Source organism: Vidua chalybeata, chromosome 4 (genome assembly GCF_026979565.1).
Source record: "Vidua chalybeata isolate OUT-0048 chromosome 4, bVidCha1 merged haplotype, whole genome shotgun sequence".
NCBI classification, from domain to species: Eukaryota; Metazoa; Chordata; class Aves; order Passeriformes; family Viduidae; genus Vidua; species Vidua chalybeata.
In genome coordinates this window covers 50,013,090-50,557,549 of record NC_071533.1, presented here as the reverse complement: position 1 = coordinate 50,557,549, position 544,460 = coordinate 50,013,090, and the positions used below count along the sequence as shown (strand labels likewise).

General features: G+C 39.1%; 14 protein-coding genes and 3 long non-coding RNA genes across 32 annotated transcripts; 7 read left to right on the top strand and 10 right to left on the bottom strand.

Moving 5' to 3' along the window:
* Positions 1-65,726: 65,726 nt before the first annotated feature.
* LOC128787325 (uncharacterized) lies at positions 65,727-75,908 on the bottom strand. Its single transcript, XR_008430665.1, has 3 exons — positions 75,641-75,908; positions 67,493-67,592; positions 65,727-65,992 (listed from the first exon to the last, which is right to left on the bottom strand). It is a non-coding gene; the product is annotated as an uncharacterized LOC128787325 (long non-coding RNA).
* A 14,055-nt stretch (positions 75,909-89,963) lies between these two features.
* Positions 89,964-97,700, bottom strand: LOC128787604 (uncharacterized). Its single transcript, XR_008430749.1, has 3 exons — positions 97,606-97,700; positions 91,842-91,938; positions 89,964-90,236 (listed from the first exon to the last, which is right to left on the bottom strand). It is a non-coding gene; the product is annotated as an uncharacterized LOC128787604 (long non-coding RNA).
* A 51,721-nt stretch (positions 97,701-149,421) lies between these two features.
* Positions 149,422-177,746, top strand: KLF3 (KLF transcription factor 3). 4 transcript variants are annotated; one of them, XM_053940218.1, is made up of 7 exons: positions 149,422-150,058; positions 154,159-154,197; positions 161,012-161,108; positions 166,551-167,046; positions 167,887-168,037; positions 172,434-172,594; positions 173,721-177,746. In XM_053940218.1, the coding sequence occupies exons 3-7, from the start codon at positions 161,052-161,054 to the stop codon at positions 173,900-173,902; spliced, it is 1,047 nt and encodes a 348-aa protein (XP_053796193.1). In that variant the 5' UTR covers positions 149,422-150,058; positions 154,159-154,197; positions 161,012-161,051; the 3' UTR covers positions 173,903-177,746. The 4 variants fall into 4 exon arrangements, with proteins under 4 accessions (XP_053796193.1, XP_053796194.1, XP_053796197.1 ...); XM_053940219.1 differs by having other exon boundaries at positions 161,009-161,108; XM_053940220.1 differs by lacking the exon at positions 149,422-150,058 and adding an exon at positions 150,592-150,813.
* A 3,801-nt stretch (positions 177,747-181,547) lies between these two features.
* LOC128786712 (toll-like receptor 6) lies at positions 181,548-188,280 on the bottom strand. Its single transcript, XM_053940217.1, has 3 exons — positions 188,035-188,280; positions 187,320-187,463; positions 181,548-184,136 (listed from the first exon to the last, which is right to left on the bottom strand). The coding sequence occupies exon 3, from the start codon at positions 184,058-184,060 to the stop codon at positions 181,646-181,648; it is 2,415 nt and encodes an 804-aa protein (XP_053796192.1). The 5' UTR covers positions 184,061-184,136; positions 187,320-187,463; positions 188,035-188,280; the 3' UTR covers positions 181,548-181,645.
* A 4,035-nt stretch (positions 188,281-192,315) lies between these two features.
* On the bottom strand, positions 192,316-196,996 carry LOC128786811 (toll-like receptor 1). The gene is made up of 2 exons (XM_053940455.1): positions 196,349-196,996; positions 192,316-194,426 (listed from the first exon to the last, which is right to left on the bottom strand). Exon 2 carries the CDS (start codon positions 194,349-194,351, stop codon positions 192,402-192,404), a length of 1,950 nt encoding a protein of 649 aa, XP_053796430.1. The 5' UTR covers positions 194,352-194,426; positions 196,349-196,996; the 3' UTR covers positions 192,316-192,401.
* Positions 196,997-200,061: 3,065 nt separating this feature from the next.
* Positions 200,062-231,239, top strand: FAM114A1 (family with sequence similarity 114 member A1). 2 transcript variants are annotated; one of them, XM_053940456.1, is made up of 14 exons: positions 200,062-200,460; positions 202,996-203,357; positions 204,139-204,226; positions 212,601-212,714; positions 212,874-212,980; positions 215,081-215,215; positions 216,994-217,146; positions 219,298-219,421; positions 221,396-221,481; positions 222,521-222,688; positions 223,904-224,043; positions 225,174-225,246; positions 227,204-227,257; positions 228,624-231,239. In XM_053940456.1, exons 2-14 carry the CDS (start codon positions 203,004-203,006, stop codon positions 228,732-228,734), a joined length of 1,707 nt encoding a protein of 568 aa, XP_053796431.1. In that variant the 5' UTR covers positions 200,062-200,460; positions 202,996-203,003; the 3' UTR covers positions 228,735-231,239. The 2 variants fall into 2 exon arrangements, with proteins under 2 accessions (XP_053796431.1, XP_053796432.1); XM_053940457.1 differs by lacking the exons at positions 200,062-200,460; positions 202,996-203,357 and having other exon boundaries at positions 204,168-204,222.
* Positions 231,240-234,794: 3,555 nt separating this feature from the next.
* TMEM156 (transmembrane protein 156) lies at positions 234,795-259,470 on the bottom strand. Its single transcript, XM_053940967.1, has 7 exons — positions 259,371-259,470; positions 254,725-255,006; positions 253,204-253,452; positions 250,996-251,103; positions 247,770-247,877; positions 242,419-242,519; positions 234,795-234,942 (listed from the first exon to the last, which is right to left on the bottom strand). The coding sequence occupies exons 1-6, from the start codon at positions 259,468-259,470 to the stop codon at positions 242,422-242,424; spliced, it is 945 nt and encodes a 314-aa protein (XP_053796942.1). The 3' UTR covers positions 234,795-234,942; positions 242,419-242,421.
* A 2,842-nt stretch (positions 259,471-262,312) lies between these two features.
* KLHL5 (kelch like family member 5) lies at positions 262,313-311,933 on the top strand. Of its 3 annotated transcripts, XM_053941188.1 has the most exons (12): positions 262,313-262,398; positions 265,162-265,255; positions 281,998-282,180; positions 288,073-288,209; positions 288,984-289,180; positions 296,614-296,826; positions 301,451-301,637; positions 302,540-302,764; positions 303,082-303,244; positions 305,782-305,994; positions 308,202-308,373; positions 310,416-311,933. In XM_053941188.1, exons 3-12 carry the CDS (start codon positions 282,038-282,040, stop codon positions 310,470-310,472), a joined length of 1,707 nt encoding a protein of 568 aa, XP_053797163.1. In that variant the 5' UTR covers positions 262,313-262,398; positions 265,162-265,255; positions 281,998-282,037; the 3' UTR covers positions 310,473-311,933. The 3 variants fall into 3 exon arrangements, with proteins under 3 accessions (XP_053797163.1, XP_053797164.1, XP_053797162.1); XM_053941189.1 differs by lacking the exons at positions 262,313-262,398; positions 265,162-265,255 and adding an exon at positions 267,491-267,539; XM_053941187.1 differs by lacking the exons at positions 262,313-262,398; positions 265,162-265,255 and adding an exon at positions 276,203-276,579.
* LOC128787200 (uncharacterized) lies at positions 305,981-311,969 on the bottom strand. Of its 2 annotated transcripts, none has more exons than XR_008430609.1 (4): positions 311,886-311,969; positions 309,616-309,739; positions 309,320-309,397; positions 305,981-306,069 (listed from the first exon to the last, which is right to left on the bottom strand). It is a non-coding gene; the product is annotated as an uncharacterized LOC128787200 (long non-coding RNA). The 2 variants fall into 2 exon arrangements; XR_008430608.1 differs by having other exon boundaries at positions 309,320-309,394.
* Positions 311,970-313,186: 1,217 nt separating this feature from the next.
* WDR19 (WD repeat domain 19) lies at positions 313,187-350,258 on the top strand. Its single transcript, XM_053940209.1, has 36 exons — positions 313,187-313,278; positions 313,378-313,443; positions 314,949-315,074; positions 316,463-316,578; positions 317,136-317,251; positions 317,580-317,660; positions 318,007-318,119; positions 319,367-319,540; positions 320,745-320,815; positions 321,945-322,117; positions 322,215-322,329; positions 323,073-323,179; positions 323,597-323,719; positions 324,430-324,579; positions 325,087-325,234; positions 325,858-326,062; positions 326,637-326,796; positions 327,378-327,488; positions 329,112-329,221; positions 330,307-330,364; positions 330,587-330,733; positions 330,844-330,926; positions 332,165-332,248; positions 333,316-333,462; positions 333,879-334,003; positions 335,588-335,700; positions 336,569-336,637; positions 337,003-337,080; positions 341,466-341,562; positions 343,625-343,749; positions 344,406-344,487; positions 345,105-345,255; positions 346,585-346,708; positions 348,449-348,525; positions 349,191-349,308; positions 350,111-350,258. Exons 3-35 carry the CDS (start codon positions 314,962-314,964, stop codon positions 349,300-349,302), a joined length of 3,858 nt encoding a protein of 1,285 aa, XP_053796184.1. The 5' UTR covers positions 313,187-313,278; positions 313,378-313,443; positions 314,949-314,961; the 3' UTR covers positions 349,303-349,308; positions 350,111-350,258.
* A 404-nt stretch (positions 350,259-350,662) lies between these two features.
* RFC1 (replication factor C subunit 1) lies at positions 350,663-384,513 on the bottom strand. Of its 2 annotated transcripts, none has more exons than XM_053940210.1 (25): positions 384,340-384,513; positions 379,179-379,307; positions 378,158-378,233; positions 376,914-377,033; positions 367,509-367,741; positions 366,701-366,775; positions 364,839-364,916; positions 364,425-364,512; positions 364,097-364,329; positions 362,957-363,064; positions 362,260-362,439; positions 361,779-361,883; positions 360,442-360,838; positions 359,403-359,512; positions 357,921-358,035; positions 357,401-357,489; positions 356,246-356,383; positions 355,757-355,852; positions 355,496-355,594; positions 354,893-355,047; positions 354,659-354,776; positions 353,562-353,707; positions 352,898-353,111; positions 351,730-351,921; positions 350,663-351,189 (listed from the first exon to the last, which is right to left on the bottom strand). In XM_053940210.1, the coding sequence occupies exons 1-25, from the start codon at positions 384,511-384,513 to the stop codon at positions 351,088-351,090; spliced, it is 3,570 nt and encodes a 1,189-aa protein (XP_053796185.1). In that variant the 3' UTR covers positions 350,663-351,087. The 2 variants fall into 2 exon arrangements, with proteins under 2 accessions (XP_053796185.1, XP_053796186.1); XM_053940211.1 differs by lacking the exon at positions 384,340-384,513 and adding an exon at positions 383,891-384,188.
* A 5,325-nt stretch (positions 384,514-389,838) lies between these two features.
* KLB (klotho beta) lies at positions 389,839-404,046 on the top strand. Its single transcript, XM_053939913.1, has 5 exons — positions 389,839-390,649; positions 395,335-395,842; positions 398,123-398,391; positions 399,905-401,048; positions 402,665-404,046. The coding sequence occupies exons 1-5, from the start codon at positions 389,912-389,914 to the stop codon at positions 403,024-403,026; spliced, it is 3,021 nt and encodes a 1,006-aa protein (XP_053795888.1). The 5' UTR covers positions 389,839-389,911; the 3' UTR covers positions 403,027-404,046.
* On the bottom strand, positions 397,756-410,608 carry RPL9 (ribosomal protein L9). 2 transcript variants are annotated; one of them, XM_053939912.1, is made up of 8 exons: positions 410,551-410,608; positions 410,135-410,181; positions 409,939-410,054; positions 409,009-409,104; positions 408,561-408,693; positions 406,152-406,232; positions 405,559-405,674; positions 397,756-398,773 (listed from the first exon to the last, which is right to left on the bottom strand). In XM_053939912.1, the coding sequence occupies exons 2-7, from the start codon at positions 410,178-410,180 to the stop codon at positions 405,568-405,570; spliced, it is 579 nt and encodes a 192-aa protein (XP_053795887.1). In that variant the 5' UTR covers position 410,181; positions 410,551-410,608; the 3' UTR covers positions 397,756-398,773; positions 405,559-405,567. The 2 variants fall into 2 exon arrangements, with proteins under 2 accessions (XP_053795887.1, XP_053795885.1); XM_053939910.1 differs by lacking the exon at positions 397,756-398,773 and adding an exon at positions 404,443-404,555 and having other exon boundaries at positions 410,551-410,606.
* Positions 410,609-410,673: 65 nt separating this feature from the next.
* LIAS (lipoic acid synthetase) lies at positions 410,674-419,776 on the top strand. Its single transcript, XM_053939909.1, has 11 exons — positions 410,674-410,780; positions 411,860-412,032; positions 412,678-412,771; positions 413,530-413,610; positions 413,840-413,996; positions 414,837-414,894; positions 415,987-416,115; positions 416,389-416,534; positions 416,807-416,877; positions 417,624-417,735; positions 418,664-419,776. Exons 1-11 carry the CDS (start codon positions 410,703-410,705, stop codon positions 418,714-418,716), a joined length of 1,152 nt encoding a protein of 383 aa, XP_053795884.1. The 5' UTR covers positions 410,674-410,702; the 3' UTR covers positions 418,717-419,776.
* Positions 419,777-423,745: 3,969 nt separating this feature from the next.
* On the bottom strand, positions 423,746-438,083 carry UGDH (UDP-glucose 6-dehydrogenase). Its single transcript, XM_053941409.1, has 12 exons — positions 437,916-438,083; positions 437,112-437,280; positions 434,742-434,843; positions 433,228-433,428; positions 432,947-433,144; positions 432,338-432,485; positions 430,980-431,074; positions 429,542-429,672; positions 428,706-428,839; positions 427,542-427,633; positions 427,344-427,454; positions 423,746-425,022 (listed from the first exon to the last, which is right to left on the bottom strand). Exons 2-12 carry the CDS (start codon positions 437,271-437,273, stop codon positions 424,912-424,914), a joined length of 1,485 nt encoding a protein of 494 aa, XP_053797384.1. The 5' UTR covers positions 437,274-437,280; positions 437,916-438,083; the 3' UTR covers positions 423,746-424,911.
* A 6,532-nt stretch (positions 438,084-444,615) lies between these two features.
* SMIM14 (small integral membrane protein 14) lies at positions 444,616-499,525 on the bottom strand. 5 transcript variants are annotated; one of them, XM_053940043.1, is made up of 7 exons: positions 498,178-498,286; positions 496,812-496,911; positions 494,390-494,518; positions 468,159-468,269; positions 456,189-456,237; positions 448,713-448,861; positions 444,616-447,763 (listed from the first exon to the last, which is right to left on the bottom strand). In XM_053940043.1, the coding sequence occupies exons 4-7, from the start codon at positions 468,231-468,233 to the stop codon at positions 447,731-447,733; spliced, it is 306 nt and encodes a 101-aa protein (XP_053796018.1). In that variant the 5' UTR covers positions 468,234-468,269; positions 494,390-494,518; positions 496,812-496,911; positions 498,178-498,286; the 3' UTR covers positions 444,616-447,730. The 5 variants fall into 5 exon arrangements, with proteins under 5 accessions (XP_053796018.1, XP_053796019.1, XP_053796017.1 ...); XM_053940044.1 differs by lacking the exons at positions 496,812-496,911; positions 498,178-498,286 and adding an exon at positions 499,475-499,525; XM_053940042.1 differs by lacking the exon at positions 496,812-496,911.
* Positions 498,356-543,144, top strand: UBE2K (ubiquitin conjugating enzyme E2 K). Of its 3 annotated transcripts, none has more exons than XR_008430393.1 (8): positions 498,491-498,869; positions 516,173-516,266; positions 521,417-521,475; positions 523,991-524,073; positions 532,866-532,965; positions 536,340-536,468; positions 536,832-541,733; positions 542,130-543,144. XR_008430393.1 is itself a non-coding variant. In XM_053940041.1 (8 exons), exons 2-8 carry the CDS (start codon positions 512,145-512,147, stop codon positions 536,904-536,906), a joined length of 543 nt encoding a protein of 180 aa, XP_053796016.1. In that variant the 5' UTR covers positions 498,781-498,869; positions 511,942-512,144; the 3' UTR covers positions 536,907-543,144. The 3 variants fall into 3 exon arrangements, 2 of the variants coding, with proteins under 2 accessions (XP_053796015.1, XP_053796016.1); XM_053940041.1 differs by adding an exon at positions 511,942-512,147 and having other exon boundaries at positions 498,781-498,869; positions 536,832-543,144; XM_053940040.1 differs by having other exon boundaries at positions 498,356-498,869; positions 536,832-543,144.
* The last annotated feature ends 1,316 nt before the right edge of the window (positions 543,145-544,460 follow it).

Sequence of the window (544,460 nt, the reverse complement as noted above, 5' to 3'; positions counted from 1 at the left end):
TTCAGGCCTCCAGCAGCATTGGGCCTCAATGCCTGCTGGCCTTGCAACCATTCAACAGAAAGCTGGAAGAAGCAAGCTGTCTCCCACACTGCCACCATCTTTTAGGAAATGCATTTAAACTGCATTTCTTGTGCTTGGTCCTTGCCTGAGTTATGTTGCAGCCACACCTGCATCTGGCTACGTACCCTTGCTGATCCTGACTTATGACTTGGCTTTCCTGCTTGACCTCAGCCTTGTCTGGTGATCTGAAGTGTTCACCAGCCTTGCTTGCGTTTTTTGAGAGTTGTGCAGCATGCCCTTATCAGTATGTTGTTCCCTTTGCCTGCCTGTCACCCTCAGCCCCTGGCTCACTGTCCCCTTCAGAGCAGCCCTGCCCTTGCTGCTGCCCAACACACAGCTCAGGTTTCATATCTACACTGTTGCTTTTTCCGGGGCTGGGCTGGTCAGGGCTTGTTTAGGTGTTTGTGCGTGCCAATGCTCCTCCCTGAACAAGCCAGCCTGTTCTCTTAGAGCCTGCTTAGGCACCTCCAGCACAATGGTTGCTCTTTGTAACACAGCCCTTTACTAGTCTCCCATCTGTTTCAAAATTGTATGTTCACATTCTTTTCCACATTAAACACTGCACTATATTTGCAAACACAGTTTTGGTGTTGATGACACCAGAAAAAATGCCTGAAATTAATACATTTTGACTACAGCTGGATGAATGCCATGGTTGCTTGAGGCACCTTAGATCTTTGCACAGCATTTATGTGGTGTCACACTCTGTGACATGAAGTAATGTTTCTTCAACAGCTTTACTAGAACAGGTGCGTGGGAGAGAGAAGAGCGCTGGCAGCCAGGCCAACCATCGGGAGTGCAGTCCAGGCATTGCCTTCAGAAGGCACATGTGTACCTTACACCCACTCAGTTTTACATCACCTAAATTAGGGTGGATCACTAGATACTCATTTGCTCATGTAGCCAGGAAATATTCCTTTCATCTAGACAAACCTGAGGCTGCAAGAATTCTGTGCCTGAAAGTAAGCCTTTTCAGCATAACCCAAAGCAAATCAAGAAGGGCTTCATTATGTACAAAACTCTAGTTATTCTTTTGTATAAATGCATTTATCCTTCTGTCTAATTGTATAATATATTTTCATGGTGCTAGCAAAGCATTGGGGCTATAGATGTTGAAAGATGATGAAACTCCTCTTGCAGAGAGAACACAGATGATTAAAAAACATGGCCTCTGGAGAAGCTTCTGCTAGCTCCCCATCCCTGACTTTTCCCAGGCATCATTTCAGAACCAAAGAGATATTAGAAAAATTTCATTACATTTCTTTTTTGATTAGGAACAACTGATAAAAATATTCTGGCAACAGCCATTGATCCTAGGTTCAACCAAATGCCTATTTCTTTCTATCACTCTCTGGCACTCTTATGTAATACCTTTCCTTTTGTTAATATTTCACACTAGACTGCTTGTCTGCAAAGGGGATAGAGATACATTTTTCATTTTCTAGCTAAAAGCAGAATATGGTAATTATCTTTTGTATCTGTGTGCTCCTCTGTTACTAGTGAGGTAGCAAGTTTCCGTTTCTCAGTAGTTGTTTGCAAGTCATTCTAATGAAGATGGTCCCCAGGAAAAAAAGTCTTGCTACAGTTTGGTTCATCCTATTGTGCTATTTCTTTTGGAAGCAGGGGAGGGAGAAGGAGGAGCAGGGGTTAACTGTTTCACCATGAAGAAATTTCAAGTTCAGTTTCCTCAGATTTCTTTTTCATAAGCTGATACAGGATGACTGAATACTAATAACACTCCTATATAGTCTCTTCTTTCCATGTTTCCAGCATTTGATGCATAGGATGTCGTTGGCTCTGTAGATAGTGACATTTATTGTAATGTTGCAGATTTGAAATTGCCAAGGCAATGATTGTCTTAAAGAGCATTTCTTCCATATACTAGTTAAGCTGAGCTGAGTAGCTTCAAGAGTCAGCTGCTGGCTGGGACTTTGAGCTCATGAAGTCATAGATTCTTGGTGGGATTAGTGGTACATGTATGTCTTCCCAGCTCATTATTCGCAGTTTTCTCTTAGGGCATATCACAAAAAGTCTAATTGCAAAACAAACAAAACCTGAAATGCGGTTGTTGTTTAGTGTTTAATGGCCTGATACACTAATTGTCTCTGGTATTTTTTGATAAGGAATCTTAAATGGTGGTTTCAGTGGTTAGAGATTGAGGTAACAGGCAGATACAGGGAAGCAGTGAACCTTGCAAATGGTAAAATAGCAATGTAATTAGTATGTAAGTATCGGAAATCAGGCGACCCCCGACAGGAAGAAATTATGTCTGGCTCCAGATCAGAAGGCTGAAGGATAGCTTTATTAAAACTATACTATATTACATTAAAATACTATTTAAACAGATGCTATCCTATTCTACACACTGACTTCTTACTTGCCTAACTAACTACAAACTCGTGACTCTGCTGAGAGTCCGAGACACAGCTGGATCCAATTGGTCATTGAACCCAAACAACCTTCACCAGAATCCAGTCAAGCAATCACTTCAGGTAAACAACCTCCATACCACATTCCACATGGGGGAAAACAAAGGAACAGAGATAAAGACTGTTTTCTCTTCTTCTCTCTGTGCTTCTCCTGAGAGACAGAATTATGTCTCTCTGTTCAGAGAATGTGAATGTCACATGTAAGTACAGAATCATTCTAGAGCCTTTGAAGCACATTCTATACAGGAAACATGTCCAGCAAAAATTATGCTCATTTTTGAGAGAAGGAAAAAACAAGATGCTTATTAAAAATGGAAAGAGATGGACTGTTAAGAAGGCATGTAGGGCCAGACAGGATAAAGCCATGACATTTTCAAGACCTGCAGTGGGATGTCTGACATACCATAAAGAGATGCAAATACCCACTGAACTGAGAGGCAATACAAATCTGACCATAGTAAAATAATTGGGATAAGCCTCAGAAAACCTTCAGGTTTTTTGGAGTCCCTGATGGAGCTCATAAAAGCAGGCTTCAGTGTCAGCAGGGTTTTTCTGATAAAGAAAGTGTTCTGTTCTTTTCAAACAGTGGAGAAAGTTAAGTAAAACCTCATTACATAACATAATCATCTGGTCAGAATGACCTGCTAGAATGGAAAATAAAAGACTTGTTAATACAAAAATATCTTCCATATCTTCCAAGAGCTTCTGGCATATCTCTGGGATGCACTGGCATCTTCATCATGCTGAGAACAAGCTTCCATAGTACCTAGAAATCAAATAACTTGAGTAGCAAGTTTGGCCACAGACATTTAGAACATGTAACTTTGCTGGAGCTTGCATGAAGGCAGTCCATGATGCTGATCCATTATTATGCAGCCCCTGCTGGAACCATTTTTTGGTGATACCTGCCACCTTACCTCATGTTTAATGAGAAAGTTATTTGCTCACAAATTTGAGGTTTATTGTTTGTCATGTTTCTGACCTTAACTTCCTTGTTTGGCATTAAACTGCTCAACTATGTCAAAGGAGTAGAAAGATTGCTTTAATGCACTGACTTTGCAGGAAAACAAGAAAAAGGATGCTGAGAAAGAACATATGTAGGTGTTTTACCATGCCTGAACAGAAATTGTAGCTGCTGAAACTCTAGGTGGCCCAACTGGGTCCTGCAGGATTTAAGGGGATAGAGTGATGGAGTCATATATAACTGCTGACTTCAGTGTTACTGCATGCTGCCTTAGATATGCTGGCTGGCATGAAAGGTGCCATAGCAAGCCATTACCCATGCTCTGGTAGCTGCCAAGTTCCATATAGGGTAGGAAAAATAAGTCAGTTTTAGCCTAAATCAAGCAGGCACAAACAGCGTCTTCTATCCTCAGAACATCTTTAGGCATCCAAAATTATTAGTATTTGGTTAAAAGGAAAAAAAAAAAAAAAAAAAGCCAGCATTTCAGATTCTCTCCTTATTTGTTCCAGCATCTCAATTCCAGAAAGCAATACCATTTTAGCTGGGACCAATGTTAAAAGACATGACTAAATAGGTACAAATTAAGTCAACGGGTGCTTAGAATTGTGGACAAATTAAGGAATATATATTTGGACATTTGAGTGGATCTGTGCTAATTATTATTTGCTGAGTTTGTGTTGCAAATACAGTAAATTCTTGTTTCCCCTTTTAAAAAACTTCATGCCTCAACAAAAGATAAAAACTTCCATTGTCAGCTTTTGCTTAAAAAAGAAGTAGGAAGTTCTATGATTAAAGGAACATAAGTGTATGTGAGAGAAGGAGGAAATGAGAGTTTCAGAAGCAAAGAGCTGACAGCAGGAATTTACCCAAACCCTTTGTATGACCTCCAGAGAGATCCCAGCAAAAAACATGCAACAGCTCACTGCTGTGGGCTACGAATTTCAGGAATTTTTAGTTACTGCAGTGACTAAAAATTGTCCCGGAGAGAAGGTTATACTATACTTTCCTTCTTCTGTATTCCCCTCCCACCAGCTAGCTATTCTATCTTGCAACAGATAGAGGTGGGACATGCACACAACACAGACATAAGCGGAACATCTGCAAGCCCTGTTGTCTGTCCCTTGAGCACCCTGTCCTGATGAGCCAAACAGTCAAAAGGAAAAGCATCACTGGGGACTAAGGTACTTTCCTCTGTGAGCCGTGAGGTCCACGAGAGTCACTGGCTCTGTACTAACACCAGTCCTGTTCATTTTGGTGAAGCATCTCTTCTGGAAAACCAGCAGCATATGATCCAGCAAGTGTCAAGTGATGATGACTCTTCCACTTTCCATGAGAGTTTGATCTAGAACGGTCAAACAAGATCAAAACATTGAAGACCCTGTAGAGCCAGAAGATTTTGTTCTTGTTGTTCAGGCAGATAACCATTGGAATGGAGTTCTTAAAAGATTTTGTTTTCTCCCAGATTTCCTTCATTACCAAGCATGGTTTCTGCCCAGAAATTGTTGGCACTGCCAGCCCTCTTCCCTAAGGAAACTAAGGGCATGGGCAGTCTGGAAGCTTTTATGCATACCAGTATTTGGCTCTTTCAGTCAGAAAAGAAGGATGTAAGTTAGACATGTACCTACCGTTCCTGATGAATGGATCCAAATTCAGCTCCTCCCTTCCATTCCTGACTCTTGCCTATTTCTCAAGGCATATCTCCACAATTCCTAAGAAGCAGATTTACAAAAAGCTGTCTGTGATCTGAGATATACTAAGCCTTCCAAAATAGGTTGTTAATTTTACCCAGAACCCACACCTTATTGCTCTGCTTCCTGGCCCAATTTGTTAGTTTGAGCTCAGTGCAGTCCCAAACTCAGGCAGTTACATGATTCCCAGTTTGGAGTTAGCCTGTGCCCAGTAAGCTTGGAGTATAGAAAAAGCTTGCTCATGTCAGCCTACACCATTCCATACTGACTTACTCTGAGTGTTTTCAGGTCAACTTCAAGACTTCTCTTCACTAAGGTACAACGAGCATGCAGGCAATATGAAGCATTTTACCAGCCCCTGACTGTTTAGGCTGTGGACTTCTGTACCACCTTTCATTTTTCATAATTATTGGAAGACAGGCACAGAAATTGTATGGGATGGTCCACTGATGGTCTTCTGCATGCCCCTGGTTGGTCCTTCATGTTTATAGATATATCCAGGTTTATAGATAGCATTCTTGTTCCAGCACCCCCTGGTGTTAAATTTGCTGGCAATGGCCATGGCTCCTAAGGTCTTTTCAGTCATTTTTGATAATCCCAAGATTTATTCTGTAGTTGTGGCATAGATTATTCATTCCTGATTATGTAATTTCCACTGTATTCAGGCATTTTGTTTCCATAGGACACAATACCATTACAAGAATCAAGACCAGTCAGAAACCTTCCTAAGCTTGTTCTTCTGAAATATCATCTGTGCAAAAAATCTTCTATACCTGCATTTCTTTTTCCCCTATGGAGGTTTGCAAGATTCACTGAAGTTTCCAGTCTGGAATTATGTACATCATGACCACCCAGCTTCCCAGTCCTGTTTCCAGTCCTAGCTGTAACACAGATGGGCACGGCACTGGTCTGAGACCAGATTGTGGTTGCATTTTTTAAAGGTAGGAGCAGCATTTAAAAGCAAGCAACATTTGAAAGCAAGCTCTCACAAGTTGTCAGCTGTGTTAGTTTACCAAGCCCCTGCACATCCAGTCTAATGTTCTCATTGGATACTAAACTGACCTAATTTGGAATTTAAAAAAAAACAGTTATGAGTCTCACTGGAGGTTAGATAGAATTGTAGCAAGATGTACTGCATATTCCATAAAGAAAATGCCAAGCTCATTCCCTTGCCTTAAATCATTTGACCATTTTTCCTATTTTCTGACTGTAATGAAAGAGCTTTTTCCCACTCTCTCCAACCATCTTTTGCAAAAAGATTATAAAGTTTCAGGCAATTAGCCTGGGTATGTAGCCATTGCTGTTACTGGAGAAGTTTTAAAAATTAAACAGGTCTCCTACCCAGGCCCATCACAAAAATCAGGCTGATTTCAATATAGTCTTACCCTGGGCAGATTGCAAGTTTTAAGGACTTTCTGTCTCTCAGATCTACCATGTTCTGTCTATGTACATGAAGAAACATCAACAGTTGTGAAGTATTACTCTGCTGCATCTTATCAGAAGGGAAAAAAATTGATTCTAAAAAGAAAATTCACAAAACTTTTGGCCGATATTTTATTGTCTCATTTTTTCTTTCCTTTTAATGCCTGATATTATAATACCCAAATTTATCCCCAGGGAGGAATTTGATCATCGATTCCAACAGGAACAAACTCAGATAACAAACTGCCTCTGGGGGAGGGCCTCTGTTGTTGCTGGGTTATTTTTTAATGTGTTTATTACCCTCGGAGTTTAAGACCTAAGCCTGTAATCTCCAAAGCAAAGCAGCTACTGTGACCCCAAGCCAAGGAGGTGCTGTGACGCTGTTATTCAGTATTGTGCAACCCCTGCAGCTGTGCTGCACAGAGCGCTTCAGTCTCCTCCAGACAGCAACTCCCACGAGTGCAGCTCTCCTCAGTGATACCAGGGGTTGTACAGAGCAGCAGGGAAAGTGGAGGAGATAAGCAAGTTCCTAGTATGACTCTTCACACGCATGCATGTTGCTCTAGGCAGCCTTCTACAAGTGAAAGTGTGGCCCTCATCATGGTGGATTTAAAAGCACCCATCGGCCTTGATTTTTCTGTCAAGCTTTCTACTTTGGCACTTGAGCACTGTATAAAGTTAGTGTCCCCAAAGGATGGTGTGTTTTCCTAACAGTTAACTTTTGCCTAAATCAGAGGGGTTTAGGCCACAGAGGACTGACAAACTAGCCAAGTCTAGAACTGCAAACTGGTTTCAGCCATGCTGAAGTAAATGTGGCAATGAGGGGAGAAGCATGGTAGGTCAGGAATGACACAGATGAGACCAGACAGATTTAAGAGAGTTGTTACATGTCCTGCACACTCCTAGAGCTGTGCTTCACTGTGGAGGCCCCACTGAATGCTGCCTGTTTTATCAAAACCTGTGCAGGGGAAAAAACTGGTGGGACACAGTAGAGAAACCCAATAAACAAACTGAGCATCAGAGAGAAAGTGTAGGAAGGGCAGGGTGGAGGTGCAGGAAGTGAAAGTCCTGTGACCAGCTTTTTCAGAATGAATATCAACATTTTCTTCCAAAAATCTTAGGGAATTAAAACTAATCTAGAGATTCTTATACTGATTTCCTGCATTTCTAATATTACTAATCTACAGTATGACTGAAAGACTATTTTACTCCTCTGTTAAAGGAGTCAGCTAAGTTCAAGCATTGATTTTCAAAATAAGTATTTAATTCAGCATTTGTGCAACACAGTGTATATTTCTGCATTAAGGAATTCACATCAGTGCTGGATCATATTCTCCACTAGATGGTAATGTTGTTTCAAATAGTTTGTGTTTAAAGGACCTTCCCTGCCAGCAACTCCAGAAGAAAGCGGAAGCCATGAGATATGTCCAAGAAATTATATTCGGATGACTTGGAAAATAAAAAAGTTTCCAGTTATCATAAATAATTTTTGGTTTGAAAAGGTTGTGATGAAAACTTTGTATATACTGTAATTACTAGGATCATGGAAGTCTTAGTTCACGAAACAAATTTGTAAAGGTCTGAAAGCAATGAATCAATTGACAGAGAATGCAGAAGACAAGCGGAGTGATCTCTACTTTATGCTATCCGATATTCATCGTTGTTACTGAGTGACTCAAAATCCTTCATTTGTTTTTAGCCACAGTTTTTCCGGGGAGTAGAAAAGCGCTCTTCTCCTCCTTTTATGGCAATGGAGACAGAGGAGCAAAAAACCTCTTCTGCAATGGTAATAGAAAACCTCTCTGGCTCCATCGGGATGCGGGGCAGAACAGCGGCTGTGCTGCCCTTGCCCCGGGGTCGGGTTTGGCAGGTTGGCACACGCAGCGCGGTGCCTGCAGCGGGGCTGGCCGGCCTGCAGCGGGGTGCCTGCAGCGCGGTGCCTGCAGCGGTATGCCTGCACCGGTGTGCCTGCAGCGCGGTGCCTGCAGCGGTGTGCCTGCAGCGGGGTGCCTGCAGCGGGGTGCCTGCAGCGCGGTGCCTGCAGCGGTGTGCCTGCAGCGGGGTGCCTGCAGCGCGGTGCCTGCAGCGGTATGCCTGCACCGGTGTGCCTGCAGCGCGGTGCCTGCAGCGGTGTGCCTGCAGCGGGGTGCCTGCAGCGGTGTGCCTGCAGCGCGGTGCCTGCAGCGGGGTGCCTGCAGCGCGGTGCCTGCAGCGGTGTGCCTGCAGCGGGGTGCCTGCAGCGGTGTGCCTGCAGCGCGGTGCCTGCAGCGGGGTGCCTGCAGCGCGGTGCCTGCAGCGGGGTGCCTGCAGCGGGGCTGGCCGGCCGCAGCCCGGCACGGCCCCGCTCTCGGCAGCACGGAGGCGCCGGGGCTGAGACAGGAGAGCGGCAGGGCGGCCCTACCGGGCACCCTCCAGCAGCGCTGGAAGCAGCGGACCAGGAGACGCGTTCCTGACTGCTCGCAGGGAATGCGGGCTGCACTCGGGGCCAAAGGCCGGCCCTTGTCCCCCAAACATGATTGAGTTCTTTATTTGCGTTCAGCAAAACACAACCGCTATGAAACAAAAAGGGGCCAGCTTGCTCCACAAGAAGAAACACAGTTCCAGCGTGTGCCGCAAGCAAACAGCTACGGGCTCGCTCCCAGGCAATATCTTAGGCCAGTGCAGCTCTGGAAAATGTTTTTTTAAGTCTTTAAATAGCATGTAGCGTTAAAGCTAAACACGGTTTCCACCTTAGAAACCCAAGGTTTCCAGCTTCTGTGTTAGGATTTGTCATAAAATTCAGTGAAATCCTTAACATTAAATTTTACTGTAATGTGCTGACAGGTGTAAACTGATGTATTAAAAATACAAACCTAAAATTAGCTCCGTTTGTTTCTTCGAGGTGACCCACCAATGTTACAAATCAAAAGCAGATTTATGCTGTTTGCAAACAATAACCAGCTCTCCACCAGCACTGGCTGAGAATATCATCATTTAACTTACATAAAGTAAGAGATCCAACCCTGGATCCTCTGATCACATGAGACTCAATTACATATACTTCAAAGTTCATCTGTACTGATTTTATTTTTAGTAATAAAGCGAAGTTTAAAAAAAGACTTTTCACCTTTCACTTGGAACAAGAGATTAAGAAACATACTACCTAGGAAAATTCAAGAGAAGTTCAATTTAAAAAGCAGTTCTGGAATTTGATAGTTCTGCAATGTGATTCCATTAATTGTTGCTAATGAATTAATCCAGCCTGGGCTACAGACATTGTTATGGCTGTTGATACAGCCATAGTTATGGAAAGGCACCATTTGATTTGGGTGAGAAAAATGTAAAGCCTCTGCTTCAAGTTTGGGATCGTATTCCTGATTCTTTGCTAGATGGAATAATGGATAACTGCCAGTTTTGCTTTAAATTAGAGAAACAGGTTTATCCCTCTCTCAAGAGACATGAGATGAATCTCAAACTCAGGGAAGCCTTTGCAGGCACTTCTAAGGGCACTGTCCCATTGCCAGTTGCTGTGCCTGTGCCTTATCTAGAGAGGCAACATTTACAATGAGAGGTAATAGTTTTAATCAGAGCTAACACATCTGATATCCTTCTGGGCTCAGACTGTATTCACCTGTCCAGGCAGGAAGCTGCAACATCGGAACTGAAGGAAGGTTAGGCATCCCATGCATTCCACACTGGTTACCCTGGTTGCTTTTGCTGGCCTACCCACCAAAGACACCTTCTTGTGGCTGTGGCTATTTCAGTCCCCAGCTGAGCAGCAATCACACAAGTCAGAAAGACCTTAGTTTAAAAAGGCAAAGGTGGTGTTTTTTTCTAAAGGTGCTGTCTCTGCCAAAACTGCCTCTGAAGGCCAAAGACAAAGAAGAAGGATGAGTACATCGTGCTTACCCAGTCTGCACCACACCACAGCATATATACTGATTTTATCACAATATTCTGTCACAAACAGCTGCTCTGAAACATAACAAGATAATTTAAGATTCACATTATAATGTTAGTTTCTTCACTTTGTGATCATCTGGATGCAGAAAGAGAGCAGCACTTCTGACATGCTTTGCAGAACAAGCCCTTAAGAAAATCTCTGGGCAGCCCATCCTCTATATACACTACACATTTCTGTCCATACTTGGTGACAGCAACCCACGAGGCCCAGTCAACCTTACACAATGCAAGTGTCTGACTGTTGGCAGAGCAACCTAAATGTGCTTTTTCCAGTGAAAATACACAAGAGAGCTGAAAAGCTGGGGTTTTTTCCCCCTTGCTTTTTTTTCCTAATTTGCACCTGCAGTTCTATCTAATTCTGGGACATCAGAATGTCTTGGATGCCAGACTCCCAGAATTAAGGCAATACTTGACCTCACAATTTTCTTCCAGGTCAGGTGTGAGGGGCAGAACCTGTTTCACATCACTGACACACAGCACAGCTGCCAGGTCACTGCTCAGTTTGTAGATACACGCAGAGAAAAAGATCTGAAAACGCAGATTTTTTGTTTAAGTTGACATGAGTAAGATGTTTGTGTCATATTGTATGTTATTATGCTCATAATCTTTCAATGTTATGAAATTTAATACTTCATAATGTAATTTGACAATTTAAAAAAAATCCTACCTAGAAAAAAAATTCATGTTTTCAACTTATCACTTGAAATTAGAATCCAGCAATTTTACACCTCTCTGTTACCAAAGAGCTAATTAGAAATAATTATTCCATTTCTCTGCTCTTCTATAGAACTTTTCATCTGCAGATTTTTCAAGTGCCTTGAAGAGAATGCCCCATTTTTTCTATCCTTATAAACACAGTGGTGGAAACATAATGAGTTTAACTGCTTCTGTTTGAGCTCATCTGCTCTGCAAAAGCAGAGGCAGAATGGAGATGGGTGCTGGAAAGCCCTTAGCCCCACACAGACACTCTAACCCTGAAATAGCCCTGCCTTTCCTGGGCATAAACTCATCAAAGTGCAGAGCATGGTGGCACTGAGCCAGGACAAAGAAGCTCAGCTGTAGAGGCAGAAAATGTTGAAAGTTATTGCAGGGCTGGGGAGGCTGCTAGGACATAGGGATAGGCAGCAGTCTGCTTGCCACCCAAGACTTTAACAAGTACCTTTCACTTTTGGCTATGTATTAGATGTCTGAACAATTTTCTCTAAATAGATCACGATTAGACATGTATCTTAACCTTTAGAAAGCTGGAATATTTAGCTGTTCTTCCAAAAGTGGGCCCTAACATTAAATCACCACAGATCTATATTGCTGCTACGTCTGCACTGTAGTCATCCCTATTTTTAGCAAAAGGTGATTAACTTCCTTTGTCCAAATTAATGTATTTCTATAAAAAACCACGCGAGGACACTGAGACTAATGCTTTTCCCCATGCAACAAGAGAAATATATGCAGCATCAGCGAGCAATGACAGGCTGGGCAGGGGCACCCCTGGACGGCAAACACCCCTTGCCTGGTGTGGGGCCACTGTGACTGGCCAGGGATATGTGAACAGGGCAGGGCTTGAGCAAGACATGGCAGGAGCCAAATTTCGTTGAGCAGCGCCCTCCAAAGTTCCCTAGCTTTGTAATCTGGGTGAGCAGGGGTGGCAGACCCAGAGAGTAACTTTTAAGACCAGAGGGGGCCTTGAGAAAAGCATCAACATGTGAAAGCCACTGGGCCCCACTGGGACATGACTGATACAGACTGGAACAGACTGCTCTCCCAGATTATCCTCGTGTGTCACTGCCTGTTCACCCAGGAGGGACAGTGCCTTGGAGCACAGCATGACAGACAGAGTGGGGATAGGATACACCCTGTCACAGTCTGTGCAGAACAAAACACCTGCGGTGACGTGAAGCAGGAAACACCTCTGGAGAAGGCAGAATGATAGAGCTGAGATCACTTTGCCTGAGAACAATTGTGGTGAGATTCTGTGCTGCCTCTTTACAAGCAACCATGCTGAGTCCAGGGAGAGGGTGACACCAACAAAATTTCTTGGGCCATTCATGGAATTGGCAAAGGAACCATGGCCTAACATAAGCTCATGTCTTGGCTTCCCACAGGCTAAGCACCTGCTTCTGGACAACTCTGCATCTGGAGCAGAGCTCCCTGCATTGCTGCTCATACATAAACCAGCACAGGGGAGTCTACGTGCACTCCCACCACTGGTGTGAGATAGAGAGGTACAATCCAAGTCTCCATGGGTCACTGAAGCAGCACAGCTGGCCAGCTGCAAGCTGCACCCCAATGCAGCATATTTCTACAAAAGATGCTGAGAAACTTCTCCCTCAGTTCCTATCCTCAGGGCATCCTTGCTTCACCTGTTTTGAGCCTTTTCAGCAAGGTGAGCCCCCTGCAGTAGGTAAAGAAGGTGCATCTGAGCTGATTTCCTCACCTGTAGCATCTGTGTGCTTTGAAATGTGAACAGCACTGAGGAAAGAAAGCTCGCACTGGAAAAAGGTGAGCTAATGAAGAGGGCAGCACTACTGAAACTGGTGTAGGCCATTGGGGTAAAGCTGCAGAAGAACTGGAAGGGGCTAAACCATGTAGGTCATGTGCTACAAGCTGACTTTTTGATGTCATTAAATACCAGCCAGTAAGGCTATGAAAAAATACCTATGATGATTAGGAAAGTAAATGCATACATTTGATGCCCAGAGATTTTAAGGAAAAACATACTGATGATGAAACAGGTACTCTCCCTCTGATCTTTTTGAGCCTAATATCCAGAACAAGCAGGAAGCATTAGAGCAAAACCAGGATTTCCTCCTAGTAAATTCGATTTCCCTCATTTAAGGTAATTACCTTGTACTAAGTGATGTAATCCTTTTTTTGAGTTACAGACTGCGAATTTAAGGAAGAGGAGACAGAAAACCAAAAAAGAGATGAGGAAAAGCAAGAGCACATGTATTTGCATTGCCTTTGTGTTGTGTAGAAGTGGTGCCAGAAGTGACTTGTGGATAGACTGTGCCCTAGGGCTGTGCACAACTTGTACCAGTGCCTGGGCTGTTCTTACTGCACTTGCTCAGAGCAGCTGGTGCACAGTGAGTCTGGATTACTTTCCATGCATAGTTGTTTATATCTACTAATGAAAATCAAGTCTAAAATATTGTGTTCCTTCAGCTATGTCTTCTTAATTTAGTCACTGCCAACCACGGGATCCCACTGTGGATTTCACCTCACTCTAGTTGTCTGATTTTACCCCACTCTAATTTTGGTGGGGGGTTTTTTGTTTGTTTTTGTTTGTTTTTGTTTGTTTGTTTTTGTTTTGGGGTTTTGTTTTTGGTTTTGGTATTTTTTCTGCAGAGCTTCCTGTTCATCCAAAGAAACCTCATTTATTGGTGGTCTTTCCCTAATAGTTTAGTTGTAGACTCAACAAAGATTTTGTTACCGAGGATCTGAAAGTTAAGTAGAATTTTTTTTTCCTTTGCTGTCCCCTTTACATTTAGAACAGTAACTAATACAGACTTTAAAATTATTTTTCTGGAGGTCTTTTTGTAGACACCCTGGCTTGTGCAATGTGCCATTGGGAGAGTGGCGACGGGAACAGGGGCTTATCCTGGGGGAGATCACCACGCAGGACTCCTCAAGGCAGCTGCAGAAGGCGCAGTAGGAGGCTGAGGTTTCGGGAGGTTTGCGCTGTGAATTGGGCCACTGTGACCCACCAGCAGGTGTGGCTGGCGCGGGTGGCAGCAGCGCCTTTTCTGTTGGGAGCGCCAGCAGAATGCAAATGCGGAGAAATTGGCAGGAAGGGTGCGCTGGGAGCAAAGCCAAGAAATCATATCCGCCCAGAGCTGCGTGCTGGGGGCCAAGTGACAAACTGTCCCGGAGGGTCACTTGGCCCCGGCAGCTCCGCCTTGCTCCATGAGATCGGCAGTGCCTCGGCCACACCCGCATCCCGCTCCGGCCGGGCTGCGGCAGGGCCAGCGCCGGGGGCGGGGGCTGCAGTGCGACCGCAGAGCTCAGCCTGCAGCTTCCTGCACACGTCACACAGACAGGGCTGGCAAAGGGTGCGCTCACGGCAGCAGACCTTGAACCCTTGTGCAAATTTACCAGGGGATATGGAAAAACAAACACGGAGGAGCCTGGAGAGAGCGGTGGTGGTGGTGGTTAAAGCTACCGCTGAATAGCAGTTTTCAAACAGAGTTGGTCATGAATTTTGCAGCGAAATGCTTTTGATCAGATATTGCCTGCTCTGGTCAGGCTTGAGAATCTTTCACTAGGATGTGTATGTATCAAACAAAATCTCTTTTCTTTTCTTTTCTTTTCTTTTCTTTTCTTTTCTTTTCTTTTCTTTTCTTTTCTTTTCTTTTCTTTTCTTTTCTTTTCTTTTCTTTTCTTTTCTTTTCTTTTCTTTTCCCCTTTTTCTTCATTTTTATTTTAAGGGAGAGAAAGAGGAGTGTCTCAAATAGATTATTTGGTCATAACATCCCATTTGGTTGGGATTAGAGCCCTCCTCTGGAATGAGAAAAAAGCCCAAGGCTGGATCCATACCCTGGCAGCTCCAGGCCAAGGGAACAGCACTCACTGTTTTCCTTCCCAAGTGTTTTCTCCGCTGGGGAGCGATAAGGAATGTGTTTTGGGTGGTTTCTGTGAAAGCTCCTATGCTTGTTATAGACAGTTGCTCATTTTGCAGACATAATAATTTCTTTTCTTAATGAATGGTTCCTCTCACCTTGGGGCAGGTGGAACAAATGGCTTGCTAGCCTGGGGAGAAGCACAGTCAGTGCTGAACACCTCAAACCAGGCTCTTGGCTGGTGAGGCATCTCTTGGTTTCTACAAACTGCTTCAAAAAGTCTTGGGTTTTGTCCAACTCAGGAGAGGAAAGATTTCAAAGTCTTGTAGTTTTGTGGGAGGAAGAAACTATTTTCCACCAGATGCTATTCCTCAAAAACTATGTTAGGAAGCAGCCAAGGAAACTGCCAGAACAGCTAAGTCTTCATGTGTCAAGCTTACTTTTAGTGGGGGTCAAGGAATGGTTGGGTCTACTTCACTTCAGGGCTTTTCATATTTTGCCTGCATTAGTCTGTGAGTTTGTAATAGAATAGAGTTCCCTAAAGTGTTTTCAGCCAAAAACCATGATTCCAAAAATTGAGCTGAAGGATATTTCTCTTTGAGACTGGGTTGGGAATCATTTGGACTATGAGTTTAGCAGACAAGGAGACAAAGAGCTTAACCCTCTGTAAGCAACTTCAAGGTAAGAAAGCAGTACACTTTATAGAAACTTGTTTTAATAATGATGTGTTTAAAGGAAAAAAGGTTTGCATTAACAAATATTTGTGCCCCTGTTACTCTTTGAGATGAGAACTGTTAACAAGTCCTGAGTGAAGTCACTGGCAATTAAAGATGAGTGGATAGTAGGATAACTACTTTGAAATGACGCTGAGGAATTTGTGTTTTTCATAATGTATGTTAAGAACTTTGTGAAGTATTTTGATAAATCACTACACCAGAGACACCATCTTTTTCATCAGTATTTCAGAAGCTCCAGTCTCTGTGAACCCCAAGTTAGGAAGTTTAGCAAAATGGTTCTTTAGGATTTTTTATTTCACTGCTTTCAATATCCGGAATAATTTTCCCCTCCTTTTAGCTTGAGTTGTCTTTTACTTAGATGAGTTTACACTTTTTGAAAGGCTAGGCAGTAAAAGTTTGTTATGACAACATTAATTAATTAATAAATAATTCAGTATGTGCATTATTTATTTTGCACATTACAACAGTCTCTTTGGCTTAGATATTTCCCATTTGTTGGCTGATGCCTGTCTCTGAAAATGAGTTTCTAAATGTCAATAATTCCAAATCTGTCTAGTTCCAGTAGCCTGCCTGATGAAAGATTGTGTTTTTGTTAGATGGATAGTTTCCTGGACTCATAAGCACTGAGCACAGTGCAATCACTCTGCAAGGTTCTCGACAAGAAAGTCATGTGTGTGCTCTGTGTAGTTCCTTTAGATGTTTTGGTTAGCTCACCCCAACTAATTACCAGCTAAATTCATGCCAATATGGAATACAAAACATTTCTCTCTCTTCCTCTGAGAGCAATTTCTACTGTAGATTCCCTAGGAGGGAAGTTTGGCCCCTCCATGAAGGAAAGTGACTTGTATTTTCCACAAAACATGCGTGAAGATACAGGTCTTCGTGTCTGGTCTCCACTTGTGTCTGTTCCTCCCCTCCATGTAACTTGAAGTCCATTTTGTGGTTCTTGCCTTTTTGACACAACAAAATTTATGTAAAGGCAGTGAGGGAAGCCAGTGGCTGCAGTAAAGGGGAAACAAGTGGCTTAGAAAAAAATTTGGCTAGTGTGGAACAAAATGAGAAACAGGAGAGTCATTGAGAGGAGACAAGGGAGGAAAGCTAGGTGAGGTCACTGCTGTGACAGGGTAAGAAAAATTTGAAATATATCTCTGTCACAACAATTGCTTTGGATATTAGCAGTGTAGTAGTAGAGAGCAAAAAATAAAAACTGTCTTTTTTTTAAAGTCCTAAATTACAGTTGCCATGTATTTCAACCAGATACTGATCAGGCAGCCAGTGTACCATCAATGCACAGTCAAGTGCCACCCTCATGAGAACACGTGAACCACCTGTTTAACACAGCTCCATTTTCCAGTGCAGTTCACAGACTTGTCTGAAGGCATACTGGGCAAGTCTCCTCCTAATATTACTTAGCTAGGAGACACTTAGGATCTCTGAGATGACCCATAACTCATCTTTTTCTTAGAGTGCTGTTTGATATCTTTCCAAGCCAGACAAATCTTCTTTAGCACAAACATTTATGATCTTTTTTCTCTGTTCTCTGTAGACTCCACTCCATGGCTTGACTGCTAGCTCCAATATCTGATTTCCCCAGACAGTGGCTAATCCATTTCCACTTTCTTTAATAGTAGCTTTGATTTGTCTCCCTTGTACTATGCTGTGCTCTCATTTGTCATCCATCCAACCATCCATTACTGTCTAAAATGTGGAGGCATAGCAATGTTTAGAAATTCTCATCAGTTCCTTTGTGGTCCCCAGTGTCTCTGACCTGTTCAATAAAATTTCCTTTACATTCTGTTTAGAATAGAAGTTTATTTCTCCATTAATCTTCATTTACACATCACTTTGAAACAGTAAAAGTGACTGGTTCCCCTCCAGTCCCACTACTATTATCTCCTTTAATGTCATAGCATCAAACTCACAAAGTTTTCAGCCTGAATGACTCTACTTCTGCAGTCCGTGTGTTTTGATACATATTCAGTATACTTTTTATCTTCTCTGCTCTATCAGCTTCATGCTTTGCACATTTGTGTGTTTCAGTTTCCTCCCATTGTCAGTCTCTGCAGTCACATGCCATCATGTCTGGTCAGTGATTCAGATATCACCTGTGAAATCTTGGTCATCCAGGATTTTGACTGATGTTCACCATATCTCTGCCAATGATATTCCTCAGTCAATGAATGGAAGAAGTAGCAAGAGTGTTCAAAAACCTGATTAGCTCAAAGTAGTCTCTGCTTTGAATGACTTCAAAGCTGCTGTCTCAATTGCAGCATAAAAAACATTCCGAGCTATTAACAAAACATTAAACTGTCCAACTCTCCACAGATCAAATGTGTTCTCAGGGATTATAAAATGAATGTATTTATTTGAATATCATAGGATGCTCTGCACAGGAGATGACCATAACATGATCTTACCATGCTATTAATATTTCTGTATTCTGAATTTGACATAATTTCAAAGTTAGGAATCCACTGGTTGTCTCAAATTCTCCAAACTTCTCTTGACAAGAACATGCATGATCTAGAGACAAGCTTTCTCCTTGAGGTATTTAATAAAGATACATCTTTCTACTTATGTATAACATTGTCTGTTTTCTCCAAATTTTGCTAAGAAGTTTGTTTGTGGCAGTGGTAAATGTTGGATGTCCTGTATTTAACAGCTAAGCTGCAATTCATCAGTTCCACAGACTGCATTTTCATTATGCAGGGTGTGGAACGGCTTCCCACAATTCAGCATGTTTTTAAAACCCAGATCAAGAGAAAGGCAAGAAAATGAAGAACTTTGTGTATTGGTGGACAGAGCTGTTGATTTTTTTTTTTAGTTCCAGATTTTTTTTTTTTTTACCATGTAAATGTTTAATGTGATCTTATTGATAAAATTATGGCCTGTCATCCTGCCAAAGCTTCTTGTCATGCAGATATGACTGTCCTTACCTTCAGCCAAAAGGGACACAAGATGGGCATGCTCAGCACCTGGCAGGAGCAGGCTCTTAATTATTAGAGAAACTGAATGTCTCACAGCACTCCTTGCCAGGCAGCCAGTACCAGGTGCTGCAATGGCAGCTTCTGGGGCAATGCTGGTTGGCATGCATCACATACCTTGCTGCAATTTCTTTGTAATATTGCATTAAAAGGTCCTTTCTCATGCTCCAGTGTCATACAGTTATGATAACTTCCTTACATCCCATCCATCTGCCAACGCACCTCCCACTGTCCTTATTTTTCCTCTTTAGTCTTAGGGAGATTTCAGGTGAAATTGCTTCGAGTGTTCTCCACTGACAAGATGGACATGCAGGCATTTCCAGGGACCATCAGCAGAGTTAATCTATGCCAATAACTTCAGTGGCTGCTCTTATTTTTGTGAAGTCTGAAAGGGTTTTAAGCGTATTATTTTTCTCACTAAGTGCCCCTCTCAGTGTGAAGCTGCATGAGAAGGCGGGGCTGGGAAAGCCACCACTTCCCTGAGCTATCTGTCAGTGTGGGTAAGACCAGCCAGATCTTTACACAAATATCTGGTGGGTGCTCCTCAGAAGCACAGGGCTACCTTTTCAGAGGTGACCACAAGGGACCATGGCATGTGAGGAGCAGATTTCACCTGAGATATTGCTACAGCATTCATCTCAAGCTAAGCTTGCTTTGCAGAGAGACTTCCAGCCTGGGATGTCTGCAGCCAGACCACAGCTCCTCCCTCACCATTGTGTAAGGGGAAGGAAGGACATGTGCACTGGGTGTGGGATATGGCATCATGTCAAGGATGGAGGGTGAGGATTTGGGTCAGGTGTGGGAGCAGAGGAGGCAGGCAGAGAGGCTTCCCCAGGGCATGAGAAAGGTGAAGGGAGGAGGAAAGCATGGCCTGCCTGGAGACTAATGCAAGGTAGAGCTCTAGTATATACTTGTCCCAACTATTTCCATCCTAAGCAGCCTGAGCTAGCTCTAGCAAAGAGGTTTTTATCTCTGCACTGTGGAAAAACACATGTAAAGGCACTGCTGGTGGCAACTGCCCTATCAATGTTTTCTTTTAAAGGACATAGATTGACTGGCTGCAGAGGAAATGTAAGGGGATGCTCACAAGGGAAAGACTCTGCTCACTGTGTATGTTTATTCAGAAAATGTATGAAAATGCATTTCAATTACTGGTAAAAATAAACTTCCATCATATGAAGTAAGACAAATGGATCTTCACCTGATTTTTCTAAGTGGTCAGGTCCTGAGCTTCTCCTGAGGCATTTCTCCCTTGGGAATCTCCCAGGAAGAGTCTCCTCCCATCGGGCCAGGCTGTTAGCACCTTTTAGGAAGTCACCTTCCCTCAGTACCAAGCTGAACTGGCTTGTTCCACACCTTTGTTTTGGGGGTGAACTGAGCCCTGCTAAAGCTGAGGGCTGGCACTGATCTGCAGTGTGACACTGATGTGTGTGTGTGCTGGGATGTCCTGCTCTGCCACCTGCAAGGACAGTGGATGAGCATAAAAGCACCGAGCAGCGACCTACGCCTGCATCTGCTGACATCAGCGGGGATTCTCGTGTTGACTTAGGGAGCAGATTTTCTGAAAATGCCACGTGTGTGTACTTTGCTGCCTTGTGTGAAATGGAGCGTGTGCCTGTAAGAGAGCTGCTCAGCAGTCTTCTGCTAGCTTATCTCAGCCCTGTGCCACCAGGAGCCTGGAGGAATGGTAAGCCTTGCTTATGGATTAGCCAGGTGGGACACAGGGTGGGGTGGGAAACTGGGATAATTTTTACCTGATGAACCAGATCATCCGGATGCATTTCAGCAGGGCATATCTGTGCAGGTTGCTGCCCAATCCCAAGGCAAGTGCCTGGAGCCATGCTCCAGTTTATCATGAAGTCTCTGACCTGGGTCAGATGTCTCCAGTGAACTAATGCCTCTCAGGCACACCTCTGCCTGATTTATGTGAACGTTGGACTGAGTGAGATCAGTGAAGGAAGGTAGCGTTTCAGCATCATCGTGTTTTCATTTGGTGGATCCAGTCTGCTTTATTCACCTGTCTTCTTCTGCCTGTAATTACATTACTTGTTTTGGAGGGGGTTACTTTCCCAATCTTTTCCTATCCCAGAAAATGGTACAGCTTTTACTTCTGTTATGATGATTTCAGAATGAACCTAAAGCATGGGACCATATTATTACTTTTTTTTATCCAGGAAACCTTTCTATTGAGCCTAAAGTCCTGCTCTTAAAGGAGTGGCAGAGAAAACAGGATCAAGCTCAGGTTTCCATTTCTACATGTATTTGAAGAGCCAAACCCTATTTCTGCAGAAACAAATGGCTAAACTTCCCATTGTCTTTAAAATGGCAATGAATAAAAGTATCAGTCAAATATATATAATCTGATGGTAAAAGCCAGCAGTCAGGTGGTGTTATGTAAGTGTCCCCATACATTTAAGAGATTCAACCCAGACTGTCCTTTCCTGCCAGCCTGGAGATTGGAGGCCTCAAGAACCTCCTCTGCAGTTGTACTTCAGCAGTAATCCCAAGGAGCATGTTTTCCTCTGGTCAGACTTTCAGTTTTCTATCAGAGTACTTACCTTCTTAGAGACTGGCTTCCTTCTCTTTATAAAAACAGCACTTGATCTTGTGTGCTGCCCTGACAAATTGACAGCAATGGTAACTAAGTCATATGTTTCTTCTTGGGTTAAGTTTATCACATTTCTCCATTCATACTCTGTGACATGACATGGAATGCCTTCTTATTACAGAGAAGGAAAATGGCTCTGATTTTTTTCACAGGTGTTAAGGTCAAAAGGGACCGTGTTGACACCTCTGACAAAATACAGAACATAGAGGTTCTCTGAGTGATTCCTGTATAAGGTCCAGTAATCTCAAGAGGAAATAATGAAAAGGTTTCTAAGACATTCAATCTTGATATAAGACTTCAGATGGTGAAAAATCTGTCCCAGTCCACAATGAGATCCTCCAATTTTTAATTAACTTTGCAATTAAAATTTGTACTTCAATTCCAATAGCAATTTTTCTAGCTTCAGTCTTACATTGCCAGATCTTACTGCTAGGTTCAGTATTAATTACTGTGACAAACATTCTCTCCCCACAGAGATGGGGTTGCCCATACTATCTGAGACAACTTTAAAATTATGTTTTATTCTTTTTTGGAGTCCTTTCTAATACCCCTTAAACAGCAAACTACTGGCTTTTGTCACTTGGCAAACATAAATAAGAATATCTGGGGCCTCTCCAGTTATCCTCTCTAGAGAATTTTCATACCAAAGATCTTCCTTAAAGCAGCTAATTCCTATATGTGGAAGCTTAAATAATAGCTCTGCCTATTTATAGCTATGTTAAGTTTTCCATTTACTTCCATCTTGGTCTCATGTGTAAGCCTCTGCCATGCCTGCCATTTCTGAGCAGTGAGCACCCTGGGAATTCCTGTGACTGTGCCCTGAGGAATGCTAGGGCATTCCCACTACCTGGGGTATAAAACTGACAGCACATATGAAAAGAAAAAAAAAAAAAAAAAAGGCTGCTTAGAGGGAGTCACTGAAGAGCAGGTGGAGTCTCTGAGCAAGTATGAATCAGACATGGTTTTCTTCATTTCGGTGTCTCTGGTCATGGTAAGGTACTGTGTAATAGAGATGATGAATTGATTGATAAATGTTCATTTATAAAATCATATGCCTGAAAAAAGTTATGTGGCACTGGACAAGGCATGAAGTGAGAAGCTCTTTCACATGGAGAGTGGATGCCAGTGGCTTTAGGACTTCTGTATAATGCATGAGCATTTTGTGAGAGAAGAAAAGGGAGAAAAGTGAGAGATTCTTGACCCACTGATCATGCCTGTTCTTGGTATTTCTACTACAGTCACATTTTGTCATATAATCCCTTACAGAGGTTTTATGGCTTAGCCAAGGACAAGGTGGCCCTCCAGAAAATGTTCCTGGTCACTCAGCTGCTGCCTGTGGTGTTTAGGCAAGCCAGCTCTAGCACAGGAAGTATGCTCAGGTCCCTGCCCCAAGAGGTGTCCAGGAATGAAGAGCTTCAGAGTTCTGGGTTTGGCTGTAACATCAACTGAATTTCCAAAGGCCTCGAATTTCAACAGGAATAGCAATAACAGAGCTCTTAAGGATGGGGAAAATAAACAGGGCTGGTTTGCCAAGGGCTTCAAGCCTACTTGTAAAAATTACATCATTGGTTTAGACACAGTGCTGGAATCTGCTAATGTCTTGATAACTGATTAACATCAGAGATAGGAGGAGGTATCTTCAGTTTCTGCTGTATCTGAAGCAGCCACCCCTGTGCCAGAGGCTTTGAATTTTAATTTGCTGCCCTATCAACACCCAGAAGGGTGGGACTGGGAAAGGTTTTCCTCAAACAGATCATCAGCAGATACGGCTGAGCTCTTTCTTGGAGGAGCCCTGCAAGGCAGGCATAAAGAAGGGGATAATTACTTCACAAGTCAAATGTGTGATATATATCATCACTTCCAAGAACAAAGGAAAGACTTTCAGAAGTATGTGTAGAAGAAATGGTGGGGATGAAACAAAAGAGAATTTACAAATCTGGACCCAAGCCTGGAGGGGAGGAGGCCCATAACTCCCTCCCACTGATCTAACATTGCCCAGTTGCATCTTTCTATACTCCTTTCCATCAATATGCATCAACTGGCCCCTCTCTATCTCGGTCCCAGCCCAGTCACATGAACTCATGGTTTTCCTAGTTTGAATCTCATTATATACTCTTGCTTCCCTTCAATTCAGTCCACACTTGTTCAGCCCATATCCACATAGTCCAGTGGTACAGTCACAAGTAACCCTAATCACTTAGTCATACTCTGTCCAGTAAAAACTGAGTAAAAGTATTTAGAAAATGCATCAGTGTAGATATCTGCCTCAGGAAAAAAAAATGTATTGGAATTATAAGGCTTTGGGGAGAAATATTAAATTATCTACATAATTTTCAACAAAAATCTCAAATTCTTAGCACATAACTGCATGGTGGAACATTTGGACCCGTTGTCTGGCCTATTATCAACATTTTGGTCAGTCATCTCTAGTGCAGGGTACTGGACAACTGAGAATAAACTGGCTAAGGAGCAAGCTGAGAAACAAATGTCTATGCCTAATATCTTACTAAGAACTTGTTTATATAGACAAACATATAATTATTTACTAGTTGGTCATTTAAGGATACAACAACAAAGAATTTTGTTAAGAAGAAAGATTAGATTTATTTGGGATTATGAAAAATGTCTGCATTACCATAAATCAATCAGGACCTTGTCTACACACTTACTTGATTTAGGCTGAGATTCATAGAGTTGATAGCTAAGATTTAGTCATTACTGTTTTTCTTACAAGAAATCTGAAATAGGAAAATTTAGGTCATTAGGGACAATAAGTGAATAAGTTTGATGTTTTACTTAAAAAAAACCAAAAGGAATGAGAAAGGGAGTAATTTTACTTCCTGGAATATGTAGCTTACAAATAGTAAAGCAGAACGTGGTAATTTCAATTATGGGGATAAATTACAAGAAAAACTGCCACAAATCAAAACAGTATCAGATTAATTACTAACTTGAGATCAAATAGTGACTATGTCTCTTTTCCACTAGAGGGAAATGTATAGATCAATTTATAGACTTTATCAGGAATGTTTTCATTTTACATTGTAAACAAGATGGGTCAAAGCCTTGCCTGAATCATTTATTTTCCAAATAGTTATGTGGTTTTAAGCAGAGAATTTTATTTAGAAATGAGAGCTGGAGAGCTTATGGCAATTAAATCCTTTCCATGATTAATTGCTATCCCTGCTTGGAAATTAATTTCACAAAATCACAGAATGGCTCAGGTTGGAAGGGACCACAGTGGGTCATCTGGTCCAACCTCCCTGCTCAGCAGGGTCATCCCAGAGCACATGGCACAGGATTGGATCCAGATGGTTCTTGAATATCTCCAGTGAAGGAGACTCCACAGCCTCTCTGGCCAATCTGTTCCAGTGCTTGGTCACTCCCACAGTAAAGAAGTTCTTCCTCATATTCAGGCAGAACTTTCTGTGCATTCAGTTTCTGCCCTTTGCCTCTTGTCCTATTGCTTGGCACCTCCAATAAAAGCCTGGCTCCATCCTCTTGGCACCCTCCCTTTATATATTTCTAGACTGTATTTGCTCCACTAAAACTCACAGCCTTTGAACTTTATCTTACTTTTGCCACATTGAACTCACTTTCCTTTTCAAAATACAGAGTACTCTCCTTGGGACAGTGAGAAGGGCACACTGGCCTAGAGTCAACTCAATATGCAGGGTTGCAGGATGCCTCTGCTCCTTTTCAGCTCTGGCATCAGCCACTGGTGGTTCGCTCAAGTAACCCCTTTATGACTTATATAAGCATATAAATCTCCATCAAATATAACCAAGGAGAGTGTTTAAATAAAACACCATTACTCCTGCTGATTATTTCCATCTGAGTAGATTGACACATTGAGCAAATTCTTTTAAAACCTGTACTTCCAAGATAAGCATATAAATACAGCTGCTTTTGGTGATCCTTGACATACAGCACCTTTCACTGACAGATTTTTTTCCAGCTCACCAAGGGCCCCAGGGAACAAAAGGCCAGTATCCTCTTCCTTGTTCACTTCCCCCACCCTGCACTCCCCCAGGTTGCTGGGCCCCACCCTTCACCCAGGCAGACACACTCCAGCTTCTGGGAACCCCCCATGCCACAAGGAATACCTGTTCTGCACAGGAATAGGTGCAGTGTCATCAGAGATATGGCCTTTTAATTGATTTGCAAGCTTGCTGGATGAACTTGAGTTAGAAAGGTGTGCCAGCAATACCTGGCCCAGGCTCTTACTTCTCCATCTTGTTCAACTAAGATGGTGTTAGACCAACCATATAGCATAAACAAAATTGATTTTTAAAGTTGGAATTGGTTATTTTACAGTCATAACTGTTCAGTAGAAACAGTTTTGAGAGTAATAGTTTTGGGATGGATGCTTGAGGGGTTTATTTTATTTCATACAGAAAATTAAGCCCATTGACTCTGGCTTCTTTACCTTACAGCACCTCTGCTGGTTTTGGCTGGGTTAGAATTAATTTCCTTCACAGTAGCTGGTATGGGACTTTGTTTTGGATTTGTGCTGAGAAGTGCTGATAACACAGGGATGTTTTAGTTCCTGCTGAGCAGTGCTGACACAGAGCCAAGGCCTTTTCTGCTTCTCACACCACCACACCAGCAAATAGGCTGAGAATGCACAAAAAAGCTGGGAGGGGACACAGCTGACCAAAGGGATATTCCATACCATAAGCCATCCCCATGTAGGTGAGGATCTGCCCTTTGAAGACTGGCTGGGCATCATTTGATTGGTGGTGAGGAATTTCACCTCCAATGGATGTTTCCATTTTTATCTCATCTTTCTTGGGTTTTAATTTTCTATCTTTGTTATCCTCCCACTCTGCCCCACTGCCCCCCATTTATGGTTATTGATTTTGTTACTATTAATTATTATTATAATTATCTTTATTTTAATTATTATACTGTTTTTACATCAACCATGTTTTCTCACTTTCATCCTTCCTATTTCTTCCCCCATCTGGCCAGGGAGGGGGAGATGGGTGTGAGTGACTGTGTGGTGCTTTGCTGCTAGCTGAGGTTAAACCACAACAGTACCACACCTTGGATTTTAATTGGTGAGAAAAGCCACTGTTAAGAGCAGTCCTGAAGAGCAGAGCCATTGCTGTCTTTTGAAGACCACCTAAGCTGGCCCTACTTTGAGCTGGGTGTTGGACCAGATGATGTCCAGAGGTGCCTTCTGACCTAAAGAACTGCATAAGAAGCACTGCTTGCTGCAATGAGATGGACAGCCTTACCACCTGTGAGCAGAAGACTTTAAGGCCTTGGTAACCTGTAACTCCATAATGTGGCCACATCACTGCTACCAACAGGCCATCACTTTTGCAGTGAGCTTGCATAGCCTTGGGACTGAGCCTTGTCAGGTTGCTCCCTTCCTCATCTGCCTGAAGCTTTGTTTTACTGAATTTAGCTGTTGCAGCAATTTTTCTAACTAACCTAGTATCTACAGCTAATTTATCATTGCATAATATAATCTCAGTTTTATATTGGTAGCCATGATAAGCAGTTGTTTCCTGTAGAATAAAATATTAATTAAGAACTCTAATACAATGATGGAGAGAAACATGGATCTGATACAATAGCGGAGGCCCTGAGAAGCAGAGGGGATGGCACAGAGAAAGACAGATGTGGGGTGATAAAGTATAGAGCTGCACTAAAGTGTATTTAGGGAAAGTAGAACAAAGAAACAGCAACTCACCTATGTAGAGGGCATCATATATATTAAATTCTTATGCAATGTGATAGTGTAGACCAAAGAAGAAAAGTAAAAGTATGTAAGTATGTTAGTAAACTAACAAAAGTATCTCAGGTGATCTCCGAAGGAGGAAGAAGAAACCAATTGCATCAATACAATCTTCTCCCAAAGAGGCACTCAGAGCCTGATGATTTTCTGTGTCACCCTCTTCAGTAGCCCAAAGCACCTGACTTCAGGACTCAAAGGTGCAGTGCAAGGGTGACCATTACCCTGAGAAAAAGGATATCTACTAAAACTGCTTGTGTTATGATTTCAGTTGTATTGCAGAATCACAGAATCTCTTAGGCTGGAAAAGACCTTTGAGATCATCAAGTCCAAGCTGTGCTCCAACAGCACCTTGTCAACCAGACCATGGCATGGAGTGCCACATCCAGTCTTTCCTTAAAAACCTCCAGGGACAATGACTCCACCACCTTCCTGGGCTGCCCATTCCAGTGTTGAATCACCCTTTCTGTGAAGAACTTCCTAAATGTCCAACCTAAACCTCCCCTGGCACAGCTTTAGATAGCGTCCTCTTGTCCTACTGCTGGTCGCCTGAGAGAAGAGATGGACCATATTACTATAACTGAGACTAAAAGAATTATAATTTTATTTCAGCAGCAATTAGATCTAGACTAATAACAATTCTAGAATGAGATTGATACATTTTCCACTATACTAAAAATATTTGCATTTACTTTTATAAGGTATGCTTCCTCTGTGTCCATGAACAATATTATGAGTTTAACACGCTCATCAGTTCAGTTCAACTTATTAGTTGCTTAAGACTTAAAGGAATTCCTGAATCAGTGATTTCCTTACTAGATAGTGTCAGCAAAATTACTTAAAAGCTTCAAAATCTTAAAAAAAAAAAATTAAGTACATCTATTAGTTATCAGGCTCACTTCTCTGATGGCTGTGAGCAAAAACTGTGGAAAATTAATTACTTTTCCTGTTTTGCTTTCAGTCTTTGTTTGATAAACACTTCTATTCCTAGAATAGAAATTGATTTAAAACAGCAAAGAAAAGGTATTGCAAATGTCCATATCAACCATGCTCCCTTGTTTGTTGTGGAAGCATAGGTAGGGATCAGGAGTGCTCTGTGCAAAGGCAATCAGGGCATCAGGAGAGCCCTAAGAGTCAGATCAGATTGTCAGACTTTGGGATGGAAAACAGAAGTGTGAGGGATGATCCAAGGAAATACATAGCAAGACAGCAGCAGCACTTGGCAGCAATGCAGCGGGTGTGTAATTCAGGCCTCCTGACAATGACTAATGCCCTTTTCACTGGATAACAATAACCCCCTTCCAAACCAAAGCTAATGTTTGTCTGAGCCTGCTATATCTCCCTGGGTTGTGTAGGATATCCTTCCCAGTCACCTTCTACATATCCCTGCACCCCAGACTTTCTTTCCTCATGGCTTGCTCTTGTTAGAGCTGAACATGATTTAGCAACATAGCACCAGGGAGATAATTTCTTTCCTTAAAGAGTCACTTGACAGCACAAAACAAGTTCTGAAGGAATAAAATTCTTCTGCAGGGACCACATAAAATCCCTGTTCACAGTTACCTCAGTAACTGTCTTGTGTATCTCAGCAGACCTCAACTCAGCGTGCCATCAGAAGGGTGCTCATCTGGCAGTATTGGACTGAGGCTCTCATTCTCTATTAAATTCTATGTTATTCTGTAACAGTTCTACATATCCAGAACGGTGACCATGGCATTCACCGTGATGGTTCTGACAAGACTCCTGCACTGAGGAGTCTGAAATATTAGAAGGATATGACAACCACACCTGTGACATCTGCCCACATATAGGACTATGTGCGTAATTTTAAAGAACAGCACTTTCACATGATGATCAGTGTGTGGGGACTCTGGCTGGCTCCAGTGAGGTTTGATATAATTAGATTAAACAGTGGTAAAAGGCCACTAAGGCTGCAAGATCAAAGCCTAAAACCTTGCTTAGGAAGTGCCTAAAACGTTAGCAAAAGGCCTAAATGTCTTTGATTCACCTCTTTGGCATATATTACGTAACAACACTTTCACTACCTGACCACATGCTACTTTTCAAGAGGCTTTCTGCTCCATTCAGAGCAAAGCTGATTCTTTTCAAGATTGGTATTGCGCAATATTAGTGGGGAGAAGGCATGAAAGGCAGGATGTTAGGGAGAAAGTCGTCTGACATCCAGGCAAAGGGTGCTTATTTCTGCTGTAAAAGCAACAGAGGTGAGATTTTGAAATCCAAACATCTCCAGAAACAGAAAGAATGGTGGCTCTTCTTGTATAATACATGTTCATAAATAAAAAAAACATTATTGACAAATGAGTTTTAAGCCTTGTCTTGATTTGAAAAGAGAGGTGTCTGCTAAGGAAGGCAGGAGTTTCCCTTGAAATGGAAAATGTAAACTCCCTCCAGATTATTATAATTTTGAAATTAAGGGGCTCTCAGGCAAAGATATGGGAGTAGGAATAACAGTTCTTTACTAGGAAAAATAAAAATGCAGTCATACAGAACAACACTGACAGAGTCGGAATGCGACCTGACACCCTGTGGGTCAGGGTGTTGGCAGCAGTCCAATTGAAATGGTGGCTGCAGTCCTCCTGGAGTGACAGGTATGGTTCTGTTGAAGCAGTGATCCTGTAGAAGGGTGTAGTCTTCCTCTGGAGGTCCACAGTGGTGGTGTAGATGGGCCTGGTCTTCATCTGGGAATCCAGTGGGGAAAAAAGCTAATCCTCTGGGAATCCAGTGGGGAAAAGGCTGACTGTTGTGTTCATATTATATCCAGGTGGGAATGTTTGGCTCCTCCCTCTGGGCAGAGCTTCTCTCAGTGGGATGATGTCATTTTATCAGTCATGCAGTGACACTAAATGGCCCATTAACAGAAGATATCTCCTGAAGGGAGGATTGGTTGTGGAACAGACAAAGAAAACTGCCCCACCTGGTTTTAACAGATAGCAATAGAATACACACCCCCAGCCACATCTTACATTTGCAACCTAAGACAAGCCCATAAGAATTAAGAGAAGTGAATTTTAAAGTTGGCAGACAGCCATTCATTTTCTAGATTCAAATTCATGTAAACATGTAGCTGTTGCTGGAACTCAGCTTTCATTCTCCCTGTAGACTATAAATAAATAGATCAATCCAAATCTTGTACTGGACTTCATCAGTGCCTTTTGGCCTGAGTTTGGTTTAGTAAATGAAGGGATATGAAAAAAAAAACCAACCCATTTTGTACCAAAATCAAGAAAAGGTAAATAACTGAAAGAAGCATCCAAGTGCAGACAAACTGAAATACCTCAAGTTATCTTCAGTTATGAAATCCCTGAAAAACCAGTCCAGCTTTTTATGATTATTATGAAGTTCTTTATGTAATGATAGAGAAGCATTATGTGCAGCAATCAATTGTTATGGTTCGTTGCTTTCTGGATTTTTGTTTTGAGAGGACGTTGTCCTGGTTAGAAGCAAAACAAGGCAAACTACTGCATTTGATTTATAACCCCTCACATTGCAGGTGTGAGAGAGCTGGGAGCAGTCACATGTAGCTTCATTATCCAGCACTGTAAAGCAGCTAGACTTTGTGAATTAAAAGAAAAAAAAATCTAGTTTTCAAAACAGTCTACTCAATTATTTTTTTTCTTCTTCTGAAATGTAAGAAATTGAGAAGGCCTGTAGGCAACTTCATAAGGACTGCATGAGTAGCACTGATTATGTGTCCCTGGAGAGGCCAAGAAAACAGAAAAGGGAGACAGCCAAGAGACATATTTAAGAGAAGGTTCTCAAACTTCCCTATTACCTTTGGGATTGTTTCCAAATTCTAAAGCTAAGAAAGAAAAACCTGGACTTGGCAAAATAAATAATCTGCACTGTACAATCCTGGGACTAAATGTCCCAGGATGATTTGTGACATTTAGTAATACCGTATGTCATGAACAACTTCGAGGGAAGAAGCCACAGAAATACAGCTGCTTGAAAATTGCTTCTAAGACCACTTGTAAATGAACAATTAAATCAAATTTTTGCCATTTTCATAAGCACTGTAACACAAAAAAACAATATTTTCACAAAAGAGCTATTGCAAAAGGGAAATCTTGAAAATATTCTTACTAGATATTACTTGGAAGGGATAATTTTGATATTTTTCATAATTTGTTATTTTAATTTTGGGATGGTTGTGACTATGAGAAATTATTCTCATTATATAATTCCTTATCATTAATTAGACTTAGAGTGGTCTTACTGACACAAATATGCAAGAAAAGCAAGTTTAGTATTTTACTTCCTCCAAATGGCCATATACAGATGGTTCTTACAATTATTTTCTCACAGATACCCTGATTATATCCAGTTTAAACCTAATCTACAAGGAAAGGAAAGACATTTACATTATTCAAGAAAGTTCAGATGTATTTACATCTTTCTGCCCAGCAGTGGTCATATGTGTGGGGCACTATCCATAAACAGTAATAGGGAAAAATTGCTTTTATCACCTATTCTCCACTGTTTGTATTTTTTCTTTTTTTTTTTTTTTTTTTTTTTGAGACACAGTGGAAAAAAGACTTTTCTTTGTCTTGGAAATTTTCTTCAACAAATATTTTTACATTTTTTGACCATCTCAATAGGTTCATCATGTCTAGCAAAAGTAAAATTAACATTTATTTGCCATAAATCTGTAGCTCTATCATATACGCTTTTATAGATAACACTTCAGGAGAAACTGTTTTCTGTGATAACTGAGCCATGTACAGCATTTTAATGTCATACCATGGAAGGTGATGTAATGAAAAGTATTTATAGACTATGGTTAAAGGAGTAATGGACTTTTAGAAAGCTATTTTTTGTCAGTAGAATAGAAAAGGAAACAGAAATTTGCTTCCAATTAAGATTCTATATCTTTATAATAAGCTTCAGCCAAGTTTGAGGGACTGTTACCATGTGGGAAGGACAATGTCCATGGTGAACTGAGGAACTACCTGCTGGATTTTGGCTTTTTCCATGCCATCTTTTACTTTCTAGCACATGTTATGTGCTTGCTGCTGCTATGCACTATTTACACCATCATGTATGCAATATGATTAACATGCCAGCAGTGCAACTGCAATAAACCTGGATAATCCTTGCCCTAACACTTTTAAATTCATTGTGGATAATAACTATATACACTCCAGCATTATCTCAGATTTAAATTTTCATGATTTTTCATCATACCTCTCAACAATTATATCCCTGTTACAGACCAAATAGTCTTTTGCACGTACATATTTCCTGGAGACTGTAGAAGAAAATATGCAAGAGAAAAAAATGGCCCAGTGCCCAAGTAGGGAATCTTGTGAGTTTTGTTTGTGCAAGAGAGATGCCTGGTCTGTTACAAGAGGTCTTAACACTACCTAAATAAAATACAGTGCAGAAAGTAAAAGGTACAGTGCATGAAGTCAGAATAAGATTTGTTTGAAAATTGTAATCTGATTATCTATTCCATGTTTTCCCATTCTAAGGCAGATGTAAATACAGATGTCAATACAGATAAAGATGTAAATACATCTTTATTAACATAGATATTTAAGGGACTAATCCCATGTTCAGCCATATTCTTACCAGATCACCACTGCACACATTTGCAGTGGCCAATACCTCAATTCTGCTCTCCCTGGAGCACTTTCTTTCTAGTGTGCCCCAGGGCCAGCCCTGGCACTTCCCTGCTATTACATGGGTACTTTCCATGGCACACATCCAAATGTAGTAAAGGTATCCTCCTCTGCTCCATCAACCCTGCCACCCTTTGTCTGCTGATGAAGGGTTTTTCAAGGACACTATGAATGCCAGGCTGACAGCCTTTGAAGACACTACATTCACTTCCATTGCTGCCAGTTAATTAATGCTTAATATGGTGTTAGAATAGTGATAGACCATGGTCTACAAGCTGTCCTGGCTCAATGGAATAATGAACTACCCCACAGCTGGAGATGTGTATCTACATATATGTATGTGTCAGGATAATATTTTGCACAAAAAAAAGAAGGATTTTCCCAACCTTACTTTAAGCATCCTCCTTATTCTGGCTATAAAATTTGCCAGTGTATTTAAAGAAATGAAAATCTCCTCACCAGGCTGAAGACTTCAAAATCTCTGACAGAGAAATCCTGCTATAGTGTGTGCAAAGAAGCAGAACCTCAAGGGGACTCTGAGGAGGTGAGCTTTGTACCACTCACATTGTAAAAATTGTTTAGAGCCCACTTCTGACAAAAAGCCTGCAACTTTTGTTTCGTAAATAAAAGCTCTGCAAAGGCTTTACTCTTCCATTCTGAAGTAAAATATTGCCCAGAGAGTTTGTGGACTCCCCATCCCTGGTGATGTTTAACTGGATTGGGCTCTGAGTAACCCAGCCTAGTGGAAGGTTCCCTGCCCATAGCAGGAGGGTTGCTAAATGATCTTTAAGGCCACTTGCAACCCAAACCACTCTGATTCTATGAAATACCAGTCCCTCCTGTGTTTATCTAGCAAGAGCTGAACTCTTGCAAATGCAGGGGTTCCAGGAAAGTGGAGTGTTTCTTCTCAGCACAGTGTATGGCAGGCACTATGTCAGGAGGCTATTCTGGCTGTACCACTGGGGCTGGTGAGGAAAGATGTATGCCTCCCTCTTTGTACCTGCTCAGGGGACACCCAGCCACCACCACTATTACGACAGAGTTCCCAGGAAAAAGAGGAGGAAGTATTCTTTGTTAAAGATTAATTTGGCTCATTGTGGCTCTTTGACATTGAAATAACAAAGGAGGCACAGAAAAGCCTTTGCTCTTTGCTCTTGAGCTAATAAATAATAATAATAATTTCTGGGAGAGCCATGCCCAAGTCTTTTCCACAGGTGTCCCCACATCTCAACATAACTTTTACCCTCTGGAATTTTCCTGCCTCTCCCATTTAATGGCCCCTCCTCCCAGCACTGGCTGCTGTCTCCCTCTCAGGTAGCCCCAGGCTGAGGTATGGGTGCCTTTGCAGGGCACTGCTCCCACTCCACTGCTCTCCACCCCTGTCTAAGGCAGGAACTTACCTGAGGATAGAGATTCCTGACTTGTGAGGCACATGCATGCTTGGGTGCCAGGAGGGTGGGAAGCCACCCTCAGCACCTTAAGGGCTGTAGCACCATGTGTCTGCCCTTCACCCTCACCCTGACCTGCTTACACAGAGAGCCCCTTCTGCAGAGCCATTGAAGTGCCTCTTGGCCCATCCCTAAAGGAACTTCACACTGACCCCTGAAGATGGTGGTGGTACTTCCTCCACTTCCTCTCTGGGTTACTTTTGAGAAGTTTCCCTTTGTTACATGGGGAAGGGCTGGTGTATAGATGTAGAGCCAGGACTGCATAAATCTATGCATTTGCAAAGATTTTTGTTCCTTCTTAAAACATCTAAAGAAGGTTAGAAGCTTATAACTGTGGTTTTAAAGGGCAGAAGAAATCTACATAAAAATGCTCATAGGAGTGTTTTATCAGAGCTTTATACAGAAGGATGCTTTAAAAAATCCTAGTATTTATGAAATGAATGAGCATTTTCCACCTCAGTATTTTGATTCATACCTGAAAGTTTATGTTAGAAGGTATTCTACAAACAGTATCTCATAATTGTTTCAGTTATAGTGTAGAGTTCAAGTTACAGTAGAATTAACACTTGAACAATGTAAACATGCATGACCTGACGCTAAGAAAAGGAAAATAAAAAGTGCTGTTCTTCTTTCTTATGATGTTTTTCCTCCAGGGTATATTTTTACCCCTAGTACCTAATCAAAGAGGCTTCTTAATATTTTGGTGCTGTTATGGCTCCCCCATCAGAGGATTGTTAGTCAGAAGACAAGAAGGGTGTTTACTTTCCCTCCTTATTGTTTTGCTTTTTTTCCTAGGTAAACCATAACTTGGCTGGCTACGTGATTTGAGTGTCAAAAGGAGGCGTTTGCAAGGCCCATGGTGAGCAGGCATGGTTGTGGTGGCCTCACTTCTGCAACCAAAAGAGCTCTGTGAAAGCTGGGGGAACCATGCCACAGCCTGGCCATCAGCCTGTTAGAAGAGTGTGGCAGTTCACATCACCCCACCTTCCAGCTAACCTAGAAATATTCTGTCCAGTCTTGCCTTATGCAAACCAGCACGGCAACTTGCTGCAGCACTCAGAGGAAGTATTAATTCAGTTCTCAGAAGTGAGGAATACTTGTGCTCTCAAGCCAGTGATATTCAGGCATGTTTCCAGAAATATATTATTCTTCTTAAGAAGGATATTCTCTAATACCAGGCTTTGAGATTTGCAAAGTGATAGTAGTATAGCCCAAATGAACAATTAAAATTTGGCAGACTACTGTTCACTTCCCATTTAGAATCACAAGAACAATGTCAGAGTTTTATTTGATTAACATTCACTATCTGTAGTGATCAAAGGACTAGGTCTAAAAAATTAGCATTTTAGAAGGTCTTTGATAGTCAGCAATAAAATTCTCATACTTAGTCTGAAATCATTCCCATCTGCATTCTTTATTTGCATATAATTTATGAAGTATCATTAATTAAATCAAACAGATAGTAAGCACACCTAAAGCATCCATCCAACACAAAACAGTCTCCAGATAATTAGGGTAACTGCTATTATTTTACTTCTCTGCCCTTCCTGTAATTAGTATTGTTTGTAGTTGAAAAGGGAAGGAATCAAAGACTTTTCAGAAGATACTGTTTTAGTCTCACCTTATTTCACAATATATTGTTTTAATCACACCTTATGCTTTGTAGGTGGCTTCTGGGCAAACTAGGTTTGACTCCCTTCAATGGCAGTCTACGATTAATGGCTTCATTATATAGTTTATGTCCAGGAAATGAAAATTTTTACTTCAGACAGAGTTCTGCCTGCTAAAGGACTTATTCCTACATTATCAAGTGAAATCAAAGAACATTACTTTTGCAGCAAATACTTTTCTACTTAAGGGAGTATGATTATTTATTGACCTTATTATTATTATTTATTATTTATTTATTCTTCCCTGCAGAAGTCAGGGAGCACAAAGGGTAAGGAACAATTGTTGTAGCAAGAGTTGGCTTGGGCTAATTTCCAACACCAAGACTATGCAGGTTAGAATATCCTTTTATGAATATGAACTTTATAGCATATTGCATTGACCTACTAATACCACAAGAAAAGTTTTATTTGGGTTTATACAGTTTTAAAGAAGACTCTTAAAGACATATCCATCATTTATTATTTCTGATGGTAAATTGTATTTCAACAAATCAAACTTTTAATAGAAAAAATTGTAAGTATTTCACACTTACCCACACACACACACATACACATAAAAAAATGTGCATGAAAAAAGTGCAAAGTTCATAGCTTTCACATAGGGACTGAGTGTTTTCTATTTGGAGTTACAGACCAGTTTTCATCTGGGAATGATAACGTTTGCCCCTGTTCCCACCTCTCCTCTGATCCTGGCTTCCTGGGCATAAACACACCCCAGTCCACCTGCAGGGATTGTGCTGAAGCAGCCACCTCCCTGAGCAGCCAGCTTGGCCGATATCTGCTGCCGCAGAAAGCTGCATCCACGGAAAATCCGCAGGAGCTGAGCAGTGCCAGGAGGAGGTGAGTGGCTATCTTTTGCTTTATGTGTCCATCCAGCTGCAGCTCCTCTGGGACCACAAGAAGCATGTATGCTGCCTGGTGCACACATGGCTCACCACAACCTTGGGCTGCTCCTTCACCAGGGTCCATGAGAGCACACTTACAGTCCAGGGGAAGTGGTGGCCCCTTCAGCACCAGCTTGAAGATGCTCACTGGAAGAGAGGAGCCTTCATGTTCCCAGGATCAAGGTAGGGCCCATCCTCATGCATTTTTCTCAAACATTTCAAAACAGGAAAGGCCAACATTTTGTCATAGTTAATAATGTCTTGTCTTTCTCAGTGCTCAAAGTAACTGGTTTACAAAGAGAACTAAAGATAGTGATAATAGAGCACACACTTACACTCAGCAGCATTTACCTGGGATGTAATAAGAGGTGATCTCCTTCATCTGTCTCATAGGGACTACTTTCTTTCTAATCAGTAATTAGCTGGCCAATATAATTAGAGTGTTTGGCATTAGAAATTAATGGCACTGTTTCCTCTTACTGAACTTCGGAGCAGGGAGATGAAAAGCAGAACAACTGTGAATGCCTCACAGTTTTGAACAATGTAGACTGCATTGGTGTATGAGAAATGTATTCTTTCACTCACTGCACAACTGAAAGCCTGTGCAGTAGTACAGTGCAGACTCCAGTGTCCCACAGCAATAGTCACAAGAAAAGAAATCTACCCACAGCCTCAGTCATCTATGACACACAGATGAACAAAATTTAAAAATTGACATTGAAATAAAGATTCAAAAATCTTGTGGCAACCTAAGCAAAACAGGTTTTCAGAAGTCAATTTTTCAAAGCAGCATACAGAAAGCATGAAAGCTGGCAATCACTCAGTGATCTGCAGGAACTTGATAGCATCAGCATAGACTATCTTACAACTTGTCCATTCTTGTATTGGCAGAAGTGGCTGTATTTATTTTTCGAACTTAATAAGTAACAATGCCAAAAACAAAACTTAAAATAAACTTTAAGTAATATTTAAATACATCTCATGTTTGACAAATTGCTCATGCGCAGAAATAAAGTAGAATAGTCCCACAATCACCTGATGCAACAGTGGATTGCAGGACAGTAGTTGAAACTGAAATTGCAACAGTAGTGGTTTTAGGTTTAGATTAACTGCAAAGGATTTCTGCAAGCATTTTGCAGGTTCTGTGCAACACAGTGAGACCCTGAAGTTTCAGGACAAGTTAATGACAACTTACCTCCATGTCAGCTACCCACAGTAGTACATAGAATACAGAAAGATAGCAAAATGTGACTAGGAAAACACATCCAAATCTGTTTCTCTGGGATTACACCTGTCTCAATATTTTGTGCATTAGTGATACCACAAATGAGAATACAGGGGTTTTTCTTATGCATTGAAATGTTTACAAGTTAGATATTTGCCATGTGAAAAATTGACTCCAGCAAAGTGTGTACCACTAGTCCTCAGAAACCTGTTTCAAAGAAGAATTCAAGTTTAAGGACAATACTTTCTGAATAGTCACAACATTCACACACAGAATTCCCAAAACTGGTTAGGCAGGCGAATCATGCAGGCCAGAGTGTACCATTTTAACTCAAATCTTTAAAGCCTCTTGTCAAAACTATCAGTGTATCAGCACCTGAGTGTGCTGTTGGTGATGATGTTGCCATCACTTAGAAGTGCTTCTCCAAGTATATCAAATCAGGCTATTGAAGATGCAGTGCTAATAAAACTGTCCACACATCATAAGGCAGGAGTACTATAATTCTACTGATCTTCAGTACAAAATACCAAAGTTGATGAATTTTGTAGTTATGAGAGATCATTTGGTTCATGTGTTTGCTAGCCTAACACTGACCCTTCTCTTCTTCTGGCTGAGGGCATGCACCCTGAGCAGTACTATCTGTGCTGCTGAGCTGCCAGCCCTGGGGTGCACCTTGTCTCTCTGGCAGCAGCTTCTAAGGCAGGTCTGAATGAAGAGCAGCGTGTACAGTGCCTGCCAAAAACCTGTGAGAGTGTATCAGCATCTGCTGGTTAAGCCTGCTGCAGTCCGTAGCTGTATGGGGATGATATGTATTAACTGGGTTTGTTTTAACTGAAGTACAGGATCTCTCTCCCAGGCTTTGTAGAAAATCCTTCTGATGAAAAAGGAAAGCCTTTTACATCTCCAGCACACCAAATAACCATCTCATTCAAATCATCAGCACAGCTATCCTATAAACTCCTGCATTATTTTCCATGCTTACAGAGCATGAGTTGACTGGCAGCAGCTGAGACGTGCTAAAAGCTGTCCAAGAAGCACGAAAAGTGGCATCAGAATGTGTGAGCCTTCAATAATCCACTAATCTTTTTGAACACATTCTTTTGTTTAGGCAGACTTTAGTTATTAGATTTGACACATGTTTCACATATTACAAAACAGATTATTATTGTGTAGCTGGCTAATCCTCAGTTTGAGGAAGGATTGATTTTTAAACTAATATAAAAAGGCTGTCAACTTATGCAAGGAGGGTCAATGTTTCTAAGCATATGATATATTTTGCTTTTACAGCATTATCAGAGATTATGCAAATGATAGGTAGATGAAAGGGAAAATGTATATACTGTAAGCACAAAACTGCTTCACAGCCAATGATCAAAGTAGAAATGGGTTTGTTTCTCTGTGAAACATTCATTGATGGTCAGTTAGATGACAGGTCTGTTTTAGCAGGCATTTCTGTAAAGACACAGGTAGAATCATAGAATCATTTAGGTTGGAAAACACCCTGAAGATCATCAAATCCAACCATTAACCCAGCACTGCCAAGCTCACCATTAAGCCAGGTTCCTAAGTACCATGTCTACATAACCTGATAAAGTCAGGAGTAAAACTGCAGAAGTATCAATTAACATCTATTTTGATGCATTTATGCCTTAACAATAACATTTAAAAATAAGGATGCATTTTTAATGCTAGCATTCACAGAACATCCTGTTTTTGCACAACTATGTAGTATTTTCCATAAAATATATTTCACTAAACTAAATATACAATGCCCACTAGGTCTTGCAGAATTAATCAACATTTCTTACAGGTTTCCAGAATATTAGAAAGCAAGTTACAGTGAGGTCACTGAAAATTAGTTACTAACATTGGCTTTTTTGGTGACCATCTCTTAACAGGTCCTTTAACTATACTTTTTAAGTTCTTAGAATATAGTTTCATTATTTCTTCCTCTGAGTTTTAATCACTGTTCAAGTCACTGAAAGTCTTTCAATTTCCATTAACAGAACTGAACTCATTACCATAAAGATGCTTATTTACTCATAAAGATGCTTCAGGCCAGACCACACAGTAAGATCCCATTCCTTTTCTGATCCTCCTTTTTCACCTATGAATGAATGCTGAAAATCCAGGAGACAACTGTTTCCTGCCTGAAGAAGGGTCTGGGAGAGATTTTGAATCCATCTTCAAGGCTTCTTCATCTGAAGATCAGGCCTTTTAAATCTGCTTATTGAATAAGCTTTTGAAAGAATATGATCACTAATGCAGTCCAACTCCTAGGATATATGACAACACTTTTTCTCAGAAAGTCAGGCCAAGATAAGAACTGCAGCAAACCCTGAGGCTTGCTGTACTGTCCAGATGTTGAGATTCCAGTAGAAGATGGGTGCTTTATCCTTAAAGCAATGTGAATATTCCAGCTAAAATGCAACTCTTATGATGGTAACGGTACCCAAAAACCTCTGTGTGATTGATCAGCACAAAGTTTATGCCACACTTAGACAATATTTTAAAACTTATGGAAGGACTTTACTTATGTACAGATGTGGGGTTCTGCTGTGCACTATAATGAATTCACTCCGTGGAATTTTAATTTGCATACATTATCCTATTATCATGCCTCTCCCAAAGCTTTATTAGCTTGAATGCAATACTGCCTTGGATGTAGCTAGACTGCTTTCAGGATTATTTCATGCAAAGCCAGTGCAAAAATTATTGATTTTTGAAGCTTTGTTGGGTGTTCCCAAGCATATTTTTCCATGTTGGCACTTGTATGATTTTTATTACAATAGATACTCACTAATACTATATTTAGCCTTTTACTCCAGGAGATTCTAATCAGTGTATTATATATTAATCAGAATTATTAATCAGAAACTTGTCCTGCATCAGTACACACCAGAATTTGTACATGGAAAAATGCAAATAATTTAATTCACTCCAGACAGGAGATGGACAGTAAGGGTGAAAACTCAGCAAGCAGCAGAAATGAGAGCCTTGGCTAGTGATTTTCCTTTTATTTAAGCAAAATCAGTGTCTTGTACTGACTGCAGGGGAGAAGTGAGAGAATGTGAAAGTTGCTCAGTGACAAAAAGTAGAAATCTCTTCATCCAGATCCTGCTTGGGCTAGCACAACTTTCTTGTGAATTGACTATCTTCAGAGGTTTCGAACTAACTTAATGACCCCTTTAGTCCCAGGCCTGTCTGAGAGACAAGATGCACATAAGATCAAATACAGCCCTGTGGGCCTTGGTCTGTGGAAGCCATACTGATCTGTCTTTTGCATCCCCTGCAAGGTGGGCTCCTGAACTGAGCCCAGAGACACAGCCACAGTGGGAAGCATGCCAGGCCCTGGTCAGACAGTCCAGAGGCAGCAATGCACTTTTGGTGCTTCAGGCAGGAAGGAAACAGTCTCTTACCAACACTTCTGTGGCACTGACACAGAGTGCCTGAAGAGCTAAAGCCGCTGATTCTAGTTGCAAGAGGGTGCTGTCCATAAGAATGATTACTTTGTTATTTGTTGTTTTATTGCAGTCTGCTAGCACTATGCAGAGCACCCTACAGGCACAAATTACAGTGCTCACTCTGGTCATAAAAGATTGCAATCAAAATTTCAAAATATATTGGGCAGAAATCCAGCGTTAGATCCACCTTTCTTTAGAAAGCGTCTCTCTCTATCAAAGTGCCCTACGCCAATTCACTGTGAGCTAAGCTCTCCCCACCCTGAATAACAGCACTAATTAAGAGAAGTTTTTGGCAAATTGCATTTCATACTGCCGCTTAGGTTGACCTAATTTGTGCTTGGCAGTCTCTGTAAGGAAAGTTAGTCAGTGAAGAATAAGACACTGTGTGGCAGTAAACAACTCAAGACAGGCAATATCTAGGCAGTCTAAAATAGCCATTTGTAGCCTTTCAAAGTTAGAAACAAAAAATGGTGTTTCTTTGTTGCTAATTTTACAAGCACTTTGTGGGGCAAAATTAAATGTTGTATTTGTGGCAGCACAAATATTGCCTGAGATGTGCACAGAAAACTGGTGAATCATTTCCTGTGTACTGTATTGTTGCTTCACAGCTTTTCCCCAGCAAGGGAGTGATGTTGCCCAAACAACCTACGAAGCACATCTGGGCGCTCGGTGTCACTCGGTGTCGCGGTCCCCTCGTGGCTGCGGGGGGCTGTGCGCAGTGGCACACACGATGTGCTGTGTGCTGGGGCAGGCACGGGGACCAGACTGGAAGGAGCTGGGCAGGGATCAGTGCCCCACCCAGCCTTGACCTATCCTGCAAACCTGCACAAGGGGAGGGGACAGTGACTCGATGATGCAGATGGCTTGAGGAAGCCCACTCTCCCTTTGATGCTGCAGATAATAAATGGTTAGAGGGAAAAGGGAGCCTTAAGTTCCTGGCATGTGGATGCCCATTGCAGTCCAGGGAACTTCAGCAGTCCTTAGACCCACAAAAAGGGCTGTTGAAGTTGAGCCAGGAATGTGACAATGGCAATAGCAAAGGCCCAAGTCTGAAGCAGGGTCCTGATGTGTGTCTGCACTAAGCTACATGAAGTAATGAAGGTGTCATGCTCAGAGTAGCTCACTGCTGGCTTTGCTGAAGCACTGCTTGAAGATCACTGGCAGGCAGACAGTCACAGAAACATTGGTTAAAAGAGGCCTGTGAAAGTCATCAACTCCAGCCTCTTTCTGGAAGCAGGACTACCACCAGCGCTGGTGGATAGGTCAGCTGTGACTTTGGTCAAGTCCTCTAAGCATCCAAGGACTGAGACCCCCCTGCCTTCCCAGACAACCTCTTCCAGTGCTGCACTGCCATCCTGGTGGAAATGGTTTTGTAATGTCCAGTCTGAATCTTCAGTTTGTGGCCATAGCTGCATGTTATATCATCTGCCAGCTCAGAGAGATTCCGTTTTCTTATTTGCTTCTGACATATCAAAATCTTCGCTAAAGTCAATAAATACTCCATCTAGCCTACTCCTCCCATTAGCATACATAGTCATTTCCTCACAGACTGCAGTCAGGTTTCTCAAGGATTTTTCCTTGGTTTATCTTTCCATCTTTATGTCATTGGAAATGATCCCCAAGATTCATGCTCCCTGATCTTTTTTTTTTTAAGGGCTGAGGTTAGCCTTACTTGTCTACGGTTCTTTTTCCCAGGTTTTTCTTCTTGTCTTGACTACAGACAAATGTTAGATTAGCCTTTTCCTAGTAAGAATAACAGCTTCCACTCCCTCAGTTACACTACTGTCTTCATCTCAGCAGTTGTTTAGTAACTTTTCTAAAGCTTCTCACATTGTGTTTTATACATGTTCTACAGACTCCTGCCACTTCAAAATCATTCCTGACTGTTCAAGATACCAGCTTCCCCTTGGAGAGCATACCATCCATGTCCTTTACTTCCTTAATTTTGAAGGAAGATGTCTGGGAACACAAGTTAAGAGCCATTGAAAGGAAGGATAGCTATGCAGACAGAAAATTAACATAGACTGATGATAAACACTGCCTATCTTCTTTTCACTGAATAGAGATTAACATTTTCAGCCTGTAAGATATGTTTCAAAACTTGATTATTTGTTCCAGTTACTTTTCTGTGTCCTGTATTTTTTCTTATTTTGGGAGGAATATAGACTGCCAACTGCTTTTGCAACCAGCTTGCTAGAACATAATTTACACTTCTCTTTTGGGTACTAGCAATAGAGTTTCATGAAAGAAGCATTTTCTAAATTACAGAAATTAACTTAATGGCTATTATGCTTTACTCAAGTTAAATTCTCTCTCCCAAAATATAGAGTTTACTTAACAAAATACAATTAATGTTTTGGGCATGCCAAATGTGTATATATACATTATATAGCTGAGTGTAAAAATCCAGGAAACACTCCTCATATGACTTCACCATGCCATTCATATATCACACAATAATAGGGATGATAAATAATTGAATATAGGAATTTACATCACAGAAAGTTGGGGGTTTTTTATAAAACAAGTGTTTCCTTAGTCTCTTAAGTCACAGAAGTGGCTTAATACTAATAATTTAATACAAAAATTTAATTGTATGGGAAAATCTGCCCTGTGCTTTGTATATTACCTTAGCTTTTAGTGCGTGCTATGCAAGTTACCAAAAATTAGCTAGCTGCTAGCTTTCACTGTTCATCCTTCAGAGCTAGTTTAGTCAAATTTGTAGAATTCTCCTCTCTGGGCTCCCAGTCAGCTGTCCTGCCCTACACACACTGTTTTTCCAAGGCACAAAACATGAGATCATGCCAGAAGGAAATCTGCCTGTGCAACATAATATGAGGAGAGCCAAATATTTCTGCAGTGTTGTAGAAGTTGCACATGCAGTATGTGTTGCATGGACCTGGGTGGATTAGGGATGTGGTACTTAGTGGAACATAAATGGTCTGGTTTATGCCTGGTCAGCATCTCTACTGCCTATACACCCAACAGCCCACGCTCCGATCTAATAGTTGCAGCACACTAGAAGTAAAAACAGCAATTGTACAAGAAAAAAGATGAAGCCAGAGAGACTGAACAGTGAATAGGAATTTCTGACAGTCAGTACTGGATGTGTGTGAGAGGGAAAGAGAGAATGAGCAAGTCAGAGCCCCTCAGAGGCTGAATGTACTAGCCCAATTTTTGAAAGAGGCATAGCTAATCAACTGCACCCATGCATCAACCCTACTCTTCCTGCAGGAAGTAATTCTGTCAGCCATAATAAAAGGAGAAAATAAACATTTGCTGTCCTTAATAATTTTATTTAGATAGTTCTTGTTAGGTTTCTACCCTGATGGCCTCTTGCAGGGTTGACCATTTTCCTTTTCTCTAAAGGAATGATGTCCAGGTGTTATCCTGCTCCCTTTCAAGATGATGTCAAGTGAGTGAACAGCATTTCCCATGCCAGAAGTCCTCCTTCCCTGCATTATGTAGGGTTCATTGCCAAGTCACAGACAATTACTTTACCTGATACTTGTCAACATGCAGGCACACAAGAATTCTTTACCACCAAAACTGTTATTCAGCACCGTCCTCTGTGGACTTTGCTCTCCTTTCAGCCTGTTTGGGAGGAATGAATGGGGTGGAAAGGAGACAACAAGCTCAGTCTCAAGCTGTTGCTTTCAGAGTTGAGCTGGGAAGGTCTCCAGAAGGATATCTTGCACAACTGGAGCCCTGGACTCCAGAAGGGCTGCTCTGAGGGCCCAGCACCAAGGAAGACAGGTAGCCAGAGAACAGGAACTTCAGAGCCTTTGTGTTTCTTTAGCAGCAGTGGAAGAAGTAGAACCCCTGTGAAACCCACAAAGCAGTAGCCAGGGTATATATAGCTAGCAGCTTGTAGGACATGCTCCATGGCCTCTACTAGGCGGCCACTCTCACAGCACTGAAACAGATGCATCACCCACGCCACTACTCAGCCCCAGGCAACAGCAGAAAGGCAAAAGTCCAGACTTTACATCCCCCAAAACAGTGAATATCCATTATTTTCCTATCACCTAAAACAAAACCAGCTGATTTGTGTTAATCACAGCTTAGATAAAATAAATTTACAGGTAATTCACATGCTGCCTTTTGTATAGCAGCATGTGAATTAGCTTGGCATCGAACGCTGACCTGACACATCCATAATGGTGGTATGAAGTCAGAGGATCTATTTGCAGAGTGGTATATTGCTTGAATTAAGGACATGAGGGCAGGGAAAGAGGCCGTGCAAAATCTGACTCATTTACCTATAAATCAGCTTATGGTTGGGAAGATATTTATTTACTGATATTGGGACACAATCAGTAAGAGAAGCAACAAGAACAAGTGATGACAAGACTGCTGTATTCCCAGGAAAGGTTAAGGTTTGTGTTGATACTCTGACATACAGGAATGAGCAAATTTCTTTTCAACAGCTTTTTTTCCAGGTGATTAGATGGGATGAGACAGGTTTGTTACTAGCAAAGCATTTATCTGTCTTTGCAAAAACAGTACACAACATCTATGAAATGTAACTGATCAGACACACCCTCTAGGAGATGCATCCTTCCTACTCTTGTAAACCAGTAAAATCTACATTTTCATCTTAGACTAATCTCATGAACCACAATGGATGCTCAGAGTCAGCATCTCACCACATGTAAAGCAAAGTAGCTCCTCTCAAGGCAGTGCAGTAGCGCCAGCTGTGCTGTTTCAGATCAGATCTACAAACCTCCATGCATGTGTTGGTCTGCCTATAGCAATGTGAAGCATTGGAGCAATGTGAAGTTTCCTGTTTACAGAATTAGGCCTTCAAAACATGTAGAAATCATATTGTGCAGAAAGTTTGTCCTTGTCAGGAGTCATGAATCCAGGGGTCTTTACATCAGGAGCACTTCCTCAATTAAGAGCAATGTATTGCACTTGAACATGGGCTTTTATTATCTAGAACTTGGATATCTATACTAATATCTACAATTACTCTTTTATGTATTAGAATGACTTAAGGAGTTACAAATAGAAGAACCACGAAACATAGGCTCTGTTGTCTGTAAAACAGCTTTCCATCAAAAAAAATTTGCCTTATAGACACTATAAGCATTATAAAACATGAAATTATATTATTGAAATTTATATTGTTTTAGCACATTGACCTGGTCTTCCAATCAAATGTAACCAACAAACACACAGTTCAAAAGAATTGTCCTTTTAATTCTCCTGTGAATGAGATTGTTAATTGTTAATTAACAATTGTTAATTAATTCTCCTGTTAATTGTGGGCTTCCCAGAACAGTGGCACAGTTTATTGGAGACCGCCCAGCTCTGCTCTCCTTGAGTTCAGATCCAGAAGGCGACAGAAATAAGCCACAAGTAAAATCCTTTTTTTTCAGAGATTGGCCCTGTGCCTCTCAGGGCCAATGGGATAGCACACTAGGGAAGAGTTTGGGCCTACCTCCACACCTAGTTTGGTGCTGAAGTTGCATCCACCAGCCATAATAATTCCTCAGAGAATGATAAGCTCCTCTGCTGTAAACCACGAGGGTTTGCTGACCTAGAATCACAAAGCAACATTCTTTGACTAAGGATCTTGATGGCACTGAGCTTCTTATCTAAAAAATTTCAACAGAGAAAAGCATGTGTGCCTCCACATGGGTTAATATACAGCCATTTTTAAAATAATGTGTGCCTCCCAAAACAAGCAAAGTAAACCAAGACTGAAATTCTCAGATTTAGTTATTTTACTCTCTGATCTGTCTTTAATTTGTTTTGTGTTATAATTGATCTCTAACAACTTAGGTAACCAGCACAGGTAAGCTACACAGTATTGTTATGGCCTGGTAAATGCAGGCAGCTTTATATTAGGAATAATGTTCAGACAGAACATCTTTTTCAGAGGTCAAGGACTGGCACTTCCCAAAGAGCTGCCATTACAACAAAATGTAGCTGCCTCTTTCCACAGGTTCAGTCATGTACCTGAATTTCAGATAATGCCTTAGGTTTTAGCTTTTATATGTTTCAGATTCTGTGCTGCTTTAGTGAGTAGTTCTGAGCTTCATACTAAGGGCTGGTAAGCTCTCTTCTCAGAGGGGAGACAAAACAATTCCTTCTCTAGCTTGGGAGCAAGGACAACCAATCCAAATTTCAGGCCCAAGAGCATAAACAACGGCGGAATGAAGAGAGAAAAACAGGGAGGATAGGACTTTATAACCTAAAGCTCTAATTGGACAATTAACTCCAATATGGAAATAGACCAGGACTTTTAAAAGTGAGAGACCTTGTGACCAGTTGTCCATTTTTGTGACCATTTTGGGTTCATCTTGGGTGTAGCCCTGGCTGGGCTCTTGTACTGCCCAAGGCGTATCCATTGAGGCTTTTTAATAAATACCTACTTTATACTTTAACTCTGTCTAGCCTCTGTTCTAGGTCAGCCTTCTCAAAGCATCACAGAAAGGCCTAGGATAGAAGGAAAAAGTGATGGAAATTGGATTATTTTGCTTTCACTACTCTGATATATTTAGTAATCAGGAAATTTATCAATCCTCCTTCCCAAAACCTAACTATGTGCTTAAAATTTGAAAGTATGTATTATGTAACAAACCACTATGGTTTGTTGAACCATATATCATTTGCCCGGGAGACTATAAGGACTAGACCATTAATCCTGCCAGGCAGTTGATGCAATTTGTGAGCTGTGCATGGGCACAAAACCTCAGTTCTCCCATTTGAACAGTGTGCAGGGAATCTCCTATTGCTCAAGCTCCTGCCCTGAGATGCAGAGTCCAGGCAGCAAGGGCCATCCAGGCTGTGCTTCGCTGCTGAGGATTTGTCCCCACTGGGAAGTGATGAAATGTAGTGCAGTGCACCCTGCCACTTGCAAATCTCAGAGACTTATACTCACAAGGGACACAAATACAAGTTTCTAGTCATAAAGGGACATAATACTGGTCATTTGCACAGAGAACTGAACTTTCCTCTAAACAGTAGCAACTAAAAGGCAGTAAAAGAATGACTGATAGAAGTGTTGCCTTTTTACAGCCACAAGGCTGATAACAGTCCTTAAAATAGTTCACAAGATGTGAACTTCAGTCAGTAAGGGAAAATATTCAGTAAGATCTCATAAAATAAATTATTTTGTTGGTTTAAAGATTTACTATCACAGGAAACAAATTGTTTCACTAAATCAGAGGCAGATTCATATTTAGAATCATATCATAGAGTGGCTTGGATTGTAAGGAACCTTAAAGATCATCTAGTTCCAACACCTGGAACATGGGCATTCCACTAGACCAGGGTGCTCAGAGCCTCCCATCAATCTGGCCTTCAACATTTCATGGGATGGAACATCCACAGCTTCTCTGGCCAACCTGTTTAAGTACCTCACCACCCTCATAGCAAAGAATTTCTTCCTAATATCTAACCTAAACTACTATCTTTCAGTTTAAAGGCCTTCCCCCTTGTCATATCATTTCTTGCCCTTGTAAAAAGCTCCTCTCCAGCCTTCATGTAGGCCCCTCCTAAGTACCCAAAGGCTGCTACAAAGTCTCCCTGGAGCCATTTCTTCTCCAGGCTGAACAAGCCAAACTCTCAGCCTTTCCTCTTAGGAGAACTGGCCTGTCTTTCTCATCATCTTCATGGCCCTCCTCCAGACATCCATTTTTTTCTTATGTTGGGGTCCCCAGGCCCAAACACAGTACCTTGGGCAGGTTCTCATGAGTGGAGTAGAAGGGCAGAACCACCTTTGTCAGCCTGCTGGTCACACTTCTTTTGATGCAGCCCAGAATAGAGTTAGAAGGTACTCTGCATAAACACTATGACCTTTCTTTGTAGCAGATATATCAGACAGACATTTTAATAAGGACTATGACGACAAAGCAAAACAGCTTCTCACAGAAAATCTTAGAAGCACACAGGTCTTAACAAAAGGATATTTATGAGATGAAGGCATTTTGAACATTTCCATAACCAATACTGAGAGAGGGGATACACAGGAATGTCATGCCAGGGCTGCTCAGGCCATGAATCCCATTTCAGTGCTTTCTTTTGGGACTAGCCCAATAGTGGTATGCCTCCCACTGCAGCACCCAAAAGCAGGAGAAGCAGTTCCTGGGTTGGTGCTTGGAGAGCTGGTAAAGAACAAAATGCACATCATCTGTGCAAGCAGCTTTACAAAAAAGCTAGAATATGGCCAGAGATAAGTATGGTAATTGAACACCATTAGACCTGGTTAGAGCATATGATCCCTAATTACCACTTCCAGAACACTTTGATGTCCTTACAGAGAGATTATATGAAGTTCAAAATGAGTTGTTAATATGCAAGATTTTCAAAAGCATTTGAATAGTGAATGAGTTCCAGAGACCTCTAAGTTACACAGGTAGCTTTGAAAACTTCCCCTCAAGATAATCAATGTTATGTCCCACTACTTGCTAAAAAGCCTTTCTTCTGCAGTGGCACAGTATTACTTGCACACATTTTCTAGCCATGTTTTTGTTCTCTGACTAACTGAAAGCATAGCCTCAGTGTATCACTGTGTATGTTGTGCAAGAGCACATTTGGAATTTGCATTTTTTAGATTACCAGACAATAAAAAAACCCTGAGATTGCACAGATATGCACCACCCTTCATTAGAGGCAGTGATATTCTCTCCCACCCAGTCCTGCCCAACCAAGACAATATTGCACATACGCCTCCAGACAATGAACCTACCACACCTTTTGTCTCTAATTAAAATTATTAAGTTGAGATGGAAAGAAATGCATTTCAGTCTGTGCTTGTTAGCCAAATGTCTTGATAAAACTGAACATGTTCTGCTGCTGCCCACCATCTGTCCTCTTAAATACTTTTTGAAAACACTGAACAGGAAAACAGATTTGTCATTACTGACTTCCACAATTTTATGCCATGCCCTCAGGTTTTTCTTTATGCAGACCAATAGAATCCACAGAATATGATACATTTTTCTCCTATTAAAACAATTTTGCACTCAACACATTTCAGTAGAAAAGATTCAAACCTAATGCATGTAGAAAGCTATGCAGAGCAATGAGGACAGTTTTTTGGGGCAATCTTACTTCTCCTGTCTCAATTAATTCCTCACATAGTCTCAGTTCTTTCAATGCTAGATATGCTCTCATGGAAGCACTGTGACTCCCTGTCTTTGACAAAGAGATTACTTTTCATAGCTCTGCAGCCTTTGAGGCATCAAAACAAGGTACACCTTCTCAGCTTTCCCTTATTGCTGAGAATTCACCTGCAAGAGAATATGCCTTTTCCATTACTGAGTTAAAGAAAACCTCCTAGACAGCCATAGCATCTAGTCCTGCCATGATTCCCAGTATTTTGCCCCTGATACAATGAAGAAATCCCAGCTGATGCAACACAGCAGCCCAGCCACAAATCAGTATGAACTGCCAAGAAGGTCGAAGCTGTTTCTTATGCAGACTCCCCACTGAATTTTAAGTGTAGTCGCCATTCCCAGGCTTCCAGTGAGCTGCTTTAACTATTGTGCCATAGGTACCTGTCTTAAAAGTTTCACCACAGGTACAATGTTATTGTCAACTAGTATTGGTAAGACAAAGGGAAATAGACTTTGCCTGAGGCTGGTGCTAATCTCTAGAGAAAAACAGGAATATCTCCTACTGCTGCAGGACCAGCTGTGAGCTCTCTTCCCATAGATTATTGTAATTAGTTCTTTTTCTTCTTCGAACTACTTTCTTATCACAGAAGCTCTTCTCAACAAACAAGTAGGAATTACTGTTTATTCAAAATGGGTGTGAATAAACAGTACCAGATACAAACATTCAAACATACAAACTCATCATAAGATGAGAACTGGCTCACATAGGTGCAGGTATTGAATTCCTCAGAGCTTGAGTTCAGGCAATACAGAGGCCACTTTTTCTTTGGCAAATTTTGGTGACATAAAAGCTGAGTGTGAAGATTTCTGGAATACCAGGACTATTTAAGAAAATGCTTCTCAGCTGATATTAAATCAGTTGAGGAGTGCTCCCACGGCATTCCAGGTCATGTGAGGCCAGGGCTAGTTGGGAAGGAGCAGCAGTACCTCTTCCTCCTCCTCAAACCTGTGCAAAGCTCTGCTTGCTGCCAGAAGGGACAGAACAAGAAACGTTTCTAGTGTTGATTTTTTTGAAGTAGAGAAATACAAGGAGGTCACAAGGAATGGTAGCAGCAAGATTTAAAATGATAACAGATATATCTAAAAGGCTTCTATACAAAGCATGCACAGGAAAAGGGCTTTTTTTCAGTCTTCTAGGAGTTAAACTCCATTTGCAAATTCTTTCTAGAAATTCCTTAGGAGTAGGCTTTCCTCTGCAATTTCTGGTCCCATCTATTTCAGGTTAGACTGGAAATATTGAGAAAGAGACTCCTGACTCACTAATAGCCCAGTCTTTCTCAGTCTATTGACTCCCTCATATTCAAATCCACAAATTTCTCAGGAAGTACAGATACAGGAGTCTGAGGATGTTATCTTGTAAGACAGAATGTTAGACTGGCTTCAAAAGTCAGAAACAAAATTTTGCATCATTGCTAAGGCTGTGTCTATAATAGCCAAGGTGAGAACAATGAGGAAAGGTGATGATGAAAATAGGCATTTTGTTGTAACTGGAGTTTCTGTTTCCTCTCCTTATGTTGAAGTTTTGGAGGTTTTTTTTGTCCCTCCCCTCTTTTTTTAAGTTATATTTAAATTACGTAGTTAAGTGAATATTTTGAGCTATCCAAAGCTTTCTGGAGGCGATGGGAAGGAATTATACTGACTTAATCTATGAGTTAATATTACATTTTTGGAAATGTAAGTGCATGTGATATTCCAAATACTACTTCATACACTGCAGTAACTTCACATTATACCTTGTTATTGCAGCATATGGCTTTCTCAGATGATGTTCAAAGTTCACAGTTTACCCCCCCAGCATTTCAGTAAGTAGACAGAAAACTTTATTTCAAAATTTAGGGATGGGGAGGGGAAACAAAAACAAAATCCAAAAACCTAATCCTTACCTTCTCAAATGACTGAAGTTCTGGAGTACAGAATGAGAGAATACCATACGTTTGCTTGTTGTGAGAGGGAAAAAATAAAAACATGCCTGAAATTGCTTTCTTACTGGAAAAGGAAGAAACTAAAAGAGAAAAACTACTATTGAGCCAAATTTTTCACAAGTTGAAAAAAGAAAAAAAAAACCATAAATAGTTTCTTTTGTGTCTTACAAAACAATTTAAAAACATTCATCCATTTCTAACTAGAGCTGTGGTTCCAGCTTTTACAGGAACAGTAATGCAACTGTTTCCTTAACTCCTGCCTAATTTCTTTAAACTTTTCCTCCTTATTGCCTCTGAACACTCAGCATTTTACTTTTTTTGCAAATGAACATCATTAAACACGTGTAATTCATTAGTAATGATGGCTTAGTTTGGGACAACATTGGTGGTTTCCACTCCCAGCTTTCTGCCCTTGCTTTCTCTTGGTAGTTAGTTATTCCTTTTGCTTCAGGGGTAGCTCAGCAGCACATGAAGCACCTGCACAACTCAAGTCTGGAAGAAACTAGGATCCATTTCAATTTCCCCTAGTACACCTACCTTTAATTTATGGCAGCTCAGCAACTGCTCCTGAGCAGCCACAGCCTTCTGCAGCAGAGGCAAAAGCTGCTGAGAGAAGAGCAGGGCAGATTTCCTGGCTGAATTCAAAGCAGCAGGTGAGGTACATTAGCAAATGCCATGGGTCGCATTAAGGAAATTTGAGGAGTAATGCACTCAGTGAAAACAAAACAGAGCTTGGCAGCAATCTAAATATTTGGAGGGTGGGGGAGGGAGGAAGAGAAGGTGCTACAGGGACATTAAGAATTGTTAGATCATCATTCAGATCTGGAAAAAAATGCATAAGGAGGAGTCCCCAGGGAGATACAAAATTAACCCTTGATAATATATTTATAATTGCCCATTGTTTTTAAGAAAGTCCAGATAAAACAAAATATATTACTGCTTTAACAGGTACCCTAGCCCTTTGGCTCAAGGTATACTAATTGAAATGGCAGGGGTCAGTACACAAAGAAAGCATCTGGGCATGTTTCACCACAACTTTCAAAACATATTACTTGAAACTGATTCTCCCAAAAATCATGTCCACAAAAGTTCTCCTTGTCCTGTAGCAAAGTATAAAACAAAGCCATGGTCCTCTGGCTTTGTGATTTAAAAAATGAAGTGAGAGAAGTAAGATTGCTCAGCTGGTCTTCTGGACTTAAAGAATTGATTCCTGTCTTTACACGTAGGCTAAAAAGTAGAAGAAATGAAGAAGAAGGGAAATTCTCCACAATTCTCCACAAATTAAGAAGGGAACATTCCTTGGAGATGTAGCTGATTATTTTCCTAACCTGATGTATCATCAGCAGCCTAGATGTTACCTTTAGAAAGCATGTGGCCTTACAACATTTTACTTTGTAAATCCAATTCCTTTCAAAGAGTCTTTGTTTTCTTAAACCGATATTTTAATTGTATTCAATACTTATTTCCTGAGAAAATAACTGTGTATTGGTACAGGAAGCTGCACTGATGCCTTGAGAAGGCTGACCTAGAACAGAGGCTAGACAGAGTTAAAGAATAAAGTAGGTATTTATTAAAAAGCCTCAATGGATACGCCTTGGGCAGTACAAGAGCCCAGCCAGGGCTACACCCAAGATGAACCCAAAATGGTCACAAAAATGGACAACTGGTCACAAGGTCTCTCACTTTTAAAAGTCCTGGTCTATTTCCATATTGGAGTTAATTGTCCAATTAGAGCTTTAGGTTATAAAGTCCCATCCTCCCTGTTTTACTCTCTTCATTCCGCCGTTGTTTATGCTCTTGGGCCTGAAATTTGGATTGGTTGTCCTTGGTCCCAAGCTAGAGAAGGAATTGTTTTGTCTCTCTCCTCTGTGAAGAGAGCTTACCAGCCCTTAATATGAAGCTCAGAACTACTCACTAAAGCAGCACAGAATCTGAAACATATAAAAGCTAAAACCTAAGACATCACACAGGTGACAGTTTAATTTAGAAAAGAATAGCAGAATAACTTCTGCAAATACCACATTAGGAATTGATTCTCTAAAACAAAGCAGGCACAGCTTTGCTCTTACTGCCAATAAGGTATTTGCCTCTCCTGTATTTCATTCTGGTTTTCCTAGCTAGTTTTCCTAGGGGTCAGCAAATGAATGTGTGTAGCCAGTCTTACAGAGTTCCTGAGAATATTTGGCATAGGCTTTAGGTTTCTGGGTCAACAGCACAAGTGTAGGTAATCAGAGACAAGGAGGGGCAACAGTAGGCTCTGTTGTCAGATCTTGTGCTGGAGTAGCACTGTGTCTAACAACAGGGCTGGTGTCTCCAGAGGACCACATAGGCCCAAGCAACAGCTCTAAGCATCCCAAAGGCTAATTTAACATTACACACATTCAGCATGGTACATCAGGTATGAGCACTTGTAATTGTGTGTTATATTAATATGGGGTTGGGTTTCTTTAAGGAATTATAAAATTCTGACTCAAGAAGAAAAAGGTAGTATTAGAGACTTTTAGACTCTTAGAGACATCTTTTAGTGCTGAATCACCTCAGACAGAGACTCTGAAGAAAAGATTGCTAATGAGTGATTGTATATATTGTAAATTAGACCTTGTCTTGTTAGTATAGAGCAGCCACTGAATACCACAAGAAGGGAGCCAATGCTGGATGCCATATAATCTGGTTTTTAATCCACTGCTGATAAAGCCTGCAGAAAACTGTTAAAGCAAACACTAGCAAATTAGCCCATGTAAGAGAGAGGAAGAAAGAAACAGACCAGACATGAAGCACTACGTGTTATTGATGGATTTGCCTTCATGAGGATTGCATTGTCTTGCTTTCACCATCAGTTTCTACCTCCCAGCCATCTGTATGTATAAGGTATGGGGGTCTTGATCTGGTAATTTTTATATTCCTCATAATCTCTGCTCCTTTGTGATTTTCACTTTGTTTTTTATATCATACCAAATACATATTTTTCTTCAAAGTATAAGAAACTGGTGATAAAAATCATTTGGGAGTGAGCATTGGCAGACTCACCTGGCAGAGGAACTGGCTTTTAACCTTGCAGCTAAGGGGAGGAGAGGAGTACCCTGGTTGAGTACTCTGCAGTAGGTGAAGCTCTGTTGAGCCATGGGACAGCTGGAAAACTCCATGGCAGCTGAGATGTGAGATATGCCAGCTTCTGTCTGGATCTCCACTGTATGTCTGGTAGGACAAGATCCACAATCATGTTAGGCTCCCACTCTCAAAAATTCCACTATCTTTAAGTGAACTATTGCTGCTACTTCCACCAAACCGTAGTTCCCCATTTAACAGAGGCACAATCCCTGAAATTTTCTTCTGCTTTCCAGGTTATTTTATGGGATAAAACTTAGGAGATAAAAACAAAAAGCCCATACAGTCAACTTTCCACTATTCATGTCACAGAGATGCCTAATCATGAATTACTTTAAATGGGAAGTTTAATGGAAAAGGACTAAAGTATTTTAAAGGAAAGGGATTTTTAGCTCAGACATAACAGTGTGTAAATGATAAGCTGAAAGGTTCAAAGGCAGCCAAACCCACAGCAGATCTCTCCAGCCCAGAAGCAGGAGGCTGAGGAACTCTTATATTGGCTGGTCCCAGGTGGTGCAGTCAGCCCTTGATAGCTGCTCTTGTATAACACCACTCCTGTGGCAGCAAAGAGCAGACATGAGTTTACTAGGGTTTGTTAGCTCAGGACCTTTCTGGACCAGCCTACACCACCCTGAGGCACTTCTGAAACCACAGTTCATTTACTAAATGACCAGGTAACCCATTCAGAGGCACTGGAGCTGACTGATCACATTTACATTACATTTGATGAGGAATCTCTGCATGGATCACAGACAGACAATGTCTAGCACATCTTTTGTATCTTTACTTTATAGGAGAAACTCCTTTTCCACATTGCAGCCTGTGTGTTCCTTCTGTAATCTTTATAGAGGGAACTATACACACAGCTGGTGCACAACTGCTACCTACAAAGGACCCATATCTCAGTGTAAACAAAGCACAAAAGAAATGGTTTAGCTGTATAAAATGAAAACATAATAAACAGATTCTCTTTTCCTGTACATTCATTCCTGAGTATCTGCTTATATTTGGAAACATTTATGGTGTTGAGAATGATTTTTATTTGTTCCACAGCATCTGCTTCTTTCAATAAAAAATAATAGCTGGCCACACTCCATATGATTCTTTATTCAGGCAATGTTGCAAATTTAAACAGGAACCAGGGAAACTGCAAGGGAACAGAGAGCATAGCTGAAAATTCAATGGCATATGATATAATTAGGCTACAGCAGTGCCAAATGCAGCACAGATATAGATGGTTGCTCCCCCAGACCACCAGCAGGATGCTGTGCTAGCTAGCAAACCACAGAGTGCAGGTAAGATGAGGCACCTCTGAATGGCAATGCTTAGCAGGGAGTTATGTCAGTGCAAAACCCTGGCAAGGAGACACCGAATTCCTGCCATCAGCTACCTAAGGTAGGGCAGTTCCAGACCTTCCTTAGAGGTGCACAGTGGAAGGACAATGACAATCATCACAAGTTGCAGCAAAGGAAATTCTGTCTAGATGAGGACCAAAATGTTTACAGCGAGACTAATCCAACACTGGAATAGATTTCCCAGTGAAGTCGTGGAGTCTCAATTCTTGCAGCTATTCAAAGCTCAGCTCCATGTGGCCCTGAGAACTTGCTGTAATTGATAATAGTTTGAGGAAGAGGCTGGATTGGATGACACTCAGAAGTCTCTTCTGACCTACATTGTTCTTTGTTTCTGTGGACCCCTGTCCAGGGTCTGGGATGCTCATGGAGAAATGCAGTTAGAAATATTTGTTTATTTGGAACCCATCCCCAGGAAGTCTCTCCCAAATAAAAGTCCTGTAACCATATCCTCAAAAAGGAAAAAGCAAGAACGGCAATTTCTTTTAAAACTCATGACAGCGGTGATGCCAGTACCCAAGTACTATATGATATCCTGCTTGCCCAAGAAATGACTATTCTTAGTGTCCCGAGTGGGTCCAAACAAGTACAGGGTAGCCATTGAGAAATAAGGATTCTGAAGAAAGACTCAGGGACATAAAGGAGCCTAGGCCTATGGTGAAAGGTTAATGTCTCCTTCCAAGAAATAAGGTCTCCAATCTTCACATCAGGTTATGGACTGCCTTTTGGATGGACTCAGATGGAGAAACTACCATGGAGATGGGGATGTGCCAGCCTTTATTTCCTTCTCAGCTCTGCTGTAGCCCCTGGGCTGCAGTCACACTGCCCCTGCGTTCGTGGCCTTTTGGCTCATGTATAATTTATTCTGCCAAGATCCAGCTTCAACAACAAGCTCCAAGATTCCTCCCCTCCCAAAGATGGGCTGCTTATTAGGCTGCTCTCTTGGGAAATGTACACTTGAGCCTCTTCAGGCTGAGGAAGACCTAATACTCAGGTTCCCCTGGGCAGGCACCCTTAACCACCATGTGGCATTAACTAAAAAAACCCCACATGGTTGTGCCATCCCCACTACCTCCTCTATCATAACCAGGGTCAGTTTTCAAAGAGCTTAGCTCTGCAGGCAGCCAAATGCCATCCGTGGGCGTTAGGTGTGCTCTGGGAACAGGGAATGGGATGGGCCCCGAGGGAGTGGGGCTGAGAGCAGCCAGTTTCCTGTATCCCGCCCTTCCCAGCACCAGGCCACAGAGCCATGTGGGCTGTGGTGCTTCTGGCCAAGCAGTGAAGCAGAGCTGGAGGTGCCCAGGCTGTGTCAGAACCTCCCTGTGAGCACAGGCAGCCCCAGCCTTTGGGAACAGATGCATAGAGTCTTCTTGGATTTCTGATTTGGAGACAAGTGGCTGCCCGACGTGCCCTGTGACACAGCCAGTTTACACACCTACAGCTTCTTTGGACTTCCATGCTCGCATCCAGTGCTCTGCTTGAATCACATCTTGGGCATTCTGCCACCGTCTCAAATGCTCTGTAATCCATTTCTTCCCTCTCCTACTAAACCTCTTGGCTACTGTCCTTTCTTTCCTGCCATGATGCCCTCTTGCCTGGTCTCTCCATATACTTTTTCAGTGGGCATTTTCTCTCCATACAGCTCCCCAGCATGACCTGGGCATGGCAGGATACTCTGGCTGTGTGACCAGAGGTAGTCCTGGCACTCCAATTGCTAACGTACCCAACAAGACCCACAGACTGCTTCAGAGGGACCCCTAGAGACTGACAGATCCCTGTACCTAATAGAAATAACTTCAGGTCTAGACTGAGAAAAAAGCCCCAGCCTCAACCACCTTCTGACCCCCGACTTTCTCCACAGCTCAGCTTTTGCCTTCTGCCATACACACCATGTGCTATCATTTCTTTTTTACTATTTTCCACTTGTTCCAATAGAGCATTACTACAACCCCACGGCAAAAGTAGCATGGACCAAATGTGCCATCTAAGTTCTTTGTGACCACATTTAAGTATTAAAATTAGTTTTTATTTTGTTCTTCAGAGATTGAAATAATGTCTTTCAACTTACTCTTCTGTCAGAAATGTGCCGAGACATCTGTGTGCAGACTAAACCTCTTGTTTTTCCAATTTGGAAGACACATGTGGCATTGGTCTTCCAGTATCTCCATCCAAGTTTCTTTTGTGGGACTTACAAATCCTTCTATCCTTGACACTTTCATTACAGCAAAGCAGGGAATGAATCAGAATCTTAGTCTATGAAGTTATCTAATTCCCTTGTCACAGAACATGATGTGTGCCTACTTCTTCAATTACTTTGTCTCTCACTCTGCTTGACAAAACTGATATTGATTGCTTTGGAGACATTTTGACCAAAAAAAAAAAAAAAAAAAAAAATCTCAGAAAAATTCATTTAAATGAAAATTACACCAAGACTACTACTTCACAGTTTCTTATTTTGGGATCCTATTTTTTTAAAAAATCCTTAATCTCCATGTGCTTTCCCTGTTCTTTCTCAGTGATGAGCTCTTCATGGTACAAAATGTACCATGAAGAGTGGTACTCTTTTATTATTGAAGGCCAGGAGATGACAGTGTTCTGTACTCTATCCTATGCGACTCCAACTAAAAGTTACAAAAAAACAGAGTAAAAACTGAGTTTTCATCTTTTGTAATAGCATATTTTCCATTAATGACAAGTGGCACAATTCAAAGAAACTTCAGGATTAAATAGAAGGACTGGAACACTCTAGAGAATAGCAGGAACCCAATCATACAGGTACTGGAGGGGTTGACACAGGGACATCCAGACAGGGTTACCCAGAGACAACACAGCACTAACAGCACTGCCACATGGCCAGAGATAACAAGCCTAATTATCCCACTACAAAGCAAGGTATGTTTTTCTCTCCAGTGCTCAATGATCTGGCTGGATTTACCATCTTGTGCTTAATGCCAGTGGTGCCAGACATGAGTGTACCCGCTCTGCAGTCCTGGTATTGGGATGGCAATAGGGACCCAAGGGGGCTCTGCTGGTAGCCCACTGAGGTCAAGCATGGTTCCATGGCTTTATTATTAGCAGGGTGAAAAAGAAGAGTGTGGGAAAGACTAGGACAGTGGGGAAATAGGAAGGAGGGAGGAACAGGACTGCCTCATTTAACACTGGTAAGCTCCCTTTGGGTGTGCTGCTTAATTTTATCCTCAGACTCTGCAACACAACTACAGAGAATCCTCTGCCAGAGCAGAGCTGGCTCTGCGAACAGTGGATCTGTGCCTCTGTGACATTCCTCCTAAACCCATAAGCACTGCTGATCCCCAGCTGGCTCTGCTGTCCAGTAGAATAATGCCCCAAAACACCAGCAGGTAATTGAATGTTAACTGGCCTAGCAATTTATGGTGCACAGATGGTGGTATACCCATCTAGCACAGAAGTGCTAGATCAACTAAAAGGTCAGCTACCAATGGGATACTTTTAAAAACCTCAAAAAAATGCTTTCATGCTAACCTGGGAAGCAACATTATGTTTTCTGTGTGTTTATGATGGGAACTATTTTCCACTCAACTGGACTTCCTATGTCTGTCATACACAGACACATTGGTTTAACCTGTGTGTTGGTACTCATACCTGGCCTTGATCATTAGTAGATCAATGGGAGACCTCCCTCTAGGCTTCACCAGGGATCTGGCCTTGGGGTTTAGCCTTGAGAAGTGCCCCTGAGGCTGCAGATGCATGCACAAACCATCCCACAAGCATAATTTGAGAAAACCCTTGCTCAAGCTTGGTCTCAGCCTTAACTGCGGTAGGTGGTAAAGCATTTTCCTGTGTCAAAACACTTTCACTCCAGTGGCCTGAACAACACAGGGTTCTGGAGAAATTACAATGCCCTTCTCAAAGTACAGTTGTCCTATCCCTCTTCTCATATAAATCCTTAAAACTGCACACAAAGCAGGAGAGTGGCAAGCCAGGACAGAGAATCCCACAGAAGAGACGCCACTAAGATCTACTTCATGCACTACTAAAATACTCATAGCTTCTTAGAACAAATGGCAAATGGTAGACTAAGATGGAAGAATGTGTATTTTTTTAGTGTAACATGCTTAACAAATTCTGTTGGAAGAGTGAACACTATGAATTTCAGTTATATGTTACCACTAGGGTTTTGCTGTGCCTACCACCAATTGTCAAAATACACTAATATTCTCCTATTATTTGACACATTTTCCATTGAAGCAAATGGAACTTTTTCCATTGCTTTGACTCTGTAAAATGCCTTCTGAAAAAAAAACCACATAACTGTTACAGCTATTTAATAAGTAACTACCATAGACAATTTTATAACTATATGTTTATAGTTACACAGTAATAACTAGATACTTATATAATGTCATTAACTACAAAGTTAAATAGCAGTTATAGCTGACTTTAGCATGAAAAGGAGTATTAAAATTTTACTGGATTGATTTAACATTTGCTAGTGGATTTGCTAGAATGATTTACATGCATTGCCTGTCTCTTCTCTTAGCTGTGCTCAGAAATTAAGTGCAGGCTGAATAACACAGGGATTAACACATGGGATTGAACCAATCTGTAAATCTTGTGGTCTGTCTTGAACAGGAAGCAAGGAGACAAAGGTGTTTCGCTAATCCATAACTGTTTCAATGCTAAGGCTCACTTCTTCATGCTTTGCAAGCACTGAAGAAATCTCCAGAGCACATGCAGTTCAGCCTCTCCACTGGAGCAGAATCCAGAATCCATGTGTGACAGATGTTGATCTAATCAGCTCTTACGAACCCCAGTGAAGGAGATTAGCAACACAGCCTGCCTCTTGCTTAGCCACTAGATAATCTTTTTTTCATATATAATTAAAATCTTCTTCTCTGCAAATTAGACTCTTTGTTTCACACACATCCCAGTGGGCATGTTGAACATTTAGTTACTCACTGATCTCTTTAAAACAACCTTTAAGCAGTACCAATGTTTTTCCTCTTCACATCTTATGCTGATTTACATGAGCTGAGCAGCTGGCCTACAGTTTTAAAAGACCTGTTCTGCCAGCATCAGGCACTTCAGGGGACTGATGACAGAAAATCAAGATTTATGTTTTTCCATTCAAGTGTTTTGTGATTTTAATATGCTTATTTTCATAGTGACAGTACGGATTTGTGAGCTTACAGCCCTGATGGTAACCTGTACAAACCAGCTAAGGATGGATTCTGTCCTCCAAGGATAGACAGCAAGATGGGTTTTGAACTCTCAGAAAACATTCCAGCTCATTTTTGTATAATGTTCTCAGTTCTGCTCCCTCTAACAGAGTTAAATTCACCTTAAAAACAAGGAAGGAAGAATTGAGAATTAGAACTTTGTTTTCTCCTACACAGCTTTCAGTAGAAGGTGGTTGAAGTTTTTAGCATCATATAACAGGATTTTTAATTCCAGCCAAGATGTCAAGTGAGATGTTTTGCCTTCAAGAATGGTCTACTATGTTTCTTACAGAAGCCTGATGAATTTATTTAATGTGAATGGTCAATCTGTAAGAAATTCCTGCAAGCATTCTTGGTTTGGCATGGAAAGGGACTGCTCTAGTCTATGAGAAAATTGAAAAAAACCCAAACCCACTAATATCAGCTTGGAAATCAATGCTCCTAGGAATTCTGTTCACAGAGAAAACAAGACATCAGCTAGTTATATTGTCTTCTCAATGGCTTAGAGATTTATCTTGAACTCATTACCTGAAATGAGTCAAGACTGGGTAGCCTAGATAATTGAGTGAAAGTTGTGTGACCCAGATTAGCATCCACCACACCTCCTGACTCTTGGTATAATTTGGCCCATATGGGAAACAGTGATGTTTCTGGACCTCACAGGGAAGGGGAAGATAAGAACTATAGGGAGAATGTAAATTAAAAAAAAAAAAATCAGAAAATAGCATCAGAATAATATCCTTTTGATATACTAAGAATTTCAAAGGACAAAACAAAATGTGCTACTCCCTTCTGGCCTGGCATGTCTTGTCCTGAAAAAAATAAGCCTCACAGCCTTTCTAGGCACTGGTATATGGAACTGCTATTGAGGCAAGAATAAGGGATAATTTGTAAGAAAGCAGTTGTATAAATTTTACAGTGACCTTGCCACTAGTTGCTGTGTGGGTGATGATAGCATGAAGCTGACTGACAAAGAAGCTGACAAGGGAAGAGTGCAAAAAAGTGAAGTCTAAGAAGCTGGTCCCTGAGCTGGTGCTAACCTAGGAGGGTTAAATGGAGCAGACTTTTCTTGGACTGCCTGGGCAGATAATTTGCCCTAGGAATCAAAGAGTGAGCAGAATAATCCAATAAAATAGGTTTACTTCCAGAGTATTGTAAAGAAAAAGACAGAAATGTTTTGCTTAGCGATAGATTGAAACAATCTGTAGAAGACAAATTTGAAAGCAGACAACCGGTACTTGATTTTTCTTTGAATCAGATGTGCCAGCCAGAGACTGGAAATTGTCTCTAAAATCAGGGTGAACTTCTAGAACATTCAGTGCTTCTTGTGGACACATTCTTCTTCAGACTATGGTCGGGGTTATAGCCAGCACTCAGGGTGTCAGTGCAACACAGAAGTTCCACGACAACAGCTGAAGACTTAGGTCAAGTACTATGAAAGCTTTGAGGGAATTCACGGCCTGAGAGTAATGGAAGTACCAAACGGTAAAGCAAAGGTTAAAGCTTGTACTGGAGGAGACTTAAGCAAGGAGAAGCAAAATGTGCTTGATGAATATCAGCTTGATAACCAGGGATTTTGTTGAAACTGTTGAGCTAGAGTTGAAGGCCACACCAGAAAGGAGAAGGAAGCCAAATTAATGAGATGGGGTCTCTGGATGAAAATAAAAGTCACTGAGAGGAAGAGGAGGAGGAGAGCCAGAAGGTAAGGCAAGGGATTACTAAGGCTGAGTGGTATCAGCTGTGATGTACATCACAGCAATATACAGTAAGAAGAAAAGTCAGAGGGAAGATATGCAACAAAATGACAAAAGGGAGCAGAAGGGTGCAGCTACAGGGGGAGGAACCATCGGTTTTCAGCTTTTTTCTTCTACACAGTTCAGCTTCCCTCCTGTGTAGAAGAATTTATCACTGAAATTTATCCTCAGTGTTTCCTGTCACTGTGGCTCAATTTGTGATATTTTTTTCACAAACAACAACTTTGGGAAATGCTCCCTTAACACTGTTCTGTGCTGTGATTGCTGAGGTCCTTCAAAACATGAAGTAGAGTGGTAAAAGCCAGATAACTGCTGTGCAAGCAGGGTGGAGTCACCAAGCAGTGTTGTTATTGTGTGGCAACTCACAGTGTGAAGCTGTTGAAAATTACTCATGTTTTAGTAGCAAAACTATGCAACTTTTCCTGATAGTAAATGCCCTCTGACATGCCAAATTTACTGGGGATGATAAACAAAAGCTTGTGGTCAGTGGTTGTTCTGGCACAGAAAATAATTTTAAAATGCAAGTTTATAAATTTTGTCATTATAATTGTGCAAATTGCATTCCTGATCCCATCAGATGCCTCCCCTCCTGGTGCCAGGCTCCCAGTTTCCAAGTATTCTTCCACAGAGCCCCATGACTCTCCCCAGTCTCCACTTCCCTGCAGTCAGATGTTATTATCTCACAGTCCTGTTTAAACTTCAGTTCTTCTGCCTCCACCAGCATAGGGGTGTCCATCAGCAAACAGCCTTGCTAAAGCAGAGCCTGATCTTCTGAAAATAAAGGCAAGACAGTGGAAAAGGCCCCACAACAAAAGAATTATCTATATAAGTTTGTCTGTCTGCCTCCCACTAAGGCTGACTGATGGCTGCTTCTCTGACTCCAGAACCTCTCTCCACACTGTCCTTTGCCCAGTGGCAGCTCCTGACCACTGACTGCATCCTCTTGGGAACAACTTCTTAACTGTTTGCTGGTCTCTGGATTTGCAGGCATCACAACAAACAAAGAAAAACCTAGAGCTTTTCACTGAGCAGAATATAGGGTGCTCAAATGGAGCAGCTTGTCAGTGCCTGCCAAGATACTCTTGTCTGCAAAGTCACTGTACAGACTGACAAGTTTTGGTCTTCCAATAGCCTCACTTAATTAGACCAATTCTCCCCTCTAGAAGTCAAACAGATTAGCTTCGTTTTCAAGGGTACATTTAAATTGCAGAGAACATGATACAGAGATCCCCAAGCTAGCACTGAGTTGATTTGGCAAGTCCTCATAGCACAGCAAATGTGCAGATATGCCAAGTGGGACTGCAAGGCCGAATAATTATGTTCAGCTGGCACAGAACTCAGGGCTACATCGTGTCTGGTTCAGTGCTGGCGTGCATGCAGCCTTTGCACTGTGTTTCCCAGCTCTTCAAACTCTGGGAATAAATTGTACTGCACCATCATAGACACCTTTGTGCACACCCTAAGATGTTGATCAGAGTCTTAGATTCTTACATGGCAACTCCACTCCATCCCAACCTTTCTCTTATAATCACTAAGAAGTCATCATGCAGTATGATCCATTTGACCTCCATTTGGTTACACTTCTCATGTGAGACACTTAAAATCTCTTAACCTCTACTTTTGTGCATTGATTTTTTCTAAGCCTAGCCTTGAGAAAGTCTTATAACACTCACCCTCCAATGTCTGCATTTATCCTGACCCCTTTCTTCCTTCCTTTTAATATAGCCTCATACCTCTTTAACACACGTTTACAAAAAAAATAAATATTTTATTCAGATAAAATAAAAATCTGGTATTAGACATGAATGAGTAACAGCTTTGGCATCAACCTAGATTAGTAACCTTAAATTCAAGAAACTATTCCTTCTAGCAGGTTCTAGCAGAGCAAGGAACAGGAAACATGAGAAAATTTGCCATCTTGCAAAGTTTTTGTAGCATTGACTGTGTTCTTGAAAAGCAGCCAGCAATCCATCCTATGCACTTGTAAATGTTCTGCAGCTACTCTCTTAATAACTCAAGGATGATGGATGAGTGTAAGGTTGGGCAGCTTTGTTTGATAGCCTAGGGGAGAGGGAGGGAGGGAGAGAAACAAGTATCAGCAAATAGATTGTGCAACAGACAAATAAAAAGAATTACACAATACACTATATTTTAAATAAGCCTTCTGGAATGTTGTTATTTTCAGCAGTTGATGTTGCTTAGAATAAATTATCAGCTAATACTACCAAAAATTTCATTTCAAGGGAGACAAATGAGTCCAAAGCATTGCCCCCAATAGTGTTTAAAAGAGTGTCAACAACGCAGAGCACTATTTACAGCAGGTTACATTTTCTAAAAAGAGACAGTCCCTTCATTTCAGCCTTTTAGCTCTTTTGGAGCTTTAGCAGCAATTCGGAAAAAGAGCTCAAAGGTGAGGTGGAGGGGAGTCTTGAGGACTTCCCACAGCTCAGAGGCATTCTGGAGTCACTTTTGTTGATTGTTTAATTCTGTGATTTTTCAAACCCCTAGAAGACACAGAGCAGAAAGTTTTGTGCCCTAAATTTTCAAAACGGCTAAGTGAGAAACACAGTCACTACTGTCAGTAGGCTTAAACTGGATAGAAATGGGGACTGCCCTTCTTCTTGGTAAATGTTGATTTTGTTAAGATTGTGAAAGTTCATTTAAATCTGTTATGAATCCTTCTAGTAAATATTTATAAATCATTTTCTGCTTGAAGAAAAAGACTTTACAGTTCTTTCTTTTCCTTCAACTCTTGCAACTTCTGATCTGTCCTTCTTTCCACTCCCTCTCCTTGAACTGAAGCATCTTTCTCATTTTATGATCACCAGAGCACAACATGCAAATAATGAAAACAACTCTAGTGTTAGTCGAAATTATGAAAGCATGCATTTTGGAATTTGGAATTTGTGGAATAATTACGGAACTGTAATTATTTCAGATCTAGTATATATATGCAAACCAGCAGAAGTTTGCACAAAGAAAATGGTCATGCATGGTAAGGCACACACCAGTGGTTTTGTCAAGCAAACCTCCAGTGGGAAGGTGAGCACCTACAAGTGCTTTTGATGTTTGGGCTGAGCTCAGTGTTTCACATAATTAATACAGTTTTTTCAAAACCAGCAAACATTGTATTCATGTCTTGATGAAGAAGCAGCACAATAGCATGTGCAATAGAACACACAATAAAATCAACATCAAAATGCCACTTGACCTCAGCTGTGACATCAGCAGTCTTTGTGAGAACAGATGTCTGAAGTTGACTTGCAGTGGAAGAGAAGGTTCTGATAAATGGAGGAAAACCTTTTTTAAGGGCATGTAGCCACTGTGCAGCTATTGGTAATGGTATTGAAGCACACTATTGGCTAAATCAGTATATAATCTGGTAGCAGCTCTGAACTCCTGACTGACATTATTCACACAGAGCAGCTTCTGCAGGGAATGTTTGCCAGACTCTCTTCCTACAAGAAAACTACACCTGATGCAGATAGCTATGAATGAATCTGACCTGTTCCCTACTCATAGGTCATCTATGGCATTTCAAGCACCATTGAGGCTCTTTACCTTTGAGATCCTTCATGGCTACTACAAAAGATCACAGCAAGTTTCAGAGTGAAGACTACAATCAGCTCCAGTCTCAAAGTCCTCTGAGGTACAGAAATCTCTGTGGTAAGAAAAAACTATTTAGGGCAGAAGTAGAACTGTTTTTTAGAGCTCTGAATCTCAAGAATGAACTTCCAATAAGCTGATGACCACCACAAACCACAGAATTTCCTGTTCCAACTGTATTTGACCTTGTCTTTCTAACACTAATAAAAAGCGCTGGTATCCCACCAACAAGAGAGACTGCTGCAGAAGACTCACCACCACTGCAAAGCACATTGCTGAGACCCAGTGGAAGATCAGGCTGTATGTGTGAACTGCAAATACCCCCAAGGGGCCAATAAGAATATGCAAGTATCCTTTAAATGTACAAACTTCAAATGAGAAAAGTACAGTGCTGTCCCTCCTAGAGAATTCCAGCTGCTGTGCTACTTCTGCTGTTCACCATCTTCAGCTACCCATGAGGGAAATCAATGTTGTCTGAGGAAGGACTGAAAAAGTTTATCACCACGTTTGTCCTATTTGAAGCACAGTTTTTATAACACTGACAGATAAAAGGATTTATAGCACATTGGTCACACCTAAATGACAATTATTTTTACTCTTTTTTTTTTCTATCTATGCATCTCAGGAGTAGATAGCAAAACTCACATCTACTTTTTGGGGTATGGAAGCTGAAAGGATTAGGCAAAATGTCAGACAATGTAAGCAAGTGCCTTAACACATATTCTTAATATGCCTTCTGCTAAATACCCAATTAAAGGATCTATGAATTTGAGTCTAGAAGGCAGGGATTCCTCAGTCCAATAGCATATTTAATTCCTCATTACCATAATATTGAATAGTATATCACCAAGTAATCCAGGAATTACAGTTTTCCTTTTCAAATCTGGACTTCATTGATGCAGTTGACAATTGATTGCAGTTTGATGCAGCAAAACAACCCTGAGATTTCTCAGCAAAATAACTTACATTTATATCTTTATTTGTAAATGCATTTCTGAAAGACATCATGTGAGTTGTATTTAGTAAGATCCTTACAGAGCTTTTACTACCTCAGCATTAAATACAGAGAATCCTACTTGAGCAGTAATAATGTCATCTCTTTGTTTCTAAGGAAGCCTGTTTGACTTGACAAAACATGTATTGTCAAATGCATGACAGGCACAGATGACTTGGGAGATAACACAGTACAAGCCGTCATAAGGTCTGAAACTCAGAGAACTACTAGAAATTCCCATACAGCTTTTATTCTTATGCTATATTTCTTGTGAATTTCTTCTTTCAATATATGAATATTTATATAAATGCCAAAATCATGAGAATAACCTTTCTTTTGCAATTTTTTAAGCCTGTATATCATTCTTTTTCCACTCTTTTTTTTGACAACTGTAGCTAGTCTAAGATAGTTGTTGTGTACATTACTACGTAGTGACTTTTGTTGATATTCTTGGAGACTTCTAACATAACTAAAAATACATATTAATAATAATTAATATCTATCTGTCAGATATGGCTTCTTCAGTGAAGAACTAAAATCAAAATGATAACTTTTGAGGGAGTTTGCCAAAACTAAAATAAAAGCCAGAAATACATTCATCTGTAACCAGGTCAACTTATCTCATAGCACTCGTAAAAGCATGAATGACATAATTCACTGGGTAATTCTGCGATGGCCAAATTTTTATATGCAAACATTGCATAGAGCCTTGCAAACAATCAGGATTAATTCATAGCTCTCAGTAATACTGACTGTACTCCATGGGGCAGGTCTGGCAAGCCCCTCCATGTCGCTCCTGAAGGAACATCTGGCTGTGACCTGAGGGTGCATTAGGGCAAGCCCTGGGGGATCACCATCTCCCTCAGTGTCTGCCTTACTGGAGGAAACACACCATCAGAAAGGGAGGTGCAGCAGATCACTGTGGAGCACAGCCAGTCTGTAGTGAGCTGCTAATGGCTACACAGTAGTTAATCCCACAGGAGCAGCATGAACCAAATCAGCAGTTCTCAGGTCAATGCTATGATTTTAGTGAGGAAAGTGATGATTACAGGGACATAATAGAGCCATCCATCATAGTCCAAATAAAGAACTACACGGGGGTTTTCTTTAGGGTTTGGGGATTTTTGCCAATACATCAGTATGCATACAGAAAGGATGGATTGTTTGGATTTTTTTTCATTTCTCTAGAGGGATGGAGATCCCAGAAGTTTTTATTCCTTCAGCTGATGCTGATAGACAATCCTGGAAGCTCAGTACCTTTCAAAATCAGGTCACAGACATGAGATAGATTAGGGCCTAATTTTCAATTATCTTTTTTAAAAAGGATCTCGGTTACAGTCTTGAGAAGTAGAATATTTGTAAGAAGTTTGTACTGTCTTTCTGCTCTGTATAATAAAGTGGCACACTTTCTGTAGATACACACATTCACTTTACAGCCAATCTGAAACATGTTCAGATCATATAATACTCAGTGATGTTGCTTCCCTCTCTGAATGAGTTTAGGAAATTATGCCAAGGCCATGGATGTATGTAGGTGTCTGATGACACCTACATCATTAGGATCATTAGGAGCTGGCTATTTAACTATCTTCACATACCCAGGCCAAAATGGTGGAAAACAGTCTATTGATAGAACTTTCTACAGCTATCAAGGGCAAAGCCAAAACCAGTGACTGCTGTGAATAGCAAGGCTGGGACCCTGCTCAGTAGTGCTGCAAGTCACAGTGTGGATACAGCTAGGACGAAAGGGCACCCCTTACCTGCTAGGATCCTCTCCTAGAAGCCAACACAGCCACGGCTCTCAGTCTCCACAGGACATTCACAAAAGCAAACCTGCACCAGCATGTATCCAGAGGAGCCCCACCACACCCAAACACGCCAAGACAGCTGCACACACCACCCAGGTGTATCACAGAGCCCATTCTTCTCCATTACCATGTGGGATCAGGCCCTGCTTCTGCTTGAAGCTGCCCATGTTCTTGTATGGGCCTGTACTTCACCAATGTTCAGATACAAACCTGTGCATGAATTATTCAAAGGTACCTGTAAAATTAGTTTTGAAAACTGTAAAATACTGATCAGATGACAGGCTGGTCATATCTCCTATGCTTTCATTACCTCAAATGAACCTGATGAATCAGGAAATGTTTTGCTTTAGTTTCTCATTGAACCAATGAAAAAGAAATGTATTCTTCCTGATGCTTCACCTGTGAGTGATCAGGTCTGCAGGCAGCACTTCGGCCATCTCCCTGAGCTATGGAAGGGCAGACGCTGGCCAAGGAGGGCAACATTTGGGCACTGCCCCGATACAGTCAACAGAGCTGCCCTCTGGCACTGGTACTTGGATCAGCCTGGGTGAATTTCTCATTTGAGTCCCAGTTCTGCCACTGCCAAGTTAACAAGTGTTTGTGATGGGGCATGCTCAGGCTTCCAACACATTAAGAATAATGCTAATGATATTATATGTTTTGTCTGCAGTAAGGTCTGGTGCTTAGAAAATAAACATCTTGGCTTTGTCTCAATGTTTATCTTCAATAAATACCTCAGCTTTGTCTCAACAATTATCTCTCCACAGCAGACCATTATGCAGTAGCAACATATAATTCATTTAACAGTACTGTTTAAAATATATCCTCTTTGTGCTGCAGAGAAAGGAGTTGTATGTGGGAAATATCAGAGGCCTCATGTATTCTTGGAATTAAAACAGAAATTGAGTCATTTGAGCTATTTTTTATTCTCTCAGCTTTTGTTTTTCTGTTTCTTGTTTTGCACAATACAAGCTCTCTCTGGCTTGTGAGGAGATTGCAATTGGAGAAATCTGGAAGGCTTCCAGGGAAAGCATATTTTAGGGCAATCCTATGCCAGAGCCTACTGCAGGTGATAATAACTGATAAAGGTCCAACCTATCACCTGAATCTGCTTCAAACTGATGACAGGTATTTAGGAACAGGTGGGCGTTGGGCTTCTTTGTATCATCTAAGGAGAAGGTGTGAAAAGGTCCTGCTGATAGTTGTTACATATTAACATCTTGTTGACGTTTCAATCTGATTGCATGCAAGTCAGCAAGACACCTAGAAGTTAGCGGGGCATTTAAAGGAAAAAAATTTCTCAGTAATTCCGCGGGCTGTAAGGAGTTGTGGAAGGAGACCCTGTCATGACTGCAGTGCTCAGTGCAAGCAGCATCGGTGAGAAAACAGCCCTCTATTACACATCAGTCTTTTTGTTGTCTGCATTCTGTACTCAGCCAAATATGCAGTAGGGTTGAGGTTCTGTTCTCCTGTGAATCACTACAAGCCCAGAGAAACTCTATTAAGGTAGCAGAAGTAAATGAGATCACAACCTGACTTGTGTTCATGACCAGTTAAACTTTAACGAAGACCTGAAATAGTAGGACCACTCTGAGGTAAAAGGTTGAAGTGATGAAAAGTGGCTGAAGAGGAATGGACGGTGAAAAAACTGAACAAGTAGAGCCCTAGTGTGGATAGAAACAATATTTCATGTCTGCAGTCAAAATCACCATGGCTAGATCCTATAAAGGTGTCTGGGGGGGAAAAAGGAGGAGGAATGTTCAAACTGCTTGAGGCACTTGCAACCAAGCCTGGTATTTCCCATAGACATCAATCCTCAGCATTCCTAGGCTTCTGTGCAGCTCACACTCACCCCCATTTCACACATGCTGACCTCAGTACCTACTTCATGATCAGCTGAGTGGCAACTCCAGACTAGAAATCCTAGCATGAAGTCTCTTGAAGGGTTGTCTGGTCATTGCACTCTGAATACACCTCAGCATTGAATTTCATGCAGAACAACACACGCAGCATCCTGTGCCTCGCAGAGGAGTCCAATTATCTTCTACACTAACCAGCAGTTCACTTTTATCAGCTTTGGGACTTAATTCTGGTGGCACAACCCACACAAGCAGACAGCATCCCCTGATGCAAAAAGCTGAAAGCTGCCTCCACCCTCATCCATCAGCTGGGGAGATGGGATTGCAGGTTGCTCTCTAGTCTGCATTACAGCAGCATGAGGAGGTTTCATGTGGTAATTTAGAAAGGCTCCCTTTCTACAGTTCTACTGGTACTCCCCATCTCTTCCAAGAAAAATCAGATGGCAATGCCACCAGGGCTAACATTAGCCTACAAGCCACTGGTGTAGCTAGTCATGCCTAGCAAATTTGGCATTTGCTCATTCATTAGGAGAGATGAGCTAGAGGTTCTCCTCCAGAGCTCTGTTATCTCTGCTAGGCAGACAAAATTAAAGTAAGTCTGAGATTCAACCTTGTGCCTCAGGAGCACCGATGGGATGGGGGGGGCGGGGGGAGGGTGTCTTTGTTTCTGTTCCTCTTAAGAACTTTATCTGAAATCTCTGGATAGCTCAGTGAGCATGGACACACCCAAATTCAAATGAAATGAGAAGCAGTCAATAAAGAAGAAAACAGGTCCCTGAGTAGCAGCAATAAGACATGCTTGGAAAACTGCACATAGGCAACAAATTTTTGATATGAACTTCAGTGCAGCCAAAAGTAAAGTCATTCATTAGAGGACAAATCTTTGAGGTCATCCTCACAGGTTAATGGAGCCCTTAGAAGCAGTGAGTCTGCAGGGAGGCCAGAACAGATAACCCAACAGGAGGAAATGTTTGCTTCAACAAAAGGAATTCTTGTGTGTATGAACCTGGGAACTCTGGATGCTATGGACAAAGCCTGTAACTGGTCTCTGTTTAAAAGTGTTCTGGCTTCACACATATAAGTCAAGAGGTTTCAGATGAGAGTTCACTGAATGATTGAGGACTGGAAAATGCATCTTATTGCAAGAGTTTCCACAAGGTGAAGCTCTTCAGTAGAGCAAAGGGAAAGGCTTGTGTAGGTCTAATTTAGGAATACCTGTATTTGAAGCAACATTTTGGAGTGGGCTCTCACACACATCTGTCTAGCCAATCTGCCCTAGAAATAAGGCATGTGGTTTCAGCAGAGAGGATAAATTAACTGCTGGAACATTACATGGAGCAGAGGGTAGATTCTTTATCACTATGCATAATTTAATTAAACTTGGCTGGTTTATGCAAAGAAAATCAATAGTTCACACAGGAACAAATGCTGGGAAACCCTTTGATCCATGTTATGTAGAAGGACATGTGAAATGATTAATTCTGGATATCAGTCAATGATCCAGCAGTCGTGCTGTGCTCTGCTGCCCCTTCACTCTCCATCCTTCAGCACCAGATCTGTGAGCAGTGGCAGCCAAGTGAAGCATCTCCAGCAATGACTTCTTCCACCCTGAGACAGGGAATCCAGGACTAGCAGGAGTGGGAGAGATAGGCAAGAAGATTTCAGTGCAGGAACAGAGCTTGGAAATTCAGGAATTAATACCATGTTTTTCTCAGGTTGCGTAACTGTTGAGCAAGAGGAGAGTGCAGATGTGGGCTGGTAGGATCTAGAATAAATTAATTAGAAATTAAAAGTCTGAGGGCCAGCTGGAAACTTCCTACTCTCAGGAAGCCAGACAGAGTTGTTACAGAAGAGGGTATCACTCTGTCCATCCAGAAGAACTGGCAACACACAGTGTCTGCCTTTCTCTCTTACACACAAGAGAAAAAGAAAAGAAACAGACTTTTTAAAAAATACCTCATGACATTAAAATCATTCCCATGATTAGGACAGTGCACAGTTTTCTTCAGTTCTGGGGTTTAGAGTCCTGTGTGAGATCCAAACCCTACAAGGCAAGCAGTGATCCCCTCTGACCAACCTTGAGAGTGTTGTCTCATGGCTTTGTGAATGCATCCACCGAGGATGTTGCAGTGACCTCTCTTGGTAAGCTCTGTGTGTGTGTGTGTGTGTGTGTGTGTGTGTGTGTGTTTCTCCTCAAGCTACTCTTTGCATATCTTCCAGGAGATTAAAAAGAAAAATGAGCTCAAAACCAGTGCAAATTGCCTAGAAGGTAATCAGAATATTACCTATTCCTTACAAATAATTTTTAAAAACCCCTCTGCCCATTTGCATAGCGTTAACACAGCACTACCGTAATGGTACAGCCAACAAAATTTTTCCAAGACCCAATCCAGATTAAACAAAATATTTGATCCCTGAGTACCCAAGTCTCCTGTTTCTCTAAAGAATAGCACTTCATTAGTGTCATCTTCAGTGCATTAGTCTCCTTTGACAACTATATTACAAATCCCAGCACAAAATTACAATACAACCCTACACAAGCTGTGAAAGCTCATGCCTGCCTGCATTTGCTCACTTCTCTGATCTCTCTGTTGTTTATCCTGGGCACAAGATGTATTTCAGCCTTTTGGATTTGCACCCCAGGCTTTATCAAACTATCCTTCTCACCATCCCCACCCTGACCTGGAGGAAATACTGTCTATAGGACGTTCTGCAAGTCACCAGTAGTGTAGCAACATTCTGGTCTGCCTTTATGTTGCTAGACAGGTAGATAAAGAACCTAGCCCATGTTCCCAGCTGGATAAGCTTTAGAAAGGACAAGGAAGCACTGGCACATGTTGCCTGCAGCACTGGTGGAAGCCTTTAAGAACTGGTTTGACTGGCATCTGTCGGGATGCAGGATACAGGCTACTTCACTCTGTCTTCCAACAGTATTTTTCTGAATCTAGGATGAAATTCTGCTCGTGACGAATGGTCAAGAACACCTGCCTGTTCCCTGCAACCTGGGAAACTGAAGAGACACACTTTGGCAAGAGGCATAGAGGAAGGGGATTTCAAGTCACGTTAATCTCTTAGAAGAACATCTGACCCTTATCCACTACTGTCCAGATGACACTGGAATATTCAAACCCCAAAATGAGCAACAGCTTCCAGACTTTTATGAGTGGCATTATTTTTAGCCACTTACACAGTCCTCATGATTGATCTGCCTGGAGTGGCTCTGCTGCAAGGCCCGAGGGAGGGGAGAGGAAGGGGTTCATGGAGACACACATTTCCATGGGTGATAAGGTCGCATGTGTTTTGAACCGTAAAATGGCAGCTCGTTGTGAAATCCTGTCGGAGCATACCTTTTAAATGCCAGACAAGCACAGCATCAGCAGCACATAAAGAAATATTTGAAAGGCCCTGACGGGAAGCCAAGAGAACGTGGCTAATGTTTCACCTGATCTCACCCCCTCGCCGGCTGGCTGTGCCCCGGCAGCCCTGCCCGTGTGACGTGAGCCTCCGAGCTCCAGCAGGCAGCTGCTCCTTGACTGCCCGCACTGTCTGCCCTGCTGGCAGCAGGACAAGGGAAACAAAGAGGCTAAACCAGAAAGCAGCGGAGCTCAGGAGCGGCGCGGCCGGGAGCACAGCGCGCCCTCCCTCACGGCAGGGCTGGAGCGCGGCCTCTGCCGGGCTCCCACCCGCGGAGCCAGCCGCGCCCCGGCCGGGCCGCGCCGCGCCCTCCGGGAGGGGCCCAGCGCCGGGCGCACACAAATGTGGCTCTTTCACGTCAGGCTGGCCTCACGGGGGAGCGGTGTGGGAAAAGCTTGTCAGCCTCTGCCTTTCCTTTGGAAAAATCCACTTTCGCTCCCCAGCCTGCAGTCGCCTGTCCTTCATATGCGCCTAATTTGCCTCCTCTTTCAAACCCCTAAATACCTTCCCTTTAGCACAGAACAGTTTATTTTTCAATAGTCTGTATTAAAAGTAATTACCCAGAGGCCTGTCCCAGCAGTCCAACTCTGGAATTCCTGTTTTCTCTGAGTTATTCCTGTGTCTTTACTTTGTAAAATTAGTACCACCCCACATACAAAAACCTGCAGAAGTCTGTTGCTATCACTGGCTGGCAGCTCAAGTTGAAAATGGAGCTGACAAGCATGACATGCCAAGAGAAACATTCTGTAAGCAGGAATTTCGACTTACTGGATGTGAACAGTGTTAATTATTGATTGATCATATTCTCCTCAGTTCAAGTGAGATTTTTAGAACTGTCCTTTTACCTGCCTTTAAGTGTAAACTGGTTAACAGGATAGTAGAGGCACGAAGCTTTTCAGAGGATTTAGAGAAAACTGTCTCTGTGTAGCATCAACCCAAGTGACAAAAGTATTTCAGATCCTAAATAAAGAGAATCAAGGCATATTTTTCTTACCAGGTGCTGACCAAAAGCTTGAGTTTAGGCCAAAAATCACCAGCAATATTGTCCCATGACATAAGCATGAACATAGGGGCAAAGCAGTTGCCCAGTGGCAGCATAACAGAAATACAGATCAGAGACTGGTAGGAGACTAAAACCAAATGTGATTCTTCTTGCAAAGAAGATAGGAAGGAACTGACCAGAAGGAAAAGATCTAAAAATTAATATACAGTTTAGCCAAAACCAGATACAGAATTAAAAGCAACTCTATTTTTGAAGGTTTGGATTTGTTTGCTTGTTTGCTTATTTTCTTATTAGATCTCTTTTTGATCCAGCTGTTTTTCATTTTGGTTAGTTTCATTTTGAGGCAAAAGTGATGAAACCCTACAAGAAGGGAAGTTCTTGTGGTTTTTCAGGGGCATCCAGAAGCAGAGTAATGGAAAACCAACAACAGACAGGAAAGACTGGAAAGTGTGAGACTTTTCCCAAGCTCTGCCTAGTTCTGCAGACTGATGGTATATCATGACATACAGACTTTTCTTTGGGTTGTAGAGTCTGCATAGAGACGTTGTGTAGGCACAGGGAGATGTGATAAGCTCCTAGAGAATGCCAAAGCTGAATTGCCTTTGGAGGCACAATGAGCCATCCCTTTCCAACCCCCCTCGTTGTGCTCCTTCCAAGACTCCAGTCTTTGTGCTCCATGAGCCATAGGACTCTCCTTGTGTTCAGCCAGAAGGGCTGGAGACAAGTGTCTGTGCTCTCTTCCCTGCTTGAGTACCCATATCATGTCAAGAACTGCCTGGCTTTAGCATAGGTCAGACGTTGCATTAGCATTGTGTAAGTTTGGGCCAATCTCCCAAACACTGTAGAGCTACCCTTTTTTGAAATTTCTCTTCTCAATAAAAAATCATGAGTGGCAGAGAGAGTGCATTGCTCTAGATGGTGTTTTATTTCAGCTGTTTCTCTTTATGTTGTTGCAGGTACTTCCTGTAGCAAAAATATGCATATGTGAGTCTGTCTATCAGTCTATCTAGTCTATCTAGTGAAAATATGTTAAATTTGTTTTACAGGCTAATCAACACAGACTTTTGAACACAGTCTAAACTCTTCTCATCCAACCACTCTGCACATGCAAAAAGAAAACAGAATGAGCTCTGAGCCTTGGACTGGCTATGCCCATTCAGGATCACTTAGTGCACCAGTCATCAGAAAAGGAGAAAAAATGTTCAGGAACTCACCCCTGTTCCACCTCCAGGCAGGTGCAGAACAAGCAGGACATGAGGAAAAGGCACTGTGTAGAGACTGGCTTGTAGCCTGAGAATAAAATTCCACTTTTTTTCCCCATGCAAATTGTGGAAGTGTTTTGAGTAATGGATGAAAATTACTTTTCCCCGTGCCCCCACCCACTCAAGTGCAGCTGAACCCTCAATTTCATTGAGCATGCATATTCCTTCTGTCTGTGATGCCCATAACCTGCCACCACTCAGGTATGGCTCTGCTTTGTGATCTGTAAAGCATAAATAGAGATGCAGGAAAAGCTCTTGCCTTTGCTTCACAGAAAGAGGATTTATTTGCCTGATGTAAATTTCAGACAGAACCCAGCCTGTAAAGCAATGAAAAGTTTAACCATATTTCTTCTATCATTACTATTCATCAGGTGGCTACTGACCAGATCTTGAGCTGGATAAAGTCACCTTACCTTTAAATCTTCGAGGAGATGCTAGCCACTTCCTCTGTCTCTGGGCTTAACCCTGTAAGTGTCAAATGGATTAGTTTCTGGAGTTGTGCAGAGTCTTTAATGCCCTCCAGCCTTGCTTGTTTCCCCACCCAGCAGCACAGGACATGAGGATATGTGTGCAACACAGGAAGGATGTGCATGCTGGCTGGGGTGCACACCGGGGCCCGAGGGATGCCATGGGGGGCTCAGCACATTCCTAGGGACCTCTCTTGTCCCTCCACCTACACAACACTACTAATCATAGTGGGGACATGTTTCTGGGTCACACTGAAACTCCCTGGAATTCTCTTTCCAGCTGTCATATGCAAAAAAGCCTCTTCGTTATATCTCTCTTACAAAAATAAAACGATAGCACAGGATAAATCCTATCTTCCTTTGAACTGAAATCTGAGATGACACTGGTGGTTTCAGGAGGGGAGCTTACATTTATGTATCTTTCCACTTCCAGAAGAAAACTACTCTTTCTCTACTTAAGCAGGGAGCAGAGAATCCCAAATGTGTCTGGAACTATATGATTAATCAGTATCTGATGTGCTACATGAGAGGAAAATCTGTGGAGGGGCTAAAAAGTAAAAAAAAAAAATCACCTGGGTGGGAAGGGTGGTAGGAGAGTGGGTAGGCATAAAATATGATAATTTATTTCATTCCATTAATAGTTTGAAAAACAAATGTAACTAAATGCAACCTTCAATGACTTCCTTTAAAAAGGCACAAAATATATAATTTTGAAAGGAGTTATTTTAACAATTTAAAAAATATTTCTTAAGGCTGTTCACTGAATTCAGTTAAACATTCTCAATATTTTCAGTCAAGTCAGGACTGCATTTGGGTCTTACTACATAAATCTGAAAAGAAACCACATTAAGCTGAGAAAAGAAATCCATTTTGGTGTGGGATTAAAAAGAAGAAGTGTTTTATTTCTGTGGATATAATCAGGTTTTATACTTCTTTATTGTTCTTACATCAAAGGACTAAAAGATTTAATTTTATTACCTTTTGGTAGACCTTTCATGTCCTACTTTACTTTTCACTTTGCAAATTGAACCGCCAATCACCTATGAGTTATTTCAGAATATTTCTCAAAGTTGTGACAACAAAATTACTGGGAATTTTTTAATTCAATTTCAGTGCAATTGAATATATTTTGCCTTTTAGTCAGTCATTCGTTTCCTAGATTACTTGCTCAACTTAAGTATTCAGCAAGCATCTTTAAGAGAAATAATTAAAGTTTCTTAAAGATTCAATACTGTGTTGCATCTGCTATGGATGGAAAAACTCAAGAACATGATTTCTGAGACCACCCAAAAAGTCATGGAGAAAAAGAAAAGGACAACTAGACTTCTGAACCTTCTTGTTGTTTTTGTATTGTGAGCTTTATTTGTACAGCTCAGAATCCAGCCATCTGAGGAGTTTACTGTACTCTCAGGAGGAAAATATTTGTACTGCAGAGCAGTATGTTTCCAGCTTCCTATGCAAAGTTTAAGGTTATATTTCTTCCTCTGTGGATTTAATGGTCTGTCAGAAGTTGTGTCTGTAAGGACACAACTTAAAAAAAAAAAATGATGTCTTTAGTTGACCCTGAGATTAGCTCAGTTGGTTAGAGCAGGGTGCTAATAACACCAAGGTTGTGAGCCCAATCCCAGATAAGCCATCAATTTAAGAGCTGGACTTAATGATCCTTGTGATTCCTTTCAATTAAGAATATTTTATGATCTTAGTCGCTTTTTTAGCTTTTGGTACACATTTGTTTAATCTCTCTTTTATTTCAAGTCAGTGTACTAAATTTTTTTTGCACAGGCTACAAATGAACAGCTGGTCAAAAGATGTATTTAATTACCTTCAGTAGAAATGTCATCTTTCCTGTCATCTGGTACCAAGCGACACTGGACATTTTACTCTACTGAAGAATTTCCTGTCTTTATCAAGCCAGATTCCAGGCACACTTTTCAGCAGAGAAGAATTAAAAAGGGAGGACCCTGCGCAAAGGAGCCACAGTTTATCAGTGTAAAACCTACAATAAATTAAAACAGTTTTCTCCAAGTCATTTTAGCTATCAGAGGAACTTCCACACCATTTTGTCATGCTAAGATACATTCCTAATTAATTATTGCATGCACATACACATGCCTCTGTACTTGATCAAATGAACTGCTCTTGACAGCTAAATCCTCATCACCCTTTGCTCCCCAAAGCTACAAGCCTTTCACAGGATGTTTAGACAGGAGGAAGAAGTGCAGGACACCAGAATGACAATGCTTCTGACAGTCTGGCGGCTACATGATTCTGCTTTTCAAAAGGGGATTTTTCTCATTATTCTATCCACTGCTTTGCACTACAGTTGTGACAGAAAAGGAGAAAGCCCAGGCAAAGAGAAGGAAAGAAGACAGAGGTGACTGCAATTACAGGTAGTAAAAAAAACCAGGTGATAGCTGCATTCCATTCTTCCCCAGGGAAAGGAGGCAGCATGAAGAGTGACCCTACCCTTTTGGAGACTTTGAGCTTTCTGTAACTTTACAGGAGTTACAGGAAATCTAGATGAGTAGAAGCCCTTCCAGCCTCAGTCCCGGTCAGCTGTCAGGTTGTTTGGCCAGCGGAGCTTTCATTTAGGTGACGAAGATATACACTGAAAATAGATATAAATAAGACAAGAGCTGTATGTTACACCATTTTTGGGTTATATTATTTTGCAATGAATTCACAGGAAATTCTTTGAGGCCTTGAACCACAAAGTACACTGCTCTTCTCTTTAGTTGGGAAGTGTCTCTTCACTGGTACAGAATCAAATACTGGATGTCTGGGCAGTCACATTCTCCAAAAAAGCTGCTTTTCCTGCAATGTGCAGACTGAAATTGAGCCTTGTCTGTGCCTGCAGTTCTCCCTCACATCTGCAGATGTGAGGGAGTTTGCAGTTGGACTGCAAAATGCATTCAGATCCACAGTTGCTTCTCCTAAGGATAAGCTTCTTCTCAAGGGCCATGAACTCTGTATGTGTTGAAATGTTTCTGTGGCCTGATCTGGATCGTTTAGCATATGAAAGATCAGCTGTACTAAAACCCAGTGGCATTACTGGTATGGTGAACTACTATACCTTTTCTATTGGTTTTGTCTTATTCTGTATCTGCAGATACAAAATTAATCTGCTATGCACTGTATGTGCCCTGATGACTGCCGTGCTGGCTGGGATCTCGAGTGGGGATCTGGAGGCCAGGGAGAACAGGCACAGAAGAAACATCCTAGACAGTACAGATGTGCATAGTGTAGCCAGCAGTTCCAGAATAAGAATAAAGTAATGTTTAATTCTGTTTCTACATATAGCAGTGTGCAGGGACAATGGCTCCCTTTTGTGACATACATATCACCTGCAGAAATGAGCTACAGGGGAGGGGGAGTGCAGGCTGGGCAAGAGACAGGAGCATTGCCAGAGTTGCAGTTCTGGTCCCTGTCATCTGCAATGCCTCCACCTGGTCTCAGTGCAAGAGTGCATACCTGCCTTTCCACCAGCATTGGTGCCCTTACAGCAGCTGGGTCCAAAGACATACCTCCCCAAACTTCAGGAATTTAAGCAAGACCAAGCACCAGCTTGAGCAGTACATTTCCAAAGCTCATCAGAATCCCATCAGTCCACACAACTTTTAATATAAACATCCCTCTGTAGAACAGAATCAAGCAAAGACGTAATTTTCTCTCATTTGTGACTTCTAAAAAATCATGTAAGTTTGAAAAAGCTATTTTAAGTTCTGGCAAATTAAGAATATAATCAACCACAGAAAGTCAGTCGGGAGGCTTTGTTATGATAAAATGCTTTTGGCTAATGAAAATATTTCAGCTAGATTCTGACTGCCCCAAACATTTTGTATGTTTTAGATACCATTTAAAGAAATTCTGAAGTAAAATAATAGTGAACCAAAGATACTGAAAAGAAATCAAAGTGACAATTCAGTTTTTAACAAAGCACTTTTTTAAACATTTCTATATTACACAAATGATCTGCAGAATTTCCATGGGTTTGTGAACTGATTCATGGTTGGTACAGCAGCTCTCTCCATTTAAACTCAGCTTTTTTCTTCATTTTCATTCATTCAGTCACTGAGAGTTGAAACTACACAGAATGAACCAGGAAAGTCTGAGAACATGATTATTGAAAGATAGAAAAAATAGTTTTGGATGACCTTGTGTTTTCTTTTTTTTTCTTCTACTTTGTTCCACAGGAAAAGGCTTTTGTGAGAGCAACTCTTGGCTATTCTGGTTCAGGGGAGTTTGGTGATTATTTTTAGTTTCATTTTGCTGAGAATTAGGACTCCTGTCTTGTTATTGTATTCTGAAATGAACTGAACAAGTCAAAGTGATTCTCATAACACTGAATTTGGGACTGAAATTATGTGACTTGTAATAATGTCAACCTTTTCTTAAACTGAAGCTGTCTTTCACAACCATAATGGAAACAGGCAGTATCTCAAAAGGATGGATTAATGGATCTGTATGGGGATGATTCTGATTTCACAGATAACAATGGAAATCAGAGGCAGGAAAAACACTGGAGACATTAAAATGACTGTAAGTAAAAGCAAGACTAATTTTTAAATTAGGGGGGTTGTTTGTTTGTTTTGGTTGTGGTGTTCTGTTGGTTTTTTGGTTTTTGCTTTGATTTTGGTCAGTTGGTTGGCTTTTTGAAAGTGAACATTTTGTGGTGAAAAGAATAAATCTGATCTTGATTTTCTGCTGTCCCACTCTGCTTGATTCCCTACTGTATTCTGTGTAACTGGAGATTTATGCCACTGAGCAGTTTGCATTTAGAAGTGGTAGGTTTTGAGCTTACAGCCATGAAAAATGAGTCCAGGAAAGTGTGGTTATTATATGCATTGAGAAAACTATTTGAAAATTATTTAGAAAATCTGATATACCAAGAACTGCTACTCTCTCCCAGTTGCCTCGCATTAATGCATCTGAAAACCATGTAGAAAAATTACTTAAGTCAGTGACCAGTGTGGCTCTCGTGCACCTGAGTACAGGTGTAGATGGGTCAGAATGCCACTTGGAAAGATCAAGAACAAAAAATTTTGGTAGTGTTCTAGTACATTATCATGGCATAGTGACTCTGGAAGGTGTCAGAGTTGCTGCTTGTAATATTTTCACAAATATCCCTCACTGCTTTTGTCCTTGCTGTTGCTTACATATGTGTCAGCTGGATAGTAAAAGCACATCTTCAAATTTCATACTAAAAACATATTCCTCATTTTTCATTATTCTGTTACTGGACTTGGAGAGTTTTTGTGAATGTGATTCTTGTCTGAAAATTTCATTCTCAGTACAAAGCACAGCAATTTACCAAGGATCAAATATCCTAGCCTTTAGATAAACAAACATCCTTCTAATAAAGAAGAAGCATTGTGAAGCCCCCTTCTGTCTGTCTCTCTCTACTCACATCAAAAGTAATAAATGTGAGTACTGGGTCAGAAAAAAAGGTTTTACAGAAGTAGTACTTCAACAAGCTCTAGCCATGACAACATACATATAGGGAAAAGGAAAAGATAAGGGTTTCTTCAAACATTATTTGGCTCTTAGAAGGGTGGAAAAAGAGATAAAAGACATTTTACCAGCATCAGGGAGGGAGAGGCATGAAGCACACAATTCCGGGTATTCAGTGCTTGTAGGGAAGAATAGATGAGACCCTTTCCTGCCAGCCTGGGAGAGCAGGGATGTGTTTCTGCTATTTTATCTGAGAGTATTTATGCTTGGTATAAACATTTGGGAGGTAGAGCTGGGATGGTTTATCTGGGCACCAAGGCGACAATCACAGGATGAAGAAAAACAGTCTAACTGGAAGTAAATGAATGCCTGTAATGCAGAGCAGTTGTTAAGTCAGGTTATTGGGAGGTAAGAGCATGTTAGCAGAGGGAACCAGGAAGGTATTGGAGATGGTGAGAGAGAAGAGCAGTCCTGGGATGTATATCTTGGAAGCCAGAATTTGGATTTTATGACTTTTTTGAAAAACAGAGTGAATAGGTGAAATAATGGAAATGGGAGTATGGAAAGAGTCTGTCAATCACATTCCATTTCAAATGGTTAAATAGGCATTTACTTATACCAAATAGCAGTAGATGGCTGCAGGTGACATTCAGATAACCCCCGAAGCATTTTCTATCTATAGAAGTGTACAATGAAGTCTATTTAATATGGCCTTCATTTCAAATCGAGCAGATGAATTTAGTAGACTGCAGCCTTTTGTCAAAGGACAAAGACAGGGAGCTGTGTAGAGCTGAATATGAAATACTCAGGAGGCTGGTACTTAAGGCTCTGTTTTACAGTCATGGACTTTGGAGGAAATGCTGTACATAAAAAAAAAAAAAAAAGCAGAAGGTGCTTTTCCCATATAGTCTATTACTTCCTGCAATTCATGAGAACTCTTTCCTTGTGCATAAAGGTCACCTTTCATTTATGTACAGATCTGTTTCGTTTGCTGAAAAGGGTATCCTGAAAACATATTTAAAATATAAAAGGAAATGTAAAATTAGGGGTGAAAGGGTGTGTCTCATGGCAGGACATCTATAAATAATGACTATTAAAGAGAGTTGGCCATTGAAACTGCTCCATACAGAAATATCCTCATGGCACTACAGATCACAGATTTCTGTTACCACACAAAGACTTTAAAAACACAGGCCAACACTGCTGACTGTTGTTTGAATGGCCAAAAAAAAATCCAAGAAAAAGAAAGTGAGGGTATGAAGAGAGATATGAAGTTTTGCAGAAATGTTGTAACAGAGAGACAACCAAAAGGAGAACCAGCAGCGTAGAAGAGAAGGGAGCAAAGAGACTAATTTAAAATACTGGATGCATTCAGGAGCAAGTGTTACAGTATATTTGTTCATGTCCCCATGTCTTTTCTGTGTATAACTGCTTCCATCTTAGGCAGACCCAAGATCCCAAATGACCCCAGCAGGACGCAGCACATGACTGGGTGGGATGATGGTGGTGTCCCTGTAACCTAAGTGTATGAGATGCAAGCAAACAGAGAGCAAGGGCATGAGATGGGATCAAAACATTCTTACCTCATGTGCAGCACAGGTGATTTGAAGGGTTTGTCTGGAATGCACAGCAGTGAGAAGCCTGCACTGGCCAGCAGTGGGTACCCCACCTCTAGCAGCTGCAGAACCACTGCCTGCCCTTGAGGGGCCATGGGCAGCACTGTTTTTCTTTTGACTGGAAATGAATGATGGTGTTTTCACTTTGATGACGACTCTTTAGCAAATTTCTCCCCCAGATCCTTGCTCTGTGAGGAAAACACATGATTGAAAGCAGTGGTCAGCAGAATTCATAAGCCCTTCCACAGACAGGAAAAAATAATTATATTTGCAACCACTTCTTGCAAATACTAAAAAAAGTTAAACAAAATATGGCTTAAAACAAAACCTTCATCAGCTCATTTCCATCAGTGTTGCTAAATGCTCCAATGACTTGTGAACAAAATTCTGTATCAAGCTGATGAGCATTGAGATGCTGCCACTGGAGCTGCAGAGCCCTGGTCCTGGCTGTCTTCTCATTCACAGTGCACCCATAGGTGTGAGGGTTCTCTCCTTGACTTGAGGTGTACACAAAACTAAAGTGTCTTTCAAGTCTTCTCCAGCTTGCAATCACTGTCAAGAAGATCTTGAACACTCAGAAATATTTTACACAGTAATGAACATCTTGGTGACCATCAGGAACTGGAGTAGGGCTGGGGTGATATCAGTGAGGGACCTGGCAGAGCAGGAAGAGCTGTGAAGGAGAGCAGGTGCTGCAGTTGGTCAGAACTGTGCAGAGCAGGACTCCTGGGGATGGAAGGAGGGACAAAGCACGAGTGCGTGGTGGGTGGGCAGATCTCTAGCACCTGCAACAGCAAAGCCACTCAGGAGGCTGTGGCAGTGTGGATGTGCAAAGGTGAAACTGCCCAAGTAAAGCAAGTTAGAAAAATAGTCTAAACCAGCAAGACCTTTAAAATCAAAATTAATATCAAGGATATATATTTTAGAAAGTCCCGTGAGCATGAGATTTCTTCAGTTGCAGTGGCAGGGAGTGGACGTGGGAAAGCGTTCAGCTATTCCTACAGCCAAAGGTGCTAAGACCAGGCAGCTGAAAGGGATCTGCACAGCAGAAGGATATCGGGGTGTGTCAGCCACGGGAGCAGAAGGACAATGCAGAGCTGCAACTCCCTTCCGCCCCTGCCCCTCTGCCAGACATCCGGATTCCAGGCGCAAAAGGGCAAAGCCATTTTTTTCCCCTTGAATAGCTTTTTGGGACTCTGGGAGGCTGCCCTGAGGACTGCCAAAACCCTGCTGCTGCCCAAACAAGCTGCTAGCTCTAGGTTCAGTTAATTATGTCCTTGGTGATAACTGTAGCAGAACTGGAACCAGACATGGTAGTAAAATATCTTGAGCCTGTTTCCATTTTCCCCCATCTCGTATTTCCCTAGAACAGCTGATTTGTCACTTGCAGGTAAAGAACCATGGCTCTGTTATCAGGGGGATGTATTTCTAGTGTAATGATGCATGACAGACATGTAATGATGCATGACATGTGTCCTAGCTGCATTTTTGACTCCTCTTGCTTTTTCTTAATGCATTTTCAAGTAAAGATCTGTTTCAAAAAAAAAAAAAAACCTAAAAAAACAACCAAAAAGACTCCCAAAAACAACAACAAAAAACAAAAAAAAACCAAACCCCCCCCCCAAAAAAAACAAACAAAAAACCCCCCAAAAAAACAAAAAAAAAAAAAAAACCAAAATCAAAAAACCAACCAACCAACAAAAAACAACTTTTTTTTTTTTCACTCTCCAGTGGAATTTAAACAAACAAACAAAAAAATCCCTGTCACTCAGAGTTTCCTGTTCAGGATATTCCCCAAACAAGCAAATAAGCAGCACTTCTCTATGGCATACATATATGTATGTATGGAGACTGGACAACTGTACAATATGCAAAATCTTTGCCTGGAAACCATAATATTATTATTAAATATTAATATATTATAATAGTAATTATTACTACTCAAAATCTTGTAGAAAACATCAGGACCTAGTAGCAGGTGAATAAAACCACAAAGCAGTACCATGCATATTTTTTTTCTTTACCTGATGAAGCATTTGGACAATAAGAACTATGTATGCTGTTCTATTTGCTGCATTTCAAATAACCATTCAGCACTGCTTTTATTTTTCAGTTCATTTGAATAAGTTTTATGAGTTGGTGTTGTGATGTGAATTTTTTATTGCTGTTATCACATATGCCATTGTGTCTTCAGGGTGCAGAATTCCATGAGGAAAACACCTTTTGAAGGTGAGTTTTGGCTGGTTAGTTGACAGGTGCTTGGTAGACAGGTACTAGACTGCCATAGCCCAGGGCTTCTCCTGGGCTTTCTGTAAAGTCTACACACCCAGTCCCTGATCAGTCCACCTTCTCCTTGGCTGCACAGCCCTGGCTGGAGGAAGCTGCAGCGTCCCCAGGAGGTGAGTGCATGCCTGCGGACACCTTGGCAAAGGGGGCACCTTGCAGAGATGCCAAGGAGCCCATTTAGTCCCCTGCTGTGAGAAAAGACAGCTTTCACACAGTTTTCCAACGTGGTAAAAAAAAAAAAAGTCACATTTTTGATAGCAACAGAGAACTCTAGGATAAATGGAGGAAGTATAGGAGGAAAGCTAGAGAATAATAAATTTTAAAACCTTTTAAAAAAACTCCCATGAGCTGGGACTAGATGGCAAGTCCCAAATTCCTCTTAAGTTATCAAGTGTTGGGTGCAGGGGGAGTAAAGATGCCTGTCTGTCCTGGTGGAAGGAAGCATTTGCTTAAGAGAAATCTATTATTTTTCATTCCCATTTGTACTGGACTGTGGCCTCAATCCAAGTCAGGGACCAGTTCTCAGAAGGGAATTAGAAGGCAAAGCCAATAACTAAGTGCCAGACTAATTCTGCCAGCTCTGTAAGCTATAGCTGCGAGCACACCAGGAGGAACTTGCAGCACCCAAGCTCTAAGTGGAGATACCAGGCCCATGGGAACAAAATGCAATAAACCAGGATGTGTTATTGAACAAGACTTAGAATTAGATTGAGTTCAATCAGACAGTTGGTACCAGATTGGCAGTGAGAAGACAGTGGTCAAGACAGCTGTGTGCCCTCTGAAAGGACTTCTGTTTGACCCCACCATTTTCACAGGATGCTTGAAGACCAGTAAGACCAACAAATCCAATAAAGGTAAAGAGAAAAACAAGTCTCCCTAGCTCAGAATCAGGACAGTCCCTGCAGTTGTCCATTTATGGATTTTTTGTTTGTAGACTCCCATTCTACAAAACTCCAAGGTCCCTGGTTCTGATTTTAGGCTCTTAATTCAGGACTGCTTGCTGAAAATTACAGGTTTAAACATTCTGATAATTTTGACTTGTGGTACAAAAAACAAAACAAAACAAAACAAAAACCCAAAACAAAACAAAAAACCAAAAACAAAACAAAAAAATCTAACAAAAACCAGGTTTGTTTTCTCCAATGGAAAATTAACTTTAGATAATAATCCTATTATTAGGGTGGGGTGTTTGTTTTTTTGTTTGTTTTTTTTGTTTGTTTGTTTGTTTTGGGTTTTTTTTTGGTTTTTTGTTTTGGTGCTTGGGTTTTTTTTTCCCTAAAACCTAGGCAACTGCCTCTGATGGGAGATTCTGCTCCTCCAGAATTTGTTCTCACTCATAATCAAAATATCCCACATTCCATAACCATGAACAGAACAGTAAAGTTGAACACTGCAATTTCCAACTTCTTGGTCTCATTTACCTACAGACATGAGGGAAGCCTGGAAAAAAAGAGATCTCAAGTTTGGCTGCTCCCCTAAAGCACTTCAACTTGCATTTCCTATCTTCACACGTGGCCAATTCCCAAATGGTCAAAGGGGTCACACGAAGGAAACTGAGTACTAAAATAAGTTTCCCGTCTAACATAGCTCTGCACCTTGTGAAAACACATTCCACAGACAGACTAGTCACAGCAGAGAGAACAATATACCTTGGTAAATGTTTTAAAAGCATATCAACTTCCAAGGTTCACAGTGGGAAAACTGTGCCTAAACCTTTAATATTATTCCATGTATTGGCATAATTCACTGCTGATTTTTGTCCGTAAAATTTTCCAGAAAATTTCATGAGATTGAACATCTGTAAATTACTTTTGAATACAAGATGTATCTGGGTTGATCCTAGCTGAGAGGTTCCTCAGCAGTGGCCTAGACATGCAGAGCTAAGAGCCCAGAGCCAAGAGCAGCTGGGACGGGGCAGCAAGTGGGCAGGTAACCTCAAAGTACAGTTCACAGCAGGGAATTTAAAAGAAAGATGGAGGCTTCTCATCAGGGAGATGAACATTAACCCCCTTTCATATGCAACTGCTGGTGAGCAAAGAAATAAATAATGCACCCAGTGGAAGATGCTCATCTTCTGAGCTACCTTAGTCAGCTGTGGCCACATGTGCTCAGTGTCCTGGGAACTGCTGAGACCTGTGGAGCCCTGCAGACTGCAGGAAAAAGCAGAGATGACATAAAGGGCACGTCCCCAAGGAGAAATCCACAGACCCCTGTAGTCCAGCCCCTGTGCTCTGTCACCATTAGCACCTCTGCCAATGTTCTCCATCTGCATCTTTATCTCCACTCAACTTTTTTACTGAAATTCCCTTTCTAAATAAAAAAAATCTGTGTCCCTTGGTACCCATATGAATACTCCTCTTCAGAGGCATGGAAATGTTCTGCTATGACTATCGCATTGCCGCAAACTGCCTCTCTCTTCAATCCAGAATCCCATTCAAAAAGGACTTCTTGTTCACTTCACTCTGCAAGTTTTCTTATTCCCTTTCCTTTCAGGCTTTCTGTTGCCTTAGCCAGGACCTCTTTTCTTGTGGCCATCTCTCTGTGAAAGATAAGAGAAAAAGACATATTTTTTCTTTATCTAAACAAAAAACACAAGAAAAAAACTATGTCTGTTTGCCACAGGACCATTTGGTGTTGTAACTGTCAAGCTTAAATTGAGTCTTATTTTCCATTGTAACTTGATATTCTGCCTAGTTCTCATATTTAAAAGCCAACTAGCAACCATTGAACAAAAAAACTATAAGCTTTACAGCTCTGGCATAAATGGCTAACATTTGGGGAGCAAAAGACCTGCTGTTGTTATAAAAATTTATTTATTCTTTCTTCTTTTCTCTCTTGGCTTCTCTCTCTCCACATTCTCTCTCTATATTTCCTTCTACATCTTCCTCTTAATTCCCTTTCTCATCTTTTTAATTTTGGTTCTGGATTAATTTTTTCTGAAGCTAAAAAAATAGGGACTTGCAAGTATTTTCCTTTATAAAGGTCACACGACTGTTTGCACTGGGCTACAGCTGTAAAATGAGACAAGTTGTGTTCATCTGACACCAGCAGCAGAATGTCAGAGATATGCACATGCACAACTGGAGCCTGGGCACCTTCCCATGTGGGCTGTGCACACCCATCCTTGGCCACCAGCTGCCATCTGTTCCACCTAGGATACCTGCACCATTTAATGTAGGATTTTGTGATAACTTGAACTCCTCCAAAGCACCAGGCTATAGAGCCTAACCCACAGTTTATTTTTATTTTACCTATCTTTCTAGGCAGTCTTTTCTTGTTCCAGACCAGTTCAGCGACACTACCTGCATCTTCTTAATGTCATTTCAGCTGCTCTGTTTTCCTTGCTGAATTTCCACTTAAAATTCTGCTCCTGACCTTCAAGACTTCCATAAAATTCCACAAGAAACTGGTCAGTGACCCAAGCTCTCACAGAATTACTTTCTTAAATCTATTTAGCAGGATGTGATGCCTGTAAACTCTCCAGAGATTCGAAGACAGGAAGAACCTCATTTTTTACAAAAGTAAGGTACTGGGTAGATCAAGGAATCTGTTCTTCAGTCCCATTCCTGAGTAATGAGGTGAGTATTAACAGCAGAGGATTCAGGGACATTTTATGTTTGAATGCTGATGGAAGAGTAACCCCTCTCTCTTTCTAGAGTAATGAATATTTAATTCAAAACGTAACTGCTCATACTGGGGAGACTTAATGGCTTGGTACATTGAATATTCACCTAGGATACATACATCATGGAGTTTAGTTCTTTCCCTAAACAAGGAAAATATTTTAATGTGGTAAAGCCATAAGTTCAGCTTGGCCCTTTACTGTCCCAAAAGAGGACTCCAAACACTAGCATAGCATTTACAAGGCTTTACGACCTCTGCAAAATGAGCAAAACAAAAATTCACAGACCATTCTGTATTCAATTAATCTTTGGTGGTTAGAAGATGAGAGGAATGGCAGAAAAATAACATAAAGTTATATAAAACAATTGTTTTGCAAACTCAGAATTTTACTCTTATAGCTACAAACATTTTATTAAAAATGCTGGCAATTCCTCCCAACTCCCAGCTACAACTGCAGTCAGGCATTAGCAACAGCAGGAGCTAGTAAGCATCTCACAGGGCTTTTTCAGATGTGCCTCACCTGCATAGAGGATGAAAGTGTACCAGCCCGCCTAGCCAGCAGAGACTGCTGTCCTTCTGCATTTCTCCAAAAGCATTTGAAAGGTGCAAGTCTCATTCTGCATCAGACCAAAACCAAATGTCAAAAAAAAAAAAAGCAAACAAGAAGTAAGGTTCTCTGCTGTACAACTGCAGCTGCAATACTCTCTCCTATGTAGCAATGCTGAATTTCAATCCAGGAGGTCCAAAAAAATTGATAAGTGAAAACATGAAATGGACAGAGAAAGCTGTAAAAGAAATCACCAAGCAAAGCAGAGCTATAAGGGCCCATCACTATTACTCTTTCTATAATTGTGATCACAATTATAAGCAATAATGAAGTACTGGAGCCATTCAATAAGTTAGGAAAATTTGGGAAGTCCACTTTTACTAACACACCTAATTTCCTTGTAACTTTTTTATGCTAATGTCAAGGATGTAAAAAAAAAAGTTTAGTAATTCTGAATACAGAGCTGAAGTCTCTTCCCTCCAGCTAGAGAGAGAAAAAATGGGATAGGCTGATTTCTGCCCGGCTCAACTGTGCAACGTTAATGGTTAGGTACATGTGTGCCTGTGCTGTCAAAACTGCCACCCCTGCTCTGCCAAACCTACCAAGAGCTCATTTCCTACAAATAATGACTGCACACAGTCTGGAAGAGCACGAGCACTTGTGCTTCGCCACACACTTCTAGGCTGTTTCTGTGCATTTGAGGTATTCCAGGTTTAAAGAGGTCTGACAGGTCCAGACCAGTAGAATAACTTTTTACTGCCTAGTTTCATGTGGCAAATAATTAATAGTGAATTCTCAGTGTGAAAAATCTGTGATCATTTTTTGGGTTAAAACTCTTCTGAGATGCCTCAAAATGCTGCTAATTTAAACAGTGGTAGAAGTCCAGCAAATTTTACAAATTATCTGGAAGCAGAAAAAACAAATCCTAGAGAGACTAATGTACTCATGCAATTTCAGACACGTTTTAGGAAATAATTTCAAAATCTCACTGTAGCATAAAACCTAAAATCTGCAGCAGGGGGACATAGAGAAAAAGCTTAAACCCCCTTTGCATAAACAATATCCAGCAGAAATCCACATTTACAAACTGATTTACAGGCAATTGCACAAGGGAGCTGGGGTTCACATCTCCCAGCACATTTTTGCTCAGCTGAGGCTTTCTCACAGACATAAGCTCCACTGCAAATGGCTTTGAAGTCCTGTGCACACCTGCATAGATTACAAAGAAGGGAAGGCAGGTCCCTCCACACCCAAACTGTAAATTAACAATGCAACATGTCAAGTTAAGATATGCCCTCCGGCACCTTGTTTTAAAGTCAGACCAATGGCTGACAATCTCCTGATACACTTACTTAACCCTTTCCCCGAAATTCACACCCAGTTTTCAGTCTCCTGAAAGAAGAAACAAATTTGTAGGAGTAACTGTGTGGGGTTTTTTTTTCAGTTCAAACCTGGGCCATCTGGTTTAATTCAAAGCAGGAACTTAAATTTTTTCTGCACAAAACAGACCACTGTAATGATTTGACTTTTGCAGAGTGCTTTGGACAGCAATAGCTTTGGCTTGTGAATACATCACAGGCTGAAGAGAACCAGGGTCTGCCTTTCCATTTCATCTGTTACTCCTGGAAGAACCCCCGTCTATGGGTAGGTCATGGCAATTACTGACCTTTATTTCACCAAAACCCTTCAGGAGGTTCTGCTCTTCCACCAGAGAAGTGTGTCACCAGTAACTACAGCTTTGAAAAGTACTTTTAACTGAAGCAAGAACAAGTATAGTCACCCAACTGCAAGACTTCCTAGTCTTACTGTACTCTTTTTCCTTAGTTCCTCCACTTTGTCATGGTGGCTCGTAATCAATCACACTCATCATGTCCCATCACTTCCGAACTAGTTGTAGGTGACAACTAATTCCTGTCCCATCTGCAATACTACCCTTCTCCTGACCTAACCTCCTCTTGACCCTATCTCATGTCACAGATCCTACAGCTGTGGGGAACAAGCATGTGGGACTAAAGGACCCTGCTGACCTCCTTGAAGTGATTTCTGCAGGGGGACAGCCCAGTGCCTGCTACGACTCCGTGCCCCAGCACTACTTCTATTTGACAAGTTTGTACACAAGCAGACATACAGGAACAGAGCTGAGGTACTGAGGGGCTGCTGGGGCTGGGCAAGGGTGCATCTCTCATCTCTTTAGCCACCAGCACAAGGCCAAGCACGCGCCCACTTACAGAAAGGCACAGCGCGCCGCTGACTTGGTGCAGCCATCTCCACGTCTCCCACCTGCTCTTCCAGGAAAATCATGCAGCCCACTCTGGTCTGTGGTGCTCCCTGGTGGCATCCCAACACCCTCCACCCTGAAGGTGAGAGGCTGGAGGCATTTAGATTGGCCTGCCATTTTATAGTGTGGACCTAGTGGTCCAAACCATCATTGTCCCAGAAGTGGTAACACAGAAAAGTGGAGCTGAGCCAGAGAGGGACCAGACTGCAGTTCATCCCCTGAAGCACCAGAAGTCAGGGATGATTTCTGCACCCAGGTGTTGGTCCTTACAGCAAGACCAAAAGTACTCCTGACCAATGATAAGAAAGATCATCCAGGTATCCAGCTCTACTACTGGAAAACTGTGCTCATCTGCCTCCTGCCAATGACATATGATTCTACTGCCAGGAAGAAGGCTCTTCATTCAAGTCAAGTCCAGATAAAAGCCAAGAACTGCAGTCAATATGGTAAAATATGCTTTTCAAATCTTAACTGAAATTTCCACATTTGGATATTCTTTGACTGTTTGGTTTTGTTGAAAATAAATAAAAGAATGGACATTTTTTATGTTCCTTCTTCTGTCTCACACACACATCTCCTTCCTTGTCACAAGCCCACAAGGAAGGGATCCAACCATGTTTTTCAGAAAGTAGGAACAATTAATAAAATTGAAAAAGCTGATTTTCGGAAGTTTCTTGTCTTAGTTGAAAACAACTGTAACTCTGATAAACATGTGTGTGTTTTAGGTGGTTTAGTTGAAGTATCTAACTCCAAGCACTTTGGTACATATCTTTATCTACATCAAAAGGAAATAAATATACTGGGAGACAAGAAAAAAAAAAAGAAAAGATTAGGGAATGGCAACCACCAGCCATACTAAAGAATGTGAAGAAGAAAAAGAGACAGAAATTGGAACCAGTTTCTTCAGGTAAAAGCTGAATTGTGTCTCTTATTCAAGGGTAACCAGACAATAAGAGTAAACCATCAGATTGCTCAATAAGTGTCTGAAATGGAATAAGGAAAAAACAGAGCTGATCAATAGGAGGGATGTAAAGAAGGACCACTGCAATGCAATGGTGGTATCTTCATTGCTTTTAAGAGCATCTTGAATTCCATCATGTTTCTCCATTGAAGGAACTCTGAATTCAGGTGTAGATTTTTTGTTTGATTGTTTGTTCTCCTATAATTATGCATCCAAGCTAACAGGAGTAGTCAATGCTGTAAGACACTATGTTGCACCCCAGAATGTTATCACTTTTGGAGAGCAGATTATGTAGGGAAATGTGATCAGAATCTTTTCAAAAAAGGAGACAAGTGAACAGCTCCCTAGACTCATGTCTAAGGTGATATTTCAGGCACTGTCTGTCTCCTGTCTCCTATTAAAAAAAAAAAGCCACAAAAATCCATTTCCATTTATAAAATGTACACAAAGAATGCAAAGGAGAGCACACAACACAAATACCCCACCACCCATAGGGAAATTGCAGATAACAAGAGACTAACAAGGTCTCACGCCCAGAGATCAAAAGGGAAAGGGCCCAGATAGGAAACTTTTGGTATCTAGTTGAAAAGTCAGCAAGCCAATGACTTGATGCCTGTTGCCTGATCAATTTCTAAGACTAGGACAACAAAGTATTGCAAAATCGGACAGGATGAGGAATGGCATTTCAGATGGTTCCAGTGGATTGAAGCTATCACTTGTACTTCATGGGGTGTTGAGTGGATTTTTAGGGGTTTTTAATGAGCACACCTTAAACTCAAGGGTATGCACATTAGATCAAAATAAAATGTAAGATGGATGGATGCATGCATGTATGCATGGATGGATGGATGGATGGATGGGAAGAACAGAACAGAATTAAAGCAATCATCAGTGTCCAAATGCTCCTTGTCAAAAAACTACTTTTAGAAAACATGCCAAATAATGCCAGCACCTGACCTCAGTCACATTATTTTCCCTGCGTTCTGCTCTGTTTTTCAGTTTTATTTCAAGAGCCTTCTATCATCGGCATCTTAAGAATTCAAACCTCTCAATTCCCTCAATGAGAGGTGCATTAGCCATAATAAGTAGAACACTGAAATGACTGCCCTGATATTGATTTTCTCATGTTAGTAAAATAGAATGCAACCAACACATAAAAATGAATTACTTTCATTTCAAAGGAAAGGGCAACTAGATCTAATCTCAAAAGTGACTGAAAATAGCACTAGGGAGTGTCTCGCTTATTGTAATTCACTGAATTCACACTGCTTTGGCTTAGCTGGAAGAGAAACAAAGACCCTCTGAAAGTATTAGGGAATTTGAACTATTGGGAGGAGCAGCAATCAGTTCTACCCTGAACTAATCTTAAGGGCAGAGTACCTACAGACTCAGTGAGATGTACCTCATTAATTCTATGAAATATTGATACATAAACTGAGCAAAGTGTAATTATTTTTCCTTGAAGGCCATTGCAAGTAAAGGCTTGGAGTTCCCACTTCCAGGAGTTCCCTTCAAATATGTCATGAATCTAATTGACCTGTTATCTCACCAATATCTTTTTATAAAACCATGGATCAGAGGAAGAGACTGACTACTTGGGGTCCACCAGGGTCCTATCTTACATTTTCACTCCTCAGCCAAATTGCCACCCCTTCTCATAATTCCAGATATAAACTCCAGTGTTTAAAAACTCTTCCTATTATACAGACGCTGAGAAACCAATTGGCAGATGTTCTATAAACACCTCTATACTGTGTTTTAGTCACTGGTCAAATCTCATTCAGCTGCCTCCAGAAAACTAATTTCCACCACCATTCTGACACTCAGTAGTGGGTACCCACATCCCTTGCTCCATATTTAAACAGAATTACCCTCCTGATCTTCTTGTTCTTCTCTGAGCCTATCTGACCATGTAGCCAGGGGTTGCTGTAGAGTTAATATTACAGGGCCTGGTATTACTCATCAATACTGCAGAGGTGCCCAGGTGCCCTGGCAAAGATCAGGACTTACTGGGCCAAGGGCTGTACAAACAGTAAGGAACAGTGCCTGCCTGCAAAGCCTGAAATCTAAACACACAGTGCAAGCAAAGGTAGAGCTCCCATTTCCCTTTGACAGGTGGGAGGGGATGCCACCTCCCTCTGACCACCCCCTAACCTTCCATCCAGCACTGATAATGAGGTTCTGCTCCATGGGGCTTTCCTCTGGCAAGGAGAAATCCCACATTCCTTGGGGATCTCCCTTGACACAGTTGTGAGTTTCTTGCTGCACATCTTCCATACTTATGAAGAGCTGACCCCTGCCCACATCACACACACACACACAGCCCCCCACCATGGCAGCCCATGTACACCCATACACACACAGACACACAGGCAGGGCATTCTGCCTAGCCCTAGGAAAACTCAGGACTGCCCGCTTTGCCCTTCGGCAACAAAATTTCCTCACACACTGCACCCCAGCCTGAAACTATATCTGCACCCAGGTCCCACAGCACCTACTTCTCAAGGGCATCCACAGCAGCTTTTTCTCTCACTACAATATAATCTGATTCACACTCAGATTTGTGTGACATGACACAACACACAACCTTGAATTAACCCACGTTATATTTAACACTGGAAACAGTCCAGTGTCCTCAGGCCCACATGTAGGATACAGCAGTGAGCTTCCCTGTGTTGGTTGTGGTGATGGCATCACAATACTTGAGGTCACCACCCAAACTTGGTCTAACAAGTGACTCCCTCTTCAAGGCAGAATCAACTCTCCATGTCTCCCAGCATTTCATCTAACTGGCCACTACTATAATGGCAGGCAGCCTTTAAATGAGTCCAGTAAATTCAAGGGAAAAAAAAAAGTATGGAGAGATATGAAGTGACTGATGAAGAAAACTGGAAGAACATTTACCTCTGGGTGCTTGGTGGTACTCCTGAGTCATGAGACCATGCTCACATCAGTTGTTCTGAAAACAAGAGAAAGCAAACACTAAATTGACAAATAATTAAGGTTAGCCAAGCATAACTTTCGAATTTATTTCCAGAGGATAAAACCCTGACTGTTGAGATGTCCTTAGGGATAAAAACTACATTAATTTAACCCTCAGACTGCTATAACCCTTTCTCTGGGATTTCCCAGTTGGAAATATGTGTGAATGAGCTTTGTAGACCATTGTTACAAACCACTGTTACAAACCCAACATTTCAGGAAGCATTCAGACTGACTGTACATTCTCTGCACAAAAGATCTGTGGATGTTCAATAGATCTGGAAGCTCTGGAACATGTTTGGCTTAGTGTGCATGCTCAATTCTGTTGAATAACATGAGTGACCAGGGCAAATCTAGAATCCAGAACACTTCAGACTTATTATACTAGAGAACAACACTATCTGAAATCCACAGGACTTTCAGGCTGGCTGTGCACATACTGGGTAGCTAATCTCTGCATGTGCTGTAGAAACAGTGCAGGTTTCCAGATTTATGTCAGCTCAGGCAAGGATCAGTCACTGAGTAGGGCTTCCCACTGGCTGGAAACCCTGGGCCAATGTAAAAACCCTGAGGCTCTGTCTAGGAGCATCTCTGCAAGGAAAACGGGGCATTCTCAGGGGCACTCAGATTTGTGGAGGCTCTGTGCTAGCCCCGTAGCAACACCAAGGGCTTGCTCCTGTCCACTTCGCCTCTCACATACAGAAGCTTTCTTCTTCAGACAGCCTGTGCCTGCTGTCAGTATCCAGAAAGCTGTGCTTGTTTGTACTAGCCCAGATGAGGAGCCTATGCAAGGCTAATTATATGCTGTAGGTACCTGTTAAGCCATTTTACAGACAATTGTGTGCCTTTATAATTTAAAGGGACAAGTGCAGTGAGTTACATGTAAATGAGGTCTGGCTTAGTGTCACAGCATCTATAAAGGACACAAGAGAGTCAAATAAACTGGGGAGCCCTTTTCTTCCCTGCATTACTGCAGAGGAGGCAGGCAAAGCAGAGGCTGGTGTTGCCTGCTGACAGGAAACGGGTTTGTTAGCACTGCCCTAAAGGACAGCATACCTGCCAGGAACAGGGTGTAGCAGAAGCCTCTTCCCACAAAACTCCAGCCAGCAGGTTGGGATTGGCACTGAAGGGAATACCAGCAGCAGTCCTGGAGGGAGGGAAAGGCTGCACACAAGCTCTCCCATCCCAAACCCCTGGGGCCAACTTCCCACCCAGCATCACTGCCTGCTAGAAATGTGCATGAAGGGAAAACTAAGAGAAGGAGGAAAATAGCTAGGGAAGTAAAGTTCATTGTACCTATGGCAAAGATCCCAGAGCTGTGCAGTTTCCTAGGAGGTAATACATGATAGCACAGCTTCAATCCATGAACAAATAAAGTAGTATTATTTTGCTCACTGCAGTGCAACTTCAGTTATGATGATTAATGAAGGTCAAAAACCTGGCACACTGACCTCATGTCACAAGACATCGATGATGGAGACAACAAAGGACTTTTTCCAAAAGGCTGGTATTCTTGTGTGTCCTTTCTTCCATATTTTTCCACATTTCTACATTAATATTAGTCAAATCTGAAAACCAACACCAGAAACTGAACCAGAAATTATATTTCTTCTCTCTTAGTTTGGATGCTGATCTGAGGGGGTGGACAGGCTGATGCAATTTAACAGAGGCCTGAGATTTTTAACTCTATTGACTTCCATGAAGATATTCCTGATTTGCACATACAATGTGTTTGGTCACCTCTTGGCAGTTTTGCTTTTACAGACATCACTTGGCCACAGCATTGGTGATGCTGAGGACAGTTCCTACAGTGGTGTCTGCTGGAGAAAATTACTGGTTCCCTCTTCAGATGGTCATTCCTGATGATCAGGGAGAAGTCATTTTGGGCCAAGAAAATTTCAGCTTTACTTAACTGGCCCAACCTGAATGGATTTATGCAAAATTAAGAGGTCTCTGGAAATCCAGAAAGTGCAGTGCCAGATTGAGGAGTCAACTCACCGCTTGTTACCACTGCAGGCAGGCATGGTACAGGAGGTGCTTCACAAACCAGACATGGCTATGGAAAGGCCCACACTTCTCCAAGTGCTTTGCTAGATGAGCAAGTCCTAAGTTAAGTGCCACCCACTGGAGAAGCCACCCTTCTCTCCCTGCTTTCCTTCAGGCCAGAGATACCTCCAGGGATTAGGTCATCCCTTGGTGTCAGGATTTGTGCTGTGCTCAGTTGCCAGCCATGGGTGGATGTGTTATTAGTCAGACTTACATGTCTAAAACATTGTTTGTGCAACCACCCCAGGGCATGGCTATGAATGTGCTCAGGATGAAAATTGGAAAAAGAAGTTCAATAAGCAGAAAAACAGTGTCTGAGTTGATGCCCCCCTACAAGCAAGTCAAATGTACTCACAGCAAGTTAGCTAATGTGATTTACCACCAGATTTACTACAAAATGTGTTTGCTATTGAATGCTTCTTTAGCTGCTTAATGTTGCTCTACTAGATGCAGTATGCATTTGGTATGTATCTCTTAAAAGCAAAAAAGGGAGCTGAGGAGTCCCACACAAGGGACACACCTCTAGGGCTCCCACAACAGGCATTAAATCCAGGGGACTTCATAGGTTATGACCATACAGAAGTTATTTATCTACCTAATCTGGGGCTTGCAGGCTGTCACTCTGTGTTCAAAGCACATGTCTGTGGCACTAGGATGCCACTGTCCTCACAGAGTAGTAAAATCACAAGTAACTCCAGACAGCAATGGTAAAATATGAACCAAACCTCAGAGGAGTGTAACACATTACAAGCAGCTGGCATGGTATAAACCTGTTTTAAACATTTTCATGACAAAAAAAAGAGGATTCTATTTTAAAGGATTTTACTCATGCTTTTCATTACCAACACAAAATTAATGGCCACAGCCCAACACTTTGGGGAAACCAGGCATGGGAGCATGGGACTAGTGGAAAGAAATTTCAAGTCATATCAATACCACACTAGCAGAAGAGCTGGAGTAAAACAGCCAAGTTGAAATAGTGTCCAAAATCTCCTCATGGAGTGCCCATCCTCCTTATGGGCTGCCTCTAGATCAGTTGTCATGGGAGAAGCTGTGCTTTCCTCCTCCTATAGCACTGGGGAGGAATAAAAAGCCAGGGCTGCAGCTCTCAAGGGAAGAAAGGGAAATGCTGTGGAACCCACAAAAAAGTACAGAACCAAGGAACCAATGCATGTGGCTTTTGAGGCATTGGGCTGGCAATGTCAGTTCAGATCTCTGGCTGCCATTTGCACACATTTGCTTCTCCTCAACCTCTGTGCACTCTGCAGCTCAGGCCCCAAGAAATGGAAGTGATGAGCAGCTCAAACACTCCCATGCAAACACACCATCACCATCCCCTAATCCTACACCTGGTGCAGCCCAGTTTACCTGATTGCATCACTGCTGTTCACACTAAGTGTTCATTGTGAAACTCCCTCAAGACAGGAAAAACTAGATAACAGGGGAAGAGTTTCTCTGTGGAGATTGCTACAGATGATGCCTGTTCTTATTGTTCAAGAAACCAGCATGGCATCCAAAATGAAAAATTTCCCTGAGATGTCCTAAGCATGCCATAATTTTTCACAGCCAAGCTGTGCAAGGAATAATAAAATCAAACTTTATTTCAGTTTCCATTCACAAAATATACACAAAGAATTCAAAGCAGGACACAGAGCAACATGCCCCACCACCTCTGGGAATCAAAATTAAAAAGAAACAGATTTTTAAAAACTATTTTGGAACAAATTTATTGTGTAAGAAAAAAAAATATTTAAAGCAATTCACGGGAGTGGTGGGCACACCTGTTAAATTATTCAGATAAAATCAACACCCCAAAAATAAATTCCTGTTAAAATTCCTCCAGTTGCTACAAGAAAAATAAACTGACTCAGCCCACTCTTCATGTCTTAACAAATCTAATCATAACCTGGGGCTATCCCCTTAGGTCATTTCTGTCCTAGACATCAGCCATTATCCCTCAACACAGCAGCAGAGTTCCAGCCCTGATTCCTCTCTTCTTTATTTCATCCATCAGAATATCCTCCCCTCCTTCCACCCTGAATTGCATTGGCAGGTGTAGAGCAGAGGGTGGCAACTTGCCTTCCCACCTGCAGAGAGAATGTTAATCCCTTCCTGTTCCCTGGAAATGTGGGAGCTGCCTACCATGCTGCAAGCAAAATCTGAGTTTATTTTTAAAATAGTACTGTCTTGATTTTTGGTGTTCCAGGTTTAGGAAAGGCCTTGATTTGATTATGTCTCATGCTGTGTTCCTTAATGACCTCAAATTATGAAACTGTGATCCAGAAAAAGCACAGTGGTTGGTATCACTGTGTAGAATAATCTGCTCCAAAATGTTCTTAGATCTACATCCACACACATCCCTAAGACTAATTAATTAATTTATTAGACTAAATCAAAGCTTTCTGGTAGCAAATATATGTTGTTTATTGAATAAAAATAAGTGACTAAAAATAAAGCCATAACCTTTGCTTTTGCTAATATTTTAAAAGCCTACATCTAACAACAGAATTATTTGCCTAAAAATTTTCCTATAAAATACACTAAGATATTTTATTTACCTGGTTTCTCTTGGTTTAAAATAACAAAACCATTTATAAAGTCCCTTTACGGACTCAATATATGGGCCATATATTACGTTTTTTTCTCTGTTTCAGTAGTGTAAAATATCTAGATTTACACAGCTAAACTAATGACAATGTATAATTTAGAACTCTGATTGTCTACAGATGATTTGCAATTCTAAATTGTAATTGGCCTCACCAGTTCAATGCAATAATTCATATACAGCATCTCCATACAGGCTGTAACTTGTAAATTTGCACAGAGCAGATGATGGCCATTTTATTAAATCACTAAGAATTGACAGTGTGTGGTGGAGAGCTTTGATGTGATTTGTATTAAATATCATTCTTGATAGGAGACAGTATTTTTATTAAGTAGAATATTTTTCTTGTATCTATGTGAAGTACTAGTACAAAACATAACAAACCAAAAAAGCTATGCCAGCAGAAGGGATACTGTTGAAACACATTTCTAATTCCTTGAAGAGTCATGTTTTATTGTTATTTAAGAGAATATATTGGTAGAATTAGAACTGTTTTGAAACCACACCTAGCAACAGTTCAAGGAAGTCATTTGTTGAGCAAAAACTTTACTTACAATCCTTCTAAATTTTGCACAATTCTTCTAAATTTTCAGTATTAAAAAGTTTTGCAGTAAAATGTAGCTGAGTTTACTACTTAGATAGCTGAAGTTTGCTGCCCTTTATCCTTAGTTACTGCACTGACCTCAGGCAGCCCCAGAAAAATGTCAATGGAGAATTGCAGCCAACAAACCACTAAAGCTCCATCCTGTCCTGTGAATGTCCCATTGATTTCAGCAGTGTGGGACCCATCTGAAAAGCTTTGATGAAAAATGGTCATGTGCACTTCCACTCTAGGATTCCTCTTTTAATTATGCCATCCTCAAAAATTGCTAGTGCCAACAGAAGTGTACACTGGCCTAGGGTTTGCTCCAAGCTTCTTTTATCCAGCAAGGCTAAGGAAAGCCCTCTGCTCTGTTTCATGTGCTTTCCATGCAGAAAGTTTAACCTATAAAGCATACCTTCCACTGTGGGATCCTAACGCTTTAAAAATTATAAACCACTGCAATCTTCCACCTAACAGAAGAGCTGCCATTGTCTTTAATAGGAGTAAGACTGGCACTTCATTAATGCAGTGCAGATGGCTTTTAATATCTTTCCAGGATAAAAGAGAGCTCTATCAGCATATATGGGGCATTATTGTCAGTTGTGTGTGAAGAGGCAAGTGGGTCTATTTCAAACTGTCCTTTGATGATTTATGAGCCAGAGGGATTTCAGGAATATCATTTCCTTAACAAGTACTGAGCCAGCTCTTTGATATGTTTTCTCCTGCTAATGACAAGTCTCCCATGAAGCTCATCATACTCCAGCAATGATTCTCAAATTGTGGATTGTGACTCCCTTTGAAGACCTGAAAGCATTCAAAAGAGTCTATGTAACATGAGCAAAAGGAGAGTTAGTCAGTTTAGTTCGTCCAGGTGAAGTGTTCTGTTTACCTGGCTGCCAGCATTCACACCAGCCCAGCAACTATGATTTTCTTCTCATTGCTTATAATTGGCTGACATTAGTTTGGTCCCTTCAGCACATGAGCATGATTGTTTACACTTGCAAGCAGTAATTACCAGAAATTCTCATTGCCCCATCTTAAAAGGACTGACCTGCTGTCAATTCAGGAGGTTGTACAAAATATGGATAAACTAGAGAAGGCTGCATTTTCAGAAATTCTTGACATATAATGCTCACAGGAGAACAGATGATAAACAGAGTCCTAATTTCTACAGAGGTAAATAATAAGTGGGCTTGAAACTATGGAACAGAGAGAGAAGAGGCAGAGCATCCAGCTGGCCTCTACACCTGCAGAAAAACTTTCTTTTAGGAGAAAAATGCACTGTATGAGATAGGAAGGTTGAAAATTGATTTTAAAAAGAGAGTGAAAATGGCGACTCAAAGAACAGTCATCAAAATCAAGATGTGGAGAACAAAATTAGTCATGAGCCCAAAGAACACAAAAAGAAGAAAAACATAATTGCCTAATCATCAGCACCAAGAGCTGGATAACAGATGAGAGGGACTGGAGTTACACAACTACAAGCAATGTGTTACAGAACCCAGCATGGTAAGTATGTTAAAGCAAATTGCCAGGATCTGCATAGACACAGGGAACAGGGGAGATGGCCTTGCATGTCATGGAAGGTGCATCACTGCATGTGTGCAGCTCCAAACACTCACAACTAAAAAGCTTGACAAAGATCTGCCCATTCAGTTTGTGTGCTCAGCCCAGCCACTGCATTCTCTTTGCAACCAAGATGAACTCTTTGCAGACCTGTTAAAGGTGTGCCCTCCTACAACTACTCTCCAAGTTGCTGGAACTAGGGGAGAAAATTATTTTGAAAGGCTCTGAATTAATACTATCACTTATGAAGTTCAAGATAAGTGAAGAGGTGGTCTGTTTTGCAGCCTATCAAATCAAGTCAGATAACTATATCCATAATCTAGTGGTGCTATCTGTGGTGCCAGAGTAGAAAAACACATTCTCATTTCTAACTGAATGAAGCAGGTTGGATGTCTTCTGTTACCACTAAACAAATGCAAAAATACAGGCAATTTCCTAATTTGAAAATTAAATAAATCTACACTAGAACTGGATTGAAGAGAGTTTGATGACAAAACTGTATTTTTGGCACAAGGGATTATATACCATGAGTTGCATTTAAAGACTGTGAAGTCCAAACCAGTAATCTATTCAGCTTGATACAAAAGGACAAATGTGTAAATGATTCTATGAAATTCTTGAGAAGCTGTAGTAGATGTTCAATAAGCCACAGTTTCAAAGTGCTAAGGGCAACCATCCTTTCCTGTAGGAAGGAAATATGAGGGCAGTATTACATTAACTGCTACAAAAGGAAGAGGAAACATAGTAATTATTACCAAGTAGAAGATAGGGACTAATAGAGAAATAAAAGCACAATGACCAAAAAGTAGTATGTTCTGAAGAAGAAAAATCTTCTATAGTGGATAGATTCTACAGTGTCTCTATAACATATTGTGAGATGAGAATGGTAAATTATCAGAAGCAGTATTCAAAAGGAAGAAGTGTTAACAAAATCTTTCTATTCTGTGCTGGGAACCATCCCAGTTGGTATATAGTCATATAAGGTAGTGATGAATGGTGAAGCCTTCAACTCTATCAGTCCCCCTGTTTGGCAAAACAACAGAATTCAAGTGCCAAACTTTCATTCATATCTCAAAATCTTAATTAATTAAGTTAATTAATTCAAAGATTCAAAGCTTATGTATCTGTTGGGATCATTTATCCTGCCCCCCTACATAGCATAGTCCATAGGATTTGCATGAATCCCATCTTAAGCTACAGAATATCTACAAGGAATACACCTACTTGTAAGAGTAGAACTATGAAACTGAGATGTTTGTTCATGTCAAAGCTTGTTTTAATTCAGCTTCTGGCCATCAGAGTCTCCCACCTACCTGCACTATTCACAGACTATAGCCAGATCCCTCCTTTATTTTCTCCCAGGCAATTATGAGGTACATTTGCCATTTCTCAGGGGTTTCCACTCTTGCTAATGGAGTAGCAGTCTTCCTGTCCTGTGAGTATCCAGACTGAACACTGGACACTAGTAGCTGTTAAACCACTGCTAAGCACGAGACTAACGGCAGTGTCTGCATGAGAAAACTAAAGGTGGACGCAAGTACTGGCGCACATTTGTTCACACTATGTCATGGTTAGTTCCACAGCACATTTTGGGAATATGTGAACCAGCTCTCTGCCAGCCAATGTCTTAGCATGGTTTGAGGGGTATGTCGGCACAAGTTGTTCAAATATGGGTGAGGCCACTTTTTGCAAGGAAATCCAGGTGTATGGAGGCAAGTTGTGCTATTCCAATTTTCTAGAAAGACAGAGAACTGTACATAGCCCACTCTACTGATTAGCATAGACATAGATTTTATAAACTTATCTAATCAATTTCCTCATATTTTTAAGTTCAAGGGTCACAGAAGTTTGTTTTCCAGTGACCCACACCACCAACTCATGCTCAGACAGTTATTCACCCTGTTTACCATGTCCCTCTGAACATCACTCTTCACCAGCCAAGATTGGTCCATGCCATCTGTATGACCTAAGATTTTTGTTCTCTATCCAATGACTGTATATTCAACCATGTTAAAACAAGCAATCAAAGGTCACTTGAATTATAATACTACTGCTTTGACATTTGTCAGTTTCTTCACCATTAATGTCCTCTGAAAACTCCATTTGCACTAGTTCTGTGTGTCATCAGAAAAATTTCTCAGAAAAACTTTGGTATAACAAATCTGTTTAAGGAAGACGAACTTTCACACTAAATAATAGATTGTGCAAGTTTCCACCCGTGCAGTCATTGCAAACTCAGCTGAACAAGACCCCAAGCACCTTAATCTGCTGACACCAGTAGTGCTTTTAGGAAGGGGTTGGACTACATGACCTGCACAGGTACCTTCCAAGCCAATGATTCCGTGATGATTCTACATTTGCACTCCAAGACCTGTCAGCTGGTCAGCTTTCAATCAGTCTCTCACCATGTCAATTTTATATTAAAATGGCATTCTTAACTGCTGTCTCACGTGATGTTAGGTCAAATTGGGTAATTTCCATCATGCTTATCAAACTAATTCACCATTTCATAAAAAAGGTGGCAAGTAAGATTTCCAGTATCAACTTATTTCCCAAAGAGTAATGATGACTAGCATTACTTGTATTTTTCTCCTTTATTTTTCGTTAATTTCGCCCTAATGAGCTCGTCGTTCTTTTGCCCACGATTTGCAATAGGCCTTATTCTATCTACCAAAAATTATTCTGGATTCCCAGCTCTTCCGGAGTTTCAGGAATCCCTGAACACGCGAGCAATTAGCCACTCTTCAGAAGGACTCCGCTAACCAGCCTGAACGCAGTTAGCCGGGTGGCTTGTTTTCAATGTTTAACTTCTCCTCCAGTTCCTGACAGCACAGAACTGTTTGCCCGCAGCCCTCAGCGCTCCCAAGTGAGGCGGTCCCGGAGCCCTCCGCGCCGGGGCCGGGGTCGGGGCGGAGGCCGGGGCCGGGGCGGGGCCGGCTGGACCCGCCCGGCGCGGAGGCACCGCCCGCGCCCTCCCGCGCCCTGGGCACAGCCCGGCCCCGGGGCGCTTTGTCCCTGTGCCTGTCCCTGTCCTTGTCCCGCCCTGCCCCGCCCTGCCTCCCCCGGGCAGCGCGGCCTCGCTCGGGCCGGCTCCCCCACCCGCGGCGGCGGGGGCAGCGTGGCTTCTCTCCTGAGGGCCTTCAGCGGGGAAAACAGCGTGACTGGGAGACTTCCTGCTCTTTCTGTAGCTAAAACCCTTGTCAATGAATAGTATGCGATTCAGAACGACTTAACACCACGTGGTGTTAACATGCATTTCAAAAAGTCCCATTTGTCATGCATAGCCCAAATCTTATCTGTTTTGCTGGCCAATACAATGTAAATGAATTCCCAGAATTCTATCTTTTTTTCTTGCTTATGCTGTTTTTGAGTCAACAGACACTGGCTTTTGTTCACTGTCTCCACACACTTCCACACACTTTATATTTGTCAGTACCTATGGGCATCCAGAGCCAAACACCAATGCCCCTCTTTCCACCTACACCATCTGCCAGTATAGGCAGCGGACTGACATTCCCAAAACATCACAAACTGACACATGAAAAAGGACAACTGATGTTCTTGTCTTTAGCATTGCAGTAAACAGAAGATAAATATTTTTAGCATTTTTTCCCCCTGCCAAATGCCTGTTAGTTTTGAAAGAAAGCTTAGTAGCCAACATTGCATTTTGGTAACTGACCTTAAAAATTAAAATCATCATGCCAATTTCAAGCTTGTGAGAAAATTTTTAACTATGTCTCACTACCTGTTGCAAAATCTGCTTTAAATTTTTCACCATCAGTCCTGTGGGCTTTCCTGTGGCAAACAGTTCTGCCTTTTGGTCTCCAGACAACCAGTGTGTTTTGAATTCCAGTTATCACACAAAAATTTAACTGATTTTGTATATCAGTACTCATCATCTGTCACTCCCTGGAAGAGAAAATCTTCTCAAACCAATCTTTCCCCTCTGATTTTAGTTGGTATTTGGAATACAAGGCCACCCTCCAGAACACTGCTTTTAGGCTCTCCTGATCATGGCAGATGTTAAGGAGGAAGCCATGGGGAGTTTTCTCTCTCCCCTGCTCTACATACCGCCAGAAGTTAGGTGTCCTTAATACCAAGTTCCTTTTGCCTGAGATGTCTTTCACAAACAGTACTTAAAGACACATGATGAATCCATGGAGGATACGCATCATTCACAGCCCCTGCAGCCATGGCTCACTCAATAAATCATTGCTTTTGGCGCTGGGACATCAATCCTCCCTCCCTACGAGGCAGTGAGACGCCCTACCCTATATAGCCCATCTCCCATCTCATCGGGTTTCTTTGCCACACCAGAAATCTTAAGGTTGAAATGTAGCCCTTTTGTTTGTGAGGGTTGATTCAGGATTGTCTTCAGAAAGAGAACTGCTGAAGTTTCATGAGAATCTTGTATTTATGATATTGTGTGGAGTAATACTGACTGGATAACAATAGCTCTGCTTCTGCCAAATAAAGGTATGTGGGACAACCAAGAGATTACAGGATGGACGTGGTAATCAGCCAACTTCAAGTGAGTAAGTGGCCATATACACTTATTATCCATGGCCCTATCCTGCAAGAACTTCAGCATATCCAGAAGAGTCCATCAGGCCTGTTGAAATCAGGTTATGTCAATAGTAATAATGGTGATATAAATATGGAACAAAAAGTAAGACACAAACCCTGCCCAAAGGAACAAGGCTTACAAAGGAGCAATCCAGGCATGGGGATCTGCTTAGATAAGCACAGGAAAGCATCAAAGATGGAGATGGATCTCCAGAGAGAGAAGAGAGCCAGATGGTCCTGTTTCAGATGGGATCTGTGAGAACTTCTAGAAGTTCCCTCCACTTTCAGACACATGCTTTGTGGCTTAGGCAAAACACTGAGGGATAAATATGTAATATCTAGGTTTCATTCTCACCCTTTGGCATGGAGGCACCCAGTGTCTTTTACAAGTTCTTTGTTTGATCCATAAGGAGATTGAGATGCTCGTGCAGCATGGGTGCAAAGATGCTGAACATGACCTAGGAAATGCCAGGAGAGGGATGATGCCTAAGTCCAGGCTGCAAACAAATTCCTTCTTCCAATCAGAGACAAGCTAAACCGGGTCAGTGACTGTACACGGAAAGAGGAGGAGGAGGAGGATGTAGTGGCAGAGACGACGCCCAGTAGCGTCTCTTGCCACTGGGCAAGAGAACTCACCCTGGAGGTGGAAGATTCAGGTTTGGATACCTTCTCTTCTGCCTGACTTAGAGCAGGGATTTAACTTCAGGTCTTCTCTCTCCTAAACAAGAAAGCCACACAGGCTGTCAGTATCAATGGCTTCTTTGGCCAGAGAGGAAAAAAACCATACTCTCTCACCTGGTGTGAGATCACGCCCAGAAAGCACCGATCTGGGATGAACAGTCCAGCCCTCATCTAGTGAACGATAAGTACTGAGAGAGCTGGGTCCCACTGCAGAATATCCTCTACTCTACTGAATTGTGCACTTTTTACAAGAGAACTGGGTTTAGACCCAGACGGATCAGGATTTAAATTTCTAGCATCTCTGTGTGAGGTTTGGGGGGTTTGGTTTTGTTTGTTTGGGGTTTTGTTAGTTTTCTCATGTTTCAGGACAGGTGCAATGCAGAAGACGTGGTCTCAGATTGCATAGCAAAGTGGAGACACTTGGAGCTGTGAATGCACTCAGTAAGCAGGTATTAGCAACTCAGAGACATTTAGGAGGAAGCATTGTATGCATGCTGACAGCAAAAATATAGGTGCATTATGTATAGCCTTTACTTTTGTCGTCATCGATGCCAAAGGGCATCAAGTGCCTGTCAAGCTAAGCAGACCTTGTGCAGGGGGTTCTGATGATGTCAGGAATATGCCAGGTCAGGTTAGCCAGATACCAGCCTAAATATCACTCTAGCCCTTAGTCTCTGGAGTTCAACTCCACTGGGGTACAGCAGAGTTCAACAAAGACAAGGTTCCAGGCCATATCCACCTCCTATCCATCTGACTTGCCTGCAGAAGTACCTTCAGGGCATGTTCTAGGGCAGCCCAGCTGGTGCTCACAGGGATGAACTTTATGTGCACCCAAACACATTGAAGTGCACTTAAGGGCACACTTATTCCCATGCAGTGCATGGCCCTGTGCCTCCGTGAAGCCTCTGCCTGGCCTGTTTGCCTGTGCAAACATATCCTATGACCTTTATCAGGTGGACAAGAACACCTGGGGCAAGACAGAAATGTCTCTTGCCACAGGTACAGATGCGACTTGTGAGCTATCTGAGCTCAAGCCAACTACAAGCAAGAGGAGAACTCAGATGCTTTGCTGTCAGAGGACAACTGCTCCAGCCCACCCTGGAGCCCTTGGCCTGGGGGTGGAGTACTCACAGCCTCGCTTGAAACAGCTGTGATCATCTTCCTACCAGCAGCACTGTGAGGATGAACACAGTAAAGTGGGGCCACTGTGGCCACAAGAACAGGATATAGGCAGGAAAGCTGATCTGACAAAGCAGAAGTGGAAACGTAGAAGCTTTCTTCTGGAAACACTTCTGAGAAGCACAGAATGGAGAATAGGGAGGACAAAATGAACAATCACATCATTGCCAAATCCTAGCTTAGCACAGCCACAAGTCAGGTCTCAAAGAATCATAGGATTGCAAAGCAAAATGACATTTTTTTCTTTGTATTTTTCATCTGATTTTTTGAGTCCCTAGGGTTCATATGCAATCTTTTCCCTCATTAGAAGAATCAGGATAAGATTTTGCCTTTGTCACTTATCTCCAGAAAATGTCGATGTAAACAAACACACCAAACAGAACAAGGATGCCAACTAAAACACTGATTTTTACCTAAGAAAATTAGAATTCAAACATATAGAATGGATAATCAGTGATATGGCTAATTGGTACCTCCCTCAATCTGTTCCCCTTCTGTGAAACATAAGGTGATTCGTATTTCTGTGAACTGCAAGTCTGAAAGGAATGGAAAAAGAAACAACTGAGTATTTGCAAACATTGCATTACTTTTTTTATCTATCAGGGTGCTAGTAAGAGGAATATATTTGAAACAATTCACCAAGGTTTTTGTCAATGTGTATGGCACACAGATGAGGGTGTTCTGGGAAAATGCAATTGACATTCATCTTGTCTTCTTCAGCAACATCTGCCACATCTGTGCTGTTTTCATGTCCCTGCATGTTAAAGTGCTGTGCTCCTGTTTGGGAGAAGGCCCCACAAATCACATAGCTGAAGCACAGATCTGAGAATTTTTATGAATGTGGCAATCCAAATGCAATTGACTAACAGGAAGCAAAAGAAAGAGAATTTTGTGCCTGTATTTTGTGGTGAACAGGTGAGTTTAATATCAGGTGTCAAATTTATCCAGGTAATAAATCAAAGTCTTACTGAGCTGGAAAGAGTCTTTTTCCTAACTCATTCTCTATCTTTAATATGGAGTCTTTGTTCCTGTTGTGAAACTTCATATTTCTCTACTTACTTTATCAGTTTGCCAATCAAGTTTCACAGTGTAATACCATCAGAAATTTAATCCAGTTTAAAAAATCAAAAAGAATAGGGTTTTAATAATTAGTTACTGAAATGTCAGCTCAAGTTCCTGCCATTTCAACCAAGATTCGGATCCGAACCCTTCTTTCTTTTTGTGTGGTATCCAATACAGACATACTACAGTATACCTGCTCTATCTACAGGTGAAATCTTTTGAGTTCCCAAACTAAAGGATTCTGTAGGAAAATGTTTCGGTACCTTAAAAATACTGAAATAACCAGCTTCTCAAGGAGGCAGAAATTTTACTTTATTGTATTGTTACAAGTCTTCAGCAGCATGACTGCTAGGCAGTCTTCCCCACAGAGAAGTGAAAAGAGAGAGAACTAACAAAGAGAGATTTATGGATAAAGCACATAAAACCTTTATGCACTGCAGTAAAGCTGAGGGCATGTTGCTGGCAGCATGGCTTTGCATGCCCGTGTGCATTTGCAGGGAAATGGAGATGCTTGTATGGGGAGTCAGCGAGGAGCCACACACCAGCAGGACACCTCCCATCAAGAATCACCTTTTGTGCCTGTGTCACCCGAGCAGCTCCCGCAGCCCTGCTCAGCTGGGGCAAGGTAGAGCTCATGCACACCTGCAGGGAGCACAAGGCTGATACCAACAGCTGCTCACGTCAGTGATCCACCAGTGCACACAGTGCCCCTTTCCTTCACGCCCCTTTGACCCATCAGGGACTTCAACATCTGAAATTGTTATGCATCTGTAGTACAAGTTTCTTGCAGCATCCTCACCTGGGAGACAGTCTCTTCTGCTAAGCCGTGACATGCTAGTGGTGCCATCAGTCAGGCCAGCAGGGGAAATATCTAAAAGCTCATCTATATTCACACCAGCTCAAGTTCACTTCCCTACACTCACTGCACGAAGCCTTTCAGCTGTAGGAAACCACTCAGCTTGCATTTGCATCGGCTCTTTCCCAGCCAGAGCCCTCCCTGAGTGAAGGCAAACATGACCCAGCTTTTCCTTTGACACAGAAGACATTTGGTTCTCTTTGCAGTTCCACTGTGGCGTGGTGTGACAGAACATAGATCTGTCTTTCACTTTGTTTAGAAGATGTGACACCAGTAGCAGTTGTGGATTTAATTATATTTCAGCTGCAAGAGAATCTCAGCTACGTGTTTTATGTCTCTATTTGTTTCTCCTCAGAAAGCCAACTTTAAATAGGCAGAGCATTCTTTAATATCACTGATTGTAGTTGGGTCTGACTTAGGTCCCCATAAAAGAAATTACTCCTTGCTGTCCAAAATGTTTATTTTGGCAGTTAAAAAATGTCTCTTTGACACAGATATATATATGTGTATATATATATATATACGCATGTATATTGAATAAATGTCATTGTACAATTGCATCATGAATTGTATAATTAATATTTGAATTTCATAATTAGACTGCATAATTAATGTCTTGGTACATAAATATATGTCATTATCCAAAATGTCTTTCATATATGTACACCAACAGTAAAACTTCTCAGTAATCCTTAGTCGGTACAACTATGACAACATAAAAAAAAAGGAAATATAGTTATGAAGGCTGGTGTCTTCTAACTTATGTCTCTCCAAAGAAAACCAATTCTGATAGTCTTTATTTTTTAAAAAAAAAATAATATTCATTATACCTTATAAGTGTTTTCTATTGCTTAAGGATTCATATTTGTGCAATATTACTGCCACCTTGGCTTAGGTCCTCTGCTCTATCTCCCTAGAACTATAAGAGAGATGTTTTATTTGCTTAGTTCAGAACCAGCACCCTCAGTGCTTTGATAAAATTTCCTCTTTGTGTGGGATTGATTTTTTTATCACAATTTGATAATAGGCCTTAAAAATACTTTGGAGCAGGAAAGGCAAGGAGCAACTCACATTGCATGCAGCAATGGAACAAGTGGCACGTGACAGTAATGAGGAGGGACATGTAGCTATTAGAAAAAGAGGGTGGATAAACTCAGTTCAGCTCCCAGCTGCAGCAATGCCTCACCTATGGCAGGTGTGGGTGACTGTGGGCAGCTGTGTGCTCTCAGCCCCCCTGTACAGGGCAGGTCAGCACCTGTGCCAGCTTCTGATTTAGCACACCCTGGGGTTCCTCTCAACCTCTTCAGCCACCCTCCAGAACCAGTCTGGGGTGACACGTACCACTCCATCACAGAGAAGTGGAACTTGCAATGAAGTCCAGCGGGCAAAAAGAGCTTCTGCTCAAACCACTGCACAAAACCCAGTCCCCAGCTTTTAATAGGAACAAGTTAACTTTTATCCATCACTCCTTTCCTCTTCTGCCTCTTTCCTGCTTAGTCCATTCCCATTCCTGTGTCAGCGGCATGTCTTTTGTGTGTCACTTAGCTGAATATCAGTGGAATGTAGTACACATGAAACATATATAAAACATTTCCTCTGATGGAGAATCAACCCCCTCATGGGGGAGGTTGTTTTATTTGCCTTCTTTGTTGTTCTGGGAGCAGTAAGGGAAAAGAGCTGACTCAATGGTATTTCAAAGATATGGTCCCACATAACAAAAAATGAATAAAGCAAATAAAAATAAGCAGAAAAGGAAATATTCTTCTTTCTACATTCTTTGTAGTACTTCACTCACAGTATCAAGCAGCAACACAGGGTTAGACTGCTGGGGGGCTTTTTCCTGTACAACCTTGCTGTGGCAGAACAAAACAATACACCTGCCCTGAGATTAAAGGGCTGAGAAATACAGCCTTTTCACTTAAAGCTGTTACTGCTGGTATGAAAAAAAGCTGTGTATATCTGGATTTGAAGCATATTGATTGAGATCACAAACTCCAGAAACCCATCTGCAAAGCACTGATACGGTATAAACTCACTCTGACAATTCAGATAGTACCAAAAAATCCCTGATGGGCTCACTTTGACTGGTACCTGCAGGATCTATGCCTGACTCCCTCTAGATTTTCACCAGCCAGGCCAGCACAGAGAGGCAACAGAAATGTGCTTGGGGTGATTACACAGAAATGTGATCCTGTGCCACACCTGATCTGAATCAAACATGTATTTCTGGGAGATCCAGTCAAACGCGGATCCAGTGTTAGTAGTCATGGATTTACTGCCTGAGAAGTTTCCAGAGAAAAGACTACAGGCTCAGGAAACAGCCACAGATTCATGGAAATTGAAGGAGAAGACAATCAGTATTGCAAACGGATTATTTACATAATAAGGCCTTTAAAATCGTGCTCTTTAAGAGCTATCAATTAAGAAATTTTAAATTCATTTAATGCAGTCAGGTTGTACTGTTTTTCTGTCAGGCACTCTTTTTAATCCATGTCATGAGGAAAAGTGCTTTTCAGAAGTCTAAGAGTTGTCTGGAGGAGCAAATTCTCAGCCCAATTTCTAATTTGGAAGTGTAGAAGAGAGATAATGCTATCAAAATGAAATCTAACTACCATACATATCAATCAACTTCATGGCTGAGCATAAATCATGCAACTAACCTTTCTGCTCACTATTTGCATGCCACAATCACCCCTCTAAGATTTTAACTGAGATCAGAGCAGTTTCCTGGTTCGATCTGGTGCAATCATCAAGCACTAGCACAGATCTCTGCAGATCTCTGCGAGATGCCTGTGTGTGCTGAGCTCCTGAGCTGCAAGTTCAGAGAATCATTCCGACAACTTCAGAATGCTCTGGGGAGAGATTTTGGAAACGTCCAACTTCACTAGTTAGTGCTTCGTGTCCCAAGTGGTTGGTGGGAGCTTGTTAGTGCCCAGTGCAGGCAGAGCCGGTGCGGCCGGGTGTGTGCGTGCCCCAGGGCATTGCACATCCCGCTCGGCATTGCACATCCCGCTCGGCATTGCACATCCCTCCCTCGGCAGCAGCCCCGCGGGCAGACAGCTCCGCCCTGACCCTCTCACAGGCACTGGGCAAAAGGCAGCGAACTTAGCCCGGGGAGCTGGGCTGCTGGTCACCCCTCCCTGCGGCCAGGCAGCGCCGACAGCAAATGCGCCCTGTTGTGCAGCCTGATCATCATCTGCCGATTCTCTCTGGGCTGCTGGAAATGTTCTTGTTTCAGTGCAACACCCTGGCTGTAGGCTTTGGGGAGACTGCTTGCAGTAATTACAGTCTGTCATAACATGAGTTTATTACAATAGTCGTGCTCTTGTAATAGGCAGGAATGTTTTTACCCTTATGAAATACACAGATGCTGGAAGATTTATGTGGATAATGCAAACAATAACGCCTTTGCAGATTACAAACCACAGCTAATCTGCATATACTGTACTGAAGAAATACCAAGAGTAGTTTATAAAGTCATCTGCCTAAAGCCAAGATTTCAGTAAATTATTTACCTTCAAGGAAGCAACATACTTTCTTTCACTGATGCTTCTATTCATTGACAATTACAACTTATTTGCTGACACTTAAAATTAAAACTTGGGGGAAGGGTAAGGGGATTTGTGTGCTCAGGGGGAGGACTTCTGTTTGCATTTTAAAAATGCTCAGGCCTTCCCAGGAGCCAGGTACAGCATTAGACTGTTCAGGTGGCACCAACGTAAGCAGGTTATAGTGCCTGAACTCTATTATTATGGCTGCATGGCTCAATACAGTAGTTGAAGACCTTGTCTGCCACAGAACAGGCAGCCAGATCTGTGCACTGGAGCTTGCTCACAATTATGGGAGCTGAAGGTCCTTAGCCTTTTCAATCAAAGAATCACCTAATTTGGGGGTGAAAAAAAATCCTTTAATTATCTTCAATAGTACAGCCACAAGGCTCTTTATAGACAGCTACAAAAAAATGGGGTTAAACTGTTGGGGTTCATTTAGAACATTTTCTCTTACATAACTTGTTTCCCCAGGCTTACCCACATGGTAGTGTGCAAATTATAGGCGTTTTATTTGTTTGTTTCAAGAAAGCTTTTTGAAGAGGTGTAGCTCATCCCCCACTCATTGACAGTGCTTTAAAGGACAGGGCCTGAAGATGTCTGTGACAGGCAGGCAGAGGAGAGGGCTTGCACAGCTTCTCAGGCTGCTTATTTGTGTCAGTGTTATCCAGGAGATGCTCTCTGTGTCTCCCACCCAAACAGCCAAACTGCCACAGGCACCTCAGCAGTAATAATCTGTACCTAGCCTTGAGAGAGACTTTGTGGCACATGTGGAAATTCAGCTTCTCTAAAAAGTGATCCTTTTCTCTTGAAAGTTTTTCCATCCGTGTGACAAGGTTGATAGCTCCACTCTCTTGCTGTTATTATAGCGAAATTTGCAAAGATACTTGTATTTTGATAATGGTTCACCTTTATTGTACAAGCCACAGTGACACCTCTTATGTTCAGTCACCTGCCAGCACATCAAGATGTCAGTAGGACATGCAAAGGAGGCAAGCATAGCAGCAACATCACTGTTTCTTGGATCTGCTGTTGATTTGACTCAAGGTATTTTTACTTAAGCTATTTTCCTTCTGAAAACCAACCAGGTACACACCAATCAGGCACTAGTGGGGAGACTAATCAGTATTGCTTATCATTTAGAAAGCACCACAAAAATACTTGTCACTCTACAGAACATCAATTCAGACGTATTGAACAAACATGCAGGATAGTCCCTGTTCTGAGCAGCTCAATTTAAAAACAGGATGTAGCGGGGTTAATGATAAAAAAAAAAAAAAAGAGAAAACAGAATAAATATGTTACTGAAAATTATGTTTAAAAGTTCTGTACTAAATAAATTTAATTGCTTCAGTATTGCTTTGGCTTGCAGTATCCTTTCAGAGCTCTCAGTGTACTTGATGCTTAACTTTCTACTTTAATTTAGTCTGTTTTTTAAACCCCAGAGGCCCAAGTATCCACAATACCCGAATCAAATTAATTCTATTTTAACAACATGTTACATGGTTTCATGTCCTTTTATTCATTTGTTTAAATTTCCCACCTGATTATCTCATTTCATCCCACCTAAATCTTGTACCACAAGAAACAGTAAGCAGTTCTACCCACATGCATTTTCTCCCTTCCACTCTGTTTATCATTTGCTAGTTTATCCTCCCTCATTACCTCTCTGTGGCTTCAGGGACCTTGGTCTACTGAAGTGTTTCTGATATGAAAGCTATTCCATGTCTTAAGTGGTATTTCTTCACCTTCTCTATACCTTTTATAATGTGACCGTACCCTTTTTGAGAAGAGCACAGAGTATTCAGAGCAGGGGTGTATCACAGATTTATACAGTGAGGTAGTTTTATTGCTGCAAGCAGTTTAGTATCTTCAGCTGCTAGTTTAATTACATTTTGAAAAGATGCACAAAGACTAAAAAGAAAATATAAATCTTTATAACTTCAGTCACCTCACACTGATTCTGGGACTGATATTCAAACTTAAATTTCTAAAGACTAATTACTGATTTGGGGAATCTAATTGTCTTATAATGCTATATAATATATAATATAATATATATAATATAATATAATATATAATATATAAGCTTATAATGCTAAGGGTTTTTGAGACTGTAAGAAGAGACTCGGGTGCTTAGATTCTATTTGAAAACTCATCTCTGGTTGAAAAAGAAGTGTAATATTTTTGTTTCCTTCTCTCTCCAGATTCCTATGTGAGACTGGAGCAGGAATGAAAACTCCTTATCTTATAAGATAAAGCATTTAAAATCACAAATCTCCTCTCTGTCTCTTTTTTTTTTTTTTTTTTTGACTGGTATTTTGTCTGTTTACTCCTCCTAGAAGTATCCTAGAAGATACAAACTGTTGCTGTAACTGGCCTAAAAGAGGTTTTTAGAGAGCTCTATAATACAAATATACATACATATATAATTTTAGTGGTCACACAGTAAGGAAGACTTTTCCCATGATGAAACTGGTTATAGCCTATATACAAGGGTATAATACATAACTTCAGCACTTCTTGTCACAGAGCATTTGGGTACTTTGAACAATATCTTTAATCAGCATAGGTTCTTGGAAGGTAACAGAGCCATGAAAGTTGAAATTAGATGAAATAGGATGAAGCAACTTTCTGACTGTGGCAAAATCATATCTCTCCTGTCCCTTTTCAAAGGACTTCCAAAGGCTCAAACAGCATGGTTTACCTTCCTATAGGAGGTCCAGACAGTCCTTATACTGTATTTGCAAAGCTTTTTGGTCACAGCCATACTGCTGACAAAGGCATTATTTACACTGACAGGTCTGATAAGAGAATGTAAACACCTTAAAAGTGCCATTTCTCTTGCACAATAAGCTCCTGGCTGCTGAATCAGCACTCTGGGGACAGCCCTTCCTGCCAACCACCCCTCCTGTTGTTCAGCCTGCTCCTATCTCTGCTGCCATCACACCATTCCTCTTCTTCAGGACTCCACATAAGCCTCAGAGAGCCCAGCAAAGCCTTTTGCCCGCCAGCTCAAAATGGTTGTGCCCCTTTTCTAATCCAAATGTTTCCTAAACTGACAAATGAGAAGATTAGTTGGGTGTGATAACTGGTGAGAATCCTTACCATACAGATATTTTCTTTTGGGTCAAGTGCACTTTTCTTGAATTGCCAAACCAACCCCCCTAGATTAAAAATATGGGAAATCCCAGGTATCAATTGACTGGTTAAAAATATTTTTTGCTTAAGTTTGTAGGTTCCTCCAGAAGCCCCATGACTTCATCCAGATAGTAAACCACAGTACTCTGAGCACAGACAGACCTACTGTGTTTGCAAAACACACGGCACCATCTGAAATCCTTCATCCATACTGGGTAAAAATCAATTGATTTGAACTACAGATAAAGGTTTATCTTTTATTATCTTGTAAGAGATAAAAGCAGAGCTGATGATATAATCTAACAAGTGTTTACAATCATATTATTGTATTTCATAAGCCGCCACTCCACACCTGTCAGCACAGCCCTGAGCTGTAGCTGCTGTGCAGGCTGCAAGGCAGAGAGTACACTCTGGGTGCAGCTAACTGGTTGAGATGCCCAGTGGAAACAGCAGCTGTTGCATGGGACTGTGAGAGAGGATAGAATCAGGCTCTCCTTGGAGATGCACAGGGGCAGGAGGAGCGACATGTGCTCCAACATGGCACATTCCAGCTAGACACAAGAAATTGCTTGCACTATGAAGGGAGCCAAGCGCTAGCTGGCTCCCAGAGAGGCTATGGAGTCTCCATCCTTGGAAGTATTTAAACACTGTCTGAGCAAACAGCTCCAGCTGACCTGCTCTGAGCAGGGCAGGGGGGTGGACTACCCAATACCCAGAGGTCCCTCCTCAGTTACTCTGTGGTGCTGTGAGTTTATGGCCAGTTACTATATTGCAGTTGAAGGAGCACTAGTTGACAGGTTTTGAGGATTTTTCACATCACTGTAACTATCCAGGGGAATAGCAAGAAGAAAATAATCATTATCTATTTAAATAAAAGAATAGAAATGTAGATGTTGGAGAGATGCTTTCCAACCAAATTATCAGCGGGCAGCACAGCTTCTCAGGAAATGGAGTTCACTAAGACATGGGGAATTTCCAGCATTCTAGAATGTGGTTTTAACCAGATTTGAGATGAAAAATGCAGATCATAAATTTTACAGGAATAATCCAAAATATTTCAATTAGTAAAAAATGTTAATCATGTTAAAAGATCATCACACAATACAGACATGCACATACATGTGTGAGCACAAATAAAATATAAATACATATGGAAATACAACAAGAATACCAACACTAAAAATTCAGGAAAAGTGATGCAGGGGAATCAAAATAAAACAAAGAGAGAATATCCAAGTGGAATATCACAATTCAATTTTGAATTTCTTTGAAATTTTCCCAAGGAAAAAGCCATTTGTTTTCAACATTCGTCTTTGTGAAATACATGTTGTACCCTGTGGGGCAGCATTTTCCAAAGGGAAAGATCCATTTCAAAACTTTACATCAGTTCTCTTCAGCTATTCCTCCAAAAGCCAGTGTCTTTGAGGAATATGAGGAATACAGCTCCTATTTTCCCTAGCCACGGTTTTCTTCTCACCACGATAAAGCAATGAATTCTTCACATGTGTTTGTTACACATTCCTGTAATGTTTCACAAAATGGCATCCACAAATTTTACTGCCCTGTTTCTTTCCGGATCACCCTAACAAACAACTTCTGCTTTATTTTTAGAATTAGCCCTTCTTGTTGGCTTTTATTTTCCTGTGCCACCCTAGCATGATTTACTGCAATTCAAGTTTAACTATTAGTTTGCTGCACTGCACACCTGACTCTCTGGCACAAATAAAACTTACTGATTTCCCTCCAAGCCCTCATCACTCAGATTATTTGAGTACCCCAAATGCTGATGAACAAAAAGGACCTAATTAATGCAACTTTCTTACTTCAAAGTATGGAGGAGAGGTAATGAAATTAGCTTCCCAGAGATCGTAGCAATCAGTCCTCACTACATTAAAAGCTGTGGCACTGTGCATTATGTCCCTGGGTGGAAGCACATAACATTTATGGGTGTGAGTTATGGCCCAGAAAGGAGGTTTGTGCTTCAGTGGTATAATGCCACTAAAGGTTATGTCAGAAGAACTGAAAGTCTCTGTATCACAAGGTTATAAAGACCCCTGATGTTTCAAACTCCTGGTAGTAAAAAATGAAAGTGACTGGGGCTACTGCACAGTTAGTGTCTGAGGCAGCTGCTGCTCCACAGTCGGTCAGGAAAAGGTTAAGATTTTCTGGAAGTGATATTTCCACAGATGGCAAATTCCTCTTTCTGTTCAAATAAGACTGTCAAAAACAAAACAACCTCTTTCCCAGAGAAAGAAAACTAATTTTCCACGAATTCAACCCTTCTTTCTTCCACCATTTCCTCAGCTGTTGGTTCAGTGCCAGCTCACTACATCCTCAGCCCTCACTCCCAGTGGTTCTCAGAAAAGATTGTGTGTGCTGCTTGCTGTTGATTCCCAGCCCTGCTTACCCTACTCTTGCAGTGAACATTACATTCCCCTTCTCCCTGCTCTCATTCTTACTTTTTTTCTCTTACCTTTGTGGTTCCATCCCCAGTTTGCAATATCATGTGCTGTTTGAGCAAAAGATGCCACCTCTCCCTAAAAAATCTGACTCACTCACACCACTGAACTCAAAAAGTTAATTGCCTCAGGGGTTTATTCACCTCAGCAGCATCAAGCTAAGCCCCTTTTTCTGATGATTCAGTTTCAAATTTGTGCGTCACCACCTTTATTTGCAGATCTTTTCTTGTTTTCCCGTGACAATCTTCATTTGCTTTACTAAGATCTTTAAACTCAGCAGACTTCAAGAGCTGCAGTGATGGTCTTTTTTCTTCCCCCTTCAGCCTTCCTCCAAGGCTTAAAAGGCTTCTCTTACATTCTCCCTTTTGTTTTTTATCATGTAAGAAGAATCATCTGTAGATCATAAGTAGTAGGAGCTCAACCATCAGAATTAAATGTCTTACTGAAAGCCTGTATCCTTTTGTGAATGTCTGAATACTCATCTGCGAGATTGTGGATGTAGAAATTTGCCATTTCTATGAACCTAAAACTTTCTCAGTAGCAGACCCACTTCTCCAGGAGGTGTTATTGTTCTGTTCATAGTCTATGGCTCAGAGGCATCAATAACTTACACATTACTGGACTTCCAGTCAGTTTCATACTCTTACACAGTTATACAAATAAGGGGGCTTATGTTCTAAGGATTTATATAAAAATCTGCTCAATAACATAAATAGCCTTTAGAAGGTAAACAAGACAGCAGGAGAACAAAATTTTGGTTACCATAACTTGAATGACAATGGGGAAATGTGGAAAAACAGATTTATGTGAGTGTGCCACATTTTTTAGGAATTTACATGGAATTTTGAAATCTCAGTCTTTCTGTAGGTCTTGGCTGCATGTGCATGCAGATGTTCATTTAGCTTGTGTCTACATGCACACATCAGATGGCAAAACTGCATCTGCACACTGGTGTGGCAGAGGCACTGCTAGTGGCATGGATGACAATGTTTTCATAATTTTCAAGGGGTGAAACCTCATATAATTGCTTTTTGAACACAAACAAAAACTACAGCATAAGTGAGGAAGAAAATTCCCCAGCTGAGAAAGAAAATCCCCAGCCAAACTATTCACGCAGATGGATCCCTCTGCAAGCAGACACCTATTTCAAGCCACCTAATTTCAGTGATGTGCTAGCCCATTGGATATGTCACTTTCAAGCATATATTCTGCCTGTAATTCCCATGCACAACACTCACAGGGGCTCCTCTTCCAGTCTCTTTCTATAGGCAGCTATACTAAATGAACTATGCAGTGGCTACACTCACAAACACTGTTTTAGCACTAGATTGTCCTTGTTCAACTGATGGGTAACTTGGGAAGAGAGGCTGTGTGTGCTTCAGAGCTCAGCTGAACAGGGGAACTTCTCCAAAAGGTTGAACTTACAGTGTCAGGGCCCAGGGCCAGCTTTGATCTTAGAGCAACTAAGGCACTTGTAACAGGAAGCCTCACTTCTGAGAGAAGAGCCTGCAGAAGACACCTACATTCAGGAAAAGATAAATACTTTCCAAAGGAAAATTGTGAAATCCTTTTCTGATATTCTCACATATTTTCTAACTATATGGCACACAAAAATTATTACTTTGCCATCTATTCCTACTGTCTGTCTATGTTTTGAACTCCACTTTCACTCCCTTCCTAATTCTAACCCTCCCTAATCAACACCTCTCCCAAAATCAGTGACCTCTGTCAGTGTCTGACTGCCCAAAGTGCCCTGTGTACCATGCCTTAGCTGGCTGATGACTGTGCCAATTACTCGTGATGGGAGGGGCCTTTGTGGGCCAAGGGAATGGAAAGCAGTCTCTCATTTTGCTAATCATAATTCCAGTTATCAAACGGGATCCACTATTGTTTTTCTTAGCCCTGTTTTCACAGTAGTAGCCATGAATTTTCATGTAGCCTTTGAGTAAGCTGTGCTGGCTGACCAAGTTCTTTCATTGTAAAAACTATCTAGAGCTGTTGATCCCTGGGCTTTCCCAACTCAATCAAGGGTAAAATCTCAGCTAAGGAGCAACCTGTTTCCCTAGCCCTCAAACTATGCCAAGCCAGTCAGTTTTTACATTGGAAAATCCTTAAAAAATATGTCCCTAGTAATTACAAGGAGTTTCTTAGTTGTTAAATCAAACTATCCCATGAAAAACTGGTACTTTTAAATAGAATACACTCTCATAATTCTTGCATTTCTGTAGATAAATGTTAAATGAGGACAATGTGGAAAAATTCCAGATATCTTGTTGGAAAGCAAAAAGGTTAATTAATCCTCACTGTAGTTTCAATCATGAGCAAATAAAAATGTTTAAAGAGCTCCAGGGTTTAGATTTCAGCAGAAGCTGCTATGCATACAGAAAGACTGTGGTGTTCTTCATCAGTGTCTGGTGCTCCACAGAGATTTTTTTCTGTATGAGTCCCAGAATTCAGGATTTAAGTTTTATTCACATAACAAAGCTTAGGCTGAATGGCTGAGCCAAGCTTACGAAGATGTCAGGACATCCTTCGAGTTTTAACTCCTCATTTCTCATCTTTACCATCTCTCCAACATCTGATCTCTTTTCCCTTCAGAGATCACTGCTGTCAGTTCCACACCAGAGACAGGCTTTGACTGCAATCTGGCATTTCTAACGACTGCAGACCCAGGAGTGTAGTCCATGACAGGATTTGCCTGCTAAACATTGTGTCCTAAGACTGTAGTCCCCTTATTCTTCTACCATGGTTTCCTGTCCTAAACACTGTATTTTTCCAAAGGTCTGACTATTTTATTTATAGGAAAAAAAAAAAAAAAAAGAGTCATTTTGTGTCGTATTATAACTGGACAAACATTGAGTGAAAGATAATAATTTCTAGACTGACAGTTCTGATCCTACATCAATCAGAGGAGCTTTTTGCCATGATTTTAGTGGGAATCAAATCAGCCCCCAAATCTCATGAATGATGCTCACAGGTGAGCTTGTATTTACAGCTGGCTGTTTGGGAGTGTGGCATATGAAAAATCAGACCTGCAGCTGCTGTACCCACCCAGGAGCTCAACACTAAGCACACAGTCCAGTGGGAGTGCAGTGAGCGTGACAAGCACAGTGACACACAGAACAAGGAGGCACACCCAGCATCAATGGTTAAAGAGCTGAAATCTGATGTCTTTGCAGAAGGACAGAGAGCACTATTAATGTGTGTTACAAGGATGCAAATTTGAGCTGTGAAACAGAACTATGAGATAAGCCACAGCCAAAACTATTGATCTGAGTTTTGTATATATCTGCTATGGAAAAATAGAACCTCGGATACAAGAGCACTTAAATTCAGGGCTTAGAACTTTGGATTTGAATCTAATTTTTCCATCTTCATAGGTTTTTTAAAACTATGTCCAGATTTGATCTAACACAAATTCATGCCCAGACCCAAAATCTCAGTTCAGACTCAACTCTACTGAAAATGAGATACCAAATTTATGCCATTTAAATCCAAATTTGTCCTAATTTCTAGGAAGTTCAACCTCAGTTAAAATGATTCTGAAGTTCTATGGTGAAGTTCAGGTTCATATACTGGAAACATTTGGGGCAATTAGGATACCTAGAGTAAGAGGAAAACACAAGGGTGAAAATCAGAAGGAAAATATTGAGAAGACCAGTTGACTGCCAAGAGAGGGGAAAGAAGGGGACACTATTGCATGGCTCTGTTCATACTTCTATCAGGTAGGACATAGTCAGTTCTAGAGGGGATGCTGTGGAGATAGCATGAAATGTCTATATTATAATAAATCTTGGTTTTCAGGTTCTTCCTGGAATGAAAACATTCCCATTCTAACCAGTGATGCAGATCTGCAACTGGAACTGACTTGTGTCTCTCTTGGAAATGATGGCACCTGACTGCTTTCACCCTGTGAGAAGGTATTTAGTATTTTAGATAGCTGACACACTGGCATGATGCTGTAGAAATGACATGAATCTGGGGTAACAGAACCAAGCAGAAGTAACTTAGTACCAGTGACACATCTTCAATGGTGTAAGACCCTTATATTAAAATTAAACTCGTATTTTAAATATGGTTTCTTCTAAACTGAAATGGTAACATTTTTTTTTATCCAGTCCCGAGAAGGTAATTTCCATAAATGAACACATGTGGAATATTACTGTTTCAGTTTTGTTATTCTTGATAGAGAAGGAAACCACAATCCTTGCTTGCTCTGTACTCAGAAAGACAGAAGGAAAAACACCGAGTGACCATTTGCTGTGCAAGCACAGCCTGAGATATTTGTAAAATCTGGTAAGAAATAAACCCCTTTTTCATTCTCAGTGAGACCAAAGGTATAAACCTCCTCACACACGGCGTCTCCTTGGTCAGCAAGATCCACACAGGCTGGTGAACTTGGCAGAAACTGTTCTGTGCTGGTGCTCACTCTTTCTCTTGCGTGCTCACCACTGAAAGTAATTCCCCTAGCTGCTGCACAGAACCAAAAAGGTCATTATTCAGACAAGAAAGGAACACTCAGAGTGACATGTAAAAAGCATCTTGCAACTGCCTTTAGAAGGGCAGTGACATTGCAGAAACCCCAAAAAATTATCATGTGACACTCAACATGATATTGTGGGTTTTGTCCTTATCATTGTCCTTATCATCCACATTTCTGTTTGCCAGTTTATCCTATGCATGTGTGAAACTGTGCATCCAACCTCAGCTGCAGTTGTTACTGTACTGTTTTGCACACTCTGTGCAAACATGGACCAAGTGGAGATTCCATAAGACCCACACAGGGCAGTGATGGTTGTGCTGTAGAAACACTCAGGGGTAAGAGCAGGGCCATGCATGGAAAGGGAACCCAGACTATGTGCCAGAGAAGCCTGATAGAATAAAGAAGTTTGAAATTGTAGGATGGTTGTAAAACTCAGCCAAGATTTGCATGGGACTGCAGTGAACAGCAGACTGAACGTGTTCTCTCATAAAAAAGAGAGGAAATCTTAGCAGTGTTTAAAAATTTTGTGAAAAGGAGAAAGCAAAAGCAGTAGCTACAGAAGAAATTGAGATCAAAGATGGAGATTTTTTTTTTAAGGGGGAAAAAGTTAAAAACTTGTTTGAATTAAGCAGCAAAAAAACCCCAGAACAAAAATAAATGAATGTGGTAAGCAGGGATGGAGGGGTGCAGTCAGAGATCAGCCTCCAGCAGGGGTATATTCCCTGCTTCTCATGGCACACACTGCTACTACCAGCCATAAGGTTCCTGTAGCTTGCACAGCACCACCATTTTCTCTAGACAGCTGCTTAACTGATCATATTCCTCTTTAACCCTTCTGGAATGGATTTTTAGGATCTTTTGGTTGATCATTGCAGTGAGCCAAGGAGCAATAATGACAAATCTGACCTGGCCTCTTGCACCTGTGAGTGTGGGCACATGCAGACTCTGGGCACGGCCTGTGCTCAAAGTACACTCAGCTTTTTAAAGCATGTTTTCCCCAAACTGACGGCATAGTCCAGGAAATGAAATCTTGTCTCTGGAGCATTACACTGAGACCCACAGTGCATTTTTAATTCCATGCCTCATACACAGCAATTTCTTGATGACAACTCACATAGTGAACTGCCCAGTTACCCACACAGCAATTGCTGGCAAGTATCTTCCAAGTTAAAACATTAAGAATTTTTGACACATGTGGAAAAAGTTAAATTAAGGTGAAGATTTCTTGGTTTTCTTTTCCTTTTTGTGAGACATTCAACATTTGTCTCAGCCCCAATGTTATTTAAGTGTACTTGGTGCTCACACAAGGGTTTGAAGCTGTTGAGCATCCCAGAGGGCTGGGGACACAAGTCCAAGGCTAAACATTTCTTAAGAAAACATTTCAGGTTACCTTTAAAATTATAGGCCAAATGGCAACAATAAAACAGGTAATAAATTACTATCACAACCAGAGCCCTGTATCTCCTTTGCAAGCAAACATCTGAACAAGACCAAACTACCGGTAGTGCAATAAAACACAAAGGGTGTGGAGTTTGTGTAACATGAAGACTTAATTTCTGCTTCATGAATCTGCTTATAGAAAGAGGAATGAATTTCTGGGAAGTAAGCAAGTTCATTTAAACAGAAAATAAACTTCAAAGAGAATCATAAAAAGGGGAGGGCAAACACAGAGATCACTTTGTTTTGGACTCTGTACAATTGCTCAATAAAAATGTCTGCTATTCAAATTTAATTTTTCGTTTAAACATTACAGTTTCTTTTGCTGCTCTTGGCAAAATTATGTTCTTATCTTGTAGGCATTTCTGTCATTACTCTTTTTCTTAGCCTCTGAGCTTAAGGCTTCACAGGAACACCAGAGTTAATTCCCACAGACTAGCCTCCAGGATTTTGGGTTGCTTATAGCTTATCCGAAAGCATGGAGTGATATTTTCAGATATGGACACCATATCTGCAAAAACAGTACAAGTTAGCTCAAAGTTTGAGAAACTGGATGTGTCACTACTGCAGAAAAAAAAAAAAAAAATTCTTCATTCTTTCTTTCCAAGCTACAATATCGATTTCAACTATAAGGAATCTATTTCTGATTTTTAACTTAAAAATGCATATCTTCAGAGCAGCAGAGGGTTAGCTGGCAAGTCAGCTCCCGCTTTTCCCCTGTATCTGGTCAGAATTCCTCTTTTAAAAGAGTATTTGTGATCCTCTTCAGCAAGGCATATCAGACATTTACCTACCAAAAAGATTTTAATTCTTATCAAATGTTGTAGCTATATTTTACCCACAATTTCCCTATTCTCCTGAGTGGTGAACCAGCTGACATTTATGGATTTAACTATTAGCATACTCTACATGATGTATCTTAATTTACATGTGCAGTCTGTATACAGTGGCAAGGATTGCTGGTTTTAACAGTTAAATTTCCCATGGCATTTAGTGGACCTAGCTACCTATGGAGACCTACCTCACTTTCCTGCCTTTGAAAATCCAAACCAAAATTAATATCTAATAGTTTTTATGGCAACTCTTTTAATACCCAAAAGAAGACAATTGGTATTTGCATACAACAGATCCCAAAGATCCAAGAAGATTAAAAAAAGCCCAAAACACAGCACAAAGTCCACTGGAGGCAGAGCAAAGACATGGTATGACCCTAGGGACATCAGGATCATTTTGGTCATCTGCTACACTGAAAGTTGGGGAAAAAAAAATAAAGTTCCTTATTTACCCATAGGCTTGTCCTTCTCTTGTGAACATCAAACTCACCTGGAGCATGAAATGTTTCTCAAGTCTATGGCATTGTTTTGGGCTGGTTAATATTTCTTTTTGTAAAGCTTTTTATCTTGTTTTTCAAACAGTGCTAGCACCAAAATGACCTGCCAGCTTTTATTTTTAAAGAAGTATGACTGGTCAGATTCCTAGGAATAACTATTTAAGCCAGAGGGCATGTGGTAGCCAAAGATCCTCTACACATATAAACAAGTAATTCTATAAAACTTTGCTGCAGGCAGAGAAATGTGGCAGATAAGGCACTGCTGGATGACAGTTACATTTTCCTCAAAGTAGGAAAAACAATGTCATAGCTCCCAAAGGCCCCATCTCTGTAGGCTTGAAATAGAGCAAAAAATTAAAAAGAATGAAAAAGAAAGCAAGCACTGTTTTCCATTTCTCAAGAACTGCCAGTAATAAAAAGACAATGGATAAGCCTTTCTTGCACCGTATGTAATATTTTTACAGATTCATGAATGTTATGTATACAAAGCATACACAGAGATGTGAAGAAAAATTATACCATCCGTGGAACCACAGAGTTGAGAAAACAAGCATTCAAAGGCGGAGAAACAGAGTCTTGAAATAAAATGCTATCCCTGAACTTTACCCTCTATATTTATTCTAAAATATTGGATTTGTTATAGAAATAAAGAGAAATATTGGTGATTCCAAGAGCACAAAAACCATTAAACCTTTTTTTGTACAACTCAGTATATTATCCTTCACCAAAAGTAATGTTTGGCCCTTGCACATCTATATGCTGTAGAACTTCACCTCAGCTAATTTTCTGCAAGCCTATCATATTTGAATTACAAAAGTGTATAAATTAAGCTAACTTTGGTTAAACTGTCTTATTGCTCAGTTATCCTTGCACAATGAAGGCATGGTTTTATCAGGGGAAAAGTTATTCAATGTGTTTGTGATGCCTAGAGAGGCTACCTGGAACAGAGGCTGGACAGTGTTAAAGAAATAAAGTAGGTATTTATTAAAAGGCTTTAAAAGGATACACCTTGGGCAGTACAAGAGCCTGGCCATGCCTCTACCCAAGATGGACCCAAGATGGATGACCAGACAGAAGTTTCCACACTTTTATAAGTTTTGGTTCCTTTTCATATTGGGGTTAATTGTCCAGTTACAGCTTCAGGTTATGAAGTCCCATCCTCTCAGATTGCTTTCCTCAATTCATTGTTGTTTATAGCTTTTGGGCCTGAAGCTGCAATGGTGTCCTTGGTTCTCAGGCTGGAAGAGGATTGCTTTGTCTAACTAAACTGTGAAGAGAACTTGCTAAGTTCTTAATGAAGAATGCAGTAGATACATTCTCCTTGCTGCAAAGGGACAAATTATGGACCTCAAATTTAGTAAAATTGTACACCTTTGGTATAAGGATTTAGAAATCTAAACTAAAGATTTCCCTTTAGTACTCAATATTACTACTACTATCCTTTTTTAACCCACCCAAATGTTAATGGTCTCATAAATTAGGCAACACACACTCTGAGTGCATCCTTTTTTTTTTTTTTTTTTTTTTTTTTTTTTTTTTTTTTTTTGTTTAAGTGAAATAAAAATAATAATGAATGCATTAACTGTCTGCATTGATATCAATCAGGGACAGTTAATTAAGTACTTTACAAATGCACCATTGAACAAAGTGTTCCTGTAGGTTAAAAATAAATGAAATGTAATATTAATTCCTGTGTTTAGGGATTAGAACCAAGGATTCCTGCAGCATGGTGGAGGTTATCAACTAAAACCACAGAAGAGAAAACAGAGGATACCAAGACCACAGCAAACCCATTAGACCCAAATGTAATTATGAACTAAGTAATGTGGTCCTGGGATATTTCAGATAAAATGTTTCCTCTAGAAATGGAACAATATTCATGGAAATGTGCATTGCTTCATCTAAATCTGAAGTATTTTGTGTACAATTCTGGTCACTCATTGTTCAGAAGGGATGAATTCAGGATGCAAAAGCAGTGCTGATGACTGGCATGAGCCAAAGAATGGATAGGCTACCATACATGAAAATACAATAGGCTCATTTGTTTAACCTAGAGAAGTGAAGGTCAGTAGTGAAAATGGAATCAAGCATAACCCCAGAAAGCTAAAATAACTTTTTCAGCTATTGGATAATGCTGACACTTGATGGAAATTGGGATTCTGACATTTTTGCAATAATGTAGATTCTTAACCAGCAAAGAGATATGTTTCTGAAACAGACACTAAGTGAAAATAGAAACTTAATTGCTTTACAGAGAGACACAACTTGTGAGAGGGATTGCATTATAGTTGTCTACAACAGGAGAGACACAGACTTGATCATCCAAAATGTCTTTTTGAATTGTATCATCCTACCTAATAGGTATCAATCCTATAGGTATGGTAAAACCCAGCCATAGGCTTAATGGGGTTCAGCCATCCATAGAAGACTGGGCATCACCAAAGTTTCAAGGCTTGCAGCAGCTGACAGGTACTACCACCTCAAAATCACTTTTAAATTCAAATCGAGCTTTCAGGCAACGTTTGCTCATGTTTACCATTTTCCTGAAATCACTCTTGTTTGCTATGGCTACAAATGTGCTGCCACTGGCTGTCCCTGCTAAAAGCAGCTTCCAGAGCACAGGTTACCCAGACTGGGCTGCGTGGGGTCTTGTCCCTGCCCAGGCTCCTCTGCCGAGTGCTGCCCAGTGACACAGCCCTGCTGCAAACTGCCTTGCACTGAGCACAAGCACTCAGGGAGCTGGAAACCCTGCAGGAACACGCAGTAAACCTAGAGGACTGTGGGAGGGACTCGCAGTGTTGAAGCAGCCAGGACTTGGAAATTTTGGCTTTCAGGAAGAGGACAGTCTGTTAACATGAACTGTGGATCCCGGAGCATTCCAAGCCTGGCTTTTTGACTTCAGCCTGTTTTCATCAAAAACTACTTTTCTATTGAATGGGGTGGTCCCACCCAGGGGTCACTTTCTGGTATATCTGCAACCTTGTCACCACAAGGTGAAACTGCAGCTCTTGTTTAACTGAAAAGAAGTTTTGCCCACCTACAGCCATCGCCTGCCATTTCTCCTGCAATCTCATTAAGCCGTGTTTTGCTTTGCTGACACCAGCACTGCCAAAAAGCTCAGCTGGCGAAGGAGTCTGTTAGTAATGTGGCTGGCATTCTGCCTCCTGCAGCTGAGGTCACTTCTGAGCACTTCTGAGTCTCTACTGGTCCACTCAGACAGATGGCCTAAAACTCTCTCCCTCTGTTCAACTTCCCAACGATGCAGCAGGCTTGCAATCAGACTATTGCACTGGCCTTGCTCCCTAGCAGTGACAATATCTATAACTGCTATTTTTCTTGCCTTGTACCTTCCCTAGCCAGCCACCAGAGTTGTTGAAATACTTCATGATCCTGTGTTCCCATTCTATTCAAAAGGTCCAAGCAGCCCTGCAGACCATTCCCCCTAATTCATGGAAACAACTTAGCTTTGCTGGAAGATTTTACTTAAATTGTTTCAATTTGGGGTTAGAATGCTTCTTTTCCAGTTCCTGTGTGAAACACTCATCACTCTCACTCATGCAGGTCTTTTGATTTCAGAGGCCAGAGATGTGAATCACAAACTCTGCCTTCTTTGCACAGTTTTTAAACAATATTAACTTCGAGGATGGAGTCCATTTCACTCCACCTTAGCCATTGAAAAGTCAGCCTAAGTCAATAATTTATCTCTATAAACCATTATCTCTATAATGGTTGGAAAGAAGAAATTTCTTTTAGAATGAAAACGTCTCCTACACTGACACTTGGGGAGGTCTTACCCTTTGGAAAGGTCTCTCTCCATTAAATACATGTCTAGAACACCTAACACTCAGAAACAAAAGGTAGATGAATCTGATGATTGATGGTTTATGTCTTGACAGTATTTTGTAACAGAAACTAATTATTTCTGGCTCTTAAAAGCTAAGTAAAACATTGTAGCCCATTTCGGAAAAGGTAAATAGAAGCACACAGAGAGCATGTGACCTGTCAAAAGACAGACTGGCAATCACTGTCAAAGTCACAAGACGAAGACAGGAGATCCTCAATCACAGTCCTGTGCTAAGACCATTAAACCTTGCCTCTTTCAACAAACACCTTTCTACTTGTTGCCTTCAAACATCATCAGCAGTGTTACATGGGTTATTAATTGCTTGTAGTGCCTTGCCTAGAATAGTGTGGTCACACATAAAGGATTTTCTGTAACTAGGTGGCCAGTCCATGCCCCTTAACCCCTTCAAGCCAGCTTGAAATTCAGTCAGGTTCCACGTCCAGAGCCATTCTAAGTGATACTTCACTGCTTCAGATTCAGTAAAATTCCAGTGGAGACACAGTTGTACCAGAAAAGTGTTGGTTGATTTCTGGGGTTTTTTTCTCCAGGAAAGAAGGGATACGATCAAAAGTAATCTTTCCTCTGACCTTAACTGTGGAAGGCTTGCCAGCTCCAAACATGTTTTCTAGAGTAGAGCAGACCTCAAGCCTTCACAAGGACCTTTCATACATAAAACTCAGGCCAGTGAACCTTGAAGTTCTTAGGTTATCCAAACCACTATGTGTGTATCTGTAATAATAGACTGTGGTAGCCACAATAGACACATTTATGTATATTTGAGTGTACCCATTCTCAAGTTGGTACACTCAAATATAGTCATTCTCAAGACATGCTTGGATGAGCAAATACACAATTTTATCATTTTTAGGAGTAACTCTTGATTCTGAAATACTTGTTCTTACTAACGAAGTATGCAGCTCACCAGTAATTTGTATGCAGCTATAGGGGAACTCCAAAGAGATATCTTTCACTTTATCATGCTGGACTTAGCCTTCTGAAAAGACTGACCAGATCAGGAAGGGAGAGGTATGGCTATAAAGCCAGAATGAATAATTTGTGGTGCAATGTAGTTGTAAAATCACTGGGCAAATACCTACTGTATCTCTAACACATTGAGCTGCTGGATGTAAAGTGCATGTTGTGTCATATGAGAGGCTGCATGGAGTCCTGAATTTTTATTGACAGCTTGTCAGAAAGAGTCATAAGACAAAGGAATTGCTCTTTTTCAAATAGTTCAGTAGCTGAGTGCAGAAAATAGTGGGTTTGTTTGTGATAAGGACAGCACTACACCCTGCACTCACTCTGCTACTGTACAGAAAGAGAAAATATAAGAATGCAAAGCAATAGCATTTTAATTTCAGGTTGTAAATGCTACACTCTGCTCTTCATACCCCGTGCTTCATACTGAGGAAAAGCTGCAGCATGCCAGACAGTAGCTCTTTTCAAACAAAACTGAGGAAAACTACACTGTTTTACTGCATTTCAACTCCCTTCTCATGGTAAGCAACAGCCACACCAGCAAGCCACAAAGCAAGAGACACCTTAATGGTCCAGGAAGTTCAGAGATCTTTGAGTTAAATATTGAGCAATGCAGGTGCAGGCTGCAGATGGGAGGTTCGGGTGTGAAAGCATGCCAAGTGCATAACAAAACTCGATTGAAAGAAGCCAGTATTAAGATCTCAGTCTGAATTCATTGCACATAGATGGCAGGAATTCCACAGATAGCCTATGTGAAACAAGAGAGTTTTCAAGGTTCCTCAGTGTGAGAGCCACTGGCATAAAAAGGGACCTGCATTGCTTTGCTCTCTCTCAATTACACTTATCACTACCCACACCCAAGGATATCTTCTGCTAAATATGCAGGGGCAAATAACTTCTTGATGCAACACAGCTCAAGTGACTGTATTCACAGAATCACTGGTTTTTCAAGATTTGTGTCTAATTATTTCAGAATTAAGAACGGAATATTTTGCTGGTCTTACCTCATCATGCTATCTGTAAACTATAGGAGGTAATAGCAGTGGTGACTCTTTTGCACATAAAGCTCAGTGAAGAGAAACCCTATCAAAGTAGCCCCTTGCATTTCCTTGGAACCATTGACATAGTGGCATTTAGAATCTAGGCTGTTGTTCATACAGTGGTTTTGATATACAGAGCCTTGTGCCTACACTAACTACTCCATTACTATTGACACATACTTAAAAGACAGACTTTATGATTTATTCTTCATGTCTTACATTTCTTTGTTTAGGTTCCAATTCTTCCTAACCTTAACAGCCAGCATTTTAAGTTTACACATTATCAATTATTATACCAGAAATATATGCAGTATATTAGGTTAGACACATCCACAAGCCTTTGTAGAATGTAGGAGACCACAAAGACTGAAACTCTCTCTCCTCAAGTATCTTTGAAATTACACCTGTACTTCTATTCCAACGTAAGGATGTAAATAGGATTTATGCATGAATTGGGCTGTTGCTGGCTATTAGCACAGGGGTGAATTTGGTCCAGTGGGTGTGTATGTTGATTTTCCACTCTAGAATTTCTGATCCTCCCAATTCTTCATTACTACCTGCCAAGGTTGCTATTGTTAGGTCTGGTTTTTTTTGTACACCTGAAGAAAGATTTATAAACTTTATGGTCAAAGTATTCCACATCTGATCCTTTTTCTATTTGCCTTTAACTCTCTTCCCCAGCCCTGATTATAGCTGCTTTAAAAAGTTTAAGTGGATTGATGATGTTTTTATTAATTATTCATGTCACTAAAAGCTAGTTTATTAACTGAGTAGGTCTTGGTTTCTGGACTACTGGGGAAAAACATGTCACTGAGGACTTCTTTAAGCTGATGGTATCCATATATATAAGAGGTTCTAACTTTCTCAAGTGCATAATTCTGAGAACTTCTACCTCCAAAGGACTGGTGTTTGCAACAATTTTCTTTGGAAGATGTGAGAGTTTAAACATTTCAGATTTAGTGACAAATTTTAAAGCAAGTTAATAGACATTTTTGAGAGAAACATTAATTTGTATTTTGAGTTATATAATTATTTCCCTAAGGTAATAAAATTCAGCTGCTTTTGAAAATGAATGTTATATTACATGTCTTATTTTTAAAAATAGTATTTCCTTAAGCTTGATAGCTTGATTCTTAAATTAAAGTACCTTTTCTATTTTCACATTACATCCTAAATAACTGACGCATTTTATGATCCTCTCTGGAACCCAATAAGTAAAGCTCTGATTTGAGACTTCTGTATTATGAATTCATAGTTCTTGCTTGCCACAAGCACACTCCAAAAAGAGATGAAACATTGTGCCAGAATATAATGCTATTCAAGTATAGAAGAACAAAAAACCAAAAAGTTGAAAATTGCATTAGAAGAGCCATTAGTATTATCCAAGAAAAATACATATATTCTGTACAAAACTGAAGATTCCACAAACCCAAACTTTGAGTTTTCAGCTATTCATTGAATACCTGTAGCAGATTGTCCAGGCCTTTTATTAGAAGTATGCACACTATATTGCCCTCTCCAGATGTACTCTTCAACTGCTTCATAAAGAGGAGAAATGGCAACAGGCACAATGGAAGAGGCTAAAGGAAGACTTTGGACATTGTTTGCCCTGAAGAGATGACAGAAAAGATTTGATGCCTGCAGAAATAAATACAGCATATTTATTGATACAATATTTTATTTGTAAATACAACTTTTATTTCTTTTTAAAAATAATCTTCAGGATTTCTACAGCATATTTTTATGATGATATTTCTAAGTAACTGTTCACCAAAGGCTGAATTTCTTCACTGATGTGAATCTGCTTTTGCCATGCCTCAGTGGTGAGCTTTTGCTGAAGCAGTTCCTTTGAGAGGTACTCACTACAGGAATAACTTTGCTGTTCATAAGGGATCCAAAGAAGCCTGAGGAGAGCATGCCTTCAGTGTAGACAGAGGAGAGTAAACTGAAAAGCCATCTTCATGTTCTCCTAATCTTGTTCGTCTTATTCCGAGACAAACTCTTCAATGTGCACATGAGCAGCAGTGCTCTCCCGGCACCAACACACTTCAAAAGGCAGCCATTATTAACATTCCATGACTCTTCCCACACCCATCCCTACTAAAACCCTCTTACCAAGTTTCTGAAAGCATCTTTGGATCTTTGGAAAGATGCTATGCCTGTTCACTTGGCTATGCCTGTTCCTGTTCCAGGTCAACTGTCTCCTCTCTAAAGACCTCTTCCTCTCTTCCATCTCTCTTGCATACTGTCAAAGGACACAGTAAGGATTAGGTTTTCATCTACAGTTTGTATAGATCCAACAACCCATGTTTTCATGTGACCCAGGAGAGGTAAAATCTAATTTCTGGATAGTTTTCAGTAATTTTTCCCTGTTTTGAGAACTGTTTTATTTCTGTTTAAATGTTACTATAGATACTGGAACTTAGCATTACAAAGTTACATAACCAGCCTCTGCAGAGGCGAGGGCAAGGGTGTCTGGAGGGACATAACACCCTCCTGTGTAAATCTGACACAGAGAACATTTGGTGCAGAAGTGCTGGGAGGGGAAGGTACCCTTCACACCCCCCTCCAGGTCTGGGAGGCTATGTGCCTGCCCTGAGGCCCATAAGGGACAGAACATGGCTGAAGCATCTGGGAACAACAGGGTGAAACTAGTGAAACTGACACATAGCACAGTCATAAAAAATATTGAAAGGGTAACAGCAGATATTGTTCAGACAGAGAGAGACAGCAACACATACCAATAGACACTCCACAGCTTGGAAACAGGAATGAAGGTACATTGCATTTGTCTGGACTGTTCAGGACAGTGATGTGTACAGCAACCAACCACCTTGGAAGAAGCTAAGTCTAAGCTCAGGGTGTCAGAGTGGCAAAGCACACCAGCTAACTAGTCCAAAAAAGCAGAGCTAGTCAGTTGTTGTGTCACTGCTGTCTCTGTGCCCAAGATCTGTGGTGGTGGCTGGATAATCACCAGTTTCCTCAGTGCAAACTCTGAGCAATGTTACCTAACCATGGTAGTATGCTCATGGCTCAGGCAGTTTTCTATTACTCATGAATGTTTCTTTGTCATATGGTAGGGAAAAAGAAGTTTCTACATCAACTTATATATTAATTTGGCTTTTTCATCATCGTCATAATTTAGGAAATTGCTTAGGAAAAGTCCACTATCCTCAAAGCCCAGAAATTCTCTATTGCTCCACCAAATACAACTGAACTCCAAGTGGGCACCTGCATGTTAGAGGGGAAGGATGGTGCACTGCTTTCCCCATGTTTTCAACAAAGCCAGGCTCAGCTCTTGACCTCTTGAAACATTGAAGCCTAAGTCCACAATTCTGAACTGAGATAGACATTTGAACATTTAACAGAGTATCTACTAATTCAGACACTGTAATTTTCACACTTCCCTGCTCACACTACCAGTTTCCTGAAAATGGTGATCATGCTTCCCCATTTCACAGAGCTGCAGCAAAGAAATTCCCTTAGCAAGTAGGTGATGCTTGTCATCAAAGTCTAAAGAAAAGGACTGAAAAAGAGCTGAAATAGAAATTCCCTGCATCCAGGCACATAAAATGCCCAAGTGCTTTTTATTTAAATTAGTGTCCATTGTAATCTTGCCTTTCTTGGCGACTGCTACAAATGCTGCCTTTACAACCAGTGAAGATGCTGCTGCTTCTTTAGTGAAACAAGGAGAGAGCTCAGCAAGACAGAGACATCAGGCACAACCATTTAGGACCAGAAGTAAGAATTAATCAACACCACATGGTAATAATACAGGCAAGCAGATTTTTTGAACAGAAGTCTTGTTTCACCTTCCCTGCATATACCTGCTACCCCAGTTTTATATTTCACAACTCTATCTCACTGCCAATTATACTGATACCAGAGTTTTTAACTCATATGTAGCTTTTAATTAAATAAAGGCCATTTAGATACTCTTCACAAGGTATGAGTATAGTGCTGTACTTGAAAGTCTCCAATACCATTTGAAATAAGTACACACTTAAGTTAGTAGATTTTTTCCAAAGCACAGAAAACAGGTCTGACACAGGTCCACTGCATCTGTGCATTTAAAAAACAGGGTTTATGTAAACACAAAAGAGAGATAGTAAATGATCCAGCACTGACAAGGCAAGCAGGAGGTCCTGACTCCAGTGCTTGTAGTGCATATATATATATATACATTTCAATTCTATTTCCACCTTCTGTTACTAACAATGAAATGAAATTAAATCCCTCACAAAAAAAAAACCTACAAAACAAACAAATTTTAAAAAGCCCAGTTTGCCTTGAGAAATGCCAATAGAGAACAATTTTTATGATGTACTGATTCCTCTACTGCCCAGGTTTTGGCTGGGAGAGAGTTGATTTTTTTTCCCTAGTAGCTGGTACAGGGCTGGGGTTTGGATTTAGTCTGATAATAATGTTGATAGCACACTGATGTTTTAGCTGTTGCTGAGCAGTGTGTACTCTAAGTCGAGGACTTTTCAGCTGCCCATCCTCTGCCAGCAAGGTGGTCCACAAGAAGCACAGAGGAAGCATGGCCAGGACAGTTGGCCCAAAGAGGCTAAAGAGATGTTCCATACCACAGAGTGTCACACTCAGTATAGAAACTGGGTGGGGGAGAAGTCAATCACTGCTCAGGGATAGGCCTGGCATTTGTCAGTGGGTGATGAACAATTACATTTTTCATCATTTGTGTTTCTTTTGCTGTCTCTTCTTTTTGTTGCATCTCTTTAATTTAAATTATTATAGTATTATTATTATTATATTTTATTCCTATGATTAAGCTGTTCTTATCTCAACCCACAGGTTTTACCTTTTTTCCCCCCAGTTCTTCTCCAATCACACTGGGGGCCAGGTTGCAGCAAGCAGCTGTGTCATACTTAGTTACCAGCTGGGGTTAAACCATGACTCCCACTTTTTAACAACCTGGTTCCTTCAAAACTGTTTCAAGATGCACTCTGAAAACCTGAGGACTTAAAAAGAACCTGGTCTTTTTTTAAAAATGTAGTACTAGTATGAAGTGATGTAGATTAAGGAACAGAAATGGTGAGTTTTCCTTCAAAGCTTAGACTGGAAAATGTTTTTCTGGTGATGGTTTTATATCTAATTCATGAAAAATTTTGAAGTTGTTTGGCAAAACATACTGTACAAATGCTTTCCTATTGCATTGAAGAAGCTATGAGCACAACTGAAAGACTTGCACATATTGTGAAATAGTTTCTTTACTTTCACATCATTTTAATGTCACTCACTTTCTTGATGGAATCCTGAACTATAAACTGAGCTGTAAGCAGGATACCTGTGTAGTAACCCCCCATGACTTTGGATGTTCTGAATGCCACATCCCCTTCTATCTTAGTACTTTTTCTTTCACAATTCCATAGGGCTTTGCTTGAATTATAACTACTGCTCGAGTATTTCAAATAAATTCAGGCCACTTTAACCGATCAGTTCAGTGTCAGTCTTTGCTCAGAAATGCCAGTGTGACCTTACTATTTGCTGACTCTGTAAATAAGTAATTATTTGGCTTACTTATTAAGGTAACACACCCTAGCCAGTTCGAAAAACCAGACCTACAAGATAATCCTCATCTCAAGTTTCTGCTGGCTGTACTGTCCCAAAGAATATGCCCATATTGAATAAATGAAATTTCTTCTAGCCTTCACATGCTAGTTGGACATGTGAGGCACAGGTGGTCAAAGCAATAGTCATCAAACAGGAGTTTTCTCCCATTAATTTATGAGTATAGAATTTTGCTCTGCAGATAGAGAGATACATTTTTCTTACTGCAGGAACTGTATTGCTAAGTATGCAATTAAAATTTTCTGTCAAATCACTTTTCATTAAAATACTTAGATCAATAATGACATTATTAGATATCTGTGTGGAACGAAAAGAAATTAAATTTCGTAGAAGAGGTATAAATTTCACACTATAGCTGATATCACCCCATTAATCATTTCTTTATATACACTGAAATTCTAAATACCATTGCTTTACAAAAGTAGTTTGGAAGTATAATGAAACAGCAGTTATGTTGAAAAAAATAGACATGTTGATATAATTTTTTAAAAGTTTTGAAATTATATATTTTCCTAGATTTTATTTTTGCTTTTAATACTTAGAATAAAGTAATAATTAAAAATATTAAAAAATAATTTAAAAAATATTATTGCTGGTTAAAATAGGGAACTATAGATGCCATTCTTGCTGGAGCATATAGTACTACATACAGGTATGTAAGATGGTAGCCACTGGCTATTCCTTTACTTTGTTGTTAATGCCTGCATTATGATAATTTTAACTTGCAATTTGTTCTCATTCAGGTTTTCCTTTTAACAATTACAGCATTTTATAGCTAGAAGTTGCCATGAACAGCCTGATTTTAAAGCATATAATGATCCTTATCTTCCCCTAACAGTGGTACTTAATGCAGAAATAAAGAAATGACAGGGTTGGTCAGGCTGGAAAGGAGCTCAGGAGGTCATTTAGTCCAAACTCCTGTTCAGAACAGGTTCTGAGTTTAGAATGGATTTCTCTAGACTTTGTCCAGTCAGATCCTGAAAAGCTTTTGAAAACATTTCAGAGCTTCTCTGGGAATTTGTTCCAAAACTTCAAACCAAAACGATGTTTATCCTTGTTTTGCCTAGATTTCCCCTCCCCTATTTCTTCATTTTTAGGAAACCACTGTCTCCCATTTCCACACTGTGCTCCTCAGCTTCAGTTTCACCTCCTCAGTAACCTCCAGTGCTCAGGAGGCTGCTCTTAGATCACCTGACACCATTTTTTCTCCAGGGTATCACAGCCTTTACTGAAATACTTTTTTTCATATAGTGATATTTTTAATTTATGTAAATCAGCTAAAGATGGCAGCTAGTTCAAACTGGTCAGAGTCTGCAAGGGTTTTTCAAACAGCAAGAGAAGGAGTCAATATCTTACCAATTTCAGTACATTCTTCAGTCAAATGTGTGAAATTCTACATTTTGTCTGATAAGTCTTTTCAGCATCTCACAATTCAGCGAAGAAATGTGCTAACTTTTCAGAAAGTATTCAATAACATTATAGTAAAAGAGATACAACCTTTTTTAGTTCTCTATTAACTTTCCAGTTTCTTCTTCTGTATCTTTTTCATACAATACCAGCTTTGCAAGGGAAGAAAACCCCAAACAACAAACCAAAGCAAACATTGTTTCCCAAAATTGCATGCTTTTGGAGTTTGTTTTTGAATATTGAGCATTATGAGTCATTTGTGACTGTGGAAATTCCAGTAAGTCAATGTAGTTACGTCAGACCTGAATTGGACTCTTTAATTCCTGACAGTACATCCTAAACGACACAAGCAAACAATGTCCCCAAATGTGAAAGGAGTGTTAACATCCTCCGTATTTTAAGATAGCTCTCAATCACCCAAATTAAACCCAAAACCTCCATTCTTGCAGGACACATAAAATGTGATCTCTGGATATATGAAACCTCCAAAGATCAATTTGTTTCCTACTCAAGTTATGTAAAGCCATACATAATAAAACACAACAAAATGGGAAAATAATTTCTTAAATTAAACAAAAAAAACAAAACAAAACAAACAAACAAACAAACAAAAAAAACCTCAACAAAATTCTTAAAATTTATCTATTTTCCCATCAGTCAAGCAAATAAATAATAATGGAAGCTCTAGCAGCTTTAACTATAGGCTACTATAGTTAGATAGCCTTAACTATCTCCTGGAAGATCCAAGACCCGCTTTTCCCCTAGGAGTAACCTGGCATTACTCCACTGAGTTGCTTAACTGAGCAAAGTCAAATTACTTTGACATGATATGGACCCTAAATAGATATAAACAGGCACATCTAAATTACTTTTTTGTGTAGCAAAGTCAACTTCCATCTGTTAACAATTCCACTTTCTATCTAACTGGTGCATTACAAGATTTTCTGAGAATAGCAAAGAGCAGAATCACTTCTCTCGATTTCCCATCTACCATGGGTTGACCCTGGCTGGGTGCCAGGCACCCACCAAAGCATCTCTATCACTTCCCTCCACAACTGGACAGGGGAGAGAAAATATAACAAAAGGTTCATGAGTTGAGATATGGACAGAGAGAGATCACTCACCAAATACTGTCACGTGCAAACAGGCTTGAATTAGAGATGTTAACTGAATTTATTGTTAACAAAATCAGAGCAGGATAATGACAAGTAAAATAAGACCTTAAAAACACATTCCCTTACCCCCCTCTTTTTCCCAGCTTTGCCTCCTCCCCCTGTAGCGCAGACAAACAGGGAATGGGGGATTATGGTCAGTTCATCACATGTTGTTTCTGCCACTGTTCAGGGAGAGCAGTCCTTCCCTGCTCCCTCCCACAGGAGACAGTTCTCCAATGCAGAGTCCATCCCACAGGCAACAGTTCTCCGCAAACTGCTCCAAAAGGGGTCACTCTTCCACAGGGTGCATTCCTTCAAGGACAGGCTGTTCCAGTGTGGGTCCCCAAGGGCTCACAAGTCCTACCAGCAAACCTGATCTGGCATGGGCTCCTCATGCCATGGGTCTGCAGATCCCTCCCAGGACCTGCTCTATGACAGGTCTCCCATGGGATCACAGCTTCATGTCATGCATCCACCTGCTCCAATGTGGGACTCTTCCACAGGTTGCAGGTGGATCTCAGCATTCCCATGGTCCTGATGGGCTGCAGGGGCACAGCTGCCTCACCTCACAGCTGCAGGGGAATCTCAGCTCCAGTGCTTGGAGCATCTCCTCCCCCTCCTTCTCCACTGACCTGGGTGTTTGCAGAGCTGTTCCTTTCACATATTCTCGTCCCACTCTTCTCTGGCTGCAATTACATCTGCACAATAACTTTCTTTCTTCCTTCTTAGATATGTTATCACAGAGTCATTACCACATTTCTAATTGGCCCAGGCTTGGCCAATAGTACGACTGTGCTGGATCCATTTGGCATTGGCTCTGCTGGACATGGGAGAAGCTTCTGGGAGCTTCTTACAGAAGCCACAGCTTTAGCCCCCTGCTACCAAAACCTAGCCATGCAAACCCAACACACCATCATTTCAAGACTTCCAGAGCACAGAACAAATCCTTATACAGTGAAAGTCAACAGAGTAACTCACTTTTTATCCATGTATTTTCCATTGCTTTCTGTTGGGAAAGAACAGTGAACATAGACTGAAAGCAACAGACCTTTTATAACCAAACCACTGACTGCATATATTTTTGTATGAGAGAACCACATAATCTTTCTGTTTCTTCTTGTGCACTCTGGAGAGAAATTCCAGCCCCAGTACTGAGGAAAACATCATTATAGAAATAAAGCTCAAGAACAGTATTAACAGACGGGGCACCTACACAAGGTCGTTCTCAATTATAACGTCATCCACACATCGTCTTGAGTTCATGTCAGCATATGCTTGATGAAGATTTGGTCTCCAAACCCATCAATCTTCACACATATGTATCTGCTCTTGCTTCCAAAATTGTTGTTATTCTTTCTGCTATGGAAACTTCAAGTGTCCCTCAACTACATCTTGGACCACACTACTAAATTCAACCATCATTCTATACTTCAAATAATGAAATTCAAGCTCAGCAGCCTTCAGTAGTCTTTACACCTGCAACAAAATTATGCCTGTTCTTAAAAACATCAACATATGGCAAGAAATTCAACACACACACATGCCTCTGTAATTTTGATTGCTGCAGTGGGCTTGAGGGCTGGACCTCAGAGAGCTGATTTTTGTTAAAAGCAGTCAAGTGTGACTTGTTGGTTTTAACTAGAAAGAGCAGCCATCCATCCTTTCCTTGTGTGAGGCGGTGAACAGAGAGGAACCTTGTTTTGTGGTGTTTGAAATTTGTTTGAATTCACAAAATGTGAATTCATTTCAGGGATGAGGAACTACAGTAATTGCCTTGGTCCATGGGCCAAGGAAGGGACAGGCAGGAGGAAGAACCTGGGCCAGGTCAGGCAGCAAGACTCATCATCCATGTGTGGGCAGGAGAGAGGCAGGGAGGGGTTCACACAGTAGCCTCTGCCCTAGGCCCCATGCACCTCAATACCAGCTCTGCCCAAGCTCCTCCAGTGGTTTCCTCTTGTCCACACCTGTATGACAGAGCCAGGAAGCCTGGTACTCACCCTTGCCTTGCCCTTCCTCCAAGCAAACAAGAAGGACCCAATTATGCAAACACACAGATTGACTCACAAGCTGCTCACATGGCTACGAGAGCCCACCGTTACAACACAGGACATTTCAATGTGATAAAGGTGCATCTTATGCTGTCCTGTGAGTTTTTAATACCTCCAAAGGCCTTTCCTGTGGACCACTGAATTGATACTAGCCACAGAACTCCCAGAAGAGCTCAGGAATCATCTGCCAGAAGACACGGCTGAGTCACAGAATTCACAGAAGGGTATGTCTGTGCTATAGTCACAAGTGATGTGACTGCCATGCTGGGGATACACTGCTTGGCAAGCTTTAAATTATTTGTCTTGGGCACTGGTAGTAGTCTGGCCATTGAGTTCGGGCCAGCCTAACCACTCAAGTATTTACCCAGCTTTTTGGGCATGTTTTCCAGATAGCTACAGGGTCCATGGTGCCACAGCTAGATTGCTACCAGTTCCCCAGCTGACTAGTTTTAAACCAGCTCAGGTATGTGCATCACTGTGGCGTAAACATACCTAAGCTTTTAAGTCATTAAAGGTTCAATTCAAATTCATACTGCCTCAACTTCTATATTTTTAACAACTTGGACTTATGTATCCTCACTGTACTGTAGAGATTAAACTTCTGGGGTGCAATAAATTAATAGCATTTTAAGTGTAAAATTTATGTTTTTTTCCAAAATGTGAACTGTGTTTAACAAGAGTAATGAATATTGCTGGCTATGTGATGCTCTCTCCCTCATTCCTTCCAGCAGCTGTTAGTGAGGACTAGATGTATGAGGTGACTATCTGACCTGAAACTCTGCAGAAACTCTGCAGAACAAAGTTTATACACAGATATCCAAATCCCTCAAATATGTATCTGTAGACTAAGAAAAAAGCCCACTGGTTGCAGTGGACATTTTTCCTGCATGAATACCACTCACTGACTATATATAAAGTACATTTTGTAACACAGAACAATTTGGAAGAAATGCCAGCTTAACAATCATACTGCTTGGATCCAGCAAACTACTTCCAATTCACCTCATAGCATAAAGTTGAATTAAGAACGGGAAAAGTGCACAGAATTCTTAAGTATTTATTTTATTTTTAACTGATTTTTGGGAAGCTGAATTTGTCAGAAATGTGACAGAACAGTCACGTTTATCACAGTGGCAATTTGGCTGAATGTAGCTGAATTTGTTCATTTCAACAAATGGCTGGATTTGGTCTTTTAACAGACATCTGAACATATTATACCCATTCATTTAACATTTTAATACTGATTTGTTCACACCAGAGATCCATACCTTCCCTTCAACACACTCAAGGTAACACCTCCTGTCTGCTTATATCAGAAACTTGTAATATGTTGCCAACGCTCTTCCTAATGCTTGGGATTATGGATCCTCAAGGCCCCTTCATGTTAAATGCTCCATCTTGTTGCAAGGGCTCATGGCAGGTGCTACAAACCAAAGGACACCCAAGCAGCAGTCTTTCTTTTTTTTCAATACCAAGGACTTGCATACCACTTCTCTTCCTTCTGTTTGAAGATAGAAGTCATTCTGTGGGGATGATGGGTAGAGCAGAGATGGAAGAGGTGCTGTGCTGGAAGATGTTAAGGGCTGCCATCGACGAGTCCTTTGATCTAGAAACACTTCCAGACATGGTTAAAACTGCTGGGTCTGCTAACCAGATGGCAAGGACTCTCCCTGCTCCCAGCTTCTCCCTTCTGGTTTTTCAATTCCCACTGAAATCAGTAAGATTCTGCTCCCTTCAGAATTTGGACTTGCCAAAAACACTGGAAGGCAACAAAATGCTGACAGGTATACAGTCTTGACAGTGCAAAGGCATCATTCTCAATCCTCCCTCTCCTCTGCCACTTCACAAGAAGACAGTAAAATTACACCAGATTAAAACAGGTTCATCTGAGGCCACAGCTAGATAATAGCAAGAAAAGAGAGTGACTTCACCAGGAGCAGCATGCTGGCTACTACTAAATATTTTGGCATTTCTCACGATTTGACATTAGAACAGCTCTGCCTCTGACCTAAGAGTTTCAGTTAGCTGTTTAACCTCTGCTAGTTCCCAGAATAAAGGAATGCAAACTGGGACATACCTACTTTATCTTGAGCATGTTCATGCAAGAAAACTACAGCAGCTCCTTTTCACAGCCCTAATGAAATATTTTGTGCCCGTGTGTGTAACACAGCATTCTGTTTATTTTATAGGCTTATAATAAAAAAATGACACTTTATGAGCTACATGATAGTATTTCAACAATACCTTGTTGTGACATGATATGGTGTAATTACTTAGCAGGAGATACTACAATTTATTGTTATGTTACTGAGTCATACCCTTCAGGGTTTCAGATTGGTGTCTTAATTTGCTTTTTTAAAGCCATACAGACTAGCAAGATAAGTAAAGGGATTTATTAAAACAACCTAGGAATAAAGACATCGTCTGAACATGCGTGCATGGCCATGTGTTTGAAAATACTTTTCCCATCCTTTCCCCTTCCTTCTTTGCTTTGTTTTTACAGCATTATCGATTGGGTCAATAAGAATCAAAGTGAAGAGAAATTTCAACCTAAACATACAAACAGGTATGTTACACTAGGGACCCATTCAGACAGTTATATACATAGACTGGTCCTGCGGAGCCAGAAATACTCAGCCCCTTCCACTGACTTTACCCACGAAACAAAGCATGTAAATGAAGATCTGCCGGGTAACCTGTCTATCCACAAGTATAACTGGCTTTCCATCCGTCCACGCCATTAGCACTGGACAGGGTTTTGCCAAGCACAGCATTTGCCTCTCTCTTGGTCTCATGGTTAGGTACCATACATCAGTAAGGAGAGAACATTATTTCATATGGCACACTATAACCATTATAAGCATACTATATTCCAGTGAATAAGTGGCAGCACTTTTCCTTAACCAGTGGAATCGATACAGTCAGCCAATATAAATTTTTTTTTTAAAGTACTGCTCCCAGCGAAGTCCCTCGGTCTTCTGTGGCTGTAAGTGCCTCGCATTTTACAGAGGGTGTGTGCAGTGCACTCCGCTGAAAAGTGTTTCGAGCAGCAAGCGCAGTCCTGGGGCAGAGCCAGCGCCCCGCCGTACCCCGCATCCCTGTGCCGGGAGCGGCCCCGCAGCGCGGCCCCCCGGGCAGCGCGGCCCCACGCCGCTGCGAGCGGAGCCCGGAGGAGGGGCGGGCTGGGTCACGCACACACACCTGCCCCGGGCCGGTGCCAGACGCAAGGCTGGGCAGGCTGGGGCGGCACGGGTTGGGGAGGGAGGGGAGGAGGGAGGGGATCGCCGCCTCTGGCGACGGGGGTCGAGTAGAGGTAAGCTGGCAGCGCCTCTCCCCGCCAGATCCTTTTCGCTCCGGCCGGAGCGCACCCGAGGCACGACGGGCTAAGCGCAGCCATAAAAACCTCCCCGGCACGGGCCTCAGCAGCCGGCGGTCCCGCCGGGCCAGGGGCCAAGCTGGGGCGGAGCCGGGCCGACACCTCTGCCCCACGCCCGCCGCGCTCCAGCCCTCGCCTCGCCCCGCCCGGCCCCGCCACCTCTCCCGGCGCGACGGGGCGCGGCGCGGGCAGCCCGCGGCGGCAGGGCAGGGGAGCCGCCGCCCGGCTCCGCGCCGCCCCGCGCCCTTTCCCAGCCCCCGCCGGCGAAGCCAGCTCGGCGGCAGCGGCCCAGCGTGAGCACCTCCCTTCCTTCCCCCCGGGCGCTGGGTGTTGCTGTTGTTTTGCTGCCGCCGCAGGTCGGCCGGGGTGGACGCGGAGTGAGGGAAGCAGGGAGGGGTGCGCCCTGCCGCAGGGCCGCTGCCAGGTGCACGCCTCTGCCTGACACACGGGCGGGGAGGAGGAGCTGGACGGGCAGGTTTGTCGGTGGGGCGGCCCCGCTCCCCTCCCCTCTCCTCCCTGGGCTGCTGGGGATAATTAGTGTCTGTGCGAGGCTGTCTGCCCCCGGGAGGCAGGGCGGGCGCGCAGTCAGTGCGTGCCCGGCTGTTTGTGAGCGGTGACTCGCCCCGGCCCCTCGGCGGAGCCTCCACCCCGCGGGCGGGGACCCGCCCGGCCGCGCTCCCTGCCGTGACCCTCCCACCGCCACTCACCCCGCCGGCCCGGGGAGCCTGGCAGGGCGAGCGGCGCCGGCGTCATGTGACAGTGCGGCCCGGTGCCAGGAGCCCGGGGGGAAGGCGAGCGGGCGGAGGGCGGGAGCGGGCAGCTCCTCCTCGCACACAGACCCGGAGACACCGCCGAGGCGCCTTAGCCGCGGGGACGCGGGATACGCCGGCCTCGCGCCTCGGTCCCACCGGAGCGCTCCCGCTACCTACCGCGACCCCCGGCGCTGCGGGAGCCGACGGAATCGCAGCGCTGTCCGCACCGCCTGCCGAGCGTAAGTGTGAGGGCGGGGGTAATGCGGGGGCCGGGCTGTGCCGACTGCGGGATGGATGTGCCGGAGGAGGAAAGTTTCCCGGCGCTGCGAGCAGCGCGGAGCCCGAGGCGGCAAGGTGATGCCGCGGGAGCCGCAGCCACGCCGGGGGTGGCGGGAACTGGGTCTCCGTCAGGCCGCACTTGAGGGAAAGGGGGCGCCGGACTCGCCTCGGGGGTTCCCTCCTCGGCGCCTGGGAATCTCGCTGTGCGGCCGGCGGGAGCCGGGGGCGGAGGGCCGCCGCTGTCCGCCGCGCCCGCCGGGCGGGCAGCGCACCTGTGTGGCCGGCGGGGCCGCTCGGGGGGCGCCTTCCCCGGCGCCCTCCCCTGCCTGTCCCCGGCGGGAGGGCCCGCGGGCCGCCCGCCCCTCGGGGCCGCTCTCCCGCCCGGCGCGGCCGCAGCCCCTGGCCTCTCGCCGGGGTGGGACAGGCGCGTCTTCTGGTAGAGACTGAAGTGCCACCGGATCCCGGGCGAGATACAGTGCCCGGCCAAACCGAGGTGGAAAGTATAGCGGGCTCGCTCGGTTCCGCGGGCGACGGGCTAGATGCCAGGGCAGGAGCTCGCGTCCGGGCCGTGTTCCTCCGTAGCGCGGAGCGGATCGGCAAGCGCCATGTCCCCCGATTAACTCTTGGTGAAGTCGAGGATGGAATCGGCTCCCGAAAGCCTGCCCCTCGTATTGTCACGTCACCTTAGCACCGCTTGGCCGCCATGCAGGCGAAGGTAAAACGTGGGACAGCAAAGAAGCGAAGTGTGCAGTTAGAAATAACCTTTCCTTTGCTAGATGTCTTTTTTGTTTGTTTGTTTTTTGGTTTTTTTTTTTTTTGTTTTGGTTTTTTTTTTTGTTTGTTTTTTTTTTGGCTTTTGTGGGATTTTTTTGTTCGTTTATTTGTTTTTAACCGAAATGGGAATAGAATTTACTTGCCTTGGACCGCTGTCGGGTGAGTGCCTGGCACAGCTAGGGGAGCCCTGGCAAAGGAAGGCTCAGCAACACGAGCCTGCGGTGGGAGATCACAGCACCTGACTGGAGCTTGGGAGAAAGACCTAGTTCAGAATAGCTTAAGTGGTCATTTAGGAGTTACATGAAAAAATACCTTAAAGCTGTTTTGAGCACTTCCCTTTTGCTTCAGGTACTGTACATGCATGGTCCACAGTTTTATTCAATTCCTCACCTTTGAGAATTCAGGAGGTGTCACTGTTTGTGGAACTGAACTCTGAAGGTTTAGTTGTTGGGAAAAGCTGAATTTGAGTGGCTGGTAGCAGACCTCTGAAGACTTGACTTCATTTAAACTAATATTCATAAGTATACGTTACCTGTATTGAAAAGAAAGACTTACATGGCTGCTGACTGGTGACTTTTCTATCAAATACTTTAAAGATACCAGCGTGATAGTCACATGAGCAGCTGGTGCTTGTGTGAGAGGAATTACATCTGGATTTGATAATCCCACCTGACCCAGAAGACACTTATTTCAAATTAGCTTTCACCTTGTATTTTTAAGAATATGTTTTTACTGCCTAGTATCAAAATATAAAATACCCGAAGCTGACTTGAGTAGCCTTTTTTTTCACAAGCAGGCAAATGTTTCTGGGGTTTTTTTTCCCTGCACATGGCTATGGTACAGATCACAAGAGAGACTGGGGGTAAGGGCAAGGGGTGGGGGCAGGAAAGAATGCTAAATGGTCTTTCCCTTCCCTAAGAGTCCAAGCAAAACTTCCTCCAGGTTGCAGAGCTGCAAGGGAGCCCTTAGGTACTGTGAACATTTGACCTAGTCAACACCTGTTTAGCCAAAAGCAAAAGCCTTCAGATAAATAAAGATGTAAGTGTGAGTGAGATAAGTTAAAGACTCAGTGATAATGGAGATGTTATACAATCACCGAATTACCTGTAGTTGCAGTTACTTGGTATGAAGAAGTAAGGAACTGATACTATTGGCATAAAACCTACACCCACACTTTGCTGTGTAGATGCTGTACTAGCTAGTTTTTACCCCATGTTCATTATTAAACTCCAGCCTTGGAACCCCACAGCATTCATTGGTGTTGCTGTGGTACTCATCCACGTAATTTGCTGTAACATTCTCACACTTGATGTCCCACCCATGCTGTCTATGCTGTCTAAAAAACTAATGCAAGGTATCTAAGAGAAGAGAGAGTATTTGAAACCACAGCTTTGAAGGAGAACAAGTGTTGAAGTTATTCTACTGCATGAAATCTAGACAAGTTGTGCTATTCCTCTGCTTCGGCTTACTTCATTTATTCAGCTTTATATGTAGGTGCTTCAAAAATAAAAGTAGTAAATTCATGGGAAATCAGATTCTGAAATAAAGTGCATATGAAAACAGGGAATGCTAAGCTTATGATGGCTTAGAAAAATATTCTTGGGTTCTCTGAATGACGTTGGTCCTCAGCTATGGAGCAGTATTGAGCATGAGTGAGCCACTGTCCAGGAGCAGCCCCAAGCTTTAGAAATCCTTCCTGCAATTCTCATCCCCCAACTCTCTCTGGGAAGAAGGTGCTTCTGCCAGGCTGGGTGCTGCCTCTGATGTCATGAAGCTGGAGCTCTGTTTAGCTACTGGCATAAATACAGTAATAAACCAACTGGTCTAAGGGAAGCTTTCAGCAAATCCTCCTGACCTGTGGTGTCTTAAAATCTCCTGCTCCCTCATGTTAAGGGAGCCTGTTTGTAAATAGGGCAGGTCCCCTGCATAAGGACAGTGTTTTTATTCACACCCAATGAACAAACACCTCCACCCACTGTTGTTGTTTTAAAAGACTCCAGCTGCTCATGAATATAGGGTCAGGGAGGGCCGCCTAAATGTTTCTCTGTGCTTTCTCCCCAGCACAGCCAGCAGAGCTGTTTCCTGTTCTTTGTTTCAAGGCTGGGGTTTGCGTCACACATTCCAAGTGGCATATGTGGTGCTCTTTCCTGTTTCAGGCTGTTTTCTGGCAGTTCGGTAGCCTCGGTCCAGGCCCCTTGTCACTGCCCCTCAACTCCCAATCCCCACCCGATGAGTTATCATGTCTCTACACACTCAGGATTGCTTAAGATGCCTGTGTTATGTCATAACGAGGTTTCCAAGTTAACCTTTAACACGCCCCTTCGACTCCGATGCAGTTATGGGGGTGGACTGGAGTTTTTAGCTCTGTTCGCTGAAAACTTGAACTCAAGTCTCTAGAAAGTTGTGAGCCAGTTTTCTGCTCTCACTTGCTCATCAGCTGATCTGGAATAGCTCCATTAAAGTCACAGAGTTGTACTGATGTATAAAGAGTATATGTGAGAAGAAAGTCCACTTCTGTAGGCTCATAGTTGTGAGAAGGTTTTGACTTCAGCCCTTACTCAGCCTGAATGGCTCACTATAAGTACTTTGTATTTGCAAATCTCCAAAGAAGTAGGTATTTTCCCCCTATACAGGCTAGAAGATTCATTGTCTTCCAGATGTAATACAGAAAATGAGACACTGTTGTCTTAACTTTTATTTGGTATTAATAAGTACTGCTGTCCCCGTACTGCTTAATCGGTACATTTTGTGTTTTTGAAGGCATAAAAGTAATTGTTTTACTCCTGGTTTTATATTTATCTTTCCCCCTTACCCTGTTGCAGGCAGACATAGTGAGAAATTGAGAGGAAATTGAGAAAAACATAAATCTTTCTGTTATTTTGAATCTGACAGAAGAAGAGCTAAAGGATCCAAGCCAAAGCTCACTGAAATAGAGAGAAAAACTTGCATTAACTTCAGTGTGCCCTGGATGAAAATGCAACATGGAGTATTTATTCTTCTCTGTCTCTTATGGGCTGGAATATGCATGGTTACTATACACACAGAAATACTTCCACCCTTTCATTTTACTTTTTTTTTTTTCCTCTAGTGATTTTTAAAGTAGTTTTTTAGTTCCTGCTCTTGCTCTTCTGGATGCTACAAGTTAGCTGTTTGAGATCACTGACAGTATCTTTAGGAAGTATCTGAAGTACACACTTTAAACTTCTTTCAGAGCTTAATTGTATGTAAAAAAAAATTATTGGATTATGTGCACATATTAACAGAACACTGTTTTTTGTCTGTTCAGAAATCCAGATAAAAAGAAGTATTTGGCTACACAGTTTTGGTAAGTTGTTTATTGATTATTTGAATGTGTTGCTCTCATTTGTTTTTATTTTGTTGTTTTTTCTGTTTGTTTTAGAACACCATGGATGAGTTTACTCATTAGAACACAGTTACATATTTTAATTCTTGTACTTTTAATTTGCCCAAGATTTCAAACAGTTAATCTTTTTTTTTTTCCCAATGACAGAGGAAGAGAGATGCATTTAACTGTGTTTAATATTGGAAACTGCTGTATAATAAATGCAGTAAATTTTGTGGTTCACACCTTTTTGTAGCCAGAAGTTCTATAAAATAGGGAACTGAGGTTAAAATTATAATAATTTTTGTAAACCAACTTTTAAATATTAATTAACACCACTAACAGGAGGTCTTTTAGAGTTCCTTTATGCTGTCAGCATTCAATCTTTGTGTTTTCATTCCGAGGCTTGTTGCTTCCAATCCAGAATATGAAGTTTGGCAGAGCTGGTTTTAGGAGAGATTTAACTCTTCCCTGTGAAGCATTCAATTGATGCCAAAGCTTCCTTTGAGGGTTTTCTAGCTGTGGGTGATATCTCCCAGGGGAAAGAAAGTGTAAGTGTTCATCAGCCAAATGGAAAGACAAAGCTCCAACAGGTTTTAAATAGTAAACTAACTCAGAAGGGAAAAAACTTCCAACCAAATGCATGGTCTGTCTATCATGCAGTCCGTGTGTGTTACCAACCAACTAACTTACATGACAGAGTTTCCACTTTTAAAGACTCTGACTTGCTTTGATCACTGTCACATTTGTACCCACTACACTGTCCACCTCTTTTCCCTGGTTGTTTTTTTTTTTTTCCATTTCCATAGGTTCATAGAAGTTCATCAGCATTTGCCCTGTATTCAGATTCTTGTTCAAATCAATCATTTAGAATGTTATTCATAAATGTATACTTTCTTTCTCTTGGATTAGATTTTCTTTCTTCTTTCCCATGCTATAAAAATGTTGAATCTTTTTTTCATGTTTCCTGAAATAGCAGAACCCTTCACAGAAGAGAACAATATTTTCTGTCATTTTTCCCTCACAATTAAAAGGTTTAATATTTCTCCTTTCAAATTACCTTAAAAATTAACCTCTTAAGAAAAACACAACAAGAAAAGCGAAGCTCAGTTTGGAAGGGAAAGATTATCATACCATTCCACATACTTCATTTGTTTTCAAAAGTCTGTTCTTTTATCCTTACTAGACTGTTTCTCCTTCTAAGAAGTAGCTTGAGACAGGAAACCAGACAGCAGTCTGCCCTGATAAGGGAGAATATTGTCTAATGGAAGTGCCTCAAGAGGTTCTCCTCTTAAGTTCAGTGAGTATAGAACTGAAGGTTGAACAGGGTTTACATGGGCTCAATTTTTCCTTGGTAAAGAAGATATTTTCTTAACAAGCACTTCAAGAACATTTTCCCCCAAGATTTTTATATACAAGAAAGCCATTTCCAGACACATGGCTTCAAAGAGCCTGCAACAGTATTATCAGAAATTTAATTGCAATACCGATTAGTCAGCTACATGTCAAAGCAGTTCTAGGTCAAACAAGGTGACATGAACAAAGTTATGATGCAAAGTTGTGCAAAACCACAAGTTTTTCAGCCTGCTTGTCGTCCTGAAAGGAGGAAGATAAAAGATTTCAAGTCTTTACTAAGAAACAAATAAAATTTCAAATACTAAATACCAGAATTCTGTAGAAATGCTCTTTCTCTTAATGCTTATCAATAAAACTTTGAAGAGAAAATTTTTGCCTAGGTACCATTTTCTTTTACAAAATATTCTAACTTTTTCAACAATTATTATTGTTACCCAGTGGAAATCCAGCAAATAAACACAGAAAGCTATTGATCAGTAGAACATTTTCTTGGCATGCTGGTTCTTCCTGATTCTCCTTCTGCTCTGTTCCTCATGGTCTGGCTGCTCTGGTCTCTTCCCACAGCACCACGTCTGGACCTTTGGTGCTTTGGCTGAGTCTGACAGCTGTGCTGAAGTGGAGAGCTTCTTTGCCTGCTGCTATTTTGAGGTCAAGTGCAGTTAAGCACTTGCTTACTTCCCATTAAAGTTAATGGAACTTCAGAAACACTTTTTTGCTGACTCAGGTCTTGATGAGCAACTGGTACAGTAAAGTGCAAGCACGTTACGAGCTCTGGAAAACAGCTTTTTTACCTTCTGCAGGGAATGTTTGTCTCAGAAACTGGTTTCTCTCTGTCAAACTCTTTGGAAGTTCCACTGAAGACAACTTTTCACCTGGGTTCAAAAAACCTCCCTTCCCTTTCGGGTTTCATCAGTGGAGAATCCTCTGATACTATTGTTTCTCATGTATCAGAGGAAGTTTGACTTGAGGTTCAAAGCAGTCATAGGTTCAGAGCAACAGGTCTGAGTCCCGAAGTGCTTGGACTGAAGAGCTTTTGCAACATGATAATGTTTGCTGCTGGATTCAAACAGTGCTGCAAGAGCTGCACTTCCTTGCAGAGGGCACTTGTGCAGTGCGAATTTAGCAGATACCAGTGTACATTATTCTGTAATTATACTGACAATAACAGTCGTACCTTGAAGCTTCTAGACAAGAGACTTGCTGTACATTGGGCAGCATTCCTTTGCTTCCCCTGGGCACAAAGATTGAGGAAATAAACCCTGTATGTATTCTCAGGCAGAGTGAAGAGGGGCAGAATGTATGGTCACCACCCCCCTGTCTGCAGCAAAAGTCAGTCACTGACTGCTCTTCCAGGTATTTAATGAGGACAGGCTTTATATTAGAATAAAGCTTTGTTGTTGGATGTGCACAGTTAAAACTGGCCCTCCACCCCACCCTTTCCTTTCATAACAGGTTTGCAGAGTTGGTGGACCTTGAAGATAGATGTGCAGGGCTGCTGGGAGTAGCTGCACTGCGGTTGCCCTTTTCCAGCTGCTGTGCAGTGCAGATGTGTAGTCTGAGTGCATTCTTTAAGCACTTCGTACATTTCATCCAGGGTAAATAATCCATACAAGCCTTTATTGTCAGAATACACGTTTAAGTACCTTTCAGCTTTCATTTAATTATGTCTCTGAAACAATAAACTATACACCTGTCAGGAAGCTAATACTGACAAGTGTTCAATCCTGACAAGGTGATGAGCTCTGATGATAATGAACTTCCCTTCTGGAATGGATACCTTGCTGTATATTGGATCATAAGGGCAGAGTTTCTGTTGTGAAGACAACAGCTGGCTTTCTGTCTTCACTGGACTTCAGATAGGGGAATACTGAGGGACTTTGCCTGGACCTTACCTTGCACCTGTCCTTATTTGCATACAAAACCCAGTTGCTTCATTTGTCTTTCTGAAGTACAGGGTGTGAGCAAAATCTTATCAAAAGCCGGGTCCTGTTTGGACAAGTTGGACTGACTTGGCAGAGATCCACAGGGTGGAGTGAATGGGAGGAGGCAAGAAAGTAAAACTGGGTGGCTTGTTAGCAGAAAAAAAAGAGGGAGAGCAAAAAAAAAAGAGAGGGTGGAATGTTTGCTTACCGGATTGCAGTTAATTATTTAGTTTCAGATTACATTCATATTAAATTCTTTTACCTCACATGAGAAAACTCTTTAATGCAAAATAGTTTACCTAATAAAGTCAAACAGAAAAGTTCCTATTTTTTAATACATTTAAGATGAATATACTGTTGTCACCTCACCAGTTTTTTCAGAGCACCTCAGGAATGAGAGATGGTATTTCGATTTTCCAGAAATTATTTGTATATACTAAACAAGTTGCGGGCTTTCAAACAAGTAGATTCTGAAACCACTCTGTAAAGTAGAACCCAACTGTTTTTGCATTCCTCTGTAATAGAAACAGATAAGACTGTTTACCTTCCCTATTGCCCCCTTCTCAAATGTTTAGGAGAGAAAGACTGAGAAGTTTTGAGTTAATAGGCATTATTTTACAAATATACTGGGGAAAACTACCTACTTCTTAGTAGAAGTACCATGCTTTATTTGTGTGAGTGTACATGCACATATTTGCTCATGAGTGTGGTCCAAGCTATCAATTTGGAGCATTATTTTTAAATACAAAGAGGAGTCTTTTGTCTTATTTACAGCCTTAGAAATACATCATTTTGAGCTAAATTTTAAATGCCAGATCCAAAGCTGACTTATATTGACTCTGTAGCAGTCCTACAGGACCAAGTGTTGCATCTTAATTAATTTTCTGTTCTTGAAAATTGGTTTCCAGTCTCCATAAAATGGGGAAAAGAAACCTGCTCAAGAGTAACATGATAAAGAAGTGCTTGATTCCTATACTCCGATGCAGCATAGTAAACTTACATAAAAGTAAAGTTTTCTTCTGCTGTTCTTAGATGACTGCACTTGGGAAAGATTGAGAATTACTTTTCACTTTTGTTCAATGTAGTACACTTCCTGTTGTCTATGTCAGTTTAATTCCTGCACAGTGATTTAGAGCTGTCTCAGGAAACACTGAAATGGGTAGCATGACATCTGAAATCTGTATCAAGTGTCTTTTCACACACTTTTTGGAGCTAAAGGTTAAAAGGAGTAATTCTTAAACTGAAGAAAATACGGTTTTAGAATTGCAAAAATAACACAAAGGATGAGCATCATTGCATTTACTTAGAACAATCTTTCTTTTCTCCTTTTCTTTTCTTTTCTTTTCTTTTCTTTTCTTTTCTTTTCTTTTCTTTTCTTTTCTTTTCTTTTCTTTTCTTTTCTTTTCTTTTCTTTTCTTTTCTTTTCTTTTCTTTTCTTTTTCTTCTTTCTTTTTTCCTTTCTTTTTCTTTCTTTTCTTTTTCTCTCTCTCTTTCTTTCTTTCTTTTTCTTTCTCTCCTCCTTTCTCTCTGTCTTTCCCTCCCTCCCTTCCTCCCTTCCCTTCCTTTCTGTTTCTCTTCTTTCTTTCCTTTCTTTTCTCCTTTCTTCCTTCACTGAAGTACAAATTGGTGCGTTACTTTATCTATGCACATACAAGCTAAAAATCAAAAGTTTCTGGAAACCTGAAAGGAATTAGTTCCAAATCCCTTTATAGGAGCTCTGAGTGGCTACATTTTACTGTAAAGTTTTTTCATGTCTAAAAGTACAACTTCTCTGTTTTCACAATGCAGATGAATGTGTGAGAATATGAGTGATGCATATCCACGTAGTGGAAAAGTCAGTATTGGGAAGTCAGTATTCTGAAATGTTAGTTCTGGCTATGTGATATGTTGAAACCTGAAAAAGATAACTAGGTAACAGTTATCTAAATTATAACCATTCAAAGAAAAGAGTATAATTAATAACCTTCTCATAAACGTGCTTAAGGTATTTACAGAATTACCACAAATTTCAGCAAATAGTGCCATCTTACATGACTGCCCCCAGACTAAAACTACATATTAAGTTTAAACTGGAAATTGCATTTAGCTGCATTATTTGTTTCACTTTAGTTTTGCAATTAGTTTTTGTCAGGCCTTCAACTTTTATAATGTGAATTATGAAGATGCTATAATTTACTCTGCTACTTGTTTGTTTCCATTATTCAAAGTGCACACTGTTGTGATATATTTCCAAAAATCTTTAAACTTTATTTATGTTCCTGAATAACTCATGGTAGACTTGTAACAACTCATGCTATCTCTCTTAACAAATTTTGATCTTTAAACACATGTTAACTGCAAAGTTGTTCATTAGGGTAGGCTTACTAGAATTGTTTTAATTTGAGCAGATACATCTTTAAATGTTCATTTACATTTCTGGGATAATTTCCCAGCCACGGCTACAAATCTTTTGGTGAGCCTTCAGCCTGTCCTGCGGGGTGAATTGCCTATGCTGGAGTCTGGCTATATTCGCTTCTTTCCAGTGCCATCTACTGGCCAAATGGAATTTGTGTCATTTACTTTTGTCCTCGCATCTTAAAAGTGGCCGTACCGCCTCCAGGCAGGGCTGTGAATTCTACGGTGTACGGTCAGAACTTGCTCCTTGGACATCAGTCATATAATGTATAACCTCGAGTGATTTATAAACAGCTTGGCAACATCTAAACCCCTTAGCTTCTTCTTAAGCTTATGGCTTTACCCAGAAGAGGTATCTCCTTTCCTTCCCAGTATCTTTCCAAGATAACCATGGCAAATGTGTAGTATGACAGCTATGACATGCTTTATGCTAAATACTTTTATTTCAGACATTTAGAGATTGGACAAGTAAGGTTGAACACTGTAGCAAAAAAAACCTGAAGCTGCACAGAATGCAGGCAGATTGTTTTGACGTGCTTTTATTTTGCACAGTTAGCACAAATAGTTGCTGAATTGTCAGTAAATCTATTATCTTGTAATAACTGATGCATTTTTTCTGTTAAGTCATTGCAGCATGTTGAATGTAGCCCAAGTTAGTCTTGAATTTTAATCTTTTTTTTTGCATTGATATCAGTTTCACTGTATGTGATCTATTGAGTGTTTCTATTAGGACTCTTAGGAAAGAGAGATCCTTTCCAGAATCAGTTCACTTGCATAAACAAGGTTATTCTGAGGTTGTAATGCTGATGAGAAATGCGTGGTCTAAACTGTGATGTGTTAAAACACTTGACAGCTAATGAAAGTGAAAATTCTGTGGTCTTGGTGTGCTGACATGAACAACAAAAATTCAATTTGATTTTCATTAAAATGAGCAGATGTCTCTATGTTTCAATAGCAATTTGGAAAGAAAAATCTTGCAATAAATTCTGTCAAAGATTTAAATATCTGTGTTAGAGATGGATAAATATTCACATTAATCTGACAAAATAGTGAATTCTTTACAATTCACAAACTTGATTCGGGTATTTCCCGTGGCTTTCTAACACCTTGTCTTTCCCCAGCAGGACAGAACCTCAGAGGCATCAGAAGAGGTGAATAAAAAAGATGCTAATGTTTGACCCAGTCCCTATCAAGCAAGAAGCCATGGAGCCTGTTTCAGTGGTAAGACTTTTCAAATATATTGCCCCTAAAGATGACTTTTTAATTTTTCCACCTTTAAATTCATAATGAGATGTAATTAAGCTTTGGACTAGCTTAGGAAAACATGTGAAGCTATATTTTGCTCTTGGTGCAATCACATTCACTTTCTAGGAAAACTTTCTGTATTTAATTAATTTATTAATGCCTTAAATGACCTGACCAGTTGCCTGTCAGAGGGGAGAGCATCCATGTGTTCCTCAGCCACTGCACTGTAAATATACTCTCTGTAGCTCCTGCTGCTGAAGGAGGTGGGTTGAAATTAAGTTGCCACGCTTCATGATGAAGTGGCAATTGCCTGTGGTTTCAGTGTTACACCCTTGAACTAAGTGAACAGCTTCTTGCTGTGCCTTTTTTTTTTTTTGTTTTTCTCTTGGTTGTGGTAACAGGTGCCTGTGGTAACAGGTAACGTGGCTAGCTCTGCTCTAAACAGCAGAAAATTAATCCTGCAAAAACCCAAACCAGCAATGGCTTTTTGCTGGGTAAACTGCTTGCACTGCTTTACCAAGTGAACAAATGAGATCTAGGGCAGTGGGGAAAAAAGGGGAAGAGGAGACACTTCTTTAAAATTGGGTTCATTTTCCATGGACTCAGAGAATAGGATCATCTCAGAGAAGAGTCTGACAAGCAAGAGCAGCAGGACATATAGGTGGGAGCAGTACAGTGAGAATTGTGATGATACAGGCTGCTGCTGAAACGAAAGGTTTTGACTTTGCTACCTCCATACCAGTTCTGTGTCTCCTTTGTGTGACTGAAGAATTGTGTGGTCCTAGAATAATTTGAAACCTTTGGATCAGCTCACTGAATGGTCGTAATAGCTAACACACCAAAAATACTCATTTTTTTGTCAGATCAGGAAGCTGATCTGACTCATTCTGTGCAGCTGCTCAATATTAGAGCAAGGGGAGGGAGGATGAGAGAACAGGACCTCCCCTTTCAGATTTTAGCCTGAAATAACATATTAAGTGTAACATGAAACCACACCCCCAGAAAGGCTGATCCATTAAAAGGGTGAAGTCAGTGTACATAATTCAGAGTGCATTAAATTTGTGCTCTGAATGGCATCTTTCAATGAAAAGTTTGTTTCCTGTTTTATTTAAAATAAAGAATAATTTTCATAAATTTAAATGCAACTGTAAGCAGTCTGATTTCTTCCGTGCTACTAACAGCACTTCTGGGAGTTAAGTTTATATGGATTTTAAAATTACAGTTTGACTTGGGGGGTTTATTTGCTGGAGAGTAATGATAGAAAAATAACTGTCTCTGAAAGTGTGAGCATGACAAGTTCCAATATTTGGGTCAAGAAAGAATTTTAGTGTTGGCCAGCCTGTCTGTCACTTTAGTCACAGTTACTGTGTAGCTACATCAAGATTAGTGTTGATTATATACTATAATCTAAGATTATCTAATGGTGTCCATTGAAATCAGAAAAGAGGCCAGTTTTACAAAAGAAGTGTCATTGCTGTCTTTTGTGCCTTTTGTGCACATCTGCCTTCATCTCCCAGAGAAGGTTCTGCAATGGTCTGGGGCTCTGCACAAGACACCCAAGTGCCCCAAACAGTTACGTGCTTCTGCCAGATGGGCAAGGTCAGTCCCTCAAAAGGCTCACCAGGAGAGGAGCGAGCAGTCCTTCCCAGACCCAGATGGAGGAAAAACTGTAGTGGAAAGAACAAGGGAGTATTTCTGAGCCAAGTGCACTTCAAGACTGGAGTTCCAAATATTGGTTATTCTATACCATATCCTTCTCCTAGTGATGTGGTGCCTTCCATGCATTGGACCTTTGGAGTCTTCTCAAAAGTCAGTGTAATCACTCTGACCAGCTATTAGAGACTACTCAGAGCATTTTACCACCTGTGTATGTTTTCTTTTGCCATTGCATGAGGGGAAAAAAAAGCAGAAAAGAAAAGGTAGAAAGTCCAGAGGAAAGTATGATTTCTGTGAGTGAAGTTTCCATCACTGGACACCACTTTGTTTTCCCTCAGGCTGAGTACCATATGTGTTTCAGCTTTTGTACAGACATAGGCTGCTTAGCCCCAATCCCTTGAGCTCCCCAGCTCTTCTTTGTCTTGTGGCTTCCTTGGAGCCCTGGTGCCACAACAGAAACTGCTCTGGAGACACCTCTAAAGGGAGGTATTGTGATATGGAGAGAACATAGGAAAGGATAGCAGCCACTGAGTGAGTTAGTTTTCTTGACCACCTTTTGAGGAGGTGGAATGAGAGAGAAACTATCAGTGTGATGTTGAGAGGTGCTAAACAGAGCAGACTGGGCTAACATAACCTGAAAGTCTACAATCAGGATTATTTGTATTGCATCTTTCATTCTGATAGAATCATTAGAGGCCAAATTGAATCAAGCCCCTTAGGAGTAACTCACTCATCTCTCTGAATGTAGGTGTACTCTCTACACTGTAGGTGTAAAGTCTGTGTGTCTCTAAAACATCACAGTAGTTGGAGGGGAAGGAGGAAATTAGTAATGGTTTTGACACCACTGTATTTCAGGGTGTGTGACTGAAAGGAGTAACTATACTTCTCAGGTGACTGAAGCTTGCACCCACACTATTTCATCACTCTACCAACAGCTCATACCATTTATTGAAATGAATTATTGAACGTATATTATGATCGTTTTTAATGAACTACTGACAAAGTCATCCGAGTCCTACTCACAGGGCTACCTATTTGCTGCGAGGACTTTTTAAAGGACTTTTTAAACATTTGGACCAGTTACCATTTGGTGAAACAAGTTGCTTTTTTTTTTTTTTTGAATTGGAATAAACAGTTTTTCTCTGTGTAGCAGAGTAGTAGAGAGAAGACTTGGTCAGGTGCTAAGAAGTACAACAGTGATTATGTGAGTCATGATGATTTATTGATAATACAGTATCTAAATATTGCCAATGCAGTATAACATACTGAGGTCTAAAGGGTTATAATATATATGTTAAAGCAGATTCAGCTAGAAATGTTTATAGTCTTTGTCCTTGCAGAATGCACAAGTACAAAGGAATAAAGCACCTGTGGAACTGCTTCAGAGTTTTATCTTTGTATGTGACTGAATCTTGTCATTTTTACTCACCCATCCAAAAGTGAGTGTTCCAGTCTTCACTGTGGGCGTATTCTGCTGGCCTCCCTACTGGGGAGGAGGAATCTACCTGGAAGCTGCCCACAGTCTCAGGAGACCAGTTTTCCCAGTCTCCAGCAGCATTTCTACCCTTTTGCAGGCTGTGCACCAAAATAAATCACGATCAGCATTGCTCCCCCATCAAAGAATGCAGAAGCTATGTGAGCATCCAGACAGTTATTCCTCGAATTCCCACCGGGTGTTCTCAGGATAAGGTTACACCTAGGGATGCTTGTTCTTTAATAGACTTCATTGGCCAAAAGCATTCCTGGAGATTTAAACTTCACAGGCTTTTTCCTTTTTAGCATCCTTGCAATGGAAGAAAAGTTCATAGGCAATGACATTGTGATCATCCCTGACAAACCTGCAGCACTGTAAATCACTGATGCTTAGTCTTGGAATGTTTACAGTAAAGTTCATTAAAGCTGGGTGAACTCCGTACTGTAAACCAATAACAGGAGCTTTAACAGAAGTATTTAATGTTCCTTACCTGTTAAAATTTTGATTTTTTTGCTATGCCCATAATTTGATCTGATCTAATAGATACCAAATGCTGTGAAATATTAAATTATATCAATATTTAGTGGTCTCCATCACTTAGAACGCTAATAATTTCATTGCTTGGCTCAGCAGTGCTGGCAAGTCTACAGACAGCACTTCTTGCAATAATGGCATTTAATAAAATTCTGATGAACCAATTACCATCAAAGATTAATGTTTCTATAGATGGAATTTGTAAGAATAATCATAAAGAGAATATATAACTTGCAGAGATTTTAATGTAATATTTACTGTCTGAAGATTAATCACCATTTTGTGTGCTGCTTTATTTGAATGTTTTATGGACTGAGGGACTCAGCTTTGTTGTTCTATCACTGTGCCATGAATGCAGGAGGAAAATTTAATATTTTCTAAACTCAGTGTTTCAAACAGTAACTGAAAAGAAAAAAATTACATTTGTGTCATTTTGCAAAAATACCCCCATTAACATTGACATTTAAAATGAACCAAGGGTTCCCTCACAGGGAAGACAGAGGTAGGAAACCAGGAAGACATATTGACAGCAGTGTTCACACCAGGAAAAAAAATAATTGAAATATTATGGAAATAATTTTATAAAAATTCAGTAGTTTTATGCTTCTGATGTTTCACTTTATACCATTTTGAACATACTTAATCCCACTCATCAAAATACTTTTGATGCCAAGGAAGTAATTAATTTTTTAATATTAGTTTACTTACCTAAATTCCAATGATAGCATTTTATTTCAAAAAGTTAACAACACAAATAAAAATTTATGTGCATTGCATTTTCTGTGTCTCACTGCTGTGTTAGAGCAGCACATCAATTTCCATTGTGAGTTAGCTGTTTGTAAACAACCTCAGTTTTTAACAGTTTTTAAACACAGTATTGGTCTGGATATTTGTTTAATAATACTGCACTCTACAGTTAATACTTCTTGGTTTACAAAAATCACTAGAGATGTGTGTGTTACTTATATAATACATATGTATATATATATATATAAATTACTAAATTGTAGAGATCGTCACACAGGTCAAGATTAGCTTTGGGGTTTATATTGTAATGGGAACTGCTAGCTACCACTATCAGGAATATTCTTCCAATACACCAAATGTTTATCCTTGTACTCATTTTCCAAAATTAGACTGGCTAAGTAGCTGCTTTATATCTCAAAAAAATAATTCAGAAAGGTTTAGATTTTACCTTTGCATTCTTGAGTTACTCACCCATTACTTACATAGTTCAGCTGAGTATTTTGTATTGATTGTAGGGTTCAGATTCATAATTTCTTTTTTTAGTGATGATTGTTTTTCAATTACTTTAGTAGTTGATTGGGACCCATTACTAGCAATTCTAAGCCCAACTGAGCTTCCCCCTTGCCAGAATTGATGCTCCTCAGTACATCGTTATATGCTTGGCATAGCAGATGTATCTCCCAGGTCAGTTAAGAAATGTACAGGCATGTACATATGACAGGCAATTTTAAAGGGAGAAAAGTAGTTCAATAAGCCTTGAAGATTTGTTTTCATAATCTGTCTTACATTGCTTCTGAAACAGTGAATCAGAATTTGATTAACTTCCTGTGTGGGGAATCTGAGGCTTTATTTAATTCTGTTTTATTTAGAAACTACATTAAAGTGCTTTCTTGAAACTTTTTCATTTTGCTTGTTTTATTGGCTGCCTTTCTTTTTCAGCAGTAGCTGCTTGTTTGTGTTGATTTATTATTTGATTTTCTGTATTTCTTTCCCACTCCTTCTGACAGTCATACCCATCCAATTACATGGACCAAATGAAGCCAAACAAATACGGCGTCATTTATTCTACACCAAGTATGTTGCACAATAAATTGTACTCAAACCCTGAAGGACTATCAAATGGAATCCAGATGGAGCCAGTGGACCTTACAGTAAATAAAAGGAGCTCACCACCTTCAACTGGAAGTTCTCCTTCCCCACTAAAATTTCAGACTGTGCATAGGAGAAGTTCACCCGGATTGACTCTGTCCTCACCCAGCTCACCTCTCAGTAAATTCACACCATCACCCCCAGGAGTACAGCCTCTTTCTATGCCAATAACAATCCCACCTGTAATGGCCGCTGCTCTTTCACGCCATGGACTGAGAAGCCCTGGGATACTCCCAGTTATACAGCCTGTAGTGGTCCAGCCAGTTCCTTTCATGTATGCTCCCCATCTCCAGCAGCCCATCATGGTGTCCACAGTTCTCGCAGATGAGATGGAAACTCCAAGTAGCATGCAAGGTTGGTGTTGTCAGAATTGCTTTTTATGCTGTCTCATATGCCAACAAATTAAGACAAATATCCAAGCACTTTGTTTCTGTGGGTTGTTGGCATTTTAGGAAGTGGAACATAATTTCTGTTCTTCCAGAATAAACAGGCATAGAATTTGTTGTATAAATATTTTACCAGACTTAACCAAGGTCATAGGATCACAGAATCAATTAGGCTGAAAAGACCTCTGAGATCATCAAGTCCAACCTGTGACTGAACACCACCTTGTCAACCAGGCCATGGCACTGTCTGGTTGCCATGACACATCCAGTCTTTCCTTAAACACCTCCAGGGACAATGACTCCACCACCTCTCTGGGCTGCCCATTCCAATGCCCGATTGCCCTTTCTGGGAAGAACTTCTTCCTGTATGTCCAAACTAAACCTCCCCTAGTGCACCTTGAAGCCATTTCCTCTTGTCCTTTCAGGCAGTTGTAGAGAGCAATGAGGCCTCTCTGATCCTTATTTTCTCCAGGATAAGCAACCCCAGCTCTCTCAGCTGCTTCTCACAGGACTTGTTCTCCAGACCCTTCACCAGCTCCGTTGCTTGTTTGTATCTACATAAACTATTGATCTACTGAGATTTGGACTGATAAATTGGACTGATGAAAATTAATAGAAATGTTTTGAGTCAGAGTTCATCAGGAGATAACTAAAACTGAAGGATTTTGTATTTAGTGTAAATCATCACAGTAAATGTAGTACTGATGGGTTTGTTTTAACTATGGATTTTTTTCTGTATATTATTTATTTCCATAACTCTTCATAATTTTTATGTGTTGCCCTCCCTCTCCTACCCTCTGCCATACAGTGCCTGTCATTGAGTCTTATGAGAAGCCCACACTGAAGAAAACAATCAAAGTAGAGCCAGGAAGCGAACCATCAAAGACTGACTTCTATCCTGAACAAATGTCACCTCCAATGATGACCTCATTGTCTCCTCAGCAAGTTATGTTGCAAGAGTAAGTAGCTAACAGTAGTCCCAAGATCAGCAAAGGAACGGAAAGCAGTTAATTACAGCAGTTACCAGTTCTGAGGAGTGGGAAGGAATGTTGCTATGCTTTAAAACATGTAATAAAATACACATTCATCCCTCCCACCACTGTCACTGTGAAATATGATTGCAACTTTCTTTTCCCCCTTCTTCAGCAATACAGGAGTTGATACATATTTATACCTTTCAATAGATCTGGCATTTATATATTGCATTTCTAAAGTAATGATAGGTCCCAGTTCCACAACTCTACTGAAAGTAGGACTCCCAGTAAGCCAGTGATAACCTACTTACGTAAAATCAGCAGCAAAAGTGAAAGAAACTTAAAAGACAGTTCATACTGATATCTCTATTCATGTCACTTGAAATACCTTTCTTTAAAATTAGTGTTGTGACTTTCTTTTCTTGGAGGACTTCTTTGTCTTTTCAAAAATTTTGCCTGCTTGGTGGGAAGAACCTCTTCAGGCTTACAAGTTCTGTGTATATAAGTGAAATTGCATTTTTACATGAGACCATTGTTTGGTGGGTGATTTTTTTGACAACTCAAGTAGATTCTGAAGCTTTCTCCCCTCACAGCCACTTGTTTCCATCCCATTATTAACTCATTGTGCTGGCATAGCTGTTACTGGGGCCCCTGCATTAACTGGATCACAGATCTAATAGGTTTTTAAACAGTGCTGTTTGCAGAAGAAAGGACAAGGGCTAGAAGAAGAATTTAGGTCTGGGGCGCATAAACCTTTTAATTGAAAACATAAAAAAATTCTCAAGAAAGTACCTGAGGAGTCATGGGCACCCTTCCATTTCCTGTTTTTCTAGGGAAAATCCTGTCAATGTACTAAAACCATAGAATGACCCAGAGACAGGCTCATCCTTCAGCAGGCAGTGCTCTGGGTAGGCAGGCAGGCTGCCAATGTGGCTCTGGCAGGAGCTGAGCAGGGCTCATGGCACAGAACCTCAGAATCCATTTCTGCACTTCCCTCTTGCTCACTGTCACCCTTCAGGTGGTTGTGTTTGACCTCACCTCATTGAGTAAGGGAAAGAGAGCTTCAAGCCAGACACTCAAAACCCAGTGTGGGTATGGTTCAGAGAGAGAAAGAAAAGCATAGGTGGATGGGTGGTCTCCTGTATTTCTTCCAGAACGCTGCCTCTTCCCCCTGCTCATGGCCATTGGGGTCAAAAGCATGCCACAGCACCAGGGCTGGCTGCATTCCAGAACAGACTTTTTGTGGGCACCCCTCCTTGTCTTCAAACAGTCTAGATGCACCTCCTAGACTGCAGGCTCTTTGCAATTGGTTGCCAGCTAGCTTTTATAAACTATATGCTGTTTCTTTTAAATCACCTTATACATGTTTATTACATAGGATAGTAAATATGCATGTTTACTAGTTGGTAATTTACTAACATAATGCACCTACCACACAAGGGAGTCAAGTCTTTATGTAGCTGGAGCTAACTACTGCTAGGTCAGGACTATGAAATGGTTCAGTTTATTTTTTTGTCTTTGTAAGTCTCTTTGACAAGGGCAAACCAGTAAGTGCTGTTCCTGGCTGGTACCACACCCTTCCTCCAGGGCTGAAACTTCTGCAGACTTGTCACCTGCATTAGTGATTTGCATTATTTATTTCCCAATGGGTGTAGTTTCCCCAGCAAACCCATCCACTGAGCAAAGAATATAAAATTTGGTATCATGTGTGGATAGCTTTGTTACAGAAAACATTTCTATGTCCATGTTTCCTAAGCATCTCCTCTGCTTGCCCATGTAGAGTGTTATGTTCATGGAGATGCCGTCCTTGCATTGTAACAACTTAAATTGCTTTGTAGTGTCCTGTGGAGCTCTAGTTCTTGCTCCTAGAACCAGCCCTTTCGAGTTCACATTCTGCTGTATCCAAAACAAGAAGTTTATAAATTGTATTTTTTATCATAAAAAAATACATAGACAACTCACACAAGTTAGGAGATACTTGAACCTTTATTTAAAAAAAAAATACGTTGGCTCACAGCTTTATGAGCTATAGTTAGGCATTGAAGTTTTTATCACTATTCATTGGTTCCAACTGCCCAGAGTGTACTATTCAGACACCTAGGCTACATTAAAGGGTCATAAGAAACCTTTAGTCTCACTGAAGTGACTTATTTAAGACTTTTAAGTGACTTATTTTGCTTTAGTGTTAGCTTTTGGCAGTAAATCTGTGTATATCTGGATATCTATATCTATATCTATCTAAAAATAATGTTGGTGACATTTCTGTAGGGATGGTTGGACTTTCTAGTGTGTCTGATAATCAATGTAACTGTGCATTGATTAGTTAGTTCTAAAATCAAGTTTCTAAATTATTTCTAAAATCTAGTTTTAGTTATTTCAAAAATCAAACTTGAGGTAATAATAATAGTATAAGGAGCCTTATTAACATATTTTCATGCAAGTTTCGAAGTCCAACTTATGCTGTCAACATAGTGTGGTCTGTGGTAAAGAAGAAAAAGCTGTTGAAGTTTTATCATCATTTTTAGGAGGTACTCTTACCTATTGAAGAGTGACACTTAAATGGGTAGGCATACATGAACTTACATCTAGTTGTAGAAGAGGGAACAAAAGAATTAGGGCTGTGCTTTTATTATTGGCACTTACTTAATATTTACCTCTGAATTTGACACCACCCTAACCATTTTTTAAAACTGCCATGCCCTATCTGATTATTGATAACATTCTGTTGTCTTGCCAGCCTCCTCTTCCATAAGGGCAAAAGAAGATATTCTCAGTGCTTTTACCAGTCACTTGTAGATTGCAAATCTAAATCACAAATGGTGTATGGCCAATATCCTTTTTCTCCCTTTTCCCAGATGTTACCATGTCCAGGACTAGCCTCCACACATAATGATTTAAACCAAGTCTGTTTGCTGTCCTAAGCCTGAGCTTCTCCAAAAGGACTGGTATGCAACTACATTGAAACTGAGCACTGCTTTAGAGAGCTGTTTCTTTGGAAGCTAGAAGCCTGCCTTCTTATTTAAGAGTGTGTACATCTCTGTCTAACATCACCATCGGGGTTTCCTGCCATTATAATATTTTTAGCTAGACTTCATGTGTACTTGAAGAGTACATCACTCAACAGTCACAGAACCACCCAAGAAAGAGAATTTGGTTCCCAGTTTCCAGCTTCTAACTCTTAAGAAAAAAATCAATAACAGAATTCAACTTTTCCCACATTGGTAATCCCCATCCCGCTGCTGTGGGGTCATAGAAAAATCTTCCTTTCTTAAGCCATGCACAAGATTTTCTGTCTTTAGCACACGCCCCCTGTTTTGCTGAGAGAAGTATGAATTCAGTGTTTTCTGAAAATTAGGCCCTAAAGGAACTTGGAAGTAAGTAACCAATAGAGCCCAGTGTTATAAAACGTAAGTTGATTGGTAAGAACATGTGAAATACATTAACTTAGAAAAGACAAGAGTTCTAGAAAGCTCCCTTCTGTTGCATGGAGGAACTGGTTTTGCAACAAGGAATGCCAATATCTGCACATTATATTCGATACATACCTTTTTGACAAACATGTGTTTTCTAAGATTGGTGTGGAAGAAAGAGTCAAGGTTGTCCCCAGTTCTGCAGTAGGGGTGTCATTCAACAGTCAAAGACACCTTTTAAGAAGCTTGCATGTTTTCACATGCGTGAACATTTATGGGTTTGTTTGTAGCAGAAGTCCATTTGTAGTTCGTATATGTCTTACCTGCACTGTACCTATGGGCTTCTAAAGTGAAAAATTATGTTTAAGAAGGTGGAGGGACAACTTCAGACATCCTGTGGGTGTGCCACACAGGCTAAGCTCTACTTTTAGGAATTGACGTCAGTGGTACAGGGAGGCCGCACCCTGCTGCCAGCACCAAACAGGAAATTCTTAATTACATTCTAAAGGAGTGGCTGGAACAATAAAGATTGAGTTCTGCTTTGAAACCCTAAAGATACAATTTCTTTAATAATATGGAATTGCTGTTTCCAATTACAATCAAATTAGTTGTATTTGAAGGGGAAAAAAAAAACAGTGAATAAAACAAAAGTTCACTCAGGGTTTAAGAAATCTGAGTTTGACTGAAAAACACAAAGTTGAAGGGGGTTTTTCTTCTGAAAGTTTTAAAAAAGAGCTAGGAAGTATAAAAATGGCTACATCATGCCACAAAATGAGTAAACATTTTAAAATATTACTGCTAAAATACACAAAAATTTGCTAAACCCTGTTGAATTTTTCAACATGCATGTAATGTTGTTCTTTCTGCCAAGAGACAGAGTGGTAGTGAATAAAAGGCTCTGTTATGAATCTTATTAGCTGAGGTTTGCTGTGCTAAATGTTTTTGATTTTAACATTATTTTAACTTTGCAGGAATCACCCTTCAGTTATAGTTCAGCCAGGAAAGAGACCTTTACCTGTGGAATCTCCAGACACACAACGAAAACGCAGAATACATCGATGTGATTATGAAGGCTGCAACAAAGTCTACACTAAAAGCTCCCACCTGAAAGCTCACCGAAGAACCCATACAGGTCTGAGCATAGCTATGCTTCTCTTTCATCACGTCTATGGAAAAATAGTAGGCTAAGCTTGTAACTTCTGCTAATGGCCACAGGTGTAAATAACAGGATGACAGAAGGTAGATCTGACATCGTTGTGAAAATAATTATAGGCTGAGCAAAAGACAGAGGACGTAGTAGGAAAAGCCTACAACAAGAGACTGTAAGCCAGTGCATGCTGATGTGTGTTACATCCACTGGCTCTTCACGTATTTGTGTCCACTTGCTTGCAGTTTACTCAATCCACATACCCTGTAAACACCAAAACAGTTCAAATTGCACTGGCTCACCTATGACATCACAGTTAAATTTGACTGTAATTTCTATGGGAGTAGCCCATTTGCAGAAGTTTGGACTGTATGCCAAATGGAAGCACATCTGCTCTGTGGAGATGCTAACCACTGGTGCAGTGGTGCTTTTTATCTGAATGAGTGTTCCAGTAAACACATCCCCATGTCTGTTCTCCACAGAAATGTTCATCTTTGCATGCTGAATGAATATATACATCCAAGGTCTTTACAAGGGTACCTCTTTTAGGAAAAATGGAGCCCAGTAGTGGCCAGCCATTTACCTGTTGGGCAATACAGTGGTGTTAAAGGAGGAGGATGACATATCAGTAATGATATAGAGTTTAAGTTGAGATACTTGCGACAGTGATGCTAGTCATTTACACTGCATTCAGTTTCAGAAATCACAAGATCTGCCTGTTGTGCTTTATGGTAGCACAGTCCTTTCCCCCTGAAAGCTAGAAAATGAGATCCCAGTTTTGAAAATACGTGAACAAATGCTTAAACCTTCATCTTTCTGGGTTTCGTAATACAAAACAAGTGCTAATATGGCAGAGAGGAACAGAGAGACAATAAAAAAATTAATTGTGGCAGGTAGCAATTTTTGCAGTCCATGACTTGGACTGCACAGTTTCTAGCGCAGAGCACTCTTCAGCTTTGAGCTGTCTGGGGGCTTTTGGAGAAAGCATTGCAGTACTTACAGGAATTTGGCAAGGCAGTAGAACAAATCTATCAGATTTATGTGTGAACTTAGGTGATCCGAACTGATGTGTTCATGTCTTAAATCTGCACTTCTGTGTTTCCTTTTCCAGGAGAAAAACCGTACAAATGCACTTGGGAGGGATGCACGTGGAAGTTTGCTCGTTCTGATGAACTAACGCGGCATTTCCGCAAGCACACAGGAATCAAACCCTTCCAGTGTCCAGACTGTGATCGTAGCTTTTCACGTTCGGACCATCTTGCTCTTCACAGGAAACGCCACATGCTAGTCTGAATGTCTTCTGTCCCTGACTCCTGCCACACTTTTTTTGTTTTTTTACACATGCATTTTAATTTGGATTCAGCTGGTCTGGATCTCTGAGTTTATACCATTAAACGCTTACGTATGGTCAGTAACAGATGTTATCTAACCCTTCTATGTCCTTGCCACGGGTCAGACCTAAAGAATGTGAACACTTCTTTTTTTTCTTCTGGGGGTGCTAAGCAAACCCTTTCTGCATTCAGTATGTTTATTGTATTTCATTTGTGAATAAGGGAATTTTTAAACTAATGGCTTTTGTTGGTTTCTTCATATAATCAACTCAGCATATACTGATAAAATAGTAAATGTTACTGAATATCCGAAATGCTAGTCCTTGCCAGAGACTATTATTTATGTGCCCTGTAAGGGATGCACTCTCATTTTATGCTCAACAATGCAATGAATAGACTCTCCCAGCTGTGTTGATTTCTGCAATGTGGTTCATACAACAGTTTTAGAAAGACACCTGATTTAGCAATCCCCTCTGCCCAAACAGTGAGTATTACTGAGGAAATAAATCTAAACAGTGTAATTACTTTACAGAAAGATTGAGTCATAGTATCATTTACCCCAGTCAAGAAGAAAAATGGACAGGAATTGGTCTGTACATAATACTGCGCATCTAAACCAATGTCATCTGTCATCTGTATTATAGTGTAGTATATATCCTTGTTTTTATTGCATAATACCCCACTGGATTTGTTACAGGAAGACTTTGTGTGACTCTGTATGTCTGGCTTCTGTGCAAGTGTATGGATGGAACGGCTTGAAGCTGAGTCAGGGGTTTACCATTAGGAAGTTCTTCACCTAGAGGGTGGTTGGGCATTGGAACAGACTTCCCAGGGAAGTGGTTACAGCACCAAGCCTGAGTTAAGCATCTGGACAATGCTTTCAGGCATGTGGTGTGACTTTTGGTGTGTCCTGTGCAGGGCCAGGAGTTGGACTTGATGATCCTGATGGGTCCCTTCCAACTCAGCATATTCTATGATTCTGTGATTCTATGGTACTCTTCTGTGATGTGGCATTAAATGAGATTCATGGAAACCTACTGCACCTCATTTCAGGGATATAGATTATCCCCCTGCAATCATGCTCCTGCATTTCTTCTAAATAATTTTTTTCTCTTTGCTGTACTTCAGAAAATAGCAATCATTAAGTCAAAAATGCTCTAAACTGTATTGTTGTGAGTATCACTGTAATACACTACAGTATTTAAAATTATTGATCCACAATATTTTTATGAGAAGATGGCATCAGATATTAAGTACTTCTGATGATAAATTGAGTCATGTATCTGTTTTGGATAAAAGCATATACCAAATCATCCAATTCCTAACTCTGGTTTGTGACTCTACTAGTCTCTCAATGGTAGGTACAACTGCTTCCCTGTGGACGTGTCTATTGCATTAAAACCATGCCCATTAGCAAACAGAACTCCATAGCTAAAAGAAACTGAATTCAATCAACCTGCAGTTTGCCCCTAGAAATGTTCCTGTCTGGGAGCCCTCTGAAAGGAAGGTTTCTGTCTGTATTAGCTGGCAGACTTCGTGGCACTGCAAGGAAACAGGATGTATTTCTCTACACTTCCACACACAAGCACATTTTCCTTCCTTGCCCTATGTAAGGTAACCACCATTCCCTGTACGTTAAACATTCTGAAGTTGGCTTTTCCTTTCTTTTGGAAAAACCCAGTGAACAATGGAAGTGCGAGGGGAGGAAGAGTTTCATAGAACTCTGCAGGAGACAGGTGGAGTGTCCATCTGCAGGTGGGTATATTTGAGCTTGTGGAGCAGATAGGCTGTTCTATAACCAGTGGAGCCCAATGCCAAACAATCTTGAAGATGCAAGAGTGTGAGTGCAAAGAGCCTTTATTTGGTGATAGGACTTTACCAGCTGTTCTGCTGACATCCACATGCCTGCAGAATTAGAGAAGGAGAGGTCTGTACTTCCTGTAGAAAAACGCTCTGACAGCAATTGCTCTGTTCCAGCTCCATACATCCTCACCACCTCGGTAGGGCTACATCTTGTGTCTTGGAACTGCCTCATCTGCTCACCTGTGGCGCTGAAACACCTGGCACACGAAAGGGTCTTTTTTCTTTCTTGGTAGGCCAGATTGTTAGTGACATGGAGAAACTTGTACAAAAGAGACTGATACTAATGAGCAGCTGTTCCAGAATGTGGACTTCCTGATTTATATTTTTTTTTCAGTGGTAGCAGAATTAGCTCTAGGTTTTAATGGCAATTTTGTAAATTCAAGCAGGTCACTGGCTGAGAGGCTGTGTGGAGGGAGCCCTGTGGCACCAGTCACAAGTCTACAGACATTTAGTACCCTGGGATGAAAACAATTCTCTGTTCTGTTGTAGAGGGGAAAAAACAGATACTATAAAAATAAGTACCTTAATGGCAACTGGTCCCATTTTTACCTTAAACATGCAAATTTATAAAATTCAGAATATTTAAGGAACATTTCTTTCTAATGCTCTGTTTCTCCTTTGAGGTTTACATAGAATGTTTTCATTAGTATGTTTTTTAATATTTTTTGAATCAGTACTCCAAAAGCAGCACTTCTTTGTAACTGACACTTACTTCAGATACTTTAGTCTAGGTTATTTTCCATGTTAATTCATTAGCTTATGGACCTTTTTCCTGAAAGTATTTATGCTAATGATGGGGTCTAATACAGTGGAGATTAAGCAGAACTTTCACATTTCATCCATGTGTCTTGCGAATTAGGACAACAGAAATTTAAATATTAAATGTAAGTATTTGAGATTATTACATGATAATGCCTTCCTTATAGGATTTTTCAGTTGTCTCTGTAGTGTCTTTGTGGGATGTCTAAAAGGTCACAAACAAATACACTTTTAGCTGAGTGTGAATTTATATCTTAACCAGCTCATTGGTTCATTTTAGCAAACATTGATTTGAGGGATACCTTGCAATTTTTAAATGTACTCTATTAAATACTTTGCAGAACCAGTCATTCCATCTATGCCCTAAAGAAAACCAGTTAAGATAGAAGATCCTAATCCCAGAGAATGAGTATATTTAAACCTTCCCACCTAACAGTATTGCACTGTGCAGTGCATAACAGGTAATACTGTTTTACTAAAATGTGCCTGTTTAGGCCATTTGATTATAATAAATTACTAGTTTCTAATACAATTGCAAGAAACTAAAGCAGGTATTAATGTGTGGGGTTTATTTAAATGGCATTCTGCAGTGATACTTCTAATTACTTCTAATAAGATACTTCTAATGCCATGTCTTGTTCAAATATGTTGTCTCTGCCAAGGTTAGCAACATACAGATGAATACAAATCCTTTCTAAAAAATTTACAAAGCATTTTACATCTTTTAAGAGGGCTACACCATTTTTCATTATATTTTACAGATATTAGCACTTAATGTACTTTAGAGGGTCAAAATAATATTTTTGCTTAGCATCTCTCACCTGCAAATATAGCAAGGATTTTTATTTACTTTAATACTTCTATAAACTATGCAGAATTTTAAAAATAAAATGTAATATATTTTATAAGCTAATAAGACAAAATGGCTAATTAAAGGTTTCTAGCATGCATTACTATAACTTGCAAATATGGAGACATTTTGGTAATCTTTTCTTACTAAAGATGTGAATGTTTAATGTACTTTCACTGTTTCTACTTTGGTAGTCCAATGGGAATTCAGTAATGACATTTTGTCATGTCAAACTGTGAACATAAATTTGTACTGTACAGTCCTCATACTATATTTAGTATATTTAGTATACAGTGCATATGTATTATACTTGTTAATAAAACACTCAGAATGATGTCCGTGGTCATGTTGTCACATGCTGGATGACAAAGAGCAGTGATGCCGAGCTTGGGTCAGAGGCAGGCCTGGAGGAGACCCCTGTGGCTCTGGCTGTTTGGGTGGCCCTTCTGCCCGGCCAGTGGCCACCTCCTGTGTGTGCCTGCCCCGCACGGGGCCCAAGGCAGGAGCACCAGGAATTTGTGCTGGAGGAGCTGTGTCCTGCAGCACACTTAGTGGCAAGCTCATAAAAATGTTTTACTGGCTTCTAATTAGGGCATTCTAATTAGGGCATTCTAATTAGCCCATAGGCAGGTGTGGAGCACCAAACACGTGAGTTTGCCTTTTTTATCACTCACAAGATGACTGACTGGGCCTGCTCCCCACAGCCTCTCCCAGAGCAGGGTGCCAGAGGCTGCTGACACATCATCACATGAGTCCTGCACACCTCCAGACACACCCACAGGCTCTGCTGAGAGATAATGGTGATGATGATGATGATGAAGAATGGGGTTTTATTTCTTCACACCTTACCAGATGCCTAAGAAGAGGCAGCCTGGCTGAACCCACTATGCATCTCTAGCACTTCCCGTTTCTGCTGAAGCATTTGCATCAGGATGTTGATCTCTTGCTGCCTGGGATCCTGCAGATCAGCCTGGTGTGCACCTGTGCTATGCCATGGTGATGTACAGAAGGGAAAGCAGGTACAGCAGAAGTGAGGCATAAAAATAAAAGCCTGCAAACAGCAATCAGAATATGATAAAATTACTGGCTTGTGTTTCTTGGCCTCCTGCTTGAAAATAAGGACTGCACATTGCAAAGTCAGAGACAGCTCATTATCATGCTGTTGATTTCTAAGGTTCAGGCAGGAGGGATCAGTGGCACGAGGGCCAGTGGCCCAGTGTGGCAGCTGTCACGGGAGGAGCTCATTCTGACCTGTCTTCACGAGCCATACACCTGCAAGAGGCTACTCCAGTTGCTGGGCTGGTAACATTTACCTCTGTTTTCCTATGAGTCAAAAAGCATTGCATACGTTCTAGACTGAGTGATCATTTTCAGGAAGCAGTGATAATTTCATCGGCCACTGGATGTCCCTCTTAGTCTGAGAAAAAGGCACAATTTAAGTTCCTGAGATTGTAATTTAAGATAATATTCATTTTCTCATACTTGAGCAATTAAACTCTTCCCTCTGTCTTATTTGCTGTCACTGAGTTCAATCCTGTCATACACAGAAATCTGCTCAAGGATTTAAAACTGATCTCTGTGTCTTCACTGCAATTTTTAGTAATAAAAACACTTGAAATGTATCCTTTACAATTAAAAGTCTCGCCTGGCTGAACACTAACTAAGCCAACACAATGTTGCTTGATGAGAAATACTGTATAGTGCTTACTTAAAAAAAAAAACCAACCAACACACCAAACCATGACAAAATGAGTCTGTTTTATCAAAGGAACTCAGAAGAAGAAGTTTTAAGAAGCTGTAGTTTATGGTATGTACATAACCAAAATATTTGGCATCTGCATAAAAGATCTGTGAGGTGGGAAGAATAGAGTATAAAGGGCTCTTACAGCATTAATATTCCAAAACAATATACATGGCAGAGTTGATAAACTATTTCTTTCACACCCACCTAAAACTTACATTTCAGAACAGTCTTAAAGGTGAGGGACTCCTCCACGGCCCAGTCTGTACATTATTTAGGACATAAACCCCAGTTTGCTGATGCATTAAATTTACAGAGACCGGAAAGCCTGAATTAAGAAATTTTACTTCCTCTTTTCTTGTCTAGTAAACAGGATAGACTACACACCCTTCAGCCCATTAGCACTAAGTGTGACTGCTAATCATGTTAGGCTGTAATGCCTGGGAGGAGGAGAAGGCTTTCAGGAAGAAGGGGCATGGGATTTCTTGGTAGCATTCCCCACTTTAAAGTGTCAAGAAGTCTTAGAGAGGTAAAATTGTAAAATCATAAAATCATACAATCATAAAATGGTTTGGGATGGAAGGGACTTCTAAAGGTCATCTAGTCCAACTGCCCGCAATGAGCAGGAACGACATCAGATCAGATCACTCAGAGTCCTTCCCAACCTGACCTTGAATGTTTCCAGAGATGGGACATCCACAACTCCTTTGGGCCATCTCTTCCAGTGTTTCACCCTCATTATAAAAAAATTATTACTTATATCCAACCTAAATCAGGCCTCTTTTAGTTTATAACCAGTACCCCTTGTCTTACCACAACAAGCCCTTTTAAAAGTCTATTCTCATCTTTCTTATAAGCCCTATTTAACTACTGAAAAGCCTCAACAAGGTCTCTGCAGAGTCTTCTTTTCTCCAGGCTGAACAATCCCAGCTCTCTCAGTCTGTCCTAATATGAGAGGTGCTCCAGCCTTATGATCATTTTTGTGGCCTCCTCTGGACTCACTCCAACAGGTTCACATTCTTCTTATGCTGGGGCCCAGAGGTGGCTGCAGCACTGCAGATGGGCTCTCAGCAGAGCAGAGCAGAGGGACAGAATCCCCTCCCTCCCCTGCTGCCCACGGGGCTCTGGATGCAGCCCAGGACACGTTTGGCTCTCTGGCCTGAGTGCACATGGCTGGGTCATGTCCAGCCTCACATCCACCAACATCCCTAATCCCTACTAAATCTTGATTTCTGGGTAAGGCTTTGACATGGTCCTCCACAACATCCTCCTCTAAACTGGAGAGATACAGATTTAATGAGTGTGGAAACAACTGGGTGATAATTTAGGTTTAGTAGATACTTTTAGCTCTTCTTTCCAAAGCTCAGAAGCCAGGCACCTGGCATCCTACTGTGATCCTATCGAGTTAACCTGTACTGGTAGGTGGGTGCCAGCAGTGTCATCTTTGGACACCAGGAAGCTCTCCCACCACTTCAACTTCACTGTTTCATCTAGCTACCACACGTGGTGTGTGCTTGGTGAGCCACGTCAGTGAGTGTTAAAGACCACATCCTCTTACCAGTTTGATCACCTCATGCGCTGCCCACAGTTGTAATCTCAGGACTTTACATTTCCATTAAGCTGTAACTATAATGAGCAAGGTAACAGAGTTCAGTGGAAGCCTGGAGATAAAAGGGGTTCACCTCCAAACATCAAGTTTCTAAGTATTAGGAAACAGAAAAAACATGCAACCCAGTATAGCTCAATACAATCACAGCAGAAAGCAGCAATATTACAATACTATAAAAAATAATAAGCACAGTGAATAGCAAATTCTATGAAATCATGACTTGGCAGGCACCTATCTCTAGGCAATTGGTAATGTTAATACAGCAAAGGAAGAAGAGCATCAAACAAGAATTAATGGATTCAACTTTTCAGCGCATGCCCAAGAAAGTCTCTCTGTGATGAAGGGAAAGATTTCCAAGAAGGGAAAACAAGCAAAAAGGATACAGATACTGCACACTTAACACCTACTATAACAATGTACTGGATGGGATTCAAACAAGAGTTTTCTTCTTTGTGCTATTTAATTAAAAACAAGAAAGCAGATCCCTACAATCTTAACCTCACAACATTCACGTCAGAACAAAGATTAAATGTATGCCTTGGCAGCCTGATGACACCAAACAGACCATTAGTTTTATTACTTTCAAATATAGCATTCAACAGGAGAAGTCCAAAATAAATGCAACCTAAAAATAAGGTCAATTTTATGAAAATTTCTCTCTCATTCTCTTCATTGATGACGGGCAACTAGAGATGACTTCTGACTACTTGGATGGCTTGAATAAGCAATAGCAATTTCTATATGTGCCACATTTCGCAACAAACTGGGGACATTGCAAGAAAACAGAAAAAAATACTAACAGAGTTTAATGCAAAAAAGCCAAGTCAGTTATTCACATACTTATACTACTAGCAGGTGAAGCATCACTCTCCTACTCATTTGCTTAACTGGATATTGGCAGGTTAATGTTAATGGCTGCCCTGAGGTTAGCCCAGAATAGGGCACGCTTGCTCCTCTCCTTCGGCCATTCCACGTAGGTGCGCTTTGCCATGAGAGCTTTCAGCTTGTGATACCTGGCAGGGATAAGGTACGGAGGGATTGGCTCCAGTAAAATGAGGATTAAGTTGTTGGAATTCTCACTGAATAACTTGTGATGGGCAAAGTACAGCTCATAGTGACACCACTCACTCTGCACAAAGTTGGGAGACAACACAAAGATGGACTTGTAGCTCTTCTCAATGCAGTTAATGATGTTCTCCACAATGCTCTTGCCGGGGATAAAGTTTCTCTCGTGCTGGCACAGTTGGACGCAGCCCTCCCCCTTCTCCAGGTTCGGGATCAGCTCGTTCTTCACCCACAGCGAATCGCGCTCGCTGTAGGAAATGAACGCGTGGAATTGCAGAACGGCCCCCTGATCTCCGGGAGGGTTGTGCCAAGCTCTGCGCTTCGTCTGCGTCCACTGCCACGTCATCCGCACATACCACGGCACATCCAGGTAGATGCACAGAAAGGCCACCGCAGCCACCAGCAGCAGCGTCAGCAGCAGAGCTGTCACAAGCAGGAGCGTCGTGTTGCAGGCCAGCAGGCTCAGGTGGAAGTCCTTGAGCTCCGTTCCTCGCAAGCCTTCTGGGTACTCGCACACGTACGCCGCTGGCCAGCCAAACAGCTTCCCCCCCGACCGCCTCTCCAGGCGGATAAAGGCTTGCAGTTCACAGGAACACTTGAACGGGTTGTGCCCGGCCTGCAGCTCCCTCACCCTTGGGCAGCTCTGGAAGAAGTCAGCAGATGGGGTGAGGATCGAATTCATCTCTATGTTCAGGAACTGCAGGGATGTAAAGCCACCGCAGCCCGGCAGGTCGGCCAGCCTGTTCGATGCCAGGTTCAGCTCTTCCAAGGACTTCAGCTCCGCCACCCCCCTGGGGACATTGCTGATCTGATTGTTTTGTAGGCTGAGTTTTTTGACGTTGATTGGCAAGCACTCAAACACAACATCCGCCAACTGATTGGAGGACAGGTCCAGCTCTGTCAGGGACTCAGCCCACTGGCATTGCACGTCCGCTCCATCGTGGCGCAGCAGGTTGTAGCTCATGTCCAGGTATTTCAGTGATTTCATACGGCTGGTCATGAAGCTTACTTTGCGAAGGCTTTCAAATTTATTCTTCTGCAAAATAAGTAATTTCAGATCCATGAGAGTGCCACAATTCTGGAACAACTCATCTGTCAGGGCATTGTGAGAAAAATTTATATACTGAAATGAGCTTGTTCTATTGGGGCAAAGCATGTGTGGCATATATGCATCAGCTATTGTCAAATTGACAATATTCATCTCTGAAAACTGTCTGTATAGAATCTCCTGGTTGAAATAATAAACCTTATTACGAACATGCTCCAAAGTTAATGATTTCATGGAGCCATCCAAAGAGATTAATTGTTCCACAGAGCTTAATAAGGGTAGAAATGCATATTCAGATGGGTCCTCCAGTGGTCCCCTAAAAGTCAAATTTCTCACAGTCAGATGTTCCACAGGTGAAAACCAAATAAACACAAAAATTTGCAGGATGATAGCCCATTGTAAGTCCACAGCATCAAGAGTGAGAGCTGTTGTCTTGATTTTCTTCAGAAGCATTAAAGGTGGAGAGGGGAAATCTTTGTAACTCAAGGTATATCTTAAGTTAACTATTTTTAAGTTTTCTGAAGTGCTCATTCCATCATACAAGAGGGAAAAAATGAAGTTTTGGTTTGCTGCAAAGGCAACGTGGAGGTTCCTTGTAGTCAAGACTGTCAGACTCTGAGGTTCATACAGTGAAAAGTTTCCCAAGTTCAGGAAGACAGTGTGCAGCTGCAAATGTTTGATATACCTGAAGTCTGACCTTCGTATCATCGTAGCACTTAATCCAAGGTACTTCAAGTGAAACATGTTCCCAAATTCCTGACAGATGGGCAGGGCAGTAAACTTATTGAAAGAAAGATCTAAATGTCTAAGATACGCAAGAGTTAGACAGGAAACTTTTGAAATATTATTATGAGATAAATCTAAGTATTCTAAATTTTCATTAAAAATAAAGACACTAAAGTCAAGCATCGTAATTAGATTATGAGAAAGATTTAATACTTGAAGGTCAGAAAGATGAATAAAATCTGAGATACTAAGTCCAGAGATCCTATTATGTGATAAATCTAATACTTGAGTATGGACTGGAGTGTTTTTTGGAACTTTAGTTAGTAAATTGCTTGAATAATTTGCAATAAATTCATCTTCTACAGTTGGCTGGATATTATTCCATAGTGTGAATGTAAAGGCACAAGTAAAGACATAGATATTTGTCAGGGATCTCATAATGCTATCCAGCTTTATCATGTAAAGACAAGAAACAGAGAAACACAGAAGCGTATCTTTGTTTTCTGTTCAATATGTCTCACTGATGAGTCCAGCCCTATGAAAAAAAATACATGAAATATAATGAATTTCTGTTGAATGGTTTAAGTTGTTTTTTTATTGTGAAAATAAAATTAAATGTAAAATATATGTAATAAAAAAATTTTAATATACTCCTGTTTTCAGTTCTTACCAATTGTTCTCAGTCCCATTCTTCAAGTCTAATTATTGACTCAGTCAAATATAAATTGATTCTCTTATGATGGGCAGGATGCCACTGGTATGTTACAAACACATAGATGTTAAGAAATACAAATTTCTCAACAATCATGAAAAAATACAAAACTGGTACAAACCAACATCAATGCATTTATGAATAAAGGAGAACAAAACAACCCATCCATCTGCTGTTTCTATACATCCCAAGTTCACACAAATTTGGGAACAAAACTCCAGTAAAACTACCTTCACAGGAACTGGTGCAAAAACAACCTCTTCACTCAAAGGATATTCTTCCTCACATCCCAAAGACCCTGGACATTGCCATGCACCCTCTCAGGGCCAGATTATCAGCTTTGCCCTTGCTATAGCACAAAGACATAAGGGTCCATTTTTCCAATAAGCCAAGAATTCTGAGGAATTATACCATCCATTGTATTGGGTTTGCATGGTGAGGTTTTGGGAGCAGGGGAACTACAGGTCTGGTTTCTGTGAGAAGCTGCCAGAAGCTTCCTCTGTGCTCCATAGAGCCAGCAGCAGCTGGATTCAAGGCCAAGCTCATCCACAGCATTAGTGGTGCCTCTGAGATAACATGGTGAAGAAGGAGGGAAAAGCGCTGGGAAGAGCAACTGCAGCTGGGAGAGGGGAATGAGAATATATGGAAGAAACAGCTCTGCAGACACCAAGGTCGGTGCAGAAGGTGGGGGAGGAGGTGTTCCAGGTGCTGGAGCAGAGATTCCTCTGCAGCCCATGGTGAGGCAGCTGTGTGCCCTTGCAGGCCATGGAGGTCCACGGTGGAGCAGAGATCCACCTGCAGCCATGGAAGACCCCATGCTGGAGCATGTAGATGGATGAAGGAGGAAGGAGGCTGTGACCTCATGGGAGGCCCATGTTGGAGCAAGCTCCTGGCAGGACCTGTGGTGCTGTGGAGAGAGGAGCCCACTCTGGAGCAGGTTTGTTGATAGGACTGTCACCTCACAGAGGACCTGTTCTGGAGCAGCCCATGCCTGAAGGACTGTGCCCCATGGAAGGGATCCATACTGAACAGTTCTCGAACAACTGCAGCCAGTGGGAAGGACTCACACTGGAGACGTTTATGGAGAACTATCTCCAGTGGAAGGGACCTCAGGATGGAGCAGGGGAATAGAGTGAGGAGGAACAAGAAGGAAACAACAAGTGATGAACAGACCACAGCCCCCATTCCCTGACCCCCTGTGCCACTGGGAGAGGAGGTTGAGCATTCAGAAGTGAAGCTGAGCCCAAGGAACAAGGGAGGTCTGGGAGGAAGCTGTTTTAGGATTTGATTTTATTTCTCATTATCCTACTCTGATTAAATTGTAATAAATTAAATAAATTTCCCAGGTTGAATCTGTTTTGCCTGTGACAGTAATGGGTGAGTGACCTCTCCCTGCCCTTACCTAGCTCACAAGCCTTTCATTTTATATTTTCCTCCCTGTCCAGTTGAGGAAGGGAGTGATGGAACGGCTGGGGTGGACAGCTGGCATCCTGTCAGGGTCAACCCTCCACACTCCACACAAATGAATATTGTAATATCAGTCTGACCAAAAGCATACTAATGGTAATACTACATCATGACTGCACTATGCATGAAGCAGTGATACCCAAAATCTGAAAGAAAACACTAGACATTACAAAGACTCCAGAATTTCCTAGGTGTCCTATGAAATTTCCTACATTTTCCTATAAGTGGAACTTGACAAAGAACCTCTCTAAAAATAGTGAGGGATGATTAATCTAGTTCTAAGTATCAAAAACCCAAGGAGGAAAGGATTTTGTGGATATAGTCCAGCTGAATGAATATCTAGTCATGCCTATCAATATCCTCCATGGGCTAGGAGAGGCATCAGTCCTTTTTTGAAAAACCATGACCTGGGCATTACTCTCTTGTTGGCAAGCACTAAACAAAACACACAGACAATATGAAGCATAAACAACTCATAAACAGTCTCAGGAGACAAACATCCTCAGTTTTATTTTCTGCTCTGATTTTTTCTGTTAAAAATATCTAAAATCCCAAAGTTTTAAAATTCTGTCCCTGTGTAATCGTTTGTTAAATAGAAACCAATACCTCTTTTTTTTTTCCAGTTGTATGTTATAATGGGTGCTAGTCCCTAATAATTTTACTAACTGATATCAAAACTCAACCCTTCCCATCCAAGTTTCCTATCAAGCTTAATCAATTTTTTTCTTAATTAAGTAAAGCAAAAATACATGCAATTAACAACACCAAAAGCATTAAAAGAATAAGTCACTAAAGTATTTCTACCTCTATTGAATCCAATAGAGAGGCCAAATTATGCCTTCAGAAAGCTGTGCTAGGGTATCTGAAGACACAAAAGAAATTAAGCTTCATTTCTGGGGATGGTTGGTCAAAGTACAGTACCAATTGAAGACAAAACAAGACAAGGAGATCTGGCCCAGCTCCTTCAAAGTGCAGTTGATTCTGTTCTTCAGAGTCCAGGCTGATAAACAATATAACTCTTGAATCAAAGAAACTTTGATCTAGAACTATCTGGAGGAACTTCCTCCCAGGCAAAAGGGATGTCAGTAATAAAGCAAGAAATGTTCTGAAGGGAGAAAAAACCAGAAATATATTCTCTGTACATGTTCCAGCACCAGATGAGTTTAATTTACTGTACATGCTATGCCAGATACTGCAACAAGGGACAAGCCACACTCTACAGCCCTGCAGAGTGCCACAGTCAAAGAGTAAAGCAAATGTATCTAGAAAAGCAATAGTAAGGATCAAGGGTTATCCCTCCAGTGCTGTTTTAGAATGGTGTTAAATTATCTGGTGTTGGCTGAGAATTAAAACTGCCATACCAAATTATTTTTCTCCCTTTCCTCTTTGCTGAAATTCAGATGAATGTTTTCACTGAAACTTCAAAATGCAAGAGTATCTTCCAGCATTAAAGAAACACCAGCACTGAGATTTGATGAAGTCCAAGATATATATATCAAAGAGAAAATTATTATAAACAATGATGCAAATATAACCCACCTTTTGTGCATGGAATTCAAGTTGAAGAACCAGCAAAAGTCCTCTGCATACTTGGTTAGCATCCTCAAAATAGAATTTCAAACATATGTAATCTTCAGGGTGGGGAATCTCACATGAGATGCTAATTCCCCAATAATTACCTTCCTTAGGAAGAAAAAAAAAAAAGAAAAAAACTGAAAAAAAAACTCAGGGCTTTTTAAAACAAGATATACAATTATAAGAATTAAGTAAACCTCCGTAAACCTCCTTACAATGCAGGTATTAAGAGCACAATGAAAGGAAACTTTTAATAGCTCAAACTAACAATACATTTACTTCTGTAATATTTATATAACTATCTGGTTTAGGAGGAAATAAACCTATCTGTAAGTAGAATATTTCCCTTGGCAAGACTGTTCAATTAATTCTGCATTTCTAATTTCAAGCCTGCTTCTGATGCTACACAGATGTTCTAGAAATCTGTCAACTGCATCTCCTCTTTGCACACACAGAAAAGAGGAAGCAGAACCCTCAATGACAACTTTTGTTCATATTAAGATCTCTTGCAGAACTCTACCCTACCAAAATTTTTTGCTCATCAAAGAGAGTAGTTAATGTAGCACACTGATGGATGACAGAAGTTTGTATCTCAAAAGCTAGTAACAGGGGCAAACTGGCACAGTTAAAAACTTTTACAGGCCAATCATCTTTACACTAGAATGGTTATCAAGGATACCTCACATTGTGGCTTCCTCCAAAAAATTATAAAAATTAAGAGAATATTCCCTATGACAAGACGGCTGTAATGAAGCCACAAAGAATATGACAATAGAGGGCAATCTGGGGCTGAAGGAATCCAAGAAAGCAGCCATTCAGTTAATATTGTGAACAGGGACATGAGCCTGGGAGAAAATCAGCATCTGTGACCCATGACAAGATCAGGGATCATGAATGTTTCTCAATAAGCAGCAAGAGTGTTTGCCAGCTGATTCCATCTAGACTCCAAGTTAAAAGAGACGCTCCTATTGCTAGGCATTAATCCATGATACTGAATAGAGTAAGGCACTTGTTGACTGAACAATGACATCACAATTAGCCAAAACAGTGGCAGCTTTGCTTTGAATATAATTCCTAGAAAAAAAATTGCTGCATGGACAAAATCAAATACACTATCAGCTTTCATCAGAACTGACTGTAGTGCACACACAACTATTAGCTGTAGTATGATTTATTTTTTTACCACCGTTCTTTATGAACCTTTATAATACATTCAAATAAACAGTTTGCCCTAAAGAAAAATTTGTGGATAGTTAAAATGAAACTGTTACTCCTGAATGCCTCTGTTAAACCATTAGGAACCTTGCATAATTTATTTTTACTAACCAATTCACCAAAGTTTTGTTTGGGGCTGGTTTCAATTTACTGATTTGGTCATTTTTCATGACAGGCAAAAACTAAAGCAATGTATTTCTGTTCAAGCATCTTGAAATGTACCAGCTACATACCATCTTTTCCATAGTCAGCTCACTTATGTTCATGCAGATATCTTGTTCCATTTCTGAATTTTACACTGCTGGGGTTTGTTGCAGTTTGTTCTATCAATGTTCAGAAAAAGTCATTTCACACTTCTGCCTGTATTTCATCATTATTTACCCAGAGAGGAACCACAACTACCCTTGGCCAGGTATGAAAAGCTATTCAGGACCAGCACTGTGCCAAAAGTGTGAAGAATCTTTCTGACAAGAACTGCAGAAGGGAACTCACATGTGCAAGACATGGGGTTAAAGCATACTCACAGCAGATGAACTCATCGAAGCACTCATGAAAAGTTAATACAATAATTAAAGGTTTGCAAAGCTGATGTTTTGTCACATCAAGGAATTTAACTGTAATTATCATATGTCAAGTAGGTGAAAAAAAGGCTAAATGCCACCACAAGTCATAGTGAGCAGATACTGTACTACATTTATGCTCAAGCCTATTTTGCTTTGGTATAAATAGACACAAGGATCAAAGCAGTGGAAATCAAACTGGTAACCCAGAGCCACCTTGCAGAACACACAATTTTCTCACTGATTATAAATACCCTTTTCTCTTGACAAAACAGTGACTACAAATGAGCATTATAGTCAATCTCAGCAAATATTTCCAAAAGAAAAAAACAACTAACCAAAGACTTGAGTAAAAACATGGGTTTCACAGAAGTTTTAAACCGTCCTCTCAGCAGAATCTCCCACAGAGTCCCATTATTTTCCCTTGAGTGCTTTTCCTTCCTCTACCTCTTTGCAGCTGAAGTTCAGTGAAGATGTTTTGTAACATTTCTAAAGCTAAAGAAGAGCTGAGGTCTCAGCATGCAACCCACATGGTGTCAAGTCTGACTGTCTGCCAGTTTCCTTTATGCTATACACTACTTAAGTATACATAAAAACATTTACATTTTTACACTTCCATTTCATCCTGCACATTTTTCAGGTTTTGGAGGGTGTTTAACTCCCATGTTATCAGTTTTGTATGTTGATATTTTTATGTATGTAAAAATAGCATTCCTGCCAGTCACCAAGATGACTAATCAAATGCCAGGAATCTGCTCTGATACAGTATCTGGCATCAGAACACATTTACACACTCCCTTTGCCTGATAACTGGAGTGCAGCAGCAGTTAGACATTTCAGTGCAGAACCAAATGCAGGCACACATCACCAGGCTGCACAGAAGAGGTTAGTCCCTTTCCAAACTGTGCAGATAAACTGTACTGAAAGACTACACATAGCCCCATGAACACAGAAAAAATTCTTCATGAATTAAAGCTGGTTTTATAGAAAGGGTTGAGAGTATGACAGAGAGTGAGATAATTGTTTGAAATATTCTAATAACACTCGAGAAACTCATTCTCTCTTGTGGAATCAGAAAAATTAGCTCTATAGATTCATTACACGCTTAGCTGTTTAATCAATTATTTGGCACATATGGAAAAAAAAAGATAATAGTATGTGGGCTTCTGGTTCGAAAGTACAAGTTTTAATTGATGTCCATGCTCATTAAAAGCCACTCTTTCCAACTTATTCACTCGAGGATTCTGGAATCCAGAAACCTGCAATACCACAGAACTGTAATTATATACTTCTGCTTATCACATCAGCAGCTATATTCCCTGAGGTCACATAGTTCCAAGTTCTTTCCAAAGTGGCAAACAAACCTTGCTTGCCTTGTTAAAGCCTGTATTATTTCTGGTAATGGTAATGTCTCCCACATGAGTAGCAGGAAGGTTTCTTGGAAACTCTCTGACTTTCAAAGGGTTTCTCTGTCTTCCAGCCAGGGAAAGCCAGATGAGTTCTTAAGGTTACACAAAACAAGGGGATGTTAATTGTATCGCAGAGGTTTCAACAGTTACTGGCCTAAAACTCTGAGGCTTTTGAAGAAAATTTTCAAGCAAGGCACCACATAATCCACCTGTCCCTGGTTGTGAGAAAGGGATAGACAAAACAAGCATCTTCAGTTTTCAAAGGGTTAAATGAGTCATACACTGAAGCAGTAGTGGGAGGGGAAGGAGGAAGCAGAGAAAACATTTCCATAGTCCTGAATGAAATGTCTGCAATTTGGTAACAGGTGTGTTATATTAATTTTGAGACTAAGTGGGATGAGAGAGCTAAAGGTGTTAAATTTGACCTTTCTTCTACAGGTCATAAACAGTCACTCACAGGACAAGGCTTCAGATCAAGAAATCTCAGCCTACTTAGACCTCAGGCAAACATCAAAATTAAAACCTTTTGCTAGTAATGGAAGACAGAAATAAGATAAAATGTAAACATTCTATACTACGTGAGGATTTCATAATAACATCCCTTTTTCTCTCAAATACATGTTGAAAAACATTTTTGAAGGGAAACTTCCTGCTTCATGGTCATCTAGCTCTGGTATTTCAAACAATCTGTCCTTGTTGGGGCAAAGAGGAAGTTGGGGCAAAGAAGAGTCATCATCTTCAGCAGTTGTAAATGTTTGCCTGAGCCCAGCCATGCTTTCTTGAAGCTAAAACAGTGTAAGTACAGACAGAGGGGCCTGCTATATTTCTGTAAAGGAAAGCAAATATTGTAAATGTAGTTTGTTTTTCTAACTCAGTGAATAAACTATTAAATTACCTGCTGTCTCAAAACCTGGGAAATTTTTCAAGCTCTATTGACTTTCTGACCACAAGTCATAGCCATGCTAGAAGAGATACTGTTTCAGCAGAAAAGGACAGATTCTTTTAATAATAAGCATAAAGTAAGATATATGGATAAGAAAACAAAAAGTAGAAAGCTAGGGGACAAAAGCATGATTTAGAGGTGTCAGGAGTTTCTCAAAACATAGACAATATGATGCAGGCAGTTCTGTTACTGCAGATGCCCTCCCACCTACTCTGGTCAAGGTATCTCTCAGGGTCAAAATGGTACCAGGACTCTATGGGTATGAGAGCTCTGTGAATTCACTGCTTCTCCATTGTTGTAATGCCAAGCTAAAAAGTGAAGTGCCTCACCTTTTTTTTTTTCTTAAGAAAAAAAAACCGCAAAACTTTTCTTCCTTGCTCAGTCCTTGCTTTTGGCATGTTCAAAGTTCACAAATTTCTGTATCTGGGTCCTATCCTTTTATCCACTGAATCTGAGCAAAGACTATTTGGCAACCATTTTGAGCTCTGGACTTCAGGTACCTTCTCAGGACCCTTCATTTTCTTTCACATGAACCAATTTTAGCAAAAGATCTCCTTTGACAAAGCTGTCTAAATTTTGTGATTAAAGCAGCTCTGCAAACTATCCAGCAGCTGAACCATTCTTCCACATGACGATACTAACTGTTCCAGAATCTTATTCTGCTGAGAAAAACTCACTACAATATTTCAAGTAATATTTCAAAATCTACATTCAAATTCATTTGCAATTTGCTATCTCAAGAGATTTGCAACAAGGTGAATTGAATTTTGAGTACAGTTAGGAGGCAACACAGACAACTAGTTAGAAACAAGATTTTGTAACAAAACATTAAATAGATTTACAATGAATGGAAATCATATTTATTATTTCACTAATAATTATTTCACTATTGGAGATGAAACTCCAATAGAAAGATTTCTTAATCTGTTTCCTCAGACAAGTTTTCATCAGCTTTTGGCAGGTTAATGTTAATGGCTGCCCTGAGGTTAGCCCAGAATAGGGCACGCTTGCTCCTCTCCTTCGGCCATTCCACGTAGGTGCGCTTTGCCATGAGAGCTTTCAGCTTGTGATACCTGGCAGGGATAAGGTACGGAGGGATTGGCTCCAGTAAAATGAGGATTAAGCTGTTGGAATTCTCACTGAATAACTTGTGATGGGCAAAGTACAGCTCATAGTGACACCACTCACTCTGCACAAAGTTGGGAGACAACACAAAGATGGACTTGTAGCTCTTCTCAATGCAGTTAATGATGTTCTCCACAATGCTCTTGCCGGGGATAAAGTTTCTCTCGTGCTGGCACAGTTGGACGCAGCCCTCCCCCTTCTCCAGGTTCGGGATCAGCTCGTTCTTCACCCACAGCGAATCGCGCTCGCTGTAGGAAATGAACGCGTGGAATTGCAGAACGGCCCCCTGATCTCCGGGAGGGTTGTGCCAAGCTCTGCGCTTCGTCTGCGTCCACTGCCACGTCATCCGCACATACCACGGCACATCCAGGTAGATGCACAGAAAGGCCACCGCAGCCACCAGCAGCAGCGTCAGCAGCAGAGCTGTCACAAGCAGGAGCGTCGTGTTGCAGGCCAGCAGGCTCAGGTGGAAGTCCTTGAGCTCCGTTCCTCGCAAGCCTTCTGGGTACTCGCACACGTACGCCGCTGGCCAGCCAAACAGCTTCCCCCCCGACCGCCTCTCCAGGCGGATAAAGGCTTGCAGTTCACAGGAACACTTGAACGGGTTGTGCCCGGCCTGCAGCTCCCTCACCCTTGGGCAGCTCTGGAAGAAGTCAGCAGATGGGGTGAGGATCGAATTCATCTCTATGTTCAGGAACTGCAGGGATGTAAAGCCACCGCAGCCCGGCAGGTCGGCCAGCCTGTTCGATGCCAGGTTCAGCTCTTCCAAGGACTTCAGCTCCGCCACCCCCCTGGGGACATTGCTGATCTGATTGTTTTGTAGGCTGAGTTTTTTGACGTTGATTGGCAAGCACTCAAACACAACATCCGCCAACTGATTGGAGGACAGGTCCAGCTCTGTCAGGGACTCAGCCCACTGGCATTGCACGTCCGCTCCATCGTGGCGCAGCAGGTTGTAGCTCATGTCCAGGTATTTCAGTGATTTCATACGGCTGGTCATGAAGCTTACTTTGCGAAGGCTCTCAAATTTATTCTTCTGCAAGATTAATGTCTCCAGCTGAAGTAGGTTGTCACATTTTTGAAAAAGAAAATCTGTTAAATCATTCTTTAAAAAATTTAGGTATCTAAAGGGACTCTTAGATGAAGGACAAAGCATATGAATCATCTCTGAATCAGCTATTGTCATGTCTGCAATATTCATGTCTGCAAATATTTTGTATAGGTCATCCTGTGTGAAGTACATGTCCGTGATTATAATTTTCTTCATCGTCAATGCTTTCATAGAAGTACCTGAATAGTCAAAGTTATAACTTTCAACATCTGACAGTTGTGTTACATTGTTAGTATTGAAGTATTCAATGGATGAGTGCCATACAGTCTGAAAAATTTCCATAAGAAATTTCCAATCCACTGACACATTTGTCAGTGTCAGATTTTGTAATCTGGATCCTTGTCTGAAATTAGATAATAAAGCTATCAATTTTTCCACGTTGTCATCTGTGATTTCTGACAATGACAGACTTTCTGTAGTATTTCGTATCACAACCCAATCAAAATCAGCTTTGGATTGATTACTGTTTGTATACAGGAGTGGCAGGCTCTTGATTTTTTGGTTAGAATCATCTTCTGGAAAATTGTTAGAAACAGATGTGAAGAGTTCATCTTCCACAGAGAGGCTGACGTGGTTCCAAAAAGTTAATGCAAAGAGACACTTATAAAGAAAAACGTTTCTAAGAAAGCTCATCTTTTGTGTCACACAGTTTTCTATTTACTTGGAGATGCTCAATACTTTTCTTAACTGTCCATCTTTGTTCTAATCCTGCAGAAAATAAAGAAACACAAGCAAAAAACAGATTGTATTATTAAGTAGATGTGCAGGAACCATCAGAGAGAGAGATTCTTTTAAGGTTCCAATTTCTCATTCTCTGTTTGATTCAAAAAGCAATGATTTTCTACAATCATTCAGGAGAGACATTCTTTATTAACAGACCACTGAATTTTTTATTTGGCAACTATGGTGTATTCAACAAATAAGGAGTCAGTTTTTTACAAAACATGTCTGATTTCATAGGTGTCTAAAATTTGCTGCTTACTTACAGAATTACTGCTGTCATACAGTGTATTATGAAGGCTTCCTAAACTGTGTAATACACTTTGATTAGAAAGTACAGTAACTAGTGTCAACATGTCATCCTCTCCTCAGATTCTCTGTTAAGTGATGTGAACTGGGCTCAGAGACATTATTTAAAAATGGACTTTTGACAGCAACACTTGGACTGAAACATAGGATGGAGGTTCAAGAGCTTGAATCAAAAGTTGAATGTCTTTTGATAGCTGAGATTGGATCACCAGTGCTTCTTTTAACTGGGAAAATGCAGATGAGGGTAGAATGATCTATATTTATGCCTTGGGAAAGTCCAAAGCAGGGTCCACTTCTTGTCTGAGCTTAAGCATTTCCTGAATTTAGACTCTGAAAGTGGGGTGCTCACATCTCGTTTGACATGTGTACAAAGAGAACACCAGACACACTGGGAATATTTGCAGGCTACACAAAAATATATCAGTTGTAGAATCTCTGTACACAAAATACAGCCCTGATTTAAGGACACTGACCTCAAAAATCTCTGTTGTGAAAGAGAGGTTTATTTAAACAGACTTCAAAGAGAAAAAAATCATAACTGTGTCTTTACTTTGGTTTTCCCTATTAGAGGTCACTTTTCCTTTCTGAATGTAGCAGTTTAGGATAGCCAGCCTCCCTTGTTTAAGTCAGCCATTGAGAATACCATCTTAAATCTCATTTTAGGTATTGCATAAATCCATTAGACCACCCCTCTAAAAGAGGAACTGGTAAGAACTTGGTTTTAACACTTTTACATGTGTAAATATTATTTAAAGTTGCTTTCCAGATTTCTAATATCTTTTCATTTCCTCTTCTTTCCTCTTTCCTCCCATTAATTTTAAATCATAGTGTTGCCTGAAGTTTTCCATAGTATTTATTAATGACTGCACAGGCCTTCAACTTTTTGAAGGGGTTAAATTCCAAGTTTATATATTTCTAATGACTCTACAATGAGACAGTAGCTATCACCTGACAGACTGATTTAGAACTTCAAAGACTACATTCACTGCACCATTAACCATTCCACAAGCTTTCTCAGAATTACTGGGGAAAAATACATGTTCTACTTGATCTAACAAAAAAAACAAAACAAAAACAAAAAAAAAAAAAAAACCCAAAAAAAAAAACCAAAAAAAAAAAAAAAACCACCAAAAAAAAAAGTCCACTGAGTTCTTTTTTAAAGAATGCATGAAACTAAGCTTGGAAATCATCTAGAAATTGGGGGGTAATATGGCAAAACTTTTCCAGCCTTTTTCCAAAATCTCATTTGGAAAAATTATATGCATCACAGCCCTCAAAAGGCACTTGGGCATATTCAGTCCTGTTCTTCTAATTGTTTAGGCAAGTCTACTCATGTGTTTATAAATTTATGTGTTTAAAATATGTAGCTTCAAGAGAAATCTGAAAAAAAATCTACCTTTAAATCATTATTCCTTCTTCGGATAAAATTTCAGCAATATCCATGGACTAGATGAAAAAAGGATAGGATTCTTCTACATGTGTTTTATTTTCTTTCTCTTTCATATATCCTAGCATTCAGTCAAATTATTTATGAGTACCATCAAAATTTCTTTAGAATATCATAGGAAGCAACACAAGTAAAAACTTTTATAACATATAACCTGTGATTTGGAGGTTAATACTGTAGAAATTATCCTTCATAGTCATATCACTTTTAATTCAGAGGTATCCTCATGTCTTCAAACGTGATAAAAAAGGCTTAATCAAGAAAAGCAATCCAGGAAGGTAGGCAAGCCAAGAGCATAGCAAGAAAGTGCCCTGTTGTTTAAAGAGCAAGGGGAGAAATTAAAAAATGAGGTTTTAAGAGTTTTTCCAATATAAAACTGCTATAAACTGACTAAACTTCAATATAAGAAATATACAGAATACATTTAGCTATGACAGTACAGTATTAAGACATGCACTTCACACGTTACCAACATAGCAAAAAACTCTAATGTTACAAACATGCCTTTCACAAGGATGAAACACATGATCAGGTTAGACCCAGTTCCTGAACTGTAGAAAACTATAGAAAAACCACTGCCATCACTCTGCCCCACTTAACTATGGGTGTAGTGCCAATAAAAAGAGACTGCTACTTGGACAGCTTTTTGGATAAATATTCCAAACATAAGCAACTTCACCATCGTTGCTTACCCATACACTTGAAAGAACACCATACACTTGCTATGGAAAACAAGGCTCATTTTCCAATAAGAATATAATTCCAAACAGAATATAAAACAATTCCAGCTAACTAGTAACAGCACAAAGTCAACAAAATTAAAACTTTCTCACCAGAAATCCCTGCTGTCCGAAAAAGCAGAAAATGTTCTCAGGAAAGCAAAAAAAGAACTTCCTGTAACTCTATCCTACTGAGTAACAATACTTAGGAACACCCAAATTTTTATATACATGTTTGTGCCATCTACTGACAGCTTGTGAAATGGCATTTGCTTTTCTCCAGATGTGTTTTTCACATACAACATTACTGTAATATCCCCACTGTTCTATTATTATTAAACTTTGTGGCTTTATGCTTTGCAATATATTAAACAGGAGAAAAATGAATCTTTTTACCAACTTTCTACCTTAATTAAATTAATATGAAAATAAGTACTTCTTTTGAATATGAAATTCAAACACCTTCCTATCTGAACTTAATAATGATCTAAGTCTCTATGCATTATTGTAATTTTTCATCCATTTTGCTATACCAATTTAGTTGTCAGACTCTTATCAAGGCTGGTTTATAGAAGTACCATTTGTCTTAGTTTAATTTCCATTTAATGGGAATGGAATAATAATCCCTCTCCTGCTCCAGCAGTTTTGTCCTTGGGTTAAACAGTGAACATGGAAACATTGAGAGGAGTTTGGTTTGGTTTGTTTGGTTTTTTTTTAATTAAAACAGAGCAGTGACTTTGGTACTGAATGGCCAAACACAGGGCTATTGTCCTGGCAAAGACAAAAACCAGTCTCTCTTTATTTCTTTATAATGTTGGTTAGAAATTCCACCATAGCTGAGATCTAAATACAGAACTGCCACACTATAACCTACCTTTCTGGGTTAGCATATCGTAACACAGTCATTATTTAATATTTCAATTATTCAGGAAGCAGAGGAAATAATCTAAAAAATTACTTTTTCACTTTGAGGCTTATTCTGTAGATTATATTTAATTTCTCAGCCTCAAGTGAAAAGAGGTCATCCAAAAATGAAATTGAAAGATAGGACAGGCAGTAAGCAACAGAATATGGAAAATTCACTGCTATAATGCTGATAAGTCTTACAATATTACTCTATGATTTTATGATTAATTCTCCATTTCTGTCAATTCAGACAAGACTATTCACAACAGATTTCCAAATCTTATAATGATGTTACATAAAAACCTCCCCGTTGCCTGCTCTTAGCTGGAAAGACTTTGCTATCCATCCTTAGGATGAGATAAAATCCTAAGGTCATCCTAATACCTTGCTTCTACCAAATATTCATTCCTGTTTTGCAATGTAACAGCTGAACTGCTTGAACATAGCCTACATATTGCTCTGCTGAATACAGAACCAGATGTACAATTGGTACTCTGTATTATCTACTGTAAGGTAGAGACTCTTATTCCAGAGGATCTCTTAAATTCAGTGACAGTATGAGCTGCCACTGGCATTGTTTGTATGTCTATGTACTATAAAGACAGATGAGCAATATGTTAAACAGCAAAATAAGCATATTACCAATAAGTGGATGCCATTAACCCTTCAGATTTACCACCTAGATTTACCAGTGCAATCACTGGAAGTAGATTAATACAGTCCATGAATGTCATGCATACTTCCATGTTCTGTTAAATGTAGCCAAATGTCTTTTTGCCTTTATTTATATTTATCTATTTATTAAAAGGGAGGTATCTTTTCTGAAACCCATTAGAAAGATGATGACAGAGTAATAACAAATATCAGTGAAACCTGAGATGAGTGGAAATGTTCAATCTCTAATGCTTATTTATTCCAAAACCATTCGCAATATTACCATACTGAAAAAATACAAGTTAAATCAATTAAAATTGAATTAGAAAATGCCAAGTGTAAAAGTCTTAAATTCAAAAAATAGTTTAGGAACTTACAAAATGTATGCATCCTTATATTCAAACAGACAGACATCCACATTCATGTACACATGTTAATTTCACCCTTAGGTGGTAACTTTGCTTTACAACAGTGATTAACAATGGTACTAATAATGTCTTGCAGTTCTATGACATGCATAATAATATTGTATTATATACTGCATGGTAATGTAAAGAATCTGCAAAACTGACAGTGCAAGATCCACATTACAGTCAAAATTATTATCTGTCATGGGTTAATCTCCAGCTACCATGATTCCTCCTGAGACCCTGCTCTTACTCTTCCACGAGTTCCACTGGAAAGCAGAGGGAAATCCCTAGGGCCACTCTAGAATTCATTTTCAATAAATATATCTAACATTAATAAATTACCCAGCATTCCCTGACACTTAAAATTCTCACTGAAAGACCTTCAAAAGAAACTTATTAAGTAGGGCTACAAACGTTTGGTCTACTACAAACTAACTTATTGAGAAACTTCAGAGACTTATGCCTGGTAAAGTCACATAGCATGATCGATATTTGTAAAACACACTGCTGAGAGCTGTTGTGACCTCTTGGAGTAGCTCTCCTCAGTGGCTCGCTATGTGCTGGTTTGTCTCCTGTGTCAAAACGTCTCTCGTTGGAACACTAGTGATAGAAATGATGCTATATTGCTTTTCACCATTGTAAAGGGCATGCTTTGCCTTAAAAGGAGGCAGCAAAAAGAGGAACAGGTATGAGGAATTACACAGAAACAAGAACCACGGGCTGTTGGGAACAGCCTGAAACCCCTTTTCTCAACCAAGTGTTTCATCATCTGTCTGAAAATGTATGCGTGCACCGCCAGCTTCTGTCAGCGGCATTTCCGGTAAACACGGCGTTACGGAGGTGCCAAGCGGTATCTGAAAAGCTGCATCTAGGTTCGATTTCGCACCCCCACGGGTCAGTAAGCGCTCACTTTGAGGAAGGAGAAAGGATTAGACTTTCTTAAAAAAAAAAAAAAAAATTATGCCAGCTCAGCAACTAAGTTGACTTTTTCTCTCAGAGGATGGTTGAGCACTGAACCGGCTTCCCAGCGAAGCAGCCACAGCACCAAGCTTGTCCGAGTCCAAGAAACGCTCTCAGGCACGTGGCGTGATTCCTGGGGTGGCCTGCACAGGGCCAGGAGTTGGACTCGTTGATCCCGATAGGTCCCTTCCAGCTCAGCATATTCTGATCCTATGAAATTGGCCCCTTTTCCGCCTCAGCACGGATGCAGGGGCGCCGCCGGCCCTGAGGGAAGCGCGGCCCGACGCTCCAGGCCGGCGCTTCCAGCGGGGTCCCGCTGGGCCCCGCCGCGTCCCCCGCGCCGAGAGCCGTGAGGGGCGGGCATGGAGGCCGGGCAGCTCCCCGCGCTGGGTCAGAGAAGCCTGGAGCCCGGGGACGGCGCGGCGCTGCCCCTTTACAACAGGCGGCCGCCTCACACGGACGGAAGGAGAGTGAGAGACAAAAGCCAGCCCTCCCTCCTCCCTGAGGCCCGGCCCGGGTTGCCTGGACCGCTCTGCCTCCTCCCCCCGCTGCTGTCGACGTGGCGGGGCGGGGAAGGGAAGGAGCCGGGGGCGCGCCGGTCGGGGCACTGCTGAGCGGTAAGGAGCGCGGCGATTTCTACATTTTCTGCCGCTTTTGACTCTGGCTGCGCCACACAGCTCTGTCCCAGAGGGGAATTTCGAAAAGGGGAAAAAAGAAAAGGAGAAGCGGGAAGTTGCGGCCGCTGCGGGCTTGGGGGAGCGGCGCCCCGGCTGCTCCTGCCCCGCCGGGGGCAGAGGACAGCGGGGCAGGGCGAGCTGCCGGCGGCGGGCGCCAGGGGAGGTTCACCTGCGCTCACCGTGCCCGCAGCGGCCCGCGGAGGAGAAGCGACAGCGGGAGTCGAGCGAGAGGGGAGCAAGGTGCTATCGCCAAAAAAGTTATTCCTCCTTCCCGCGCGGGGACGGTGATTCGTGCCCGAAGGCGCCCGGCGGCAGCTGGGCTTTGCTTGCTAGGGGAGATGAAACTCCTCAGTCGGACGCCCGGCAGGTGCCGCCACCGCCCGCCCCCTCAGCGCGGCTGGTCGGTGCGGGCCGGGCACTTCCCCGCCACCGGTCCGGGCTGGCCTTAGCATCTCCCTCACGAACTCCCCGTAGAGTAATTCCCTTTGGGCGGAGCTGTCCAAGTTGATTTGGATCAGGACAGTCTCACGGATGAAAGGCTGAATGACGCTGACCCCGGGTGCAGCACGGCTCGTGTGTTCTGACAGGCGCGGTGACTTGCTGTTACGTGCCGTGCTCCTGGAAGGAAGGTTCTGCAGGCAACCGCAGGGACCGTGGCCCGAGTGGTACCCAAAGATTACTGCAAACATTTTTTTGCAGTACTGCAAAAATCCATGTGCACGTCTGTGTGATCCTTTAAAAAGTGCTGGGCTTACTCAGAGCTAATGCCCATTCAAAATTATGAAGTATGTGTGTAAAGGTTTTACAGGTTTTAATAGAGAATTCTCATATCTCATGATGGAATTTGATTTACAAATACAAAAATTTTCCTTAGGTGATGCTGCCCATCACACAGTGAGTACTGTTAAAACAATAGCAATACTTCCCTACAATAAAGCATTTTATAATATTTGCTAAAGTTTTTATTGAAAACTGTCAAATGCAAAGATTCTGACTTAAGAATTCAAGTTTTCTGAAGATAATTAAGGTTCAGTGTAAGCTGAAGTATTACAAGTGGTAGCAAGTGCTTACTTTTTTACTTATGTTTCTTGTTCACTGATCCAAAGTGCTACTCTCGGAACTGTTTAAACAAGTGATCTAAGTTCACATTAGATAAACAGGCTACTAAAGCTATAGATATATACAGTTCTATAGACTTTAATAAAATATACTAATTTAAATACATGCTTCTCAGGCAGATTTCTCCTAAATCCCAGTTATGTTTTGCTTTTTGCCTTTTTTCCCCCGTGTGCTTTAGTCTCTCATAGAATCTCCATTCTTCCTGACAGATGCAAACCTTTGAGCCATGTTTAATTAATATGAGAGTCCATGAAAAAAGCAGCATCTACAAAGAGGACTGTACAAGTCTTTTTAGGCCATGTAACTCAACATTTTGCAAGCTCTCTGTCAAGGATTGTTTCTGAGTGCCAAGTATACTGTTGTTACCAACAAATAAGTGTTATTAATCACAGACCAGCAGTCCTTCTGGACTCTGGCAGTGCAACTCCTTAATCAGCTGCAGAGCTTACTGTATGGCTTTATCTTTGCCCATCAGCATCCTCAGCCTGATGACTGTACAATGGTGGAAAATATCTCCAAAATTACATTGGAAGATAAGGAATAAATAAGAGAAAACTGGTTCATAACTTAGAAAAAAAAAAAAATCAGTAACTACCTCATACAAGCTTACCTTGGCTTCAAAATTGAAGTTTAATCACACAGTTGGAATTTTAGAAGATGGTGAGAAGTGATGCACTCCCCAAAGAGCAAGACTGTGGAACAAGTGATACAGAAACAGTGTGAGCAATGACTATGCTATGGCTGTGTCTATGAAATGGCTCTAGGCCCATGGCCTGTCATGTTCACAGGTTATACCCCTTCTCAAACGCATGAATGTCACCACAGTTTTAGGTACAGAGAGTTATCCTCCCCTCTATCAGTCAGCAGGCTGTAGGAACCTGTGTATGTTGCAGTGATGAGAGGGAGAGCAAGAGCTGCTTGGGTCCCTTGTGAATATAGAAATATATTATATATTCTATAGGATATATTCTATTTCTAGAATATATTCTATATCTAGAATATATTCTATTTCTATATTCACTATATTCTATATAGTGAATATAGAAATTAACCATGTGGAAACTCCTACATTTGACTTCTCCAGACAAATTAATATCCTTTCACTAAACCATATTTTGGAAAACAGTAATGCTGCTCTTTGTATTTGAGTGGGATCCTGCAGAGTGAGTGGAGTATTTACAGTATTATTCTGATACCAGTGCCAGCGTGAGGCATGTGCCACAGGCTCCATGCTTTAGGAGGTCTTACACTGAGGCTCTGTTGTTTTTCAGCAGTAGCATATGGTAAGCACTGTGTATTTTATAATAAACACACAAATGTTTATGGCACCTAAAAGACTTTACTTTCTATATTTAGAATTGAAAATGTCTGAAGATCTATCTGATGGCACTCCATCTAAAGAAAAACCTGAAGTAATGGAAATGCCCAGCAATGAGGTATTGCCTCAGGAATCAGTAGCACACCTTATAGAAGCTGAGATCTTGCATGAGTCTTCACAAGATCAACATGGACAGGTCACTCAGAATGCTAATAATAGAAAGGAAGGAGACGTAGTCATTAATGAAAGCCCTTTGACTGAAAAGCTCGTTGAAAGCCTGCCTTCCAGCCTGCCTTCCAGTGAAGAGACAGCTGAAGACGTGCCCACCGAGTGCATTGAAACTGTAAGCCTTGATGCAGAACCTGAATTGGAAGAAACGCTGCATGAGCAAAGCAATCCAGTAAGCAATACTTTCTTTTCCATAAAAGCCCTCCTCTCCTTGCATTGTGAGGACAGAATTTTGTATCATCTATGTCCTGTTTTTCACAAAAACCTAGGAAGTTATGTGGAAAACCTACATAGGGATACATTAAATTGCAACACCAAGCTTTTGAAAACTAGGAATAGTTTAATTTCACTTTGCCAGTATGATATTAATTTGGTCTTTCAAGTCTGGTTGCAATGAAACTTGCATTGTGTAGAGGTGATATGTTAGTGAACACTTTCTTGAGACAAGTTTTTTAACCTGATTTAAATATGGAATGCTAATAATGGCTTAACACTACCCATTAGTATAAAAGGTATGCAGCACCTTCTCTGGCTGTGTCTTTATTGAACTCAGTTGTTAGTAGTTCCCTGTGCACATCTACTGAATTACACATGTGAGGAGACTTTGGAAGAGAAGCCTCCAGCTCTGACTCCTGCCTCCAACCCAGGAAGGAGACAGGTTCCTACCTCTCCCTAATATTAGCCCTAATAAACTTGTATGGCCTTACAGATTGGGTACCTGAAGAAATTTTAGGACATGTATAAAGACATCTCTGGAGTTTAAGGCTCTTCCAGGAATAGGTGATGTGAACTATGCTTCTGCTTTTTTGTTTGAAGTTTGAACTGCATGTAATACCCAATCTGTCATCATCTATTAAATGCCAGACTTTGTTGCCTGATAGGTTCTTTGTGTTTCCTCCTGCCTCTTGAGAACAAAACTTCTAGACAGTGGAGTAACATTTTTGTTCTTATAGGCTGCAGACTCCTCATTTAAAGCAAGTAGATGGGGAGCTTGGGGTACCTGGGGAAAGTCTCTCCTGTCATCAGCTTCTGCCACAGTGGGTAAGTGTTCAGTTGGTAGTGTGTGGAAATAATTAATAATTTTCATGTGTCATTAGACAGATTAGTGTTTCATCTTAAGGATTCATAGATAATTTTACCTTGATAAGCTTGGGAAGCATGATTTTTTTAAAGAGGAAGATGGACTTTCCTAATTATTCAAGTTATGGACAAGATGCTGGGTTTGTTTGTAAAGTTCATGAATTCCTTGATTGTGACTTCTTCCTAGAAAGGATCTATAATCCAATACAATTTCTATCAGCCAAAGGCTTATGGTTTCTCGAGTCAAAGCAACCCAGATTCATGTTCATGCGTGTTAATGGTTTGTATGCCAGGTTTGACTCCTGCCTACACATGAATTCACTTCTAGTAAATCATTCCAGCTTTCCTTGCTACCCAGTGAAACATTTACACTGTCACACTAGATTTCAGACAGTAGAACAATGTATTAAAACATGGGCCCTGTACTCCCTCTCCCTATACTCTCATTTCCAATAGAAGGTCAGTGCAAAATGTCCTTGTGAAGACTTTAGGTAAAACTTAATTATTGCTCTTTGAAGACTCACTGACAAAAAATGAAGCATAGAAATATGTAGTTACCAGTGGAAAATAATTTCTCACAAACCAGAAGTGTTTTGTAACAAAAAAATCTGTTAGCTAGTCAGTTCCCATAAAGGATCCACAGCACACCTTCAAAAGATGAACCTAGGAATTAAAATTAATTGCTAGTTACTAAAAATGAGTTCAATAGAGATACTGGTTTTATGATCCCATGTAAGGCTAAATAATTCTCCTCCTTATCTCTGTTTCATGGACAGTAAATGGTTTCTGACTATTTCTCAGAGGAGGGAAGTTTCCTTGTCCTCCTTTTTTCAGTAACATCCACAGTCAGGAATACATAACATTTTCTTTCAGACAACAACAATTAACATTTCTAGTTACATTCAGAATGGGTTTTTAGGGTGTGTGGAACAAGTTTGTTGTGTAGGCAGTCTGACTTGATACGGTTGTGTGATGTCTGTTTTCATCACCATGAATAAATATTTTTAGGATTATTATTGTCTAAAAATGAGCACAGCTGGAACAAGTCAAGTTGCCTTGAAAAAAGAGCATCCACTTGCAGAAAAGGAAAATTTTGGAATAATTTTAATTCAACAGTGGAATGGTTGCACTATTTCACACTGAAGACCCATCTACTATTTAGGTTCTGGCAGTGACCAAGAACAACTAGGAAAGCACCTAAACCCAGATGTATATAAAGCAGCAGTTCCACCTGTTTTCCTATTTCCTGGAATCTGCACATAGACAGACTTCCTGACCCTGGGATCAGGGTAGGTTGAGTTTCCATGTTACTACCTAATAATATTGAATCTAACTTTGTGAATTTATTTTAAAAAATAGACTTTGAATTAAGCAGAAATCAAATTTATTGATCAAAGTTCTTCCATGTTTTGTGAACTGAAGGTAACTTGGAAGACCAAATAGGTAGTCTAAGATTTATTACAGGAAATCAATGCACCAGGTAATATTTTATATTCCTCATACAGAGGGCAGCTTATTTCCTAGTTGTTTATTATGAAAATTCATGCTTGATCCTCTGAAATACTTTCTGTCTCTCACTGTCATGGACAGGATATGGTACTGTATAGACCACATATTTCCTTCAGTATGGTAATTCCTTAGTGAGATATATGGAAAAGAAATAAAAGCTATTGGGAATTTCTACAAGCTTTGGTGTTATTATATATTTATTATTCTCCTTCAAGTTACTCGATTTAATATCTGATCAGTTCAACCAACACTTCATCTCCTATTCCACACCAGAAAATAGTTTTGGGATGGACCAATCCATTGTAAAGTTGCTATTCCTTCAGTGTAGCAAATGCTGTAAGTAAAACTGCCTTCTTGGAGTTAAGATTTAGTAGCAACACCTTCAGTCTGTGATTTTTCTGTTGTTCTGTCACCATATTGTACAACACAGTTGCTTGTCTGGTGAAATATGACCAATATTTACTATTCCTTATATTTTTTTTCAAAATTGTACTTTGTAAAAATAGCACAAACAGTTTGAGGTGGACTAAGTAACATGTTAAAAGCTTAAACAAATACATTCTGCTTTTAACAAAGAGTATCATAGACTAGGGTAGGACAGTATCTTGAAAAGTCATCTAGTCAGTGGTTTTGTGGGAAAAGCTTTATGCATCTAGATGAGATTATCTAGCATGTTGTCCAGTCACATCTTGAAAACCTCCAGCAATGGAGACTCTACCATATCCCTGGGTAGGTTTTTCCATTGAATAATTCTTTTTACTGTAATTAAATTTTCTTGCATTCCAACCTATTTAAGAATGAGTTAAAATGTTGTTCCAATGATCTCAGTCTCATTATTCTTCAGACACTGATAGAGAATTCACAAACACATGAGCATTTTTAATGCATGACTATAATTTATTTAGGACAGCTGAGTTTAGTTCCCAATAATAACTCGGTTTCCATATAATTTGTTTCTCATCCTCCTTTAAGTAACTCTGCACATACAGCCAGGGATTGTTTTGGTGGTAGTTTTTTATTTAAAAAAAAAAACCTGTTGTCTTTGAACTGATTTTGACATTATTTGGATTGAGGTCCCCACGACAAGACAGATGTGATACTCCTCTACACAACAGAATGCCTTTGGATTAGTTTCAGTCACTGCCTGAACCATGTTTGGGGTCTTGACACTAGATGTCACACTAAGCAAACTATTGAATCAACTTCGTCAATGAGGTGAAGAGATTTCTTTTGTTTTCAAAAGGTGCAAGAAAGTTGGTTCCTCCTTGTGGAACCACAATGGAGCAGAACCACTGAAATAGTTGCTGGAATAATGAGATGGGAGAAGGCTCACTGTGATATGGAGGAACAACTTGTACTAATTATCACCATTTTAGTGTCTTTCAGTTGTGTTTTTTAGTACATCAGCCATTACACAATGCAGTCTTTTGACAATGTTGATAAAGCTGTCCTGCTGAAGAGGGTGACTATTGCAGCTAAATCAATTAATGGGTAGTAGCCACTGAAACGTAGTCCCTCACCTGTCTTTTCCTTGCATGTTTCTTCCTTCTCCCTGTACCAGCATTCGTATTCCTCTGAGTTCCCTCTAATCCAGTTTAGGAAGTGAAACTGACATGAGAATAACTCTAGAGGAAAGAAAAATCTGTTTTCTGCCTCTTCAGTTCCTTGAACTGACTCTTTGAGACCAGTTTCAGGGCAAGCAGAAGGGACAAGCATGGAACATGGGGAGGAGTAGAACCTCCCATAACTGTACCAAGAAGCCATTAGGTTAGCTTAGCTCTAACAGCAAACTCTTTATCTCCAGGGCTTATGTGAGGCAAAATATATTTTCAGTTTGTACTGGCAGCTTGTGACTTGCATTTTTAAAACATCTTCTGTGCTTTAAAGCATGGGTCTGTGGTATTTCTTCAAACTAATCTAACTGCTAGCTTAATGAAAGTGACTACCTTCTGCAAGCCTTGCCTTTCATATGCTGTGGTGTTTTGAATGAGGTATGGCATTCATAAAGCGCTGAAGTTATGGTTCTCAATGAGCTGCAGTTCCAAGAAAAGTCTATTCTCTATCATGCTGTATACAAATGCTTCACTCTGTGTAAGTTTAAGGTGTTTTACCTTTAGGGCCATTGCTAACACCAGCACCTGTCAATACATTCACACAGTAAAAGTAATAAAAAATAACCCAGCTGTTTGATTCACATGATCCCTGAAATTCCTACTATAAGGCTGGGTAATGCATCTTTCTAATGTATTGTTTGTAATTAATGTTCTGCTATCTTGATTATTTTGTTCTTGTGTATATTCTCATCTAGTTCCTCAGCTATGAGAATGGCACATGAAAATATCAGATACCCATACTTCTCCCTAGTATGCTGAAAAGCACTTTTTGTCACTCAGTATATCAGAATGAAATGCCACTTAAGATATCACTGTGTTCATGAGCTTGGATATTATTACACATGGGTATGTGTAATAATCAGCATTACATAGCTTCAGTTGACTTCTTTGTGGAACAGAAATGCCAATGCTGCGGATAATGTGAAACTAAAGTATTCAAACATTGCAAATGTCTTTTCTATTCTCTATAGATACTATTGCCCTGTTGCAAAATAAAGTATAATATTAAAAAAAGAAGGCTGGGTGTTATGCTTGTACTTTAGTTACGCTTGTACTTTATGTGATTATAAAGAGGATAGTTAATCTCCTCAGACTTTTTAAATTTCATAAATTTGCTGATTAAGGGAAAACTACTTTGGGTTGGAATCACATGGTGGTCACAACTGTTTTGTAAATAACACTTTTCAGCTGCTGTAGCAGCAAAGCTCTTTACACTTATTCTTTTTTAAGAATGCTGAATGGAAGTAACAGACGGAAGGAAATGTGCATGCATTTTGGGTTGGCAGTCTCTTTTGCTTTCTTTATGTCTTTTAACATGGGCTTATAGTCTAGAAGAAACTGAGAACCAATAAAATGGTGTAACACCCTTTGTGCTTATTACTATTATTGAAACCTTTCATGCTTGCAATAAGGAGATCTGAATCTAGTCTCATTTACTAGATTAATTGGTGTTATTCCTGATTTACAGACAGATAAAATAGGTATTACAAGAATCTAGCCTGGGTTTTTTGTTTTAACTGCAAGGAAGAGAAATTTTGTGAAGGCTTGAAGTGAACGGAGTGCCAATAGGATGGCCTATGTGTGCTAAAAGGGAGCACAATGGGGTCTCACTTTTTAGTGTACAAAACAGGAGCATGGCTGGATTGTCCATATCTCTATACTTCATGTTATGGAGTGATTCTTTTCCAGCCAGTTTCAGGTTCCTCAGTTTCTCATCTAGTGAAAGATGTTCATTTAAGGCCTCAGTCTTTAGCTTGAGCTAGATGAGGCTTCACTCGTGTTTCTAGACTAAATTTTGATCAGTTCTTCATTAGATATCCTCCCATGATAGGGTTACAAAGGTGGTGTGGTAACCAGGGACAAAATCTCAAACTCCACTCCTCCCCATGTGTCCCACTGAATCAGAGAGTCCAATTGCCTGTGAGTACTAGATAGACAAGGGATCAGTGATTCCTATACAGAGTGGTTTAGGTTTCAGACATAGTGAACTGCCCTCCAGAAGTGTCTGTTTGCCTCTCTCAGCTCTGCAGGGAATCCAAAACTACTAAGCTGGGAGGTGGAAGATAAGGCAGCTTGCAGCAAAGTTGGATGTATCTGACTAAAGCTGTGAGTGCTGTAATCTGGCCTTGGACAGATAAGGCAAACCAAAAGGCAGGTCATGTTGTTAGGCAGTGTTAGCAAAACCTTCCTTTTCAAATGAAAGTTCCCAGCTAGGAACATGAACAATAATATTCTGTGGAAATTGCCAGCCAATAGAAAGGCAAGGAATCATGGAGGCTAGAGAAACAAAAGCAACAACACGGGGGGAAAGAGTGCTTTCTTCCAAAAGCTCAGAGTTAACAATGCCCATTGCATAGCTCTTCTGTCTGCTGTTACAGAAGAGTAAATGGAGATGTCAGAGGTGTCAGCTCAGTTGCATTAGCACACCCAGTGTTACAAAATGAATGCATCTTTAAATAGTAGGCTTCTCTCCCATGACCTCTTTTATTTCTGTGCCTTTTGAAATTACAAATAATCGTTTTCATTTCCAAGGCAACAGGCATTTCTGCCCTGTTTGTGCATGTATGTGGGTCTAATGGTTGCTTCAGTTGTGCTCTTCTGATCTCATCTGGTTTTGCTGCTGCAGTCAAATGTAAGTGCCATATAGCTTAGTTCAACAAAGCCACCCCTAGCTGACCTGGAGTATTTTCTTATTATTCTAGTGCATGTAACCACAGCCCTGAAAATGCTGCCTTTTGTAGGTCACTAAATATCAATACAGCATCTGTGTTCTTTCTCTTCTTAAATGTGTTAGCTTGTCTGCCATACTACAGGAACCAATTCAAGGCTATAAAAAAATAACAGGAAAAAAGTGGGAAATTTATCTGAAAATGTATAACTTTTGCAGACAATTCAAACTTTTGCTCAATATTTATAGGATTTTTAATATGACTACAGGACCATAGTATTTTGTTATCAAGTCAAATTGGTTAAGTCAAAAGAATAAAATTCTTGCTCATTGAGAAATTTGTGAGCAGAAGCAATGGAAAGGACATGCAGTATCTATTATATTAGTGTAAAAGCACAATTAATAGTGATCTGAGTCTCAGGAACATGGGGATTAAATAAATGACTCCAGAATCTATCCACGCTAATATTTTCATTGAGCTCTTTAAAATATGTGGGAGATTGGGATTAGACCATGCAGTACACTGCTCTTCAGTATCTGCATTGGAACAGACTTTGCAAAAGTCAGGAAATTATCCAACCATGACTTAAACATTATGGTGCATAACTTGGTATGACCTGCACAGTTGGATGCACTACTGTTTTTTGTAAGACACAAGATAAAATAGATAAAGGTCATATTTTCTTTAAACAGGTAAAAGCATTCATCTGCCTAGGCTGTTCCAGTGTGAAACATTGGGACCTTGTGCAGCCTATGAAATTCCTTGTCTCTGCAGGTCTGTTCCATAGGGCATATCTGTTCTTTATGTTTACCTCCAGATACTGCAGTTTTCTTCTATGTGATCTCTCAGAGGTGCTGCTTCACATATGTTTTCTGGAGTATATTTATTCATAAATATATATATTCATAAATATTCATAAATTTAAGATTTCCTTTTTCCTACTCCAACTAGATTTGCTGCATCATTCTTGAATCAGATGTTCAAAAGCATATTTGTATGACTACGCACACACACACATAGATGTATATGTTTATTCAGAATCCTGCAGAGCACTGGCAAGTGATAAGCTATTTTGCTGTAATGAATGTAATTCAGAAAAGATGCTTTGAACTTCTCTAATAGAATGCACACAGTTGTAGGAAATTGTGGACAACACTTAATGAATCATTATGCATACCTTTGCACCTTAGATGTCTTGATATCTGCCTGATCATCTGTATTAATGCCTTTTCTGAAATAATTTATCTATTTACACTTCAGTTTAACCAAAGAAGTATGAAATTGTCATTAACATTTCTCATAAGTTGTTAGGCAGATACTTGAAGCACTCTGGATTGTCCTACTGCTGGTTTCATGCAAGATGCACAAACAGTGTATTGTACAAGATAAAAATCAAATCCTGTCACTGAAGCTATTTAATTTAATTTCTTAATGGAAAGAAATATTGCTCACCTGGTTTGTTGTTCACCTCTTGCACCTCAGCTGATACACAGAAACTGCCAGCTAAGGAAGATTAACAAGTGGATTGCTTGTAATGAGAGAAGTATATAATGGACATACTTGTGCACATATCCAGAAGCAAAATAGGCAGACAATTTTAGAGTAGTCTTTTTCAAGGGCAGCATTTTTCAACTACGGTTGATGCAGATTAGGAAGATATTGTCTCCCTTTGACTGACTACCAGCCAGTCTGCCCAATCCTATAGTGGGATATTACCAGTCCCTGGTAATATCTGCTAGTGATCTGCTAGTGTAAATAAACTCTGTGTAGAAAACCAGCAAGGCAATCCTGTTCTGTCAAAAATATTCAGGTAGAAACGGTAGCAACATACATACTTTATTTTAATGTAGACCATTTTAATAGAGGGCTAGGGAGTCACTGCATATGAATCATGTAAAGGTAGTAAAATCTCTGTAGGAGATCACCTACCACTGGAGCAATAGTTCTGCCTGTGTCATTTGACATCAGCAGACTTTAAAAAGCGTATTTAAATAGTAGCTTTGGGGAGAGACACACTTCAGAATTTTACTTCAAATGAGAAACTTAAAGGAGCTTAAATCCTGAAATAACTTTGAGGACTGGAGTCAGTATTCCTAAAAACATAGCACCTATGCAGAGGACTGAAGAACAAATTCCTTGCCTCAGTCCTGCAGTCATACACAATAACTTTGGGTTAATTGTTCTAGAATACTGAAAACTATGTGAGGTCGTACCCTATGGCCTTAGGAGGACTGCCAGACTCCATTTAAACTGATTGCAATAGAATATTTAGCATTTTGAAAAGCAGGGAACTTAACTTACATGTGCCACTGAAATAACTTTTGCTTTACTGATCCAGCATAATTCTTGTTATATTTCAGCTTTATAATTTATATTCAGTTAATATGAATATAGTAGAAGAAGTGAATTATTAACCTAAAGAAAATTAAGCAATTGAGGTAAGTTTAATAGATATTTTGTCATAATTCATGAAGTATAAGAATACTATGCACTGTTAGTAATAAGTTTTCAAATTATATATTCTAAAATATGCCTCTGCTACAGGTCATGGGATAACAGCAGTAAAGGAAAAAGCAGGAACTACCCTAAGAATTCATAGTGGAAGTTCAGCATCTCTGGAAACAGGAGAGCCTCCTGCAGCTGAAACACCAGTTACTCGTAAGTTCAAGTCCACTGAAATTGGACAAAACTCTTTGATCCTGCCAAATTAGTTCCATTTACAAAATTTTAAGATTTTGGTCACAGAAACCAGTGTACTGTAATTTTTGACTTGCAGGGTTGAAGTTATGCTGTAACCTGCTTGTTTTCTTTTGTTAGAAGCAGAAGATTCTCTGGCCCAAAGCTCTTCTGAGAATATTCCTTCTTCTCCTTCATCTGGATCTCGTGGCATGCTGTCAGCTATCACTAGTGCTGTACAAAACACAGTGAGTCATTTTAGCTGGTCTCTCTGCTCTAGTTCTTTTTCATTATTTTTAAGTTCAACTTCACTGTAGGTCACATTTTTTAAGTTACAGGTCTTTGTAAAACCAGTTCTTTTGTAAGTCTCTTTAGAGTCTTTTCTATGACAAAATAACTTTAAAATTAAACTGTTTGATTAAAAATAAAAAGTCAAACAGAACTAACTCAGTTACTATGTTTTCACCAGTTTCAGTGAAAAAATATGGTCTTTTCCAAAACTATGTAGAATTCTGCAAATTCTTGGAAAATATTTTTATAATTGTACCATCATCTGATTTTTTTATTTTTACAGTTAAGTCCTTCCAGAGAAAGTGATAGGACTTGTTACCATTTTTGAAGGCAGATAACATAAGAAAATACTCCATTTGCTTATTTTAAGGCTTTTACTAAGCTCTCTATTTTTAGTTCCTGTCCTTTACCTTCACCTCTTTATCTAGTCTCTCATTTCATATTAGCCTTCCCAGAAGGGGGTCTGGTTGCAAACTTAGTGATGCAAAATCTTTTGTTCACAGTTCTTTCCTATTGTCCTTATATTTTGTGTGTTGAACTTCATAGTTTTCTCTTTTTTTGAGTTTCAGATTTTGCAAAATCCTGTACCATACCATTTCCATATCAATTTTTGCATCATCTTCTTCCCCAACTTTTTTTACACCTTTAAGTATGGTGTTTCACTTGAAATTAAAGAAGACTTTAAACATTGGCTGTAAAAGCACAGAAGATTAATTCCCCACTGAGCAAGTTTTATGAAATGGCAATTCTTTTTTATTGTATATTCAGTTTTCTCTGACTGCCTCATCACTCTAATATCAAAGATTTTGGGAACAGAAGGAGATTCCTATAAATTATTCATAACGTAGTTTCTACATAACCTGGACCATCATATGGTTTGTGAGAGCTGGCCACCAGTAAGATTGCTTGAGCATTATACAAGATTTGCAAATAAGAGAAATGTGCTTGTAGGCAGCCTGGAGAGTGGCACACATTTACCACAGTGGCAAATGTGGCACAAAAAGAATCACTTAAGGTCTCAATAAGTCACCTGTAATGCCACTTGAGACTTTGGAATATATCGGGTTACATCAGCATTTGAGTATCTGACACACACGTTGTCCAGATTGAAATGGAAATCTTTAGCCAGTGAAATGTCTTCTTCAGTGTACATAAAAATATGAAGACACAGAAAAACACATGCATTTAAATAGACAGCTCCAGAGTCATCATAAGTGTTAAAATTTTAACAATCCAGTAAGGCAGAGTCTTCTGTTCATTATGAACTTGGCTCCATATTATTCATCTCTAAAACAAGTTCCTACAAACCAGATGCCATTGGTTGAAATTAAAGTGGTATTCATAGAATGACAGAGACACAGAATAGTTAGGATTGGAAGGGAACTTAAAGATCATCTAGTTCCTATGCCCCTGCCTTGGGCATGGACACCTTCCACTAAACCAGGTTGCTCAAAGCCTGATCCAGCCTGGCCTTTAATACTTCCAGGGGTGAGGCATCCACCACCTCTTTGGGTGACATGTTCCAGTGCTTCACCATCCTCATAGTGAAGAATTTCTTCCTGATATCCAATTTAAATCTATCCTCTTTCAAAGTAAAGCCATTCCCTTTTGTCCAAACACTGCTTGCCCTTGCAAAGCGTCCCTCTCAAGCTTCCCATAGGCCCCATTTAGGTACTGGAAGGCTGCTGGATGGTCTCCTCAGAGCATTCTCTTCTCCAGGCTGAACAGCCCCAGTTTTCTCAGACTGTTTTCTCAGGAGATGTGCTCCAGCCTTTTTACGATATATTATTTTTTTAAATTATTTTTAATTTACAACAATTGTTACATTTCCTCTGGTGTAAGTAGTTCCATTAACTGGAAATATTTGTATAGGGTTATTTTTTTTCTGTCAGAAAACGCATTCAGAACAAAGTACATGCATCAATTCTCTTGTTAGTTAAAGTATAGGAAATTTAGGGACCTGAAGTCAAAGATGGTGTCTACAAAAGCACTCCTCTTTAAAGTTCATATTAGCCTAAACTGGGAAGAAAATAACCACATTGCATTATTTTATACAGGGGAAAAGTGTATTATCTGGAGGCTTAGATGCTTTGGAATTTATTGGGAAGACAACCATGAATGTCCTTGCAGAAAGCGATCCTGGATTTAAGAGAACCAAAACACTGATGGCAAGAACAGTCTCACTATCTCAGGTTGGATATATTTAAATACTACTCTGTCAGTGCAATTTCAGATTCTTTTTCCAGAATTTCACATGCCTCAGGGAGAGGCTTTATTTATTGCAGTAGATGCTGGCTGGGCTTATGGAAATAAATATTAAGTTTTACAGTTGCTCTACTTTATTTTTCTTCATAGAATCACAAAAGATAATGTTAAATCATCTTTTCTGCATAATCATATATGCAATTGCTGATTTAAAATTAAGATAGTATATGTGGTGATAAATCATTACAGTCTGGAGGCAAAACCAAATTGTTGGTATTTTGGTAACAGCTGTAGATAGATATCTTCCAGCATAAACATTGCTACACTGTTTTCCTTGGAAATCAGTAATACAGGAATATGACATATGTTTCATTAGGAATTAAACCTGTAAAAAGTTCTATCTCAGTGTCCATCTAACTTAATGGTATCCTTACACAGTTGTGACTCATATGTTTTAAAGCTCAGAGATGCACTAAAAACAGAAGTATAAATGCTGTCAGTACAAAATTATTTTAGTTTTCCAGACACTGAAAGGAGGGTAAACAATAGACATTGAAAAGAAACTGTGTTTACTGCATGTTTAGTTCCCTGTAGAGAAGAGTAAAGTATTTTTCTTTTAATGAGATGTTTCATCTTTAGTATTCGTCATTGGAAGAGTTAACAGACTTATAGTAGATCAAAAGCAATTAACTCCTGTTAAGGCCCACAGGGTTAAAATGAGCTTTTGAGAATGTCTCCTTTAACAACATGCATAGATTTGCACATAGAATCTGAGGTAGAATGCAGCATAAATCAGTTCTCAGGGGTTGCACTATCACTTTTCAGTGATTTGTTCATAAAAGTTTGTGAGTTAAATTTTGAAGATGAAGATTTCAGAGAAGAAATGTACTGTAGTGTAACTTTTAAGTCTTTTGTATTAAATTAATTACTGAAGACAATATTGTAGGAATTTTGAACAGTGGAATAACATTAGTGGTGGGAGTTCACTTGTATTCAGAGACTTGTATGTGACCTAACATGTAGTTCAGATGTATTTACCACCTTTACTGTAGGAAATTCACAAGAGGCCACTTCATCCAGGAATAGAAGGAAGGAGGAGAAGATCCTATTGGATATCCTATGCTATCCTATTCTATCCTTCTTATACACTGGTAGAAGTGTATTAAAAGCCCACCAAAATATACCCAAGTATATAGAGGGTACTTCTGCCCCACCTTTGGTAGAAGTCATCAATCTCTTTTGCCAGTCCTGCTGTCACATGAAACTGACTTTAGTATTTGCTAAAAATATTTTATAGAAAATATTTATGTAGGTGCATTATTTATGCAAGTTGGTGGATAGGTCCTGAAAATAATACTCTTCCCATTTTGTGATCTGTAGAAAGAATTGCATGGCTCTTTAAGGCTGCACATGAAATAGTCCTTTCTCTTTCATTATAATGGGTGGGAAAATTTATTATATGGTATCTGTAGCTGACATTGCTTTTGAAAATATAAGCAAGATTTTTTTTTTCATTGTATTTTAAAGAGAGTTGGTTAGCAATTACCATTGGGAAAACCATGCTTAGAATATTATATAAATATTTTTAGCAGAGAAAATTATCAAAAAAGAAGTTAGCTATTTCATCTCTAAAATTTTAGCTCTGCAGATGTGATATAGTCCCAAATTTTATTACTACTTCTAGACACAGAGAAGCAGATAGTAATAAAATCTGTCGCACTTATGGTATTATCAATAAAATATAGAATCATGTACATATTTACAGCTGTTGAGAGAAGCCAAAGAAAAAGAGAAACAGAGGCGGGCCCAGCAAGTTACAGTTGAAAGAACAGCACATTATGGACTACTTTTTGATGAATTCCAAGGTTTGTCTCATCTTGAAGCTCTGGAAATCCTGTCAAATGAAAGTGAAGCTCAGGTACAGTATGCAGACAGCATAAATCAATATGGTTGGTAATAAAATTTATCTTTACATTAATTTTATTCTGCAGATGTGCATAGAATGAACAGTAAGTTTTCCATTAAGTTCAGAGAAAGCTGAATTGATCCTATGGGCTGGCCCTGGGTTTTAGGAACTCAATACATCTAAAATGTAACTACAAGATTAACTCAAACCTCATAACTGACAGGTATTTTTGTTAGGACCATATGTAGTGTGCTATACACAGCTTGTGACACTGCAGATGTCTTGAAATTCCTTGCAGAATTTGCAAGGAGGTTTAAATCTTTTGGTTGAAATCAGGTACACATACTTACATTAAGGAATTCCAGACCTACTATACATGGAGGCTGGTGAATTGAAATTAGTTCCAGATTACTTATTTGGTTCTTATTGTGTTAGTTTTTAAAGTTATGTAGAACTACACCAAGATATTATTACTGGAAGCATACAAATGTCTCTCTGAAGATGGTAATGTTAGTAGGGCCTATCTGATAAATATGTATTTCAATTTCAACTCTCAATTTATTTGCTCTGCAGTAGATCTACATCAGTAGATCACTGACAGTAGACTAATAGAATTTTGTAGATTCCTAGCAGTGATATTTTTGTACTGAAACAGTTTTCTAAATAAATTTCTTAAAAACAAGTTTTCTTTTTGTTTGTTATTGTAATTAGCATTCTTTGCCCTATGGGGTACTTCTTAATAAAATATAACCAACTTATATTTTAAAATATTTTATTTGCTCTCACAAATAAAAGAAGCTTATATTAATAACAGTTAGGTGCATACTGTCAATGTTGTTTTTATTTTCTGTTCTAGATGAAAAACTATGTTCAAACCACACATGTAAGGTTCAAGGGTCTGCTTTTGGAGCAAAAAAACAAAACCAAAAATGTCCAAAACCCCCCCACACTAATAGGAAAGGGATAGATAGAAAACAAGTTCAGGTTAATTGCACGTGTCAACAATATTTTTATTTTACTGTGAAATACGACAGGGTAAGCCAGACATGTGCAGGTTGTTACCATGAGGTTTCTGATGCTCTTCATTTATGTCCTAGACACGTACATAGTCCTGCTCAGTCCAACAGGATTGATGGTGACTGTGTGGGTCAGCAAGTCCAGTACTCAGATAAATGTTCCACTTACCATGCACAGATGCACACAGACACAGAATACAGAAAGAGTACTGTAGAGAAACTTGAGACCACTTCTAACAGCCCAAAAGCCACAGGAGGAGTGCAAGAGGTGCTGAAGACATATATGTTTAGGCTCTTATTTTAAGTTTCCATTAAAAGAGGTTCCCTTGAAATGGATAGTGCTATAGAAAGGGAGGAAAAAAGCCTTATGTAGTCCTTCACAACCTGACTCGAGTGCCACGGCTTTATCTTGGGTTTAACCCTGAGCACAGGAGCTGGACACAGGACACACCAGAAAGAAAGTAACAGCTGTGTCCAGTCTTGCACTGAGGTAGAGTGTACATCTGTCAAGCAAGCTTTAAAAAAGCCCCTTGAAACAAACATAAAGGTAAAACTTTGTATCAAGGGGAAGAAGGGCGTTTCTCTTGGCTTCCATGGGCAGAAGGAGCGCTCTGCTCACGGAATGACACCATATAACTGTAGTACAAATAGTCATTCAAAGAATCTGTTTCCATCCCTCTTAGGTCTGCCATCCTATTAGATATGCAGGGACTTGCAGATAGCTGAGATATGCAAAGACCTGCCAATACATTCTTCAGAACAGGTACACTCTCAATAATTTTGGCTGCATTTTGAAGGCAACCTTTTCCAGCTCCTCCCATGAGTGCTCAGACTAGCCATTATGCCTGTGCTCTTTTTGCCTGCTGTCTTCATCCAGGCAATCCCAAAATGCCTATTACAGTTTGCAGTTAAACCACAGATTTATAATTCAAAACTTATGTTCTGGAGGAAGGAAGGGACCTGATGATCTGGCAAGGCTAGTGTAATTTTTGTGATACTCAGCAAATTCTGTTGACAAGATCTAAAAATATGTCTAAGCTGGGGAGTTAGAGAAAAGATTTGAACATAATGGAAGTTTCCATTTCTTAGTCTATTTTGGATTCAGGCTCTAAATTAGCATTTAGTAATACTGTCCTTTCTTTTACAGATTCAGTCACATTTAGCAACACTTGATGGAGAACAATTGGAGACTGTGAAAAATGATTTAATTGCTATAAAAGAGATCTTTGTTCCAAAGGAATTAGATGATGAAGTGGTGCAGGTGCAAAAAGGTAATTACAAATACAGATACTTAACCATATGAATAATTGCTACTTTTTTATCTAGTAATTAAAAAAAAAAAATCCAGTCCAAACTGTAATTTCTGATATTCTAATAGTCTTCATAAGGTAGTTACTAAAATTAACTCTAAAAGTTCTGGAAGCTGATCAGTGCTTAATTTTTAATTTTTACTGTAACTGAAGTGTGAGATATGGAAGATCAAACAAGAATAAATATTATTTTTTTTGCTATATTATCAATGAAAACAAAAATGGAAAATAATAACTTTTTTAGTAACTCAGCTTTTCTTACAGACATTATATAATCTGAAAGTTTTGAAGTATTTAGAAATGATTTTCTGTTCAGCAACTTCATTCTCACTCTGTACCCCCCTTGCTAGATGGGGGAAAAGATTTGAGAATTATAAAGAAATTTAAGAACACGTAATTTTTGAATGGAAGTGACTGTGAAACATAGTAGCAAAGCTGCTTTATAGGTTTTGCTTGGCAAGATGTGGCATGTGGAGTGTGAGAAGGAAGTTAGAGCAGCATAAGTGATTCCATAACTGTGACACGGCACAGCAGTGGAGAGAATGGGCCAAGGTCACAAAAATTACAATAAAATGAGTGAGTGATTTGGTTAGGGGCAAAATAGGTGTCTTAAACAGGTCAGAAATGTTAGCAGTTCCCCAAACAGGTTAGAACAGAAGGATAAGAAGTCAGCTTAAAGGCAGCGTGATTCATGTCTCCAGGCCTGTGAGATCCATACCAAACCTCTCAGAGCTAACAGCAAAAATCCCCTTGACCTGACTGAAGACTGGCTTATGCCATTGAACGCCATATTGTTGTATTTTGGAAACAAAGAAACATAAAATGATATTTCTTCCACATCCTCTTGATCTTCTCAGGGGTACTTTGCCCATAAAACCTACATTTTGCAAGATGGTGAGATAAGATTTCTTTAGCCTTCAGAAAAGTTAGCAAAACTGTGTTAACATCCACGTGTTCTAACAGGAGAGTAATTTCTTCTCAGACTGCTCCTTCTGGCAGTGCTTACTCAGCTTGCTTGATCCCTCTCACAGAGAACTCATTGTTTATCATTGAGGGGAACAGCAAGTACTCAGCATAAAGTCTTAGTATGGTAAATTTTTTGTGCTTTACTTGCTCCTTAAACCCCATGCCTCTATGGAGTTGTGTGAAATAGAAGTCAAGAAAGTGTATTACCTGCTTAGGAGTGAGGATTCATGAGATGTCTGTTGTTCCATAATTTCTGTGGAAAGTAGTTCCTTGCTTTGAAACCGGCTCCCAGCAGAAGCTCTGCTTCTTGCACAAAGTGATGTTTTCTCTGAAGGTCAGATGTTCTGGTTTTTTCAGTAAATCACAACTGCTGATCCTGCTCCTTGAAACATTTGCAGGGGTTTTGAATGGGCTGCACCCAAGGCAGTGAGCACCTTAAAAAAAGGGACCAAACCAAAGTGTGCTGCAGATTTGCCTCTGCAAAAACAAACCACTTGTCAGTGAAACACATTCCTTCCTCCTATTACTGCGGAAACAACTATGACTGTTTTCTGGTACAAGTAGCAGAAGGCCACACATATACCCTTCTCTCTAATGTTTCCTCTCACTTTGATTATGCAGCCTTTTCATGTATTTTTTACTGCAGCTTCATTTCAGGTGTTTATGAAAAAATGAGGAGAATATTTGGAAAAGTGGCTTTACCTACATTTTAAAAGCTATTATCACCAAAAATTTCATACGTGAGGTTAAATAAGACAGTAACCACAGTGAACATTCAATTGAATATCCCAGTTTTCTATAATTTTGGTGCATATACATGCACACTTCCACACATTCCTTTCTTGTGTCACTGTCACTATTTTTCAAGTGCTGGAATACTTGGTGAAACTATTTCACTGGATGTACTTGATCATATAAAATACTATAGCAGTAACACGCTAACAAAAACTGTCTTGTTATTTCTTGCAGCAGATACAGGAGAAGAGTTTGTCAGCATGCTCACAGAACTGCTGTTTGAATTGCATGTTGCTGCTACTCCTGACAAGCTTAATAAGGTTAGCACCTGTTACTGAGCTGCCTTCAGTTTCTTGGGCAAAGAAGGAGGGCTTTGTTCTGAAGTCTGACACAGAGCAATACCCAGTTAACTTCAGACAGCTCAGAAAGTGAAGTACAGGAGACTGGGACTAAAATGCTGAATATAGAAAAGCCTTCACAGAAGTGAGATGAGTAAGGCAGTGCAGTTGAACAAGCCCTTTCCAGTGTTAGAAGTCTTGAACCAGGGGTGTCTCAGCAGAACAGGGCTCATGAGAACAGCAGATTTGATCTTACATACTGGGAACAAAAGTCAGGTAAAGAATAATTTTTCTTGCTCTAAAAGTGAGATGTGTAGGAGTTAGCCACAGAACTAGTCACATTTGTACTATCATGTCCCTTTAAAGCTGGTTCATCTGCTGGTCTTAAGCTCAAATGAATGTTTATCTGTCTAGCTGCATAGATAGACTATGGATAACTAGCTTAGGCCTTAATGTGTTCTAATTTGATTTCATGTTAGAAAAGAGACATCATTAATATCCTACTAAGCACAGCAGTTGTCTGAAGTTGTATAAAGCCTCAAGACTTTTCAGCTTTGATCTATTTGCATGTCAGGGAAAGCAGCTCAAGATACAGTGATTTTATATTTATTTTTCCTTTAAGAATTTAATACATCCCTCTTACCTCTCCTTTTTCTTTTTTGTATACACTTCTTATTTTCTTATTTGGGGAACTGTGTAATAAAAATTTCTGTGTAAATTCATTTGAATGATAAAGCTGAAATATTAACTTTGGAATTAACACCAGCCGTACATGTTGGTTAGGAATATTATACCTTTAGAGGAATTATCCCTGGATGATCCATCTTTATGCAGTCCAAAATGCTTCTCCCTACAATTTCTTAAATGTACACCTAACTAAATGTCACTCAGAGGTTTGATACATTAAAACCTCTGAGTATAAAGAGGAAGTAATTAAATGTATTGTTAATTGATATTCAGGAATGTCATCTCATAGTCTCTTCTCAAACTGAACTTCGGGGTTGGATTCTTTGTTTGGCAGGCTAGGAAAAAAGCTCATGAGTGGCTGGAAGAAGCCAGTTTATCCAACCCAGTAGACATAGAAGAGGAGCTAAATGAAAAACCTGAAGAACCTGGTGAAGAAAAGACTCAAAAAGACAATAAAATTGAGAGTGATAAAACAGAAGTAGACAAAAGAAAAACTGTGGAGGTAAAATAACTTTTGGAGGATAAGTTTCATTAAATGATAAGATTCTCTCTTTGTGTTTTGGCTTTATATGTCATGATTATTTTTTAAATTCGTGGAAGCAGTAAGAAATAATAATACACAACTATTCACTGTAGACCCAGTTGAAGACTAAATTACATAAATATTCTTACTGTTATTCTGTTTCCATAAGTAAATATCAAAGTAACAGGTTCTCTATCACAATGTTTTTATTGTTTTATATCTGTGGTTTTGTGTGTATACTCAACATACAGTGAGCTGAGGGATTCTGAGGTGTAATGTCAAACATTACATGCACACTGAAAGTTGTATCTCAATTTTTCTTAGTATCTCCTTCTCTCAGTGACAATACATGGGAAAATGTTCAAACTATTTAAACAATTTAAATCATAAATAGGCAAAACAGAAAGATTGTTTAGGCAACTAACAACTGTTCATTCTCTTTATGAAAGATAGCTCTCAAGGCTAAAAGTGTTCATTTAGAGAGTTCTGATAAGGTTAATTGTGATTGAATATTTCCTGTCAAGTTAATGACAATATTAAATGTGGTTGCTATGTTTGTTGAGATTGTTATTTCTAATTAGAAATTATCTGTCATGTTTCCCTACAAAAAACTCTAAAGAAGCAGACAGAATGTATATACTGTATATATTACAGATTTTTATGTGATTGCAGATTACCAGCTGGCATCAGCTTGTGAAAGCTGTAACCCCACAGTGCTACATAAAGATTTCTCTAATTGTTGATAAAATCCAATTTTTTATTTGGCACATTATCTATTTCTGCTCTAGAGATTCAGCTAAGGGATGACTCAGTACTTTTGGCTCCATATGAAAATAATTATGATTATTACTTATTCTAGAGTTTAGGTGTCTTTCTGATTGTTAGGAAGAGGTTTAAAAGTGGTATGTTAGAAAATCCAAGAGCCTGACCTAGTTCCCAGCCAAGTAAACAGTAGACTTGATCTTACTAATTTTTCAGAAGGAGTAGAATATCTGTATTTTATAGTTTGTGGATATTTACTTTTCCAGTATTGTTTGTGAGGATGGCTGATTTTACTTCACCATGTATGTGTTGGTATTTCCAGTTGGGGTGGGAAGGGTTCCTATGTTTGAAATTCTTTTATATGTATTTATCTATAAATGTATTTATCAGTGTTGTTATTATTGATTATATTATTCCCATTTTAAATTTAAGGAAATCTACATGCTGTCCATTGAAAGTCTGGCTGAGGTAACTGCTCGTTGTATTGAACAGCTTCATAAAATAGCAGAATTAATTCTACATGGGCAGGAAGTAGAAAAAACAGCTCAAGATCAAGCAAAAGTACTGACAAAGTGAGTATTATGTACTTCAGATATGAACATTTGACATTTGCATAGAACTCATGAAGTTCCATTTAGCTTAAAGGCACAGTAAGTTAATGGATCAACAAACAGCATTGGCTTTAGGGGTCCTGGTGCTATATTTTCTCATGAAATCAGGTTCTATAGGCTACTTGTCATTTTTTGACATGGTTGACATATGTATGTTTACAAAACCATGACCTATACACAGGCTAAAAGTTGTTTCTGCTCCAGCAAGCAAATGTGCATGCCAACTTGGGTTGCATTTCTTCTTCCCTCTGCAGAAGATACTGTGCTTGCATATATGGAATTTGCTTTTAGAGTGTATAATGCAGTCCTATTATCTGCCAACAGAGCTTCATTATCTAGTGTTTATCTGCCAGAAATATACAAAAGTCAATCTGCAGTTCTAAACAATAGACATTTTTTTAGCAACTTTGTAATTAACCATAGTGAAACACCCAGAATTTCAAGAAGCCAGTCTGTCTAGTGGGACTCTAAACTCAGATCTCAAGCTCTCGGTAGTTATTAAGTCTACTGATTTCAGTAAGTTTTCATGTTAAGATATTTTAAATAGTTGACTCCTGAGTAAGTAAAATATTTAACCAAGTGCTTATCCTTAAGAATGCTACTAAGAATAGCAAAGTCCAAAGGAACACTTCAGTCTAAAAAAGGACTTATTAAGTATTTTTCAGAATCAGAGCTAAGGTACAGTGCACCTTGCAGGATGAGGTCCTATGGGATACACTTGGGAAAGTCTAGGAAAACAATGAAAGATCTCAGAACAGAATTGTTCTCTCATATTTTAACCACAAGTGGTCTTTTCCTTTTAGCACAGAGTAGATGTTTCATTGTTCACATAGAACAATGAAACTGTCAAAAAAGACTGGCGTGTACAACAACACATCATTTTGCTGCTGTAGTCAGCAGTGGATTTTTCAGTGAAGGAATATAAAAACTTTATAATGAACAGTTTCTGCCTAAATATTTAAAAAATATTTAGAATCAAAATTTCTTTAAGAACATCTTTGCTTCCAAGATAAAGTTTGTCATGTGGTTTTAATCTATTAATAGGTCAAGGATGTATTTTTATATTTGTCTCTCTTGTTTTTTTAAACCAGTTTAACAAGTGCCATGTGCAATGAAGTTTCATCTTTATCAAAGAAGTTTTCTGATTCTGTAACAGCAGCTGGGGTAAGATGACAGCATTTTCTGTAGCATTTGGGCTTTTTTTAACATAGTTCACCTCTTGAAACAGAAATTCTTACAGGGGTGCAGAGGCTTTATATCAGCAAAGAGGCTGCTTCTTTCCTCGGATCAAGAACACAGAGCATTTTTACAGCAGGGAAAGTTTATAAGCCTTGATAGACGACACCGTCTCCTGCCTTGTAAAATCTCTCTTTCTAGAAACCACTTCCTGTTTTTCCTGATCACCACTCAACACTTCTCACATTGAAAGGCCCCACATTTGAAGTTACACAGCTTGATGATAATTTCTTCTTCAACTCAGCCTATCCCTTTTGAACACATTTGTGTAAAAGTCATTAACAGATTGTATTTGCAGTACATTAAGATGGTTTCACGAGTTGTCTTCTTAGCCTTTACTAGATCCCCTGGCTTAGCACTGCAGTGTTTTCAAAAGGTTTAAGAGATTAGAAAATCTGTTTGGTCCTGTTTAAAAAAAAAATCACTCTGTCTTTTGTCACAAGATACTCTGTTTAAGAACATCCATTTATCTATGAACATCTTTGCTAAAAATAGTATCCTGCCTTTCAAGAAGCTTCAAGGATGACTGACATCTCAGTATTATAGCAGGATTAAAAGGTAAAAATTGTGCTGTTGCTTAAATTGTTCTGTAAACATCAGAGAAGAGCAAATTCTGGTTCTCCTGATTGTTCCATGAAAACATGAATGTAATTAAAAGGAAAATTTTCCAGTTTTCCATTAGCTTTTCCGGGACATTTCTGAGCGTGTTTTTTCATAGTTATTTGTAAAGGACATTATTTATTTCTTTGCTTTTATTAGGAATAATTTGCATAACTTCCAATTACTGTAAGGAAAAATGCTTATTTTGCATTTTGGGATTGTACCTTAGCATATATCTGTGGGACACTTGAAATAAATGCATGCACAAAAATTCAAAAATAAATAGCACTCAAAAGTTAAACTGGCCCACTAAACAGGGAATTTTGTAATGGATTTTCTATAACAGAGTAAAAATGTACTTCTTTTCTCTAACCATCTCTTCTTGATTCTGCCATCTTTCTCCAAACTAAAATTAAGTTTCGTGTTTCTGTAAATCTGTAATATGAGAGCTACAAGGTTGTAAGTGGAAATCCTTCAGTTAAATTAATCAGTATTGCGTTCAGTGTTGAAAGAAAACAACTCTTGCTGGAGGTTACTGCTGTTTTAAAGAACCACAATGCGAAGAACAGTGAGAATAAAAAAGGGAAGGACTTTTGCCATTTTAAAAAGTAGAGGAGCTAATGAATCTTGATTTTCTAGCCTCTAGTATTGTCACTACTCATTGTATCCATCTTTCTTCCTATCTGATGGTTGAGAAGAATGTCATGCATGCTGAGCTGTTTCACTGGCCAGCCTGCACTGTCTAGCACATGTGCTGCCTCCAATTTGGGGATCTGAGTTTCACCTGGTTTTCCTTCTGTAGGGCAGCTACTCTGGACCTTTCATTTTGTCCTGACCACAGATATTTGTGTAACTTCTAAGAACTTCATTTTTTTTCTGACGTGTCTTTTTCCTTTTTGTGTCCTTGAAAATGAGCAAGGGGTTAAAAATTTTGTGGGATGTGGAAAGGTCACTTATAGACAGATGGACAAACAGTGTCATTACATGAACCTCACACCTGTAGGAAAGTAGGCAATTTGAAACTCTTTGGTACATGAATTAATCAAGAAGTAAAGCCATGGGCCTCTCAGTTCATTGTATTCTGTGATAGAAATGCATAGGGTGTACTGAGGTGTGTTTGAACTGCAGACACAATTACTAGCAATACTGAGATAAACAGTCTTAAGTAAGAATCAAGGTGAAAGAAGACCTCTACAGAATTCATAAAACCACAGCTCAGCTATCAGTATATTGCTGTTAAGTGTATTTTTTGACCTGGCTTTTCATCCTGTTTTCTGGTTTACAGAGCAGTATGAAGGCAGAGGTTCTTAACCCCATCATCAACAGTGTGCTATTAGAGGTAAGCTCCACCTTGTTACATTAGAAAATGTTCTAATAAAATTGCTTTAAATGAGACAGGCACATTTCTTTCTAAAGGAAAAACTTTTTAAAAAGTAATGACAATATCATTCTGACTGTTCAGTGCCAGCACATAAATTTTATGTTCAGCCTCTCCCACAAACACTGTAGAAGTGAGGTTGCATTTACTGAGGATTCTTAAGAGCTGTATGACTGAAGTGAGGCTGGCCAGCTCTGAAACTCTGCTGCTGTATTGGTCAGAGCACAGCAACAAGTTGCAGTTTCAGACTATTCTTTCCTTTAAAATTTGGATTGTAGGTAGGCTACGGTGTTTCCCATCTGCAGGCATTTAGATTTCTACAAAGATTCGCAGTCTAGCAACAACCTTGGTCAGCACATGGATAACCATGTGTCAGACCACCAAAATGTTCATGAGTGATTTCTTTTATTTGACACTATCATCTATTTTTCTTCAGAAAGGCACAGTGAGTAAAACATACCTTAGTTTTTCCAAGAAGAGGTTGAGATGAAGTAATATCCTCATGAAGTCCTAAAACTCATAGGAACTGCAGCACAAGTTTTTAACTGTTAGATCACACTTCCCTTAAAACATAAATAAACATATAACAGTGACCACAAATTGTCATTCTGTATTTAATAGCTGCATTCCCTAAAATAAGGAGAAGATTGCTTTACAATAGGCAATTTTGCACTGAATTAACAATACCCTTAAGGAAAATTATGGAAAGTTGAATAGAGCTGTAGTGAAGTCTACCATGTAGTTCCTTTTGTTATAAGGGTATATTTGCTGTTGCTGCTGACTTACCTTCCTGCACTCCAGGAACTGCAAAATCTAGGAATATTTAGAATTGTGCAATACAATGTTTTGTACTTCACAAATCCCATAGTTGTATACAAATATGTATTAATACAGTCTAGGATCATGGAGAATTACAAGCCGCTATACTCTTCAGTATTAGAAATTCTAAAAATAGTACTACATGTTAAAGCCATTATAATTTGAACTGTTAATTTCGGTGACACTTCTACCTACAGTAAATTCAAAATTAGTTCAGTTGATGAAAAGACTAGCTGGTTTATGTTTAAAAAGTCAAATCTGCTTCTGAACACTGTGGCATTTTATTCTACTCATATTACCAACAAAACTGTCGTAGAGTTCAAACTTAGCGGCAGTCACATTTTTCTATATTTATTCAGACTATGTTATCTACAGATTCTAAAATCTTGTGTGAAGACATATGCTAATACAGCATGATGCAGATGTAAAAAAAAAAAAAAATAGTCCAGTGTCATTCCTGAAGTACATGGCAGCTGTACTGATGAACCATGTTTTCTCTCCCCATTAGGGCTGCAACAGTACTACTTATATTCATGATGCTTTCCAGTTACTGCTTCCAGTTCTTCAAATTTCCCATATCCAGACCAGTTGTTCAAAAGCCCAGGAGTTGTCAGCTTGACAGCAACCACAGACCCGAAGTCTTGAGCTGTGCCAAGAGAAGAGCTGGTACAAGAGATGTCTGGCCACTAGAGTTCTTTGAAGACACTAAATGCAGTTTTGCACACACAGTACTGAGCATTTTAAAATTCTTTCAGACTTTAAGACTTCAGAAGTAGTTAGTAAAATGAGTCATTTCTTTTCCAGTGCAGTTTATGCTTTGCATTGATTTAAACAGAAGTTTATTGATATTAGCACTGACTTAAATACAGATTCTAAATGTTGACCCTTTCAGTTGTAAACAATGTATGAAACAAATTGGAATGTAAAGTTTCTTAAAACATTTAACTTCAAATTACCATCTATACTGTTTGTATTATAACTGCAGTTTAAAAAGTATATTTCAGAAGATGGTTTCAGTATTTAATTTTCACCAACATGAACAAATTATCATAGTATTGAGCTTGTTAAGTATTATTTCCAGTAGCAAATAATAACATCATCTTAATATGTACCACTAACATAACACTTTGTATTGAAGGAGTTGCACAGCAATAGGTATTAACTTTACTAAGTGAAAATTAGGGAGGTTATGCATAAAGAATTATACTGAAAAGAAATTTTCTGAGCCAGTTAAGATTATGGGTATAGCTCTGTATTTGCTGACCCATAAGTTTATATTAATTTAGGTCTATTTCATCATTTCAATTGTTGAACAACACAAGAAACAAAAGTAATCTTTTTAATATGCAAGGATAGAAAATTTCCCTTTTGTTTGGCAATTGAAACACCTGCTAAACAACTTTCTCTCAGATGTATTACCGAATTAACACTTTGGGGTTTACTGATACCTACCGTTCAGAAATAGAAGTTGTAGCAAGAAATTATGAAAGAATTGCTTTGGGTGTGGAGGTCATCTGTCAGCGCAATCATCTTTTTTCTGAGGCAATAGTTAGGGCATAAGCAAGCAATAGGAATGATATTTCATAACAACACTAGCAACCATGCTAATTTGTCCATATCTTTAGATTAAAATACTGAGCTTTGGACCTAAGAATTTGTTTAGGCTAGTTTACCTCTTAGACAGGAAGAACCTTCCAATATATTACATAGCCTGTTCTTTGGAATTTTTGTCATTTATTATGTTTCTTTCCGTTATTTTGTATTTTTCTCTCTTGGTATACTCATTAATTGTATTTAAATGCTAATTTTTACAGTTAACATTTTAATACGTTTAAGCATAGTTCATACATCATAAAAACAATGAAATAGTGCATGAGGCGGTTTCTGTGTTTGATAGAAAAGAGAAACCATGTATATGCTTTGCACATGGTAATTTCTTTGAGTCCAAATAAGTGGACAGAAAGTTATTTTTGTGTTTTACACTGTTGTGGTCCCTGTTCTGCTGTCGCACTCATGGTGACTTTTCCATTTTTTGTTATTTAGAGATGAAATTTTCCCTATCCCTGAAATTAGGTTTATTACACAAAATCTATTTTCTGTCACCCTGTAATTTAACAGACATAGAGATACCATTCTGGGTAAGTAGAAGATATACAGTCTTCAAATTCATTTGTACAGGCTGAATATAATATCAGAACTGTCAGGGGATAATTTTTGAAATCATTGAGGGGCATTCTTAAGACAAAGATTGCTTGTCTGAGATACTCCTTACTAGAGGTTTCATTGTCTTGCTTAAATTATGCATTTATGAATAACTTACCCTGAAGTATACCCTTACTTATATAAGACTACCTTACCCTGAAGTAAAAGAAGCAGTAAAAAGTAACATGGAGACTTAAAGTATTTACATCCATACAACGTAGGAAGGGGAATAGGGCAGTATGTAAGCATAGGGATACTTCCATCTGATCTTAGATTCAGTCGTCTTGTCCTAGGAAAACTGAATGTTGTATCTTTAAATCAGTTTTAGGTAAATAATATTTCAGTAGAAAAGTACTGTATGGATGTAGCCAGAATATTTTGTTTACACTGATTTGTATTTTTCCACCAGTCAAATAAATACTTTGAGATACTGAACTGAGACAGTACACTAAAAGTGAGTGGTTTGAAGAATAATGTGATGGGAGTATATTCTCAGTGAAGTAATTTACTTTCCGATTTTTTGATTTACCTTTGGAATGATGAGTGGGATTTTACTGGGAGACTGACAAAAACAGATGTTGCCTTAAATTTTTAATGGAGAGTGTTCTTCCTTTCATTACACCCTTTTCCAGGTTGGTACACTGAGCCTTGGTACTTGGCAAACTACTAGGTTTTAAGTACATGTGAAAATTACCTGTTTTCTTGAGCAGATGTGTTTTCCATGGCATTCACTTTGGAGCATACCCACCCTGTTATGCAGCAACAAAGGAGGCAGACTTGTGCACTGACTAAGTTCAAAATTTGTCAGGATGAAACTTAAAACAGTGGTAAAAATACCTACAGCCTTGCAGATGATCCACAGTTACAGGTCATCCCTAAAGTACGAGCTGGAATTAAACTGTTAAAGAAGTAATTTACTGTATATTAAGGATATTGACTTCTTTTTTTCTTGGGTTTGGGGTTTTTTTGGGGTAAACAAACTAAAGCAAGCTGTAAGTTGTTTACTACATTTTAGGGTATAGTCTATTTGTGTGTAAACATCTCTTCCCCATTAGTTCCTCCTACACTCCAGCTTCCATTGCTAGAGAAAGCTGAACAAAAGAACTGTCTCTTCCACTGTTTATCATGCTGCTTAAATCACCCACTGAAGCCTTTAATATCTTCCTCCAAAATGTGTCTCAGTAATATCATACAAAATCACAGTCATTACCAGTTGGGATGGTTCTTAATGATGTGTGTCACCTGTAATGTCCAGTGTCACTCACCAGTCAGGATTCATAGCAATTTCAAGGAGCCTGAAACACCACAGTATTTTGAATGACAAATGCAGGTTTCCCCCTTTTTTTCTGTTTCACAGAAGTGTTTTTATCATACAAGCATTCACCCAGCTCATAGGATTATCTTTGAGACATTCCAGTTCTATTTCAGATGACAGCCCCATCCTTTCTGCTATTCTCAGAAGAATGTAGAGCGTGGAAAAGGACTTTCCTGAGTTCTTTTGAAAACCATCTCAGAGTAAGGTCTGACATGATGATATCAGCCACTCTGACCTACTTTGAAGCTCTTATAGATGGACTGGAAAGCCCTCTGGACTTTAAACACTTTATTCTGTCTCAGGTCAACCTTTGTTACTGAAGATGCTTTTATTGTGCAACTTATACATTTTCCATGCTGTCTCCTACTTCAGCATTCATACTGATGACAATGTGCAGTTTTAGAATTAAAAATTGAAAATAAAATGTCAAAAATTCAGCTGTATTAAAAAGATGGGAGACGGAAATTATTTTCAAAAGAAAAATACAAAAGAATGTGCTCTCTGGAAATGAGAACAATTTTTGAGGTTTGATTAGAGAAAAGCCTCTGTAAAAATATTTTTTCAGCATTTTTCAGAATAAATAAGAGATGACATCTGATTAGCTCAGCAGAACAGAAATAATGCACTTCTGAAGTAAAATTAAAATCTGCATGAACTGAAAGGTAGTTAGAGGTGGAACATTAAAAGAGGAAGAGCTCAAAGGAAAGAATAGAAAGGAAATAGGAAAAAGAAAATAATAGGAAATAACAGTTAATTTGATCACTGTGGATCCGCAGTGCTCATTTTCCCTTTATTGGCTGCCCTGCAAAAGCCCCTGAGCACACGTTTGCTAAGAGCTCCTTAGCAGTCTCCCCACTTTGATCTCCTCTTCACAGCCTTCCATTACAGCCTTTTGAGACCTACCCAGAACACCAGGTAATTCAAGTAATTTTTAAATGCCTTAAGAAGCCCCTCAACCCATTTAATAGATTTGAGAGCCCTGCTCTTCCAGTCCTCTGAGATCTCAGAGACTGAATCAGCAGCTTATCTGGTGCTGGCATTTAAGATGGTCTCTGCCTTCCCTCCAGCTCCCTGTGCCAGTTCAGCCCCATGTCCATTTAGCACATTCTCTGCTCCATCAGTTCCACCTTCCCCACCAGTTTTGTTCGCACACACCCCTCCTCCACCTTTATGTCTCCTTCCACTTGCTGATTTCGGAGGCTCTTCCCTCCTTCCCATCATCTTGTGCTTGAGAGGCTGCACCAGGACATCCTTTCTCTCCTGACATGTTCGGTTCTGACAAAGCCAGAGATGAGAGCAAGTAGTTACAAGGATGTGGGAGGAGAGAAACCAAACCTCAGGAGAAAATGGCAAGACTAAACCAGTTGTTTTCAGACCCTCCTCCAGTGTAAGGAGGTTGGACCAGCAACCACCTGAAATCTTTCTCAACCAGAATTATTTCAGGATCACATTTTTTGTTACCATCCTTACCAATGTCCCCCCATTCTTTCATTGTTTCCTGTAGTTTGGATCTTAGTTAGAAGAAACGGTAAGCTTTACTCAGCAGACAAGAAAAGCTTGTAAGAGCCTTTTGGGTTTTCTTGTTTATGGTGTTCTTAAAGGTACCTTGGAAGATGAAACCTTCCAGGCTAGTAAAACCAAACACTTGGAGAGCTGTGGGATAACTTTGGGTAATAAAATAGCAAATCACAGTTTATTTGCCTACAGAAAGGAGGCAGGTTATAATAATAAAATAGCAATAATAATAATAGAATTATAGGAGAAAGAAAATTAAGTTGGGGTCACAATAAGCAGGGCTATTCTTGTCAAGATCTCTGGATTACTGAAGGGGAAAAGTGATACATAGCTTGAATCACTTGAAGCATTTAAACACTGACCAAAATGGCCTTAGCAACTCTGTAGTGAATTGAGACAAATACGTCTGTCTGTAAGTTGCTCTCTATAATAAGAAGAAAAAAACAACTGAGAAGCAAATTGTGAGGGGTTTACTTTATAGGCTTTATTAAAAACTCTGCTTCTGAAAAACTCTGCTTCTGAGGAGCTTTGTTATTACCACAAACAAACAACAAAAACCCCCAAATCAAGAAAGTATTTTTCTCATATTTCTTAATAAGATGGTAAAATAAAATAAAAATAGAAACAAATACTTCAGACTTATCTAACAAAATACAAAAATATCCATATGCACTCAAATAATTCAGAAGCTAATGTTCATAACTATTCCTATTAAATCCAGTGTAGACCGGAAAATTCAATTTCAGAAAGCTTCAGGAGGGAAAGGCTGTATAAAGGTAATGAATGGAGGTAATGAAGTATTAACTGGATGCTAAATTGTTGCCTATCATGTTTGTAATGGGCAGTTTACAATCTGTTCATCCTGATGGATTTAGCACAAGGGAGCCTGAAGTCCTGGCAATTTCTGTCTCTGCCTAGTAACTGATGGCTAAGCTGTACCCACAAATCATGTGTTAGCACCAGAGTTTGAGACCCTGCTCAGCCCAAACAGCTCCACTGCACTCAGAGGAGCAGTAGTAAATGGAAAGTAAGGAAAAGTTCCAAGAGATAATGGGTTAGAATGCTAATGACCCAAGCTAGAACAAAAGATGGAAATGCAATTTCTCAAAAAGTACAAATGCATTTAAATGTCTTAATGAGTTATTAGAAATCTGTAATAATGATCTTGTGATTTGAAGCCAAATTAGTATTTTTCCACAATTTTTTCTTTATCCACTAAGATATTGCACAAATTGTGATGGTCTTGCTTGTTTACTGCAGAAACTAACATGCTTGCTACTGAATTCTTTCCTTCTATAATACTTTGGCCACCCTTCTCAGCAGCCAGAAACTGTATCTTTTAGGCATCTTAGTCAGCTAGAGCATTAATTAGGTTGAAAATTGTGCTCATTCCATGAAAGTAGAAGATAATTCCTAGCTTTATACAGATTTCTTATCATATGGAATATATAAAATAAATTTCTGCCCTGATAAAAGTATGTAATTATCACAAGGATTATCTTGCAACCATATAACTAAGTATGAATCCTGAATGAACAGAAAATAGATGTGAAATCTGTATTCTGCTATCAAAGTTGTTTATGCAGCAAAACATGTTTGTCCATCATTCCTATTTTCTAAATACAAAGTAATTATGATGGAAAAAAATGGAACTTATCAACTAAAATGCATAATTGTCATTCCCATGAAAAGATGGATAATATAGCCTCCCAAGCTGGAAATGGGGATGCTTTCTTCTGTGGTGTATGATGTGTCTTCTTTCATCCAGAGGTCCTGGTATTTCATAGGGTGATACCTGAAACAAAAGAAAATAGTATCAGGGAAAAAAGAGGAGGGTAAGTATTCTCTAATTTATGTCAAATGTCATAATTTTGACTTTCACAATAATGAATTCTCCTCTTTATTACAAAAGAAAACGACATTGTAACTAAAAGGCAGACAAAATAGGTGATGCACATCAGATTGGAGCAAAAGACTGAGACTGATACCTGGCAGCTGAGTAGTGACTCAGGTGCCTGCCCCACGACAGTGTGATACAGGAACTTGAGCAAGGCACACCAGGCCTTACCCACTTCCAGGGAAGCTGGCAATGGAAGGGTGAGCAGAGCCAGAAATGCTCACCACATCCACCTAGCTGAAGTGCTCTTCTGTGCCCAATTGCATTTCCCATTCTATACTGCTATATGTCAGGACAAATTTGGAAATAATGAAACGAAAGGAGCTTTTTTCACATTCACAAGTGAACTGCTTCTCACTAACCATCAATGACACTTTCGAATTTGGATTGCAGCTCCCAGAGCTCACAGATTCTAATCAAGCTTCTCTTACTTTTTAGGGAACTGTAACATGCTGAGGGAGAAGAAGAGGGAGGTGGAGTGGAAGTACAGGATTTCTGTACTTGCACACTGAGTGAAAGAGCAAATATAGCTTGTCACCCATTCTGGTAGTTCCCATAGCTGCAGGCCTGATTACAACATCTGTCTACATTTTCTTTTACATGGTAGGAACTGGATTCAGAAGTGTTCCTTGGCTGTGAAATCATACTGGAGGCAGCAGCTGCTGAAGTGAGCTAGAAAATGACAAGTGTAGGCAGGATAGACTGCATCAAAAATTGATGCCAGCTAATGGAGCAGTGGGTTTAAACAACCTGCACAGTGCCCCTTATGGTCCAGTTCTTCCAGTAAGCAGGAGTGCTTCCCTTGGAAACCCTTAGTGTCTCCTTTGGAGAGAAACACAGCCTGGCATGCATTTAGTGCAGGACCCAGTAATTGTGCCAAGTACTCTGGAATGTCCTCAGCAATCTGATTCTGTGAGCTCTTCTGTGCTGAGAGGAGTTGTCATTTTAATGTGCAATTAAGACTACAATCTCTTACGGAAGCAGAAACAGGAGGAATTACCTTTCATGATATTTAAAAACTAAATATGTAATTGAGTGCATACAGTTCTGAAAACAATTTAAAGCTGCCTGAGGGCATAAATCATAGAATCACAGTTATCGACAGGAATTACTGTTGATACTGTAAAAAATGAAGTCTTACAGAAATGGCCAACCCACAAAGCCACTAGGTCAGTACTAGTAGGAACACCTCCCTTCAGCAGCTTCACACCAAATTTTTGATAACTTTAACAACAATACTATCACTTCCAAGCACTGAAATTATGCTTTTCAGAAAAACTGACAAAAGGATAATTGGAAGGATCCCAGTAATTTAAAATCACACCTACTGTTCTTCACAAATACCTGCATGAAATACCTTAACTGTAATCTTCCCCTCACTCCCCAGCTCACTCATTACATGCCTTTGCTAGAATGTCTTATGAGTTTCCCTGTTTTCTCTCTGCATAATTCCTATCTTCTGTTGTTTGTGTGGGTGCCTTGCTTGAAGACAGATGAGAGAGAGATTCTTTTAAATATGAAAACATTTTTGTGAAGCCACAATCACATAAGGAAAACAGGCAAAGAATATTTTTAGTTGCACTTTCTGTTTGTGCTACTAAGTTCAACAATGATGGCATTGAAAGACCTCTTCAGGAAGGCAGCAGTGGCGTGAGCCAAAGCCCAGGTAATACTCTAGATATACCTGCACTGAAATTTCCTGGCATTAGACTGGGATATGCACAATAAAAATTTCTAATTTCCTATGGGAGTGTTTCATTAGAAAACAATGATGGCGATGATAATCTGAATGTTGCTGGATAAGAGTCAGCCTCTCATACACTTGTGCCAACCCTTGTATCCATAGGGGTTTTCATGCCCACATGCTTCTCAGATTGTAAGAGAGGAAAGGGACCCATCAAATTCTTCTATTTTACAATTTCTTTGACAGAGGTTTTCATCTTTTTAGCTATACACCATGTGTTGTCCCTGCCAGTTACCTGTCATCTACCTTATGTTCCAGTTTTATAATCCGTTTCACCTGAAGATAAGATTGTGCCTTAAATTCTATATTCACTGGACACCAACTTGTCTTATTTAACTGTACAGCTACACTGTCACTCAGAAAGAACTACAGAGACATGAAGCACCTTAGGTGTTCAAGGATCTCAAAGCTCTTTGCAAAGACAGATGGCAAAAGGCAGTGTACTAAAAATCATTGGCAGTTGCTGATGTGGAACTGTCATTAGTTTTATGCAGTCTTTGACATATCTACCAGTTTTATTATAAGAATTAATTGGATGCAGGACACCAAGATTCTTTTATCTTGTCCTTGAGGCATTGATTGTCAAAGACATTGATGCAATAAATAAAACGTTTGGGTAATAGTGACCAGTTTGTGTGAATTTGGTCTAGCATCAGTTCAGAGCATAACACTGGGCACTTTCAAGGAAAAAAAGTCCACAGCAGTTGGCTTTAAGACACTGAGTTTTCTTCTTGCTTTCTTTCTTCATAAAATGGCAGCACTTCATCCAAGAACTGTCAGGTCTCTATCTGTCTCTAATTTCCCCAAATAGACACTGTTCTGTCCCTAACCCTTCATGAAATCTATTAATGCTGCCTTTGATTCAGAGAATACAGTGCTGCTTCCCCTTAAACAGGAAGAGGACAGAGGTACTGCAGGAGAGGGCTCACAGTTTTTCTTCATGCTACAAACACGTGGCTTTTATTCTGCCCTAACCACTCTAAGACTGAAGTGCATCTTTGGAGTGAGAGAGGCCAGTGAGCCCTGCATAGTCTGCCCAGACTCCACGTAGCCCCACCCCAGGGAAAGACAGATTGTCACAAGGGCAGGACACAGAAAGTCACTCCTTGAAGCAGGCTTTTTTAGCCTCCAAGGGAAAGTTGAGCCAAAACCTTCCCTACTCAACAATGGATAACCATCAAGAAGACCATATTTCTGAATGCTCCAACACCTTCACCTTACATACGGGTACGATGATTTGGCTTTTACTTGCCCACTTTAATTTCTTATTTCAATTATTCTCATTGTTTTCATACTCATGTTTTCTCAAAACAGATATACATCACACAGCATTTTACAGCTGCTGAAAATGATAGTTTAAGGAAGTAGTGTTCTTAAAGTTAAAAGTATCAGTTGATGCAAGTAAAGCTTTGTTAAAAGCACTATGCAATTTCTGTTTTAGCTGAGGAGGATAAGCAGTTCTTTCTTACAATCATGCAAATTAGTAATGAAGTGTCATTAGGAGAGACAAAAAAGTCGTGTCTCCAGAGCCTTATTCTAGCATGCTCTTACCTGAACAGCATTGCCTCTGAATGCAAATATGCACCCTGAATAAAATGTTCATGCTTCCAATTAAACAAAATTAGGGTAATTCATGTCACAATCTTCTCACAGCATTAAGAAAATACATTGACAGCTGTCATATGTTGTCCTGGTTGTGGCCAGGACAGAGTTAATATTTTGCAATAGCTGTGAGGGAATGAGCCTGGACCTGTGTTGGCATGGCTAGGAGATTATTCTATACCACCTCAGGTCATTGCCAGGAGCAGGGATAAGGGACTCTTTGCTTCCAAGGAGAAGGGTGTTCCTTCCAGTGGGGAAGAGCCAGTTAGTATTGTCCCAGGCTTTCCGTGTAAATTGTTTCCTTGCCTATGCCTTTTGTTATTGTTTTCTTATCTCAATGCTGTTTCCACTAAATTGTTCTTATCTCAAGTCATGATCTTTGCCTTTTGTACTTCCAGTTGGAGGAGAGGGGAGTCGAGCTGCAGCGTGGTTTTAGCGGGACTACTGAATTGGAAAATACCATTCCTAAACCACAACATATGTGTGTTTCAACACTTGAGGGACATGGCTCATTCATTGTTTTCCAGGACAGTTGCTAATATGGTAGTTTAATGAAATACCGCAGAAACAGAGGATTCTTACCTTTGGTACTCAAGTGTAGTTGTAATAGTTACCATGACAGAGACATTAAGTGATACATGCTGAAAAGATTCACCTTTGGCAAAGGCACAAGTGCAGAACTTGATGCGTTTTTTATTAGCTGAATTAGCTGTCAGTGCAATAGTGAAAAACAAAGCATTTGGGTGCATTTCTGTGTGCACACACAGAATAGATAGATAGATAGATAGATAGATAGATATAGACAGACCACACAATTGGATCTAGGTATATTGATAAACATGGCAACACATGTACAGTCATATGTTTATCAATACATTTACATTTTATAATCAAGAGTATTGTCTTAAATCTAAAGACTTAAAAATACATTTATAGAAAGAAATATCTTTTTCTTGTCATAAAAAAGAAAAACAGCAGAAAATTACAATGTGTAATTGATTATTGATATCTCTCTCAATCTACTAGTAAGAGCAATACTTCACTGTTGCAGACTGGAGCAACAAGCAAACAATAGGCAAATAGATCTCTCCTGACCATTCCCATGGCTAAAACCAATATTTTTCAGCCTTTCATCTTTCAATGTGTTGTGTTAAAGGCCACTGCTGAGGCCATCAGCAGATTCTCCAGCTCATTAGCTATAATGATCGTGATCAGAGTGATCCTTGCTTTTACATTTCCTCCTCCTCACAACTGATGTTACACCTGCCACAGCTGCTGTGTAGTCTCCTGACAGAGAAATCAAACACTGTGCTGTGGTTAATGATTTCTCTGAGTGCAGCTCCAGCTGGCTAAAGATGAGGAAAAGTCTGATTCAGGGCAGGCATTGAGGTAACTCTTACCAACCAGACAGAAGCCAAGTTTGAGGTAGGGAAGGGCAGACACTAGCAGTACCCCCAGTGGAGCTCTCTCATGTTTCTAGCTCTGTCTAAAACCCTTCCTTATTTGAGGTTCTTGTATCAGTGAGATGCTTCAGGGGAGCAGCTGTCAGTGATACAAAGATGGTGGGTTTGATCAAGAAGCTCCCTGGTACATACTTCTCATCTCCACCCCACCTCCTCCTTCAAAGAAAAACCCACGCTTCATCAAGCTGATGTAGTCTAGAACTGTCTTTGGCAATTCTGGGAATTGGATTATTTTTGCATTTTCCAGCCTCAGTACTTAGCTTTCATGTGCAGTACTTGTAACACAGCTTCTCTCCGCTGAGCAAAAGAGTCTTTAGCAGCATTCTAGAGACTTCACAGAGACAAAGCCAGCACTTGTGCTTAAAGCAGATCACAATTTCCTTCCCCAGCCTCAGTTACCACAAGCACTCATAGCTAGCAAGCTTTCCTGGAACTGAGGCACCCACAGACACACGCAGCAATGATGTGGATCTGACCTTATCAGATGAAGTGAGAAGAAGGGGGTTTTTTGCAGGAAGTAAAGCAAAACTAAAGCAGAAAGTGCTTTTTATTATTTGCACAGAGTATTTAGCTCTGAGACAGCATTCCTTTAAGAAACATATTCAAAACAAAACATGATGAAAGGCAAGATCTAGATCTAAGTTTCTGCAGCTGCACTCCTTAATAATATTTCTACACAATGTTGTGTAACATTACAATTTACAATGTATTCAGCATTATTCCCACATATCACATCTGGATTTCACCTCACTGCCAGCTGTCCCTCTGAAAGGAAGATTATCTGGAAAAGCAAGCCTGCTTCTGTACAGCACTGAACAAGGCTTTTGGGCTTTCTCAATATACCTAATCTTTTTTCTTTTCAGTCATTCACACAGAGATTAAGGAAAGGGAATCATTAAGCCCTAAGTGTCCTGGATCTCATATATTGTCTCACAGGGCAACCAAAAATCTGAAAAGCTGTTCCGTCTCTTCTTTCTATCCTTTAGTTCCTAACAGTTAAGGTAATAAAAGCAAAAGGTCACCCCAACAGTTACTCCCCCCTCCAGCAACACAGAAGTTAAATTTGTATGGGAATGAGCCATGACTTTTCCCCCCTGCTTCTAAAATATGAGTTTTAGGTGAATGCAACATCCTGGAAGAAGAACAGAATTAACAAAGCATGCTAATGATCAGCCATAGTACTGTGTAAGTGAAGGCACTGAATACAGGTGAGCACTTGCTTAGCAGCACATCCTATTTCAGCCTAGAAATGTCTTATTTTTAACCCAAGAGTAAAAAAAAAACAATTAAGTTGCTTCTTCCCTGCAAAAAGGGAAGAAGCTGCCCTACAGAAAGGCTAATGGGGCCTGGAAAGCACCTGCTCAGTCAGAAACAGAGTCCAAATAGCAACAGCTGTACTCAGGTGATCTGGGAACTGCTCTCAGCTATGTCACAGAGTTCCAAAGTCATGTCATGACTTTGTGTCTCCTGACAGCCTCATTTTTGAAATAGTTATAATAACAACTTTTCATCTTTGTAAGTCTTCACAAGATCTATGGATGACAATCACTTAAACAGAGGTCAGTATTTTTAATAACTATAATATACTATCCTATAACCCAGCTAGTCTCATTCAAACACTAAAAAATTATCTAGCTCAGTTATTAATTTACTATGGAATTACCTCATCTTCTGTCAGCAAAGCTGTTCAAAATTTTTTATTTAGCTCTGTTCTCAATGTGCAATTTCATCTTCATGGTTCCACCTGAAGCACAAAAATCAAACTGCTCTTCAGTACATAATTTTTTTTTAACACAATAAAAAGATAGCAAGACATTATATTGAGTTTCCAATAAAACTCCATCCACTTTAAATAGAAATATAAAAGAAGGAACTCCTTATGCTTTTAACCTAAAAAAATCACCATACACAATAATATCATGCATGCAAGTAGCCATCATCTGGTCTATGTACGTAAAATATTAGTCTGTATTACTTATTCAAGTAGCATCTGTTTTTTTCTAGACATTACAAGTATTTTCAGGAAGAGATACCTCTTACTGCACATTTCTATGAAGATTTGGTTCCTTACATCTGGAATTCCTGAAACAATTACTGCAGAACAGTTGCTGCCGAAAGTTAGGACTGGGAGATTAGTTTTAGATCAATTTCTTTTGCTTGAGGAATTTCATAAAGAGGCTATTTACTTCAAATATGGAATTTTTCTCAGAGATAATTTGCAAATTGCTTTTTTCCTCCGCCTTTGTAGAAACAAATGTCAGCACAGTGCTAAAGTCTAGGACACAATATTTTGCACCAGAAAAAAAGTGTCAGAATTTGCACCAAGGTCTGCAGGGACACATGGTTTATTGGGATAGCACATATGATTATAGATCACTTTTGGTAGCAGAAGGAAAATTGATTCTCTTTTCACGCCACCTAGCTCTCACAAAACACATTATCCAGTTTTTCATCTTATTCATTTGGCTAGAAGAAGTATAATTTATTTTGTTCAGATATCCACACTATTAATTCTAAATATATGAGGCAAACCAGAATAATCAGGGTTGTAAGATGTTTACTTACCTTCTACAGTTGATCCATGTGACAATGCTCTTGTTCAGGAATTACAGGCAGTATCTTTGTGGCCTGTGCAGGAAGTGGAACCTGTTGTTTGCTGGTTTTCACTATTGAAAGTTAAAATAATTTTTATCCATATTATTAATAGCAAATATATCTGCAGAGTGTTGGACTTGCATATGCAAGTTTGAAAATAATTGAGACCTATCTGAACACAAGACAGAGACGAACAGTACTGAAAATACTAACCATGTTTGGTATTTAACTTCCTCTTAATACTAGTAGGATTAACATGTGCTGATTCTAAGTCTATCTGGGAAGCAGTTTGAAGGTAGGCAAATAAATTTGTGTGAAATAAATTTGTGAACAAATTGTAGTGAAAATCCAAAAGCATGCAAATCTGAGGTTATGTATGAGTCCCCCAGAATACAAACCCCTATATTTGGCCAGTTAAGCAAAAACAATGGAAATTTAGAGTGTGAAATTCCTGACTCATTTTCACATAAGGGCAGCACAGATTGCCACAGGCACACATGATGTGGCCTCAGCTCATTTGTCATACACACAGGGAGAGCTATTGGGTCTCACCCAGTTGTCAACAAAGGTGTTGCATACACCTCAGAAACAGGAAGAAGTGAGATGATGCCTTTAGCACACAGATCCCGATAGAGTATCTCAGTGGAATACAGATAAGGAAATGCAGAGATAGCATTGTCAGGCAAATGCACACAGTGTTTATCCAATGCATTTTTCAAAGAACTGCTGTAGAACACAAATAGCATTTTAACTCCAGGTCCATCCTGTCCCTGACTATCCATTACTTCTGCAAACCTACAAATGGGTTTCTACTGAGCTGACAAGAGGATAAACTGTGCCACTTATATCTAGCTATGTTCATTCTCCACTGACTACATCATTTGGGCTTCTCTCTTTACAAATGCAATTAAAAAGTAGAGTTTGGATCTTGACACTTAAGCAGCTGCATATGAAAAGCAAAGTCAAAATAAGACCGGAGTAGTTTTTAAAAAAATAACAATGGATCTTGTTTGACCCTCAGGACAAATTTGGAGAGAATGGGAATATAGGCTGATATCCCCTTCAGTGCCTGTGTGTAACAGTGTTTTGCATGCATGCAAAATGAGCAGAGAAAAGGTCCTTTGTGTATCAGTGGTCTATGGAAAGCATACAGGGGCTATAAAAAGCTCCCTAAAGTTACCTACATCCTATAGATTTTATCCTTCTTTTTATCTGAAAAAAATTTTAAAAGCTCCAAAGTGGTAATAAGACTTTACAATTTTCTTGGTTATGCTGCATTTCAGAAATATTTAAGTCTATGTTAAATATTGAATACTATGAGAAGCTTTGCTTTTGCCAGCATTATTCATGTAAGTTGCAGAGGGAAAGATAATAATTCAGCTATGTCAGGAACTGAGAGGGACCACCAAATAGGTGATGTTTCAGTTAGCCATGATTAAACAGATTTCTCTTTCTTGTCTTTGCATCTATTTGCTTCTGTAGAGGATGTATCGTGCCTGTTTTCTTTGCTAAAAAGAAAATGTATTGCAGAATACAAGGAGGAGTAAGTCTGAACTCGCTGGGATGTCAGCCCTGACACTGCTGAGCCAGCATTTGCTTCTATTTCCAGCATCTCAACTAACTTGAAGGTGTAGCAGCACATCAGAGATATGGCAGAATTTCCCCTATTTCCTCTAATCTTGTGGGAAAGGAACTATTATTTTAATAGGATAGCACAGAAAACAATACAGGAGTTCAAATGAGATGGAATTTGTCTTGTTGTTTCTTCTGTGCAAATAACAGCTGTCAAGCCCATTTGTATCAAATACTATGGATGTCACAAACCCTAAACAGTCCAGGAAACAACTGCAGGCCAGGAAGCCTGAGGTTTTATTCTCTAAATCCTAGTTGTCACTGTGACCCTGCAATGCTCTTCTTTCAGGATGACTTATAAAATTACCATCCATCAGAATTAACTTTGAATTACTGTGAGCCAGACAATTGAGTCAAGGAATCCTGTATTTGTATCCTAAAATGTAATGAACCAAACTGTGACTCCATGAGCCAATGGAGTATCACTAAAAATGAATATACTGTTTGAGCAATGTAGAACAAGGTATTATGCTTGAACTAAGGCTGCCCACATAGACTGTAGAGCAATGACATGATGATTTTAAGAATATGATTCCCTGTCTGCATTGTCCAGTTCAAGCAAAGGAATGAGAGCAAGCTTTTTTCCTAACACATCTTATGCCACATTCAAAATAGAATCAAAATAAACAAGGAATGTTGTTCCTATTCTAGGAAAAGAAAGTCTAAATGGGAATTTATGGTGATAAGAGTCTAGTAATTTAAGTTCCCACTTAAGTATAATCCATCTAATTATATTAATGAATCTTCCAGAGCCTACTAGGCAGATTCAGCTTAGGTATTAAATGATCTGATTTATGCAATCTCATTCCTCTGCAAATTCTTCTTGCTTTTTCTTTTCTTTCTTTATTTTTTTTAATAATGTAGCATACAGTTCACACACACTGACCTACTCCCAACAAGTAATTTTGTGCCATGTGCCAAGGATTACCTTTTTTTAGGATACAGCTACATGAGAATAACTACACTTAGTCAGTTACTAGTAATGGAAGAGGTACCAAAGTGGTTTAAGGAAAATGGGCTAAGGAAGAGGAACAACAGCAGAGTAAGTATAACTTTCTTCCCTTTATCTGCATCCGAGACTGATTTAAGCAGTAAGCTGCAAATGACAATTCAGCAGTTTCTATTTGAGTTCTTTTAAAACTCTGTGGGGAATACATTCTAGTCCTTCTAATTGCCATTATTAATTTATTAAGCTCTTCTAAAACCTCTTCTACTGCCTCTTCAATTTAAGAAAGCTCTTCAAAGAAATTCCTGCAATAAAATTCTCATGTGTGGGAATCTCACAAAGATTCTCTGTAGTAAATGCAAAGCAAAGAAGTGGCTTCAGTGGATTCTTTTCCATGTGCTATTACTATCAAGTTCTATTTGATGAAAATGCTCTGTGTCTGTAAATACTGATCAGCCACTTAATTACTTACTTCTTGCAGTAGAAAAAAGTACCCTCTCTTCTTTCCCTTGTCTTGTGGATGCATTTAAGGGAAACTCTTTTTTTGTCAGTTAATACCATTCAAGGGACAGTTATTATACATAAATGCAATGGCGGACCAGTTCTGAAGTCTAGAAAATGTGCTTTGTACAACCCAAGGTCTAGTGCTTTCTTTTTTAGCTTTACAGCCCAGACAACATTTAGTCAACATTTATGAACAGAATGCTATTAAACTCCCCTCTCCTCACTATATGTGCTTAATCCTTTGCAGTATTGTGAATTTGGAAGGTTGTAAATTTAATTCTTCCCTAGAGAACATTCTATACATTTTCCCCCCTTCCCTCTGGTCACTGGCCTTACTGGCAATGATTCATGGATATAAAGCCACTAACAGTTTCACAAAACTAACATCCATGCTGTAAATTACTTTTTTTGTAGGATCACAGTGGCATTAAGCCAGTAATTTACTAAGCTTCCTAAGAATTCACTCCCATTGTCTAAGTATAGGCTTCCCTCTTTTTTTCCCTTGTAATTTCTTAACTTCAAATAACCTTTTAGGAGTACCTATATGTCTTTTCATCTATATGATGTACTGTCACATCCTCTGAAGTACTCATTACTGTGTTTCCAGGGTGATTGTATTGTCTTCAGTGGATCTCAGTGGGTTTTTTTTCAAGATTGCAAGCTATGCTCTAATTATAGGGAAAATATCATCAAGGGCTGTCAACAAAGTCATCTGTAGCTATTTATAATCCATTATCATGGCAGCAAATCCTAAGCTTAGCAACTGTGGAAAGAATAAATTCTTCATATGGATTTGATTGTATTTTAAATTATATTGGTATAAACTGTAAAATTGATTGGATTGACTGAAATTATGGTGTGTGAAACCAAGGAATTTTATATTAAAATAAACCCCATTATAGCAGTTCATGGAACAAAGCATCTTTCTGGGTTACATGGATTGATTGTAGTGGGAGGCACTTGAAAGTGAGAATGAGAGACCAATAAGGGATTCCCATTCTCTTCAGTAAAATCTACTAAAACCAGATTTGAATTTCCATAAGACCCCTTTATCAAAAATGCCTTGGATATACAACATTAAAAATGCCATTCTGAACATGTGATTAAACAGGTATGATATTAGTGAAGCTAGTCAAGATGTCAGAAAAGTAATTCCTTCCCTGCAGTATGAAAATAATGAGCTCATAAATATATCTCAGAGGTAGCCAGTGCTTTAAGAGCAAGAAGCATAAATTGTACTCACAGGGGAGTTCAGACAGATAAGCTATTCATTCTTTTCTAGGTAAAATTGAAATACCATGAAATACTGAGTTGTAGACATAAATTATTGAGTCTCCTCTTACTCCCGAAGAATTAACAAGACAAAAAGCAAAGTACTTAAGCCTTAAGTCATATCTAAAACCATTCTTTTCATTTGCTGGCTTTGTATTTTTTCTTGTTTTGAAGGGAGGTTAGTTTGCTATTCAGAGCTATTATTCTATATGTTCATGCTAATATTTTTTAAGGTATAGCTCCCTTCACAAAACTAGGATCCATGAAATTTATTAATACATTTCACTCTTTGAGCAATGTCAGTAACACTCACAGCAACACCTGGTAATTGGCACTCACACAGATATTTGTTGCCAAATCCAGTTTTCTAGAATCCAAACTTTGAGTTTAGCCACGCCATTTAATTTATCTGTGGTAAGCAGACTACACTCTCTGAAGACCACAATTTTTTACCTATCTGAAACTCAAAATTTGCATTTTGTGGGAATTGGACTCTAGAAATAGGCTATGAAGTGCCAGCAAAATCACTTATTGAGTCCTGCTGCAGCCATTCATTCCACACTTTGGTGGCAAATTTTATCAAGAGTAACAAACACATAGAGCATACATACACATATGAACATCTCTGTATACTTTTCATACACACACAAAGCACTCAGGTGACAAACCTCAAAACTGGCACACAATAAAATTAAAAAGTTCAAAGTCATTAATGCAACACACTAGGAAGACTGGGAGAAGCATTCCCACATGATATATATAAGTCTTCTTATAGTTTTGTTGTCAGATTTATTTCTTTAAAACAAAAAATTGTTTCCTTAACATAAGCCAGATCAAATTTGTGTAGGACCAAGGAAACTCTGAAAGAAACCGGAAGCATCTCTTGACAGGAAAGTCTTAAAAGGTCTTTCTTGACCTCCTCATGCCTCAAGATTTGTTAAATTTTGTTTTACTTTTATATACTTACCAGGAAAAGGATAAATTTTAGTAACAGATACAGTTCTTCTTGCATGTCTGGAGCTCTTTCTTCTTAGAACAGTAGAAACTGATGTTGCTACTCTTTGTTTATAATCTGCTTTAAACAAAATGTCTTATGTTAGCATCAGCCCTGATTAGAAGGAAAGCTTGTAAACCCCTTATTATTAAACTGTTGAACACCTTGGAAAATGTTCAAAAAATCAGGAAGGTATTGGAATAAGGTGATGAGGAAAAACCAAGGGCCAGATGATTTGTATTTCCCTGAATGAAATTTTCTAGAAATTTCATTCAGGTTTGTCCCTTTCAAATTATTCCTTGCCTTTTTCTAGACTGTGTACCTTGAACAAATTTTGGAAGGATTTAAAGAAAAGTACATATTTCAGTACAGGTTTGGACTCTCACTGCTGACAGTAGAGTAGCAAGGATGGAGTGTACTGGCATTCTAGGAAGCTGACAGAGTCCTTCCTAGTGTGGAGTGGTCATCTTGGAAAGCACAGTCTGAGAGCAAGCTCCACACCCCTGACAAAGCTAGAGCTGGACTGGGCACCTCTGGCTGTTCCTCAGCACCCAGTTCATAAACTCTCAGTCCTTCCATCCTTCTGCTGCTCTCTAAATGCTGTGCTCTCAATGGGCTTATTGCAGATGGTTGTGCAGCTGTTGTGATTAGCCCTGTTCAGCAGTGACTGCAGTCCAGGGCTCAGCGCCTTCTGGTGACAGGCTCACTCCAATTCTATGTAATAGAATTTATTTTTATCTTTTTCCTTTGAGAACACTGAGAAATGCATTAAGTTAAAATTATTTAGGTCATGAATTTTTTTATTACTAGCCAGTGGAGATCTAAAACTCTAAAGCCCCAAGCATACAGTGTAACAGTTAATGTCAAAGGAAGCTCTGGAAGTGTTCATGAGACAAGAATGGAAAGGAAAAGGCAAAACAATTAATTTCCAGTTTAGGGCCTTTGTCATGGATCAATTGTAACCTCCACCAAGTTTATTTGGATATTTTATTTTATGCACTCATGAAAATAGCTTAATGATTCAGAGAGTCTCAGTCTCACCTAGCAGAATATTTTGCAAGGTCTCAAGAGGAAATGAGTAATTCTACATTCCTTAACAGCTTTCTGTGGTGCTCAGAAATGAAGAGAAAAAATACTAACTGAATTATGGCTGGAAAAATTCATAACAGCTGTTTTAGTAACATAGCTAATAGCTCTGCTCTATTCTTTGAGCACCACTGAAAAAAAAATAGTGTATAGACTTGCAATGAAAGGTGGCATCTTAATATATACACATAAACCTTAAGGGGTTTTTTTTATGCACTTGTCTTTTTATCAGTAACATAATGATGTTGGTTATAATATATATTATTATTTAATTACATATTACATATTATAAATTTAAATTATAAACCCACTTTTCCTCAATTAGCAGAAAATGTATTCTTGAAGATAGTAATTAGAAGCCTCAAAAGGGCATCTCTTCCTCCCTGTTTGTGTTCACGATGATTCTGAAAACCTGAATTTAATAAAAAAGTGATGTTTAAGAATAAAGGTACTAAATCATTAATCATCACTACTTACAGTTCTACATTAAAAATAGAATGTTATGACTCAAAGCATGGAAAATCAGAGACGTAACATTCATAAGTAGTTTTCAAATTACAAATAAAAGTCCTTTAAATTAGAGCACTTAATAGCCCACTTATAAAGTCCTAATTTACACTTTGTGGGGTTTTATATACATAAAATACGTCTCAGAAATTTGTTCTAGCAATAAGTAAAATATAATGTATTTTAAACAACATAATCTAGCGGCGAGGAGCTCCTTTCATTGGGGTAGGGAGGGTGCAAACTTGACATCTTATGCAATTATTTTGCTTATTCATTAAAAATATATTCATGCAGTATTTACATTATGCAAAAAATCACAGAAACATTTTGTGTGTGGGCACTATTCTTCCTTCTGTTCCGGTATGATTAAAGCTAGACTTCTATTACAAAACTACCTGTGCATACAGTAAGGATGATCAGGGGAATGGATATGGCTTATTATTTGGTTTACTACCCCTGTGACCAGGGTCTCCTTTCAGCACCTCTGAACTACAGGGGGAATGCATGCCTGCCTGGCAATAGCCACTAAATGCCAGTTGTCTGAAGGCATTCTGCCTGCTCAGGGCTGACACAAGCAGAACGTCTCTGGGAAAGCACCTGAGAGTTACTCCTTCAGGTAACAGCTTAAGTAATATTCTTTTCACAGTAATGAAACGTATGTAATGTGCTCCTGGTACCACCTACCTCTGACTTGGAAAGAGAAACAAGGACCAGCAGCTGACAAGAGGTCAATTTCCAGCACTGTTTTTACCTTGATTGCTCAAAGGTCTCAAGCTCAGGGTACTCCTACAATTTTATTCTTGTTTTATTCATTGTGTATTTCTAGAGAAAATACTGTAAATCTAATTTCAGCCTGTATCCCAAGAGAAGAGCCTGTCATGGCTGAAGGAATATTCTAGAAACAATTCTTTCAATCTCTGAACTAATGGCAAGTTCTCTCATAGCAAAGTTCTAATCACTTGGAATAGTCAATAGTGATGGTTCAGAAATCACAGCAACGCTTTCTTTGCTGAAGTAATAGCAAAGAGATGGAATGTTATCTGGGCTTAATTCAGCTCTTGGCTTAAGAAGGTGGCACCTTGGTTGCCCTGCATGGGATTATACCACCAATGAATTTAAATAGCCAGTTTTTAGGACAGACAGATGAGTGTATAACTCCTCATATCTATCCTGTAGTTTTTCCTGACTGTGACCTAAATAAATCAGCTTCAGGAAGGAAAGGGTATTTCAATTCACTTACACAGGTCATTGGGATTTCTGCTTAAAACCTTCCACAAAGTTTAACAGTAATTGTTTCATCTACTGAAATTAGTGTGAAACCAGAAGTTCATATCACTAAGCCATCAATCATCTATCAAAAACTCCACATTTAATTTGCCATCAATAAGCTTGGCTTTGCATCCACAATTTTTGCATCCACCAAAGAGATGAGAGGTGATACTATCAATCATCTGAGTACTTCAGTCTCTAAGAAGCTTTTACCATTTGACAATCAAAATATCAGTGTCTAAGCCACAGTAATAATCAACAGTTTGTTATTATAAATTAATATATTTTTACTTGCATAGAAATTTAAATTCATGCAGATTAACTATTCATTACTTACAGCTCTGTTTATTTTCTTGGACTATTTTGTAGATGACGATTGAAACAGTAAATACAAAAACTAGTGGAATCATAGTGAGCCAAGTAATCTTCATCATACACATTGGATCTGTCCATAAAATGTACAAGAAAGAAAATTAAGCAGCAAATCACTGGCAGCAGAGAAAAGCAGAACATTCCATCTTGGTAGGTTTTTGGATTGTGCCTATCCCCACAGATAAAAACAAAACAAAACAACAACAACAACAAAAAAGGAGATTATGCCTTTTTCTTTCAGCCTTCTCTCGTTTTTGATGTTAGTTTTCCTGTCTAGAATTTAGCTTAATTATTGCCTGTATTTTTACATCTATATCTGTATCTATATCTATATATCTCCCCACGGCTGAAATAGATACATATGACTAAGTGAATGAAAACTTTTCAATTCAGGCAATGAAATGCTTCAAAGATGAACATTTATATTTAAGGCAGAACTAGGGTAATACATGTCCCCTCTATCTGCATAGAGCATGGAAGGAAGTGGTCCACTGTCCAACATTGGCCTCTACTGGCATTCTTAACCTTCTGGTCCATCTTCATATATGAGAGAAGGTAAGATTCTACATATAGAAATTTTCTTATAAAAAAGTGAGGAAATGTAATTCCTGAGGAATTCCTTTAAAGTTGGTTTGAGGGAGAATCACGTGGGACTGGATACAGAAGGTAGACTGCTCTTTTGGACAACAGCTGCTGCAGAAAAGCACCCACATTCCGCAGGGATTTAGTTCAATAACTTGTAAAAGTCAGGACTGTATACAACAAAGAAATGACATGAAGAACTTTCCCCTCTGGTTGTTTGAATGGCCTTTCAAACTTCTTTGGCAGCTGCATGTTAATGCATACCTTAGCACTGTCAAATAACTATTTTAAAAACCAGTTATGTTACTATAAATCATAAAAAACCAAATTACAGACTATAGCCAAACTACTGTTTCCCTTTCCCTGACTTAGAAGAGTATAATTAGATTTCAACTTCCCTTGTATCTTCTCCATCAAGAACTCATGAGGCAAATGCCAATGACCCCACGGCTCATTCCTCCTAATTTAGAACTAATAATATCTTTTATACAGTAATCTAGGCTCCTTTTAAACAGAGCACTCTACCCCATCTTGTAGTGGCTTGTAATGACTTGATTATCAGCCTTGCTTAGTAAATCCCTGAGCACCTCTTTAGCTGTTTTGAAGTAAAGGAAAAAAAAAAAAAAAAAAAAAAAAAAGACATATTGTTAATTTTCATTGCTAATATGAGATTACTGCTACCCAGGTAAAACAGTATTAACAAAGGGTGGTTAGCTCATAGTATTGACACAAGGTAGCAGGGCAAGTTACAAATTATGCTCCTCTCATGGCTAGACACACTTATTAAAAAATTCCAAACAAAAAAACCAAAACAATCCTAAACTGCCCTTTCTTCTCTAGAATTTTCCCTGGACTTATTTAACATATATTAATCCAACTCTAAAAAAACATATTTTTTCCAGCAAATGTACAGCATAAAATACATTTTCCATGCAAAACCAAGTGAATGCAATAATTCAGCAACTTCCAAATAACAAGTCTTGTAGATAGACAGAATGGAAGCCCTGACCATGGTCAGGAAATCAGACAAAAAACTCTTGCAGCACAAAGAGAAATATGAAAAGCTGAAGGTTGTCCTCTGGGAAAACTAAGCTTAGTTAAGCTGAAGATTTATCTTTTAAGCATACTGTAATGAGGCTATATAGTAGGCTATTGCAGTACAACATTAGAATGGTCAAATCTATCTCCTGGTTCTTTTATCACCTTAGTTAAGAGGGATTTTTAAATTTACCTCCAAGACAACAGGGTTATGCCATTATCAGGAAAGGGAAAATTATATTTCCAGGTTTTGTCACATGCAATGTGTGAGTCTGTTGCTGCTAAGCAAGAAACAATATACAGATCTTTACTGTAATTTTTCTAGAAAAAAAAAAAAAGGTCACAGCTAAATTGCTTTAAATCACTATAAAAAGCATCAGTTGTCTACTATGGATTGTTTTTTAATAAGGGATGTTCAAAATTGTATTCTCTTGTGAAATATTTAAATATTTTCAAATGGTTGCTGGAAGCAGACAACTATCTACTTGAGATTTTTTGCAAGATTATATCGTTTCTAGTTTGATTTCCATTCTGAATCTCCCTTGTAACTTACATTCCATATAAGACTTCAGTTGCAGTGAAATATTCATACAGTCATTTTGGTTTTCCATCATTGCCAAGAGACAAGAATGATTTAGTTGTTCGTTGGCTGCACTTCGTCCTCTAACTGTTGAATTGTTGATGTAGATTTCCATCAGGTAGTTCATATTATGCTCCACTTCTTTCTTGGAATCCGTAGTGAAATTAAAATATTTATAAAAATAAGTAACATTTTCTGTTTTCACTTCAAGTGAGCCTTTTGCTTTTGGAAATAAAAATTAAAACAAAACTGTTATACAAGTAGTAGATCAAGAGACAACTCTCAAAAAGTACAGTGAATTCTCTGTCTCATTTGCAGCAACATAAAGGTTTCTACATCACTGACTATGAAAAAGATGGATAAATGTATAATGTGTAAAGTTACTCTGAACAGATCCTAAGAGCATTGATTATCTATACATTTTCCCTGCAAAGTATAACCCTTTTTTGCTTTACTATCACCTTTTTTGTTGCTGTTTTTGTTGTCAGTTGTCAAAGGCAACAGGCAAAAACCAGGCTATGAGAAGGATAGAACCCAGGCAGAAGCCTATGATGGTAGAGATTTGAAGTGCACACACTGTCTATCTGCTATCAGTTGCAGGAGGTCCTTGCTTTTCTTCAAACCACAAAAGATGTGAGGCTTGTGCTATGTTTAGAAGAAACAGAAACACTGTCAAAAGTGTTAGTTGTACAGGTATAACTGAAAACAGAGGTTGTCCATATATAAGCTTTTATTTTTCATACTTGTTAAGACAGTGTTTTGTAATAAGGAAAATATATGGTTGGAAAATAACTGAATTTCTTATATTCAGGACTTGGCCTATTGTCCCTGTTGCTGACAATGTTAGAAAGAGGTTTCCTCTTCCCCAGAGATTTCCAGATATTTGCAAGTGTATATGGCACAGAAGGAATGGGCTGCTACTGCTCTGAAAAGATGAGGGTGTTGCTACCTCTCCTCTGTACTGCTGTGCCATTCCTTAGTCAGTGCTGCTTTCTATAAAACATGTAAGGCCATTTCTAATACTACACAGTTGAGGATAATGTAGACTACAAACACAAAAATGTATTTTTCTTACATAGTTGCCATTGGAATAGTTACCTACTGAATTAGTTCTTCAGATACTTGCTCACAACCTATCTTCATAATACCAGCAATCTACATGTAGAGTTCCATAATGACATTTAAAAGCAAATTCAGCTTGAAAAATCATCAGAAAGTACTTAGAACTCCTTATAAATAAATTAAGCACTTTAGAAAGTACTTGCTACCAACATGTTTCACTGACAACCAGGAATGAATGCCACTAAGAATCTGACACAAAATCAGCATTTTCTAGCCATGCAAAGAAAAGCTAAAAACTACCATTGTTCATAGACTTGCAAAGACCATAGAGAACCAGGAGCATATAATTTTCTTCTAAGTACCAAATAAAAACTTGCTTTTTATTTTGTAATGAGCTATTTAAAATTTAAGTATTTCTCTTATCCTACTTACTTTTTTTAGCTATTGACCATGATCCTTGATGATCAGCATTCACATCCCTTTTGGATTCACACTCTGTCTGTTCAGGGTGGGACTGTTGTTCCCTCCAGGACAACTGGCAAATACATGGAATATTTTGGAAATTGGAATTATTTATAATGACCTTCAGCAAAATAGTCTGGGTTTCTCTTCTTTGTTGCACTGATCTTTTGTAAGAATTGTTAAAAGTACAAAGTGGAAAAGTGGTGTTGCTTGATGAACAGGTATCCATGCAGGACACCATTACAGTGTTAGCTGTAAAAGAAAGAGTGATACATTAGTCAGACAATCATATAGGACACATGGACAAGTATGTGCCTAGAAGCATCATGTAGTGGATATTCCAATCATCTTATGATGAAATGCTTTTTTTTTTCTTTTTTCTTGAGGGTTATGATGGGATGTTAAATGCATCATATGTAAGAGAAAGGAAGCACAGCATCTTCCCACAACCTAGATGCTGGATTTTGTTTGCTGAATTGTATTAAAACTCTTGTAATAGTAATTGGAATTTCTGATGGTATCTAGTCACATTCCTGTTTCAAAGCTGCTCCAATTTGACTGTTCTTCACAAGAAGAGAAAGCACATTTATGCTTCTTCAAAAGAAGAGAAAACTTGTTTGGAGAGGGAACTCAACCTGGAACAGTGCAGTTGCAACACTCCAATGCATTTAATGTTGTAAAGTAGCTATAATCAGAATGAAAGCTTTCTTTCCAAATGACATTGAAACTACAGAGTGAAAATACACAGAAATGCTGCTGAATGCTCCAGCCACACCCTTCACATTCTCTTATATTCAGTCAACAAACGTGGATTTTAATTATGACCTTTGGGTTTGGTATTCATAGTCAAATTTCAGTATCAAAGTACCATAGCTAGAGTACATTAATGCAGTTCTGGCAAGCAGCAAAACCACACAGTTATAAATGAGTGCGATTTGTCTTCCACATTACAGTAGAGCTTTATAATGCAAATTTTTACTTGTGTTAACTTTGAGCCACTTTTTCAGTAACTTTGAAGTACTTTTTCAGATACAAAAACTCAAGAATAAAAAAAAATTGTGTGACCCCAACATGAAATATGTATTTATGAATAACCATTTCCCAGAGCTGATGCAGCACTAACCTATGGTTTTATAGCTATGTTTCCAATTCTGGTAGTACCCTTGCATCTCTATAAAGGGAAAATTTTGTATCTAACTCCCATTATGAGCAACTGGAGCAATGTGATCATAAATCCTTATGTATAGCGAGCAAAATATAGCCTTTAGTTGCTTCAGTGCTCAGCTGAACTCTGATGGCTTCAACTGGCCACCTGCACTCACAGAGCAGCAGGTTGACCTCAGAAATGATTCAGTAAGAGATTCCAGACAGGATACAGAAATAAAATCCAAACCCCAGTGTTAAAGTCAATTATCTTCCCTTTACTAACATTCCACCAGAGAGTCATAAACTCCTTATAAAACATAATAAATTGAAATTAAAAACAGGTAAGAAACAGTTAATTTTGATATAAAAAGGAATATCAGACAAAATTTAGGGCTTGATCTTTCCCTGAGGCAAGACACAGCATTTTCCTTGAAATGCTTACAATCTGACTCACACAACAGGTCATGGAGCAGGCTTCTGAGATCAAATTCTTCTACCTGAAAGAGGCATTTTGTGTGGAACTTGTCTGTGGAGATGAGCCAGGAGTGAATGCTTACTCTCCTTATCTGCTCTCAAGGCAAGCCATGGCATCTGGGCAACCAGTCTAAAACCACTGCTACAGCTTTCAAGGGCAACTAATCATAATTCCCTAACATATCCTTTTCACCAAGAAATCTTTACATGGACTTGGGAATCTCCTGACTGGACTGTGACAGACAGTGTGTTCAGCACTGCAAAGTCCATTTTGAACTTCACAAATGGCTAAACAGATTCCAGAGCTGCCTGTGACCCACGTTGTAGGTGTGTAAAAGGCCTGTTATCTGAGTGCAAAAGCTGTGAATGTTGTTGAGTTAGGGAGGGTGCTTAGCATCCTCTTGAAAGGTCTCTACTGAGACAGCCGATCAAATGACAATCTAGCATAAACAAACTTCTTTTTTTCCCAGGTCACAGGACTGTGGCCTTTCTAAGGAGGATATAGATTGTTGAACACTTGAAGAAGGGCTGCAACAACACCACACTTTCCCAGTGGTTTACATGGCAGACAAAAAGCAGTCATTGCTCCTTACTGCAGGACTGGGAAGCACCCTCCCAAATGTAAACATCACTCTAGAAATTTGGAAAGGGTTTTGTGACATCTGAGCACAGGCAGCCCGAATACTAAAAAAGGATTGCTGAAATGAAATTGTGCAAAGTAACTCTCGGAAACTGCTTTATATTCAAAGATCTGTAACCACATGCTTAATGTTAAGAAGTTCTGTAATTATTAAATTCTTCCATAAAACCTCTATTTACAAGGTGGTTTTTAATATAAAATCCAAATCCATTAAAATAAAATTATTCACAGGGAAGATCAAAATTTATAAAGAACTTGCTTCATATTAAGAAAATCACATATAATTCACTTTGCATGGGTTTGACTCTTTTTCATTTGATCTGCAGTATTCTGAGTGAGAGCAGCAGTGCATTTTTTATCACTTCCTTATGGAAGCTGGAGTCTCCACATGATACTGTAGAGATAGATACAAGACCTACAGTACAAGCTGGAGAATACACAACTGATAGACTAAAGGAGATACACTCCAGCAAGTAGCAAGACCCAAGGGATAGGACTGGGATTGAATGCATCAGACCCCAAAAGGATAACCTCCTACTCTAAATCAGTGTAATTTAAAGGTTCAATGACTTGTAACCAAGTGAGTGGGTTGCTTTACAAACAGAAAGGAAACATTTCACTTCTGGTAATGCTGAACTGTATTCTTTTGAAAAAAAAATGTAAAGGCTTTTTTTAATTTTTTTTTTCCAAATTGATTTCCCCCTAAATTTTTGTTTAATTATAAATTTCAATTTTTATTCCCTCTCCGGAATGAAAGTAAATGCTGGAACTTCCCCTGGGATAAGACATCCAGGAATTAGGAGCTTTCTGCCATTCATTTAGGAACTCACAGAGGAAGAGCCAGTGATTATATTTCACATCTCAAAGATTTCCAACAACTCTGTCTGCTGAAGTCTCATGGTGTAACCAGCAATTTGAAACAGTTACAAAAAATTCTGTACATTTTAGGTTTGTCACAAAAATTGAAATAAAACCGGTTTTCAACAGAAGGTTTTTGATGAACTAGAGAACCAAAATCCTTAGAGATTTTGGATAAATTGTTCAACATATTTACTTTCTAATGTAATTCAGACATCATTACACAGTCTGTTATATAGTAATTTAGTTTTTAAAACATCCAAAATGCAGCAATAATTCTAATTTTCCAAATATAAATTTGTGCTGCTCCAACTATAATTCTGTTCTGCACATATACTTCAATATCTTATTTTAGACATGCTGTGATTAAGACAGAATTGCAGTGATCACACTATTGCAGCCTAAAGCATGGCCAATAAGAGCAATCTAGAAAAATTATCATGGAAAAATGTAATTATTCTTTGATGTTTGACACTAAGGTTAATGTTTCCTTCTGGTAATAGTCCTGTAATTGTTTGTTTGGACAATCTGTGCTACCAAACACTTTGTTTACTTCTGCATGGAGGTAAAACATTAATCATTCCAACATCTTAAACTGAATGATGAAAGTTATGATATTCAAAACTTATGACAGCTTACCAAGTTTGTTCATTTATAAACTGTAAAAATCTATTATATTTAGTAATTATATTCTAATTACTGATATGGTCTTTCTTTACGGTTAATGAAAAAAAATACTAGTAAACTAATCTGAATATTTTGATACTAAATTATTTCAGAAAATTATATGCTTCATAAAGAAATTATGTTAAGATGCCTGAGAATACACTCTTTGTCAAAGGGATGCTTTTTGTTATGATACTTAGTTATTCAAAAGCTTTCTTAGGAATGGATGTGACAAAACTATTTTAATTTACTCATAAGTTTTTAAAAAGCACTGAACGGGCAACTTGCACACATGCATAGTTTGCATTTATCCTAAATTCAGTATCAGCCTCTAGGATCACGAAGAAGTATTTGGCATTTATGCTACAAGATTTGCTTTACTCCATTACGTCCATTCTGCTCTACTTTTTCTCAGGTTACCATTGCATATCTCTTTCACAGTCAGCATCTCATTGCCAGATAGTAATTGTACAAAGTTTTACAGCATTTAAGTACAAAAACGTCTAAAATGTTGTTTTTGAAGACATGAGCACCTGCTATAAAAGAACATTATCATTTTCACTACTTTCTTCATTATGAAGGCCATAAAAATACATGCATTGAAATAGTTACCAAAAATTCTGCAGTGTATGTAAATGAATTACAAACTCATTTCAAATTACCACATATCATTAACTCTGTCAATAAAAAATCTAACAAAAAGAGTCTATATCCGTTGCAAATTCCACACATGTGCAGAATCCTAACCATTGCTTTTAGGAAAGCATGTGCCAACTTTTCAGTTGCAGACTTCAGAATAAATAAAAGGTGATTTTAAAAGCTGATCACTCACCTTCATGGATTTTGAAAAATTCAGGTAAACACAAAATAAACACGGTAATTATTCCTAGTCCTAATCTGAAGACTACTGGTTTTCTGAAAAGCAAGCACATGTCACTGAAGCACTCCCACCTAGCATAGTGGTGGCAACTTCCTTCCTGGTTTAGCTTTTAACTTAGTGCAGACATCATGCAAAATAACATCTATTCATTTCCTTTTCTTATAATGACTTTCCTTTTCACTTCTCACTGCATTAACTTGCAGAAAGCCACATTCTGTTCTTACATGGACATAGATGAGGATGATTCATTCAAATGTGCTCAAGATAAAATTCATGTACTGCAATGAAAATAAAAAAAAAAGCAACTATTTTAGATGTTTGTGACGTTTTGCTTTAAGAACCTCTTAATAACCACTTTCATATACCTGCTAAACAGTAAATCAGTTATCTTTGTGAAGGAATTTTGTTCTCATTTGGACAAGAAGATTTTTAAAAAATGAGTCAGGCCCTCATTATAAAAATGATTCAGAACCACATGAGTCAGTTATGGGGATTTTATTATTTTATTTATATACATTTGCATGTGGCTAGGTGGAAGATAATGTTATGCAATAGACAATATTTCAGACTTTAATAGACTATAGATCATTACAATCTAAAGTTTTTGATCTGGCAATCAGTGATATATTCAGTACAATGAACTGAGAATGAGTTGTTCATATTATCATTGATGCTGTATTCTTAAAAGATGACAGATGTGTTGCCAATCTGTCAAGTGGCTTCAGTTTGCATTTTACTATTCCTTACGCCACAAGAAGACTGGATAGAGCCATTGCTATTTCGATACATCATAGTCACAATTTTTCAGCTAAACTTTCTAGTTAAAAGTGAAGTATTTAATTCTGACAACCACCATGATATTCTATACATTTTTCTTATAGATGAGACTGCAAAGAACATTTCTGAAATTTTGTGAATAAAACTACTCTGAATAATACATATGTAAAAACAAACAACTTGACTTAAATATAGTATAAAGGATTATACAGTATAAAGGATTTCATTAATTCAGAAAAATGTCTTCTGAAGTATTTTTCCCACAAGCCATTAAATATTGAGTACTACCCAAATGAAGTAATACTGTTGAAATTAAAATAAGAAATGCCCAAAAAACTCAAAATGCTCTTTTTGTCATGTAGTTATCTCAGAAGATGAGTAAGCCAAGTGGAAGCAAATACAGTATTCATTCTATAGAAGGAGTCCTAATGAAGCTGTAGTGAATATAAATTTAATATGTTATTTTAAATGTAGCACTTTCATGCAATGAAAGCAATGAAATCAAAGCAAAATGAACTCTGATTTTTTGACAGAATGGTATAATAGAAGCAATAGGATACAAAAAATCATAGGTATGAGTTGAAAAGGAAAAAATTGTGCAATTTATATGTCATCCATTAGGAATTTAGCTCTACTTTGTTTTTGCTAATTTGCATTGCCTCTTAACTATCTTTCATATCCGTTACTTACATTTTCCTGTTTTCAGTGTTGTGCGGTGTTCACCCATCCTTTCTGCCCAGAAGAAATGGAGAAAATACTGGAAAGCAGCAGGAAGACTTTTCAAGTACTATGTGTATCTGTCTCTTTCTGATACAGATTATCATCACTGATGGTAGTGTCCAAGGTCAGAATAGATATTGCCCTATAGGATTCCACCCAAGCTCAGGCTGATAGAGTATTAACCTGTGGAATACACTCAGCATCAGATTCTACAGAAGGCGCCTTCCAAGAACTTTGCAGTAAGCTGATGGGGCGTATCTATTTTAGGGCTATTGTGATGGCAGATTTTAGTATTGTTTCAGAGTTCAGAGTGCCCATGTATGATCTGTCTGCACATTCCTCAGGGACACCGTAAGCTTTAGACACTGCTACCTTTGGGCAGTTCTCTGTGTGTGTCTGTGTGTGTGTGTGTGTATGAACTGGCTTAATCAAGTGTGTGTGTGTGTGTTTGTGTGGCTTGGCCACACATCGACCTGGAAAACATGAGCTTTCTTTCTTGGGGACAATCTTCCCTCCACCTAGGTAGTAATTTTTACACAGCTGGAACAACTAGCATCTTTGAAACTTCCATCCTTCTGCCAAGTTTAGTTAAAACTGGCTCAGTCATTTAATGCCAGCAGGGATGAGAACTGTCAGGCAAAGCATACGGCCATGCAGGCCGTATTTCCGTGCAGAATGAGGCCCGGTAATGGCTGTGGATCTCATTACTGCATCAAACCTGCACCGCCACGCCTCGGCAATGGCCTCCTGCACCCTTAAATCAGTTTGAGCAGTTGGAGGTGCATCTGGCCGTCACACAGTCTATTAATTTGGAAAATTATTCAACCTCTGGATGGCAGCGGTCACTGGCATTGCGTGACGAGGGCAGGAAAGGCTGCGTGTGCTTGCACATGAGGCGGTTAGGACCAGCTGCCTCAGCACCGAGTACAGGGTCCTGAGAGGAGGCGAAAGGCTGCGGTGTGCATTACCACAGGTTTATTTCACTTAAACGGGACAGAGGGCAGCTACGGAAATGTTTGGCTTTGTGCTTTTGGAAGAAAGACAAAGACACCCAGGGACCGGACGAGGCGGACATCGCCTCCTCTGCCCCTTGCCCTGCCCCGCCGGCAGGGGGCGCGCGGCGTGGGCGGCGCCGCCGCGGGAGGGGAGGGGAGGGCAGGGGAGCGGCCCCGGCCCGCCACCCGCGGCCACGCGCCGCTCCCGCCCCGGGGCAGGAGGCGGGGCCCGGGATGGGGCGTGTCCCTGCATGGCCCCGCCCCTCCCGGGCCGCCCGAGCGCAGGGAGGGGCCGGAGCGGGGCCGCGGGGACGCGAGAGCGGCGGGCGGGAGCGCCCAGTGCCCGCGGCTCCCGGCGGAGCGGGAGGGCTGGCGGCCGCCGGGCGGGGCGGGAGGAGAGGGCACGGGAGAGGGTGCTGGGGCCTTCCTTGCGATTTTTTTCTTTCTCCGCCCCCTCCCAGCCGCGCCCCCTTCCCGGACCGTGAGAGGTGAGAAGGGCGGTGGGGGCTCGGCAGCGAGGGGAGGGGGCCGCGGCTGCCGGGAGGGGGAGGAGAAAGCGAGAAGGAGGAGGGCGAAGACCGGCGCCTGTGAGGGGTGGGGGCGGGTTCGCCCTCACCGCCACCGGGCTCCTGCCGGCCGGCTGCGGAGAGGCGCTGCGGCCGCTGCCCGGCGGGGCCGGTGTCCGATGCCCGATGCCCGGGCTGAGCGGGGCCCGGCGGGAGCCGCGGCGCTCGGCGGGGCAGTGCCGGCGCTCGCCCGAGCGGGGCGGGGCGGGGGCGGCGGGGCGGGACACGGCGCGGGGTCTGGTCTCGGCGAGACGGGCAGCCGCTGTGTCCGGTTCGGTCCGAAGCGGTCAGAGCGGAGACCTGGTAGAAGTGCACTGACACAGCTCTCGGGGACTTAACCCCGTGTGTCTTAACCTTCACGATCACAGCATGAAATAGTGGAAAACAATTTTTTTTTTAATTTGAGACTGGTCGAACAGATAAGAGCTGTGACTGACTGCCGCCTCACTACGTGGGGAACAAAAAGAAGTGTTGAACATCAAACAGCTGCTGATTATATACATTGTTGGTTTATGTTTTTCCTTAAAGCGTGTTTGTGGCTTAGGGCTTTGAGCTCGGACTGGTTGAGCTTCGTGAGCAGCCCAGCCGAAGCCCAGCCGCCCGAGGCTCGTGGTCGGCTTTTTAGGCAGTAATGTCAGAACAGTAAAAAGGGAAGGCTTGGCTTTGTTGCTTTTTTTTACTTAAAAGTTGATTATGAAATCGCATGAGCTAAACTCCAAATACAGTCATCTTTGGAAGAAATAGTTATTGCTCAGGTCTTCTATGAGCATAAACAAGAATAAAAACTTGAACTCATGGTAATGTTGGTGTAGCTTTTCTATCTAGACAAACTATGTACTGGATAGGTGGATACTTTTTAAAAGTAGATTACATGAAGTATTTTCATGAGCAATAATCAATTTTGCCAGAAATAATCTGATCATTTCTCATAAAGGTCTTTTGCCTGGGAATTTCCAGGGGCATTTGTGGCTTAGTATTTAAAAACAGCAACAAAACCAAACAAAAAACAAACAAAACCACCAAAAAATGCACCTTTTTCCTGAACTTCATAGGTGCATTACTGATAGGGCAGATTGTATTCCCCTTTCATGGTTTTCCCATTTTCCTCTTGCTGAACAATGCTCGGGAACATATTGCAGGATAAAATGAAAATAATAATAATAAATAATAAGCCTAATCTGAGTCAAATAGTGTTTTCTTGTGCCACGTGTGAACTTCATTGAACCATCCATCCCTCAGTAATTTCCTCTGCATGGGCAGGTCCACTACCGAAGACAGCATGTTTATACCATGGCAGTAGACTAACACATTGTGTTTCACAGAAATGCAGTAACTGCTAATTTAAAATAGAAAAGAATTTGAGTGAAGATGAAGAAAATCTTCCATTAGACCATTATGGTCACACAGTAATTGCAAGCTGTTGCTAACAATCACAGTTCATATTGGTGGACTTGTTCCAATTCTCTGGACTTTTGTATCACCCATGCTTTTAAAAAGATTATTGTTTGTTTATGTTTATGTCTTGTGGTTTTGTTGATATAATTCAGTGTTTCATGATATGGTGAAGAAGATTACCTAATCGGACATAACATGACCCAATATTGGGAGTTGCTACACCTCTTAAGAAATTATAGTATGATTTTACATTTCCCTTACAAAATTCTTACAGTTTCCTCTTTCCATAGCAATTAAATTGCTTTTCCTTACAGCAGTCTTACCAAGTAGAAAAGTGCAGAAGTTACAAACCTGACTATCCACTGCTTGCTTTTTGTCATAAGAACAGAACCTTTCATTCAAAGTTAGCAGCAAGGCAATGCTGCCCATAGACACAAGTATTATTGGGCTGTGTGGCCTTAAGTCATATGGGAGAGATGAGTTTATGTGCTCCAGATGTGAGAATGAGGTGGTATTACCCTTCAGAGACCTGCAAGGTTCTGGAAGCTAGTAAGAAAGATCAGACCATGGGAGGTTACATATTAGGTATCACATTATGCCTGCAGGTATCATGTAAGGCTACTTTCTTTCACTTCAAAGTGCATATAGTAATTTGTTTGGTGCCAAGCCAAAAGGACACACATACTATTTCAGCAGGCTAGATTTTTTGAGCAGAGTCTAACTTTGGTAAGAAACTTTTTTGTGACGTGTAAATAGGTAAGGGTTGAGAACCACTGTAACAGTAAATGTGAATTTTTATAGAGCTGCTCCATTTAGGGAAGCATGTGTATTGGTGGTACTTGGCTTTATTCACCAATGCAGTCAGTGTTATTCTTTGGCACTAGTGTTCAGCTTAAGTGCTTCACGTGGCAGATCAGTTCTTCACTGCTTTTCCCTTCAGGGAAGGGAATCAAAGATAAGTGTGGCAGTGGACTAAGGTTATTTTTTTTTTTTTTTCAAGAGGTAATGTCTTTAAAAAACAGTATTTCTTGAGAGTTTACATATTCACACTTCATATTAATTTCTACTCTTTTTTGTGAGTCTTTGATGATGGTTATGTAACTTGAAGTTGTGGAAGGAACTAAGGTGACAGTTGTACAGTGACACACTTTTAGCATTATCCTATCAGTAAGAATCACAAAACAAATCGAAAGAAGTTCTATCTGAACAGAGTAGGAAATCTGCTTTTGAATTATTCCTTTTTTCCTCCCCTCCAGTGGGTGGTTCTTACTTGTATTTTTCTTTCTCTAGATTTTTTTCTGCTACCTCAATTTTTCTTGGAAAGAGGAAGACAAATGGAACTACATGATTCTTTGAACAACTAGAGATGATTCTGGTGTTATAGGTAAGTATTGCATTTACTCAGTTCTAACAGTAAGTTATGCTACAAGGAATGTGATTTTAGCCCACAAGGGTACATACTCTTCCTTTCACCTGAAACTTCATTTTTTTTTTTGTCTAATGTAACACATCTTGCAAGGGCTTCTTTCTGGCAAGTGTGCATAAGCAGCAATGACTTGGTTTTTGTGGGCTTCACATGCTAGTGTTTGGACCATTTTTATGTGATTTCAACACTTGTGCTCTTTATCAAAGCATGCTTTGTAGAAGACTGTCAGCATTACTGTAAAGTTCAATTTTGGTATTTTCAAACTGCATGAGAAGCCTTTGCATATTGTAATCATTATAGGAAAAACAGGAAAATTTATGCAGAGTCTGTTAGAGAAAATACTGCTTTTTGTAGTAATTAATATGAATAAAGGCCCACCAAATGCACAATCAAATCTCATCACTCAGTAATACTGACTGAGTTTCACTTTATTTCATTTTTTTAGCAGCAGAGTAGTAAAACTGTTCCAAGTGGAAGTAATTGTCAAAGGGAGTAGCTTTGACATTTGCACAAAGGAAAAGGATCAAAGAATGTTGAAAGCACGAATACATGCAAGAATCTAGCTTTATCTGAACTCTCTATAAAGTAAAATACTACTGAAAAATAAGTGCTAAGGGTGACAAAAGCAATCCAATTAATTTAGAAATACTAGGTTTCACTAAAGTGAAAAAATTCACTTTCTCGACTGTGAGATATCTCTGCTTTGGGAATGTTGATAAATTCCTTCAGAATTTACTCATGTGATACAAATACAGAAGAGAGATGATCTTTCTCCCTGTTCATGTCATGATCAGTCACATTGTTTCCTTCAGTCAACCCATATCCTTGTTGGTAGCTTCCACCACAGATGATATCAACACTTTCTTGAGCTTAAAAAAATTATAAGAACTGCTAAGGTTCCTCAGAAATTACTTTGTGAGCAGGCTTTGTATTTTCACAACTTTGCAGTAGTTCAAAATGTGGTAGCTCCACCTACCAAAGTAGCCAACCTCCTCCAGGCTGTCAGAATTTGTGCAGACTTGACCTGCACCCTTTCTACAGTGGTCATGAAAGTTGAAAGGGATTTGAAACAAATGCCAAAAATGTACTACAAAGAGAAGGAACTGAAAAGGTTGATAACTATGGGATATGTCTTTATTCACACTTACTGCAAGGTAGAATGACTAATTATTGAGCAGGGCTGCTGATTTTTAATTATGTCTTGTAGACTTGGCTGGCATTTTTCCAGAGGACAAATTTCTGTAAAGTTGATTATTGATTTCGATCTGTTGAGAGGAATACTTTGCCAATTAATTACCTCTTCTGGCAGTTCTAAGTGCAACTGATGTTAAAAATCCTGGCGTCTTCCATAACAACTGGATATACTTCAAAAAAAGTTTTTGAGTGGTAACTTGGATTCTTCCAAAAGCATCCATCAGATTATCAGGGTAAATGGAAGACTGTTCACAAAATTGTACAGGATGTTTTTGTAATTTTTTTTTTTTTGAAAATGCATGTGTCTAGGCTTGTCTCACTGCCTTAGCTGATGCTTTTGTCTAGTAGCAAACATACATTGTATTGACTCTATTGAAAAGAACTCAACAATTATATGATCTGTCTAGAAGAGATTTGAGTTGGTTTGGGTGGAAGTAGTATCATTTATTACAAATAAAAAAGTTCACATTATTCTGGGACTTACTTAGCCTCAATCTCAGAACAGAACTTGTCAAAACGAGGCTAAAGTATAGCCTTAAAACAGATTAAATAGTCACAGCACCTGGCTGTGTCATATGATACATATTCACGGTGTAGAGTAAGAGAAGACTCAACTCCTTATAGGTTTACTAACCTGAACTGTAAAGAATAAAAATAGTCATATGGCTGAATTAGCATATTAGTTAAAAGTTTATAAGTACTGTGCATGTGGTGAGGAGATGTAGGAGAAGTTCTTAGGAAGATGAAATTTTTATCACTGATTTTGATGGTTGGATTGTTTGCAAGCAAGTTCATACTTGTTAGCAGAGTAGATGTTTTATCTTGACTTTTGCATGAATAAGCCATTAGCCTGACAGTTGCTGTGAAGCATCTTATACTGGTTATTCTTTAGATCCATATGCATTTGTCTGGTAGATAGATAAAATGTATTCTAATGTTCTAAAAATTTTTAAATTTTAGAACTTTAAGGAAGAGGAGCAATGGACAAATGATTGCAGATCCTCTAAATCTGAGGAGATCTACATGCAATAGTACAACATACTATTTTGTAAGTTTTGTAATTTCTAAGAGAAGTACATTGTATTTCTCTTAAGAAATGGCTAGAGTTGATATGAGAGAATGGGGAAAAAAACACATGCTAAGCAAATAATTGTTTTTTATCAATTATGCTTTCTCCTTCTGACAGTCTAGCAATCTGAATTCAAGATTTTTCCCTTTTTTTGAGTATATTACTTCAGTAATGGATCTCATACCCCTGAGAGTGCCCTGTGTTCTTCCTGTCACTTTATTTATATTGCTGGTGTCTAGTTCTTGCTCTCTGTGCAGAACTGGAAACATTTAGAGGTTCCTTTAAAACCATGGGTAAGGCAACTAAGATGGGATCAGTTCACTGTTTAGGATAGCTGAACAGTTAGCTCTGCAAGTACTTCAGTGATTTAATATTTAAGGTCAGATTTCTGCCACTGTTGCTTCTATCCTTAAGCTCATTTCAGTTTTACACAACCATGGAAGGGTAGGAGCTCAGAGCTGTGTTTGAACAGTCAGCTTTTGTGTTGATTTCTGTTTTACTTTGTTTATAAATCCTGGGCTTAGGCGATATGTAACCACCCAGGCTAAGGCAGTTGTGCATGCTCAGAAGAAAAAAATAGGCAGCTTGTGAGTCTGTAAGTTCCCAGGCAAGTTTGGTTTATGTCTTGTGGTTTAGTCAGTTCTTCCTAATAGCATTTCTATCTACTTCTGTCAGAGTTCTGTCAAACTCTGACAGAACGGAGCCCTTGTTGCACTTAAATTCCTGAAAGGTTTTGAAAATATGGGTAGGTAGGAAAGGCCAAATAAGAAATGCTATTTGACCTGCCAGCTGATGAGCCTGCCTGTTCTTGGTCTGCACATGACAAAGAATTTGCTTGTCCTGCCTGTTCTGGTGCTTGGTAGGGAGGGATATGCATACATGTGGGATACGTGAGGTGAAACATGCAGAAGAACTGTAGTTGTTGTCAGAAGAGCTTGTAAAATAAATCATAGTGGGGAATCTGAGATTACTTTCACATGAAACTGTGGAGACAGAACAAAGAACCTAAGAAACCAGTTTTCTGATTGTGATTAGGAATACATGGTGACTTGATGCATAGCTTAACCTGAGGTTTAATAGTATCCAAGTATAGAATTAGAAGATATTTTTCTTTATGTGCCTCAGATACATGCTATTTTAAGCAACATTGATCCAGGCAGTGGACTAGTTTTGTTTTAGAGTGAAGAGGATAGTTAAATGTACTGTGATTTGTTCTGCATTTTTTTCCCCTGATAATACTTCCTTGAACCAAATCACTAGTAAAGTCAATGGAAGCCTTTAGTTAACATCTCCAATATAATCATCTTGCTTTTACAACTTTGTGAAGCTTATTGTAACATGAAAAATCTATCACCAAGTCACAATGTTTGTAATAAAAGCATGTAATACAAGGCATTGTGTTCTTTCCTCAAGTGGGGTCACCAAGAGCAAGTTGCCCAGGACCATGTCCAGACAGCTTTTGAATTTCTCTAACAATGCAGACCCCACAACCTTTCTGGGCAACCTGTAGTCAGTCACCCTCACAGTGACAAGGTTTTTCCTCATGTTTAGATGTTGTGTTTTAGTTGTTACCTATTGATTCTTGTCCTGGACACCCCTGAAAGACATTTATTTATTTATGTATATTTATTTATGCACATTGATGAGACCTTCCTGAGTCTTCTCTAGGCTAAACAGTCCCAGCTCTCTCAGACTTTCATCAGACAGAAAAGCTCCAGGCCCTTCATCATTTTAATGGACCTTCTTTGCACTCCTCCTCCAGTATGTCCATATCTCATACAGCTGAGTAGAGGGGCAAGATCACTACCTTCACTTGCTGGCAGCACTCCTAATGCAGGCCAGGGAGCCATTAGCCTTCTTTGCTGCAAGGGCACACTACTGGTTCATGTGCAACTTGGTGACCAGCAGGTCCTTTCCTGCGAGTTGCTGTCCTGCTATGTGACCCACAGCGTGGAGTTGTTCCTTCCCAGGTGCAGGATTTTCACTTCCCTTTGTTGAACTTCATCAAGTTCTGAAGGCTGATATTGCTGGCAATACCTCAGCCTTTTCCATATCCCATGTCACCAGGGCCCTGCCCCGTTCAGCAGCAGGCCCATGGACAGAAGACATTCCCTAGACATTCTTTTGTTATCTGTGTACCTACACAAGTCCTTCATGCTGCCTAGGATACCTCTTCTGAGATTCAACTCCAGGTGGGCAAATGGTGGTAGAAATCTTTATATTGAAAGGATTTCTATAAGACTTTCTCTTTGACATCTGCAATGTTATGTACAATTGGGTTCTAAAAATGTTGTAAGTCCAACATTGATTCTTTAAATAGAAGTTGTTTTTCATATTTATGAGACATTATGATTCTCATAAGCATTAATCATGATACTTATAGATTTTTATATGATTCTTACAAAGCATTCTGCCTTCTAGTGTGATGATTGTTGGTTTTATACTTTGATCACATGTGTTGCCTTTCTGTGAACCCTGTTTTCTGCAGCACTACTTTTGACTTGCAATGATCAATTGTGTACAAGGAATTCCAGATAAGATCACACCACTTGTTTTATAAATATGTAATAAGATATATTATCATATATTATAATATATTATCTCTTATGCAGCTTAAAATTTCAGTTGGGGGGTGGGCTTAACTGAAGCTGCTAATTAAACAGAAGTCATCACTGAGAGAGAAATTAGTCTCTTGAGGTATTTTTTGGTATTAAATGATTCATTTAGAATGCTTAAATCTGTGTCTTGAAGTGCTTTGCTTCAGTAGCTGTGGCATTGCATAGCTTGACATTTAAATACTGTGTAAACCTTTTGCCCACAGACCTCTATGTATTTCTCTTAGAAGTTTATGTAGTCTGGCATGGAGTACTATGTTGCATTACCTAATCACTTGCAAATCTGCTTCTTCACTGTTTTTTTAATGTGTTTTTTAACCTGGTTGATTTTTATATGGTGCTTAATGTAGAACTGTGAATAGTTGACATTTTTTACCAAATAAACATCCACTCTGCTGTTGACAATGTTGATAGTGTTATCCTTTACCCATCTTTCTGTGAGTTTTTGAGGAAATCTGAATACTTCATAGTGAAATAACACTGCTGCTGTCTTGGAAAATGTTAAAATATTGTCTTAGTTTGCCCAGCAGACCTGCCTACAAAAGGAAACTATCTCCTTGTTATTTTGTTTTGATTTGCCTCAATCTTTCAATCTGTCCTTTATGGTCTTTTTTAACTTTGTTAGGCAATACCTTCCTAAACTGGTTCTAAAGAATGGCTTTACTTTCACCAGGACGTCTTTAAGTGTCTGCAGAACAGTGTTTTTGTCACCACTCTTTCCTAACAGTGACATTTCTAAAGGAGATGATTAGTGCTGGACTATTACTGTCTTTAAATTTGTGACTATCTTGTTTCCATTACAATTGGTGCTCCTAGTATTCCTGGAGTAGATGAACTGGCAATCTTGCTTGTCTTCACCTTGTGTGTTGCTACTTGACCCTTTTAGTACAGAAAACTGGTTCTGTGTTTTCAGAGACTGGCCCTTCACAGTGTTGTCCATTAAATTTTAACTTAAAAACAGCATCTGACCTGATGAATTGGAATGCTAATTTTTTGAGAGTGAATAAGCTTACTGTGCTGTTTACTGAGGAATAGCTCTACACTATGGCTTTATTTGTAGATGGTGTAGTGCCTGATGATGCTTCAGTATTAATTGAATAAAGCAATGTTAATGTTTTAATCCTAAAGAAATAAAAATGTCTTCAATCACAACTTCTGTTGTGTGTGAACCAGTATGATATTTGAGCTTGGGTCTAACAGTGTAGTCTTGTATTTCATGTGAAAATCTCTCTTGTTCCCCACCTCATCCTTAGCTGAATAAAATAAACAGCAAGCCAGGCAGTTGTTCTGTACAGATCTTTTCATGCTATTGTTAAGCTGACTGCTTCCTCGGGTTTGGAGGGAAGTGTACAATGCAAAGTGGCAGAAAGTTGCAATGAAGTACCAGTAATTTCGCTACAGCTCATTTCTGCCAGTCAGAACAATGAATTAAAGTACACGAAGTCAGTAGCTGTAGGACGTTTTCCTCTCTTCTGAATGAACTGTGCCATAGCTGCTGATCCAAGGCTCTTTTCACATAACCGTGAACCAGAAGTGTTTGCATTTATATAAAACTTCGGGATAGGAGTGATTATTGTTTTATAGAATCATGAAGTATTAATATAACAATCTTCCTGAAGTCTTTGTTGAGCTATTTCTGTAACTTTGGGTCTGGAACACAGGAATAGGGAAGGAAAAAGAAAGTAAATATTTAACACTTCTTCTAACATAAGCATAGGTATATCAGAATTGCAGTTTGAAGTTCATCTATAGTGGTTTTCTTTGAGCAGTTATTTTAATGCCTCAAATTAATATTTTAAAGTTTGGAAATCCCATTTTTAAAAGTGTTAAATTTTGAATGCCTTTTAATGCTTTCAGTTTGTATTTGATTAATTGATGAACATCTTATGGTCAGTGAACATTTCTTATGTTTTCAAATACACATCTAGGATCACTAAACATTGACAATATTGTTTTTTCACATCCTAATGAGTCTACTTATATCTAAAACTTATCTTTTTATATTTAATATTTTTGTTAAGCATTATTTTTTTCAAAAAACAACTCTACAACTTTATTGTAGTCACAATAAAGACTTTATGTAATTATTTTGACACTTACATTCTTAATTGGATCTTAAAAGGATCCTTAATATATTCTCAGGACTAGCTGAGCTTTTATGGCCTCTTTTAAAATTCATTTGACACACTAAATACCTTGAATATATTATATCTGAATTGCCTTGAAGTTGAGTGGTGAAAGGTTTTGGACCCAAATTACAGTAGTGACAGAAAAAATGTTACCATGAAAAGTAGTGTTGAAATTTAAATCTTAAAAGTGCCTCAAAAAAGTATTCCATATACATGTTTGCTTATTTGAAAACTTTATTTCCTTTGTCAAGGAAAAGGAAAAATCACAATCAACAAAAGCACTAGATCTTATTATTTAAATAATAATATTTCCATATTTCCTATTGATACACTCTAAATATGAAGTACACCTTCCTTCAAAATATGCAGTAGAAATATCTTAAGACTAAAATTGTTTAAATGGATCTAGTTATGCTGGATTGCTATCTTTCTTTAATACTTGTATGAATAAATGTATATAATTTCAGAGAATATCAGTGTAGTAAATTTTTTCATTAGTAAAAACAAATGGTTTTTATCTCTGTGCAGATAACCTGTCTGAAAATTTTGAAAAGGGCAATTTCTAAAGCTGTCATGCTATGTTCTGGGTGTTACCTATTTACACAGTTGCAGATTTAACATACAGCATTTATATAGCTGTTTCTTTTTGTTCACAAGCCAGAAGCTGGGAAACTGTCCCCCACTGCTAACTGCAGGGATTTATAGCTTTGTGAAGCTCTTCATAGAAGAGAAATTATGTGCTTAAATGTTCAGGTGTTCCACTTGAAGGAATATCAATCTGTTCAATTAAAAATCAGAGTTCTCAAAATTGTTTTCACAGTAAGCTTACACAACCTCGTTAATACGAACAGAATTATATTCTCAAAGGTGACAGTGTACTTATATTTGAAATCTTATTTTGATTCACCACAAAATAGAAACTGCAACAGTGCCCAAGGTCAGAAAAAATGGATATAAGCACTGCTGTTTTATCAATAAATGCAAACTTTTGCCTTAGTAGATGAAAAATATTTCAGAATCCTTGCCAAGTCTATGTATACTGTGCTTGACTAGGATGGGTTTTAGCAGGTTCTCAGAAATGTGTTAGTGCTTTAGAAGGATGTGTGGTGGGAGGCCATAGAGGGTGGATTTGTGAGCACCAATCACCAGATGAGATGTCAAGAATGAAGTCTGGGTGACCATAGTCAGTGGAAATCCTAACAGTCCACTGTTTGAGATCTCCTCAAAAGTCTGGTAACTCCTGGCTGGAGATCTGATGAAAGGTATCACATTATTCATAGTAACATAGATTGTCCAGAACAAGAGGCCCTCAATTATTTCTGAGAAATACTGTCAGTTTAAATTGAAGAATTAACTGTCACTTGTCTTATCTTGTCATCTATAATACAAATATTCCTATGAAACAGAGAAATATTTTAGATATTTATGCAGTCAGTCTTAGAACTGTAATTTTGATAGTGTGTAGAGGAGCAAGAGTTTCTTTAATCTAGAAAAATGAAAGAGAATAGAAAACAGTTTTCTGGTTTGGTCTGTTAAAACTACAGCACATTTATTTTCTAATCTCTGTTTGAGCCCATAGCTTCACAGCCAAAGAAAGGCAGTAATTGGGCTGGTTTTGCCAGTAAATCAATGAAAAGTGCTGAAAAAGCACTAGAATCACAAATCTGCCACTGTCTTAGTAGACTAGTACTGGGACAGCTTGAATTTTAAATGAGTCTGTTACACAAGAGTGAGAATCCAGGTCACTCCTTATGTATAATGGATTTACCATACCAGCAGAAATAAAGGTATTTAAAGCTTACTTTTTATAGTTGGATAGATAATTAAAATATTAGTGGTTTGGTGAATGTTAACAAATACACCAGTTGTTTGTCCTATTTCTTCACCCTCAATGAACACCCAGCACCAATATAAAACAGAAGGAGAGGATAAATAAAAAGATGCCATTTTGTTTTTACTTCTTAAGCCTTACTCCAGTTCCATTCAACTTGCAGTTACACAAATGATGGTATTTGAACACTACAATTAAGTGTTTAATAATTAGCTGTATGTGTACCACATGAGAGTGGGGTCTGCATGTCATATCATTTTGGTTAAACAGCCATACAATTTTCATGCTAATATGTTAAAATATTGATCCTTTCTTAAATATTTCCCTATCTTTCTGTGTTTAAATTAAATCCAGAATGCCAGCTAGGTACACACTCTGAAATGCATCTCTGTGGAAACAGCTGGAATGCAGTTCCTATAGAAATGAGCTTTTGCTCATTTCAAATGCTTTTTGCATTTGTGAGAAGCACTTAGATACGTAACTGTCCTCTGGGCAATGACAGGTGAGCTTTCCAGGTTAAAACTAGCACTTTCAGCATTGTGTTTCCTCAGAAGATAGCATGATATTCTCCTGGCACTGAGTTTAAAACAGTGTTTGGGTTTTGGGTGGTAAAATTTGGCACTGCTTATGTTTTCATGTGGACTCTGCATATAGCCAGTTTTAAATAATACATGCATGTCCATCTGAGAGAGTGTGGCTTCCACTTTTTTTTTTGAAAACTGTAGGGTAATAAAGAAGCACTTTTTGTAAGTTTGTTGTGTATGTATCCTGGAGAGTTGAACAGACTAACAGAGTTGTGAAGTTTGAAAACATAGATCTCTGTACCAAGGACTGATAAAATCCAGTACCTCTTTTTTGTTCTAAATTTGTTATTACAATTTGCACATGACTGAAATTAATCTCAGCATTTTATACCTAACTAGCTTCTTGTGGCAGAGAGGAAATAGGCTGGTTTTCATGGGAACTGTAAATTGGTCATTGTGCATTTTGTGCTTTAGGCTTTCTAAGCCATTCATAGGAATGGCCATTCCTCATTTGAATAAAAACTTTTGCTGGACATTTTAAGATGTTATATAAATTACCAGTCCTAGAGGGAGTTCTGTCTCAAAAGTATGCATCTCTCTTTTTCACTGTTCCATAACAGTACGTCTAACCTGACGTGGAACAGTTGATAGTATAAGATTAGAAAGAAGCCTTTTGAGCAGTCATCTTATGTTGTTTATTTTGCTGGGGTTTGTCTGGTGCCTTGCAGTGATGAGCTTTTTCTTGTTTTCTGTTTTAGTGATGTATAAGTGAATGGAAACCATTAGCTCATTTCAGATAGAAATTTTTGGTTGCTGCAGACCTAGATTTGAATCAAAGCACATCAAGATGAAAGGCTTTATAGCCTCCACTACTAGTCCCTTGAGCCTTCTGAGGCTGTTCTTGTCCTTTTTAAGTTAGTTCATGTCCTGTAATGGAAAAAGAATTATTTACAGTTCAGTTTTTCCCCAGCATAATCAGATAAATTTGAGTTGGTTTTGATTCTTCTCTATAAATTTATTTTTTAGCAGTGTAGAAGGAATTTAATTTGATTTTTACATTTTTTCCCCTCTGTAGTAGCAAGAGTTAACAGAATAAGAAACAGATTGTAAGATTCGGTATAGAAATTGCAGTTTGCTGTCATTTGTGGTTTAAGAAAAGGGGGTGGTATTTAGCTCTTGAAAGGGCTTTAATGAATATTGTTTAGAGTTTTTGAAACGTAATGGTCAGAGGCAGAAACAGAAACGACCTCAGAGCTTTTAGGGTGAAGTGATTAGCATTTTTCCTGATGGAAGTGATTGTTTCACCTCCTCTTTTATGTTAGTGTTTTTCACTGTCGGTTGCCCTTTGTTTATTTTCAAACGACATACCGTTAAAGAAGCCTTTTTTGTGTGATTGCAATGCTTTTTCTCCTCCTTCTGTAGAAAATCTGCTTGCCACAGACAGGCAGAGCATGTGTTTCTCTTGTCTTGGTTGGGTGCACAAATCTTTTATGTGTGCTGCTTCTTACCCTGTTGCCTAGACGATCACTGGCTTTCACTAAGAATGTCTGGTTCTCGTAAAGAGTTTGACGTGAAGCAGATTTTAAAAATCAGATGGAGGTGGTTTGGTCATCAGGCATCAGCCCCGAACTCTGCAATTGAAAACCATCAGGGAGACTTCTGGAACAGAGGACAAAATGTAACAACTGGTGGCAGGAAGTTTTTAAATTTGGGTAACTTACCTTTAACATCAGCTGGTTACAGAAGGTCCAGCCAACAGGATTTCCAGAATTCACCTCTTTGGCCAATGGCATCCACCTCAGAAATCCCTACATTTGAATTATCAGCAGAAGACTGTGGAGGTGCACGTTGGCTTGACAGACAAGAAACAGATGATAGAGCAAGTGAAGAAGAAAATGAATCGGACAGCAGCTCGTGCAGGTTAATTATTACTTTCCTATTGTGAGAAATGTGTTTTCATTTCATGTTTGTAGTTAGTATGCATAAATAGGCTAGGCTTTGTTCTTACTCAAATGCTTCAGAAACCTAGCAGTTACTGTGCATCAGAAACAGAATATTAATTATAATCAGGTCCTGTGTGTTTACAAGGACCTTTTTAAAAGTCAGTCAGTGGGGATAAACAAAGTGCAAAAATGGATGCACTGGTGTTTTAAACAGTGTACTAGTACATGCTGCTATGAACAAGGTACTGCCCATTACATGGTAATGTTACAGAATGCTTTCTGCATTATTTTGAAGTGATACTGATTGTTAAGTTATGTCAGTTAGGAGAAGATTATGAAAATGTAAACTTCCTCTGATTCTGACCTCATGTTTCCATGTGTACCTATAGAAGATGGAGAATGAACTGTAAAAAATACTTAGACTATAAATCAAAGAAAAAAATTACATCAATTGAAAGTCAATCAATTTGTGCTTTAAAGTGATTCCAGTAACCCGTTTGGTTTTATTAAACCGTACATCTGGCAGAAAAAGAAAATATGTTTCTATTGCATCTGTAAAGATGTTTTGATGTTCTTTTCTTACACATCGTTACTAAAGATGAAACTGTAAAGCTTGTTCTTGAATGAGAAAGTTGTTTACCAGTTGTTGTAAATTAGGCAATTTAATTACCTTGATTGTGAAATACCAGTTAAATTATTTTATTTCATTTACTGTATAAGTCAGTCATTCTTCACTAAAAGTATTTTTCCTGTTTTGTAGTTCATGTAGTGCATAATAGCTTGCCATTTCAGAAAATGTTATGTTTGCTTTCTTGCTTTTAAGATAGCTTTGCACTGATGTGGCATTTCAGAAAGTGTGGCTACTTAAAGGGTACACTGTTTAATAAAGGCTATTAAGGACAGATCAATTTACTTATAGCAGTTTAGTGTTTTTCATGCCTTAGGAGAAGAATCGATTTAGTGGAAAGGCAAAGTAGTCCATAATATAAACATTGTTTATTGTATATATGACCTTTAAAGATTCAAGGAAAGGAAGGAGTGTAAAATTGCTTAGAAGTGAACACAGTGTATTTCCTTTTATCACCCCATGTCAAAATACTAGAATTACTGGGAAAGGAAATCCTGCATACTGCTGCATCATAACGGCAGTCCCACTGTGCTGTAACAAATATGTAGCTGTAAGTAGCGCACCTCTGAAGAGATCCCATTTTAAATTATGTTCAGATATAAATTTTTAAATAGCTATGTTATTGGATATGATACAGGTATAACATCACCTTCAATTTCAGCAACATATATATCTGATGGGAAACATTTACATGCAGCATTATCTCAGTCAGGATATTCTCTTCATAGCAAGGCAATCACTGTAGGAAAATAAACGTGTAATTCTAAAAGATAAATGTGTAGATTGAAAATACTACAACATTTAGTCTTAATTTTAAGAGAATAATGTGCATATGGTAAAACTAATTTGTTACTTTGTAGAATTGGATAACTGCAGATACTTATTTAGGAGGTTTTAAAAAGTCTTGTTTCGTTGTTTTTTGGGTTTTTTGTTTTTTTTTTTTTTTTTTTGCAGACAGTTGTATACTAGAAAAAATGCACAAAGGATTTGAACTTAGTAAATTGGAAGTATCTTTTAAATTATGTGTATCTAGAGGTTTTTGTATTTCTATTACTGTCTTCTAATTCATGCTAATGTTTACTTACACGCTTTAAATAATTTAGGTAAATTTTGAGTTCAGTGACAGTACAATTTAATATGCAACTAATGGCAGTGTAGGAGCTTGCTTTGTATTGTTATCTGTATCTCTGTCTTACGGGGAGACTTCACTTATACCATGTTTTGTTCACTTTTGTTAAAAATGTATAAGCTCTTGGACAGACTACATAATTCTGCCTAACACCTGGAGTTTCTCTGATATTAAGGACTTAATTAAATGTTTTTTCTTTGTAGTCTAAATTTTGGCTTCTTATATGTTGACTCGAGGGAAAAACCCCATACCAACATTTTCATCTGTGTAGTTTACAAAGAGCTTTTTTTTTTTCCCATATGAAAACATTGCTGTCTCCTTTACAAGTAAATTGTGCGCATGAAAAAGTTTTTTAAAAACCTTTTGTAGAAGCTATAGTTACCTTTCTTCTATGCTTCTCTGTAACTTTCTGCCCAGTTTCAAGCCCTGATAACATGACGTAACAGAAGCAGCTCTGCTGCTTTGTTTGTATGAGTCCTTCCTCTTTGCCTTGTCATATAGCACAAGTAGAAAAGCATTTAGGTAAGGTCTTTTTGTCACTATGACATCATTTAGATCATTATGTGATTCATTTAGAGGAGAGCTGCTGTCAGATTAATTTGGTGTCATATAGATTTCAATTCCAAGTTTAGTACCAGATCTTTAGTACCAGATCTGACCAAGGTTGTGTCTGAGATGCAGACAGATTGTTCAGATTCAAGAATCAGGGCTAGTCAGCTGTACTACTATTCACATCATACTCCTATGTGTCATTTGTAACCAGCATTAGCTCGCATGGTTGTTTACTGGGACAGTGAATTTTGAATTCTGCAGATTTTTATCTCCTAGATTTCCTCTATTGCTGCTGTTTGTTAACTGTCCTGCATCCCTGAAGCAAAGACCATCCTTTTGGATTTGTACACTTTTAAGCTCTGCAGAGTCTTGTATAGAAGTGTAAGTCTATTAGCATTAGATTTGTTTTTCTTAACTTTTTTTTTTGTGGTGCATTAGCAGCAATCTACAGACCTTGAAGGCATGGTGGAGATAAAGCTAAAAATGCCTAGAGCGTCCCTAGTGTGCAGAATGTTGTATCTGGTTCATTTCATCCATGCATGCACTAAAATACTGGAATTACTTTATTGTAAATTGAAGTAAGGAAATGTACTAAAATATAATATAGGATGCATATTTATATCTGAACATTAAATACAAGCAGGATTCCAGAATTCATCAGCTGTGTGCTGACCTTGAACAGTTTAGTAAAATGTCTGTAATTATTTAAAGACAAAGTCTGAATGTGCCATGTGGTAGCAGCTCTGCAGTATTGCTCTGTATTGATCAGTCTTGGAGTTAATATGTTGTAACTTCCAATCTGTCTGCTTCCCCACCCTGAGTTTTTGAGCTACAGAATCCTTTGATATGTCTTCTTTTTCACCTCAATCTCACTGACCTTTGAGGGTATAAGTACTTTGGGAATTCTCCCAGGTTGTCATTGCTGTGGCAAATGGAACTGGAAAAAGATCCATAAAACAGTTTGTGGAAGGAGGGGCATTTAAATTTTTCATATCCAGTCACAGGGTAACAGGCACAAGTAGCGTTTGAAGCATTCTTTTATTTATTTATTTATTTATTTTTGCAAATACTGTAACTATTAGGCTGTCTCTTTCATGTTCTCTTTATAGACCACTGAACCTTAGTCTGTCTTTCTCCTGTTCCTTCATTATGGAAAATGGTTTGTGAGTTACTAGAAGGCAGGTATGGGATTGAGTATCTTTAGATGAGGGAAAGAACTAGACTTGACTCTGTTGTGTCCTGAGTACATGCTTTATTGTGGGTACTGGAAAACAGACACCACTGCAATTATTTTTCCTTATTGAACGAGAGTGATAACAGAGTTCTGTGTGGAAAACATGCAGGTTTGAAGCTGGCAATAGCTCCAGTGAGGTTGTGATCCAGCAAATGCTGGCTTGGAAAGCTTTTTTCTTTGTTGTTTCTGGCATTCTATCTGCAAAACACTTTGTAAGGTTGTAATGTAAATAAAATTCTGATATCATGTAATTAAAAAATGTTATTAATGGAGTTACTTTGAGGAATATGTGTTAATATATAGTTCAAACAAACAACCAAACAAACCAGGAAAAACCACAACTGAATTCAGAATGTGCTAAATTGTGATAGGGAGATACAGAATAATTTCCTAAGTATTTGTGTGTTGACCAGCGACCTACTCATTCTGCTTCAGGTTTTGTTTTTCAGGGCTGCTGGTTAAAGAGTTGCTTTCTCTGAGTACTTCTTGCTCATTCCCTTGAGAATGCTACCCAGCTGGCCAATATATATGTTGTCCATGGTTACATAGTTACATCTTTGTATGAGCCCCTGATTCAGTTTCCAAAATAGCCACAAAGAATACTTGTTCCAGCCTGTTAGAGGGCCGGTGGTGGAGCAGAATAAGTGACTCCTGGGCTACGGGGAACAGGGAAAAAGTTGACACATAAATTAATGGCTAACCACAGCTTCAGCAAGAACATTTAACATAAAGTCTCCCAAGGGAAATCAGTAGGCAGGTATCTAATTTCTGATCCATTATTAGATTTAGCTCTGAATTAAATACCAAACTGCTTGGCTTTTTTAGCTACCTGAGTGCATGAAAAAAAAACCCCAAAAACAAAACATACAACAAAACCCAAGACAAAACCACAAAGTTCCCCTTTACAGAAAATTTTCTGTTGGAAATTAGACTTTGGTTTTGAGGAGCTCTCTCTTGAAATGAGTATCCTACACCAAGGAGTGAGATAAGTTTTGTGGTGGATTTAGCCCCAGGTTTGCTGCTCAGTTCATGACATCTTTGTGGAAGCAGGTATCGAGATGCAGATCTTGTGAAAGCACATTCTTCCAAATGTTATGGTAGATCCAGAGTATTTTATAAGTTGCCTGCATTGTTGAAAACTAAGCAGTAGTCAGTTAAAGAACTGTGAGCAAGAAAACATGCTTTCCAGAGTGTACATAATTAAGATTCATTTCCTTTATGTCCTAGGGCCATGCATACCTTTTACATTTTCTCTATTCCTGTTTTTTCCCAATCTTCTGTCTTTGTGTATACAGACAGGAATATTTTTTCTCCCCATATACCCTTGCTTTTCACTTCTGTTGACTTCTGATGTGCTAGATCTCATATCAGACACAAGGAGTACAATAGGAGTGGTGCTGTATCAGTGTTTGTGGTTTTTTCCCCTGCATGCCCATATGCTTTTACTAGCTGAGTTTTGTTCTAGCCACCTTAGGTTAAGTGTGAAACATAAGTGGCAGGGAGGGGTTTGGTTCCTTATTATCATCCTTCCATTACTTTTTCACTTTGCAGGGCCTTGGTGGTTGTTCTTCCTTAACCATCTGACTGCACTACAGATAAAATTGCTGGGCTGATCTCTGTGTGTCACTTAGTTGAAAAGTACAACACTAAATGATTGTACTTTTTCCACAAGGATCTAGATTAGGTTTAGAGGGAGAAAGAAAATATGAAGAAAAGTAAAATATCAAGGGAATGTGTAATAAAACAAATGCATATCAATTTTTAAATTACATGTGATTTTTTTTTATCCTTTGTAGATAAAATTTCACCTGAATATTGTGTGAACTAAGATTTCTGTTATTGTCTTTGGCAGAACCTCCAACAGCAGTCACACCTTATCATCTTGTCAAACAATGGAGCCCTGCACCTCAGATGAATTTTTTCAGGCTCTCAACCATGCTGAACAAACTTTTAAAAAGATGGAGAATTATCTTAGACACAATCAGCTGTGTGATGTGGTGTTAGTTGCTGGTGATCGTAGAATTCCAGCTCACAGGTAAGTTTATTCTAATTTGAAATAACTTCATAGCTTCATAATTATTTACAAATGCACCTTCAAAGTGTTAAAAAAATCCTAAACAATTCAGAATATTTTAAACACGTATGTTTTTTAACATTTATTTGGAAACTAAAAGTTATTTTTTCTGTTGTATGCAATACAGAATAAAAATATTCAGGTTCTTTTTGTTTCTAAGTATACTTATGATATTTGCATAATATCATAAGTACATACATACATACACTTCCCCCAGAAGTCCCAAGTACACTCCCAGAATATTATAAGTTGTAGTGGTTTCTTTCATAGAACAATGTAAATTTTTTCTTACATTTAATTATGTTTTATTTTTTTCTTTGTACTAGCAATTATGCTATTGAAGTCACAATTAACAATAAGAATGGTCTTCTGTTCACATAAAGGTTTTTTGCTCCCATAGTAAGAAGAGTCCTTTGACAGGAGACTTCTGAACACTGCTGCTATTAGATGTCTAAATTAGTTCAAATATTACCCTTTCTGTCATCTGTGTAATCAACATGCTGAACCATGCTGAACAAACTTATGTATGAGCAAACATATGTATGCCACTTAAAATCTAGGAAAATACCAAAGACTGCAAAACACAGGCATGTGTAACTGAAGCACATTACGGTATTTAATGCACAGAATTTGTAATTTGAATAGGAACGTAGGTATAAGTAAGCTGTGGTTTCCTAAGTTGAGGTCTCAACAGAAATGGCATCCTAAAACATTCCTATTTTCCATTGCTGATTCCTACTCCCACAGTGAAACTGCAGCTCAATGCTGTAATAGTAATAAAAAGATGGGAAGATGTTGCTGGTTTGGAGTTGATACTTACCTTAAAAAACCAGATTTCTGCTTTTATTCAGATATTATCCACACTGTTGTGCTGACTCAGCTGAGGGAATGACAGCATGGGCATGGGAACTGACTTGAGAATCAGGGAGGCTTTTAAACCATAGCTTGCTGTTGTTCTTGGAGACTTCATTTTATGAAATGCTCAAATTAGTTACTAAACTGTGTTGTTTTGTCCCTGTGAAAAGAATGAATCAGATGAAAACAGGGAATACACACACCCCTAGTGGGCACATGCTCAAGTAATTTAGGGTCAAAAAACTTTGGAGTGGTGTAAACAGGAAGAAACAGTGATTATAATAAGGAAATAATTTTACTTCCTTATGGAGCCAAGGTAACCCCTTTGCAATATGTGTTTGGACAGTGGCTTATGTAGTAGTTAAAAATGTGTAGAAAGGGTGCAGAGGACAGCTGTGAATGTCTTGTGAGGACTGGAAGATTCTATTTGCAATGAAATAAATGAATAGACAACACACTTAAAAGTCCTTTAATGTGGTTCATGCTTTTTTCTCATTTATTTAGAGAACCGACTTCTCCAGTTTGTGCTACTGTATCTATTTCTGTAGTGCATGAGGCAAATGCTACTACTACCTGTTATTTGTTCTGGACTTCTGAGGAGAAACATCTTGCTGTAGTTGGTATATTGTGTTAAATATGCATGAAAGTTAAAGGCAAAGAAGCACACTTCGTGATTGTAGCAGGAAGTGGGAGGTTTATGATTCTCTCTTGTTCACTTTATAATGTTGGAGCAACTTACAAAGAAGCTTTGCCTTTTGCATAAGTTCTTTCTCTAACTACTTTGTTTTCCCAGAGAAATATAGCAATAACTGCAGTCTTCGTTTCAGTAGATCCAAAGTATCTCACTGAAAACTGATTTTTTTTCATAGTGGGAAAGATAAATATGGAAATTTCATTTTAGTTTTATAGAAATTCAAAAAGATGACTGCCTTTATGTACTTGTAGTAGCCAATGTTATAAGAAAAAACTTCTGTAGTATTTCTTGCTGCCTCCATACAAATTCTGACTTTTTTTGACTGCATTGGCATTGACTGCAGGCTGGATCCATCAGTATTGACTGCAGGCTGGATCCATCAGTGCATTTCAGAAAACCAGTGATTCTTTTGTCTTGAGACTTAATAAGCAACAGAATATGTGTTAAATACATCTTAGCTTAATGACATGGCATTCTGAGTAAGAAAATAGAAAGTTCACTTACACTGGACATCTTTGTTTTCCTTTGTTTTTTCATAAGAAAGATAAGAGTTTTTCATAGTATGTGGTCACATAGAGCTGGTAAGAAAGAACGTTCTTCATTATGAATATTAATCACACTCATATATAGAGAGGAGTATTCAGATTTTCAGTTTTGAACTTGGCATTTTTAATAATTCCTGCATTTTTTAAATTATCAGTTTCTACTTTTATTGAATGTTGTGAGGTGTGTGATGTATGTTTTTAGAGAAAAGAGACATGAGTTGGGTGTCTGCCTTGGTAATAAGCACAGGTAATACATCACTGTGAAATTCTGAGAGGTTTTCTATCTATTTAAAGAATTCAGGCTACGAGTCTACTACAAATAAAAGCATCACATATAGTCATGATTTTTCTGAATATGGAATTCTCTATTGTTCCTAAAGTGTTTATCTTCTTTTTCTCTGCTGAAATTATAGCTAAAATCTTATTTACAAGGTCAAAAAGCAAGTAGGAAAAAGGGACCATGCTCCACTAGGAAGAAATGTATTATATTCCCACTCCTTCAGCTTGCAGTTCCATAAAGAAATCTTGGATACTTTGATTTACTTAATTTAATTACGTTTTTCATAGCATGTTTATTTTGTGTCCACTGCAATTTCAGATGTCTGCCATTTATTATGTTTGTATTTATTACATTCAGCTAACTGCTATATCCATAATAAAAGCTTGCTTTGTTTGGTAATAACCCCCTGATTAGAACATTCATGTAAGAAAAGGGAAATATGTGTAAATTCCTGCCCAGAGGGCATTTAAAGCCTGCTCCACATCCTTTAATCAGCAGTCTGGGTAGAGCCATTGTCTGTCTTTCTGTTGACACCAAAGATGGAAATACAAAAGAGATGGAACTTAAGAAAAGAAGACAAATGGAAACTTATGTACTCTAGGGTTTAGGAAGCTTGTTTGAAAGAGCCTGAACTCTTCAGTATCACCTTACAACTTCAGTGAGTGCTGATAGTGAGTTTCCAAGGACGGTTTTCAGCTGTTAGACTGCCACAAACAAGGAGCTGCCTAGGAAGAGTCCCTTTTATCTTTCAGATTTTAGGCAGCATCACTTCATTCTGGCAGGTGAGAGGAGTTTGGAGATACTAAACTTGTAAATTGCCAGGTTTGGTGGCTGTCATCATTTTACATAGTAATTGCTTTGGTGACCTAGAAAACTATCTAGATGATGCAGCTTGTGGCAGTTCCAACAAGTACAGGTTTTAAAGGGTGCCACATATTTTACTGGCTCTCAGTGGAAAAGTCTTCAAAATCTATTAAGCCATCATGGTAGATCTTTCTAATTTTGGATCATTACAAACCACTGAAATTAAAGACATAAGTACCCTTGGAGCCTCCTGTAGGAACAGAAAAATGTACTAAAACACTCAGATTTTGTCAGTATTTAGTGACAAGCAAATATCAAATCACATGTGTATAGCAGTGATTTTTATTGACTAGTGGGAAAAAGAAAAGGCCAGTTGGCTGAAAGTCTGCCTTGGTTTTCTTTTATCCTAGCTCAGTGTCACCTTGATGCATTGTCACTGTATATTTTAATCCCATTTCTTTCTTTGAAAGAACATTTTTTTGTAAATTAGTTAAATTAAGAGAAAAGTGTGAAATTTCAGACTTTTCATTGTGAAATTATTGCAGAACTGCTCTCAGTATAATTTGTGCTTGTTCATATTACCTATATTAAAACAACTTGTGGACTTCACATCCTCTGTCAGCATATGCAAGTCACCCTTGGGAAAGCACTTAGCACTGTGAACCATTTAAACCTCCTCATGGATCTGCACACACTTGCAAAAATAATAAATGGATTACATTTCTGTTAATTTCTTTTGGAGGACTCTTGAGTCTGGAAATTACAGGGAGAAATTTGCTGATATCAAACTCTGATAGAAGGCATTGGGGCCCTCGTGTTATTTTTTGGCATTCCTTCAGCAGTTGTTTCTAAAATGTATACAGTCCAGTGTTCTAAATAATAGTGCAGCTACCTAGTCCAGTTGCACTGCTGGGGGAAGAAAAAAAGAAAAAATCAACCCCCAAACTGTGATATGACTAAGTATTAAGTTCTGTTTCCCGTTGCAGAAGACCTGTTTTTTTCAAGCTCTGTTCTGTGTAGAAGTTCCAAGTCAGAACTGTCAGATGTGAATATGTTTAGTTGGTTGTTTTGCCTTTTAAAATTCTGAACTGGACCTGCAGAGATACTTGGGTTATTCAAACCACTTTCCCTTCCAGTGAGAAGCCCTGTTTTGTACATAGAAATCTGGTCTTGTCATCTCATTCTAACATCAAAAGCAGTTGCAGAAATTCTCCCTTGATACTTACATTAATGTACTCTCTAATTTACTCCACTTCTATAGATCTCTGGGAGGTAGTATTTTAATTTAAATGCAGATTTCATTAAACCTGAGGTTAAAGTGCCTAGAAGTGATGCCCAGGCCATACTTTGGCAGAAAGTTCTAATTTTTCTTAGGTAGTCAGCTACAGATTAATTCTCATATTTCAATAACAGAATTTAATTTTTCTTTAAAAGAACAGAACTTTATTTCTTTTGACAAAGCTTCAATCATACAGGATGTTAAAATAAAATGAATCTTTTTTCCCATGCAGTTGTAACTCTACTCTGTTGCCTCAGCAGCTAGAAAAAAAAAGATTATCCTTTTTTGTCTGTAAGCCTGACCAAATGGTCAATGACTAGAAATATATATTTATGATATGTATGATTAGAAAAATATATTATGAGATTAATTAGTCAAAATTTTATTACTTTGCAGTTAATTAACTATGAGACTGCTCCTTGTATTTCCTTACTTTTTATATGTACCTGTAAATTCTCCCCTAAGCATTGGTGCTCACCTTTTCATTTAGTTTTACTCTGTTTTGTGGTTCCTGACCTCTGCCATTTTAACCCACCAGTATAATGATTCAGCACAGCATAAACTGCCTGAGGTATTAGATTAATTGAATGTATGCATATGGACTGTTTAAAGTATTTGCAGTAGGCTGGGTTTGATCCAAAAATTGATCCAAGCCACAAGGCCATTCCTGGAGGTCTCTTATTCCTCCTGAATAGTTATGGTAGGTTTCATATTCCTGCCTCATATAATTTTCTCTTTTACCCCAGTCTCTGAATACATACTGAGACATTCTTGCACATTTTGCAGAGTGGCTTTATTATTTGTAATGAGTGTTTTACTCTCAATAATCCAAAGAAATGTCCGTTGTGCACTAACATATTTACTTACACAGTAAAACAGTCAAGATTACTCTGTATCATCTCCACATTTACTGTGACAAGTTTTGTCTTGGTGCACACATATACATAATTGAATGTGTATGTGTGGACCAAGAGTAAAAGCATTTTAAAGCACTTTGAAAAGGACTGGTAAGTTATTCTTTCACATTTAAAAAAAGTATCTAACATAATATAAATGAAAATCAATTCAATTTTATTTTAATAATGTATATTTATACTTCATTTCCAATTTATGTGGATTTGGGGGTGTTTATGTCTGTGTCGGCTATTAAAAGTCATTGAGCTTTGAAAGGGTAATTAGTTTAGATCAGTAGCAAATGTAGGCTTAGTATCAGTACTTCATTATTCATAGAGAGAAACTAGAGCATGGAGCACTTTGTCAATTTTAAAATGTTTTTCTCGCTACGGTGTTTCTTAAAAGGGCAAAGTAATGAATCATAAATTAACAAACATCAGGTTGACTAAGGTTTTTTTCTTTTCTTCTGTTTCTCTCCTTTTCTGCTGCACGTGGTACTCAGATTGGTTCTCTCCTCTGTTTCGGACTACTTTGCAGCAATGTTCACTAATGATGTAAGGGAAGCAAGACAGGAAGAAATCAAGATGGAAGGTGTGGAGCCAAAGGCATTGTGGGCTCTGGTTCAATATGCATATACAGGTAATGGAAGTGAAAATGGGAATTTCATCTAATGAATTGTCCTCATGTGAGCATTGTATTCCATTACTAGATTTCAAATGCTCTTTACAAATGACTCACGTTATTTAAATTCTTATAAATAAATAAAAATAAATCATAGACTACCTTGAGTTGGGAGCAACCTACAAGGATTCTCAAAGTCTAACTCCTGACCCTGCTCAGAGCACCCCAACAATCACACCATGTGTCCCAGAGTGTTTTCCAAATGCTTCTTGAGCTCTGTCAGGCTTGGTGCTGTGACTGCTTCCCTGGGGAGCCTGTTCCAGTGCCCTACCACCCTCTTGGGGAAGAACCTTTTCCATTAGGAAACCTTTTCCTAACCCCCTTCAGACCATTCCCTCGGGTCCTGTCACCAGTCAGAAAAGAAAAGAGCCTTCCCCTCCCCTTCCCTGGTGAGAAAGCTGTAGACAGCAATTAGGTCTCGTTGCTGTTACCTGAGACAACCTGGTAGGATAAAGTTCCTCTGATAATACTACATTCAGTTAGTTAACAAATTATGTGAATCTATTAAATGTATCATGACTGACAAAAAAGGAATCTCATTAGGATTCCCTTTCCTTACATCATTGTAGATCCTAATTTTGAAAACTATTAGTTATCTAATGCTGAGGGTGATGTTTACTAAGCCTTCTATTCTGTCATATAATCTGTAAATAATTCTATTGCCTTGGGGTTTTAGGGAATTTGTAAGATTATAAGAGCAAACTAATGTGATTTTCTTTTTGCTGTTACTAGGTCGCCTCGAATTAAAAGAAGATAACATTGAGTGCCTGTTGTCTACAGCTTGCCTTCTTCAGCTCTCTCAGGTTGTAGAAGCTTGCTGTAAATTCCTAATGAAGCAGCTTCACCCGTCCAATTGCCTTGGAATCCGATCTTTTGCTGATGCGCAGGGTTGCACTGACTTGCACAAGGTGGCTCACAATTACACTATGGTATGTTGTTACATTAATTATCATCTGCTTTAAGTAGGGAAAATACAGAATGTTTTCCTAAATATAGTACTAATGTTTTTCCCCCAGAAAGCCTTTATCGTTTTCAAACAAGAATGCTCATATGTTCCCATGATGAAAAATGACAAAATAGCTGCAAAGTTGCTGGTTTAGAGTTGGAAGGAAATACACAAGCATAAATGCCCTGTAACAGAAATGGGATTGTGGGGTATGCATTTAATAAAATATTTCAAAAGCTTGTTCTTCTTTCTGACAGTCAAAAACTACAGACTTCACAGTGGGCAAGCTGCCATCACCTATTGCAAAATTACACATTACTAAATGGAAGTGTAGAGTTCCTTTTTTGTAATGAACTGGAGTAATCAGATTCTAAGATATACTTGGGGTATGAATGTGGGCATTCAGCAATATAGATTTAGCATTATCCTTAATAACTTAGCAATGGAATGTCAGGCATCAAAGAATTTAATCTGAGGCTAGATAATATGTGACTAAATGAAAATTTGCCAATTATGTTTTTGAGTTAACTTGTAGAAATTCAGACCTACCAACTTAAGTAAACTTCATCTGCATAACAGTTATCCTTCTATTTTAATAGAAAATGTTCTTTTTTTTTCTTCTCACAAGTGTATTTTAGTAAAGTTATCAGAAGAAGGTAGAAGAACTATCTCTGAAGCAAGTCAGTTCATCTGCTCTTTGCAGTTTTGTGAAGCATTTTGCTCACTTTTTGATGAAATTTTGCCTAAGTAAGCTCTTGGGATCTGAATGAGGGCATGTAGACACTGCATAAGAAATGTGGGAATGAACATACTACTTAATTTGCTTGTGTGTCATAGCATTACCTTGCTATTAAGTTATTGGCTTAGATCCAAGAGTTGTAATTTATGTCTTGTAATCAGTATTAGAAATCCATGGCTTTTCCTCTTTCTGCCTTAGGTTTAGCTGGTTTAAAACCATTTTTTAAAATATTACTTCTTCTTGGCTTAAATAAATTTACTTTAGTATGTATAGCAGTTTAAGGTAGGTTTTTTTTCATATACAAGACAATGTTCTTCTGCAGTGAATGGATCTCTCACATTTAATATCATGGGCACACAAATTTACAGAGGCAGATCAATAAATAATGTGCAAATTGTAACTTACATGTTTCTATTCTTGGTCTTCATTATTGCACAAACAAAAATAAGGAGATTGCATTTAGGTAGAATGTGCAATGAAACAGTAAAGTAAATGTGGCTTATGCCTTTGAGGAGTATTAGAATTTATGTTGAGTGAGAACCAGTGATAGAAAAAATATGTGAAAAGAGAAACTCCCTCCTCTGATCTACTTGTTCTTTTTCAGAATAAGCATGTATTTTGGTCTGGGCTATTGCCATGTCCTTCATAAGTGAACTACCAAGATCAGAATAGTAAGAATTATTAGACTAATGCATCCTTAAAGGGGAATGTTGGCATTCCAGTCTTAGTATTCTGACTGGCAATTCATGACTTAGGGAAAATATGGGCTGTGAGCTTTCTATAAGCTGTTCTTTTGCAGCACCTATCTTTTGTTCAGAGGAAGATAGTTCTGTGCCTTTTGGCTGTTGTTTACTTCGGTAGCAAAATTGGTGCTTTTAAGGTTTTGATGTGAATGAAATTCAAATTAGGTGGATTTTAAAAAGCCATTTTCAAAACTAATTAGTTGTGCTAGATGAATTTTTCCCAAGGCCTCTTTTAATGTTGTTTAGTTCCAACAGAGACATTAAATTGAATTTTAGTAATAATGACTAATAGAGAAGAAGCTTCTTTATTTTGAAATGAATGTTGCTATGGAAATTGCATAGAAATGTCTAGTCCAATTGAATCTTCAATTAAAATAAATCCCCAAGTAATATCATTTGTTTAAAAGCTGTTTGAAAAAAGAAAATTTTCAACACTAGTAAGTGCTAGGTACTTGATGCTCTTTCCATTAAGAAGTATTAGAATGTAAGGGTTAAGTACACCTATAGTAGCTGTCAATATTCTCTTTGTCAAGTGGGAATTATTTTTATGCTGCATTGGGCTGCATAGAACAGTGTGAGATTATACTGAGTACAGTTTATAGTTCTGGTTCCTTTAAAATATTTGTAGTAGAAGGTACTGAATAGTATAAAATACTTAAATTTTAATTCACACATTATTTTCTATGAGTTTTTCTTTGTCAGGAAAAAAGCCCTGATTGCCATTTAATATTTTTATGTTTTAAAGGTTTTTAAAGGTTCTGTTTCTATTTCTCTGTTTTAAAGGTTTTTGTGACACATGTAATATGTTTGTAATCATCTTACCTGCTTCATTAAAATACCTTTTTACATGAAGTTTGAAATTCAGGTGAAATGAGCATTTGTTTAAACTGGAGGATGAATCAGTGAGTTATCCCATTAGGTCTGCCTTTGTTAATAGGGTTCTTCTGTCTGAGTAAAGTACATTAGTCATTGGAAAGCATCGGTGAAAAAAAAAAGGACTTGAATATTGCATTTCTTCATATTACAGATGTATATTATGATAAAGGGACTGAAGTGTTGCATTACTTTATTGCTTACTGTGTTGACAATTGATAAGTTGTTTTGACAGAAGGGAACAGTTTATCAAAGCTGGTTGATTACTGGCATTACAAACTTAAGCTTAAAAAATCTTCAATATACATGAAGTGAAACATGAAGCGAACTGATTAGTAGTGGATTTAATGCTGTATAAAGAGCAACTCTGATTTTTACACATCACAGTTCTAAAATAGAGTTGATAGAATCATGAAATGTATCTGAGTGAAGATATCTTTTGAGCAAAGGTTATCCTGTTTTACTGTGGTTTATATATAGTATTTGGGGCATACAGTTATAAATTTAGGAATTTTATTAGACTGGCCAGTATTGTATCTGATTGCTTCAATGAATTTGTAACGGCATTTTTGCACAAAATGCCTTCTGCACATTTTTATTGCTGTCTTCAAATTCAGAACAAACACCCCTTTTTGACATCTTGTTTGAAACAGTTGATAGTGCACCTTGGATGAAAACCAATAGATCCTTTTCCACAAAAAAAGTAAATAAAAGGGAAGTTAATACTTTAAGATGAGGAAAAGCTAGCCTGGGTTATTTCCAGAACATGAAATATCTGTGGTGACTAGTGAGATGTTCTTCAGGCTTCTTCAGTAGCCAGATTAACTTTCTGATTTTCAACTGAAGAAGAGCAGACATTCAAAACTCTGTGTGATGGTGCCTGAGTTAGTCCCTGTGTAATCATTGTTGATCAGCTATGCATGCTTAAAGCAGAGTGAAAAGTCATTTTGATTTTCATCAGAAGTCTTCAGAAAGTATGTGAGCAGTGATAGTATTACAAGATTCAGATAAAGTTAATTTTGGAACTCGTGTGATTTCTGAGCAAGCCAATGGATGTATAAAAAGAAAAACTTAAAAGAACAGAGTAATAGATTGGGTCCAAGCACAGAAACCTAGATAGTTTTGCAGAAGAAAAGGTGTGGCACACTTAGACTTGCTTTCTCCTGTAATGCAGTAGTTGGGTAACAAAAAATCGTTGAGTTATGATTTGGAAGAAAGAATTAAAGAGGGATAATTTGTCCTTTTTTTCTTGCAAGTCAGGACAGGTTTTTCTTTTGTTTGTGGGGAGCATGAAGAGAGGAGAAATTTAGATGCTTTCTGTCCATAAAGGGCCAGAATCATAGTTTGTGATAGTGCCTAAAACAAGGATTTTACATTCTTCCACCTGAAACTGCAGTCCAAAATATCCTGCTCAGTAATCAACTGACTTGGAAAATACTCATTCACTTTCTTTTCACCTGTGAAAAACCAAGATACTTTTGTCTTTCGTGTTCCCTCAGTCCTGCCTAGCACAATAGATCAGTATTGCCATGTCAAGAGTGAATCAGCTTCTGCATGCTGCTCAGCCTGTTTTGGAATCCAGAAACAGTGCAACGAGGGTCAAGCTACAATAGCTGTACTCTAAACAAACCCTGCACACAGTGCAAGTATTAGATTGGTTGATTGTTTAACACATCAAATCTGAGTAAAAGTAAAGAAGGTGGTATCTGACAGCTATTTGACTATTAATAGTTTATCGGGAAGTCAGATAGCTCAGATAGTCAGATAGTTCTTAGTGAACTCATACTTAGATGACCAGTGGACTGAAGCAGACAGGAGACAAAATAACATTTCCTGATTGCTCTCAGTCAGATCCTGAGTCAAACATCACTTGTTTTTGTTGCCCAAGTTCAGAGTTTAAGCAAAGCCCCATGCTTAGAGCTGCCTGTGGGGCAGTCTCAGTTGCTCTCAAGCTGCAGGTGTCTGATGCTCTCCAAGGTTTTCATCCTTCTGATACAGTGTGCAGGGAGACAACCACCTCACTGCATCCCACTGTAGGGATTAAATATCGCTTTGAAATACACATCGTGACATATTATTTTTCATGTGCTCCTAAATATTTTTTTGTTCTGTACCAAATCCAAGGCAGATCTGTGGTTAAGAGTATCAGTATTAATCACTCTGCAGTTGCTGAAGAATGAATTTGAGGTTGTGATGTGAATGAGCAGTACTCAGCACTGAGCATGAGGACTGCATGTCCCTCTCTTGCTTAATACATAAGCCTCAGGCTACTTATTTGATAAAGTTTCCAAGCTCTTTGAGGAGCTAGTTTTGGGGTTGGGAAATTCTATTTACTTTCAGGACCAGAAAGCAGGGGATTGAAACTGCAGACCATTTGTTCTCTGAAATATCCTGTTCTTCCACAGAGAGCTCCCATAAGAAGAAGGAATGAAAAGGCTAATGAGGAGGTTAAGAATGCTAGGAGATACACTGGCTCCTTCTTTTTGTCTTCAGAATCTCTGTCTGTAAAGGAAGAGGAATTTTCAGATTCTGGTTATAAAAAAAAACAGACATAGGACAAAGAGTGCCTGTATTCCCAGTGGAATGCTTTGATACTCTGCTCAAAAGGAGTCTCTGCTTTAAAAATAGAATGGGAGCAAGAGGAAATTGAACTTGTTCCCATCAGAAAGCAATGGTCTGCAAGCAACAAGAAGGAAAATCAGGTTTTTTACATGTAACAGCTGTTGAAGTGATGAAATCCAGTTGGAAAAAAGCTTTCCAAAGAGGATCCCTAATTGACTTATGCAAGATCAGCTTGTTGTTGCCTCCAGAGACAAAAGAACTTTTCATGCAAGTGCTTTCCCCTTCCTCTTCCTGTGATCTGGACAGACAATTTGGAAAGTTTAAGGTAGTAAGTGTTGGTGTTTCTCTCTTTCAGAGCTCACTGCCTGTTCATTCAGCAAAACTAAAAGCACAGCTCCAGCTTACATACTCTCTAGGAAAAAGAACCAACAAAAAAGCAGCCAGTAGAAACAAATGAACTCAGTGGAATATGAATTCCTGTGAACTGTGTGTTTAAGCTGTGGAAATAATTTTGATCACTTCTCAGATTCAATTTTACTGCCAGGCATTTAATATCAGAGTGAAATAAATCACAATGCATGTGTAGTGCTTCTGAATATTGGTACTGATTTTAATTCATATATTTGTTCAGTTTGACTTTTATTTTGTAATACAAATAGTTAAATGAATTAAAGAGGAAAAGATAACTCTATCTCCCTTCTAATCTACTGTAGCTCTCACTTGGACGTACTTTTTTTTGTGTAGACAATTGGATCTTTGTTGTAGGAAAGTTTTTTTGAGATATTAAATATTTTCAGATATTAAATGTGAAATGTTTCTTTCCAAATTCTATCCACAAGTAGAATTATGTACACCTATAACATTTTGAGTTAATTTCCTGATTTCCAGAATTACCCATAGAGTGGAGTAACTTTGATCTTTCCCCTTATAAATCTTGTAGCCATCTTATGTACGTCTGGCTTTCATGTAAGATGGACTATTTACACCTAATTAGTTTTTTCCTCTTAGCTCAGGTGTTTTTTTTTTTTTATTAGGCAGTATCTTTGGAGTACTGAGGTATAGCTTTGAAAGCATTAGACCAAGCAATAAAAAAGAAGTACTAGCTTTTTTGCTTTGTTATCATGATGCCCATTGCATATATAATGCCAAACTGTACTATTGTTTTTGCTGGCATTTTAAATACTAAATTCAGACCTGTTTTGCAGTGCACCTCTTGCTTCTTCTTGTGAGTTTCTCCCCTTTTTGACCTAAAAATCCTTCTTTCTTTTCAGTATGTGCTTCTAATCTACAGGTTTTTTATTAGGATGCAATTATTTCTTTTTAAATCATTAAACAAGACACTAAGGCTGATTTTCATATTAGGCCCACTTAGACTTCTGTGTTTGTGGATTTAACACATTTTGTTCTCCAGGTGTTTTAGAGGTGTGTGTGATGGCAGACCAAAACCAGCATCCCATTAGCTGGCTATCTAGGAATCCACAGTACATTTAATAAATTGTTTGTAACATTGTTATCATCATGAAGCTACTCTCAGTTTTGAGTGTGAATTTAGCTGCAGTTTGAGGTACCAAAATACAAGAATTTTTGTGATTTTACTTTTCTGCTTTTGCTTGCTTTGTAAAGGTATATGGAGAGAAAGGATAGAAGTAACACGAGCCTTTTCTGTTACATCCAGGTTTTTCACTGTAATGGTGCTGATTGTGTTTCTACATACTTCTGCTATTCCAGCCTAAACTGATCAGAATCCTTACAGAATATGCTGCAAATCCTCATATTATGAAGTAATCAGATATCAGCATAGGATGTGTTACATATTATGAATTTCTTATATTGAAGTAAGGATTTGTTGCTGAAAATGACAGGATGAAAATTAGGAGATGGAATCCTATCAGAATAAATATTGTTAGTGTAGCAAGGCATGTGTAATATTGTGGATTCTTTGTATGTTTTGCTCCCCAGTCAAATCAGATCAATTGTATAAAATCTATGAAGTAGCAAAATAAACTTAAAATAATCCATTTTACATCAACAATAAAATAGTTTGTGTTGTTTATTTCCTCTGAAAACTTACTGCCACATTTTCCTCTAGCAGTAATGAAAACAGTTACATGTGCCCAATTGTTATAGTGTGTTGTGCTCTTTGCTTGACAACAGGAACAAACTCTGCATCTTTTTAACTGTACTTCAGAAAGTATTTCTTCACTTTGCAGTGCCAAGACACCCACAACTTATGGCTCATTTCTCTCTGTCTGTACACCTCCCGCAGTTGTTTCAGCACATCTGTCTGTGGGACTGAATGATTGAGTTGGGGAAATCATCGGGGATGAAAGTAATTCAGTTACTTAAACTTTTTTTTTATTTTCCTCCCAAGTCAGTACTCCAGTGGGACAACTGAGAGATGGCATGAAGGGAGGGAAAAGAGGGGAGAATACAGCAGGTGTTCCATAAAATGTCTTCAAAGCATGATGCTGCCTCTATTAAAATACTTTTCTTTTTCAGGAAAACTTCATGGAAGTAATTAGAAATCAGGAATTTCTGTTATTGCCAGCCACTGAAATTGCTAAGCTTTTAGCAAGTGATGACATGAATATTCCTAACGAAGAAACTATACTGAATGCTCTGCTTACGTGGGTTCGACATGATTTGGAACACAGAAGGAAAGATCTCAGTAAACTCCTGGCTTACATTAGACTGCCTCTGCTTGCTCCACAAGTAAATTGTTCAGTTCCTCTCTAGTTTATACCATGGTTACAGTGGTCATAATATCTACAGCATAAATATATTGATAGTGACAAAGTTTATAGTGATCTGGATTCTTAGAGCTGCATGTAAGAACTTGGCATGTTGTATAGGCATGATAGTTTGTGACTCTTTGTAACTCAGCATATTCTGATCCTAGGATACAAGAAGAGAGGGAGCTTCTAGAAAAAGTTGTTTTTCTTGCCTATAAAAATGCTTCTCAAGGATATCTTAGTCAGTAGAAGCTGTATCCTTTTAAATTTTTTTTCTGTATGGAACTTGCATGGTTTATTTGGGTCATTATATTTCCTTCATGTAGAAATAGCTGGGAAATGCAATTTGAATTAATTGTTTGGAGTGATTTTTCTTCTATTAACTCTTGATAGGCCATCACTGGGTACTTCTTGTTCTTCCCAGTCAATACTTTTTCTCCTTCTTGGAGTTTGTTTAAATAGTTGTGAATTACAGTTTTCCTAGTCCTGTAGGAATGACTATTCTTGTTAGTCTCGTACTAATTTCCTCGAAGGCAGGGAGGCCCTGCAGAGTGACCTCCACAGATTAGAGGACTGGGCAATCACCAACTGCACAAAGTTTAATAAGGAAAAATGCCAGACTCTGCAAATGGCATGGGGCAACCCTGGATGTACAGACAAACTGGGGAATGAGATGCTGGAAAGCTGTGCCATGGAAAGGGACCTGGGGGTCTGGTGCATGATAAGTTGAACATGAGCCAGCAGTGCCCTGGCAGCCAGCAGGGACAACTCTGTCCTGGGTGCACCAGGCACAGCATCACCAGCCAGGTAAGGGAGGGGATTGTCCTGCTCTGCTCTGCGCTGGTGCAGCCTCACCTTGAATATTGTGTGCAGTTTTGGGCATCACAGTATAAGAAGGATCTAAAGCTGTTAGAGAGTGTCCAAAGGAGGGCAACACAGATGGTGAAGGGCCTTGAGGGGAGGCCCTCAAGTATAAGGAGTCCTCGAGGGCACTTGGTCTGTTCAGCCTGGAGAAGAGGACACTGAGGGGACACCTTGTTGCAGTTACATTCACTTGTGAGGGAAAGAGGAGGAGGGGCAGACACTGATCTCTTCTCTGTGGCACCCAGAGACAGGACCTGAGGGAATGGCACGAAGTTGTATCAGTGCAAATTTAGCTTGGATATCAGGAAAAGGTTCTTCACCCAGAGGGTGGTTGGGCACTGGAACAGGCTCTTCAGGGAAGTGGTCACAGTACCAGCCTGACAGTTCCAGAAGCATTTGGATGATGCTCTCAGGCACGTGGTGATCCTTGGGGATGTCCTGTGGGGTGCTGGGAGTTGGAGTCATGATCCTTGTGGGTCCCTTCCAACTCCGCTTATTTTGTGATTCTGTGACTCACTACCTGATAGCAAGTTTGTAAACTAGGTTTGATTATTTTTATTTGTTTTTTCCTTTCTGGACCTTCTTTAGTAATATTTAGTATTTACTATCTAGTTAAAGGATTATAGTTAAAGGATTTCAGTTTGTTTAGTGAGAATTCTCTCTTAAATGAAGAAAATGGGATTTTTAGGGAACCTGAATAATAAGTAAAATTCATTAACACCAAAAAAATTCATAGTGATAAATCACATGCATTACATTCTGTGTATTACTTCTAATCTGATGTCCTCTTCCTGGATAGTAAGATTCTTTACCAAGCATTTTAGTATTTATTTCCATATTGATTATTATATATTCAAAAGCAGGATTTTCTCAGTCTGGCCTTGACTTTGTCATTCACTTTTTCTAGAAACATAATTCAGAATAAGGCAGTTGACAAGGAGAAAATCATTCTTTTGTTGAACATTTAATTAATTGATAACTAAGTAACCCCTGCTGTATTCCTTTTACTTAATTGGCTGTAATTGAAACATCTTTAGAAACTGAAAGTACAGAATTTATCCCAGAAATATATACTGAAATCAAATTATGTACACTCAGTCACTGATTAGAAAAATATCAAGATGAAATACAGAAGCAAAATTATATTTTACTTATTTTATCTTTAATTTTTCATCTCATCTCCAAATATATATTTATATTTCTAAAATAAGATTTTTCTTGTTTTAGAAGAAAACCTTTTTATTTATTACTTTCTTTAATGAATTAAAGTGTTAGAGCTTTGATTTTAATATGGAAACATTTAGTAGATGATTAAACTTATTTGAAGTGCCCAAAACAGTCTTAATGTTTTCAGAATCATGTTTTTCTTCATGATTATGTGACATTAGGCTATCTGACAGCAAATAAAATTAAAAGCTTTTTCGTTTTATGGTTGATGAGTTAAAGGTATTGGAAAGAAATTAAATTAGAAAATTGAACAACTTGCTGAAACCAAAACCATTGCAAGCAGAGATGCAGATACACTTTAAAAAAATCTTCAGGAAATACTGTGAAACTGTAGCACTGGAAGCAAAAAAAAATTGTAAGTAATTGTTAGTTTTATTGGTTAGTTTTATGCATCTCTTTGTAGACATCTCTGGTTATGCAAGTAGTATCCTAAATATTTGTACATTTCTTTTTCCTAAAGATGAATATTTGTCAGCCTCTTAAGCTGTAAGGTGGCAAATATTACATCTCTGATAAATAATGAAAAAGATGATTTAGAAATTTCTGAATTACAATATGGCTGAGATTCCTATTATACAGAAATTCTTAATACTAGAGTGTCTGCACTACCTTTTTCCTTATCAGATTTGCAGTTACTATTTCATGCTCACGTGTCATTTGTAAATGCTGTTAGAAATACTTTCAGTACAAGGACCTATGTAAATAATAAAACTTGGAAAAAATGTACTTTTAGTAAGCCCATTCTAAGTTCTTTGAGTGAGGAATAATTATAGTAGTTTTAGTTTAAAGAGCCTGCAGCCTAGATTGCATTTCTTTTTAAATGAAATAAAGTTGCTTTCAGAGACTGTGACTCTGTACTGTGAGAAATTCTTTATAGGTTGAGTGGGTTAGAAACTGTAGGAAATGTAGGTTGCATCTTTTTGCAGAACTCACATTCACACATAGTGTTGCTTTAAATACTATATGCTGCTTGTCCATCAGAAAAATATATTGAAAGTCTGAATTGGTCATGTTGTGTACAAGCCCTACTTTTCATGCATGCAGCTCTCAGAGTGTCTGATTTAGGACAATAGGAATTAATTGATTTCTTTTTTATATATTTTTAAACCATATGCAGTTTTATAGCATTGCACACTGGCAATTAAAAGGCAGCTTTTAGTTTATTATTTTATAATCACAGTGTCCCTGTGAAGTGATACAAGCGATCCTTTGGGTCAAAAGAAGAAACAATGGAAGGTATGAAAGTAAAGAATGAGATTCAGTTCCCTCTACTAATTTACATGAAAACACTTCATTTGCTATTTTAAATAGTGAGAACTTCAACCACTTTGAGAAATGCTGCAGAAATCTCAGTTTTCTGAAAATCACTGATGAAGGGCTTTGAAAAGGTTTTTTATTCTCTCTGTGCTGGTTAGTTATGTTTTCTGTCATATTTTGTGTTATTTTGCCTGATACTGAGGTGTTCAGGTTTAGCCATCTGTACTTAGTTGTAGCCCTTCTGGAAACATGGTTATCATATTTGCCACTTTGCAGCCCTAAGGCAGCCTTATTATATATAACCATATTGTGCACATCTGTTTCTCAGCAAGTCCCTTTAGTGCTTCTGGTGACTGATGTCACAGCAGTTTTGTACCCATTAGTGGTTGGCTGTCAACAGCTCAATAAAGACATCTCATTCTGGTTTGTGGACTTGCATGTCTAATATTCACAAAGTGTTTGGATTTTGGCTTTTCAGAGGCATCTGCCTTTTTCTCTCTCTCTTTTTCTGACAAATGTCCAAATCCCAGTGGAGCACTTAATTTTTTCTCTGTCATTCATGCCATATTGTGCAGCTCAGAAAAATGCCAGTTTCCAGACTTCTCATAATTAGAATGTGACTCTCAACCTAATAATTTTTTTCCTGCAGTTTGATAAATATGGAGTATAAACCACTCCAGTATCTTTGAACTTAAAAACTCCTGTTAGTAGTCTTTAGCTGAATTTTATTTAATTCATTTTTAAGATTTAAAAGTTGCCAAATTTGCTTGCAAGCGTGATGTAAAAATTTTAACAAGGGCTTTTATTAAGTGATACACGGTGATCTTGGTCACTCTCAGGGTGAGGAACAGAATATATATTAAAATATTCAGCATGTGCTGAAAGGGCTTTTACAGACCTCTGCATTGGGTAGATTTGGGAATAAAAGCATAAGATTGAACTTACTTACATACCCAGAACCTGTTTCCATTTTCTTGAACATTCCTGCACAGCAGTGGAACTTGAGGAGATTATGTTTCCTTCCTTTGGACCATGAAGCTTAAATAATCCATTAAGATCAGATGGCCTCCCTCTTTAAATATTTATCTATTTATTTGACATAAATAGATGTCAATTTTTTATATGACCATTTTGAAAATACAGAGATTTTAAATCAGGTAGTGAAAGCGTTTGTATAAAATATTATCTTGGTATTATCTTATTTTTCATGTGGTTTATAGCAATACAGCTTGTTTGATTTGCTTTCTTTTTCACAGTTTTTGGCAGATATGGAGAACAACGCACTCTTTAGGGATGACATTGAATGTCAAAAACTCATTATGGAAGCAATGAAGTACCATCTGTTGCCAGAGAGACGACCTATGTTGCAAAGCCCTCGCACCAAACCTAGAAAATCTACAGTGGGCGTTTTGTTTGCAGTTGGAGGAATGGATGCAACAAAAGGTATTGGCTTATGTAACGTTTAGCTGATGAGCTGTTTTGGTTCTTTTCAAAAGAAATGTTTGGTAGATTTTTTTACAACCTGTTAAATCTAAAATTCAAGGACTCAGCAGTACAGAACATGAAACATCTAAAGTGTATACTGTTTATTAGGTTAAAAAAGCCTATATATCTTTGAGACTGCTGTAAATATTCTGGAATCTAGAGTTCTGATTTGAAATTACCATAGGAATAGCTGATTACTGAGTAGTGAAGTGTTCAATTGAATACAAACTAATCTTTATTTACTTGAGGGGGCAGTAATTTGGAAAAGGAGGAAAAGATCTGGAAGGCCACAAGGGTGACCTACATATGCTTAAAAAATAAGCCAAAACAAAAATATTTTGACTAATTGTTAAATAGTTCTGTTACAACTACTTGGATTATTTTTTTCATAGAAAATTCCATACTTTTTAATGGTAATTAGAAGGGATCTGGTAAGTTAGAAAAGTTACATCAGGGAAAGTGTTTTGTTTAATTTGTTGTTTTAAAGCTGTTTCTTGGTAGTTCATGTTACATACCATCAGCTTTTTTGTCTAATATTACAGAACAGTTGATTTCAATATATAATTGCATTCCACATGGTTGGTTTATATTCCTAATATTTCTATTTCTAAAGGCTTGCTCTGCAAAGCAGTTACAAAGCCTGTTTTTTGTCTTAAAAAGCACCAAGAAAGTTGTCCCTTGTAATGGGGCAGGTAATTGCTGAGGAAGTCAAAAAAGACTATTTGTCTACACAGACATAAGAATATGCTGCAGGATATCATGGTGTCTTGTGGGAATCATTATATTGCTAAAATGAAAACTACCCTAATGCTTCAGAACTTTTCTTTTTCCATATATAACTTGCACATATTGTCATTCAGGAGCTACAAGCATTGAAAAATACGAACTTCGTACCAACACATGGACTCCAGTTGCAAACATGAATGGACGAAGATTACAGTTTGGAGTTGCAGTCCTAGATGATAAATTGTTTGTTGTTGGTGGCAGAGATGGACTGAAAACATTGAATACTGTGGAGTGCTACAACCCTAGATCAAAAACTTGGAGTGTAATGCCACCAATGTCCACTCATCGTCACGGTCTTGGTATGTACAGTTCTGTAAAGGCTGACTGCATATTTTTTAAAGGTTACCTGGTTTAGGACTGGTCAAAAAAACATTCAGAAATAAATTTAAAGGGGGCTGGAAATTTTTTTTAGTTGCCAACTGCTTATTCAATGTTCTTTCTCCTTCAGATTATATTGAAGATTGTATTTGGTAGCATCAGCTACCAAAAGGAATGGGTTTTTTTTTCTTTTCAGTTTTGCGGTGCACACTGGATTGTCACTAAGAAATTCTGATCTTTACTCCTTTTAATTGTCTGATCTTTATTCCTCTTAATTGTTTCCATATCTGTATTTTAGGAGTAGCTGTATTAGAAGGTCCCATGTATGCCGTAGGAGGACATGATGGCTGGAGCTACCTGAATACAGTAGAAAGATGGGATCCACAGGCTCGTCAGTGGAACTTCGTAGCTAGTATGTCAACTCCCAGGAGCACTGTTGGTGTAGCAATATTAAATGGAAAGTATGTGAAGGAGTTTCTGTTTTCAAATTTAAAATCTCATTATTTTAATGTAATTAAAAGACCATCTTAAATTACTATTAATAATTTCTCTTGATAGATACCAGTTAGTAGCATTAAGAGCCAAATTTCTTCATTCACAGAAGAGATACTGTGATGGGTCAAGCAAGCCTCTCCACAGCATTTCAGCTGTATGTCAAGTGTACTAGGGCCCTCATCATCCTAGTGACCATCAGCTGGACTTGCTCCAGTATGGCAAGATCTTTCTTGTGCCAAGAACCTGCTGCATTACAGTATGAAATTTGGCTGAAAATAATCCCCCTTGTATTCCAGCTGGTCCCCAGGGATCAGAGGGGCTGGGTGCAGCTGGGCCTAATTTCTGTTTATAAGCAGTTCAGTGCTGTAAGTCTGGTTGCATTCAATACTTTAACAATCACAGATCCACAAACAGTGTGGTTTTTTGAAGCTACAGAAATGCAGATTTTGAGCAGCTGATTATGAATGCACTTACTGCATCAGCACTAAATATACTAAGGCTAATCAATGATTAACCAAGCTAAGTTAGCAATTCAAGCTAAATTAACGAATTCAGTCTCTTGCTTCACCCTTAATTAAGTATGGGTATGCACATACGCAGTCAGAGATGCAATTAGTACTAAAGAAGTGCCCCTGCTTTGGGAGTGGAGAGAGGAGCAAGCCATGTTTTGCTAGGGTAACACAGCAAACAAAAGCTACTGCTTTACTGAGTAGTATTGTGGTTGTGGCAGAATATTTACACTCTTGTCCACAAATTTTCACTTCCTACTTATGTACTATCTGTGCATCTCCCTTGAGCTACTTGAATGCTGTCAGGTAAAAAAAAAAAATTATTTTGGAAGCCTAATCACTGGCAAATTAGTACTGCTGAAAGGCGCCTACAAAGGGTTCTCTAAGATATGGAATAAGTCTGAGTGGAAATTCTCACTGCCTACAGGAAGGAGGGATGAACTTGAACAACCAGCAAGTAGAGTGCCTTGGCTGCCTTGGAATTGCAGTCTCAGATACCTAAGTTGGGTCTTAAGCTTGCTATATATTCAGCAGCAGGTCCCAGATGTGATGAAAAGCACCAGAATTAGACCCTCACATTTGCTTATTATTATAGAACATTGCCTAAACTGTCAATGGAGGCAACAACAAAAAATCATTACAGCTGACCTTTTTAAGACACATGCAGCATTTCAGATGCAGGAGCAGTAACTTCTGCACTTTCCTGTAATGTCTGTCTGTAACTTGGTAACAGTTGGTTTCAGTGATTGGATCAAAACCTTCATATAGAGAAGTTAATATGGCTTTCTCTGTGTCCAGAATGTGAAATCACTGCATAAATGATCAAAACTCTCTCCATGTTTTGAGGGAAGGTAAAGTTGGAAGCTTCATAAATGTTATGTTGCATAAAGGATTGGTTTTAGTCATGAACTCCATGGAACTACAAACTACAACGGAGTTTTACAGAAACCTTCAGTACATTCCTTACCTTAAACAAGTTGTATTACTAAACGAAGAAACTTCCATGGGTTTTTTTTTTTTTTAAAGCTTATTAAAATTGTTACTGAGAAGGACTAGATCAACCATATTTACAAGATGTTTGTATTTAAGTTCCTTGGTCAGTATATTAAAAAAAAACAAGCACTAGTATTACCCAAACTGAGAACATCTTGAATAGTGCTTCATAGTAACCACTGTAAATTCACACTATCATTATCTACAGCATCTAATGTTTGTTTGATTATCTAGCCCTTCTTAGGCTCTGAAATAATTTGAGATGATTTCTGACTGGGCTTTACTTCTGATGCATTGCTTTCTTTTTAGAGTGGCTTCTGTGCTCCTACTTTTCCAAATAATAGTGCTGGGCATGCCTGCTGCTATGCCTAGATTGCTCATAAATTCTGTTCATAAGCTCTTTATGAAGTTTGATTATTTGATTCATTTTAAAGGTTCATTTGTAATTGAGTCCTCCTAAACCAATTTTTTTTCATTCATTTCAGTCAGCCCTTGCAAATAATTGAAATCCTTTGTACCAAATACTAGAAACCTTTTTATTAGGACTAAGCTAATTGGGCCACCTAGTGGGTGTGAGGGATTTAAGGTAGTGCTGTTAGTCATGAACTAAAACCCAGGTCCAGAAAAGTACATAAATGCCTAAGATGAGGCAGGGTAGAGATGGTGCATGCACAGATCCACTACTGAATTTGTCCTACTGACCCTGCAAGTCACATACGTGATTTTGAAATTGTTAGCTATAGGCATAGGTTGGAATATAAATGCTGTGTAAGATATCCCATTTTCTGTAAATTATTGTTGTATGCATTGATTGTTATAATAGGAAAAGATTGGAGCAAAATCTTGCCTGACTTTTCACAACAGAGCAGTCTACTGAAAGTTGAAATACTCCTAAACTTCCCTTTTTAACAAATTTTGAATCCTTCATGTTTCACTAGAAACTGTCTTATTCAGACAACATTTATTTTCTTCTCTTTTTGTTTTTTTGTTTTACTTTGTAGGCTTTATGCAGTTGGTGGTCGAGATGGAAGTTCTTGTCTTAAGTCAGTAGAATGTTTTGATCCTCATACAAACAAATGGACTCTCTGTGCTCAGATGTCAAAAAGAAGAGGTGGTGTAGGTGTAACTACCTGGAATGGGTTCTTGTATGCAATAGGTGGCCACGATGCTCCAGCATCCAACTTAACATCCAGGCTGTCAGACTGCGTAGAAAGGTAATATCCTGATGGAGACATATCCTGCCATGTGATTCTAACAGTGCTAGTCTATCGAGTGATTTATGGAAAGAGCTGTAAGTAGAAACCCAGTAAAACAGGTGTGTTATTTTTAGCATGAACAGAGGAAACTTACATATAAAAATATGCTGTGTAGGCATACTATGATTTAAAATGTTACCAGGACAGATTATTTAAAGCAAATTCTTCTTAATGCAATTTATCTTAACAATCCCATTGAATGAATTATGTTTGATAATTGAAACAATGTGGAATTGAATGCTTTAAAAAATTGAGCAGATCTTCTTTCACACAAGAAGTCTGAATCTATTCATATAATAACTTTCAAACGAGTTAACAGTCAGGTTTTGTGGATCTTTATATATTTAATTCTTTCTTGTACCCCCTAATGACACTGGAAAACTGGCATGTAATTCAGTCATTCCTAGTTTGGTATATCTTTCTGTAAAGTGATTAATGAATGACTGTATCACAAATTTCAGAAGCACATGTGATCCATAAAATAACTTAAAAATATAGTAAATACTTCATAATTCACTGTATTAAATCTTCACTGGCATTTCAGGTATTTCTGAATTATGCCTTAATTCTCTCCCTTCTCCCCCACCACCAGCTGTAAAACTTTTCTTCTTTCCTGTTACCTCCCAACACTTAGAGTAAGTCCTCATTGCCCATATTCTTCTTTTACTAAATTTATTCATGCCTGGACATATATTCTAAAAAAAAAAAAAAACAAACAAAAAAAACCACCACAAAAATCCATCACAAGAGAGCTGTAGTTTTCAAACTTTCAGAATCCTCATAGACCTGAAAATACAGTGTGGCCCATAGCCCTTAACCTGTGGAAGTTGCACTGAAAAGACCCCAGAAAGGTTTGCAGATAGGAAGCTACTTCACAACAAATACCAGATCTTTAGGGCTATACAGATAATCAGAAACCCAAGAGAAGCAGTTAGTCTGTGTATTTTTCTACATCTGTATTTTCTGAAACAAAGTTACAGAACCCATGACTTTAATAAATAGGAATCATCTTTTAATGAATTTTGTCCTTGCTCTTTCAGTGATTTTTAAATGGAAGACCATCAAATTCATGGAACTAGTTCCTTTAAAAAATTAAATAATTAAGAAATATTAATTTTAAAAATCGGGCTTTTATAACCATACTAAACTTCTAAATTATATTTTGCAATGGAAGTTCCTATTCCCAGATAAATACAACTGCTTATAAATTATAAAATAATTGGAAAAGTAATTTCTACATTTAGCCTACTAATCACCCTCTTCTATTTGCATGTGTGCTTCAAGTGGTGTTTTCATGTTACAGTTATGCTTGCATGCATTTGTGTAATACTTTGACTAGAGGACAGCAAATAAAATTGTTAGAGCTCTTTGTATCTATGCTCTTCATGCAAAAAATTAAGACTACTGTCTTTCAACTTGTTTTTAGCAAGTATGATCTTAGCCAAATAATTATTTTCTTTGTACAGTTTTTAGAGCCCTTCAGAGCTCTGTAATTACATTAGTTCTGCTGTAAGCATCTGCAATCTTAAAAAAGATTGTCTCGTAGTCAGATTAAAATATATTCCTTGCCATAAGCAGAGCATGGAGTCTCCTATGTAGTTCTCAATTTGACTTGTAAAGAATGTTGATAATGTTGTAGAACCATACAATTTTTTTCATTAAACCATCTGCTTTTACTGTGCTGATACTTCTGATTTCAAAAGTGTTGTAAATTGTCTTAAGAGTTTTGCATTTCCCATATAATTTTCTCAAACCATTTTTTTGAAATTGGTAATCTTAATAATGGTAATCTTATTACCAAATCAAATTTTACCAGCCTGTGCTTTGCCATACTTAAAGCAAGCACTTGCTCTACTGTGGTGTAGCAGCAGAACTGTTTGTTGCATGGTATGTTTAGACATACAAAATGTAGTAAGAGCAGGTGTATATGGCTGTATGACTATTTGGAAAGCAGTATGAAGTAGATACCTGGTTAGCAGTGACTTGTGTTACCAGGTGACTAAAGAAACATCTTCAAAGAGAGGGGAATTGAGGGGGGAAAGTCCTTTGAAATTGACTATACTGTCCTGTTTTCTACTACCTTGACAGCATCAATTTCAGTACATTTTTTTGTTGTTGTTGAATTTTGGTAACAGTTTTAGAGCATAACACAAATTATCTTTTAGGTATGATCCCAAAACAGATATGTGGACTGCTGTGGCCTCTATGAGCATTAGCAGAGATGCAGTGGGAGTGTGTCTTCTTGGTGACAAGTTGTACGCTGTTGGAGGATATGATGGTCAAACATACCTTAATACCGTGGAGTCTTATGATCCCCAGACAAATGAATGGACACAGGTATAGCTTCTAATCAGATCATACACTACTATTAATATTGTTATTTTAAATGTGCCTCCTTTTGCAAGGCGAATTCAAATATTCCTTCTCTAAAAAGCAGTTTCTTACTTGTCTGCTGTGAGTCTCTTTTTTTCCTTTGTGTACCATCTTGAGATGACTTCTCTTGAACAGACAGTTGTTAATTTCCAATAAACTGCCCTCCTTTCTTTTGCAAGAGTATAGCTATTTTCTTTGACAATTTCAGCTACTTTTAATAAAATGTATTGCCACATTTCCCAAACTGTCACAAAGGATTCTGTTTACATGACTTCCTGTTCTGAAGATAATTGATAAATGTAGATTAGTTTTAGCTCTAATATGTCTCCCAACATTTATTTTGTCAAGGTTTTGGTCATTTTTTCATTAATAATCCCTTCCTGAGGTGAATGCTATGTACAGTGTATGCAGGTTTCAGAAAGCCTTTACCCATTTTTCTTTTTGCAGCTTTAAAATAAAAATAATTCTACAGTTCATGCTCAGAAACCATTACCGTCAGTTCAGAGCTTGGTTACTTTTATATAGCTCCAGGAATGTGTCTCTCTGTGGGAAGAGCACACACAGGGATATCCTGAGCTGACTGTCCTTTGGTGTTTAATGCCATTTGAAATACCCTAAAGCATCTACATCCACAAAAGGTTGGCAGATACAGCACAGACTCTATGGGACAGCAAGGCCCTCCTGGAGTCCAGCTGCAGACCAGGATGAATGTCCAAGCTCATCTGTAATAGCATCAGACACCACCAGTATTTAGGGAACTGAATTCTGAACCACCTGAATATGTTATTCTGGTAATAGCCCCAAATCCTTCATTCAAAAAGAGAACTAAACTGCTGTTTATAAAAATCCCTGGAACACAAAAAACTCAGCTGTCCATTTCCCTCCATTTCATACTGCTGCAAGGTCTTACAAGGCATCAAGGAGGATCATCAGAGCTTGGGGAATTCACTGGTACTGGTAATGATAACCCATGGCATTCTTAGTCCTGCTAAAGAAAAAAAAAAAAAGTGTATCAGAAGACAGAAACTGTTTCTCACCAGAGGAGAGAAACTGTGCTTCTCACCATTGCATCTAAATGAATCTCACATGTCTAGGTGTACCTTTGTCTCGTTAGCCCTGACCCTCTATATCTCACTGAATGCCACAATCCCAGTATATAGGATAGTTTCAAACCCTTCCCAGAGGGATTAGGAAATATTTGTGTACCTTCCTTCTCTCATTATGTCAGCAGTCTGACACCTCTTTATCTTAACACAACTCAGAAGGCAGTGGAATTTTCTCAGGTGAAGGTTGTCAGAACCACAGACAGCTCTATAAAAGTCTATTGTTCCTGGGAAAAAAAGAAATAGGGGAGTTGGCATAAACAGCCTTTTTTGTCTTCAGGATGGTCTCTGTACCACTTGGTGTGCTATTCACAGACATTGCAATACTACGAAGGTTAAAGGGGAAGCAAAGGGGATTGTTAGAGGGGAGTTGTCCTCTGTTCAAGTCCAGCAGAATCTCAGCAGAAAAGGGTCTTGCCAATTCTGTTTGCAATTAACAAATAAAGACTGGTGAAATTTTTCTGATTTCAAGAACTCTTAACAGGATTTTATCAAATAATCAAGTAAAAAGGAGAGGTTCCCCCTATAATTTTAGGCATTTTCTGTTTCTGAGAAATGCATTATTTTACCACCCTTTACTCAATTGTCTGACTGTCTAGCTCAGGTATCCAGTTTGTACTAAATCAAAGATTTCTTTTTCCTGTAATACTGAATAATTGAAATTATCAATAAGAATTTCTTGATGCCCTTAGGGCTTGCTATTGTTTTCAGAGTGCTTCACTCTGTTATATAAAATATCTTTACCTTTTCTTTGTGTTTGTATCCAATTTTGGACGAATCTGTATGTCATGTTAACAGAGCATGGGTGATACTGTCATTCTGCTGCAGCCATGTAATTAGGGGGGAAAATTACTTAAAGCTGACTGCATTTATCTCACAGATGGTTTGTTTGTTTGTTTACAGGTTGCACCACTGTGCTTAGGGAGAGCTGGAGCATGTGTTGTGACTGTAAAACTCTGAATTATTTTCTCTGGGAAGGTGACATTCTCCTGTGTAGACTCAGAGGACTGCTTTTTCCTCAAGCAAGCTACGAGTGCACCAATAAACACCAGGTGCAGGATATCTACCACAGAAAAGTGTTTGGTCTGAAGCTGACATGATGTTCTTACGGACCAATATTAAGCACTTTTTAAGAACTTCTTAAAAACTTTTGTTATGCATATGTTACAAGAATTCTGCTTGTAAGAAAGTCAGCTGCAACCTGCCGGTTGGCAATAGAGGACTTCTGTTTAGGAGTGCTAAGAAAATGAGTGAACTCACTATCATAATCAAATGTTATGGTTCCAGGGCCTTGATTGTCCTAAATGCAGAGCAATGATGCTCTAAATGGATATACTTTGATATAATTGGGTCTATCCCTGGATGAAACAAGTTATAGGATTGGACCCCATTGATTTAATTTGCCTGTAATAAACACAAATTAGGTATCTGAGTAACTACAAGGCAGGCTAACAAATCAATGCAAACCATTGTAAATGGCAGGTGTAATGCCTGCCTTGGAAATGAAGTTGTGTATTTGGTGAATCTTTTGCACTTTTTATCATCATTCCTAGTTTAGCAAACTTTTTATTTAACCAAAGCCTTATTTTAAATATTGTCTTATGCTAACAGAAACCTACTATTTAATAATTTCTGATAGATATTTTTGACATCCAGTGTACTTTTTGGATTTTCAAAGTTCTTATGCAAGATGCAGAACATCATACCTTTTTCTCTGCTTTGGTTCTTGTATTTACTTTGCTGTTTGTATGCGTTATTGGAAGAATTCTAAAGTGTGATTAACAATTAACCAATTTAAGTTTAATATTTGCACTTTGGAATTTTTGAAGCATTCCATTACATCTAGACTAATTAAATTTTTAAATGAGGCTTTGCACTACTATAAGAAGTATAATTTTATAAGATGAAGAAATTGTCTGTCTTTCCTGTAACGTTATTTAAAAATGTAAAGGGCCCAATCCTGCCAGATGCTCAGCTGCCACCATTTAAGCATGTTCAGCATCTTACAGGGTTGTGATGTGTGCCTCGCAGGACTGTATCAAATTATTTAACAGTTACCTAATTTTTTCAGATACTTTATAATTTGCCTTTCTCGAGTCCTTTGCTGTTAAACTGAATTGCTTTGAAGGGTCTAAATGTTCTCGGGAGACGCCTTTTTGTATTTGCTTTTACGTGCCTTGTCCCTTATGTTCTCCGAACAGCACCGCGCGTGAAAAACGGGAAAATGTGAACTCATTGAATGTTTTGGGTTTGTTTTTTTTTTTAAAAAAATTGAAGTGCCCGATACCCAAAGTCCTTTGTACATTTGTAATTTTAAACGTGTGTTTTAACGCTCTCGGCGAACTATTTATTGTTTTAAAAGAAATCGGTTACACTTTGTGATGAAGCTTTGCAGTTGGAATACAGCTGATCTCAAGAGGCTTTGTTGGCGGGTGTGTGCCTTTATTCCCTCGCTTAGACGCGTTCTGCGTGCCTACGATCTAAAACCCCTCCTTTTCCTCTGGGAAGTGTCCGCACCCCGCTCTGGGGCCGCGGCCTCACGCAGAGCTCCTCCCGCTGGGGGCCGGGGCCGGCCCGCTCCGCTCCGTCTCCGCGGTAACCGCGGCGCCGTGGGCGGGCGGCGCATGCGCAGTGCCGGCGCTGGCAGCCCGCGGCGGCCGCGATGAAGGTGGGTCTGGGCGGGCGCGGGGCGCCGCGGCCCCGGGCGGCGGCGGGCGGTGGGCGCGGGTCCCGCCCCGCGGAGCGAGCGGGCGGTGGCGCTTGCGGCCTGTGCAGGGGAGGGAGGCGCGGCGGGAAGGGCTGCCAGCAAGCGGCAGGGGGGCCTGGTGTGCTTGCCTGCACTCCCGTGTTTGTTTACTTTCTCATGGAGAAACTTCGGGTAGAGGGAAGCTTAAAGGTCATCTAGTTGCAACGCCTCTGCGATGGGCGAGGACATATTCCGCTAGCCCAGTTTGCTCAGGGCTCCATCCTGCCTGGCCTTGTACGCTTCCACGGATGAGATGTCCACAACTTCTGCGGGAAACCTGTACCAGTGCCTCTCCACCATCACAGCAAATGTCGCTTAGTAACTAGTCTAAAACTACTCTCTCAGTTTGAAGCCATTCTCCCTCGTTTCTGTGGCTGCATGCCCTTACAATAGTCCCTCTCTGTCTATCTTGTGTTTCCTTCAGGTACTGAAAGCCCACAATTAGGTCACGCCAAAGCCTTCGCTTCTCGAGGCTGAGCAATCCCAGTTCTCTCAGCCTTTCCTCATAGATGGAGAGGTGCTTCATCCCTCAAATCATATTGGTGCCCCTCCTCCTTAAATTATTTTTCAAAATCAAACGTCACTCTCAGATGATGTTTGTGAGTGTGGCATGTGGTGGTTGTATTTTTGCTGTTCTTGTGAGCAGAACGCAGATTCAGTGTGAAGAATGCCTCCGTTTACACTGACCTAAAAGAAGGGAGAAGAACCTGTGGCAGACTTGAGCAAACCTCACAGGCATTTGGTGGACATTTAAGTGGGATTTTTATACTTCAGTGCATTGGAATCACACAGAAGTTGGGTTTGGATTGTTTGTGGGGTTTTTTTACCTCTACAGTACTCAGCTACTAACATGCTAGGCAGTTGTAGTATTCTTATATCTTACGATTTTAAGATGTATAATTTCCTACCTTTTTTTTTTTTTCCCCAGCAAGTATTCAGTCTGTATGAAAAAGCTTGGTCTGGTTCTCCTGTGCAGTTTGCTTGGCAGAAAACTTTAGGAAATTTTCTTGCTGTGATAGGGTAAGACTGCAACTATTTATTGCATTTGTTCATCATAGTTACTGATAAAGAAATTATTCTTTATATAAAGGAATTATTCTATATATTAATCTTTTTTAGAGGTGATCATTCTGTGAAAATTTTTGATCGTCATGGTCAGAAGAGAAATGAAATCAGCCTACCTGGGTAGGTACTGAGATAGGTTTAAATTATTTTCTTTGTTGTTTTCTTTAAAAATGCTTCCATTTTGGTGATATACTTAAACAATGTGAGAAATGTGTAGGATGATATACTACCTCTGGTGAACATACCTGGCAGAGAAGACAAATTATGTAATTAAAATGTAAAAAAAAAGACCTATCACATTAAGAAGGATCATAATGAGGTTGTGTAAAATATATCCCTGCATTCTTGCTACTGTTGATTTTCTAACAATTTATTATCATGGCTTTGCTGAGGAAAGATACTTCTTTGGTTTAGTGCTTCTGTTTGCATTGGTGGCATAAATGTACACTTTGGCATTGTTGCTTTATGTCAAGATGATACTTATAAAGTGAATCTTCTCTTTTTTCCAGCTTATCACACTTTGGTTCACATCAGAGAGTGGTATGGGAGTTTACAGACTGGATTTTTTTCAGATTAAATTTTAAAACTTGTGTACTTTGGAAGACATATTGAACTTCTTAAAAGGCAGTCAGACCATAGGAACAGGCTGGATATGAGCCAGGGGGAACCTCCCTGAGGAAAAATGGTGTGACATTGGGTCGTCATATTGGTTTGCTCAATAAATACATTTTTATTGGGCACCATTAATACCTCATGTAGTTACATTTGTGTACTGCTCATCTCTTCGTATCACTTTAACTGTTCTTAGTCATCATGGAAATTTTTTATTTTATTTCTAGCTATCTGATTAATTTTGATTAAGATAAACTCCTTAGTCAAGGCAAAACTCCCATGGTCTTTAAGGCTGAAACCTCTAGTCAAGAGTATAACTTAAATTTCCAGATTGTCACTTACATAGCCCTGTGTCATAGGTAAATATGAGCCAGAATCACTTAGTTCCCCAAGAAGTCTAGAAATCCAGTCTTTGTAGTTCGTGGTAGTTGCCACTTGCAGCAAACCAAGAGATGCAGTTCTCCCTGTCTTTACCAGACTCCTGTGTATTTCACTGACCATCACATCTTGCTGTTTGGGTTAGGTGCCATTCATAATATGGTCTGGCTGTGTCAGTCTCTTTTGCTTGGTAATATCTGTGGCCCAGCTCTCTGTGCAGTGTTCTGCACAATGTATGATAAATGCCATTCTCTCCAGAAAACTCTCCAAAGTGAGGAAAGCTGTGTGGAATCAGTGGTGTATTACCAGAAAAATAATCCCAACTCTGAATGGCCTTTAACAAACCAGAACCTTGCAGAGGACTTTCAGTGTCTCTTGAAAATCAAGATGACAGTCTTTCAAGTACTAGAACATAGGTAGCAGTGTCTTTTATGACCTCCCTCTCAGCCCCTGTCATCAATGAGATTTGAGTAAGAGTGGGGTTGCTATAGAACTAGGATAAATCTGCAATCTGTTATGGGTTTACAGGGGAGGAGAAGGGAGAAATAGGGACTCAGTTGCATAGTTCTGGCTGTCTCTGTACACTTACAAATACATTTTAACATTCTTAGTGATTTTTTTTTTCTTTTCCTCAGTAACTGTGTTGCTATGGACTGGGATAAGGATGGAGATACTTTAGCAATAATCACAGACAAATCTAGCACCATATTTCTGTGGGATGCAATCACAAACAAAACAAGCCAAGTAGATAGTGGCATGAGGTAAGAAATTTTTTTTTAACATGGGTATTTAAAATCTTGGACTGCTGTGACTTGTTGATGTGGAGGCTATATTTCAAGATCATCTTTTTATTGGAGTCCTCATAATATATGTACTAATTAAACTAATATGCTACAGTAAATTGCTACAACGTAGACTAATTTAGGATGAAAGTAGGTATCTAAGGTTCAAAACCTTACCTTTCTGAATTTGGCCACAGACTTTAAACTCTTCTGGGGTCTGCATAACCATCAAGCACTGGGTTAATAGATAAGCTTGGTTTAACAATTAAACTTCTGGCTTCTTTGAGTCTATTCCACTAAACTCGTGCATTCTGTATAAACATTCTTCCTGTAGGAAAGAGAGTGGAAACCACTCTGTCCTATGTTTGTTAAGATGTATGTTATAGACATACTATATTCAGGGAATGGACAGACCATATTGTACCATTTTCATGTGTGAACAAATACTGTGGGGAGAAGAGTAACCAGTATGCAAGCAAAAAAGAACAGAGAAGGTACTTAACAGAATGGAGTTTGCAGTTAATTGCAGTTCCTTCATGATCATTATCTCTAATACTGGAGGTAAATTGCTTACTGGAGGCAGTCTTGCTAGAACATTATATATCAATGTAAGTCCCTGTCCTGTTTTCTTTGTCACAGTGTTATTGCTTAAGCAGAATAAGCACCAAGACATAAACAGTGTGATAATGAGGCTTTTCTGATATCCTTCCCTTTTTGATATTAGAAAAGCACCCTTATATGCAAACCAAATATATTGGAAGTCATTTCACATGTCAATATTTCAAATTTCTATTGCATGCCTACAGTGAAATTTAAAAAGATGGGAGGGACCGCACTAATTAAAAAATTCTAGTTTATAGTTTTTTTTGCTTAAAAGGCTCTTGGTTTTTTAACATGATGTATAGTATCTGTATAGCCTTAATTAGACACCACATGGGTCTTGCTTTATCTGAAACTTCAAGTTCAAATAGATCTAACTTCTTCATTACATTGACTAGAACCAGACCTACTCACTTTTGAGTTGGCTAAATGCATGGAGCTATTGAAATACAAAAAAAACAATACAAAAAGTGACTGGAAAATTAGCAGTGAGTCCATCAAAGACTCTTGATGCTTGCAGACCCATTTTTATTTGTGCAAGTCATTTTACATTACCTCATACAGTTTTTATTACTTTTACTATCTTCTGCATACTTAGATAATTCTGATATTGGTCGAGAACATTTGCTTAATTTGGAAGTTCTCCTTGGTCTGTATGACTCATAGAAATTAAAGACAAATGCAAAATTTATTATGCAAAATGTTTTAATATGTGAACACATGCAAGGAATCTCTACTATACAAAGTAAATTTTTTCTTTGTTTTAGGGATGCAATGTCTTTCTTGTTATGGTCTCGAGTTGGAGCTTTACTTGCTGTTGGAACAACAAAGGGAAACTTACTCATATATAACCGTCAGACTTCTCGCAAGATTTCTGTTCTTGGTATGGACTGGTTTGAAACTACTCTGGCACATGTGAAAGTGGAATTTTGCTAATATACATAGTTTCCTTTCCAGTTCTCTATATGAACATGCAGGTAAAAAATGTGCTTATACTCAACTTGCACCTTCTACTTAGAGAATACTAAGTTATATCTATATATATATATACACACCCACTTATATATACACAAATACCTAACACTGCCTTACTGCCTCCTGGGGGACTTGTGTTACCTTTCTTGCAAAGGATTTATGTGGTTGTTCATTTGCTAAATTACTCTTTCTTACCTGCTTAGAATACCTCTGGGCATAAAGGCTAAGACATTCCCCAGAAATGTGATGCAAAGAAATGGAAGAACAAGGGCTGTGCTGTTTCATATCAAGTCAAAAGACTTCCATCTGAGAGCAGATTTTTTTAAAAAAGGTTCTTGCTCTGACAGGTTGTTTCACATTCTAATAATCTGTGTTTGAGGGGCTGAAGGGTGTATATTTCCATCACAGATTTTTTTTTTTGTGGTTGTGTTTGATTTGTGTTGTATAGGTTTTTTTCTTTTTCAGGTAAACACACTAAGAGGATTACTTGTGGCTGTTGGAGTATTGAAAACCTCCTTGCTTTAGGAGGTGAAGACAAAATGATTACTATAAGCAATCAGGAAGGGGATACTATAAGACAGGTAGTATTTATAATGGACATTGGATTTTAGGATGCACTCCTGGTTTCTGAGAAAGCTGGAACCTATGGGAGCTTGTGCCTTTTGAATCCCTGTGCTTTCAAGGACCAGGAACTTTTTTTTTTCCAGTATATTTTATGCTAACATGTCATTAAGACCCAAAATGAGGTCATGTCTTCTCCAATGATTTTCTTGATTTTGGTACTAAATGCAGTAGTAACTTTCCCTCTCTGTCCTTATGCAAAATAATACGTGGCAGGAATAATGCAATTATTTATCATCAGTATGGGCTAGATTAACTGATTTCTCAATCTGCATTTCTTTCCTGCAGACCTCAATCAGCTCAGATCCCAGTGACATGCAGTTCTCAGTTATGAAGACTGATGAAAGAGTACCAACCAGGGAAAGCACAGTAAGAAGTCACTACAAAATACAGTAGTTTGAGTGGGAATAATCTGACAGGATAACTCCATGTGAGCTGCTGCCTTTTTTTCTGAGGAAATAGAGCTGACTTCTGTAGGAGAAAGTCTTGAATTTGAGATGTGTGTTCTGCTGAGCTTGTATTTAGATTTGTGAACCACTGGCTCACGAAGGGAAATGTCCCAAAAATCTCTTCTACTGTTGATGAAGATTCAGATCCATGGGATTCTTAAGGATTATTCAATTTCCTAGATCTCATCTTTTAGTGAAAATATAGGGTCTTACTTTAAAGTTATGCCATTCTTGTCATGTTAATTTTTCTTTTCATTCTTTGACAGGTCAGTGTAGTGGTTGGCAAGAAGACTCTCTTCCTTTTTAATTTGAATGATCCTGATAACCCAATTGATCTGAAATTTCAGCAGCCTTATGGCAATATTGTAAGCTACAAATGGTGAGCAGAACTTTCTTAATTAATTATTCTAATATTAAGAATTTGAGTATTTTCCGAGTACTTCTGATAAATGCTGGAAATAAATTAATCTATCCCATGCTCAGAGTGGATTTTTCTTGACTGTATTGTAGACTTTTCAGTAATTCTTTTCTGAATACAAGGTAGTCTACATTTTTTAACTGTTCTGCTTGATGATTCAATGGCTATATCTTCCAGCATATCACTGTATCTTCCAACAGAATCACTGTTGGTATGCTCAGCTTTAAACAAAAATATGTTGCGGTCTTGACAGAAGATTAAACTGATGGGTTTATGGGGTGTTTTCTATGCGGATGAGTAACTGATGGAAGAACTGGGGATGGAGTTGTGTCCTTCAGCTAGTTTGTTGGTTTGCAAAGCTGTGCAAAGTTCTTTTAGCCTTCTTATTGTGCAATACCATTGGTAATGTTCCTATTAGAAAACCTAAGCTAGAAGTTTCAGATCTGTACCAAAAAAGTAGTTGTACTATTTCTGTATCTTTGAATCATTACAGGATGTCTTTTAATGCTTGTTCAGTCAACATGGAATTGACATCCTTTTACACTACAGTTCTAAAAAAACCTAAAGCTGTATGCTTCTTAGTTTATGACCATGTGTAAAAAGTGTTACCTGGGCTGTTTCCCTTGCAGTGAGTTTTCTTGCAATTGAGCTAACGAGATATTGTTTGAATTCATGTTTACATGCTGTAACTATTTGTGCCTTAACCTTATTATTTCTACTTGATACTATGAAAAGTAAACAGAATATTCACAAATTTGTTGCTTTTGTACTTCCACTGTGTTTGCAGTGCCCTTAAGGGCACAGTGAGTGGCATTATTATTTTGACATGGCTTTGATGGGACCACATAGGCCAGAACCTTGAAATGAAAGTTGCCATCTTCTTATATGCTTATTTCAATGAGGGTACCAGAAATCTTTCTCCTGGCATCACTGCCAGGTGTGCAGCTTGCTGAAAATAAAGTGTCATGATAGAAAACAGGAGAAAATAAAGATGACTTACAAGGCATCTGGGCACAGGCAAGATTCTGTCCTTTAGGGACCTTAACCTATTTTATATTATAAGGTTCAACATGATATATATAAATTCCCATAATTTATTTTTTCTGTTACTGGGAGGCATTGACTGTACCCCAGCAGTCTGAAAGAAAATGCTTTTTGCATATTGCATTAATAGATCTCTTTTCTAAACTGGTGGTTTTTTGTGACAGGTATGGTGATGGCTATATTATGATTGGTTTCTCACAAGGGTGTTTTGTAGTCATTTCTACACACATTCGTGAAATAGGACAAGAAGTCTTTCAAGCTCATAATCATAAGGATAATCTAAGCAGCATTGCTATATCACAGTCATTAAACAAAGCTGCATCATGTGGAGACAATTGGTAAGTAGTAGTTTTATATATAAAGAATAGAATTAATCTCTCAGGACTGGAGCTACTGGGCATTCACACTATGATTCCTAAGGCTTCAAGGCTCCCTAAGAAATGTATTTAAAAAAGGTAAGATTAATTGCTCTATGGAACTGCTGCTCTGCCTTGAGTTAGGAGAAGCTATTATTGACAAAAATCTCTGCAACTGTAATTAATATCATTAATTGTAAACAAAAAAGAAGTAAACTTCAGTATGTATTTTTCCATTTTAATCATTCTTTTTCTGTTATGTTGCTTGGCAACAAGAAAGTCCAAACTTCTTTACTGAGATTTATTGATTGAACATAAACATCTGCTTAACAACACGAGAAAAATTAATTTAAATCTGCACTGAGTATGTTGATACCTGATATCCTCCACTCTGGTGTTTGGTCTTACCTGCAGTCTAGATAAAAGTTGAAAAGTGTGAGCAATTAAGGAAATAAATAATTAAATACACTGGAGTTTTCCCAAAATGTTTTGTGCATATGATAGAACAGCTCCTTTAGCTCCTCATCTGCTAATCTCTGATTCTGTGATATCTGAATTCTTCAGCAAAAGAGGACTTGTGTCACAGTACGAGTCAAAGTGTTCTCTCTGTCCTCAGCTCTGTGTAGGACGAACTGCTGATTGATGACACTTGCACATCAAGAGTGATATAACTGTGAGCAAAACATAGTGCAACTTCAAGCGCTTGAGCTACTGTACAATAAGAATTATTTCTTCAAGGAGTGGTTTAACTTGCATTGAGTGACATGACAGCATAAGTAAACTCTCACTCTGTCCCTTTTATATGCAGCAGGATTTAAAGTATTTTTTGCCTCCGTGTTTCAAGCCCTGCGTCTCCATCAGTAAGGTCTTTTAAAACTAAAATGCTGTAACAGATCAAAAGGGAATAACAGTCTATGTTCCCTAACCCTGAATTCTTTCAAATTGGATTTGTGCCTTTTCCTCAAGTTTTAGTTCTCTGAGCAAATATTTTTGTACTGTGATGCAGTGATACACTATTTACAGTGATGGATAATAATGTGTTGTTTTTTAGGAAATTGAAGACATTCTGCATTTGTGTTCTATTTTTTGCTCCATTAGGCTGTCTTGATTGGACTAGGTTTCTTCCAGTTAATGATGACTGAGATTTAGATTGGTGGGAATGACTAACTCTTCATTTTTGTTTTAGCATCAAAATCCATGATCTGACAGATATGAGAGAAATGTATGCCATAATAAACTTGGATGATGAAAACAAAGGTATGTTGACTTTCTCCACGGGGATAGAAAATTTTACAAATTAACTGGAATTTTGACAGTGTCTCTGTTCATAGAGTAAAAGTACTGCTGTAGGAAAAACTGTGTAAATACAGAATTTTTCAAAAACTCCTGCTTTTCCAACTTGTATTTATTAGGCAACCTGTAGCAAAATGGGTGCATACTTTACCAATACAAAGTATAGAGAAGTACAGCTCTCAGAACATTTGACCAGTTAGTGTTGTGCAGTTTTGAACCTGTATTACAATGTATTCAGATTATTACAATATTACACTTAACTGGTTCTGCTTCTTTCCATTATTTTTTTTTGTGCTTTTCGGTATGTCTTGTTCTAACATTGATATTTGATCTGGTTTTGTCCTGATGTACAAGACTTGTGCCTGTGGCTTCCAGAGCAGTGTTACAAAACCATTTTCTTGAGTAGTGAGTTTCTACCCTTATCTCCTCATGTAGTGTTTGTAAATGCTTCGGTTATTGTCAAGTAGCTGGTTGCCTCCAGCATTTTTATTTCTAAGAACCTTCCTTTTAAAATTTTATTATTTTTAAGAAATTTAGGATTTTTCAGCACAAAACTTCCCTGTCTCCCTTGGCATATTTGTATTAGTCAGAGTGTGGCAAACACCAGTTCTGTGTTTAGTGCTTACTAATTTGGCAGTAAGGAGAATAAGATTGAATTCTGCTCAGCTGCTTCCAGTATTATGGATCACTTTGAATGTGCTGCCTGAACTGAATATGCTTTTCAGTGTTGAAAAGTGGAAGGGTGTTAATCAGTTTTGTAACAGATCTGTAATCCTATCTAATGGAAGGTGGGTTGCACCTAGATGGCCTTTATGGTCCCTTCCAGCTCAAATAATTCAGTGATTCTGTGAAGTCTTCACTCTCAGGAAAACACTATATTAGTTAATTATGTGTTTGAGTTGAGTGATTCTAATTGATCTTGGAATTGTATTAATTGGTTAGCTTTAGTTATATTATAATATTCTATAATATTATAATATTATAGATATTAATTCCTACAATTTTCACAGTTTAGAGCAAAATAATTGCTTGTTGATTACAGTAGTTAAAGAAGGAACTATATTATTTTTACAAAAACTTGTGAATATTTTAGGTGTAGATCAAATGGCTTGGACAGATGATGGACAGCTGTTGGCAGTATCTACACGAAGAGGATCCCTCCATGTTTTCTTGACAAAGCTTCCAATCCTTGGAGATGCTTGCAGTACACGGATTGCGTACCTCACTTCTCTGCTTGAAGTCACCATAGCAAATCATGTGGAAAGCGTATGATAACCTCTTCCTTTTAAACTTCATGTAGATGTAATTAAAGTAAGTATTAAAGTGGATGAAAATTGTATTATTTTGTTTTGTTTTCTTACAGGAGCTACCAGTCACAGTCTCTGTTGAAGTAGAACCCAGTTTTGTCGCTATTGGTGCTTATCATTTGGCTGTAGGAATGAACAATCGGGCTTGGTTTTATGCACTTGGAGAGAATAGTAAGCATAAATTTAGTTCTCTTAAAACTAATGCAACTAAACTAATATTTTATTTTATTAATTTAGTATTGTGTTTAGCAGTTCTGGACATTCTACGTTATACAATAAAAACTTGAATTGCCAATGGTCCTGCTAGGATGGGATAATAATTTTCGCAGGCTGAAGCAGTTATGGCAAGGCATTGTAAATAACAGAATTAAAACTTCTCATTTGAGATTTGAGGTGTTGGTAGTGAAATGTAGACTGTTGCTTACTTGTTGTTTTCACCTCATCTTGTTAATCAGTGAAGGAGTTCAGGCTTTTGAGACATTATGTATCTGTGTCTTAAAGTACTAAGTTTGGCAAAGTACCTAGGAACTCTGATCAGAGAGTTTAAATTTTCAGTTTGGCAGATCTTCATGTTGTTTGTATAGGATAAGGAAAATTTGGTTATGCTGTGTCCAAATTTTAGATGGTGGATTTCAAACTTTCATGTTTTTCTAAGCATCCCTTTTTTTCAGTGAGAGTAAATTAAGTAAAACTGTAACAATACTTGTCAGAATTGCATAGGAAAAGAGTTTCTCTTGTAGTTTCTAACCAGTTCTCTGACTGCTAAGAAGAAAGTCTCTTTATGTGTGCCTTGTCCCCTCTCTGCTTAGTTGTGAGATTTTCACATTTGCTTACTCAGCTGCAAATTTAGATAAGTGAAGACCTGTACAAAACCAAGATATTTTTACCTTATCTTTTCTGTTTGAATCCTTTAGATGTAAAAAAGCTTAAAGATGTGGAGTACCTGGGGACAGTAGCAAGTATGCACCTTAATTCTGATTATGCTGCTGCTCTCTTTGAGGGTAAAGTCCAGCTGCATATGGTAAGAGCTCTGTCAATTTGGATTGCCAGTGTTGAACTAATGAGTTGATATAAGCTGAGCAAGTTAATGTAATATTAAAAATCAACTAAAATGGAATGATATTCAGTTAATGGAGGTAAAAATTACACATTCTTCAGAATAGTTTTGCTGGCTAAGTAAAATAGAGAGCTGAGTTTCTGTAGACTTAGAAATACAACCTAGATTAGAACAGGTGAAGAGCAACATTTTCTTGTCAGCTATTTAACAAGTTTTATTTTAAAGATCTCTGATAATGTGACAGAAGCAGATGCTAGGTTCTTAAGGGATGCACATGCAAGTTCTTTTCATCTAATTTTCTTACAGTTTGACACAAGCAACACTATGATACCCTGTTGTTAACAGTGGAGATTTTCAGTTCGTTCTGTTCTTTATATTTAGATAGAAAGTGAAGGTTTGGGTGCTCAGGAAGAACGAGAAACTCGACTTTTCCCAGCAGATGGTGATAAATACAGAATTTTGTGCCATGCCTTAACTAGTGACTTCCTCATATATGGTACAGATGTGAGTATTACTTCTTTTAAAAGATCTTTTTAGGTGGAATATATTTCTGTGTGATATCAACTGATGTATTGACCTTCCAGAGGAAAGGCAGAACCACTATCTCTGGTTGAATAACTGGTTTAATGACTTGAGGGATTTTGTAGCAGATGAGGCCTTTCCTACCTCCTCAGTACCTAAACTGGTACTGGTAAATTTGAAGTACTAAATTTGCAACTGATCAATTTGATGTGTGCATATACTACCACTGATGTCAAAAGCCACATTTTTTTTTTTAAATATACCTTTAATCACAAATCAGTTTGATTGCTTTTATTCCCTGAGTTAGGTACCTCTCTTCTTAAGAATGTGTGGTTCTTCCTTGGAAGCAAACTTTATGGGATTTTTTTGAAGGTTAGGCTTCTCTCAGCAATGAGACAGACATTTCATTTGTTTAGAGAACTGCACAGTAAACACTTGTCTCCACAAAGCAGAGGGAGATAAAGATCAAAACCAACAGAAAACCCCTCAAACCTCCCAAATCCTTTCTTTGTCACCCAGAAGTTTTTCCTGTCTTAACCAAAACAGGGTGTGAGAATGAAGCAAAAAAACCCACTAGGAAGTACTTTTTTTGAACACTTGGTACTCTAAGATGGAAGACACTACAGCCAAATTAATTACCTGCTTGCCACTTACTGATGTAATTATTAACATTTTCTATTATTTCTCATTAGACTGGACTTATTCATTATTTCTTCATTGAAGACTGGCAATATGTGAATGAATATCAACATTCTGTCAGTGTGAGAAAGGTTTTTCCAGATCCCAATGGAACCAGAATGGCTTTCATAGATGACAAAAGTGATGGCTTTGTCTATTGTCCAGTAAGTTAGTGTGGGATACCAATACAAGCAGGCTCTTCAACTATATAGTGTTTTTAATGGAAAATGAAGATTTTGGCATTCTAGCATGTATGGTGATAGAAGAAATTGTCAAGGAAACTTGAAGATAATTTAATGATAATGCAAAGAATAAAATCTGTCATACTAGATCAGGACAATTTCATTATACTAAGTTCCTGATTGGTAATTTTCAAAAATGTATGTGTTTGTGGATTTAAATACAGATAATTCACCCAGTTTCATTGCCCCTCTCCATACTTGTTTTTTTAAATAGTAAATATAATTTATATAATGTGTATTTTCTCCACTTCAGATTTAAATTCTTGTGCTATTCAGAATCACTGCTTATAAGGAAACTTTTTCTTAAAACAGTTTTCATATTTCTGTACTATTTATATTATTTTTAAAATTTTTAATCATAGCTGGGATGAATATTTTGTTTCTTGCCTTAGTCACTCAGTAGTAATTTTACTTTTGTATTATATTTAGGTAAATGATAGAGTATTTGAGATTCCAGACTTCTCACCAACCATTAAAGGAATCCTGTGGGAAAACTGGCCAATGGATAAAGGTGTTTTTGTTGCTTTTGATGATGATAAAGTATACACTTATGTTTTTCATAAGGATGCCATTCAAGGTACCATAAGCTCTTTAAAAAGATTATTCTTGAAGATTATACTATTTTAGTTAATAAAGTGAAGCATGTTCTGCATCTTCATTTGTCTTAAATAAGATACATATAGAAATAAATAGTACTACAGAAGATTTGAAGTGCAACTTATGTATAGAAAACTAGTTACTTTGCAGGTTCTTCTGTAAGGCTTCAAGACATTTTGGTCTCAACTCCATAAGCTTCTTGCTATTATAATATTTCATCCAAAAGTTACACATTTCAATTGTATTTTGAAGCATTCATGAGAAAAATCTCAGGATCGGGGTGAGAAAACTTGCATCAAGGTCACAAAACTTGTATTCATTGAAAGTGTTAAAGTTGTAAACATAGCCATTTCTATATTTGCAAAAGAGAAACATTGAAATTTACCTACCAACATTTGGAAAAGGACCTTACTGGTTTAGAAGCTTTACATTCTGTATATTTACTGAAAGATGTGTGCTTGTGTAGTTGCTGCTGACTGCCAGAATTACAGACCCTGAATTAATGTCCTGCAAATATACATGTTTTCAGCTGCTTGCTATACTTTTTACCATGTACGGATTTTTACGAGACATCTTTTTTTTCTTCCTGATCTTTGAATCTAGGATCAAGGATTATTTTGGCAGGTGGCACAGAAGTCCCCTATTCCCATAAACCTTTGTTGTTGTATAATGGAGAATTAACTTGTCAGACTCCAAGTGGGAAAACAAACAGTATCTATTTAAGTACTCACAGTTTCCTTGGCAATTTGAAAGACTTTGGACCCGATATGCTGAGACAAATGCTTACTCAGACTCTAATGTTGAAAAGGTACATCTGCATTTTAATTATATTGTATAAATTGTTTTCTTCTGTGCTTATAGTTCAATATAGCATATCCTGGTGATTTTAAACTGCCCTGCTGAACTTTGATAAATCAGATTGATCTGTAAGTTCACATAGCTCTCCAGGCAGACCAAGCAAAGTAAATGACCCAGTGATGGCTTGGGGTTTCTTTCACTGTCAAATAAAAGTCTAAAGTAATTTTTTTCAAGGCTTATTTGGAGTTTTGTGACAATGGCTCCTCCAAAACTGGCTGAGGGTGCTTCTGTTGTACTCTCCTCCCACTGTAATGAAGTAATGCAAAATCAGTATAATGGAAAGAATGCCAAAGTAGGGAAAGCAGATGGTTTACTGAAAAAGTGTGGTAGAAACAGGAGAAATAGAACTGTAAGGCACACATTTGTATTTTTCCATTCTTCCTGATACATCTCTCTCTCCATGGCTTAGAAGTAAGTGTTTTTATGTTTTCTCTAACAGAGAGAAAAAAAATCTTGAGAGGGAGTTTTGAGTATGAGTAATACCTAAATTTCAAATAGTTGTAGATGTGTTTTACCTTCTGTAGGTTTTCTGAAGCATGGGAGGTTTGCAGACTTCTGAATGACCAGTCTTGTTGGAATGAGCTGGCCAAAGCTTGCTTACATCATATGGAGGTGGATTTTGCAATACGTGTTTATCGAACATCTGGTAATGCTGGGATGGTGATGTCACTAGAGCAAGTAAAGGTAAAATATAAAGTCTTACCTAGGAAATACAGTCATTTAATTCCTCTTTAAGAATTGCTGAATTCTTGGGGTTTCTTTGTGGGGGGAAGGGGTTGATTTTGTTCAAACAGACGTTGAGTTGCTTTCTAGGGGTATAGAGGATAAAGTGCCCAAACTACAGACTGTTTGCTTGGTTTTCTCTTGAAGTGACTGTGCAGTATTTCTTTCTGCATTTTCTTGAGAACAGCAGAATATATTAATGTCTCAGGCATTGGGAGGCTCTTATTTTCTTTTGTTATTTTTGAGAATATGTTGAAGACTGCTATTTTAAAAAATCCAAAATAAAACCAGATTGTGTCTATTCATCTAAAAGTGAAATAGCACCTTAAAATTATACTTCTGCAAATTGCTGGTTTTAGACTGTATTAGCTGTAGTGGCACATGAGGGCTTTTTCTGGTTTGTAGAATCCAATACACATAATTGTAAAATGTAAGGATATTTAGTTTTTCTATTTTGCTTTATTTTTCTTACAAGATTATGTTATTTATACAGCATTTATTTTCTTTTGGACTACTTCTGCCCCTGTTATGTCTTTCTGCAGGGAATAGAAGACCACAATCTTTTAGCAGGACATCTTGCAATGTTTACTAGTGATTTTAATCTGGCTCAAGATTTGTATCTGGCATCCTCCTGTCCTATTGCTGCTCTTGAGGTATTCATTTAAGATGGATATATTTTCTTCTGGTTTTGTTTTGAGGTTAATGCTAGAATATTTTACCTTCTGATAATTTTGTCCTTTTATGGCTTTGATCTTGCCATTTTGTGACTAGAATCATAAACTATCCTGAATTAGAAGGGATCATTGAGTCCCACTCCTGGCCCTGCACAGGACAACCCCAAGGGTCACATTGTGTGCCTGAGAGCATTGTCCAAATGCTTCTGGAACTCTGTGAGGCTTGGTGCTGTGACTGCTGCCCTGGGGAGCCTGTTCCAGTGCCCAACCACCCTCTGGGTGAAAAACCTTTTCTTGAATGATATCCAATGTAAAACTGCCCTGACACAGCTTCAGGTGGTTCCCTTGGGTCCTGTACATGGGCACCACAAGAAGAGATCAGTGTCTGCCCCTTGTCTTCCCCTCACAAGGGAGCTGTGGACTGTGATAAGGTTTCCCCAGTATCCTCCAGGCTGAACAGACCAAGTGACCTCAGCCACTTCTCATACAGCTTCTCCTCAAGGCCCTTCACCATCTTTGTTGGCCACCTTTGGACACTCTCTAATAGCTCTATTTCCTTCTTATACTGTGATGCCCAAAACTGCACACAATATTCAAGGTGAGGCTGCACCAGCACAGAGCAGAGCAGGACAATCCCCTCCCTTACCTGGCTGGTGATGCTGTGCCTGGTGCACCCAGGACAGAGTTGTCCCTGCTGGCTGCCAGGGCACTGCTGGCTCATGTTCAACTTATCATGCACCAGGACCCCCAGGTCCCTTTCCATGGCACAGCTTTCCAGCATCTCATTCCCCAGTCTGTCTGTACATCCAGGTGCAGAGTCCAGCACTACCCCTTGTTAAACTTCATTCAGTTGGTGATTGCCCAGTCCTCTAATTTGGCAAGGTTTCTCTACAGGGCCTCCCTGCTTTTGAGGGAGTCAAGAGCTCCTTCCAATTTAGTATTATCAGCAAATTTATTTATTATACCATTAGGTCCTGTGTCGAAGTCATTAATGAAGATGTTGAAGAGCACAGGACCGAGGATGGAGCCCTGTGGAACCCCACTAGTGACAGGTCCCCAGTCTGATGTCACCCCATTTACTATAACCCTCTGTGCCTAACTCGTGACCCAGTTGCTCGCCTATCCCCTGATGTGTTTATTCAGCTGTGGGCTGAACATTTTACATACTTTAAGAGACCACATTCAAAGCTTTACTGAAATCCAAAAATATTACACCAATTGACTGTCCTTGATCAGCTAGCTAGTAATATAGGTAAGCTATATTACCTTATAATAAAAGGAAATTAAGTTTGTCAGGCAGGACTTTGCTCTCATGAAATTATACTGGCTGTGACCAATGACTGCATTGTCCTTGAAGTGTTTTTCAATAACTCCCAGAATAATCTTTTCCATAATTTTACCAGGCACTGAGTGAGTGACAGGCCTCTCATTTCCAGGGTCAACCTAACAGACCTTCCTTCAGGATGAACATCTCTCAAATTGTCTGAATCTTTCTAGAATATAAACTCAATATTTGTATAATTTATTAGAATAATTTAAAGCTCAGAATAAAGTCCAAATTTGATACTTGCATCAGAAAATGTTACTGTTCTTCGTTAATAGATGCGAAAAGACTTGCAGCACTGGGACAAAGCACTTCAGCTGGCTAAGCATCTGGCCCCGGACCAAATCCCTTTCATATCAAAGGAATATGCAGTGCAGCTTGAATTCATGTAAGTTCTCCTGTAAGGTTGTAGTATAAGAATAGTAAACCAGTACTCAAGCTCAATAGAATAACACAGAACTGAGATATTTCAGATGACTGCATTACTAAGAGAGGATTCAGTGAGGTCTTGCAGTTCTAATATGAGGAAGAGGAGTTTTGCAAGGCATCTTTCATGCTAGAGACATGTTAGGAAATCAGTTCCTTTTGACTAATTCTGGTATATGTAGGTTCTTTGCCACTGGTAGGTCCACTATATAATATCATCTGCTAAATAAATACTTTGGTGCAGGCAAGTGCTTGGAAAACAGAGAAAGTCCAAATCATTTAACACTTCTTACATTGGATGAAAGCCATGCCTTTTGCCTGTCTTTGTTAAAATATCTATAAGCCTTTATTTTCTTAAATCATTTAGGTAGAGGTGTGTCAAATTTCAGGGCTGCCAATCCCTGAAAGACAGAAGGTATTAACCATTTGTCATGATTTTAAAGCATCCTTAATAGTTAATTCTTCCCAGATAAAACCTAGTCTGTTTAATATCTAAGTCAAAAGGAAAAACTTGCCTATTAATAGTTTGTAGACAACTCCTTTCTCCTGGCAGTACACCTAGCATTGTGAGAGGACACTTGCTGGTCACAGAAAAGAAGGAATGGACACAGTTGAAGCAATGCAACCACATGGAACTTGAGTTCTGAATATACTCCAGGAAAAAAAATGCCTTTGATTTTGTGTTGCAAAAATTCTAAATAATTTCAAAGATTAGTTTAATTTGTCTTCCAGAAAAATCTGGAATAGGGCTGAGACCACTGAGGTGTATTTTGCAGATAGATTATTTACCTTTCAAGGGGGGTTTATTGGTCTCCATCCAACAGAATTGAGAGATGGAATTGCCTCTTTGACTAAGAGCTTGATCAAGTCCATAAGAAGTGCTGTGACATTCTGTGTAACTGTCCATCTCTCACATACCTCACAACCTTCTATCCAGTCATTACATCTAAATCAAGACAGATACATCACAATGCATGCATAAAGTGGTAGGAAGGCAAACATCTCTTCCTATTAAAAATATTTGTATAACTTCCAGTTTTCTTTTAGGGGTGATTATGTTAATGCTTTGGCACATTATGAGAAGGGAATCACTGGAAACAATAAGGTAATTCCTTTTTAGTAATGATAGCATTGTACTGTCACAATATACATCAAGTTGTCATGTTCAAACTCATTTGAATTCTAGTTTTTAAATTCACCTCTAAATTAAATGTTATTAAGGCTGTAATATTTTGTTAGTTTGTTTCAATGGTTGATTACTGTCACTTTTGTGGCCTGGTGTTTCTAATGTGTAATCTATAGTTACTGCTTTTCATTTGACTGCCAGTACCAGGAACATGATGAAGTTTGCCTTGCTGGAGTGGCTCAGATGTCCATTCGAATGGGAGATGTCCGTCGAGGGGTAAACCAGGCCATTAAACATCCCAGCAGGTTACTGAAAAGAGACTGTGGAGCTATTCTGGAGAATATGAAGGTACTCAAGGGAGTTAATATAAGTTAAGGCTGAATATGTGATTTCACTAGGTTAGTAATTAATTTATGATCTTAATTTAGAAATTATATTTTAATGGTTCCAATTTGTAGCAATTTTCAGAAGCTGCTCAGCTGTATGAAAAGGGACAATATTATGACAAGGCAGCATCAGTATACATCCGGTGTAAAAACTGGTAAGTACAGGTTTCAGGGAAATGTTATATTTCAGAGGATTTTCTGGGGTACTCTTTGGAAAAATTGATTCTTTGAATAGCACAAATGCCTCATTAACTATGTTTCATTGATTTTATTGTTCCAAATTAAAGTTTGAAGATTCTCTCAGAAATTTATATTGTTTTAATAGTCTTACTGTAAATGGGAATTTTTTTATCCTTTTTTTTGTGTGTTATGTTTAAAGTTTCCTGCAGTTTTAAGTCCTTTGTGGGTGTGTGCATATGCACGCATCCACACTGAATTTAGTGGACACTGAGCATAGTAATTATATTTGTGTAGTTACTGTGTAATTAATTAGATTTCTTAGTTTTATAACTAAGAAATGCATGTTTATAACATGCATAGCTGAGACTGAGTATTTGAACAGTTGGAAATGATTCAAGAGTAGCCAGTATCATAATTTTCTTTTTTTAAGTTAATTTGATTATTGTGAAGTCTCCATTTGAAAAGTCCAATTTTCTGAGAGATTTAAGGGCTCAGTTCTGGCCTAATTACTTTTTTATGGACTCCTTCCTACATTAGGAACTGATCAGACAGTTCAGTAAGACCTCTTTCATATGAGTGCTCTAAAGATTAGGTTGGAATATTATGTGCATTTATTTGAAAAATGAAAATTTTATTCCATCAAAGAATCAAAATGAGCCAGGAGAGCACTTGGTTAAGGGGAATAGCTTGCATTTCATGATAACCTTGATTTGGGAAGTGGGAGGTACAAGCTTTGTTTACTCTTGTAGAAGGAGGTTCAGTTTGAAGAGTGCCCATCTTTTAGTCAGAGTGACGAGATTTAAGGTCACCCTCTGTTGAGTCTTTCATATCCTTTGTCCTGAAAGGCCCATTGCTTAGCTTGCTGGTTTTTATAGATCTTTCAGGTTGCAGTTTTAATGCTGTGCTTCTTCTGTTGATTAATCCAAGAACACCTGAGGTAAAAATTGTTGGTCTGGCACTTCTTATGCTTGTACACCTCAGACTTAAAAAAAGAGAAGAGACTGTCTTCAAGCCTGTATGCTCATAAAGCTATCTGTGATTTCCAGTTCTTACAAAGTGCAACTTTTTGAAAACATTGAAATTACTTCAAAGTTTATCCATTATGTTCAGTTTCTTCTATCAGACCCATTTTCAATGTTGATATAAATATGACAGTTTTACTGGAGAAAATTTGGAACCAGCTGTATTTATTAAGTGGCTATTATCTTTCTAGGGCAAAGGTTGGTGAACTTCTTCCTCAGGTTTCATCTCCAAAGATTCACCTACAATATGCAAAAGCCAAGGAAGCAGATGGCAGGTACTTTTGAATGTTCTTTTTTAATATAAAACATGTTATTGCTGTTGTTGTTATCATTATACATGACTGTTTTTGTAAAATAAAACACATACTGAAACTTGCATAAGGTAGTCTTGTGAAAATGGATTCTAAAATATGTAAACTTAAGTTTACACTTTGTGTATTGAAGATTTGAAACATAATTTAAGGACATTCATCTGGTGTCAAAGATTTGTTTCTAATTAATTGTTTTCCTGTCTAAACATTAATATCTTTCTAACAAAAATTATCAAATGTTTTAAAGTACTGAACTTTAAAACCATTCATTCCACTTAGCAGAGTATTCAAGTTCAGTTTGTTTCTAGCAACTCCTTAGCTGTGATTTTAAAGGTCATTCAAAGGGAGAATAATCATGAAAGAATTTTTTTTCATTTTAGAATCAAATTACTGGTACATCTTAATGGCTGCACTTGCATAATAATAATGCAAAGTCATTAGCTGAAGTGAAAGCCCCAGACTGGTTATATTTAATCACAGAATGTAGTTCCTCCTAGTCCTTACTGTAAGTAAATGTGCTTTGGAATAATGATACTTTAAAATTTGAAACAGCACCAGAGTTTAATGTTTGCATTGATGAGACTAGCAAATACTGTTTCTGTAAATTGCATAGTGAGAGAATGGGAAATTTCTTGATCTTGTCTACAGAACAGAAAAGAGGTCTTATTTTTAAAATTGTACACCTAGCTATCACGTTTGGCTTTTATTGTTCTCTTGCTCTCAAGGGTTTTCATATGGAAGAGATTAACTGGTTTTAATATATAGCAAAAGAAATGCTGGCAGAGTAGGTCAAAAATAGTATTGTGGTAGACATTTTTCTATTGCCTCTGCTTTTCATTCTCCTCAGAGAAAATGAAATAGAAACCAAAAAGAATATAGTAAATGCAGAGCAGTTCAATTACATGCAAACTGAAAGGAAGTTGCCACAAAGTAATCTCACAGAAATAAAGTACTTTATGTTTCCTTCACACCATATTATAAAGAGTTACTTACAAAGTTAAAACAACTGATGTGGAACCATTATTTTTCAGGTACACAGAAGCTGTGATAGCTTATGAACATGCAAAACAATGGGATAGTGTAATTCGACTATATTTGGATCACCTAAATAATCCTGAAAAGGCTGTTAATATTGTGAGAGAAACGCAATCTCTTGAAGGAGCAAAGATGGTGGCCAGGTAACAATCATGTTACGCACACTAAAAAGAAGTCTATATCTTTTGGGAATTTATGAGGCCTGCTAACATATTAGACTCTGGTTATTGGTACTTGGCTAGTGACTGTATAATTCAGTTAATTGAGTTCTCTAAGATTTAGACAACTAAATAGGTACTGATTTTTTTGTCCTTGTTGACTTTCTGATTAAAATTGTATTAACCTGAAGTAATGAGTTTAGACAATAATAAAAAATTGCCATGAAATTGCCATGCTGTATTATTTATACTGAGTTAATTTTAGGAACCTAGTTAAAACAATTGAGATACAAAATGGATTAGAAGTGTGTCATATTTGTATGTATGTTATGTACTATATTCCTAAAACATTTTGTGTATTCATTAAGCTAATTAGTGCTAAGGTATTAATTTGTCATTAGATTCTTTCTGCGGCTTGGTGACTATGGTTCTGCCATCCAGTTCCTGGTTATGTCTAAGTGTAATAATGAAGCTTTCACATTAGCTCAACAACACAACAAGATGGAGATTTATGCTGATATCATCAGTGAGTATTCCAGGCTCATAGTTTGCTTGCATTATGTTCTGCTGTTCTTTTAGTTAATTTTAACCAATTTAAAATATTAAGAAAATGGGTGTTTAGTTTTTGTTTCCCATTTCCAGTCATCGTGCCCAGATTTGGTAACGTGTACTTCAGGCCTACAAGCCAGACTTTACTTTCAGCTTTGCTATCTGCTTGGTTTTCAAATCTTACCTGTCCTACAGGTTTTTTGGTTTATCCATAGAGATAAAACATTTGTCTAGACTATTTTCTTGTGCCCATTGAGGAATCCCATTCTTTGACCTTGATACAAAATGGAGCATTTCAGTGGTACAGTTCTTGATTTTTGTTCCCTTTTCCTTTTCTCTTGATTCCAGCTCTTTTCTTGCATGCCACTTTTTTTCCTTTTCTACTCTTTAAGATCCTTCATGGCCTCCTCTTGTCTCAGTGAGAAATGGTAAGGAGACGTTACTGAGAAGCTTAGGCCATCAAGCCAGTCAGAGTTTATCTTGTCAATTTGCACCAAATCTTATAGCTTCTGTTTGAGGCTTTGGAGAGTGCCCATTAGCTCCACATATGTATCTCCCAAATTCTCATATTTTCACTTAATCTCTTTGTTTAGACATTGATTTCTTATTGTGAAGGTTATAAAAGCTTGGCAACAGTTGGCTTGGAGATGCGTGGTTGCAGATGATTGTCAAGGTGGCCACAATTGTTCTACAGTTCCTTATGCTTTCTTACTTCTGTCCAAAAGGATGTCTCAAACTGTAATCCAAGTGGGTAGAAAAGGAGTTTAAAACTAATTTTGGAGTAATGGCTGTCTTTGTTTAACATGTGTACAGCAGAATGGAGTCTTGGTTAGAAGACTTTAGTTCTTCCTGCTACCACATGGTTGCATTGTCCCCAGTAGCCTTGCTTTGTACAAGTATGCTTGCATATTCTGAAACTGTGGAAGTGATTCAGGTGATAATCTCATAGTCTTTTGCTCTGCTTTATTGTTGCCAGGACATGATGGAAAAAATCATTATCAGATCATAGCAATGCCCATTTCATTTGCTTTTTCAGAAGAGAATGTAGTGGCAGGATGAGGGGGGATGGTTTTAAACTAAAGGAGAGTAGATTTCGATTAGATATTAGGAAAACTTTCTTTATTGGAGGATGGTGAGGCGCTGGAAAAGGTTGCCCAGAGAAGTTTTGGATGTCCCATCCCTGGAAGAATTCCAAGACCAGGTTGGATGGAACTCTGGGCAAGATGGTCTAGTGAAAGTCCCTGCCCATGGCAGGGGGCTTGGAACTAGATTATCTTTAAGATCCCTTCAAACACAAATCATTCTGTTATTCTATGATTCTGTGAAAAACAGAAATCTCATTATGGTGTAAAACCTATGGAAACAATTATTTCACTATGTTACTAGTTCCTGATGCCTGACATTTAGTCTGATTAAATAGGAAGAAAATGTGTAAGTCAAGCTTTGATTTTCTTTGAATGTCAGTAGAAAAACAAAGTAGAATAGGAATATGTTCATTCAGTAGGGTCTTTATCTTACTTAATAAGAATACCATGCTATCACTCAGGTCTGTCTGTTGCAGGTTCTGAAAATACTACCAATGAAGATTATCAGAGCATTGCACTCTATTTTGAAGCAGAAAAGAAACATTTTCAGGCGGGGAAATTTTTCTTGCTGTGTGGTCAATATGGACGGGTCAGTGCTTAAAGGATATGTCAGTGAAAGTTAAATGTTTATAGAAACTGTTCAAAATACAGACTTCAGGAAAGTTCATATTAGATTTTAAGTGCCTTTACTGATGACATACTGATATTTTTTTAAAAGAGTAAAAACTGTAAGCAAACTATTTATATTTACAGTTATATAGACTGTGTTCTATGAATGATACATTGCCATGCACATATGTTTTTCATAGCAGTAGAAGCTTGAGGTGAATCAATTATATACTATTGTCATTGAGTCTCTGAATATCATGATCTGCAGCAGTAATTTATTTATATTTCATTGTCTTGACCAGTTGCAAAGTAACTAATTAATTTAATTGCTGTAGCATGTCCTAACTGAATGCTTTTTTTAAGAAAAGAAAATCTGTTGATTGACACGCTTTTGATCAGTTACAAGTCTGTGAACTGATGCTTGTTAAATGTTTGACTCTTGCATACTGAACACATACCAAAAAATATGACTGATTTTTGCAAATTATGGCCATTGTAGATGGCAGCTCCTTCAACTGTGGCATGGGGGGGGCTCCATGACATTAAAAACATTATGACATTAATCACATTGTGATTAATTAAAACCCTAATTACATTAATCATTAATTTGTTCTCACCATATTGCTGTGACCATCTTTCACAGTTAGTGGAGGTGTACACCAGGATTTGGCAAAGTCTCAGTTGTTTCTTGCATGAGTATCTGTAAGAGCAGCTGCTACCTCTGTAGTTGAGATAAGCATTCAGTGTGCCACTTTGTTATCAAAATGCAGAGAGAGAGAACTTGATAAAAATTAGAAAAAATGAATTTCATGGGTCTCAATTTTAACTTTTCTTCTGTATAATTTTAGGCATTAAGGCATTTCTTGCAAAGTCCAAGCACAGAAGATAACTTGGCTTTGGAAATGGCAATTGAAACAGTAAGCAATTTTGATAAAACAAAACAATTCTTCATCTTTTTTAGAAGTTTACCTTCATTAATTGTGACATTTTCCCAGCATCACTGAGTGTGTTTGGTTAGATTGCAAATAGAAGAAAACCTGTATCAGTAAAGAAGATATCTAAACATGTCTAAAAATCCCAGCTTAACACATTAGAAAATAAATAGGAACTTCTGCATGTCAAAGCTGATGAACCAAATAATCATCTGTTTTGAACATACAGAATTAAAAAAATCATATTCTAAATCTATCTAGCTTCAGTGCTTTATGGAAGGGCTCCTTATGAGTGAGTTATTTTTCTCTTCTTCCTTCATATCATAATTTCTTGTGTCTTTCTTTGATAGGTGGGACGGGCAAAAGATGAAGCCCTAACAAATCAGCTGATTGACTATCTTATGGGAGAGGGGGATGGCATGCCCCAGGTATTGTATTTTTATCACTGCTATTGTGTTGCATTTCTGTGCTACAAGATATTTTGAGTTTACTTTGTCCTAAAATTCTTGGTAGGCACAGACTGTGCTTTAGCTTTCATCAAGGAGTAAGACTTGTATGATCATTCCATGAGTCATTCACCCAGTAACTCCAGATTCAGAAATATAAGAAAGGAAGCAACTATCTTGGATATAATAATTTTTTCTTCAGTCATCTTTATGAAAGCAGATAGTTGGACAGAAGGAGGTCCAAATTAATGCTTATAATGAGAGTAAGAGACAAAACTTAGCTGTTTGTTGTTGCCAGTTTGCCAGCTAGCTGTTGCTTTTCCCAGATGAACAGTTAATGTGTATGTCTCAAAACAAGCTACAGCACTGATCTCTTCCTGCAGGAGCAGAGTTGGTCTGACTTTTGCAGTGGAAGAAAGTAAGGTACAAAGTAGGAGATGCAGGTCAAAACCCCAAAGTTGACCAGGCTATGAAAGTTCTTGTGTTCAACATCAGTGTAAGGCATAAAATGTTGCAGACATATTTTCAAAATTAGCAGCTCCTTTTTGATTTCTGAATGGGACAGATGATAATAGAGCTTGTTGTACATTCAGTCGTATTTGGGCTTGAGTTCATGGAACTAAGTGGCTGAAGCACATGAAGTTTTACTGCCTGTTACAGCAGACCTGGAATGTGAGCTAAGTGATGAAAGCCAGACCTCAGGTGAGGGCGTTGCAGTCTGCAATCAATTGCTTAGTCAAGGAATTTAGGGTGTCGAACAAAGTCATGGTAAATACAGTCAGGTGCAATGTGATGTATATGGAAGAATAAATTATGCCTTGCTGAGGGCAGTAAGGTTTGGTAATTATGGAGATGACAGGGGCTCAGTGCAAGTTGATTTCACCCCTAATATTTCAGCTGTGGTTTACAATTCTGTTAGGAAATTGGAAACTGTCTCTTTCTACTCTGTATGGATTAAGGATTTGAGATTTTAGACTTTTAGAGACATTGGGCATTTGATAGCCAAGCAAACTGCTTTTGTAAAAGATAAAAAAAGGAGAACCAAACCAAACCTCTATTTCTTTATTATTTACCTTTTACTTTACCTTTAATATGAAATGTGAATTTCAGTAAAATTATGTGAGTAGCAAAACATGGCAAAACAAAAAGAATTCAACTGCAAGAACTCAAAGGGAATTAAGTTGTTGGAGGCACTGGATGAAAAAACTATGCAGTATCAGTGTAAGCAAGACTAATTTCATATTTATGCTGGAAGTTGGGTGGAGAGAAACTGTAGCATCCAGCCTCTTTCCTCAGAACAGCAGTCTAGCTGCCTTGTTCAGAGAAGTCCATGGGACTGGGTAAGGGAAGTGAGCTACAGTATGATCTCCATAGTGAAGACGTTCTAAAGATTTTAGAAAATATTTAGGAATTTTTTGAATGCTATTATTGCTATATTTAACATTGTTTTGAACTTCAGTGTAGAGCTTTGTTGTCCTTATTTAAAAGCTCTCTCTTGTTTTTCTGAATGCTTTAATCCAATCTACCATAGTCTCTCTCAGTGAGTAACAAAATTTTACTCTCTCAAATAATATATATTTGCTTTAAAAGCTACTTTAAAAACAATCATTATCTTCATTATGCTATGGAGACTGTTCTCAAACTTATCAAGCAAGATATTATTGTTTTTAAAAAATAGAAGCTCTGTATCGTGGCATTTTTGTAAAGCTGAAAGTAAGAGTGAATTTAATAGTAGCCATGCAGCAGAAACTTGTTCATTATTTCAAGCATCGATCTTCAAACCACATCATCACTGACAGCAGGCTGATTGCTTTAAATCTTTCACAGCCAACAGTTGTGTGGCATTTTAATAAAATGCCATATTAGCAAAATTATTATGCTCACCAAAATTTTGCTACACAATTGTCTGACTAATTATAATTAGTCAGTGTGATTATGTCAACTATTGTGTTTGTTAACTTTAACATATAAAGATTCTTAATTTGTCATATGCTCTCTTTTGGGGAACACTAACTAGCAAGGTTCTGCTGTTTTCTGTATGCATATTTTCTGAGTACATAAGTTTTAAAAAGAAAAATTAAACTAAAATTATGAGTATCTAATATTAAATCAGATTGCAATAATAAATTTTCCAAAGACCTTAGGAAATTTATTGTATTAGAAAATTCTTTCCTGCATTTTCTGCTTTTTAACTTACTGATTTTAAAGGTAGGAGTATGAAAGTAAAACATGGGACTAATGTTGCTTGAATTACTTTCACTTTTTTCTTCTTTTTTTTTTCTTTTTTGGGGGGGTTGAATAAGTATTTAAAATACATTATTTAAGTCAAATATAATTAGGAACATGGCAAATACCATATAAGACCACTGGTCCATGCTGGGATAGGATCCTTTCCTGCTGCAGCAGGAGAAAGGGGAGAAGCAGCCTGGATGGGAAAGTAGTGCTGTTTTCTGCTAATCATCAATGGAATGGCCATCTGTGACCATTAGGTGATGTCAGAAGTTGGGAAGAATTATGTCATAACCCACTATTTTTACTAATTTTTGGTTTACCCCACTAAGGGGAATAGCAATTTTTCTTTTTAAGGCAGTTTACAGTGGATAAATAATATCTGTTAATGTAAGTAGTTGCAGTTTCTTTATTATCCAGATAACTATTTCATTATTCTTAACTTACAATTCTTATGATGTTCAACCTTTTGATCATGTGTTACTTAAAATTCTGCTCCATCATTAGTTTAGCAGTGATTCCTTTTGGTCACTTAATGTTTTTCATTGTATCTCAAGTTAGAAAGAAGATTTTGTCTTCTGTTTTTTCTTTCTGTTTGTGATTCTTTCTCTTGCCTTTATTTCTGTGATTTTTTTTTTTTTGTAATTTTTTCTTTGCTTCTAAAGTACAATCTAAACTTTGCAGTCATCTTCTCTACAAGGAAATATCTTTATATCTTTAATATTTCTGTTCCCTTGAATTTCTGCTTTTTTTTTTGCTGTGTCTGAGACTTACATACAAAACCCACACAGTATTCCAGAGAATAACACAACATTGATTAATAATATTGTTGTAGTAATTTTTATACCATTTTAACATAGAATACACACTTTGAATGTTTGGATTTACTACTAATATTGCAGAATTGGTTGGTTTGGATTTTTTTGCTAAGCTCTCCTTAAAGTTGGTAGTGTTTTCTTTTTTTAGTTCATTTGTACATTTAAGTTGGAACTATACAATTATATACACTATTTAGCTTATTTTAATCCCAATTTACTAGTTATAAGATTATCATGTACAGGCTTTACTTTTTATTGACCCCATTTTAGAAATCACTGCTAATGATATAAAATAGTGACACTCACCCATTTTTTTGTACCTAATATTTCCTTTTCAACATAAGCAAGTCCATTTTATTTTGCTTTTTATTTTTATACTTCTTTAATTGCAATACATAGACTATTTTTAATAGTCTAATATTTAATATTTACTTTTTCTATTCCTATATTTTATTTTGTATTTTCAGGAATTAGCTCTTGAGGATTTTCTCAAAACCAAACCAACTTTGATTTGTTATCAAAGACCAATTCTTCTTCCTCTCATTTGTGTTTTTTTTTTACTCATCTTCTAGACATTTGAGTACACTTACAAAAATAGAACTCATGTTTGTTTTTTACAATACTGCCATTCTGGTTTTTTAGTTTTGTTTTTAAATTATTCCACTAATTTTCCTGCTGTTAGATGGCCAGTTTTTGGGTGAACTGTTTGCTGCTGCATTTGTCATTCTTGAGTTATGTAATTATCAAAAGTTCCCGGTGTAGCAAATTATAAATTTTATGCATCTTATTAGCTGGTTGTCCTCTCATTTTCAATTTTTTAGCTGTCTTGGATGTCCACCATCTGGTCCCAGAACAATACATTCATTAGGGGCCAGATTTTGTCATCTGCACCCACACTAAGCAATGTTTGCATCTAGATCTGTAACACAATTTCTGGCAAGAGTTCTATTTCTAAAAGGAGTCCCTGGGTTGTTTTCTGACACTGTAAATGCCCACACAGCAGGAGTTGTTTGGTTCCCCCTGTACAACTCTCTTTGTGCATAGTGGTCTGTGGCTTTCTGCATCCCTCCTTGGCAGGGCTTGGCCAGCACCTGCCAGGACTCCCTTGGACCCTTGGCATGGGTGTTCTGTGCCTGGGCAACAGCCAAGCCCTGCAGGTGACTGTGGCATAGCTGGAGTGTGTTCATACAAAGAGCTCTTCATGAAGTAAGCTTGTCTGCTTTCTTTGGAGAATGTGGTGGTGGGAGGAGCAAGTCAAGAAAGTGAATACAGCAGTATGAATTTGGTCAGTATTAATTGCTTTTGTATGATTTTATTCAGGATGCCAAGTACCTGTTCCGCTTGTACATGGCCCTAAAGCAGTACCGAGATGCTGCCAGAACTGCCATAATAATTGCCAGGGAGGAGCAGTGTTCAGGTAAATCTGTTTTCTCCGATGTGATGGCATCTCTCATGCTGCCTCCTTAGGATGCTGTTATTTGTGTAGGATTCTATTTAGAGAAGACATGTACCGGTGCTTTTAATTATATTCAAGTTCAGTTTTGAATTTGAAAATAGACTTGAGGAAAACCTGTGGGCTCACTACTTGTATATTAAATATTGGGAAAAAAAGAAACTTGTGGAAAATATCTGTGGTTTTTATTACATTCAAGTAAACATAGTGATTAAGACAGCCTGTGACTTTACCTTTCTGTGTATTACAGGTCATAGAATTGCCATTTATACATATGGTTTCTGGTTTGGTACTGATCTTTTAGTCTTAGCACCTGACTTTTATCAGTGGAAGATGGGCAGAGGAGTTGATTTCTGTTGAAGGACCAGACATATGCTTACTTTAAGCTTGGTTTTCCTTTGTAATGAAACAGAAAAATAGAATGAAATAGAAATAGAAAAAATAAGAAGTTAGAGGGCTAGAAGCAAAATAGCTGCCACCTCCATTATTCACTCTCCTCTGTAGCCATGGCAACAACCCTACCACAACACTGCTTGCTTTTCATTTCAATTATGTAAAAAGAAAATTCTATAAAGGAAAAATAGCAGTCTTGGGAATAACCCTGGCAAATTAACATTTATGGGCTGCTCCTCAGAACTGGGCTAAGGAGTGGAAAAACCTCTGAAACCCTTGGCAAGCAAATCTCCTAATCTATCATAGAAGTGAATAATGCATTTGTGCTAATTATAAAATCAGGAAATGCAAAGGTTCAAGGGTTTAAATATTTACTAGCATCTCTGAATCTGAAAACTTGTATCTAAAATGCAGTATCCCATTGTGTATTTCATATTCCCTAGTAGTATAAATGTGTTTGCAACAGTGTAATAAGAAGCACAATGTTTGTCTCATTAAAAACACCAATCTTGCAGTAAATGTTTCTTCTGGAGAGGCAGTTTTACATCAGCCCCCTCTTCTTTCAGCAGATTTCAGTGAGCTTGATTGTGAAATTTGCACTAATATAGTTTGTTCTTTCCTTAAAAATCCATCTAATAAAAATATTTTAAGTCATACTGCTTGGTATTTTTCTTTGGGTATGCCATTTTAAGTGGAGTTTTCCTTGAAGTTGTTTTTATGTAATCACTTGATTTTAAGACTGTATTATACTGAGAGTTAGTAATAGAATATAAAAGAATAATGTTGTTTTCCAGCAACTAATTCTGAAGTGATATTTAGCTGTCTCACACAAATTTCATATTTTGATTCAATTGTAGTGTATAACAAAACATTACTAATTGCTCTGTAGAGTGAAAACATCTGCTGATAGAGATATATAGGGAGGCAAAGGAAAACATTTGCTGAAATAACTAGAATGTCCTTTAAATGCTTCCAGCTGCAAAGAGTATGACATTCTCAGCCTCTAATAATGCAAAAAAACCCCAAACAATCAGCAAAACAACCCCAAAACAAAAGAAGAAAAAAACAACTAAGAATAGACTAATTGCATAACACTTCTTGATTTCAGGTACATTGATAATTTCATGAAATCCTGTGGTTTCAGGACAATCCTCCATCGTAACCTTGAAACAGTATAACTGCGTGAAGTAACATTTAAATTTTAACTGGCCCTTGACAGGTTTTGGGTTCAGTTGCAGAGGAAAGGAGTTGCCAAAGCAAATGATCAAGTTAAAGTATACTGAATTAACATTTAAAAAGTAGCTTTTGAATATCTGACATTGAAGAACAACAACAAAAAAAAAATCTTTAAATGCTCTAAAAACACCTTCCACTATTAAAGTTCATCATCCTGCCATCATAGTATATTTTGCTACTGTTTAGACTACTTCTCCCAGTGTAATTTTTTTTTTAACTTCCTGGCTGATACTGTTTAGGTTACTGTGACAGGCAGCTGCTTGTGACTTTCCAAAGAAATTATCATGCAGTGGTTTTATTTAAAGGATCAACATAACTTCAGCTTCCCTATATGTCATTGGTAAAGATATTGTTATGAAAAATTAAATTTACTGTTAATTGTTTGGGTTTTTTTAAGGGAACTATCGAAATGCACGTGATGTTCTTTTCAGTATGTATTCAGAGTTAAAGACCCAGAAGATTAAAATTTCTTCTGAAATGGCTACAAACCTTATGATTCTACACAGCTATATTTTAGTGAAGGTAAGGAACTGAGAAATTGAATTTATATGTAAGTTGCACAGTGTCTGATTTATTGAACTGTGTATGAATGTTCTGTGTACATAAATTATATTGTCGTATAGATTGTATCACAGAATCCAAGTGCTTGCTAACAGCAAGCTTCAGGAGCACAATCCATAGTTGTTTCTGCCTCTTTGAGTAGCATATTCTTTTTTTAAATACTGAATAATTGAAAATTACATATGGCTTCTTGCTTTTCTTTTGCATTCCTGCATACAAATACTATGCTACAACTATTTATTATTGTTGTTGTTGTATTTGAGGTTATTATCCATAAACAGATCACTGCTTTTCTGTAAATGAAATTAAGCAGGAGCTCAAATGATTTTTGTTTGTTAACCCATGGATACCCATCAGGATATCCATTCCTACAGCCAGCTTCAGCCTCCCTCTCTACCAGCAGTGAGGCAAGAGCTGCAAGTGGTGGGCTGAAGGCCAGAAAGACTGGGGAAGAGCCATGCTGAGGTCTCTGGTCCCTTCTGTAGTCCAGCTCTGCTCAGATTCATGAAGGAGCTGTTGGCACGCAGCTCCCAGCAGGATGAATGATTGCCAAGAAGAGGCTGCAGGAATCACTCTCCAATGGCTGCAGTAAATGTGGTTTGTTTGCTGCGTTTCAGATTCACGTGAAACGTGGTGATCACATGAAGGGAGCACGGATGCTTATACGTGTAGCCAACAACATCAGCAAGTTCCCATCACGTAAGTGCTGACAGCAGGGGAGCTGTGCTCTGCAGGGTAACTCATTAATCAGCACTGCACTGCAAGGTTCATCCTCCCCCTGTGGGCAACAACAGAGTGTAACTACACAGTGTGCTCTGCATCCTCCTCCAGGCAGCTCTTCCATACACAGCCTCCAGGATGGGATCCTCACCAGCACTTCCATCTGTCCTCACTTCACTGCAGTACTGAGCAGCCTGAACCACACACAGTCTTAGGATTGTGTGTAATGAACTGACTGGTTCTGGGACTTCATCACAAAATTTTAGTTGATCTTTTTTAAAAAATATTTTTGGGTACATGGAAAATGTACACTACAAGGTAGGCTTTAAAGAGTGCAGACAAGATTTGGGAGGAATGGTTAAAATCAAAACATTCTTGCTGCCATGCTGAACTTCAGGAGTGTGAGGCAGTGAGAGGTGAAACAATGGTTTTCTTGTACATGGTTCCAGGAATACCCCAAATTGTGCAGCTGTGTACCATGACAAAGTAGAAAATAGTCTTTTCCATCAGTACTTTTTTAGCTGTATTTGCTTAAAGGTTTTAAACATTATTATTGGTAAATAAATATTTGACATCATTGTTTCATTCTATTACAGATATTGTGCCAATCTTGACTTCAGCTGTGATTGAATGTCACCGAGCAGGGTTGAAAAACTCAGCCTTCAGTTTTGCTGCTATGTTGATGAGACCAGAGTATCGGAGTAAAATAGATCCAAAATACAAAAAGAAAATTGAAACAATGGTCAGGTGAGTGATGCTAATCAAGTGCACACAGCTTTTATTTCAAGGCTTTATTTGCAATGCTGTTTTTGATCATAAAGCCTGTAGACTGTTTTCACATTATTCCACTGTCTTATATTTGAAAGGCTAAGAACCATTTTCCACCCTTGAGATTTAAAATTTTCCTTTGAATGTGATAAGCCTTAAATGCAAGGTGCATTTAAAATGCTTCCTAACCAGCAATAGTCTTCCTAACCATCTTCTCCCTACAGACACAAGTGCAGCCAGACAGGTTTAGTTGGTTTCTAGTTGAGACTCCACAGCCAAACTCTTGGCTATTACAGCAGCAGCATTGTGCTCTTCTTTAATTTAGATGACTAAATGACTAAGATGAAATAGAATGGGAGGGCAAATAAAATATATTCATTCCTGACATTTTCTTCCTTATCTGAAGTTTTGTTTTGATCCTAGTCAATATTTTCTGCCAGAGGAGGAAGCATAGGTTATTGTAGAAGAGCAGGGCAAGCATATGCAACACTTTTGTCATTTATTCTACTAGGCTCTAACCAAGGTTCAGTGATCTGCTGAGCTCATACTGGTGGTTTAGGTATTTATTTATGAAGTCTGTAAGCTCTCCATGAGCTTATCGAATCGCTCTGCTTAAACTCCTGTAAATATTTAATGACAGTTGATTCCTGCAACAAGTTCCATTGTGTCAAGACTGGTCTCTAGCTAGTTTAAGGCCTTGTTGTTTTCCTCTTGGGAGAGATTTACCCTTTTCTGTGTCATTTATGATTTTAAACATCTCCATGTTTTATTTATTTCCCTTCTATCAGTTATATCTTTCCAGGACCTGAAGAGTCTCATCTTACATAGCTTTTTTATGGATACTAGTTTTTATGGTGTTTCTCTGAAACTCTTCTTACTACTCTTCTGCCTTTTTGGAGGCAGTTAGAAGTTCTATAATCCTATCAGGAAGCCAGTTTTTTGGTACTCCAGTTCTTTGTGGTCCTGCCACAGAAAAACTCTGAAACAAGGAACCATAGCTTTATAGTCAATACATATAGACCCTGAGTTTTGAAATGTTATAAAGTGTTAGGATTAGTTACACCTTTTAAAAGGTGATGGCGTTTCTAATTAAAGGGAAAATTGCCTATTATTTCTGAGTTGACATGATTCTGATGAAGCTTGGGTGATAGTTAAAAGGAAGGAGCTAATAGAATGTAAAATAGCAGCTGGAAGCTATGCAAGTAACTCAAAGGAAAAACACTTGCTAAATATCAAAGGCATTGTAAAACAGCTTTGTTAAGTTCAATCAGCTTGAGGGTTTTATTCACAGCTGTATCTATGTTTTAGACGTCGGGACACAAGTGAGATAGAAGAGCCAACAACAGCCTGTCCCTACTGTGCTTTCCAACTCCCAGAGTGTGAACTACTGTGTCCCAGCTGTAAAAACAACCTTCCATACTGCATTGCAACTGTGAGTGTCTGCTGTGCTTTCTGCACTGTGACAGTAAAGGCAAAGCTGCTTTCCCTTCTAAAATAAGTTTATTTGAACTTCTTCAGTTTGCTAGTGGATCCAAGCTAGATATTTTTATGCATTTATGGGTTTTTCTAATCTGCTGGCAAATTTCTTTTTGTCTTTGACTATCAAAAGAGTGTCCTCACTTGCCACCTACAAGTAGCAGGCACTTGATGGTGCCAGTAAATTCAGGAAGTCATTCTGGGAGACTTCACCTTCCTGAGAAAGCAGGTGCAGCACCAGGAATCCCCAGCACGCACACTTGGGGCAGTTGGTGCACTTGGGAGAACCCAGGCTAGTGCTGCTGATCCCTTCCCAGCTCAGCCATTTGCCCAGGGGCTCTAGTGCTCAGAGAACTAACAGAAGTCCCTCTTTCCTTTTCCATGTAGAGGAGCTTGTGGATGGCACAGCTCTCCTCCCCTAAGCTACCAAGACTTAAAATTTAAAGAAATTTAAAAACCAAATCAACCAACTGAACAAAAAAACCAACAAAACTTCAAAAAGCTGTTTTGGGGAATTTTTAAGCACACCCAATGCTAATGCTTCAGGCAGTGACTTCAACATTTCTTACATTACTCATCCCTACAGAAATGAGAGGTTCTAACATTTTTTGTTTCTTTAGAGTACACTGAAAAGGTAGGGATGGCATACATTCCTGGTGGAAGTTACTGTACAGCTACATATACATATACATATGTAATTATGTATAACTAACATAATTTTTACTGGGTTCACGTGAATTGTCATACTAAAATTGCAGGGGAAAGAAGGGAATTTACTTGAACAAGAAACAAATGTTAGAGTTAACATTCTTTATTAAAACTAAAGAATTAAGTCTCACCAAAAAAAATTAATATCCATTATGTGGGGATCGTTTTGCACTATTGGTTTAGCAGAATAAGGTAACAGGTATACTTTAGAAGTAATATCTTTAGGAAAACAAAGGGGTTTAAATATAACTTTATAAGCCAAACACAATGTACACATTTATGTTGCACAATATTTATTTAGGCTCCATCTTGACCACAGTTTGTTTATGTCACAGTTGTTTGTAGACATTAAGACTGTGGCATTTTCAAATATCTAATGAGAGTCAGTGTCAAAAGTCTGCTGTTGCATATTGTATTAGAGCATAAATGTCTTGGTATAGTTCAAGGTGCTGCTGGATTTTTATAGCATTAAAAAGATACATACAAATTCCTTCTATCAAAAATAAACTAGTAAACTGTAGCAAAAAAGAGAAAATGTAAAGAGGCAAAGGCCAGGCAGGCTCACAAACTTGACTGCTGATGTGACCTACTGGGCTTAGGTGCTGTTGCTTTGGGGGCATTTTTGGTATGTCACATACAACACCAAAAATGCCAGCAGATTTAGGTACAGCTCTGGATACAGATCTACAGATACCATTCTAGAATTGCCAAAGTAAAAGAATTTTAAACACTGCAATTCAGTATATTCCTAGATTTCCATTTCTAAAAGAGGAATGCAAATTCCTCACTCCCACTGCATCTGTGAGAGCTCCTTTTCTAGTTACAGAATATACACAGTAATCAAGCTACAGTAACACATATATGGGGCTTTTAATTCAAGATCTTAGAACTCAGTTGCTGATACCTTCACATAATAACAGGTCCAAAAGCAACTGCTCTGTAGCCAGGCAGCACTTGCCCCTCAGTTACCTGCAGTTTCTGTGTGCAGGGTCGGCACATGGTACGGGATGACTGGACAGTTTGCCCACACTGTGACTTTCCTGCCCTCTACACAGAATTCAAAAGGTAAGTTGGGATTTTTTTTTTCTTTTGCAGTATTCCATTGTTTGTTCATATTTTAGCATCTAATGGATCATTTGGTACTAAAAACATGTAACAGCTGGGCTGGGTAGAAGAGGAATTCCCCTTACTTGGTAATTGCACCTTAGACACTCACAGAACATTGCTTCAAAGTTAACTAAAATAATAGGATATGAGAGAAGAATTGGGCCAGTGATGCAGGGCTCCAGCAGGAACAATAATGAATATGGATGGTGAGCTTGTGTTAAGTTCTCAGCTCTGTCCAGGAAGAAGGCCTGATATGGGGGCAGGACAGGAACACAGGTGCACCAGCAATCACCAAAACAAAATGCACATGGAATTGGGTACAAAGACAGCAATAATGTCTCGTCCCTGATAATCACATGTGACGATGGGATGGGATAGCTCTGTTCCCATGTCAGGAACTCAGGAGCTGCTAAAACCTCCTTTGTTATATGTTTAAATGCAAACAGCAGCCTTCCCATGGTGTTTGTTCTCAAATGGTGAAAACGTAGACAGAAGCGTTGCTCTGTCCTGCACTTGTTACATAGCACTGCTCAGAACTCTGCTCTAGGCTTTGTGCCTCGGCCCAACTTCCTTTGTAAAATGTTAGAATTCACTTTTGACCAGTTACTCTTTCTTTAAAACAGCCTCTTACAGACTGAAAATGTGTGTCCCATGTGTTCTGAAAGGATTAACATTGTTGATCTTAAGAAAATAAATGACTGCACAGAGTACCTCAAAGTAGATGAGGACAAATAAATTCAGGTATGGCCTACAGTCTGTACTTTTTACTTAACAGGGTTCATTCTAGACAGTTCTGGAGTTTTTCCTAGTAAGGAAATCTTAACCTAGAGCCTGGCTCAATGTCTCAGATAACTTGAGACCCACTTCTATCACCTATTTGCCCTCTGGCATGCAAACACCAGTAGGTTTTGTTGCTACTGCAAGTAACCTGGTTGTTAAATTGTGCTTTAACTCAGTTTACCCCTATGACCACATTAGCATCCACAAGCTGTTCTGGTTTGGAACATGTTCCTGAACACCAGGTGTGTTTGAGTAGCACAGAGAACAGGTTGAAGATCTCAGCATCATCCAAACTTCTCCAGCTCTTCCAGCATGGGTTTAATGGGTGGGGGGGAAGGAGAGAGAGCAAGAGGGGTACTAACTGGAAGGAGCAAATCTAAAATGCAGGTTACATGACCTTAACTTGTCTATTTAACAGTATCTATCCCAGGATAACAGCAACAAGTATTGCCCTGAAATACTCATCCTTCTAAGAATGAGAGCATGGCTCTGTCTATACTAAAGACTTAGATCCAAGACTTTTTTTTTTTTTAATGGTAACTGAAAATGAGTTAACAATGTTCATCAACGTTAAAAATTTCAATAATTTGATTTTTTAAATTCAATAATTGCAATTTACTATTGCAAACCTTATATGAAATCTCAGCTGTAGATCACAGTAATGCACTCAAGTTCTTTTGGGGAATTTTTAGTTGATTTTATTTTTCATGATCTGCTATCACAGTGTCTCAGAATATAATTAACCACCTCTGTTTATTTCCAGAACTGCTTGTGTTGGCTGGCAAGCAGCAAGGAAAGCTCTATCAGTACATCACACACCTCTTCCCCAGAAAGGCCTAATAACAGCCATGTCACTTCTATTTTGTGATATCTGTAACTATTTAGCTGTTAATAAATTTTGTACTTTGGTTTATTGTAGTAATAAAGCTGATAATTATTACAAACAAAATCTGCATTTCATCTGCACCAAAGACAAACCACTGGGCCATCTTTGTAGAAAAAAAAAAAACACCTCCCTACTGTTCTCTTTTTCAGTATCAGTTCTGAAATGTTACGAATATTTTCAGTTAAACATTTTTTACTCTTTAAATATTCTTTCCTGGTTTTGATTAAAGATATAACTCATACAAGTACAGACTACTCAAGTTTTGGAAGTAAATCCCTCACTGCTTTTCTGTGTCTCTAAGTGAACAAAAGGGAAGTTGTAGGAAAAGGGGAATGCCACATCACGTATGTGAAGGAAAGACAAAACCATGGAATAAAGGAGGGAGACAGGAGAGAACACTCCATTAATTTAACCAAAGCTTTAAAAGAGTCCTGTGAAACATTTTATTGTAATTTTATATACTGCTTAATTTCTATAATGTACAAATAAGTCATTTACGTATGGGGTTTTTGCATCATGTACTATTTACAAGACTTCACCACATAACGTCAGGGGATTTAGATTAAAAAAAAAAAGTAGTGAAGTCCTAGGAAGACTCAGCAGAAATGCCAGGTAACCAAGCATGACATTTTCAGCATTTCACACACCTGGTGTCTGTTGCACAAGGACAGTTATAGCTTGTAACATGTACCATTTCAGGAATAAGCACAGCAGTGTGAGAGCACAAGAGCTACAGCACCTCTATAAGAGGAGCATTTTCAACGCACTGGTTCTATTTTCCCAGCAGCAGCACTGGATCTATTTCATGTTCCTGGTAGAAGTTAGATACGCAAAGCTGTGTCCAAAGCAAGGTTTTACTCTAAATGTCTTGTTTTCTCTTTTCTTTTCCCTTCTTTTTTTGTTGTTTCTTCATTTTTCTCTCTTTTTGGCAGCTTGGAAGATTTCACCTTTTTTTGCTACAAACAGAAATATAGAGGCAGTTTAAAATCCAGCTGAAAAAAGTTTAGGTCAAAATGTAGACAGTGTTAAGGAAAAAGACACCTCTTTGCCTCCCCTTTCAGGTTGAAGTTTCTAAATGCCACGGAAAATACAGACTACCATATTCAGTCTTTAAGGGTCCCCATTTGGTGATATCTACAAAGGTATTAATAGAATTGTCATCTGTAGGAACCACAGGCACAGGCCTCTGGTGACTCCTTGCCACTGGCACCATCCTCATCAACACTTGAAACATTACTAAGTTTTGGAATTGGATGCAGAATTTTAGATTTGAAGTGATGTCTCACTTTGGTCCAATAAGAGAATGGATGGAAGTAACTTAGACTTTTCCACAGTACCACCACTTAAAAATTTAAAAATTGAGAGATTATTTAATATCTACTGTGATTTTTTTTCTTAATGCATTAAGATGATCTTAAAAGTCAGAGAAAGGTAACTAAAACAAAAAAGCCCCAACACTTCAGTGAGGTTGTTTAATACTGAGGAAATTACATCACCTTAATCATTGCATCACTCTCAACAGTATCCTGCTCATCCTCATCAGACTGGATCTCTTCCACAGTCAAGTCTTCACTCAGATCTAAGGTCGCTGCAGATCCTGACTGCCTTTTAGATGCCTTGACAGCACTAAGTGAATATGGAGTCAGATGTGCCTCTTTGTTGTAGGCACGTGTAAAAGCTGCTTTGACCTGGCAGGGTGGAAGGAAAGAAACTGAGAATCAGTTTAGCTAACTGACTTAATGAGGGATTCCACATCAACTTTCCTTTGGAAAGACATGCCCAAAGATATATATAAGATTACACTCTCTCAAAAGGACACAGAAAGCATTTAAGATCTGTATGGTGAAGGGTCTTTTTAAAGAAGTCCTACATAATCCTCAATAAAGTGTGTATCTTCAGATGCTTCTTGCTTAGGCCTACAATTATTTCAGCACAGTCACACCACAGCCCCTTCAGCAGCACTGTACCCTTGCCACACTAAGCAGCATATTCAGACTAGGGGAAAAAACCTGACAGCAGTGTAGGTTTAGTTACCAGCAGGTTCTTCTCTTTCCATCAGCACCTGACCTGTTTCAGATTACATCTGCCTAGTTTGTAAAAGCAATCTGAGCTTAAGCTCACCTTGTACCACTGGAGTGCAGTAGCTGGATGCTGGAAGAGCAGCACATGAAGCACCCCAGGTCTGGCAGTTCTGTCTAACAGGACTGGGAAAGATGCAAGCTGCAAGGCAGCCTCTGAAGGCAGTGCCTGCTGCCTAACACAGACAGCTGTGCATGCCTCCTCCTTTGCAGGATAGTAGACAGGCAGGGCTGTGCCTGAAGCACACAGACCTTACAGCCTTCCTTGTAGCAAGGTACCAGCTTTCCCTGTCCTTCCTGTGTTCTGCTTCTATACCCAAGACACAACTGACTCCTAGGAATCCTTTACACCAGGAACAAAAAGTGTAAGACTACTGAGTGAAGCACAGCCTGATTATCTTTTAGGACTTAGCCCTGAACTTAGTGGTATGTTTGACAGCTGATTTACAAAGCTTGCTATCAATTATGGTTAAGCTGCTCCACCAACTTCAGCCTTTCCAAAGCACATCCACACCATAGCAATTATTCTAGATTTCTTTTTTAAGATATGGAAGAAGACAAAAAAATTCACTGACAAAAAAATTACCTTGGGATCCAGCTTTGAAAAAGGACTGGGTTTGCCTCCCCACGTGCTTATTTCCATGATATTTTCAACATCTTCTTTCATCAAGCAGTAAGAGTCCATAAATGTTATAGCTTGTTGTACACCATCTGCTCCAAAGTCTTTCAATGGCTGGACAAGTGCATCCCGCAAATACGACAAATATTCCATATTTACTGTCCTCTTGCATGTCTGAGTTCTTTGTCAAAGTGAAAATAAAGTACTGAGTAAGTAAACTGTCCAACCAGCACCACTGGCTTCTAAAGACAAGAACAAATAGGTAAGGAGGCCCTCAACAAATCAACAATCTGCTGCCTTAAGAGCTAACTGCAAGTTGTACTGTGCCATTCCTTTTGCCATACCTTCATTAGGGAATAACCAATGCAAGGTATTTGAACACCAAACAGTTTGGGGAAACACATCTCTAACTGAGAAACTCATCTCTAACTTCAGGGGAAAAAAGAAAAATGCAAGGTACTTGTGATTGACTTGTACAAATTAAGCACTGAGAAAAGCGTCACCAATGACACAGGGACACATTCACAGAATACATGGATGTGTCACTTGTTTGCACCAAGCACAGCAAGGAACTGATGGTAGGTAATGAACTGTACAAGAAAGAACTGTATCAGAGGAATGTCAGTACTACCTGAGACTCATGTGCATTGCCAGTTCTTGAATGATACGATCATGTTTGCCTGTGGATGAAAATTTCCCCAGCCAGCTGGGAAAGACAGGAAACTGGGACATGTAACCCCTCATCAGCTCCCCTGGGAGAACACTTGCATAAATAGCCTGAAAAAATAACACACATGCCAAACTCAAATCACACTGAAAGTCTCGTGGACACCATGACACACTACCCTGCACTGCACCATCCCCAATGAAGAGGGGTAGTCAACACAGGGCCACAGTAGAAACAGCTTATTTTGAAAGAATTCTCTCAATTGCTTATTTCTGGTCAATCCCTGTTAGGTTACAGCTTCACCCCTTGTACCACCCTGTTCATTATCATGTTCTAAAATACCTGTGAAGTTATCTGGGTAGAAAAAAAACCAAACAAACAAACCACAAACCCCCAAAAAACCCCAAAAACAAACAACACAAAAGCACAGCCTTTTCTCAAGTCTAGTTTAGAGTGCAGTCAAATAGCTGACTTCACACAAACAACTGATCTCCAACACAAAGATATGGTGAAGCAGACATTTCCAAAGAACACTGCAATCTACATCAAGTCAGCTATGTTCCTAAGCAATTCAGCTCTTTGGACCTGTACTGAGCAGAGGGGTGAACTAGATGACATCCAGAGGTGCCTTCCAATTTCACCTACAATGCATTCTCTGATGCCAGTCATAATCCTTTAAGCACAAGTCTTGTCAGTGTTTCAATGAGCATTAAAAGAAGTACAGTGACCAAGCTTCAGTCCTCTATGCTTTGAGAGAAATCCTACCCTGGTGAGAGGAAGGACAGAGCAGGCTTGTAACAGGACAAGTGTTACACACCATGTGCTTCTATGCTTTGTGACAGTCCAACTTTTCCAAGTTTCAGAAGACTTCATTTCATGTTGCAGCATGGGCTCAACAACATGGATATAGTAAACTCTTCTGATCACCAGTGGAACGAAATATTACACGAAGTATGAACTATACAGATCATATAACTATACTGAAACACCAATTTCCACAGATCCACCTTTAACACTGGATACCCCTCCCCCTTAACATAAAATGAGTGCTAAGTGCTCACCTGTGTTGGAAGAAGATTCCAGTTCTGCTTGCTACGAATCTGTCTGTCCACTATATCACCATCACATATACTATCAGCTGCTCTACTCAAGAGCACCAAGTGCTTTTTTAAATTACCTCTGGAAAAAAAATGAAGTTGACTTTATTACAAAGCAGAAACATCCAGATAGGTTTTAGTCTTCTTTGACTCCCTGACACAAAAGCCTATGTCAATTTAGGATTTGGAGTAACTCACCCAGCAGCAGCTGGTTTCACATGCACATAGTTCTCTTGGACAAAGAGAGGTGCTAGTGAATAGTCATGGAAGAAAAGATCTGATTTGTCTATAAGAGACATACGGGCAGCCTCCTCTCCAGTAGCAAAAACCTTCCGGACTACATCAAAAGGGCCCTAAATAAATGACATTTCAAGAAGTCAGCAGCTAGAAGGTCAACACAGAAAGTAAGTCATAGCACAGTTATCAACAAAATTAGTATCTAGAAGTATCTTGACTCATCAGTACGAACTCCTCAATCAGTATTTCCACCCTAGAACTTCACCAGTTTTAAGAACTGTATTTTATTTTTGATATTAAGAGAATTATCTCCTAAACAGAGAACAAAGGATGGGAAGTATGAGCTTCCTAATTCCATCTTACATAAGAGATGAGTATATCAAAATATACTCGAGTATATCAAAATATTCAGTCCTTGATATACTACTCTTCAACTATTTGTGCAAATGTGATAGCTCTTGGCACCTAGGCTTTATTCAGTGCTTCAGTTCAAAAGATCCTTATAAAGCCTAGTGACTATATCAGAATACGACAGTAAAAGCCAATCCAGTATTTGACACTTACCAGTTTTATGTCCTTTTTGGCTCTGCTGGCATCTGTTTTAGCCTCATCATAAGTCAGTGATTTGTCTTTTGCACACCACATATTAAGATTATGTAAAACCTAAAGAACAAAATGCACAATTTGGTAGCATAATAGAATTTAAATGGAAGACTCCAGCAGTAAGAGTCTGATCTTTATACATAAAAATAGTATTCAAATACTTTGAATTCAATGTATATAATCTGCTATCTGAATGGTTACTGATGCTGAATGGGTACTGACCTGTCTGATGTCCTGATTTGCTGCCAGGATTATCTCTTGCATTGCAGGCGGGGGAATTTTTAAACCTTCTTTAAATGCAATAGACATCATGGCACCCTGTAATCACAATTAAGAAATTGTCACTAGGTAATTCCTGTGAATTCTTGCCCCAGCAGAACATACTGACACATCTATGAAAGAGCACTGCATATTTTTTCTAAATTTTTAAAGCACATATAGCTCAAATTTTCTCTCATAATCATAAACCATCATTTAGCATTGGTGTAAAAAAGACCATGTTTGTTTATAAAAAGCCATTTTGGATATATTCTTAAAACAGACATCTAAAATCCAAAAGGCTTTGGGAGGAAAACCTCAGGCAATTCATTCTGAAAAGCAATTACTCACTGAGATGATCGATTAAGTGGTGTATCCAATTCTGAATAAACGCTGGCACATGAAGTTACTGATGGCAATTCAGTGCAGTCCATAAAGCCACAGCCTACTTACTTTGATCTGTTCCAGACGAGGTCTCTGAAAACGAAGATCCAAGCAGTAGTGGACCAAGGAGCGCATTTTAGGGTGGTTGCGGTCGTTGCACATACAAATGATGGGTACCTTTGTGTGTCGGATCAAACCAATCAGCTCCTGTAATTTAAACACATTACCATTCCATCAGATAACCTGGACACTAAGAACAATTGGAATGTCATACCAAGCAGCATTAGTCCCTGCCTTAAATCAGATCCTTGACAGGTGCCAAGTCCATAACACTCCTGCTGTAATCACATTTCTACACAGTGCAAACCTAGCCCCTTGCCATTGAACATTGCCCCTTGAACATTTTTCAATTCCTGTTCTATTCAGCTGCAAGAGATCTACTGCCTACCCACTTTCACTGCATACTTCCAGCAGTTATGCTTGGAACTGTCTTCAAGAAGCAATGAAGACCAATAGCCCCGAGTACAGCTGTCCACCTAGAGAAGTAGATTCATTTCTCCAAAGGCCAGTTTGACCTGGCTTATGCCCAGAGGGCACACACAGCTTTCTGGCTGCACCCTGCCACAAAGAATGAAAAAGCAGAAAGTAAAAAGACCAGTTCATCCCTGCTCCAAGAGGCTTCATCATTTTTAGGCTTACCAGAACAAACTTAGCTAGCTCTAATGAAGGTGAAATTCAGCTCAGTTTCATTCCTGCATCTGAGCTAAAAATCTGTATGCCCTTCACCATCAAAGCACTGCACATGGCTATAGGAAATCCTCAGAAGCTAAAACTGGAGCTACTAAAGAGAACAAAGGATGCTGCTGCCTGTGCCACACATTACTCAGTGTTACTGCCTATGCAAAAGAGCAACAGTCCCAGCCAGATTATGAACCTCCCACTGCAGGGAGATGTCACCTTAGAGACCTTAGGATAAATGTACCTGTTCTGAAGTGCACACACTCAAGTTCATTACTCCAGGCTTCTTCTACACAAGTATCCTTTTTCCCCCATCTACCAAAGCACAATTCTTACACAAAGACAGGCTTCTAAAACATGTCACTGTACTCTGCAGAGAGTTTGTTTATGGACCATGGCTTGAGGACAGAGTGGCTTAACTATCTTGTGTGATATATGACACACTCTCTTGGCAATGGCATTAGCTGGGAACTACAGTGGCTTCACCTGAATCCCTCCTCTGTCTTCATTGCCTGCCATACCATCCACTTCATCCATGATCAATACATGTTTCCCGCTAACTGATGAAGATGCACCTGAAAATGAATATGGATAAGAAAATGAGATGGGAATAAAGGAGTCCTGCTCAGAGTTTTACCCAATGCTAAGTAAGATAACCCAATCCTAGGCAACTGAGGCGGTGGCTCTGCCACTTGATCACATGAATCTATGTTCACAGACCAGACTATAACCTCCTGTCATCTTCTTAGAACCAAGTCCTGTGGAACAGAGAAGCAACTGCAGAGTTCTTGAGTAGTTTGTGCAGATTAACAACTCATTCTATAATAGCAGGATTTAATTCTAAATTGAAGAAGAAATATAACAGCTTACTACATGAACCCACCCCTATTAGAGCCAGGTCCCTCCACCTGACAAGGTAAATTCCTAACGTGTAATAAGGAAGCTCTGTCCTTCCTCTAAGCAGACTCTTAAAAAAACAAAAGTCTCATTCAAACAACAGACGCACCAGAACAGAAGTCTTTGATGCTGGTGTTGTTAAGTGACTCAGCAACTACTTCCTTTAGACTATTCTTGCTGCGAGTGTCACTGGCATTCAGCTCCACGTAGCTATACCCCAGTTCCTGGTCCAAACACATAAACCACATAAAAAGTGAGAACACAGATCAGTGAAAAATCATATAGCTTTAATTAGTTTCTCCCCTTATATTCCTCTTCTCTAGCAATTCAAAAAAACTTATAACCACGTGTGGAACAGATAGGCCCAAAAGAGATTCTTTTTGTTTTGTTGTGGGGTTTTTTGGTTGTGTTTTTTGAATTTTTGTTTGTTTGTTTGTTTTGGGTTTTTTGGTTGGTTGGCTGTTGGGTTTTTTTGTTGTTATTGTTTGTTTGATTTTCATTTTGTTTTAATTGAGGGGGGTGCAGAAGCATTAGAGTCAGTGGCACATATTAAATTTTGGAAGATGAACAGAACTGCTAGCATGGATAGAAACAGAACTGTGAGTCAAGGCTGGCTAAGCTCCATGGTATTTCCAGCTGCATAACAAAGAAACATACCACATGGCTCTCAAAGCTGCAGGAGAGAGAAGTTTTTAACTATTTAACCAATAGGAAACACATGACTCCCCCAGCAGCACTAACACTTCTGTCAGTCCCTGACACAACTTAACCCAGCTTCTCTTTTATCAGCAAACTCTCCTGCCAGAGGTAGCCAGAACACAGCACTGAGCACACAAAGCATTGGTCTGTTTTGCTGGTGTTTCCTGTGGAGCACAGAGAAATGCTCTGTAGAGTCCTGAGGCAGCTGAGAGCAAGCCAGGTTGGGAACCAGAAACAGAAAAGACCATGCTTTGAGGAAAAAAAAGTGAGCCAAGACAGCACAGTCACCTTTCCTAGTCTAGTTCTAGATATGGCATCAACCTGTTGGCCCAGAGTTCAAAGGCATGCTCAAAGGGGAAGGGGGGAAAAAGGATTAAGAGTTACTCTATACAATAAAATTCTAAATTCAGATTTAGAAATGGACACACAGCCCTGTCATTTTCTCTCATCCTGAAGTAGCATTTCAATTTAGAAGAAATCTGGGAAATATCTCTCTGTTAGACAAATAAAAACCATGACCTTAGGCTTTCAAAAAGCTTCCCAGAATTTGAGTCCCACTAAGTGCAAATATTCTCCAACTTGCAGAACCAGTGCTGAATGCTCACAATTTTGGAAAATCATTTCCAATCGTTCAGCATACAGTGATATGCTTCCTCTCAATGTAACAGAAAGAAATGCAGACACCCATTGGTACCTTCTCACCTCAGACCTGATAAAGGTATCTAAACAGCCACATATTTTCACCTGTAACCTTGTTCTGAGCAGGTGCAACCTGGCTGAGAGCAGACCCTGGTCATTCAGAGCATACCCACCTACACAATATAGCTGTAATCAGATTCAGAATTAATATGTAACAAAAAAGCATTGGGAACAACCATTACTATGAGCTTACCTTACAAACCAAAGCAGCTGTAGTAGTTTTACCAACTCCAGGTGGACCAGAAAGTAATGCTGCTTTAAAGCCTGTCCCATCATCTTTGCTTCCAGTTTTACTGGGTTTTGCTAAAAAAAAAAAAAAAAAAACCACAAAAAACAAACATATTTCAGGTTTTACCTAGGTATGTAATTATAAAACAAACTACGTGCTCCTAAAGATATCAAGCAGCATTGGAATTTTTCCTCATTTAAGGCCCAAGAAGAACATCCAAAGATGCATACACAGCTGCATCCTAACTACTCAGGTAAAAGCAGCTTAAACCAGCTTACAGTTTATAACTTGAAGTGATTTTGAACTGAAAAATACCAAAAAGTGCTATTAATGTAATATAACCATTTCAGCAATTGCCTCACAACCACATCATACACATAAAAAACCAAAAACACCACCAAACCCATATGCCACCACAAACAAATTAAGCCAAACCCCAAACACGCCACACACAAAACCCCCACTACAGCTGAACTAAAACTTAAACCCTCTTTTAAACACAGAAAAACCTGTCTATAGGATGACAAACTGTCTACTTGACACATGCACTTCTTGCCAGAGCCAGGACCTTGACAATTCATGCCCACTCATGACAGCAGCCCTTTAGACCTGCTCTTATCCTGTATCTTCACTGATGGCTGTGCCTAACCTATTTCCTCTTGCTGAGGAAGAAATCAATAGGCTCAGCGCAAGGCCATTTTTAGATACATCACAGCTAGGATATTTTGGGATTTTTTTGTAAAAATGAAACCTCAGACTTGGGGAAAAAATCTTTTGAGACACATTTTTCTGCTCTTTTTTCAGGTGGGGAGGTTGGTAATAAATGAACAACTATTTCATCAAAAACACCTCAGGCTCAATTGCTGCTAAAACCACATCTGACTGCAGCCTTCTTCCCAATTCCTAAAGTTGCTCTGCTACCACCCAGGCCCTCAGTGGTCCAGGGAACCAAGGAGCATGATTAGCATGAAAGAACACAGAGAAAATTAAGTAGGCCAGTCACCTTGTCCATCTTCCAAGGTGTTCTTGTGCCAGTTTCTGAGCCATCGGAGCAGTTTATTGGCACAGCTCTGCTCACCCTGCTGTCCAATAATTGCCTTAAGAGATACAGGCTTATATTTATCTACCCATAGCAATCTCTCTGTGCCATCTTCATTAACCTCAGAAACCAAGTTCCCCTTTGGTTTTGGGGCTTCTTTCTCCTCTACAGTCTGACATTTAAAGTCCGTAAGTTTTCGAACAGCAGTGGTTTCTTTCTTGACAGAACTGATGGATTCTCCTTTTTCAGGAGTAAACTTGCATTTTTTATTATTAGCTTCCCTTTTGTAGGGGCTAAAATTCCTTTTCCCAGCTTCAGCTTTCTGTGGTGTCTTTTTGGGTTTTGACTCCACTTTCTTTGCCTTAAAAACATAAAAAAATTAAAAAGAAATTAAAGGAAAAAATACAGTAAAGAAACAGCATATTTATTTAAACAATTACAGGAGTACTTAAAAAGTGACAAAGCTTATATAGTGATTAAAAAAACTTCAAGAGCAGATACAGAAAGACTTTCTGAGAAATAAAGCATAGCCAAACACAGTGTCACCAGGTTCTGTAGTACAACCCACAAAAAAGAGGCAGGAAGTGTTCTAGTCATTCCAAAAGCAGTTTCTTAATTCACAAAGCCTGAGGCATCCTACATGGCTAAAATGATGACTGTCAGGTTGGAACAAATGGGTCAGACACCCTTGAAGCTCTTGCAAAATAACACTTGCAAAAGTTGCTCCATTGACAACAATTCAAAGGGAGAGAAAGTGATCAGCTAATAAGTTTAGAGTTGCTTTTCCCTGGGACACTAATGGAATGAATGCACCACATTAGAGCTAACAGATTTTAGTAACATTCTATCAGCCACTACAACCTAAATTTAAATGTGAACAAAAAACTTATTACCTCTTTTTTGGTATTGCCTGAAAAAATTACCTTTAATATTCTTAGTTCAAGTATGACAAAGACAAGATCTGCTATGTACACAAATAGTTTACATATTTCTGGGTCTGTCTGGGTACCACATGGTATCAGTCACAATTACTTATTCCAAAGAATGGATGAATATTGCTTGTTTCAACCTGATACCATCTAAGGAGATGCAATTACCTGCTCTGTCAGGTACCTAAAATGCAGAATAATGTCAGAGTATGAGAATAACCTTTAGCTCCCAAGTAGAGTCATTTGTCTTCACAAACAAAAAACTTTCACTTTTAACCTAAAAGGTCAAACTGACGAGTGTTGTGGTACTGTTACTGGAACAGAAGCCAAACTCCTTTCAATTAAAAACAAACCAAGGCAAAAAAAGCATACCTCTATTTCAGCTGCCAGCTCATATTTTGACTTTTTGCCTGGCATAGTTCGAATAAGATCGAATAGACCATCCTCATTAATAATTTTTGTACCTAAAGTTGATGCCTGGAGCAAAAGAAAGAATTAAATGTGAAATCAAGTTACATTAGGATTTCCATTATTAATTTCAAAGTGTTTTCCAGTAAAAAACTATGGCTAGAAACACAACAACAGGAAGAGTTTATATATATATATATATATATATATATATATATAACTATATATATATATTTTTTTGTGTGTGTGTGTGTGTGAGTGTGTTGCATGTATGCATAGAAGTAAAAACAAAACAAAGCCATAAACAACTTGGCAACTTTTCATTTTAAAGATGCATTTTATTGTTAGTACTGCTTCCTGATGGCAGGAACACTGGCAATTACCAGTTAAGAGAGGAACAATTCAGTTCCACTTGGCCTTTGGGCAGGCACAGGAGCACACTCACCTTCTCACACTTGGACTGGCCGCAGTCTCGCCCCATCACCAGGTAATTTGTCTTCTTGCTGACATTGCCAGTTACTTTCCCGCCGTAACGTTCGATCAGAGACTTGGCCTCATCTCTCTCAATGCACTCCAGAACACCCGTAATTACAAATGTCAGGCCTTCCAAGCAGTTCTCAGCTCCCTGAGAACCAGAGCATTGCAGAAAATGCCATTAGTGATACAATTCTACCAAATAGCTCTTAACCATCAGCTATTTTAACCCTCTACCACATCAAGTACCCTAAGCAACTTTACAAATAAGACTATCATACCTAGCTAAGTTATAGTTCTAAAAGCTTAAATGGGAATAGCTACCAACAAAACTTCACTCATTGTTTACCTGACCATACTTGTAGCACTCTGTGCTTCAAGTGTAGCACGTGAATCAAATGTGTGACAGCAATCTTCAACTTTAAGGTCAGTAACTATTTTTAATGACCATGACTTCCTAAACCAAGTTCTGAATACAAATTCTTTAGTACACTTCCTTACATTTAGTCACTGCTTTGCATTACAATTTAAGTTTTTCTAATACATTCTTCCTAATGGGAAAAAAATACCAGTCTTTAAACAGTTAAGTTGGTATTTTTTAAACTACTTACAGCAGTAGATCTACCAAACACTCTACTTCATATATAGAATCCTGTAGCCAAACCTACCTGAGGTATCTCTTTGGAACCCAGTGCTTTGGGACCCTCACGATTAAGGAAGCTTCGGTAAGCTTGGTAATTGTTTCTCTTCTTTTCAGAGTCCTCAGGGCTTATAGACTGGGTCAGGAGAGGGAAAAAAATTAATATACATATTACAGATATAAAAACAGCAAAATAAACCCCAGCTTCACTGTTCAAGACATTTGCATGCACCAAAGGAAAGGCAAGTTCTAACGCTTGTTTGTAATCTATTAACATGCAATACTGAAGCCTGCTCTCCTTCTGGTGCTTGTGTTGAGGTGTTTTTCCTTGTTCCTTTTAAAAATATTTCAAAAATGTGAGAGCTTAAAAAATACGTACCCATTGTTTATTGTCAGGTTTCTGTAGGTTCGTCTATTGCACACATACATGCTCACTTAATTCTTAAATTGTCACTTTAAACTCACATCCTATTTGTGATCTACACTTATATAAAAGCAGAAATACTATGAAGTAGACTTGACTGATTAAGAAGTTTAAGTGCCTGTTAAAAACTCACCTCAAAAGGAGGTGCAGGCTCTCCCTTCTAATTACAGCTGCTATTTAATTGTCAAAATGGGGTACTTTATACTGTATGATTTAAAAGTACATTTTAATGTTGCAAATAACTGCCAGTGTTCAACAAATACAGTTACTGAATCAGATAAACTCAATTCTATTCTTACATAGCGTATCAATAATAAGAAAAAATAGGAGACTAGGGAGAGAAATGTAAATCCCTAAACAATGCCACCCATCATTCTAGTCACAGAACAGATACCCAAGGTCACCACACTCACATGATAAGTTGTCACTCACTAAGTAAGTGTCAGAATTCCTGCATTCTGTGTTTTCCAGCAAAGTTAAACAAGAGAAAGCACAGAACTGAATTTGCAGTGTACCTGCACACCTTAAAGGGCATTAGAGAACCTCAGATCTTTCATCTGTTTAATTTACACTTTGCCAGATAGTTTTACAACTGCTGTAAGGAAGTCTTACCAGAATTCATATCCTTAAAAGCTGCCCAGGAGATTCAAAGTACCAAGTTACAACAGTGACACCAATAATAAATGAAAACTATTTTCCTGCAAACTCCACCAAGACATCTAAACTAATTTTGATAGCTCCTACCTCAGTCTTCTTGGGAGAAATTTTCTCCTTCTTTGGTGTTGTCTTCTCTTCTTTCCCTGAAGCTGCTTTTCCTCTTGATAGTGAATTCTGAGCACCTCTTTCCTTTTCAGCAACCTCTTCTTGTTTACCATCAGATGATTGTGGGGATAAACAAGAACCTTTCAACTGTTCAGATTTAGTTTGTGGCTTTGCAGAGTAATTCTTGGCTGCACCAGCTGAGTCTATTGCTTTCACTTGAAAGGAGGCAGAGGGAGAAGAGCTCATATATAAAAATGTATCTCATTAATATTATAAATTACTGCAATGCTTTCCAGTTTCTGTGTCCTACCTCTTTCTGACTGCTTATACCCTGCTGTTGTATTAGGGCTGCTGTTGATGCTCAGTACTGTCTGCTCTCCTTCGGTGTTTTTCCAAGCCTAAATAAACACACAATGCCAAAGTCAGGGATGTGTGTCCCAAGCTACCACAGAGAAACAGCAACACACTTCACTTAATTGTGACTAGAACTTAAAATACCATTCCAACAGAGGCATCCAGCACACAGTGTCTGATTAGGCAGGACACCCTTTACTGAGCAAGGAAAAGCCAGGAGGAAAGTATAAGAAGTGAGTATGCTATTTCCATGAAAACACTTCCCTGCTAGCTTAATGTATTTGTATGGAAGTCTCAAAACAAAGGTGTCTAAATAAGAACACTCCCAGCAATGCAACTCCTAAAAGCTTAAATTTAAAAAGAATTCAACCTTTTTCTTCTGTGGTGTTTCATCCAACATGGCCAGAGTTCTAGCAAATTCTTCATCTTCATGCAGTTGCCTCTCCAGCTGAAATTTAAAAAAAAAAAAATTAGGTTAATGCCAAACAAGTTCTAACTCTAGTGTACTTTTAAAAAACTCTAAGTGAGCATAGACAGAAAAAGAGTGTCCTACCAGAGGCAAATACATTTCTGGAAATGGCACTGAAGAATTACTTGTCTCCCCCAGAAAGCAAGACTAGTTAAATCTAGTGAGAAAAATAGATTTGTTGCACTAGAAACATTATTATGCCTGTATAAGCTGTTTTCAAAGGAGTTTTTGGTTCGTATTTTTTATTGTTGTGTATCCTTTCCTTTTAAATAATCAAACTTTGAAGGCTGCACCTCATAACACTCATAACTGCATCACCATGTAACCTGCTGCCTTTACCAAAAGCAGTCCCAAAAGACAAGTAGTAAGAATGTCTGTTAAAAATTATGATGCCTCCAGAATTAATGTTTTATTCTCATTTACTACTAGCAACAAATAATTTTTTAAAAAATCTGTCAGTTTTGAAGATTTTAACTACTGCCCTTAGCTCTGTTCTTAGTGTCAGTTCTATTTACTTTAGGGAAGCAAATATATTTTAACTTTCTATTATTTATACTCATACAACTGATTTTCTCTGATGGAAGAACCAGTAAGAACAACAGTGCATGACATCTGTGAAAGTTATTTATTAGTTGTAAAAAAAACCCACCAAAGTCAGTTTGGTTTCATTTTTATTTCACTTAACAACATAAACCTGACATCTCCAGTGATAACTGATCCTTCAGTTACCTTTCCTGTCCAGTATGGTGCCTTGGGGAAAACCTTTTCTATTCATGAATAGTGTTCATTATTGCCAATAAATATTGAACATTGTTTCGACAAGAGAACAACAAAATTACTTTCATAACTGAAATCCAACATGCCATGCTCTAAGATCTCAATAGATGACTTTATAAAACCAGTATGCCACAGGCATTGAGGCATTGTTTATTTGTGTCCATAACAGTGAAATCTACCTTCCTGTGTATAGTGAGAAAGGGAAGGGGCAGAGACCACCCAGTGCAAAGCAGACTGAGGCAGAGATACATCTGATATAAAGCACTTGGATGCACAGAAACTGGCACTGTTAGAGGTAAGATCAGTTCAAATGAAAGACATCATATTATTTTTCCTGACAGGTTGTTTAACTTCCTAGTAGGGTAAAGTTGGATTCATTTACTCTCATCCTTACCTTCAGAGGTGTAGATTTGTCTGTACAATCTACTTATTTCAAACAATACTCAATATTACAAATATATGTGAGAAATCACATTTTCCCAAAAGCAAGTAAATATGTGTAAGTGTACTTTCCCCTTGTATTAGTACTGATTCAAACAGGAAGGTTTAAGACATGTAAGAGTCATTCACATTTTTCTCAACTATAAGAAAATTCAGAAGACAAGTAAAATAGATCATGGATGGTTATTACTTTTAATTTTTCACTCCAGAGAATGAAAAAAGCGTAACACCATCAAAACACTACCAAAACATGAGAAAGCAGAAAGTGAATTCTGTGTGAAAGGCAGGATTATTAGAAGTACATCAGCTGCACAGACAAAGCCTGGATAGAGATAAAATAGATTAAATGATACATTCTATTTACATAACTGAAAAAATGCCTGTAAAATAACTGTGTGACCAGGCTTGAGCATATTGATGAATTTTATTACACTTAGTTATATTATAGCATACCTGGAAAGTCCATCTTAATTTCTTAAGGAAAAACAATTTTAAGTTAAACAAACTGCTCTTGATATAGAGCATTACATTTGTAGAGCTTTTACCTCTGAATCTTCTTCAAGCTGCAGTTGCCTAGCAATGGCCTCATCATCTAGTGTGCTGTCTCTGCTCTGGGAAGGCTATATTAAAGACAAAAAAACCAACCATTCAGCTACCCCATTATTGTGTCAATTATAATAATTTAATATGTATAGATTCCTTCTGTATACTTCTAGAGGACTGTGAACGAGACATGCAACAATAACTTCTAGCTCTCAACCTAAACACTATTAAACAAGGCTATTTTCAAGGGATTTATTATTCAAAACAAGACCATACTGTAATATAAATATCTCAACTCTTCAAACAGTGCTGAACACCTCCCAAGCTATCAAAGTGAATAGCTTGATATTCCCCACTTGAAAAATACATCAATAACTACACTGGGAATTTTGAAGTTCCTCCATACTTTACTTGGTGCTTTGTTATTCCATGAATAAATGCCCCATAAAGCTTGGGAAAACAACCTTCTTCCTCTCCTGCCTGCTCTCCACCCTCAAATACAAGCTATCCCTTCCACTCACCAACCTCAGAAAACTTAATGGATTTCAAGAAAAGTCACTTGAGAAGGGGCAGTAAGAAAATACTACCTTCAACTTTGTGCTATCTTATCAAACATGGAAATGCTACTCCAAACTTGTATTTGAGGACCTGACGTGCACGCATGGATCATCAGCGCTCGACCTCTGTGTGAGTGATCCCAGTGAGTAACACGAGGTAGGAGCAGCAGTAAGTACTTCCTTGCAGTCAAACTGCTCATTTTGAGCTGCCACCAGACACAGGAGCAGCCTAAAGAACCTCATCAGTACTCACCTCTTTCCTTTTACTTGCTACCAGTTTCTTTTCTGAGCGTTGGACACTCCTTGTCCCAAAGAAATCAAGTGCAGAGGTGGGAGTCTGTTTCACTGGAGAGAGGGGTTTGCTTTTAGCTTGTGGTTTTACCTCCTCTTTTTTCCCAGTATTTGTTCCTGGACAACCAGTCGCTGACGTCCCATTCTCCTTTGGTTTCAGGGAAATTCTTTTATTGGCAAAATCATCATCTTCATCTAAACACAAAGAGAATTCCATTACTTCTGGTACATGGAACTCAAGTTCTTACAATGGAACTGCCAAGAGAACTATTTTGGCACATTACATCAACTCAGATCCTAAAAAAATGCTACAGGCATTCAGAAGTTTTCTGAAAAAAAAAGGCTGAATTGCACAACACATAGTATTTAACACCTTGAATAGCATAACTCGAATCTGAACAGATTCAGTACTGAAATAACAACATGACATTTGTTACTTGTGCTCATACATCACCTCTCAATTAGACAAGTTCATGAGGAATGCCTTCCCTTCCTAAATGAGGAAAACAATAAACAGAAGATCTAGATCAATGAAATTTGAACTCCCTCCTTAATTAATGTCAAATGCACAACTCTTCCTTCGCATTTTATGTGATGCACAAAGGCACATTTATTACTTTATAGTATTCATCAACAAAGCAGCTAATATAGGCTTTGTAGACATGTATTCTTAAGAATCTCTCTATCTTACATTACAATCCAAGGAAAAATATCAAAACATTTTCTTTACCAAAAAAAAAAGGAAAAAAGGATTCTTGGGTAAGCTTCCTAGTTATTTTTAAAGTATTGCTCATAGTTTATGAAAGTTTTAAAAACATTTCAATGCCATTTTTTCACTTTTTCCCCTTTTAGAGATTCTATGAGCTCTCTATATCTCTGCACTTAAACAAACTCTCCTTCCAGTACAGTCAAAGCCAACTCAAAGAAAAGCAACAATTTCACAGAACACAGAAATCAGACAAGGTCAGCAAGATAAAATGGATTTTTCAGTTTGAAAGGAGGAGGAAAAGTGGCATATACAGTCTTACAAAGAATTAGCCCACAGACCACTGAGCAAAATTTTAATTTTGAATAATCTCCTTTTCAGACTCTTCTCTAATAACAAGGACATGGTCTACCCAGCAATGAAAAAGAAAGAGGGTTTGATGGCTGTTTATTAATTCTGAACCCAAACTCTTCATCCAGTCAATCAACATAAAAATGAATACCAAGGACTTCAAGGAGTTTTATGTCATGTTGTGAAGTCTTACTGACAGTTATACAAATAAAACCCTCTCAAGGAGGCATACAAAACCCCACATGTATCACTGCCACATGATTAATACAACAGCACAGAAGACAAACATCACTGGACAAACTTCTACTAGTGATAAAAGCACCATCTTTGTGAATTCTTCTACAAACTCAAAGTGAGCGAATAAACTGAAAGAAAATCCCGAAAATTAACATTAGACACACTAAAAAAGCAGCAGAAAGACTTGAGAGGAACAGAAACAGAGGCAGTTTTATTTGCATGCCTCTAACTGAAGTCTAGTTTTACTTTTCTCAAAATAGAGATGCTTTAAACACTCACCTCAACATATCATAAACACAGATAGTTCTAAACATCTGTTTTTTAACAGAACTTGAATTGACAGCATTATCACAAAAACATGCTCATTTTCCAGCAACTCCTAATTTAAGCCCCCATATTTCTTTTCATAGAAAAATTTGTTTTCTAACAATTTCCCTAAGTTTAGAAGATGTTATATGTCTGTCATCTCTCATTTTTGTTGTATTCTATGCCAAGATGGAGGGAAACAATTATTTTTTGTTTCACCTGTTCTCAACAGATGGCAGTGTTTTGGGCATCAACCAGAATTTGCTGCCACTGAACACTTACTAGGCAGAATATAATGAGAACCAAGCAGGATTCCACCTATTGCTGGGAGAGAAAGTTTAGTGAGGGAAAAAACTAACACAAAGATACATCTGTAAGGGGGTAAATTGGTTCAGCAGTTAAATTGAGAATGCCTAAAGACAAAAATTTATCCAAGAGAAAGTGGCATTTCAGCCAACTCAACTCACAAAGCAATATATAGAAAATTTAATCCCAGGCCCTCAGCTGACAGCAGTAAGTTTTACACAAAGCTAGAAGCTTTACTATTCTCAACACAATTTATTTTCCCAATGCAGCAGTAAATATCCTACTGCCATTTAGCTCAATTTAACAAACTATTACTATCAGGGAGATTGGGACACTAGATGCTGTAGACTCCTAATTTACAATAGTTTCAAGTCTGAATAGGAGATTGCTTATCTCAATTTCAATAATATTTCTGGTTCTTTCAAATTTTTCAGTTTAACAAAAAAACATCTGCAGGAGTAAAATATACTGTTACTGTAAATCAGTAGTTAATGTAGATGTAATTACATTTGTCTTAATATTACACAAATCCTATTCTGCCCCCATGTTCCCAGCTTTTCTTAAACTAAGAACTGCTCGATGCTAAAAAAGAACTTTTACTTATTATTGTTATCAGAGGATCTGTATGCAATATTGACTTTTTTCATTATTCACTTATAACCATAAATAGCAATAAAACCCAAGAGGATATTGCTTTCTCTTAAGTAGAAAGAAGTAGAGTAAATACAATTAGATTTTAATTTTAAAATGTATGCACTCAAGTCATTTAGGAAGCCAGTACTACATATTATCAGTAGTTAGAACTTAGCTTTAATTATGTTGTTCCAAGAAATGACAGGATTAGAAGCATTTATTGACTGCAAGCAGTGGCTGAAGACAGACAAGAGACTCACTTATGAACAGTCATTGATAAATAAAAATAAAGAAAAGGGAGAATGAGAACATGGAAGTTGTCATTAGGAAACAAAACCAGCCTGATTCTATTAAAAGTGGGTTTCAAAAGAGGCTTTAGGGGACTGACATTCAGGCTACATTTTCATCCCAGGTTCAGGAAATCCATTAACACATCACAAATTCACCTGATCTCCAGGCACTCCCCTTATTTCAAGTACTGATAAACAACAATTTTTTAGCAAAACCTTAACACTTTTCCTCGAAACAAACTGCTCCTACACACCTACTGCCACAGAAGTGAGCAGCAAAGTTAATCAGCTGCTCATTTCCAGTCTCCTTAAGCATGAAGGCAACTTGATTTACAACTCTGAAAATGCCAAGACAGTAACACTATTGCTGCTGCACTAATCAGGTCAATGTTGCTCAGCACTTGACCTGTAAAAGGAAAAAGATGTGTCCTTATTCATACAACCAAGCCAATAACTTGTGGAAAAGACAAGTGAAAATTTGAGTTTTAACTTGCAAAAATTGTAGATTAATTGCAGTCTTAATAGCAACTGCTGGGCAAACCTTGAGATAGCCTTACATGGGGGCATGGACTTCACTGAGAGATAGGAATCAATTTCATCACCAACTAAATGACTTTTCTGTTGTAAAACCTTTCTACAGCAGAACACTACTATTCCAAGAACAGTATTTCCTGTTGACATTGATTAATTTTTGTGTGCTACACAATGAAAAAATATCCTGAACATACATCTCTTTATTTTTTCCAGGATCAGCTCAGAACTACAAACACAAATAAAGACCATATATTCTAATTGAGGCTTCTGGAAATCAAGTACATGCAACTAAGGGAAAGCTAATCATGTGATCAATGGAATACACAGGCAGTGACAATCAGGAGATTGCTTTTAATTATTTTGTACACAAACACTACACATGAAGCAGGGATCTATTATGCCAGGCAATGTAGGAGGACAAACTTCCCTAGCAACAAATAACTGCCATCCTGGGGGTTTTAAGAGCTATTCCATAATGTTAAAGCACAGCTGGCTCTCATTTTATATGCTGTTCCAGCAGTAGCACAATTATGTTAATAAACCAATGCCAGCAGGTCACTTGTAACTGTTTGTTATTCCTCTTCCTCTTTCCTGTCCTCACCCTTTCTCAAAAGAGTTTCACCTGTTGATTACTGAACAACACCTGCAGTTGTTCCCTAACTGAGCCTGATGAAAATTATCTTGGCTGTTTTAAACATGCATTCAGATCCTTTTAAAAGGTTGGGTACAGGAATTACCTCAGCCAATCTAAAAAGGGAGCACTCTATTGCATGCAGGGACAATGGCAACAAGCAGCACAGGACAGATCCTCAGAAGGCCTTCAGAACAATGTATGTTATTAATTTATTATTTCTGTACTGTTGAGTTGCTCATCACTATAGAATATAATTCCTGGTTCCTATTCTATTTAGGATACAAAATATCTGGAGGCAGGGACAGCCTGTTACTGTGGTGTCATAAAACCAACTCCAAATACAGGCAGGGTATCTGCAGATTATAACTAACCTGTACTTATTATTATGTATGCTCAATAGCATTTGTAGACTACTACATAAGGATTTCTGTATAGAGCTAAATGACTACATCCTAAAATCATTAAATCTCCTTTACTTGTAAAAAATGTTAATATTCTGGACATTTTTCAGTTTCAATGACACCTCTTCTGCACAAGTACTTAAACCAGTTCCTGTCCTACAGAACCTACCATCTCCAGCAATAGGCTATTGCTGTCCAGCAACAGGCATTGGTGTCTAAGCTAAAGTGAGGGTGCAGAAAATAAGGTTTGTCTACAGTCCTAGTATTGACTTTATTTACTTGACCTATGCATGGGTCAGTACCCAACACTTGGCAGGACTGAGTTTTGTACTCATCTTTTGCCTAAAGTAACTCTTTAAGAAGATTACCTTTAAGATAACCAGTTCTCAAAAAAGCCAGCAAGTCTATTCCAACTTAGCTCCTGCAACTCCTTCCAAAGAACAGATGCTATGTGTGATTAGCAAAGTGTATTTTTTCTTTCTCCTCATTCAAAAAAGCTAGTAGTTGCAGCCTACATTTAAAAATTTAGATATTATGTCACATTAGATTTTTCATGCCATTTCTCAAAAAGCTAACTGATTTTAGATGTACTACAAACATGCACTTTAAACCACAATTGTTAGCATTTGGTCTATATTGACATGTCAAGGTTCTGTGCTGTTATAAAAATATAAAGCTTAGAATCATTTCACCTTTACACCCCTGAAACAAATTTATCTTTGGATTTTTCAGTTGTAAAAGGTAACCTTAGAAAGTTGCCTATGCTGTATTTTTCACTTTGAGATAAAAAGGTTTAGGGATACAAGACTGAAATGCAGTTAACTACCATAAGTCAGACACTTGAGTGTCCAACTACATAGCCTTTGTTATCCTTGGTCCAATACATACCAAATAAAATTGTTAGTCAAGTCTGTATGCTTAGTTTTGGGACCATTAAAATAAGTAAGAAGGGTGAATATAGTTAAACAAAGTAAATTTTAATCTGCAAACCCATTAATTATAACAACTCCTTTCAAATGAAATGCTTGCCCTTGGCACTGAAACAGCTATGTGTATAACCTCAGCAAGCAATTAGCAGAGTCCATTAACTCATTCCAGGTTACTTTTACTGAAAGTTCTATTCACTTGAGGTTACTTTTCTACAATAGTAGTTCACAGAAGCAGAACTGAATCCCACCATGCAATGAAATTTCATGTTCTGGTTCAATAGCCTGAAGTTACCTGCATGACAGGAATATTCAGTAATGCCACATGAATAATTACAAAAGAGGAAAAAAGGTAACTTCAAGCAATCCAGGCAAGTATAAATGTGCCAATTTTTTCCAGCTGCAGCTCAGGCAGCTCAGCTTACTAAGTCTCACAGGACACAGTACTCTGTTTTCAAACAAAATCAATCAGCATAGAAAAAAAATCCAAACATAAATCCTCTTTTTACATTTTGAACTAATCCAGCAGATTAACCACGTTACGACCAGTTACTCTGGCAGTTCAATAATGAGATCTGAAAGGGAGAAAGGTGGTCTCCAGCATGGAGAATAGGTAAAGGCAGAGGAAAACAGCAACATCTTGAGCTAACACAGCTACAGCTTGAAGACCTGCTACAGAGACGAAACTAAAATTAATTTCACATCCTACCACATTTGAAATACAGGCTGACAAGTAATTCTAATGTCTTCTGATAAATTAATCCTTTCAGTCATAATTACATTTATTTCTCAATATTGCTATTATCCTAGTTTCTGTAGAAAGAAAAAAAGACCACTTCTATAAGAATAAGATTGTATTTTACTTCATGCACACCTCTGGTTTACACTTACTCCGCTATTCAGAGAGTTAACTACTATCATACATTCACTGTTCATGTAACACTCCTCTCAACTCTTAAGAGTTTGAGTACAAGAGATATTTACCATTACATGACCCTTATGCTGTTCTGCTGGTATTCCCAAACTCAATCAAATCAATTTTAAACAGGCTCACTCCCCTTAACTTTTGCATTCCCCTCTTCCCCTGCTTCTTCAGAGGATTTCTGCCAGAACCCACACTCATTCCTCAAATGCATTTCAAAACTCCCTTAAGGTTCAACTACACCTTCTCAACTGACCTTTCATGAAACACTTGAGAGGAAAGTTGGTACACAGAGTACTATTTATCTCCTCCTCACATTTTCAAGTATAGCATTTCTCATAAGTTAGTAGAACACAAGTATTGCCCAGGAAGTACCAGTAACAATATTTTATTTCCCCATGAAATATTTCAGTGAAAGACCTGCTTATTCACTGACAACCTGCTGCTCATTTGAACCTGTGCTTGGATGTGGGGATTACTTTTTTGCCCAGCAGTATTAGCAATTCATTAATTTTTTTGTCTGAGGTTGTTTGGTTTGTTTTGTTGTTTGTTTCCCCATCCCCAATATTCTCTACATTAAAAGAGTCTATATTAAGCAAGGACCTTCACAAGCTATTCTTTTTGTCCTGTCTTCTAAGCTCTAAAGGAACAATTTTCCAGTAACCTGTACACCTCCTCAGTTCCTACCATGCCAGTTTTTCTACCTTTATAAATAATTCTGACTGCCACTACAATAAGGCTTTTCTATTTTTAGAAATATTCAAGCAATCAAGGCAATTGCTACATATACATGATTACCTCTACACAATGTATATGAAAGATAAGTATTCACTTCAAGAGAGGTCAAAATTCTTGCTGAATAACCACGTATGATGAAACCAGATGAGGTTCAACAAACCCCACTAACAGGTCATCTACAAAGCTCAAGGTTCCATTAAACAGTGCAAGTATTATTTTAACAAGTACAATGAACATTTGGATTTTTCCCAATTCCCTAAGACTGTACTACCAACAAAAAACTTGGTAACTTCCCCTTGTTACTGTGCAAAATAAGTTAGTTTTATCTTTGGCCATCATTAAACTAAATACTTATTTAGATTAAATGTATCAATAAAAACAAAGAGTAACTATTCTTGCTTTGTTTTTTTGGGTTTTTTTTTTTTGCCTTTTAAAAAATTAACTTGTTCACAAGCCAATAAGAAACAAAGCAACACAATAATCCAGATCAGTCTACTTTTATACAAACCAAAAGGGTTAATTTCCTCAAACACTTTTGGAGAAAGCTGTATACCACATAGATATATAGATCAGCTGAAAAGAAATTCAAGCAACAAGAGGAAGAAAGTTTCAAATTAAATTGAAAAATAGGCTGAGGCAATTAACTAACTACCAAACTTCTACTGCCTTCTTGATGCCAAAAGGCTCTTTCAAACACTGCCATGGACAGAGCCCTTTAGAATGAGATTCTGACTTTTGAGTGAGTCCAAGCAGCATATTCTTAAGTTTTCAGTTCTGTAACAGTTAAAAAAAAAGAGATGGACAAATGTCTACAAATTTTGTTATGACCTTTTCTATCTATATGTCTATATTCCTATTCTTGTAAAACATATTTATCTCAAGCCAACTGCTATAGCAATACCACTTAAATGCACTCAGCTTGACAGTTCCATCAAGCTGAGGAAACAATTTATAGAAATTATAAGTAAACAAAATTCAAGCATTACGTCTCAAGGTTATAAAGGCATTGTTTTAGAAGACATTGTTAAATCAAACCTGTGTGTACTTAAGACTCTTTTGATAAGAGTAACCTTGACCATGGTTTTCAGGCATTTCACTAATAACCTTGACTAGTGTTCCCGTGGTATCCCTATGCAGAAAAACCTGATTACACCACTTGGAATTGCATAATAAACCTAAATATATGCTGTTTATTCCCCCGGAATTTGATCATTTACCTAACTCTGGCATAAATGCTTTTAAAGATCCTTTTAATCAGGAAAGAACTGTGGGGAAAACTGTCAAAGGAAACAAAGCTTTGAGTAAAAAGATAAATAAGAAAAATAAGATGTTCATGTTATTTTGGGAAAATGAGCTCATTTGAATACCTGATGTGGTACAGCAGTATGCCAGGTCACCTACCAAGGACAAGCAAAATAAGAACAATGTATCTATCTTAGAGACAAAACACCCCAAGGAGGAAGAAATGTATAGAATAAACCAGCTGAGCCACACTTCTAATGCAATACTGCAGCAAACAATCCCTTTTTGTTTTAAAAATGCATGGTATTTTTATAGGGAGGCAACATTTATGTTCAGCTTTAATAAACGTGCCAAAAAAAACTACTACCATACCTAAGAACAGTGTCCACTCTTCCAAAATAAGTATAATAAAACTCAAAGAGGGATTACAGAAGCCTCACTGAAATTCTATTACTTAAAAACCATGTTTTATCGAAATAGATTTAGTTCAAGTCTGTTAATTCAATCACAGTTTCTTCAGAAAGTACTGTGGCTAGAAAAAAACTCTACTCCAGAGACAAATACAGAAGTTAGAGCTTCAGCCCAACTCAGACTGGGTGCAGAAGTACAGGCAACCACTGCAGCAAATGATGAAATAGGTGTTTGTGTTGAGAAGTAAAAGAACTTTTCAGTCACCAACACATCACACAGAGATTAGACATGGAAGGTTATACACCAGGTAAAACAAAAATCCCTGTTTCCAAACCTGCAGCCAACAAGTTATTTCAAAGTATGCTAGTGAGCAGCTGAACTCTATTAAAGGTACTTCCTTAACTTCCTCCCTAAATCTATGGAATTCTCTTAAGCAAGGAAGCATTACCTCATTAAACTATATGCTTATTTAAATCAACCTAAGCCACTACACACCATCACCTCAGTTTTCACCCTGCTCCTGACTACAGTACTTGAGGCTAAACTTCTGAAGCATTTTTGGTTAGCTTGTTTAAGGAGAACATAATTTGTCCTCCTCAATATTAGGTTTTATGGTCACATTTGAGTCTATCAGTCAAACAATCCATCCCACTAGAACAAAACCCACCCCACTAGAGGTGAACATGTAACGAGATACTGTATAATATACATGATGTATTTCTTCCATTACCTGTCTCTGAGATGTAAACAACAGGATCCTGCTTTAGAACTTTACCAGGTTTTGAAGCAGCTGCTTTTTTCTCAGGTGGCTTCTTGGATTTTTTCACTGACGGCACCTCCTCTTCTGAATCTGTGTTTTGACCACAACATAAATGTAGATTTCTTCCACATACACACAGGCTTTAAGTAATAGATCACATAACAGTTAACATGTGTTCACATATATTCAGCTGAGTGAGAAAAAGACTCCATATTCCTACCACATGGCAGGAAGCTCAGAGCATAGCTTCACTTTCCATCCACCACATAAATGACCAAATGAAAATTTGGTCACAACTCAGTCTTGACAGTAGTGTTTGTTTACATAACAATAAATACTTTGTTATTTATTTCAGTAACTGCTATATCTGTACAGCAACCTTTCCAAAAATGAATGCAACCTTCAAAAATATCACAGCAATTTACTTCAAAAAAACCAAACACCCAAAAGAAATTTTAAAAATTTAAGAAACCCCACAAAACAAAACAAAACGCCCAGTATCAAACCACAAAAAATATATTATGCTGATGTGTTCCAGTAGGTGGAAATCTATTCCAAAAACTAACAACAAGCAAAAAACAAAAAACCACAGAGGTAGTACTCTGATTTTTCAGAACATTGGTGAGTTGCCACTCACATCACTAACCATTGTCCATATCCCAAAAGCTGTGGAGAGGACAGATTTATACTACTGTGGATTATGGATCCCAGTATCCACATGAATAAACAGGAGAAACTGAAGAAGCAGAGACAACTAACAAGTGTTAGAGAGGGCTAACCTTCAGAGTCTCTTTCCATGATAAACACAAATATATTGTAATTATATCTAATAAAAGAGTGGCTATAGTCAATTGACTTGCGTACTGGCACAAAATAAAACAAACAAAACCACCAGCAATAGTAACACCAAAACCCACCAAAAAACCAAACAAAAAAACCACACAGTTTTCCACCTTGTAGAGGTTAGGGCACTGTTTCTCTTTTTCCATCCTACTACTAAAGCGTCAGAACTTGCCAAATCTCCAAACAATATCAATAGTTTAAAGGTAGCAGCAATATATTAATTTTGTACTCCTACTATTCTTCACTGAAATACAGGAACTGTTTATAAAACTCAACCCGCAAAAACTCTCAGATGTACAATTTACCTAATCAACCTTGCATGCTAATGCAAAAAATACAAAGGGATATTCAGAAACAACTGTGAACACTACCTGAATCATAGATTATTCTTCTCTTCTTTTTTGTCCGCTTCTGTATGGAATCATCTTCACTGGGTGAATTATTCACCTAAGTGTAACATTGCATTAGTTCAACCATTAAACAGATTCTTTCAGCTTTTAGTCAGGCATACATTCAAATGTATGAGTTTCAAACAAATGCTAACAGAAATTATTTCTTTTCCATTATCCCATTTACAAACAGTCTTGTGCTAACTCCTGCATGGGAGGGGGAAAGATGCAGCATGGAGAAAATAAGGAAGAATTTTCACATTGAAATTGCATAGAATACTTATTTTAAGTAGCTTCTTACTACTAAACTGTTGTGTTTCACATTAAACATTCCATCCTATTAGAAATTCTTCCACTCTTTAAGTGATTTTTGAAGTAGCTTTAGCCACTACTTTCTTTTCTATACAGCTCAGAAGATTAACATGTAAAGTAGTCTGAAACCAGAACCCAATCTAGTTTTAATCTGTCATTTTGAAGAATTTGGTCTTTGCAGCAGGTTTAGAGAAGTGATCCCAACAAACAGAATGTTCATGTTTCCTGCACAGGTGTTAAAAACTGGTCAGCAGGCACCACACAACAGACTTTTACCTCATTTGTAAGCATGACACCTTTATGATATGTCTACATCTACTGGGCACAAACCTTGGGTTTATTAGACTAAAAATTACATTAGCAAACCTACTGAGAGAACTGTGGCCAATAGGCAGAATAACTTCAAATATATCAGACTGTTCTTACACTAGCACTTAACTGTAACAACTTCTACCTATCTTTGCCCTACAAACCTAATTTTTTAAATTAGCAATTTTCTTCACCACCTACAAAGCTTTACTGCTAGAAGTTAATTTTAAGTGGCAGTTTCCTCCTGGGCCTATAGAAACAACTAACATTTAGTCCTATTTTAGTATATGAGAAGAACCATGAGTTTAAAAAATGCTAGATACACAAACAATCCAGCATCAGAGAAAACAAACACTTCATAAATATGAAAAGCAAAACTAACCTTAGTCTCCTTTTCCCTTTTCCTCACACTTGAAGGTCCTTCACCATTTTTAATTTTTTCACTCTTTTTCACAGTCTCACATTCTTGTCGCTTTCCAGAAGGTACAACACCAAAGAATTTCCGGATATCCTAGTAGAAGGGAAAAGAGATTTATAGATTTTTAAATACAGACAGCTCTTCACACTACAAAATAGCAATGTACTGAAGTTACCTTCTCAGCAGCTCCATTACATGTATTGATTTTGAAATTTTGTTTACAGTTCAGCAAACAAAGCCCAGATAGTTAAAAGTAGCTACTCAGACAGCCACACCACCTGATTCTGGTCTTTGAATCGTGAAAAAAATTTATTTCTTCCTTAATTGGGCATCTTCACCAATACATACTGCAAAACAAACTTCCAGCAGCAATAAAATACAGTGACTTAAGACAGATGCATAATTACATTTCTTTTTTCTGATTAATTATCACAAACCTAAACCAAACTATTTCTATAGTCAAAATGATTAACACAGCTATGAAGTAGTGTCCCATATAGAAAGAAAGACAAGGACCAGGAGCTTGAAACAGTGAAGTAATGGCACATACTACATTCTCCACTTTCTCATAAATTTTTAAGACAGTAACTTACACCTCACTAAAAAACTAGCCAGCAAGAAACTTATAAAATTTAAATAAAGAAAAATAATACCAAGATCTATTTTGTTACCTTGTTTTAGTACCTGACCACAATACAGCCATAACAAGCTTTCTGAGCATGTAAAATCAGCAGCCGGAGCTTAAACTTTAGACAATCACTATTGTACACACAAAATCACATCTGACTACTCCTTTAAAAATCCAGCTTTTCAAACAGAAAGTGAGGAAGGAGGTACCTGCTTGGTATCACTACCTCCAGGGCTAGCAGCCATTTTAGAGAAAGACAGTCCCTCCTTTCTTTCTGGCCTAAAACACAGACAGCAGGTAAAGGGTGGGGCTCAGGACTCCACTGCACACAGCTGGGAGCTATTCCCCACCATGGAGTTCAGCTGCCACTGCCTTACTATTCCAGGGAGCCACAAGGAAAGGAGCACATTCTCAGGAAACTGGCATCAAGTCTGGTTGATAATAAAGGGTCTTTGAGGCTCTTTTTCTAACTCAACTCCTGTCAGTTGGACTTAGGGCTTTAAATCAATGGAACATGTAATTTGAAAGCATAAACAAAAGATGGGATGTGTATAGGTTCATTCAGTGCACTTAAAACAATTTTCTAGAATTGGAAATGTTGCTTCCTGTAAATATTTAGGCTCTTTGTGTTTTAACTGCATATATTAATACGGATTCAACAAATGGTAGATTGAAAATCATTCTTCCTCAATGTGACTTCACACTTCTCCATCCATGGAATTCATGCCTTGAAGCATAGATTTTCAATGCTCTACTATTTTACATACAAGCCTATGATATAAATGCAGCACTATAGAAACTCTGAAATTTTGACAGCCAATACCTATAGCTAATAGGTCTGAAGAGAGCATATATTTTAAAAGTCTCTAAGCAGATATTTTGACTTAATTACTCAATTATATTCATTATTACTGACTTCCTTTTAGGCTTAAGGTAACATAGGCAAGAGAAAAGCAAGTATCATTATATCTTTTTATGTAGTAAAATAATTTAAATACTTAATACAACACTGCAAAGTAAAGTGACTTTAAAATTCCCTTTTTTTTTAATAGTTGTTACTCTAAAGCTTAAAATATTTGAGAATTTAATTTTAGATTAACAGTAAGGGTCTATTCATTGTACTGTTTTCACTAAAAACTGTTAACTACATGAGGTGCTCTGCAAATCTAACTTGTTCTGCCAACCTCTGTGCTACCTGGAAATTGCTACATGAGGGAACATGAATACATCCCAAAATTGCAGTCATCAAGCTTGTAGACCTCAAAGTGGTAGCAGGGAATATGTATTACACTGGCTAGCCCAGCTTAAAACCACATGTCTGCTTTGATTTATTTCTAAAGCTTTTCAGTAGGCTTCTCCAAAGGCTTTTTAGCAAGATTTATTAATCACTATTTTTCCTCTAACTTGCTCTTGAGTTTGGATTCTAGTTCTGGAACCAGTTTTAAAGTGTACATAATTCTGGCAGAAGCTTTGCAGAACCTTTTGGTGTTTTGAGAATAGGCAATAATATTAGAATTCTTTAAGATTTATACAAGGTTTATGAAATGCAAACTTAATACACAGCCCTAAGCTACAAAGATTGACATCTAGTCTAGGCACAGCCTTCTTCAATATTCTGCTATAAATTCACCAATCTTCTTCAGCCACCCTGCTCCTCAGAGGAAAAGGCACCCTTGCTGACATAACACAGCAAAAAGAGAATTGCTTGGGAGAAAAGTATGCCTCAGGGCAACAACAAAGTTACCTTTCAGTGAAGCTTTTATCCAGGAACCATGAAACAGATTCTTCATGCTTTTTCAGACAAATTATTAATTCACTGCATAACTAATTGCAGAAATCAAGCCACATAAGTATCTATCATACCAACTTAGATCGCAGACAGGACCACTTCCCTCCCTCCTGGGCTCATCTATTTAACATACTCTGACTGGCCTTCCTATGGGTATATTATGCCATCCATATATATAGGTAGGATCACCAGCTGGAAAATCTGAATGTTCAGCTTTCACCTATGCTTGTTCCAATGAGGAAAGGCTGCAGCTGTCAAGTTTCCTTCCAGGACATGCCCCCAAAACCCACAGCAATGTGCCCTGTGTATCCTGGAGATACTCACCAGCATGGCTGTTCCCTTGCCCAAAAGGCTAAAATTAAAATAGGCAAGGCTATTTTGGTGTGGCTCCCCAGGGCTGCCTGAGCACAGCACCAGCAAGGAATAATTTTGAGCAGTTCCACCTAAGTAGGAGCTGTAACTAAGAATTCTGATCACTCTCGCTCAGTCAGGGGGGTGCTTGATGCCTAACACCTGAAAGGCCTAAAATGCTGCTCAGTTATCTTAGAGTTGTATGGCTGTACCATCTAGTCCTTGCCTGTTCTGACTACTGCTTAAACCCTCCATCTTACACTGTAACAGAAGACCACAGTACTTGATCATGCCAGGGTGCAAGTTCTCTCTTGGAAGATTTGTGATGTCTCTTTTACTGGAAAGAGTAACACAAACAGAAACTGAAACCCGTTTGTTAGGTAGTACACAGACTGGGAACTCCAGGAGTGTTTTTACAAGACTAGTGTTGAGTAAGACAGTATATTTTCCAAAGTTACATCATGTAATCCAGTCTGCAGCTCAAAATACAAGATAGAAAACTGAACTTAATCCACCTAGCTCAATGACTGCAGTAGAAAGTAATGCATCTTACTTCAGGTACTCTGTGTGTCTCAATGAGGACCTTACATCAGAACAGTCATATTTCTTTCCAGTCTGCCTATTTCAGTGCAAGTTTTGCTCACATATCAGCTCTGACACTTGGCACTTCCAGAACAATTGCACTAAATAAAACCAGATTTATACTATCACTTCAGTGAAACCAGTAATACCTGCTTGGGTAGCTACACTTAATAAACCATTACTGACAGTGGTAACTGCAGCAGTTTTACAAGCAGTATCACAGTTTTAAGTGATGCTCCTGCTCCAGACACGAGTGCCCCTCTCAGAAGGGGAAACTCCAGAAACCCCTGCTCCTGGGCATCATTCCCTCAGTGTGCCACCACAGCTCGCTGCTTGGGAACTGGGTCACTAATCTGGGTGAAAAAATAAATCCCTTCTAATACAAATCAGTTTGTTGTGTAACTCTGCACACATCAGTTCAGCACAGCTGAGAATATCCTGCAGAATCAAGCTAACAGGGGCTACTTACACTTGGCACCACAGGAGGAAAGTTTGCAAGGGTGTGACATTGACTTGCTGTCAATGCACGAGCAGAACAGGCTGCACCATTACTAACATCACTGTGCTTCTGCCTCTGTTTCCACAGCTGCAGCAGAGATGGTTGAGCAGCCACTTCAGCACTGAAAAGGGAATGGGATGAGGCAACTTATACGCTCCCCAAAATAATGGCTATCTTCATCCCTTCTAGGACAGGCCCAGACACTGATGTGTGACATTCAGGAGATCACACAGAGGAAGAATTTGTCCTGGGACGGTGGGAAAGGAGGAAGCAAGCCTTCCAAGAAGATCAGTTTTCTAAAAAGGTGATAGCAGGGACATGGGAGAGGCAGATCTCTCACATAAATTTGAAGCCATCAGCCGGCCCAAAACAAACCATGAAAAGATCACAGTTCAATAGTGCCAGGAGTCTCGGTGCTGGCAGACCTCTGTCAGTACAGTAGAGACTCAGATTGTATCACCCACCATTGCAGAGCACGAGGTGTAAGCTATAAACAAGCTTAAACTCTTTGGAAAGTCCAAAACTAGAGCTGCACCTTAACTTGCAAAATGACATCTGTAGTTAAGCCAGTAAAAGATGTGCACAGAGACTCCATCTGAATAAAAGCAAAATCATTTGAGCCAGAAATGAAAAGGGGATACCATCCTATGGTGACCGCATAGGTGAGCAGCACTTCGTAGAGCACAGGAACACGTATATGTTTATGCTTAAAAATCTCTTTACATCCTACTGAGGGTTGCATCATTATCGATAAACAATTGTTTACTTTCAAACTTTCAAGTTCTTTTTTGCCCCCATCGAATTGTTTTTCTGCAAATACTGCGCACCCTCCAGCCCGTCATCAGAAACGCCTCGTGCGCGCTCCTGCTGGACCGAAAGGAAGCGGTAACGCTCCGGCACACCGCCTTTACAGCAGGTTGCTCATCCGCATTCCTTCCCCGGACGAGCCCACGGTCCGCGCCCTACACCCCACCCGCCTTCGGGGAAAGCGAAACCGGAGAGGCTCAGCCACATCCCCCTCCGGGCAAGGGCATTTCCTCGGGCACGGGTTCGTGTTCCTGGCACGCGTGGGAAGCCTCGGCCGCTGCGGGCGGGGCGGGGCGGCCTCTCCGCCGCAGCCGCTCGGGCTCCGCGCGGGGCTGCGCGCCCGGGGCCGCCCGCGGGGCTCGCTCAGCCCGCGCCGGGCCCCGCCGGCCCCGCGGCCGCCCCCCGGCCGGCGGGACCCTGCGCGCCGCCCCCGCCCCGCGCACCCCCGGCCCGGCGGGGAGCCCCTCACCATGGCGGCGGCGGCGGCGGCGGTGGCGGCGCGGTCCCTGTGCCTAGCGGGACGCTCCCGGCTCCATGCTCCCGCCTTCGCGCCAACTCCCGCCGCCCGGCGCGCCGCGCTGCCGTCACGGCCGCGACGGGCGGGGCTGCGGGGCGGCCGGGGCGTGCCCCGGGCCGGGGCCATGGCAGAGGGTCCCGGGCGTGCCCGGCTGCCTCCGGCGCGACCCCGGCCCCGTCCCGCCCGGCCCCGTGCCCGTTCGGGTGCGGGCCGCAGCGGCCCCTCGGTGCGGCGGGGGTTTAACCGCAGCCGCGGCCTCGGGCGCTGCCCCGGCGGGAACGGCAGCGCTGCAGCGGCAGCTCAAAATGGGGCCGCGTGTGCTCGGGCACGTCCGGCAGAGCAGGCGAGCCGGCAGCTGAACTGCTGGGTGAAAACAGACTGGAAAGCAGTGCCAGGCCTCCATGACTCCCGTCTCTATAGGGCACTGAGGCACGCACAGCTCCCAGAATAGGCGGGCAGCCAGGCCCGGGTCAGCGCAGCACTGACAGGCATTTCCTGGTCATAAACTGGTCATAAATATGTGATAGTCCCCGGCTTCTTGGCTGTCGGAGCGTCTGGTTCCTCTAATGGTATTTTCTCCCATGCGCTAAGGCTGGGGAGGGCTCGGAATTCAGGAGTCCAAAAGAAACCAGGGAATTAATTAACGTTGTGTTTTTGCTACTGACTGCTTAATTTTCTAATTAGTTTCTAATGAAATCTTACATATTTTCTTCCACTAAACACACCTGCTGAACGCTGGAAGGGGATAGATTTGTTCAAGCCAAATAAAAACTACTCCACTCTCAAATACTGTCTGTTGTTCAGATTCTGTCAACATACTGGATTGCTAATTACTGTTGGACTTGGAGAAGAATGGGAAGACAAGCTGAATTTGTGACATTACAAATACTGCCAGTGATTTGGGAGACCTTTCATTAAAGAAAAAAATAAAGCAACCAGAGTACAAGCTCAGTTGGTAGTTGTCTCATACTGCAATCCCTAATGCTGTCACTTGCGTTCTCTCTGTGTTCACTGTCTGCTTGGTGGCATGGTCTCATTCCACACATCTGTTAATGATACCTGTTACCATTCCTGTTAAATTCTTGAAACTGGACTTTAAGGAACTGTAAGAGCCTGTTTATACAGAAACTGCTACCGTTCTTTTATGAACACACATGGTTAGGTGGGCCTGTGTATTTTCAGCATAGCTTGTGAATTTGGGTTTCTGCATAAGGAACACGGTGAGCATGTAAACACAGACTCACAGCACAGGCTGTGCTTTTTGGCCTGTTTTGCAAGTTATTCCATATGCACTCAACATAATGACTATGCAAACAAAACCGATATTGCTTTAGAAAAACATCTCCAGTGATAAGTTTGTATTCACATATTTAATTCTCCTTATGTAACTTCGAAAGCTGAGCATGCTCCTCATACTAGAACTAAAGGTCAGTTAAAATGGCTGATATTTGTAAGAGCCAAACTGTTCAAATAATGCTAGAGGAGTTATTGCAGGTGGTTATCTCTCTTTGTAGTTGATAAAGCTACCTAGAGTAACAGCCAGCAGGAGTATCTGTTGTGGGTTTGTGACATCTTCATATTTCTTGGAAGGCAAGAGTTCAACCCTTTGTGGAGACATCAGACTGAACACCTGAACACCGGGAATGCCTACAATTCACTGCTGGCTATGGTGGGGAGACACAGGATACCTCTGTTCCTATGTGCATGCCAATGGACCCAGTGGGAGTGGGAAAAACTTTGCTCCACCACAGGAAAGAAAACTGAATACTCGTTTATTATGATGTGATTTGCAAGATAAAATCGAGGCAAAATCCCTTGAATCTATAACTGATCATGGGTAGTGTTTTAAAGGCCTATTACCCAACTAAAATTACAGCTTTGTAAAAAGTAACTAAAGTACACTTGATTTCACCACTCTATTGGCAAGGATGACAAATAATTTTTACATTATTAATACTGTTTCTACCTTGCTGAAACTCACAGACTATTCGGCTTTTTATGTTGTTTTTTTTTTCCAAAATACATTTTAAAAAGTGAGATATTAAAACTTGAAGTTGAGATTTTTTTCCCCTGTATAATAAGCCCAGACCTACTGTTAGTATTATTACTGTTAATTACATTTTCTTTTATTAAGAAATAAAAAATAGTCTGTTTTCTTTTTGTTAATATCTTGTTTATTTTATTTCCACAATTTTGTATATTGATATGTTGATACTCTTTTTGAATTGAAACCAACTTTTTAAGTGAAATTTCATGATAAATTCTGGGGTTTTTTTGTAGTAATAATGGGCATTAAAATACTCATTTACTAGATTGTAGTTTCTATTTTGGAGGAATCCCATAAGGAATGTTTTTTTTACTAGACTCTCTGGTAAAGAAAATAACATTTTTCTGGCATTGTAGAAGCAGAAATTAGCATTTTGTTACAGATGAAAAATTCAAAAAATTCTTCATAAAGCCATGGTGTAGTTTCTATTTACATTAGGCTTTCTATAGTATCCATCACAATTCTGTGTCTTTAGAAAGACTTGATCCCATCTCAAACAGTTTTTGCTGCATAAGGTAAAGATAAGGGATTTGCGTGAGGCTGTTGGGGCCGATTACATAAGTTGTGCTTCATTGAGCACCTAACACTAGTAGATCTGAGCAGCTGATGTTAATGTCAACATTACACTTCTTCTGAGTGAACTTTGTCTTTAGGTCTTTTTCTTCATTTACATATCTAGACAGAATGAATGTGTCAACTCAGACACTCAGTCTAACATTCAAAACTCTATCCTTTCAACTAATGTGCTCAGCATTTTTGTAGATCAAACCCTAGATTTTCAAGCCAAGCCCCAAAACAAGGAGAGTGCATATTCAAGAGTCAAGTGATTTTTATTTGAATCATATGCCTTGGCATAGGCAAAGAAGAAAAGGAAATCTGATAAGTAAGAATTGAATTGAATTGAATAATCATTAGGCTTCCTAACTACTGAATCTGTATCAGCAAGTGCCCTGGAGATTTCAGCTTCTCCCAGTCTTGATTCATTCTGAAACCAGATTGATTAGGTGTGTGGACAGAGGCAGGAAATCCCACTGTGCAGCATCTCATTTTATGATGTCCTCATACAGCATCAGGGTTGGAGCCTGGCCTGACTCTGCCACTTGAGCCAGTGGAATCATTAATTCTCTTCTCCTCCTTTCACACCCTCACATCCTAACACCCCCTCATCACACCTCACTCTTCCATACTGATTGCTTTCCAAATTAAGAACGGTCAAATTAACATTTGCTTTCACAGTCAAGTTAAATTTGCTTTCCCAGATTAACAGTATTTCTTTCCCCCAAGTCTTTGCTCAGGTAATGAAATCCTTCTTCCAAATTCAAGTCACTATACAATTCTCATCACTTAAACAGCTTCCTCTTTAACTTCATGAAGTTAAATTACAGCCCAAACAGTTAAATATGACCAAGCAGTAAGAAACTGGATTCACAGAGGCTTGAAGCATTGAAACACTTTCAAACCATGATTATAGCATGCTCCCAGTCATGTCAATAATAAGGAAAAAATTTCAGTTCATAACCTTACACAGACCAAGCACCTGAGAGCACCAGTCTCTGCTGCACCTTACACATCTCAGGCAGGTGCAACACGCTCTGCAGCCTTGTGCCAGTGGTACTAACACTGCTGTGTTTAGTGGGGAGAAGCCTGTTGCCTTTCCCTTACCCATGGGGCTTACCCAGATTGCCCATGGGGCTACAAAGCTGTTGTGGGTACTTGGAGCTCAAGCACCTGGTAATGAGGGTGACTAGCTGCTTTAGAAGTGCAGCGGCATCGACAACAACTTGCATTTGAATTTTCTTTCGTGAAATAGGATACACAAAATCAGTGCTTTTAAATGTCAAAATAGAAAGATGACGTTAATGCAATAACTATCAAACAGCATTTTAAATGCTGTTCCATAGAACAAAAAAGGAACATGTCAGTATGTACTGTAAACCAACTCTGTACAGTCCCTGTCTGCTCCTCTTGTTCCCAAGATGCCTGTGTGTGGTAGGATCTTGGCTGAGAAATGTAGAGCAGTTACCTCTGGTTAGAGGAGAGGCTCATGTCAGATGCGTGGCTACCCCACCACCAGGGACCTGGAGTGCAGATGTCAGTGGGAGCTTTATCTTCATCTGTGGTGAAAATGTTTCTTGTAAAGGCTCTGCAGAGAAATACTTACAAGCATGGACGTTTTCTTGTTTATCCTAAAAATAAATAAATTAGCTTCCATTTGTAGCAATTCATCAGCTTTACTGATAAATTAAAGGTGTATGTCAGTGGCATTCTGCAATGCATCAGGACTTTCATGTCCTACATGGCAGCAGGGCTAATTCATCTGAGCAGAGTGCTCTGCTGTGCTTCTGAATTGTCCCCATGTTCAGATTTCAGTGTGTATCTTTCTTACATGCAAAGTTACTCCATACATCTATTGGTGTTCCTCAGGCCCCTTCTGCAGCTGTGGTCACAACAGTTTCTGTTTCTATATGGACACATTTTATATTACTGTACCTCAAGAAAAACAAAAATGGCAGGCATCAGTCTTACTATGTCGAGTAAATTGACTATATCTCAACAGACATACTGTTGCTAAACATGTTAGAAGATCAAATTATACTGCAAAATTGCTGTATAAATATTTGCTGTACTGATGCTCCAGCTGTGTATATGAATTGTTAAATTAATCAATACTGAAATAGAATATTTCAGGGATAATTATCTTTGCTAATTGTGTTTATTTGAAGAAATCCAGGAAAATGGTGTAAGAACTGAAACAGTCCCCTGTTGATTTTGTACTGCTGCTGTGTGTAGTGCTGTACAGGAGACTTTTATACAGGATAGAAAAATGGTTGCATTTGTGTTTGAAAGAAATATTGACTTTCTTTGTGTTTTTATATGCATATCTCCTGTTCACAACAAAATTTCCCACAAGCCCAGGAAGAGTTTTTCAGCAGAAGTAGGTTGTTTGAGCAGGGTAAGACTGAGGAATCATGCACTGCCCTTCCAGTCATCCCATTACACAGATAGGATAAATCTCCTTTAAATTGGTGATTATGTAGTGTGCATTGTATTCATGTTTCCTCAGAATACAGCTCCACAAGAAATAAAGGATATGATAGCTTCTTAGACCCTCTGTCACCTATATTATCCCACCTGAATGACTGACCTTTAAATTATGATAAATTAGTTCCTAGCATTTCTGTTGTTGAGGCAGGCTGCAGTAAGAAGCCAGGTGGGTTCTTACTGCAGTGGGCATACAGAAGCCACCTCCCTATAAATTACACCATTCTCAGACCTGTTCTACGTCTCACAGTTCAGGCTAATCATTGACAGGGCTTTTACAATCACAAGCTTTTAGTGAAGCTTTGATAAGACACTCCAGCAGCTTGTGGCAAATGAAAACGGTCTGCACGGCGTGGACTCCAGCAAAAGAATGGAATTTTTTCAGCATCAGTACAAGAAATCTGATTTTTAACACTGGCACTATAAACTGGCATAATGTGCGGCCAACGACTGGAGAAGATTGTTGCTTTTTGGACGTTAGTTTTCGTAAGGATAGTTACCGGGCTTGCTGGAGAGGGAAGAGCTGTGTGGAAAAAGGACTCCCACTTCAGCCCCGTGAGCGAAACACAGATGTTTTTATATGACACTTTCCCCAAAGATTTTCTCTGGGGGGTAGGGACAGGAGCTTTCCAGGTGGAAGGCAGCTGGAGGAAGGACGGGAAAGGCTCCTCCATCTGGGACCGCTTCACCCGCTCGGAGTTCAGGGACACTGACAGCACAGGCACCTCCAGTGACAGTTATATCTTGTTGGACAAAGATTTGTCTGCTCTGGATTTTTTGGGAGTTACTTTTTACCAGTTTCCAATTTCATGGTCAAGGCTTTTCCCCACTGGAGTGGTGGCAGCTCCCAATGAAAAAGGACTTCAGTATTATAACACCCTTATTGACTCTTTACTCTACAGAAATATTGACCCCGTGGTCACACTGTACCACTGGGACCTGCCCTTGATGCTGCAAGAAAAATATGGGGGATGGAAAAATGAATCAGTGATTGATATCTTCAATGACTATGCCACGTTTTGCTTCCAGACCTTTGGGGATCGTGTTAAATATTGGATTACAATCCACAATCCATATTTAGTTGCTTGGCATGGATATGGCACAGGTATTCATGCTCCTGGAGAGAGAGGGAAAATAAGAACTGTCTACTCAGTAGGACACAATTTGATCAAGGTACAGTATAACAAGATTTTACAAATTGATCTTGCACTGATGTGGGAGATAATAGGAGGAATTGGTCCTGTGATCAATGTTTTTTTAAAAAAATCACCTACTGTGAAAGCACCAAGAAATAGCCTTTAGCTAAGGCAGTCTTTCTGTTGACCCTCACTTTGATCTTAGTGCTTGTCACAACAGCTGACTCAGTAATTATTTGTTTTAAAGTGCTTCTTTATTATTTTATTTAAATTAGCTTTTACATACAAATTCTAACTCTTAAAGACCATTCTTTGTTCTTTACATTTAGTTAAACAGATTTGGCCATACTGAAATGACTATTCTATTAGTTTAGAAGGAAAATAATTTGTATTTGCATATTAAATCAACTTTACTGGCCATAGAGTATGTATATCTAAGTCTGATTTGTTCTAGTTTAGTAAGATCATATTGCAAAATGTTTGCTTCTAAACTAGTAAGGTTGGTGCTTCTTGGGTTCAGAAGAAAACAAATGTCCTTTTCAGTACTTGAGAGTTTCAAATTATTTCCATGATGTACAGTATTTTTTTGCATCTGCTGTGCTCAAAGTGCTTTACAGAACAGGTCTCTATCCCATCTTTGCAGCCAGTATAATTTTCCCTGCTGAGACTATTCTTAACTGTCACAAAGATAATTGTTCTACAACTTGCCATACATTGCACATTTAATTAACAAATAAATCTGAATAGGTTAATCCTACAGAAAGAAGTATGCAAGTGGGAAAAAAATATATTTTAAAGAGTAGTTAAAATATTCTGCAACTGACAAATTCTTGCATTTGCTTCTGGCCTTGAACCTTCAGAACATCATTTTCCAAGAAAGTCACACTGCAGTCAATAGAAGTTTTACAGAGAGAAAATTTGTCAAGAATCCTGAGTCACTAACTGATTTCAGACTTAGCAGAAGAATTATTTAAGTGTCCATTGCAGATCATGTCCTTTTCTGTGCCCAGCTGCATTACTCCCAGCTCTTTGATAGATCTCACTATGCCAGGATCTCTTCATGGATGCTGCTGACTTTGGGATCTGTGGATGAGTGTGCCGCAGGAAAGTCCTATAATTCATCCTCCTTAAAAACAAATTTCTACTTCATGAATGGGAAATAATTAATAATTACCTCTGTGTCCTACCAGACAATTCCTTCCCTTCCCCCAAAGGAGACTCCTTTCCTCAGGATGCAGAAAGATGAAACTACACCAGCACCTGTATTTCTTACAGGAGAAGGGAAGCCTGTCTCCATCAAGTATGGCTCTAGGGTGGACACCAGAATCACCTGTGCTTGTAAATGTCTTTGCTGGAAGATTTTTCAAATCAGTGATGATGTAAAATTCAGCACTGATTCATAGTTTTTTGATGATTTGTTATTTTCAGGTTAGCTTTCTTAGATTTCTTGGTAATCATTAGGGAAAACACAATCCAAATGCAGAACAATTAACAGACAACAAATTATGATAGTAAAGCCTCAGTCCTTCATAACACCCTCTGAAGAAGTGTAGTCACCTGCATCTCGACATGTAGGCAATCCTTCACAAGGATTGAGATTCAGTTTGCAAAAAAAAGGGTTTAATTCTACTTTTGCTCTACTGACTATGGGGCATCTTTACCACAGACCAAAAAAGCCTTGAATGGAAATACACTCTCCAAATAAGCCACACACCCTTGTCCTTCTTCTGAACAGTAACATCATCATCATCAGACTACATTCTAGTTCTTCATGGTTTAAACACCAAACAAGTAAACACAAAGCCCAAAAAATTTTATTATCATTTTTTCAATTGCAGTTTTCCTAAATGTTCTTGATTTCCAGCACACTAAAATAACTCCATATACCCCTGACATTGTTTTGTATACTCATTGCTATTCAAAGAAAAATTGGTTGACTAAAGTATCTTAAGAATTTGAAAGTATTGCTCTACTGAAAGCTCTTTGCATGTGCATATGTTAAATTACAGGATCAGAATTTCAAGGAGTATGAGAATGTTTCAAAAAGAGAGAACAAATACTGTTGGCTTCAGTTTATTAAGTTGACTTTTCTAGCCTTTTTACATAGTTAGTACTAACTGACATAGTACTCTCTGTGACTTTTGAGACTAGGGAATATTTTCTACTTTTATACCAGGAAAATATGCTGAAATTAATGAGTCATACTTATCTAGAATAAATACCCAATATTGATCCTACTTTAACTGTGTATTTAGCCTTGACATTTGTCCTTGCTCTAACAAGGAAAATGAAAGATTAGGAATTAAACTATAACTGAAAAAAGATTAGTCAAGATTTACTGAAAATACCCAATTTGATGTATGATACGGCTTTTAAATTGATGTTTGTTTCATATCTGGTCTTAAAAAACAAATTCTGTGAATCAGCTGATTCCATCAACGATAGTTTGCATTTAGCAAACACCTTCTATCTGAGAATGCTAAGCTTCTTTACAGATAATTAACAACTCAGATTTATAGATAAGCAAATTATATTGTGTCTGCTATGTCTGTAAAACCCTTACTGTAGACAGTGACAAGTTTTTTACAGTTAAAGAGTTAATCCTCAGAATTAAGTCATCAGTGATACATACGAATTTGTATATGAGCATTCTATCTTGACTCATATGAAATGCACTTATATATACTTGAGGTCTACTCCTCTAGAGTTATACCTGGGCCTATATCCTCTACTGTACATTATTTTTAATAGCAATTTTATTTTCTTCTAATCACCTCCTGAAGATGTGTATGAATATGAGTTATCCCTGATTGGCTTTTACATGTCAATATAATATTCTAATTAGTTGTTTTTTGGCAAAGCCATCTTTCTCCTCTTCACCTAGAAAAGTGTGATTGCTATGATTTACCTGGAGTTATTGTCATGGTACTTGGCACTGTGCATCATACAGCTGAGTGCAGTGGGGGTTTCTTGTTAAGCCATATGCCTCTCGTTCAACAGTGGTGTTTGTGGGCTGTGTCTGGAGAAAAACTGTATAAACCAGGTGAGAAAACCCTAGAGGCAGAGCACAGAGTAAGCCTGGCCCCAGCAGCCACCCCAGTCTGGAGGGACTTTAGGAGAGGACAGTGAGGGCAACTGGGGAGATAGCACTGGCCACTTAAATTTTCTGATGAGGCTACTAAGAAATCCATTTTATAACACTCTAACTCTATCTTGCAATTTGCCTCATTATTCCATTTTTGCTGGCTTCCCTCTTCAGCTACAGAACCTGCATTTCAAAGGTTAGTGTCACTTTATCAGTATTTTCAAAGACAGACTTTGAACAAATCTTACGAGCATGACCTTAGAAACCATAAACAACTGATACACAAAATTTCACAAACTGTAATTCTTTGGTACTGCCCAGCTTAAACAAATACCTACCTGACATCAGGCCTTTTGGAGGTTTTTTAAAACTGTCAAGGCTGTATGTTTCTAGATAAATTAACTGAAATTATTGTCAAAGGTAAGCAATGCTGTTTGGCTTAGTAATGATGACAATCTAACTCAGCACTCAGTGTTTCACAATGCTCCTAATGTTTTTCTCTGGGTGCAAACTATTATTTTCTTTCCAGCTTAAGAGTGTAATGCCACATCACAGGCAAAAGGTAAACCCTGAGTTACTTGACAACTCTTCAGCTGGGAGAGGTCAGCTCCCCTCCCCTGCGTCAGATCACCCGATGTGATTCACGCAGCAGCCCAGAGTCACTCCTCTCTGACCTACCTGTCCTGTTTCCTTATAGGACTTTGACAGTGCTAGTGGTTCCTCAGTCTCCCATGTGTTTCTGGTTTTGTGTAAGTTTTGTCTGCTGTATGCCCTTATTTAAGTAATTAATAATATGACATTTGAAGCTAATTGTGATGTGTAATAACGACACACTTTCTAAAACATTATGATAATCAGAAAAGCAGTATTAAGATGTGATACAGTGCAGTGGTCATTTCAAAGAAGAAATTAACTAAAATCCTGAACAAAATTCTCACTCAGAGCTGTGAAAGTTGACATTTGGGTTCAAATTCACAGCTGGGTCCTTTGCCCAAGTTTTTACATTTAGGAATTGTGCAAATATCAAAACTTGAACACTTGCTCATATGACTAGGCCAGAATAAAGCAACTAAATCCCAAGAAGAGGGATGGGGTGGATGTGGTTTGATCAGAGTAAGTCCAGGTAACCCCTGGAGCAGAGAGCAGTTAGTAGCACAGAGTCACCACTGACAAATAAAATATCATATGAGATGCATCGTTGATGGAATAATTGTAAAGATGGTTTGAAATTTTAACCATACCAGGAATCACCACTTGACAGAGAAAGACTCAGATGGGACTGGCTAGATCACAGAGTTCAAATCCCATTGATAGAGCTGTTCCAAAGTATCTCTGTAACAACAGCTGTTCTCATCCCTGCTGGGATCTCTCCTGAAATTTAGACATGTGCTAAAAGGCAAAAAGCCACAGCCCCAGCGTGTCATAGGACACGAGTTACTGAGCATTGCCCTCATCTCAAGGAACCTTGCAGGGTAACAGTGATTGCCCATTAAACTGTGCAGGGTAATTCATGTTCCTTAATTGATACTTCCATATAAGCCTGCAGTGACTCAGATGGAGCTACCTGCCTCTCTAGCTGCCAATGCACAAAGAGACTTGTTAAGAGTTACAATTTAATGCTATTTTTCTCTCATCAGGCTCATGCAAAAGTTTGGCATACCTACAAAGAACACTTTGAACCCTATCAGAAGGGGATGATATCCATAGTATTGGGATCCCACTGGATCGAGCCTAACAAATTGGAAGATGAGTCGGACATTTCTAAATGTCAGAAGTCCATGGAGAGAGTACTCGGATGGTTTGCTAAACCTATCCATGGGGATGGGGATTATCCAGAAGAACTGAAAAATGAATTCTTGTTTTTGCCACACTTCACCGAAGATGAAAAAAACTACATAAAGGGAACAGCTGACTTCTTTGCGTTTTCCTTTGGTCCGAGTAACTTTAAACCTCCAAACACTCTACCAAAAATGGGACAAAATTTGTCACTCAATTTGAGGGAAGTACTGAACTGGATTAAACTGGAATACAACAGTCCTCGAATCTTGATTGCAGAGAATGGCTGGTTCACTGACAGCCATGTGAAAACAGATGACACCACAGCTATCTACATCATGAAAAACTTCATTAATAAGGTTTTACAAGGTTTGTACAGAAATTACTTGTTGGATTTTTCAGAGAGCACTTTTGATCATTTGATATTTAGTTCTGTAATAATTTAATTTTTTTTAAGAGATAATGGCAACAAAGTTAATCATTAATTATTTATACTGCATGAGTACAAGTCACGGATCAGGATCTACTGGTGCTAGGTGTTGTACAAACAGAAAAAACCCATAGCCCCTGTCCCAGAAAGCTAAAGTCCAACATCTGCATTGGGTTAAGGTTGGTTAGGGTTAGGGTTTCCATACTGAAACTATTACTCCTGCCTATAGTAGGTACAGCAAAGCCTTGAGATCGTCTTCTGTGAATGTCACCTCTGGTGACATAGAGAGCTTAGTTAACTCCTGAGCTTTCCTACCTTCAGCTCTTTATTTCTGCCCCAAACCCTCCCTTGTTTTTCAGGGGGCTTTTCTCATCCTCACTCTAACAGTCAGGATCCTGACCTGTTTCTGCCCTCTCCTTTCACTGTCCCTGCAGACAATGCTACAAACATACTCTCACTCTGATCCACCAGGTCTCTATCTATCACTTGCCTAACTTTTAATTTTCTTTACCATAAAGTATACATAAAATAGTAATTTTTCCTCTACCCATTCAAATGGCCACAAAATCTCAGCATGTACCATCTCAAGTACAACAGCATCTTTTGCTCTGACAATTAAACTTATCCCCATCTATTTAATATACTTCTACAAACAAAAATGTTCTCAGTTGTCACTTATTGTGTCCCTAGATGTCTGCTCCCATTTGTTCAACCCTCCTCATTGTGGACATCAAGTACTCAACTTTACTTAAAAGGCCATTATAGCTTATGTCTTTATCCTCTACACGGTTCTCTGCCTCTGCATTTTGTAATGGGTATTTTCAGATATTTTTCCCATGATTTCCCTAATGTAGAAGTTGCCTTCTTTGAAAATTCATGCCCTTGTATTGCTTTGTTACATTTCCTCATCTCCTTTCCAGTATTCTGGCCTTGTCTATCATCTTCCCATATACTCACATTGCAAGCTATTGGGCTTTCTGATTTCATCTGGCAACTACGAAAACATCCAGCTGGACTGTGCCCATGCTTCTGGGTACCTTAGAACTCTGCTGCATCAATACACGCATTGTGCAAAACTGCTTTCTGCTCAAGTTGCAGCCTGGTGTGACTAGGGCAAGGAGGTTCAGTGGATACAGAACAATGCAAAACGGTATGTCCTGAGAAAATGAGGCTAAATGATATTGCAAAGAATAAACCAGAAAACTTCATCTTTATTCCTTGGCTTACTGGTGTGGTGGGCTACAGGTAAAATATGGCTTGTCCACCTGTCTGTGTCAAAATCCTCAGCAACCCTACTTGGTCATTTCTTTGCCTTGGGTATTCCAGCCCTGATAAGGTTAACATGAAGAGTCATCCTGTGTTATTTCCTAGCTTAAAGGTGGTGACAGGCAGTGAACATGACTGACTGTGAAGTTTGGACTTTTCCTTCCAGGCTGCCAGCTGGCACGAGCCTGCACAGGTGAAAAGTGTTGTGGTTAGCTGGTGTCTGCTAAGAAGTGCTTTGCAGGCTCTGCTGCCCTTCCTAAAGAATCAGGTTCCACATCTGAGAAAGCAGTTGTGTTGTTATCTTTCACATATATTATATGTAAAAGATCCTATCTAGACTCCTTTGCAAGAGGGACATTAAGATTGCCTGAAGAAATCAGCATGCACTGCACCCATTTTGTGCATAAATCTGTCTCTGGGTTGCTCTACCCTACTTCTCTAAAGTCATTAACAGTCCCATGCTAACAAACAAAAAAAAAAAATTCCAATCTACAAGCTAAGTAGACATTCCCAAATATTTGAGCTTATAGACATCTTTCAAATAAAGGTAGAGAGTTTTAGCTTCATGACAAATTTACAAACCAGATCAACTGTTGCTCCTTTTATTTTAATTCACGATTCTCTAATTTTACTGGTATTATTTTACTGGCAAATTGTCAAATGAAACATCAAACCTGGATGTAGTACAATATTTCTTGCTTGGTCAGAGCAGAAATAAAGAATCCTACAGTAATTTAATTTCTTAAGGACACAATTTCTTAGTGACACCATTTTTTTTTAGTAAATGAAGACTAAGATATATACATCAGTTTTGCAATGAATTACAGTGGGTCAATACAGATCTTGAGAAGACAGCCAAGATTTTCAAAATAAATAGCACTTCCTCATAAATATCCCTTATATATGTTAGAGTACTAAATACAAGACTCTTGATGCTACCTTCTCTTACGCAGCTATTAAATACGACAACATAGATGTGTTTGGTTACACAGCCTGGTCCCTCCTTGACGGCTTCGAATGGCAACATGCTTACAACATCAGGCGTGGATTATTTTATGTAGATTTCAAAAGCAAAAAAAAGGAAAGGATTCCTAAGTCATCTGCACTTTATTATAAACAAATCATACGAGAAAATGGCTTCTTCCCAAAGGATTCTACCCCAAACTTGCAAGCTCAGTTCTCCTGTGAGTTCTCCTGGGGTATCACCGAGTCTGTTCTCAAGGTAAGCATAAAATACAACGCGGATCTCTGGAAACAGAGTGGTCAGCAGCTTCATGAACAAATGGCTGCATATGGCACCTTGCATTCAAGAATTTCAATGCACACTGCCAACAGAAGTTAAGCCATAATTGCATTGGTTCAATTTCATGTTTCCAGGTTTTCAGGTGAGCTGGTCACAGAGTGCTGGCTACTGCTGCAGCAGCAGACCCTGCTGCAGGAGCCTTTCAAGCATGGCTCTCTCTCTGCTTGCATCTCCATGTGGCAGATCAGATGAGGAAATTTCAGACCAAGAAGTTGATCCAACCAATTGTTACTGGGTTATTTTTCAACCAGGGGTTTCCAAATCCAGTTTGCAGTGTGGCCATAGGGATGCTTGTGAAGGCCTGATGGAGAGAGTGACAAAGGGCAAGGACAAGGTGATTACACTGGTGGCAGCAGAGCTACCTGCAGGCTCCAGGTCTTGTCTAGAGCAGAAACACATTCCTGGGTTAGGCCTGGCTCTAAGTGCCACTCAAACAAGTGGGTAAGAAGCCATTCTTTAAAAAGACACCTAGCAGAGGTGAAGATAATTAACCTTGAGGTTTTACTATCTGAGCTCACATTAGAAAACAGATTATACCACCTTTGTCCAAACTGGTTCCTACAGGACTTGATACTTTATTTTTCTGCTATTTCTGCTTTAAAACTAGTAAATAAACTAACTGCATGTATGGGCAGTGTTGGGATACCCATCTTGTCACTGCAGACACAGTCGCATGACAAATATCAGCCTCCAAAAATAACAACAAAATCCCATAATTTAACCTATTCACTGACAACCGTAGGGGAAGAAAAAGTTAAGCTTCTATAAATCTTGTTAATATACAGCACCAAAAAAAGTACATTTCCTTTAAAAAAAAAATCTAAATATTTTAAACTTCACTATATTGTACTTTGAAACCTAAAAAAAGCATTTAAAAATTGGAATATTAAAAAAAAAAGTGTTATTCCAAACTTTTTCAACTAGTAGGAGTTAGAAAAGATATAACTAAATGCCACAAGCTGTTTGTGTCAGATTACTATGCCTCAGTTTCACAAGGTTGATCACAGCAGCAGTGCCAAAATAATCCATGCCTGCCTTATACAGCCCCTGGTGCTTGTTCTCACCACCCGCTCTCCTGGCAGCTGCCTGAGACCTGCTGTGTGCATGACCAGAGTGAACTCGACCAGGGAGAGCTATCTCTGTGAAAACATGCCATGTAGGCTGGTGGCAGGGCAAATGCCCACGTGTAATCATAAAGAAAAAAGTGCAATTTTGATGTTTTTCATAGGGAAAGGAACAGAAATTATAAGATGACCACTAGCACAAAGTCCATATAGGTGAGTTGGTTATCCTCTTCCCCCTGGAGCATCTAAGCAGGGCCTTCTGACATCCAGCACTAATTGACAGCTAAACACAGGCAGAAATGCAGACTACAAGCAGGTATTAAGTTCATTTAATTCAAACCCATTGTAGCATATTTTTATTTTCACAGGCAGAATCAGCAGCTTCCTCGCCACAGTTCTGCGATTCCAGCTTGTACCTCTGGAATGTCACAGGAGATGGGCTTCTGCACAAAGTTGAAGGGGTAAAGCTAAAAACCCGACCAGCACAGTGCACAGATTTTGTCAGTATTAAAAAGCAACTGGATCTCCTGGAAAAAATGAAAGTCACCCATTACAGATTTGCACTTGACTGGTCACTAATTTTACCCAATGGAGATTTGTCAGTGGTCAACAGACAAGTTCTTAGGTATTACAGATGTGTGATTAGCGAAGTCCTGAAACTCAACGTTCAATCCATGGTCACCTTGTATTATCCAACTCACACCTACCTGGGCCTGCCGGGTCCTTTGCTGCAGACAGGAGGATGGTTGAACCAATCCACTGCCTATGCTTTTCAAGACTACGCAGCTTTATGTTTTAGGGAGCTTGGTGATTTGGTTAAACTTTGGATTACAATAAACGAGCCTAACCAGCTAAGCAATGTCTACAACAGGAGCAGCAATGACACCTACCGGGCAGCACACAATTTATTAATAGCACACGCCATGGCCTGGAGAATATACGACGAGCGGTACCGGTCCTCTCAGTATGGCAAAGTGTCCCTGTCCCTGCATTCGGACTGGGCTGAGCCTGCCAACCCCTTCTTTGAATCTCATTCAAAAGCTGCCAACAGGTTTCTTCAGTTTGAAATAGGCTGGTTTGCCAATCCCATATTTAAGACTGGGGACTATCCAGCTACTATGAGGGAATACATTGCCTTTAAAAACAGAGAAGGCCTTTCATATACTTTGTTGCCATCTTTCACAAGTGAGGAAAAGCAACTTGTCAAAGGTGCAGCTGACTTCTATGCACTGAATCATTTCACCACCAGATTTGTGATTGACGAACCTCAGAATGGAAGCCAGTATGAATTTGATCGTGACATTCAGTTTCTGCAGGATATCACCTGCCTGAGCTCCCCTTCTCGTTTGGCAGTGGTGCCTTGGGGGATGCGTAAAGTTCTCAGGTGGATCAAAAAAACTTATGGTGACATCGACATTTACATCACAGCAAATGGAATAGATGACCCATCCTTAGACAATGATGAACTTCGAAATTATTACTTGGGCAAATACGTACAAGAGGTTTTAAAAGGTGAGTACATGACAGATTCAAGTTCCCCAGAGCCATTTCCATGGCTCAGACCCCAGCACAGCTAAGTCTTGCCCTGGACAGAGTGAGCAGACCTGGTTCAGGTGCAGGAGCCAGCAGCACTAAGCCCCTGAGGGGCCCAACTCTGCAGTCACACTCAGGGCAGCTACAACACAAAGAAATGGCATCAGGTGCCTTGCACAAAATGCAGCTACAGCTGCCTCCAGTTTAAACCATGAGAGAAGCTCTCTGGGCATGCACATAGAGTAGTTACTCAGAATTAGGAGATGGCACTTCAGCCCAACAACTCCCAAGAGACAATTAACGTTTCTACTCCCCAAAGAAAGGCAAGAGCCTCCTTGCTTACTGAAATAGTCATTGGACAGGAAAGTGCAAGTAAGTCCACAGAGACCTGAAAGGACATACAGAGGAAATACAGCAGGGCACCAGCAGCACCAGCTGCTGTTGAAGGGAGAGTCCAGCTCTAGTTCTTGTTCCTCTACTTGTTTTCTCCTGGGCACATACGGAAATCTACTTCTTCACTTTAGAGAAAAACTAGCAAGTTATGGAATTAGAGAACAAAAACATTCAAGCAAAGGATCTTCAGCAACAGCTTATTCTATGAGAAATGCTGCAGGGACCTCACCCTTCCCCTACCCTCCCTCTTCCTCCAACCAATCATTAAAGAAAAGCAGTGAGACACAGGCTACCAGCAAGGCCTTGGTACCTGAACCATACAGGCAAAATGAGATGTGCAATACATCCCTGCCCTCACTGTTCCCTACTGATGAGCATTAGAGAGAGCCTGATCAGGACATGGGGGGTTCAAAAGCTTTTCTGAGGTAACTGACATCAAACACAGTCTAGGTATCCTGGGTTCTTCTCTCTAGCAGTTAATAAAAAATGAGACAAATCTTACTCATGGCTAAGCATGGCTTCAGACTACTTTTAGACACCAAGAAAAAAAGTGTTCTCTCTCCGGGGCTTAGCTTTCTCAGTTACCACAGGACTGATAAGCATTTGCTGATTTGTTTTCCATGCTAACTTCATACTGCAAACAAAAGAACAATACATTACTAAAGGAAGTAAGTTATTAAATGTTTACATGTTCTTAGTCTGGGTCACATTCCCAACTATACTCACTGCTTGCACATGACTTCAAGGCCTGCTATTTTAATTTTCACCCACCACTTGGGTGCAGCAGTGTAACACAAGAGCCATGCATGCTGCAGATGAGCAACTGGGTTTGGAGCAGGGCAGGAATTTGTGCAAAGCTGCTGTCATAGCACTTAGGGGCAGCTGTTCCCAAGTCTTTGCAGCTGGTTTCAGTTAAGAGCAGCATCTAGTTTTTCCCAGGAAAACAAACTCCAACCCTGTACAAATCCAGTTTTCATGGCGTAGGTCCAAAAATTCCCAAATCATAAGTATTTTTAAAAAAAAGTAAGGCACTGTTCCTATGTAATTAAGACATCTGAGTATTAGAAGCAGTAAATATTTTATGATGTAAGTACCCTTTTTAAATTTATAAAAATTTGAACTCCTTACCCAGAAAGTCTGCAGGTTTTACCTGACACGTAAGTTTTTATTAACACTTTGTTTTGGTTTCTTTTCCTTCTCAGCCTACCACATTGACAAAGTCAAGATTAAAGGCTACTATGCATTTAAGCTGACTGAAGAAAAATCTAAGCCTAGATTTGGATTCTTCACTTCGGATTCAAAAGGAAAGCCTTCAGTAAGATTTTACAATAGCCTGATAAGCAACAATGGCTTTCCTGCTGACCACTCAGTCTGTGGCCCCTCTAGCCACGAAAAGCAGTGTAGCTTCTGCTTGTTTATTTCTCAGAAGAAGCCGTTAATATTCTTTGCCTGCTGCCTTTTCTCTACCCTCAGTTTGCTTTTAGCTATTATTTTTTTTCACAAAAGAAAAAGAAGGAAACGTTTTAAGGCAAAAAGCATCAAATGCATCTGTGTCTCATTTTAAAAGGGGGCACAAGCCCACTTTCAGTGAGATCCATCACTGCATTCTACAGTGGATGATACCACTCAGACAACTGTGGAAAAGCACTGAGTCACTCCAGTCACACACACCAATCATTTCATTCAAAAACGAAGTAATCACATTGACAGGAAGAACAGCCATGGCACTTGTTTCTAGTGAAATTACTTTTATCCACCTACTGTACCTAGAAGACAACTTCATCTGTTAAAAAAAATTAATTATGACCCTCCTGTGCCTTGGAATAACCTTTAAAACAGCTTTACTTGCAAAGATAAACTTTTGAGAACTGATATGCACCTTTTAAAGTTTTGTGATGTGTATTCATGTTATGAGTGTTGTTCAGCATGAAACTGCAGCTGTTAGGGTTTAGAAGTGTTATTAAACTCCATAAAACTTCAACTAAGTACAACACCAGGAATGAAACGTGCCAGGCCAGCTTCTGAAGATACCCCTAAAAGAACAAAACCAAGTTACCTCCATTATTGACCAACAGATATCCCTTACAGATTGGGTGAAGTAGTTTTAAGCAAATATAACTGGAGATAAAACCATATACAGTCACTATTTTTCACCTCCAAAACGGAGCAGCCATAAAAATTTTTACTAGCAGAGAACATCTAAATAAATAGTTAACCCACTCAATAGTGAGGAATGTAAATTGCACTTGTCATTATACAAGTGGATTTTGGGCAATTTTGGAATTTTTTAACATGCATGGGATGCTTTAGCAACTTGTTGCCAAGTATGTTTCTGCACTATCCCAATATTTTATATACTTTTTCCAAAATGAATGGAGCAAGTGACAATGTGGATTTTACTACTGCACAGAAATAGTACAACCTCCCAGTTAGATGTTGCTACATGGCAAGATTAGCAGTGAAGAAACCAAGCTGTATCCACAGATAATTCACTGCTGGTGAAACTCAGCAATACACTCTGATTGAGCTTTGAGGTCAAGTCCTTTGTTTTCTTATTTGAGCAATAAAACATTGTATTTTCAGACTACTGCTTCTATCTATGTATTTAGTTTAAATGGTCTTACTAATCTAGTTCTATTGATTTCAGTTTTGTTTTTCATCTACTTCAGATTCTGTCATCACAAGTCTGAGGCTTGAGAAAAGATGTGAAAGAACACTGGTCTTCCCTCTATGAGAAAAATGCTTTTACTATTTCTTAATGACTCAAAAATGCCACTTCATGACTTTGGCACAGAAAGATCATGGTAGCATGGCCTACACATTGCCCTACCAGTCTCTGAGCACATTCATTCAGTCTGAATGAAGTCAAATGGTTTGAAAACACGTTGGTAGGGTGGAACCACTGTGCAATCTACTTCTCTAAAAGGTTCATGCAATCACCATTTAGTTCTTAAAAAAAAAAAAAAAAAAAACAACAAACTCAAGATATGAAATATAGTTTATTTTACTAAACCTTTAAAGGTGTTCGCACCTTGTACCAGCTGGCATTCCTGGTACAATGTCTCACGGTAATTACCCTTGGGATCCAGACAACTGTAAATAAAACATTAAGAGCTTTTAGAAAGATTTTAGCAGTGCAAAGGTGGAACTGAAAGTTTTTAACTGTTTGATGTTTATCTGATAATTTTAATGCAAGACAGACATTAATAGCTCAAAGAATTTGCTTGATTTCACACAGACAAAATTACTTAAAGATGCCTTCAAGCACAACAGCTCAACTTTTCAACAAATGTAGTAAGTTGCTCCATCTCTCAAGGCACTTAGAATGACACCAGAATTTTTTTTTTTGAGGCTTGCAAATGTTTGGTATCTGGAGGATGATTTTTAAAAAAAAACCAGTTTATGAAACTCACTTCACCTACATCCTGCCTCAAGCTTAGGTTCTCAAAGCACACAGCACAGAACTTATCTGCAAGTCAAACTGTCTCATCCTGCACAGGTGTTTTGTACTAAGTAAGGAACCATACACAGCTGAAACACATCAAATTTCTTTAGCAGTTAAATCCCCAAATCCTCATACTCAACTTCAGTAACAATACCCATGGACAATGTAAATAGTTGTCCTTGTTAAACTGACCTGTTTACCAGCATTTACATATTAACTGCTCGGAAGACCTTTATATATAAATTGGGTCCTGTCCACCATTTTAGTGAGGGTAGTGTCCAACCAGGAGGAACATTAGTTTGAGGTCTTCTCTGTAAATAGCTGCTGTAAACCAGTCTGTCAGGCCAGGTCAGCTGTTTTTAAATTCTCAGCCAGCACTGCAGCTCGCATTCACAATGCAGAGTACAGCCACTGGAGAGACAAGTTTTCTCCATATGGTAGCAAAATGCCAAGTTGATGAAAGATGGAAAACTGCTGTTGAAAGACCTACCGAAATTGAAGTTTTATGATGCATCTTACAACATCTTTTACAAATAAAATTTCATCCCTACTGGGAACCTGTTTAACCATGGCCATGTTGAAGCAGATAAACCTTGTCAAGTCCCCGTCTCTACAGAGAAGATGTACAATGTGCATTAAGATGATACCAACCTATGAGTTTTACTCATCTGCCTGCTGCACTGTTCCTTTCTCAGAAACATAGATACCATCCAAGAATTTCCTGATATCCTTGTTCTTGACTGTGGTGGCTTGCTGGATCAAAGCAGCTGCAGACAAAGTGAGACTATTAGCACAAAGCCAAAAGGTCCAAGCCAACTTGTAGTCTTTGTTTATGCTCCAGTATTTCAACTAACAAACAGGACTGTCATCTAGAGACAGAATTACCAACTTTAAATCCTGTAGAGTCTAATGAAAATAGGATGCATTTCACTGAGCTCATCTTGGCAACTTGGGGCAGAAGCACTTCATTACTGCACACATGTACAACTGAAAAGCTGAAAAGTTTGGTGCCAAAAATGCCCTAAGTACTGACTTGAAGAAGAAGGTTCTGCAGACTTGTAAAAACATCTTTAAGCTTAGAAACAGAGTAAGGAACTATGAAAAGCAATTACAGTCACTAGAGCAAAAAAAAAAAAAAAATCTGGGCTGTTCTTTACCTCAGGGTTTGAGGTAAAGAGTTTGCTAAGCTGACATCTTCAGATAAAAGTTTTCATATAATTTTCCACACATCTACTTTCACAAACCTGAATTAGAGACCAGCTCAATGTCATTCCCTTCAAGGATCAGCTCATCTTTCTGGGCTTGAGATACTGCGCAGGTAACACCTATGGAAAGGCAAACATATAATCCACACTGTTGAAGGTGTTAAGTGTATTAAAGAAACAATATTAATGTCCTGTCCCAATTTACATATCTAGACACTAATATTCAAGATAATTGTTGGCTCAGTAAGCAGGCCAACTCCACGTCTGCTGCCCTTTCCGACTTGCCGAGCCGTGGGGGCTTTTAGCCACTCGGCACAAAGCTCGGATAGCTGGTACATCTGAGGGTCCACCAGAAGAACGGGAGGGACACTCGGGCTGCTGAAATCCTGCTCGTTTATTGAAGGGTCGCAGAAGGGGCAAACAGGGAGACAACGAAGCAGAAGGGAGGCAGATTCCGAGAGCCCCAAAGGGCGGGGTGAGGATTCTTTTACTGCGTAGGGGTAGGAGGGTTTAGCATTCGAGGGTACAATCGGGAGAAGGCTAAAGGGAGGGGAAATATAACATTAACCAGTGGGGAAAAGGGAAAGGAATGTTCTTGGTGGAAGAACCAAAGGGAAAACGTGGAACAGAGAAGATTCTAGGCTAAGGGGCAGACTTGAACAATAACTGACAGGACAGGGGGAGGGTACAATTCTCTTACAAAAGGGGGTGGAGAACTCATACAACTGCTGTTTCCCATGGCAACCCTAGACTGACTTCCCCAACCCCTCCTCCTACATCTCCCCCGTTTTTATTTATTAAATAAGCACTTCCCAACGTTTTAAGCAATATACGTCTAAACAAAAATAAAGCAACCGAGATAATGAACATTATCAGAAAGATCCAAAAGAGTCCCTTGAGGATGATAGCAACCCACCCTGGGACACCCCATTGAGATAGCAGTTTATTCACAGGGTCTACAGTCGAGGTCTCAGTCTTGAGGTTGTCAACTTGCTCTTGGATCTGCTGGATATTAGCTTGGATGGATGTGCTCTTTGATGCCAGATTGAAGCAGCACATTCCTTCAAAGTCCTCACAGCCGTGGCCATGGGCGAGCAGTAAGAAGTCAATAGCAGCCCTATTTTGCAGTGTGGCGTGCCGGGTGACTTCTGATAATAATTAGCTTCTATGACTTTGTTAAAGAGAGCCCCTCAAATCCATTCCAGGGCTGTCCTCCCTCACAGCTTCAATTAACGATTAGTGCAAGTCACGCTCTGAAGTGAAAGCTACTGAAGTGATAGTCCTGCTTACCCATTATTACATTAGAGCATCAATCATCAACACTGTGTAGAAGCCAGTGCTTTGCCAGCACAGCTCTGTCAGCAAGGTGGTGCCATTTCCCACAGGCTTGTGCTCATTAAGACAAAACTGGAGTCAGCCCAATCAAAAGCTATTAAATCCCACCTGCCCCTGGCATGTCAGTACTGTGTTTACACTAGCAATGGTGCAAATACTCACAAGGAGTAAACGTGACGGCATTCAAGACTCTAACAGGAAACTTGAATTTGTAAGGGGAGTAACAGAAGTTTTTACAGTTTCATCTATTTAATCAACAGACATCAGATTTTAAGCCAGCCCATTACAGTAACAGTAAATGCTGACTTAAAAAGAAATCAAATACAATAATCAAACCCACCCTTAATATCCCACAGTAAATCAAAAACCCTGTAACTCTGCTGCACTGTTATCTACCAGTGTTTTGGGACAGGTCTGATGCATTCCTCTACAGTCACCCCAAAACATCATTAAATGTCCTTACCCATACCCTCACCAGAAGTGAAATTAGAAAAAAACCAAATGGATAAGGGAAGTCTTTCCTACAGTCTTTATGTAACTCTGTTTATGACATGTTTTATTGCCTCCCTCCAGAAGTTTAACAAGCTCCATCAAGTACCTGCTTTTCTGTTAGACATTTTACTGAAACTCCATGTGTGCAAGATGTAAGAACAACTAATAAGATGGTAATTTCTAAGTTTATTGTGCATGCTCCTAGATTATCAGCAAATTCAAACACCTTAAAGACCAAAACTATGATTCGGTATGAAACTACTTCATGTATAGTGTTTTAAAACAGAAACAAATCTAACACTAAGCAGCTGCAGGTTACCAATTATCAGCACTGTTAAGATCTCCCAGTGATTAAAGTAAATCCTGGATTCCTTGTATTACAGTAACTAACTCCAGACTGGTTATCAGCTAGCTCTTGCTAGTAAAGATAAATTACAGAGGCATTATTAGTAATAAATCTAAACAGTGGCAATGGTATCATAAGAAGATTACATAAATTCAGACAAGCACATGCTGCTCCAACAATTATTTCATCCTCTCCCATTCTCAGTGGCAGAGCCCAAAGAAAACAGCTTGGAAAGCCTAGTTAAACCAGCAGAGTATGTCTCCAGAAATGCTCACCTGGCCTCATCCGCACTCTGCGAATGTACTTCTCTCCCAGGAAGTTCCGGATCTCCACAAGCGAGCCGTTGTCCTGTATGACTACGTTGATCGGGAAGTGAGCGTACACCGACCTCATCTTGTAGCGAAAGCCCTGGGACACAGGACATAACCAGGTACTGAAAGCAGAACAGGCCCGAAGGCAGAACACATGCACGAAGCTTACAGCAGAAACTAAAGCCAAGGTGTAGCAACAGCTTCTGAGAAAGGGCAGGACACTGAGCCCGGGAGACATCCATCCCTTCCTCCACCTGCAGAACTTGCCTGATAGCGAAGGCAAGACAAAAAGCCAAAGGAGAAAGAAGCTGCATCTTGGATGCTTAGAAACGCCCTCCCTCCATAAAGTAAAAGGCTCTCACTGCAAGTAACAAAAAGGGCAGCAGCTATCCTGTTTCCAAACGCAACTTACCAGAGTGACCCCCTTGATCATGTTCTGTACATGGCTGCAAATTGTGCGAACTGTTGCCAGCTCCTTCCTGTTACCCCACCACTTGTCAACACGCAGCTGCATCAAAAATCACATTAACAAAGCTTTCAGCTACACTTCAAAACCAGCAACAAAATAATTCTGTGACAAACGAGGAACAAAACTTTCAGATAAACTACTTAAAGCCCACCAAACAAAAACACAGAACTGTTTTGTTCATTTGACAGACTACTTACTAAAGGCCCACCTGGTTCCTGTCTTTTAAATCCTAACCTGAGACATGGGAGAAACGTTTGTTTTCTTCAGGTCTTGCCACTAACAAGTCTTCAAAAGAGCTGGGGTAGATAAATATACAGTCTTGAGCTAAAGTATGCATTAGCAATTGCTAAGCATATTGTTTTAAAGTCTGCCTCCTATGCATAATCAACTTAAATGAAACACTGTGTGTGGATCCCCTGTTTTAATGAAACACTCGATCTTTGTGAAACAGTAGCTGAAATCAGTCACTCTTGATGTTTTCTTATACTTTTTGAGACATTAAGAAAAATCATGCATTTATTTATCTCTGCTCTCCTAATATAACTTGCAGTTTCTGGAAATACAGTAGACTGATTTTTATCCTCTAAAAGATCCAGTTTGAAGAACAGCATACAGTAATCAACCTCTTTCCCTGTAACTGTCACTAGGTAAGAATGCAATCCACATAATCACTCCCACAGTGCCCGAAGAGGCCCCACGCTTCCATCAGACCAATTTCTCTCTCAGAAAACACAGGAATAAGCAAAACCTACCCAACAACTCACCCGCAGCAGAGCATTTTTGGTCACTCTCCTACACCACCACCAAGTTTTTAAGCCAATAATAAAGCTCCCCTCTGTCTCCGGGCAGCGAAACGGCCTGTGCAGCACTCACCTTCTTGTGCTTCTTTCCCAGGAGGGACAGCTCCACGTTGATGTGGTTAAAATCCCTCCTCAAGGTTCCTCGGGGCCCCTTCACAATGACCGTCCGGCCCTTCAGCGAAACTCCCACTGCGGACCAAAGGCGGACACGCGTTAGAGGCTGCGGGGGCGGCACCGCCGGGCGCCCCCCGAACGCGGCGCGGACTGACCTTGCTCGGGAATGTCCACGGTCTGGTTGCTGAGGATGGTCTTCATCCTGCGGGAGACAACGAGAAAGGCTGGAGGCTCTCTTGGCCTTGTGCCCGCGGGGCCCCCGCCCGCTGCTCCCCTGCGCGACCCGACGCCCCCCCCGCGCTGTCACCGCCGGGCCCCGCTCCCCGCAGCGGCGCTCCCCGCCCGGGCCCGGAGCGCAGCGGGGCGCGGCGGCCTCAACGGGGCCTTGCCGGGAAGGCGCCGTCGCTGGGCCCTCTCGCGCGGGGTGCGGGCCAGGAGGCGCCGGCGGGGCCCGGCGCCGCCGCGGGGGGCTGCCCGCGCGCGGGCGGCGCGCTGGGGCTCCGAGCGCCGCGGATGGTCCCGGATTATCCCGGTGAGCCCGAGCGATCCCGGCGGCGCCGCCAGACCTCACCTTGCAGCGCACAGGGCCAAAAGAGACAGCGCATGACGTCATCACGTATTTGTAGCCGCTACGGGGCCCGTGACGTCATCGCGCCGAGGAAGCCGTCCGATAGGCAAGAGTAGCCGAGCCGGCCGAGCGCGTCGATCGGGCCGGGCGCCGCCATGTCGCTGCTGCTGCCGCAGGGCCGGTGCGGGGCCGCCGCCGCCCGGGGGCTGCTGGTGCCGCGGGGCCGGGCCCGGGTGAGTCTCGCCGTGTGCCGGGGGGCCGCCGGCAGCCGGACGGGCCGGGCGGGCGGGGGCTGCGATACGGCACGGCACAGCAGGGCAGAGCAGGAGGAGACGCTGTGGGGCGCACCGCGGTGCCGGTGCCGAGCGGGTCTGTGGTGGTGGCGCGGGACAGCGCGGGGTGGCCGCGGGCAGAGCCCGGGACGGACCGTCCCAGCCCCGCACCGGCTCACGCACCCCCAGGACACCGAGCCCCGGCCCCGCTCCCATGGGACAGGCACCGGGAGCCTCGGCAGCGCCGCTTCCTGCGGCCCCGAGACGCCGGAGTAACCCACACAATGTTATTTCACAGAATCTCTTAGGTTGGAAAGACCTCTGAGATCATCAAGTCCAAGCTGTGACCCAACACCGCCTTGTCAACCAGACCACGGCACTGAGTGCCACATCCAGTCTTTAAGCCCTTAAACACCTCCAGGGACGGTGACTCCATCTCCTCCCTGGGCAGCCCATTCCAGTGCCCAATCACCCTTTCTGGGAAGAAATTCCTCCTGATGTCCAAACCGAGCTTCCCCTGGTGCAGTTTAGGACTATTTCCTCTCATCCTGTCGCTGGCTGCCTGGGAGAAGAAGCCCATCCCCGCCTGGCTACAGCCTCCTTTCAGGCAATTGTAGAGACCAGTCAGTTCCCCCTGAGCCTCCTTTTCTCCAGGCTGAAACCCCCAGCTCCCTCAGCTGCTCCCCATGAGCCTTGTGCTCCACACCCTTCCCCAGCTCTGTTGTCCTTCTCTGGACACGCTTCTCAAAGTCTTTCTTGCAGTGAGGGGCCCAGAACTGGACACAGGATTTGAGGTGTGGCCTCCCCAGTGCTGAGTACTGGGGAATTTTGTGTTACACTGCATAACTTAGTGTGATGTTATGATAGATAAGTCTGTTACATGTAGCCTAAAATAAAAAGAGGATTATACATTTAACTTAAAAGCCATTGAGAAAATGCTTACACAAAGCACGCATTAACCAGCAAAAAGGCAAATTGTTGTTTGGCATATGTTGCCAGCATGTTTGTTACTAAATAAATTACAATTTTGCTTGTTTTAGGTGTCAGGGAGCCATGTGTGTAACCAGTATGGAACATCAGGTTCTTTGCCAGGGGAAAAAAAAGAGTTCCTGCAAAATGGACCAGACTTACAGGACTTTGTCTCTGGAGATCTGTCAGACAAGAGCACATGGGCTGAGTATAAAGGCAATTTAAAGCGTGAGAAAGGAGAAAGGTAATAGTGATTTTAAACAACTTTAGTTGCTTTCCAGCATGATCTCGCATGTTCAGTAATAACTACAAAATGTATGCTATGTGCCTGTATTAAATTCTACCCTACTGTGTTGCAAATTTAAGGATTATTCAAGAGAGGACAAGTGTCATTAACTTCAAATCCATAAAAAATGTGGAGACATGGTGATATGTTTTTGAGTGCCAGTAATTAAATTACAAATACACATCAGTAGGTGAATGTGTTGGAAAAGTACTACTGATAAAGAAAACGAAAAATGAAAACTTAAGTTAAAAAAAATGTTTAAATCCCCATATTTCCAGTTATAGTGTGATCAGACTTGGGGATAGCTGTGCAATATCTGCTGCCATTAATGGCTGCAGTCTCCAGTGTGGCACTGTTCACAATCCCTCTGGAACAGTGAACAGTTAAATGACAACAATTCCCATGCCTGAGTGTTGGAATGATGATGAACAGGGAAGAGAAGTCTGATCTGGCCATGAATGATGTTAACATTAATTGCTGAGTTGCATCAGTTTGCAAGGGACCTTTCCATGTTGGGATCTGTAAAAAATTAAAACAAATATATTAACAAAACTTACCATGTAAGTAGTTTATTAATCTTTATGTTTGCTTGGTGTTATTCAGGCTGCATCTTCCTCCATGGCTGAAAACAAAGATTCCCATGGGAAAGAACTACAATAAACTAAAGAATACCTTGAGAAGTTTAAATCTTCATACGGTAAGTCTGGCACCAACCAAGTGTTCCTGTAGAAGTAAGGCAGATTTTACATTTTTCTCTGTGGAGGGCAGGTAGAAATCATGTCTTGCATGATCTTCAGAGCTGAAACCAAGCCCAGTGCTGATCCTTTTTGCTAGCAGTGAATTTTACCCCTAAAGATTAAGGGCAAATCCAACAGATTTAGGGTGTTTTCCTACTGTGGTTTTAAATACTGGGGTTTACTGCTTACATCATCAGAGATTAGAAGATGCTATGTGCAATTGTTTTTAATGGAGACACACGCAATTTCAGAGTTACATGCTTGATTTTCATGAAAAGAAACTGTACAGATTTCATTAATTGTACTTTTCAGATAGTAAAAAGCAGTGGGAATGCAAGGAGGGGATTTTTTCCTATTTATTCAGACTAAGTTCTTAGTTCTTTATGCTTTAATGAATCACATTCTTTGTGAACATTTTATCAGTTCTTAAAATTTAAAATATTAATGTTAATGATAGTCTGTGCTAATTAATAAGACAGTTATGTGGTTGAGCAGTTTTTGGAGCTCTGAAGTAGAGAAAGTAATGGTAATGCATATCAGGAAGCAATTCTCTTCCTATCTGTTCTTGTAAAAAACAGCAGGGAATTGTTAACCTCATTTATCACAGAAGGAATTATGTTTTGTTTGTAGGCTACTATTAAAATCCATCAATAATATAATAATTATTTTCAAAAATAATATGGAAAAATCCAAGTACAGTACAGCCTTTCACCTTCAGGTATGTGAAGAAGCACGTTGTCCCAACATTGGAGAATGCTGGGGAGGTGGGGAATATGCCACAGCAACAGCTACTATTATGGTAAGTCATTAACCATTTCCTAAATGTTCTGTTAATGTCTGAGCTGTTTGTACTCTATTGTTGGATCTTTACTGAAGTGGAGTGGGTTTATTACAATAAATTTAGAGTAAAGCACTGTCCTAGTTTTTTTTTGCTTACTGTTAGGATTTATCTGATGTAGCTTATGCGGCTGTTCCGCAGCTGAGCAGTAGTTTACTGTGTAAGGGTAGGAATGTCCTTCATGTTCCAGCTGATGGGTGACACGTGCACCAGAGGCTGCAGATTTTGTTCAGTAAAGACTGCCAAAACCCCCCCTGCGCTGGATCCGCAGGAGCCTTACAACACAGCCAAGGCTATCGCCGAGTGGGGCTTGGACTACGTGGTGCTGACATCCGTGGACAGAGACGGTGCGTACCTCGGCTCTCCTCCCTGCTCTGAGCTCTCACTGGTGTTCCTTGGCTACACACAGCCCCCAGAAACAGTCATCTGCACAGCTGCCCAGGAGGATGTGTTAAAGGAGACAACAGTGCTGGAACTTTGCACAGTTCCTGCATAGTCTCAGTCTTTCTCCATGTCTGGTGAAATTCAACAGAAATTGTGCTCTCAATAAACATCAATAAATACTACAACACTAGACATTTTACAATTAATTTTTAGCAGAATGCGTGCATATACACCATGTTCTATTACTTGGATAGCAAAAAGACAAACAATCATATGCAATACCATTACAGAACTTCCTTCTAAACACTAAACCTAGAATATATTATATGTAACAAAACTGAAAGTTACATTTTCCTAAGGAAGTAGGAAGTAGCTCCCTTGCAATAGCTCCCTTGTGGTGACACCATGTAGGTGAGGAAAGCCATTGTAAAAACTGTTCAATATGATGGAAAGTCCAGTGGCTTCAAAGGGGCTTAAAAGAGCACTAATAAATACTTCTCAATTTTTGTACAACTGTTTTTCAGACCAGAACCATAAATAGGTAAAGCCATTCTGTGCTCAGGGAGACGGGGAACCTGTAGACAGGTAAATCTGAACTCTGCCCTAGACAATCACAGACTTTGTGCAGGGGCTTGGTAAGATATCTTTTGTAAGCCCTTGGCGTAAGTGGTGAGACAAGACTGGGGTTTGACTGCTTTATTGTTTTGCATGTAAGGTTTGAATCGGATGGGCTTTTTGCTTTGCTAGTAAGTAAATACAGTTCTTGAACAGAAAGATTAACTGAATAATTGAAATGCTTTTAGATATGCCTGATGGTGGAGCAGAACATTTTGCAAAGACAGTCCGGCATCTGAAAGAAAGGTGTGTCATTGATGTATTACTGTTGTTAAAACTTTACAATGTGGTACTGCGTGTAGGTCAAAGCTCCTTTAGCTGGGTTATTCCAGGGGCCATGCAAATGCAAAAGTCTGCCTCTAGCCTGTCTGTGCCCCCTTTTTTTTTTTTTTTTTTCTTTTCTTTCCTCATCTTTCTCAAAGAATGGCCCCAAACTATTTTGAATTTGGATGCATTTGCAATTCATGCCAGGCTTATTTAAAGCTAAGCACTGGATTCTTTCTTTGAGCAGACAGTTGGTTTATCAGGAAATGAATACATTGTTCCGAGGTATTTTCATTCCTGAATCTTGGGCTCAAACACAGCAGTTAGGTAACTGTCACCATGTGACTGAAGGAGTCTGGTTTCTCATTCAGCAGTGATCAAAGCAGTGCTTTTCATTTTGCCTCAGTGGCCATTTCCAAGTCTGTGATTGTACCTTCCTGCTTTCCCTGGCTGTGCTGCCTTCACCCTACATCTGTGCCCTGTATGCCATCCAACAGCACACTTGCCTGCCTGCAGAATTCATTTTTATAACCTTATTTAAGTCTTTATCTAGATTATCTTGGGGCTTGAAGGGTTTTTGCAGTTTTCCCCACCTGCCTTTTTGAGCTGAAATCAAGCTGATTTGCTGTGATCATTGCTGATCATAGCTCCTGAACACCAAGACTAGATTCTAGACTCAGAATCTTCTTATTCCAGTAGCAGAATCAAAGCTCCTCTGTATTTTGGAGCTATGATCTTAAACAAAACAAATTCCTGGTTTTACTGATGTGAGCTGAAATACAGCAAAAGCCAAATAATAAGTATAAAAGTAATTCCAACAGTCTCGCAAACATTGACATGCACTGTTTATGTATTTTTTTTTAACATGTCTTTGTTGCCAGTTAACACGAGTTTGTTATAAAGTGTTTGTAGAAACCTGTTGGTTTAGAATTATCCTGAATTAACTTTGCTTTGCTTATTAGAGTGCCATGTCTTCAGTTACAGGGATTTGGGGTTTTTTTTACTATCTTGAGTTTTTTAACGACAGTGACACAAAATGCCACAACGCGCGTGTTCCTTCTGTCTCGCTTTCAGGAATCCAAAAATCCTGGTGGAATGCCTAACTCCCGATTTCCGAGGTGACCTTAAAGCGGTGGAGAAAGTCGCCTTGTCGGGGCTGGATGTCTATGCCCACAACGTGGAGACGGTGCCGGCGCTGCAGAGGTGAGCAGTGCCTGGGCGGGGCCGTTCCCGTTCCCGGCCTGCCCCGCGCGCGCCGCCGCCGAGCCCGCCGGCAGGGGGCGCGCCCGGCGCGGCCCTGGGTCGGTGCCGCGGCGCCTGAGGCGGGCCCGGCCCGGTGCCGGTGTCCGACCGGGCGGCCAAAAAAACTCTGCTCTGCCGCTTCGCAGAAATTGGCAGAACGCGCCTGTCCTGGCGTCTCTAACTCCTCTGTGCCCTTCCGCGTGTTTTTCCCCCTTGTGCTGGAAATGTGCGAAGGAAGGTCCGTGACCCCCGAGCCAACTTTGAGCAGTCCGTCCGTGTGCTGAAACACGCTAAAGAGGTCCAGCCCGGCGTCATTTCCAAAACCTCCATTATGCTGGGGCTAGGCGAGACGGACGAACAAATATATTCCACAATGAAATGTAAGTTGGTGTTGAAATAGTTGCCAGAATTCACAGGTATGAATTTTACTGTGTTGGAAAACAATTGTAAGCATCTTTGACTCTACATGCCAGTCAGTTTGCTGGTGCAGAAAATGTTTTCCAACTTCCATTGAAAAATAAAAGTTTGGTTAAAGAAGACTGAATTTCTGAAATATTTAGTCTTCTTATGGCTTACAGATTCAATTTGACAGGTAAATCCATGATTCTCCTTGTGATCCTTCTGCCACTAACAAGGAATTTTGTTTCTACAGTATTGCGGGAAGCAGATGTGGATTGTTTGACCCTAGGACAGTATATGCAACCAACAAAACGTCACCTGAAGGTACAAGTGCCTTTAATTTACAGGCAGAGTTATGGTCCGTACGTTGCACAGTCATCCTTACTCTAACTGCAGATGTTGGGAAAAAATTCCTTCCTTGTTTAGCCTGACAATGATTATCTGTTAGGGGCTCTTCACTACAAATTACCTCAGCCATCTAACCCCTTCCATCTTCTGCAGACTTCCCAGTGCTAGTTTCTGCTGTTAGCCAGGGAGACAGCTGGAGCTGAGGCATGATTCTGGAAAACAAGAGCTTCAATGTATGTCTCAAACATAATTGCTCAAGCCAGTGCCCCTTCACTGTCTTACAGGCTCTCCCTTAATGGTGCCACTTCAGCTGGGAAATTCACCATTTTCTGCTTCTGCAATCTGTCCAGAAATTTGCTCTCTGTTCTGTGTTTCACTGAATTAACTGTTAGTGAAGAAATTTGTAGGACTGTTGTGGCTTTTCACTAACTTGGACAGAAAAAAAGGTTTGCTCAAAAGGACCATTCAGAAACAGAATGAAGAAAATGATAAAGCAACAACTAGAGATTGAATTCTGAACTTTTCAGCTAAATAGGTAAAACAAATCAAATACATTTGTTTGGTAGAAAGCAGAGCAAAAATGCGGTTTGTAACTTCACTGATGAAAGCTTTGGAGTGAAAAATTTTGAACTTGCAATGTAACTGTATTTCATTTCACTGTATGCTAGCTATGGCAATTTTCTTTGCATTAATACCTGAGCAAAATTAATTCTTTTCCCCAGGTTGAAGAGTACATAACTCCTGAGAAGTTTAAGTACTGGGAAAAAGTAGGAAATGAGCTTGGATTCCATTATACTGCTAGTGGGCCTTTAGTGCGTTCTTCCTATAAAGCAGGTAAATTACTGAAAGGCATTGGATTATTTAGCAGGTAACATTTTGTTATACAAAACTAAAACTTCACTAAAATTACTAAAAACTATTCACTAAAAGTGAAGTTATCTGTATTAGTTATCTGTATATAGTTATCTGTATTTTTTAAATTAATTACACCATTTCCTGTGGGTCATCAAAATACATCAGTATGACAGTAATTAATATTTATACAATTGCAGTGCTGCTTAACCTAATTTTTTCCCCAATTTAGGGTACTAAATTTTCAAGTCTTCCTTCGCATTCTGTCTCTTGGATGCTTCCGGGTTCAACAAGGTCCTTGGTTGTTTGTGTTGCAATTTTGTTGCTTCAGGCAGAATTTATTTACAGTGCTTTAAAAATAATTAGGGACATGGCACTGCATTTTCTGATAAAGCACTGGGTATGAAGTAGCAGCTGATATTAATGGAACTGTTGTGTAAGTACAACATCCTGCTTTTTCCTAAGGAAAGAGCAGAGAAGACTCATCAGGGGTACCATGCTGCTCAGGCTGTTTTAATGACAGCTCAAACAAGATTTATAGCAGGTTTAACTATAACTTGCTGGTACTTTATGAAACAGGAATTAAATTTTAATTAAATCAATTCACTTTTGCCTGTTGTAATGCACAAAGCAACAGAGCTATTTCATAAAACTGGACAGGAGGAAAATCAAGATTTTAGGAGTGGAGGGATTGTGTGTTGGGTTATAGTTTTGAGAGCTTTTTAGATCCCTGCTGTATGTATTGGAAATGCTGTTATATATAATTGAATTCCTATAAAATAACTGGTGAAAACAATTGTATTTTAGAACAGAACACTCATGTTAAAATAGGAATGTATTCTTCTGCCTTATTTTATTGAAATACCTACAAATAATCTTGGTGTCTATTTTTTTTTTTCCTTTTAATTAGGTGAATTCTTCTTGAAGAACTTGGTAGAAAAAAGAAAGACAAAAGCCATCTGAAAATGAGAGTGAACCTATTTAAAGCAGCCAGTTTTAAGAATCCTTTTTTCAGTGCATAATTATACTCAGTTCCAGAAATGCAGAAGAACAGATGGTGGCTGTATGAATAAACTTACTATCTTTCCAGAACAATTTTTTCTCATCAAAACACATTATTTTACCTCATTTCTCCTGGCAAGGCTACAGCAACAGAATACTTCTAGTGTTCAGCAAAAAGACAGAAGATAGAACTGATTTTGAAAGAGTGATGGAACTGAAGTGGAAGAAACAAACATAAGCTGGGAACAAAGATTGGGCAGATTTCTAAGTCTGCTACAGCAGTCAGCATTGCTGCAGTTAATACCTGTGAAGGTGCTGATAGTAACTGGAAAGCTACTGATACTTTGGCGTATCTTACTACTATGTAACATAAGCTTGCAGGGGCTCTGGGAACTATAGGAGTTCTAAAGACAGACTGTATGTGGTAACACACCAGATTAGGGCTTTCTTGAACCGTGCCAGACAAAGTTCAGTGATACTCCTTCAAAAGATGGTATCTCTTAGCTGCATCAGAGAAAGAGCTGTACCATTCTGATAGCTAAAGCTTTTCCAGAGCTTGCATGTCTCCACATGTGAGCCTTGGTATATACAAGGTATCAAGCAAAAGAAAACTAAAAGTCCTTTCTGGCAAGACAATTAACCTTGTGTAGATACCATTAATTTAAACAATTTGGAAAATCAGAGTTGGTGTAGGAGCATAAATGGAGCTACCCCTAATTTATGTACATGACTGCAACAAACCCCACTGAGCTGCACAGATGCTTCTTTTGTATTGAGTTTGCAGAACTGCTGTAATTCTGTACTGTGCTCTCATTGCATGGCTATTGTCTTGTCATTAAAGGAAAGTTAAAACCCCAGTGGTTGTTTGGTGGGTCTGGTTACTTGCCCCATGAGGCTTGGTCTGGCTGCTAAATCTGAGTGCAGAGAAGTGAACCAGATTGTGGGTAAAACATTGTGGGTAAAAAATCCACTGTATATCACATTAAGCTCAAGCTGAAATAAAAACATGGCATATGCTACATTAATGGCTCCACTTGCCTCTCTTTACAGCAATAATACTGATGATTCTCTCCCTAATGCTCAGCTATGGACATTAAATCCCATCTCTGAACTAACTTGACCTGTATCTTTGTCAAGTTATTTGGGAAACGTCCCAGGACTTTGCTATCTGGTCCAAAACTCCCATCATGCAGGTAATTCTATGACTGACTCTAGTACTTTTCTAAACTCCTGGTGTAGAAGAGGAGTGGACCCTGCACACCCACCAGCTCAGCAAAATGACAGAAGGAAGACATCTTCCTAGCAAGATAATACATAGGAGAAACTTGTATGAACATAATATTGTACAACTGAGGCCAGTGATGCCTCAGCTGACACTTCACAAAATTAAGTACAGCAATATTAAAGCATTATGAAGACAAAACTTTAACCAAGAAGGAATGTACTAATTCACCAGTGTAAGGGGAAATGTAAACCTTGAGGAACAAAGGGGAGGAATGGATAAACAAAAGAATATCTGTACTTAGCAAGGGCAGAGAGGCAAGGCTGCTGTTTTTAAAATAAACAGTATTATTCATAAATTTTAAAAATCAAATTGATAGCTAGTCTGATTGCTAGTCATGGAAAGCCCAGGTGTATTTTGAGCCAAAAATGCCCTGCTTCAGCTAAAGTGCACTCGAGCAGGGAAAAGTTATCAACCATTGCAAGGAAACTCAACACTCCTTCCACTGCAGCAGATGTAGAGGGTTGCAACATCAACTCCAGGATACCCACACATTTAACAGCTGCCAGCCTTTATTAGAGGTCCTACTGTAAAGAATGGTTTTGACTTGCCTACAGAGCAGATTTAACAGAATATGACTTTAGCTTCTGCCAAGTTACTGCTCTTTCAGCATATCAACACCAGAAATATAGAAGAAAGGAACTCTGAGCCATACAGCCATTATCAAACAAGAGAACATTGCACAGTGACTTCCTTACAGTGGGAAAAATAATGCTTCTTGAAACACAGTCCAATATCACATCATGTTAAAATTATCTTGTGAGCTGCTGCTGGGTGATTCAGAAGATGATCTGATGCTCTTACACAATTGTCTGCCAGCTGTCTGGTACCAAGTGTCAGAAGCTACACAAGCTTTTCTAGCTGCATATTTTGCTGTGGATTCTAGTGAAAGTCATACTTCAACTTCACAGATTGGAGAGGTCTTTGCCTGTTTTTTTTAACAATGTTTGGGGTCAAGCCCTAAAATCTTTTTCCTAGTTAGAAATTCCTGCTTGTACAGGCATCTGACTTCTGCTATTGCCCATTCCATTTTTTCCATAACTATGTGTTAAAGCACCAAACTCTTACAAATATCCTTTTTGTAATTCAGCACAGGTTTCATGACTGTTTAGTTGAAGTTTCCTGTTTGGTGATATTTTCATTTTGTATGTCAATCATACCATTCTGTCAGTTTGATTCACAAAGCAGCTATAAAATATTTCAAGAAACATTATTCATCCTTGCAATCAGGAAAACATTAAACTGAGTTTTGGGAATAAGATTTAAAGTTGACACAGACACTTTAAAAGAATGAATAGTCTTTTTGGCATCATCACATCAATCTACTACACTGTCTGAAACATAATTAAATGTTATTCATAGAGAATTGTTGCATCTTCCAGTAACTGCAAGTCCTTAGGTGAACTGAATACTGGCTTTGTCAATTTAAAAACAGTTTTGAATTTTTTCCTACTTGATGAATAATTAATATTGGCATTCCCTCCATTTAAACAGTGTGAAGTATTTATGCTTCTTCACTACCACATGTAGTAACTTATTGCAGGTGTTCAACTGGGAGCAGAAATTTTGATTCCAAAATTTGATTCCAGCATTCCTAAATCAGATCTCCATTATGTCTTGCTGCATTAACAATTAAATTTCAAGTTTAGATGTTGAACAAGATTATAGCACAACAAAAACTTCAAATGAGAAGTGTAAACTTTTTGGCCAGTACAAAATCTCACCCCTAACTGCTCCTATAATAACTAGTCTTGGCCAAAAATGTGTGTTCTATTCACTTGGAATATTCTTGGCTGCTATTGTATTCCTGGAACCAGACTAGTTTCAGCTGCACAAAAACATGAACACACATACTCAGAACAAAAACACTACATCTTGCCTGGCACTTAAAATTTATCTGTGTACATCTTGGGTAAGACCCAGTTTATGCATTCTCTATCATACTACTTCTAGACTTGTATTAAATCCTCATTTTCTTCAGCTGTTGTAGTCTTGTATTTTCACAGTGTAAAGCAGTGTTACCATGGAATTGCATTTTAAGACCCCCATAAAAAGAATTTCAGAGCACAGGAGGCCATTGGTCATGTTACACAATTCTCATCCAGAATGACATGCTGTAACATCCACACACAAAGATTCAATGGCATTAAACCCCATCTATTACTTGCACTACTCAAGCTTTCATAACAGGAACTCAGGTCACCTCCAGTTCTCATTTCCCTGATAACTCTGAAGATGATGACTTGTGATTCAAGGTGCTGCACAAGCTTCTGAAGCTCTTCCTTTTGGCCTGTGGTAAGGTTCTTTGGCATATATGCAAGGTGTGTATTGCTGTATCCTGAAGGAATGCCCCACTGGATTCATCTCCCAGACCCAGTTCTCCCTCTAAAAGAATGCAGCCACCAAGAAACTAAGTTGACTCTAAGAAAGCAAGGGAAATGCCAGTACTAGTTTTATCTCTTACTGCTCTTGAGAAAGGATCTGCTGCTCCCCCACTGCTGAGAGAGGGAAGTGAGAGTGATCCCACTGTAATGAACTTGGCCTTTCTTGAATATCTTTATGACTAACCCAGAAGTCACAATTGAAGGCTTTGACTAATTCTGAGGAGAAACAGGGTAGCAATAGGGGTAACAACACAGTTTTTCCATCTCTTTGGGATGGCTTGTGAAAAGCCACTGAATCTCAGTAACACTTCCATATTCCTAAAAGGGGCAATTCTTCACACAAGAGTAAAAGCTCATCATTTGCTTCAAACTGATGAAGACAGGTCCCATACAGAGGCACTACTATTGCAGGTGTGTGCAGGTTTCAGAAAGGCATCCTGATTTTCTGACACCTCTACTCACCCTCCTGGTTAAGATGGGCCCTTGAAGCAATGCTGTGCCAGCCTGAACAGTCAAAGACAAGAGATCCTTGGAGTACAACTTGCCAGCACCCTCTTCTTAATCCCAAAGGAGCAGTGACCAGCCTGCCCTCTGGGGTGCTACAGGGCCAGAGGAAGCCAAGAGGACACTCACCTGAAAACCAGGGTCTGTCTCTTGGATCACAATCCTTACAGGGGCTGCACTGCAACCCTCGCTGCATCCCAGGGTTGTTACATGAAAGCAGCACTTGTCAATAGGGAGGAGGAAATGGCATGATGAAAGATGAGGGTTTGATTTTAAGTCCCCATAATTCCCACTCACTTTGAGTGGCTTTTGACGTGTGAAAAATCTTACAGGACAAAAAGCCTCAGGCATATTTGCCCAAAGTGCTGGATGATTGCTGCAGAGTAAGTCCCTATGTGGAAGCCATAAACATGCAGAACCTGGAAGCATCTGCTTCAAGGACACCACTATTTCAGTCAGATAACAGTGTCTTGTATTGCTTATCCAAACTGTTATACCAGTTCCCTAAACCTTCAAGTAACTGTCCTAAAGCTTAAACTGTATCTACATTTCTGTGGGTAAGCAGAGTAATAGCACTCATTACCAAGACTCTGATCTTACTCCTGTTTAACTATTGATACACCAAGTTTGAAGGAACACCAGTCGAGTAACTCAGAAGGTATTATTTGACCAGTTGCAGGATAATTCCCTACTATCCCAACGCTCTATTATTCAACTAAGATGCCTCTACCTTCTAGTCTAAAACCTGTTCATGGTCATCCTTCTCTATCTTCCCCTCCATTTCAGAACCCCATGCAACAAGCCAAACACTGACAAACACTGTCATCTCAAGGATTTTAATAGCACTGGCCAATTGAGAATAATAAAAACAAGTAGAAACAAAGTAACAGTAAAGGCAAAAATATCAAGGGAACATTGGAAGTATTCATTCCTGCTAGTCAAATGAGGTAGGAAGCTGATTTATGGGGCTGATTTTATTTTTAATGATTTCTTCACAGCAGAGATAAATTCTTTGCAGATTCATTAAAAAGACTGCTTTCAGATGGAGTATGTCATGAAGGAAAAAGCTAACTATCAGGCAACATTAAAGCAAATATTTGTTTTCTACTTGGGCTGATACCAAATTAAGGTAATTCTCCTTAAATTCAATGTTCAAACAAGCGAAATGCTCCTCTGCTGAAGACAAGTTGTGTTCCTGTAACTTTGGGAATACTTGCCCCAGGAATCTGATTAAATAAAAAATGTGTGGCTGTACATGGAATGTAGGCAAGACAACCAAAGAATGAAAACTGAAGATCTGCCAGTGGATCAGTTTGTAACTGCTGTCCACTGGCTCTAATTACATGACTGATGCCTGCAGAACTATGTGGTCTCCCAAAAGATGCAGTTTAGACTGCACCAGTGTCAATGGATCTTAACCAGGACTGGGACATTATTTCTGAAGTCAGTTCTACCTTAGGGCTGGACCTAAACCCTACCAATTTACTTAGAAATGATCTTTTGACTTCAATGCCAGTTAGAGCACACATGTAACCAGGCAAAGAATCACCCCAAAAGAAAAAAATTGGTGAGACCAGAGTTCCAGTCCATAGATCACAGTTTATATAGACTAATTGCAGTCTATAACTGGACTAAGGTAAAAAGATATTCTATTTTTTTTTTGTTTTTTTTTTTGTTTTCATACAATTTGAAATATTTAAAGTGCTGTTTAGGAACATTTATGGAAGCAGAAATCTGCAGTTTGAAGGTAACTTTTCACTTAAAAGATGATTCATTATTAAAAACAGGTTTGTACCATCTTCAGTAACCAAAAAAAATTGCTATAAAAATAGAGATTTGAAAATAGACTGAATTCACATGTACCAGGTACCATTTCTAGTGTAAAACTGGTTTAGTTTATGAAAAATATATTTCCTTAAAAAAACCATAGGCTTACAGTATTATCACTAGGAAGATCAACAAAATTCCTTCAGTATCTATTACACATTATACTCTAGGCTTTTTGACAGGTGGATCCTGCAGGCTGAATTTAGGAATTTCACACGAAGAAGCAAAAGGAATTCTTTTGGCTGACACCTTCTTCCCAATTGTTTCAATCTGCAAAAGAAAACATTAAACAAGTCAATGTGGCAAGCTAAAAATCATGTCAACCTATGACAAATCTACAAAGAACACATTTTATGAACATTAGACTAAAACCAGCCACAAAGCACAGTGTGCCCAAGGACAGTTTCTGCTACTGGAGTTGCAAAGAGTTTGTTAAAAAACCTAAACAACCAACCAGCCATTTACAGCTGCCTGCTTTGCCTGCTTAAAGCTGCATCTTGACATTTTGAACATTCATCTGCCTCACCTTCCACAGGACTATAAATACCATAAAATGTTTCTGCATATTCATCAAATGGGACTTCAGTCTCCTTTTCCTAAAAATTTATACTAAATTAGCGCAGAAAAAGCTTTTTCCCTCTATAATGCAGTGGGCTGTTTTTGAAGCCACACAACTCTGAAAGGCTAAGGCAGCCAACACAACAAGTGAAAGCCTGTTACACAGCCAACACACTCAAGCCAGGTACGGCAAAATTCAAAGAGCAAGGCAAATTCCTCTAATTTCCAGGTCAGACTAATGCAAATCACTAAGGACAGAGCTTAGGTAAGACAGTTCAGACACTCAATAAATAAGCAGAACTGTAGCTTTCCTCTTAAGTAATGCAGGTCAAATGCAAAGCTCTAAAAGACAAAATACTTCAACTATTCTATTTTAACAAAATTTTGATGACTATATTCTAGGCAGACATCTGAGTTAACACTGAAGAGCATTGTTTAAACATTCAAGAGAGCTATATGTACCATATTTGCCTTTAGCAGCTTCAACTGCCTGGTTAAAAGGATTTCTACAAGCTGGTTCACAATCAGTGCACATATCTGTAGCTTAAACAAAGAAAAAATATCCAGAGAGAAATCCTATAGCCATTATAAGAGTAAGCACAGTACTCAGGAGCACAGGGAATGAAAAGTGACTGAAACATGCATCTGATCTGGCCTGAAGACTTTGTTCTTACGGTGTCTGGCTGAGACACTTCCATCAGATTATTCTAGGATTTGGTGATTCCAGTATTAGTCAAATTCCATCTATGCTGAAAAGTGCTTCAAGCCCTTCAGTCAAGGCTTACTCTGCTTTCCCTGCTTGAGACCTAAGCAGGCTTTTTTCTCAAATCAGATATTACTCTGCCTAGAATCACAGAGCTTCCCATTCATATTTCCTGAATTAAAGCTTTAACTGTGGAAACAGGTCATAATTGAAATGGTAGGTGTGTTTAAAGTTATTTAAATGCTAGAGAAAAAAAATTTATTGAGAGAAAAATTTAAAATTACTCAAATTCATAGGTTTGGATTGTATACAATGGAATTGCTAATGCAACAGCTTTTAACAAGGGAGGTTAAAAGATGAGGGCCCTAAAAACTTAAATTTTGGGATTGTCTGTTTCAGACAAAAATCCTTTTTATAATTTTATGAAGAAATAGGTCAATTGTTAAATGCCTTTGCAATGATATTCTGGATGAAAAATCTGGTTAATAAATTTTGATGACTAATTGCATTCTGGATGGCAAACTCACAGATTAGTTAAAAATTCAACTAGAATTTAATTTGTTTCTTCTTTCATAGAAGAAACACAAAAGTACAGTCTCTGATCTATTAAGTCTTTAAGCCACAGAAGACTTCAGAAGATAAATTCCTGGGAGAAATATCACACAGATTAGAATTTGATCCAGAATTTGCTATTAACTTAGCAAAATGGTACTAACAGCTTACATTTACTTCTGCAGGAAGTGTGTTTTGCTATCCTGTTACTGTCAATTTCAAAAGCTTGCTTGCTTTTTTTTTTTTTTTTGAGTATTAAAATAAGATTCCAAGTAGGGGCTATGGCATAGGTTGTAACATACAAATTCAGCCCTTCTGCAAAGACTGCAGATCTGGAAGAAACAGTGAAGGAGCTGGTTTTGGGGTCAAATATCATGCCTAGAATAAATTTAGGCATGAGATTTAGCAGTTTTTCACATTTACCTCCTAACTGTCCATCATTCCCCTGCTGAAAGAAGGGCACAGCAGATTCAGAGGTTAGCTTTATGGTTGCACTCCATGACCTCAGATGTTTTTTCCAACCTGAATGATTCTAAGGCAGGCTTATACTGTGGAATGTTGATGGCATAGCCTCAACTTTAAAAGCACATCAGTCTGTGAAAGTAGTAACACAGTGGAGGAAGACAGTACTAATGAACACTTAAAAACAGACAGGTTTACATTTAAATCCTCACCTCTAGAGGGTTTTTTCCCCCTTGCTACTCAGTCACTGAAGGAGGAGAGCAATAGAGAAGAGAGCAGAAGGAAAGAAACATAGAAATATCACCCAGATGATTACCTGGAAGCCAATGACTTGTAGCTCATTGTGAAGATCATCTAGAACTCTCCTACCATCAAAGATAAATGCAGGCTTGAGCATTTTCTTATGAATACGTTCATAATCCAACTCCTGTAAAGAGTGATTAAAGCAGATACAATAAATAAGTAGCATAACACTCTCTTTTTTTCTTTAGTTTAAATGAAAGATAGCATTTACCTTAAACATGTCCCATTCAGTGCAAATTACAAGGGCATGAGCTCCATCACAGGCTTCATAGGGATCTTTACTGATAGTGACCAAGCGAGACACTGTAAGAGAAGGAAAAGCTTTTTTCTGCATGTCTTTAGCATCAGTCTGGCACGGTTCTGGCAAATTAGTCTCCTTCCTTGCCCTACACAAACAAGTGGTTTCAAGTCACTCACCTAGAGATATTTTCTGCCAAGGTACTTAATATTTTGATTTTACTTATCTAAATGAAAGCAGGTCGTACCTGGCATCTGAGCAGGCAAAGCACTTAAATGTTTGAAGTTAAGCATTCAAATTTGATGTACAGTCAAGCAAATCTCTAGAATTTGAAGGTACTATGGAGTGCTCAAATGCCAACTCTCACAAAGGTCATTGTCTGTAGAACAGTAGCACATCACAGTTTCTATTTTACACTAGAGAAGAGACACATCTGGCTCCCCAGGGCTGCCTGAGCAGCTGCCTAGAGGAAAGCCTCCCCTTTCCCTCTAATTCAAGGGCATGTCTAATAATGTACACCCTTCATTCTTTATCACAGCTCAATTCACTCCATTCTCTTCACCTCTAGAAGCCTCAACTATGCTCCCCATCCATCAGCTGCATTCCCCCTCTCCCCAGTAAGAAAACAGAAATCACAAATACCCCTTACCTCTGTAATCATAGGTGATAATTTTAAAGGTTTCTTGAATGTAGGGGAACAAAGTAATTTGGAAGTGATATGAGGGAAGGGAGAATGCTCAACAGTACATTCCAGAATCACTTGTTTATTTCTATTTTAGATATGTGAAAACAAACTAAGAACTTGGGGCACAAAGGAACTGTCAGAACTAGTCTGTCCTGGACATTCTTCTTTCTTTTCCTTTTAATTACTCAGAGATAAAATTCTAGGCATCTATTCAAATGAGCATTTATTGGAAGAAAAATATACAATAGTCGAGAATTAGCATTTATCTACAAAAGCTACAGGGAAAGGAAGAAGAATGAGAGTAATCTTCTGAGCTATAACAATCTTTTTGTAAGTGCAACCAACAGTACAATGATGTCATGCTGAAAATGAATTTATAATATTTAACCAGTCCCATGTATATTGAGAACAGGGTGGGAAGAGGGGAATAAACTTTATATGAGAATTCTTACCTTGGTTATCTTCTGAGACACCCAGATGTGAGAGATCTAAGATGATTTGTTCCTTAGGTACTTTAGGGTCATAGATATGCAACTTTGCTCCTTCATCCATTAAATACTTGCTAATGTAGATACTGGATGATTCTCTAAGGAAGGGAATCAATCAGTTAAAGAACAGGTTGCTTGTTCCAAGTAATGAAAGTTCTCATGCATCATGATATGCGATGCCAGAGTTTTTATATAATTTTTACATTAAATATCTTAGTGGCAACCATGCCAGCAGGAAACCTGTAATCTTGCTGGACTCCAAGGAGAATAATAGTAAAAGGTTTGTAACTCCTTTGCTGAATCGTCCAAGAAAGATAATGAGTCTGATGACTCCTAGTGACCAAAATTGTAACAGCTTAGAGTTTATAAGCTTTCCCCACAAACTGCAGTTGAAGAGTTGTATCAAGTTTGACCTTTACAGGAGAACAGAATGAACCACTTCAGGAAATCAAGCGGAAACTTTGATTTCACAAAGCAACTTGGAACCAGATGCAAAAGTGTTTGCATTCTTTTCTGTGGAGAATAGAAGGAGTCTGTCAGAATCTATTTTTGCTTGTACAGGTTAATAAGGACTAGAATTATCTGCAACTTCTGCATGACGCAGGTCTGCTGTAGAGGTCAAGAATCAGTTCTCACCCATTTAAGAAAAGATTAATCCTTGTTATAAACCAAGGCAGTCACAAGGAAAAAAGGGTCCCATATCCAGCCATCAGTTCAGTTCAGTGGTGGGCATTAGCTGGGTGGCTGGTGATAGCTGTAAGGAATCCATGCTGGTGAACTGAGCTTGCTTGCTTGCTTACCTTGTGTCCCCAGTATCCTTTTTGAAAGCAAACCCTAAAATAGCAATCTTCTTGTCAGCGACAGTATTAAACAAGCTGTCGATAATGCGGGAAGCAAATCTTCTTCTCTGATAATCATTCATGTCTATTACCTGAAATTATACAAGCCATGATGGTACAGAAGGGAGCTATTTTAAACTATAAACAGATTCCATTAACAATCAAGCTGAACGACCCACACATAAATTTAATAGAGTCTTAAAAGAGTAACTATTTTTACTCAGTATCATAAGCAATCCAAAGATAAATTTAGTTAATTTATTAAATTCTGAGATAAATCCTATTTAAAGAGTGAATACTGATGCACATATACACATCTTAACAAACATTATCTAGTTTGAAGTCTAGGATTTTTTTCAGACTGCTTTTTTCAAAAAATTAAAACTTACTGCTTTCCATGTCTCTGTCTAGAACAAAATTTCAGTGTTAGGGTACTTGCTAGTACCCTAAAATTTTTACGTGCCATATACATGCCATTGCCAGATCTACACTTTTTTTACATGCCTTGTGTAACAACTGTGAGAGTATTTTTAGCCTTTTTAATCCACACTAACAGATGCCAATACACAAAACCTGTGTAATTTCACCACACTTAAATGCCTCACTTTTGTTATTACATGCAAGTGTTCCAATTGTTCCTGGGATGGAGAAGAGTGAAGGGGAAACAGGCTAACCAAAATGAAGGCCAAAAAAACCAAAGCTGCTAATAAGGTAGCAAAATCATGTACTTGGTATTCTGGGGGCATCTGCTAGGCAGCCTTATACTTGACCACCACAGACAAATCAGGACAAGAAACCAAAGGGGTTGTTTAACCATACCACACATCTCAAAGCATCTCAGTCAGCACTAAGGAGAAAGGTGAGGTGCTTTCACTGGTTAATAGGGAAATGCTTGCTAGTACAGACTGGGTATCATTGCTGTAGTGGAGCCAGGCCTGAGAGCATCCATATATTCTCAACCATTCCTAACATTAAACAAGGGAACAACAGCAACCATGTTTATTTTTTTAAACAGCAAGATCTACTGAGTTCTTTCAGAACTGTAAAAGTAGACCCTGAGGAAAAGATCACAAGTTCCAAATTCAAAGTGGACGGATACCCAACTGCAAAAGAAAGACAGGAGACATGTGCTTGTACTGCACATCTTCTACTGCTGCTAGACAGCTTCACAATCCATTTGATCCAACTTAATTCACCCCAAAAAAGCTGAAGCACCCACAAGTATCAAATGTCAGTGTTAAGCCAAGGGCCCTGAAATGTAAAGGTGATCAGCACTAAGGTATCTGCTCTCCTTGGAGCTGAAACAAAGTTTGTACGGATAATGCTTAAAAGCTCAATGCCTGAAAGCTGAGTGCTGAAGAAACACCACCCTCTGAAAAAATTGGTGAAGAAGTTGTACCTGTTGCCAGTAGCGAGCTACCTCAGGTAAGTTCAATGCCTCACAGAGGTACACTAAATTCAAGACATCCTTCTGAAAACAGCTACCTCCAAACCCTAAAAGAGAAAACAGTTATTTTACAATTGACTACGGTACTGATCCTAGCCAATCTGTGGAACCAAGTAGTTTCTGGCAATCACTGACATAGTCAGCATTGTAATTTTTCCCATTATTTCACTGCTAGCAAATGAAAAACCTCAATATCTTAAAATCCGACTCCTGGACCTACTTTGTCAGCTACAGAAGGCTTAATTATCCTTCAGGTTCCACTGAAATCAATGGAAGTTTTAACATAGAAACCTGAACCTGTATGAGAAAAGGCAACTGTGGGCTATTATTAAAAGTACACAAGCTCCTGGGCCTGTTCAACCCCTACCTCAAGATTCAGACTAATATTTCTCAAAACAAGCATGTTAGGATTAGGTTCCTTCCTCTTGCACCCCCAAATGGATATCTAATCATTGCCAAGAACGAAAGATCACCACAGCTGACCAAGGGAGAACTGAGACAGAGGAATCCTTGAACCTAGAACTTTGCTCAGCAAGCAGAGTCCCAGAGACAACACACTGTAGAAGGAATTATAACAACCTAGCAGTAATTTTTGGTAATGCATTGGCTACCTATTTTTCACTCTTGCATAGACTCTAGGATAGGTTACATACAATAAGATTATTTTAAAGTCACACTTTCTAGCATGAAACCATACAGAGAGGCTTTAGTCTTGTTCTCAAGTTTGAAGGTTTGATGCACTGATCACCACATTTTACTCTCTCATAACTCTAACCCAGAAATGAGTGTATATGGCATTTAGTGCCATGGCTTAGTTGACAAGGTGGTGATTAGTCAAAGGTTGGACTCAATCTTGGAGGTCTTTTCCAACCTTATGATCCTATTAATTCATCCTACGAATTAGAAGCTGTCATCACACATTCAGAGCTATTCTCTCCCTCAGGCCACTGGCAGCAACTCCCAAACAAAACTGCTGCAGTTGCAATTGGGAAGACATCTTCCCAAGCACTGTTGTCAGTGATGCTTCAGAAAAATTAAGTCACAGCTTTTCTTTCCAGTGTCACAGGCAGGGTAAACCATGCACCGAACTCTACAGTTTCAAGTTGCTGGGTCTGGAGCAACCTCAGTTCTACATATTTTACCAGAAAAACTGATTTATACTAGTATTCTACAGTAATATTTTCATACATTAAGCACTTCTAATGGTGTAGAAAATTTTAGAGAATCAGATTACTTATTTCAAAACACTACTATTGCACTATTAAACAGAAGCCCAATGGGGAAAAAGAAAGGAAGAATTTTTCATTTACCAACACTGGCTTTGAGAAATTTATTTCCAATTCTTTGGTCTGTTCCAATAGCTCTTGCTACTTCTTCAACATCTGCTCCTGTAGCTTCACACAGAGCACTGATTGAGTTAATGCTGCTGATTCTTTGGGCAAGGAAAGCGTTAGCTGCCTGCAAATAAAAAGCATAGTAAAGAACTTCATTTTTTTAGAAACCAAGATGTCCATAGACCAAAGGGAGTTGCTACTGAAAGGATTACTTTCATATCTATGCAACTCCATTGACATACAAAAGGGTAACCTAACGAGTTTAATATATGTATGCCAGTTAATGGGATTTTAAGCAAAACAAGATAATGCTTAACTTGCAGAGTTTTATAACAGTAATCAGTTTCTGCAGCACTGGAGGCTTGCTCTTATTAATAATGAACAGCAATAAAAGTGAGCAAAGACTTCACAGAAAGTCAGAATCAGCTGATCTGAAAAGATCAATATCCTTTGACATATGCATTGGGTCCTCCCAACCTAACCTGTCTTTCCTAGCTGCATCACTCATTGTCAACAAAATTCTGCTTCTGAGCTTTGTCCCACACCCCTTGCTCATTGCAGACCACAGCAGGGAGCAACACTAACCAGTTTAGAAAGTTCTGATGACCAGGTATTGGTTGTGAGGATTTTTTCTTTGGGCACCCAGTGCTCATAAACAGCACACAGAGCACGGACAGCTTTCTGTCCCTCTGGAGAGTCATCCCCACCGATGAGCACTCTGTCCGGGTTCTTCAGGTCCTTGATAGCTGTTCCTTCGGCAAGGAACTCCGGGTTAGACAGCACCTACGCGCACAGGAGAACAAGAACAAGTAAAAGCCAAAAGCAACAGCCAGGCCTTAAATACACAACTCAAAGATTATGTTTACCTGCAAATCCAAGTTAGGCTTAGTATTAGCATCAAATATTCGACGAATGCTCTCTGCAGCACGTACTGGAACTGTGCTTTTCTCAGTGACAATTTTATAGCCATTTGAATTCTGTACAATTCTTCTGGCGCAAGCTTCAATGTACTTCAGATCAGCTGCTCGGCCTTTTCCCATTCCATAGGTCTTTGTTGGTGTATTTACCTAATTACAAAGAAATGTTACAAGTCAGTACCTCTTGTGCTAAGAGGCAAGGTGAAATTGTTAAGATTGATGGACATTTCCTTCTCAGATGAAGGAGAATGCTTCTACCCCAGAATTATTCTGGCTACCACATCAGATGAAGATATATTAGCTGTCTCAATTACACATTTTGTTTCCTACAGAAAGCTCATTGGTCTCTAAGTAAGATTTAAACAAGAGCAATTCATAGCAGTTCTGCAGTCTTTGGTGAAACAATCCTTATTCTGGAAACACCAGTAATTTCTTCATGATTATGGCCAGCCACCTTTTGTTACCTATGCTATACTAGGAGTGCAAAGACTCATGTAAGAATCTTGCGGCCAGTGAGGCAACTGTAGCTTAAATTCACTTTGCAATGAAACCCAAGCATAGGACTGATGAAAATTAGTATACTGATGTACACAGAAAAGGCAACATGAGGGAAAACACGTAGTTTAGATTAAGACAGAGGGTCCTTTTCATTACAAATGGAAAGAAGAAATGGCAACATGTAAAACACAACAGCTTGTTTTGAACCAAGGACAGGTGGCAATATATGGGCTGTATTAGTGGCTGTCATCCAACCACATAGCATTCATTTGAGACTTAATGCATGAAAGAAAATACTGTCAGAAAGGGAGCTCCAAAGTACAGTGCCCTAACAAAGAAGAGGCCTCAAGCAAAAACAACTTTAACAAAATCTTAACTGTGGCCTACCAATACAAGTAGCAATCAGTTCTTTTGGATTCTGCATTAGTAACAACCTCTAGATTACAAAAGGTTAATCTTTGACTAAATCCTCTTTCTAGTGGTGTCAATAGCTTTGAAACACTAAAGCCATCCCTGCTTCCATTAATACACTATTTTAAAAAGATTCTAGAAATAGGTCATCTCTGTAACCAAGTAACCAGCATACGATTTTGCATATCTGTCTAGGAATTTTATCATTATTATCAAGGTCCCACAGGTTTCACCAGTACACTGCAATGACAGAGCTGCACTACATTCTGCTCTGACTCCATACACCTAACCAAATTAAACATCAACATTACCATTTTGACTTAGAACCTGTTCATTTGTCAAAGCTGCTACTGGCTATAAGAAAAACAAATAAAAAGTTTACTGAACACTTTTCCCACAGTACACAAAAAGACAAGGAGAAATCTGTGACACAATGACACAATACTGCTAACTGAATCTACATGACAAAACAAAGGCAACTTCCTAAAAGAAAAGCAACATAATGATTTGATAAGAAAGAAAAAAAAAAGAAAACCATCTTTGCCTAAACTTACAGAAATAAATACAAGATCAGCTTCTCTAATGGCATCATCAATACTGGTGGAAAAGAAGAGGTTTTTTCCTCGACAGGATTCTACTACTTCTTGTAACCCTGGCTGAAAAAGAAGCAGAAAAAAAAAACAGTTAAGAGTAATGCAGCTAGAAGAACAGCAAACTTTATGCCCAAACAGAATATAATTTCAGATACAGAAAGATTCCCCCACCTCCCCCCGTCAGTGCAGCATGTTTTCAGCCTGGCAGACGTAAAGCTTCTGAAGATTTACACAGTAAAAAAAGTTAAACTCTATCTTATTCAAAAGACTCACAATGCTGCCCTGAAACTTTGAGCCACACTGAATTGCATATTTGCACAGCTAAATTTTAGCTTTCAGTTATTCCTGTGCTCAGTTCTACTACCACAAGAAGCAATTTAAGAAATACCTGTAGAGCGATATTAAGTAGATTCAAGAAGTCTTACAATATTCCCTAGACTGCAACCAAAAGAGGTGGTCTCAATTCTCCTTTTCCCTCTGTCCATGATCCCCTCACTATCAGATTTAAAACTGCTTCAGCATAAAAAAAACACCCCACAAAGTCTTCTACCAAGTAAGCAAGCCCAGATCCAGTGAAAGCCAGGCAGCAGAGACACACAGGAAATCGAGACCACTCCTTTCAGCAACCACCCACCTTTGGGCCAGATTAAACTTATCCTGACACTACTCCTACAGTGTGGAAGAATCACAACAGCCATAATATGATGAAATTCTTTCCAGAGATACATATGGTGCTGTAACATTTTCCCCTCTCTTAACACTTCCATTCAGACAAGAGAAGCAGGAGGTCACATATAAATGAGCAAAATCTGTATGGATTTTTAAGAATGGTCATAAAAAATTTTAACCAAAATATTTTGTTTGAATAGTCAGTCATGCACTGTCACATGGCAATCATATCTCCAACGTGAGACACCTATCATGACATTAGATACTTAAGTAAATGCCAGAAAGGCAAAGGTTCACTGGATGCAAAGAAAGGAAGCAGAAGCCTTCTTATGCAAGACATTTTTACTGTCTCATTTTACATCAAATACCACCCACTTAGAAGAAAAACAAAGGTCAGAACAGGCAAAATAACATCCTACAATCCACTGAATATTCCAACTACAGTCCTTACAGTGGGATGTAAATAGAAAGGCAGTCCTCTAGACAATTTCTGACACTGAAAAGAAACAATCCAACCCAAAAAAACCACAAAAACCTCACTGTGCAGTGACTCAATTTTACAACTGTCTGAACTAACTCTTGGCAGTTTTTGTACATTCTTTGTAAGCAAAGGACACCATTCCAGGAAACAGATGTTACAAGTTTGTTTTTTTTTTTTTTTTTTTAAAAAAAAAACATGCCAAGGCGAGCTCCACTTCAGCTCATTCAGTCTAAGTGTTGAGAGAAAACACAGTATTTGCTTTCAAAAACTTTTTTCATGTCTCACCTGCTAATCTGAACATTATACACAGTTTCCCTTGAATTTATAGGACAGAGAAGGTCTATTCATCTTGACTTAGTCACAGTACACCTCTGGTTTTAAGAGGGAAGAAGCCTTTTTATAGCAAAAGAGCAACTGTTAGCACCAGTCAGATGCCTTGTCTTGGGAGATAAGTGAAGATAAGTTTTCACTCCTATTAAAGAACTCAAATCTATAAAAATTGTATTTCTTGAAAGAAAGAAGGAAAGAAAAAGAGACCTTTTATGATGAAAAAAGTGGAAAAAAAAATGCTAAGAGAAGCAAAATAGAAAAATGCTTTACCTATTTTCAAATTAAAGTAATTCTGTAATGAAGGAGGGATAGTGTGGTACATTTATTTGGCCTAGTTTTCTTAGGCCGGATTGAAGATTCATAGTACAACTGAATCAGAAACATGACTGTCCCAATCTTTCCACATAGTTAAAGCTGGGCAGCACAGATTGGATTTTGGCAGTATTCAGAATGCAAATAAAGCTTACAGCTGAGTATTACACATTTCTACTGTGCTACAACCCAGCAGGTAGTATCTGTAATTGAGCAAGAGGACTATGTTATGATCAAATCAGGTCCCAAAAGAAAGTCAGCATGATTTAGCACAATTCACTATATATAGAATCACTTTTTCCTTATTAGGCCCTTCATATAATCATTAATACACATCTGCATCAGCTGCACTAAGTTATTTCAAAAACCTGGTTTAATGAGAAGTAGAAACAAGCAGGTGTTGCAGAATACTCTTTTTGAAGGACATCACTAACATGCTAAACTTGACAAGCTTCAGAAATGGGCTACAGGGAAATGCCATGTAGTGGGAGGCAAGCAAAGGCAACGCTGGCTGAATAAAAGACAACAGTGACGTTTACCTCGTAGATTGGGAGTGTGTCTGAATTCCAGGCATTGATTCTGGCCTCATTGACATCCACAACAGTAACTTTGATACTGGGGCACATCTGCGCAATAACACTACAGGTTGGCCCACCAACATAACCAGCACCAATGCAGCAAATCTTCTTAATTTCAAACATGATTGCTCTAGTAAGAGGAGAGGGAAATGGAAAATCAAGAGCTACAAATTAAAATACCGGCCAACAATTCAAGGCAAACAAAGAGTATCCGTGATTTCAGATTTTATTATGCTGCGGCCCACAGAGGCGTGTTCTTATGGTTGATTTCTTGAAAGGAACCGCTACTCTTCTCTCCAAACCGGGAAGGTTTTGGAGCCTGCCTCTCTCCGGAGCGGCAGCATACACAGACCACCAAAGAAGCGTTCCTGTGGTCGCTGTGAGTCGTGACACCCCGAACACCACCCTCGGGCCGAGGAACTGCTGATGCCACGGCAGTCCCGGGCACGAGCAGCGCCCGCCGCTGCAGACATTGCTCGGCGGGCGCCGGCGCGGCCCCAGGCTGCGGCCACAGCCGCGCCGGGACCCCGGGCCGCGCCCTGCCCCTGCAGCCCCTCGGCCGGGAAAGGGAGGCCGCAGCTCCCGCCACCTCCCCGGAGAAGGGTGCGGGCCGAGCCGGCCGCGGGCTCCATCCCTGGGAGCGCGGCGGGAAGGGAGCGGCTCCCCGGCCGCGCCCCGGCCCCGCGCTCCGGGGCGGGAAGGGGCCCCCGGGGCGGCAGCGGGGGGACGCGCGGCCGGCACCGCAGCCGCAGCACGGACACTTACCGCGGGCAGGCGGGCGCGGTCCGGCCCCGGCGCCGCGGATCGAGCGGGAGCGCTGCGGCGGGGATGCGCGGCGGGGATGCTCGGAGAGGATGCGCGCCGAGCTCAACGCGACGCTCTGCTGCGAAAGGAGCGGCAGCGGCGGCGGCCGCTATTTAAAGGGCCGCGGCGGGCCCGAGGCGGCTGCTTCATGGCGAGGACGCCGCGCGGGGCCGTCCCACCTCCTCCTTCCCCGGGGGCGGAGAACGGCGCGGCCCGCCCGCCCCGCGCTCCCCGCCCGCCGCGCTGCCGGCGAATGGCCGCGGGACGCCTCGGGCAGGCCCGGCCCGGCCCCGGCAGGGGCCGCGGGGCCCCCGGGCACGGCTGGGAGCTGCGGGGCCGGGCCGCTGAACTGCTCCTGTCTTCTGCCTCAGGGTGTTTTTGTAAGAGAACTTAATTGTGGTGGTTGAGTAATTTTTTTGTCCTTCAGCTATGGATACTGTGAAGTAAAGAAGGCGGTGTTCATTCTCCTGTACCGTAGCACGGTCTCAGCAAAGAGAAGTGAAGGGAAACGTGGATAGGTTACAGTAAAGTTCAGTGTTTAAAGTTTAAACTTTTAAAGTCCAGTGGCGAACATTGCCCAGAAGAAGGAAATAAAACGAGCTTGCACTCTTGTGACCTGGGCACCGCCCAGGGACCTCTTGCCTAGCAGTATTAAAGTTTTCTGATACTGCTTTTGCCTTTTATGTAAACATGGTATGGTATTAGTATACTACATCTGACTTTGGGAGCAGAAAGATTGTGAGAAATCTGCTGTCTCTTCTTCTCCAGGACATTTAAGTTCACTTACACTGCCTCTCCTAGAACCTGGGTGTGGGATTTTACTCCATCTGCATCATTGTAGTGATTTAGACTTTAAACAGGTTACGATTTCTATGTTACGTGTTGCCAGTCTAGGTGGATAATACATGCGTGTTCTTAACAAAGCAACTAAAGAATTGCCTTGTTCTTATGTGGCATTTTCATTCATATATATTCTTAATATATAAATATATTTTAATATTATTATACTATATTATTATAAATTATAACTACACATTATATGATTGCAATTATATAATTATTATTACTATATTAATATATATTAATATGTATTCTTAATATATATTTTTTAAAGTTGAGTCATTATTTCTGTTTTATATCTTATCCTGTTACTACTTTGGAGGATCTGGTCTTTCCCTAGAAGAATATTTACCTATTTGAGTGAGTACATACTGTAATCACAGGTCCTTTAGAAATGCCTGTAAAATTCGTGTGTTTCTACTGAAAGAGCCTACTGAGGTTTGCAGTCAGTGCAGGATCCTGGCAGATTCAGCGTGGTTAGTCAATGAACTGCCTGCCAAAGGCACAGGGTTCACTGTGTTTATTCTGAAGTAAAAACAAGTCATACCTTTTCTCATTGCTTACTGGCACAGATGTCTCAGTTTTAAACACGTCTAGGTTTGTGGTTTTGGTTTTTTTCTTTTTCCCAGGGAAACCTAAGCAAACCAAATAGAAGCTCAGTGAGTGACACAGAAGTCAGTCTCAGCTATACCATCATCTTTGAACCCCCATCTATCTCCTTAGGTCTCAGAATAGCCATGAATGCATACATTTGTACTGCAAGAATGTTATCTGGTCCCTCTGTATCAGCCACAGCCAAAAACACTTCAGGTCGTTTGAGTGATCTGCCGAGGGTGTTGGTAAGTGTGCTTTGTGCATGCCTGGCACACAAGGAGTGGATTTTCTAGACAGAGGAAGGGGACAAGGCCAGGTGTGTGTGAGAAGGACTTCCCTCTGCCTGCTGGTGTTTGTGTGAGTAGTTAGTAGTTCATGAGAGTCAGCTTATACCTCCCAGTTACTGAGTTTGCTAAGAACGAGGGCAAGAGCTTCAGAGCCTTCCTAGGCTGGGTGGGAGGGAGTTCGGGCATCCTTACCTCAGGAGAGTGCCGTGTCCTGAGGATTATAAAAAACCACATGGATCTAACACTCCACCTGCATCTATGCTACTTGCCAAGGAGCTTCAAAAGGGATTTTTTTTGTATCTGGTAATCATGGCCCTTTCCTGGGAGGAGAAAGGTCTGGGTTGTTGTCTATTATTTGAGAGCTGTTTCAAATGTCTGAAGAGTCCTTGGAACAGGCAATAGACCCCAGTCCCTTTTCTCGAAGTAAAGGACCTTCACTGATAGACAGTCACACTCGTGCCTGGGACGTTGATCTCGCATTCCCTCTTGCAAATAGCACAACTTAACCTGAAAGGTTGGACTGCATGATCTTGGAGGGCTTTTCCAGCCTAACTGATTCTGTGAAAGGATGATGAGGGCTGCTGTTCTTTCCCTATAGCCTACACTCTGGTGGTGAGGGCACTGCAGGCAGATTAAAACATACAGGGCTTAAAGGCGTTGCAAATAAATGGTGTGAAGTTTGGGTCTCCCCTCTTCTTACAGAAAAAATTTCGAGTTATCGGATGGGATCTTCTTGGTTTTTCCACTGAGGAAGACCCATCATTTACCAGGATGTAGAATTTTTTCCAATAACATGTAAGGCAAGAAAGGTTATGTAAGGCTGCTGCAAAGCAGATGAGATTGGTCCACTTTTTTTAAATAAAAGTTGTGAATTCTGCTCTGTTTTTTTGAAGGCTCAGTGTAGACTGTGAATACTTTTGCAGCACAGGATAAGTAAATTAAGTAACAAGAGGAATGGGATTTCAGGTGTGTGTTTTTCTTTAGCATTGGCAATTGATTAGGTCAGGTGAATCCTTCTTCCAGCATACGAGGGAGTGGGTTTGAGGCCACACCTCTGCCTTTCCAGAAACTACTGAGCAAAGAGCGATCTGAATGCCAAAGACGGGTGGAGGGGCCACTTTTCACCTCCTATGTACAAGCTGTTCTGTTATGCAAGGGAGAAATTATTTTTTAAGGATTTGGGGGATGAGGGGAAGGAGAAGGAAGACAAAGAGCAAGTGAGTTCATGATTGCATAATCTCCTGGCTGGCATCCTGATGTTGGAAGTGGGAGGAAAAGCCAGCAAAGAACCTTGGATATTAAGGTTTTGAATCCTGTCTGGTTATTGTTCAATGTCAGACTGATTGCCAACCAGATTTAGCTGATCATTAACTAAAGGCAGCTGAGTTTGGGTAATCAGTTTCTGACACTAATATCTGACACAGATTCAACAACTACTGTTGTCTGTCAAGCCTTTCTTTAACTTCTGACAAAGCATGACTGGGAGATAACTGCACCTGTAACTGGGAAATCCGAGGTACTCGGCAACAGTCCCAGGCTGAGGCACAAAAGTGCCCACAAGACCAGTTGGATCAGTATTTGAATCCATGCCTTGTATCTTACAATGTGAAGAGGAAGGAAGGAGATGCAGCTAAAGAGATTATTCAGGACATGTGGGACTGGGTGTGCGTGTTGAAAAGGCTCCAACAGCTGCATAAAGCAGCCATATGCCATTTTTGAACACAGGCAGATGAGAGAACCTGAGCTCTATGTGTGCTCAGAGCCAACATTGTCTTGCTACAAGAGACGTTTTCTGCCTGGCATGTCCCTACTTGCAACCTCTCCTCATGTCCACCTCTCTGTGGTTCACCAGAACTTTGACATTGCTAAACAGCCTGACAGTTTGCCTAAACATCTTATGATTAGTCTAATATAGTATTTTCTTTGCTGGTGACAACCAGCCTCTCAAACTGCAAATATTGGTAAAATTTGTTGCAAAATGCAGTGAATTTCTGCTCAGGTTCAACATACCTGTTTGCTTAGGACATGGAACATCTGGACAACAAGCTCGTCAGGTCTCATGTACAATACTGCCATGTTAATAAAACCCCAAAGCCATGCAGGATTAAAACTTTTGAAAGCTGGAGGAAGGGCACTCTGAGAACTCTGATGAAAATATCCTGTCAAACTCCATTCTTTACGTTAGTGCACAACGTTTTGTTTCCCAGTACATGACCTTCCTCTAATTACATTATTTAAAGCTCTCAGTATACAGAGAAATTATTCACACTTCCTTCCAGGCGTGATTACATTTGGTGGCCTGTCTGTTGTTTTCTAAGTGCCTCTTTTTTTTCATTCTCTTCTGATGTTTTTCTGGAAACCATACAGTTCCTGCCTGACATCAAAGCTGTTCCTCCAGGAGCAGTGCTGCGGGCAGCAGCGTTGCTTTTTGAACACGGGGTACACTGCAGCTCCCACCAGGAGAACCGTTTCAGGCTAACAGCCATCTCAACAGAACAGCAAGGAACCATTAAATGCTGGAACTAATGCAATGGAAGTAAGAGCAGTCAGATAAGGCACTGCTTTTCGTCACTGCCCCATTGGAGAGTAATCGTCCTGTAGCATCCCTTCTTTAAAGGGTTTTACTCAGCTGAGCTGTCCTATTGCCATAACAGTTGTTTGCATAAAATAAGGTGAACATTTGATCTACCCTTACAGCATAGTGAAAAGATAATTTGGCTTAATCTCTTCCCCTTACATAATGAAGCCCAACTCAAGCATACAGCAGGAGGGAGTGTCAGAGACAAGATGCATTTGTGATTCAAATTGCAAGCTAATATTTGATGAAGGGGAGAATGATTATTTAGATTTTCTATTTCAAACAAGACTGCATGAAATCACTAAGGGAGTTGAAGAAACCCAATTTTTACTTATCATCGCAAGAAAGCAGATTTCGATGCATTACCTGCGGTGTTTGGTGTAGTGCCAGTCCTGTGGAGGCTTCTTTGGGTTGTTTTCTTGCTAATAATTTTCATCTCATCATTTATCATTTCAAGTTCTCCCCTAAACTGAACACCTTTTTAAGATTTGCTTTTAATATCGAACCAATGGCTGTGACCTTCATAATGTTGTACAGTGGTGGGATTTTCCATTGGTCTGCTAAAGGAAACATATTTTCTTATCTCTAGGTTTTAAAGACAGATTTTGCAGCAAGAGAAATTAATTTTAAACCAGTTAAAAGTCTGAAAACTACATAGTCACAAAAATTATTCCTCTGTTTCATCATGTATAGCTTGGAAGATGTAATGACAAAACCTATAAATGCAAAGGGCTGTTTTCTTAAACCTTGTTACATGTTATCTTTGATTATAAATTACTGCTTTATTTTCAGTAAGTATTTTACAGTAACACTTTCCATAAAGGCAAGAAGACTGAAACCTTTAAAATGCTGTACATATAAGGTGAATTAATATATATTGCCAAATATTGAAGCACATTTGTTTCAGACACCCACCCTGGCCAGTACTCTGAGCTGCAGATGTTAAAAAGGGAGTGTGGAAGCCAGATTCTTCTAGCTATTACATTTAACTCCAAAGTGCCTGCTATGGGAGTTGGCAATTTTGATACAAGTGTTCAGTTACTTTTCTTATATGAAAAGAAAAATCTTCAGCTGATGTTGCCTGGAAGTTGGTAAGAGTTGTGTTGTTTTACAAGTGAGGATGTGGTTCAGCATGGAATATTCTGCTTCTTCCCCCACCCCAAAGTGCAGATCTTTCCAGTGAATGGCACTGTAGGCCATTGGCTGGTAATGGAGAAATAAAGAGAAGGAGAAAAGGATGTAAGTAGTCCATTTTTGCAAGGAATTAACTTAATGGAATATTTTGCTGCAATGATGTGATGTCTTTTTCCCAAACATCCTAAATAGGGTAATTTTTTTTCAGGCTTTGGGGCAGAGTAATTTCAAATTACTGGTGATCTTGAACAACTAGGCCTTGTACAGATCTGTTCAACAATATGAATTTAGATTTGTGGCAATTTTCTTTCTGCATCACTTTTCTCAATAGGCATCTGCATCCTTGGCAAACATTTTAACAAGTGTACTTAGAAGTTTAGCTTTAGTTTCAGGGGTTATTTATAATCTCATGTTTGAGTAAAAGGGCAAATTTTGATGAGCCAACATTATTGATATTTGAGTAAGATCTTGTACTGTTTATCGACTCAAATGCCTAAAACATTTGTTACTTCTTCTTGTTGTTATATTATTCTGATTTTGTTTCTGATTCTCTGGTATTTATTGCCACTATCTCTGGATAGGTGTATATTATTTTAAACCCTAATGCTCCCCTGGTTCTCCTTTTCTTCCTCAGATTAACACAGGAATCCTTAATGAGGGATCTGAGTTGCTGTTGAGGCAGTGCTCAGAATTCTGTGCTCTGCTTCCAGAGAAGAGTGCTGCACTTCATGGGAACAGTGAGGAAGCAGCAGGTCTCTACTGCTCCTACGCACTGCCTTAGAGCCATTGCAGCATCTTCCTTCCTCAAAGCAGGTCTGGCTCCAACACTGCCAAGATCTAGAACTGGAAAATAGATTGCAATCCCAAAATAGTAGGATTTGATCTAAAACAAAGTAACACAATCAGCATAATTGTCATTACTATTTTTTCTGTATTATTTCTAACTTCCTAGGTTGCATAACTACTTCAAAGAGCAAAAGGCAGAGGTAACCATGTTGGTCATCAAAGTATCTTAAACCTTGGAAACTGCTTTTTATTTGTTCTGACTTGCTTGAGATACATACAGTAGACAAGTGTCCATTAGAAGAGTTAGAATTTACATTTTAAAAGTTACACAGGTGACACACTATTTTTACTGATTCTTACTTTTAGATTATTTGAAATTACCTTAGGAATTGATAGGTTGGTGCAGTCCTGTATCTTAAATAAAAACTAAAAAACAAAGACAAAAGTTTACTAATGATTGCTATTTATTTTGTTAAGTCAATAAAAAGTGCATAGTACAAGCCCTTTATCCCAATCCAAGTACTCAGTAAAAGATTACTAGGAAACTGCAAATGGCACAGACGATTTTTTGTTTGGCATAATTCAGATATTTTAAACCACCAATTTACATTAAGTACATGACATCTTCATTCTTCCTTTTTCAATCATTAATATTACAAGGCTAAGTGATCTGCAGACAGTGCATGAATACATATGATTTCTCATATCAGAGTATAGTAATTGTGTTAAGCAGACTCTAAAAATACTATTGTTTTAACAAAGTTAAGGTATAATTGTAAATTTCCCTCCATATTTTCCAAGTTGCTACAACTTGCATTTCTGACTAACCAAGCTTAAAACCATCATTACAGAACTGATCATACCCTGGAGCTTTGCATACCACTAATCTCTTCCCAAAATTTACCATAAACATCTGTAACCATGATACAATTATTTAATCACAAATTACATCACTAAAGGCCAGATTTCTGCCACCCTTACTAAAGCTGCTACTAGTACATTATCTCAGAGTAGTTCCACAAACTTCAGTGCAACTACTTGATGAGTAAGGCACTATTTAACACAAGTAAGAGTGGCAAAATACAGTCCTATGGTTACTTACTTTTATTTTAATTAAGAGTGCTGATCTGAATTTTATATCTTGGAGAGAGTATCTGAATTTAAAAGACATACATTTTTATGTGGGATAGTGGCCTGGCTCTTTAGTAAAACATTTTACAATAAAATATTTCCAATGTTTTTTTTTCTTTTACATAGAAAATTTAAAATAGTAATTTACATGAGGAAAGCATACATATATAAAATCACTGGGACAATTAGAGGAATTTTAAGCAAAGACATTTCATTTAAAGGTAAACCACAACATTCCTCTGAACAAGAAGTTCATTTGCCAAGACTCTTAGAGGTGGGTGCACATGGTAAGTTTTATAAATACATAAACAGACATTTAAGTGAGACTGATCCTCACAAGTGAGGAGCATCTTCTGTAAATCTCACCAACTCCCAATAGGATGAGGAGTAGTGCTCTGAATAGAAGCCTGTTTTATTTGGCTTTTTAATCAATTGGAAGCTTCTTTTGTGCCTCCAATAGGGAAGAATTCTGGCCAAAAATCCTTGGAGAAAAAAGGTCAGTGTGGGAGATTATATACGTTTCCTTGTGGGTTCAACTAAATGATGCTGTATTACTTGTTCTGAACAGCATCCCAAACATAAATGTACATGGAAGGCAAAAAGTAAGCACTGGCAGAGTGCTTTTCCCAGTGACATCTTTACACAGTGTTTGTGGCCTGTACATTATTAGACATAATGGGACAAATTCTCTCAGCCTCTCTCCTGCAGTTTCATTGCTTTACATGGCACTGCACTGATGTCACTGAGAGCACCTGGCCCAATCTTCTTTTTTATATATATATATATATTTTAAACATGCTCCTATGCTTGGGAGCACAGTATTCCATAGAAATTCAAAGGTCAATTACATCAAATTACAGAAGCACTTCTTCAGGTCTACACTGTACCTTTACAAGGAGGCTTAGCTGGCTCACCATTTACCCTGAAGAGCAAAATCCTGCATCTGTCAACCACGGGATCTGATGTGAGATTTTTGTTAGAGCCCGTTAATACAAATCTTTTTGAACTTTAACAGTTAGTTCCTTCAGCTCCCTAACTAAAGTCCTCATGAAATAAAGGTTTGTAGAGTAAGGCTTAGAATTCCCATATGTCTGTCCTATTGACCTTTAAGGAAAGAAGTTTCATGTTGGTAACATAAAAATGTTCTTTACATTATTCTGATCATTTTTTCAAATTGAACAAGAAAAATATACAGTGTTGCTTTTCTGTACATCTTTAAAATGTTCTTAAATTAATGTACATAAAAAAGTCATTCCCATTTGCCATAATGGGAGATGTGCACAGGTGTGTGCACAGCCACACATACACACACTTAAACATACCACACATACACACATTTATTAGATGGAAGAGACATGCCATATGTAATCACCTGCAAGTTTGTTATTCTACAATTACAACTAGTAGATAAGGATGAAATGTTAAGAATTGCTGATAACATACAGGTGAAAAAACCTGAATAATCCCGTACATGTTGTATACCAAAAGTTGGTAACCATGGTAACTTCTTGGTATGATTTCATCCTGTCCAATATCCATTATATCATGGCTAAAAACTTATTAAGGTACCAATTATGAAAAGACTATGCCAGGACAGAAAATTCTACCAAGTTCTTCTTACTAAATTTCTCTTTTGATAAAGTCTATCAGTAAACACACCTGGGTTGAGAGTATGTTTTTTTCACAACATATTGAATAAGACCTACAATTTATTAATGAAAATGGCTGAATTAACTTTTTTGGTGGTATAATCTTTTGTGTGAAGTTCCCAATATATAGATCAAAGCTTTGACAGTGGCAATTGTCACGTTCACTTCCGTGTGCATGCACACGCACAGTATAATTCTAGTGGACAATCCAGGGTTGCTTTTGCCAGCAACCCTGAAAACTGTTAGTGGTCTGAAGACCAAAATAAAAGCTGCTCTGAAACCAGGGCAAATATAAAACAATTTCTATTTTTCAGCACATAACTAAGTACTTCCAGTCATAATATAACTCTCAAAGCATACTGGAGAAGAAATATGAATCAATCTGTAGAAAGGACAGTAACTTTCTTATAGGTGGACTGGGATTTTCTTTTTCTTTCAATGCATATCAGAAATCACAGCAAAGAAATTAGGATCACTGGAACAGAAAGAGATTGAGTGGAATGTCCACAGTAACAGTAACAACCAAAAAAACCTTGCAATGCCTTACCATTATTCAAATTACAATTTTATAGGAATTGTAATAACATATAAAGCAAAAATTAACTTAAAATTGAAGTCACTAAAAGCAGTTCATGAAGATTACTGCTGAGTGGTAACTCTGCTCTATATAAATGAGAAAAGAAAACCATATTGAGTGGGTGTTAGGAGTAATCTGGTCACTTCGTTCATTTGGTCGTGCAATGTTTTAGCTGCTGAACTTTTCCAATACTGAATGCTCTAGTCCACTGGTGGGGCTGGTGGTTCTTGTCCCTTGGGAGAAGAAAGGAGGGGAAAAAAAAAAAAGCAAGTACAGAATTAGAAACAGTGTTTCACATAGGAGGATTTAGGAATAGAAGAACTCAGAAGTGTTACATTCTGTTTTCTTTCATAGTTTTTCAATATTTATTAAAATAATTAGAGAAAATAAGCACCAAAAACTATACTGTATTAAATGAGATTTTTCCATGATCCCACATATAGGACAAAGATCACCCTTGTCTAAGTATCATGCTGTAATTTTCTTTACTGACCTCTCTTAAAGCTGTGCTTGTCCCCTTTCACCTAAGAAGGCAGGAGGCAGTTTCATCCAGGGACAAACAGTGTCCAGAGGACACTGCATCTGCTCCATCCCATACTTAGCCTTCATGATTCCTTTCACTTTAGTCTAACTCATTTTAATTTTTAATGGAGTTCCAAGAAAATACAATGGGAAAAAATGGGAAAATATTACTTTGAGATAGTGTGTGTGACATTCACATTCTCTGGACAGAGAGACATAATTCTGTCTCTCAGGAGAAGCACAAAGAGAAGAAGAGAAAACAATCTTTATTTCTGCTCCTTTGTTTTCCCCCATGTGGAATGTGGTATGGAGGTTGTTTACCTGAAGTGATTGCTTGACTGGATTCTGGTGAAGGTTGTTTGGGTTCAATGACCAATTGGATCCAGCTGTGTCTCGGACTCTCAGCAGAGTCACGAGTTAGATAGGTAAGTAAGAAGTCAGTATGTAGAATAGTATACTATCTGTTTAAATAGTATATTAATGTAATATAGTATAGTTTTAATAAAGTTATCCTTCAGCCTTCTGATCTAGAACCAGACATCATCATTTCTTCCCTGCATCTGGGGTTTGCTGGATTTTTTACTATTAAGTGTGTATTAAACCAAAATAGGTTTAAGCTATTATAGAATCTCCCTGCAGGGCACTTGAAACTGTACTTACATTGTGTTGGCTGGTTGGCTTTCCGACTGTGTTTGATCCTCTTAGATTACTAGGTCGCAGTAAGAACAAGACAAGTGCAATCACCACCCAGGCCATCATTATCATGGCAAAGCTGATGCCATTGTCACTGGAAGAGTTTGGTCCTGGCACTACAGACAAGGAAAACTCAAGTTATAACAGAGTAACAACAGAGTTCTTTTCCCCAGGTGAAACCAAAAATGCAATCTCAGGAAAAAATCCCTGAAATATTTTTCAATGGAGTGTTCTGATTAGTCCCTCATTTTGGCTTTGAGACAGTAATACTGTATTTTATCACATTTCTTACCCATTTGAAAAGACAATAATCTATTTCATAATATTTCACTGGCATTCTTAGAATTATCACAAATATTTCTTAAATCATATTAGCTCCTAGTGAACTGGAGATGATAAACACGCTCTTCACATTTAAGAAATCAAACTTGATTTTTAAGAAATCAAACTTGATGCAGAATACATTTATGTAGGAAAACCCCCCATATGTATGTTGGTCTTTGTTTTTTTGCCTCAAACAAATAAAACAGTAAGACTAAACTGATGAAAGCTTAGGCTCCATAGTTAGGCCCCACACAGAGAACATGCTGATTTCTAACAAGAAAGGAGCAAATTAACGGTAATCAATTTCTTGACACTAAGTTATTTCTTGAGAGTTTCTTTGAAGATGTTTCAGTGTCAATATGCCAGATCTCCATGACTGATCATCCAGGTCATGTGGTATTTGTTCTAGCAATGTATCTGGCAGGAGGTGAAAAAATGCTGCAGAGATACATTCCAAAGTGAAGCCCAGGAACACAATATAAAAATTTTACACCAAATTTCCATACATAATGCCTGAAGCATCAAAACATGGAGATAAATTTATGAAAATACCTTCAGGCTGGAAATGGCTGATCTATTTAGGTCAAGAAACTATTGCAAATACCTGCACATTTTAAAACAACTTTTCTCCTCTGAAACATAGCTTCAAGTAATCAAACAGTTACTAATCTTGTCAGCTGAAGTGTAAACCCATGTATAGATAATTACCTGTGGTACTCACATGAATCCATTTATTATAGTATCTGAAGGCCTAACATCTTCATTAATGATCTGGATGATCAACTGATACAGAGCAATTAATTCAAAGCTATAATGAGTAACCTTCAGAAAGAGAAGAGCTATTCTATTTTATTACTCTAGATGAACATTTTAACATCCAGAAAACTCCACAGAGATACTAGTATCTGTCATATTTTCAAGTTGTCTTATGTGGGTCACCTGATTATGGAGTCAAGTCTGGATTCAGTATTGGTTGGATTGTTCTTATTTAACATTTACTTGATAACTTAGACCCTGCTGGAATAATTTCCTTGAAGGTTAACGCTGATACCACAGAACCACCCTCATCACCATCATCCTGCATGGCACTGCTAACAGAGGCTCTTCCATGGAATGGGTTTGTTCATAACACAGCAGAGGGGCCCTGCAGGGAAGCTTACAGCTATGCCATTCTCCACAGTGCTGCTCTGGGAATAAGGCTTCATGACATAAGCCCCAGTCATGGGGCTGTGGGACTGATGTCCTTTACTGACATCACATGCACTCAAAAATGTCAAAGAAGAAAAAATCCCATGCAATAGAAGTTCATCCTTCTCACAGCACAAACACCACCACTAACATGTATGAGCAAATGAAACTGCTTTTGCCTTTTAAATGTCCAAAATATAGACATTTCAAAACTCAAGATGTTGCTAATGTAGAGGACTTTTATTATTAGAATTCTATGCAATTACAAGTGAGAATTCTTTTGAAAATCTGAGTGAATAAAGAGCTTTGTATATGGAGGAGATGGCATAGTGCACAGAATATAAATAAGAAAGCTATAGCCTTTAATTCACTAAACTGTTACACATTGGATTTTGAAAGAATATGGAATTGTGAAGGTAAGAATTTAGACCTTTGGTTTTGTTGACCAAAATATTAATATTATCAGCAGCATATATCAATATTTTAATCTTGGAAAATCTTTATATATCCAGCAGACTTGCATATAATTTGGCATGAAAAGAACAACTGCTTTATTTTGGGGCTTCCAGACAACTCAGACAACAATTAATAGCCACTCTGAGACTACCTTCAGCAACAAGTAAGAAGGCCTTAAGTACCTGCTTTGGCAAATATTTCTGGGAGAAGACTGAAAATTCAGATGACTTGTTAGTCAGGATTCCCCATACAATGCAGAGAAACAGACTAGTCCGACTGCCTTCTGGAATTTTTGCTGAACATTAGTGCACTGAGGGTCTGTGGTCATTAAGCAAAAGTTGGGGTAAGCAAATGATGCCAGATCAGGTCATGCTATAGGTCAGGGAAGGGAGCAGAAGGGAGCACAGAGGGAAACCACAGGCGTTCATTGCAAGACAGCTTTTTCCAGCCTGTGCTGTAATAAGTTTAGATCGAACCAAACGTGCTGAAACATGTTCTGAACTAAGTTAAGCAAGACAATAGCTGATCTAACTGGCCCTGTACTACCTACTTAAGGCACGCCAGACACTAAAACAGACACAACAATGTTTACACTTTCCAAGGAACTGGTAAACCCACATCTCTCACAAATGACCGTGTGCTTTAATAAGGATGTGAGAGATTTCAGAATCTGTTCGTTTAATCTCTTACAGGGAAGAGGATAAGCAAAATTTCACATAGGTGGGGTTGAATCCAACTTTTCAAAGCTTTGCATCACAAATCAAGAGAACAGACAGGAAGCTATTTCAGCTACTGGAAGCAGTTATATGTAGGAAACAACAATCTTGCTACAAAGACATCCATCCCTGAGATCACAAAACAATCAGATAAAACCAGCTTATGGATAAAGAACAGTTGAGTGAAGGTGAAACCAAGCAGGATGGAATTTATGATGACGGGCAGAAAAAAAAAATCTTTTTAAGAGTTTGCAGTCACAGTTCCTTTATCTGTAACTGGCATTTTTTTGCAAGTAATTTAGAAGTGATGTTTTGATTCCTTGAAGAATAAAGGTTATCCTCTAAGAGCACCTGTGAATGGTATTTTCTAATATTTTTAGATCGATAGAAGATTGTCCTAGTCTGAGATGAATGTTCCTGCCACCACCCATTTTGATGAATGGATCTGGTTATTAATCTCCAGTGCTCCAGACACACCAACTAGTACAGAATTTAACAGTACATATTCCCATGTCACTGACAGACATGACACACAGTCTCTAACCTACCTTTCCATGCAACACTGAAACCAGCCCAAGGTCTTTATTTTCAGAGTATCTGGTCCCCTGGGTTTGGCATACATATCCACACACTTTTGAAGGATGCCTGTGAGCAGTTCTGTCCCTGTGGTTACCTGGAATTTTTTTTTTTTTTTTAATTTTTTTTTACAGCATGGCTGAATTTTCTCTCTGCAGGAGAAAGCTTTATGAGGAGCTGGTCTGAGATTGTGGGATTAACTCCCATGGGATTTAGTGACTATGGTGAATCCTATCTGTTGCTGCATGTACAAGATACAGTTTTTAGACTTGCTTTTTCCTACTGAAGCACAGACTAGGCCACACAAACTAGTCTTCTCCCAGAAAGAAATGGGAAGTAGAAAAAAAAATCCTTTGTGACAGATGTTTGCAGATTCATTTGAGGTTCTAGAAGGCAATAAAAGCTATTAAAATTATGAGTTTGGTAAAAAGTTTTTAAAGGTTAAAGGTCAACCAGTTCCTGATTGTACAAGTGAAATATCAAGAATACAATATTAAAACTACTAAGTGCACATGTTAAATACCCTTACATGAACTTAGTGCCCTTAAACTGCAGTTTTTCCTTCAGAGTGAGGCTGTACTTTAAAGAAATTAATTTCTTTTACTGTGAAAGTATATTCCATGTGGTGCTTTTTGTCTGCCCTCTCATGGTAGAAATATCTTCTTTTGGAGTACAAACAGATTGACCCTGGTAAAAACTGTTAAACATCTGCATGCAGGAAGGCAAAAGCATGGTCTCTGACTTAGGTCTTCTTTTCATGATGATTTAAGCCTTGCTTGTTCTGTGAAGGAAAGGCATAAAACTGTATGAAGAGAAGTATTTTAGAAATGAATCATCAGGGAAGACAAACAGCCCATGGGACCTTCAGGAGATAATGCCTGCAAGCTGACACTTTCAAAGGCAGGGATAAGGAACCCAAAGAAAGCCAAAACAGACTTGAGCAGCAGAGGAAGGGAGAAGGGAATTCCCAGAAAAGGGAGGGAAGAGTTGGCAGACATTTCAAGCTGTTAGGTTAGGCTGCTGTGACTGCCCTAGATGAATACAAATCAAGATGAATCACATATATGTATTCATTTTAAATTGCATAAAAATTTGGAAGTAGAGTAGACAACATTTGAGACAGTCATCTCTGACCATATTACAACCTAGCAGAGCAGTGAGAATAGTGCTGAAAATATGAATGTGGTAAACTGAGGTCACAACGTCTGGGAATTGCTAGAACACAGAAAAAACTCAGGCAGTAGCCCCTCATTTCCTTTGACAGGGAAGGCTGACTGTGAAGGGCCATGAGCCATCAGAGCAGATCAGTCCCAGCTGGGATCCTCCCTAGGCTGGATGAACCGCTGATGTTGCAACTGCCACACGTCAGAGAACCCCCGTGCTCCACTTGCGTTAGACAGAATTCAGAAAAGAATTACCGCTCTTATTCTTCATTTCAAGGGATTGTTAATGCTGACCATTAACAATCCTAACAGAGTATTAAATGTGTTGCCTATTCAAAACTTACAACCTTTTCTTTTCTGCAAGACACCCACTGAAATTGAGGAAACAGTCATCAGACTCTGACACATGCATTAATGTCACAGCAGATACTCTGATGGAGAACCAGCAGATGAACAGCCATCAAGTAGAGTGCCCAAATACTTGTTGAAGTGGTGCTTATATGTTCCTATAACTAAATCCAAAAGCACTGGTCCTGACCCTGGCAGGAAACTCTTCAGGGAAGTCACCATGACATAATGGTGCCAACAACTGTAAGTAAGAATTTATAGATAATAACACAAAAAAGTGAATGAGGGAAACCTGGTACTACTGCCTTGATATGGCTCCTAAAAAAAGAACTGAAATCAAGAGTTGAAAAAACAAAGCATGCTCAGAAGAATCAACAGAGGGTGTTTCTGAAAATTTCCAGCTGGTAGCAGCAGCACAACACATGACGCTGCTGTGACATTGGCTGAACCCCAGCCCTGATGTCTCCCAAAACAAAACCACATACATCTCATCAGTTATTCCACAACCTTGCAACTTAAGAATCTGTGTATGACAACATTCCCAGCTGTGCTTCCAGAAGGAAGACCAAATTCTGGGAATGAGCAAATTGGTGAGAGTGAAACAAACTTGTTCATATTGAGATTCTGAAATGAGGAATCAAAGTCAACAGGAAGTGGAGCTGTGGGACCTAGGGAAGAGGAGACCCACCTCAAACGTAAGCTCATTGCTTTACAGCTCATAAAAACAAGATGAAGCAATGGACAGAAGATTGGCCCAGAATTATTTTAATTTATTTCTGAAAACATCTCTAGAAGCTTCTCCAGGCTCAATCTGTTTATTTTTGCCTTTGATTCCCAGGGTCTTACAGACTGGCACAAGCACAGCATCACAGAAGCACCACAAAGTAATGTGACAAATATGCAGGCTGTATCATTGCATCAGCAGAAAAATACCTTTGCTAGAACTAAATTTAAGCAATATAATAACATAGGAAAAGATTTACTCTGTAATTTTTGCTTTGGTTTTTGAAACAAACCACTGGTTTGGAACAATTGCTGCCAAATTGCTTGCATCTGCACAACCAGTTATTGCAAGAATCTCAGAATGGAAAGCTATTTGTTGCAAACCATTCAAATCCCCACTGTACTATAGCTTGGTAACATTAAAGCTATCCCACAAGCTTCGTGCCCACACATATCAGAACTTACTCATTAATACAGTCCTTAGTCTAAAAGCTTCATAAATACTGATGATCCAAGACTCCCAAGGTGTGAGTGAGAATGACCTACCATTGCTTGGTTTTGACTCAGAAAGCTCCACACCCTGTCTGTGCCTCCTTCTAATATAGAAAATATTCGGTCTCCCATCATCTTTCCCTCTTTCCCTCTCCTACCTGCCTGTAATTAAAAAAACTACACACAAGTCTAAGATGTGGGAGACTAAAAAGTCTGCCCTTGGACAGGTGTATGTGGAAGAGGAGGAGCGATGGAAGTCACAGACAGCATAACTTACAAAGCCCATAAAGAAAGAGTAAGCCAGCAGCACTGTATAGCACACGTGCACCACACCATCTTTTCCTCAGGGGTTATGTGGGGCAGCTCAGTTTTCCCCCTTCAGCCCAGCATGGCACTGAATCTGGGATTGTTTCACACTGGCAGAGCCCAGTGCAAGTCTGAGCTGCATGCCCATCTCTAAACAGGTTTTACAGGGGAGTGAGGAACATAAGGGTGAACAAAGACATGCACTCTCTCCAAGATGCTGGAAACCTTGCCTGCACTGCTCCTAGACCTGTAAAAGACACTGGCATCAGCAGCTCTTGCTTACAAGAACACTGCTCAGGTGGCTTGCTGCTCCCTCAAAGCATTACAGCAGTCCTGATGCAAGCTGAGTGAGTTCACATGCTCAACTGGTAAAGTGATACAGGAAAAAGAGATCCACTTCACTTTTATTTACAAACATTTGACAGTATTCCCTCTAGTTCACAAAAAGCATCTCAGGGAGTGTCTCAGCGCCTCAGGGCATGCTTACATTACTGCATAACCTCCACACAGCTATGCTTCACTGTTGATTCTGGTAATGTTCGACTGACGTACTGTTCACTGTTTGGGAGAGATTTTTTGATGCATTTCACAGCAAATTCCAAGGAAGTGTACACATCAGTCCTCTGCTTCATTAACACAGGCATCACATCAACAGAGATGCAGTCATGGTGTATGTCAGAGCTTCCTCTTCCTCACAGTGGAGTAGAGGGCTCACAGTACTGACAGTTCATCACCCAGCCCCAGCTGTGAACACATGTCTGCTCAGTATCTAGTCTTCATTGGTTAGGCTGCTCTGAATCTGAGGAGGACAAATAAAGCACCTTCCAAATTTTTCCCTCTCATTCCCCAAATCATCCTATTTGGAGACTAACAGTAAGATTCAGTAATGCTTGGGGCCTGATTGACAGTTATGCTGGTTTATTGATACCTCCAGGATTCCCATCAATTCTGCTTCTAATGTACAAACATTCATCACAGACTGTTAGAAATTACCTCCCCAGCATATCAATTTTATTACCATAGTATTTGATTTATTGTAATATGTTCCTATAACATTAAATCAACTGCTGCATTTTCAAGAACACTCAGACTGTGTTTTAATTATTGCAGTTCATTTTATGTCCATGAACCTGATATGAACAATTACTCACATTCCTGAAGGCATTCTGTGTCTGTGCAGTACGACTGGGATTGTCTCAGCTGAAACAGAGAAAAAGAAAAGCACGACACTTTAACAATAAGTCTTGGTTGGCTTTTACTGAAATCAAGATTTAATATATTGTCAGAGTAAAGTTCAAGTATAACTGATCCTTTACTGGATCACACTTGGCTTATGGTTTGTGAAGAATAGCAGGTATGGAGATAGTTTCTGAACACTATTTACATAATACCTTTAAATCGCCTGACTACAGTGTGATTGCTTCCAATTCAGCCATTGAATACCTTTCAAAATTCAAGGAAAAGAAATCAGTAGTGATATTGGAACTATTATATACAGATATACTCTCTATACCTGCCCATTATAAATCCCAAAATATCTTACTATTATCTAGATCAAGTAACATTCATATACTCTGTGATAACATCACAATAAATGATCAGACTGTGATAATGGTTACACACAAAAAGTTGAATTAATATTTTACATTTAAACTTAGTACTTACTATTTTTCCCCCTAAGACCTTTTTTTTTTAAAGCAGATTTTATTTTACAGTTTTTTCTCTTTACTGATGGGTAAAATTTAAAACATTTTTAGTGACTGTAATGACTGTTTGATTTACATACTAGGTAAGCTTGCCTACTGCAAGAAAAGTCAACACTGGCTAACCTGCAAATCAGTACAGCTATTTTACAGATGACAGAGCCAAAAAAGGAAGACAAATATCACATTCTTTATTCCGATCAGAGATGTTAAATGGATAGCATTTAATGTGCAGCACTGTGGAAATAGATTCTATCCTCTGCTTAGGTAAACTACATGGATTATTAGTAAAAGTTTTTTAAAGTACTGAATTATTACACTGCCTTGGTTAGAAATGACATTTGCTTTTTCACAGGTTTTATGATACAGTTGTGTCACAAATCCCAGCACTTTTTGTCACAACAGGCTAATCTGTTTATTACCAGTGTAAATACTTGAATATTAAAGACACGAAAATATGATGCTCTTTATGTAAGAAATACATGAATCATTTCCACAAAACCCATTTCCCTTTGTATTGGCATAACTGATTTAATTTATGTAGTCATATTATGCAAAACACATCAAGGAAACAGATGAAGAACTGAAGAAGGAAGACATCTGAGAAAGTATAAGCTCCTTCTTTTATCATAAAAATTGTCAATGACTGACACATTTGAAAAAGGAAACAAATGTAATTGGAGATTGATCACATTAATTCTTTCATTAATATATTAAGATCTACTAGCAAATTTATTGAAACTACAAAGAAGTCTCTTAGGAAGGCATTTGGAAGGCTGGAGGTTATTTCTATAGTTAAAAACAGCATTGAGGGAAATTCAGGCAGAATACTTCTCTTTCTTACTGAAGGGAAAGATCTATCAAACAATGCATATTTCCTGCTGTTCTTATTTAAAAGCTCATTTTATTTTAAAACTTTGGAAGTAATTTACAAAGGGGAGGTGTTATCTTAGCAACAGTACCCATTTGAAATATTTGAAAGACTTCTGAACTGGGAAAACCAGATATTCCTATACCCATATTTTAAAGAGCTCAGCAACATAATTATCTTCCGTTTGTATAAGAGTTTAATTCTGAGAGGGGCTTAATTTATAATCCCTACTTAAAACACCGTTTACAGATATTAAACACAGAAGGATGACCAGAATTAAAACAGGCACCAGATATATGATCAGAAACATTGTACAAGTATCTCATTATCCCCCTCTGTCCCCACGATGGCAAGTCCTCATACAGTTTATCTAGTTTTCCTAGATATAGAACACTGCCTGGGGGTGTTCTAGCCACAATATCAGTTATCTCCCATTCTAAGTGTCACACTCTGTCCAAATACAACTTTTTTAAAGCTCTAGGATGGCTCTCTGAGCCAGGTAACAAATCTGTTTTTAACAGCTCAGTGAGAAGCTGCATATTGTCTTTGGGGGACGAAACACAGCAGATCATGAAAAACAGGCAGCAGTAAAAAGAGGTTTTTCTTAATTCACTCAGGTCAACAAGTCCCTTACTGTGTAACCCAATATGAATCTGATTCCTTGTGGTCACTCATTTAGTCAAAAGACAAGAAACTCTTCTGGCACACGTATGAAATGCTTACGTAAATTCAATGGCTGGGAAAGGTAATGCCTTTTGCTGAAAGAAGAATGTTCCTTCTACCAATTAGCTCTCTTTTGACAATGACACCCTTTAAGGAACATAGCAACTGTTGGGAAAAACTGAATGTGCAACATTTCAGTAGTAAAGCAATTGAAAAAAAGAGCAATTATCAGAGACTCTAAAGAAATAGTCCTTTGTATTAAGATTTTTCTAATCCAATGTGGAGGGGAAGTTTGGATGAAAGTTTGTGGAATAAAGGTAAAAAGTTGAACCCGACTTCACCTGTTCTCAACAAAACCCTCAAAAAGACTTCAAATACACTCAATGTTTTTCAGACTGGGAACACTACAGAGCTGATGAGAAAAAATTGAAGAGAGAAGTAATTCTTCAAATACAATAACTCCTAGATACTTAAAGACAATATTATTAACAATGATCTTGATTTTATTAATACTTCAGAGATCCTTGTGTGGCCAAAAGTGTGAATTTAGTGAAAGATGAATAGCTGACGGATATAACATCTACTAAAGTCAGCAACAGCCTTTTCATCTTTTTCCATATATTCTAAAACAATCCCTTAAGAAGAACACAAAAATTAGGCAAGTGGAACATAAGGGTATATTCAACAAAAGAAGAGAGTGAAAAATGTTACAAAATTAAATATTTATACTATTTTATTAAATTTAAATAAAAAGGATTATATCTGAATTTTAACATTCTCTGTGCAGTTTGTCATTTAAATATAATAAATGGCTTAGTGCATTTGAGCTAAACAATTAATTATTTTGTTTTTTATTGTCCAAAATGAAGTAAACACAAATTGTAAATAGCATGAAAGCTAGAAGAGAGCTAAAATAATCCAAATTTTACAGTTTTAGCACAGTACAAACTTGAAAAAATAAAAGTAAAAATATTAATTACAAATGTATATTATTTAAAATACAACTGTGAACTTTCATTTCCTCCAAGTATATTTGAAGTCTTGAATTGCCTAAGTTAAAGTAATTTAAACTAATAATCCCCAAGTCATAAGAACTCTTGGTCAATAGGAATATTTGGTTTCCATGAAACCCCTGATAAGTTCTCAGAAGAGGCAGCAGTGGCAGAATCACAGTAAATCACTACCCATTTAGTGACATATTGTGAATATAAACTCAATACAATACCAAGAAAAAAAGAAGAAACCAAGTTACTTCCAGTGGTAAGAGAAAAGGGCTCTTCCTCACTCCTTCCTCATCACACTCAAATTTTGCATTTCAAAAATACAAAGGGTACATTTCAAATGGCTCCTAGTTCCAATTTGAAACTTCTTCCTTTCTTTTCCTTTTCCAAAATATACAGCTTTTAGCCCCAGTTCACACTAACACAACAGTGTTTAGATCCTGCTCCTTTGAGACAAGGACAGTTTTCACATGCCATCTTGTGGATCAACAGCATCCACCCATCAAGCACACCTGAAACTTGTGTCCTGCTGTTCCTCTTTCAACAGATGCCATGTTATGGTAGGAGTCTGCACAGTTTTTAGCAAGGAGAGCTTCCACTTTTTACAATCCCCATCTGTGAACAAAACGTGAACAGCCACAGTAAAGGGACACTGCTATTGGCCTTTGAAAACTCTTTTGGGAAGTCACCATATTAAGATTGTTTTGTTTTTTTTTTTTCATGTGCACACAAACATGCCACCGTTGGTGAAAACAGAGTGTGAACTTCTACTGCATTTTAGCTGCTCCACAAAATCACTGAAGTCCAAGTGAAATAGTAAGCCCAGTGAAAACAGCTTCATCTAGCTAAACAGAGAACTTGTTTTTCCAACACAGGGACCTCAGCCACTAGGACAATTTCAGTCTTCCTTGAAAGAAGTTAAGCTACTTTGCACTCCTCATCACAGATACGTGCTGTGGAGAATGAAATGCACACTTTGTCCGCCTATATAGTAAACAGTTCTTGCTTCAATTCCTCTGCTTCCTCTTCAAAGGAGTTTAGTGAAACTCTTCAGGTGAATTTTCAAAGTTTGCTATGCCAGAGTTCAACAGTCTCACAATCTCTGGGACTGATCCTGCAATCTCTGCTCAGACAATTTTTTTTTTTTAAATATTAACGTCAATAGTATATTACCTGAAAAAAGATTCAGGGTTTCTATCCAGTGTGAACCCTTTGTCTTGAGAGTTATATGTATTATTTAAGAGTTTAAAAAAAAAAAGGACAGAGCATACAAATACAAGGAAGATACCAATGATCAGACAGCTCACCAGTTTGTCAATTTTCAGGGGAAATAGCAGCATAATCCCTGTCCAAAAGCACTTTCCAACTCCAGAAATGGTGTACTAAAGAGGTAATGAAACAAGAACAACAGAACTCACGGCAGGAACAAAGTGCAACCATCAATGCAGTCTAGTGTGAATGGTAGATGAGGCAAAAGTATACTATTAGTATATTATTTATGTAGGGACAAATAAAATAACTACATTTTAGAGTAACTGTTGAGTCTGCTCAAAGCAGAAATAAGTAGTCAGAAAAGACAGAAATGAAAAATTACTAAGTTCATGAGACAGGTCAGGAAAAGACCTCCATACAGGAAATTGTGATGGATGAAAGCCCAGAGAGATGTGTGAAAGAAATAAATGAAACAGGTACAAAGATGAGGGAGCAAAAATAGATAATGGTGGGAATGAAAAGAATAGTTAAGTAGGAAAGCAAATAACTAAATTGATATGGTCACTTATTCCATGAATACAAGTAAATTTAAAATGGAATCATAAAGACTATTGATAGAAAATTTTATGTGATTACGAGGGCAAAGTATCATCCCTTGTGAAAATACTTTTTTGCTCTTTAGACCAGCTGGGAGCTCTGCTTTTGCTCTCCAACAATGCCAGAAGATGATAACACAATGGCATACTCCTGATTGCATTCTCATGCTTCTGGGTAACAGAATCATTGTTTAAGCTTTGTTGGCAGCCATGTCTGTTCTCTCCAAACTACATAAACGATCTAGTAAACAACATGATAAATAAATTGCTAAATGACACCTACATGCATTATTCTGCTACAAGCTGGCAAAGAGAAATAAGGAAATAAGGAAAAGAATGGCACACTGATGGAATTTAATTGTCTCTTAAACAACACTAGCTTCTCTTAGAGGAACAAACAAGGAATAAGTGAACACTGCCTTCCCCACTCCATCTTCTATGAGTATATGCAGAATTAGAATAAATGATTGTTCATACAACGACAGAATAACAGTCTGCAATAAAAATACAGAGCCTAGTCCTGTGAGGTGGCAAGTAATTTTCTCTCCAATTGCAAGTGAGATAGAAGGATGGCTGCTACATTTCAAAATAATATTTCTAGATTACAAACCAACTTTTAAGACCCAGAAACATTAGCCAGTAATGACAGAAGGAGGACATTAACTTTCATATTGAAATATATGACATTTTATGGAGAAAGATGCATCAGAAGTCCCAGGGACCACTGAAATCTGGGGCCCTGATCTGGACACAACCACATTCTTCTCTTCATTTTTTCATTTGTTGTGGGATTGCTGTTTCACCTTGGTGTCATATAGATCTTCCTTTTTCACACTTTCCTTGCTTTCCTACAATTGCTTGCCTTACTGGTACTTAATTTTATAATTTTGCTGACCTAGGATATCAATGACATCCTCCTTTTACTGAATGCAAAGCAGAATGAATAAACAGTGAAAAGAGGATGAAACAGGATGATGATGATCAGGACCATTACAAGGAGCTCACAGCATCTCTGACTATGTGAAATACTAGGCAACAAATACACAAGCAGAATATTAAACAGAGGCATTTGAAAATGTGCACAAACAACATACATATCTCCCCAGAGGACATTTGCAAACTTATATCTAAAATGTAAAGCCAAAATATGTTTAGGCTTTTTGACCAAACAGTTGAGTATCTTCTCCAAATGATGCATATTAGCAAAAGAAAAGTGTACTCACACACAGACAGCCTTGAGGAAAAGGCTTAGAACTCACAGTTCCAAAAGATAACTACAGTTTGCTCTAAGTGTTGATTGCTTGAGGCCTGAGAGAAAAAGCACAATTTTCTCCTTTTTCTTCAAAAGAGATGGCCATAACACATCTCTGACCATCAGAGTTCAGCCATTCATAGTACAGGTTATACCTATTAATTATTTCTGGAATATCAAGCTGAAAGAATTTTCAGTGCATGATTTTTTACACTGCTTGCAATACCCTATGCATGCATTGAGATGATCATGAGGTGTGACTGAGATTTTCCTTTTTTTTTTTTTTTTCTAAATATATATTGGTTAAGAAGGAGCACTTTCAAGCATACTACAAAGCTCAGGGAAGGGAAATGTAAAGAATGACAGACATGTTCAGGAAGTCCTGATTCCCAACCCATTAGAGACCCAAGTGGACATCACTTTTCACAACTTTTTTATTTTCTAACATGTCTAGAAAACAGTCTCCATTTGCACTGCTTGAAGCAGAATTAGATTCTAGGTTATGACATGCATTGGCAGTACAGGAATTCTGTAATAGAGTTTTATGGCCTTAGCCTGTGCAACACCAGTACCTTGAGCACTCAGTGAAAGGCAGAAAAATGGAAGTCAGTGGAGCAAGAGCACTCAAGTACAGTCTTACCCTCTGCCACTCCAACCCTGTGTCTTATTCTTTTGGGCTGGTGTCTAAGCAGGTGCATGAAGTCTTTTCCCCTGCACCTCTGAAGAATGACAGCTTCTCTGTCCTAATGAACAACCTAAAGTTCAGCTGTTGGGAAAGGCCTTCATTGAATCAGCTTGAATGCAGAGGACAAAAGGAGCAAGTGAGAGCAAAATGCAGTTTCCGGCTCTTGGGATGCTTGGCTAAAAACTACATACTAGAAGAAGTAGCACCTGCTATATATACAAAAAAGAAGGCAAACACCATGGAAAGTGTGTAAGAAATCTCCAGGACAACTTTCATATTTGAAGGACATTTTAAATTATAAAAATGCATTTGGTATAGCTCTGGTGTGCTTTCACTAAAAGCCTCCATCAGTAGCGAAAGCCACTTTTACTGACTATTTAAGTTGGGCTTAGCTGTGCTAACATCTTGAGAGATTTCCAACTATTTGCAGCACACATCTATTTTAGTAATCTGTGTTTATTTTGTGCTGTTTACACAAAGTCACCTTCAGCCAAGACTTGTGGCTGGATACTATCTCAGACTATGCCAGTTTGAAACCGTAAGACTCTAAAATGACCTGGTCAAGAGAATTATGCAGAAACTTGATTGACAAAAGAGTTTTTGAACCAATTATATTCAAATAGTTTGAGCATTTGCAACTTTTGCTATAAAAATCTAGTGACAAATCATATCCCAAGAGAGATTAAAATAAATTATTTGCTCTGTATCCCCTGAAGTTTTGATATAGCAACGTAACTAAGCATGGACCATTACTTTGCAATTAGCTACTGAAGGACAAAACACAAGGTTGTAATTCCCACAGTGGTTTGTAAGTAGAACTGTTGGCAGTTTATCAAAATGGCTCCTTTTACATTATAGAATTAGGAATATTTTGGGTGAAAAAATATACCATTCATTTTTGTAAAAACTAGTATGAGAAAATTCTGAAGTCAGTTTTTGTAAATCAAATAATACTGTACCAGAAGGAGACAGAAAAAGGATGTTTACTTGACACAAAGTCATGTGTGTTACTGGCTTGGACATTTCTGGCCACTCTAAGCAGTCATAAGCAGGTTTCACTTATCATGGAAGATGCTCTATGTATGATTATTCCTCACCACCACATAAACTGTGTTTTCAGTCTAGTTTTCAAACTTGAACTGACCCTTGGGCCAAGATCAGCCACTCCTACTCAGAGAGCATTGATATCCAGAGGGGTAACATAAGGGAATCAGATTTTTGTATTACAAAGTAAGTGAAAAAAGGGGAAATAAAAAGGTTTAAATACAACATCATTCTCACCTAGGGATTTGCTGTTTTTTGCCAAAACTAAGACAGGAACCATTTCCTCTGGGTACACAGAATCCTTCACTGTGATTCTTTCAAACAACCATCCCCTTGTCTTACAGTTTCGCCCCAATAAAAGAACTTGCTGTCATTTGCTGTTCCTCATTCTTGAACTTTGGCTCTACTTGTCAAAATAAGTTTTGCACACGGAGGAGACTGAATTGGAGATAAAGTCATGCAAGCTAACAAACCTGTCATTGTCTTTTGACAATTCTTGTGCATCTGCAGAGGATGGAAAATCTTGTGATATTTTTCTTCTATGCTTACTTCCTCTTATGGAAGTTCCCAATTAACTGCTATATCCATAGAGTAAATAGTGAATCCAACATACAATAGCCAAATTGTTATCACACAACACCACCAAATCATAACAGATGGTGCCATGGATATTACATACTAGAAATTATATTTATGAAGTCATAGCCAAAAATTTTAGATTTCTGGTGTTTCCTAGGAATATTTGGAGATCATAATATCTGCTTATTATTTACAGTGGCCATACTACAGAAATTTACACGTGTGAAATGTTCATATTTTGACACCAAGGAGAACCCTGAAAAATTCACTTCAGAAAAATGATAGAACATTCAGCATAAAATAATTCAATGCCACTTAAGCACGTACATATACATTGTAAGAACTCCGTGTATTAACAATTTCTCTGAGTTAACCTAATAAGCAGCAAAATATCTTGTAAAATATTGTGCATATTAGAGATAGACAGTTCACTGACTGTAAAATCTTCATGGTATTATGAATTAAGAAGGAAAAAACCCAACAAAACAAAGCCCTGCTTAGTCAAGGAAAATGAAAGACAGATAAATAACAAAGCCACATAACTAAGTAAGAAGTGGATTTTTTAACAGCTTTCTTGTTTGTAATTTTCTGTGGTGTTGCTAACAACAGAGAGTAAGAAGAGTTTAAACGACAATAGCTTTTTTTTTCATTGTATAAGCATTAATTGTACTATGAGATGAACTGAAGTCTGCATTTCAAATAGCGATTTAAACTATATGCCATATAAAACCCCCAAAGTAATGTATTCAACCACAAATTAAACTTTGAATGCCACATACACTTCATAAGAATGTCAAAGTAAATATACCAATTAAACTAGAAGTTAAAATTATTGGAAATTAAAACAAGAACTTCAGGTTCTAGAGGCAGACTTCTTGACCTTCTGATTTTGGAATAGCAGTGTTATTCCAATCTCCTATATAGTTAATTCTAACAGAAATCCTGTGAATTTGAATATGCTAACTCTACACATAATTGTCACAAATGACTATATCATAACTTCTTTATTAGCAGAAGCCTTAATTCTTATCAGTGTTGGAATTCTTATCAGTGTTGGTCTAGATAGGTATAAACTAATTTTTACAGACTAATTTGTTTAAGTCAATTGCAAGTTTAAAAAAATCTACAATCAGTCACAGGGATTTTGCACAATGTCATTACTGTATTGAAAGACACTAAAAGTAACATTTTCACACTTGGGCATCTCCTATAATTACATTATAATTCTGTTAAAATTTGTTCTGTTAAATCTCATCTCTGAACTTTTGTATTTACAATGCTCAGTCTGGAGACAATTGCAAACACCTCGTTATAGAATTTCCTCCAAAATCCTATTGAGTACTGCCAGCTTTAACACCATTCAAATGTACTCTGCTGTGTTTTATACCTATCTATATTAAAAAGAATCAACAATTAAATACATATAGGAAACCATTCTGGGTAGATAGCATGTTTGGATATCTTTTTCTCACCCTGAATCTGAACAGATCACTTAGCTTTGTTTATCAAAATGATTTTGAAGTTAGGGTTTCGAGGATCCAACTTTTAGAGGTAGTGTGCACCCAGTCTCCATTGGGACTTGTGGGGTTCAGCAATTTTGAAAACCAATGTCCACATGTTCTTTTTAGCACAAATAGTAAAACTTCTGTTTGCTCATGTTGTGTAAGACTAAGTGACAAAACAGCAGCTTAGAAGGCAAACTCTTACTGAAGCATAAAAGTTACAGATGCAAAAATGGCTTAGCAAGTCTCCTGCTGAGATCATACAACAGGTTACTTGAGGATAGTCTGGCTGCTGACTGAGACTTCTGAGACTTTTCTTTTCTAGAATCTGCTAAATTATCCTAGCTAGTGATTTGGTCTTATAAATATTTAGGAGCATCTGCTTTGCTTTTTAGAGAGATGAAATCTGGAATTTCCCTTTACTCTGCACTAGTTTCAAGTGCTAATTGGTATGATCTTTTTGGAAGGTGGATACTGAGCAATAAACTCCATTCTTGCAACTACACAAGAACACTGTTAAGACTGCTCTTGGTGACTGCCCAAGAGCATCACATCCATTACACAGGAACTACTGTTCCTCAATGATTCATTTTTACCCACCTCACACTGCCTGGAGCAGCCCAGGAACAAAACCTCATGGACATTCGTGGCATTTCTTCTAACTTTGGACACAACTCACATTGTTCATAACTAGAATCCTCCAGCCACAACAAAGAGAATTGGCTGACCAGTGCCATTGCCTGTTGGTATCTTCTAGCAAAATACCAAAGAGATTAAAAAATGCTGAATGGGGGTGAAAATTCTGAACCGTGCCAGTTTAGATTTGCATCTGACAAGCCTGAGGAAACATGCATCCTCCTTTCTTCCTCCCAGCTTCTGAACTTGGTTCTGGGGGTTCCTTTCTCATGACTTTAGCATGTGTTCAGAAGCATCAAGGTTCAGAATCAACAAAACTGTGGGATATGGCACAACCATCATATTGAGAACAAAAAGAAAATCCTTCTTGGGAAAGAACATAGAAGATTTTGAAGTTGTGCCTCTAGCTGGGAAGCATGAGCTAGGATGGCTAGGCCTGATATAAAGGCTCCACAGAAAGTACAACTATTCTCCACAGAAGCCTCAATTTTCTGCACCTATGTGTCAGCAGCACCTTTCCAAAATACTGTTAAGAAACCTCTTGAAGAAGGGCCTGATCCTAGAGAGAATCTTCTTCATACATAACTGCCTTGAACAGTTGATGTACTCAATAACTTAAAATGACATTAATTTAGGCCCTAAGAAAGAAAATGTGATAAAAACAAATATAGGAAAATCAGTAAGGGGAAGTACATCAAATGAAGTTGATGTATATGGTAATATTAAAAAGGATTTAACCAAATTAGAGTTGTAATCAAATTCACCCAATTGCTCACAGTTCATAATTGTTAATGTTATTTTAAAATACATATACTTAGGAAAAAAAATAAGCACTTTGTAGCTTATTTTTCAATAGACATTGAACTAAGTTCAATACAGAAACAACATTTTACAGTTAGAGCAATGTACATAACTTGCTTGAAGTTGTTCAACCTATCAATGACATAGCAGGAAACAGAACTCAAAACTCAAAATCACTGGATTATCAACTTCAGAAGTTTTTAGAGAGTAGTTTTAAAAATTTAGACAAAATTATCTTGCCATATGAGTATGTTCAACTTCATATGTGTGGAACTACCTTGATCACAAAGACTTTGCTGGGTAGCTTCTTTGGTTTTATGCAGACTGAAAAAAGGCATATAAAAGAAACATTTTAACAGAAACAGTGTCAATGCTGTCAAAATGCAGCCCTGGGAAATAAAGAAAGCTATAATTTGTATTGACTCTTCAAAAGCTCATCAGAAAGTTGGATACACAGATTCTTACTCTACATGCTACTGAATAAGCAGAATCAAAAGCACCAGTAATTGCAAATCTGTAAGAGCTGAAGTAATGTCTGAATAACCACCCTTCCAAATACCCTCATGTTATCCTTACCAGATTAATCAGTCTTCTCATTGCATGTTCATGTGAGCAAATGCATTCACAGGGATCAAATCCACCTTCTGCCATGGCTCTCTAGATAAACCTGAACTTTTCTGTGAACACCTAAGAAGTAAAAGAATAAAAGGACAATGAACTCTTTTTCAACTGACCTTATTTTCCAGAGACTTACACATCAAGTTTCAGTTCATTTAATGCCAGGGTGAAAAAGCAAAACAAAGCAGGGTAATCCTATTATTCCTTTGGCAGTATGAATGAAGAAGTCTGGTATGTGCAGTTACATTTTGATGTTGCTGAAAACACTGTCTCACACAGATTTTTTTTTTTTGCAAGTCTGTGTGTCTCCCCTGGGTTTTCTCATATACCAAAATGAAATACATCTTAACAAACATGAAGCACAAAGATTAAATTCTTGTCTCTCATCTGCACAGTGGGACTCTTAAGTGTACATATACAAATTGAAAGGTCAGGGGAACTTGTACTCCTAAACCCTAATAAACTGCTGGCATTCTCCCTCCAGATCAATGTACAGGAAAATAATTTAAAACTCAGTAAGTTTTTTGCTAAAGGAAACAATCATCTTTGTTGTATAATGAAAGCAAGCAGCAGGGGTACAAAAGTGAATGTACTTGGAAACACTTTAAAAATGGAACTATGCACACTAATTTTAGATCAAAGAAGTAGGTTAATCACTTAGCAATACAGAACGTTCAAAGAAGCAGTAATGGACATGGTAGAGAATCGATCCTAGATTATTCATCTGCTAAAACCACTTACACCAGACATGTCAGGCTGTTCTAATGTATGTTTACTATTTACCAATAACTTTTCAGTTATTTAATTGAGGGTCAAACTGTGCAGCAGACTTCAAGGCATTTCTACCCTTGTGGTCAAATCTGGGATTGATTTCTCTCAAATGAGGACTCTCAGGATATATTAGGTAGTTCTGCAAAATCATACTTAAGAAATATTTTTCACTTGCCATCCATAAAGCTGTATTCAGAATGTGTAAGTGTTGCATGCACTCAGGCTCTGATGTGACACAACTGGCAAGCTTGCAAACAGACAAACACAGCAGCACAGAGCAGATACCACCTCTCAATTCCTAAAACAAGTACTTTATGAATGTACCAGCCATTTGATAAGGGTGTGCCGAATCAACAGACGTGTTCTGCAGTCACTGCCTATAAAACTTACAGCCTCGATCACACATGAGCATTTTAATGTTTCAGTGTCACTAGAAAAAAAAGGAATAACCTATATGTCTGTAAAACATCTTCATTCAACAGAAGAAGAATATAACACTGCTACAGTTCTACCCTCTTGTGGGGAGAAAAAAGCAAATGCATTTCAGAAGCCCTTCCTTTGTTAATGCCTACTGTTCCTCTGAATAAATCTTTACCATGGTGGAGAGAGACAGAGAGTAAAAGAAACTGAGAGATATCTGTCTTAATTACGGAGTTTGAACATCAATGTCCTTAACCTGTTAGGGTCTCCACTTTGTAAAAAGAAAATTGAAAAAGGAAAACAAAAGTTGAAGTGATGGAGGAAATTCTTTTTGCCTAGATACTAAGAAAGCATAATCTGGCTATGTAGTAAGAAGATGACTGAGAGATGACTTGATTATGTAGCATATAAGTACCTTTGAAAAGAAAACCAGGCCCAAGTATTGAATTTTTCAATGAAGAGGTAATCAAGAACCAGTAATTGGAAGCTGTAATTAACCAGATTGAAAAGAAAAGCAAGGTATACATTTTTACCATTACCTGATGGGTGCAACAAACTGCCCAAGAAGCAGTGGATTTCCCACCACTCACTGCATTCAAATATGCTTCAGTAAAATACAGGTTACTCAGTAAGTACAGAAGCACCCAAGTTCAGATATAACGTCCTTCAATACATAGGAGATCAGAGAAGATGATCTAATAATTCTTTTTAAGAATTATTGTAAGGCTACTACTCTAACTTTCATGAAATTATTTCAGAACCACATGAACCACATGACAGCAATAGAAGAAATTTTTTTAACTACACAGTCTCCCTGAATAACATACCAAGCAGAGGAGCCTTTCTAAAACTATCTTAGGATAAGGAATAGAAAAAAAAGTGCTGATTACTAAACAGTGCAAAATAGCTTCTCTGGATATAATGCTGACATCCACAAGAAGGTATTTGAACAAGTGAAGTTGCAAAAAAGTATTTAATTGTAACTTGAAATAATTTAGGGGCCATAACAATGGCAATTGTTAGCAATTAACAGACAAGTGTTTATATTATAGAGGACCAAACAGAAACCAAACACTAAGAGTCACCACTGATAAAACAAGGCTAACATTCTCTACAGAGCATACAAGTGAAAAAAATTAGACAATAAATGGGAAAAATTAATGTCATACAACATCATAAATCTAAGTGGAGGGGAACTAAAAGGAATTTACCCCAAGGCACCTGTACGTGACAAATTACCTCAATGAGTTAAGAAAGCACAAGACATATCACCAAGTAAACTGCCATCCAAGCTTTGAACAAAAGATCTCTTAAAGCTTTCCCACCTTCACATGATGCTGAAACGAATCATCCTTTCTTCCCTCCAAGCCTATTACAAACTCCTTCATTGGCAAAGAACCAAATATTGTATTTTGGGAACAGCACTAGGTTTTCCCCTAAAAAAAGATGCTAAAATTGGGTTATTTTAATATGCTTAAAATCCAGATAAATAATTCCCCTTTATGCATTTATTTTTTGATGGAACTGAAGGAAACAGATTTGACACATGTCTGCCCAATTACAAAGAAAAGAGAAACACTCTATACTATAAGATGACTTGTATGTCTTATATATAAGGACTGCCATGTCTTTATTTCTCTTTAAAATATCCTTGAATTAACTGTTATTTGTAACACACCTCAAATGCATAAAGTACCAAGCTCTGTAATCAGATCTTAAGCTTTATCAGCATTTTGTGACCCTGTCTAAGAATAAGAGACTAGTATTTTTATATACCGCAAAGCAGGATTTCTTGGCTCCTTAGGCAGCCTGTTTGTATCAAAATCCTGTTCCAGAACTGCAGCATGCTTCCTGCCTGCCTCCCGGTACTTGCAATTGTCTGATCTCACGTCAGCAGCTAACTTGCTCTGCTCAGCTCTGACCTCTTTGTTGTGAGTCACACAAGCTCTCCGCCTTTTGCAAATACAGTCATTCTACACACAATCTATCACAGAAAATGGGAGTATGTGCTCTATTCTTTTCCTCCCGACTTGGAGGAAGAAATAAAATGCCTGTAGCTTTCTTTACCTATTTTTTCCAGTATGTTTTTCTGTTTATCATCACCTTGTTTTCCTTGGAGTTGACAGAGTTGGTTTATATCAGCTGGTAGGACCACATCAATTGGTAAGGCTATGATGTCAAATACCTGCAAGTCCTCTTGACTGGCAATGTCTTTTACACAACTCAAAATTACCATATTTTGGGTCGGCCATATTACTGCTAGCACAGTATTTAAATCCCAGCATTTACGAACAGCTGGAAGACATGGTCAGGAAATATGCCAAAGCTCTCTATGATAACAGCTGAGAAGATATCTATTATGGCCTCCAGACTAACAAACTGATAGAGAGCACGATAAAGGAGAGAATTAGTAAACAAGAACAAATATGATGTACCATCAGAGAGTCAATATGACCATTCCATTGCAAAGAGGCACACAGAGGTAATCATAAATAGAACTGCTGAAATTAAAATACTGTGGTTGGAGTTTGAATTACTATAATTCAGGAGTAAAGTGGAGGATGGTCTCTGATGATTTAAGTCAGAAATAAAAGCTTCTCACTACTTTTTCACTTGAATATCTATTTGAAATGTTATAGTAACTATTGTAAATTGTTTCTTTTATTATCTTCCCCACTCCCAGCCCTACAGCAGTATGTTATATTTTATACATCCTGCTATCAAACCCACAATCTTTATGGCTACAGTCTGGCTGGGGCGGGGGGGGCTGCTCTCCCTAGAGACTGTTCTGTATTTTGAATTATTGCAATGACTATACATTATTTCCCAATTCTGCAACTCTGCTCCTGAGTAAATAGCATATGCAGCTGGTGAGCTCTGGGAGACAGAAATTATACTCTGCCTTACTCCACTGTAATAATTACAAAACTAGATTCCTTTCTAGCATGAAGGCAAACAAGAATTTTTGTGCATTTTCCAAGCACTAGATGCTCTCCAATGTGATTCTAATACGATGCTGATTAGCAAGATGGTCAAAGTGTACACGTTGTCCATCTCTACTCCTTGGTGTAAAAGACTGTAAAAGTATTATCACTCCAGTATTTGAAGAAACACTTTATATGATACATAAATCAGAGTTACTACAGATATATCATGGACTAAACCAGGCATCTTTAGCATCAAAACATTAAGCTCATCAACTCTTTTCTTTCCTGGATCCAGGCACTTAAAATGTAGACTATCACAAACATCATAAATACAATGGCTGAAGATTCCCCTACTAAGAACTATTTTCACTGTGTTGCTATTTTCCTGAAGACTAAAGGTAAGAAATTCTTGGGAGCAAAAATATCTCATAGCACAACAGGCAAGTAACAGAATCTTGCCACATTACTTTAAAGAGAAACAAAATCCCAAGATCCTTGCTACTGTTTTTTCAGCCAAGTGCAATAACTTGGAACACAGTTGTCAAATACCTCTAAGAGTATTGGGAGTAGTGTGGCAGAACAAATGAAAATATGTATCAAACTTAAAATAAAATTAGATAAAAAAATCAAATTATTTGCTCTGCCTCTTGCAGGCATCCTGAAAAATTATAAAGGATTCACTGCCCCAAAGATAAAATACTCATTTTTATCTTACTGTCAGAGGCAGAAACCCTCTCTCTTGTACTCATCTATTATCTACTAAAGTATACAGGTTTCCTTAAAAATTATGTGTTGCCTTGTCTTTTCACCTGCATCTAAGCCATACTAGTATCCATGTCTTCTCACAATACCTGACTCTTTTTGAAATTCTTCTATTTACAGCATGCTCCAAGTTTAGTTCTTTTGTATAATCTTTTCCATCTCCAAATGACCTCCAAATATTTTCTTATAGAATCTAAAACATCCTGTACATTGGCCTCATATAGCATAACATAACACCCTTGCAATCCTGCACATCAAGTCCTGTCCCAGAGAAACTACCAGGCAGTGGGACTGTGTGACCATAGTACCCAGGGAGTGAAAATTTGCTTCAAGCAGGAACAGACTGGTGTGATAAGCTCCTCCTAAAACTCCTGATCACTGCTTTTATAGGAATCTCTTCTCCTCCTTGGCCATTCTGTCCCCCTATGTATTGTGAACACCCAAGGGGTAACTGGGATCCCAGCTGACTCGTTACTGGGCATTTCAAAATGCCTCTGGGTACAGTTGGTTACTCCAAAATCCATGTCTAATCCTGCCTCTTCTTGGACCCACTGAGCCCTGCCTAGTCATACAGAGTCCAATTCAACATCTGTTAGTTGTACAGTAAAATAACAGATAAAGGTATATGCAGTAGGGCAACACTGTTTACTAGTGACCAACCAACCAAGTGAAGCAAAAATACTCCAAAACAATGAATCCCAAACTTAGAATTTTTTGTATTTGTTATATAATGCATTTTCCTGTTGATTTCCATCTTTTGTAGTATTTGTACTTCATGTACATCCCACCCTCCCACAGAATCCTGAGTGTTTTGTTACTCTTCTGATGAAAAACCTACTTCCAAATCACTAGCCTATTATTTGATTTCCCATTATTTCAGTTGTATAGCTAAATTTCCTGAGTAAGGGCAGGGAATTTTATCCACTGATTTCTGCATCATGCTTTTCTTCAGACTGGACTGTAGCATAGAGGGGGGAAAATAATATGCACAGATTTTGGGGTTTTCTCTTTAAAAAGCCAAACAGATGTATGTGTACATAGGACTGGCTGATTTTACCAGCACATATCTTTGTAAAATTTCTAGTTCAATTGCTACTACCAGAAATGCAACACATTTCCTATCATCAGAGCAGTATAATGGAGGAACAAGGCAAAAATGGTAGCAGAGCCATTAAAAAAGCAAAGGAAGGCAAACTAAACAAAACTACAGGACAGTGTAAGGAAACTAAAGCATTAGAAGTTGAATAGGGAAGAAACATCACAAAAGGATCTATGAGAATAGGAAGAAAACTAAAGAGAAAAATAAGAAGTACTTTAAAATAAATAAATGCTATTCCGTTTGAAGTTAACAGGGGCATGATTCTAAGGGAACAGAACCTAAACTAAAGGGAACCACACTAAAGACAAAGACACCACATTAAATCAAAATCAATCCAGAAGCCAAGAGCCTGGCATAAATAATCAGTGGAGGTGGTCTTCATTTTTTATAAAAAAGTTTTAAACTGTTGGGGTTATAAAACTAGCAAAAATAAGCTTGACGTTTTCTAGGAAAACTTCCTTTACAAAGCAACTTCCTCTGTTCAAACAAGGCTAAAAATAACTTTTGCAAAGAAGAATCTTGTATACAAATTGGTACTAATTAAAACATTCCAAGGATCTCTTCTCCTCTATTACTGTAATTTAGATAGTTCAAGTAAATATTCCCTCATAGAACTAAAGTCTGAAACATGGCAACATTATATTTGGCTTTTTTATAATGTTGATTTTTAATCCCCTTTATTAATAACCCAAGAGAAGCTCTCTCTCATCATCTCTTTCACACTTACAGCTGCACCCTATTTTTACTGGAACAAATACTATGACTCTCATCAGATTTAGCGCACCAAGATCTAGTAGTTCTGCATGAACTACATAGTACAGATCTCTAGAGAACTATTGATGATCTTTTTCTACCAGGCCTCCTCCTCGGCATAAAACTGAATATAAAACTGAATTTTCAGGACAAAAAAAAAAAAAAAAAAAGAGGCTAACTGGGCAGCAAAAGCAAACCAGCAGGATATGAATGTGGGTCCTGCCAGAAGGAGTGCTGCCACAGTAAAGCATGGCTCCAATTACAGCTTTCTTCAACTAATTGTCCCAGTTCAGATCGCCCATTTAGGCTTTCTAGGGAAAAGAGCTGCAATGATTTTGATGGCTGATTCCAAAGTGGGCTCCTAGGCATAGCAACACTTTCATGGTATAAAGCAACTGTCTCCACTCTCCTTATAATTCCAGGGGGTGAGGGGAGAGCAGCAGGGTTTGTACTTGAAAGCATCAGCATGTCTCCCTGTACTTCCAGCTGTAGCCTAATGAGTTGGCAAGTATTATTTTGCACTACAACTTTTCTCAGGATAATTAACAAGATCTAAGATGAACTAACTCTTCAATGCAGATTGAGCTAAGCCAGTTCCCTTCCTCATGGAAAAGTCAGTGATTACCCATACACACAGATGAAGGCAACTGGTGGAGTCTTGCTGGATTCAACCAAGTTGACTGAGACTGTTCAAGTAGGAGCTAGAGACCCCAGTAGGAGCTCCACAAGAGAAATGTTCACCCAGCCACATCCTGCTCAAGGCATACTAGTTGGGTAACTTCACTACTCTCCCACAAATCACCTCATAAGTAAGCAATTAATTCATTTTCCAGTGGCATTCATCTGGTGTTTCTTAGAGATGCAAACATAATACAAAACAACTCCTCAAAACTAGGACAAAGCCAAAGAAACTAAGAAATGCTGAGCCAGCCACTGAAGGATACTACAGTGACATCTGAAATCAGGGAAGGAGTTTTTGAGCAGGGACAGACTTGAAGCTGAGAAGTAAGTGGTAAAAGTTTCTCTCAGGTATTTTCCTGGTGGTCTTACAGGACTACTAGAGCACTGATACATCCCTTGTCTTCATACCACAACTCCACTACTGTGTGACCACCACCATATTCTGAGCATCGCTGGGTTGCTAATATTTTCACCCTGAAGTGGACACTTGGAGGTGCTCTGTGTGGGGCAGAATATTCTTCTGAGCCCATATGCCAACAATAGTGCTAGCACCTGGAGCAGTGAAGCAGGAATCAGAGCATAAAAACTTCAACTATTTATAATTATGGTCAAAGCCCTTTCACAGCAAGCATCACAACCCTTCTCAAACTGAAGTATGTGAAAAAGTTCACACCCCTTCAGAGTGGCAGGATCTAATAAGAATCTGGCAGGAAACTTACTGTTTTTGGGCTGGGCTAACCAAGGTTACAGGTACGGTGAGGCGCATCAGTTCAACACAGAATGGTATATCAGGGAAATACAGAAGATTATACAGATGCCTTTCAGCAAAGTTAAGTCTTGTCAGTGTCAAGTACAACTCTCAGAGGACAAGAACCCACACACTGAAACCCCTCACTGCACTGTTTGCCCCCTTCTCTTTCATGGTCAGACCCCAGTATGTCAGGACAAAGATTTCAGGCTTTAAAGGCAATAAGGCTGATGTCAGTGACCAAAACTGAATTCCCTAAGGGAACTAAATAAGATCTACCAAGATTAAAAAAAGCTATTTACTTATTCCCATGCAGGTGGCTCGACATTTCCTCTGGGCACCACTTGAAAAGGAGCTAATTATGCACATACAGCAACGGACCAAAAAAGCAGTCCAGCTATTTTAGAATTCATTTACTGATATTTGATACAGAATGTCATTACCAAACTCCAGCTGTCAGCTTTGGTCATCCTTTTGTTAAAATGATGACATTTTTCTGAAAGAAAGCTCTCAGAATATGAAAACCAATTAAGAGAAGATGTCAGTGATACAGAGCATTGTCCAAGAATAATACCCTCTTTCTGCTAAGTAAAAGCTTCAGCTCCTTCTAGTTTAGGAGACTGACAGTGGTCTAGGACAGCAAAATTATTCCTATTGCACTGAGTAATTAATGGCTATTAATAATTTTATTTCACATATGTTAATGCAAAAAGGTGAGCTATCCTCTGTAAAATTACTAACACATTATATTTCAACCAGTTTACAGAGCAAACCGGGAGCCCTCTCCTCTGGTCTTCAGTAAGGCAAAAACTCTCACTGACTTTCATGGTCCTTCCACCTCAATACTAAGTAGAAAACCTGGGCATATTAGTTCACTCTCCAGCATCACAGACTGCCTCACTGCTTGCTGACATTTCTCTTCCCATTCCCAAACAACTGCCAATCTCCCAAATTCAGCACTCCTGCAGCTGTATCAGTGATGCACTGCTGCAGAAAGCAACACATACTAATCCTGAAAACCCTGCTGGAAGCAGTTCTGCACCAGCCCTGCGAGGACACCCATGCTGTGCCACGCCAGCCAGGGCCAAAGGCTTGTGCTGCTTTGGCAGGCCAGACTCTGAGCAAGCAGCTGCACAGGGAAGAGGAGCACTTCCAGGGGGCAGGCCTGCTTTTGCAAGGAAGCAAGAATAAAGAGCAGCCTTGCAGATGGAAAACTGCAGAGGTGAGGATCTCATACTAGCCCCGCCATGGAAGCAGAACAGGGAACCAGACTTTGCTGTTTATTACCCCACCTGGGAGATGTTTTGGGCTTACTTTTTGGGCTTCATAGTACAAAATGAATAATTTACTTTTAAAAGTATTAAAAAAGTATGCTCCCATAAGGAACTATATAACCTATTGTGGTGGTTTTGGCCATTGAAACATGACTTTGCTCAGTCTGTAAAAGAAAAAGGTTGCAGCTCAGGTGGCCTGCAGTAGTTCATTATTTCAAATTATTCTTTTTTAAGTGTTAATCATTCACAATTTTTTAGACATTTTGTCTCTTTGCAAAATTAAACTGGAAAAAAATCTCTTATTCACTCCTTTACAAAAAAAATACAGTTCCAAAATAAATAAAAATGAAACTTTTTCCCAGCAAATGTAGCCCTAAACCATGAGCTATGAAGATTTTTTATACTAGTATATTAATTGCGTTAATTTTTTGCATTAAAAAATACCTTACTAAATCCTTAAAACTATAAAAAAACACCATTCCTTAATGTTACTCTGATCACATATGAACACAAAATTATACCAAAATTCTTTAGCATACTTTCATTATTTTTTTTCTCCAGGGATGACATATGTTTCTAATAACTTGCCACTGTGCAAGCAGATTTAACAGGGTAGCAGCATGCTGAGAAAGATAGCAGGATTTTCAATTTTCAGATGAAAGAAGCTCTATTCCCTTGCAGCCCTATTCCTAACCCCTTTAGGCCAGATCAAATTTTATCTGAAGCTAGCTGGTGCCTGTCTTCAACTTCAATGGAAGTTGAATCCATTTGGTTTTTTTTTTTTTTTTACATACCTGCAGTAAACAATTTGAAGCTTATCAATTCGAATTTTTTAAATCAGTACTTATACCAGAGGGAATCCGTAGCAATTAACAGGATTTCTGCACTTGGTTATTTACATATGTTTAGCTAACAGATGACCCAGTTTTTACCAGAGAATATCATCCATCTAATTCAGCAGACTCACAGACTAGATTATCAAAAGGAAAGTGTTATGCAAATTACACAACTCTCCCCTGCACCTACTAGCAATAGATTTTTAAATCCATTATATTAATTTGCACAACAAAAATCTACTGTTCTGTTTCACAAGATCAGGATTAGTTTGCAACACACATCTTACCTTTTGCTCCACTGTTTTCATACAGAAAATAATGTATCTTTCATCTTTAAATGCTTTTGTTCTACGTATTAATTTGAAGCTAAACCATCTGACAATCTCCATAGCTCAAAAATGTCTCTTTTATATAAGAAATATAATAATGTAATAAGAATATTTCCACCATTTCACAGAGCTCTCTGATAAAATATTTACTTAGTATTTTCAAATAGGGGTTCTTAATTATGGGTCACATCTGATCAGTCTCATCTGGATACCAGGGTGAGAAACCCCTAACAACACTGTAATCACTTGCACTGGAATTCTTGTTAAACTAAGGTTTCTCAGACCAGGAAGCTCTCTTTCACACTTGATTTAGTTCAGCTGCTTGAAGAGCTAACCCAAACTTTTCTTCACACCTTCATGTAATTTCATTTGGACAGCTGTTTTTTCCCTAAATAACTTTTTAATGTGTGAAAAAAACATAAATTATTTTATCAAGTTGTCTAAAAATATTTCCCTGCTAAAACTAAAGATTTTATGATTAACTAATGGGGAATATATGAACATACACATGTGAACATATAAACAAAAAAAGACCAAAGCTCTAATATTTGAGGTCTGTATTTGACAAAGATTCAACAAATAAAGTAAATGAGCATTGCAGCTGCTTATATAATGTAAATGGCTGCTGCTACATTTTTGTCCAGCTTTTCTGGGTTTTTTTCTGATAAAAATATTTTCTTTCTGAGGAGAGCTCAGTGGTTTGGATCTGACATTTGTTTAGAAGCTTTATAAAGTAAGAATGAAGCTATATTTAGCTCCAGAAAACCATGCTTTTTAATGCATGGAAAGCAACAGAAGAATCAGAACTAATCTTAATGAGGAAAACTTTTATCAAGTGTAATTCTATCTGTTCCCACCCAAATGGGACTTATTTGTTCAATTATCTATAAAAATACCAGTTAGACACTTAAACGAAAGCTGCTGAAGCATATCTGTTCAATTAACAACAGTGCAAATGCACAATCACTCAATCATGCCAAGGGCTGCTCCCCTAAGCATCTTCAAATCTTTCATGAAAAGCCCTATCGATCATCACTAAGGGACCTTTTTCTTGCCCCAGCCTCAGCTAGTAGTGTGGAATAGGTGGTGGGAATAGGGAAGAGGATAGGACCATATTTCTTCTCTTACTGCCAGGAGAACCAGAGTTCTGTCAGCAGAAGTAAAACTAACACAGCTAACACACACTGATCCTTCTCCTATCCCTGACTGTATTCCTTCATAACGAGGAACTAAGGAGTCTTACTTCAAATGAGGCTCATTGGGAACTAGGGATGCTAGCTGTTGATGAGTCAAGGCATACAAGCTGAAGGAGCTCTTCTGGGAAAATAATTCCTTTTTCTTTTTACCTGAACAAGGACTGCAAGATTCATCTCTGTGATAGAGCCTTAGAAAGTTTTCTTAGCTTCCACTATACTTACAGAGGGTTTGGGAGTACTTGGATTTTCCAAGAAGTATTAGCGTTTTGCAGAATCAGGTGCCTCATTAACATCTAGATGGATCTGTATGCATTCGTAAATTGAATCTCTAACCCAGAAAGTTAAGACAGAAAGCGTGTTTAAATCAAGTGTAATATCAGGTATGTAAATGCAAATATGCAGAGTGTGTAACAGCACATATACAAACTAGGCTCACAGGCTCTCTGAGCTGTGCCCCAAGCAGAAAATGGCCAGATGACAACAAGCTGTATATGCATAAATGCACCTGCCAAAACATTTTCGTATTTGTCGTGATGAGGAATCTGATAAATGTCCAAAACATAGACAGCAAGAATTTGATACTTGATATTGTCAGGGCACCGTGACATTTGCCATTCATAGGCATTTATAAGAAGAGAAGATCTTGCTACTTCTATTGTACTGGCCCTGTGAAGTTTCATGATGTTGTTAGGTCAAATTCTAGTATGACAAACTTCAGCAGAGACAAAACTTGGTCTTTAAGAATGTATGTCAAGTACCCATAATATCTAGGAGGGAAAATTCTAAATGTACAAACATAGTTTTATTACACAACTGTTATGCAAATAACATTCACACACCACTTATTCTGAAGTTTAAATATATGAAAGTAGGAAATGAGAAGTTAATAACAAAACCAGAAGCCAGTTAGAAACTAACTTTCTCCAAAACTAAATAGCAACTTTTTGAAAGCAGGTAAAATAGTTTAAAAATTATTGAAATACTTCTTTAATAACAATTGTATTATTCTCATTTTTCCCTTAGAATAAAAGAACATGGACTGCAGAATATTGCTCATGTAACTGGGCCATGCAGTTTGGAACTCAATGGACTTGATCATGGTTTATGTAAGGTGTTGCAAAACCATCACAATGTGCACATTATAAAGAATTTCATTGAACCTTGTCTATTATATTTATTTATATAGTCAGCAAAATAATAACCAACTAGGCTACAAACCCAGAGCTACAAAACTGTTTCTACCATCATCTCGGTTCTACAGCAGACAGGGGCTTATGGTCTGGAGTGAGTCAGGGATGTCCCTGCCAGTGTGAGAAGCACGTGCAACAACACAGTGTGGAATTACCAATAACACATCCAGTAAAACTTTGCTGTTACTTAGCTCCTTATACAAAATGATCTTAAATGACTTAAAATACAGAACTCTGTACCATTCAGGAGTTAGGCAAACATTTTAAATCTTGTCTTTTACAAAGGGCAAAAAGAACCAAAGATGTGGCAGGGGAAAGAACAGTGGTTAGAAGCGAACCAACTAATGACTGCTAACATTACAATTAATTTCATTTTGCAAACTGCTTCTACCATTTCAAGCCTCCCTGTCAGCGACAGGGTCACTTTTTAAAATCAAAGACTGATTTCTTTCATCTCACTGAGTCACAGGAATTGTGTATCAAGGATACAGGAAGAAATAAAAAAGTAAAACTGATCTCCCACATTTCTGATTTTTTTGAACTTATGTCTGCTTTTGGAATGCAAAATAAATGAGTAAAGGTGGACACTTTATTACACACTAATAGCTAAGCATTTAAAGACTTCTAATACATAACCCATTAACACGCGCTAAAGATACACACCTTCCCCAGTAGGCACACTAACAACATTAAGTAAAATGCTATTAAGACCCAAATGTTAGATGTCCTTGCCTCTAAAAACTGGAGTTGGTTTTCAAGACTTATTTATCTGCATAGATCTGGATGTTCAGACAGTATTAAAACACAGTCTACAGTCTAAAAGGCAAACCTGAAGACACTTGACTAGGCAAACAGGTGTTTGTCAGGAAATCAAAGTTTTTGATGTAGGTCTTGCACCACATTCACGCTGGCTAGCCAAGGCCTCAGAACTGCCATGGAAGGCGCAGTCGAGCTGCAGGGCAGGACAGCTGGGGAACCCAGCACAGTGGCAGCAGCAGAGAAATAACCATATCTTGTGTTCTCCAAGGCCAATATACCCCTTCTTCACTGATTACCTAGGAACCACATATTCGAGCATACATGAAGAGCTCCTGGCAGGAACCCTATATTTAATAAATTAACAGCAGAGTGATACCGTCCTTTTCCCGAGATTATCTTTCACATGACATTGTTTCATCTCTCCCACTTCAGCTGCACCCTGTTCGTAAAGCAGGGAGCAGTCTGGCAGCACATATCCTGGTGTCTGCACTCCACTGCCAGCTTCTTTAAAGAGAGAAACCTAAACCTCTTTGGCTCAAAGTATCAAACTGAGATCCTTCAAGGAAAAAAAAAAGAAAATCGACAGAAGAGTGCCACTTCGCATTAAAATCCCCAATAACCAGAAAAACCACAATCAGACCAGCTGATAAGGAGACAAGCCAAGGTTTCTCTGGTTTGGAAAAGAAGGAGAACTGCCTGACACCGAGTGGAGAGGCTCCGGCTCTCCCGGTGTTTACCTTCCCCGGCACCGGGCGAAGCGCCCGGCGGCGGGGACGTTTCTGCACTTCAACAGGCTTGAAGTTACCCCGCAGCCCCCACCGGGGCTCCGCCGCCACTCCCCGGCCCGCGCCGCGCCCGGCGGACGGAGGGTCGGGGGTCGGGCGGGGATGTCCCCGCAAACCCTCGGCCGCCGCCAGCCCGCGCCCTCCCTGGCCCCGCCACGGCGGCCCCGCTCACCGTTCTCCGGCCGCCGTCGCGGAGGGCTGCGGGGGCGGGGGCAGGGGCAGGGCGGCCGGGCGGGCAGGGGCGGCCCCGCGGCGCGGCCCCGCGGCTCGGGCCGGCTCACACGTCAGCCCGCGCCACGAGACCCGGATCTGCCGGCTCCCGGCGGCGGCGGGGCCGGGGCGGTGCCGCCCGGTCCCGCCCCCTCACTCCCACCCCTCCGCCCGGCACGGGAGCCGGAGCCCTGCTGCGGGCAGGGGCAGCCGCGTCCCGGGCCGCGCTCTCCGGCAGGGCCGGGCTCGGGGGCCGCGGTAGTGCGGCGTGCCGGGCGGCCACAGTGCCAAACAACGCGGCGGCCATATAAAATAAAGCTCCGGTAGGTCAGCGCGGAGAGGACGCAGGAACAGGACTGCTGTGGGGCCAGGTGTGCCTGGGGATCCGCCACAGCCCCCGCGGCCAGGGCTCCGCGCCCCCGTCATAGACATGGTCACTTCGGCCGCTTGGCCCCAGCCATCCCCACCGAAGTACGAGGGCATTTACAGGGTAGTTTCTCTTCTTGAAATTTAAAGCCTGTTCAGGAGCTCGTGACTCACGGGCCTCTAAACAATTAAAGCATCCATCCAAATAGGTATTTAGATGGTGTGAATGAAGTTAGAAAGGAAAATCAGATTGTGGCTTCTCAGTCAGCCAAGGAGAGTGTCATACTCCCAGTACAGAAAGACGGACCACATCCTGTCTTGGAGACGCTGATACCATGCAATAATGCAGTGGGGATTATACAGGGAAGAAAACCTTGTCCTCCAATATTTCCAAGGCTGTCTTACCTCCTCCAAGCCAGGAAACAAGGGCAGTACTGCAATTAGAGTGAGAAAGGAGGGTTGGATAGGAGTTGCAAGTGCTCTCAAGTTGGTACCTCTGACCAGTGCCTCGTAGTCTCATATGACCCACATATGGCTGTTCTCATTACTATTTGTGGTTGTCATGGGGTTTTCAAGCCTCCTTTCATGGCTACAGCTTTTTTTCTGAAAGTTTTTTCCTAACTTTGGGTGTCTAGCCTATGTTACTTTGCCAAGTCTTGGATGCACTGCCAGTTGGCAGCCTTGCATGTCCAACCATCACTGGTGCACAGAGCCACCTCTCTCTTAAAGATGCAGGTAGCCTAACTCTTGGTTGGGGCTGGCCCTAGACATATCCATTTCACTTCTGAGAGTCAGGAGGTAGGCTGCCTTTGTCTAGCAATGCCACACAGTCCTGACTTGCTGTGGATCTTGCCTCTTCTTTCCCATGTTTTAGTCCTTTCTCTTGGTTTAGCACCCAACTAAGCAGTGGCAATACTGAAAAGGGAGGCAAGGCACTGACAGAAAACCAGGCCATCACACAAAAAAGCTAAACTATGCAGACCTTGTATTATCTTGTTTACCTCAGTCCAGGGAGCTAAGACTCTGGTAAGGCACTAGGGATGCTAAAACTTATCTTTAAATCAGAAGTATGAAACTATGTCCCTTCAATGTTTCCTGGGAGAACAGGTTTCCTTACAGCCTGTTCAGGAGTTTGGACTGCAACAGGAACTGTGGAACATCGGCAATATCAAGGTACACTTGGCTTGAAGTATACTTTGGTTGTCCTGGCCAAACACTAAGCTAACCTAGACAATGGTGTCAGAGGGTAGTCATAGGAAGAATGATCAACTGTTAGCTGCATCCTTCCTTCCAGCTCTCCCTCAGCCATCCTCCTAACCCTTCACTAGGAACAAGCCACCCTTGAAACAAGCAAAGCAGCTTCTCAATACCATTAACCAGTCTTGCCTATCTGTCTCCCACACCTCATACACAGGGCTAGCCATTGTTCTAGAAAATGGATCTGAGATCCTGAAATCCCCAAACCAGACTCAGCTTACCATTAGTCCTGATTCAAACAAGAGAGGAGAGAAATGCCAATTGCACAATAGCAGAGAGGAGGGTTCCTTCTGCCAAGCTGAGGCAGAAATGCCGAACACTTCTATTTTCTTGCCAAACAGCTCTTGGACAATGTCAAACAGCAGTTGCTAAAATGATAGCAGGCATATTTGGAGGAACCATTGAAACTGATAAGAGAATCTCAGTGATTCATTCTTGGAGAACTGAATTTGAACAATCCTAGAACTGGAAGGGCAAGACTAAGTGAGCTGGACCAGCAGCATGAGATGCCTTGTCAGAAATAATATGAGCCTTCAAGGAGTCTATATAGGAGAGGCAGGAGTTGAGAGTCATGACAACTGAGTGATCTACAAGAAAGCAGTATGCAATGGTGGCACAGCTAGAGATGGGATATCTTCCTCACTTTGAATCAAATGCAGCCTCCTCATACTTCAGTGCATTATGTCTTTCTGGCTCATTTCTCACATTGCCCCATCCAGGTACTTGCATTATATCTGGTAATGTCTTGAAATTGTGCCTGAAGAGGTGTGCAAGCAGCAGTACCTGGCTGGCCAGACAGCCCCACTGGGTGAGATAAAACCCTACCCCTCCCTACTCTCATTTCTTCACCCCATGTTGTATGCTGCAAAGCTCAGCATATCTGAAAATAGTTTTACTTACCTGGTCTCAGTAAAAAGCTGAGGGTTTTTTTCAGTACCCTGCATTATTTGCACTGCCTTTTGACAGCAAAATAGCAATTGTTTTCCTGATTATTTTTCTTTGTTCAACATATATGTTTCCATTTGCATATTTGTAAATACGGGAAGCTGATGGGCCTAATGAAGGATGGATTTGTGAAAGGGTTATCCTCATGTATGAAACTTCAGAGGATGAACTGTCAAGGAAGAGGGGCAGGCAACAGGAACCACAGAAAGTAGAGACCAGGAGCAAGAGAAACAATGTATAAGCTTATTGCTTTCAAATCAGCAAGAACATACAGGTAAGCAGAAAGTAGCTGGATATTTTACATAGTACATTCTGCTAGAGCATCCCTCAGAATTTGGCCATCCTGGTTCCCATGGGCAAATGAACAAGGCATAGCAGGCACTGATGCTATCTCAGCTTCCTACTCCCAGACTTCAGCCATCTGCTCCCCCTTACACTCACAAATTTAGTGCACAATACAGCAGTAAAACAAGATCCTGATATGGAGGCTATTTTCAGACTCACTGTATGAAGTCTCCATTCTGGTAGTCAAACTATGATGAAAACAGTGATGGAGACTACTTTAGGAACAAAGCCATGAGATGCATTCAAAATCAGGTAGTAACAGGGATAGAATAGTGAATCTACTGATTTTGGCACACTAAAAGAATTGTGCTGCCCGCTGCCAAGCTAAAACTATGAAGACAACTCTGATTAAAGAGCAGAGGATGGTAATATTCCTTCTACCAAAACCCTTTACAATGGAGGAAGGTGGAAGCTGAGCAAAAGTTACTATACATTCTCTACATAAGTAGTGTGGGTTGGGCATTTTGTAAAACAACAGGCAGGTGTCACATTCCACATCACAGTGCTAGCTTTCACTTTTCTACCTCAGTAGGCAATGGTAAAGTAGGAGTCATGTTGGTGATCTAACCTGCCAAATAATGAATGAGCTTGTTTACAGACACCCAAGAACATTACTTTTCCCATTCTCAAGTTCGTTTTCTGGTGATATTCTTTTCATCTTTGCTGCACAAGTCATGTCACTAGGCATTGTATTGCTGACATCCAGGTACTCTGTGGAGTGGAAATTGTTCATCTGCAATTCATGCAGTTTCATCAGATCTGAAAAATGACCTTGAAATGGGACAAATCCTCCTAATGTAACTCCTTTTCTGTCTGCTCCCTCTTTTCTTGTATGCAGTTCATAATAAGTAGATAATACTATTCTAAAAAGGAATCTACAGGAAACTCTGCTGCAAATTTTGATACCAAAGAGCCATTTGGAAGAGGTCTGCAAAATGGTCTGAAAATGGCACCTAGGAAGTGGAAAAGAAAAGATTATTGAATAACCTTTTAGTATCAAGGTAAGAGGCCTTTTGGCAGCAACACTGAGATTTTTGGAAAAGAAAATCTAATTTTGGAAAAAGAAGCCAAGACCTTAAAAAAAGTTGCCTGCAAGCATTCCTAGATTCATCTGGGCTGGCATCTCACAAAGCTCTGGAGAACTGAAAAGCATTTTGGGGCACTAGGCAGCAAGCCTGTGAATTGGCTGGCAAAAGACTATATTGTGTATTTATGTTAATTTTACTGATATTTACTCATGTAGTCACCAAACTTTTACTGCCAGATTTTCTGTCAATGTGCAGATCTTAACTTAACAAACCCTCAACCACAATCATCAGAACTCACAGAAAAAATATGGCTCAGTGGAAACAAGAAACTCCAGTGAAATTGTCAGAGGATCTATGGAGGATCGTTTGAGCTCCTAAAGCATCAACACACCAACAGAGACTTTAGGAATTAGCCACAGTCTAGGGAAAATGACCACAAAGGATTGCTGCAATGGCAATGCTGCCAGACCACACCTGCACAGTGAAGTTTTCCAAACTATGAAATGGATGAAGGAAATCTGAAGTTGAGGGGATGACAAGGATTATTTTACACTCAACTAGAATAATGACTAGTAATTTAGAGTAACTATGAAATGTAAGCAGGCCAGTTGGGATGCTTACAAGGTCTGGCTTGCAAAAAGCAATTTAAAAATAGAGGATTAAGTCTTGAGCCACCAAATTGTTAATGATAACGCTCACTGGTAAAGATATCCCATCTGAATTAGGCTGAAATGGTTCTATAGTATTAGAATAGTATGTTCTCAGTAACCACATAAGTTAATAGTTCACTAAATTTCATTGATAATTATCCAATCAGTATTGGGAACATTATTTTGCAATTGCTTTGGGCAATCCCCTCTAAAAATGTGGTCTAAGTGAACTAACACTGCTACAACCTTAAAAAATTGTTTTTCCTCTGGAGCAGAAATCATAACAGCAGCTGCTCAACTGTGGTGGCTTTCTTGCAAAGAAAAGATGAGAAACAGAGTGAACTGCTTCATAAGCAACTGTAGTTCATATAAGCTATCTGCAGCCATAAATTTACCAGCAGCTAACGTTGCTATATTCATCTGAAAACTGCTGCCACTTGGGAAAAACACATCTCTTGTCACCCTCTATGTTGAGAGCCATTTCAGCATTTAGTCTCAAAATGCCTCTGAACATGAGTCAGAGCCCTCAACTATTGCACTTCTCACAGACTTGAAATAAAAATGAATCCCTGTTCATTTCCAAGTGAATGCCTAATAGAAGAAGCTGTATCTGATAGACAAGCCACAAGCTAAAATGCAAGCAAGCAGATTTGATATTAGGTGCAGAAGTGAGAAGAGAAAATGAAAACAAAATTCCAAAGGATTTTTAAAAACACTTTATTACATATAACTAAGAAGCAGCAATGAATTAAACTTTTCTGGTCATGAACTGAAAATTACTCTGATTTGAATTGGATATATCAGTTTGCAGTTAGTATTAAGCACTTGGTATATGATTGAAATTTAAGAGTACCATCCATTAAAAAGCCAAGACATTATTTACTAATAAAAAAATATGCCAAGAAGAGAAGACATTTCATGTGTCACTGAGGAGGTATATCAAAAGGCGTAACTCTGCCAGTCAGCACTTGAAGATCAGTATTCTATCACACAAAATGTGGCAGCATCTCTATATGGACTACAGAAAACTAAATCACATTACTGGAAAAAAATCTGATCTGTTATCACTGTAAGCGATGCTCTGGTTTCTGTAGCACATTCAACCATACTTTTTACTTTGGATATTAGAACATGAGTATTGACAAGTGTACAAGAAATGACAAGAATGACTACAGAAAACTAAATCACATTATTGGAAAAAAATCTGATCTGTTATCACCATAAGCGATACTCTGGTTTCTGTAGCACATTCAACCATACTTTTTACTTTGGATATTAGAACATGAGTATTGACAAGTGTACAAGAAATGACTGCTCTCTCAGCTGGGCAAGATTTCTATAGACATAATGCAAGGGTTTTAACTTGTGCACATTTGCTTTTGAGCAAATTTTGTTTGATGATGTGGTATGATGCAGCTGGATGTTTGCTGTAGTATGTCACACCTTTTGAAGAGGAGCTGTAAACCCTACAAGTGGTTTAGTGTAAGAAAGAAAAATCGACTTTACAGAACTTGACAACACTGGTCAGGAAAAAAGAATTCTTCCATAGTATACCCTCAGCAAGTTTGCTGATAACACCAAGTTGAGCAGTGTGAACAAGGGATGTCATCCTGAGGGACCTTGAGAGACTTGAGAGGTGGGTCTATGTGAACCGCATTAAGTTCAACAAGGCCAAGTGCAAGGTCCTGCACATGGGTTAAGGCAACCCCAAGGACAAATACAGGCTGTGAGGAGAATGGATTGAGAGCAGCCCTGCTGAGAAGGACTTGGAAGTGCTGGTGTATGAGAGGCTGGACATGATCCATGATGTGCACTTGCAGCCCAGAAAGCCAGCTGTATCCTAGGCTGCATCAAAAGTGTGGTCTGTAGGTCAAGGGACACGATTCATCCCCTCTACTGTGCTCTTGTGAGACCCCACCTGGAGTACTGTATCCAGCTTTGGGTCTCGCAACAGAAGAAGGACATGGACCTCTTGGAATGAGTCCACAGGAGAGCCACAAAAATGATCAGAGGGATGGAGCACCTCTCCTATGAGGAACAGCTGAGACCTGAGGCTCTGGAGACCTAATTGTGTCCTTCCAGTACCTGAAAGGGTACAAGAAGGCTGGAGAGACTTTTAACAATGGGTTTATTAGGATGAATTTTTTTACTGTGAGGGTGGTGAAGGCACTGGAACAGGTTGCCCAGAGAAGCTGTGGCTGCCACATCCCTGGAAGTGCTCAAGACTGGGTTGAATAGGGCCCTGAATAACCTGGTCTAGTGGAAGGTGTCACCCATGGCAGGGGGTTGGAAGTCAGTGATCTTTAAGGTACTTTCCAACCCAAACAATTATATAATTCAATTCAACTCACACTTCACAGTTCATAAATTTTGCAAAAACACCACACAGATTGAGGGAAACCTTTTGGGTGTTTGAAAGTATGAATTTACATTTCTGGTGTTTAAACAGGTTCTTGTGGTTACTTTTTGTTAAGCTACTAAGGTAATCATTAGACATAGATGACATCTCTAAAACTGAAGGTAATTACTGAAAAAAAAAAAAAAAAAAAAGAAGATGGAAAGATTGGAAGCCAAAGCTGTATTATAGCAGAAGACCAACTCCTTTGTAGAGAAAATACTGAGGTAGCCAGTCCTCTCACAATGGTGCCCAGTGACAGGACAAGAGCTAAACATAAGAAAACACTTGTTTTTTCTGATGCTAACTGAACACTGGTAGCAGTTGCCCAGAAGGGCTGTGTTATCTCATATCCATAGAGATATTCAAATGGACATGGTCCTGGCAAGGCAACTTGCTCTGGCTGACCCTGCTTTGACAGGAAGGGTGGTCTAGATGATCTCAAGAGGTCCCTTCCAACCTTGACCCTGCTGTGATTCTGTGATACTGTGCCACTCAAGCAGGAACTCAGGAGTAGATACACCTGCAAAGCACTTCCACTGCAATTTCTGTGGGAGTAAAATTATTTGGAATGAGTGATATTAAGATACAGGGATAGTATGGCATCTATAAATAAGTCTGTTGAGAGAGTTAATACTTTTTATGTCTGCTCTGTGTTTGGGGAAGGACCAACAGCATAATATTACAATATTCCTAGGACCAATGATGCCTTAAGTTTTAGCTTCTGTATTTTTCAGATTCTCTGCTGCTTTAGTGTGTAACTCTGACCTTCATATTAAGTGTTAGCAAGTTCTCTTCACAGGGTAGGTAGACAAAACAATCCTTTTCCAGCTTGTCCAAGGACAACTGTTCCAGGCCCAAAAAGTATAAACAACGGTGGACCGAAGAGAGAAAACAAGGAGGATGGAACTTCATAACCTAAAGCTCTAATTGGACAATTAACTCCAGTATGCAAATGGACCAAAACTTATAAAAGTGAGAGACTTCATGACCAGTTGTCCATTTTTGTGACCATTTTGGGTTCATCTTGCATGTAGTCCTGGCCGGGCTCTTCAACTGCCCAAGTTGTATCCATTGAGGCCTTTTAATAAATACCTACTTTATTCTTTAACTCTGTCTAGCCTCTGTTCTAGATCAGCCTTCTCAAGGCATCACTAAGGGTTAGTATCTGCAAAATCAAGAGGCAAGCATACAGCATGACTAAATACTTCCCAGTACAACTAACCCCTGTTTGGGGAAAGAAAGATACAGACTAGAATACTGCCTTTAAAAGCTCGTTCCAATTTACCATGTGATCTTTTTGCACTGTCAGAAAGATGGAAAAGCTGTAACAGGGAATTTTATGAGATGGATTATACTTCAATGAAACTGCTATAATTGCTACCCTTCATTTGAGAAAAATGTTCAAGACAAGAAACTCTTTACATCTAAACTAGATCTTCCACCTAAACAAAAGCATATGCTATTACTGAAAAAGCAGACACACAGAATAGTAGGGATTTTCTACATACTGCTCTGTGAAACATTGCATGCCTGGCAGAAATCCACAGACCAGAGAAATGGCTTGTATCTGCTGTGTTCAGGGAAACTGTACATTACTCAGTACAGGACACTATTTGAGCCTTGTTTGTTTAACCTGACTTTATCCTCAATGTTCTCTAATAAATTGCCAGGTGCAGTGTTCTTGCTAGCCATGTGGTCAAATTGCAGACAATCAGGTTACAAAAACAACAAATCAGATTGTCCTGGCTTCTATTCTTAAATTGATCTTTACTGCTTTCTATTATTTGAAATCCTGTTCAATTAACTTTTTTTCAGAACTGTGGTGCAAACACTGACTAGCGATTTAGACTTCTAAATGATTATTCTACTGTAGTGAAATTAATAGAAAAACTTGGGGTTTTTTCCTAATACAAAATTGTTCTAGTCTCCAAAACGCAGCTATTTTAGGATGGTATCAACATATCTGCAACAACAGAGCCTGATAAATTACCCATCTGTCACAGCTGAGCTTTTCCTAGATGATCTCTGACAAACTTCACTATTTTGTAAATTTTTGTTGTAGACAGTTCCAAAAGACTTCCATCAGTTGTGGATTTGGTGCCCATCATAACAGATTATACTGTAGTTTAGTGAAATGCCTACCATTAGAAGTAAGTTCAAATTCTACATAAAATTTTCGAAAAACCTCAGAATCAAAAATTGCTGGATCAAGCAATATTAACTGAATTCAAGAGCTCCAGATTGCTTTTTTATTATTAGTCCTACCTTTCAGTATCCCTAAAAAGTCCTGTGCTTTGCAAAACAGAGAGACCATTGGAAGAATTCTTAACAATTTATATGCAAAGTATACTGGAGTATGCTTTTTCTGTGGCTTGGCTTGTAGTAGATTTCTGATTTTACTGCATATATTCTTGTATTATACTGTGGTTATTCATACATCTTTAATGCATATTCTCTTATAGCTGGAAACTTTTTTGAGGTGAGACCACCTTATAAGATTATTCATAAGACTATTGCCTACAGAAGCATAATCCATCTCTGCAGCCTGTGTTGATGGCTCTATGTCTCTAGTTATGTACATTAAGAGGAAAGGTGTCCACTCTTATCCTTTTCTCCTGAGAAGACACAGCAGTGATGCAAATCAATTTGCAACATAAACTCCCTGAGCAAGTGTTGCCTATCTGCTCAAAGGAAAACACAGAAAGCCAGGTGGAACCAGAGACACAAATTTGATATATATGCTGGCAGTTGGACCTCTTTATTCAGTGAGCTTCCCAGCAGTCAGCTTATCTACATTGTTAGGAAAATTAATATATTTTAGCAATAAAGACCACTACCAAAGAAAGTGGGTTTATTTTTCATTTATTCTGGATTACAGTATTCATTCAATTACTGCTTCACAATTTTTTGCTGTTCCAGTTCTAATTCCAAACGCAAATCTCCTAATGAGAGTCTCTAACTCCACCCCCCAAGCAATCACTTCAAAATATCAATGCCATTTTATCTTTTCTCTTACTTACTTGCTGCATTTAGCCACTTCCCTGGCTACCACTACACTGAACAACAAATTTAAGCTTCTAGCTAAAAAGTCTGATATACTTCAGTCCTGATGACTTTTATAAATGGAGGCTTTACTGAGAATCAGTCTGGATCTGATTTTAGCCCCTATAGTCATTAAAATAGCAATTGTTATTCAGTCACAAATCCTACAGCCATGAGAAGAAGATAATGTCCAGTGGGCCAGGAAAAGCTATCCAGCTGGCCTTTTAAGGCAGCTCTAACTCCCTTTTGTACCTTTCTATGAAAGAAAGATCACAATATTTAATTAAATAAAGTTACACAGATTTGATAACATACTAAAAGTTATTACATTAATAGATGATAACACAAAATCCTTAAAATAGTACAAATCTTCATCATGGTTTTTAAGTGGACAACAATATACTAGCAACATAGCATGGTGACTAAGTTCTTTATAACATTGATTAAATCCTCTCTTCCCTTTTAACTCTAGTATTCATAAAACTACCAATAAAACCATGTTAGGTTGTGAAATCTATTTCACAGCTTACTTTCATTTTGAAAGGATCCTCAGAAAGACTGCTATCTTCTTTTTGTAATAGGAAGAAAGGAGCACATTTTATAAGAAGTGCTTCTAGTTCCCTGTAATCAACTTGTCAGTCTTTGGCTGCCAAATTTTCAAGGTAGATGCCTGATCATTAAGAATATTAATCAACTTGGGAGCTCCTGCAAAATTACAAGAACTATTTCACAGCTAAACCTAATTTTTCCCCCTTCTTTTTTTTTTGTTTCTTCATAAAGCCACAAGAATTGGCCCGTGGACCCCAAGGTGTATGTACCATCAGCTGAAAATCACTCCTCCACAAAAAAGTGGAAGCTTAAAACCCCAGTAATTTTGCTAACAGGCTCAAAAGCATCGTGTGTCTTTGTATCTAGGTTTTCCTACTAGAAACATCATGTTCAGATATAACATTCATTTAGAAGATATTGGCAGACCAATATCAAATTAATGAAAGGTCTGGATGTCCTGTCAACTTCTAATAATAGCCCTTAACAAGTGAAGGACAATAAGGTGTTATTAAACTACAAAAAAAAATTCCGCCCATTCATTATTTAATGAAAACTTTGCTATGCTATAGATTGATGTCTGATGTAACTCCACTAATTCAGATGAATTGCATCATATGAATTCAACCTGAGTGACTTCACATCACTCTAGTTAGAACCCTTGCTGCCTTTTAATGGTTATATATTTCATCTGCTAACACCATGAAAAGTATAATTTGGTAAGCGCAGGCATCTCGAGTGAATACCTCCTCTCTCTTCCTGAACACCAAACAATTTCTGTTCTACTGGTTTTGGCATTTCTGCCTACAGAACTCCTACAAGTTCTTCATCAACACCTTTACAGGTACGGTTGGACAAAGCAATGACAGTACCTTGAGGTATTTGTAAGGCAAGGAAAGCTTCCTAAGAGACAGATCCGTCTCAGCCGAGCAAGGCAAACTGCCCTGTTCCACCCAGGAGAGGGCACTCTTACACCTGGCCACGCAACCGGACATGGACACCTATAGGAGGAACAGGAAAGTTAAGATGACATCTTAAAACTCGGTCAACTTGCACGACCAGTTAGTTATTTTTATGATAATGCTAATCACAGGTAAGTTGAATCATCCAGACGCTGCCACAACAGGAACGCAATATGACAGACAATAAATGTGCAGGCTAAATTTATTCTTAGTCTCTGAAACGTGCTGAATGATATGCAGATAAAAAAAGACAATTTCTATATTTCTCTGTTAAAAGCTGGGATCATAGAAAGAGAGCTGTAAGCATACCGTCCACGGAAAACGAAGGTTAAATTTAAAAGTAACCTGGTTATATGAATATTGTTGCCTTTTTAAAAAATAAAGCACTATTATAAATGAGCATACAAACACTGAAATGCAAAGTGCATATAATCTATTACTAACACGGACTGTAAAGTTAATCCTTATATGGATATCTAATGAAATAAATAAAATAAGAATTTAAAATGCTACAGGTTCAACCCCCTTTCTAAAGGGATTGAAATCAGTATACCTATCTCTTGAAACAGCTTTCCTCTCCAATAAGTAATCCTCCAGCAACAAGGAGAGAAGCTCAAGCCTGACATTTTTGATTTTTCTAAACAAAAGAAGTCAAGATGAAGAGGTGGTAGTTTTGTTATCCAAGACATAAAACAGTAAAAGAGAAATAGAATGCTGCATACTGCAAAGTTTCAAAAATCTAATTTTCCTCTAATCACAGGGGACTATCTCAGTAATTCCAAATTTTCTCTGAGCAATTCTACTATAAAAATGTCCTATTGATATGAAAAGAATAAAATTAGGAAAATATGGAAATGACAAAAAGATCACCAAGAATCTTAACTTGAAGAACAGAAAGCACTGAGTGCTGTCACAAGCATCTTGGAGTCCCTAGGCAGTACACTGGGGCTGGGGGCTTCCATAGTCTGAGAGAGAAGAACCATGCACATGGGGCTATATTGGATGTACAGCAAGTCCACTGTGCACAAACTTTGCATGAGCCATAGCCACTTTCCCATGAAAATGTGGGGAACTGTTTTATATATCTATATATAGGTTGCATGATAGACAGTACTTCCCACATTATATGGGAAATGACACAGTGTTTAGGATGTTTGGTTATCCTAGCATTGGCTAAGGAATATTGTTAGCCTTTCCATATGGAGAGCTTGGGCTGAGGCCTTACAATCACTGACCCTACCAAATTTCCTCCTGCAATAACCTTACATAGTTGGAACTTCAACTATATCTCCTTCTCCCACTTCCAGAAGTCTTTCAAAACAATATGTCAATCATGATAAACAATGCATAGATACTCAGAATTGTATCTCCCACACTATTAGTTGTGTTCAACACCAACAGGCAAAAGCATAAACCAATGGGGAATTGAAAAAGTTGTTCAGTATGAGACTGAAATGATTATAAGACCAATGAAAGAACTATGTCCTGAAATCATATATACTACAGATATTTTTAATTCAAAAAATGAGCTATGTTCAATGGACTACAGTTGTACATATTATGTATGGATTTTTCTAAGGGCAAAAGACTAATGAGAACTTAATTCAGGGCTTTATTATCGACATACAGATATATACAAATATATTTCAGGGACTTCCATATCTGACTCCCTAATATAGAAATATTAGAATATTAGGGAGACAGACATGGAAGTCCCTGAAATCACACAAAGAGCCTATGTTCTAAATTTTTTGTCTAAACATTATCTTTTTAAACAAAGCAAAAATAAAACAACAAACAAACCCAGCTTCCCCCAAAAAACCAAACCAAACCCCAAAACACCTATTCAAAGTCTATGGTCCTGTTCTACACTAAAACCCTGTAGAATCTTCTGTAAAATAGTAAATTATAATGAAGTATAAAACAGTATAGGAGACATGAAATGTCTCAGCATGCTGATTATGTAAGGTATTGATTTTTACGAAGACTTTAATCCTGGCAAGACTCAACACTACTCTGTTCTACCTGCCAAAAAGCCTTTCTATATCTGTCTTTCAGCAAAGAGAAAATTAACACAGTATTACGGTGAATATGAAACAGTTGTGAGGTAAGTGAAAAATGCCTGCTTAAGGACATGGGACAGGAATGGGGTATACCAAGGAAAAGAGGTACAGTAATTCATATTAATTTCATTTTTGCAATAACAGACTCTGACATTTGTAATCCAAATGAGCACATAAAAATGAACCTAGGTACAAACCAGACAAAATCATTGCCCTTTACCATGGCTGTTATTGGATGTTCACTACCTATAACATAAAAGCATACTCACAGGAACACAAAGGATTTTGACACTTAATAAAGGTCATGTTTTCCACTCCATTCAGAGCAAAATCTGAATATTGGAAGCTTAGCTTCTTTCTGTGAGCTGTCTGAAAAGACATGAAGGATTTAGCCAGGAGATTTTATGTACTACCTTTATTATTTTTGTCTATAGTAGTCATAGCTGCTCAGCACACCACAAACCTTTCATTTAAGAGGCAAAAAAGAGTTATCATCCTTTCTTTATTGGTGACAGTCAAGGGCACAGAAAAGCCATGGCCTACCTCCTCAAAAGGAATTTAAGACATATCAGTGGAACTCAGATGTCTAAATTATTCTGAAAATTAAGGTCCAAGATCACACTATTAAATCATTAAAAAGAAACCAGGCCTACTGCAAAACGGTCCTTTTCATAAAGGTATTGAAAACCTCAGCTGAAAAACTGGATTGTATAATACATTTTAAAGTTTTCATCTGAAAAAAATTGATGAACAGATGCACATGGTACATTTTTGCAGAAAAATGAACTTTTTCGAGTCAAACTACATGGGGAGAGTAAACACATTAAAAGGACTATATCCATCTGTATATAGTTGACAGATTTCAAAAAAATATTGATTTTTTTTTGTTGCTTGTATTTTCTTTATAGTGTATATAATAGTCAAAATGCTGTGTATACTAATGGAGGTGAATGAACAGCATTTGCAGATAACAGCCCTACCAGAAGTCACCATTTGTTGAGATAAATTTCTGTGTTGTACGTTGTCCTGCACTGCACCGTTAAAAGGGAGCCCTATAAAATGTTCCTGTAAACCTTAATGTTTTGAAAGCCTGTAGTTCCTGAATAAACAACAGTCAAAATCCAATGTAATGTTCTCCTCTGAAAATCTTCGATAACAAACCTTATTTTATACATATATAACTTCTAACCTCAGGTTAGAAGTTATGGTTACTGTTTCCCTAGTTCAGAATTCAGAACAGAAGCAGCATCTGTGGGTGCTGGTCTTTGCTTCTGCAGTAAAACGTCCATTAGACAGGACTGACCTTTGCCCTTTAATCTACTTTTCAAACATTGTAGCAGAATCTGTGAAAAGACGCAGTTCCTTTCACTGTCCCCATTAAATAACCTGTTTCTGGGCCTGCAAGTTCTCCTGGTACCGTGTGAGGAGGCACCAGTGTCTGCAGGGGGAGGGGGGAAGTGGCCGAGGAGCAGGTCTGGGAGATACGTGTCACAGGTCTGGGAGAGATCTTCTCTGCCGAGCATAATGGGGAAAAAATAGCTGAGAACCGCTGTTATGGGCCCGGGTGAGCAGATTCTCAAGTTACGTGAAAGCCCTCTAGTTCTTTTTGCTCGAGGGCTTCACCAGCAGACATACCAGCTGCTCCTTAAGCCAGCTGTTTCCTCAGCGACACCTCAGACATTTCTCCCGCTACCGCCGACCCGGTCCAGCCCTCCCAAGGGTGCTCCTTCAGCCGTTCGCCGGCCCGGTGCCTCAGGGCTCACCCTGCTGCCGGTACAGGGCCGGGCGGGAGCCATGACAACACAACGGCCTCAGCTGTGCCCCGGGGCCAGTCCGCGGCGGGGCTCTGCCTGAGGGGGTGCCTCCTCACGCTCTCGCCACGGGCCCGCCCGGCCCGTGACAGGGCGAGCGGCTCGGGCAGGTGTCTCCCGGGACGGGCGGGTGGGCGGCCGGCGGAGCGAACCCCTGCGCCTCCACAGGTGGGCATCGCACCCTTCCTTCGGGGTCAGCGGGGAGGAGGCGGCCCAAAGCCCACACGCCGCAGCCGCCCCACCGGCAGCCTCCAGCCACGGCCCCCCCGGCCCCACCACCGCCCAGGTGCCGCTCCGGCCGCGCTCCCGCGGCCCCTCCTGAGGAGCGGCGGCAGCCCTTTCGCGCATGCTCGGCGCGGGCGCCATTTTGGTAGGGCCGGGAGTTCTCCAGCGGAGCGGCGGTGGAGCTCGCTGGGCCCGGCGCGGAGGGGGCGAGGGGTGCCCGCTGCGGAGATGGCCAACATCGCGGTGCAGAGGATCAAGCGGGAGTTCAAGGAGGTGCTGAAGAGCGAAGAGGTCAGAGCCTCTCCCCCCTCCCCCTGCGCGCCGCCGCCACCACCACCACCCTCCCCCGTGTGAGCGTGGGCAGCAGTGGACGGTGCAGGCGCCCCGCCGGCCTTCGCGGGGACCCCGCACCCCCCTCGGCCCCACCTCCCCGTGCTGGAGGTGGGCCCGTCCCACGGCATCTGGAAGGGGAATGGCGATTCCTGGGGAGACGGGGGCCCACCAGCCGTTGGGAGGAGGAGGAGGAGGGGGCCGCAGGAAGCGCGGCGGCAGGGCCCGACGAGGCTGGGCGGGCCGGCCCCCGGCGAGGGCTCCGGGCGCTCGGTGCTCGGGAGCGCCGCCAGGCCGGAGGCCACGGGGCGGGGCGGGTGCGGCCGGCCCGGCCTCCGCGGGTACCCCCGGCACGCGCCCTCCCGCGTCCGCCCGCGCGGCACCGGGAGGGTGAGCTGGGGGTACGTGATCCCACACATCCCCTTCAGCTGACCCCTTTGGATCGCCAGTGCCAGAGGCTGTAGGGTGCGGGTTTAGTGTTTGGGGTTTTTTAGCGGTTGCTATTAAATCCCCATTTAGCTTCCCTCTCTACAGAACTTCCTTTATCCTACTGCAGGCTTACTCACCTTCAGATGGATGCTTTTAAAGCCTCCCTCATTTCAGTCATGTTACCTCGTTTCCTGATCAGTATGTTCAGAGGTATGTGGTAGTCAGTAAGAGAAGCTGACTACTTTCAGGGCAGCAGTAAAGAAGTTCTAATCAGTTTGGGCGAATATATAGCAGTATTTGCAGGGTTGCATCAATACAGCTTTTGCTGTGTCTGTGTCTGAGTTGGTGGACGTCAGCCAGATAGGTTTTAATGGTTGTGTCGTCATTGTCGTCCTACTTGGGATGATGTTGCAGGTTAGATCCTTGTGAAATATTAATGTGAATATGTAACTCTTAAAGCTGGTGTTTCAGAAATCTGGACGTCTTCTTAGAGAAAAAATTGAGATCATAATTTTTGAAAGGTACTAATGGCTTAAGGAAAACACGTTTAGGGTAGCAGTAGTTAATGTTCTTTTAAATTGTGTGCTAGCAACATTGTTGCTATACATCTTAGCTAGCCCCTAGAAAAATGTGAGGGCCTTGTTTTACAGCTGCCTTTAGAGCCCAGGCTGATTTTGCCAAGCCATTGCACAGCAAATACAGAATTGCATGGAGACCAAGAGAAATTTCTAGGTGGATACCTTTATACCAATGTTAGAGAATGTAGATCTCATACCCCGTATAACCAGCTGATACTGTGGAAACAAAGAAGTCTATTTGGAAGTGCTTTCTAAAGGCTTCAAAACCATTTCCCTTTGCTTTATGTAGAAAACAAAAAAAGAAACTTTAACTTATATAGGTTTTGAGGGAGGTGAATGGTAAATTTTCTTACTGTAAAGGTTGGATCCAGTGTGCACATTTTTGATTATTTCTATTTGTTTAGTCTGCAGGACTTAGTTACAGAATTTTGGAAATGGATATTATTATAAAATAGCCTTTGAGATGCCTTAAGCTAGCCAGAAAAAAGGTCATAATTCTTATGAAAGTCAATTAATGGAATTTCAAAATCATAGTACAGCAGACTCTTGACATTTCTTTTTCTTCTGTCATTAGCAAGCTACGTAAGCATCATGATATATTAGTATGTATAAAATTACTGTTTACAGACTATATTAACTCCCATGTGTTGAATGCAAAATTTCAGCATTACTCAATGGTTATCAAAGTTGCAAGCAAAGTTCTTTTTGTGAATGTTTATACTTCCAGGGCAGTCAAACTATGGTGTCATTATCATTGGGTGTGAAAACATGTGGAGTGGGATGATGAATGAAGGTCCAACTAAATACTACAAATAACATCACAAAAAAAAAAAAAAAAAAAAATAGTTTTCTTACTAAAATTATTATTAAACCTGTTTTCTTCAAAAGGAAATAAATATTTTTAATGAATAGCAATGCTAAATTTTTTTTTTTTTGGAGGTTTGTAAGTCCCTCTCTGAAAGCAAAGTGGCTCACATTATCTTTTCTTAAATTATTCCTGATTTAATGCTCTGAATGACTTGAAGGGCACCCCCCCCTTTTCCTTATAGATGTAACAGGAGCACAAATGCCTCGGAAGGGGGTAGGCACACAGGGAGAAAAGTACATAGGAAGTTTGTTCTCTGTCTTTTTCCACTACTCACCTTTGTATTGAAATAGAGTGATGGAACCATTAAAAGGGAGCAGCTGCATGAGTTATTCCTTTTGCATTTGAAGTACATGTTGGAAGTGCTGAATTCCAAATGAAGAAAGAATTCTGTAAAGTGTGTTTATCCTTGCTAAGGATAAGGATCTATAAATCCTTGCTACACAGGACTAAATATACTTTTCATATTACTTAGCACTTCCTTTTTCCTTGAACGCCATTTCTGGGAAGTAACTAAAATGTGAAACATGCTCTCTGGTTTACAGAAAAGAGATGAAGGATCTTCCATATTTCTAAGTTGAGTCTGGGACTTCTTGAATGTTTTTCAAAAGTATTTAAAGTCTTTTCACACTTGAGGAAAAGTGCTTCTGCTCTGCTTGCTTTATTATTTGTAGTCTTGTTATATACATGACATTACGTTAAGAAGTAGGGTATTGTTTATTTAAGAGAGATACCTGTAACTTTTCATCTCTTAAATATTTGAATTAAATAGATAAAACTAACTAAACTTCCTTTGTCAGAAGTGCTCTCTAAAGTATGATTTTTAAACTTCTTACTTTTGTGTGTGGAGAGAGCTTTACAGTTCTAAGGTAGGTGAGGTATTGTGCATCCGTAACAAAGATGAAGTTGTTAAGGTTAGATAGTAACTTCACAGGTTAAATATGTGTAGGCAAGAGATCAGATGTTCCACTTTCTTCTTGTTCTGTCATTTCGTTAATCTGTTGTCTTGTTGGTTTTATGGGCTGAAATTCTAAAGCTACAAAATGTATGTTGAACAAAAGTATGAAGCTGCAGCATGATGGAGAAACCAATGAAGGGGTAAAAGGAGAATAGTATCCTGCTTTTACTAAGTAGGAAAAAGTTTTAGTGAAGGTTAGCTGGTATTATTTTTAGATTAAGTTACTGGAAGGCTGCATTGGGTAGCCAAATCCTTACCTGCTCTCTGTTTATAAGTAGCTGTCTTATGACAGGGAAAACTTGCCTGGCATTTAATAATGAATAGAAACATATTGAAAAATCTTGTGGTCACTTAAAGACTGATGCTGAGACATGTTGTAATTTATCAGGTATGTTAAACATTACATGTGACTTGTTTGGTGTAATTTAAAAAAGGAACAGTGTTTGCTTTGAAGAAATTATACTATGCTAGCGGTGAAGGATTCAGTGTTTAATTGGCCATCCAGTTTCTTTTATCATGTGGAAATACAAGGTGTTTTCTACTAATTGATACCTTTTGCAGTGAAGACTATTCTGATATTGATGGTGACACATTGGGAAGCATAGCTTCTTTCTAGCAAGAAGGGAATTGCTGGTATATCTACCATGAAATGTTCTTCTCTTACAAGTATCAAGAGACATTTATGGCAGGTAAATCCAGGTAGAGCTGAGAGTAAAGTAAGCTCAGTTGCAATTATGGAGCATGAATCTCTTCATGAACAGATATCTGAAGTAGCAGTGTAAATTTGCAACTTGCTTGAACCCAAAACAGCATTCAAGTGAAGATAGTAGGTTAACAACAAAAACTTCAAGTACTTGATTTCCAAGAAGGAAATGAGTGTTTGTTTCAGAGTCTGCTGTGTGTTTCAGTGATTTACAGACAAAAGGGAAGGGAAAAATAGCTGTCATCTGCCATACCTTTCTTAGACTTGTAAAGACCTACTGAGTAGCTCTCATGTTGGCTTTTATCATTGCCTGTAGTGGTCTTGTGATTTATGTCAGTATATAGCAAGATACTGAGTAACATCTCTGAAAATGTTTTTGCTGTTTGGAAAAGCCACAGGTATTTAATCTTCAGGCTCATAAAAACTTCATTGCTTTAGTTTGTTTATATTTGCGCAGTCTTGGGTGCTAGATACTGAATCCACTAATGTGGAAACTTCTGGTTGTAATTGTACTTTAGTGTTAGTAGGATTCTTGTTTTTCTTCCTATTTATCACGTAGAAGCAATGCAGGTATTTATAAGAATGAAATTTCTTCTGTTATGGTTCCTGAGTCAGCAACATATATTTTTTAAACAGTATCCATTTTATGGTGATACATGTGCTTAACCTTTGAATTGTAAGAACAGTCACACTGAAGTCAGTAGAAGTTTAGTGAGTGCAGTGTGATTGTTGTCACTGTTTAATTCCAGGGGGCAGCTAAGTACTGTGCACCTGCTCAATCAGATCCCCCCACTCCCCACAATGGGCTAGGAAGAATTGGAAAAAAGATAAAACCCATGAGTTAAGATAAGAGCAGTTTAATAATTTAAATAAAGTCAAATATAGTAAAAATAATGAATAGGGAGGTTACAAAAAGAGAGAGAGGAATAAAACTGGAGGAAGACAAGGGATGCCCAGTGCAATTACTCACTGCCTGTTCATCTGTTCTGAGCCCATCCCAGCAGCAGTCAGCAGTTCCCAGCCAATCCCCCCAGTTTCTATACTGAGTGTGACATTCTATGGGATGGAACATCCCTTAGGCCAGTTTAGATTGGCTGTCCTGGCCATGCACCCTCCTGGCTTCCTGTGCCCGTGCTCACTGGCAGAGCATGGGAAACTATAAAGTCCTTGATTTAGAGTAAGCTGTACCCAGTACCATCAGTGTGTTATCAACATTATTCTCAGACTAAATCCAAAACCCAGCCCTGTATCAGCTACTAGGAAAAAAATTAACTCTGTCCCAGCCAAAACCCAGGACAACTGTGTGAAAAAAGCTTGTGTGTCCTCAGTCGATGAAAAGGCATAAAGGTAAAAAAAGGTGCAAACATAAGAACGTTTAAAGTGTCATTATTATTTTGGTACCAGCCTCTCAGAAGGCCTGCATATGACTTAAAAAGTGTGTGAAGAGGGTTTTAGCACACTGAAGCTGGGGGCTGCTGTGCAAAAAGGAATCTTAGGCTGGAAAAATGAATGTCCTGGCAGGAATCTTTTGAAGTTCAGCTAAGGTAGGTGCCAAGTCCTACACCTGGGAGGAAGTAACTCCATGCATCCATATGTACAGTTGGGAGACTGACTGGAAAAAAAGCAGTCTAGCAGGAAAAGAACTTCATGACCTAATGAAAAGCAAGTTGAACACAATGTTGGCAAGGAAATCCAACCACATACTGGATTGCATTAGCAAGAATATAGTCAGTGGGTTGTGAGAAGTGATTCTTCACTTCTGTTCTGTGCTTGAGAGAACATGTGTGGTGTTCTGTGTTCAGATACATACACAAATGAACTGAGCAGAAAATTGTCAAGGTGGTTAAGGGACTGGAGCACAAGATGTGTGAGAAAATGATGAAAGCGTTGATGTTGTTGAGAGAACTGTTGAGAGGGACATCTTCCTATTATCTATAAATACCTAATGAGAGACTCCTGAGAAGAGCCAGACTTGTCTCAGAAGTGCATGGGAATATGGTAAGAGGTGGCAGACACAAGCTGGAACATTGGAAATTCTGACCAGACACTGGGGGAAAAAATTACAATGGTAGTAGTCAAACATTTAAGCAGCGTGATCAGCAAGCTTGCAGAATCTCTGTGCTTGGAGTTCAAAACTCAGCAAATTCCTAAACAACCTGCTCATATTGGACCTGCTTTGAGCAGGAGGAAGAGACTAGAAGCCACCCAGCTGTCTCTACCTGCATGATTACAGAATCTCTAGTATAAGTTTGGTTTTCAGTTACTGTTTCTCTTTGTCAGAGAAAACATAAAAGGGTTCCAACTCAGTCGCCACATCTGGTAAAACCTTTCCCTGTAAACAAATAGAAAAATTTTAAAGCAGACCATTTCTTTTAAATTAAAAAGTATTCACTATTGTATGACAATAGTGAATTCACTATTGTATGACAATAGTGAATCCTCTTCAAATTGGAGGCTGGGTTTTTCTGGTAGATGCAATGCTGTCAGGGTTTTTATATTGAACAAGTTTTGGTTTGGAACCCTGAAAGTATAACAAATACAAGATTTGTACTACTTCTTTAAGCTTCATTTCTCTGAAATGTGAAGATTATCTTAACTTTCATATAGTTATTTGTGAGATCTTTGATACATTGCCAAAAATAATTTTGTCTGCTGTGTTTTTAGCCATGCCTACAGTTTTAGGCAAGACAAGGTTTAGACCTGTTTCCTATAACTGCATAAAAAGAATAGTGAAACGCCATTACTGTGCATCTTTGGTTTTCTTAATCCTATCTGTGGTGTGTTGGTTATATAATCTAGTTTCTACTGGGAAATAATGGAGAACAGTTCTGTATGTCTTTGCCATCAAACAAGTTTGTCCATAAGTGGTGAGAAAACTGCATGTTATTCTCACATCTGGGATGATCTTTCAGAATTATTAGGTTATTTATAGTTAACGCCCCTTTACCTGAACCTTCAGCTGTTTCTCAAGTTCGGTGAATATAATACCAATGCACTTTTAGGGTCAGTATTATGTAGAGACTAATCAGTACTAGTATTAGGAATACTACTTAAGTATGTGATTTAAAATATACAATGTCAGTGATCATTTAACCAGACCTATGAGTTTGCCAAGTACTGGTAGTGGGAATATTTGTGCAGAGAAGGCTAGATCTATTGTGTTTTTCTGTGTCAGTTGGTGACTTTTTTTATGTTATTGTGTATCCAGTTGGGTCCAGATTTCTAGTGAGTGGTCTGCAGATCAGTTGGCAGAATCCTAAATATTTTGGAAGTGGAAAACAGAAAAACTTAAGTCTGCATTGGAGTCAGACTCATTTGGTTGTTTTTGTTCAAGTCGTAAAAACCTGAGGAAGGAGAGCAGTCCCTGGTTACAGGAGTGGATTAGTCAGTTTAGGATGAGGGGATAGATTGTAACTGGTGATGGTACCCTCTGATAAAAACCCTCTGTGGACCTAAAGCAGTGCTAAAAATTAGCCAATCCTTTACCAATTCCAGTCTTGCATTCATTTTTCTGTGCTTGTTTCCAGGAGTTTGGTTTTAATAGAAAGGAAGTGTACAAGTCCTAAGGTTAGTTCACTTTATGTAGTATGAGATTTAAATAAAGTTAACATTTTATCGTAGTAAATTTGTGTAAGTATAAACTGCAAGAAAGTGCTGGTTAACAGTCCAGTGGTCTTTATTTTGCATTAAGCTAGTGCAATTACTTAGAGTAGTTCTTAAATTATTTACCTGTTAAATGGTTTTTAGATTCCTAGATTCCATAATCCTAATAAGGACTGTTGCCATTATTATACTTCATTACTTTTACAGTAATAATTGTTGCTGGTATTAAATTGAGAAAATGCTTTAGGTTAAAGTTTATCATTAAGATGCAGGCTATCTTTTTGTCTTTGACAGGCTAAGTAAAATTGCTGCAATTTAGATATAGAAAAGTAATCAATTTGGCTACTTTATGGCAAAGAGTAGGAATTTTGGCAAGTAATATTCTATATGACACTCTAGGGACATTTCACAGAATCACTGAATATTCTGAGTTGGATGTAGTCCACTTCTGCAGTCTTGACTTATCCAGCATTTTCCTTTGAGATTATCTCAGTGTTAATATTTGTAATATCTGAGTTGGGGCACTTGAATATGTTTGCCCTGAGTATTTAACAAAACAGTATCTACATAAATAAAGTATCTCTATGAGTAGCAAAAATAACTTTCTTTGAGTACCAGATCTGTTTAATCTAGTATATTGCAACAGAATTCTGCTAAAGTAATGGATTGCTCCTGTCTATCCTTCAAAGTGTCTGCACAGGGGGGAGATACTGTGAATGTCAATGGCTACAGAAGAAGCTCCATTCAGTGTTACGCTTTATTGGACACTGTAAAAGTCACTCCTGCAGTATAACTCCAGTTTGGCTATGCCAACGTCTAAGAGAGCTCATCCTGAGCTCCGGCCTCATCCTGAGTGTTATTCTTCTGTTGCTAATAGGGGCTGTCCTGTCTACCTTGTCACAAAACACATAGGAAATTAGTTGAACTTCATTATTTCATAATTTTTATTCATTAGGAGCCAGTATGATCAACAGTTCAGATTGGGAAAGACTAATGAAAGACTGTAAGTCTTTTAAGCCTTTTAAAAAGGCAAGTTTAAGGTTACATGCCTTCAGATTCTAAATACATCTATAGAGTGTTTCAGGAAGGGAGGAAGAAACTCAAACCCACAAATACATTAGTCCATATTTTACTTAAACAGGTATTTTAGCTCAAGCTGAAAATATTTCACTTTTTATTTTTAGCTGAAAAGGAACTGTGAGAAAGTATTTTTTAGTTTTTGCTATGTTAGGATGTGTGTGTTGAAGTACAGGAGGATGTGATGGAATAAGGTAGCATACATGAATGGAAATCGTATTATATTTTCTTCAGAGGCTCTTAGAGCCGTCATGGTGTTTAGGTAAGCCCTTCCACTTTGGAATAAGGATGTCCATGTGGGAAGCTAGTACAGACAAACTGTTCTTTTCGCTAGACTTCAAGCTCTGAGACTGTGAATTAGCATGATCAATTTAAAATGAACGGAATCCTGTGATTCCTTTATATGTAGATTTGCTAACCTAAGATACATGGAATTGACTGCAGAGTCTGCATCAAATGGTTTTGTATGTTCATAAAATGACTAATTCAAAGAACAGTTCAAAATGATTATTAAAGCATGCTTTATCTGCAGGGTATTTCAGTTCTACATCAGAAACAGAACCATGCATAAAAAGATAGGAAAAATGCATCTTTTCTTTCCCTCCTTACTTTTCTGAAGGGAGCAGGAGTCCTTTGCACTATGCCCACACTGATGTCGATTATCTTAGTAGGCTCAGATCACATTTGGGTAACTCTTGCACACAATTTATGCTTTGTAAGATACTGTAAGTATCATGCATAGCTCAACATAGGCTGTGCAGGGGCCCTTAGAGGAGTACAGGAGAGTACGTATGCAGTTGTGTACACACCGTTCATGGCACAGCTTCACCAGTTTAACCACACTATCCCTTGGTGAGACAAGCAATGGCTATGTAACTGCGCTTAGGGCTTATGCCAGAAGAGCTGTGTCAGTTACACCTCTGGTCTCCCTGACTATGCGATGGTTTGGTCAGAAGTAGTTTAGACAGACACTAGAGATGAAGTTTCAGAATTCTTTTAACTAGTCCTAAGGCAGTTCCAGGAAGCAGTGTCACATTCCTCTTCCAGACTCATCTCTTCTTCCTACTTTTGTTCTCCTTCTCTGACTTGCGGTGTTCAGTGGCGAATCAAATCAGGGGTTGTGTTAAAATGAAAGAACTGTCTTGCTAATATGTGTTTATTTCAGTTGTTTACTATGCAGCTGTGTGAATGCTTACACAAAATTTTACCCTCTCCTTGACATTAATTCTGCAATCAGAAGGGAAGTAGGACCTTGGCTGCTGTTAGACTGGCTTAAGGTGCTGTGAAAGTACAGTCTCTTAAGTGTTTTGGTAGAGAGATGTTTTAACAGCTGAACATTAGCAGGAATGGGTATTTACGTACCTTAAATTTAAAAAAATTCTACTAAAACTTTGTGGTGCTTCAGGTCTAACTCTTGAAGAATGAAGATGGTTTTAATATTTGAGATGTTTTGAGTTCTGACAGGAAAAAAATATCGCTCAGTATTGACCTTGTATATTGTGATAAATATGAAAGTTCTAGACTCTCTAATCACCAGTAATACAGAATTCACGCAGTATTCATACTTGTAGCTCCTTAGATACGTTAAAATACAAGATACTTATTAGTAACATAGTATTTTGATCAGTAAATGAAACAAATAGTATGAAAAACAATGTCACCTAGTTTTACTAGAACAGATATAACCCTAGAAAATATATGTTAATATGGGGGGATGAAATAGAATGTGAAATTTGGTAGAACTTCCATGACTGAAACTATTTATAGGTTTAAAGAATATGGGAGCATTTTAAGGAAATGCATTTCTTGGCATTAACCCTTTCTTGTCTAGAAAACTGCTCTTTAATGTGCTGTTGACGGAAGTGTTTCTTCTCTTTGCCCTGCCCCAGCCGCTGGATTGTTTTGCTCTGGCGTTGCTCTGTGCTTTGAAGGTCAGCAGGCGCTTGCTCTAGAATGCAGATGTGATCTGCTGATCTCAGCTGCTAGTGCAGCGTGTGTACTTCATAGCACTGTGGTAATTATGTGGCACTTCTGCTTCTCTTAATAATAACAGGCTCAGGATATGCACTTTGGCTTTTAAGCTGGAGTGAGTCTGAAGGAGTATTTTGGAAGTATTGAACTATTCCCTCTTGCTTTGGTAGCTCTTTGAGGGGGTGGCAGTGGGGATTATAAAACTTTTTTTTTTTTTTTTTTTTTTGTAAATTGAATTTGCCGTTTTGCCACATGACAGTGCACTGCACTTTGCTTCCTAGTTGAGTGACACCTCCTCCCTTTTTTATGCTTTCCTATTTCTTGTGAAAGAGGGAACTGAGTGGATGCAGTGTACTTACTCTGGCCTACTCTGGGGTAGCAAGGGGCTTAAGAAGGGAATGCTAGTTTGAAAAGAAGGGAGATGAGAGTCTGGTATTGACTTCTAAGACAGCAGCTGAAGAGACAAGCTTTTATTAAAAACCTTCCTGGCATGTCAGTGAAGTAGGGAGACCTGAACTATTTGGACTAAGTTCAGAATGGTACCTTAGCAAAAGAGCATAAGAAAATAACAAGATAAATATTGCAAAACAAAAATTCCTTTGAATGTTTATCCACAGATTTGCAAAGACTTAGTAAATAGAATAAGAATGATGAACTTGGTTTTGTTTTTTAATTTATTTAAATAATTGTTTTAGGGAGTAAATTAATGCTGAAATATCGGAGCCTTTTGCTCAAAACAAGTTGACTCAGAGTACCTATGGCCTTGTGCAAAAATCATGTTACGGATTTCACTGGGATAATCAGGTGATCTTTTTCTGTAAATCTGGTGAGATATGTTCATGCCAGATTTTGATGTAGAATAAGACTGTTGGGTTAGAATATAAAATAGGTGTGAGTGTAAAAAAAGTTTATAAAGTAGTAGTAACTCTATAGTATAACAATTAAGTTTTGCTAGCATGGCTTCAGACTAGGATGAAGAATTTCTCATTTAATTGGGCTTATTAAATATTGAACTTTGTAATGTCTGTATAAAATGTTTGGATGTTCAAAAGTACCTTCTTCACATTTGTAAGTTATGGTTATAATAAAGAAGTAACTACATTTTTATTATATTTTAGGTAGGTTCAAAAGTGGTTATTGCCAATTTACCTCATGGATGAATCAATAATTTTAAAATCCTGTCGGAAAGATAAAGAAGTAATTTTATTTTGGTTCTGTGATTGGGGAAACAATTAGTGATTGAAAACATTTTGAAATCAAAAAAACCTCCTTCACAAACTTTGTCCTTAGTTTAGAAGATTCCAGAGAAAATTTTCAAGTTTATTCCTTAATCTTTGCTGAAATTTTTGCATGTACATTCTTTAAGGTTTTTGCCACTTTCTTAAAACTCTTTCTTAATGTGTAAGGGGCTAGTCTTAAAGTCCTGAGTTTTAATACGTAGCTGATTTTAGTGCAATGTTTATATGCATCGTTTATCACCTATATTTGTCTTTTCAGGTTAGTTTTTTTCTGGTTTCGTTTTGTTTATATATATACACACGCATTTCTAGAGTTTTCTGAGTTATCTTCTGTAAAGCAAAGTAAATTAACAAAAAATAATAGTATTTGATCCAATATAGAGTATGTTCCCCTTCAGTATAGAGTATGTTCCCCTTGAGACTGAAGAAAATATTTTTATAAGACCAGTAAAACCACAGACGGTAGGTAATTAATTCCTGTATGGAATAGCAGGGTTTTGTAATTTTGTTTGGTTTGGTTTGCTTTTGTTGGTTCTTTTTGTTGTTGAGGTTTTTTTTCCCACATACAATGTAATTTAGAAGTAGCCATTAGGTTTTAAATTCCAGATCTAATTCTGTTTAAGGTGATTTTGTATGTGTTATCTTTTGTTTTTATAAATCCTATTTACCACCTTGGCCCTTATACCCAAAGATACTTGATAGGACTTTACATGGAGTGTTTGACTATGTAAGGAGAGACAGACCTAGAACATGCAAATAGCAGTTTGACACTACTTCATTATTTTTAAAAGAACATGCTGAAGTTATTAATATTGCTAATACACATTATTTTGTTTTTTAGTTTTGACACCAGTAGTTGAAAACATAGTATGTTTGTTAATGGATGCATTTATGTTTCTGTAGAGTAATTTATTATACAGGGATTGAAGAGCTAATGTGAAGATATTGTCCTGGTGGGAGTAAGTAGAGCTGGTTGGTTCTAGAAAAACTTCACTCAAAACTTTTTTTGTATGTCATGATCATCCAGTATTAAGTTTATGATGTTTGGAAGCCATGGCTGACATGGAAATGTGAGAGATTTATTTGGAGTTTGGGTTTGTTTGTTTGTGGTTTTTTTGCTTCAACTCAAGAGAGTTCAACACATGTCAAGACTGCTGGCTATGTAATTAGAGAAAAATTAATTAGAAACATGTTATTCTCTCAGTTTTAGTTCAACCTACCAGTATCTGTCCATACATCACCAGCTCTGATAATAGGCATTTTTATGCTGATTGCTTGAGACTGACGCTCTGGTAGTCTCCTTATCAAAATAACTGAAGAATTTGGAGGCTTTTTTAGAAAGCATAAAAAGTTCTGTTGTAATTATAATTCCTATTTCTAAAAAAGCTATTTGCTCTACTTCAGTCTTTATGAAGTAGACTTACACAGGATCAAACTTAGAATATATAATTTTCTGCTTTTAGTAAATACAGTAAATAGTATTTTGTTTGTGAAAAATAAAATTTAGAAGAACTTTTAGAATAAAATTTAGAAGAACACTTTTTAATAACTTATCTCAGTATGCTCTTTTTTGTTGATATGTAATGGTTTTGTCTGTTTTTTTATGTCAAGGAAAACACTGGATTTTTAAGAGTAGAGGTACTGGACTAGTGAAGAGGATAATAGGCCACGAAGAAATGAAAGAGGTTTCTAAAGGCAGGTTGAAGAAGAGAGAAGGAAATGGTATTGAAAGCTCAGGAAAAAGGTTGGATTTCCTGCAGAAAACAGACAGGCCCTCAGATTGGGCAGGCCCTCTTTATTAAAGCCTGTAGACTATGGTGAGTAAGGAGAACAGAAGAGCTTGTTGTCTGCTGAGAGTAATATTATAAAGTCCAGAGCTGCTCTCTGAAATTATTTTAGTAGAAGTGAGGATGTGTGTTTATGTCTTCACAGTGGCAGAACTTACTCTTCACATTTTCTGGTGGAGTGGATTGTGTGTTTGCAAGGAAGTTACTAAAATATAAAATTAGACAGTATGATTCTGGATTTTTTAAAGAGAGAGCAGGTGAAGACAAATCAAATATTATCAATCAATGGTTACTGTGATAAATGTGATTGAGTGTCCTATCTTTGGAAGATGCACACAGAATGACACTTCATGAAGGATTGATTCATTTCGGTTTCTTTTTAGAGATAAAGCTTTTAGTAGTGAATAAAAGAGCATAATATGAATCTTCCCCTTGTCTGCATCATACTTTTAGTTTAATCTCTTATGCTTGGGTTTAGTTTCCACAAGGCAGAATAAAATTGGTTAAGCATGATTATAGCATTGCAGAAACAATCTTAGCAGTTGAGTTGGTCTAAAAGATAACAAATCTTTTGACTAGACCCTAGTGTGAATTAAAGGATGCGTTTAAAAAGAAAAATGGCTATGCTTAATCCATCTAGACTATCAAGAAAAAAAGAGGGAATGGCATAATGCATTCTCTTGCATGATGCAAGGGGAAATTGTTGCATCAATTTTCCTTTCTCTCTGTCTTGTGTTCTGTTTGTCATTTGGATTTTTTTGATCGGTCTCGATCAAAATAATTTTCAGGTGTGATATTGGAAAGTTCTGCTAGTATTGGACTTGAAGATTTCTAGAAAAGGATTTTGCTGATGGATTTCTGGGCATTGCATTGTTACAGAATTCAGCTCTGAAATTATGGAAATAAATGCTACGAGTAATGGCATGGCTCGTATTTCAGGAATTGCTAGCTCAGTGATTTAGTCACTAAATTGTTGCTGGATCAACAGGAGGTGATGCTGTTTTAGACTTGGTGTGGAAGCATATTGAGGTCTTTGTAGAACTGCTTCTGGAAAATCACCTTGGGATATGAGATCACAAGTTGATTCATAAATTCTGTGCTAAGGTTACTGGTGTTAGAGAATTTTTGAAGACCACTGTTGTTGGTAGAGGTGGAGACCAGGGATTTATTCTGTTAGAATTGCTAAAATTAAGTAATTTTATCCTACACAATCCTCATTAAAGAGAAATATTGTAGGAAAACACTCCAGATTTAATTTGATTAATAATCACTTCGGTGCTATTTCTCCAGGATGAAGGATAAAGCAATACTTGTCAAGGTGAAGCTGAGCTGAACCTTGAAAAGTGTCAGAATAGCATGAAAAAAACATCTTCAGCTATATGAAGAAAAAAATAATTTGGTATATGGAAGACATGGTAGAATTTAAGCATAAATACAAAATAAATTAACCTGCAATAAAACAGTGCAGTATTGCCTGCTGCTTTTCCTTAAGGTGCTGTGCACAGCAAATAAGGGCATGGAGACAGCTACAGCTGTAGTAATAGAAGCAGTCATCTCAAAGTGGAGAACCAGGATCACTGACTCCTGGAAGAAACTGATCTTAGTGACAGACTGTGTGTTTGATTGCTTTTAAACAAATTCATGGAGTTGGGAAGGATTTGTTGTGAAAAACTGCTAGTGTTGTACTAATTGAAACTGAATATGAAGGAGACTATCCAGGCTGCTACAAGAGTGTGTAAGAGGTCACTGAAGAAAACTAGAATGCTAAGTAGAAAATGAAGCAAGCTGCAGCCTGGATTAACCATAGATTGTATCATTGAAATTCATCCTGTTTGCTATTAATACGGTCCTCTAAATGAAAAGTTATTTGCAAAGGACAAGAACTCCTGCTGTCAAGGTGGCCTTTGCCAGGTGATGTGCGCAGAGGGAGAGCAGGAGAAGCTCAGCTGAGTTCAAGTGACTGCAGTACCTGCACAGATAGTTACAGTGACTCACCTGTATTGGTCATTTAAACCAAGCAGTGTGCTGCTTTGGGAATGAAGAGTCCATGCACAGGGGCAGTACATCTGGCAAAGCACTGTGCAGTCAGTGGAGAGGAGAAAAACTTCTGCAGGAATCTTTGCTGGGACTCTTGTCACTTGATCTGAGCCTCGTGTCACACTGCCATGAAAAAGACAGATTTCGTCTTTCTTAGGTTATGCTGGTTGTGATGTATCTTCAGTGAGTGCAACAGAGTGCTCATGGCACAGATTCTGAGGCATCATCTAAATTTGTTTATGCAGGGCTGGTTAGGTGGTCATGGGACATAGGAGAGAACCTTTTTAAAAAAATCAGTATGGTGAGATTAGAATTTCAGCTTGTTTAAAGCAAAATTAAGGCTGGAAAACCAGTGTAAACGTGATACATTTTGCAAGGTGAATAAATACTAGATATATGAAAAACTTGTTAAAGCTAATGCCCAATGCTGTCACAGGTGGGCATAAATAGATTGTAACTTCTAATTGTACTTCAGAAAGCTTTTAAAATTGTGAGGTGTTGGAACAAGCTTCCAGTTGAAAGCGTGAGAGCAAAAAAAAAAAAAAAGGGATGTTGGAAATCTTGCAAGAAGATACATCACATAAGATCAAGTTCTAATTCAGAGAGGGAATTTTTTACAGTGCCTGGCTGTTGTGGTGAGCTGCAGGTGCTGTCTCATTTGTGTGAAGGGATTTCAAGTTCTAATTTAAAATGTATATAACTACAGATGTTAAAAGCTCCTAGTTCACTATTGGATTAATTTAGTGAATTAGGATTTTTTACATGGTGGAACTTTTACCTAATCTTTGATTTTTCTTTATATCTATGAACATCTCTGGTCAGGAGAGCACTCTTTGTTTTGGTGGGACTGATTCAATAGAACACTTGCAGGAAAGAAACAGAAGTAATTTCCCAACTGTTGTCCAGTGAATTCTGTGCTTAATGGTTCATGTCAGTGGTAGATTCAAGAACCAGCTGATGGTACCTGTCAGCTTTATATGACTTGACCCTTCTCTAGTAGCTGTCCACAACCAGGCTTACTTTGAGGGTGAAAAGAAGCACAGCTGTGTAGAACTAGTTGGAACAATTTTTAAAGATCTGAGAAGATGCTGACAGTTCTTGTAAAAAATAACAGAGGAATTAGGAAGTCTGTATTGCAGTCAGTGAGCACACTATGCAGAAGTAGCAGAATGGAAAAACTTGTAATTCCTTACCTCTGAAAACTTGATAGTACATCTTTCTAAAAGGAGATTTTGCTTTGCAACCCCCCAATAAAAGCTACTGGCCGGGAGATATATGACTTTCACTAATACTGCTCTCTGGACCTGGAAAGCAATTTCAATGGAATGAGTAGTTCTAGCTGAACACTTCTGAGAATCTGTTTCTGGAAAACATATGTTTTCTCCACTATCAAAGTATAGTATTTTTATTTTGTAGAGAAGTTCATATGGGGTGTGAAAATGTTGAGGAGGTGACAGTGAAATTCAAGTGCATAAAGTAAATTGTATCTTATGCCTAAATATTAAAGATATACATGATCTTAAGACTACAATATTCTTTTTAGATCATTGTAATGTTAAAAATACTACTCCATTTGGGGAAGTCTTTCTGTGTTCCATTGCAAGTGACAAATGTGTCTGTTTTTAAATAAATTTGTCTAAATATGAAAACAACTGGTGTATAATTTGGTCAATTTAATTTTATAGTTTAGATATATAGAATTAATAGCTGATTTGAAAGATCATGGTCATTTTAAAATGTAGTTACTTAGAAGTACAATTTGAGATATGTTGCTGGATTGCTTTGCATATTCTAGTGATAGTATAAATAGTATTGAAGTTTCTAATGCTTCAGAAGTAGTCTATTTTTAATGAAGTAAAATTGCAACTGGAAGATAGCTATTAACTTCAGGTTACTATATTTTTAAATGTTTACTTAATTTAAAGTACTGTTCTAAAAATTTAAAACAGCATATTTTGGGGGAAATTTGTATGTGAAATGCTTACTTATGATTCTTTGTTTCTCTGTTTATTTTTAAGACGAGCAAAAATCAAATTAAAGTAGATCTTGTAGATGAGAATTTTACAGAATTAAGAGGAGAAATAGCAGGACCTCCGGACACACCATATGAAGGCAAGTAAAGTTTTTGTGTATGCAATCATTGTACATTTCAAGTCATGTGTCTTGAGATGCTTTGTTTGTAAAAATTATTACAGCATAAAATGTAGAGGTACATGTTTTAAAATAGTCTGATTTTTTTTTTAAATACAGATTTTAAATATGGCTTAAAAAACTATTTCAGTTCAGCTTCTGTGTTGCCTGAAGAGAGATCTGTTTGGCAGTAGGATAAACTATCCCATATGAAGGTTAATTTATAAATATAAGCTATACAGTTTAATTGGTATAATTGTGACTTCTAGTTGTTTGTTTACTGTTTTGATGGTTTGAGCTCCTTTAGCATGAAGCATTAAGAAACGGAGCTTCAGACTGTACATGTATTTCTGTGATCTAGAGTGATGATCATTCATAAACCTTGCATTTCTCCTATCTCAAGCAGAAATGCTGTTGCAAGTTAAATTTGGGATTAATTTTGGGCATCTGTTTGTCCCAGTACTTAATTTATACTGATGTGGGGGACTCTGTAGTACAGCTTCATATCTTTAGCTCCCTTCAAAAATTTTACCTTACTGACTTTCTAGTTTATTAAAGCTGGTATCAGTAATTATGCATCTCATACAGTCTGGTAAAAGCAAGGTAACTTCCATAAAGAAGCTTTAACAGAGGCTAATGTAACATGCTTCTTCAGAGATACAAAATGACTCAATAGTGCTGGTACTTGTAAACTTTGTGTATTATATATATGGAACTGGCAGACATACCTCTATTTAAAGTTCTTTCATGATAAGTAAGGATTTTTAGGTTTTTTTTTTAATTTTTTTGGATAGCTTTAAAATGTTGTTTTACTTGACTTTCCCATGCCAGATATCTACTTTGATTTGACTTTGTACTTTCAATAAAAAAGTATCAAGGAGTGTTTCATGCCAATAAATTGGTTTTTTTGAATATGAAGCAATTTTGCATGTTCTTCAGCTGGTCTAGTTGCTCTGTGCCTTTGAGTTAACACTGAGACTTTAATATTCCTTTGAGACTGGACATAGACCATTTGTCAGTATTTTGAAAAAAGAAATTCTCATCAGGTGGGGAAAATACCTGAAAATTGTTTTGTAGCTATAGAAGTGTATGCCCTCGAAAGTATTAGTGACTGCTAATGAAAATCTGGTTGTCACATCTTCCCTAACGGAGGACATCCCTTGTGGTTTGCTTTTCTGGACTAGAAGCTCATGCAGTCGCATTGGACTTGAAAGCAGGGGAGAGTCTCCCCTCTAGCTTTGGCACCCAGGACAGGAAAAGAATGAAGAAATAGCCTAACAGTGGTTGACATGGAAGAATATTGGGCAGGGGTAGATGTTAGAAGCTGACAAGAAGGGAAATTAGTCTGGAAGAAAGAAAGGAGAAAAGTGGAAGCAGCTGTAATGGTAGGGGTGCCCTGCAGAACTTTATTTCCAGAGTTCCTCAACAGTCTAGTAAATAATGGTGGGTTTCCCCTCTCCCTTCCTTGTCCCATGTGTCTCCATCTCATCAGCTGCAGATGCATAGTTGTCAGATGGTAATGTCTGGAAACAATTTATTCTGGTTGTAATATGTGCCTTCAATTTAAAAGGAGTACTATGCTGTTCACCTAAAATACAGACTTGTGCTGGTGATCTACTGGGTAGTGAATCATTCTATTTAGAATTTAGTATAATTGTTGTTTTGCAATAGTACAGTTCACTTGTAAATCCAAGACTTAGTATTGTAATAACTTAACATCTGTGTATAAGCAATTGAATACTAGGAAACAGCTGAATGGTGGTAGAAGAGTGTTGGTTTTGGTGTTTATTTTCCATTCAGAGAGAATTAAACCTTGTTGCGTGAGTTGGTTTGTCAGAGCTTGCCATTTTTTCCCTCACTCCAGGTCAGTATTACCTTGACTTACAAAATGGGCCTTTTCTGGAGAATGCATTGAGAGTTATTTGAAATTAAAGAGGCATTCATGTGTCACAAAAATTAAAAACTGTATATCAGGTCATGAAGAGGGTAAAAAAAGATTGAAATGTCTGTCTGCAGAACTGGGTTCTATGTGATGCTGAATGATTCAGATAGACAAGAATTTCAAAAGCTGGGTACTGTCTGCTCACATATTCAGCATATCCTGCTAGTGAAAACCAGCAATATGTTTAGTGCAGAATTTGTTGTTGTGAAATGCATGCATACTTACATACCTTTGAGTACATTTAATTATGAGGATATAGTAAATGCCCCCTTTTTTTTGGCAGGGGAGGGTTGAACTTATTTTTTATTCTGATTATGGCAGCAATCTCATGGAAGAGTAATGTGATTATATGCTTACTTTAATCTAGAAGTCATATGCTTCAAGGAGCAAAATGAGAGTTACTGCTAGCCCAATTTCTGGTGTTTCCTGACATTAGAATAATTTGCTTTGGAATGTTAATATTTCTGTAATATAGTTACATTCATTTATTCCCTGTCATAATTCTGAAGGGCATGTCAGTGTGTGTCATCTTCATTTTATGACTATAGCAATAATGCATGCTGCATAATTACTGATGTTTTGTCATCTATAATCTGAACAGTGACACAGCAAGAAGTGCTTCATGAAGAAGTTTATGCAGTAGTTCTGGTCAGACAATCTCTGTGATACAGGAGGGAATTCTAGAACCATTGTGAAGTGAAAGAACAGTTTTTTGACCATAGTTGATGAGGTATCTGAAACCAAACTGCTGCTGCAAAAGTTTTTATAGGTTATGTTGGAACATTAGTTAAGAATGACTGAGAGGAAGAATGCCATCTCTTGACAAAATTTAAAGCTTTTGTTTTTCTGTTAGTAGTGTCAACTCATATTGATCAATTATCAGAGTATTGCAAGATACAACTTAATTGAAACGTGTTTACATCCCATGTTAAAATGTGTTTGGAGAGAGGACCTTTGAGAGACTTGATTAATGGCTGCTGGGTTTTACTTCAATCAAGACCTTTTCAGTAGATAGGTTGAGGTTTTGTGGGTTTGGATTTTTTGGGGGTTGTTTTTGGTTTTTTTTAAAGCCTGTGTAATATTGTTATTAATTTCAAGACAAGCTTGCATGTGAGCCACAGCAACTGCAAAATTTATAATAGGTTATTTCTTCAAGGGAAATAGCTAAAAATTGCTCTAACTCTTGTGAGACCTGTTCCAGTAGGACTACAGAAGGAATATTATGCCATTACTGTTTAATTCATTTTCAAGCATTAAATAGTCACAAAAAAAGCCATACATATGCATACTCTTAAAAAAAACCTGCAGAAATATTGGCATGCAGAAGTTAATATATTCATAATTTGTATTTTAAATTTAGTATTAAAAAAATTCACAGATTTGTTTAGGTTATGTCTTTAAGCCTGTATTTTTAACTGCAAAGTTTAGTGCAAAACAATACTGTATAAATAATACTACCATCTCAGCAGTCTCTGGTGAAAAATATTGGTGGCTGAATATCCTGTTAGACAGAAGACTGTAATAGTTTGTGGTAAGCAGGAGAAATGGTATTACCTAAGGATAGATTACCTTATAAAATGATGTGGCAGCAAAATTGTAGAAGGACTGATGAGCATAGCTGGTTTTTTTCCTTAAAAACAGTTGTTGCTGAATTATGCTTCAGTTTAAAGACAAAGAAAACCAAACTTTGTTAAGGTCTCTTATTGATGTATGTGTCTTCAAAACTGTTTCTCCTGTGCTGTCCTGTGAACAGACAAGCAATCAACGTAGACACTACTATTGTAATTTAGATTTATTGGTCTTTCTTATATAGTATTTTCTGTTAAAACTTCTCAAGTTATTTTAGAGTTAAGCGAGAAAAAGAAGAGCTGTAGACAATAGTGTAAAACATCAAACTGATACTAACTAGTTTCAGGTGGAGTGTATTAGACTGAAATACATTTTAGAAGTGAGAGCTGTTAGGAGCTACTAATGTGTTTCTGGTACAGATGAAAAGATGCCATATACTGTAACTGCTCAGAGGAGTACATAGAGGCTTTTTTCCCCTGTGCATCTTGCTGCCAGTAAGATGCAGCAAGTTTTGTGTAGCTTCATTTGCAGAGTAAATCACTCTGGCAATCTCAAGGAAAATAGATTGCAAATACTTCAGCTTTAATTCAATAAATTGTATAAATTGTAACACATTATACTGACATAGGGAAAAGATTTCTGGAAGAAGAGCAGCAGGTTGAAGAAAAAAATTGCAAATGAGGATAAATGCTTTCAATTTTTATAGAAAACAAAATGTCTAATTTGGTGTGTATGTTTTTTTTATACCCTGTTCTCTTTGTCATTGAACTGCTGCCTGGCAAATGGCCTTACTGGGCAGGCAGAGATAGTTTGAGATTGCTCCAGAAGACATAAGTATTGGTAGTGAACTTGAATGCTAACAGAACTATAATGGAAATAGGATATGGAATGATACTGTGACAAAGAGATAAAACTGAGAAATGTTTAAAACTGGGCAGTAGGAGGGGGTTCTGTCTTCAAGCTCCTATTAACCTTTATTGTATGCTCTGACCCTTCATAGTATGTTACTGATACTGGTGTGTCACAGTGTTTGCAGAATTGAAACAGAAGTAACTACTTCAGGTGGTAATGTAGAACGTAATAAAAGATGAACCCTAGTACCACCTTTATTTTTTTTTCCCAGAGTGTGGGAGCTTTTCTGAAAGAGTTATTTGAACGTTTTTGAATTTCAAAAAGTTTAAAATTAAAACTAGGTAATTTCAGTTGTGTAATTTGAAAACAATTTGTCATGAGAAAAGAGTCAATATAATGTAATATCCCTGTTCAGCCTGAATATTCCTGTGGCCTCTTTTTTCATCTATTTAGGATATATTTGGTTCATATTTTGGTATATTTTACTAAAATAAAGCATGGAAATTATAAGACTGGAAATGAAAATGTACACAGTGAATATACCTAAGAAATATAGGTACTGATTTGCACAAGCAAACACATCTTTTCTAACTGACTTTATTATATTTATTTATGAAATAGATGAAATCTAAATGAATCTCCTATCTAATACGGCTGGGTAAATTTTACTTAACTTCTGCTCATTTAGTGTAAGCTTTAGTGTCGTGAAAGACTAAGTTTGAGTAATGTTCTTTTGGTATAATTTCCAACTTGTTTTTGTCTTTTGCAGGTGGAAGGTATCAGCTAGAGATAAAAATCCCAGAAACATATCCATTTAATCCTCCTAAGGTACTGCAAACACACATTTTTGGATAATACAATTTGGCTAACAAGTTGGGTTTGAGTATTCTTATATACTTGTTTGCTTGTTTGTTGGAGTTCTTTGTGGGTTTTTTGTTTGTTTGGTTGGGTTTTTTTGTTGGTTTTGTTGGGTTTTTTTAAACTCACTTCTAAACAAGGATTGGAACTGTTACATTTAGGTAGAAACAAAGCAGGATGCAAAACTGTCCAATCAGAGGTACATTCTGGTTGTTCCTAAAAGTACAAACTGGGAAATTTTGGGAAGGAGCTTGGGCCTTATTATTGACACTAATGTAATATTTTTCTGACCAGATAAAAACAGTTTTCAGGTAGTTTTAAATGATGTGGAGAGTACAGCTGTCTTCCCTCCCCCTCAGCATTGTTGAAGAAATGTCATTAATAGGGAGTTACTGGTTCTTTTAATTTCTTGGGCTCCATAAGTTATACTTAAAAGGTTCTTGAATCTAACCTACCAAATTCCTAGTAATAATTAAATAGTGACATGTACAGTTGTGTGTCTTGAAGAACCAACAGAGAAATATAATAGTGTTACTGCTTCTCTGTTGAAGGAATAGATAACATGCGTGTGGATGAGAGATGAGAAATGGCTGTAGTAAAGTCACCCACATATTTTTCACAACTTATTCACCTCTTAACTTTACTGCATCTTTCTAGAAGTTCAGTTTTGTGATTCCACTCTGAATAATATTCTCCCCAGCCATGTGCAGCTCTACATTCCTGTGCCCTGATTTAGTCCACTCTTCAGTGGCTTGAATCAGTAGACACCTGAGTTGTCTGACTCCACTTCTTGATTGGTTTTCTGTTTGTCTGAAAGATGTCTTTGAACCAAGAAAATGTCCTAGATTCTTATTATTTTCACCCTGATATGTAATACTGGGAAGGAACTGAGGAAGAGGAAGGAAGAGAGAGGTTCCAGTAGCTCATAGGTTCTTTGAATTACTTCCTTGGGGCTGGAGCAAAACATACAGAAAATCTTAAAGAAATGTCTGTTGGTCTTCAGTTCTTTAATCTGCACACGTTCTGGTGGGAGCTAAAATAAGGAGAGCTGAAACCGGTTGCAGGTGCTGAAAGATCAGTCTGTATACCATGATTTAGTTGCTGCTTTAGGGCTTGGTGGTCTCCATTTCCAGAGTTCATAGGCAGCTGTTATAAACTCAGTGCTTTGTAGCATAGTACTGCTTATTCTGGAGTCTTGAATTGGAAGCCTTTTTGCTTGTGTCTGGCCCTGCCTTTCATCTGAAAGATTTCCTTAGCTTGTTCAGTATGTGCTTTGACAGCCATTGTTAGCAGTCATTTCCTGTGAGAAATTACCCAGTATTTACATTGCTTTTTACATTTTCTGAGTGATTTCTAGAGTTGAGGTAGTTAATAAGTGCCTCAGCTGACATGATGGCTTATTTTTGTCCTGGAAAGCAGAACTGTTCTGGTCTTGCCTATTTAGACACCAGGATTGCACTGATTTTATTATAGCCCTGTATGTACGGTTTTCTGCTCTAGTGCCTGACAGATAATCTCTTCACTGATTTGCTTGCAGGTCAGGGGCAAAAGTTGAAAGATCTGTGCTACACATAAAATGTTTTTCAGCAGTTTGGGGTGAGGAGGAGATGAGAAAAAAGATAGGTCAAAACCAATAGAAGGCAATTACAGTGCATCCTGAAGAAAATGAAGGGGGAATTTCCAAAGGCATTTATGTCCTTTCTGAGGACAGCTTTAGTCTCCAAGACCTTTAAGAGAAAGTGCTGCTTTTATCTTTCTCGGCGTCTTAAAAAAACCCAGAAAACCCAAACCACCAAAACCTGATTTTAGTAATGCTTTGTAAACATAAATACATTTTAGTGTAAAAATATGGACATGATTAATGAATGAATGCTGGGACTGGATCTTTTCAACAGCAAAGAAAAATATTAGTAATCTAATTAAGTTTTGGGTTGGTGAACAGCTTTCTGTATATGAGGTAATGAGACAGGATGGTTGTAGATGTAGTAGCATCCACCAAAGAAATTTTTCTAACACATCTATAGCCAGCAGTTTAGCTCAACAGTGAGTGATATCCAGTTCCTATGTTAAGAGTTCAGGACTTTGTGAAAGCCCACTTACAGTAATGTTAGAAGTTTTAAGTCTGTATTTGACCATCTGCTTGTCAAAACACTTGTATGCTGGAGGATATTTCTAACTAGCTTTGTGTGATGCAGGGATGTGAACACATTTCTTACATGACATGTGAGAAAGAAGTTAGGGATGAGTTTGGGGAGCTGGAATGGGCAGTCGTCTGTTTTGAGTAAGGTGAGGCTCTAACAAACAGCCTTACAAACTTGAAGCCTCCTGAAATAAGCAGTATCACGTCTTAGTTCCATTTGTAGTGCTACATTTTCTAAATTAGTATTTCTTCATAATATTATTTAAAATGGTGGATTTAAAATGTTTGCTTAATATACTGCATTTAATTACTGCTTTTGTTTTTAAAAATGGTCTTGTTTTTTAGGTGCGGTTTATCACCAAAATATGGCATCCTAATATTAGCTCTGTCACTGGGGCCATTTGTTTGGATATTCTGAAAGATCAATGGTAAGATTCCACGGGGGTTTAAATGTGCAAAATCAAGTATACTGGTGTCTTGGATAGGAGGCATCAGCTCACCTTGCTTTTCACCTTGTGCTTCTAATTTGAGATGTCCTTAAAGCACACATTATAGTATAGTATTCTGAGATGCAAATATGCAAATGAAATGATTGGGTGATAATTTTGGAAAGCACTAAGTATATATTATATACACAGAGAGTTCTTCCAAAACTTTTTTACTCTAGAATGAACATTTCATTGTTGACATTTTGGGTGGTTTTATATAAGTTAGTTTTTAATTCTAGTTCTTTTCTGTTAACAAATACTACCTATTGCCTTCTTTAATCAGTTAATGTTACTGCAGAAGTTTTAATAGCCAAAATCTGTGGAATAGACTTGTATCCAAACTAACAGCTGCACTCATTGTTCATTTGTTTCTCAGAGTAACTGATTTTATGTGGTTGAAAGATTGTGTACAACAGTTGTATAATAGACATGATACCTAATACAGATGGTTCTTTTCCTCCATGTCTGCCCCAAAATAATAGGACTTTATTCCCCAGCAGATCATACCAGTGTCTAATCCATACAAACTTCAAATGCTTGTAAAGTCAACAACTGTGTCAAGAGTGCTGTTGGCCAAGCAGTCATCAGTTGGGTTTGAAACAGAAACTTTAGAGGAGAATGCTGAAGTCTTGAGGTCTTGCAGGTGACACATCCAGGGCATTAATCTTTTACAGATGTACGAGATTATAGAAATCATTTGGCACAGTAGAGTGTGAATTACTGAAATGAAATTGTAATGGTCATAAACTGTTGTTTTTCTAACTTTTGGAATGGCATATGTTTTCTTACCATCTCAGACACTTGATGTTCTTTCAGGCAATAGAATCATTCAGTATACATGCTGTGGTACCTGGTAGAGTTTTTCTTATCAGTAAAGCCAGTGCACTTCTGTACCTGCATCTAATTTGTCATACCACCCTACAATTTTACTGGAGATTAATGACTCTTTAACTGTCCAAGTACAGTCTCCTGAGAGATTGTACTCTGAAGCAGATTAATGAATGGGCATGAGGTTGTCTGTAAGTATCAAAAGGCAACAAAGATGTAAAAAATCCATGAGCTTTAGCTTAATTTATGTACTTTTGGGGTTATTAGTCAAAACCTTTGGTATTTGAGAAGGACAATCATAAGAGTTGACCTGTGTTCTTGTAATCTTTGAGTTATGTCTAGCACAGATAATTTCTTTTATATCTGCTTGATGAAAAAACCCCAAACATTAATATCTTCCTTCTGCAACATGTATACAAAATAGGAGTATTGGAACAAGAATTTAACTTCTGTATATTTATACCAGCTGACACAAGAAGCACCAGTATTATGCCAATTATATAGTTTTAAACTCTTCCTTTGAAACAGTGTCTTCATTTGGAAGCACTGAAGGAGAGAATTACACAGAACCTGGTGGTGATGGAGGGAGATTTCATGTATACTATTAATCCCTCTTCAAATGATTCTTAATCATTTTCTAGTGGTGCTATTTGTAAGTTTTGTTTCTTTTCAAATATAGAATGGTATGTGAAAATCACTTGAGCATTGTTGAAGTGCTTGTCAAAGCCTCTAATCCTTTCATAAGAACAACCTTATAGCTGTCTCCACTGTTTACTGTTTGAAGCATTTCTGTATTGTGATAGATAAGACTGGATTTCTCCTGAGTAGCTTCCTAAAACTCACTAAGCAATATGAATGGTTAATATTGTTTAAGTAAGTTGTTTATTGTTCTTCAATATATGCAGCTTTAGTTAATTAAGAAATGCCCAGAGCAAAGAATCACAGAACCATAGAATGGTTTGGATTGGAAGACACCATAAAGATCATCTAGTTCCAACCCCCCTGCCATGGAGAGGAACAGCTTCCACTAGACCAGGTTAAATCTGAAGTGGCAACATTCATAATATATGTGCACGCAGACAAAGATAAGTACGTACAAAGGCATACTTGAGAAAAATTACACTCGGGTTCAGTGAAATACTTGCAGATGCCTTTGGATCTTCTCAGTGGGCAAAGGATTAAGCCTTGAGGAGTGGTGAGGGAATTAGCCCAGGCTTCATTGGCTTTCCATGGCAATCTGCAGAGTCTCACAAACTTGAGAGTTTGCTGGCTCTGAGAGTCATCTCACTCTGGGAAATGCTGGTCACAGCACGCTGTGGTCCGCGATAGCTCAAAGTGTTTCAGTACCGTTGTTCTAGATAGGGTCACAAGACGATTGACTTAAATCATCAGTAAATTTCCATCCTGGCCACAAGGATGAGTTGTTATTTACTGGAATAGTCCCTGAAAAGTTCAGTAATAAAAATACTATTCCACTTGATCTCTTGTTCAGATGGAAGAAGGAACTCAGGGCTATTTGCTGGAAAACAGGAGCTTGCTAGACAACAGAAGTTCTGGGAGCAGACAGTGTTTTTGATAAGCTCAAGGAAACCTAACTGTCCAGGTGCCATTAATCCAGGCTGAGGCCTAACAACCATTCCTGAGAAGATAGCTGGCCTAAGGAGGGAGCCAGGGGGAGGATGTACCACCCCGCACCACCAGAAAAAAGTTTACTGCATGTCTAGTGGTGAAAAGTGGTTTGAATAAAATAGCTTCATTAGAAAGCAAACAAACAAACAAAAAAAAAGCAATTCCCCCCCCCAATTAATATTTTAATATTTATTTCACCAGGGGTTCAAAAGTAAATTGGCCAAATGCAATTCTGAAATATACATTACTTGTATTGTATATTCATTGACTTGTAATGCTCTTAACTGAATAATGCTCATTTTGTTGCTGTGTTTAAATATAAGTCTCCAGTTTCACTGCATATCTGTTTTTCAGTGAGGTTTGAGAATTAAAGGACTGGAGAGGTTTGGCCTATGGGCCTTAGCAGGATTTCTGAAAGAGTTAATAAGCTGATAAAATACTCATTTGTAGATGGTGAATACAAATACAAAGATTTAAATGTGCTTGTATAGTTTTAAAAAGTCTCTTCCCTACTCTCCCATCCTGTGGTAATGATTTGCTGTTCTATTGAGCATAGTTGAGATTATATTCTGCATATTGGCAGGAGATTTTTATCAGTTTGCAAAGTAATGTCTTTAAATTAGTTTTAATGAGTTTAATGAAATTCTTTTTCCACATTGCAGGCTTGATACTGAAATTCTTTGCAGCCGTGGATTTTCATTATGTTTAGATTTTTAAGTACCTGTTATGCCAGTTTGTTTGCAAAACAGCTACTGTTTGCCGCTAGAATTAAAATAGGGATTTTGTAAAAGGAATACTGTTCATGCTTATCTGACATAATTTTCATGATGTGGTTTCACTTACTATGGCCTATATTTATCTTGTGGGCTAGAACTCTGCCTCTAAGCTTTAATCTTAAATATACAACGTATCTAATGCAGTTCAGTGAAACCTGAGAACTAAATTACTTGAAAGCTGTTCTGCATAAATCCCTTGAGCAGAGATTATTAAGTGAATGTGTCCTTACTGCATATATGGCTACAAAAACTCTTGGCTTTTGTGGGTTTGACATTCACTAATGAATAATAAGAAAGTTTTTGTCATAATGAGTACTTTATGGAGGATTTGTGCTTCAGTTTTCGTTGAGATGTGGGAATCATTATAAGAGATAATACTGTATTAATAGATAAATAAGCAGCAGCCAGATTGTGATCTTCCTGGGTATCCAGTATTGCTGGGTTTTGTTCAGGGTGTTTGAGGAGTACTGAAGCTTCTTAAAGCTTTGAGAAGAATGCAGAGAGTATTAACATGATTTTAGGGAACCTTTCAGCAAACAGGCTGTCTTTCCCCTCTGTGCTATGTCGAAGCTATTCTATTATTTTTTCTTTTTTTTATTTTCTCTGATGGGTGCCTGGTCTTGTAGTTGTCCTGAAAATAGTGACTATGCAGTGGGCTTCTACTCAAAGGCCTTATTCATTTCCTTCCAGATTCCATAAACCATTGGTACAAGGTCCCAGAGATTTTCTCTTGGATTAACAAGCTTATTTATTTCACAAATGGAACAAATATTGCAGATTATTTAGAAAAAAGTGTTCCCGTAGCCATGTTTGGATGACAGAGTGGAGTAGCAATCTGCTGGCTGCAGCTGTTCCTGGCATTCTCCTTCATTGCCCTCTTGGAATAATGAGAGAGATTGTTTCCTAGAGTGGAATGTAAAGAACATAAGTAAAAACTTCCTAAATGTAGAATTACTTAGCTTTTAAAAATGAAGAAAAATAAAACCTGGCAGTGTTTTGTAATCCTCTTAGGACTCTCTCTGCTCATCAAAAGGTAAAAGAGATTTCTTTCCTCGGGCATGCTGGGCACAGCTGGCTTGCTGTGCCTTTTAATGTTAACACTATAGTCACCCAAACTAGGGGTGCTCTTTTTTAATGGAAATGCCCTAAGATATTATCCCAAAAAAGGAGGAAAAAAGTGTAAGTGAACAAATGTATATCAGCTCTCTTTGTTCTGATTCAATCCAGATTTTCCTTGCAGTTTAGCAAATGTAATGCCAATAGAAGGCTGAGCTTTTGGTTTGGTTGTTCAGAGTGGAGGCTTTTAGTTTCAAGTTCTCTGAGGGACAGTGCATCCCTGTAGGGAGCTCTCTGCAGCTCACTGGTGCATGATAGGGGCCTCCTCCCATTTTGCAGATGGCAAACCTGCATGATAGCTGAGCAACATTGTGGGATGGGAGTGGAAGTCAAGGGTTATTGTAAGCTTTAGGAGCAAACAGCAGGCAGTAATGTCGTGGGACAAAGGTGATGTAAGGTCATGTGCAAGGCAAATAGGAAGTTTTACCTGTAAAACTCATTATACAAGCTGGCTGCTTGTTGCTAGTGATCAGTAAGCTTTCCATTGAAGTAGTGAACCTGCTTAGAGAGTTGTTGTATAAGAAAGATGGGAACCATAGGAAAAATCTAGAGTGAAGTAACAAAAATGATGGTCCAAGCAAAAACAATGTACAATGAAAGACTGGAAAGCCATCTCAGTGTGCAGAATATCAAGCATGGTGAAGAATTGAAGTAGATTTTCCAAGAGCCTTCTGAGGCTTCAGTTAAGAACAGATCATATGGTAGTCTGTCAGGAGCAATACAAAACCTTGCCTTTGGCAAGGAGGAGAGAACAAACCTAGAACACAACAATGCAGCTAGCTTGAGTTACCAAAGAGAATTGCTTGGACTCCATGAGCTGTTGCACATAAATCCATACCTAGAAGTAAACTTCAAATGTAAGAAGAGTTGGAAATACCTAATTTTTTTCAGGGTTCTATTCTAGATCAATAAGCCTTTGAGGTGCATTGGGAAAATTCAGAAGATCTGTATCTTTGCACTGGAAATTAGTTTTAAGGAAAATACAACTTTTTTTTTTTTTATTCTTCCCCTGGACATTCTTCTTTGGCTTGTGAAGATGTTGGGGAAGGGGGTGGGTGTGTATGTTGGGATTTTTAGCTTTGTGCCACTATCAATATAGATTTTCTTTCAGAACTGATGATGGAAATAGTTTTTGATGTTTGCTCATGAGGAACAGGTCCTGCCTTACTGGTGTCTGTAAATATAATTCTAGGCAGTCATCTCCATTCACTGTATTCTCCCAGAAGAAGGTAGCAGGAAAAAAGAAGAGCTTTTAAGTTCATGGGAAGTCAGAATCTATTTTTTAGCTGTTCCTTCAATTTCTTCTGTAAATCTTAATATATATCTGAAAAATTAAGACTAAGTGATGTAGAAAATAACAAGCCATTTTTACTTTCTTTGATCAGGAAAGCTGATTGGCGTTCTAATGGTAGAAGATTTTAGATGGTTATACAATAGTTACACAAAATATGCCAATTTTTCTTTGCTGTTAATCACAAATTTTAATTTCTTCTTTTGTTTAATACAAACAGCAACTAAAGCTGCAATGGGTTTTCTTTTATGATTTAAGAATACTTCTTTCAATGTTTGTGTCCAATAAAGACTATCTTACTATGCATGAGATGGGAAAGCTGTTTTGAGACATGAGACTTGAAAATAAGTTGTGAGCTACATTTCTAAACCTTTTTATAAAGGCTAAACCAATCTTGACTGAAACGTAGTATTTCAGAGTTTAAATTCTCTGATCATCTAGCCATCTGTAAATATAAATGGATACGTTGCTGCTTTTTATTGTTATTTTCAAATTTGAATGTCAGATGTTCAAGTGTCAGTGTGCTTTGTATAAAAATCTACAAATATAACAGGTGAACAGGGATTGAAAGGACTTCGCAGTCTTAAGCCAGAGACAGCTGGTGTCCATGGCACCTTTGGTTCTTAGCAATGCCCCCTGCTCCCCAAAGTGCACTTAACACTCCCTCTCCTAGAAGGTACAGTGTAAGTGGAAGTAAATTGCATGTAAAAGTGGCACAAAAGGCTGTGATCCTTTTTATATCATCTTCTCTACATTTTCAGATGTCTCTAAAGTAGAAGGATTTCTGCAGAGGAAAGAACAGAATAACTTTTATTTGGAGAAAGTGACTATAGCATTAGTTATGGTTGATAGATATTTCATGTTAAGTCAGTCTTTAAAACTCTACAGCATAATATAGTAAGATTACTTAACTGAGAAAAAGATTTTAGGTTTTACAGTGGGTGTGGCAGATGTGGTACTACCTGAAATTGACCACATAAAAATAAAAATTATTACATCCATTTGAGCATCCATTAAGGCCTGAAAGACTTAGTATTCCATGACACCTGAATGCTGGAATAGTAAATATGTTGCATTACATTCCTGTAATGCTAGGAGATGAGACTGTGAATTATGTCATCAGTGTGTACATTAAATAGAATAATTTCAAGATAGTATAAACCATCAGAGATTACAAGCCCAAGGAAATTATAGGAGCAAAATAGCATTAGGTACATGTAAAGAAAAGGAAATTACTAAGGAATTGGTTTGAAAGAGGAGAATTGTATGTTGTAATGGTTTTGTCATTTGTCAGAATTCAGATTTAAAAGCATAAGGATTTTTTTAAGATTTAAGCATACTACGTTCAGCTTAAGGGACTTCAAGCTGGTGTGGCAGTTGGAATGAGACACTATGTGCTAATTAACATCTCTGTCAGTTGGGATGCTTCTCACTTGCCTTTTGATGTAGAACACTGCACTGTGAAAGCTCAGCAGTAATTATCAAGCTAAAAAATAACTTACTGAGAAAAATCTTCCAGAATTACAGTTAGGAAAGAATGGCATGTTTGAATGGTTAGTGACATAGCAAGAAAGCTGTGAATGTAAGCATTGTAACATGTAAGAATGTAACATAGTATTTGGGTGCCACAAATGTACCTCTGACATTTTACCAGCATCTATCCTTTGTTCAGTGGTATACACTGCTAGAGTACCTTAATACAGTGACTCAGTACTGGAAAATATATAAATTTCTGAAACCTTAGCCTGGAAATGCACTTGCACACAATTTCCTTTGTAGCTGGACCATCAGGTCAAACTGTTCCCCACCTATTCTAACAAAATCTTTGCATTTATTTGCAGTCTTCTGAAAACAAGAAACTGTTTTCTGTTGATTGAAAATTGAGGTTTGTTTGTAAGAAATTGGATGCCCGTTTCACAACTTTCCTCTGGCATTCATGTGTCATAATCACTTTGCTCAAATCTAAAATGTCCCATCTTCCCCACTCACCTTGCTCCTAGTTCATAAGCAGAGGAAACAGATTTGTGTAGTGGTTTGAACATCTGTTTGTGCTATTACCACAATGATTTTAAGAATCTAATTAACTGTTCAAATCAGAAATACTCAACTTTCACAGTATATAGGGTTCTTACTTGGTTTTCAGTGTGTTCCAACTGAAATGGTAATTCAGAGATGTTGTTTATGATCAAAATGTAATTAAACCGTGTAAATGTTACAACTTTCCAGACTTCCAGTGTGTAATAATTTAATGTGATTACTTTTGAAGGTTTATTGACTTCTCTGAGCATACTGTTTACCCTTACTAAATTATTAAAGTATCTTATTCTAAATACGCTTTGAGATAAAGATAAATGATAAGAACCTAAAATGTTAGAAATTCCAACTCCGTGACTGTGCTGCCTTCAACAGGGATCTTTCACAGGGGAAAAGAGTAACTTTACAGGACCTTTGTGACTACAGAATGTTTTCCTGCTGCCAACAGTCAGGTTGTAGTGAGAGGAAGCCAAGGAAGTATTTTGATCGCACATTCCATAATTAGCCTAACCTTTTTATTATTGTAGTAGTAATTAACTATGTAAATGGTTCAGTTTAATGAAAAATGTAATGTTAAAACTGGTGCAAAGAGAACTAGTGTATAGAATTCCTTACCTGTTCCGCATGTTTAAAATGTAGGTCACTGCTCCTGCACGGAGAGTGCCGGCAGAGGGAGCATCCCCGGGGTGCCGGCCCCGCCCCGCACGGGGAGAGAGGTGCTGGTACCGGCAGTGAGGGAGGAGGGCACAACCTGTTCTGGCGTTGGTTTTTGTGGGTTTTTTCCCCAGGTGAAATGAATTGCATTAAATGGGCATGATGAAATGTGTAATACAAGGTATTTCCAAAAACTTAAGAAAGCATTGTTAATAAGAAAGTCCACATTTAAAACCTTATTTAAATATATATACGGAACAGTATTTTAATGACTATAACCTGCAGCAGTTTGTTTCTTGGACTTAAAATCTGCACATGAACTCATATCTTCTATGATAGTACAGCCACAAGGGTAAATACAGGCATGGGATATGGTTAAGGATTTTTTGAATTTTCAATTTTAGGGCAGCAGCAATGACTCTAAGAACAGTGTTGTTATCGCTGCAAGCACTGTTGGCAGCTGCAGAACCAGATGATCCACAAGATGCAGTAGTGGCAAACCAGGTAAGATACTCAGTTGACTGTGATTTTGTAACACTTCTATCCTCTTTGCTGACTCAGGTTAGGTCCCAAAGTTTACAGGAGATAAAATGTTTTAAACAATTTATTGTAAAATGGCCTATACTAAATGTGAGCTGCTACAATGTTTTGTGCTCTTTTTCAATTCCAGAGTGAATATTAGTTACTCTACAGTGTCAGGAGGTTTTGTCCTTTATTTATATCACCTTGTGAGAAATGTCAGGAGGTAGCAGCATAGTTAAATGAATTCCAGTGTAACTGGCCTTTGAAAATCTAAAACTTCCAGTATAAGAAAAGCAATATGCTATCAGTTTTAAATGAATTCTAACTTGGTGGTGTTAATTGGATTTGGCTTGGTATGCAGCTCCTCTTCTGTATTAATATGAATGTTGTTGAGCATTGTATTTGTTTATTGTCAAAATTTTACAAAAATAATGACTTGGGGATAACTGTTTTAATCACTGATTGAATTGCTATCAGTAATATTTTATAATCAACAAGGTTTGTTGCCTTTCAGACATTAGTGATAACTTTTAATACAAAGAAAAATGTCAGTTGGATCTTGGGCCCATACCAGGACTGACATGATTTTGTTTAAGGTGTTGCTGAAGGATAGAAACAGTCATTCCTCTGACAGTTATCAACAAAATCTCAAGTGTGTGTGTGTATTTCCTTTTTACTCTGGGGAGAGAGAAAGGCAGCCTGGCTTCCCCACTGACTGGCAGTAAGGGTATATTTCAGATACAGAAGAACAAAGCAAGCTGATGCTGGAAGAACCTTGTGTCTTACCTGTATCTTCTATAAGTCAGAGCCCCTCCAGGATAGGGTGACAAGGTGTGCACTACTTCCCTTTAAAACTCAGTGTAGAATGATAGATAAGCATTTTTACAAACCTGTCAGGATTCAGGGGGATACATGGAGATTAGAGGTAGCCATTGCACTGCTGGGTGCGTGAGAGCTGTTTGCTACCACTGTACTCAGTAAGTGCAGAAGGTTTGCTTGTGGGATTCTGCACTAAGGCTGCTCTGAATAAATGTCCCTGAACAGTTCTGTCAGGCTGAATTGCTCTGCCCAGGAGAAGTGTTGCAAAGGCCAGAAAGGCCACCAGGCTTGTCCCTGCACTGGGCTTTTTTCCAGATCTACGCCCTTGCTGTCACACTCCTCCTTCATTAAAAAAACCTGCTATATATCCTTTTGAACAAAAATAGTGTTTCCTGTTCTGGCTCTGATGGTAGAATTTTGTGTTTGAATCATAACAGTAGAAGCACTTGAGCTGGTAAGAGGTTTTTTTTGTCAGGTAAAGAACTCCATGAAACTTTGTAGATTCCAAAGAGCAATTTTCCAGGCTGCCCTTAGGTGTGTCCAGTGGGATTTGTGTAGGTGTGTCCAGTGGGACTGTGGCATGGCTCATGTTGGGAGGATTCAGTTTATCCTGTTTCCTGCAAATACCTGCATGAAAACTATGCTGGGGTTTGGCCTTGAGTTACAGGCATGTGCATGTAAGTAGAAAGACTCTAATGGTTTTGAGAGAGATGTTGGTAAACAACTGCTTTTTTCATGTGTTTATGTGGTGTTGGGTTATTTTTTACTTTGTTTGGGGTTAATTGCTTTTTCCAAGACAAAAATTCACAAGGAATTAATTATTCTCCACACTTGTGCTATTTTATTAAACTGTGTGTTGTCCAGGTAAATGGCAGAAGCTCTTGAGAGAATCCCAGGGAGAATTCCTGTTTGAGTAAGAGCAGTATTTTCAGACACCAGCTGTCTGGTGTATTAGTTGCTCTGGTTGCTGGGTTTTTTTCAGTACAGCAGCATGAACCGCCTCAGATTCCTGATAATGAAACATCAGTGAAAGTTGCCTTTAGGCTTTTCTAAATTCAGAGAGAAACTGGATTATTTACAGATACCTAACTAGAGTAATTCTATTAATAGAACACTGAAAGCTAGTTCTGAGTAAAATGCAATTATGACTAATTTTTTGCACTTCAGCTAGTTGCTTTCCAGGCTTGGCAGTGTTCTCAAAAATATTTTCAAAAAAGTTAATTGGGAGAAGATCTCTAAAGAGCAGAAGAAAATAGCACTTCAGGATGTTACTGGTGTTTAACTTAATCCTTCTTCTTTTTTTAATCATTACACCAAAAGACATTTGGTACAGTCCACCGTATTTATAACAGTGGTTTATTTCCAACAATAGATTGCCTCCCATGTTTGTTTTAATGCCATTAGTGCCACTAGATAGTAAATATATACAAATGATGACATGTGGATCAGAATTATAGGGAGGTGGGCAAGGCACAGAAAGCAGTGTAGTTGGTATGGGTTGTTGTAGGAGAGGCAGAATGAAATGTACAGCATTTTATTGTGCTTTATAGATCTAATTATTATTTTCATGTAATAATGAAATGTCTAAGAATGAAAATCAGCCATGTTTCTGTCCTTAAAGTGTACCTAAATATTTGAAAAATGTATTTCCTAATATCTTGTCTTATTAAAGTGATGATCTAAGGGAAGAGGGTTTTTTTAAGACAAACTTGATACTGCATACAAAAGTCGTTAAAATGGGAAAATCATTTAGCTTTTCTGAGTACAGTTTATGACAAATGACCCACTTTCTTGGCAGTTGAATTCTTGGCACAAGCTAAAAATTCCCTGCAATATGATCCAGTTTGCTGTTGTTTATTGGAAAACTGGTTAGTGGCGAGATTGGTGCAAAATAATATAGTTACATACTGGCACAATTGGTTTTTTTCCTGGTAAATAATAGCTTTCATGAAGAGTTGCAGCTCCCTAGCTTTTTGTACTTGCTCACCCATTTTTCAGCCCTTCTTCTGTCACCTGTGTGACAGACACCTCATTCTCAGGAAGAAGCCTAGTAGTAGAATATTGGCCTGGACTGAAAAACTGCAGGCCTACTTGCAGTGTGTAAAACCATAGATATTTTTAAGTGGTTAGAGAAATGCTTTAGAGTAGTACATAGTACCATGTTCAGGAGATGTTAACATAGGGATAATTTGTACTCTGTCACACTGAATATAAATTTTCAGCAGCTGTGCTAAATATAGCTACTTTACTTTGATCTGTGCAACTGAGAGCACTACCTGGCTGCACACATCAAATACCAATAGTGCATAATTTAACCTGAAGGCAAACTCACTATATCAAATGCTTGCATAGGTTTGCTCTTTGTGTAATCCTCAGCTCTAAATTTACTTCAAGATTAGCAGCATGATCAGTATGAAACATTGTGGAAGATCTCATAGGAAGAATGATGGGTTGCAGTCTGCCATATTGTCTTGCTGTTCGGTTGGACTGCTGAGTTGATTTAACTTTCTGCTTTTCCCCCTCTCTCTTTTGTGTAGTACAAACAAAATCCAGAAATGTTTAAGCAGACAGCTCGGCTTTGGGCACATGTGTATGCTGGAGCACCAGTTTCTAGTCCAGAATACACCAAAAAAATAGAAAACCTTTGTGCTATGGGCTTTGATAGGGTAAGTATAAATAACTTAAATATTTTCAGTAAGGGCAGGGCAAGTTTATATGTATAAGTACAGGGAGTCATCAGTATCATCAGAATCTACTAAAGTAGATTCTCTACTTTCATGACATTGTGTAGATCTAATTATTCTATTCTGCTAATTATTTTTAAGGATTGGAGTTTTAAAATACTACATTACGGATAAATCTTGTGATCTACCCCTGCCTTTTTGAAACAATTTTTCTATCAGTTATTAGTTGGGATTTAAGAAATGGTAAATTAATGTGTTTTGATTTTCTGTGAACTTTTCATTTCACTTCCTGGAGCTGCAGGTTCACACACTGAAAATATTATTGCTTTTGTTTTCTCATTGCAGAATGCAGTAATAGTGGCCTTGTCTTCAAAATCATGGGATGTAGAGACTGCAACAGAATTACTCCTGAGTAACTGAGCCATATAGAGAGAGCTGCTTCTGTAGTCCAGCTTGCCCCTTCTGGAGGAGCATCACCATCTGTTATTCCTAGGATTCTCTATAGATTCTCTTTCAAAACTGGCACTCTTGCCTGATGATGCTATCTAGGCACTATTGGAGACTGAAAACAAAAGCGCTCTGTAAATAAAGCTAATTAAACGTCTGTGTAAATTTAAAAAGGGGAAATACTTTAATTTTTTTTCTTACTAAATATTGTAAAAATTCTTTGAGCTCAGCTAAGATAATGGGGGAAAACAATGCCTACTTTAGTGTTTAGCAGTGTGACAAAGACTAGCAGGAACTTGCTTCAGGATTTTGATTTAGTAATTCAGAAAGCAACATTTTGAGTGTCAGTCATCAAAATTGTTGGTGCCACTCATCACAGTTATCTTACTGTTTTTAACATGGATCCTATGTGCCTGTGGATTGACCTATATTTGCATGCTTGTACTTAATAGACATATTAGGTAGGGTCGCTGAAGAGAGCACCATTGAAATACTCAATTGCTTTTGTAACTTTTTTCCTGACAGACTTTCAAGACTTACCCAAAGTTCCAAATGGTGACCTATTCAGAACCATTTTCTTTCTAGCTTATTAATTGGGAAACCTGATTCTCCTCTCCCATACATCATACTGTTGATTATGTTTCATCATCTGTGGGTATTATGTGTGCCATTGCAGTAGTCTAGGCTCCCCTTTAAAAATATATATTTTGAATTATCAGTAGTGATTTTCATCCATCATATTTTCTACACAATCATGTAAGGAGTATGCCTCAATACAGCACAAAAAGATGGAGCTGGTATCATTTCCTTTTTTTTTTTTTTTTTTTTTTTTTTTTTTGTCTTAAATAGCTGTAAAGTGTTCTTCAGTACACTCTGGATAATATGATTTCACAGGGTTTGAAGGAGAGCACAGCTGATTCTCCAGTGTACTGAGAATAAAAAAAAAAAAAAATTTTGAGTACTTGATATGATGCAATCAGCTGGTTTTTTCAGCAGTTTTCTAGCTTTATTTTGGGCTTCAGTTTAAGGATTGCTTACCAGGTACTTTAAAATTCAACCTTGCTTGCATTTTTCTCTGGTTAACACATGGAGGCTGTGTTGGTGTTTTTACTGTACATACTTCAAATGCACATAGAAGTAGAAGTGTGTTCTCAATTCAGCTTTTTTTTTTGGATTGATGTTTCTGATAAATGAGAACTGAAATCTTACCTTGGTTTGTACATACAGTCAGTCTTTTTATTTGTATTAAAATGACATTTCATCCTGAGTGCAAAAGCTTGAAAATTATTAGTCTTGCAACTTCAAACACTAGTACATCTATTTAAAGAGAGCTGTAATGTCTTTGTGAATATGATGCTAACTTTTGAGAGTATATCTGACAAGGAAGTTCAGAGAAATCCTGGGACTAGAAAGTGGGGATTGTGGATAATGGAGTACTGTATCAGTCATCTTTTCTATGACTCTCTTGTTTTGCTCTGGTTTGGGTTTTTTTTTTTTTTTTTTTTTCCTAGGCTGTGGATTAATGGGGTGGGAAAATCTATGCCTGCTTGGGGTTTTTCTAGAGCTGTGAAGTACAAATTGAAATGGTTTTGCACTTCATGGTCTGTTTATAACTCATACTAGATGAAATCAGGAACATTATGGTATCTGTTAAATACCTGGAGCATAGTAGTAGGGGAACAAAACCAGAAAACAGAACTATCAAGACCTGGCTAGTTCTGGGGTGTTCCCTGTACTGCTCTGTCTGATGTGTCCAAACTTAAAACAGGGCACAGACAGTAAGTACTTTTAACTCATATCAGTGCAATACTAAATGCATTTGCTTAGTCTTTATACTTACTGCTTTTTAAGGTGTAGTCAGTGATCAGTTTTCTTGGGTTTTCTTGAGTTAGTGTAAATCATTTGCAATGATGCCAAAGGAAATTAGTTGTTTTGACTTTCCTTATATTTATTTATTTTTTTAACAGGAAGCTGCTACTGTTCAGCTGGTTTGCTGAGTGAAAACCAGGGACAGTAGGAAACTGGCAACATGCTACTTGTGTTAATCTCAAGTTGCTGTCTTTTCTGTTATACAGGCTAAGAACTTCTTGATTACATCAACACCTTTTTTTTTTACCCTGGTGGTAAATATGAATTGCTGACTACTTTCCCTTGTTCTTCGCTGCTATTTATCAAAAGAAAGAACTTGGAAATCATTGTCGGGGACATAAAACTTCTCAGTAACGGGCTTCTGAACGTGTCTTTCAGTAAGACCAGTCTCCTAAGAACAGCAGGCTTCTCCAACAGTATGTAAAGTGATAAAGGAAGCCAGGGAAAGGGGGAGAGGGGCAAAAGAGGTTCTTAGGTGAGCACAGTCACCTCTGAAATAATGCCCTGTTAAGTTTTACTTCTCTCATGAAGTTACCTCATTTTCTTCTCTACTGCAAAACACTTGTGTTCCCCTTCCCCCTTATGTATAAATGTTGGATTCTGGATTTTGCCCTCCATCCATGTGCTCGGTAGCTTAATGCTAGCTCAAGTGCTGGCAGGAAGCTTCTCAAGAAGTGAGCTGGGAAGGAAACATGACCCAGCATTAAGGAGACACCTTTGGTCTGAAGTCCCTCTGAATTTTGACATGTTACTCCTTTATAAGGAATGTTTTTGTATTCTTGGTAATTATCAGAGTTGAATATAGGGATAATGTTGTACAAGGTTAGTTTAACTGCAGCTGGGGCTGAGCCCTAGGAATTTTGCTGTTAGTTTCAGCTTATCATTGTGAGCCATTGTACATACAAATGGCAGTTCTGTTTTCTGTATCACTGAACATCGCTATATTCAGGGCCCTGTGCATTCACAGATGGGGAGTTGCAGTGCAGCCCACTCCAGCTGTGGACTCAGGCTGCACATTGAGCACTCCTTGCAACAAGAACATGAAACATGGGTACAGTGGCTAAGTACAAATGAATCATGCATTGTCTTCCTCTATTGTGCCAGAAGACGGCTTGAAACAGTCATTTTGAAGTGTAAATGGCCCCATTTTTCTAAACAAGGTATTGGTAATAACACTCTGGATTGCCAGAGCATCCATTGGATTTCACTGCTGAACATTTTAACATGCATCCAGCAAAGTGGTTTATCCTATCTTACCCAATTCCTCCAAGAGCAAAGTACAGCTTTGTTCAGAGGTAGAGAAATGCCCTTTCGTGTTGCCAAAAGCCTCCATTTTCCCATGAGTACCAAAAGCCCTGACTGTATTCCACCCCCTTGCCAAATTCACAGCTTCCTCCCATTCCTTCTGTGAACAAACTGTGTTCTCAGTGTGACAAATTGGTGCATTTTGGAGACAAAAAACCTTAGGAACATATCCTGGAAAGATGCATCATGTAGTGCATTCTGCATACTCCAGACTTTTTTACTATTTTGTTTAAAGCTTGCAACAGAGTACATGGGGCCTTGACTATAATTGGTTCGGTAGTATTTATGAACAATTAGGTACTACTGGTGTATGACTATGTCTTAGTTTTTTTTCTAATTATCACTGTATTCAACTGTTTTCCATGTAAATTAGTATTGGAACACTGACATAAGGAATATAGAAACTTTTGTTGTTATTGTCTGAAAGGAGGAATTAAATAGCCAGAAAGAATCTTACCTTGTAACACCAAATCTGCATTAGATGGTGTGGGTAACTGAAACATTTAAACTATGCAAATTTAAGCCTAACAGCTGTGACTCAGAGTAGGCACTTCAGAGCTTATGTCATTTGGGAAGGGAGAAGGGGAGTGGGGGGAAATCAAAACACAGATTCAAGTGAGTTCTTGTTTACTGCATTGGTCATGCACTGTGTCGGGAAGTTCTGTTTTTAGTGCAGGGGAAATCAACTGTGCATGTCCCTTGTTCCCTTCTGAAACACCACCAAAAGCTGGCTTAGACTTGGAGGCTTGCCTGAAGTGGGAAACGTTAAGTTATTTAGCAAATAAATTGGTTTTACTTAAATGCTGATGAGCAGAGACAATGAGATGAGGTGTCCTCCCCTGCTCTGTTTTGTTGATGGAGCTGATGAGTGGGGACACTGATTTGTGCTTAGTTTTGTATGGTTTTGATGAGCAGCTGGCTCAACAAGAGATAGCAAAAGTGCATTTCCTCAGCATCTGTTGCATCATGGAACTAAAGCATGAAAGTCAAGATGCTTCAAAGTCAAGCCTCTTCTGGGAAGACTAAATAGATGTTTTCAGTGTTACCATCCTTGTTTTCCAGGCACAGCTTTCTCCTAGGACTAGGCAAAGGGGCAATCACTTCTTTCTTGCTAGTTTTCTTATCTATTCCAAACCTATCCGTGAATGATGTAGGTAGCTCTTCCTTCTTGTGGTGTTTGTGTCATCAGCTGATTCATCAACAGACTCACAAGACCAACTGTCTACAATGCATTTGGCTTCTGGCTTGGTTATTCCAGCTGCAGTGCTCTGTTGGCAGCAACCTGACTTTGGATTTGTTCTCACTGGACAAACTCTTTGAATCATTTGCCCTGTACTGTGCTGTGATGTTCGATCTGTGCTGTTACCTGCTTTGTAGGCATCAAACTGGCTCCGGGATCGCTCATGGTGCTGAGCCCTTCATCGATAACCTAAGTTCAGATCACGGCTCGACAGCCGAGGAAATGTACTGTGCCAATGCTGTGCTTGCCTGGTGTACGATCCTCTGTGCGGTGTCTGAAGAAGGCTGCCATCATAGGAATGCTGATGTCAACTGCTGGAGAGCCCTGCTTTTCACTTACCTTTTCCATCCTAAATTCTGACTCTTCTAGTGAATAAATATTTACCTGTAAGTACTGCAGGAGGTTGGTTCCTGAGCACCAGACTTCCTGTGGAGGTGGAACAGGGGTGGGGAGGCTGGAATGCAGCATCAGTGGTTTTTGTTTTGAAAATAAAAGCTACACAAACACTTTTGTAAACAAATAATTTTTTAAATAAACACACATTTTAAAAGATGTTGATTTTTCACTGGGAATGCTTAACAATAAATGCATGTTTCCCTGAAAACAGTTTTCATTTTATTTCTGGCAATTCAGATTGTTTTAAGATTACAGGGTCTACTGCCTCCATGTCAGTAACAAGAGAGAAAGGAATGATTATTTTCATGGTGCACATTAAAAATTTTTGAAGAAGAAAATTGTGTAAATAGAAGTTGTGTAATGGAAGGGTGTGTTATTTCAACCAGGACTGCCTCATGTGATGGCCTGACCATCCTGCACCACCTCGTCTCCTTTCAAAGGCTGCATCTGAAGAAACAAAGCCGGTACCACAGAGGAAAAGTTCTCTCTGGATTCCCTGCACCACTTATGTTCATGTCATCTTTGTACATTTTAAACTGTGTACCTCAAACTGCAGTTGGTTCATGCACAGGGAGGTGACAGCCTGGTGGCTAATGGCAGTGCTCTGCTGCTCAGCTCTAGGAGAATCTAGCAGAGGTGATGACTATGGATTTACTACCAGTACGAACTTCACTTTTTTGGCATTTGTCAACGTTTGTTAAATGGAGTAAGGCAATTTGAAGGCAGCGGCTGCACAGCTGGAGCAACAAGCAGCCAGTTTGCTGTGGAGCTGGTTGTAATACTGTGTTTCAGATCTGCATCCCATCTTCAGGTGTGTGTTTGTCCCTGGGCAAGTTTTGCAGGTTTCTGGGCAGGCTCTGCCAGCTGGTACAGTGCTGCACTGGTTTATGGTGTAAGATGTTGTTTGGGATTTTTGTTTAATTTTACTGTCATCAGGAGCTGTGTCGTATTGTGGTACCTCATTCTTTAAGAGAGGTGAGGGAGGGGGAGTACTCCCCAGTCCCTCTCCTGCAGGTCTTAGCCTGATGTTAATTCAGAATAAAAAAAAAAAAAACAACATTTTCCCCAGTTCATGTAGTTAGACACTGACATGAGTAACTGAGAGCTGCTTTATACTGAAATACTTGTGAAGTTGTCCAACAGCCTTGTCATTTCTTCCAGCGCCCCAAAACTGGAAGCGAGTTCACAGCTGAAATGGACTGATGGTGCTTGCTAGCTTGACTTGTCCTGTACTTAGTTTTCTGTTTCAGTGGCTGTAATACTGACACATTTGGCTCTCAGACGGGTAACTGATACCTCCAATACAGCAAATCCAGGATTTTAAATTGTTTTTAAGGTCAAGTCTGGATCTGGAGCACCCGTGTCTGATATATTGTCAAATAAATTACATTGCTTCACTTAGTGGCTGCTTTGTGTTGAAATACATTAATTCTTTAGGTGGGTTTATGACAGCCTGGTATAAAATAAAGGGTAATAAACTGGGCTGGTGAGGAAAATATGGGGGGAAGCGGGAGGCGGGAGAGAATCTGTTTTGTGGTGATGATACCTGAGCCACCAGACCCTTTAGCAGCCCAAGTCCTCCATGTACAGCTGCCTTTGCTTGCAAATGGTGCAGGGCACAGGCTTGTGGCCACCTGCTCCTGTAGTGGGTGGGGAGAGAGACAGTGCCATGGTCTCTTCCCTTTGTCTTTCCCAAAAGCTCTTCTCATAACTGGCAGTTTAAAAACATCATGATGGTGAATAGGTAAAGCTCCTGCTGACCCTGAGAGGTTTGGGAAGTTCCCTGCAGCTGAGCCACATTGCTGTATCAGGGCAAAGCCACCTATCCCCATTTTTATAGTTCTACCTGCTGCTCAGGTGCAGGGGTGGGTAGGAGGGTGCCTTTCTTGGAGGAACATTTTGCTGGTTATAGCCTCCTAAAATAGGAGCCAGTTATGCACCAAGACAGATTTTAGTTCAAAAGCAGAACTGGTTGGTCCCATTTCACACTGCAGTCAGTCCTAACAAAGAGTGAGCACTGGAAATCCTGTCATTGCCACAGCTTTAAATTTCCATCAACACAAGGCTGGAGAACAAACACCAAACACTAAGTGGGTCCCAGGTGCTTCTGGAAGTGGTGGCCATCACATCTTCACCTTGCTGCAATAAACTGTTGGGTGTGAAGTGGTTTATCTGTGTAAAAAGTGGCTTAAAGGATCCAAAGCTGTCAGTGCAAATGGAATGAAAACACCTGATTTTTTTTTTCCTGTTAAAGAGGCAAGAAATGAATCCTGTGTATGAACAATCTGCTGGGATGGGGACTTGCTCACTTTGCTTGGCATATGTGTTGCCTACTATAGGTTATTCCACATTCCAGTCCTTCAATGGTCTGAACCACATAAAAAATACTGGGATAAAGTGTCTCCAGGCCATGCTTATCAGGAGAGAGACCTATTTGGAAGAAAACATGTATGAACAAAGTAGTTACTAGAAGTTCACTGAGTCAGACAATGCTGGGTGGGGGGGAAACAAAGCACAAACCAACCCCAAACATTTCTTTAAAAACAAAGAGGGAAAGTAATTCTTTGTAATGTTTGTGTGCCATTCTTTTCACCTGTGAATAGTTCTGATCTATGAGGAATTCAGGAAGGGGAAGTGCAGAGTCCTGAACCTGGGGAGGAAAAACCAAGGCACCAGTACAAGCTGGGACAACTGTAAAGCAGCTTGGCAAGAAAAGG

What these genes read in the sequence shown, in the direction of transcription:
- FAM114A1 (XM_053940456.1), top strand. Translation starts at nt 203,004, where the DNA reads ATGTCTGAAGATCTATCTGATGGCACTCCATCTAAAGAAAAACCTGAA. An exon ending in AGCTGAAACACCAGTTACTC is followed by an intron (nt 212,715 to 212,873) that starts GTAAGTTCAAGT and finishes TTCTTTTGTTAG; the next exon opens with AAGCAGAAGATTCTCTGGCC. An exon ending in CTAGTGCTGTACAAAACACA is followed by an intron (nt 212,981 to 215,080) that starts GTGAGTCATTTT and finishes TATTTTATACAG; the next exon opens with GGGAAAAGTGTATTATCTGG.
- LOC128786811 (XM_053940455.1), bottom strand. Translation starts at nt 194,351, where the DNA reads ATGAGCTTTCTTAGAAACGTTTTTCTTTATAAGTGTCTCTTTGCATTA.
- SMIM14 (XM_053940044.1), bottom strand. Translation starts at nt 468,233, where the DNA reads ATGGCAGAAGGTGGATTTGATCCCTGTGAATGCATTTGCTCACATGAA. An exon ending in CACAGAATGCCTTCAGGAAT is followed by an intron (nt 448,862 to 456,188) that starts GTGAGTAATTGT and finishes CCTTGTCTGTAG; the next exon opens with TGCCAGGACCAAACTCTTCC. An exon ending in AGCCAACCAGCCAACACAAT is followed by an intron (nt 447,764 to 448,712) that starts GTAAGTACAGTT and finishes TCTTCTCCCAAG; the next exon opens with GGACAAGAACCACCAGCCCC.
- RPL9 (XM_053939912.1), bottom strand. Translation starts at nt 410,180, where the DNA reads ATGAAGACCATCCTCAGCAACCAGACCGTGGACATTCCCGAGCAAG. An exon ending in TGATCAAGGGGGTCACTCTG is followed by an intron (nt 408,694 to 409,008) that starts GTAAGTTGCGTT and finishes CCTGTGTCCCAG; the next exon opens with GGCTTTCGCTACAAGATGAG. An exon ending in CAGAGTGCGGATGAGGCCAG is followed by an intron (nt 406,233 to 408,560) that starts GTGAGCATTTCT and finishes GCCTTTCCATAG; the next exon opens with GTGTTACCTGCGCAGTATCT.
- TMEM156 (XM_053940967.1), bottom strand. Translation starts at nt 259,470, where the DNA reads ATGTGCTTGCTTTTCAGAAAACCAGTAGTCTTCAGATTAGGACTAGGA. An exon ending in ATTTTTCAAAATCCATGAAG is followed by an intron (nt 255,007 to 259,370) that starts GTGAGTGATCAG and finishes TTTCTTTTACAG; the next exon opens with CTAACACTGTAATGGTGTCC. An exon ending in TAAAATTTATCCTTTTCCTG is followed by an intron (nt 242,520 to 247,769) that starts GTAAGTATATAA and finishes AACTTTCAATAG; the next exon opens with TGAAAACCAGCAAACAACAG.
- KLHL5 (XM_053941187.1), top strand. Translation starts at nt 276,203, where the DNA reads ATGTCTGGTTCTCGTAAAGAGTTTGACGTGAAGCAGATTTTAAAAATC. An exon ending in TCGGACAGCAGCTCGTGCAG is followed by an intron (nt 276,580 to 281,997) that starts GTTAATTATTAC and finishes TGTCTTTGGCAG; the next exon opens with AACCTCCAACAGCAGTCACA. An exon ending in CGTAGAATTCCAGCTCACAG is followed by an intron (nt 282,181 to 288,072) that starts GTAAGTTTATTC and finishes CGTGGTACTCAG; the next exon opens with ATTGGTTCTCTCCTCTGTTT.
- WDR19 (XM_053940209.1), top strand. Translation starts at nt 314,962, where the DNA reads ATGGACTGGGATAAGGATGGAGATACTTTAGCAATAATCACAGACAAA. An exon ending in CAAGTAGATAGTGGCATGAG is followed by an intron (nt 315,075 to 316,462) that starts GTAAGAAATTTT and finishes TCTTTGTTTTAG; the next exon opens with GGATGCAATGTCTTTCTTGT. An exon ending in TACATCCGGTGTAAAAACTG is followed by an intron (nt 330,927 to 332,164) that starts GTAAGTACAGGT and finishes TTATCTTTCTAG; the next exon opens with GGCAAAGGTTGGTGAACTTC.
- LIAS (XM_053939909.1), top strand. Translation starts at nt 410,703, where the DNA reads ATGTCGCTGCTGCTGCCGCAGGGCCGGTGCGGGGCCGCCGCCGCCCGG. An exon ending in AAGCGTGAGAAAGGAGAAAG is followed by an intron (nt 412,033 to 412,677) that starts GTAATAGTGATT and finishes GGTGTTATTCAG; the next exon opens with GCTGCATCTTCCTCCATGGC. An exon ending in CAGCAACAGCTACTATTATG is followed by an intron (nt 413,611 to 413,839) that starts GTAAGTCATTAA and finishes TTCATGTTCCAG; the next exon opens with CTGATGGGTGACACGTGCAC.
- LOC128786712 (XM_053940217.1), bottom strand. Translation starts at nt 184,060, where the DNA reads ATGATAAAGCTGGATAGCATTATGAGATCCCTGACAAATATCTATGTC.
- UBE2K (XM_053940040.1), top strand. Translation starts at nt 498,807, where the DNA reads ATGGCCAACATCGCGGTGCAGAGGATCAAGCGGGAGTTCAAGGAGGTG. An exon ending in TCCGGACACACCATATGAAG is followed by an intron (nt 516,267 to 521,416) that starts GCAAGTAAAGTT and finishes TGTCTTTTGCAG; the next exon opens with GTGGAAGGTATCAGCTAGAG. An exon ending in ATCCATTTAATCCTCCTAAG is followed by an intron (nt 521,476 to 523,990) that starts GTACTGCAAACA and finishes CTTGTTTTTTAG; the next exon opens with GTGCGGTTTATCACCAAAAT.
- UGDH (XM_053941409.1), bottom strand. Translation starts at nt 437,273, where the DNA reads ATGTTTGAAATTAAGAAGATTTGCTGCATTGGTGCTGGTTATGTTGGT. An exon ending in CTGATCTTGTATTTATTTCT is followed by an intron (nt 433,429 to 434,741) that starts GTAAGTTTAGGC and finishes CTTTGTAATTAG; the next exon opens with GTAAATACACCAACAAAGAC. An exon ending in TGTCTCAGAAGATAACCAAG is followed by an intron (nt 427,634 to 428,705) that starts GTAAGAATTCTC and finishes CTTCTCTTACAG; the next exon opens with TGTCTCGCTTGGTCACTATC.
- KLB (XM_053939913.1), top strand. Translation starts at nt 389,912, where the DNA reads ATGTGCGGCCAACGACTGGAGAAGATTGTTGCTTTTTGGACGTTAGTT. An exon ending in CATTAATAAGGTTTTACAAG is followed by an intron (nt 395,843 to 398,122) that starts GTTTGTACAGAA and finishes TCTCTTACGCAG; the next exon opens with CTATTAAATACGACAACATA. An exon ending in TCACCGAGTCTGTTCTCAAG is followed by an intron (nt 398,392 to 399,904) that starts GTAAGCATAAAA and finishes TTATTTTCACAG; the next exon opens with GCAGAATCAGCAGCTTCCTC.
- KLF3 (XM_053940222.1), top strand. Translation starts at nt 161,052, where the DNA reads ATGCTAATGTTTGACCCAGTCCCTATCAAGCAAGAAGCCATGGAGCCT. An exon ending in AACTCCAAGTAGCATGCAAG is followed by an intron (nt 167,047 to 167,886) that starts GTTGGTGTTGTC and finishes TCTGCCATACAG; the next exon opens with TGCCTGTCATTGAGTCTTAT. An exon ending in CAGCAAGTTATGTTGCAAGA is followed by an intron (nt 168,038 to 172,433) that starts GTAAGTAGCTAA and finishes TTAACTTTGCAG; the next exon opens with GAATCACCCTTCAGTTATAG.
- RFC1 (XM_053940210.1), bottom strand. Translation starts at nt 384,513, where the DNA reads ATGGCCCCGGCCCGGGGCACGCCCCGGCCGCCCCGCAGCCCCGCCCGT. An exon ending in AGCTTGAAGAAGATTCAGAG is followed by an intron (nt 364,917 to 366,700) that starts GTAAAAGCTCTA and finishes TTTAAATTTCAG; the next exon opens with CTGGAGAGGCAACTGCATGA. An exon ending in AGCTGGCAGCTGAAATAGAG is followed by an intron (nt 360,839 to 361,778) that starts GTATGCTTTTTT and finishes TATGTTTTTAAG; the next exon opens with GCAAAGAAAGTGGAGTCAAA.